General features: G+C 39.0%; 1 protein-coding gene across 1 annotated transcript; it reads left to right on the forward strand.

The window, feature by feature from the left end:
- The first annotated feature begins 13,395 nt into the window (after positions 1-13,395).
- TAFA1 (TAFA chemokine like family member 1) lies at positions 13,396-473,225 on the forward strand. Its single transcript, XM_058562656.1, has 4 exons — positions 13,396-13,513; positions 371,315-371,455; positions 467,059-467,183; positions 472,905-473,225. Exons 1-4 carry the CDS (start codon positions 13,396-13,398, stop codon positions 472,920-472,922), a joined length of 402 nt encoding a protein of 133 aa, XP_058418639.1. The 3' UTR covers positions 472,923-473,225.
- The last annotated feature ends 103,491 nt before the right edge of the window (positions 473,226-576,716 follow it).

Genomic DNA, 576,716 nt, shown 5'->3' on the forward strand with positions numbered 1-576,716 from the left:
CCACCTCCAGAGATCCTGATTTGTTTGATCTTGGTGGGGACCTGGGCGTTTAGAGTTTTAAAAAATCCCAGGTGATTGTAATTCACAGCCGAGATTGAAGACTTCTGATTTAGATTTCGGGAATCTTAGATTTAGGAAATGTAAGTATGGATATGCCCAAGTGCATTCTCCTGCCCCCTTCAGTCATGTCCAAGTTTTCCCTTGAACTCCTTTTTATAATTCTCTTCTCCTCTACTCTAAACTAGTATCTGCTAGATTCTCCTGTCTAAGCTGGGACTCCCAGAGATACCACATGCTCTGCATTACAGTATGAAAAAAACCCTGAATGTGAGGGTGGAAACCAAGAGTGGGGAAGGCCTACTGTCAATATGGTGTGTTAGGAGAGAGGGACAAAAGGGTGGATGAGAGAAAACAAGAAGTAATGCAAAAAGCCTTTCTCTCTGGCACGGGATGTGGTTGGAGATGCACATTTAGGCATTCTCAGACTCAGATTCCCACACAAACACCCATACACATACAGACACATCATCTGAAATTCTTCCCAGCCTCCTCCCTGCTCAGCCCACTGCCAACCGCTTGCTTAGAATATTGCTACAAATTCATAAAACACCTAAAACAAGAATAAATGAGAAATGGCTGTGTTGATTCATTACTCTCACATTCATTTATTCATCTAGTCTATAAATATTTATTGAGCACCTACTGTGTGCCAGGCACATTGCCAGATGGTGAGTGAACAGTGGTGAATAAAATAGGAGCTTACAGCACGTACAAAGGCTCTGGAATCTGGAAAGTATTTGGAGTGTGTGAGATGGGGCAATGATTATCTTGTGTACCAGTTCTTTGAGTCTCTGTACCTTGTTTGTTGAATAGGTACTTGCTGAATGAATGAATACCTGAATGCGTTACTGAGAGAAGACCAGAGTGACTGGAGCATGGTAAATGTGGGAGTGGGTAGGGAGGAACGGAATGATATTTAGGTTGGAAATATGGGCAGACATTGGTTACACTGGGCCTTGTGGTCTAGGGTTTTAAAAAAAATGAGACATCATATTCTGTGCATTGAAAAACCACGGCATGATTTCAAACAGGGAATGATAAGGTCAGGGAAAGTCTTTCTGAGACCAGAGGGATTAAAAAAACCCATTTGGGAAAAGAATAGATGGAAGAATGTTCTAGAAAGAGAGAACAGACTGTGCAAAAGCTTTGAGTCAAGGAGGGTATATATATTTGAGGGACTAAAAGGCGCTGTTGTCTAGTGAAGTGAAGAGACAAGTAAATAGACGAATATGTCATAGAGTAGTAGATGTGTAGCGGATGCAGTTGGCACTAAATCTTATAGGAGTGTAGAGGAGGGGATGTCTAACCTAAACTTGGGAGGCCAAGAAAAACTCCATATGGAATGATGTACCAGAACCAAATCTAGAAAAGTGGGTTGATTTAGGAGAAGGAAGGAAGGGAATGGCAAGTGGAAATGGAAGGGGAGCAAGGATGTTGCAAATAGAAAAAGGTGAATCTGCAAAGGCATAGAGAGGTAAGAAAGCATCGTAAAATTTAGAGCAAAATCTTAGTTATAGCATAGAAATCAAATTTAACTTTAAAAGTTTATAGATGCTTACAATATGCCAGGCAGCCTGATATGCATCCTAACAATAATCATTTGAATTCAGTATCAATGAGGCAACTCAGGTGAAGTTACTTGCATAGGATCCAACAGTTGGTAAGTGGTGGTGTTGAAAAAAGGACCCAAGCAGTCTGATTCCAGAGCCCATTCTCTTAGCTCTTCTGTTTTGCTGCCTCACTGACCAAGTCAAAAAATAAAGAAATGGGGCCGGCCCGTGGCTTAGTGGTTGAGTGCGCGCGCTCCGCTACTGGCGGCCCGGGTTCAGATCCCGGGTGCGCACCAACGCACCACTTCTCCGGCCATGCTGAGGCTGCGTCCCACATACAGCAACTAGAGGGTTGTGCAACTATGACATACAACTATCTACTGGGGCTTTGGGGGAAAAAAAAAGGAGGAGGATTGGCAATAGATGTTAGCTCAGAGCTGGTCTTCCTCAGCAAAACGAGGAGGATTAGCACGGATGTTAGCTCGGGGCTGATCTTCCTCACACACACAAAAATAAATAAATAAAAAAATAAAGAAATAAAAGGAGGGAGGCCCAAGGAAATATGGACTAAAATATATATTTCTATTTTTCTATATTTTTTCTGTTTCTGGAAATTATCTCTTTCCCATAATTAAAATCCAAACCAGATAAAAGAGAATAGATGATCAGACACATTAATAATAAGACAAAGACCGGAAGAGAAATTCACTTGAAGGCAAATCAGATAGAGACCTAGGAAGCTGAGAAAAGTTAATAGGATTGAAGCCCACACCATGCAAAGGACACTTAATGTTTTTCTGTTGTAGTTAACCCCTGGTGTCACGTAGGATTCTATAGAGGAAGAAAAACATTCCTTTTGTTCATTCTCTGTCTTGCATTGTACAAATTTATTACCATAAAAGTAAGTCAACCACAATTTACAAGCAACAATTGGATGTGGAATATTTAGAGAAATGAAAGTATTTTAGATTGGTTAAGTAAATTAAGGTCATCATCAGAGGAATAGTTACTGACATTGGAAAATGTGATATTTTCAGAGAAAAAAAGTGAATCATAAAACATATTACATATTAAAGCATAATTTTTAGAAAAGCAACAAAACCAAATAGACATATTTGGAAAAGTGTTAGGAGTATGTATTCTTAAATGTGAGTACTGGTAACTCTTGTGATAGACGATAGATGACTTTTAAATTTTTCTATTTAAATATTGAGTTTTCTACCTTTCAAAAATATGAATATCTTACTTTATAAATAGAAAAAAACTATAAAAATATCAAAGTACTTTAGTCCTAAAAGTACAGATGAAAATATTACTAGCTTTAGTCAACACTGTATGTCTTCAATATTCATTCCTTCTTTCTCATTATTGTCCTAATTCTCCTTTACTTTTCCCATCTCCCTCACTTCATGCATTTCTTTTGGGATAAGCTGATTTCTCTCTTGATTTGGGCATGGGGTGTGTGGTGTGGCTCTAAGCCTAACAATGCAATCTTTTCCCCTGGCCAAGGTAAGTGGTTCAAGGAGGGGCAAGTGACCCACGTCAAGCCAATGAGGCATGAGAAGTGGTTTGCTGGGGGAAGCCAGGAAAGAATCTTCCTCGCTCATCTGAAAGAGCTTCTTAAAACAATCCTTCCTCTTCCCGTTACGTGGATGAGGAAGCACATAGCCCAGACAGCTTTTGGCAGCCATGTTTCATCCATGGTGGGGAGCCTGCCTTACAATGAATCAATGCCTTGAAAGGCAGGGAGAGAGTTAGAAGAGAGCTAGGACCTTGATGGCTTCGTGCAGTTGCTGAATCAAACCCACCTGGAGGTAAGCCCCACCTGTGGACTGTCAACCTATAAGAAACCACACATCCTCTTTATTATTCTATTCCAGTTTGAATTATTTTTTGTTTGTTTTTTTCTGTTAATTGTAACCAAGCACATTTTACCTCCTTCTCTCTGCGTTATCCTTGTCCTGGAAAGTTACTATCAGGTAATTCAAAACCTTTCTTCTAGCTTACTAAAAATTATTTGATGTCACAGGTTTTGTTTTGCTTGATTTAGCTGGTATATTCTAGAACTGTGCTGTCCAACACAGTATCAACTAACCATATGTGGCTATTTAAATTTAAATTAATTAAAATTAAATAAAATTCAAAATTCATTTCCTTGGTGATACTAATCACATTTCAAATGCTTAATAGCCACATGTGGATAGTGGCTACCATCTTGGCCAGCACAGATATAGAACATTATCAGCATCACAGAAAGTTCTACTGGATAATGCTGTGAGAGAGAGAGAGAACATTAGATGAGGAGACACGTATTCTAATGTCGTCCTTGCCAGTGAACTCACTGTATTTCCTTGGGTAGGCCTCTTCCCCTTTCTTAGGTCTTTTCATTTCCTCTAGAACAGAGAGGCTGGACTACGAGGCTTTGGGGGGGCGGCGTCTTTTCTAGGTTCAATATAATGAAATTCTAAGTGCTTTCTTTTGATTTTTAACATTTGTAGACTTTTCTTTATTCTTTAGGGCTCAGCTGTGAGCTCTCCATCAGATCATATTTGGATATCAAATATTGAGAACCAGGGCTAAAAATCCAGGACAGTTTCATTTTTTTTCTTCCAGCAAAATAATCCAACACAGATTTAGTGGCAGGTAGGTATGGATTTAAACAACGTATGGGCCAATTTCCTTTACTTAGTGTCATAGCAATAGACTAACACAGAATGAGGCAGTCATCTTGAAAATGTGTCACCACTTCATAAGTGTATGCTATTGGCTACCAAAAGAACTAGCAAAGGCTATTGCAGGGAGAGAACACAAAATCTACATATTTTTATGAAAACAGCTCATTATGCATGCCCTCTTGATAGTGAACTCATATTTTATTTTTAATTCATTCATTATTATTCATTTATTCATGTAAACATTTGAGTGTCCACTATATACCAGGCAGTGTATATATGTATATATATATGCTTGATTCTGAAGATACAGCAGTGAACAAGACACTTGTTCTCCTTGCTTTCATGGTGATTCTAGTAAGGAGATATAGCAGATATCAAGCAAATAATTCCAGAAATAGTTATTTACAATTGTAGTTAAGGCTGTAGAGATGATACCCTGAGGGCCGTAAGAGCATATACCATGGTGACTTGATCTGGTTTGGGACATTACAGAAGACAACTAGGGAAAAAGGTTCCCTGTCGCATTCAAGGGCCCAAGAGAAGAGTGTAGTAGGAGCCTGGAGTGAGAGTGTTCATAAGAGATGAGGCTAGAGAACTAGACAGGGGCCAGTTCACGTAGAGCCCTGTCAACCAGGGTCATGAATTTGGGCTTTATTTTAAGCTCAACGGAAAACCACTGAGAGATTTTTAAATAATAGGAGTGGCATGATCAAGATGCATCTTAAACACATTCCCTCTGGCTGCAGAGTGGGGAAGAGATGGGTGGGAGGTGCACATTTGAAGGCAAGTGGGCTAGCTAGGAAAGTATCATCACAGTTCAGGTAAAAGATTATGGTAGCCTGAGCAAGGGAGCTTGAATGGAGAGGGAGAGTATGGACAGATTTAAGACATAGACAGGAAGTCAAATCAATAGGAAGTGACTGATTGGATGCAGGAGTCCATGGAGAGGGAGATGGCAAAGAGAGTCTTCATTTCTTGCTTGAACCACTGAGTAAGTGAAGGGCCATTTCTTACATCACAGTGGATTTGGTGAACAGTGATTATGAGTCCAGCTATGGATCTGAGAGTTCTATAAACCAAACAAACCATGTTATTGTTTTTACTATTGTCATCAAAGCAGTTATTTTCATGACTTTTATGTGCTTTTAATAAATGTTTATATTCTTGTAATAAAGAGACCACTTGGTCTCTAATATGGCAGTTTATTTATTACTTTGATTAGAGAGAAGAAAGCGAAGCTGTTGTGGTTTCAACTTTCTCTCTGTTCTCAAAGGAGAATAAAGAGATGAGAAACGGAAGAACTAAAGAAATGACCTTATTCTTTCTTTTTCTTCTGCCTGGAAGACACACAAGATAAGCAATGAGGAGTTATAATTGATAAAGTAGTTATAGAGAGAGGCTGCTGGAGGTGAAAAATGAGACTCCTACATGAAGGTTATCTTTTCTTCCAGCCTAAGAAAAATCTTGTCTTCCATTTCCCTTTTCTAAGTCACTGAAAATTCTGCCTGATGTATCTAGATCCAAATTAGCACTGAGCATCACCAATTTTAGGGAAAATGATTTAGCTCCTGCTCATGTTGTTATTATTAATGATTTTTATTCTTTCTTGAGCAGTAGCTTGGTTTTTTGTTTGTTTCTTTGTTTGCTTTTGTTATGTTTTTTACCTTGTGGATGCTGTGTATTTTAAAGAAATAATTGATCCTTCTTCACTTTTACTGCTAGGAAGCTTAAATTCAAAACAGGGCTTCCTCTGTATCACTTGATGGTTTGCATTTCATGTTCAAACTTCACATCAGGCTCATCTTACTTTGCTTATTTGGCCTTTTATCTTTATGATGTAAAGTTTATTGTTTCTTTCTAATATTGCTTGCCTAGAATTTGATTGCTTAGAGCTTAGGCTCTGAGAATCAGAGATGAGTCTGAATCATAGTTCTTCAACCTTACTAGAGGTATGACATTAGTTCAATTGCTTCACTTCTCTGAAATTTGGGTTTTCACCCATAAAATAGAGATCACTGTAACACGGACCTATTAGCACTCTTATGAGTATTAAATAAGACATTGCATGTAAAGGCTCAGCCCAGGGTTTGGCATGTAAAAAGACCCTCCTCCAAATAGCTATTAATACAGTACAGTCATGCGCCGCATAAGGACATTTTGGTCAATGATCAACAACATACATGATGGTGGTCCCATAAGATTAGTACTATATAACCTAGGTGTGTGGTGGATTATACTACCTATGTTTGTGTAAGTACACTCTAGGATGTTTGCACAACGACGAAATCACCTAACAATGCGTTTCTCAGAACGTATCCCATAGTTATTATATGACCATCAACCATCATCATCATTTTTATCAACTCCTATTCTCTTGTTATATTTTATCTGCTTTCTTTTAATCACCCTTTTCCTCTTCTTAGATTAAATATATTTTGAAACAAGACAGGGTACAGAATAGAGAAGTAAATAAGGCAAGTATGTACACTTTATCTAGACCCCAAAGGTAAAACTGATGAGCTGGAGATGTTGCTGTGTATCTGGTATGGAGCGCATACTAGGACTCCATGGTAGATGAGAAAATTTCAGATGACTTCTAGAAAAAAAGTGATACAACACAAATGATTTATGCAATTGGGCTATGGGAGAAAGACAGGGTAACATTATTTCTTAGTCTAGGGAAAAGATCTATGGCCTACTCATGATCAGGGATTTAAAATAGACGTTGTCAGCCAACTGATGGGTAGCCCCAGTGACTATAGAAGAGAGAAATTGGGCTTCAGTGCTATAGAAGGCATATGGATCAGAGATAAGGTGCCATGACAGTGATCCTTTCATCCATGCCTCCATTTTCATTAGCCAACTGAAACAGAATAAGAAAAAAACTTCAGGGTTGTGAAATCACAACCAAAATGTGTTATTTTAAGAAACACTTAGAACTAATCTAAATGGTCTATATCTGAGCCACTTTAATTTGCATTGGACTGAAACTTGGCATGTTTCTCAGTCCAGATGTAATTTATTTAAATTCCTTTAGTTGTTTTTCAATTTAGAAATATGCATAGACATAAAATCTTGCATGTCTCAAATTTTTTCCTACACATTTGTAAATTAAAATTAGCCAAATTATTAAGTGGATTGTTCTTAAACTGAACAAACTGATGGCTTTTATTTCTAATGCCAAGAAATGAAAAATGTGTAATCAGGGGAACGAGGGATTTTCTGGTGGTACTTTTGGCCTGAATGTGGGATTCACCCCCTTGAATGGGTTTCTCAAGTAACGTAATAACATGAGGTATATGTGAGTTTTTGTTTTTTAAGACTTTTATAATCATTTGGACAGACACAGGGAGGAGTCATACTTCACAGACTGTAGTTTTCCACCAAGATATCCCCATTGAACATTTCTGTCCTCAGTCATTCTCTTCCTGAGCCTCTAAAGTATTTCTCTCTATCCTTTGCCTCTTTGCCCCCCACTGTTTTTTTCTTCCCTCCAGGTTTCCACCTCATTACATCCTCAATCCCCCTTTCCTCCCTCCCCCTGCCTTTTATTATGCAGGGAAGTTTGCTGAATATTCTTGGCTATTCAATCATTCTGAATGTTTCAGCTTTCACTCCAATTATTTTCACTGAGCCTTTCTTCTGAATAAATGTGGGTTTCTCCAAGGGGAGGAGTTCTGGTGAATAGGATTTTCTGTCTTTTTTCACAAATGTGCATATACATATATAGTGTATTTGAAATGTGTGTCTTTAGGGGTTTGGCCTGAATCATGGTTTGAACACCCAAATGCTTAGGGTATCTTGTATTCATGAAACTGGGTGGGCTAAGAGGATCATGCTATAGTCCTTTGTCTTTTGAAATATTGTGCTGGCATAACAAAATGGCTGAGCAGAACATGATCGTGGGCCACATGAGTGGCCCACGATCAGTTTATAACTCCTGGCTTATAAGAACCCTAAAGAATTCCAGCTGCAATAGTCAATGCTTTGGGTTTATCTCTGCTTTGATAAAAAATCTCCAATGGATTTCTATTGCAGGGGGTTCTATGAAGGTAGGAGCTTGGTTTGATGTGTATACTGCTGTCTCCTCAGGGCTTAGGCCAGTACATGGAACATAAAAATTTGATTAATACATGAATAATACAGGTTAAAGTCTTCATCAGTCAGGATAGACTGGGTTATGCTGCAATAACAAATAGCCCTCAAGTCTCAATTGCTTTAAGAAAAAAATATTTCTTATGTACTATGTATATCCATTATGGGTTGGTAGGGGTAGTAGAGGGGCTCTGCTCTGTGTAGTCACTCAAGGACCCAGGCTGATAGTGCAGCTAGTCCCTGTTCCAGAAGCAAAGAGAGATCTGGAGGGTGTCGCTTCAACAATTATACACTTCAGCCTCAAAGCAATACCATCAGTTCTGTTGATACCTCATTGGCGAGAACTTTATGGCCCACACAACCCTAAAGTGATCAGGAAGTGCAATTCTACCAGGGGCAGAAGGTGGAAAGGCCTCACATCTTTGAAAGGTATAAGAGTAGTTTTGTTTTGAATTGGGAGAATGGACTAAAGTCTTAAATGTTAATATCTGTTGATGCTTACATTATTAGGACAATTGATCATTGCCTTTTATGCAACAGACTACAAAGTATGTGGAAGAAAAAAATGGAACAGTGTTGATATCTTGTTTCATTATATATATATAAAGTCACTTAAACCTGAAAAAGCAGGTCTTTCTTCCAGTCTTTTTTTTTTCTAATTTTCAACAATGCCTATCTCAGTGCCTTGAACGTAATCCATTAGTACATGTTTCAAGTTTATTAAATTGAATTGAATTGTAGGTAGGTAACTATGTTGAGCCTTAATTTAATCCCTAGAAATGAAGAACATAACAGTTACAGTTTTTCAGAATGGTAACCTTTATTAGCAAATGTGAACTTCCTTTTAATTTTAATGCATTAGCATAGCAAAAACAAAACCAAAAAAATCATGAGGCAAAGACTATATTCCACACTTCTACATTTCAAATGCCTGGAACGTACTTAATATATGCCTCGTGAATGAATAAACAATAATTTTTTGAGATCATCTTAATGTTCAAGAAATAAGAAAATGTAATGGTTAATTTTGGGGGGTTGTTTTTTCCATAAAGTATTTTACCCAGGAGTTTAAGAGATGGGTTCTTGAGCTAGATCATTGGGGTTTGAGACCTGCTCTAATACCTACTAGCTATATTACCTTAAGCAAGTTTCTTAACCCCCCTGTCCCCTCTCAGGTTCCCCATCCATGAAATGGAGATAATAATAATAATACTTATCTTATGAGGTTAGTAAAAAGGATTAACTTACACCTTACAGGCAATATACTATAAAGTAGTGCTAGCACATAGTGAGGGTTTAATAAGCATTAGCTGTTGCTACTGCTATTAGTATTATTTTTGTCTTGATATTGCGCGGTTGGTGTAAACTTTCTGTATATACTCACCAACACAATAATAATAAACCACCGAAATGAAACACGCAATACCAACTAGAACTTTGACGTTCTTGACTTATTTTTAACTGTAAGATTAGCATTTACTGTTACCTTGAGATTTGTCTAGTGGTAAGGTTTAATAAACAGTTGTTATGTTACAAAGAGCTATTATGTGTGTATTGCGCAATGCGAAAGACCAATGGGAGAGACTGATGAGTCTAAAGGGTCCCTCACTTTCTCACTCTGTGTAACAGGAGAAAAGAGAATGGCTTCCAAATACGCATTGCCGCGTGGAAACTTCTTTATAATGCCGGCGAAGAGCAAGAGTATTCTGAGGCATTTGAAAATATTTTCAGGGAAGGAAAATTATGAGAACTACCTTGATCTTGAAAACAACATGAAAGACTAGACAGCAAGATCTATTATAGTGGAGATCCGTGTCCCCAAACATCTAACACACACTAGGTGCTTTATAAGTGATTCCTGAAATAACTGAATGAGTATTTCTGAGGATCATTGCCGGTGCAGTCTATAAGTGAAAACTAGGTCACCTCATGTGCGTCATCGATGGCAGGTACCATTACACTATATTTCCAAAGAAGAAAGTGTTCAAACCATGGCACTAGGAACGCAACATTGAACTTCTGAGTGTTTCCTCTCTCCATCCCAGCATGTTATTTGAGGGAGAGGAAAATTTAAAATAAAGTGCCTTGAGCATATTTCTTTGTCAAAACCCAGTGTTTGATGCTGAAAATGACATATTTCTATTCATTAAACATGTTCAAGAAACTCAGACGGTTTTTATTGGGCTTATGCATATAAACATCTATATTGTATTCCAGATATACCATATTCCCAGATTTAGCTGCCAGAACAATCAATAGACTTAAATTTATATAAACCTAACAATATTTTTGGTTAACTTACTGGTTAAAAGAACATTAAGAGGTAAGAAATGGCTTATATTTCACTTTCTCATTTAGTGTTAGAAGTATAGCACTCATTAACACTATCAATATTTTGCAGAATGCTTTTTTCTTTTGTTTCTCCTTCCCTCTTTACTCTTTTGGCAAATGAATGGTATCAGTAAAACGTCTAACATAGCATACCAGACAACAGAGTGTTAAAGTGCTGCTTGAGTTGTTGAAGAGTTAGTGGGCAGGTATTACAATTCACCATAGCTGTAATAGAGGGTAATGTCACTTTAAGACATGTGACACTTTACAGAGGAGGGGTGTATTGAAACAGACTACTGCTACTTACAGCACCGTATAGCAGCCCGGCTCCTACATTTTGCTGCCTTACTCTGCCCCGAGTGCGCTGGAGTGGGGATGGTCCGTCATTAACTACAAACTGATTCTCATCAGGAAACAGCACGTTATCTCACCATCACTTCAAAGGTCTCGTCAGGCAGAGGTGACGCCAGGAGATGATTTAAAGGTGAAAATGACAAGGTTTCCACCCCTCAAACCTTGGCTCCTTTTCTGACAATACAGTCTGAATGAACCCGATGTCTTCTGTACTGTGGAAATAGCATCGGAAGAGGAAAATATATTTTTAAATCCTGATAAAGAAGATTACTGGGAAGCTCTTTTTAAAAAATCTCGAATTGTGGCACAAATGGATTTTAGAAAGTGTTAGAGCTTTCCAATGAACACTAAGAGAGTACTCTGCTCTTGGCTGGATTTTTCAGGTAAGAAGCCTGTTTAAGGATTTAAGATTCAGAAAGCAGATTTGTAACCTATTCAGTGATCTCTAGGGAACTCTGTAAGGCTGGATGCATTATTTGGGGGGAAACACCTATTAACATAGAGACAACCTCTTGGTGAGAGAGTAAGCAGTAAGAGGGAGATGCGAGAACCCTGGAAGTAATGCTGAGAATTAGAGAAAGTTAAATGGAAAAAAGAAAAAGAAGGAAAATATTGCAAACATCAAGTCACAGTAATCTTTTTGAGTGCTAAGATCTATGCGGTTGAAGAAACAAGCAAGAGAAAGCAGAGTCATTGAAAAACTGTTAAGTTTTGATTGTGGTAGCCTTTGTTCAAGTTGAGATGAATTTCTAGTGCATTTTAACTGAAATTCACAAGGAGTCAATGCTTGCCACAGTCACCTCTGTTTTGTCTTTCTACAATTTGCAGGGTATTTTGCAAAGGCCCCAAAATGCATTCATTTTTAGGATTCACAGGAGGGGTGTTGCTATTTATCTCTACTGAAGAGAATGAATCTATATTATACTGATAGTTCTGAGGACAATGAGGCTAAATCTGTTGTATACAAAAGTAAACAGTGGGCAGTGAAACTAATTATAAAGTGAATGGTCCATCTGAATCACAGACTGGAGCATGAAAGGCACCATGCTGTTGAAAATAATGTTTTCCTACTTTGCGCTTAATTACGGTTGTCACCATTTGCCTATTACAGTCCTAAAACCTTTCTCAAAGACTATGTCTCTCTCCTAAAACCCATAAATTATCCTGTATTATGCCTGTATACAGACACACACACAAAATGTATATTTTTGCTTTCTGAACATCACAGTTTTTGAAAGAGTACCAATTTCCATGAATAAAGAAGCCACACTGGGAGGTCACTAGCAGCTTTTAAATGTATAGTTGAAATACTTGAAGTGTATGATTTGACAGTGGAAAACAAAAAGAAAGAAAGAATCTTGGTCCCAAAGCTCTCTCTATGTAAGAGAAAAGCATATACTTAACTGGATTCTTATATAGAAAATGCTTCTATATCACTGGCTGAGTAAGGACGATTCCTCAAGTTTGATTAATTTGGCAATATGAAATGCAGCATAAGGTGTTGTTTGAGAAATTGGACAATATGTAGCGCAGTTGAGCTTTTGTAGCTCCTAAAATCCTTATAGGTGCAGATAAGACTGTCAAAGTTTCAGCCCCTGAGAAAAGGTGTATGTTCATCCATAAATACATACACCACCTGTATATGCATATTCATCAACACTATACAACAAATCCCACAATAGGATCTTAGGAGGCAAAGCGATATTGTAAATTATAGCTCGCTCTAGGATAGAAACAGATCTTGCATCTGAAACTCATTCTGGCTGAAGACAATTCCTTCTGATTTTAAGTCCAGCCAAAAAGACCGGTTCTATCAGGAGATTACAACATGCCTCTGAGAAATGATTACTTAGTTTAGAAGACAGCATAGCGATTAAAAATTCATGACTATAGAATTAAAAAAAAAAGAATCCACTCTTTCCTCTCAGGCTTATGTCAGACTTGCAATGAAGTTAGAATGAGCAGGAGCATGCAGCTTTTCAATGCCTGGAATAACTATGGCTTAAAGATCATTGTGTAAAACAGGATGTTTAGTCAGGATACATGTTTCAAACTGCCTAACTGATCGTCAAAAACTTTCATGTATTTTTATATTTTGGCAATCCTTGGAGTTTATTTTTGCAGAATTTCAAAAATGAATTCATGATCTCTTAGAGCGTGCTTTCCCTCAACCTCACTTCATGGCCTGACCTCTGCGGGGTCATTAATTCCAGCCAGCAAAGTAGCGAAGGGACATGACGTCTGAGACCCCCTTTCTCTCATCAGTGGGACTGACAGCTGGGGGCTCGAAGCCAGTGGTAATCCTTCCTGTTTAATGTTCTCTTCAGAGAATGGCAATGGTCTCTGCGATGTCCTGGGTCCTGTATTTGTGGATAAGTGCTTGTGCAATGCTGCTCTGCCATGGATCCCTTCAGCACACTTTCCAGCAGCACCACCTGCACCGACCAGGTAAGTCGGGAGCTGGCTCCACTGTAGCCTCCAGTCTCACCGCTGTCTCCTTAACAGATGGTTGAAGGCAAGTGACAGAAGTGCTATAGTGTGGGCAGCTTCCCTCTGAATTCCAAGACATATTGTTGGCTGGATGCTTTGGGGAAAGGGGGGATGCTAAAATGCCTTGGAGATATTTCTATTAACTCCTCAGAAAAGGTGATTTTCTCTAAGAGTCTCCTCACCCCCTTGCAAACATCTTAAAAAGTAGAAGTCATTTGTTTTTGGATACTTGGCGACTAGCCAAATATTCTTCAAAAGGTGGGATAACTTTCAAGACTTGCAGATTTTTTTAGGGAGGCAAAATATGATCTTTGCAACCAACAAAATAGTGTGTGTATGTTCCTGGGATGCATTTTTATCTAGGATAGATACCATAATCTCGGTGTGTATGTGGCTAAGGATTTTGTGGGGATGTTAGTGCCAAAATTAACTTTGGAGATAGTTTGTCAGCGAAAAAGAAATTAAAAAGTAACTTACTATTTCTTGTCTGGTTTACTTTGTCTCCTTTCCCCTTCCTTCACTCTGTTCCTCCAGTATGCTCGGTGGCTTTTTTTTTTTTTTCTCTGTCTCTTGGCAGTTTCAGGCACAAGTTCCCTTTAGCTTGTTTTTTCCCCCCCATATTGAATTTTGAGCGTCCGATGCATTTTGCTTTCTTCGTTTTTCTGTTCAAAGTATATTTCGTACCCTTCCACGGCCTCACTCTTCAGTCTGGATTTTCCTCTCCTTCGTTGCCTCTCCAGCTTTCTCATTACTATCCCCCAGCTCGATTGTCCTTACCCGCCCTGGTTCTCCGAAGGATTTCCTTCCATTTTCTGTTTAGCTTCAGCCTTTGCATCCGTTTACTCCACCCTCCACCTTCATCCACCCCACTCTCCGCCTCCCCCTCCCACCCGATCCCCAAGTTCGGGCTCTGGGGACCAGTTGCGCGCCCAAGCTTCTGATCCTCACTTCTCAAGTGCTCCCAGCCCTCCATCCCCGTCTCCAAATCCATTCCTGGCCTCCTCCCATCCGCCCGGCTTCCTCCAGCTGCGTGGTCCAGCCTTTCCCTGGCTCTGCAGCCGGCCTGGGCACCGATCCTGGGCTCTTCCGCTTAGCCTTCAGAAACAACTCCCAGGACGCTGCTTGCTGCCTCCCCGGGTTCTGCTTCCTGGCTGGGGGCAGGATCCAAAGAGCGCGGGTGCAGCCCGGGGTCCTCCCGCGCGTCCGCACCAGCCTGCAGGCGAGCGCACCAGCCTGCCGGTTGCTGGAGCCCGGGTCGCCCCGGAAGGAGGGCTGTGTGGAGGGGTTGAGCTTGGGGCAGAGGCCGGGGGCTGCCTCTGGGCTCCTGCCACCCTCGTTCCCCACGCCCTGGGTCGCGGGGGGAAGGCGAGGGGGCGCTGGTGCCCCGCAGGTGGGCATGGAAACCGCTCTGCCGCCGCTGTGCGCTTGCCTTTCTGCCTCGTGTGTCCTGAGCCTGGAGTGGGCATCGCCGAACTCGGAGGCTTCAGTGCCGAGGTGGAGGAAAAACAAATGTGGGTTTTGGAAGTTCCACGTTGCCTCCAGTCAGTTAATCACCAATCTGTTCTGGCAAAAATGTCTTTGGCTTGTTAAATAGTCATACAAATAACGTGGGAAATCTGCATTCATTGTAATACTTAACACTAGGAATACATAAAAATAACTATTGTGAGTCTTTTAGGCAAGCTTTCAAGGTTAATTTGCATTGTTTGGCTTAATCCTTATACAAGCAGGTGAAATCTGCCCACCCCTTTTGTCCTGAGGGATTAGGTGACTTGTCTGAGACCACACAGCCAATACTGCCATTGGAAGTCGGGCTGGTCAGATTTCACCTCCAGAGCCTGTTTCCCAAGTAGGGTATAATATCTCCTGGTGCACAGAAGAATCATGCCAAGTGGCCTCTTCCAGGAGGTGTGAGCCGCTTTGCATAATTTGTGAAAACTTTCAAGTTATGCCAATACCTGGACTCATTTGAACTGTGAACCCATTCCGAAAACTGGCTATGGCAGCACTTGGTGATGGCAGGGCTCAGGACTGGCCATCTACTCTGTCACTTAACATTCGTGGCATGACCTTGGACAAGTCACTTTTCTTCTCTGAGCTCAATTTCCCATTTAAGGATATTGTGGGGGGTGTAAATAAAATAACCTTCATGAAAGTGCTTTGTAAACTGTAAAGCTCTTCATAAATATCAGGAATTACTGACATCTCCACTTAAGAAACTACAAACGTACATGTCAGGGATGTGGAATGAGTGAAGTTTTGCTGTACACACAGTTAATAATCCATACAGTCAGGACAAAAACGTTGTTTTTATTCTTGCTGTTGTTTTCTAATTATATGGTACCAGGCTAGAATATACCACCAAATGCTATGCATCTTACTTTGTGCTCTATGCATATAGTCATGGAATATAGTGCAGTTTGCAATGAGCTTTCACATAGACTGTCTCTATTAATCAGTTAATATGAGAGTTTTTTGGTGGGGGGTTATGGCTATGTTACTTGTAATAAGTAAACTCGTGTCTTTATGAGGCTTATTATCAACATATTGTAATTTTAAACGGAGAAACACATCATTAGGTTCTGACTGAAATTAGACTCAGTATTTGTTTTCTCCATGGTCTACCCTTAGAAATTGCTTATTATCACCAATGCGTGGGTAATCCATACCCCAAGTCAGATACCCCAAGAAACTGCAGCAATGGAACCACTTTCAACCCCAAGTGCTTATACATTTGAGACTCACTTCAGATTCACTGATGAAATTAAAAAACTATAAATACTCCTTTCTAGATGCAGAAAGTTTAAAATGATATTAAACTGAAAGTCCAACAGTTCTGTGTAATACGTTTATTCAACTTTCTTGGGTTTTCTACAATAGCTGCCAAGATTAAAGCGATAGATCTTGGACCTAGCAATATTCTAGATTATTTCAGTCAGAAATACAATCTTCTTTAATACCATCTTCTGTTTTGATTTTAAGAGTAAATATATGCTCTTTTTGATGAGAGTTGTGATGTTTCCCTTTGTGGGTCTTAAATCTTCAGGGACACTAATGAAATGTGTATGAAAACAAGAGAGAAATCAGGGCCAGTTATCTGTGACAATCCACCCCTAAATGAGCAAATAAATAAATAAGTAGCTGGATAAATGAGCAAAAAAGGAAAAACATAATCTCATTTTCTCAAATCAGTTAAAACAAGTGACATGATGAGAAAAAATGAGACACCAGCAGACCCCGAGCTTTGCTACATTTGCCTAAGCTTGAAAAATCGCCTCTTTCATAAAGCAGGAGCAGGCAGACCCTGCATGCATACCAAGTATCCAGGAAATGTGAAAAATGACAAATCTTTCACTCAGAGCCCTGAATGGAGGGAGAGTGAAATCTTTACAGCCGCCTCCCCACCTGCTTAGGAACCGCTGGCCCCCCTCTCGTCAGCCTCTCACAGGCAGCTTCACCATCACCTATACAGGAAGATTGATGGTGCTCCGATCTAAAGCAGCCAATTTCAGTCTCTCAAGAAATAATCCACTACACTGACAGATGAGTAGAATTTGACGTGATGTTGCCCGCGTTCATGCTGTGGCGCACCTGGAATGGCACCAGCCAGCCAGGGTCCTTTAGGGGAAATGGTTAGAGATTTGGGCCAATTTCTGCTGTCAAAACATGAAATCCGGACAGTGTTTTTGTGAGGCCGTGAATTTGTGGTCTGTCTTCTCAATGCAGTGGGTTTGTACACAAACAGAATGAGAACATGTTAAGTAGAAAACTGACTGATTTTAATGTATTCTCCTGCAGTCCCTAAGTACTTCCTATTTTTCATATTTATAGTATTAGAAATGCACCATTTATTTTCAGTTACTCACTAGTTAAGGAAGATTAAAACAGTCAATCAAATGAAAGCGAATTTTAAAATTACACAAATGAGTAAAATGTGCAATAGATTAACAGATTTGTAATATCAATAATTTAATATTTGGCTAAATCTAGTTTTTATTTTGGGAACGATGTAGGAAATTACCACAACAACTTGAAGAATACTTGTGCCTTTTAAAATATATATACAATAAAGCTATAAGGAGGACACAATTTAAAAGAGACAGACCAAACAGTGAAAACTCAATAGTGGTGTTCCATTGTTTCAGGCAATTAAAATAGACAGCTTCAACTCTTTGTAATCATCAGTTGTTGTGTAACAGGTAAAAAAGGATGAATGGTTTGCTAAATGTAACTTTCTAATTTAGGATTAGTTTTTTTTCCCCTATGGATGTATGAATCATGACAGCAATTTTAATGGTTACTTAATTTTGAGTGTGTGGGTGTGTGGGTATATGTGTGTGGGGGTTGTCCTTGACACTTAATAAAATATGGATCATTTCAAAACACTTCAATGAAAAAAGATCCTTGAGATTCTTCAGTAATTTAAAATTATATAGATAAATTACATGAGACAAGAAGTTATAAGTGCCCAATTAATCATTTACTCCTGAGTCATTGCTATTTTATTGACAAGGGTGTATGGAAATGGTATATAAAAGGATTACTCTGAATAGAATTGTCTATGTAACTTATACTTGGACTGATTTAAAGCTGTATTAAGCAAACTATATATTTAAAGGTATTCATTTATGACCATTATTACCTACTGAATATCATCATCCATTTTAAGGTGTGGTATTTTTTATTAAAATACTAAAAAGCATTCTTGTATGCCTTATACTTACTTTTACCTTATTGTTCAACATTACTTTATTGAAAACTGCTTAAAGAAAATGCATTAGAATACCATGGTACATTACAATAAAGGATCATTTTAAAATTGTAATATAATAGAAAGAGTGAGAACAAGAGTGGTTGCGTATTGGCTTTTTAAGAATTTGTACCAGTACTAGGTTGCTAAGTGTAGTGAATTGTCCTAAGGATCAGAACAGACAGGTTGTTATTTGGTGTAAGCTGGTGCTAGAGATAATCCATTGATCATCTGATTGATCAGATTGACCTCGTCCCAGAGTCAGAGTGTAGCCATGGACATTTGAAAAGACTCCAAAATATCAAAACCAAGTAGAGATGCAAATAAATATTTTCTGTTGATCCCATGAACTTATAAGAGAATTGTTACAATGCTATATAAATACTGTTGCTTATGTGAGCTCAACTCTATGGCTTCAATTCGTAGTCAGGGAAAATAGATATTATAAGACAGTGCAAGCAAATATTTAGAAGCGGCACAAATGAATATTAGCCTTCAATTGCTAATTTCTTAAAATTCATTTAAGATGACAACTAGAACTTTTAAAAACCCTTACAATTTTAAACTGGGTAAAAATCTCAAAGCTTGAGTGTATACATTGGCACACTAGTTTTTAAAAACAGTTTGGCAACATCTCCCAAAATATAAAAGGGAAAGTCTTGACGCAATTCCTGTTGTAGACACTTATTCTAAGAAAATGATTGGACAGGTGTGAAAAGATGTAGGTGAAGATTTAGTCATTGCAACAGTAATTTTAATGGCAAAAAGTTAGAGGGGAATTTCATCTCCATCAAAAGGGGATCAGTAAAAACAACCGTGGTACATCCGCACAGTGGGATTCAATGTAGCTATTGCAAAGGATGAGATATGTTTATATGTACTATTGTGGAAAAATGCCCCTGATATACTGCTGAGTGAAGAAAACAAAAAACAGAATACTCAGCTTCAAACTAATTTTGGAGAACAAAAATATTTGCACATGCATAAAAAATATCAGAAAGGATATGTAAACCTTCTTTATACAGTGTTAGTTTAACTTGGTAGGAGGACTGGAACAATTTAGAGTTTTTATTTCCTATAATTCTGTATTTTTTGGATTCATTTTTAGTATGGGTGTATATTGCTTTTTAATAAAAAGCTCAAAATATTAGCTATAGAGAGTTTTATGATAAAATTAGAAATATATCAAACAACATGTCCAGTTTAAAGAAAAAGAAGGAAGTATAGATAGGAAAATATCATGAAGGCCTTTTCGTTCTCAGAGCCTTAATCCAGTAAAATGTCTAGGCTAGCACTTCCCAGCTCACAAAACACTGTCCCTCAAGATGCTGCTTGGAAAAAAGCTGTTAACTGTTGAGGTAGCATTCACTGCATGATATGTTCTCCTCTTGGAGATTTGCAGCGCACGTAGGTGTACGAAAGTTCTGGAAAGATTTGCAGATAGAAAACCTGATTGAGTTTAACTCTAATTTTCCAAACATTTTTTTATTTGGTCAACATCTACAGTGCCTATTTATATCACATGAGAAGTGTGGGCCAAGATAATTCTGGAATCCTGTGCTATTCATCTTTTTATCTCTCACTTCTAGTAAGGAACTTGACATATATTAGGTGTTTAGAAAATATTTGTGAAATTATTAAGGAAAGAAGGAATGGCTGTTCTGGTGGAATCTTGCACTCTCCTTGTTACAACTTGTGTGTGAGTGTGTGTTTGTGTATGTATGGATGGATGCATATGTATCTGTTTGTGTGTTTATAATTAGGAGATACCTCAAATGGAGAGTAATATAAACATTAAATTGTCAGTGTAACATATGCGTGTAGGTATGTGTGTATCTGCCCAATATCTTTGAGTAGATACTTGACTTCATTCAATATTTGACTACTATTCCATTAATGAAAATAATCCAAAGAATATACTTACAAATGTAGTAAAAAATTAAATCTCTAAAGTTTTCATTCACGGTGTGAATATTTTTTTGCCCTAGAGATTTAGAAAATATTATAGGTGCGGCCTTGAGGGACTGAAGAGAAACTTCACTTAGCAAATACGGAAAGGCTTTTTGCTTTCAAATCTTGATATCAAGAGAAAAATTCACTTGATCTTTGTTACAGGGAGAAAATAACACCAGATAAGCAATTTTTCCTTTCTTTGGGTTAGAGAGAAGATGAATTATTTTCTTAACAATTTGTATAAACTAATTGGATTCTCCAAAGATAATGTCCTCAAAGCACTTAGGGAACCCTGTTGGCCCACTATTTCTTTTTCTTTCCTTGACTTTATATAATAAAGATCCAGAAAAAGAAAAGAGAAATAATATTGTCACAGCAATTTTCTCTCAGAAGATGGATAGATATGCTGAGTGATCTGCTTACTTATTAAGTGGATTCTTTCTCCATGCAGGAAAGGAGTCAAACCAAACCTTCCCCTGAGTCTAGCAGGGAGGAAGACCTGGTGCATCCTCAGCCTCAGTTCTGCTGATGTAATTACCTATATTTACCTTTACTACACCTTTACTATACCTTCTTTTCTAGGCATGCTTCCGTTTTACCCAAGAATAAATACAAGCTAACTAAGTCTGTAAATGTCCAAAGGATTTTTCTGATTTCCCACTTGGATGAAGAATGGACTGATTGAGTTATATGCTTTGAAGTGAATACAGAATGCCAGCTCCTAGATTTAGAGGAGCTGCCACACAGCGGGGAGAAAAAGCACTTCAACGCTCTTAGAATTGACAACATATCCTGGATTAGGGTCAGCAGACCGGCAGGTCATCCCTCCCGCTGAATAAATATTGTATAGGTATTCAATAAGTATTTTCTGATCATGTAGGTAAGAACTTTATATCCTTTAAAAATGCAAGTACTGATCAGAAAGCACCACATTAAGCCTTTTTTATATTGAATGGTAATGAGGAAGGAGCACCAGAGTAGGGGTAGGACAGTGGAGCTTTCAGGATCTCATTTAAGTTGTCAGTTGCAAGGCTCCAGACGAGAGAGTTGGAAGGAACTGGCGATTTTCATGTTGTACCCAGCAGCTCCGAGGAGGCGATCCATGCATTCCACAAACAGTAAAGTATATTCTACCACATAATAAAGCTTTAAGTTCCCCAAGGATCTTGTTCACTGATTTTATCCATTTGATAGAGGAAGATTCAGTATAAAATCAACTTTGTATATTTAAAAAAGCCTTCAGCTAAAACTATTTGAAAACTTTCTGGATGATTTCACAGATGGACAAGGCAAATACCTCCACACCAGACATTATAAAATGCTGAAAACCGTGACAACTAAAGAACATATGCACATCCAGAGGGCATAGCACATCCTCAGCTAAGTCTGAGATGGGCTCAATGTGACCAGATCATCCGATAGTTCAAGGCAAGCCAGAAACCTAGATTTTATATGTTATTTCCCTTACCTTTTAAATGTCAGGTGGGCCAAACTAAACTTGACTCAGGACTATATCCCACCCACGGGCTGTCGGTGTGTGACCTCAGACAAGATTATCTCTAGCTCCAATATTTTATGATTCCTAAGGAGTTTATCAAATTCTTTAATGCAAGCAGGGTAGAGAGACGGGGAAGGCAGTGGGGCCAAAAGGGGAATTTCTATGCACATCTCCTTTGACCTGCTTTAAAATTATGCCCACAGTTTAGTTCTATCCTGAGTTATACCCAATATGCTATAAGGCTGTGTGTCTCTGAGCCTTTTGTAAGCAGCTAACTGGTATCACTGGGGGTCTGACAGAGAGCATTTTGAAAATGAAGCCAAAGCCCTAAACAGAGGTCTCATTTGAATCTTAACTAAAAGTCAATTAACTTTCCTTTAGATTAAAGTTTGGGAGAAACAGTAATCTGTAAATGTAATAAAACAGAGGGAAGCATCGGGCAAAACAGTGATGCCTATATAAAACACTTAATTTAGTACTTTATTGAAGTTCTCAAAATCTAGTCTGCAGTTCACTAGTAGGTTATAAATTTATCTTGAAACCCAAAGTTTTTTTTTGCTACTGTTTTTCTTTTGGGCAAATGATTTAAGATTTTGTGTGCATTCATTTTATATATAATACTTATTAGTATACTTGTTAGTATTAGGCTACTAATTAGTATACCAACTGAGTTATCATTCTACTAGAATGACATGTAACTAAGGTTTACTGAGTTGCCTTGATTTAGTATTCCACTAAGAAAATTGGCTGCCAGCTCTTGGAAACATTGCAAAATGCGTGCATGCAAATAACTAGAGTTCATGCAATTTTGGGAAGGGTAATTTGTTATCAGTGTATCTTGAGTGTTTGAATTGTTAGTGATTTGCAATTGCTGTGGTCCTTGCTTTTTAATTATAAATTAGTGTTGGTTTACTTTCATCATTATCAATTAAGTTTGCTGTGGGCTGTGTCATTAACCCTATAGTCTGTGAGGATGCATATTTGCATATGTTGGATTTTAAATTTGCTAAAGTCTAGACTTTAAGACCTTTATGAATTGTGGTTCAGAAATGATTCATCTATATCTTTATTGCAAAACATGTGTATGTAATCACCCTCAAACTTATTTGTATGGTGACACTTATATAGTGACATTATTTATATACTGCCTATGAACCTATGCAACATAAGTCTCAAGGTAAATAATATTTTTGGTTTATTTTTATGTTCATAGAGCATCGTTTCATAATACACGAGCATGTTAATAGGCTCATCTTATTTTATAAAAATAATTAGTGAATCATAAATGTATCTTTCCAAGTATTTATTATCCAAGTATTTTTCCACTGGGAAGTGGAAACAGGTAGGAATTGGACAGTTCACCTCCTCAGCATACTGTGATCAGGAAAGCTTGAACACCACTATTTTATGAAGAAATTATAACTAGAGGCCAGCCCTTCATAGAACTCTGAATTTAAAAATACGTGACATAGCCAAAAATAAAAATAAAAAGACTAAAGCCATTTTTCTGACATAAAATGATAAGATATAAGACAGGAGAATGTGCTGTTTGAAAGCTTTCCAGATGAGGTCTTATTTAGTTGAATTGTTTTTGCAGCTTTTTACATCTCTTTATCTGATGAAAATGCAAGATGCCGTGTACTGGACGTGTGCTTGAGAAACTAGGTCACTGGGTGAACATTTGTAGGGCAACATTTTTGACAGCTACTCCCAGGATTGTTTAGAAGTAAGAGCAGATTTATGGCGTACAGGCTGCCAATCTCCAGTTCTCTATCTATCACAGGCCTAGGTAATCAATCACAGTGATTGTTCCCACAGAGCCTACATGTGATTTCAGAATCTTTTTCAATCCTTCTCCAGGCACCGCCTGTCAATTGATTGACACTGGCGTGCAAGTTGAGAGTCTTTGACCATCCTGGATGTGGGTTAATTGACTGACCATCTCCAGAACCATTTCCTATCCAAAAAATGCACACCATGAAACATTTCATTAAAAAATAAGAAAATGAACCAAAATGTAGTTAAATCAAATTTAAATTTAAATAGACACACGCATCTAGTAACTATTGTTTAAGATAGTGGAGCTTGAGACAATTGTGTTGATTTCTTTGAGTTGTAAAATTTTCTTTTTATTACACTTTTGGAATAGAAATGATCTTTTGTTCCTTTCCCCACTCTTCTCTAACTCTATGTTTATGATGCAAAACTGCTTGTGATACGAGCTCTAACCGAATAGAGTGCTCTGTGATCATAAAGCATGAAGCAATTCATTTTGAGCAGAGAAGATTTGGGAAGCCCTCATGAAGGGGGGGATGTGTGTTGGGCTTGGAAGTTTGGATAGGAAATCAGCTAGTGGGAAAAGATCAAGAGTGGCCTATTCAACCCAAGGGAACAGAGCAAGTAAAGACTTAGAGGCAGGTAAGAGCATAAGGTGGAGTGATGAACTGGGTGGTGGTAGGCCCTAAACTAGTTGGAGACACTTTGTAAAGCAGTCCCCCCTTATCCTCGGGGGATACGTGCCAAGACCCCCAGTGGATGCCTGAAACGTTGGATAGTATTGAACCATATACGCACTAGGTTTTTTCCTGTACACACATACCTATGATAAAGTTTAATTTATAAACTAGGCACAGTAAGAGATTAACAACAATAACGAGTAATAAAAGAACAATTATAACCATATACTGTAATAAAAGTTACCATAGATCTTAGCAACCTCAGCATATGATTTTTTTCTTTTATTATGTCAAGAACTTTCATATTTTCACTTAAATGAAGCACTTTATGGCTTCTCTTTGGCTTATCTGAATTGCCAGCATCACTACTCTTGAGCATTGGGGCCCCTATTAAGTAAAATAAGGGTTACTTGAACACAAGCACTGTGATACAGCGACAGTCAATCTGATAACCCAGCGGCTACTAAGTGACTGACAGGCAGGAGGTGGCGTACACAGCGTAAATATACTGGACAAAGGGATGATTCACGTCCCCAGGCAGGACAGAGCGGGACAGTGCAAGATTTCATCACGCTACTCAGAATGACAGGCAATTTAAAACTTCTGAAAGAATGAATGAGTGAATGATCCTAAGCATTTAATGTTTCATTGAATCCTCACCATAACCTTGTGAAATAGAACATCTTTCCATTTTACCCATAAAGACTATCTTAAAGAATAAGTGAATTGATTTGTTCAAGGTCCTCTAGCTTGGGAGGACAAGTTGGGAATTTTGTCGGCCTCTGAATGAGGGCTCTGGTTACTGAGTCTCTACTGTGTGTAGGCCCTAAGATGGGCTGTTCCTTATGATATGACATTTGCTCTGTACCACAACCCTACATGGTCAGTTCTGTTATCCTCATTGTACAAAACTCTGCGAAATGTGGGCAATGATTATAAAGCTGAGAGGAAAACTTAGGTTGTGCCTCGACTCAGTCAAGTGTCCTTTCCATCACAAGCAATACTACTTTTAGGAACATTAGCAAGCTAGTCTTGGTGTATTTAAGTTACAAAACAAATTTCTATGTTGAGGGGCCTTGTTCTACATCAGCAGGCAACTTACTTGGGCTTGGCTATATCGTGCAATAATTTTGAGAACTGTGGCTGAATAATGCTTTAGTCTTAATTTCTCTGTGCAAACAGGCCTGGCTGAGAACATGTTTTCTTTGCTTGTTGGATTAACAGCACCTCATTTTTAAGTATTTTTTAGAGGGCCATTGTCTTCCAATAAATTTTTTTAGACTTTGGAGATCCTTTTTGTGCTCAAGGTGGGGAAGCAGCAGCATAGGGTAAATCTACATTTATTAGACTCAGTCTTAGAGTAGATTTTCTGTTTTACTTAAAATGAAGTTATAAATCATTCACACTGGAAAAGAGTTCTCTCTAACTGCAATTTAACTTTTTGATAAGATTTTTTGGCATTTATCATGTTGAGACTTTATAAATTATCTAGAATATTGTAAAGTGGGCTGACCTTTCTGGTAAGTGGTTTGATCATTTGCAGGAATGTCTGTTTGCTAAAATATGGAATTTGCTGTCTTTCAAATAAAACTTGGTAGACCCACAGTGCAATAACATGTTAGGTAGAAATTGCTTATATAATCAGACCTGAAGTCTCCCTTTCAAATCCCTCTCATCATCAAAATAAATACTTTCCTTTGTTCCAAAATATTCCCGTGACCAGTGATGACATATTTGTGACACGCAGCCCACTGTTCCTATGATCATGCCATTGAAGATGTTGCTAATCAATTATGGCACTTTGTACCTGAACCCAGATTCAATCTCTGTATCTTTTCAAGTATAGTGCTCCAGTCATTGAGTTGTTAAAGGAGATAGGAATAATTTCAAAAACAACCACAATAACCACCCCCAGAACCATCATCATCCAGCACCTACAATGTCACATACTGTGTGAAGTGCCTTACAAGGACTGACCTGTTTAATTTGAGATGAAACCTATTGTCCATTCTTGATATAGGCTGTTCTTATATGTAATTGAATTCTCCCCTCAACGTGGGCCATGTTATTCATTTAAAAATAATGTTTTATGTGATAAGCAAGTTAATACATATACAGTACTTAGAATGGTTCCTGGAACAGGTTAAGTACATGTTATGTGTGTAGCATCTACATACGTCTTTGGGAATTAGGTAAAAGTTGACTTGCTTGCAGGTTGTTGACCTGACCTCACCCTCTTTGCCACCAGTGACTCTTGGCCAAAGTAGCTTTTGGGATCGGAGCAAGTTTAACGTTTACATCCCAGCTCTATCATTATCACACTATTAGCAAACCAGGAGTTCACATCCCAGCCCTATTGCTATTACACTATTAGCTCTAAGTGTGGGCAAGTCAGTGTAACTCTGCCTGCCTCACCCATAAAATGGGGATTCCTGTTTATAAAATCCCCACTTTGCAGGCTTAAGTAAGGAATAGAGATGATGTCTGTTCTACATCTGCCATACAGTAGGTGTCTATCACACGGCATCTCATTGTACTGTTATGTAAATATATAAATGTCACAACAAAGATGGTAAAGCAGGAATGCTTGATACTAACACATACATTCACAATATTTTATTGTGTAAAAAAGGATGCACGTAGAAGTTTTACAACTTGGACTTATTTACTCACTTATCTCGCTGAGGCTTCTGATAATAAAATCCATGTACTCAGCATAGGCACAAGATAGAGATTTTATGGCTAATCTCTACTCTAGAATCCATAATGGTTAGTCATGAGTTCTAGGTCAATCAGAACAGGTCAATACTTACAGTATCTTTCCTTCCAATAGCATGTTGAATATGTAATTACTAATGGAGGTGCTCTAATCAATGTTTGGTAGAGTCTGTATGATGCCAAATAATAGGAAAATTTGGTTAATTAATTTAAATATCTGGCCAATAACTCATTAATGGGAAACAGTCCAAAAGTCAGCATTGGTGCTTTGTGATTCTCAGAATGGATTATAAATCTATTATAACACTATTAAAAGAGCCACTAATCGGGGCCGGCCCGGTGGCGCGGCGGTTAAGTGCACGCGCTCCGCTTAGGCGGCCCAAGGGGTCACAGGTTCGGATCCCAGGTGCACACTGATGCACCGCTTGTCAAGCCATGCTGTGGCGGCATCCCATATAAAAAAAAAAAAAGTAGAAGAAGATGGACAGGGGTGTTAGCCCAGGGCCAATCTTCCTCAGCAAAAAGAGGAGGATTGGCGTCAGATGTTAGCTCAGGGCTGATCTTCCTTACCAAAAAAAAAAAAAAAAAAAGAGCCACTAGTCAACTGAAACCTTATACCATGTATCCATACTTGCTCAGGTGTCTTTTCTTTTCGTTAATTGTGTTCTCCTTACAATAACTCATCACCTCATTATCATAGGACCCAACTACTAAAGGAAGAAACCCAGGTATCTACTGATAAACCCATTAGTACCTAAACATCTGTGGATCTCATCCCAGGGTACCATTTTTGTGTACTCTTATGCATACTCCATATTTTCTACTCTGAATACAAAATGGTATCTTTGTGTGTTAAGGATTGCCTAAGTATCATGTTGTCTGTTATTCTGAGCCCGAACAAAAATAAAAACAAGAAAATGAGATGCCGATGGTCAGATTTTTATGTTTTAAGACTCCAGGGAATTTGAGTTATCATGAGAAAATAGCCTATCTTGTTAGAAGCGTGGATTAAAGATATTATAAGATGATGATAAATTTGCAATTAGTGTTTCAGAGTCTCTTAAGAACCATACCCAATAGGCAAGAGCTCTCTACTGAAGAGGTCAAAGCCTTATAGAAGCCTTGCCGAGTTATATGATAAAACTTTATTATCTCTTTTTTACTGTTCTCATTAACATACTTCAAAAATGTTGTTAAGTATATCTGGCAAGCAGAGCATCAGAGTAATTTTACAGTAGTGTAAAGATTTACTAATTATAATCTTTTCATGGGTCTATTTATATTCAGTTGTGACATTAATAGGTTGCCAAAACAAACTAGAGTTAATTGTATTTAATTAAATTGTTGAAAACGAGTAAGGGTAGTTTATTATTATTGTAAGCAAAAAGCTCTATTGATGTACTTGTCTGTGTGAATAAGATCTGGTGTAAAGTTCTTTCTACTGGGTATGGTATTATTCATCAACAGAAAGCAATATAAAAATGGTAATTCAAGAAAGTTGTCATTGTAATAGAACATTTGGAGGTGGAAGCTTCACATAGTGTTTGTAACCTTATAACCAGTGTTAGGTAAATATAGTGGGGTTCCTGCCAAGACAGACACGCCTGTCTTCCTACTATGCCCCTGAGGAGCTCCAAGACGATCTGTCCATTCCCCTTTCCTTCCTTGGAGGGGATATTTGGTGGGGGGAAGGGTCTAAAATATGGGTCAAGGCTTCCATGCAAAAAAATGCTCCAAATGAGACCTGAAAAAGTAAGAAGGGCCGTACTAAGAGTTAGAGATGGAGTTTGCACAGTAAAGAATTCTAGGCAAAGATAACAAAACTGTGAAGGTCTGGAGGCAGAAAGGAAGATATGTTAGAAATATCTGAAGATCAGAAGAGCAGGAAAAAGGCACCCTTTTGTCATGGATTAATCATGTCAGTGCTTTGAAGCCAACAGGAGAAAAAGAGTGGAAACTGACTTGGGAAGAAAAAAATTGATTTAGTACATCTCCTCCTCCATTGTGTCTAAGATTTTATAAATATTAAACACAGCTTTTTATTAAATACTTACTATGTGCTTGGCACTGTGCTAAGAATTCCATATTATTTCACTAATCCTTCCACTTACTACTGTGAAGCAGCTACTCTTATTCTCTTCTTTCTACCAATGAGAGAAATAAGGTTCAGAGAGTTTAAATAACTTGCTCAAAGGGCACAGCTAATAGGTGATGAAGCCAGGATTTGAACTGGGATAATTTAGTTCCAGATTCACGTTCTTAGTGGCTGTTATACTGAAATTCTTTGCCTCTGCCAGTATGATAAGTTTTCATTGTGATGGACAGTATTAAGATGGAAATAAATGTACTTCAGAGTAGGCTAGGTGATGATGTGGTAACCAATCAGCTCTAAATCTCAATGGTTTAAGGCAATGAAAGTTATTTGTTGCTCATGCTACTGTCCACTGAGGTTGGCTGGAGGCTGGCCTCTGTGTTATCTTCAGTCCAGAATTAGGAGCAGCAAATATTTGAAATAGTACTATTCATCATGGCAGATAGAGGAGACTTTGAAGGTAACATTAGCAAATAATTGTTTCAGCTTGGAAGTGACATGTGTCACCAACTCATTGGCCAGAACTGGTCAGATGGCTCAACCCAATGGCAAGGGGCTACAAACTGCAATCCTAACATGTGCCGAGAAGGCAGGTAGCAGGACTTATTTGGTGAACAGCATTCATGACAACCATGCAATGCCTTAGTGGTTAGGAAATGAGATTTTCTTTGTTATAGTATTCTTCCATTCTCAGATATCCATACCTAGATATCTTAGCTTATTTCAGAATTTGGATAAGGCTCCAGAAACTTCACTCAGTAGAGTGATATTCCAGTTAGTGAATCCAAAAAAGCAAAACAAAACAAAACAAAACACAATGTGACACCGAGCACACAGTTTTGTTTTCACATAGCTGACTTTTGAATGAATGGGTGTTACAAGGCCCAACTCCTCCTTTCAGTGAATGTGAAGCAAACCTTTGAGGCTATGGGAGTTCATGCCCTTTTCTCCATTGAGTCTCTTTCCCATAGCAAACATCTAAGGCTCTTGCTTGCTCACTCTCTCCTTTCCTCCTTCCACCCTCTCATTTGTGTGAATCTAATCTGTGAACTGATTCCTGGTTTTAAGAAGAATTGCCTCCTGTGAATAAAAGGTCAAAGCGTTCAATACTACACTATCTGGGATGCTGCTGTTTGCTTTAGATGAAACTTTTATAGGGCATATTTAGTAAGCAGATGATATTTCTATATTATTCTAGGTACTTTTTATTCTTCTTATTTTCATTTTCAGAACTGTATCTGTTTCTACTTGGCAGGCAGAGAAATCAGTTATGGATCAAATGCACCCATTTGTCATGGTTTAATGCATATAAATGCTTTGATGACAGCAGGAGACAAAGGCTTGTAAGGGTGGATGCTGACTTTGGAAGAAAAAAATTAATGAAGCTAGGAAAACAGCGATAGCAGAGAACATTGCAATTTTAGGTGCTAAATAACTTATTTTCAAACCCTAGGAGTATGATAATATTATTCCTCTCCCCTTTCCTTTAATTAAGTGCTCTTATAATCCATAGTGACCTCAGCTGAAGAAAAGTTGTTTTAGGGAGAGTTTGGCTTCCTGAAAGCTGTAATTTAACGAACAGAGTTTTTCCCTATTAGCTAAAAAAAGTCTGTGTTGATGGGCAGAAAAAACTGTAGTTCACCATTGCAAGTCTAAAGGAAGAGAAGAAAAAATAGGAAGACTAGCTTGGTCTGTCAACACTTCTGTCACAAATGTCATTAGCAAGTGTTGCTTTTCCATGGATGGTTCTGGAAGGCAACGCTTACATATCAGGTTTAGTTTTGTGAAACTTGGCTTTACTATCTGACCTCCCACGTCTTAGAGGTGAAATAAGGCTGAGGCAATTATTTTGTCAAGGCCTTTCTAGACTATCTCTTTGGTATATATGCATGTGCACACACACACTCCACTATTCATTGTTAAGATACTTAAAAATCATGCTTAGGTAACTTGAGAGTTAGAAACCACTTTAGCAATCATCCAGACCAAGCTTTCATCAGACATTTACTTCATTTGCCTCAAAACATCCCTTGCCAAATGGCTGTTGATTCACAGGTTGGATCCTCCGACGTATTGTTTGGGGGCATGTTGAAATTGGGACTCTTTTCTTTGGCCTAGGTAAAATTGTTTTAATCATAAAACTGATCTGCCCCTGCCCGCAAAACTCTTCCGTCCATAGTTTTCATCATCTTAGTTAACGGCTATTTTATCTTTCCCATACTTCCCATCAAAAACCTTGGAATTGCCCTCAACTCCCTTCTTTCTCTTAGATTTCATATTTAATCTATCAGAAAAACTATTTTTCCCTAACTTTAGACTATATCCAGACTCCAACCACTTCTCACCACCTCCACTGCTGCTACCCTGGGCCGAGCCACCGTTCCTTCTGAGGTGGGTCATTGCAGAAACCTATGGTGGGTCTCCTCTTCCACTCTTGCCCCCTACAGTCTATTCTCCTCAGAGCAGGCAGAATGGTAAGGTGAAAAAGTCAGTCAGAGCTTGTCACTCATCCGTCCAAAACCCTCCATGGTTTCATATTTCTCTCAGGGCAAGTGTCAAAGTCCTTACAATGGCCCTACACAGTGCCCCCACCCTTCCCCCGGTTATCTCTGTGACAGCTTCTTCTACTTTCTTTTCTGCTCACTCTCCTACATCCATGCTGGTCTTGCTGTCCTTTCAAAGACAGACACACTTCTATGTTCGTTGGCTCTTGCTCTGCCTGGAAAGCTCTTCCCCAGATATCTACATGGTACACATATCGCCTCCTCTCCAAGGTCTCACATGACCCCTTTATTTATTTTTAACTTCACCCTCCTCCTAGCACTTCAGATCTCCCCTTCACCCTGCTCTGCTTTTTACAATAGATTGGTTGCCTTTTAACATACTATATCATTCACATGTTTATTAACTTTATTATTTATTTTTTCCCATTAGAATGTAAGTTCTACAAGGGCAGAGATTTTTATCAGTTTTGGTCTCTGATTATCAAAAGGCACAAAGAAGGCTCTTAAGAAATATTTATTGACTAAATGAATGAATAAATAAAAGAGAATCTTTAGGACCTTATGAGATAGAGACTATTCCCTCTACTCTCATCAAATGTTATATAATAAATACGTATTCATATATTCCCCTCACAGCTTTTGGCCATGGCATTTAGCACAGGGTTTGTCCTGAAGCGCATATCCCATGGCCAAACCTTGTGACAATAACTTGAGGAGATAAGAACTTTTATTATCCCAATTTTTCAGATGAGGAAATAGAAGCTCAGAGAGGTTAAGTAATTTGCCCAGTGTTACACAGCTAGTAATGACAGAGCTAGGATTCAAACCCAGGCAGTCTGAATCTACAGTCTATGCTCCTAACTGCTGTCCTAACTCTCACTTGTGTGTTCCTTGTTTCTGGAAAGGGGTACACAGTTATCTTGGGATGTCACTTTTAAGGAACATGAACAATATTCTCAGACCCCATAGAAGCCACTTTCCTGAGTTTCCTCTAAGACATGGGAAGTTTATTACCTCTGTGGTCACGAATTTCAATACTGGATAGCTGAAGTTATTAGATTTCTCCCTCTATGGTACTTAGCAGAATCCTGGAGAAGAACATCTAGATTGTTTTTAATTTTGTGGCAGGTTACAGAGTAAGCTCAATGTGTCTTCCGTAGAAGGGCCATTTAGATGTAAAGACAATGTGTTTCTCCTAGGTCATCCCTTTTCCAGGCTAATTGATTGTCATATGAAATAGTGCAGCGGTGGGCTAGGACAGGACTATCGCTTGTAGAACCCTGACTTTTGTTTAAACAGCTCAAGGTCACAACAGTTGTTTTGGCAGCTCCACCACTCTGCCAACTCAGATTGAGTTTATCATCAATGAAAACCCCTAGGTCTCTTTCACACATGCCACAGTGAAGTAACATCTCCTCAAGTCTCTATTTTCACAGCTGGCTATTTGGACCCAAGTGTGGACTTTAAATTTGTCCCTGTTACTTTCTATCTCATTAGATTTCAACTTAGATTTCATCTTATTGGAGACTTTCAAATTTCTAATTCTTTCTTCTAACATATTAACCAGACTTTCCAGCTTAATGTTTTTGAATAAATAGAGACATCTACAAGTTAAATGTTAAAAAATTAATCCCTAAACATGAATTGAGCACTCCCAAGTTCCAGGAATGGTGGTAGCATGCCAACCTTTCATCATTTTGTGAATCTAAGCAGGTTTTTGAGCTGCTTCTTCCATATGTGACCTAAGAAATGGAAATTCCATGAAAAATGTTCTTTGGAAAGATAGACAATATCTGATAGTTTGTTCTAAAGCAGCGTAGTACAATAGAAATATAGTGAGAGCCAGATATGTAATTTAAAATGTTCTAGTAGCTACATTTTAAAAAGTTTAAAAAAAACAGGTAAAATTAATTTTCATGATATTTTTAACCCAACATATCCAAAATATTATTTTATTTGTTTCCTGTGGCTACTGTAACAAGTTACCACAACTTGAGTGGCTTAAAACAATAGAAATTTTATTCTCTCACAGTTCTGGAGACCAGAAGTTCAAAATCAAGGTGTAGGCAGAGCCACCCTCCCTCTGGAGGCTCTAGGGAGAGACGTTCTTCTTTGCCTCTTCCATCTTCTCATGGCCGTTGTTGTTCCTTGGCTTGTGGCTGCATCACTCCAATCTCTGCCTCAGAGATTTCCTCCTCCTCTTCTGTCAAATCTCTCTTGACCTCACTCTTTTTTTTTTTTTCCTGAGGAAGATTCGCCCCGAGCTAACATCTGTTGCCAATTTTCCTCTATTTTGTATGGGGGTCACTGCCCCAGCATGCCCACGAGTTGTGTAAGTCCGTGTCCGGGAACCAAATCCAGACTGCCAAAGCAGAGCGTGCTGAAATTAACCACTAGGCCACAGGGCTGGCCCTTGGCCTCACTCTTAAAAGGACATTTGTCATTGAAATTAGAGCCCACCTGGACAGTCCAGGATAAGTGTCTCCTCTCAAGATTCTTGATAACATTCCTTTTTGCCAGGTATGTTATTCATACATAATATACAATGTTATTCACTCACTTACCATGTGAAGCAATATTCATAGATTCTGCAGATTAGGACACGGACATATCTTTTGGGGGACCACCATTCAGCCCACTACAATTATCATGTCCATATATAATCAGTATAAGGAATCATTAATAAGATATTTTACATTTTTCTTTCTATGCTAAGCCTTTGAAGTCTGGTGTGCATTTTAAACTTACAGCACATCTCAAGTCAGACACTAAATTTTCATAGGAAATACTTGATCTGTATTTATATAATTTAAAGTTGAAAAAATTGATTCAAATATTTGAGTCGTTCCAAACATATTTAAAGTTTTCTAGTAAGAAATCAAATGTTAGTTTTAAAATTTAAATTAAATAAATTAAAGAAAATTTAAAATTCATTTCCTTGGTCTCACTAGCCATATTTTAAGTGCTTGGTAGTCACATGTAGCTGATGGCTACCCTATTGTGCAATGCAGTGCTAGAACTTACTTCAATTATTAAAGATTGATTATAATACATAATAACCGATGTACTTTCTTATATAATGCTGAGTTAACTTTAAGTAGTGTTAAATTTTGTCATTTTCTCTACTAGTATTTTTGAGTACCTACAGTGTGTCAGGACCTGGAAATATGGTACTAAACAAGATTGACAAGATCCCTCTCTCATGGGGTTTTCTGTCTGAACTCACGTTGGTTTTTTTACCTTGTCTATGCCCCAGTTGTCAGAAGTTGGGATGGGATGATAGGTAAAGAAACCAATGGAAAAATACATCTGAAAATGTTTGGCTAAGAAGCCAATGTAGTCTAAAGAGATCCTGTACTCAGAACCTTGGTGGAACTTTGTTTTCAGCTTTCCATCAAGCGTGATCTGAATGCCCTTCTAAGTTCCTCTAATGAACTTCTTTTCAGGACGTTAACTTGATGTTTTGTAAGATGAAGAAATAAGAGAATATACTTAAAATGTCAAGAGAATGGATATAACTGGAAATAAAATGGATAGCATTATTAATAATGGCAAACAGTAATATCACATCGGTAAAACAAGTTATAAAGATGAAACAGGTTCATGCTTTTTTTTGACCAGCACACAACTTAATGGAGTTTTAAGCTATCTGTCTTTTATATAGTGTATTTTGCCTGAGAGGTTTCCCAAATAAGATGCTGATTGTTTGGTCCTAATAGCAATCCATGGCTGAAATGTACCCTTCTTAGGAAGAGAAAAGATGTCCCCTTTTTAGTGGTTTTAAAAAAGACCACAAGTCAGCTCATATATTACATTACAAGAGCTTAGATTCAATACCAGCAAGAATTGCACCAACAAAAAATATTGTGGCTTTCGAGATGGTCAGGCTACTAAAACATGTTGCTACTATTTGGCTGGCATGCATCAATTCCAAGCTTTGGAATTGTTTCTTATATCAACTCAAAAGTTCCTATCCAGAATCAATTCCCAGCAAATTTTAAGGGGAAAAAAATGCTTATTTAAGAGTAGAAACCTGCAGGTCTCAGTTGGGAATATTTTAATATAATCATTGAGAAAGGGTAAATAATCAGTATGAATTGAGGCCTGGAGTTATCCATATTGAGAGACTGGTGTTAAAGGAATTTTCTTGTGGGATGGCTGATGACCAATTTTGTGTCCTACTTGGATTCTGGTTTCATCCCTCCGACATCGATGTGGTAGTGGGAGAAAAGGAATAAAAGTAGACCTTATCACCAAAGTTCTCATGATGTAGTAGGCGATGCCTAAAGAATGAACAATAATACCAGGCCAGGAGACGTACGTGCTGAATAGAGGTGTGAGGAAGAGGAAAGTATTATTCTAACCTAGATTTGGGGAAGACCTCGTTTGTGGAGTAGATGTCAGAGGAGTGGGCCCAGAGGAAAGATGAGAAGGATCATTTCCATTTGTCAAGTTGTTCCTGATTGGCAGGTTTGTCATAAATCTCAAAGCCTAGCATAGAGTGCCAATTAAAAAGAGTAGCGAATAAATGGAACAAGTGACTTAAAAAGTTTTATTTAAAAAACATTTTAGCTTTATTGTGTAAACATCCATTCCCAATAATGCAGAGCTATGCTATTTTTGTCAGAGTGTTAGTTTCAATGACTTGTATCTTCTGTTATATTTCCCGTGGCCTCTATTTTCAGTTCTAATGTAAATACTGCTTGAGTCATGTCCCATTGTGATAAACCGAGTCAGAATCGAGGAGACACGGTTTTCATAGTTAATCTCTGAATTATATCTATTTGAATCTTCTTATAGATTTTTCTTCTCTAAGCCCCAGGGTTTATTTACTTCTTTACTTATTGGACACAGTAAAATTGCATCTTGGTATTTTACTTTTCTCTGAGGTTTCATCGTGTTGTTAATCTTCAGCTTCGTGCCGGTAGTGTTGTGTCTTTTTTGGGTTTGAGCATCCTCATCTGTGCAGAACAAATGAAGAGCTTATCTGGTCTGTGTCTGAGGTTCATTAGTTGAAGCTGTCAAAATACTTTCGTGTTTTTTTAGTGCTCTAGAAGGTAGACAAATCTCTCTAGATGAACAGGTGCACTAAAACACGGAGAGGAAATATGCAAGAAGATGTGCTAAAATTACCAAATCTACTATTGTTTTGATCTCTTCTTCCTTATCTCCTCCCTCCCTCTGTCCCTTGTCCCATATAAGTTGTGGACATCTAGCTCCCACCCAAGAGCCCATCTCATCTCACTAATACATCCAAAAGAAATACCAATCCGATGGCAAAAGTTTTAGAAAGTAATGTGGAGTTTGCTGACGGTCTCTTGTAGAGGTAATACGAGAGGAATTACACCTGATAACATAGAGTGAGACTTGGATAAAATCATCCTTTTCAGCCCCGTCCTCCCAGCGGATGCCTGTGTCCTTGTCCATGTTTTTTTTTGTTTGTTTCTTTGTTTTTTTGGTGAGGAAGATCAGCCCTGAGCTAACATCTGTTGCCAATACTTCTCTTTTTGTTGCGGAAGATTGGCCCTGGGCTAACGTCCATGCCCATCTTCCTCCACTTTGTATGGGACTCTGCCACAGCATGGCTTGACAAGAGGTGTGTCGGTCCACGCCTGGGATCCGAACCTGTGAACCCCCGGCCGCCAAGGCAGAGTGCGCAAACCCAACCGCGATGCCACCGGGCCGGCCCCATCCTTGCCCATATTTTTCCAAACCCCAAACCACTCCTCTCCCAGTCACTTGGCTCTGTTTCCCTCCTTACTCCTTCCTTCCCTCTCTTGCCTCTGCTTCTCCCCTTCCAGACTCTTCTCTTGTTTACTTCAGGGGAACTCCAATCCATTTCCAAGTACAGAAATCTGTTCCTCTTGAGCCTAACCCTCATATCATCCTGCCCGGTGAAACAAAGGCTCTTCCTTACCCCACATACCTAATAACATGGGGGATTATTAATACTTGTAAATTAATCTTGTGTCCTTGTTGAGCTTCCTCCTTCAGCTCCTCACCTTTGCTCCTTCTCTCTTCTTCTCCCAATTCTTCATTCCATTCCTTTCCCTTCCTATGTGTAATAGCCTTTCATTTCTACCAAAATTAAGTCAGAGGAAAAAACATTCATATAAATATATTGTTGATGAAAAAGATATATACTTAACCGTCATTTAGGAAGGTAACGGCTAGTTGTGAAACACTTTTACGATAATGAAAAAGTGGCTAAATTGCCTTCAATTTTCAACAACAATCGGTAGCATCTCTTGTAATTTTCCACATTTTTCCATTGACCTAGTTGCTATTTGATTGTATGAAAGTGGAGACTCATACATTTTTCTATGTCTGAGCTTTCATACTTCCTTTTCTGCCAACTTGCTCAGCTGTTGCAATCTTCACCTTCTCTCTGTCCTCACAGTTGGGGACTGTACTTTTACCTTCAACACCTGATGTATCTGGAACAATCTATCTGGAAGTCATTCATCTTTATATCTTCCTTTTAGGAGCATTGGATTACTAGGGGCTTACTTTTTAGTTTTAGTTTTTTGCATGTGTGTTTTTAAAGGCATTCACAATGCAAGTATTTAGCTTCTGACATTGATATTGACTTTGTATTATATGTTTGACGTTTCTTTTTTAAGCAAGAACATTCTCCATCCAAGTTTAATACTCCCTCTGATAGCACAGTATTTTTGTATGCATATAAGCCAATATGATAGGAGAAATACCAGTTCATGATTAGCTGGATTAAATCTATGTTGGACACCTCCTTACTAAGGCAATGAACAGAATGAAAAAATCAGCATATAAGGAATTTTTAAAAAGTAGGCAGTATTTATTCTTCTCTACAGAAAAAGTAACTGGAATATGTTTCCTTGTCAAAAAATCTTCATTAGAGGACATCTTTATCAGTGTATAAAGCTGGAAGTATAGTTTAGAACCTCCCTTGGGTTAGACTAGATGAACAAATGGACACACAATAGCATCTTTCAGTATGGAGTTAGGTGTACTTTTCAGATCAGTCCTTTCAATAGCAGGATGGTGAGGTGACAGTGTCACTGTAAAACAAATAAGAACATGATTAGACTAAAAGGAGCAAAGCAATAGAGTCAGGAGCAAAGATAGCCATTGTGAAATGACCCCTCACCCTTGAGCTACAAATCAGAGACAGTGGTGTCTTTTGTAGGTGTAGAATTGCCCACTTCCTAACCCAAACCTACCTCTGGTGTCTGTGACCTAGTATATAGAGTCAGCCAAATAAAATTTCCTTGGGCTTATAGCAAAAATAAAGCCACGTGATTTTAGCATGAAGGGAGATTTCAATCCGCTAGAATACTTCCTTCCCTTGATATGTGATGATTGTAATTATAATGATAATAATAACCAACTTAAGAGTAATAACAGCTAACGTGCAACACTTATCATGTTTCAGGCACTATTCTTCTTTTTTTTTTTTTTTTTGTGAGGAAGATCAGCCCTGAGCTAACATCCGTGCTAATCCTCCTCTTTTTGCTGAGGAAGACTGGCTCTGAGCTAACATCTATCAGGCACTATTCTAATCTGCTTACTTGTCTAAATTCATTTAATCCCCACCACGATGCTATAAGGTACTCCTATTATTAACCCTCTTTTACTTAAGAGTAACCTACAACACAGTTCTTCATATCTTGCCCAGCAACATCACACACCTAGTATGTGAGGTAGTGGGATTTGAGCTGAAGCAGTCTGATTCCAGACTCCAGGCTCTCGAAGGTTACCTTGAATTGACTCTACTCCAGCCTAGCCCATTGCACCAAGTCTAAGAGAGTTTCTTTACAAAGTGGTACTTTCTTCCTCTAGTTCTTATTTTTCTTGGAATGGATGAAGTCACAATTATCCTTTCACGTCCTTGCTTGGTGAGTGAGAATAGTTTCTGTTCCAGGATGTAGCACTCAAGGTTCTTCTGTCCCTGTCCACGTGACAGTTTGGAGGAGAGAGAGATTGGGAACACTATAGATTGGTGAGGGCAGGAACGCTGGGATGAATGTGTGGCTGAACACGTGGGCTGGCAAATATCTGATACTGTCTTAGAAAGGGGAAATAAAAAAAATCTACATGCCAAAACAGGTGTGTTACGTATTCATTATTGTTTACACATCCATTCTTATAGTGGTTGGAGGCATCTTAGAGCATACTCTTAAATTCTGTTTATTTCTACTTGAAGATTATGCCTCCAAGATACCCATCCAACAAAATAAGGCTGCTGATACAGTGGACTTTGACATTCTCTCTTTTCCCTCATGACACTAATTTGGCTTTTCTTTTTTAAGTCTTTAATTGTAATTCCTTTCCAAGATCTTGCTTCATCTCAGAAAGATTTTAAGAAGCCAAGCATCATTCTGATTTATCATCTGAAATCAGACCTTTCTTTCCAGACATTTGTGGTCCAGTCCATCCTGGGGTCTTTTCAGCCCAATACCTGCTATTTCTTATGTGCAATATTGAGGTATCTCTCACTTAGCACAAAGCTTCTACTCCACCTCTAATCATGTACTCTGTCTTCTTAAATCCTAGACTCTCTATGTATATATATCCTTACATTTTCCCTTATATTGAATAAATATTTATTATATTTGGTAAAAAGAACATGCTCCATTGTTACTATATTATTACTACTACTAATTTATTTTATCATATTATACATAATAACTGTTCACCTGTTTAAAATCCCACCTTCTATTTTCAAGTACCTCATCTCAAACATCCTCTGACTAGAATTGCAAAATCCAAAAAAACCTGGCAATACCAAGTGCTGGTGAGGATGTGGAGCAACTCTATGGGAATGAATCATGGCACAGTTTCTTCAGAAAATCGTTTGGCAGTTTCTTCTAAAATTAAACATACATTTTCTGTATGACTCAGCAATCCCACTTCTATGTATTTGCCCAAGAGAAATGAAACTTATGTTCACACAAAAACCATTCATGAATATTTACAGAAACTCTCCTCACAATCGCTAAGCATAGAGAATACTCCAAATGTCCTTTAATGGATGAGAGAACATAAACAAAACTGTGGTGTGTCTATACAATGGAACAGCAATAAAAGGGAACAAACTACTGAAACGTGCAACAATATGGCCGAGTCTCAACTGTATAATGCTAAGTGGAAGAAGCCAGACGCAAAAGGCGACATCCTGTATGATTCCCTTTATAGGACATCCTGGAACAGGCAAAATTATAGGGACAAAAACTGATCAGTGGTGTCCAGGGCTAGGATAGGGAGTAGACATTGACTACAAAAGAGCAGCATAAGGAAATTTTGGGAGGATGATGGAAATGCTCTCTATTGTGATGATAGTGGTGGTTACATGACTGTGAATTTGTCAAAACTCATAGAATAGTTCACGAAAAAGAATGAATTTTACTGTGAGAAAATTTGAAAATAGTGAATAAAATATAAAATAAAAAGATGCCCTGGCATCATTTATAAGTTGATTGTATATTTTGCCTAAAGTCATGGAGCCTTTCATCTATGTTTATGATGACTTTCTATCTTTTGAATTGGGTAAAACTCTTAGTTCACCAAGTCCTGGGTGTGTCACTGTTTGGATGTAGATGATCTTCAGGTAGGGAGAGCATGATAAATCTGTGAGGTCAGGCTAGGTGCACATGTATTGATGAAGTATTGATGACAGCTTACCTTTATTCTTTTAGTCATCTTTTTCCTCTGCCCCCAAATCTTAGCCCTTTTCTCCCTAGTAAATGTTAGAGCATGAAATCTACTTTGTGCATCCTCCAAAAGATATAGACCTCTAGTGCAATCCTTCCCATTTCTTTGCTAACACGGTTCCCAGAAATCCAGAAAATTATATAATGAAACTATTTCTTTAAATAAGAAGAACCTAGTCTGTGGCCATTTCCAAATTAACAGGATTTTGAATACTTTCTGACACATTGGAATTCCTTTTTTTTTCATTTGTACAATCATTCAATTATTGAACACTTATTTAACACCAGTAGGTGTCAAGTCCTGGGCTAGAAACTTGTGAAGTGGAACCAAATCCTGCCCTCTGAAGTCCGTAGTTAGGTGAAGCAGACAGACGTAATGGTTAGATGCAGAATGATAATTGCAGAAATTGCATAGAACTATGAGCGGGCAGTGATTAGTTTTTCCTGGGGGAGGTCAGGGAAGAATTAACTGAGATGATGGTAACTGCACTAAGTCTTGAAGGATGAGTACATTTTTTTCCGGGCAGAGAGAGGTGGAAGAAGAGCACTCCAGACAGGGCGCAGAACAAGAGGAAAAGCACTGGGGCGTGAACAGCACAGTATGTTCCAGGAAATGTGAGTGTGCAGAATTGCTGGAAGGTGAAATATAAAAGGGCTTGTGTCGGAGATGACGCCAAAGAGGTGAGGGCTAGATTTGCAGGGCCTTGTATATCAGGCCAAGAAATTTGTATCTTGTAAGTCTGTGATGAGTAACTCACAAGCCACAGGTCCCATATGACTTTACCTGAGCCCACGATCCAGTTTCAGGTTGAAAGATTAGAAAGCTATCCTCTTGTTGCTGCTTTTCAAAAATGTCTAGGTATTAACTTTTCATGTGTAAACTGCAGCTTCAATTTTCCCAACGACGTTCTTCTATTCAAGAAAGTAGGTAATCCATTTTTGGAAGAATATACAGAGTATGCATGGGATTCGGTAAAACTATTTTCAGTTTTAGTGGAAAAAAATTCAGCCTGTAAATGTTTTAATCTTTTCCTGCTGTAGACGGAAGGGGTCTTTTTAAATGCTTTTCAGCATGAAAGAGACACTGGGAGATTTGCATTTTAGAAAGATCACTCCAGAGGCAATGTGGAGAGGGGAGGTCTCTGGCAAGATATATTTTACTGCTCTGGAGGCTCAATTTAAGCAAATCCTTTTTAAGCATCTTATGGCCAGATAGGACGACAGAGGAAGAAAACATATTCTCACTGTATTCTGTTCTATGCATCCGATGTGGGGATGCAATCCGAATAAAATTGTGTCGTGTCTCTCTCCTTTTCTCTAAGACAGAGAAATAAGGAAAAGAAAGACAAAGAAAACCACCAAGAACCTTTCCATATAATTGCATAAAAGCCTGATGTCATTTGAATTATTATATTATACGTGATTCTCAACTGATTGTACCATTAACAGACCACAGAAGAAGCATTAGGAAATTCCAGAGCAATGCTGAATTTTGCCTACAGTATATTTAGCTTAATGTACTCTTGTTTTGCCTTGTAGAATACTTTACCATATTTTATCGTAATTTTAAAGACTGTCATTGTCGCATTTAAGAACAATAAATCACTGAATCTGAAAAGGCTTCCTTATGTTTTTTTAATGAGTCACTGGGAAGGTGATGGGAAAGAAGGGATTTGGAAAATTGAGACAAATAATTAAAAGCTTTTGAAACTCAATGTTTTGTGTCACAAGAATCCTTAGTCAATGTTATTGGTAAGGTCTCATTTCAGCATAACCAATGTAGAGTTCTCTATTGAGGTTGGTGTAATAATTTATGTAATGCTTTTCTTAATCAGTGTTCTTTCTTGAACTGTAAGCTCTATGACGCCAGGAGCCACATTTCTCTCTGCTTAAAGCGGAACCCACAGCATGTGGCATAGAGCATGGACTCTAGCAGAAACTCAGTACATTTCGATGGCATGAATGAATGATGCCTGCATGGCTGCAGCGTTGATCTAACCACTGAGTGGTTTGAAACAATGATGAGATGAGAGAAGGATAAGCTATAATCTGATGTGGGTAAGATGGAGGTTGATCAAATCTTCTGAGCTACAAGTAGTTTCGAGTAGAGGCCATGTTTTTAAAAAAAATTAAAAACTACACAAGGGTCAATGCCTGTAGGAAAAAAATTATATTAAAGGTAGAAAAATAAACAACTCTAGTTCCTTGTAGATGTTTAATCAAGATGGTTCTGAATGAATCTCACTACCCAGAGATCATTACTGTTACCGTTTCGTTATATAACCTGCTGTCTTTTTTACAATGCATCAATATATATTTTTTGCATTCGTTTTTATAAAAAAGGGATGCTATTGTACCTACTGTTTAGTAGCCTATTTTTTCTACTGATCTGTCACAAATAGCTGCATTTTAATTCATATATAACTTATACCACATGTGATTCTGCTTCAGTGTCTTCCTTCCTCAATAGACTGTAAACTCTAGGCAGGAGCTGTCCCTCCCTTGGTCTCAGCTCTACATCCAGGCCCTGCATCAGCACTGGTTGATCAAAGACTATTGTTTTGTTTGTATTACTAGTTTCACGGTTTCTCATCTTCTGAATACACCATCCTTTATTTGTTTAATCTTCTATTGTCAGAATCTTAGACCTTTAATAATGTTTTTCACAGGAGCATCTATGAGTGATTTCACTCATATCAATATTAGGAATTATGCATACTTTAAATTATTTTAGTAATTAATAATTATAGAATAATACGTGAATACATTCACCATATTAAAATGGAAACATTACCAATAAGGCCCAGGTACTTTTTACCAATCACCTCTCCTTGCAAGGAGAGTCATAGTTATCAGTTTGTTTTGAATTTTTCTGGATCACTTTCCCAGCTTTTACATAACATACATGCACTCATAGAAATATATACTATCGTTTTGTGTGTATGTGTTTTATATAATTGATGTCATGTTCTTCTCATTCTATGAATGTCTTCCCACTCAATGATTTTCTTGGATTTCATCTTCTAGATATCGTGATGGACAATTCATTTTTCTTTCTTACTATTTTAAACGATCTTTCAGTGAACAGCTGGATTCCTCTAGATGCAGACCTTGAAACGAGGATTGGAGTTCAGATAGTTTACTTGGAGGCAAGTGGTGATCTCAGGAAATGCCAGTAGGGGAGTGGGAGAATGAGACAGGAAAGGGAAGGAAGCCAATGCTGTTGATTCCATAAGCAGATCGTTGCTGGGAACAACTGTGACTCAATCCCACCGGGGCCTTCTGGGGGCTTGTCTAGAACATGCCCCCAGGGTGAACAAACAGGTGTGAATCCACCAACTCCAGCTTATCATTGGCTGTGGGCTGCTCCCAGGGGTATTGACTGCACAGCACTTCTGATCTTTCCTGTGAACGGGCTGGCGTGCCCTTGCCGTTATGTCCATGCAAGTCCTCAATCAGGGGCTCACAGTAGGAAGCCATTGGTGTGTGGAATGGTGACTGCTGAAAGAATATGGGCAGAGCATCGAGAACATCTGCTACAACCTCCTTGTGCACGCCTTCTTGTGCCTTTAGGTCCACATTTTAATGAGTATTTTCGGGAAAAATTTTTATGTTATTTTTTAACTGGGCCCTGTGTCTTGGCCAGGTATGTTTTCTTGGGAAAAACACTCTATTGCAAGGCAATCTTACTTGCTTCCTCCATTGTTCAGTTCCACCCAGAACTGTTCCTATTCATTTTGGGCTTCCTCTCCTGCTGAGTCAGCCGTTCATGTTAATTGTCTTGAAACACTCTCTGGCTCTCCTGATAAATAATCCACCTCTGTAACTTTCTCCCAGGGGAGGTTCACTGCTCCTATAGGTGGGTTTCAAGTGAATAGAGTCAAGAAACCCAGTCACTGCTTTAATGATTCTGTAGCTGAATGTAACCCGTGTGTCCAAGAAAATGTCTTTTTTCATACTGACTAAATAGAATATAATTTTTGCTGGTGCTCCAATGATGGGTTATGATGTACCCAGAGCCACTAGAGCTTCATTGTGAAAATGGTGTTATGGTTTCCTCTAGTCCATCGGCTCACACAGTGTGGTCGTCATACCAGCAGCATCAGTACCACCTGGGAATTTGTTTGAGGTGCACCATTCTTGGGCCCTCCCTCCTCCACACCCACCAAGTCAGATTCTCTGAGCAATCTGTTTTAACAAGCCCTCCAGGAGATTTTGATGAGCACTAAAGTTTGAGAACCTCTGTTCTTTTGACAAACTTACATTTGTCCAAGATTTTATGGCCAATTAATTTTTATAAAATACAATTTCTTTTTTTGAGTGAAATAACAAATTCCTTTCCATTTTAACAACTTCTTTTTTCTTTAATAACACATCACCAATAAAGATTTCAGTGCCCTCAATCTCCACACATTTATGGGTTACGTGATGCTGAGAAAACAAAATGTTATTTTGAAAATTGTATTGACAATGCCTCTGTTTCTTCCAATACATCAAGGGTTATTGCAACCATACAAAATAATTATCTCATGATTATATCTTTTAAATTATTTTCATAGAATGACATGATAATATTTGCAAGTATTATGGTTAGTAATTATAAAGGCACATGCCTCACTATAAAGAAATCTATAATCCAAAACCAAAAATCTTTTATTACAGTCCCTTTCCTACTATCTTATGTGATGGTTCACATTCTGAATAGTCTTGTTGTTGAGGTTCTTTTACATAAAACATATCCTTCTTGCTTGTAAAATGATCTGGTTAAAAAATAATGAAACTAACTGATTTAGTTTACCAAAATTTAGTTTATGTGTTCTCCAAGGGTTTATACATGGATTAAAGTGAGACAACACACACATATGCCCTTGAGTTGTCTGGAAACCTTCTTATTGAGAAGTTGAAGCCACTCATATAGATTATTTCCTGCAACTTGGCTCTTTCCCTGTGAAACATACATTTTTTGTCTTCTGTTTTCACAATAGGAATAACTCAAACATGGAGAGGTTCAGAAAATGAACCCGGGTTGAAAGAGTTTGGGACCTAACACTTTGCTTATTATATCATTTAGTCATTGAAAACCATTTATTAAGTATCTACAATGTTAGGCCTTGTGCGAGGTGCTGGGGCTGCATGGGGAAACAGGACAGGCACAGAGTGAGGTTCTAGTCCAAAATGGGCAAAAACCGTGCTCCCTAGTACTTTCCCCTCTACAGACCAATGGTTTTCCAACTTCTTATGAGTGGAACCCATTGATTCAAACTGTGCCTTATCTAGAAGTTCAATATCTAGAAGATAAAATTTGAGTTACTCTGGAAAAAGGGAGTATAGAGAACCAGAGAAGGTGGTTTGTTGAACACAGACATGATTCCTAGTCTCCCAACCTACTCTTGATCTTTTCCATAGTAAAGTTTGAAAACTATTAACCTAGACTGGAGGTTGCAAATATATCTCACAGAGATATCCTCAGTGTTGTTATCATATTCAAAAATTTTGAATTATTTGCCAATATTTTAAAAATTCAGAAAAATCCAGAGTTCCAGCTTTTCTGGAGAAAATTGGCCACCACTTGCCTTCATTTTCCTATGATTGGCTGGAATTCACCGTAGACTCCTGTTTTATGACTACTTATCTCTGACCCTAATTTATACCACCTGCCTTGGGCCTGTAGCGTATTCTGTTTATAGCCTTAACTTCCTATCTGGAAACCTAAATAACATGTAATATTCACACTTGTTTGAGATCATAATAACCTTTACGTTTGTTTAGTGATTATATTCCTGTGAGTTATGCATAGCAGATATTGTTTTCAATTTTGATTAATGAAAACATTGAATTTTGCATACTTATATTTAAATGGAGCACTGGCTATCGCTGTGCATAACCGATATGCGTGTGTATACTCATTTAATCCTCACAACACATCTTTTAAAACAGTACTGTTTTTCTCTTGTTTCACAAATGAGAGGTGCAGAAGCTGATGACTGGTTGGAGTCTCCAAAACTTCAAGTGTACACTAATTTCCATTTCAGTTACCATTTATATTGTGCTGCTCTGAGTTTTTATGTTAACAGAAGGAGAGTACAGTGTTTCATGTGAAAAACTAGCAGATTCTGTCTTTTGCCTCACTCTGCTGTGTGACTGTACTCCTTGCTCAAAGGAGAAGGCAGTGATGCTAGAGAGAGAGAAAGAACTGCTAAAATTGTCTTCTCAACAATTTCCCGTTTCTCTTCATTTTAAATCCACCTGGGTCCCCTGAGCCTCTTTGAGTTCTTCTATTTGGAGTAGGAGAAGAATTGTTTTAAAGAGTTGATTGAAAGATTAACTTGCTCAAAGAATTTCCTTCAAAAGTAAAGAACTAACCAGACAGAATAGGCAATCTTATACAGTTTCAAAGAAATCACTCACGATTTTTTATTTTTGGTGAAATATGTATATAGTTATTTTAATGCGTGTTTTAAGAAAGATGATGAAAAGATTAGCTATGCCAAAACACATAAACATTTAGTCTATTTTAGAAATTAAACTAATTTCCTTTAATATGTATCAGAATTCTTCAAAGTAGGTTGATTTTGCTTTCGCTTCTGAAGAAAAGCTGAATCCACAGCATGAAAAATAAAAATGCAAGTTCATTATTCATAGAATTTTCTACAAGTTCTTTTTCTCCAGCATCTAAAAATGAGGCTGGAGTTTTGCTTTTTCCCCCTCTGAATCCTAAAAGAGGCTGGGGCTGCTTGCAAGATTTAAACATTTTTTTCTCTCCTGGATTTCTTTCTTCCTGGGTCATTCCATATAGGCTCCTGGATGCTGCTTGCCAGAGTCAAATCTGCCTACATTGTTGCTGACAGCATTTATTTTGAAGTAAGCTATTTCTAAGGGATGCATATGGGAATTCTTTAAGGAAAACTCATTCCTATTTTCTGACCTAGAACCCTTTCCCCATCATCCCAGCCACCCTTTCCACTCAAACATAAAGGTGAGAAAATTCGTAGCCCTCAATTTTAGGATTCTACTCTTTGAAGACCTACATTTGGTACCATGCGTGGCAAACATGTCACGCCCTTAATTTGGATGGAAATCCTTTCTATTAGTTTGTTCATTCATTCATTTATTCATTCCTTCAACTTGTTTCTACCTCAAGCTTGCAAAGAATTATGTACTTCTCCTTTCTAGCACTTATGATTGTTATATTTTTACCTTTATTTTGCTTCTTCAGGTACTGTCTTGCTCTCATCCATTGCATTGTAAACTCAATGATGATGGAGACTTCTGTTCTTTTATTGCTTACCAGCGAAACCCCAGTGTCTAGCAAAGTGCTTATTAAATATCTACTGAATGATTACAAGGAAGGGCACATTCTGTTCTCCGCATTTCATGGCCCTCCATTGTGCTCAGAGTGAAATCTGAACTTTGTATGGTGACCTGGGAGGCCCTGGATAACCCAGCTTCTGCTCATCTCCCTGACTTCACGTCCTTCTACTTTCTCCTTTGCACACTTCACTCCAGCTTTGAGCTGGGTTCTCCTATTGTTAAAGAAACATACATATTCTCTTAAGGGAATTTCATTGTTTCACATTGATATATTGATATTGATAGCTTGGTAGGAGATAAAAAGAGAGAGAAAGTGTGATGTTTACAAAAGAACATGGAATTTTGGAATTGGAACAGGATTCAAACCAAATCCAGCTACTTACCAGGTGTTAGACATTGGGGAAGTTTTTAAAATTTTCTGGGTCTCGTTTCCCAATCTCTAAAATGGGAATAATAATACTGTTGTTGCAGAAATGTTGTGAGGATTAGACGTAAAATGGCAAAATGCCTGGCCTATAGAAGTTATTTGAGATGGTAATAATCATCATCAGATGCACCATAATTATATCAATCAGCTACTCCTGCGTAACAAATACATAATCTCAGGGCATAAAATATTAACATTTTTTTATTTATAACTCATCTTAGCTGGCTCACTTATGTAACCAGCAGTCAGCTGATCTTGGCTGGGAGGTTTTGCTCTGAGCTGCGGGAGCAGCCAACTCAGATTGATTATGTCTATAGCATGGGCACTAGAGAGGGGAGTGATGGCACAGATGACTTGTATTTATTATTTATTATGTATTATTTATTATACAGCTACTAGATGATCTGTTAAGTCCTTTTCAGCTCTAATCGTTCATTTCATTATTTTTCCAAGTTTTATTCCATTTTGAAAATGAAGTGCCAAAATTAACAAAAGGGAACATTCTTATGGTGAGAACACCTTGTATCCTAGAGAAGATTTCATTCATAAATGAGCATGAGCTGTAAATAATCCAAAGTAGTATTCTAGTGATATTGTCATAAATTAATTACTAAAGTTTTGAGTATTAGCTTAGTGGCATGTTTTAATTAACTTGCCCCATTGGCAGCATATTTTCCCTAATAGGTTTACAGTTCCTCTTAGATTTACAGTAATTCCTTCATTTTCCTCTTATCTCCATTATTTATGTGAGCCATATTCCCATCGACGATACTCACTTTTGCAACCACAGTGTTGGATGGCATACAGTTATTTTGGCAGTGGTTTTCAGGATTTGAAACAAATCCATATCTTTATTTAGTTTCTGTACTACACGAAAAATTGAAATACAGGTTTAGATAAATTTTTTTCTATTGTTGCCTGTAATAATAAGGTTATATTTAAGTGACTCTGATTGCAGAGTATCAAATAATTCATCCTCAAAACAAAGATATGGCTAAGTAGACTCTTGAAAGTATTATAACTTCCTTAATCCCAGAATTTACTTGATTTAAATTTTATTTGAAAAAATGTTTCCATTAATAAATAGTCTCCCATAATGATTCTTGAGTTTGCAATGATACACTTTCAACTTTTTAAGCAATTGATTGGTTATAAATAAATATTCCAGAAATAAATTAGTGAAATTGTCCAAGGTAGGGTCTAATTGTCTTACTGTTAAGGTCAATGTTGAGTATGTTGATTCTTTGATGATGGTAAATATTGACTGGTTTTTACTATGTTCAAGCATCATGATAAGTGTGGTCCGTGGATTATCTCATTTAATTCAAACAACAGCCTATATGATAGGAACATCAATTGAATTTATAAGTAAACCAAGATTCAGGGAGGTTGAGTAACGTAGGTGGTTAGACACAACAAGTAGCAGAGCTGGGACCTGAATGCAGGTAGACTGATTCCACATCCTGAGCTGTGCTGTAGACACTGCTGCTGTAGGTAGCATGACCATAGTAAGGTGGTACACCTGATGAGATGAATTTATCCTTGGTAAGTAGTATCACATATGGCATACTGATTTTTAAAAGAAAAGTACAATTAACATGCAGCACTTGCATCAGAAGTTGTTAGAAAAATTATGAAAGTGCTGTACTTAAACCTTAAGAAAAAGCTTTTGCCTCATTAGTCATTCTAGTGTGATATCTATGAAAAACTGTTTTATTATTCAAAATAGTTGAGTTTTGTCTCCTCGATAGTCTCCATCCTCATGAAGATAAGCAAGTTGTGGGTTTTGCACATGTAAGTTTCATAAAGTATCTACACTTAGAAGAGTTTTCCTCTCCTTCAGATGACTCTAGGATGTGATATGGGGTACTATCGCATCTTTGAGCATAGGAAACTTGTGTACAGATTCAAAATGACCCTCTTTAGATGGCAACATAAACCCACATACCTGGACCCAGGTCTGAAACAGTTCTGAAACAGTCTTCCATTGAAATAAAATGCCCAGAAAACATGAGAAAAATGAATAAATTCAAGAAACGGCTCATCACAAAGGAATAACATAGTAGACAACCAAAATTTCATGGAAAGCCATAAGGGAAAGTTTATTTTATATGGGTAGCTGGTAGTTTAATGAGGACTGAAAGCCCTCATCTCTCAACTGCACTAGAATTAATCGATTCTGTTCTTTCTTTTGGAATACCACATAATTTCACTGAATTCAAACTGTATTGGGAGAAGCATCCCTTTCTGGTAGTAGCCAACTGAGTTGTTTAAGCAATTTGGTTACAAGGAATAGAAACTCACTTAAGTTATATTAAGTAATGGCGGGGGGGGGGGGTGGATATATGAGAAGATATACATATACAGAACCAAGGAACAAAACATCCAGGCTTCAGGAAGATACCAACTATTGGATGATTTGAGGTATGTGACAGCCCTGCAAACTTCAGAAACCTAAGCTTCTGACTCCATCACTCTACTACAAGAGAGGGGGACTCAGTGATTGCAAGGGCATCTCCGATTATGCAAATGGATGAAGTTGGCCAGATGTTTATGAGGGATGATGCTTAGAGTTGTGGTAGCCATTTTGTGACTAAGAGGCAGAAGCCAGGATAATTGCAGAGAAATCAACCCAGAGCTCAGATATCGTGGAATCACTAAGGTAAAAAACACAAGAACTGCCCTGTTTCCTTTCTTCCTGTGTTATTAAATATAACTCCCCTTAGTTGAGTACTCTGTTACTGCCAGGTAGACGCATTCAGACACTCTCTCTGAAAATCATTAAAACTAAATAATATAACAGTTATGATTATACGAATGTGTGGGCAAGACATATGGGGTTCACAGACCTTGGAGATGGGCTTATGGCATGGCTGCCGTGGACAGTTGGACAGATTTTTGACTGCACAACTCTAGGGAGCCCCAATCACATAGTCCACGATGTACAACTATATGTTTTGGCCCTGGCTTAATTCCTCATTTTCTCTTTCTAAGACCACTTATGTTCTCAGAAACTTCCTTTTTACAACACCTAGGCTACTAAAAGAAAATAAACCCCAAATCTTTGCCTATAGTGCCTCGGGTAGGAGCAAGTCGGGGTGTCTACTGAAGAACTTCTCCCTTGGGGAGCAGCTCTTACTCAGCCACCAAGCAGGATGTATGCATGACAGGCAGCATGATTTCAATGCTTCTCATTATATGAGGGTTGCAGGCTGCACACGAGGAATTATGGTAGTGGTATATCAATCAAATGTGTGGCTTTCTTAATCCCTAAGAGAAAAGAGGATGATAGTCTGTTTGTTTTCCCACACTGAAGAGAAATAGAAATGCAATTTTTGTTGGTGGGCACACATGGGCACATGGGTTCTGCATCTCAATAATGGAATCTGGACAGAGTTTTCACATCTATTATAAGGCCTGGGGAAATGGTAACCCCGATTGTTTACTTGGAGCCTGAGGGAATATTCTGGGTCAGGACTGGTAATGGAGCACAGGCAAAGGGAGTGTATAGATGTTGCTTTCTAAGACTAGAGAAAGGAAAGTTTGCCTCTGTCCCTCTCTCGGGTGTTGGCACGGAAATTGGCTGTTTCTCCTAGATAGGGAGAGAAAGAAGCAGAGAGAAGGCATTCTGTGTGTGTCTATGTGTGTGTGTGTGTTTCCCCCTGAAATGATTTTCATCCCTCCCTGAAAAACCTCTGAGATAGTGTTCATGGTTATCTATTTTTCCTGCACAGTAGAGAAAGGAGAGCCAGCTCTGCTGGTCTAGTGGTTAAGATTTGGCACTGTTACCTTGTTGGCCTGGGTTCATTTCCCCACCAGGGAACTACAACATCCCTCTGTCGGTTGTCATACTGTGGCGGCTGCATGTTGTTGCGATGCTGAAAGCTATGCCACCAGTATTTCAAACACCAGCAGGGTCACCCATGGTGGACAGGTTTCAGCGGAGCTTCCAAACTAAGACAGATCAGGAAGAAGGACCTGGCCACCCACTTCCGAAAAAATTGGCCATGAAAACCCTATGAATAGCAGCAGACCATTGTCTGATATAGTCCTGGAAGGTGAGAGGATGGTGCAAAAAGACCAGGCAGGGTTCTGCTCTGCTGTACACAGGGTGGCTGGGACTTAGAATTGACCAAACGGCGCTAACAAGAGAAAGGGGAACAGGAATATCCAGATGCCTCCATAAATGGCTACTACTTGGGAGTGGTTTGGTTAAGAGTGTGGACTCTGGAGCCAGATGGCCTGGTTCAAATACTTACACCAACAATTACCAGATGTGTGACATTGGGCTAGTTACATAACCTCTCTGGGCCTTAGTTTTCTGCCTATAACAATGGCAAATCTTGGTTTAATTCCCTCAGACACAGATTCTGATATAAGAATTCAAGTACAGGTAGTTTATTTGGGAAATGTTTCCAAGCAACATAGGTTGGTAAATGGGGACGTGAGAGAAGGAAGGGAGACAGCCAATAAAGGATGCATTGTAAACCAGTTACCACCGTGAGGGAACTGGGAACTTCGGGAGTGAGTGTGGAAGAGACCTCAGATTTACCCCAGTCCAGGGGTAAAGACTCTGGGAATTTATCACTAAGCCTTTGAAGCTTGCTTCTATGTCATTTATTCTCTGGCACGTCCCACTTGGCCTGTGCTTGGGCCAAATGTGCTCCCAAGGTAAGGGAGGAAAAGCCTTCAGCGTGTAGACGTGAATGCTGACAGGATACAGGCTGGGCACCAACAGCGTCTGCCATGTACATCATAATACCTTATTGGGTTATTCAGACGATTAAATGAGTGCACACGCATGAGTGCTTAGACACGTGCCTGGCACATGGCAAGCTGTAGCTCTGTGCTGGTGCCATTCCTGTTGTGTTCAACAGAGAGCCCTGTGGGTAAGAGCCTGGGTGTGCCGTTGGGATGGACTCAAGTTCTGGCTCTATCACTTCCGGTTTGGGAGCCAGCTTCTCAGCCTCTAAAGCTTTTTGTGTAGAAGTCCAGATAGTAATTCTTTTCATCTTTGTGAGCCCTATAGTCTCTGTCTCGATGACTCAGCTTGCCTTTCTAGAGCCAAAACAGCCTTAGAGAAAATGTAAATGAATGGGCGTGGCTATGTTCTGATAAAACTTGACTTACTAAAATAGGTGATGGGCTGGATTTGACCCATCGACCATCATTTGGCCCATGAGCCAAAGTATCTTTTCCAGAGCTGTCTAATATGAGACAAAAACAGTGTTTACTTCACAGGAGACAATACAGCGTAGACATTAGAAGTAGAGTCTGTGTCATCCTGCCTGGTTTTGGATCTCAGCTGGTATACTTTCTACTTTGGTGACTTTATGCAAAGCATTTATTCTCTCTAACCCTCAGCTTTCTCATCTGTAAAATAGGCATGATAAGAATACCAGCCTCATAAGGTTGTTGTGGGGATTAGACAAGTTAATCCATGTACTACGTTTAGCATAGTATGTAGCACGTATTCAGAACTCAATAAACGTTTCCATTACATTCATTTTGATTTCTACCACTACTCTGCTTTTTCATTGAAAGAATCCACTGGAATTCTGTTGGGGAAAAGATAACAGGATAGTTCTTATGATCCTTACTAAAATTCAGATCTGGCACAAATATTTTCTAGCTAAATTTGAATAACCTATTAGAACTGCATGGGCTTAGATCAGTGGTTCTTACCTGGGGTGATTTTGCCCCCCATGGGTCATTTGGCAATGTCTGGAGATTTTTTTGGTTGCCTTAACTAGAGGAGAGGAGGCTGCTGGCCTCTCATAGGTAGAGGCAAGGATGCTGCTAAACATCCTACAATGCACGGGATAGTTCTGTAAGACAAAGTCTCATCTGGCCCAAAATGTCACTAGTGCTGAGGTTGAGAAACCCTAGTTTAGGTTGGCTATGTCACTTCTGAACTTTTACCCTCTAACGTTTGGCACTGTGTGTCGCAATATTTCAGATGACTTTTAAATTGTCATCATGATCTGTCTGGTTCACAGGCTTCAAAAAAATGCATGGAAATATTTTGTCAGGATAAGTAGATTTAGGCTTGAAGTGTCATTTTTTTTCAACGACACTGTCATTTAAAACAAATACACCAGGTGCCTAGTTGACGAAACCACATACTTTATTAGCTTATAAAACAGTTTTAACTGTTGAAGGATCTTTTTCACAATACAAATGACGTTCTTTACATTCCATGTCTTTCTATCAATCCAGGACAATTTGAGATGATAGAGGACAGCCTCCCAAATCCGTCATCTTGGTTGTGATTTAAAGGAGCCGTTTCTCCATAAATTACTGAGGTAGCTGGCAATGAGAAGTGTGCAAGGCTATTATTTATACCTGTTTAACTCTCAATATTATGACAACGTGATTTTTGAAATGGACTATCCCAATTCAAAGTGCTTTCTGTTCTGAATTTCACCACCTTGGAGTGATTAATAGCTCTTCACTGTCGAGAAATCATCATGGCCTCCTCTTTCTCTTATTTTTAAGTGTTGAGATCTTCTCTCAACTTGATAGATGAATTTGCTAGAGAATTTTTATAAAAAAGTGGCTCTACATAGGCCATCTCCATCAAAACATCCCTTCTCAGTGACAGCTTCTTCTGTTTTGATGCTTAACTTTCACCTAAATCTCCCTAGATGTTTATGACTACTCTGAATCTTCCAGTGTCCTCACAGTGCTCTCACATCCTCCCCTACTCTATGTGGAACACTTGGGCTGATTAAAGAAAGGCATCCTTTCCTCTGAGAAAATACATCCCCATAAACCAACACAGAGCCTTGATTGGAAGCTCTTGAGCAGTGCACAACTTGTACACTCTTACAAGGAATCCTGAAAGTTATATTCTAGCTAAGGTTGTCCTCTGGCTTTCTATCCTGGTGGGCCATCACCATTTATTTTACTTGTTCGTTTATTTGATCATTTATTCATCCAGCCAACAAATATTTATGAGTTCCTTCTATGTGCCTGGCACAACATTGAACAAGACGAAGTCCCTTATCTGATTCACTTTTGAATCTTGTGTCTAATGTTAAAGGAAAATTTTCAAAAATGTAAAGCCATGACTGTCACACAAATGCAAAATGAGCACATGTCAAAGATTTTATTTAACTCATTAATTAATGAGGGAACCAGTAATATTTTCAAGTGGTTCAAATGAGAATTGGGTTTAGGAAGATGTGTCATCTCTACTGGACAACATTCATTTGCATTGCCACAAGCAGGAATCATTTGCCTTGCTTTAATTTGCAGTTAAAGGTGTATACTCCACCCAATCAGACTATCTCTGGAGGATCCATTAGACATCATCAAGCATTCTACAGCAGTCATCTAGGGTTCATTTCGAAGTTTTCACAACTTCTCCTAACACTAGCACAGACAATTTTCAAATACACAAACATTTCAGATAATGATGAGTGCAATGACAGAGTAAAGCAGTGTGCTGTGAAAGAGGGTGGTTGTGTGGGGATGGAATCTTCTTTAGATGGGAGAGCCAAGGAGAACCCCACTGATAATCGTTTAAAGTAACACTCCTGGTAGATTGCCTATTTCAATTTTAATAGACGTGATAAAGACCTTATTCTACAGGTGAGAAAAGATGACATTTAAGGCATAAGTGTAGGCTACTAGTACATTCCATTGGTACCTTTTCCAAAAGGAATAAAAACAAAAGCAGATTTACCTACTAGGCTACTCCATCTCTTTGCATTTCTCCTCCTAAACTTTGGTGTCCATACTTTAACGGATGTATTTATTTTACTTATATGCAGCCTATGGAATCTGTCTCTACTATTCATTGTGTAAAATTTTATTTTGCAGTAATTTGTGTGGTACAGAATTATCCAAATGGTAAATTAATCTTCCAGCAAAGCAGGGTCACTAAAAATGAGAAAATCCATCTTTTTGGAAAATAATTTTATATTTTAAAAAGTATTGAAATAGCCATCAGAGAAATCAGAACTTTTCTGAACTTCCCTTTGCTTATTTGGAATTTTGGTACCGTTTTAATTTTGATTTGCACCAGGTTTTGGCGAACTATGGCCTGTGGGCTAAATCCAGCCTGCCACCTGTTTTTGTAAATAAAGTTTTATTGGAACACATTTGTTTATATATTATCTATGGCTGCTTTCACTTCACAATAGCAGGGTTGAATAGTTGTGATGGAGACTGTGTGACCTGCAAAGCCTAAAATATTTTCTTTCCAGCGCTTTACAGGAAAAGTTTTGCCAACTCCTGAGTTACTTATGTAATTGGTGGGAGTTAATCTTTTCATTTATTCATTTGTTTATTCATTTATTGAACAAACATTTAATAAGCAGCTGCTATGCTCCAGACACTGCTCTAAGATCTAGGGTTAGAATATGTTCTAACCCTATGAGAGACACGTTTTTCTTTTAATTTTTGAGATGATAGATTTAAAAATGTGCTCTAAAATTTTAATAATGAGATATTTGCCTCCGTGTTTTGGTTTGGGTTCTTCCAGAAGCAAACTCTCAGGCAAGAATTTGTATGCAAATGTTTTATTTAGACGGTAAAAGACATACCCCCAGCAGTAAGGAAGTAAGCAAGGGAAGGGAAGGCAGTCAATACTGGGTGACTGGAGCTTAATCCCGTGGGGAAACTTCGGTAAGTGTGCAAAACACACACCTCAGAAATGGCCCACCTAAGGGGTGGGGGTATTTATATACCAACTCTCGAGAGTCGTTAATTGAAGTCTGCGCATGTGTGTGCGTGTGTGTGTGTGTGAGGTAGGTGGGGGGAGTTTTAATTTCTTAGCATTTTTGGCTTGCCTTGTGTGGGACATACCTCCGTATCTATAAACTCCCCTTATTCAGGACTTTATTTTGCTCCCCTCTCCTACCCCAAGGTGCAGAACCTTCAAGATCCATTACCAGGCATGTTTACCCAGTTTCTGCAGGTACCTATTAGCCAAGTCCTGAAGCTCTGTTGCTGAATAATTCTTTTCTTCCTGAAGCAGAGTTAGTACTTCTGTAGTCAAGCCATACTGAAACTTGACCCTAGTTACTGACCTACGTGGGAAGGTAGGGGCAGATCTTGAGGAAGGAAAGTATCATCTTGCAAGTCCTTCTCCCTGGTGAAGTTTTTGCTTGGTCTCCAGGCAAGGAGAGGATGTTGTCTTTTAACAGTGGGATGTAGGTAACTCCTGCAGTCTCAGAGGGTTCGGAGGAGTCTGAGAGTATGAGTCTAGAGTGTGTTTACCCAGATGACCCTATCCCATATCTCAGGGTCCCCTGTTTTCTTTATCAGTGCCCTGACTGCAACATAGCAGGCTTGCTGAGGATGTGACTTAAACATTCTCTACAATTCTTCTCTTTTATCAGGTCCTGGCCCTGACTTTCAGCCTGATCTTCCCTCAGTCTACATAAGATGAGAGTTTCTTTAAATGCTGTCAGAGAAGTATTCTGGCTTTCCCACTGTGCCCTGGCTTGGTGTTCAGCTCAGTCAAATTTGTCATTTTCTTTTTTCAGATCATTGATGGTACTTGACACAACTATCCAATTCCGCAGCCCTTCCGATGGCCATTGCCACCATATCTCTCGAGCACTAGAGAGATTGCATAAGCTGGTGCATCCTCTTCTAGCTGTGTCCCATCCCAATTCAATCTCAAGTGAAAGTTTTAGTAGTTATGATAAAATAGCACACCACTCCACTTGCTACCAGCAATGGTGACTGCGTTTTCATTTTACCAGTTTCTAGCAGCAGAAACCAGTTCCAAAGATTTGTTTCCTGGGACTACTTTGGGTTAAACTAGGGTGACTAATTCATCCTGGTTTGCCCAGCACTTTCTCAGGTTGTGGCACTGAAAGTTCCACATTCTGACAAAGCCCTCAGTTCCAGAAACGTGGGACAGTTTTCTTAAGACTGCCTTGATTTTAAAATTGAAAGTTCCGTTTTCTAGGAACCTCCTCAATCCTAAGCAAACTAGGATAGTTGGTCACCCTATTTCCAACTGTCTTATTGCCGCAGAGGTAGATGCTGAGGTAGATCCAGATTTATTTGGGAGGTGCAGGAAACATTAATTAACATGATACAGTGAAGGGAAGACAGCCAATCAAGACAACATGATTAAACCAGATACCACAGTGAGCAACCAGATCTTAATCTTGTGAGAAACTGGGAAATAGAGTCAAATCCACACACCAGAAATTTCCCAGTAGAGAAGCAAGGGCGCTGGGAGATTTCCATACTATTTCCTGGGAGTCCTTGGGAAGGGCTAGTCCTGGAGTGTGTTAAATTCCAGGCACTTCCAGCCTGTTGACCATGGTCAAGATGCCCTGATTGTAGTTCCAGAAAAAAGACTTTCAGGCCCAGGGATGCAGAGATCAGCAGCTGGAGTTTGACTGGAGACACTAAAAGGTCTGGAAGATATGAGTGGGGCAATGCAACACTTGTTACCTCTCACCCCTGGCAGTACTCGGCTCCACTTATGACCCACGTTAAGCTGACTTTGGCATAGTAAGGAGGTGGCTGGACACGAATTACAGCAGGAGGTTTAACGGGAAAAAGCTATAATCCTGGCTGTTAGACTTGAGCCGCATTTGAAGTCCATCATCTCTCTCCTCTACCCTCTATTTCAGGTTCCTATAACACTTGGCCAGCGGTTCTGTGGGTCTCAGTTGTTCTCCCAGTGAGTGTAGAGCATCCTTTCCTGGATTAGAGTTGATGTGTCATCTGCAACCCTGAACTGGCCGCCAGGAATAGAAATCTATAGTTTACAGATTTGCCACTGTGATAACTGAAATAGTGTCTAATGGTTTCTAGCTAGAGATTTTATAGTTAGCTATGTTATCTCCTCACTTGAAGCAGAGCTCCTATATCCACTCAAAGCCAGCCTCCTCTCGTTAGTGTTGGAAGAGATGATGCTATGTATTTTCCTCACACCTCTCTTACTGACCATATAAATCATTTTACTAGCTTGGTGAGACAACATGAATTTCATTGCCTCATTTAAACCTAGATCTTTGTCACAGAAAAGATGGTAGGATGGAAGAAATTTACTTCCTTTCCATTTTTCTACATTAAAAACCATTCTTTATTTGTAATTTTGTAGCTTGCCATTGCAGGGTGAGGTAGGCAAAATAATGGACCCCCCACAGATGTCTACATCCTAATCCCCAGAACCTGTGAATATGTTCCCTTACATGGCAAAGGGAACTTTACAGATATAAATTAAGGATCTTGATACAAGGAGATTATCCTGGATTATCTGGTGGGCTCAATGTAATCACAGTGTCCTTAGAAGTGATAAAGGGAAGCTGCAGTCAGAGTCAGAGAAGGAGGTTTGATGCAGTTGGTTGTAGCAGCAGTAGAAAACTAATATATAGGGTATACAGATTAGAGTCACCTTTGGAGCTAAAGGAGAGGCAGTGATGTTTCTATTTCTGGTGGAAGTCTAGTGTAGATGCTACAGGTCTAGTGACTGAATTCAATTTCCATGGCTCTGTCACTTATTTGCCATGTGACCTTCAGAAAGTTATGTAACAACTTTAAGCCTTGGTTCCCTTGCCTGTAAAATGGGAATAATAATGACGTATCTTATACGGTTATTATGAGCGTTGAATAAGATCGTCTATATAATGCATTTAAAAGAGTTCCTGGCACAGAGTAAGAGCTCAGAAACATTGACTATTATTGTTATATTTGTAACAACAAAACAATAATGATCTTCATGCTGGTGAGGATCTCAAAGTTTACAAAGTATCCTTACACCTGTGAGCTTAAACTTAAATGAATCCTATGAAATTGTTTCCCCCTTTCCTGTCTCCCTCACCCTTTCCAGATAGACACAGCAGAGATGGGAGGGGATGATGGATATTCACCAGGTCTCCGAGTTATTCACAGGCACAGCTGAGAGTGGCTTCCTAACCCAGTGCTCTTTTTCATTCCTGAGTTGATATTGAAAATATAATGAAATAAGGGCTAAATTCTAGAGGTAAAGGAAATAACTATGTGCTCAAACCATGGCACATGCAAAGCCCCACACATTTAGCAATGTCTCTCAGAATACGATTGGCTTGTATTTGTTGAACAGAGCTGTATGCTGACATCTAAGTTTTCAGACTTTTGTAAACCTTACGGTTTATTCTTTAATGAATAGTCCATAGAAAAAGGCTCACATAATATCCTCGATGGCTGCTCTATCTTTGGGTTCAGTCGCTAACTACCTAAAGAGAAGAGCTCTGGTGGCAGAAAAATGTCATCAGTGGAGAAGTTTCAGGATCAGAAGCCGCCCGGTGATTGCTGAAGATGGGAGCAAGCTGTGGAGATGTTTGCTATTATATATAAAATCCCCATGTGCTAAGTGAGTGATAAGTAATTGTTCCTACCACTTTCAGGGTGTAAATGATATCAAAGTGCCTCCTTTCCTGCAACCTTATGTTTCCTATAGGAGCTGAGAAAAAGTATTGGAGAAAATTCATGCTAATGGCTTGAAGAAGAAGACCATGTGATAAGAGGAATATTGTACTGGATGCATGTATAATATTAGTAGCAATAGCCAATGCTTATTGAGTGCTTGAAAGGTGCCAGGCACTCCTCTGATCACTTTATATATATAAATACATTCATTCCTTGCAGCAACCATGTAAGGTGGAAACTATCAGTTGTCTGATTTTATAGATGAAGAAACTGAGACTCAGAGGCAAAAGAACTTGCTGAAGATCGCAGAGTTAGTAACTGGCAGAAGTGGGATTTGAACTGAGGTGACCTGGCCCCAGAGCCTACATTCCTACCCACTAATAAGTTCCCTTGGAAGGTAGGGAACAAATCTCTGAGACAGCAGAACACAGGACAGGTGAGTTTTGAGAGCAAGAAGAGGGAATGCTGTGTAGAGATCGCAGACTCAGCTAAGGTGCCTTGACAGGGTCCCTGCCCACTGTGGTAAGCTAGAGGCACTCAATATATGGTTGTGCAATGACAGAAGGGGCCTGGAATGGAGGGAATCCAGCTGAGAGAAGAGGCCCTGTGGATAATCTTTGTCTATTCCACAATCTAGCCAATGGCCCGCCCTAACTAAATGAATTAAAGATTCAGAGGAAATAAGGTCTTTGTAAAAGTGTGCTTGTTTGATTTACCAACTCAGTTGGGAATTATTAACCCAAGTGCCATGGTGGAGCGAGCGTAATTGTTTTTACTCAGAAGAGCACCTGAGCCTAAATTGCTGGGTGCAAATAAATCCATTTCTGTGAGGCACCCTGGGTCTCCAAGGGCTTGTGTCTGGCTTCGTCATCTGGGGGCTAGATGAACCAGCTATTCACATCCCATTCAGGAGACTAAAGTGAGAGAATTTGCTCCTGAATGCTTAAGAGGTCTTGCTCCTTTGATAATCAGGGCTTGCTCAAGCAAAACTGGGATGGAAAGATGTTTATCTTTGATGTCTTTATATTGCCCATTATCCTAAATGCTCCGCTGCCTCAAAAGTCCACCAGTGCAACCATATCTATGTGTGTGTGTTTACGTACATACAGCAACCCAAATTACCTCCTCCTCCCCTCATCATGGCTCTTATACCAGCTGGTTGGAATGCACATGTGCAGATACTGGGTGTACAAATGACTAATGCAGCTTCAAGTTGTTACACCCATAATGGATGTTTTTATTTCAAAAGACATTGCTCAAGTTCATGACACCTTACCTTGAAGGACTGAAGCTAGAAGAGTGGAATTTCAGGCAGAGAAGCAGGCAGGTGTGGAGGGGAATATTCTGGACCAGCTAGTGAGATTGTAGATTGTTCACGGGAAATCTGTGCATTATGTTTTTATAGTGAACTTCCTTTTTGCTTATGAAAAACATTACCTAGGCCACCGTGAATGTGGAGAAACTGGCTTAGACTGCGCCTGCGTCCTGGGCCAGTTCTCTGTTGAGCCGTGGGTCTTTGTCATGGATGTCAGGCGCATATGCCTTAGAGGAAAGATAAAAGAGTTGGAGGGGCGGGCTTGAGAGAGGCTGTATAATTTTATTGAGCAATATTTCTTCTTTAAATGGGCTCATGGATAATTCAATTAGCTGGCTTTTGATTCCTCTTCTTAGCGGGTAGGCTCTATATAATGAAAATGTGGCCTCTTCCAGTCCCACTGTCACAAACCATCTTGTCAGAGTGGATGATTCAACTTGATCCCATAGTGCAGTTTGACATAGGTTCAAATTTGTACTGACTACATATTCCTCTTTAGCGTGTGCACTCTCTCTCTCTCTGGATGGTTTTTTTCAGCTTTGTTTGGAGATGGAGCTAACAGCTGTAGAAAGTAAACATCTGCTTAAACTGAGTGGACAGTAGCCAGTGAAGAGACAGTGAAACTCTTCCCAGTGGAAAGCTCTGTGACATGGCATGTGTGAGTCTGTCATTCTCATCAGTGCTGTGTGCAGAGGATATATATTTGGCAGCAGAATTTGAGGACATGGATTAAGTTTCATGCTGAGAGTTAGGTTTGCATCTTGATTATGAAAATGTCATAAGTACATTTTTTAAAAAAACCTCTGTTCATATGGGCTTTCTATACCACGAATTCTACATTTAAGTCAGTTTGTGTGCCTCGAGGAGAATGAGAAAAGCAGGATAAGTCCTGAGAAAGGAGATTGAATAAATTCAACGTGATGGTGTGGTTTCTTCACAGGAACAGGCTGAAAACGCAGAGTGGGAATCAGCATAGGAATACTAGGTCTGAGTAGAAATTAGAAAATGAGAGAAGCGCCAGGTGTGGTAAATGTGTACTTGTTTATCACATCCCTGAAAACTGAGGGTTTTACTTGAAGCTTGCAAGTGGTGATTTAAGACTAGCATAACGGATGCATTTTACACAGGTCGTAAGCACTATTGATCATGTGCAGTGGCTTGTAAGAGAAGTAGATTCCAAAGAAGAACAGATAAATAAGTGAAGAGTAAAACTGTAGTTGATGACTAAAGGTACATTAAGAACATTCAGGAAATATCTCTATTTTGGAGGATGAGGTCATCTTTCTCCACGAAACACTCTTCAGAGAAGGAGGGGGAAGTTGAACCACTGGTACAGCATGATTTCTTTCTTTTTATGTCCCCTGGTTATGTTACATTTATTCCTCATCAAAATGGGATTTTCCTCTTTATTGTCAAATGTAGAAACGATACCTCAAATAATAGAGTCTCTTGTTCTCAAACTCATGGTAGAGGTTCCAATGCTTCCAACAAACATATACCAGGCGTAACAAAGTGATATATTTTTTTCATTTTGGAAGCTATCGGTTTATCTTTTGCTATGACATTTCTAGCAGTCAAAACCTCTTGGATGACTCTCATTTATGTTTTTTTTCTTGGATAATTTTATCTTTATGTAGACTAGGTGGTCTCAAGCCAAGATGCTTCAGAGGAGGGCAGGTGGCAAGTGATATGGACTATTGACATGGATTAAAGGTACTACGATAGGGAATGGTGAGGACTGTAGCAAACTGGAGGTCATGTTCTTATGTTAAGGGATGCTGCTGCTGCTACTCAATTTCAGCCAATAGTTGCCATGTGGGGCTGCAGGCCCAGTGTTGTGATTCTGAACAAATATTTTCAAGAGATGCCAGAAATACGGTCAAAGAAGGAATGTTTTCTGTCATTTAAAATAATGTACAGGCCCTGAAGCACTCCATCGTGACTTCTGGAGAATAATCTGTTAAAGGGGAAATTAACATGAAGTAAACAAACACCACCAACAAAGCATCAACAAAACAAAAAACAGGTTTTCGACCAAACCAATTTAAACAAAATCAACAAGTAATTAATATCTTTCTATCTACGTACAGGACCCTAGGGTTTATCCACTGGAAAATCTAAACCATAGCCAAAATATGTGCTCTTTGCTAGCTGCACTTTGGGAATGGAGGCAAATATTTCAATTTGGAGTAGGAGAGGAGGGTTCATAGAGGAGGTAATATTTGAATTATGATTTGAAATATGAATATGACCTGGTTAAGAACAGAGAGGTGAAGATGCAGTCCTAACGAGTTAAATGAAGGGACGCGAATCCCCGTGGTAAGATAAGCTTCCAATTCCTTTCTTGGGACAATGGCTACATCACTTTGATTTGAGTAAAAAAGCTCATGAAATCAATTAGTCGAAGGTACTATTTGTTGAGAGTCTGAAATGACAGGCTAAGGAGTCTGAGCTCGACTGCCTAGCAGGTGGTTGCCAACTCGAACATCCACAAGAACCAGGCAGGTAACCTGAAAAGAAAAATTATTCTGGACAGGGGGCTACTGTGTCTAGATAAAAAACAGACTCAGTTCCAGTGGATTGCTGCCAAGTAGCAACGCAGCGCCAGCGTTGCCCGCGAGAAGTTTGAAATCTGGGTTTTTATTTGGAAGTTATGGTTTTTAAATGTTGGCAGCAAATTCACATTAAAAAAGAAAAGTGTGAATCAAAGCTTATTTGGAAGCCCATATGTAAAATAAACTTAGTGCTGCTGGGGAGTGGGGGAAGGTTACCCATGCCCCAGTCTACATTCTTCCTCTTCTTGAGCCAATAGTGGGTCTCTCGTTTTAGAGCATGTTTTAAACATTATTCTGCTGGTAATGGGAAATCACTGAGGATATAATAAATTTGGCATGCACTATCATTTCAAATATGTAAAAAAAAATGCATGCACGTGGACAAGAAGTATACAATGAAAATAGTTTTTGAGGGTAAAAAGATGATTTCTTTTCAAATGTTATATTTCATAATTATAGTTTAACATTTTAAATTAGGAAAACATTAATTAAAAAATCTTTTTAGAGTTTAGAAAATTTATTCCTCCAAATCAGTAGTTTAAACCTGAGAAAATTCAGAGAGTATGTGGACTTGAACAAAAGCACAATTACTTCTTTATTTTCATTATCCTCTAACTGAAATGTAGCATTTCCTTCAATTATGAAATAGTTGACAACCCACAGAAACATAAGCTGCACCCCTGTGACTTTGTCACCAATAGAAATCCCAGGTATTTTCATACTGTTGACATGCAGATGGCTTGAAATAACAATTAGGTTTACTACAGATACTTCGCAATCCCAATGGTTAGCAGACTCACTGTTGGATCATGTTCTTCAATGCATTAATGAAAAAGCACAGATACTACTATGCCACATATTTTAAAAATAGTATTTCACTATAATTAGTTCCCTTTTTAATCCCATATTTTATTTTAAGGTTTAAAAACTTACTTTCAGCAGGGGGCCATTGGCTTCACCAGACCTCCAAAGGGGTGCATGACATGAGAAGATTTCAGAAGCCCTACTCTGAAACAGCGTGGCAGTAGATACAAAGATGACTTACCTGGAGATACCAAGATTGCTTCCCTTTCTGCAAGCTTTCCTACCCCGGATAAGGACAGCCTTTCCACCTGGAATTTCCTATTGCTTGTAGGAATTCAGGAGTAGTTTGGGTCATTCATCACTCTGATACAGAACAAAAAGGAAGCTTTTTGAACAAATTAAATTGAAATATGTAAAAACAGAGTAAGAGAACTGACAGAATGTTGCTATGTGGTTGTGTCTGTAGCAAACCGAAGTGGAGAGAGAAAAACATGATGAAGTGTGACCTAAAGATGGTTCAACTGGATCATGTAAAACCGTCTAAGAGCACATTTTCTCCAAAGAAGAAGGAGGGCGTCAATATTCTGCAGGGTTGCTGGGGGGTGGGGAGGAATCTCTTAGATATGTAGAAAAAGTATCTTCTGAAGCATTTTTTACCTGAGTGGTGATTAAAGGACAGAGTTTCCATCTCCCAGGGAAATGTACTGACTGTGACCAAATTAGCTCTGAATTTGCTATTATTTAAATGCAGTTTCTTGTATTTATTAAAATGAAGTGACTGTCATATTAAAATTGAAAACGAGCAGTTGCACATGCAAATTATTTCTAAAGTTCAACTGCTGCTAAATGAGACGCGGTGCTCCTAAACTTAGAAAGGCTTCACATAAATTATGACCTAATTAACATTTGCATGGTAATCCGGACTTCCTACAGCTTACTCTGCTAATTAACACATGACAAATGAGCGCACATTAATATTTTATTGTAACATAACTTGTCCAAGAAAGCTTCTTCACTCTTTGGAAAACATTTTGTGTTTTTTTTTTTTCTTTCTCATTTTCTGCCTGAGAAGTATCCTGTTGTGGTTTATGCTGTTACATAATTTTGATGATCAAATTGTTTCATGTCGTAAATTTAATAAGAGAAAAAAAGACGCAAGTTCTAGGAGTGTCTTTTTTCTTCATTTAAATTCTTTTTTCCTTACTCTTTCTGAGAAATATCTGCATTTTTGAGGAAAAAATTGCCTTGATATGTGCATCTTAACTAATTATCACTTGCTGTGGTAAGTGTACTTTATACACGCACAATGTTGTCTCCTAGAGCTACGGGGTCATGAGGAAATCCAGACCCACAGAGGAGAGCAAAAATGTGTATAAAGCTATGGATTGTATACTCTCCAAATGATTTCTTGTTGGTCGTATATTCAATTAATTTCTGTTGTGTTTTATCCAAATTACAGCAGCCCTCAAATTAATTAGGGAGGCTGGATTGCTTCCATCCCTACCAGGGGCAGAATGCACCTCCCAGTGCCCAGTGTGAGTTTGATTATTGTCAGGTTGCACTTTTTCAGTTTTGATTTATCTTCCTGGCATATTGTAGAGGTTTTTGTTTGTCTTAGTTTGTTTTACTTGGGACTTTCCAAGGATGATTGCAGTGTGACTTCTTATCTCATAAATCTGAAAGTGTGATCTTCTAGCTCTGGGAGAAGATTCTCTAGAATAAGAGCAGTTGACGACGATGGGCAAGGTATTGGGTGTTTTGGGAACACATTATGAGGGTACCTAATGAGAAGTTGAGAGGGTCCCTAGTGACTTGCCTTCTATGTTTAAAGATACCATTGAGGTAATTGAGCAACATTTCTTGTCTAATGCTTAAATCTTACTCACGGTCCCCCAAAGCTATTACTTTTGAAAGTGTTTTCAACCACACTTCTGACACTAACTTTGTAAGATTTTTCTCCACACCCACCGATTCTCCAACTCTCTGGACACCACTGGTTGTCCTACATTTCAATTCAATTCTGACGCTAACTACCTGGAGTTAGCACAGACCCCACAGGTTAAGAGCTTAGTCCCACAAGACTGCCTCCCCCCTTCAGATGCCAATCATAAGTCCCAATCCTCCCATACTTCTGACTGACTGGCTATAAATTGAGGGTTCCCACAACCCTTTCGGCTTGATAATTTGCTAGAATGGCTCAGAGAACTCAGGGAAACACTGTACTTACTTTTACCAGTTTATTATAAAAGATATTGTGAAGGATACAGATGAAAACCAGATGAAAAGGTACATAAGGTGAGGTTCAGAAAGGTCTCGAGCACAGCAGCTTCTATCCCAGTGGAGTTGGAGTGTGCCACCCTCCTGGTACATGTATGTGTTCACCCACCCAGAAGCTCTTCAAACCCTGTTGTTTTGGGATTTTTATGGAGGTTTCATTATGTAGGCATGATTGATTAAATTGTTGGCTACTGGTGATTGAACTCAACCTCCAACCCTTCTCCCCTCCTTGGAATAGGGGATTGGAGATGAAAGTTACAAACTTCTAATCATGCCTTGGTTTTTCTGATGACCAGCTCCCATCCTGAAAATATCTAGAAGCCCCCAGCCACCAGGCATCTCATTAGCATACAAAAAAATACTCATCATTCTGGGTACTGCAAGGATTTTAGAAACTCTTGTGCCAGGAACCGAGGATGAAGACGAAATATATGTATTTTTGTTGTTGTTGTTGTTGTTGTTGTTTTTTGTGAGGAAGATCAGCCCTGAGCTAATATCTGATGCCAATCCTCCTCTTTTTTCTGAGGAAGATTGGCCCTGAGCTAACACCCGTGCCCATCTTCCTCTACTTTATGTGGGACGCCGCCACAGCATGGCTTGACAAGCAATGTGTCAGTGTGTGTCCGGGATCCGAACCGGCGAACCCCAGGCCGCTGCAGCGGAGCATGCCCACTTAACGGCTTGCGCCACCAGGCAGACCCCAAATATATATTTTTTATTATCTCACAATATCACAACTGGAAACGTTTTTCTACTTAGAACTCACAAGAGAGCCAGTTAGAGTGCTGGAATTACAAATTGTAACAGGAGACATATATGCGTTCCATTTAATCTATTAAGAATACATATATATGTGTGTGTACAGGTGTGTGTGTGTGTAGAGATATAGATATAGACAGATGTACATATTTAAATATATAGATCTCTCTATCTATCTACCTATATCTTTATTTGTAGTAGCCAAAAATTGGAAACATCCCAAATATCCGTCAACAAGTAGACAGAGAAATAAACTGTTTAATATCTATACAATGGGATACTACTAAGCAATAAAAAGGGATGGACCATTGGTACATTCAACATGGACGAATCTCAAAATAATTATGCCAGACAAAAATGAGTTCATACTTTATCATTTTGTTTATATAAACTTCCAGAAAATGTAAACTAATCTAAAGTGGTAGAGAGCAGATCAGTGGTTACTTGGGAGGGGGTTGGAGGGAAGGATTTTAAAGAGGAAGGAGGAAGCTATCTTGATTGTGATAAATGTTTCACAGGTGTATACATATGCTAAAATTTATCAAATTATGCACTAAATATTTTCAATTTATTGTCAATAAAGTTGTATATGCGTGTGTGCATTTGCATGTGTGTACATGTGTGTGCACATGTGTGTGCATGTGTGCTCCCCTTTCTGCCAACGAAGAATATGAGGTCCATGAAAGCAAAGAATTTTCTCTTTCTCCCATTGCTGTATTCCCAGCTCCTGGAATTGTGCCCGACACATAGTAGGTACTCAGGAAATATTTGTTTAAGGAATAAATAAATGCAAAGAATGGGTTCATACTTCTTTGTAGATATAGATAGACATTCTGTGTCTTCTTTTGAATGTGTTTGTCCAAACACTCATCACCATCTTTTTCTTTCTCTAGATAGAGCAGGAAGGATGTGTAAGCCAGATGTCTGAAAAATGTAAAAGAAATAAACCCAGGTGACAAAGAACTGAGCAGCATCCTAGTCACACAGAATAAACAGGTAGAAGGAGAATCCAACTGTGGGTTGAACGATAGATTAGCCAAATATTTCATGAGGGGACCTGACCATATAGAATTAACTCCTAGATAAAACTGCTAGGTGATTCTAGGACTTAACAGTGAGATTACAGAAAGGCATCAAGAGATAGCAGTAAACTGAGACAGGATAACCTGTGACCAAGTTTTGATAGATTAGGGGCAGAGAGGAAGAGAAGCAAAAAACACCAGGGGAAGAACTGGAGGAGGGACTCTGGGATGTTTACAAGTGGGATGCCTCCCGTGGCTCCGCATCTCTGTCGGGGTAGAAGAGTGACAGGCGTCCTGGAGGCAAATGGTGGTGAAGGGAAAGACAGCCAACTCCACAGACGATAACTGGGAAATAGACTTTCTGATTAGATTTGATTTGGGGTGAATGGCATAGAGCCTTACAGTAGAATTTAATTGTTTTCATGACACTGGCCAGGATTCAAGTTGGAGAATCAACAGTGAGATTATTTTTCCTCAAGTGAACTGCAAATCTGCTTTCCTTGTGACATTTACATTTTGGTCCTTGTTTTGCATTCTGTAGCCATCCTAAATATTTCTAGGATTTGCCTGTTCAATTGGTCCAGAGCATTTTTATGATTTTCCTAATTTTCTCCAGGTTAAACATCCCCATTCTTGATCTATTTTTCATAACATATATTCATATTCTCTCACCAGCTTTCCCATTACTCACTCCATCATCGTGGTGTATTTCCCCCCTTGTGATAAGAAATTGACTTTTAATTAAATGTTAAGTATCTTTCCCCCTTCAAAACTGAAGGCTCCGTGGTAAGGGATGTGGTTATCATATTCTTGTTCATTGACAGCATTTAGCAACGTATTTTGCATCTGCTGAGTGCTCAGAAAATATTCATCAAAAGAATGAGTTAACAAGTTGGTCACTGTTTTCTGGATACAAAATTGGACCCACTTCTTTAGATATGGACCGTCTTTTGCAAAACAGTAACATCATTCATTTGGGATGTTATATTTCCATCGATGCACCTAAGTGTTTGCTAATTTTTTATATCACATTTTTGAATTTATGGCCAACTTGCCAACTTATCACTGACCATTTACATCTTGAATTTGTGGCCAACTTAAGTTGTTAAATATCTTTTACATGGACTGCTCTTGCCATTCTTCTTGTCTCATTCATGTGCAGCTGAATTTGGATACTAAAGTGCACGGCTTGGTAGGTAATAGATGCTCTTAGGTTTAGGAATTAGCACATTGCCTGGCACATGGTAAGCGTTTACATTATTTGTGGAGGGAATAGTTTTACAAAATTGTTTTTATTGTGTTGTTATTGAAAGTTTGGAATTTTCATCAATATTAATTGTAAATTTCGAAGCATTAAGACCATCTGTTAATGAACTTTCCTTCCTCCCTTCCACCCATTCAACAAGCATTTATTGATAGCCTGTTCTGTGCTAGATACGACACAAAGTTAAAGGAGACCTGGGCCTGCTGTTGAAGAGCTGGCAGAAACATAGATGCATAAACAATTATAATATAACTAGGAACATAATTCATCTAATAAAGGAATTAGGGGGCCGGCCCGGTGGCGTAGTGGTTAAGTTAGCACGCTCTGCTTTGGTGGCCTGGGGTATGCAGGTTTGGATCCCAGGCACAGACCTACACACCACTTCTCAAGCCATGCCGTGGCAGAGTCCCACATATAAAATAGAGGAAGATTGGCACAGATGTTAGCTCAGGGCCAATCTTCCTCACCGCCCCTCCCCCCCCCAAAAAAAAGGAATTAGGAAATCCTTAAACAAACGTGTGAAGATAGGCATGGTTACTGCTTTGTGACTGCCATCCCAGTTCCTGTTGCTTTCTTTGGTATTTGCCGTCTTTGCTGTTCTTCAGGTGGCAGCAACGCCTTCGACACCTAAATAACTGGTTTCAATAAGCGATGCATATAAAGTAAGAAATACCACATGGAGCAAGGCTTTGAAGTTGTGGAATACCATGCTCAAGACGCCGCTCTGTCAATCAAGAACTTGAATGCACTCCTCATGAAGTCACCTTTATTGCAGATCTTCTCTTCTAGAATCCGACCTATTTCTAGCTCAGACAGATGCCTCTTGTTTATATTAGCTGGCTATTTCTGCTGTTCTGAGGCTTAAGACATCATAGTATGACACTGCTGATGGCTCTAAGCTTTTAAATCTTTAATCACTCCAATTCCTGTACTTGGGGTCATGTTACTTCAGTAGGCGCCACTATTCTCAGGAATAGAGCGGCTAAAATAAAAATGTATCTGTGTCTTTTCTTCCCCTGTGGTTTACCTAAAACAAACCCTAAAGAACATGGAACTGGAAACCACAAACTTCTTATTTCCTCCAAAATGATTCTTTGTCTGATCAAGAAAGACCCCATGTGTTATGGTTTTAGTAGCATGGCATTCTGTCTCCCTTTTTCCATCTTAGTTCCTATTGAATAGAAAAGTTGTTCTTGTTTATTCTCCTTGGATCAAACAATAATAAAGACAACCATAATAATAATAGGAGCTAACATTTTGAGCATTTACTATATAAGACACCCTGAGCTAAGTGCCTTACATGCATTACCTGATTTAATCCTCCACATCGTTGCACATAAGAATCTACTATGTAGGTTGTCTGTAATGCAGATTCCCAGGCTCTGCCCTTGGAAATTTCAAATCAGTAGGTCTGGGGTGAGGTGCAGGACTCTGCATTTTTTTGTTAGTTTTAAGAAAGAGAATAACTTGAACTCTGCAGTTTTTAACATACATGCTGGATCATTTTGATGAAGGTGTTGCTAGGAATGCACTTCGGGAAACAATGGTGTTTACGTACCATAATAGATAAATCACTGGGATAGAAAATAAGAGCCTGGGTCTGCCAGTAACTATGTCTTACCAGTGGGATGGGTGGGGTGATACTGGTAAATCAGGGAAGGCTCACTGGAGAAGGTGAGGTGTAGTGGTTAAGAACAGAACTCTCCAGCCAGGCAGACTAAATTCCCATTCCTGCTCTGCCCCTTGCTAGTTGTGTAACCTTGAGTAAGTCACTTAGATTTTCTGTGGCTCACCTTTCCCATATGTAAAATGGGAATAGTAATAGCACTTGACTCATATGGTCATTAGAAGAATGGAGTGTGTTAATATCTGTAATTTGCTTAGAACACTGCCTGGCACATGGTAAGTGCTATGTAATTATTTGCTCTCATTATATTTTTGTTATTCAAGGGTATAATCCTTGAGCTGAAGCTTAAAGGATGAGGAAGAATCTGCCAGGTGAATTACCAGATGTGGTAATAGCAGGTGGCATTCCCAGCAGAGCAGACATCATGCAGAAAAGCACAGAGACGAGAAACAGCCTCATGTTGCTGGAGCAGAAAGTCTGGGATGTGAGGCTAGAGAAGTAGGTAGGGGTCAGGTCATAATGGCCCTGGGTTTGTAATGTGAATTTTAAAGTTATGGAGAACCTTCACAGGTATATCAGAGGGGAGTATTTTTGATGTCATTTGGCTAGATCTATGGAGCTTGGGTTTGAAATAAGATGACAGGCAGGGTGACAAGTTAGGACGACCTGCAGGGATTCAGCTGACAGATGGTGAAGAGATGGAACGTGGACACTAGTGAAAGGATGGAGAGATGATATTTAAGAAATGTTTAGGAGATAAAATAGGCAGGTCTTGATTTTATATGGACAAGCGAAGAAAAAGAGAGGGACAAAAGTCAGATTTCTGCCTAGAGAATTGGATGAACAGCAATGCCACTAACTGAGATAGAGCATAAGGGAGGGTTTACAGATTCAGTGAGTTCAGTTTTGGACTGTGGAGTTTCTGGTACCCATGGGATGTCCACACAGAGATGTCTATAGGCGGTTGGATATTATGGGTCTAAAGTCTGAGTCACTGGTGTGGTCTGAAGTTTGGGACACATGACCTAAGGTACACGAAAGCTCTGGTAAACTGTAAAAAATACTGCAAATATAAGGCATTCAGAGCAGTGTTATCCTATTCTTGCAGTTTTCGGCAATAATTAGTTTATGTTAGAATACAAAGAACTCCAGTGAAATTTTTCTTAAAAGCAACAATATACTCTTCCCCAGCTCATTAGAAGGATTTCTGAAAAGAAAATACTGTGTGCAATGACATGCATTTGAATTCTAGACTTCCAAAGGAAATTTTCAGACAGGACCTCCTTGTTCTTGGTTAATTAGAAAATAAGTAGATAAACCAGCAGAAGAGATATCCTTTGGATAGACATTTCCATTTGTTGTGGGCTTCTGGCAGGATTACTTATACCTGTGGCTTTCTTATAAGAAGAAGACATTTTTATGGTTTTACAGGATATTAGAAGCAACCTGATATTTTATTATATGTGGAAAAAAAAGAAGTCCCCTCAGGCTGAGAGATTTACTCCAGATTTCACAGCAAATACATGACAGGACTGGGCACTAGGAACGAAGTCCACTGGATTGGGACAGTGAGCTTCTCCAGTGTTCCGTGTGGACTCTGGTTTTTTAACATGGAAATATACATATCTTTGGACCTCTTAATTCTTTTCTTTCATTTTTACTACTTACCTTACAACTCAGGAGAACAGAAAAATATGAATAAATATAGCACTACCAGGGTGGACATGTTGGCTTGGAAAGTTCTCCTCAGAGAAACATGTCATACTAGTTTCAGACTGTCCAATAAAGTTTGGTCAGAAAATTCTGTTGGTTTAAAATGTTTCCATATTTAAAAGACAAACGTCACATCCTTCTGCACAATCATCCTTTTCCCGACTGCGTATTAGTTATACCAGTGGGAGTAGCAACAGCAGTTGGTGGTAGCAAGAGTGAGTGGTGGCAGTAACTACAGTAGAATGGCAGTAGTGGAAGTAATAATGGTGATGATGGTGATGGTGAGGATGAGGATGAGGATGTATATTTATTAAGTGCTGTCTATAGGCCAGACAGTGTATACGTAAGAGGCTGTACAGAAGTATAGTTGAAAACTTTAACACTCAAGTTCAAATTTCTGGGATTGTATCCCAGTGCTACCAGTTCCTAGCTATATGACTTTGGGCAAATGCTTCAATTCTCGAAATCTCAATTTCCGCACCAGTAAAAATAAGAAAAATAAAAGTGCGTACATGAAAGGGATGTAGTGAGACTAAAATGAAAAAAAAAGTGTATAAAGCATCTGGCAAAGCTGACAACCGTAACTCTGTGAGGGAGGCTTTTATAATGTCCCCATTTTACATAGGAAACTGAGGCTCAGGGAGGTAAAATAATCTACAAGTGTGCTTTATGGTAGTGCTAGAATTCAAATCCAGGTCTATCTGTTTCCTTAGCTTGTTCATAACCACAATATACAGTTTCTTTGGATAAACTGTGTCAATCTCGGATCTTGAAAATGGTTTCTTAAATCTTGAAAAACATTTTATTTAGGCGTCTTTGTGTTTGTTATTCCAGGACAGTTTTCAACATATAGAATGTTCCATTTCTGAATACTCTGAATTGTTGCAGTGAGATGCTTCTGCTGTAACCATTAGTCCTTCGGATCATGGGTGACTGACCTTTCCCAGGAAACTGACCGTTGACAGAAGGTGCACATTTTAGCATGCAAGACTGAAGACCAGACAAAGTAGAATCACAGAAGCAGATCTAGGGTCAATAAATACTGTTATTGGAACAGTATTTAAAACTATAAATCTGACTGCTTCTTTTGCATGCAATATTGCATTGAGACTGGCCACAGTTGGATTCTGCTTTATGTGGGCTGCATAGTTACTGCCTTCTCTACTAATTGGCACTGAGGGTAAAATTAGCTGCTTTTTGGCTTTCCATTGAACTCTGGGACCCCTGTGACTCTGACTCTTACTCCCAGGCTAATAGACTATTAGTCACCTTCAATGAACTTTCTTCCTCTCTAGTCATTTTCCATAAGATGATTCAGAAGCCAACTTGTAGTTTGTGATAAGAATTTTGAAAATCTAACTAGGATGTTACATTCAACTCCACAAAGGAAAGATCACTTCAGTAGAATTATAATGAATTACTTTCATTTTACACCATTTTAATTCCCAAAGACTCTAACAAGGGGGTTGTTAAAAGTGAATGCTGTTTTATTACACATTGTGAAGAAGCAGCAATTAAGATGTTGTCTAAGTAAGTTAGCCTTCTAACCCTTAGACATCTTCCAAGTGTCTCAAGTGGATAGAAAAGTAAAGCTGATGTCAACATTATTGCTGATGGACCAAGAACCATTATCTTTCAAAGAAAAAAAAATCTCTCGCAATCATCCAAGATAAATCCCCATCAGCAGAATTAAATGAGTATCACAGAAATGTTGTGAGATGTTTTTTGTCGTTATTCTACTGCCATGTAAGCATTCTTGGTGAAAGATGAATGGGAAAGCTAGGACCTGAGTCCAGGTGATTTCACTCTTGGTCTAGTTGTCTTTGGGGAGCAGAGTTTGATAAAGGAGAGCAAGACTCCAAAGTAGCCCCCACAAAAACAGATAAGCCATAAGGAGTCTTCGTATTATTTCTCTTTCCTACTTAACTTCCTCATTTTTGTTCCTGAAGTAATTTATATAAACCATAAATATAGGAGGCATATCAACACAGTGGTTATAAGCCTGAACTTTGCTGTCTGGTTAAACCTGGGTTCAGGTTCTAAGCATGACATTGTCTAGCTCTGTGAAATCAAATAAGTGATTAATCTCTCGAAGTCTTGTTTCCACATCTGTAAACTGGGAACATTGATACTACCTAAACTATTTTGGCTGTTTGAGGACTGAAAGATGGAATTCAAGAGAAGAAAATAAGACAGTCCTAAAGCATACTCTATGTTGTGGATGTTGATAGTGATGATGGCAATGACAGTGATTTCCCTTGTATAGTGTGTTATAATAATTTGTTGATGTCTGCCTATCCCACTAAAGAGTGAATGCCTTGGAGGTAGGAGTGAATTGTATTCATGTTGTGTCCTCAGAGACTGACACAGTTTCGGCTATCTTGGAGGCATCTAATAAATGTAGGCCTGAATTGAATGACTTGGAGTTTAAGAGCAATCAAGGCCTAGCTTGTCACTACTGATTATGCTGCTGTTTGACTCTGAGGAAGTCGCTGCCCCTCTTGGTTTATCCATTTTTTCCGTATATGAGGGGAAGGTATCCTACCTGCCCTTCAGAGCTGCTATAAAAATGCATTTAGGGGCCGGCCCGGTGGCTTAGCGGTTAAGTGCGCGCGCTCCGGTACTGGCGGCCGCGGGTTCCGATCCTGGGTGCGCACCGATGCACCGCTTCTCCGGCCAACCTGAGGCCGCATCCCACATACAGCAACTAGAAGGATGTGCAACTATGACATACAACTATCTACTGGAGCTTTGGGGAAGAAAAAAAGGAGGAGGATTGGCAATGGATGTTAGCTCAGAGCCGGTCTTCCTTAGCAAAAAGAGGAGAATTAGCACTGACGTTAGCTCAGGGCTGATCTCCCTCACAAAACAAACAAATAAATAAATAAATAGAAGTGCATTTAACATTTAATGGCAAATTGTACCTTAATTTGTGAGAGATTAATATTTAATATTAATGAAGTTCATATAGCCTTCCATTTCACTTCTTTTTTTGTAGTTGCAAAGTGTTTACCAGTATAAAGGAGTCCAAATGAAAGAATGTGAAGGCCATGCCTGATGTTACGCACATACCAAATGAGAGAGTGCCTCTCAAATCCGAGGAGGGCTCTATCTAGGAAGAACAAGTATTGCGAGCAGTAAGAAAATTAATTGAGGCACTTAACTGCACCAAGCCCCTAACTCTCATCTGTTAATTTCTAAGTAGTTAAATATTTTAGGTGATAATCACTTTTGACTTTGCTTGAACTATCTGGATTTTAATTGCCTGTTTTCTATAGATTTTATGTAAACATCATTTAAAATAAAATTATACATCAAAAGGACTAGATATGAATACCCCAAAATGATCATTATGCGTGAGCAGTGAGATTATATGTGATTTCTTTGCTCTTTCTTATGCTAAACTTGTTTTAATTTAGGCTTTTTTAGTGGCATGGAACAGACTTATTCAGACTGGTACAACTGCCTGAGTGCTTATGGCCAATAGGCCCATGGGGCTCTCTTGAGAATCTATGAACAGGCACTGTTACGCCATTGAGGTTCGTGGGAGATGGAGATGAATGAAAAGCATCACTACAAACCTCGGTAGTAGTTCCCTCTTCACTCTGGCAATTACACGCTTCAACTACTTTGTTGGTCTTGGCTTCTTTTGGTGTGTTTTCTTGCTTCTGGTCCATTGTCAACTAGCCGTCATTCAATCTTTGTTCAATATTTTTCTCTCTCAGCTTCTGTTTCCTCAGGGTCTCTGCGTTTTCATAAATTTAGCTCACTCACCAAAAGAGAGTTCCTTAGTAAGTTGTCAAATATGGCTCTTGAAGATTGTCACTACTCTGACCCTTATAAGAGACTGAAGATCAAGATATTGCTTTCTACAGAGGTTAGAAGTGAATTTCATTTGTTTTTAGCTTTTACTCATTTCAAAAAGTGTGTCTACCTATTCCAATAATGCAAGTGTCCGTCACATATCTAGAATTCATTAGAACTACCAAGTCATTCAGAGACTAGGAAAAAAGTTTATTACAACCTTAGATATTCTATAGTTTGAGTAGGTTTTCAGTAAACTCCCGCAATGTGAGGACTTAGATATTGTCCTGAAGCACTCTTGTGGGGGCTGTTCTTTTCCCCAAATCTCTTTCCACCCTTGATATAGTGAAACTGCAGCACAATGTATATCCGTGCCTTAACAGGTGTGACCAACATGAAAAGCTCTAGCCAGAGGTCTTAATCTTTATTGCAGAAGCTGAGCCATAATTCTGGTATTTGAAGAAACCAACATCTGATACTTGATGAAATCCACAATTCTCCCTACTGCCCTGAAGGAATTTTCTCTGTTCACAATAGGCACAGCCATTTTCAAATACTAAAATGGCCAGTCATTAACCAAGACATCTGGAGGTGGAGGATTACCTGATGTTCTGATTTGATTGGTAGTCCAGAATGAAAACCTCCTAAGGTCACTTCCTCTCCTTTCCCAAAGTGTTCTATGGTCACAGACACTTCCAGAACATGGTCCAGGTTATTGAGGGCACTGATCATTGACTTCATCCAGGAAAGGGCCCCAACCAGTGTCAGCTGTTAATAACTGTGTGGAGTCCTGGGTATGTTTGGAGCTTCTTGGAGATGCAAGTTATTTTCTGAGTGGTCCACAACAGCTTGCAGAGCATCTCCTCTTTCTCTTTGCCCTTTCACTTCAGCAGTGTGAGATGTGTATTTTATATGTCTCTATTGCCTGATTGTTGTAGGTGTCTCTAATTACTGTGTATTAAAACAGCATTTTTCCTTGTCATTTTCATTTATTCTTAAGTCATAAGATCAACCAACTGCATGAAAGAGCATTCTGACTATAATTTCCCCTTCTGATTTTAAAATTCATATCTGAATTGCTGGTTTATTTTTTTAAAAATCTTTATGCTGTAATGAGAACGTGGGGAAGGGGAGATGAGATACCATTATTTACTTTTTTGTGTGTGTGTATGAGGAAGATCAGGGGGCCGGCCGCGTGGGTTAGCGGTTAAGTGCACATGCTCCGCTACTGGCGGCCCGGGTTAGGATCCCGGGCGTGCACCGACGCACCGCTTCTCCGGCCATGCTGAGGCCGCGTCCCACATACAGCAACTAGCAGGATGTGCAACTATGACATACAACTATCTACTGGGGCTTTGGGGTAAAAAAAAAAAAAAGGAGGAGGATTGGCAATAGATGTTAGCTCAGGGCTGATCTTCCTTTTTTTTTTTTTTTTTTTTGTGAGGAAGATCAGCCCTGAGCTAACATCCATGCCAAGCCTCCTCTTTTCGCTGAGGAAGACTGGCCCTGGGCTAACATCTGTGCCCATCTTCCTCCCCTTTATATGGGACGCCGCCTCAGCATGGCCCGATAAGCGGTGCCTCGGTGCATGCCCGGGATCCAAACCCTGGCCGCCAGCAGCAGAGCATGCACACTTAACTGCTACACCACAGGGCTGGCCCCACCATTATTTACTTTTAATTTAGCCTAAAGACTGATGGCAGCTTGTTGCCAACAATAATGATTTTGAAGTTGTCAGACTTGTGGCCACATAGCCTTTTGTGATATAAACCCGTTTTCCCAGGCAGTGGCCTGGTGGAGAGGAATTCTTTGATGTTACCAGATAACAAAAGGCTTTAGGTAGTGTTCTCTTCAACGATTTACAAAAAGAATCTTTCCCCTTATCAGGACCATTGAGGTTAACATGAGATGTTAGAGCATTATTCTCCTTGCAAGGTCATCATTTTATCAAAATAAAAAGGGTCTTAACAAGACACCCCACAAATCCCAAGACAATAATTACATTCTTGGAACTGGAAATCTTGCATGTTTGCAGACATTTTAGCGTTTGGCATTTGTGGCTTTTCGCACACTATGAAATATTTATGCATTGTTCAAATAACCCTGCCTGGTTACCATTGGATACGTACTGTAGTACAGGAATTACATTTAGAAAGGAATTGAATCTGATTTGCAAAATCCATAAAGCTCCCATACCCAGATCCTTCAGTAGAAATCCTTTTGAGAGAATCATTGAAAATGCTGGGAAATAGCTGTTCATTTGGTTTGGAAGGTTTTTTGTTATTTGTGATGGTGAAAGAAAATAATTACTGTCAATATTTTGCATTTTATAAAATATGCATTTTATTTGCATATTTATATTGAGGTTGCCAATAAAATTTGACTCTCTGTGCTAGACATTTTTTAAAACAATGATTAATGTTCATACAAGCGATTCATTTTATTAACACAAAAACATTAAAAAACCCCAATAGATTATAAGTATCACCTAGAGAAAACATTTTAGAAAACACCCTTCCAGATTTCTTTTTTTGTTTTTCTTCATCTCCTTTCCTGCTTTCCTTCCTACCTTCCTTTCTCCCTCCCTCCCTCCCTCCTGTCCATCTATCCATCCTTGTATTTAAAACGTAGTGTTATATTAAACGTAAAATTTTTATAACCTGCTTTTGTAATGAAGCAGCATATTTTAATGCCTTCCAAGCCAGTAAATATACTTCACTTCATGAGAATTTTATTTCATTGTGTCAATGTTCCATAAATTATATATTCAATCTCTTATTCCTTGGCATTTGTATTGTTTCTAATTTTTGTCTATTATAAACATTTCTGTGGATAAACAGCATTCATTCGTTCATTTATTCAATAAATATTTATTGAGCTGATACTATGTGCCAGGTTCTGGGGCTATAACAATGTTAGACACAACTCCTGTTTCTGTCTTCCTATGCGTCTATGATAAATAAATAAAATAAGATCATTTAAATTTAGCTTGGAATAATAACATTTGTTTTTACTGAGACAGTCTTTATCATCAGTTAGAAGGTTAATACTGCTGGTTATTATTTTCCAAGGTCATTAGAAGACTCTATATAAATAACATTGTAATGTAGACTTGGAAATAATAATGTGTACTCACAGAGCATCCATAGCCTAAATTAATTTAACTGAAAAATAATATAGCAGATGTATTATCTGACTGTCTCCACAGTCAGAGTGAACTGATAATATCAGGCAAATACACAGAATTTATCTTTTCATTGATTTTGGTTTTACTGATCATTTATGGTTTTGACATACATAGAGGATTCCAGTCACAGCCACCAGGTAGGTGGAGACAGTGTAACATAATGTATACAGCACTAGCCAGGAGCCGGGAATCCTCAATATGAAACTGAGTTCAATTACTTATTAGCTACTTGACCTTTGGAGGTCATCAAATATTCCTGAGCTTCAGTTTCCTGCTCTGTAAATTGAGAACATATTACTAGGTAATTTCTCAGTTTCTATCAATCTAGCAATTCTGAGCCTGCGGATTTTCATTGTTTCTACTGGAAGTTACCACTGAAATGTTCTGAGACCCTATTATGAATATTGATTCCATCTATCAGAGCTATGTTAAGAGATAGAGATGAGAAAATAATAAATACAATGAGAGCTTTGAGCCAAGGAGTGATTTGATATTTAAAATTTTGTGAGATTATTATCACTACAGGTGTTTGAATAGACTGTAGAAAGTCAAATGTGAAAGTGGAAAGACCAGTTCTAAAGCATTTACAGTTGACAAGGTGAGAGATTACAGTAGTGTCACTGAGATGGTGAGAAATAGTCACATTCTGTCTCTATTTGAAGATAGAACTGATTGGATATGCTGATGGCTAGGATGTAGGGTGAGACGGAAAGAGAGGTTCAAGACGGCTATAGTTTTTGGCCCGAACAACAAGGTAGATGCTGGTTGTCCGTCACTGAGAGGGAAGATACTGAGGGAGCAAAGGTTCTCATGGAGGTGGAGGGGTGGGTGGGCCATATCTTGGTTTTGTACATGCTGTGTTTGAAGTGCTTATTAGGTGTGCAGCTGGAGATGTTCAAGCGTGGAATTAGATGTATGAGTCTAAAACTCGAGAGGTCAGAGCTGGCGATTTAAACGGGAATTTTCAGCATTGGCTCAATGATCTTAATCAAGGCAATTAATCTTGCTATGCCTCAATTTAATCATCTGTAACATGGATATAATGCTTTTTTGGAAAGACTAAATGAGATAATATGAACTTTATAAAATTTTCATCACACTTTCTTTTATATAGTTAAGTAGATAATAAACATTAGCTCCTCCTCCTCATTATGATGATGGATGGATGGATGGATTGGCAATGAATTAATTAATCAACGTGAACACTTTTAAAACCCAATTTAGAGGCTTAGCCCATCTTGGAGAGGATGGAGAAAACGTGTCTTTGTCTGGCTTCAGTGTAGAGTATGGAGGGTGTAGGAGAAAAGGCAGATCCTAAAATTTATTTAGATTAGATGTTGAATAAATATGGGTTATTAATCACATTTTCCAGGGAAACTGAGCCATGGATCCCAGGGTCCATATTATCACGGTTGACTGTGCCAACTCTAATCTTTGTGTTTGAAGTGTGGTCCTGACCCTCCTACTGGTGGAAATGTTAACTGGAAAAGCCTTGTGTAGTCCTTGAGGTGCTCAGAGAGAATCCTTTTAATAATTCAGCCAACTGTATTTACATGGTCCCTCGATGTCTGGGCTAGGCCTTGCTAGGAATAAAGGATAAAATATTAAAGAGAGATATATAAACAATCCTGGCTTGAATTATAATTTCTAGTTAAAAAACATGTTCATGACTTAGAGAAGCTATTATATGCATGATCTCTGAAAATGAAATTGGTTGGCTGACCTCCTAAGAGCCCCTCTTAAACACTAAGTGAATGTTTCACTATAATGACCAAGACTTTGCAATTAAATTTAGCAGTCTAAACCTGTGTACTCACTAAGAATTCCCTCATCCATTCAATAACCAAAGCTGTAAAGAACAATTAATATGAGCCAGATGTCCTAGTCACTGAGAATTTCAGGGTTTTTGGAGTTAATGGCCGAGTTGTCATTGGTTGATAACTCAAGAGTCTTCTCTCCAACACATGAAACAAACAAATCCCTGCAAGACATATATTTCACTATTTTGAAATTAAACATTTATTTTGAGATGCTTGTAGATTCACATATAGAGAGATCTTGTGTACCCTTTACCCAATTTCCCCCAATGGAAACATCTTGCAAAACTATAGTTAATATCACTGCCAGCATGTTGACAATTCATTTTCACATTAAGTTTTGAAATCTTAAGATTACATTAAGATTTGAATCATTAGAATTACAGATGTAAGATTTGAAACAACATCTCTAAATACATGCAAAGACATCTTAGCTAATGCTATTTTCGCTGTTTTGTTCCCTATGCTTTTTCCTCCAGCTGTGAGCCTGTGGGTCTGCACAGGTCTTCTGTATGTGCACTAGTGGTCCTGTGTACCTCTCCTTTTGTAACACTCACTCACTAGTAATTCCTTGTTCAGTGTTAACTTTCCTTGTGACTATAACCTCAGAGGGCAAAAATTACATCTGCCATTCACTACTGTTTCTATGGCATCTGGCAAAGTATCTGGCACCAAGAGAGGCTGGATGAGTTTTATTTGGGTGAGAGAAGCAATTAATCTACCCAGTGGCAGGTCATAGAAAACTAGGATATTAGCGGTGATGCTACTGAAAGTCAATGTCAGTAAGACCTCTGCTTCTCTGAGCCCAAATCTGTCCTCCTTAGAAAGATTTCCAGCGACCAAAACAATTAAAATACAAATGTGTAGTTTTGATTTGCATTTCCCTGATAGTTAGTGATTTTGAACATCTTTTCATGTGTCTGTTGGCCATCTGTATATCTTCTTTGGAGAAATGTCTGTTCAGATCCTTTGCCCATTTTTTAATTGGGTTGTTAGTTTTCTTGTTGTTGAGATGCATGAGTTCTTTATATATTTTGGAGATTAAACCCTTATCAGATGTATGGTTTGCAAATATCTTCTCCCAATTGTTAGGTTGTCTTTTCGTTTTGTTGATGGTTTCCTTTGCTGTGCAGAAGCTTTTTAGTTTGATGTAGTCCCATTTGTTTATTTTTTCTATTGTTTCTCTTGCCCGGTCAGATGTGGTGTTTGAAAAGATGTTGCTAAGACCGATGTCGAAGAGCGTACTGCCTATGTTTTCTTCTAGAAGTTTCATAGTTTCAGGTCTTACATTCAAGTCTCTAATCCATTTGTAGTTGATTTTTGTGTATGGTGTAAGGTAAGGGTCTACTTTCATTTTTTTGCATGTGGCTATCTAGTTTTCCCAACACCATTTGTTGAAGAGACTTTCTTTTCCCCATTGGATGTTCTTGGCTCTTTTGTCAAAGATTAGCTGTCCATAGACGTGTGGGTTTATTTCTGGGCTTTCGATTCTATTCCATTGAGATATCACCTCACGCCCGTCAGAATGGCTGTAATTAACAAGACAGGAAACAACATGTGTTGGAGAGGATGTGGAGAGAAGGGAACTCTCATACACTGCTGGTGGGAGGGCAAACTGGTCCAGCCTCTATGGAAAACAGTATGGAGATTCCTCAAAAAATCAAGGATAGAACTACCATATGATCCAGCTATTCCACTGCTGGGTATTTATCCAAAGAACTTGAAAACACCAATTTGCAAAGGTACATGCACCCCTGTGTTCATTGCAGCGTTATGCACAATAGCCAAGACTTGGAAGCAACCTAAGTGCCCATCAAGGGACGAATGGATAAAGAAGCTGTGGTATATATACACAATGGAATACTACTCAGCCATAAGAAACGATGAAATCCAGCCATTTGTGACAACATGGATGGACATTGAGGGCATAATGCAAAGTGAAATAAGTCAGAGGGAGAGGGTCAAATACCGTATGATTTCCTTCATTAAGTAGTAGATAATAACAACAATAAACAAACACATAGGGACAGAGATTGGATTGGTGGTTACCAGAGGGGAAGGGGGGAGGAGGAGGGTGAAAGGGATAATTCGGTACATGTGTGTGGTGATGGGTTGTAATTAGTATTTTGGTGGTGAACATGGTGTAATCTATGCAGAAATAGAAGTACAATGATGTACACCTGAAATTTTTACTATGTTATAAACCAATGTTACTGCAATAAACAAAAAATTAAAAATAAATAAATAAATAAATAAATATATTTTGAAGAGTGAAAAAAAAAATACAAATGTGTTCTAACACATGGGAAAAAATTATTCTTCTTCAAAACAATCCAATCTGCATTAAATATCGATCAGCCAATTGAAATGTCTTGAAATCGAGCCTGAAAAAACAATCTATTCCAGAATAGCTTCCTTGATGAAGAATACTTTTTTGGTTCTCTAATCAGCTGGACAATTGTAGCTGAATGATTTCTCCTCTTAAATGACAATATAAGTTAATGCTTCTGGAAACTTTCCTTGTGATCACCCAGGACACCCACAGGCTTCTCTCTAGGGACAATGGAACATTGATAATTGGGTATTTTAAATAGCTTGGCAGGTTATCTGAAATAAATAGTCTAATACAGATATATACCCTAATGGCTAGCTCTGAGAACATATGGTATATCTTAATACACTTTTCATTGAAAAGTTTTGCTTTTTGGAGTTTGGAACAACTGGCTGACTTTCTATCCATTCTCATTTCTTTAATGCTCTGAGCCGTAAGATTTAACATAATCATCAGTGTCTGATTTGAGACCTTCCAAAATTTCTCAGTCTGCTGGGTGCTTTGTTCCTTAGTGCTGAGCAGTCACTTGGGGTGAAATGATAAGCCAGTTAGACATGGTATCTATCTTTATAGACCTTATTTTCTAATAGAAGGAATGGAGAAAACATCAAGTAAGCAAACCAATGAATTAAATAATTATCAATTTTGTTAAACCACTGCAAATGAGTGAATGAATGAACAAACTAAGAAAGAGAAAAGCAGCCCTGAGAGGCAGGAGCTGGCCTCACATATACAGATGGGCCTTGGTTTTCTCATGTTGAACGTGAAGAAATTCACAGAACATCAACATTGGGCAAGGCCTTTCTGTGACTGTAATTGATCAAGACAATGACTCTGTAATCATTTCTGAACACAGACAAAAACATGAACGTTGTCCAAACCACAAAAATGACCAAATGTTTCTCTATAATAGTTAATATGAGTGACTACTGCGTTTTTACCAGTTTTAGCCTTGCACTATGTTCTCACCTTCTAGGTAAGAATTATTGATCCTCAATCCTAGAATTATCCCAGCTTCGTGACAGTGTCCAATGCAGAGCAAAGTCCCATTTGCTTGAACTATCTACCAAATCACCTAATTCCAAATCCTATAATAAGCCCTTTCTCATACCCTGCCCCACTTCCCCATGGTGTTTCCCATGGTGTGAGCGCTCCCTCCTTGTAATAAGTCAATAGACCCAAGACTGTTCAATTAAAAGTGTTCCTGCTGCTCTTTGGCTTGAAGGCATTGACAAATGAATGAAAGACAGAACTTTTTTCTGATTCCTAAAAATTTCACTAGTGATTGAATTGCTGAGTCTAGATTTGGAATAAAATCTACTAAAATGTAAATATATATGAAGAGGAATATAGCTTAGTCAGCAGTAACTTGTTACACAGGAAAAGTCAGAAAGATCTAGAGGCCTAAGTGGTACTCAGAGAGGAAGGCTCTGAGCAGATGGAGATCAGAATATGATTTGGGAAGAGGCCTACATGTGTCTAGGTAGATGCTATGACGAACAGAGACCAGCGTGCGGAGAGAGTACAACTTATTCAGAGAACAGTTTTAGATTGTTGAGAGATCTCTTGTGACAAATGGGCAAGAAAAGAAGAAAACTGAGCCATGTTCTGCCAGTAAACTCTTCCTTCTAGCTCAGGTAAATCTTTCATGGGGCTTATTAAGCAGTTTTCCTCAAAGAGTTTGTTGATACATCAATAGGCAAAAGAACACTTCTTCCTTCCAAAAAACAGCTCTCAGAAATCACAAACAGAAACTCTTAATATCTGGACACCTACCAGAATAGCAATTGCACTCCCAAAGTGTGCCAAAATAAAATCAGCTGGTTCCATGTGCAGACAGAATAAGGCAGCATAAATCATAAGAGCTGCATCTGTGCCCTTTTACCCAGGGATCAAGATTTATGCACTACAACTCAGCTTTATTGTCTGTAGCTGAAAAATGTTGGCTGGGAATAACGGAATTGTAGGTATTTCATTCACTGCTACTTTTAAACAATCTCTTTCAGATTAGCTCAGTCTCTTTTGGATAAATATTCACAAATTAATGGTTAAAAGTCACCTTCACATATGCTTATTTCCTCTCAAAAGTTTTCCCTGTCCTTCCTCAAAATCCAAGATGGTGTTACGTGTGGATAAAAAGTTTTTGTATACTCATGGTGATGGAGAAAGGAAAGCTAGAGTGAGTATGGGTAGAGGGACCATCACCTGGGTTCTTGTTGGGCTCCATTGAGATCATGCTTGTCTAGTCTGGTGACTAAACATCTTTCTTTATATGTCTGTCAAGTTCACAGCTGGTGAAACTGTTCTTTCCACACAATGAGCCCTAGTGGCTCTCCTTTCCACTTTCCATTTCCCACTCTATAACTTAGTCTCATTTGGCTCCCGCTGGCTTAGGAGATCCTCTTGGGTCTCAGCTATGGTAATGTTAAACTGATGTCCATCCCCTTTGTTTCAGGTATGAGAGAGACCTTAAAAATTACCCTAGCAGATCCATGGCAAGTTCTTCGTTCTTAAATATCAGCTGCCATTTGTTGTACGCAAGAGATACTTTCAGGTCTTTCCTATAGCATAAGCAATCCACGAAGTACCATGGTGGATTCTGGGGAAGTGGGTCAGTCTGATGGAGTCTCTTTCTGACTAACTCTGCCATGTGGCCATTTATATTCTGTGGCAGCTGCCCCATCTCGGAAGGGTGCACACTGCTAGTACGTTTTCCTGAGTTGCAGGTGGAAAGCTGCTGTGGCATCCCATGTCAATATATCTTGTGTTTTTGTTATTCCCCTTGAGGATTGGTCCCCAAAGATGGGTAGGGATTGATGAGAAATAAGAACCCTAGTTTCTGACCTCCTTGGAAGCATTCTCTATTTCCCCCCCTAGATGGGAACTAACACCATATTCGATCCCGAGTTTTCTCTACCCACGGCACACGGAAAAGCCCCATGGATACAATCACCAGACTTGTCTCTTGATATGGAAAGGGAGCTTTGTGAATGTTTTTTTCTCTTTTGACAAGGCTATACTGTCAGAACTATTATCTTGTTATGGACTCAAAATAAATCTAATTTGACAGTCGACATGAAGCATGGATTTTGTTATTCTCGGTGATGCTTGCCCTTTCTCTGAGGCACTGAAACCCATTAGGGTAGGGGGACCCCAGAGTATCATGATTTAAGATGAATGAAAAGTATATCAGTTTAATATTTTCAAAAATGCTATACCTATGAAAACTCTAATTCCATCCAGTCAGGATTTCCAACTCTGATGGGTTTGTGAATGGTTAAATCACTCATCTCCTCTGAGTCAGTGAATCTTTCTCTGACATCCTAAATAATTTGTTTATTTGTTGAGTTTATTACTTATTGTCTTACTTGCTCCTTTAGAATATAAGATCCACAATGGCAGGGACCTTTATTTTATTCACTGATGTATCTCCGGTGCCTGAAACATAGTAGAGTCTTATAATTATTATTTGTTGAATGAATAAATAATGAATGAATAAAAGAAACAGACTCCCCTATGCCCATTTAGCAACAAATATTAAAAAGATAGTCAAGTCTTGTGTATAGGTGAGAAAGTAAGTTGTCTCAATAACATTCATTGAAGAATGCTTAGAAAGTGTCAGTTAGGTACTGAGGTTACAATGTGGAACCAGTTCTCACAGAAGGAGAGAATGAGAGATTAATTCTAATCCCAGCTCTGCCAGTTACTAGCTGTGAGATATTGTGAGAGCTATTTAACCCCTATGAGCCTCAGTCTTCTCATCTATAAAATGGAAATAGGGTTATCTAGCCTAAAATGTTGTGCCTGACACATTACAGGTCCTCGGTGAATGTTAGTTTCCTTCTGTTTCACTTCCCCAGGTAACAACCTGTAGGGTGATGTGAAATATTGGAGAAAAGAAGGGAGAAAAAGAAATTGAATGTGGACTCTGGTCTTCAACTGTAATTGGAAGTTGCTTTAGCTCTCGATGGTCATTTTTCTCTGGTTAACGAGGAGTCAAGTTGTAGAGTAACTGTTGGTAGTCCCAGAGAATTGCCCTTACAGCAGAGTGTACCAGGCCACCCATCACAGGAAATGGGCTGTGACCCTCTCAGAGGCTCTTCAGTGGTTTGGCCTCAGGCAAGCTGCATTCTGGTCCTTCGTCTTCAAGCCAGAGAGATCTGATTGGCTGTTTTCCAAAGTGTGTTCACAGCTCCCTGGACACTCCTGTTCTGCCCACATTTGATAGAGCTCTTAGGTTCTAAACTCTGCTGCTTACAGATTCTCTCATTTCTTACCTCCCACGAGATGGAATTCCTGGATCTTGATATCAGTTCAAATGGAAACATGCCTGAATTTCTTTTAAGTGGTCTTGCCATTAAAAAAATAGTTTTTATTAATTCAAAGAGTACTATTCAGAGATATTTTTGCAATGATATAGCTTTGTCTGGTGCTATTCAAGCCTGTGGGCACTCAAGACTGGAAAAGCTTTTTGTATTAGTCCTAGAACTCACTGGCTTTTCATATTATGTGTTTAATGTCTGATTATTTAATATCAGGGCCCTCCTTCCCTGGTGGCGTGTTTTCACTCTGTAGAGATTTCACCCTCAAATTCCCATGATAGCCTTCCACAAATACTAAAGAATATTTAGCTCCCCAGAATCTGGGCTGAGGAAATGTTAGTAAGCTATGGTCCCTGCCTGCCAGCAGATTATCAGATGATGATGGTGATGATGATGATGATGATGATGATGATGATGATAGTAACAACAGCATGAATAGGTAACATTTATCGAGCACTTACTACATCTCAGACACTATGTTAAACACTTTCCATGCATTAATTAATTTAATCCTGGCAAAATGGCCTATGAATTAAGTACTCTTGGTGTCTCCATTTTACAGACAAAAAAACTGAGCTCAAAGAGGCTAAATGACTTGCCAAAATAGTAGAGCAGACTTCAGAGAATTTCCTTTCTCTCACCATACTAAAAATGTTTTGGATACGTTATCTTATCCTGTTCTAGGAACTCTGAGGTAGGAGCATTAGCTACATTTTCCCACTATGGAAACTAAGGCTCAGAGAGGTTAGGTAAGTTCCCCAAGGTCACACAACTTGTAAATGGCAGAGCTGGAATTTGGAACAACAAAGCCTGAACTCTTAAATTCTAGATTAAACTATTATAGGAGCTTGATGTCTAACAAAAAAGACACTATCATTAACATGGAACATGTCTCAATATTATACAGTCACACATACATACCTACACCTTCAGAGAGTCATAATCACAAAGCACTTTTATATAGCTTAGAAGTGAGTGTTTGAGAAAGTTATTCTCAGAGATAATGGTGGAGATCAATCAGATGGATTGGAAGGTTTTGAAAACATCTAATTACCATCCAGCAGGTGTCTACCCTCAGGCGCACTTAGCAGGTAAAAGGGTGTCTAGGGACCCGAGTGAATACTTTTTTCACTAAGTGTGCCTTTCTGTCTACACTGTGCTTCTGTGAGCTGAGGGATTTAATAACATGCTCTGGGATCATTCTTATTAAAGCAAAAAAATCGTATCTTTTGTTGCCATAGATGCATTTCCTGTCCTTGTGTTCACTAAGAGCATATCTTAAGAGAAATGATTGTCTGACACACAAGCACAGTAGAGATCACAATGGGAAGTTTAACCCAGGGTTGGGTTTCTGGTAATAATAATTACAGAATCTCAGCTTCCTTAACATAGAGTTTTACACACGACGCTTGTTGCCCGTAATAACCCTTATTTGAAATGAATACCTTTCAGCCTCAAGGCCGCCACAATTATGTTCAGATTGAAGAGCAATTAGTTTCTACTTATGTTTGAGTAAACAAAATAAATTATTGTCTCTGTTTGTTTTCCCTCCCAATCTGTGTTTGATCCTGTGTTCACTGCGTGGTACACCAATAACTAAACATTAGTCATTTGTCCTAAACCGAGCATTGGATGAAATGTCTCTTTATGTGTAGTTTGGGCTTGTATTCTGTTGTCTCAGAACAGTTATTCAGTGCTTTGAATCCATGTAGATTTAATTATCTCACTCCTTCAGTAATGATCGGGCAGGGAGGAAGGCAAATGTGTCCCCTGCCTTTACGTGGCTTACAGTCTGTAAGAAGGACAGGGCAAGATATTTTATCTGTCTTATTCACTGCTGTGCCCAGTGCCTGGCACTTAATAAGGGCTCAATAAATACTTGTTGTGTGAGTCTATTCACAGTGAAGTATAGTAAGGTCTATGAGACAGGGATTAGCAGAGAGCCATGGAAATGTATAGTACTAGACTGATTTCCTCTGGGGAAGGGAATAGAGAGCCTCACTGATAGAGAATCCCATAGCACGGTGGTCCAGAACACGCCTCCATTGTCAGATAAACGTGGGTCCAGATCCTGCTTCCCCACTTGCTACGTGTGAAAGTTGAAGGGTTATCCCTCCCAAGCATCAGTTTTTTCATATGTAAAATGGTAAATGATTCATGTGATGCTCTTAGGGACCAGCCCAATCTAAGCAGTCAAAACCTGTAATTGCCATTGACTATGAAGGACTGGTTGGGTTCTCACTGCACAAAATTATGTTATTCCTTTCAAATGAAACTTTGTAGGTGATTCAGTGTCTTAATGGAATCAGGGTGGAAGTCGATAATTGAATACATCAAATAGAAAAAAGAAAAACAATCACAACCTCCCAACTCAAGACGTTTTAAAGTGTGACTATTTTTTAAACGTTTCTATTATATGCATCCAAATGACTAATGTTTTAAAAAGAGCAGAATCTTCTATTATGCTATGCTACTTCCTCACTTGTGACTTGGGGGTAGCCACTGGAACTCCCTGAGCTTCAGTTCCAAAAGCTGTAAAATGCAAAGAATAAAAATAAATTTATAAAGGCATTTACTTCTCTATCTCAGAGACTTTTTAGGAGACCTATGTCTGCCTAGGGTCTCCTTCATTGGTTCATCAATTCACCAAATATTTATTGGCCACTAGTTATATGCAATGCATCATGCCAGTCACATGATCAGATATCTGCCTTGGAGGAGCACGTGGTAGGGAGGTAGTGGGAGACAGACACATGTATAAACTATTGCAAGGGAGGATAGTAAGTCCTGTGGAAGAGGGAGATGCCAAGTGTGACGGGCATGTAGAGAGAAGATCTTGGCTCAACATGGGACTGTCAGGTGCATCAGATGGATCATTTGCTTTCCTAATCCCAGTCCTAAACGTAGTGTTTGATACTGTTTGTCAATAGGTCTGCCATGAATGTTTAGACTGCATCCAGGTCAAATCATTTCTAAGCATTCCTTCATCGGTCATCGTTCATTATTCCAGCTATCTATTTACCTAACATCAATCTATAATCAATAAAGGGATATTTCCGGAGCATGTATTGTATCTCAGGTACTCTGCTCTGAAATCAGGGATAAGTGAGATTCCATCCCTCCCCTTAAGGAGCTCCCAGTTTATGAAATGATGTAGGAAAAATGCAGATCACTGTAGCCCATGTCAGCATACAGTAAAACTACGAGCAGAAGCAAAAGGCTAGGAAGCAACGTGTGCTCGTGTTTTCACACCTAGCCAGCACCATGTGCTTGGTTCCCTGCCCAAGCACTCCAGGCACTGGAGGGTTAGACACTGTCTTGGCAATGGGAGAGAAGAGAGGTGAGGCCCTAAAGGGAGATGAGATCTCAAAGGCCTTGGATGCCAGCTTATAGTGGTTATTCGGTAGGAAGAGGCTTCTACATTGTGGAAGCAGAGGGAGAAGGGGAGCACAAGCAGAACCAGATAGCAGCACTGCCCAGGGCTGGTGAGAAGGCTGAGACTGAGAAACAGGGCCGAGAAGTGGTATCACCTAAGTGGTGTCACCGCTAAGTTCTGTTAGGGGCGGTTTCTCTTAGGGGATTTCAAGCAGAGTGGAGCCATTTCAGATGGGTCTGAGAGCTTTCTCTGAAGACTCTGGCCACTTCCTCTACATACAAGCACACATCTCCTTAGCTTTGGACAGCTCCTGATGCCTATGTGGCCAGTTACTCCTGAAGAAACTTTCTGGGGACCCAAGTTAACACAGATCTCAAAGTGGATGACTCTGAGAGGGTGAAACCTGCATGAGGAGTGCTAAGTGGGCCTAGGTTGTTTCTTTGGGGTGGGAGTAGGGTCAAACCAAGTTTACAATCAAGTGTCTTGTCAAAGACAAGAATGCATCACAGATTTTGCTTTACTATTTTACAAGAATAAAGAGAGGTGCTATAGTTAACTGGTAACTTTTTGACATTTGGACTCTGGAAGTTATCATAGCTTTAGATTCAGTGGAAATGCTTCCTTACTTTCCCTCTGTGCTCATTCATTTTAGGTAGAAACATCAAGGTTGGCTTGAGCTGTGAGGCTGATGGGATCTCACAAAGTTTAGAAGGTTGTAAACTTTCCCGCAATGAAAGTTCTAAAACCGCGTTCCAATTCTTTGAATACCTTGGGCTTAGTATTTAAAAGGCTGCTGTTTTACTACCATTTAATTATCTACCTCTCAGGTAACTGTGATATTACAATTTTGCAACATCCTGTAGCTCCGTCCAACCATTCACTTATGTGTAAAGCAGGATTTTTATCCTACCCTAATTATTAGGGAAACTGGGTAGAGGTATTAATGTCAGTTAAACAGTAATAATATGCATAGAAAGCTGGATCTCAAAGGTTTTCCCCATTCTCAATTGCTGTATACATGCACGTAAAACTTTAGCTGGGGCTGAGTCTTGGACTTATATAAAAGCATCAGTCAGCTTGCTGTTATGTATTATTATTATCAGAAGTTTATTGATTAGTTTCTAGGAAGATAGGAAAAAGATGCCTGGACTTGCAGGCAGTCTCAGCTAGTAATCCACTTCAACCGCTTGCTAGGAAGACAGTCACGTCACTTCTCTGGTTCTTAGATTTTTTTTTTTATAGTCAATACCACCCTAGGACCCCAGCTAGCTGGGCCCACCCTAGGCCTGGGGCTTTAGGGTCCAGCTCTGCCCTCTTATGGTTGTGCCCCTTCCAGTGGGACTATTCGGACCAAGGGCTGTGTCCATCCAGAGCCCATTCCCTTCCACCCACACCATGCTTCAGGTATTTGAGGCCCTAGGATTCTGAGCTCAAGTGGCTCTGAACCTATTTTCAGGTTTTCTCTTCCCTGAGTTCATTCCTCAAGATCAGGAAAGGATGCTGGGAGTGTGCATACATGCGGTGACCAAGGGATGGGTATTTCTGGGGTGGAGATGAAGAGCTCTGGTGCCTCAGATCATTTGCTTGGCTCTTCACAGGGCAGGCTGGAGTCAGGGCTAAGGAGAGGCAGCTGGGCTGGGGAGGAGGTCTCCATGTGTACTCTTACTCCAGGCCCCGTGAGTGTTGGGACAGCTTGGTTAGACCTGTTAATGCCCACTCTTTAGGAGGAGGTGTAGGGGAACTAGCTGCAGGAAGGGCAGCCTAACATTTTTGAGGAGGAATTGTTGTGACATGTGTTTAAAGGTCTCTTTGCTCTCAAGTATGCTTACTAACTATATGCCACAGTGATTCCAGCTTTAGCAGTTCATTCCTTGAATTTAGACCTTGAATATTTGTTGGATTGTGAATAATTCTTGGGGGATGCTGATACATTTGTATTTTTCACCAGCAGCAATTAGCATCTTTGCACGCATTTTTCCCATTAGCCAGTCACCTAGCAAGACTCAGAGTAAAAGCACACAGGATTACTAAGTTTCACTGGTGGTGAATTAGTAAGTGTCTAGAAGAGTACTGGAATTTCCTGAATCTCTAAGCTATGAGCTTCAGAACTATAATAATCATGATAATAATAATAAATTGTTGATATTAATTGAATATTTGCTATGAACCAGGCTCTATTCTAAGCACCTTACATGGATCATATCATTCAATCCTCATAGAATTTATGAAGTAGATCCTTTTATTACCCCATTACAAAGCTGAGAAAAACCGAGACACAGAGAATATCAGTGATTTTCCCAAATCACAGAGTTAATAATTAGGGTCAGGATTTGAACCCAGCTTTCTGATTGTTCCTTCTTGTTGGCTTAGTGTTCCCATTTTATTTGCATGTGTCTTTTGTCAACCTAACTTATCGATATATCATTCACGCATCTCCAGTGCACTATTGGAATTTGAAGTCTGATGTTAGACTATCTTGTGTATAATAATTAATTTTTATTTCCCTTATTATTACAATTGTCACATTCTGAACTCAGTAGCCACTATTATACCAGTCTCCTATCCTGGTCATTAAGAGGCTTGGGAGATTGCCAACATTCATACTAATATGGGTCTACTGTATTTATCTAGCTAACTACTGAAGTGATAAACGTGCATCAAACAAATCTAAGGACAATTCCCTAAAAATTATTACATTATTCAATGAAGTCTTCATTGTTTTTTTAAATGTATGGTAAAATATAGAATTTTTAAATGATACAAATATACGTAAAAATTGTGAAATATATTAACAGGAAAAATTCATTACTTTTATATTGTGGTTAAAAATATCACATTCCTAGAATGTATAAAGTCACCTTTAAAGGAAAAGAATTACTTGTACATTTCATTTATTTTTACACAAATTGCATTGAAATGAATTTTCTCATTTTTGAAGGAGTGGGAGTGAAGAACTATAACTCTAAATCAGGGGCAGGCAAACTACAGCCTGCATGCCAAATCTGGCCCACAGCCTGTTTTTTTTTTTTTTTTTTTTTTTTTTTTTTTTTTTTTGTGAGGAGATCAGCCCTGAGCTAACATCCACCAATTCTCCTCTTTTTTTTTTTTTTTGCTGAGGAAGACGGCCCTGGGCTAACATCTGTGCCCATCTTCCTCCACTTTATATGGGACGCCGCCACAGCATGGCTTACCAAGCAGTGCGTCGGTGCGCGCCCGGGATCCGAACCAGCGAACCCCGGGCCGCCGCAGCGGAGCGCGCGCACTTAACCGCTTGCGCCACCGGGCCGGCCCCACAGCCTGTTTTTATAAACAAAGTTTTATTGAAAGACAACAAAGATCATTTATTTACATATTGTCTGTGGCTGCTTTTTTGTTAAAACAGCACAGTTGAGTACTTGTGATAAAGATTGTGTGTCATGCAAAGACTTAAATATTTATTATCTGTTCCTTTATACAAAAAATTGGGGGACTCCTGCTCTAAACAATTTGTCCAAATTGAAATGTTGGTTGATATACATTCCGATAATAATTTAGAGTCGCCTTATATTGGAGACTTTCCAAATGGACAAAAACATAGTTGTGTCAAAACAAATTTAGGACTCTCAATTGTTCAGCCAGTTAAAGGAACATGTTTTACTTTATCATCAGCTGGATTGATTTGAAAAAGCTCACAAAATCAAGGTGAGGTTATCTCAATCCTATGGTTGTTAAGAAAAAATATGTTTATCAAAATTTACTCACTAAAAGAAGGAAATGGATGGCTACAAAACCATGGGAGGTTTTGTGATAAAGAATCAGAATCACGTATTTACTTTTTTCTCTAAAGAAGAATTAAAACGGGAAAAGATAAATACCAAAGTTCATGTGAGAAATAGATTTTTTTCTACTCAGTAAATTTATTTAAAGTAAAAAAACCAAACAAACTCACTCGCACCTGTTTGCCACTAACAAAGGTCCATTTGTAGAAGCCCATCTCTGTACGGTAAGAGGGCAAAGCGACGTTTTCCCATCTTGATTAGAGTGTTCAATAGTCTCTTTGCAAGAGGCAGAATTTCTCTTGCATTTGAGCTGCCTCCCATGCAAACTGGGCCTAATGTGCCTGATAGTCACAGATTAATCCCTTAGGGCCTAGTAGACAGGATGTCAGAAACAGATGTTGCTTGAGGAGACAAAGGGCAGCAGGGAGGGCTGGCCCTGTGGCTTAGTGGTTAAGTGCGCGCGCTCTGCTGCTGGCGGCCCAGGGTTCAGATCCCGGGCCCGCACCGACGCACCGCTTCTCCAGCCATGCGGAGGCTGCGTCCCACATACAGCAACTAGAAGGATGTGCAACTATGACATACAGCTATCTACTGGGGCTTTGGGGGAAAAATTAATTAATTAATTAATTTAACAAAAAAAAAGGGCAGCAGGGAATGCAATCGGCACTGGGTGAATTTGGGAGGCCTAACTCTACCACAGTTTTTAGTATGTAATATTGTATCCCCAGGTATGCCTCTTTAGAAAGGAATAAAAAAAGTGCCAAAAGGAAGACTTTGTGTCTAACTTTCACACACAAAAATTACATGGTAATAAAAATGAAAGTAGATTTCAAAAATATTGCTGGAACAATTTGAAATTCATGTGCAAAAACAAAAACTCTACTCATCCCCCACAGCATCTACAAAAATGGACTTGAAATATATCAGAGACTAAATGTAAAACCTACAACTAGAGAACTTGTAGACAAGTGCTCTCCAGAAGGAACACTGAGCAATGATGGACATACTCAATAGCTGCTCTGTCCAATATGATAGCCACTAGCCGATGAGATTATTGAGCGCTTGACATGTGGTTACTGTGAATGAGGAACTCAAGTTTTAACTTTATTGAATTTTCATTAATTTGAACAGAAATTTAAAGAGCTGCCGTGGTTGGGGCTATTGTATTGGACATCTAAGTTTTAGAAGAAATTACAAGAATAAATATTTGTAACTGGAGTTAGGCAAAGATTTTTTATATAGGATGAAAAAGCAAAAACAATAAAAAAAAAGAAACGATAAATTGGACTTTATAAAAAATAAAAACTTATGCTTTTTAAAAGACACTGGTCAGAAAATGAAAAGACAATTCATGCAGAGAAAATATTTATAACCAAATACCTGATAAAGGACTTGCATCCAGAATATATAAAAAATTCTCAATGTGCAATGATAAGAAAACAAAATGGGCAAATGATTTGAACAGAAATTTCAACAAAAAGAGACGCAAAGGCAAATAAGCACAAGAAAAGGTGTTCAACATTATTAGTCACTAGGGAAACTCAAATTAAAACCACAATGATATAATATTGCATACATAATAGAACGGTTAAAATAAATTTTTCAAAAAACTGAACAATACCAAATTCTGGCTAGAATGTGAAGCAACTGAACTGTCATACATTGCTGATGGGAACGCAACATGTCAAAGCCCCTTTGGAAAATAGTTTGGCAGTTTCTTATAAACTAAAATATACACTTACCATATGACCAGTGTTGTGTTGGAGTCGGTCGTTACTAGCTTATGAAAGCCACCCGTGCACATCTATTTCCAACTCCTCATTTAGTGATGTCATGTTGGAGGATTGAAATAGGCTAGAGTGGGAACATTTACACTATAGGAATTGGCAAATGCTTCATATAAGAGATTTTTTTGTGGGAGTGGAGGCAATTATTAAATATTTATCATTATGGCACTGCATATAGCCTAGCCACTGTAGTTCTAGAGAAATGAAAAAATATGTCTATCCAAATACCTATACATTAATGTTTACGGCAGCTTTATTTATACTTGCCCCAAACTGGAAACAAACAAAATATCTATCAGTTGGTGAATGGATAAACAAAAGTGGTATATCCATAAATGGAACACTACTCAGTAGCAAAAAGGAAAGACTGCTGATAAATGCAATAACATGGATGCATCTCAAAAGCCATAGGCTGAGAGAAGCCAGACACAAAAGGTGGCATTCTATATTATTCCACTTATATAACATTCTGGAAGAGGTGAAATTATAGGAACACAAATCAGATTAGTAGTTGCAGGGGCTGGGAGTGGGGGAAGAGGATTAACTACAGAGGGGCACAAGGAAATTTTGGGGGTAATGAAAATATACTATATACGCCTCTGTCAAAGTTTATAGAACTATACACTTAAAACAGGTGAATTTTATTATATTTAAATTATACCTCACTAAACCTTACTTGGGAAAAAAGAACAGATTTCCTATGGGAAAATATCTGTGTTGTAATTTTTTGATCTCTTGCAGGGAAGCCGTTCTGAAAACTTATATGAGAGGGTAACCACAACACAGAAGTTGAGAGTTTGGTGAGGGGATCTCTCTTTGTCTCTGTCTCTCTTTCTCTCACTTAAAAATAAAGCTACGGGGCGGCCTGGTGGCTTAGTGGTTAAGTGCGTGCGCTCCGCTACTGGCGGCCCGGGTGTGGATCCCGGGCGCGCACCAACACACCGCTTCTCCGGCCAACCTGAGGCCGCGTCCCACATACAGCAACTAGAAGGATGTGCAACTATGGCATACAACTATCTACTGCGGCTTTGGTGAAAAAAAAGGAGGAAGATTGGCAATAGATGTTAGCTCAGAGCCTGTCTTCCTCAGCAAAAAGAGGAGGATTGGCGTGGATGTTAGCTCAGGGCTGATCTTCCTCACACACACACAAAAAAAATAAAAAAATAAATAAAATTAAATTAAAAAAAAGCTACAGGGCCTACCCATGGCACAAGCGGTTAAGTGCGCGCGCTCCAATGCGCTAGCCTGGGGTTTGCTGGTTCGGATCCCAGGCACGCCGACGCACCGCTTGGCAAACCACGCTGTGGCAGCGTCCCATATAAAGCAGAGGAAGATGGGCATGGATGTTAGCCCAGGGCCAGTCTTCCTCAGCAAAAAAGACGAGGATTGGCATGGGATGTTAGCTCAGGGCTGGTCTTCCTCACAAATAAATAAATAAATAAATAACTACAAACACGAGTTAAGCTATTTCCCTTGAGACCTGAATCTACAATACTTTTTTCCAATAGGTTCCACATTGCCCCAATTCTTTGAGCATGAAATGTACTCCTGAATTATCACGCAGGCTATAGATGCTATTAATCCATCAAATGGGTTTTCAGAGACATGTCATATCTTAAATCAGACTACTGAGCTCAGAATCCTCCCTCTTGATCAAGTTCCTAGGGGTGACTTGATTCCTATGATTTCTGATACTCGGACAAAAGCATCAAATAATAAAGTCTAGTTTTAAAATCTGAATTCAAAGGGCTAAAGTCTTTTAGCACATAATTTAATGTCTATTCCAATTTACTACTTGTATTTTTATTGATTTTACAGGGGTCCTTGGATGGTTCTGCCCTAGTCATTAGGGTACTAATTCTGTTAAACACTTATTAAGCACTAAAATACCTGTTTATACTTAACTCTGGTGATTCCGTGCTAACATATATAGGTGAGGAAATAGAGAGATTAACACGTTGATGGGATTTTTTTCTAATCATATTATGTTCCAATGTCTCTGGCCAAATTTTTCAACGATTTTGTGTTAGTAAAAGCAAAATCACCTTTGTTGCTGTTACCTACCGTCAAGTTGGCTCTGACTCATGGCCACCCTATGAATGAGTGATGTCCACAATGTCCTGTCCTCAGCAGCCCTACTCGGCTTCTGTAGACTCACACCTATGGCTTCCTTTATGGAGTGAATCCATCTCACGTTTGGTCTTCCCCTTTTCCTGCTACCTTCTACTTTTCCCAGGATTATAATCTTTTCCAAAGAATCCTACCTTCCCGTGATGTGTCCAAAGTAGGACAGCCTCATTTTTGTCATTTTTACCTCCAGTGATAGTTCAGGCTTAATTTGGCCTAGGACCCACTTGTTTATCTTTCTGGCAAAATAACCTTTAATAGATAATTATTGTATAACTCTATAGGATTGATGTGTCAAATAGTGTATGATAGCTTATTATTATTTCTGTCCTCCAAAGTGTTTATCTCATGTCATAAAATGTAGAAACTTGCTTAGACAAGGGCTGTGGGAGCTGTTTTTGAATGCAGTATACCAGATGAACTGACTTGTTATAAGTAATACAGTGAGTTTTTCTAACTCATCAATAGGTCCCAAACAGAAAAAAAATTGACCAAAATATGTTCAAATTAGGTAACTTTTCTCTCTGGAATGTCCACTGTAATAAAGCCAAGATAAAGTAGTGGGAACGATGTCTGATTTGAAGATTTTTTATGTAGTAGACTTAAGCATTATGATATGCTCCAACAGCTGGCTGCCATGCCTACCTCGTGGGCATAGAATGTCACAGCATTGGTTAGTGAGTGGTGAGTTTCCTGGAAGACCTTGACAGACTAGACATGAAGGGAGAAAAACAAATTAATTTAGACAGCATAAGGCTTTACAAGTGCATTAGTAATTTTTGACACCTTGGGAATAGTGTCATTGCTGATTAGATGAAGATAGAAAAATACAACTAAATGAAATGATCAAAATTAAATAGGATATGATTTTTAGTATTTCTGAGTACCTTTGTTGGTCTTTTGTTATTATAATAAACATAATATGTAAGGTAAAATATTAAAATAAAGATGTAGAAATAGAAAATAGTAGTCTTTGCCCAATGCCAATTTCACTCTGTAGACATAACTTATGTATATATGCATATATATAAATATATTTTTAAAATAAGAGCTTTATCATATTCTACATCTACAATCATGCCATTTGCCGCATAATGACATTTTGGTCAATGACAGACCACATATGTGGCAGTGGTCTCATTAGATTAGTACCATAAAGCTTAGGTGTGTAGTAGGCTATACCATCTAGGTTTGTGTAAGTACACTCTATGGTGCTTGCGCAACGACAAAATCACCTAACTAAGCATTTTTCAGAATGTATCCCTGCTTTTAAGTAATGCATGACTGTACTTCTACAATTTTTTTAATGGACAATTAACTTCTTCCATGACAATACTTACAGGTCTTCCTCAAGACAACATAAAATTAGGCTCTAAGGTACATTGTGATCTACTTAGCCAAATTTAAAGAATATTTAGATTTTCCATTTTTTTCCTATTACAGTGCATATTTTTGTACCCAATTATTTGCTTACTTATGTGACTGTTTCTTTGGGTATGTTACTAAAAGCAGATTATTTTGGTTGAAAAAAGTGTGTTTTTTTGGGAAGGAAATTGGGTGATATCAAATGAGAGATTTGGAATGAAGGATAAAAGGGAAGGAAATCAGGTTGTTGTATGAAGGATGAATTCATTAGACCATGACTAGATTAATGATTTATGAGTGATATCCAGAGCTTTGTGTTCTCAGTTTCAGCAAATATATTTAAAGTATCTTCTATGTGCCAGCATTGTGCCACATGTTTTTATTTGTTATTTCTTTCCTTTTGTTGACTTAGTTTGATAATCAATTATGACATTTTCAAGCAATCTCTACATAAAAAAGAGGTATTTTCATATTAACTTTTGCTGAAGTATGTTGTTTGGAATAAAAAGAATAATTTCAGAGAGGTAAATGCTATGAACAGAATTAAATGGAGCACTGCACAAGTGAGTTGCTGATGGAGGAGGACTTTTGCTGGGATAGTGAGTGAGGGCCTCTTGGAAGAGGTACATTCCAGGAAAAATGGAATTACAGAGGAGTTAGCCATGAGATATACCAAGGAAACTGTTTTTTCAGGTAAAGGAAACTATGAGTACAAAGAGACTAAGGCAAGAACTAATTTGGATTATTCATAGAACAAAAAAGATTGTAGTATGTCTAGAGACAAAGACTGGGGCGAGACCATGGAATGCCTTGAAGGCCAGGGTAAGAAGTTTGGATGTTAGAAAAACAAGGCACTCCAAATTCAGTGGGAAGCTACTGGCTATTAAACTGGGAGCATCTTAGTCTGATTTATGTGACTGTGTGACTGATTTTAAATGCTTGTTTGGTGAATAGACTAAGGAAGGCAAGGGTGGAAACAAGGAGACAAGGTAGGATGATATTGAGGTCATGCAGGTAAGAGGTGATGGTGGCATTGCAAATTGAGAGCAGTCATGAATTACGGATATATTTTGGAGGTATTATGGAGGACTTGTTGATGAACTGAATGTGGAGTATGATACAATGAGATAAATTGTGGCCACCTTCCAATCTAGAAGAGAATGTTCTCAGACAGAGAAGTACTTCTAACAGCTGATACTACTAAAGAGATGGAAAACGTTGGAGTCCAGAAACTGGTAGGGTGGAGTCCATTATAAACCTTTTTTGCTTTGGTCTGGAATCCTGAAGCGTGGCATCCTGGGGGTAAAGATGAACCAAAAGTAAACCAGGCATCACATGGACTGTATCACAGTATAAGTTGTTTGATTCACCCCCAAAATATCAATCCCTAACACTAGAATTAATGTAATCCTGAATTGCTAGGACCCAGATGCCAGGCTAAAACGAAATGATTATCTTTCCTGGAGAAATATAGGATATTTCTAGGTCTCAAATTTTTTATACAAACAACATTTTAAATGAAATTTCCAGAACACAATCAAAGATAACTAGGCACATAAGAAGACATAATATGCTGCTATTTCCTGGACCACATTTTGGGTAGGAGGGATCTACTAATAGAGTTCCCAACAGAAATAATGGAAGCCAGAAGAACAATGAAATAATATTTTCAATGTAACATAAGAAAAAAAAGCTGTCAATCATGAATTCTATGACCAGTAAAAACAGCCTTCAACAACAATAAACAAACACATTGGGACAGAGATTGGATTGGTGGTTACCAGAGGGGAAGGGGGGAGGGAGGAGGGTGAAAGGGATAATTCGGTACATGTGTGTGGTGATAGGTTGCAATTAGTATTTTGGTGGTGAACATGATGTAACCTATGCAGAAATAGAAGTATAATGATGCACACCTGAAATTTTTACAATGTTATAAACCAATGTTACTGCAATAAACAAAAAATTAAAAAAAAAAAATGAAGGCAAAATAAAGGTGTTAATAGACAAAGAGTGATTTTGTCACTAACACCCACACTAAAAACTAAAGGAAGTTCTACAGAAAGAAGATAAATGATCCTAGAGAGTAAGCTGGAGAATTAACAAGGAATAAACAGTAAAATGGTAAATTGATTATGTATAGAGACTGTATATATAGAATTAAAATATATGATAATTATAGCATGTGGGTCAGGTGGGGGTCAATTGAACCAAAGTATTCTAAGTCTTGAATTCCTTGGGAAGAGGGTAAAAATTAAAATACCAATGGACATTAGATTAAAATAAGTTAAAAATACATGTTTTAATCTCTACTTTAACTACTAAAACAATTGGAAAAAATATATTACAATTTTTAAAAAGAATAGTAAAATAAACAGAAAGAGAGAGGGAGGGAGAGAAAAAGGAAATGTAGGATGGGACACATTTAAAGCATGTACCAAGAGAGATTATAAAAGCACAAATATATCAACAATTGCATTAAGTGACCCAATTAAAAGCCAATTAGTTTTCAGATGGTTATTTCCCTAAAAAAATAGGAAAATATAATCCATCTAACACTAATCAAATAAAGCTGGTGTAGCCATATTAATATCATATTAATATAAAACCAACTCTAAGGTAACATTACCAGAGACAAAAGGGAGAATGGCTTCATAAGAAAACACCTAATTCACCAGGAAGATATAACACTTCTAAATTGTGTGCACTTATGAACATGGCTCAAAATACATAAAGAAAAATGGTTACAGCAAGCAGAAATAATCACACTCACAATCATAGTGAGTGACTAAAAACTTGTCTCTGGTATATTTTATTCCTAACAATCCTCATCCTTTTTGTTTGTTTTTCCTGCTGTTGTTGTGGTGGATAAAGCATCATTCTTCCCGGGGAATGCCCATATTCTCTGTTTGACCGATTGCTTCTTCATAGTGTTTTTTACCTTGTTTTTCTAGCCTTCTTTTCCCAGTGAGTAGGTAGCTAGTTCTGGAGACTTGATTTGACTCAGGTTCCATTTATTTTAGACTAGACTCATTCATGTATGGTGCTATATAGTTTTTATTGCAGCTCTTCATGAGGCATATGATTGATCGATCAGTGGGCTCTGGTGAATAGCAGAAAATTTTAACACCTCTTGCTCAGTAACTAATATAACAAGCAGACCAAAAATCACAAAGAGTATAGAAGATTTGAAAACTCAGTGGATATATTTAATGCTGTACACAATAACTGCAGGAAACACATTTTTTTTCCAAGCACATATAGTACAGTTCTAAAAATTTACATTATTTTAGAATAAATCTCAACAAATTTCAGAAAACTAAACTTATATAGTATATGTCCTCTGACTAGAGTTAATTAATGTAGAAACTGAGACCAAAAAGGTAACTTGAAATTCCCAAAAGTTTGAAAATTAAGCAATGCACTTCTAAATAGTCCATGGGTCATAGAAAAAAATCACAATGGAAATTAGAAAATATTTTCACTTGAATGATAATGAAACCAACATCAGAAGTTGTGGGATGCATCTACAGCCATGCTTAAAGGAAAAAAGTAGCCTTGAATGCATATAGAAGTAAAGAACAGAATAAATTCAAAGAAAGTAGGAGGAAAGAAATAATAAAGGTAAGAACAGACATCAATAAAATAGAAAACAACAGTAATGAATTTAGTGCAATCAAGAGTTAGTCCTTTGAAAAGATTAATAAAATTGATAAACTTCAACTGAGGTTAATTTTAAAATGGAAGTAATTAATATCAGGAATAAAAATGAGAACCTCACTATAGATCCTACAGATATATAAAAAAATTTAAGAGACATATTATAAGCATGATGCCAGTAAACTTGCCAATGTAAGTAAAATGGAAAAATTCTTACATAAATACGATTTCTTAAAACTGACAGAAAATATTCACACTAAGTATGAATGGCCCTACAGCAATTAAAGAAAATCAATCAGTGATAATAATATATCTTCGCAAAAGGAAACTTGATGCCTGGATTGTTTCATCAAATAATTCAACCAAATATTTAGGGAAGAAGTAACAATAATCTCAAGCCAATTCTTCTACAAAATATAAAAATTTGCAACAATCCTCAGCTCATACTAGAAGGCCCGCATAACCATCCAAAACCCATAAAGGGAATTACAGGAAAGGAAAATTATAGGGTGGTCTCATTCACAAGTATAGGTGCAGACATGCTAAACAAATATTAGCAAACTGATTCCAGCCATATATCGTGCCATGTAGAGTTTATTCAGAAATTCAAAGTTGCTTAATGTTGATTGATGATTAAGTGTAATAATACCACAGTAGCAAAATAAAAGAGAGAAGTCATTTCAATCAATGCAGAAACAGTGGCAAAAATGAAATGCTATTTCATAGTTTAAAAAATTCTTAGGAAACAACAAAAAGAGAATTTCTTTAATCTAATGTTTTACATTGACCAAAAGCACAAGTAGGTATTATATTTAATGGTTAAATACTAAAAATTTTCCCTTTGAGTTTAAATTACTAAATTGTGGAATAGATTGTCACTCGGCAACAGTTAAGTGATACAAAAAGGCAATAGACTTAAACAGGTACTGCACAAAAGAGCACATACGAATGACCAATAAGCATATGAGAAGTTGCTCAATCTCATTAATCATTAGAGAAATGCAAAACTACAATAAGACTCCTACAGTAATGGCTAAAATTAAAGATTAACAATGCCAAATGCTGATAAGGATATGGAACAGCTTCAATTTTTATATGGCGCTGGTAGGAATGTAAATTGACACAAAACACTTTGAAAAACAGATTACTATCAGCTAACACAATTGAAAATACAAATACCTTATGGATCAGCAACTTCATTTTTAGATATATATTTAAAAGAAACACATGCATTTGTATACGAAGAGACATAAGCAGGAATGTTCATATCAGCATTATTTATAATTGTTTTAAACTGAAAACAACCCAAATATTCATCAATTTATAAATGGATAAATAGTGATATATTTACACAATATAATACTATACAATTATGAAAAAGAAAAAAAGCTACAATTAAAAGAAACAACGTGATGATTCACACGTGTTGAATATTGGGCAAAAGAAGTCAGATATAAAGAATGTATACTACATTATTCCAATTATACAAAACTCATCAACAGGCAAAACTAAACTATAATGTAATTTATAGTTCACAGGAGATAAAAGTACAGTCATTCGTCACTTAATGATAGGGATGTGTTCTGAGAAGTGCGTCATTAGGCAATTTCATCATTGTGCAAACATCATAGAGTGTACTTACACAAACCTAGGTGGTATAGCCTACTACACACCTAGGCTATGTGGTACTAATCTTATGGGAACACTATTGTATATGTGGTCTGTCATTGACCAAAACATTATTATGTGGTGCATGACTGTGTAAAGAAGAGCAAGGAAGTGATAAGTATAAAAGTTAGAATAGTGGTTACACATATCAGGGAGGGAGGTGCTTGTAACTGGGAAGCGGCAACCAGGAGCCTCTGGAATTCTGGCAAAGTTTTATTTCTTGACCTGGATGAAGATTATGTGAAGGTTTGCTATATGGTAATTTATTAATTAGTACAATTATGTTTTATGCACTTGTTGTGAGAATGTTATATTTTACAATGAAAATGTCAGAGACCGAGAGGCATCATGGGAGTTCAAGAATAGCAGTTGTCTATCTGTTGCTGAAAATCCAACCAGCCTGTTACTGTTCCCCCTGCTGGTACCACTACTACTTCTTCTATGAAGAAAAAAGCCGGTTGACCAGATGGCTTTAAGTCCTCCTTTAGCATTCCACAATGTTGTGTTCAAGTATAATGCTGGTACCCCAGTGTTGACATATAGTCCAAATAATGAGCCCTAGAATTAGTGAGAAATGACATCTGATGGACCAGGTTGAGGTATTGATGTGATCTGAGTAGCAACCCACATTAGCTAAGGTACCCCTTGGAGCACTTTGCTCCTTGATCTCTGGGCGGCTTCAGTCATGCTGAAGGAGTGTACCTGTCTCTCAGTTTTACAGACTTGTCAGCAGAAAACACAGCAGGATGCAAATCAGGAGGTGCCTATACTTTATCGGTGTATTCCCGTGTACTGCTCTCCTATCTCATTTTTTGTGACAAGAAAATTGTTTATTTATCTAATTCAACGCCTGCTCAGTGTGTCTAGGGATGATTTAGAACTGCTTGTAATACTTGTGTAACACGTCCTGTTGTCACCATAAAACATTCTGGATAAAAACAAAATTTGGGGATGAACTACCCTCTGGTATTGATATGTAGAAGTCAACTCTAATAAAAATAGATCAGTCTGAGAAATTCTTAAAGAGTAGCATGGAATTTATATCATACACATAATGCAAATGTATTTAACTTTCTTATATAAGAGAAGTCTAAGTTTCCCAATCAGCCATGCTATTATAATGTACATGTGTTGGCCTTTAGCTGTTGAGGAAGCTATTTCATTAGTAGATCATTGATTCAACTTTGCCATTTCTCTGTTTCTCTATAAATGAAATTAACATTAATAATCTAATTATTCTCAACCATACTTACAGAAACAAAGGTTGTTTGACCAGAGGTCTCACCTGGAGAACTATTTAAAAAGTAATGCTCCCCAAATTCTATGCTAGACCCACTTAATCAAAAACTTTCCCAGATGAAGTCCTGTAATCTGAATTATTGACAAATCTTTCTGAAAATTTATTGAATTGGCAGATCTGAAAACCATTAGTTTGGAAGATGTTGGAACAATCTCTTTTTAAAAGGACATAACTCCATGTCACTGAATATCATCTGGAATTTATTTTTCTATACATTTATTTATTTATTTCTGCCTCCCCCTTTCCTCTCTGAAGGAGTATAAGCTTCATGAAAACAAGTCCTCTTGGCCTATTTCACCACTGTCTTCCAAAATATAGAACAGAAGTTGACAACTATGGCCTATGGGCAAAATCCAGCCCACCTGCCTATTTTTATAAATAAAGTTGTATTGGAACACAGCATCGCCCAATATTTCCATATTAGTCATAGCTGCTTTCATGCTACAGTGGCAGAGTTGAGTAATTGGAAACAGAGACCGTCTGGCCTGCAAAACCTGAAATATTTACTGTCTGCTCCTTTATAGAAACAGTGTGCTGATCCCTGGTCTAGAAAAATGGCTACAATATAGTGGGTTCTCCATAGTTGTTGAATATTGAATGAATGAAATAATAATTTATTAGTGTCTCTAAGCAACTCTCTTTTGCCCAAATAAGTTTCTTTTGGCACGTTACCCTTAATTAATTGTTTTGTTATAGTGTGGTCTCTCTTTGGAAACTTACTCCCTTCACTGTGTTAAGTGCCTTTTGTTTTCCCTTGGAGCCAATCTGGTGTTTTGGTTATGCTCAAGTACAATGAGATATGGGAGTATGAGAATCAATCTAAGTACAACTTCTCAGGAACACATTAATTACATACTATTAGATTTGTTCCAGCTCTCTTTCATTCTCAGAAGAGTGGCAATGGTGTATCAGATTACAAGTTAAATGGAAAGCCAAGTTAATAAGGATGGAATATGTTGTATTAGTGGCGAGTGTGATTTGTTATAATCTCCAGTTGGATTTAGTGATAGGTTATCAGCACCAAGGGGTGAAGCACACTATCTTTTTGCAGATAGTTAACAGAAAGTACAGTAGACTGGTTTCTAGGTTTATAATCCCATTAGTTATCTATAAACTTGGATAGTAGGCAACTTCTCCAAGTGGGGCCTCCTCAGTTTCTTCTTCAGTAACTAGAAAAAGCTAGGTTACTTAACGTGTATAGTTCTTTATAATTCTATTGCTTTATAAATAGGAAACTTGATAACAAATAGCCAGAAAATATAGCAGAATCACTGGTTAATGTAAGGGTTACTTCATAATGAAAAATTTCCTATAGTCAAAATTACCTTGGATTTTTCTTTAAGTGACCCATACAGTTTTTTTTAATTGTGGTAAAATACACACCATATAAAATTTACTGTCTTAATTATTTTTAAGTGTGTAATTCAGCAGTGTTAAGTATATTCACATTGTTATGCAACCAATCTCCAGCACTTTTTCATCTTTCAAAACTGAAACTCCGTACCGCCAACAACAATTCTCCTTTTCTCCCTCTCCCCTAGGCCCTTGGCATCATCTTTCTACTTTCTATTTCTACGAATTTGACTACTCTAGGTACTTCATATCAGTGGAAACATACAGTGTCTTTTTGTGACTGGCTTATTTCTCTGAGCATAATGTCCTCAAGTTTCGTTCATGTTGTAGCATATGTTGGAATTTCCTTCCTTTTTAAGATGAATAATATTCCATTGTGTGTATATACTGCACTTTGTTTATTTATTCATCTGTCGAGGGATACTTGGGTGGCTTCCACAGTTTTGCTATTGTGAATAATGCTGCTATGAACACGGGTGTACAAATATATCTTTGAGACCCTGCTTTCAATTCTTTTGGATGTATATTCAGAAGTGGAATTGCTGGATCATATGGTATTTTATTTTTAATTTTTCAAAGAACCACCATACCATTTTCCATAACAGCTACACCATTTGCCTTCCCACCAACAGTGCACAAGGGTTTCGATTTCTCTCTCTAATACTTGTTATTGTCTGTCTCTTTTTTTTTTTTTTTTTTTGGTGAGGAAGATTGTCCCTGAGCTAACATCTGTGCCAATCCTCCTCCACGTTGTATGTGGGATACCGCCACAGCATGGCTTGATGAGCCGTGTGTACGTCTGCACCCGGGATCTGAACCCGCGAATGCTGGACCGCCGAAGCAGAGAGCGCGAACTTAACCACTATACCACTGGGCCAGCCCTGGTCTTTTTTTTAAATATTAGCTATCCTAATGGATGTGAGGTGGTTTCTCACTGTGGTTTTGATTTGCATTTCTCTAATGATCAGGCATATTGAGCATCTTTTCATGTGCTTGTTGGCTGTTGGTCCACCTTCTCTGGAGAGTTTCTATTCAAGTCTTTTGCCCATTTTTTAACTGCGTTGTTTTTTATTGTTGAATAGTAGAAGTTCTTTGTATATTCTGGATAATATCAGATATATGATTTATAGATATTTTCTCCCATTCTGTTGGTTGCCTTTTCACCCTGTTGATTGTGTCCTTTGATGCGCAATTTATAATTTTTCTGCAGTCCAATTTATCTATTTTTACTTTTGTTTCCTGCGCTTTTGGTGTCATATCCAAGAAATCATTGCCAAATCCAATGTCAAGAAGACTTTCCCCTATATGTTTTCTTCCAAGTTTTATATTTTTAGCTTATATGTTTAGGTCTGATCCATTTTGAGTTAATTTTTAAATATGGTTTAAGGTTAGGATAAAATTTCATTCTTTTGAATGTGGATATCCAGTTTTCACAACACTATTTGTTGAAAAGACTGTCCTTTTTGCATTGAATAATTTTGGCACCCTTTTCAAAAATCTTTTGGCCATCTATGCAAGAGTTTATTTCTGGGCTTTCTATTCTATTCCATTGGTCTATGTGTCTGTCTTTATGCCAGCACCACACTGTTTAGGTAACTGTAGCTTTGTAATAAATTTTGAAACCAGAAAGTGTGAGACCTCCAACTTTGTTCTTCTTTTTCAGTATTGCTTTGGCTACTTGGGCCACCTATACAGTTTAATATGCACAGTTTCTGGCAACCCTATATGGAAAATTTAGGTATACCACAGTTAGAGGACTAGTAACCTAAAAGGAGGTCCATGTGCAAATGTCAGGTAGGAGTTTTCAATCTATTTCTCCTTTAAGAGAACTATGAAATCCTTAATACTGGGGGAGTAGGAGAAGGGGGAGAATACTCAAGTGGCCCTTTTTGCCTGCAAGATTTTGCCATTCGGTTTTCATAGTAAGCCTCCATAGCCTTAACATTTGTGTCTAGGTCTGTTCACCCTAGTGAGGGTTACAGAGGTGATATGGCCTTGTTTTACCTGAGATAAGTTTCATAACCTTGGGATAAAGGAACATTTGAAGACACCCTTGTCCATTTTTATGTTTCTATGCAACAGAAATTTATTTTGGGCCTACTCTTTTATGAAAATTCATGGAGGAAGCTTGCTTTTTCCATCAGTCTTTGGGGATCATTATTATAGAGCTTGTGGTAAGAGATATTCTTAGGAGACTTACTTCTCCTAAGAGAATGAAAAGGACTGTTTGAAGTACTAAAAGGATTAATACACTTTGCCCAAGTACCTGTCACCTTTAGGAATGAGAGGATGTGGCTCCATTTTTTATGGACAAATGCATAAAAGTTAGTTAAAGACCACTTAAGAATTTTATATGTAGCTTGAATTGAGAGCTAAACGGCAAAGTCAAATCCCGCATGGAGTCAATAGTCTCTTCTTTATCCCAGTAGCTTTCTGTTTTGTCTCAGCTAATCTCCATTACTGAGTTAGCAGTATTGAGATGACCAGTCAGGATGTAAATTTCTCCAAGTATTAATAAATAAAAGTATATTTTAGTTCCCTTGCTAATAATGTTTCCACGTAGGCTGAAAAATATTTTTATAATGTATTCCATCCTAATTATTCATAGGACATAATCGATTTAGAATTTTCAAAATATTGTACATGAAAAAAATATATATATTGTTCGCTAGATCTAGGTCCTCACATGAATGAACTCAGGACATTCTAGCTCAATAATTATGAAATGATAGAGAGGAAATGAGACTATTTCCCTGTTTTTAAAAAGCCTAGCAGAACTCATTATTCTGTGTCAGTGGATTTTTCACATATGCAAGCTTATTTTTGGTGTTCCAAGAAATCTGAAGTTCACTAACAAGGTTTTTGAAGAACACTCTTGAACTGAATGTACGGGCTGTAATTGAATAAGAACAGTGTGTGTTTGGAGTGCGAATGAACCAGCTGGGATACTAAGTTCTCCATGGTGTCCCTAATTCAATAATCATGTGTTTTCCAATTCTTCCAAAATGACGCAGTGTTCATGGATGAATGTGAAAATGCTAACGTAAATGGACATCATAATTTATTTTTTTAATATCTTACCTTTGTGATCTAGATAAGTTAAAATACAGCATACACTATGATTTCTAACAGCAAATGACAATGAATTCAAAATGGAGTGTCTTTCCCTTCAGAAGTTTAAGTATGATTCTTGATATGAGCCTGAATTTTGCAGGGAGTCATCGTTCAGAAGCATAGAGGGAAGATTATTGCAGTGTGTTTATATTGAGTCCTTTGTATCTATCAATAATACCTACTAATGTTTATAGAGCACTCAATATATGTCAAGCACTCTACTAAGCCCTTAGGTATGTTGTCACTCTATGTTCACATCTATCTCATAAGGTAGGTATTCTTTTTTGTCTCCCTTTTACAAAGATGGAAGCTAAGGTCTATGAATAAGTCAGATCTGGGATTCAAACTTCATTTTACTTAACTCCAGAGTCAAATCTTGATGATGTTTCTACTATGTCTGGGCCTCTGATACAAATCTTCTTTATATTATTTAGTGCTGAGGCATTCTATATAATTTAACCTTACTAATGATTTTGAGGATTTCCCATTCAAGGATACAGCCAGTCTTTCATCTGCTCCGTGGCGATGACACCAATACTGGGAGAGGTGATCCTTGTCATGTATAGATTTCATAATATTTATAAACACATTGGCCCAGAGGGGGTTCTGTCTTCTAAGCAATGTAGGTTATAAAAGATTAAATAATCACGTATGTCCCAGGAGAAGTGCGGATTGGAAAAGAATTGTAAATGAGATGAAGATAATAGAATGAAGAGATTATATGGAGCTAAATATAATGTGCAGCTCAAGCAATCCACATGACAGGAACACTTATTCCTGTATAAGGAGAGAAAATGACTTAAATGTGAATTTAGGACCATGTTCTAATGAAAGCCAGCGTCCAGATAAACCTAGTCATTTGCCATTGGCATAGTTTATGCGTTTATTGTAAAATGCGAAGACTGGAAAAAAGCAGTTGCTTAAAATTCTGTAAGCGGAACTTGAAATAAATGAGAAATTTATTTATTTTTATATTAAAACTTCAGTTGTTCTTATTCACCATAACTTACCTCATGGCATTTATATATATGTATGTGTCTGTGTATTTTCATGACTCATTGAAATTTCATGACTCATTGGGTAGTGGGGGCTGACCCGCTGGGAATAGCAGTAAAGAGAATAACAAGGATTAGAACTTTCTCATTCAAAAATATTTCTGTAGATTCCTTCCTTCCTTGTTTCCTTCCTTCCTTTCCCACTCCAGATAGCTCTCACACGAGAGTTTCCTCTTGCCATAGGAAAATGTGTTTTATTTCTCTCCCTTGACAACCCTCCATCAAGCTCATTCTCAGGTTCACCTCCTTAGATGCTAAGATGAGTTTTGAATGCAGAAAAGTTTAAAAGGTAAGAGGTACTCACCTGACAGTAGAGTTGACGAGAAGCATACACAGAGTGGACTGCTGCCTTGAAGATATCATTTAAAGGTTTGCCAAAGGCTCCACTTAGTTTAAATATTTCCCAGCGTGCCTGAGAGAGATGTTGTCTAAAAGGAAGAGATGGATGAAAGACATTGAAGAGGAAAATGAGGAGAATGGAACACAGTCATTTCCTCTTGCACAACTTGCCTTGGCCTAGAGAATCCTGCCTGAGATAACGCAGAACTTTCCCTATTGTGTGCCTGAGACAAAATGGTGGATAGTCATGTTTGCAGTGACCTCCAGGCCCGGTTAGACTTCTTCATTTGTCTGAAATAGCAGACAGCCTGTTGTTGATGACAGTTTTAATTAAATGATTGAATCTATTTCGTTCAGCTTGAGTTCATCTCTTCCCAATTAACACAGTGGCGTGGTCCAGAGTTGGTTTGACAACCAACTGGTTTAATGGTGTGTCTTCTGGAAATATTTCTAAATCCATGTAGTTGTTCACCTGAAATTTGGTTGTAGATTTAATAATAAAGAGTAATTATTTGTACCGATGCTCTGGGCTACTTTGCTTTCTTAACCAGCTGTGCTATGAGAATATTTACACCGCTTTAAAACTCTGATAAAGAACAAGACTTTTTTAAAAAATGTGTTTATTTGCTAGAAACTTTAGGAATTACTGTCCTGGAGCTCTCAGGTTTTGTCACGATTTCCTGTGTCAGATCACTGGACAAGTCAAGTGAAAGATGAGGGTCTGGAGTTCTTTTAATGTTGAAATCCTTGCGATATTTGCTGATCTGTGTTAATCACCACAAATAGAGGTTTTTTTTTTTTAATAAGTTAATTTTGCCTTCAGCTTAATTAATTAAAATTTTAATTGTGCTGGTTGTAAGCTTCTCCACTCAGTGGTAATAGAGGTTTTATAATTAGTAGGGGCTAAAAAATGAGAGGAGCTTCTTTTTTTTTTTTTCTTTCTGTTTCCGCTGCTCTTAGGAGCTGAGGCAGCCTGTGGTCATCCCGTACATTCTGAAACACTTCCTTGGGTAAGATTTCCTGTGGACTGGTCAATATGGGTGATATCTTTCCAGAGTCCACCTAGAGATATCCCTGTGTGGCCCGTAGGCATTCTTAGTGGGTTGGCATGTCTATGAGACTGTGTACAAAATTACGTGTATATGTGCATTTGTGAGGGAAGCCTGTCCATAGTGTCATGAACTCATAAACAGAGCCATGACCCTCTAAATTAAAAGCATGGGCTCCTTCCATAGAGGGTATGTGGCAGTGGAAAAAATGACAGTAGCCAATGCTTTCCATGTTTGAGATACTGTGCTATAGAATTTACAAATATTATCTATACTTTAGGCACTGTTATAACGTCCATATTGCAGTTAAGGAAATCAATGCTTTGGAGAACTTGGGTGAGTCAGGATTTGAACCTAGGAAGTTTGAGTCTAGAGCCTGAGCTCCTAGCCCCTTTACTGAACAGGAGTTTCGGGACCTGCTTTGTCACTACCCAGCTATGACATGTCACTACCCAGAAGAACAGAACATCTGCTATCTCAGAACATATGTAAGTATGGGTAAGGGGATAAAGATAAGGGGCTTAGAGGTTAGGGCTGGGGTCTCAATGGATGAGCTCTGTATTTCCTTTCAGTTCTGGAATAGAAACAAACCAACTCTGCTTCCACCAGGCATTGACTGAGGCTCTTGTGATGTCTGAACACACTCGAATGTATAGTAGAAATAGATATGAAAAGGATGCAGATGATTGTCATGAGGAGGAAATGCCCAGGTTTTCCATTGTCTTAGAGAGAGAGAATGAGGTGGTGAGTAGAGAATCTGGAATCTGACTGTGTGAGTTTCAGTCTTTGTCCCACATCTCACTAGCTGTTTCACACTTTTCTTTTTATTTACTAAATGCTATACCAGAAACACGGCAAGAGGTTGTCAAAATCTTCCTTGGCGAGCTCTCACGTCTTGCCTGGTTACTTCCATCTTTAGTCTCGGCAAGCATTTTGCTTTCCCCTGCAATCCTGAAGGAAAAAAAATGGTGAATTTGATGGGTCTCTATCTTTTCAAAAAATATATATTTCTAAAGATAAAAATATTTTCCAGGTCAGCAAATATTCATTGATCTTCTGTTATGGGCCTGCCCCAGGCTGAAATAATGGATAAGGGTGAACTGTTTGATGCACACCTTACAAGAGGGAGCCGATAGACCAGATGCATAGTCAAGACTACATCATGGGGCAATATTTGGTCACTAGAACGTTATAGGCCGAGGCACATCATTTTATATGAAGGCTCATTGGACCACACGCCTCACTTGCTGATGATAATAACACAACAGTCCTCCCAGCCTGACTTGAGAATGTAGACGGCTCTTCAATGTGTGGTCATGTTCCTGCTTCATTATACAAGAGCAGTTTGCATTAATTCTTCAGTACAATAGGTTCATAATTTCGGCCTCTCTAAAGGGGAAAGATTTGAGTTTTAGAGCATTTAATCTGCAGAATCTGATGAATGCAGTGTTTTCACATATTGATTTAGAATAATGATATTACTATCTAGCCTGAAAATATAAAATGTGTACAACAGGGCTTCAAGAACAATTAATACGAGCTGAAAACTCATGAATGAGCTGTGTTAACTGACTTTTGACTGGACCAGACCACAAGCAAAATTCACCACTCAGAATTCTGAAGGTTCTGAGCAGATCTGTGACTCACTTGGTCACTAAAGAAGAGGAGGAGGTCTTTATAGATTAATTTTAAAAAGAGAATGAGTCTTATTTAGTGACTAATAAGAAAATGTTAATGCCATTGACAACGTATGAGAGAGAGAAAATGGATGAAGGGCAGAACATTTGAATTAAGCTATCTAAAAGAGAGAAAAATGGAAAGTGTTAAAGACCTCAGCTGGCTGCCACAATGGCTTTTGCTTAATGTCTCATTAGCTTTAAATCTGCTTTTAGTTGTGATGTAGAAAACACGAGCATAGGAGAAACGGACTTGGGAGAAAAGAAAAATGTCTGGATTCAAGAAAAAGAGAAAGAGACATTAAGTGGGTCTTGAAGAACTGGGTTAATGGGTCTGAGTGGACCATGACATTTTCGTTGCTGCTGCTGCTACTGATAATGGTGATGGTAATGATAATGATAGTGGTGGTGGTGATGAAGGTAATAATGATGATGATGGTGCTGGTGGTGAAGATCAAGTGATGGTGGTGGTGATGACGGTGCTGCTGATGGTGGTGGTGATGGTGGTAATGATGGAGGTGGTGATGGTGGTGGTGATGGTGGTGATGTTGGTGGTGACAATGACAATGGTGATAATGATGGTAGTAGTCCTAGTGATGATGGTGGTTGTGCTGATGGAGGTGGTGATGGTGGTAATGATGGAGGTGGTGATTGAGGTGGTTATGGTGGTGGTGATGATGGTGATGGTGGTGGTGGCGGTAGCGCTGGATTGTGGTGACAATAATGACAGCAAGTGTTCATGGTCCAGGCGCTCTGCTTCTCGTTTAATCCTCATATTCACTCGCTGATGTAGGGTAGGTATCATTATCGTTATTATTATTATTCAGGTTTTAAAGCTGAAGAAACATGAGAGGTTACGCAGTTAATAGTGGAGCCAAGACTCAGACTCAGACAGGCTGACTCCAGAGGCCAGACAATTAATTCCACATGGTCTTTATACTAATCTAACATCTTGTGTTCCAGTTTAAACTCATCAAGATCAGAGACCATCCAAATTCAATTCTGAGCAAGACCCTATATCCCACTACTAAGGGACTTAAGAGTGTAATGAATGGGAAACTGTGCTCAGATCCTGAAGTTAATGGCTAAGAGGCAGGGCTTCAATCACAACTTTATTAGCCAGGCAATAATTTCATTAAATAGACAAGCAACTTGCAGGGGGACTGTGAATAAGACGATATTGTGTTTTAAAGGTCAAAACCTGGTTTCTTGTAGCTTTAACTAAGGCGAGAATAAGGTATGATTTGAAATCAGCAGCTTTATTTGTAGTCAGAGCAGACCCCCTCCACGCATGTGCACACGTCTCTCCTGATCGTCTGCCACATTCTCATGATCCGTCCCCCCTGTTCTCGTCCCCGCCTGATAGACCGTGGATACACACGATGAGGAGGAAATCTGTGGTACCTAGAGCAGAAGCCTGGGCTTGGGCGTCATTTAGACGTCAGGAGCTAAGTCCTTATCTCTCACTAGGATTCCAATTTCCTCATGTTACTCAGGTTCAGTGAGTTAATGCCAAACTTAGTGCTCTCAGAAAAAAAAAAAAAAAAGAAAACCTTTTACTTAAAGCTGGATTCTAGAAACAGGTAGTCTCCCTAGTTTAAGTGAAAATGTGCCGCTTTTGTCCTTTGTCATTTAAGCCTGGACTTTGACGCCAGAATAAATCATGCTAATCAAAGCTCTGAGAAGGGCGGAACTTTTCCTCATCTTTTGGTAACCAACATCCCCCTAGGAGGTCATTGCCCCCTGAAAATTACAAATACAATATTGTACAAAATAATAAGCAAGGTTAAACATTTAACAGGGGGTCCCAATGTGCCAGGAGCTGGGCTAAGTACTTGACGTGTATTGTCCCTTTTTATCTTCATGACAAATCTAAGGATGGGTAGGGGGCATTGCTGTCATCTCTCTGGTGCAGATGAGTTAGCCAGGGCTCAGAGAGGTCAGGAGACTTGCCTAACATCACACAGTTGGTAAGTGGTAAAGCCAGGATTTAAACCCCTTGACTGCCTTGCTCTACTTTCTGCTGCCACGTGTGGTTAGAATTAGAACAGCAGCCACACTAGCCTAACCACTGCTATATCTAACCCCGATGTTTAAAAAGAGCCATGTGGTATAATGGTTAGAAGGACCATGGTGGTTACACATCAGTTGGATGAACTTATGCAGGTTGCTCAACCTCTTCAAGCCCCAGTTTTCTCTTTGTTAACGGGGATCATAGTGGCTACTTTACATGTCTCTTGTGTGAATTAAGGGAGACTGCATTCCCAAGACGTCTTACCTAAGCATCCCTTTTCATTTCACTCTGTGACCTGTGCCTTTTGTTTTTGGTACCTAGGCAAGATGCTGGCTCCCTAACCTGGTAATTCTTCTCCAAAGCACTGATAATTATAAGTGTGCAATATATTTTCCCTGCTGGAAGATTTTGGACTTAGAAGGTAACCTAGTGTCTCAATAATAATCTTTTACATCTCTGTAATACAGTGTTTGCCAAACTGGACTCCATGGGAGTTGTAACCAGGTGATCCGAAAGGAAGAAATTTCTTCTTAAAATAAGTTTGAGAAATACAGTATACTGTTAGCAGCTACCATACACATTAACCCATTAAAGGCTCTGATAAGTCCTGTAATATAGAAACCTATACATGTATTTCCTGATGGTATGCTTATTTTCATATTTCTTTGAGCAAACAAGTTTCAGTTTGGGAAATATTGGCATGGAACATCAAAGGCTTTTACTTTATTGTCAATTAATTAATTTCTCACAACAACCCCACCAGGTAGCCAGGGCAGACATTGAGCTGGGATGTAGAGCCCATTGTGCCTCCGTGAGATTAAAGTGTTGGCCTACAGCAAAGCATCCATTCATTTAGGAAGCTGAAGCTGGAAGCAAAACTACCTAAAATCTCTATCTTAAATTAGTTTTGAATATAATCCATATCTTTTAAATGATTTAATTCCAGAAATTTCAAGCACTTGAGCAGTTTGCTGTTGACAGTTGGAGCAGTGAAGCCTTTGGGCAAAAGGCACAAGTGGTTCTTTCTCCAAGATATAGGTCAAACCCTTTCATTTATTTCCATTTCTGCTGCTGCTATACCCATCAAAACCATGCAGGCCTCCTAACTAATCTCCCTAATGCTCTTCTTGTTCCATCGAATACTGGTTTTCCAAAATACAATCAATAGCAGAGCATAGTGCTCTCTCTTGTAATCGTCGGAAACCTTCCCTTTTCTTAGAATAAAACCCCAAGTTTGTACCCCAGCTTACAAAGTTCTTCCTATCAAACTCCTGTCCACTTCAGCCTCCTCTCTCTCATCTCGATTTCCCTGTCCAGTCATATTTCTCTTCCTCAAGCACATCAAGCACTTTTCTGCCTCGGGGCCTTTGCACCTCTTTGATTCTCTGCCTGAAAGCCTCTCTCCACACCAGATCTTTGTAGAGATGGTTCCTTCTTGTCCTGGATGTCTCAGCTCAATTCTTACTTTCCAATAAAACCCTCCCTGTCACCTCTCCAGGCCTTTTCTAGCCCATGCGTTGTCTTTTTCCTTCATAACACACTTATTTTCTTGTTCATTCATTGGTCGTCTTCTTTGTCATCTGCCTCTCCCAAATAAAAGGCAAGTCCCACGAAGGCAGGGACCTTTCCTGACTGTTCACCATTTCATCCTTAGTACCTGCGTATTGCACGGCTCATAGTGGACTTGTCATAAATATTTTAGGAAATCAATCCATGTGGAATGAATGAATTGGTGAATTATGCTCTCCCAAGTGGATTATATTTGCACTATATGTGACTGGCCACACATGTGACCTTTGAAACCATCATTAAGTGGTGGGTTTTTTTCTTACTCCTCAGTGACTCTGTTAGAGCTCCTTTTAGGAGATCCTGCATTCCTCCTCGCTCTGGGTGATGTGTAATGTCGTCGCTCTATAATCAGCCCTGGACACACACACGTGTCCCGAAAAGGAGAGTCTGGCCCTAAGGTGGCTGTCAGAACTGTTTAAGCTAGCCAATTAGTTGACCTCTGTTCTCCCTGGAGGAGAAGCACAGGTTAATTACCTTCAAGCCGCATCCCTCCTGCATCCTTCTTTTTATTTTTCTACTTCTCACCACCACGCTGCTGCCTGTCTTCAGTCCGCCGCGGTGCTTAGTTGTGCTGCTCCAAGGTAGATTAAGCAAACTTCTTAGCTGTTGGCTGTGAGCTATTAGATCCTCAAAGAGTAAGTACGGGTCTTAGCTACTGAGCTGGTTGAGTTGGATGGTTTGTGAGTCCCGCTGCATGGGGCTGGGTGGCACAAAACCTTCGGCACTCAGCTCATGCCTTAGAATCACTGGAGCATCGTGGTTAGAATTTAGTTTTTAGATCCCAAGAGCCTGGATGGAAATCCTGGCTCTGCCATTTACCAGATACAGACTAGGGTCTGTTACTTAGATTTTGTGCCTCAGTTTCTCCATGTGTGTAATAAGAATAATTATCGCACCTCCCTATCTGTTGAGAGGCAACATATGTAAAACATTTAACCCAGTAGCTGACATCTACAATGCACTCAAAATATGACTTCGGAAATGGTAAACACTGACATTTCTTTGGATCATATATATTTCTGCTTCCCACTCACAGAAGCCGCTTTGTTCTCAATTATGAAGAAGGTAGATTCCAAAGCAAACAATCAAATTGCCCTCGTTTAACAAATGCTTATTGAGTATTAGCCACTGTGCCAGCCAGTAGGGGTCAAAAAGGCAGAAGACATGGTCCTTGCCCTCAAAGATCTTAGAAACTAACTGAAGGGACATGATATTCATAAGAGAAAAGGATAGTTCTAAGACGCAAGTCATGAGAGTTGAGAGAAGGAATGAAAAAAGGTGGAGACATTTCTGACATCATAGTGGTAGGACTAGCCTCTTGGAGAGTGTGGGGTTGGGGGTGGACCTCAGAACAGGAGTGGGAATTAGTGGGAATGACCAGCACAATGATGATAGCTGGAAGGGAAACCCTGGTTGATTGATTGATTGGAGTTAAGGAAGAGCTAAAATGGTTGACCTTGTGGAATTGACTTCTGGTTCAGTCATACAACCAAGGCCACCAATATTGACCGATTGAATCCATCTCATGAAGCAGATGCTATGCCAAGCATGTTAATGTATGACCTCATAGAATCTTCTCAACAACCAGATAAGGTTGTATTTTTGGAGTTCCCGTTTACCAATGGGGAGACTGTGGCTTTAGAGAAGATTATATGGCTGTAGAGTGAAGCCTTCTAGAATGGCGTGCGCAAAAGGGAAGAGTGATCATGCAAACTAGGCACTGGGGTGGTGGGGAATTTGGAGAATTCAACAACAAACAGATCTAATGGTCTGAAGGGGAACAAGGACACAGTGAGTTCTGTAGAGAAAGGAGGGGGTTAAATTAGGAGATCAACACTCAAGTTGCACTCAAATTCTTAATGGGATGAGTTTCTGTAAGGACCTCTGATGTGTGTGTGCGTATAAAAAGTTGTTTCTTTGCGAACTGTAATTTAAAGAGCCGCATACCTCCTTTGTTAACCACTGTCATTTAGAGAGACAAATTTAATTCTGGGTTGTTTTCTTCGGGTTGAGGAACAGTTGGTTCTTGCTGTCCGTCAGTGTTAGCGGCCTGCTGAAATCTGTCCAGAACACGTTTTCTTATAAAGTATTCACATTAGATTTAGCTTTTAAAAAAATGACATCCAGAAAGTTAGACCTTCCCAGCACCACTTCTAAAATATCTACTGGTTTAAGTAAACAAGTAACGATAGACTTGGTGCTGTTTATCTGGAAAAGTTCTAGGTGTTGGGGAAGATATAAAAGGAGATCTAAGAGGTAGGGTTTCTAACCTCCAGGAGATCAGCGTCTTGTTGGAAAGAATAGGACATGAACCCTGATTCCTTTTTCTCTCTTATTCTGACAGTATATGCTTTAGTTGGGACCAGTTTTGGCTTTGTATAACAGAAACCCCAAATAATAGTGGCTTCAATAAGGTATAAGGTAATTTTCTTTTATATAACTTGAAGCTTAGACTTGAAGAATCATTGTCTTCAGGTCTGTGAAGTTTCTTAGCATGTGATTTCTATCTTCTGAGTGGCTTCCTGATTATGACTTGTCGCTCCCCGTTCAGCCATCGGATCCGGGTGATCTAGACAGTAAGAACAAGGCAGGCGGAAAAGCAAAAAGGGTGCGTCAGCCAAAGAAACCTTTTAAAAAAGCTTTGTCAAAAGCCGACCACAAAGCCTCTGATTACATCTCACTAGGCACGTGTGTCTGTGAGAGAGCCTGGCAAAGGCCCCTGTTTAGCTGGGCACGTTGCCACCTGTTAGTAGAGAGGAAGGGAGAATGAATTTCAGGTAATTGGCGAGCAATATCTGCCATAATATATTTCCAGGGTACTTACCTCCAGCCAAACAAAACCTATAATTTCTTCTCTGACGTTGTCCCAGTAGTCAGTAATGGGGCATGTGCTTTGCATGGCTGAGGTCCTGCATGTGGATTTTGGCATTTGCTGACGTCCAGGCAACAAGGAAGAAGGGCAGATTCTAAAGTTTACAAGACACAGGTTCAAACCCTCAGCTTGGTCGTAGTATGGAAGATAGACTTAGGCAAGTTGCTTAACCACTCTAAACCTCTATTTTCTTGTTTGTAAGAATCATTCCATAGAATTACTTTGAGGGCCAAATGTATTTATGAATATAAAAGATCTAGCCTTGTGCTTGGAACATAATAGATGCTTAAGACATGTCAGTGGTGTTTGTTGCATGCTCCAAGTTGGAAGCTGATTCTTTAGGGATTAGACCATTTGGGATTGCTGAATAGCAGTTTATTTAAAGTCTTTTTAAATCACAATCACTGTTTCCTCATTCCTTTCAATCTATCAAGATTTTTCTTTCCATTTTACATTTAAACATCCATAGGTATGATTACAGATGTATGTTTCACACATATTTGGGATGTGTGTGTGTATCTCATGTGCACATTAGTATATTTCCTTTCATTAAAATCTGGGCAGTTATACTGAAGTCTAATAAAAGAACCTAAATTTGCTTACATGGTCTTTAAATAATTTTCAACCAGCAGAGAAAAAGATTGGACTTCAAAAAGATGAACTTGTATATATTCCTCTGATTTTGGCTGATGCCTCTTTTCAGGAATGAGAAAAAGTATAACTAGGGCAGCACATGATGGACCTGTGTTTTTTCCACACTGGGAAAGGTTAGGAGTCAGAAGTCTAAATTTTATCCCACTGTAGGAAAAGCCAGTACCTTGGAACCCAATTTAGGAGGGGAAAAGGCTTTAAACAAAAGATTGCAATTAGGGTTCTATTGAATATGACACTGCGTACACGCTTTTGAAATGTGTTTTGATTTAAATCCAAATAGTCAGGACACAGCTCTTCTGTAAAGCAAGGCACACCCACAGAAGGACAGAGCCTTTTCTGGAGACCAGTGGAATCATGTTGTATTTAAAGTAGTGGGGGCAGAATTATGAGCACTCTGGGGCTGCTGCAGCATTTCTGCTGACAAGTTGCACGTCACTTTTCTGTAGTGACTATTCTTTACCTGGAACAGCTTCTCCATGGCAACCCCTTTCACAGGGTGCATTCGTTACTTATCTCTTTTTAAAATGAACACATTGAGAAGGAAGTGGAATATATATGTTTTGAGTCTCTAAATGGAGAAAGGGAGGGAGCAACAGACACTAGGGAAAGAGTAGAGGATTTTGTTTTCTTTTTCCTTTTTCTTTTTTTTTTTTTGTGAGGAAGATCAGCCCTGAGCTAACATCCATACTAATCCTCCTCTTTTTTTGCTGAGGAAGACTGGCTCTAAGCTAACATCTATTGCCAATCCTCCTCCTTTTTTTTTCCCCAAAGCCCCAGTAGATAGTTGTACATCCTTCTAGTTGCACATCCTTCTAGTTGCTGTATGTGGGACGCGGCCTCAGCGTGGCCGAAGAAGCAGTACATCGGTGTGCACCCGGGATCCGAACCCGGGCCGCCAGCAGCGCAGCGCGCGCACTTTACTGCTAAGCCACGGAGCCGGCCCTCTTTTTCTTAATTTGCCTCCTCCTTGGATGGATATGGGTCAAAAAGAAATGATTAAAAATCACCTGGTACATTGGATTCTCTCTTCCGTCAGTGAACATCCTGATGAGATATGGTTGGATCAATTAATTTGTATCTCATTTATACCAAGTTTTGGCTCGGTGACTTGCTATAGTTTCAAAGGATACTTCAGTGTCCTTTTCACCTGTTTATTAATGATGTCATCAGCCACTCAGGTCTGGAGGATTTGGCTGAGGGGAAAATCTCAGAATAGTGTTTTCTAGGGTGTAAGTTTTCAAAAGAGAAGAGTGAAAGTGCCGGCATAATTTTTCCATTATGTTAAAGGAATATTGTTTTCTAAACTCTTTTCTCAAGGTCTAGAGATAGGAGTATTTTGTAGGAAAATCTCTCTGTTCACAGGGAATAAGTTGAGACTCCTCTAAACAGAAAAACAAAACAAACAAAAACCCTCAAGCATTCAGTTACTTCAAACTGTTTCATATAATTGCCTTGATTTTTTTTTCTTCCCAAATCTTCTATTTTTCATTATTCTTTCAACTTTTTGATTAAAGGAGGAGCAAGTGTTGACAAGGTATTGACCTTCCTTCAATGCTGTGGCTATCTTAAATAATTTATCCCATCAGATTATATTCAGCCAAAGAGAGTTTGATTTTAAATCAAGAAAGTATATTCCACATTGCAGCGTGCCTGTCATAGTAGTAGGAGGTGGGACTGTGTAATACTGCACAATAGAAAGTCCTAGAAACTTGATGGGTTCCTGGAACATACAAAAAGCAAAAGAAACTAAGACCAGTAAATCTATGGATGCAGGGATTCTTCTACTCTCAAATCTTGGCTCTAGGTTTGAGTGAAGTAAAGAAGGATAAAGGGAAAGGATGCATATCACACAAGTTATCACCCCTGACATGGATGCCCTTTGGACCTGTAGTTGTGTTGGTCAGCTGTGTGTGGTCAGAAAGCGAGGGCCTGGACAGAATCATGAGAGGGATGTACAGAAATGTCCGAATAGGTCATCTTCTCATCTGGCTGGCACTTAAACGTGATGTTTTCCCATAAAACCTGTTGAGAGAAAATAGGAGCTGTGATATTTAGCAAGAAATGGCAATGTTGTTGTGTTTGTAATGGGGCACAAAGAGTCCAAACCCATTTCTTGCCTCCCTACAGTTATCTTTATGAAAGGTATTTTCTTGTAGCCAAATATCCTAACTGCTAACACATATGACTAATCTTAGCTACCATCTAGAATAAAAAAATGTGGATTCAATGAGCAGATATTTACCTCCCAAAAGTTAGGGCAAAGAACTTGAAATGCCTAATGGAATATGTTTGCAAATGTCCAATGTATAAGTCTCCTCCTATTTAGGAATCATGAAAAAGAGTTTCATGGTGGAGACACTTGTTGTTCATCAAATATCCGGGTGCCCACCTAACCCTGCATTTTCCAACCTCCTTGCAGTTGGGCAGAACCATGTAACTAGTTTTGGCCAATGGGGTGAGAGAAGAGTTGATGTGTTATTTGTGGGCTGAAGCATTTAAGAGCCAGTGCAAGATCCCCCAGATTTTACTTCCATTGCTGTGGGAATCATGGTGGAGCCACAAGGGAAAAGTGTGCAATACATACTGAAAATACATACATAAAAGTATGGAATACAGAGGTCCAGGAGAATTGCCTGTCTTGCATCAGATTTTGTGGCTTGTGTTAAGGCAGAGATTCTGGGATTAATCTGTTAGCACAGCACAGCTTCTTCTATCCTGACTAATAAACGTGAAATATTTGTTACCAAGTTTGAATTTCTTCAGCCATTTTATTTAGCGTAAAGGAGGCGGGAGAGCGATTGTTAAGATTGTAGACTGTGGAGTTAAACAGAGCTGGATTGGAATCCTAACTCAACCACTTAGGAGCTGATGGACCATGAGCAAGTTATTTAACATCTCAGTGCCTCAGTTTCTTCCTGTGTCAGATAGAAGCTCCTTACACGTGAGCAGTTTTATATGAAATAGCTAGTGTAAAGCATTCAGCATTTAGTGCCGAGCACATGGTGTGTATTCACTAATATTGGCAGTTGTCCTTATTGTTGTTATTACTGATATTTGCTTTCTAGAATAGTGAGGTTATATTTAGTAGGGAACTGAATCATTGCAAATCTTTTCAGGGTAGAATTAGGATATGTCTGACGTTGCTGGAAGTTGCTAGGACTGGTGGAATTGGGGTTCTAAATGCCTCCAATAAAAGGAGAAATTCTGAATGAACCAGGATGTGACAATTCCTCTGTTCTGTGGATTACTGCCCTTGAGTGTGGCCATATAGAATCAGATCGTTTTTGTCCTATATTTTAGATTTGCACTAATGTACCTTTAGAATTCTGGAAACTATGAACATGTTTTAATTGCTAGGGAGTTCCATTGGGAAGTGAATTTCTACTGCATTGTTACATCAATCATTATATATAATATTTATTTATGTTAACACATGCAAACACTGACATACCAAATACCAGATCAATTAACCTTAGAAATTAATTGTGTGTTTAAACAGCAGTAAGAGGAGAAATACGCACCATTGGAAATTAGAGTTGGGAATAGGTTCTGTAAAGTGAACACTGTTTCAATAATATGTGGGAATGAATAATTCTCCCTGAAACACGAAAGTAATAATGTACTGTAAGCATTACTTTCCCCTGTAGAATTTGCCAGGAATTTAGTGGGAGACAAGTAACATTACGGGGAAATATTGATTCACTGTGGGCACAGTGAGTCTTGTTATGATAAAGACAGAGTCTGTGGCCATATCTTTTCTCATTTTCTTCTTTTTAAAAACTAATTATATGGAATTGCGCATTGGAATTGGGACATTTATATTGCTTCCTTTTATAGGATGAACTTGAAAATTTCTCGGGTCTCAGCAATTTTTTCATGACTGGGACACCCTAAGGTCATGAAAATTTGAGCTCTTGCAATTATGGTTTTTACATTTTGACTATCCCTGGAGTCTGGTATAGGATTCCCTTCCGATCAATAGTAAGCCTCATTGAACTTATCTGCACTCATCTTCTGCTTATCAACCCATGTCACATGGGAAACTGAGTGGTTAAGAGTATAAGCTCTTCATCAATGGCTGGCTCTTCTGCTCACGACCTGTAAGCGAGGTAGTGACCTTGGACCAAGTACCTCAGTAAGACTCATTTGTCTTATCTGCAAAATGGGGATAACTTAACCCATGGGGTGGTTGTCAGGACCAAATGAAATAATGCATGTGAAATTCTAAATAAGTCCTCCATAAATACTACATGTCACCCAACTTGGCTTTCCTATGGTATCTTGGGCTCAGTTTCACTCTTACATCTCATCACATCATTTATGTGAACAACACATAAAAGACATGAGTGAAAGCAGTCTTGTCTTCTGGCCTGTCATAATTTCTGTCTATTCGCAGCTTAGGTGGGAGGGTAATTTGGTGATAAGCGCACTTGTCATTGGTCAACAAAGTAGATTCAGAAGATGCAGCCGGCGTGGGGTCCAGTGCCCTTCTTTGTTCATTGCATGTAAAGTTGATCTGTTCCTAAAGCTTTGAAGGAAGAGGACTGGGCCTTTTTCAGAGGTAGCTTGGTATGATGCTCTCTTACTGGAATATCAAAACAAATCTCTTCTTCCAGATTAAACTACTGCATTTTCTATTCGAGAATCATACCCTTTCCTCCTCAGTCATCTTGACGGATAGCCACTACTTCTGGATCGCACGTTTCTTAATGGAGGAAGTGCATATGTCACCAACTCTTCCTCTCAGTGAGCATTTTTTGATTGCCTACTATGTGCGAGGCTCTGCGCTGAACACTTTCCTGCCATTTTCTAGAGATGCACCTTGGTCAAGTTCCTGAAGCTCTTGTGCCACTATTTGAAAAATGGAGATGATGATGGTACCTACCTCATGGAGTTTAGTATGAGGATTCTATATAAAAGCACATATTTAGAGCAGCGTGGGGAACATTGAAAGTGCTCAGTGGGCAGTAGCCAGTATTACCATGATCTCTATGTGATAGCAGAGGAAATGGTCTCAGGACAGCTAGACAATTCTCTCAGGGTTTTAGAGCCCACCCTGCCTACATTCAAAATCTCAGCATTTAGACCCGCTACTGCCTTGCCTTCTAGCATCCACCCTGCACAATTATGAGTCCAGGGCCTATCATCCTTAAAAGCCATGTATTCTTGGTTGGAGTGACCCCAATGAGCTTCAGAAGAAATATATCAAACCTGCGTTGGAGAAAGACATAGCAGGAATGTTCTGGAATAAGTTCAAATTTCTGCTTGCCTATGGGGTTATCAGACTACAGATTTATGCTTAGAATCTGGTACACAAGCTAAGTCTCCTCTTCTTGCTTTGATAGCCTTAGCGCTTTGGGGTCTGAGAATAACTAAAGGGGAGCCAAGGGGCAGTGGCTGGCAGGAACTTGTGAAAGTCTGCTTTTCTCAAACAGCCAAACTGCTGCAGAGAATGGCCCATGGCACCTATTTCCAAGGTGGGCATTTAAAAATAAGACTTAAATAGCTCACAAGAAACTTCTTCTAGTCCAGCTGTACATAATCTACTCTGGTTTCAACCCTTGCTCAACTCAATTCCACATCCACCCACATAACATAGCAAACGGAAGGAGGCAGGTAAGCCCTTTATCAAGAAAGAGAATTTGGGTGGTCTGCAAGTGCAGGGGATGCTTCTGTTTTTGCCTCATTAGCATCTATTCCACCTTTTCCTGGTTAATCCTCTGCCCTCTCCGTCTACCTGGTTCGGGTGTGGTGCCAACTGCAGGAGCAGGCACATGACCCAGGCCTGACCAAAACAGACTTAATCCTGAGACATTCACCAGAGTGATTGAGAAAGATACGTTTTGGTCTACTGACCTCGACAGTAAAAGGATGCCTGCTTGGAGCTCCTGGGGACCACCACTGCAGAGCGCCTTTCTGAGAATGGAGCCAAAACAAAAGAAAGCAAAGCTAAGAGATGGAAAGACAGATTCCCAATGATCTCTTGATCAACTGGATACCACCTGGCCTGAAGCTTTCCACTGGGTTTCTCATCTATGATGAGAGTTGATAGATGTCTTTATTCCTTCAGGCAGTTTGAGTTGACTTATAGTCACCTGCCACTGAAAGAGACCAGTTCAGCAAATTTTATCCTTATTCTGAGATATCTGGCCTCCGAGGTCACTTTTACCTTCCTGTGAGAACTTGGCATGATGTGAGACTCCATCAGTTGTCTCTGAAGAATCTGAGACCACTGAGCTTCTTGACTCTTGGGTTCTGCCCTTCCACGTCTAGGTTGGCAGAATTCCCTAGGTCCTGCATGTCACGTTGGGGAAACGGGAAAAGTCTTGTAAGACAAGGACAATAGAGATCACCTCCAGGATAGTTCTCTTTCATACATGGGGAAATACTAATAATTAACAGAAAATTGCTTTATATCTCATTCAAGCTCCTCAAAGTCTCAAGAGAGGTACTAATATCCATCTCTGTTGCACATGGGCAAAGTGGAACTTGGAGAAGATAAAAAGTTACCCAAGATCACACAGTTAATAGCTGGTGTATCTGGGATTCAAAACCATATAGTCTTATTTGCAGGTGACAGAAAGGCAAACTGGAAAGCTGTATCCTTCTTCATACAGGGTCACCTTTAATTCACAACTTTTATGCTTTGGTGTGGAGCCCAGAGTTCTTCACTCAATTCTGTTTCCATGGTGCACCATGCATCTACATTTCTTGAATATTCTTGCATTTGCTGGGGGTGGGAAGCCTTTCTCCAGACCTCAGCTTCAGAGCTGCCCACCCAACCATCTGTGGCAACAGATTTGTGTGTTATCAATTAAAGTCTAAAGGAAGTTGGCGAAACCTCCTACTCTAACAGGATGGGCTAAAGCAGTTCCTGTTAAAACAGAAATGGGTTGTGTCTGTGATATTGGTAATTGGTAGCTTTCCAAGAGCACTTTAAATACACCCCATGCCATAAATTGCTCAGCTCTGATTCTCTTGAAGACATTCCTCTCAGAGGTGGCTCATTTCCAAGAAATGGACCAATGCACAACTCAATAGGGTTGCCTTTGTGGAAAGCAAAGCAACATCCACAATTTGGAGAATCTGTCCCTATGATTTTCACTTTGGAAGCCACAATTATTTTTTAATCTACAAAATCTTCACACATATGGCATGTTGTGCCCCATTTACAGTCACAAAGACTCCTTGGTTTCAACTACTCTGGAAGACTATCCATCTTTCTGGAATGCCTCACCAAGGGACCCCCGAAATACAGGTATATGAAATAGCCTGTAACTTTAAGATAGACCATCTCTAGTACATGCCCCTAATTTTGTGAAAATCTATCTTGCTGTTTTTACATAACTAGATGATTTAAATTTTTACTTAGAGATTTGTAAAATATATATTAAGCATTTACTATAGGCCATTCCCTGTGGTAGGCCCTGGAGGAATACAGATTAACCATACTTGGTTTCTGCCCTCATGGAACTTACTGTCCAAGAGCTAAGACTAGCTGGTCAGTAGAAAGTTAGGTCAGTCTGAACACAAATAATGAGTTCTACATTGGCTTATGAAGAAATGTGTTTCTGAACCATAGAAATTTAGTCCCACTATGGGTATGTCCCTGTACTGACAAACATCACATTATCTACCTTTCCACCAACACTCTGACAGCAATATACAAAGATTGATGCGCTTTCCCCTCTCTCTTCTGTGAAGTTTATCAACTTCAGCATCTTCACTTTTGGGGCAGATAATTCTTTGTTGCAGGGGCTGTCCTGAGCATCATAGGGTGTTCAGTGCACCCCTGGCCTCTACTCACTAGATGCCAGTATTGACCTTCCTTCCAGTTGTGACAACCAAAACAGTCTCCAGACATTGTCAAGTGTCCCCTGGATGGGGTGGGTGGTTGAGGAGGAGGGAGGGCAAAATCACTACCAGTTGAGAACTAAGACCAAGAGTAGGTGTGTAAGAGTGAAATTTGAGGGGGCATTTTCAGATTGATTCATAGATCCACCTGCTTCCCATTATTCTCCAAAACGGAATGAATTTGTTCTTTCATGGTCCAAATTAATGGAGAGAGGCGAGTCCTTCCTGGAGACAGAGGAATGGACTCACTCCTCAAGATCCCTGTTGACCCTAGGATTCTAGGACACTGTTAGCCATGACCTGGCCTAATTCTTCTCTCTCCTCATCCCGGTGGGCCTGTGATTATGATTGTGCCTGTCAGGCAGCCTCATCATCCAGCATGCCCTTTATGTCGGCAGGAAGCCTAGAGGAGTCTTTCTTTTTTTTAAGTGTTTTTGGAGAAAACTTGGCAGAAACATTTTTTTGAAAGAGAAAGAAAAAAATAAAATATAAGTGCTATGGAAAAATAACTTTCTGTGCTCTTAGGTACCGTAACCGACCATTTGTTAGAACCAAACGTCTGCTAAAGTGTGAAAAATTCTTAGAAGGCATTTTCTAAATTTTGTTGTTGTTTTATCAGTTCATTTCCATGAGCCCTCTCATTTGCTGTCTGTTGGCTGTCTAGGCTGGGCTGGCCAACTGAGGTGTGTACCTACCGTCTTTTATCCTTAAGGTCCAAACATTCAACTGATGGTTTGGAAGGGAGCTGTGCCACAGTGGAAGGATTTGAAAGCTTTAAGACTTGGTGTTTTAATCTTATCAGCATCACTTCCAGACTTTAAGATCTCAGGAAAAAATCCTTAAATTTCCATTTAAATTTAAGGATTTAATGGATTTAAAGGATTACCCTACCCCTAAAAATGTGGATGGCAAAACTCTCCACTGGATTGCTGTGAGGATAAAACAAAAGAGTAGTTCTTTGTAGATTTCAGAATTACTATGCAAATTATTGGTCAATATGATTAGACATTGTAATCATGTAGCAAACGTCTGTTTCATCGTTGTCTACTTATGCAGGGTTCTTAATTTCAAATTGGGCAAAACCAAGACCATGTCCCCTAAGAACACATTCTGGTCACACTTTTTATATTAATCTCTCTCTTCAAATACAATCCCTAAACTCTCCTTTATTTCCCACCTGTAGCTATTCTACGGGTTTTTTAAACCCAGTTTTTCTGTTGTAAGAACATGGTCTCTCTGAAGTTAGATTTAGGGTCAAATCCCAGTTCTACTATTTTCAGGCTCTTTGATCTTGAGAATGACATGTTTTATAAACCCACAGGAACCTCCATTTTCTCATCAGAAGTTGGGATAATAATAGATTATATCTTAGAGCATTGTCATGTTGATAATATACAATAATGACCATAAAGTGACATCAAGATGCCTAGACCCTATTAAGTGCTCGGAAGGACTTAATCAACTATTATTGATAACTCGAATTAATTAAAGCTCTTTGACAAAACTGATATACAAAGGCTCTGTCTTCCACATGGCATAGTGTCAATTTTGAAAATATTTTTTTGGCTTACACTACTCTAGGGGATACTGTCCACTTTCTGTTCTATGGGACTGGCGCTTCGTGAGTTGTTCAGCCACAGCCCTGGCTTTGCCAGCCCTTCAGTGGAACGTGGAAGATGTGTTACAGAAGGATCTACTATTGACACATTGGTAAAGGTTTCCTCAAAGCCAGAATGATGCAACCTGGGAAGGGGTTGAAAAACATGGTGGATTAGAGCAGGGCTTTTTAAATTTTAATATGCATATGACTCCCCTGGGGATCTTGTCAAAATGCAGATTCTGATTCAATGGATCTGGAATGGGACCTGAGATTCTGCATTTCTAACAATCTCCCTGGATGCAGCTGAGGCTGGTGCAGGGACCACACTGTGTAGCGAGGCTCTAGACTAGGAATCTGGGAACTAGGGGAGACTGGAGTTAACAGATTGGGTGGAGGAAGAGCACAGGGACTTTTAAACACCCCTTAAAACCCTTCATGCTATTGAATGCATGTCTCTATCTACGTCTGCTATAGGCTCTGACCTGAGAATTTCCTTAAAATCCTTGAAACATTTAAAAGAAAAACATTTTTGATAGCTATATTGGACATGAGTTCCACTTCTGGCTCTTTTATCCACATAAAGATAGACTTTGAGCAAAGACATTTAGTCCCTCTAGGTGTCATCTTCCTTGTGCATAAAATGGGGCTGGCACCTGCCCTGTCTGCTTCTCAGACCTGTTGTGCAAATTAAATATGACCCTGTGTAGAAAAAATACTTGGTAAACTATTGTAGCAAAAACATGTAAAATATTACGAACTATTCTTATTATTGTGAAACAAAAATGTCATCTCTCCTTCCGAGAATTAAGTAAATTACGTTGCATCTTTGATTATATGCTGCAGAAATTTGAGAAGAAACAGGCCTCTGTGTCTGCCAGTGTTCTTGTATTTGACTTCTGCCCAGTGACTGGGTGCTAATTGGCTCTGTGCAGAAGAGACAGGAGAAACTTTGTTATCTGATATGTCTAATTAATAGCCACAGGTCAATTTGCTTATCATTTGCTTCTCTTATAGGTTACTCGTTGTTTCTGACTAATGGGTCATGTCCGAAGATGGCTCCAAATTGTGCCACAAATTTACCCTAATACTGATGAAAATATGACCATTTTGGGGGCTGGCCCAGTGGCACAAGCAGTTAAGTGTGCGCCCTCTGCTGTGGAGGCCCGGGGTTTGCAGGTTCGGATCCCGGATGCTCACCGACGCACTGCTTGTCAAGCCTTGCTGTGGCGGCATCCCATATAAAGTAGAGGCAGATGGGCACGGATGTTAGCCCAGGGCCAATCTTCCTCAGCAAAAAACAAAAGAGGAGGATTGGCATTGGATGGTAGCTCAGGGCTGGTCTTCCTCACAAAAAAAATAAATAAATAAAATAAATGAATAAATAGAAAAAAAATATATGACTTTTTATGACGTTTTGAAGTAATTCAGCTGTCTATACCTTGCTAGAAGGCTTATGTTTTTAACCTCATTCTCCCATGTCATTTTGAACGAGCATTTTCTACCTGCTGGGTCCCTCCTTAATGGGCAATAAACTTTGACACATTTTCAGATCGGTTTGTCTAAGAAATTTCGCATTAGCATTCCTGTATATTTGCATTGTCCTATCTTCCTAAATTTCAGTGATAGGAACTGAAACACTTAACTTCATGGCAGACCCTCCACTTCTCATCTGTGACATGATGGGCACTTGAGAAAGTGGCTTCTGGAGAATGTCACGGAGATTTCAGAAAAGCATTTGACCTGTGTCCCTGTAGCTTCGCAGCTCTGACTCCATCACGTCCCCTGCCGTGTCCAGCTTTCCTCCCAAATCCCGTAGCTTTCTAAAGCAGCCTGCCTGTTCCTCCTCACTAAGTGGCAAAGAGCTCCACGTGCAGTTCTGGTCAGCTCTCTCTGGAGAGGTAGAGCTAGAGGGCCTCCCAACAATGCACAGGACCCCCTTTTATAAAGGGATTTTTATCAAGATTAAGTATATGCACGGCCAAGATGCTTTGTAAAAATCCAGTCCCCAATAGTATCTGCATCAGAATACTCGAATGAGAAAACTTCTTCCAAATAAGTTATAAGCTCAAGACTGGGGATTTGTACACAAAAGAAACTTTTAAAAAAATTAGCAATATTAATTTATCTTATGTATTTGAGGTACAGCTGCTGCTATTACTATATATGAGGATAATATCTAGTGTTTGTGTGCCTGGAAGTAAGCCAGGCACTTAAATGCATTATCTCATTTCATTGTCCTGACAACCATATGGGGTATAAAGTGTTTTTATCCCCATTTTATGGTTAAGGAAACTGAGGCTCGGAGATACTAATAAACATTCACTTAAGTGCTTATTTGGTGCCAACCATCACTCCAAGTGTTTTATATGCATTAATTCAATTAATCTAACTCAATTAAACTTACAGACCTTGTGAGGTCGGCACTATTGTTCCACATTTAATAGATGAAGAAATTGAGGCATAGGATTTTAAGAAACTGATATCAGGTTTCTAGATTGAGGTAGCACTGTTAAAGTTGGATCCAGCTTGTGTGTTTCTAAAGCTTGTGTGTAAGCTTACTTCTCTATCAACAGGAACTAGAATTTGGAGACATGGGAGATGGAAGTGGGGGCTAGGTGGTGTGAAGTACTTTGGTCCTTTACCTTGAGTTCCCACTCCACCTGAAAAACCGTAATTTATTTCATTTGAGATGCTGCATAGGAAACGAAGCAAAATCTCTAGTGCTGAGAGGCAAATACTGTAATCATCTGCATCACTTGATTCTTTATTCCAGTAATATGAAAATTGTCAATTATGAATGAATTATGGATGCTACAGATACCTGTAATTTGCGGCTGCAGTTTTGTAAACACATGCAGCTGCCTTTAATTTTATTTTACCAGTCATGTAATTCATTAACACACACTTGCAGTTACCTAAGATACAGAAACTAATGAAGCTAGTTTTCAATTTCCACTATTTATGTTTCTTACACCTCTCTGTTTAATTACCACACTCAGAGGTTGAGAAATTGGTTAAAAACAGATGCATCCCAAGAAGAATCCTAGTGATTATCCTTTAAGAACGTATTCAAATTGCCACCTCGGTTATTGACTTAAATCATTGTTTATCAGCTGAAGCCCAGGCATTTTGGAAAACGAGAAAATTGTAGAATTGAGTTTTTTTGCAACTGTTATGGCAGCAAAGGCTAATTATTAAAAAATGGGTTTGGGAGATAGCCATTGGAAACCCCTTAACATCAGCGCTGGTTGGTTCTTGCTCCTATGCCGTGTCCCTGGGCAAAGGTCAACCAAAGCCTTACCTGGGAAATGAGGCAGTACAACACTAGACTGGTGGGAAGTACTTGTTTTGTGTCTCCATATTCTTCTTTTTTTCTCATTTATTGAAATTGATGGCTTGGGTTTTTTCTAATTGTTTCTTCTCCTCCTGTCATGCCTCTAGAAATATGAAAGGCTTTGTATGTTTCTTTTCTGCAAAAACTTATCCTCATCTTGCCAGTTGTTTTTTGAAAACAGGATCTCCAATGAAACAACTAAGAATAATAATAAATAATAATAGTGGCTACTTTGTAGAGCATTGATCATATGTCAAGCATTCTATTAAACATTTTATATCAATTATTTCATTGAATCCTCAACACAACCTACCAAGATTGGCTTCATGCTCCACAATTTATTCACTGGGAACCAGAAGCTAAGTGACTCATCAATGTGGTGGCTCATCTAGTAAATGGGGCCTCTGTGATTTAAACCCAGGAGAGCTGACCCTCCTTCAAAGCCTGTCTTCCATATCGGGATGCCATACAGACTTACACCTTGTATAGGTATCCTCTATTTTCCCTCCACAACTTTCACCATTAACGTTCTCCCTTGTATAGCTATTCCTGTTATACAAGCTGCAAAATGCTTTGTGATTTTGTACCAGTTCCATTGCCTTACTAACTTCTGTGTTTATGCCATTGTTCTTTAATGTACAAAAGTTTTCATCGTGAGGAGTATAACTGTATGGGCAAATTTAATGTCCTAAGTGGCTTTTGTCAAGATAATAGGTAAGATAGATGTTTTTTTTCTTGGTATTTTACTGTCCTTTATATACCAGAACATTTATCAAGCTGAGAAGTAGAGTCTGCTTCCTCTTTTCCACACCAAAATTTATATATCCTATGTTTCATTGCTACAAGGTTTTATATGCTGCTAGATTCTAGTTAGTAATAATTGGTTTATCTGAGAAGCTAATCCATATAAATGAATTAGCAATAGATACTATTTATTGGAGCCTTACTGTATGATACACTCCGTGCTAAATTCTTTATAAACATTATCTTACAAAGCCCTCTATGATGGCTTTATTATCTTCATTTGTAAATTAGGAAGCTAGAGCATAGAAAGATTAAGCCGTTTGTCCAAAGTATAGCTTGTAGGCAGTAGAAACAGGATTTGAAATTCATTTGTATACGACTTTAGTCCCTGAGCTCTGATCTGCTCATCACAATACTATTTCTTAAAGTGGGGCTACCTGTCTCAGAATCATCAAGGCTGCTCGTTGAGAATGCTGATTGGTGGAATGATCAAAAGACCTCCTAAATCAGAATCTATCCACATAAGGCTTAGGAATCTGCAATTTTTACAATTTTCCCAACTTCTTTGGAATCCCTATAACTGTTACTCAGATAAAAAGCTCATGACTTTTGGAAAGTCTCTTAAGAAGGAACTACTACTATAGTTACACTGGTACAATCAGTGAGCAAGATAATTTTGGATAGCCAAAAGTACATTATGACTGAATATACCACCTTTATGAAAATCTGATCCTGATGCTATCAGTTTAATTCAGTCCCATGATAGTAGACTTGATGCTTTCAGATAAACCCAATTCAAACTGGGTGAAGCATTTGCTTATGTACAATACAGCTAGATCCAGGTGCTCAAACACAATCATTATGAATACCTTTCTCTTCATGTTTTGGCTCACCTCTCCTCTGTTTTGGCTTCATTCTTAAGTAGCCACTTCCAAGTAGTAATGAGGTGGCCCTCACCACCTCCAGGGTTATACTCTGCCAGGTAAGAATTTCCAATGGGAAGAATACATATTTCAACATAATTACTCCAAAAGTCCTAGAGACTTGGATTCAGATTACTACCATAACCTCCCTGAACCCCACAGAAGTCATGGGGATGGCATGCTCCCCAAGTGTGGCCAGATGTGGATCCTGTCCACAATTCTGAAACTGGTGGGAAGAAACAGAGAAAAGTGGAGTCAGCTACTCACATGAACTGAGACTGAGGGAGGTTGGTTCCCAAAGGAAAGCTGTGTCTTAATATTCCAAGTAAGCGGAATGAATGTTGGGCAGGCAAATCAATGGATATCCTTCTCACACATGACTGAATAAAACAAGCTACACTCTTTGCTCATAGCTCAGCTGTCATTTTCTCCTAGGTGATTAAATGTAGCATAATTTTCTTAGCAAATATTTTTAAATGTTATCATATCTGATGTGATCCAGTGCTCTGTCAGGTGTGTCTCCATATAGATCGATAGTGAACTAGTCACGTCAGACCCAATTAGTGTTGTAATGGAATTTATTTCCCAGATGCTTCAAATCACTGAAACAGATAAAGTGGTTTATGACAGGTCACAGGACACTTTCAAGGACCAGTTAGAATCTATTGCGGGTTTGAGAGAGCAGGAAGGTCATGATTAGAAACTGAAAAAATGCAGATGAGGGGCTGGAAAGAATGAGAACTTTCTTGGGAAAGCTAAAAGATATGGACAGAGAGGAGGGTGTTTCTTAGGTGTAATTTGTAAAGCTCTCCTGTAGCTTTGAAGGGCTTAGGAATTGAGATCTCAAAGATGAGTTTATTTTGTGTGTTCATATTTTATTTGTTTTAAACCTCCAGGTATTAGCATCATGCATATTTGCAGAGAGGACTTCATTGGGTGATTAAGATTCAGATGCTGGTCTGATGAATCAATGGTGTTCTTGTGGTGAGATGGCTATGAGACAGCCACTCCAATCTTGACATTTTTGAGTGCGAGAACCCTGTCATAAGACTCTCCTGAATTAGTTATTAGGACAACCCATGGTATAAAATACTTGCCTTTTGTTAAGTCCTGTTGCTCACATGTTACTTAGACTGCTGCATGGAAAATCCAATTTTCCTAATAATAAAGCCATGCACAAACTTAGGTATGAGTTATATATTCTTTACTTTCCTATATCACCCTCATTCTGTTTTCTACTCTCCACATTTTAGGGCTGGTGAAAAATTCTATGTCAGGCATTTTATTAATCAGAGTAATTAATGCTAGCCATTCTAAGAAACAGCATCCAATTCTTAGTGATTTAATATCATATAAATTTATTTCTCAGTCTTATCACAGTCTGATTGCATATTTGGGAAGTGACTTTTCATGTTGTGGTTCAGGATGGATATCTTTCCTTTCTAAGACATCCTGAGATTCCCCTACCGCATCCTATGCATTCAGTTAGCTAATGACCAAAAAGAAAGAGCATGGCACAACACTTGAATGGGTTTAGTGGCCTGGAAGTTGGGTACATCACTCTGTCCATATTCTATTGGCCAGATCTAGCTGCAAGCCCCAACTTAACTACAAGGAAGTCTGGTAAATGTAATCTGCCTGTGCACCCAAGAAAAGGAAATGGGTTTAATGAGTATTTAGCTACTTCCTGCTACAATCATTACTGGGGCTTCTTTTTACTTCTAGATTATAGTAAAATCAAGGGAACTTGGTTGCAAAATGGGGCCTCTTAAGTCTATTATGTTTGCAGCTGGCAATCCTCTGATCCTCTTACCTAAAACCCATGCCGTTGCCTTGAGGCTCTCGTTTTTCTTCCATCACCCCCATGTGGGAATTCATGTTGAGGCTGGAAACATGATGCCTTGGTCCCCCTTCCTTAGAGGGGCGGTGTAGCCATCCACCCAGTGTTCTTGCTACTACTCTAGGCTTTGCCAAGGAACATGTGGATTTCTGTGCTCTGGAGGCCCACAGACATCCTTTCTCTTTCCTGTCCTGGAGGTAGTTCTCCTCTCTCTCCCTGAAATTCTGTTGTTCTCACATAACTTCTCCTCCCCTAGCCTTCATTGCACACACACACAGACTTCTAGCATTATCTTTCCAATGCACTTGAGACATTTAGTTTAACTTCTATTTGCCCTCCAAAAGCTCTGCAGCAAGAAGCATAGAAGGGCTTGGCTACTACTGTGGAATAAAGATAGAGAGGAATACCAAAAGAAAAAATACAAATTATAATTTCAATCAATTATCATGCCACAAATAAGTGTTAAAATGTATTGCTTATATGGTTACATATATCAGGCTCATGACTTATTACATTTCATCATCAAACCAACCCTATGAACTAGGTAACATCTCTCTTCATTTTAAGATGTGGAAACTGAGACTTGAAGAAGTTACATTACTGGTCTCTGGACACTCACCTCATGAGGTGTAGTCCATGACAAATCCTAAGTCACAGACAGCTATATCACACTATAGTGCCTGGTCAATGGGGAAGCTATAACTATGACAGAGCCTCAGTAGAAGGCTTGTTGATCCCCTGAACTGCGCAAAGGTTAGCAGACAGCGGTGGCACTTTAGCATTTGCCAAGCATTGACTTTGTGCCAGACAGTGTGTCAGTCAATTTGTACAGTCTGTCTCATTTACTTTCTCCAGCATTACTATTACCCCTATTTTACAGATGAGGAAATGGAGGTTGAGTGAGGTTATCACTTACCCAGTTGTTTAAGGGTGGAGCCAGGACTCAAACCCTAATTCCTATGATCCAGTAGTCCATAATCTACTCTCCTGTGCCTCACTGAAGACCTGTCACAGCCTGAAGACCTACCTACCCAAGGAAGAAGTCATCCCTCATGGTCTATGAGACGCATAGCCATATTTTTCAGTTTGGGGCCACAAGTTGGAAATTAACAAGTTATTTTATTAGCAATGGGTAAATAGAATGAGTTGGGCATGTACATGACATTTGAGGATTAAGTATGATCCAACTCGGAAGAAAATACTTACAGAAACATTATTCATAGCTATTTTCCTTTATTTGCTGCAATTCTCCATTATATTCCAGCTTCATGAAGTAATTTGGAGGGGGGTGGGTATTAAGCTTGAACAGCTTAAAGTTATATAATTAATTGCACTAAGCTTCAGTTACAGTTACTAATTGATCCAAGCCTGCCAGCTTAGCACCTGGCAGCAGTCAGGAATGCAACAGTGATGACAGGCAGGTGGTTGCAATAATTAGGTTATTACCTTTTTTTTTCCCCCTCAAGTACCAGGTGGTCTAAACACCAGGGTCAGGCATGGTGCCTTTGGCCCAAGGGTACCATTTATGACACTGGGGTTCTTTTGGAAAGACTAAGAGCTGTGGCAGAATAGGCTAGTAGATGAGGAAAGGGTGAATAAAGCACAAGTACCTACTGGTTTTACTGAGGCTGAATCTGGGAAGAGGATCCAGGACCCTGAGATAAGGTCTGGAGAAGGGAGAGACTGTTAGACCAGCAGTCATTGTATCTCTGAACTTTTGACTTTCAAGCTTACTCCTTTTAACTGGACTCTCTGGGAAGAAAGGAAGGGTGAAGATCTAAAGGTAGGCATGCAATCTGAAATTGCAGGCAATGTTGCTTAGTGGTCATAAGCATCGGATTTGAAATCAGGTAGGGTTTTGTTTGTTTGTTTTCTTCCTCTCTTGTTTGTTTTAGACTTGAGGCAAAATACATGACTTTACCAGGCCTCAGTTTCCTCATCTGCAAAATGGCAATGGATAATATGGCTGTGGTGCCCACTAAATGAGAAGATACACACACATTGCTTAACACAATGTCTATTGTACAGTAAATTGATCCATTCATGTTAACCTATTTTACCTGTATTGTATCCAAAACAAGAAACTATTCAGTGACCTACCTTTTGAGCTAGGATGATTGATAACTAATAAACTTTGAAATGATAAACATTACCATCATCTTTATAATAATAACAGCCACAATTTATTGAGTATGAATTATATGCCAGAGAAAACATTAGGTCCTGTGCTAGCTTAAATTCACATTGTGCTTAACCTTGAGACAGATATTAACATCCCCATTTTATAGATGAAAAACTGAGGCACAGAGAGGTTATGTTACTTACCTGAGGTTTATACCTATTTTTAGCTAGTAAATGAGGTAGCTGAGTTAGAATTCAGATATCTTGATTCCGTCACCATTAACTACTGTGTTTTTCTGACTTTATGAACCCTGAGGAAATTTTCTCAGGTTCCTTTCTGCAACATTAACAAGATTTTATGTTGGAGTGCCAGGTTATGGTAGCCTAGCCTTTGTATTTTAATTCAGATTGACCTAGGAAGCAATCAGTATGCTACAGAAGATATGCATTCAGAGCATATTTCAGAAAGGACCTGGGAAAATTATTGTTATATATATTTATTTATTACATTTTTTTTATTGATTAGTTTTTCTCTATTTTTGTTTGCTGTCTTTGTGCTTTAAAACTCGCTCTTGTGCACCCCATCGAAATCTGTGCCGAGATCAGTGTTCAGTGGCAGGTGGGCTACTCTGATATGTCCGTGATCTTAAATCAGAAAGTAGAACAACATTGCCAAGAGGTGTTAAAAATAACTGCAATAAAGATGATCACTGCTCTATCAAGAACATCTGACAAATAAGCTCTTTCTTTACTGGAAACTAATTTCTCCCAACTGCTGTAGAGAGGCGGGGAAAAACCTTGCTTGGAAGGCAGACAAATAGGGGAAAATGCAGTTTGTTTATTTTTAAATAGTTTTGGAGCTGTCTTCCAATCAATGGAAATGACTAAGAAATCCTATGGTCTCATCTCCCAGGTTTTATGTTTCCCATTTATTTAACCAGGATAATAAAAACTCACATGTGGTCTCTTTAGTCATTTCCAAATAGGGTTGGCATCTTTAGTTTATCTCCAAATAGCTCTGGCTGCAAATTTCATTTTAGAACCATCTTTAGCATAATCCACTGCTAGGTGGAGAGCCAGACATCACCTTTGGTTTTCTTATTAACGAAAATAAGTCTCCTTCGTTTGAAAGTCTTGAGTTACGATCATGAAAAATTGTATTGTGTTTTTTGGCCCACAGGGAACCGCTGTGCGATCTGGGCAATTTTCACAGTTTGAGTCCTTTCACTCTCAGATCCATCCTCTCCACCTTAGATTTAACAGGTTCCAGAGGTCAATATCTTTCAGTAAGTATCAGCTGAAATTAAAATCTGTGATGAGGTTTCACCCAACACTTGTACAAAATCTGCCCTGAAGAGCAGCCCAAATATCCAAGCCCCAGTCAAATGGGTTTGCTGGACCTTTATTCTCTGGACAGCCTGAGATTGATAGGAAATAAGGCTTCAGATTTCAGCAAATCATTTATGCTGGCATCTTTTGTCCTGCTGAAGTTGCTCTGCAGCATTGCCAGTTCAGACGTGCCTGCCTACTCGATTGCACGGTCCAAGGAGCTAGCTTCCCAGCGTTCCATGGGCATCCCTACTTCTTATTCATAACTGCCAACAGTGAATATGTGACACATACAGTATAGTGGAATGGCGTCTTATGCAGGGGATGATTTCAATTCAACTTGTAATGTGTAAATTATATAGATTGCTCATGAAAGTGATGTAAATTTCTCTTCATTGAATCTTGGTGACATGGATACTAGATACGTTGTGGCCATATTGATGCCAGGTTGGAGATGGATATGAGGGCTCATCAGTCAAAAAGTCCTACCCAGCCGAGATTTCAGGGTTGGTAAAGTTTACTCTTTCTTCCATTGAATATGAGATAAAGTCATTGGCTTGCATAGAGGGCCATTTCATATGAAAAACACACCGTGAAACCCTGGAGTCCTACTCTGAGAGGAGATGGCCTAAATTGAGAGGACCCCAGGAATTTGCAACCAAATTAAATTATTTTTTTCCTCTTTTTTCTTTCATTTGCACATTTTCTCTTTTACAAATCAAGCACCTGTGATTTTGTGTAATTTAAATAAACGTATGCTATAACTTCATACATATGTTTTGTATCAGGAGAGGGCATTTTGCATGTATAGAGGTAAGGAGAGAATCTTGTAGTTCTAATGAGGACTGTCTGCATCTTTGACGTTAGCCAAGCCAGATGCTGACTGAAGAAAGAAATCACCAACGTTGGGAAAGGGCCTGGCTTTTTGTTCAATTACCTATTCATTCAACAAGCCATTACTGAGTGCCTCCCATACTACAGGTATTGTTCAGTTTACCGAGGACAGAGATGAGAAGGATACAAACTCTGGTCTCAAAGAGCTCACAGTCTTGTTTGAAGAAGGAAAGGGCTGGTAGACAGCAATGAAGTCATGTGACTAGAAGGAACCTCGGTGAGGACTGGATAAAGGGTGAGAGTAGGCAGCCTGGGGTGGTAGAGGAGGCCCTGGAGATCCATGGTTTTCAGTCCTCCAGAGCAGAAGTCAGCCAATGACAGCCCTGTAGACCAAATCTGGCCCACCACTTGATTTTTTTAAATAAAGATTTATTGGAACACAGCCACACTCATTTGTGTAAGTATTGTTTATGAGCAGCTGCTTTTACACTACAACAGCTGAGCTGAATAGTTACAACAGAGGTCATATGGCTCACAGAGCAGGAATTCTTTACTATTTGACCTTTTCCAGAAAATGTTTGCCAATCAGTGGTCTAGAGGCAACAGATATCTCACATTACTTTTGATTGATAAAGTAACAGAAGAGAGGGCCATTAACTTCAGTTTCCTAACTTTAAAGTTCCTCAACTCTCCTCTGCATGTGTTTCTTAGTGGATTAGACCAGTCCATTCACATTGACTATAATTTTTCCCACCTGAATCAGTAAAGCTAAGTTTATTTTCTCCTTCCCCTATGGCTCAAAAGTGTGAACTCTATCAGTATTCTGAATATTAAATTACCTCAATTAAGTATTTTCTAGTCATTCTCTGGAAGCCCTGTTAACTGTGTGTATACTAATCTGACATAATGAAATTCTGAAAACACTCCGAGAGGAATATTTTGAGCCCAGGCAAGAATCGAAAAAGGAAATATAATACACTCTCGGCTGAATGATTATGTTATCTGAAAAACCTAAAGTGCTTTATAGTGAGCTGTGTGTCCAGACACAGAATGAAGAATGACAAAATTTTTAGATAAATTGGTTTGTGAAATATTTATGTGCACTTTAGTGGCACAGACAGGAGGTAATCTGTTTTGTATTGAATCAGCTTGGGAGAGAAAAAAAAAAGCACAATGTTAATGAGATTTTTTTAAAGCCACTTTTAAATTCATGTTGGCAAAAGACAAATAGTCAAGACTTTTAATTTCTATAAACTTAGCTAGAAAACAAAGCTTTATTAACTTAAATAAAAGTAGCTTTCCTTTCAAGGACATAGCAATTCATTTTTCTTTCTGTGTAATCTTCTGAAGGACTGCTTTTGTCTATGTATTGATCAGCCTTTTTCAGTGTGTTTAGTTGAATTTTTTTTGTTTTGTGAGGAGGACCAGCCCTGAGCTAACATCCAATGCCAATCCTCCTCTTTTTTGCTGAGGAAGACTGGCCCTGGGCTAACATCCATGCCCATCTTCCTCTACTTTATATGGGACGCCACCACAGCATGGCTTAACAAGCGGTGCATCGGTGCGCACCCGGGATCCGAACCGGGGAACCCCGGGCCGCCGCAGCGGAACGTGCGCACTTAACCGCTTGCGCCACCAGGCTGGCCCCTGAATTTTAACTAAATACTGTTGATTTTGAAAAAAAAAAAATGACTGCAGCTTGATACAGTGGGCAAGCCGTTGATCTGGGAGTTAGCTAGCCAACAAGCATCTTCATACCAGTGATGCTATGGTCTTGCTGTAGAACATTGGGTAGACTGCGGCATAACCATGTGGGACTCACTTGCTTAATTACTAAAGTAAACGTGTGAACAACGTCACTTGCAAGTAATGTAAAGCAATTGTACCACCACTCTTATCACTTTCCATGGCAGACATCACTAGTCAGTCCCTGCACCTTCTGTCTCCGCTGAGCCAATCTCAAAATTTTTCTCAATTCAGCGTTCTAAGCAGTTAATATCAAGGAATAGGCGCTGCTATATAAATTTAAACTATTTGCCAATAAATAAGTAGATGATCTCTGGGTTCTAGGAAGGTGTGTAGTATCATAATGCTTTTTTCCTATGTATCTTCTGTAGTTTGACCTGCTAATAAACTTACATTTTAAAGACTACACATGTTAAGATGTGGATAGAACCTAGAAGAATGAATAGCTACCCTTTAGTTATTTTGGGGACAATAAAATTACAATGAAAGTTTTAACTTTGCCTTGTCCTTTAAAAAAAAATCCTGGGAGACGTGGGTATATAGCAATCATAATTGTTAAAATACATTTACTGTTAATCACTGTCAAAGCATGAGTCTTGAATGTAGCTCTGATTAAATACTATATAGTCTGCTTGAAATCCAGTGCATAATATATTAAATAGAGAACTTTGTCTAATGCTCAAAAGATTGTGGGGAAAAAGAAATTGACTTCCAGGTATATTAGTGTCATGGTAAAATTGTTTTTCTTCTTATACAAATCATATTTAGAGATAAATATTTATGTACTTATTGAAAAAAATACTTTTTGGGGCTGGCCTGGTGGCGTAGCAGTTAAGTTCACGCGCTCTGCTTGGGCAGCCCCGGTTCACCGGTTTGGATCCTGGGTGTGGACTTTTGCACCACTCATCAAGCCATTCTGAGGCGGCGTCCTACACAGAGCAGCTAGAAGAATGTACAAACCATGACATACAGCTATCTACTGGGGCTTTGGGGAGGAAAAAGGAAAAAAGGAGGATGATTGGCAACAGATGTTAGCTCAGGGCCAATCTTTCTCAAAAAAAAAAAAAATACTTTTTACCTGAAATCTTTGTAGATATTTCTTTTCTCTGTTCCCAGTTTTCTGTATTGCGGGTAGGGGGAATCCCTTAATATCACGTAATGGAAAACCACAAGCAGATGTTGACATATCAAAGCTGCCCCTAAGCTTTCTGAATTCACTAACTGACATGACACAGAGGTGAAAGGCACAGCCTCCGTGTTTAAGGAATCAATAAATTTGTCATTTCAGTGCCAAAGCTTTAACCGAGCTGTAATGTCGGCACTATTACGTGAGTATTGCATGCTTTTCTGTACTGGTGACTTAAATTAAGGAGCATATTTGTGAACCAAAGAGAGAGAAACTTCTCTTCATCTGAAATGTTCCCTACCCATGGCTATTTTGGTACATGCTTCTAATTTTCTTGATCCTCTCATTGTTCAGCGCCTATCTTGGAGGATTGTTGGGAGAATTCAGTGAATAATGAACATAAAATCCTAGCAGAGTACTTGGCGATACTTAGTGCTTGATAAATAATACCTATTATTTTTATTGTTGATATTGTCATTTCCATCTTCTTGTGTGTTTTAAATATATCTTCTGCAACAAATATTAGACGAGTATTTCAATTCAGTTCAGTTAAGATTTAATGGCCCTGGATCTGGGGGCCATTAAATTTTCCCTGGTTGACGTTGACACCACTTACTGGTCAAGCTCCATGATCTTGAGAAAGTTACCTAACTCAGTTTCCTCAGATGTGAAATGGAGGGTGGTAGTAATATCTACTCTTAGAGTCACTGGGAAAATTAAATGAGATAGTATAGGTAAAGTGTCTCAGCATGAAGTAAGTGCTCAATTAATATTAATTATAATGTATCTCATTTTTTTTAGATGAAGAATAAAGGCTCCTGGTAGTATTCCAGTTGTCTACAAATTTGTGTTCTAACCACACTCACTCTTTCCCTTTTAGTGTCTGTTCTCTTGCTTGCCTCCTTACGATGGCTTCCCTGATTACCCCACAGTAGAGGGACCCTCCACTTGCAACCCTTTTTGTATGAATTGTTTTTTCACCCTTTTAAAATAGTTTTTCTTTCGTAATTGTTACATAAGTCTTAACTAGCCTACAAAATACTAAAAATGTCTTTAAAACAGGAAACAGACCCTACACCTAGGTTCTATTCTGCCTATAATGCCTAGCATAGGGATACCCTCCAAGAAAATAAATTTTATTTAATTAATACCTCAGGACCCTTCTGCAACACATGGCTGTAAAATCAAAACTACAGAGTCAGAGGAATAGAGCAGTGGTTCTCAATACCTGCATTCTTAAGAATCTTCTGTTATACTTCAGGAAAACACAAATTCTCATCATTCTTCCTGATTAACTGGGTCTGCGATGAGATCCGGATATCTTTATTTCTAACAATCACCCTAGAACTGCACTGTCCAATCCAGTAGCTAGTAGCCACACATCCTTGTCTTACTCTGTTCAGGCTGCTGTACCAAAATAGCGCAGACTGGGTGGCGGAACAAATTACAAACATTTATTTCTTACAGTTCTGGAGGCTGGAAGTCTGAGATCAGGGTGCCAGCATGGTCAGGTGAGGGCCTTCTTCTGGGTCGCAGACTTCCTGCAGCTTCACATGGCAAAAGGGGTCTGGAAATCTTGCAGGGGCCCCTTTTACAAGGCACTAATCCCGTTTATGAGGACTCCTCCCGCATGACTTCAGCACTTCCCAAAGGACTCACCTCCTGATACCACCATCTTTGGGGATTGGGATTTCAACATACGATTTTGGGAGGGATGCAAACATTCAGACCGTAACATGGTTATTTAAATTAATATTTAACGGGGCCGGCCTGGTGGTGTAGCGGTTAACTTTGTGCGCTCGGCTTTGGCAGCCCTGGGTTCACCAGTTCGGATCTTGGGCGTAGACCTACGCACTGCTCGTCAAGCCATGCTGAGGCAGTGTCCCACATAGACCAACTAGAAAGATGTACAATTATGACATACAACTATCTACTGGGGCTTTGGGGGAGGGAAAAAAAAGAAAAAAAAAAGGAGGAAGATGAGCAACAGATGTTAGCTCAATCTTCCTAAAAATAAATAAATAAAAATAAATTAATATTTAATTAAAATGAAATAAAAATAAAAATTCAATTCCTCAGTCATACTAGCCACATTTGAAGCACTCAATAGCCGCATGTGGCTAGTGACTACTAAGTAAATATTTTCATCACAGCAGAAAGTTCATTAGAAAGTTATGCCTTATATTATTTTGATGAACAGAGTCCTTCAATCATATATTAAGAAATGTAGGGGCCGGCCCCGTGGCATAGTGGTTGGGTGTGTGTGCTCCACTGCTGTGGGCCCGGGTTCGGATCCTGGGCGCGCACCGATGCACGGCTTGTCGGGCAATGCTGTGGTGGCATCCCACATAAAGTGGAGGAAGATTGGCACGGATGTTAGCTCAGGGCCAGTCTTCCTTGGCAAAAAGAGGAGGCTTGGCGTGGATGTTAGCTCAGGGTTGATCTTCCTTACAAGAAAAAAAAAAAAAGAAATGTAGGAATAGATGCAGAGCCATGAAAACTCTTTTGCACTTGGTGACTTCAACTTGAAGAACCATAATTGTTTATGTCTTAATAATATTGGCAAGCATAGCAACCACAGCAGCAGAAGAAATATTGCAGCTACCATTTTTATTAAGTACAGTTTTGGTGTTCTCTATTAGTTCCATTACACACACTATTTCCTTCAAATCTCAAAGAGTTCACGTGAGTTGGTATTATTATTCCTATTTCATAGGAACTCAAAGCTAAGTAACTTGCTCAAAGTGGTTCAACTAGTAAATAGTGAGTCAGCTTGCAGCCCTGGTCTGGTTCTAAGGCCAGTGCTTACTCTCTCCACTTCATCAGCTTGTTCTACCTATAGATAGGCATTGAACTGGTTTTAATGTCTAAAGTTGATGCTGCACAAACCGTTCTAGAAGAGGTGTGCTAAAGGCTGAGTCAATCCTATTGTCTTTCAGCCAAGGCTTAAACCTTTTATTTCATTGACTTCCACCAGCCTGGGTCAAGTGTCTCGTCTCTGCATTCCCATAGTCGTGTCTATTTACTTATCTGTATAGTTGCATAATTCACTCTGGGCTGAAATTACTTGCTGTGCTGGCTGTATTACCCTTGTAAACTGTGACATTTGTGAGAGTAGAACCTGCATCTTGATTATCAGTGTATCCCAACTACCGGGTATATGGTGGATGCTAAATGAATTTGATAGATGAGCTAGTTAAAGAAACTTAATTTTTGCCAATAAACTGGAAGATCTACTAGAAGGATGGGAATGATCATGTAAGCAGTGTCAAAATCTGCCAAGGACTGTGCTAAAGAACACCCTTCTGGAATAAATTAGGCATAAGAGACTGAATCCAGTCTGGAGTTCCACAGCTCAAACTCTTAGTTCTGTAAACTGTATAATCCCTTTTAAATCTCCTGACCTTATCTCCCAATCTTCCCATTTATGCAAAAATTCTTTTTCTGCTCACCATTGGCAAATGCTTTAGCTGGCTTGCTGAATGTTCTTATTTTTTATATTTTAACAGATATGCTAATCTCAGGAATGATGCATTTCAGCTCTAGCATCATTAAAATAGTATTCCATTGCCATTCTGCAATTCTCTGCTGAATTCAAAGCACCTCCATTACAATCTCTATTTTCCAGGGTTTCTAATTTGGCCATAAAAATTCACTCAGGGTAGAAACTTGTCATAGGAGGTCTTGCTTCTGAATATTATTTTTTTCAAACTGAATCTCAAAGTCCATTGTTTAATATATGTGGACTATTGTGGAGTTCACAAACATTCGAGTGGAATTCTGAAAAGAGCCTCTTTTTTTAAGGCATTGTAACTTATGCTGTTACCTGAAACGCTGACACTTCATCGTGGAGGTGTCATGAGGCAGGGTTTGAATAGAACCTTTTCTCCCTCCTTGGGTAATTGCCCTGGGTATATCATGTAGAATATTCCCAGTTATTGTAAACTCAACAAATTCTCCTTTTTGCAGAATCTCTTCTTTTTCTTTGCATTCTCTCTCCCCTTTCCATCTGCGCTTGCTCTTACTCAGCTTTTGCCTCATGATCTCATCTACTACATTCATTCTCTTTGCAACACATGTGTGTGTCTATGTGGGGAGGTGTTTATGTGGGAAAATTAAATTAATATCTAATGCTTACAGTCAGCTCTCAAATTCTCACATATCGTTATCCCCTTTGTGGATTGTCTGTGATATATTTTTCCTGCAATTCTGGAAATTTCCATCCATCTGGAATACAACCAAATTGATTCCTTTCCCCCCTGCTAATACACATTGAGTGGCTATAAAGTCCTTTGTAGATCCTCCGAGCTATATCATTTTAGGAATGTATTTTGTTCCCCAAGCTCCATAAAGTATGTTGAAAGTTGATTATTTAAATACTGCTGTACATATGCCACTGCTTTGTAGCGTCTGCGTCTCCTTTCTTCTATACTGTGAATAAAAAAAGAGTGGCTGTTCATATATGAACTGTTTGCACCATTGTTCATAATGGATATGAAGGAGGTAAAGCTTGAGCTACAGTGTAGCAGCCTGAAAGAGAATTTGAAAATAAGTGGATAGCCCAGAAATCTACGCTGTTTTGTGCATAGAGAACCTTTGACTATTGGAATTTTAGAATCTCGCCTTCTGTCTGATGAATCAACCGACACACCTAACAGTGAAAAATATTGGTAAATTTGCAGCAGTCTCTAAGGCATAAGGTGGGAACCCCCAAAGCCCTTTCTGCCCCCTTCAAAACTGCCTAATCAACAGCAATGAGACTCCCACCCACACAGATTCTGTTCATTGCCAAGTCTGTCTGAAGTCCTATATTTAGAAAAAGACTTAGGGTAACACTTTGATCTCAAACTGTCTCAGGATGAATAATTATCTAACTTGGCCAACTAGATTCTGAGTATAAAGTGCATGAATGTAGCTAAAACAATAAACTTAGATAGTTTTATTTATTCAGGAGCATCTGCTCCATATCGGGTACTCGGCTCTGCTCTGCAGATGCAAAAGTTGAGGAAGATGTGGCCTCTACACTCAAATTGCCTGTAGTCTGTTAGGCAAAACAGATACCCGACCAGCATCCTATAGTAAAATTTAGTATTAAAATAAAGGTTTGTTTATTTGGCAAATATTCATTAAGTGTTTTCTATGTGCCAGGCACTGTTCTAGGCTATGGGAATACAGTGATGAACCAAACAGACAAGACCCTGCTCTCCTGTCTCCCAGGATAGACAGACAATACATGAGTAGTTAAGCTTGGGAGGCAAATGGCTTTGCTTTGCTCACTGCTGTACCCCCAGCATCTACTACAGTGCCTGGCACATAGTATGTACTCAATAAATATTTGAAAACTTGAATAAAAGTAATTATGAGTAAAACAAGGGCTACAAGTGCTTTGAAAAGGGAAATATTTACACGACAAAGTGAACAGGGAGAACTAGGGAGGGAATAGTTCCTTCTGTCTGCAGGGGCTAGAGAAGTTTGGCCTGGCCTCAAATTGTTCGTAGGAGGTGGAAAAGTGTTGAGAGGGGAAGCAGCAATGCCAGTTGGAAGAGGGAAAAGTCCAGGCAAAGGCAGGTGTGAAAGACCATAGTGCATTCCAGATACTGAAATTCAGTGGATCTGAGCTCAGAGACTGGACAGGTGGGTTGGAACTTGATCATAAAGGTCTTATTTGCCAGGGACGAGGTTTTGCATCCAATGGACATTGGAGACACTTAAAGATTTTTAAGCAGAGTGGCTCTTGAACCCATCTGCATTTCAGGGTTCTTCCTTTCCTGAGCCACTTTTCCCACCATCATAGGTGGTATTTTTTCCTTCCTGTTAGGGCATTTTGTCCCTCATCTGTCAGCCGGTCAGACAGACCGTCATCCCTTTGAGGCATTTTCAAAAATCAACAGTGTGCAATATACAGCAAAGCCTGCCACACGCCTCCCTTGTGAGGCTCATAATGGGAGAAAGTGCCCCTCCCCAGAGGGTGGGAAGGGAACATTTTCATACAGAGGTGCCAATTTAATCATCAGAGGAAAGTTCTGCATATCAAATGGAGGGCAGAACTCTCAGGAAGAGGCTGGAGGTTTAATTGCCCGTTTGTGAGTCCTGAAATCCCCTTATAGGCTTGTATAAAGGCCAGGGGAAGTACATCCGCCACAAAGCCTTACACAGAGTAGACATGCAGTAAATATCTTCTGAATGATAAATAAGATCAAGGATGTAAACCGGCCACCTCTGGCAGATGCCTCAGCAGTAAGAATATTCTTAATATCATTTGCGGAGGCTTTACCGTTTATAAATGCTTTCACTAACGCTGCCTCTTTTGTCTTCAGCATTAACCAACACATGACAGGAATTTTCACTATGATTCAGAAGAGTCCTAGGAAGGTTAAGTGAACCGCCCAAAGTCACATGGCTGGTTAGTGCTGTGGTTGGGACGTGAACTCAGGTCTGCTGAATCAAAATGTAGGATGTTCCTTCCATGCTCTGAGAGTGTAACTGCTATGCAGTAATACTCTAATTCTCAAAGTGTGGTCTTAGATGACTGCTTCACAGTGACCCTGTAGGACCTCACCAAGTCACCTTCTCTGGAAGTTGGGTCCCAGGAAATCTGCATTTTTAACAAGAGTGCAAGAGAATGCCTAACAGACAAAAGATTGAGAACCGCTGCACCAAAGCACACCTAACAAAGGCTGAGATGTTTAATGAAAGTTCCAGAAGTCTAAGTTATTCCCAAGATAAAGCTTAAAAACAAAGGAAAACACTCGTTAATATTTCTTAAGAAACTGCAATCCCAAACTTGGAGGTAGGTTTAAAGGTTGCTTTCAACGTCATTGGTCAGGGGACAATGTCCACTATTTTTTATTCTGTTTTGACTGCAAATTTTCTGATTTTAAGGGCAACTGATAACTATTATGAATTTAGAAATTTTTATTTATTGGTCCTAATAAAATTTTCAGATACAAAAGAAAATATGCTTGATTTGTTTGCTTCAAGAGCAAATCATAGGAACCACTACACTGGTTTTGGATTCTATTCCTCCTAGCCTGGTGGCATTTGCTGTAACTACAGCTTCTTTAATTTCAAAATTTGGTGAATAAGTATGTACCTATGAATCAAATTCAACAGACTTAGCATTATTGGAGTAAATTATTCACTGAAGTTTTAGAATGTTCAAGCAGATGATGTAGTAACCATGCATTCATTCTCTGTTGTATACTTATATATTTGCCGACTTTCAAATCAAGTAGTTAAAAGCTATACAACCTTACATTTCTGGATAAAGTCATGATTTAGGTGTTGATTGGTTATAAACGATCTGGCTAATCTCTATTCCAGTCTAGGGATGTTAAAATTCAGAAGACACTGGCTTTTCTTTGGATCCTGGTAGCAGATTATAATTGTGGTCAGTAAATTCTAGTATCAATGGTTTAGTTAAAAATTATTCCTGATATTCTGAAGTTGTCTTGCCTACCATAAGGTTGAAAGTCTTTACAAAACCTTAGTTCAGGAATCCAAATCTGCTTCTGACTTATACAATTCAAATAAGCATATTTTCCTTTCCACCTGAAAAGGAATTTATTGGGACTAATAATTAGACAATTATTTTCTGATTTCTTGCTCATAGCCAAGAGTCCCTCTCCATCCAAACCCTGTTATGGAAGCAGGATGCAATCTTTACCTTCTCTCAATTCTCAGAGCATACAGTCTTTCTTTAACTTACAACACGTCACCTATCTGTAGTAGTAATATTGTTGTTGGAATGCATGCCTTTCCTCTGTAAATAGATTTGCACTTCTTTAAAGGGATTGGTCATATTTATAAAATTATATATCCTGTATGAGGTCTTAAGCAAAATAGGTATTGTAGTAGTTAGCCTCTATGATATCCTCAAATAATTCGTGTCTCCATGTGTTTGTGCCCTTCCCACATTGAATCAGAGCTGGCTTGTTTGACCAACAGAATATGCCAAATATGTTAATGGGCGACTTCCAAAGCGAGGTCATAAAAGACACTGGAGTTTCTTCCTTATTCTCTTGGATCACTCACTCTGGAGGACACCAGCTGCTGTATTATCATGACACTCAAAAAACCCTTTGATGATGTCCATGTGGAGAGGAACGTAGGCCCCTGACAAAAACCAACACCAAGCTGCCAGCTTTGTAATCGAATCATCTTGGGAGTGGAACTTCCAGACCCCGTCAACATCTGAGCGCAAATGATGGAACCCAAGCTGGGATCACCCAACCAAGTAGCTCCAATTTCCTTTCCCACAGAAACCATGTAGCAATAGCTGCTTAATCATGTAGCCCTAAACATCTGCTTAATAGACAGGATTTTATGGCTAAAACGTGATAATCACTGTTCTAAGCCAATACATTCTGGGGTAATTTCTTACTTAATAATTGATAACAAATACAGAATTTTATGGTCGAAGGTGAGAGCATGACAAGTGAAAGGTTCAAATTATTGGATGCATGCCAAACTCCATGATAATCATGAGTCTATATCTCACTCTGTTAGTTATGTGAAAATTTTTAGAGAAAAGTTTGTTTTTAACTAGGTTTTAGAAGAATAGATTATGATGATGAGGTAGAGAAAAGCAACTTATATTTGAGGTAAATTTACAAGAGATTGAAAGCTGGCTGCCTTCAGTGGTTGGTCCAAAGGTTTGAAGTCCCGGTAATGACAAAATACGTTAGCTGTAGGAAAGGTAGATTTTGAAAGTTAAAAATTCCTTTCTGGAAGCCCTTCCAGAACAGCGGAGTAAGGACCCCCAAAATCTGCTTCTTCTTAAAAGCAGTGAGAGCACTTGCAAAAATTCTCAAAATCAACTTTCATAGAACTTTGGAAATAAACCAACGTCTTGTAACAATCCAGGGAGAACTTATTCAAGAAAAGCAGCTGAATATTGGTAAGAAAAGAAAGCTTTGTGACACTTTAAATTGCCTTATTTGCATCCCCTTGTCCCAGATCTGTAGTAGCCTTGGAAACCAATAACCTTGCAACCATGGTTTTTGTGAAAACCAACAGTCTAGCAGCCACTGGAGACGGTGAGATATTTTGGGGTTCCTGCAAAAGCCTCATCCCTACAGAATTTTCACTATTTTCCTTGTCCAGTAGCTCCTCAGAAAAATCTAAATTCTGAGGACTTGTTTTTTAACAGCCTGACTCAGATTTCTCAGTGCAGACAGCTCTAAAATGCCCCCAAGTTTAAAATTGCTCCAACAAATGGCTAGAAGGCAACACACATGTGCAGGGCTATGCTCACATCAGAAATAAACTGAGAAGGCCCTAAGCTTTAATCTCTGGATGCTATTGAGGCTTAGTACAGAACAAGAAATGAAGGCTAAGGCAGAGTTGTAAAATACCAGAGCATTGGAGGCTTGTCCCCAAAACACACACAGACCCTTGGCAAAGACTGAAAGATTTATTGGTTTAAGTAATTTAAGGAAATCTCAGCTAATCACTAGCTGACAACTAAGCTAATCAAACAGAGACTTCAGTGGCTACACACACAGAAAAAATATAGACTTTAGATAATTAGTCCAGGAAGCTCATTTAACCAATCAACAGCAGCAAATGCGCGGAGGTGTGGTAGACAGTATAATGCTGCCTCCCCATAGATGTCCATGTCCTCCTCTCCAGGAATTGTGAATCTCTTGTGTTACCTGGAAAGGAGGAATTAAGGTTGCTAACAGCTGACTTCAAAATAAAGAGATTATCTTGGATTATACAGGTGAGCCCAATGTAAGGGTTCTTTGAATGTGGAAGAGAGAGGAAGAACAGTTAGTGTCAGAGTGATGCAATGTGAGAAAGACTGAAATGTTCACTAATGACTTTGAAGATGGAAGAGGGCTATGAGTGAAGTAATGTAGGTAGTGTCTAGAAGCTGGAAAAGAAAAGAAAACAGATGCTACCATAAAGCCTCCAGAAAGGAATGTATCAAAATTGGATATCATTGGCTTTAGCCTAATGATATCCATTTTGGACTTATGACCTGGAGAAATGTAGAGTAATAAATTTGTGTAGTTTTGAACCACTAAAAGTGTGGTAATTTGTTTCAGTCACAATAGGAAAGTAATATAGGGGTGGTGGGCAACCTGATTTCCTGAGTTGCAAGATTATATATTCAGGAAGCAGAACAAAGCTATGAAATCACTGCCCTGGTACGCACATTGAGAAAAATGCTTCACTTAAACCTCTCAATAGTAATATCTAACTGTCCTGTCAGTTGGGGCGACACAGTGTCACGGTGGCACACTGCTGTGGACTAGGAAGGAGAACCCAGCTGGAATTCTAGTTCGAGTTCTGACAGCAAGTGCCTGTGTGTTATTTGACAAATCATTTCATAGCTCTGGAGTGAGATATGAGGGTTGAATTAGACCAGTGGTGGAACAGTCTACTTCAGGGTATCATCTTCAGGAGTTGTAGAAGGTGGCACGCCATGGGGGAAGTATAAGAACTGGAGAGAGCAGAGGGGCTCCAACCAGAGTGAATCTGATTTTCTCTCTTTGTCTGTTTTATGTATCATACAGTGTTTTGCTAGGCTAAAAAGAAAATATAGAACTCCCCGGACCAGATGATTTCTGAAGTGCTTTTCAGCTGTGTCTCTCTATAGGACCATTCTATTTAAATCTAGTCCCCTGTGTCTTTTAAATATTTTCCTTGAAACCCTAGCATTGCCCCCTCCCCAACAAAATTGCATTGTCCCTGAAAGGTAAAATATAAACTGTCTGAATTACCACAAACTTTGAGTAGATAGAATTCCAGTTAGTTTGTGCTGCTATATCACTAATATTCTACTTGACAGAATGTAAACATTGTGAATCACACGTCATTCAAAAGCCACTTTGCAAATATTTGAGTGGCAGCGCACACCTAGAAATATATGTGTTTTCTGACAAGTTGGAGATGTAATTCATCCAATAAATATAACAGAATGTATATTCATTTCTACAGGGCACTTAAGTGGCCTCTTCATGTTCCTCTGGCAGTTGATTTTTGAATCTCCCAGTACATTTGAATAAAGGTACATATTATGAGAAAATTCTCCAAGCTTAATAGCAGTAGTCTGTGTCTACTGTTTTGGAGTTGTTGTTTCAGAGTAGAAATTGGAATCGGTAGTCACAGAATGTGGCCTAATATCTCCTTTGAGATGCTTTTTCATGTTGAGTTTAAGGACTACAGCTTTTGAGCCACCCTCCTTCTAAGACTTTCCGTAAAAGTAATGGAATATCCTCATGTTACAAAAGAGCATAGTTAGTCATATTACATCATCAAACTGGAAAGGAAACAAAGAGAACCAAGGAAATAGTACATTGTTAGGTGCCGTGTTTTATCTTTATCTAGATTTTAAATATCTAAGTGTCCATATATTTATGCAGGAGGGTATATTTTGAAAACCTCAGACGCTTAAGAAACAGGGGATTCAAGACTCAATTTCCTAGGAGAGCACATTTAAAGAATGAGGGAAGTAGGTCTACAAGTGTTTGCTTCCATGCTGCTTTTTGTCTTCTCAGCATTAACTTTGATATTTCTCAGGATCCTTGTCCTAAATTAGCAACATGGTATGTCATACGGGTTGTTTGTCTTTCTTCATGGTATTTTTAAGCCACACCCGTCATTTCTTTTTATATATATATATATATATTTTTTATAATTTTATTTATTTTTCCCCCAAAGCCCCAGTAGATAGTTGTATGTCATAGTTGCACATCCTTCTAGTTGCTGTATGTGGGACGCGGCCTCAGCATGGCCGGAGAAGTGGTGAGTCGGTGCGCGCCTGGGATCCGAACCCGGGCCGCCAGCAGCGCAGTACGTGCACTTAACCGCTAAGCCTCAGGGCCAGCCCCACACCCGTCATTTCTTAAGTCATTGATTTTCAGAAGCTTTTAGGTTTGTGTAAACATTATTAGAACTACTACTTAAAGAATGTTTAGATGCCAAGTTATGGGATATATAATTTTTTAAAAATCATATCTCCAACTTGCAAGAAAACACATATTTCTGGGTGTGAATCTGGGACCCAACGTATTTTCAAAGTTATTTTTGAATGTTATAAAAACAGTACAATGGTAACCAAAATCTCTTATAGAAATTCCACTCCAAATAAACAATAATATGGACCAGCAGCTAGTGAGAAATGCACAATCCAAAGCCTGACTCCAGACATACAGAATCAAAATCTGCATTTTAACAGGATTGTGCTTTGTAAGCACATTTTGAGAAGTGCTAGTTTGCATGGAACTGAAAAATGGTGGCTGGTATTTCAATTTAAAAGTCAAAATTATTGCTGTCGATGGCAATAGAGGAAATAATGTAAATATAAATACAGTTTACAAATCACTTAGTGTCTTTTTTAACCTTGACAAAATTTTTAAATTGGGAGGATTTATATTATTTCAAGTGTTTTCTATAATGGCAAACACTATCACCATTTTGATGTCATACTCATTAAAATTTACATAATTCATATTTGTGCTAAAAGCTACACACACACACACACACACACATTTACCAGTACTCCATTCCAAAAATATCCTACTAAACTCTGACCAGTGTGTTTGCACATTTAGACAATGCTCCTTCTGGGATACCCAGGCTGCATGAAATAGCAAAGAGTTCATTAGAACGACATCACCAGCTGAGTGAAAATTAAGGCATATCAGCGATTTAGGGGTTTATAACTCTGCCATAAAGTTGTGCTCTGGGATGAAACTCAGCACAAAAGCTCAACCTGGGAGTAGATTGTTTGCCAGATCTGGGAGGAATGTGAGGGAAAATTGATTTGGTTGTTTATGATTCGCTATGCTGCTCATCTGATTCTTGGTGGCATTTGAATTAAGATGTTTTATGGACTGGGGATCATGGACAACAGGTATTTTCACTGATGTCTTCATAGACCTTACTCAAACTGTAAATACTACAGTAACTCAGATGGTGCCATTGTTTATATTACATAAATGGGGACAAATATGCATAGGAATGCAATTAAAAGGGGAAAGGAGTAATTCTCATTAGGCAGAAATGGTAAAGTATTTCATCAAAGTAGGATGCAGTGAATTCCTTAGTTGCCTGTATATTTCTGCCAAGGAGACACCGAGGCATGCTCCTGTGAACTGCTCTGGGATGTTTAATTGGTAAGTCAACGTTAATGCTCAGAAAAGTTTAGATCTAGTTCTTTTAGAAAACTGCTATTCACATTTGACTTCCCTTAGATGTAGCTACAGAACTAGTGGCTAAAGGGAAAACTCACTAAGTAAAAAAAAAATTCTGGGGTTCTGTGCTCTTTCAGCTCCTTTACTATCACTTTGCTCTTTTAAAGAGAGAAACTTGCCATCCTGAGACTTCTAGCTGTAGTAATCAAGAATATAGTAGGAGTGAACTCCTATTATTGTCAATTTGTGATTAGATACATTGTCATCTTGGGGACAAGTTTAAATGTGGTTTTAGGCAGTTATCTAAAATATAGTCCCAATCTAAATAATTAGGAACTCCTGATTTTCAACTAGGGCTTTAATGTTAATGGTGTGTGTAATAGTCTCAAGCTGGAATTCTTGAGTAAGATGGAACTGGGTTCAAACACTGTTCCTGCTCCCTTTACTATCTGTCTGGGCTTTGGGCAATAACTTCATGCCTTTGAGCTTCGGTTTCTCTTTCTAGAATATGATGGTGATAAGAGCAGCTACGCCAGAGGATTGTTATAAAATTTACAAAGATAACCCTGCAAAGCACAGTGCCTGGTACATGGTAGCTATTATTATATTAAGTTATGCAGTGGCCTAACCAAAATGACTGTTCGATTTGTTATTTATTTACATGTTCACTCACTCATACACCACGTACTTACCAATTGTTTCCAATGTGCCAGACACTCTTGATTAGATGCTGGGTATGATGGTGAACAGGGTAGGCAGAGTTCCTTTCTCATTTAACTGGTAATCTGGTGGAAGGAAGTAATCAGACAAAAATAATTATGAATTATGATAGTTGCTAGGAAGGAAGCAAGCAAGCAAGGGATTAAGATGGAAATTAACAAGGGGGAGAGGGGCATGATAATTAATTCAGAATGTTCAGAGAAGGCTTCCAGGAGGCAGTGCCTGTAAAGCTGATATCTTCATGGGGACAAAGAGCGTTTGGAAGACCAGCTCAGGGAAAAGCCTTCCTGCTAAAGGATCAGCAGGTGTATATGCCTTGAGGTGAAAAGAGCTTGGTATGCCCAAGGATCTGAAAGAAGGCCGGTTAGCTAGACCACAGGAAAGATGAGGTGGAATGATGAGATTAGCTTGGAGAAGGAAACAAGGCAAGATAGCACAGGGCATTGTTACCCTTGTAGGAAGTTTATATTCAGTTCAGAATGTAGAGAGAAGCCCTAGAAGAGATGACGTAATAAGGTTGACAGTTTAAGAAGGTACGTCAAGCTGCTCTGATGGGGAATAGCTTGAAGAAAATCAACAGTATCGCCCTGAGTTTTCTCCTTACTGATCAAGGGGGAAATCCCCAAACTTCCATACCTGGGGCTATTTTGTAGCTGATGAACTCTAAGATGTTAGATGTTTTCATTATCCACCTATCAGAGAGTGGGGGAGGGGGTGCTCAGAAGGCACTTATTTGGTAAGTAAGAGCAGCTTTTTATAGCTGAACCACTCAAGATTGCACTTACTATTGTTTTGAAGCTCAGTTCATCATTCATAATTTCATTAGGTCATAACTTACTCACTTCCCGGGCAAACTATATTTTACATCTCCCCACCTTCCCTGCACAAAAACACCACTTTTGGTATTTTTAAAATTTAAAATTCAAGGACATGCACCAGATCAGCATATTTCTCTGATTTTCACCTCTGTAGGTGGAAAATATTTTTAGGACTGTTACAACACTGTACTACTAAATGACCTTCAGAACTCAGTTTGAGTGCATCCATATCCCAGAGTGCAAGTGGGACTCATTAGGATTTCTTGGTTTGCACCATGTTTTTTCTGCTTATTTGGTTCATCTTTCCTTTTTGCTCATTTTACTTGGGCCTGTATTTTTAGTAAAACTGAAGTTGTATAAACAGAACTGAGAGTTTTCTTTTTTGGCACTCCATGTGTTGCTGAATTATTAAGTAATAATGTAATAACAAGCACTTATCGAGTGCTTTATTCAAGGACTTCTTATTTGCAACTCTGCCCCTAGAGAACACTGAAAATGTTTTCTCTGTAAAGTTTCCAAAGCAACGTTAGCTCATCTGTCTCTTGTTGATGTACCCCCACCGTGCTAGAATTTTCCCTTTATTTGTTAGATAGGTGAGTTGGGTGATACACCTCTGTGAAGCAGGAAATAGCTTCTCTTGAATTGTGTTTGAAGTCAAATTAGGCAACTTGACTTGAATGTATGCTCTCGAAATCTGGGAGGATAGCCTCCTGCATGTTCTTCATCCACCTGACCCAGTTTATTCATTTGTGTGTTTATGTGAATGCAAATAAGTCATCAGCCATGGTTAAGGACTATAAGCAAGTCAACTAGGGTACACCAAATTTTGATACTTAAATAAGATATGCCTATAAATGAAGACATATATATTTTTTAATTATAACTATAAGACTCATATTGAGCTGGGCAAATCATGAGCAGAAATGGCACTGGAATGTGTAGCAAATAAGAGATATAGGATACTGAACAAGGATCTATAGGCATGTTTTGTTTGGCCAGCGCATATTGTCCCAACATTTGAAATTCAGATGATTTATCACAGAAACCAGCATTTACAATCTTCCTTGAAAAATCAGTCAGTTGGCAAAAATAAGCCCTCAAATCCTGCTTGGCAACAATCAGCAGGAACCGAGTAGTAGTTACTCTACTAAGGGAGGCATATGCCCCTGAGTTTGCCACAATCCCTATCACTCCTTATTTCTCTTAGCATCTAACATGCTTCAGTCGTTTTCAACTGAAAATGGCCCCCTGTAGCCTTTTAAATATGTGGTCACTGGAACAGTAATATCACCAATGTGGTAGGCAGCTTTTAAATGACCCCTTAATGATCCCCTCCTCCTAGCCATCATCCCCTTGTGTAACCCTTTCCTCTTGTGTATGGGCTGGACCTAGTGACATTCTCCTAAAAAAACAGAATGCAATAAAAGTGATGATATCTTACTTCTGAGATTACATTATAGACTGTGACTTCCATCTCGCTGGCATTCTCTGTTAAGTCTTCTCAGCTTGCTTGCTTTCATGAAGCAAGCTGCCATGGTGGATAAGCATTCAAAGAAAGGAACCAAGGGTGACCTCTGACCAAGAGCCAGTGAGGAACTAAGGCCCTCAGTCCAACAACCCATAAGGAACTGAATCCTGCCAACAACCACGAATGAGCACAGAAGCAGATCCTTCCCCAGTCAAGCTTGAGATGAGACCACAGCTCTGGCTGACGCCTTGATTGCAGCCTTGTGAGAGGCCCTGAAGCAGCGGATCCAGGTTCCTGACCCACAAATACTTTGTGCTGTTTTAAGCTGCTAAAGTTCACAGTAATTTGTTACGCAGCAATAGATAAATAATATTCTTGTTTCTCCAAAGAAAGATGGTGCATTGACTAGCATAGAAATTTTGCTTGGAATTATATGAATCAAGGCAGTGAACTTTTATATTCTCGTGTCTGTGTTTCAGCATAATGGCTAATGTTGGAGGTACTAGGTAACTATGAATTGAATAAAGAGTAACTAATGATGAGTTAACTGTCATGAGAGACTGTTATACTGAAATATTGCTTGTATGGTAGTTGTTACTTTTTCAGTATTGTTTGAGTTTATCTTTTTTTAAGTCCCTTCAGATGTGCTTTCAAATATTCTGATTATCAGAAATATGTCTCAGATACAAAAAGTTTGGAAATTATCGACCAAGACATGTTCTTCGAGTACCAGACTCCTATAGGAGACTACTAGAAACTGTACAGACATCTGGGATGGGCTCCTCTTAGTTAGCATCAGGAAAAGAGTGGAGACTGCAACTCCTTCATCTGTGAAATAGGATCAAATCTAAGTTATGAAAGAAACAGAGCGGGGCTAAGACACACTTCAAAGATCCGGATGTGGTTCTTTACTGATAAGCTGCATAACCCTTAGTGGGTTACTCAATATCTCTTTCTCAGTTGGAAAATAGGATACTGGTCATGTCTGTATTCAGGAAGCTTTGTAAACCCCCCAATATTGTACCAGTTACTGTATTCAGTTCGGAGATAAAAATGAATAAGATATAGAGTGCTATGCATGGTGTCTTCAGCTTCTGAGGTGGTGATTTTTAAGTTTTAAATGCTACATATAAGGCAGTAGTATTTTATTCAAACTACTTTAAATAGCTTAATTTATTGAAATGTCAAAATGGGAATTAGGATTTATTAGTGCTAAGTTGTTGCTTCAACTTGTACCTCTGTTATATCTTGGTTTCTCTGCTCCTATAGAATATTGAATTTTTCAGATTAACCTGAACATCCTTTTAAAGTGCTTAATGATATTCACGCACACATATTTTAATATGTTTAATGTAATTTCTTGTAGCCCTTAAACCGTTTATTTGTATAAACCTTGCATTCCTATAAAGCATATTGCTTTATGCATTCTATACGTTTATTAGTCATTTTAGCCAATTCAGTTTCTTGTTTAGTAATAATGTCATGTATTATGAATGTTGTTTATATTTTATGCATACAGTGGTGATAAATATGAGTTGGATTTAATTGAAAATAAAAAGAAATGTAATTTGTATCCAGGTTCAGGCAGTTCATAGATTAAAATGTTAAAAACATAAATCGTCAAAATCATGTTTCTGTATTGTCATTTCGTTCAACAAACCCTCTCAAATCCCATCATAAAATCCTTGCAATATTCAATACATTTGAACTAGGGGTGTGTATATAGTTTTATCATCAATCAATAGCATCACTTGGTCCTTGCTTCCGGTGAAAATAGTGGTTTGAGAGGGCTTTCACTCTTCAAAAAATCCAGTGGCTAATCTTGCCCAAGTTCACCTTTTAAAGTTTTCCCAGGACCACTCATTGTCCATTAAGTATGCAAAGTAAATCAAAGGTTAATGATTCATAATTGGACTTCATTAAGTGATAATATAAGATCTCGAGCTTCTCATTATACCCCAGCATTGGACAGCAATGTCATAACATCAGGAAATAATGAACTAGAAGGCATGCATTATCATGCGTTAGAACACTCCAGCAACTTATTATGTTTCAGATGTATTGTCTCAAGTGAGGTATAAAGTGAGGTGCATATTAATAGGTTGGTCAAGTTCCCATTTTGAAAATGAGCTATATTTTTGATATGAAGACTTTCTGATTTGAACTATTATAATTTGGAAGACTCTATTGGATCCTGTTTATCTTTTATTACTATTTATTAGCTGCCCTCAACCGCAAGAGACAAGGTTATTTGATCATTCCACAGCTTGTGCAGTCCCTTGAAACATAGCTTTTTGGTCATGTATCACTTTTGAATTTAGGGACTGCCCATTCCTTCATTTCCTGTGTGGTGATTTCAAACCCACTTTGGTAATGCGAAGGATTAAGATAGCATATTTGCTGTTGAGCACATTGTATTTAGATCAGAGTCAGTTCTATAGTTTTCATTTTGCTCCGAGAATGGGAATCCATGCATACAGAATGGTTGTAACTGTAGTTAACATGTCAGGGAAAATGAATGCACAAACGTGTAGTGTGATGCTATGTGCTTCAGAGATAACCACAATGAGGGATAATGAGCCAATCTCGATCTTCTGTAATGCAAAGCTAATATACTCAAAATGCTGTGGCCCTTCATCACAGTTTAATGTAATTGCTCCTAATCCATAACCTAAACAATAAACTCAAACATCTTATCCAAACACTAACATTAAGCAGCTTTTCTCCAGGATGTCTACATGACATTTTACATTCATAGGCCTCACAGAGGAACTGGACAGCAGAAAGTGCCTTGTGTGCTATGTTCTCCTTGAACTTTTCTATGACTTTCTGGGAATAAGGAATCAAATGACTGAGTTGACACTAACATTTATAACTCAGATGATTGACGGAGAACAAATATGGTGATGAAATAGATCACCTCCACAGGATGCAGGACAGCAATCTCATCCTAAATCCTACACAAAGGCGAATATCAGGTTTGATGGGCCTTGCGGGGCTAGAGGCATAGAAAATTATTAGAGTTCATATTTTGGAAACACTGTGTCTAGAAGGTGTACCAACATATTTTTCACATTTAAGATGATAAGCTCTGTGTGTGTGCATACGTGTGTGGATGTGGGTGTGGCTGTATGTGTCCGTATAAGAAAAACGGAATGAGAGCTGGCTTTATTCTTTGTAAGTATAAAAATTATCTTTTTCCCCAGAAAATAATCCAAAATGCGACAGAAGTATTTTTGGGGGTGTCTTTTCTTCTGTTCCTAAATCAGGACTATTGATTAGCTCCAATGTATACTGGGAATGTGCAAGCTCCCATTTGCTAACAAAGCAGATGTTGAATAAATATTAGGCTTGAGTAAATGAGCAAAGATTAACTACTCACTCATGTGGAATTGCTCTAGAAAAAATATATCAGGCCCAAAGGATGTTGACTGTCATGTGCATAGACTTAATATTTCTCAGAGTGGCCTGTGGACCACCATTTTACTTGTAAAAATATTGGTTCCTGAACCCAATGTGATGAGGCAGATTCTCAGGGGCAGAGGCCTGGGAAAGTGTCCTCTCCACAAGCACCCAAATCATTCTGCATCCTTCATTTGAACAACCATTGGTATAAGTTCTATTTCTTGCTTGGGATGCTACTTTTCCCTATTCAATTCAAATCTGTAAATATTTAACTGTGCTATGTGACAGGAGCTCTGCCCAGACAGTTGTCTCCAAGTCCCTGTTCTCATGATGCTCCCAGGCTGTTAGACATCTGAACATGCACTAAACATGCACATGAACTAATCTGAGTCGGGACAGCAGGAAAGACAGCCCTGAAGACATGACACTTGAAAGGCCCTTGAAGGAGGAATAGGAGGCACTCAAGGGAAGGCAAGGAGAAAAGAAAGGGAAGGGATGTTACCAAGTAGAGAAAATTACACTGTGGGGCCAGAGTCAATAAAACAGGTGGATTTGAAACAGAGAATGCCTTAGTGGCTAGAAAAGGGAGTAAGAGAAGTTTGTGGCATGAGATGGACTGGAAGGAGGTGGAAACAACAGGATGCTATAACTCTGTGTTCACCGGTCTTTGGTAGTTTCACACCATTTTCATGATGTTGCCCCACCTGAGTACCACTTGTACTGCTCTTTCTTTCATATGTTGCTTTACATCTATACACTTCTTTTCTTAAATGAATTCATTTTTTAAAAAAGCTTCATATCACTATGGAAATGCCATACCAGCATCACCTAACATAAACAGAAAGTCACTTTTAGAATGAACTAAACTGAAACAAAATTAAGTTGTTACGGTCTAACTCAGTGTTGTTGATGTCAGGAGGTGAGCAAGTGTTAAGAAAGAGAGAAAGCTCTCCTGGCACCCACAAGAAACTTTCTCCTTGGAAAGAATGATGAAAAATGAACCACTTTCTCATCATGCAATTCATAGTTATTTAGTGCCTTAGCCATGTACCACCCCTTTGGGGTCCTATCTAATATCATCTTGAGGATCTTCTATAACACATTTCCTACTGTTTGGGAATAATTATTATAAATCATAAAGATTTTGAATTTTGTCCTAAGGGCAAATAGAAACTGTTGGAGGATTTTTAAACAGTTCACGGTTTGCTTCCCTAACTCATCCACAGAAGTACCCAGAACAGCCTGAAGCCAAAGCAGCAAGTTGAAAGTGTCTTTGAGTTCCCATGCTCTGTTTTCAACATTCAAATGTGATTTTGTGCTCTAAAGCATAATACAGCCACCTCTCATTAGAATAATAGTAGACCGTTGAGTAAAACCTGTTTTATTGAGATGTGAATGCAGAAGTTAGCCTTTTTTTTTACTTTCTTTCACCATTGGATCCCTCATCACTTGCACAAGGATGGACACACAGTAAGTGTCCGATAAATATATGTTAATAAGTGGACAAATTCATTGTGTTTATAATGTGGATGTTTGTGGTTTCCAATGGGTGCATTTTCAGGTTTGAAAATCATAGATTTAATGCATTTAATTCTCTCTGGTACTGAAGGAAAAGATGCTTTTGAATTGCCAATAGATTGATATTTCTATATTTAAGATTGCTTCTAAGAAGTCTTTGGTGGCATCAATTACTAAGGAAGCAGGGCTCTGCATTCTCATTACTTGGTTGAACCAAAGCAACTCAGCTTTTGTGTTTGATGTGTTGGATTCTGGGTCAGATTTCCACTGCCAAGAATTTTTGTCTCATCTCCACCTGGAGCTGGAAATCATTGTGTAGGCATCTGTACCTCTTTATTTACCTTCCTTCTTTATCCAGGCACCTAGCGTGCCTGGGCTATTTCCTTCCCTCTTTTCATCCTCCCCTTCCCACTTTTTCCCTGCTCCCCTCTCTGCCTCCCATTCATTCATCAAACATTAGTGTGTGCCAGACTCTTTACTAAGTGCTCGGGATGTATTGAATTGCTTTAGGCTGCCAAGGAAACTCAAGCTTTTTGGGAATGGCATGTTAATTTCCCACCTTGCTAGAAGCTGACCACTTCAAAACACACCAGTCGGTCTAGCCCGCAAAATATTCCCCTAAAAATCATCTGTCCTTCTTTCCTCTGTGGGTAATTAGCAGATTTTTGAGAACTTGTGAAGACAACAAGTCAGGCCAATTTCCTAGATATCCATCCCATCTTTAAGTCTGCACTCTTTGTTTCAGGCCAAATTTGCATGGAAATTAGGAGTATCTTTGCAGTAATGAAGCCCTGAGTTCCATGCTGAATTCATTTTGCCTACCATTATTTGGTGTGGATAAAGAATAAAACATGAGTGTTGTCTCTTTGTTTACTCCCTACATAATTTGACATCATTTTCTGTGTATAAGCAGCCTCTCAAAGTATCTTTCAAATTTTTGTTTATGGAAGTACAACACACAAAGAGAAAAGTGTACAAATCATAAATGTGTAGCTTAATGAATTATCACAAAGTGAACACACACAGATCCATAAATAAAACATTAGCAGTGCCTCAGAAGCCTTTCTCATGCCCCTCCTAATCACCCAAACCCCTGGCCGAAGGTATTATCCTAACTTTTAACTGTACAGATTAGCTTTGTCTATTTTTGAACTTTATATGATACACTGGGGCTCTATTTGTTCAGTAGTGTGTTTGTGAAATTGATTATGTTGGGTGATGTAGTTCATCATTGCATGGTATGTTTACATGACAGTTTTTAGAAATCCTCTGTAACGTCAACTTTGAGTTTGGTGCTGTTATAAATAAAAATGCCATGAACTTCATTGTATGTCTTTTGGGAACATGTATTCCTATTGGGTACATCCTTAGGAGTGGGATTTGGTGTCATTATATGCAAAGCATTTGCTTAGCTTTAGTAGGAAATGCCAATACTGTTTTCCAACATACTCTGCAAGTCTATATTTATGCTAGAAGCAGTATATGATAATTCTTTTGGCTTTACATTCTTGCTACCACTTGGTTCTGTCAGTCTTTTAAATTTTTGCCATTTTAGTGAATATCGTGGTAGCATTTTGGCTTTAATTTGCATTTTATTAATCACTAATGAAGTTGAGTACTTGTTCCTGTAGTTAATGACCATTGGGGTAGTCTGTTTTGTGAGATTTCTGTTTAAATTTCTGGCTCATTTTCTACTTGGTTGTCTAGCTTTGTCTTATTGATTTGCAGAAGTTCTTTTATATTCTGGATACAAGACCTTTGTTATCTGTGTTGCGTATTCTATTCTGTGGATTGCCTTTTCATTGTCTCAAGGGTGTTTATTTCTCGCTTGCTTTTAAAATGAATAGAAATTTTTAACTTTAATACAGTCACATTTATAAGTACCTTTTGCATCCTGTTTAGGAAATTCTAAGTTAGGAAACATTAAATTCCATGCTCCCTAATTTTCTTAGACATTGGTAAGAGTAAGTTTGCAATGTTGATTCCCCACATCACTTGTTAGGTTAATTATTTTTAATAGTCATTGGCATAAGTAAAGAATTTTACAATGGATTATTTTCCCTTTGCACCTATTCTGCATGTTTTAAAGTTTTTAAGCAATCTCTCTCTATACTTTTCTATATAGCCATTTGAAACTGTTTTTAAGCAATCTCTCTCTATACTTTTCTATATAGCCATTTGAAACTAGTATCTCTTATATCTGTGTTAATGTTTACAGAAGCAACTCTGGATCTTGCAAAGCAGTTTTTGTATTTCCACTAAGCATCATGTGGTTTAGAGAGAAAGGACAGTAGATTTTCTTAACTCTGAATTCCATGCTCTTTGGCACTGAGGACAGAGCCATGGATGAGTAGGGAAAGATGACTTTTTGACGGTGACCAACATTTTATGTGCAACTACTTTTGGTTAATTTTTATTATTCAAGGTAATTTTGGTCAAGGATATTCTTTGTGGCCTGCCATTTCTGTTTCCTTAACGGATGTGGGAGCAGGCATATGCCTTGGGATGGAGAGTGTTTATGACTGTGCTCGAGTATTTCTAGGTCCAGTCTGTAGTCATCAGTTTTAGATAGACTCTCAAGTGGAATTACCACTAGTAATTGTATTCTCAGGGGTTGATTCATACCAAATAAAATCTTTGGAGAGTGATCTAAAATCTTGGAATGTAAAATCATAGAATGGAAGTTCGATGAAGGTGGGGTCTACATCTTGTTTATCATTGTATTCTAAATGGCTAGGCACATAGTAGGTGCTCAATAAAAGTTAGCTCAATGAAAGAAAAAATGAGTGGTGTACTAGATATAATAACTAGCAATGTCTGTCTCATCCTTGGCTCTTTCAATTTAGCATACTCACTCACATGCCACTGTTTCCTGGCAAGAGAGATCTAGCCCCAAAGAGCAATTTTTGTTTTAAATGTTCCTTTGTACTGATCTTTAATAACTTTCAACCCTCCCCTTTTTCTTATTATCTCTGTTTCATCAATTCCTGGCTCTGTACTCCCAGTTTAAATATCAGCTCTGGGTGGGGCTGGCAACCCATTTCAGTTCACATATTAAATATGGCTGCCCACTCAAAGCTCTACCCAACATCCTGATTTCATGGCCTCAGTGAGAGCTTCCCATTTCCGGAACTGGCCCTTTAGAAGTTCACAAACTGAGCCAATGAGCGGTACTCTGTTAAGGAAAGGGGAGCAAGATAAGAATTACAGAAGGTCAATTCTAGATTTGGGTAAAAATAGCCTGAGTTATGGCCCATTCACTTAATTACTAAGTGATTTTCATTCAAATTATTTAATCTCTCTCAACCTCAGTTTCTTCATCTCTAAAGTAAGGGTAATAATTATACCTCCCTCATAGAGATGCTTTGAATACGAAATGAGATAATGCACGACAAGGGCCTGACACAAAGGGAACTGCCGTTAATATTGTTCTTGCCCCTTCTGTGATTCTTATTGGCACCATTGGTGCTGTTAGTCACCTGCACAGGGGAATGTCTCCTGGTGTGTGAGGGGACTTTGAAGACCCAGTTACAGAGAAGAAGATTGCTTGGTAAGGATGAATTAGAACAAAAGAAGCTGGCGAGCTTCACAGATACTTATATCAAGCTACAGTGGTTGTCTTTCTCCGCTTGAAGGAAATCCTGTCAAAAGAACTGCTTTTAGTCGTGTGGAATCAGCCTGCTCTTTTCTTTGAATGGTGTCAGAAAGAGATACTAACGAATTCTAACATTTTGTCATTCTTTTTTTTTTTTCCTTCAGTATTCATTGTCAGTCACCAAAAGCTTCTTTTATGGCTACATTACCCTGTAGTGGAAGAAATGATTAATTAGATCACAACTTGTCTAGCGTGCACTACGTTACAGCGTGGCAGTCTTTCTGATATGGGGAAGCTGGCTACACTTTTGAATAAGCTTTAGATGAGACCAGCATGTCACTGGGAAAATATTTCCAAATATTTCCTAAAGATGGTTCCACTCAGCCATTTGAATTTGGTTTCTATGATTTTTGTTGTCTGAAGACAAAATATTGAGGTGGGGGTAGTACTCTCTTAGAGTCTGTCACCCTACTGCTCTGTGTTTCTCAAAATATGTTCTTCAGACCGCTTGCCTCAAGGTCATTTGGGATACGGGTAAAACATGTGAATCCTAGGCTGTGCCCCAGTCTTCTTGCTTCTGCTCTGTCTGTATTTTTAGCAGACACCCATGTGATTCTGCTGTACGTTAAATTTGAGAACCACAGCCTTAACCCCTGACTGTAGTGAAGAAATGTGTGTGTGTTGGGAGGAGTTTGTGAGAGCGGAATAGGAAATTCATCACATGAGCTGTTAATATTTTTCTTGATATATCTTTATGAACCAAGAAAATCTAAATTTTTTGTTTATTCCTAATTTAATATGTATCTTGGGCGTCCTCAAACAAAGTAATATGAACTTCCAGTGAGACCAGAGGATGAATGAAATAAATAAAATATCTATCCCAAGACACAATTTTAGCAAATACATCTCACCTCGCATTGACATCTTAATAGTTTCTATTTTATAGTGCTCAATGTTTTAGAGACTTTAAAAACTCATCTGCATAGCTGGTTGAATTCAAAAATTTTGATTCAGCTAGTCTGGGGTGGGGACTTCAAACATGCCCGAAAGGAAACCCCTTGTGAGTGGACCACAAACTACACTTAGAGAATGGAGTAGTGAAGCTGTTTTATAATGAGTCTGTGGTGTATCTAGCTTGTTTTAGTTTTGCCCTGTTCTGTTTTTTTCATTTTTAAATTCAATGGCAAACACATTATAATACTTTTTATCTGTATGGTGTACTTTCTCCAACAACAAGGCAAAGAGCTGAGTAGTACTCAGGGTAGCATGTATCATTAACTTAGAGTATAAATGCATTTCCCACAGGACACATAGGACTGTCATCATGGAAACATTTATTAAGCCTGTTCAAGCAGTGGAAAACCATGACTGTAGTCAAAGTCTACAATTCACCTTCACAGGTGAATTGAAGCTGAAACTTGTGGTTTCACTAAAGATGCTAAGCTAAAGTTGTATCCAGTTACAGTTATCCCTCAGTATCTACAGGGAATTCCAGGGGTTCCAGGAACCCCCGTGGATACCAAAATCTGCGGATGCTCAAGTCCGTTGTATGAAATGGCTTAGTACAATGAATACAGTTGGCCCTCCACATCTTCGGGTTTCACTTCTGCCGATTCGGCCAGCTGCAGAACGCAGATGCGAAACCCGCGGATACGGAGGGCTGACTATATGTTTGCGTTTGGGTCTTTTTGGTTTGGTTTTAGTGTGGTTACCTGTAGAATTGATGGAATGAAATGTCTGAGGAAATGCTTATGGATAGGTTAAGTTCCATACTAGTAAGGTGGACTTCACTAATCTGTTCAGCCTAATTCTACAGTCACCATAGAATTTTTTATTAACGCAAAGACAGTAGAATCAAGAAGGAGAGAGAGGACTTTTTACAATGGGGCCACTGTTTGGCTTAAGGTCCCAACATGACAGGTAAACTTTATTTCATATGTGTTTAGGGTAAATACTCATGGGTCCATAAGCCACGTGATAATGAGTATTTGGTTTTCCCCGTGGGAAATTTAGGAAGTCTGATTCATGTAGTCATTATCCAGGACATGATTTGCTGGTGTTTTAGTAATCTCCTCACCATCACAATAGCCATTGAAAGCACTTTCCTTGCTTCAACCATTCTTAGGTGAATTCTCCTTCCATATTCTTGGTTTCTCTGCTTTTGCCCCCTTCCTTCCCAAATCCTTGCTTAAATGTATCAATAGCTTTAATTCCTGAGTATTTGTCTTCTGAGCTATGAGAGTTCTGTTTACTCTAGCCCAATTACTATTTATTGAGTGACTACTATGTGCCAGACTCAAGGTCTATTGGGGAATAAGCAACGCAGCTTCTGTTCTCATGGATATCACTGCAATTAAAACTGAACAGCTGTCTTTCAGTTATGAGATGAATAAGTTCTGAGCATCTAAGGTACAGCAAGCTGACTATGGGTAATAAGACTGTATTGTACACTCAAAATTTGCTGAGAGAGTGGATCGTAAGCATTCTTAGCAAAAAAAGGTAACTGTGAGGTGATGAATGTGTTGATTAACTTGATGGTGGGAATCATTTCATGATGTATACATATATAAAATCATCAGATTGTACACTTTAAATATATTATAGTTTTATTTGTAAATGACACCTCAATAAAGCTGGAAAAAAGTAAACAAATGTGATTAAAATTATAATGAATGTTTTAGTAAGGAAGTGAGGGGGGCTCTGAAAGCATATAGCAAGGGGCTTTATCTAGTTTAAGGAAGTAAAAGATGTGGTCCTGGTGTTTGTGATGGATGATCTGAGGTCCAAAATGGCTGAAAAGCAAATAGTACAAGTCAACTAAAGAGTATCTTGGCATGAGCCCAGATGGTGGGCAGGGACAGATCATGTAGGAGTTCTTAAACATTATTAATGATTCTGAGCTTTATCCTGTTGGGGATGAAAAGCCATGGAAGTATTTTAAACATGAGAAATTAGTTACAGTACCTGCCTATTCCTCCTAAATAAAAAATAAACTTCTGCCTTTGTCAGGGTAGTAGAAGATTTGGAAAAGTCTTAATTCTATACACCAGGCTATTAACTGTGGTGCTTGGGGGATGGAATCTGGTAAGACAGAGATGTCTTATTTTTATTTCAGGTACTTCCCTGTCATTCAAACATATGTTACTTTTGTATTAAAAAGAGTTTTTTAAATGTCAAATTAAAGAGACAGTAAAGCATTGTGCCCTAGCTTCAACATTTTCACCAAAAATGTCAAAAAAGAGACCAACAAGTTAAATAGAATTTACAGAAAGAAAATATGTCCAGGACAGTTACCTTTGAAACTTAAAGAAAGAAAACAAAAAAGCCAGACTATGTCTTCTTCCAAAGAGCCGCCTCCGCTTGGCGCCTATTGATGCTCAATAGTTTCTTGTGGGGCCAAGCGCGGGGACTTAGGCAGAGCTTTATTGGGTGAATCTGCTGCATTCCTGGGAGTGAGGCTTTCATTATCATTTTGAAGACAACATTTTTCCCTAGACGAAAACTCTGAAATGATTATGTAAGTCAATAGAAAAATATAATTATATTTACAGAATTCTGTTTTTCCCAAGTTTCCCAGGTGATGTAGGCTTTAAAGTTGGGTTGTGAAAAAGGAACAGATCTCCCCTGTATCTGCTGTATATGGTGGCTATGTTAAGTTTCTGTTGTTCTAATGCTGTGTAACAAGCAACCCTCCAAATCCCAGTTTCTTACAACTGTAAACATTTATCAGCAGGTTCATAGGTTTGCAGTTCAGTTGTGGTTCAGCTGGTCTTAGACGAATATAGCTGGGCTAGGCTGTAGCTCAGGCTTTGTGTCAGGTTCAGATTGGCTCTATATGTCTTCATTCTGAGACTTAGGGAAGATTAGTGTCTATCTGGGGTGTGCTCTTCCTGTGGCAAAGGGCTGAAGCTCAAGAGGACTGGTGGAATCCTCCAATGCCTCTTAAAACCATGGCTTAGAACTGGTACACTGACGTTTCTGCCCACTGGTTAAAGCAAGTAAAATGGCCAAGCCCCAAGTCAACAGGACAGGGATGCATACTATGCCTCTGGTTAGAGGACTCACTACCAAGCCACATGATAAAGGGCATGTACAATTCCATCACAGAAAGAAAGTAAGGCATTGGGAACAACAATATAATCTACCTTCGTGGCCAAATTATCATTAAATGGAAGTCTCTGTTGCCTTCTCCACTTAGATTACTCCAGTGTGCAAATTGGAACACTTTAACCACCATAAAAAAAATTAAAAGGATTTGACTAACCAGAGAATTATCTTTCCAGATATGCTAATGGCAAACCTGATGACAACTGATTAAACAGCAAATGCTGTGCTATCATTATCAAAGATATATTGCACTCAAAGAATTTAAATCATATGCCCAGCGATATGATTTCATTTGCCACATAATATCCACTTAAGAAAGAATGTTCTTTCAGGGACAAAGAATATTTGTGCACAGTAAATCAGTTCGAAATGTAAAATCAGAAATAAATTATTTTCAGAGATGATATAACATCAGGAGCCTGTTTCAAGTAACAAGCTTGTCATTTGTAGCTATTATAGGCATTTTCACCAGGATTAAGGTTGAGTTACGAGTCCCACAGAGTAATAAACCAAGTCGAGTATTATTTTTGAGTGAGCAAGCATGACTAGACTTTATTAGTACTGAATAAATTTACTCTTCAAATTCTCTTTAAGACAGTGATACTGCTTTTAAAAATGGTAATGGTATGGTCAGGACTAAGAGTCACCTTATGGGTTAGCTGAGCTAAGAAAACAAAAGGAATTAAGTTTTGTTGGGTGTCAGTCATGTGTCCCATGTACCTAGACACTCTTATTGCATTTTTCAGACATAATTTTTTACCTGCAATGATCCTCCATAGGTCCCAGAGAATTCAATTGTAATTTATAATTCATTGTGCAAATTGGGAAGTCAGGATGGCAGAGTGGGTAAGAGCCAGACTAGGGAGACTTTAGTTAAGTTTTGTAACTCTCTGTGCCTCAGATACCTCCTGTGTAAGGTGGGGATAACGATAGCACCTGGGTCTCAGGCCTGTTAGGAGGATTAACAAAAGGAATGCTTAGAACATGTCTAGAAAAAGGTCTAGCACATCGTTACTGTTGTTAAAAAATAAGTGCTTGCTAAATAATAGGGCTTACAAGTAGAGAATGCAGATAAGTCCCAAGTGAGAGTCCCAGTTCTGCCATTTTCTTGCCATAGTGGGTTGAATTGTGTCCCCCAAAAAGATATCTTGAAGTCCTACCTCCTAGTTCCTGTTAAGGAGATCTTATTTGGAAATAGGGTCTTTGCAGATGCAATCAAATTGAGATGAGGTCATACTGGATTAGTGGTGGGCCCTAAATCCAATGACTCCAAGGAGACTGGTGTCATTATAAGGAGATAATTTGGACTTGGATGGAGGATGATTTGGAGTTAGACACGCACACGAGGAGGAAGGCCGTGTGAAGAGGGAGGCAGAACGTGGAGTGTTGCAGCTACAAGCCAAGGAATGCTGAGGATTGCTGGTAACCACCAGAAGCCAGGACGAGTCAAGAGAGGATTCTTCCCCAGATACTTTAGAGGGAGGATGGTCCTACCAAAAACTTGATTCCAGACTTCTAGCCTCCAGAACTGTAAGCAAATAAATTTCTGTTGTTACAAGCCACCCAGTTTGTGGTAATTTATTATGGCAGCCCTAGGGCAAAGTACTTCAGTGTATAAACCTTAGATTCCTCTCCTTAAAATGGCAGTGACATCAGTAACTGTCCCATTGGATTGGTGTAAGATTTTGTATGTAAAGTACGTAGCATAGAGACTGGCATATAAGAAGTATTCATTTCAGGTAAGGCTTTGTCATTGTAGTTGTCATCGTCGTTGTCATCATCATCATCATCATCATCATCAATCAGTGGTAGTTGTCTTCTCCCAGATTTCTCTGTAATAGTCAGTCTGTAAGTATAGCCATTTAATTTCCTATAAACCTCTGTAAAGTAGATTTGTCCCCTTTATGCTAATCTGTGTCTGGGTCCTCATGTGCTTATTCAATGTTCTCTTGATGGCAGAGGAGGGTGAAAGTGTATTTGAAGGTGTTGGGACTATAGCTGGAAATAGCCCACAGCATTTAGAAATGTTCTTTTAAGCTTCTACTAAATTTGGGTTTACCCTGTAATATATGTGCAGTTGCTTAATTGTAAATGCTTTGATTTACTACCTAAATTGCTTAATTTCCTTTTAAATCCTGAAGAGGGAAGTCCATTCCCTTGGAAGATACAGCATGAGACTTCTCGTTCCTATACGTTCTCCCTACCCCCAGTACACTCCACAAACTCCTGGGCTTATCAACATCCTAGTTTAATAATTAGAGGTGAAGAATTTCTTGAACACCGATGTTTATGACTGTGTCTCAGGTGGGATTCCAGAATATGATCTTTCTGTTTCTAAACATCAATACCTCTAGGCTAGTGGTTCTCAACCACGGGTGATTGATCCCCTAGGGGACATATGACAATGTGTTTTTGTTTGTCATAACTGAGGAAGCTACTGGCATCTAGTGGTTAGAGGCCAGGGATGCTGTACAACATCCTATAATGCACAAGATAGCCCCACATAGCAGAAAATTATCTGGCCCAAGATGTCAATAGTGCTGAGGTTGAGAAATCCTGCTGTAAGCCATGCCCAAGATGATCAAGTTGTGTTTGTACCAGGCCATAGAGATTTCTACTTTTCATTAAGATCGTTACCATATAATGTTATGTGTTTTTGCGTTCTCTTTAGCTCCTAGCACTGATCCTGGAAAGTAGTAAATGTTCAGTAACTGTTTATGGATAGAATCTACTGCTATGAAAATGACCTGCACCCATGTCACTCTGCCACTCACAGATATACAAATATTTTCTTTCTTCTGGTGATTTAAATAGCATCAGAAATGCATATAATTTCAGAGACAGCAGGGTTCTTAGAAGGTAGGTCACGTATCACAGAGCTGAGGTTTTGGGAAAAAATCATCCTTGAACAAGAGCAGAGTAGATGCTGGTCAAGAATCGGGGACCTGGTTCTGTCCTTTGCATCTGCGTGTGAGCAGCCCCACCAGGCCCAGACATTCCTGTGTTTTACATCACTTGTTACTTTCCACTAAGCCCTCAAAATGGGTGCAATGGTAGTAATATTTTTATATCAATGGGTAACTTGTGTCTAGTTCATTGTTCTGTGCTCCAGTCCTTCTAGAAGCATTCCCTAATTGCTTTGGCCTCCAGGGATACTCTTATCAGATCCTAAATCCTCAAGATACTCTGCACACTGCAATTAAAGTTGTCATCACATTATATTAGAATACCTTCTCAGTATGTCTGCTGTTCCCTCTCCACATTGAACTCTAAAAGGTTTATATCTTAAGTTATCTTTATTTTCCCCAGAGTCTGGAACGTGGTGGGTGTTCGGTGCGCGTTTGAATGGATGAATGAATCTAGCAGTCAATCAATCTATGAATCAATCAGTCAATTTGGATGATACTTATGTGAGGGTTATTTTTGTTCTGGCTCACCTGTTTCCCAATATACATTCATCATTCTTTTGGCTGAGGAAATGTAGTTCCAATTAGTTTAAGGAAAACAGGGAGGTATATTACTTCAAATATTTTCAAAAACCCAGAGTGTAATTGCATATGGGGAGTAAAAATATATTGTCATATTTCTGACTCTCATTCATCCTCCTTCTTCTGTTCTTCTATGTTACATTTCATTTGTGATTGGAACCAGGGGCTCGAACTGTTGATGTCAGGGCCCCATATCTCTGCCCATCTCGCAGATTGGCTCTTTTGACCTGGTGGGCAAGATGGCCACCATCAGTTCTGCTGAGTAATCATGCCCCATAACTTTTTTTTAACAACAGTCCAAAGAAGAACTTGAATTCATTCAGCTTGGGTCACTTACCAGCAACTGAATCAATCACTTTGGCCAGGGGAATTAGATCATTTGATCAGAGCCAACCACAGGGGAGGTAGAGACAGCACAGCCAACTGCATGGAATGGATTTCAGAGAAGAAAGAGGCATTTCATCATTAGGAGAAAGTGCGGAAAGACTGCTGTACAAGAGAGCATAGTGGATGTCCAGTGTATCAGATATCCTATCACATCTTCGTCATGCGTCACTTCCCTTTTCTTCTACAAGGCTTAGAATCACGCTTTATACTCCAGCAGTAAGTGGTGAATATACATAGCCACCAACTGAAGAGGATGTGTAATAATTTACTGTGTGGGGTATTGTCAACACGTTGGTTTATTTAGGATGACTTGCCAGCACAATGCATGAAAAATTTCCTAGCCCATAAACAGAACATTTATGCTCTGCTAAAATATGTTTTCCCAGCATACTGTATTGCTTTTCTTAACAATAAGATGGTGAAATTTAAGAGAACTAAGTGGCTATGGTATTGTAGGGGACCAGATTTTGCCAGCCCAAAATGTGTCTCTTTGGCTTGGGGATTATTTGGGGCTGATTATTAAGAACAAAAGACTTAGGAAGAAACTTCGACCCTCCCCCTAACGCCTAAAAGAATGTAAGATGCAAGGCCTGTTCCAGAAAGGAGCTATCACCACAGATAACTATAGTATAATGTGGGCTTAGTGTGGTGGGGCAGACTGGCAGGGCCTAGAGATCAGAGTCCTCTCCATGACCCATTGCATGGCATGGCAAGAACTTGTTTACCAAATGTTTGCTTTTCCATCACCATGTGAATTGCCTTCCTGCCCTTTGAAATCCTAAACCACTACCCCCAACATCCTCTGTTATCATTAGCTGAAGATGATATTTAAGGTAGTGGCTTTGGTCTTTTTGGTGAGTTACTCAGTTTTCCTGGGTCTCTACTGTGTATATATGTTATTAAACTTTGTTTGATTTTCTCCTGTTAATTTATTTCTTAGGCCAGCCAGAAGAACCTAGAGGGGTAGAAGAAAATTTCTTTCTCCCCTGCAGTATGGAGTATATGCCTTCATTGGATCAGGTGTATCTTTTGGAATTACCTGATTTTTACCTAGTAGATTTTATGACAGTTCAATCAGAAGGACATGCTCCTCTCGTTTGAGAAATGCAATGAGCATTACAACAGGAAACAATCGAAATTCAGTACCATGGTGTCTTCGTTCTCCATATCAGTGGCAACATCTAATTATAAAGAAGAAAATGTCAATGCATTTTTTTTTCATTGCTGGCAGGGTGGTTGTATTAAATCTAACTTTAGTTGACAGAGACTACTCAAAAATTGTCCTACAGAAATGTGCAATCAGACAAGGCATGGATACATCTTTGTCAAAACAGCAAGCAGGATCTCTTGTTTAAAAACTTAACAAATATGTACCTTCAGGCTCTGATTGTAAACTTGGTTCCAAATTCACTGGTGGGAGAAAAGCATTTGAAAAGCTGAGATCTGTAAGTTAGATAGTATTATTTTGCGTTCTGGGTTTAATTGGTCCTGATTATAGGTAGATTGAACATTTCTGAGACTTGCGTTATATGTAATTAAATATAATGTAACTCCAATCCTGCTAGAATGTTAGTTCAGTGGGTGCAGAGATTTTTGTCTGTTTCGTTCAGTGCTGCATCCTCAGGGCATACATAGCATGTAAAAGTTGTTCAATAAATACTCAATGAATGAATGAATGGTGATTAGACTTTTAAAATGAAAACCTTTACATGTTTCTTAATAATGTAAATTTATTGGACATACACATATTTCCTAGAATCATAGAACCATTCATAGCATATGTTCATTCATTCAATTGATCAATGCATGTTTAATGAGCAACTACTTCATTGTAGCACAGTACTTGGTTCTAGAGATTAAATAACATAATTTCTGAATGAACCAATCAGAACTCTATCAGTAGTAAGTGACTACAACCCAATTCAAATTATTGTAAGTAAAGAAAGGGAGCTTATTGGATTATCTTTTGGAAAGTTCAGAGGAGGAGATATGACCTCAGGTACAGCTGAATCCAGAGGTCTTAATGATATAACCTGGATTCTGCCTCTCTGTTTCCATTTTTCATCTCTGCTTTCCTCTGGGTTGGCTTAATTCTTAGACAGAATCTCTTCACCTGGTAGCAAAGATGGTCTTGGGAATGCCCATGCTTACATTGGCCTTACAATTATTGATCCCAGAAAACATAGTCCAATCTTTCATCCCTTCATCATGAATTTCCAAAAGTGCCTCTGTCCAGTGGGAGAGAAAGAGAGACACTCTGATAGCTCAGCCTGAATCATGTGCCATCACTGGTGCAGGGACGGTATAACTGAAACTGGCAGCCCATTTGACTCACATGGAGTGGAAAAGAGACAGATCCCAAAAGGAAGGACGAAGTAAAAGCAACAACCACAGATGTCCGGATGTCCACTATATTCCCTCTAATAAGCTTCTTGCATGGAATTTTAATTGATTTCGGTGGTGAACTTTTCCAATTCCCTTATGAGCAGTGGAAATTCTCAAAGTTGAAATATTTGCTCAAGGTCATCCAGTAAGTTAATGACTAATCTATGAGATAACCAAGATCTACAGTTTCCAGGTCTAGAGCCTATTCTCACTGTATCATTTGGCCTCCCAGATGCCCTATAAACCCACTTCCTTTTTTTCGTTTTACTTCAAGCATAACTATTTCCATTTAGTAAATCATATCCTATTACAGGATTATAAAGTAGATTGGCCAATTGCAGTTCTACATAGACTATATAACTGACGTTGTATGTAACGTGTTGGAATTCCATAACCTGAGTAAGCCCAAGAAAACGAACCATGACTTAATAACACTGCAGTGCAAGGATTATGTGAGGGAGGATTTCTCTTAACTTATTCTATAAGATACGGGTAATTTTTAGACATCACACTCTACCTGAGATGATTTAAATTAGTTTAATATCAGGGGTTTGTGCTTTATGAGCTGAAACTCTTAGTCGATAAACCCAATGGAAATCATTGCGAGGAACGAGGCTCTGGCTGTGCTCATTTCACAGCCCCTCTTAACATTCTCTGTTGTCCTGCCAGTATCCACGGCAATACTCTAGACTTTGTCCTCAAAGCTTTATGGAGAGATAAATGACTGTGAGGGAGGATGTGGGATGGAAAAGATCATAGGCCTGGGAGTCCGTCAGGACTCTGTGACTCTGGGCAGGGCGCATGGTCTCTGAGTCTCACTTTCTGCACCTGTAAAGTGTGGATATTTAGAGCACACATGCTGGGCAGTTCCATCAGTATTTGGTAGCCAAATTACCCTAACCAGGCAAAGGTGAATTTAGCCTGACTGGAGACTCACAGAAACTGAAATGCGTGCCTAGATAATCTTTTCTTCAAACCACTACATTTGTTTGTAATCGATGCTAATTTCCACAGGAACAGATTATAAGTGAAATATAAATTATTACAAGCTGTGCTCCAGAAAACCAAAATTACTGTTCACCTAAAGATGGATGAAGGAAAAAGAGCAATTAGTCGTAAGATAAGTCTTCCTCACACTAATAAGAAAATATATTAGGTAGAAAAATATTAACATGGAGAAAAGGTAAAAATTAAATATGGTACAGATTTTCTCTTCAGTTAAATTGAGCTTTCAAGAGATATGGAAAAACATTCTGTGGTTACAGTGCATTGGAATCCTTTGCAGTGGGAGTGAGAATATAGTTACTCTGACACAGCAACCATATGATTAAGAACATGGTCTAAAATTCCTTTATCATTCCACATGTCACTTGGAGATTGGAATGATTTTAAATGTTTTCATTCCTTGTTCTGTGTTTTATTTTAAAACCACAGATTTACACATAAATAACCAGCAGTCCTTAGTGAGTAATAAAAAAATTGGGGGTAGATTTTGAACTATGTCTAATATTATGACATAAGAAAGAGACACACTCTGTGTTTATTAAGGGAGTAAGATAATGGCTAATTTGAATTTACTTCACTATCAATGTAGAGAATATGATACTGTCTCAGAAAAAAAATGTATATGTAATATGACAACCAGTGGCAAACAGATAATAGCTAGTTGACAGCTTTAAAATGAAATAAATGTTAAGTTCTTTTCTCTTTAATATGTCTCTGATTTGTCAAGAAATGCTATAAAATCTTATCAATATATGTTGATATTGTCACTCATGTTTTATTAAAAAAATAACTTCCAATTGACATTCAGGGCTCTTTCAGTTGCAGATAGAAAAATCAGCTTAAACTGGCTTAAAGCAAAAAAAGAGGATTTATTGACTCATGTATATGAAAAAAAATATCATGGCTTCAGGTTTAGTTGGATCCAGTTGCTCAGTGTCACCATGAATCACACTCTATCTCTGAGCTCTGCTATCCTCTGAGTTGGTCTTGTTGTCTGGCAACGTCTTTCTGTATGAAGACAAGACAGCTATCCTCAGCTCCTGATTTACATTCTGTCTTAATTGCCTTGAGCCCAAAAGAACTTCTTTTCTTTCAAGTCGTTCCAAGCTAAGTGCTGGTGTATCTCATTGGACCAACTTCAGCTACATGCCCGTCCCTGAACCAGCTAGTGTAGTTGGGAGAATGGATTATACTGATGGGCCTGACCTAGGTCCCAGGATCTCCACGGACGCTGGGAGTCAGTCACACCCAAACCACATTCAAAGAGCAGAGATGACTTGCCCCCCAGAGTGATAGGGATGCTTTTTCCAAGAAGGTGGGGTAGTTTAACATCAATAAAATTCAGAAATTTTATGTATTTAGTATTTAGTATTTAGTATTAGGTTTGAGGTCAAGGTTAATATCAAGTTGCCTGGTGAGGACTACCCTGAATGTTACCAAACTGTAACATTAATGGTTTTTAGAAAATATTTTTCAGTCCCAAATAAGCGAAAAACGAGGAACTGCCCTCATTTAATAAAATGGAGGGACTTCTCAGTAACTGAGATCCATACATTTACTGTTGTCTGGAATTTTCCTGTTCTTGAAGCAGGGCTTGAAGATCCAACACATTGTGCTTTCCGTGTGTTTTCCAAATGAAATGAAAAGAAAATGTCACTGTTAATTAAAACTGGCACTGTTCCTATAGACCATCAGGAAAACTCATAAAAGTGAAAACCATGATCACATGTTAAGAGTTTACCTGTGCAGTAGAATATCATATGACTACCTGGATTGGCTGTTTTTCTTATTTCTTTATCCCCTTAGTGACAAATTTCAGAGTAGACAGTGATCATGAGCATGTCGTGTCAGTTCTCAGGGACACACCCCAGACCTACTGAATCAAAAACTCGAGGAGTGGGTCCCATAGTCTGCGCTTACTCAAAACCTCCGGGTGATTCTGATGCACACTAAGGTTTAAGAGTGTCTGTGACCCGAGCACCAGTGCAGACCTGGTCATTTTATTTCAGTAACATGCAGCATCAGCAGAGCCCATCACGTGCTTCTAACATGAGAGCTCACTATGTTGATTGGATCGGTGGTTTAGCCTGGTTCCCATTCCTTTCAGCAAGGTGGTTATAGCAGGCGTTATCGGTGCGGTATATCTGGGCACAACTTTTTCTCTTGGCCCTGAGTCCCCTCTGGGGTGCACAGTTCCAGAGAACCCTTTCTGTGTGGGTAGAGTCCTGCAGGCTTTGAGCAAAGACCCAAATCCTCTCTGCACCGCTGTCCTTTTGTCACCAATTGGGAGTAGCTACTCAGACAATTTGGATTCTTGCATTAAGGGAATGGCTGGCTCTTGAGCTGAACTCAGCCCCAGCAAGGCCTCATTCTTATTTTGAGATGAAAGCAATGTCAATTGTCCCTGAACAATATTTTAACCTCCATCTTTTCAGTGTCTCAGGAAGCTCATCTCCCTAAAAATAAAAAATAAAAAACACCAAGCCAGCTCTCCTGGTTGCATAGACATGCTTGTAGTATGTGCTGCCCTTCTGTGCAAAATTCCCCCCAAAGTGTTCACCTCCATGGTAGTCATAGTTCTAAGATGGCCCCCAAGATCCCCACTTCCTAGTGTACAATCACCTCCTCTTGAGGGTGGGTGGGCCTTACCTAATCAGGTGAGCCCTGTAAAAGAGGGTCCAGGGTCTGGCCTGGTGGTGCAGTGGTTAAGTTTGGCATGCTCCACTTCAGTGGCCCAGGTTCACAGGTTTGGATCCCAGGCGCAGTCCTGCACCACTCATCAAGCCATGCTGTAGCGGTGACCCACATCCAAAATAGAGGAAAGGCTGACACAGATGTGAGCTCAGGGCTGGTCTTCCTCAAGCAAAAAGAGGAAGATTGGCAACAGGTGTTAGCTTAGGGCCACTTTTCCTCACACACAACAAAATAGACATTCTAGTGGTCAAAGACAGAAAAAACTGAGAAATTTGAAGCTGCAGAGAAACCTCCTGTTTATTGACACTATTTAATGGATAGGGCCACACGGAAAGGACCCAAGAACGACTTCTAGGTGCTGAAGTCCCCAACTGACAGCTAGCCAAAAAATGAGAACCTCAATCATACAGCTGCAAGGATGTGAATTCTGCCAGCAACCTGAGGGTGCTTGGAAACAGATCTTTGCCTAGTCAAGCTTCCAAATGAGGACACCGCCAGCTGATGCCTTGATTTCATCTGTGTGAGACCTTGAGCAGAGGACCTGCTGGACTCCTGACACACAGAAACTGTGAGGTTAGGGTCACTTTGTGTTGTTTTAAACCACTAAGTTTGTGGTAATTTGTTACGCAACAATAGAAAACTATCTGGAACGTGCTTCACCCTGCATCCAGAATACTACATTATGTAGCAATAATTTCCAAGACTCTTATACAAAACCTGGATAATGTGGTTTCATAACAAATGGAATGCAACACAGAAATGCCGTGATTCTCATAGACAATTAAATTAAGAGGGTGGCATATCTTATTATCATTGTCCCTTCTTGCTTCTTAACCAGTTTACATGCCAGCTCCCACATGCAGTATTATATTATACGTCTGTTCTCTGCAGTTTTAGTCCATGATTTTCTGGCTTCCAATGTGTTTAGACATTGATTCAAAATTGCAATAGCATGCTTTAATTTTTTTGAATTGTTGAAATACTATCATTCTGTCAACAAATACTGCAACATCCTTGAGACTTTTTTTCTTTCTAGTGTTCATGTTTGCTGTGTTAGAGAACTTAATTTTTTTATAATACAGATACAGCTGTAATAAAAAGTGTAAAAGCCAAAACAATTTATATATAATTTATTGTCTCAGACTGAAATTCAAAAATATGTTGTCTAAGTTAATAGACATGAAACCTATGGTAGCTGAAATTGTTGGTCTATCTTTTAAACTCAACATCATTTAAATTTTCTTCTTAAGCATGGTTAACCATGATTTGAAAGTATCAAACTTCATGACAAATCTTTTTTTCTTTTTTCTTTTTGCTGCCCCGGATTTGTAATGAGCTTGTGTTCAAGAGAAAGAGAAAGGGGGAAAATAATTGGAATTCTCTCTCCTATTACCACCAAGTCCTATTTTTGAGGATTTTTCTGTTATTTAACACCTTTCATTTGTTTTACCTTAGAAGTGTGATTCAGTTATCAGAACCTGAAGAAACCGAATCTAACTTAGAAGACTTCATCACAAATATCTCAAGTCAGGAAAGCCAAACTTGTCACAGGGCCTATTTCTTAGGGTTTTTCCTCTAAATTAAAATTTGCCTGCAGAGATGTCAACTCAGGGGTCCATCCTGAGAATCTAGGTATTATCACCATGATCATCAGCATTAATACACATTCGTTAGGCACTTTTGTGATCAGGGGCTTTGCTAGCTGCTCATCCAGTAGTGAAGTCTGAGGGATGGAGTCTTGGGTCTTGCTCCCAGCTGATCATGTCCGATGGGATTACCCCACTAACAGAGTGAGTCATCTCGAAGTTCCACTGTGTCAACTCTACCGTTTGGCTTGGCATAAGGAAGGTAGTCAATTTTGACGTCCAATCCAAGTTGTCCCAGCTTCTCAGGGCTGACCGGGACTATAAATACCCCAAAGTCCTTTTCCTTGCTCATGTACCCATTCTTCCCCAGTCCCATTCAGGTATCTACCTACTGTTGCTGCTACTACTAATGCAGCAGCTGTTGCTAGTTGCCATTTTTGTAATATTTATCATGTTCCAGACACTATGTGGTAGTATATTGGTTAGGTATTGCTGCATAATAAATAACCCTGAAACTTAGCAGTTAAAGCAACAGCAAACATTACCTCACACAGTTTTTGTAGGTCAAAAATCCAAGACTGGCTTAGCTGGGTGGTTCCAGCCCAGGGTGTCTCATGAGGTGCTAGATAAGATACCATCGGGGGCTGCAGTCATCTGAAGGCTTGATGGGGGCTAGAGGATCCAATTCTAAGAAAACTTACATGCTTGACTGGCAAGTTGATGTTGGTTATTGGAAGAAGGCCTTAGTTTCTTACCACTTGGATCTCTCCACAGGACTACTAGAGTCTCTTCACAACATGGCAGCTAGCTTCCCTCAAAGCATGTGATCTAAGAGAGAACAAGGCAGTCATAGCTCTATATTTTATAACCCAGTCTTAGAAATCATGTAGAAACCACCATTTCTAAAATATCTTATTGGTTATACATGTTAGCTCTATTCAACGTGGGAGAAGACCACACAAGGGCATGAATACCAGGTGAGAAGAATCAATGAGGCTGTCTTGGAAGATGACATCCTGATGTATATTAGGAATACCATATAATTTTTGCTCAGAAATATATTTTCTGTATGCTATTCTCAACTGTTAGATAAGTTTCCTGGCTTGAAGGATGTGCCTAAGAGAGCAGATTCTGAACATACTGATTGATGCCTTCACGTTTATGATGCTTACATCTGAATCTGCCTGAATCTGGATATTTGAAAATATTTGCTGACATTATACTATCTGCCAGTCACCATTCTGGGCACCAAGGATACTGTGGTGATTGAGGTAGACAGAATGCCTGCGCTCATGGGGCTTATATTCTAGGGGGGAGAGACTCTAAAACAAGTAAATCAATACTACAATGAATGTCATAATGAAAATGAATAAGTGCTGAGATAGAAAATAACTGGAAAGTGGAGGTTACGTAGGATAGGGTAGCCACAGATAAAGAGATGACATTTAATGTAAGACCAAAAACATTATTAAGGAAACTGTGACGTGAAGATGGGGAGTGGTGGGGCGGGGGGAGAAGAGAAGCAAGTCAGAGAAAAGAGCAAAGGCAGGAGCCATTAGAGAACTAGGTTGGACTGTTTAAGAACCGAAAAAAAGATCAGCGTGGCTGAAGCAGTGTGAGTAGGGAGGAGAGAGGCAGAGATGAAATTAGAGAGACAGAGAAAGGCCAGATCACTTAGGATCCTGTGGGTCACTTCTAAATGCAGCGAGAGCCACTGAGAAGTTTTTCGTAGAGAAGCAACATGATGTTCTTCACGTTTTGGGTTGACCAGTCTTGCCACTAGGTAGAAAATGGATGGAGAGTTTCAACTGCTGATATCTTTGTTCCTCTTTTTGTCTCCTTATAGGACCATATGTCTTTAGCTTTAAAATGAGAATGTGCAATCACCCTTCTTTCCTCCTCCTAGTAGAATATTGTTAAAACCACAGATCACTCACACAATATGATAAATGTGTTTCCATTTATTCATTTCTTACGTTTTTCTTAGACTTTACCCCATCTCAGAATTGTGCTTTACCTGGAGTTCTTTTTCTTAGTGTCATCCATACGTCAATCACTTTTTTTAAAGTATGTCTAAATGAGGCTAGCCAAAGTGAGAAGTTGAGGCAATGGTGGGGAGGTTGGAGAAAGGGGATGGTTGCTATGGAGATATTCATCCCTTAACCAGGTAAGCCTCTTTGCTTGGTTCTGTTTGTGCACACTCAGCCCTGTGGTTGATCAGACATTGAGCTGCTAGATGGGATTACAGCACACCATCCAGCCAAAGGGGGAATTGTCATTTTTAGAAGCTCCCAGGATATTCTGCCTTCTCTGTCAATAACCCTCCTCAGGGTACAGCAACCTTCGCTTGTTAATGGTGATACTTATAAAAACCATTTTAGGCAGAGAAAAAATATGACACAAACCTAGTGAGGTTACCAGTTCCTCTGCACTTCAGCAGAAATTGGTACCTGATTCTGTTGGGTGATATGATCACTTTCAATACTTTGTCACCAATAAAAAAGAAACCAACACCAGCTGATATAAGTTGAAAATGAATTTATTGGATCACTAACAGGACACTTGGAAAATTGAAGGGAATATAGGAAAGACAACTTTAAGGAAAAAATCAAAAATCAAAAACCAGAAATCAGCATCCGTCCACGATTTAAGATGTGGCATCTAGTTCACAGTCTCTTCAAGTTGTCACTTCTGGAATGAATTGACTCCACCACATTTTGTTGTTGTTCTTTTTTGCATCATTCTTCTTCATATTAAAAATCTCAAGAGAGAGCACATCTAGCTTGGCAGTGGCTTGGAGGAGTAATATTCCAAAAGGAAATAGGGTGCTGTTACCAAAAGTCATGCTTGTCCTTTATTTTCCCTTCTTCTACCCCCCAAATCTCTACAGGGTTGGGAAGTAGGGTATTAGATACATGAACAATATTAAATCTTAGGGAAAACGTCATCAAGGCTGTGGATTCTATCAATCCCACACTCAGCCAGGAATACACCCAACTTACATTTTCAGGGTAATTTGATCAGTAAACTACAAGAAGTCACGTGCCATATCTTTCTGCATAATCACCCCCAGTTTAGGAATTATACCCACAGTAAATACTTGAGACCAGAGGGTGTGCCCAGCTTAAATCTTCTTACCGTTGGAGCCATCTGGAAAGTTCTGCATAAATCCAGAAAAGTCTTTAGCACATGCTTTCAATATTGAATCAATTCAACCTTGATTTTAATAAAAAAGTTTTTGACTTTTGCCTGTCTTGACTTCAGAGGGGTATATTACACACAAAACATATGACTATGAAAAAGAGTTACCTTCAAATTAGGTAATATCGTTCCCAATATCAGCTGTGTATATATGTGTCTACTGTGCTCTGCCACTGGGTAGTATTGTAGCTGTGTTTGCATTGATTCTGACTATCCCAGTCAAACACATTAGCATTGGTTTCTTGGATTAGCTTGTTAGAAAGAATCGATCAACTAGGCCATTGGTCTTTGCCTTGACATACATGGACAACATTCACCATGATCCAGATGCTTGTCTGTCCTTCTCATGCCTTCTACTACTAATTGGTAGAAAACAATAATTTCCTTAACCTGCCAAGCATTCTTGGAACAATATAGCTTACTTACTAAAGTGATCAGGAACTGAACTCTGTGTATAGAAGTTGTGATGCTTTGTCACTCTCCTGGCCACGTGGCATAGGTAAAATTTTTTGGGTAGTCTTCTAAAATTCTCCCATCCAATTTCTTAGGAGCTGTGAGGTCTTTCCCTTTGCAAGAAACTTGGTGTGATAAAGTTCTGGCCTTCTAAACACATTATATCCATTGGGCAGAAGAGCACAGTGCTTCAGAATACAGATTCTGGGTTCAGAGACCAGAATTCAAATCCTCATGCCACTTCTTTCTTGCTTTGTGACCTTGAACAAGTTACTTAATTTCTCTAGGCCTCTGTTTCCAGGTTTTTATATAATAATAACTGAGGTTAAGTAACGTAATATGTAAGTTCTTGTTACTGTGTCTAGCACACAGGAAGAGATCAAAAACTGTTTTAAGTTATCAGCAGCAACTTCAGTTTGCCCTTACAACATGCTTCACAGGATGTTCCTTGTCTCCTCTTATACAAACCATCTTTGGTTCTTTATTGCATTCAAAGAGAATCCATTGCCCTTGCCTTTTAAATAATAAATGCCATATGTTATCTTTTGAAGGTGGTAAGGAAAGAGAAACTCCAGGGAGTAAGTGGAGACATCTCTACAATCTTAGCTCAAGTGTCTTTATAAGGAAGAAAGTAATAGTTTTGCTTAGAGGTCGTGTATACTGTTGCTGACCTGTGAAATGAAGGGCACGCAGATTTCTGCATTATTTAATCATATCAATATAAAGCTCCATGAAACTACTTTAAATTCAGTGACACATCGTTAGTCCAGTATGTCAAGGAGCTTTCACTATGAATTAGTGTGGTTATAACAGAAATCAAAACCTGGGGTAATGTGTATGCCTAACAGGAATAATAATAATAACAACAAAAATAATAAGTAGAAAGATATCTTGTACCCAATATGCCCAGAGTACTTTCCATGCATTATCTTATTTAATCTTCACACTAAACAACATGGTTCTCAAAAGACATGAAAATGTGCTGAGAACATAGGGCTTGGGGTCAGGCAATCTGAGTTGAAATTCAGGCTATGTGAGCTTGGCCCGTTTATTCTTCACATCCCAATTTTGCTGTCTGAAAAAAAGGAATATATAATTCTTGAAAAATGGAGGGTTGGAGAAAATCTAGGTGATGCTGGGTTTGGGGATAAGTTCTTAGACTCCACACCAAAAGCATGATCTACAAAAGAAAATATTGATAAACTAGACTTTATTAAAATTAAAACTTCTGCTCTGTAAAAGACATTGTCAAAAGAATGGAAAGACAGCAGATTGTGAGAAAATATGTGCAAAACTAATACCCAATAAAGGACAAGAAGTCATTAGAATGGCTAAAATCCTAAAAGCTGATAATAGCAATTGCTGGCAAGAATGTGGAACAAATGGAATTCTCATTCATTGCTCGTGGAAATTAAAACTGGTACAGCCACTTCGGAAGACAGTTTGGCCTGTTCTTACAAAGCTAAACATGATCTTACTATATGATCCAACAATCATGCTCCTAGGTATTTACCCAACTGATTTGGAAGTTTATGTCCACACCAAAACCTGCATGTAATTGTTTATTGCAGCTTTATTCATAATCACCCCAAACTAGAAGCAACCAAGATATCCTGCAAGAGGTGACTATATAAAGAAACTGTGGTATATCCATATAATGGAATGGAATATTATTCAGCCATAAAAAGAAATGAGCTATCAAATCACAAAAAGACATGGAGGAAATTTAAATGCATGTAAGTGAAAGAAGCTAGTCTGAAAAGGCTACATACTGCATGGTTCCCACTATATGACATTCTGGAAAGGGCAAAACTTTAGACATAGTAAACAGAGCAGTGGTTGCCAGATATTCAGGAGGGGGCCTGGTTGAATTGGTAAAGCACAGGGGATTTTTTAAGGCAGTGAAACTATTCTGTATGACACTGTAGTTGTGGATAGACAACACTATACATTTGTCAAAACTGATTGAACTTGGGCCGGCCCCGTGGCTTAGCGGTTAAGTGCGTGCTCTCCGCTGCTGGCTGCCCGGGTTCGGATCCCGGGTGCGCACCGATGCACCGCTTCTCCGGCCATGCTGAGGCCGAGTCCCACATACAGCAACTAGAAGAATGTGCAGCTATGACATACAACTATCTACCGGGGCTTTGGGGGAAAAAAATAAATAAATAAAATTATTAAAAAAAAAACTGATTGAACTTTACAGAAAAAAGAGTAACCTTAATGTATGCAAATATAAAAAATTTCACTGGTCAGGAATCCTGGATGAATGCAGAATGTGACCAAAAAAACCCACACCTAACTACATTAAAATATGTGAAACATCCTCACTGAAAAAAGTGGGAGAAAACAATGCTGATGAGGAATTTTGGAAATAAGTGGAGTTTCTAAAACAAAAGGTAAAAGAAAATGTACGTAAGCAGTGTACTCTGGTTGATAAAGGTATGGGTTAAATGTGTACATACGTGGGTTGGTATACACATATATATTTCCTTGCAGTAGCAGTGAGCCCACCTAGTGCCCAGATCTTGGTTTCTAATACCATTATCTGATAAAAGGATCCAGGGCTCCTTAAAGAAATGGCTAGATCAAGGCCTGGGGCAGAAAATATACCAGATGAGCCTGGAGCACCTTGTAGTGCCAGAAAGTGAGGAAGTGCACAAAAAAAAAAGAAAACATCCCACACTGATGGGGTAAAAGAGACACAGGCTGAAACTGAAAGAGCTCCCAATGACCAAAATGGGAAAAACTTGAGCAACAGAGTAAAGCAGTAGTGGGTTATAATCCAAAGTTTAAGATAAATATCCATGAGTCCATACTGATATAAACAAATGATTGAATAGATAGACAGGGGGAGGAGAACAGACAAATCTACCATGTAGAAGAATTCCCAATAATTTATGTAGGTACTCCACCCTCAAAGAGGTGGAGCTTAACTTCCCCCTCTTTCAGTGTAGGCTGTACATGGTGACTTCCTTCCAAAGTGAACAGTATAGAAAAGGAGGGTGAAAAGAGTAGCTTACAGTGGAGAAATCTGACAACCCTTAGCTCAGCCAGGTGATGAAGGTTAATATAAGAGTGATGTCGTGTTGATAGTGTGTACTTTTGATATAATGAGGGGAAAATGACACTTGGTCTCTGTGGTCTTCCCCTTCAAAACCCGTAACCTTAGTCTAATCATGAGAAAAACATCATATAAATCCAAATTGAGGGATGTTCTACAAATTATATGACCAGTACTCCTCAAAACCATCCAAGTCATCAAAAACAAAGTCTCAGAAATTTTCGCAGCCAAGAGGAATATAAGGAGATATGATGACTAACTGTAATGTATCCTGGATGGTATCCTGGAACAGAAAAAGGACATTGGGGAAAAAATTAAAGAAACCTTAATAAAGTATGGGCTTTAGTTAATAATAACTTATTAATACTGAATTATTATTTTAGCAAGTATACCATACCAATGTAAGGTATTTATAAGGGGAAGCTGGGTGTGGAGTATGTAAGAACTCTGTACTATCTTCACAATTTTTCTGAAAATCTAATACTGTTTATAAAAATTTAATTTTTTTAAATGGAGGGTTGGCATGATAATTAAGATAATATACGTTCCAAAATTTTACATTATTGGTTTATTTCATTTTTACAACTATCTGAGATAAGTGCACTTATTATCTCATGTAATCTTCACAATAACCCTTTGCATTGCCTAATATGTGTTAGTTTTTATTATTCTTATCATTTTTATTTTTTCAAGGGTATCTAGGTTTGGAGAAAAATGAATACCGTTCAAGGAGATGGCTGAACCTCAGAAATTATATGTTAAATGCTATGTACTTCTACGGCTTTCTGGGAAGAGTGTCGAAAGCACTCACCATGTCTTCAGATCTTTATGGCAGATGGATCTTTACACAATATGTTCCTTAGAGATGTAGTCTGCATCCCACAGGATTTGATGTTTCAGTATTCCAGCATTAATTCAATATAAAAAATTCCAACCATTCAGATCACAACTGTAGAAACTCAATAACGGGTCCCAGGATTTCCATTTCTATGTATTTAAATTGATATAGATTTCAGATTATCTTCTCAACACTGAATGACAAATGGCTTTAAGATATAAATGGTGTTCTAAAGTCTCAGTTTATAGCATGTTTTAATGTAAGAATGTGTTTAGGAGGACCAAATGTGACTTAATGTATAGGTTAATTAATTACAGCTTTTAAAGGGAAAAATTTTTTTCTTGATAATCCAGGTTTCTGGTTTGCTATGACTAATTCCCAAGTCACCATGTGTGGGTGAAGACTGAGCACAGCTGCCCTGTTAGATGGGGTGTTGGTCTTACAGTTCTGCACCATGCTCATCACTCCCGTTGTCTCATATCTTTATATCTATGTTGCCATTTCCTGCCTGAACTATACGGATTCAGTTTATGCAAGCTAGGAATGGTAACAGCTACCTTCGACTATTGGAAGTGCATCCAGAAAGAAGAGTGGTAGAACTTATTCACCAGAGTGCCAGGGAGCAAAACTTATATAAAGTTTGCTTTATTGAGTTAAATTTCTGCTTAATTAATCTGAGGCAGACGTTGCTGTGTGAAGTGAGGAGATCTCTGGCTGCTATAGCTGGTGTAGAGGAGTATCTGAACTTGGGTTGGCCTGAATGAATGGCCCCTGATCTTCCATCATGCTTTGAGAGTGTACAATTTTGTTTCTCTGGTAACTTTAGTTTCTTAGTGCCCACGACCATCACAAATATAACTTCATTTCTTCTTCTTAACTCTGAATGTGAGATTCTTTTGAGTGTCCTTGAAGGGGCTGAAGGATTTCTAAATAGTACTACCCAATTCCTAAGCATTCTTTTTTTTTTTGAAATTATTTTAAACCAAGATGTTTTCTAAAAGGATTTATAACTTACCATTAGAAATCCTCTTCATTGCATTTTAGCCCTGTAGGATTTTGTAGGGATTACTAAGGGGATTTCTTTTTATCACTAGGGAAATATGGCTGCAGCTATTATATCTTAAAAAAATAAATCTTAGGCATAGCCTGACAGTGAGGAATGAATTTATATTCCTCTCCAGAAGAGGTTTCCTTATAACCCAAAGACGTTTTTTAAAAGTATTTTAATCTGACAAGAACCATAGTAAAATAAAACCCAGAGGAGTTAAATCCACCTGTGAATGTAGTTTACCAATAGAGACATAATCGAATATCAAAATATAGTTTAGAAAGCACAGTACTTAGGAAGTAGTGATGTTGTAGCACCTTGTCAGTCTTCTTTTTCAGCTTCCAACAGCAATTGTACATAAATACAGGTGTCTTTATAACCTGTCACTCTGGCCCTGCCTCTACATCTGTATCCATTTCCTGCTTGCTGTCAGCCTGGGGTCACTCGCAGCCCTCAGGAGGCTGCCTCTTCTCACACCTGGCTGTTTGCTTTCTTCCAGGCAGCATGCTTCATCTTTTAAATGGCTCACCTGATCTGGTCAGGTTAATCCAGGATAATCTTCCTTTCGATTAACTCAAAGTCAACTGACTAGTAACCTAATCAAGGGAATGCCATCCTTTCGTATTCACTGATCCTGCACACACTCAAGGGAGGAGATTCCACAGGTGTGTACACCAGAGTGCAGGAACCTTGGGGGCCACCTTCAATTCTGCCCATCACAGATGGGTGCCAGGTTTGGCTCAGCATGGGTTATGAGTCTGGAGATTATACTTTGTTACCAGAACAAGTAGGAGCCCTTGTACATACTGGTCAAACAGAAAGCAAGAGCTATAACAGTTACCAAAGCCTAAGAAGGTTATGTCCTCTCTGATCGTTTGTGGATTTAATATGATAAATTGGTTTGTAAGTTTTACATGGCCCCACTTAATTATGCAAGTCACAGTATGAACTCTAGTAGAGCACAAATTAGACCTTTGAAACAAAACATTCTTAATTAGAAAGGAAGGCGATTTAGCTTCTAAATTCAGTTAATGTATTAACTCAATAAGACAAAACATTATGTGATCACTGGAATAGGTGCCCTCAAAGAACTTATAATTTTGTGACATGGGTATGTATCTAAGCATTGTCAGCAGTGCAAGGCTGGATGAAGTCAGTGCTAAAGTAAAGTGAGATCTTGTGGACCTCAGATGAGCAAGTGATTAATTCAAACTGAGTTAATTCTCGTAGCTGTGGGGGCATTTGTGCTGAGGCTGGGAGCAGAGCAGGGTAACAAATTTAATGCTCACTACAACTTGATGTGCAGAGAAGATGTAATTTCTTTAATTCATCTATAAATAATATAGTCTTCTTCCCAAGTCCTTCACCCTGTCGTTAGTGAAGGGGAAAAAAAATACTTATGAGTGAATGTCCAATCAGGTTTACAGGTCTGTTTGATATGTTAAACAAATTGTCTCTTTAGAAAGAGTTCAGTCTCTTGTACAAAAATGATCACGAAAAAAAAATGCCTAACATCTCAGATTTCTACCACCACCTCCAAGATATTCTCCAAGATGGTGTCCAGATGTGTGGGTGAAGGGGTATGGCTCTTTCAGTCTCTTTGTGGAGAAGATGGGTTGACGCCCTTGTGTCATGGTATTCTCTGACTCCTCTGTCCACTGAGAATTGTCCCTTCTTCATCTCTTTCTTGTTTGTGCTGCTGGCTTTGGGGATGGCTGATGGTATTCTTGACTTTTGGGCCTCTTTTGGCTTCACTGGAGCATGGAGCTTCTGGCTGACTCAACCTTACATTGTCTCCCCTGGTACTGTGGACACCTCTGCAGGCTGGCGGTGACTTCCATCAAGACTCGGCTTCAATGGTTTGCTTTATAGCCCTAGCGACAGAGCTGCCTTTCTCTTGCTATAGCACCCCTGTTGGAAGCCTCCCAGTCAGATCCTTAGCAGCTTGTGGTCTGTCTCTACCACCCAAAAATCAAGTGTGGCTCAGGAATGCTAAGACTCAGGTCTTCCTTCTACCTGCTCTTGTGACGCACTATGTCCTCAACCTGATGTGGGAAATGGCAAAAAAGACCATCTTCTTCCATTACCAAATGCCATTTTTCATTTCCCTATCTAGTTAACTCCACTCGTTGGGCTTTGGCCTAGAGTGAACAAAATTGGGACCCAATTTTGCTCTCCTTCTCTTCTCTTTTCTCCTTCCCATTATTTCCTAGAGCCTAAAAAAAACGGTGGGTTTATATCTATTCCTCTGCTTGTCTGGATCTTCCTTATATAAAACCCTAGCATAAAGAAACTAGATTGCCTCTTGATATGTTAAATGAGAAGAAAAATAATTTCAATTATATTTTCTCAAGAAAATAGCCTGGCTTGTAAGGCAATTGTTTTGCAACAACATTGATTTTTTTTTTTTTTTAATGTCAGAAGCAAAAAGTTACCTTTCTCCCCTCTTCCTCCCGTTCCTACACTCCTAATATGCTCCCTCTTCTACCTCCAAACAGATGGATGCACTAGAACAACTGGGATAAAAGTCAAAAAGAGTCAAAGTGAAAAGAAGAAAAGCATATTAATGTTTTAAAAAATCTTTTCAAAGAAGGTTAAATAGTATTTCAACTAGCAGAGTATCTAGGTCAAGAGAACAGAATGAACAAACACATGGGGGAAGATTTTCAATGAATATGATACACAATAAACATGATGGGATTGTGCTGTTTTGGTTCTTTTAATCCCTTCAGATGCACCACTAAAAATCATAATATTTACAGTATAGTTTGAACACAAAAATTGTTACTTATTTTTATAGTAGAATGAGAATTCGTGATATATTTGTTGAACACTGAAATATAACAGAGAATGACATCTGGAAGATGCTTTGGGGCTAACTGTGGAGAGCTTATTCCCTCAGGTGAATGACTGTTGGTTCTGAGCAAGCCCCAAATCCTCTAACTTTTTCATTTTATTTTCATGATTTTTTTGAGGGGGAGAGGAATGCAAGAGAAAGCCTGACTTATTTAAGCTTGTGGTTCTGATTTACAAGTTGCAAGTTCAACATACAATGCCATGCATTTTTAGAAGAACTGCAACATGCTTAAGGAGTAAAGGCTGATGTAGTTTATCTTGCCCTTTAGAGCAAACCTTATCCGATGTCATTAGAAAGAAGTCTGCCTTTAGATAATTGTGCTTTTCACAAGATAAATTTCATGCTAGATAGGAAAGCACTACATTGTCCTTCCCATCTCCTCTTCTGATATATCTTTATTTGCAGAGTTTAAAGTAAGGCTATTAGAGTAGCTTTCTTACCTGATTGTCTCCTTCTCTGACAGCTTCTGAGTTCTATGAAGGGTGGGGCTCATTTTCTCTGTATTTCCATGCCCTCTCACCCCCGCCGTTCCTAGCCTAGTCTTTTTTTTTTCCCCACCTGCAGGGTATTTAGAATCTATTTCATCAATTAATTTGGATGAATTAACTTTCCAGAGTTTATTTGTACAGGATCTTTCTTCTCTCTCAATGTGGCAGATTAAACACTCATTCTTTTTTTTTTTTTTTAAAGATTTTATTTATTTATTTTTTTCCCCCCAAAGCCCCAGTAGATAGTTGTGTGTCATAGCTGCACATTCTTCTAGTTGCTGTATGTGGGATGCAGCCTCAGCATGGCCAGAGAAGCAGCGCGTCGGTGCAAGCCCGGGATCCGAACCCGGGTCGCCAGCAGTGGAGCGCACTCACTTAACCACTAAGCCACGGGGCCCGCCCCTAAACACTCATTCTAATGGAGGGATCATTGCTCTAAATCATACCTTAAGAATTCTTGTTTTTGAGGAGTAGGGAGTATTGTTTTTTAAAATATGATTCACATTCTATTGAACATCCTTAATTATAACATTATTTCATCCTTTGAGGCTTGATTTCCCTTTTGGAAGAAAGCAAGTCTTTCAGATCCAAGTTGGTGGCTAAGATAGGTGATCAGGATGCGTGGTCCTCTTTCCAGCTAAAATAATCAATGTGATCTCCTTGAGGCCATATTAAATAATTTTTTTAGTCACTTCCATAGTACTTAAGAGTGAGATAGCTTACCAAGCCTCTCAATATTTCCACATGCACTTGAAAGGAAATCTCTGCCGATAAGAAAGGTGGAGTTCCCACTCAAAGTGTTTTTTCAATAAATTAGCGCTTAACTATGTCCCAGACACTATGCTAAGTACTTTATACATATTACGTTATTCAGTAGTATCATCCAATATTTACACTCAAGGTAGCTGAGCCATAGAAATAAAGCAAACTTAAAACTATTTCTAATTTTCTTCAGTGAGTATGTGTGCGTGTGTGTGTACACACACATGTACACGTAAGCCTCTTATGCACATTTCTTACCACTGTGCCCTTGTAATAAAAATCCAAGTCTTCACAGAATTTTACCCACAAAGAAATGGGTAACATACCATTCTTGAGAGACCCTCCAAGCTCCCTAAGTGATGTCCCAAACATTCAGCCATCCCAGGGTTTTTTCCCTTGCCCATTGATGGGATGAAGAAATTTAGACAAATGGCAGTGTCTTAGCAATAATAGTTATTTATCTGAAGCCATTACTGATGCTAGTCAGGGAAAATGTAATTCATGACACACCTGAAGTTGTTAGCAATTTTGGGCTGAAATCTGTAATTAATCAAAGCTTTCTGGGTTTTACCCAGCTTCTTTTAACTTTTGCATTCAAAATAGAATGCAAGGCCATACAGCCGTGTTTATGTGAATGCCTCAACATCAAATACATTAATTTGACTAAACCTTAATCCATTGTTTTCTTTGTCCAAAATGCAGTTAATGAGAATAAAATTTATTGAGCACAAATTTTATAGCCATCAACCATGTGAATCTTGGCAAACTGCTAGTATTTTAGGGTGTTTTATATCTCCCTGCCTGACCAATGTTTAATGGTTTGCTGCTCACATTCAACATAAAATCTAAAATATTTTAGAAAGGTTTAAATGCATGGCTGAATTACCTTCAGTAAATAAAGGTAGATGTAGGCAAATTTAAAACTAACTTATACAAAAGAATTAAGACTATTCAAGTGGTCTTCCCTCTCAGTACTCTGACTCCCAGCTTATTTAGCTCCACTTCAAACATAGGAGATTATTCTGATCACCAAACCTTTAGGGCCCAGGCTCCAACAGAGGAAATCACAGAAAATTAAATACATTTTAATCTTCTTATCTTGAAAATTCTTGTAATCTGAGCTGAAAGGCTGCTAATTTAATTTTAGTTTCTGTGGCAAAGCCTTTGGAATTCTAGAAATCCAAAAAATTAGAAGAGTATTAAGTTGGAGATGTGTGCTTGTTTCTTGAAAACTTTGTGGCTTGTGGCTTTCAAAATGAGGATCAGTACACGACGTGGCAGAAAGGAAAGCATCAGACAGAAAGACTGGCCGCCAGAGTCATCCTCCCGGATGAAGTTCACAGGCTCTCACTTTCAGCAATTCCCTTCATTGCTCTGGGCCTCAGTTTCCCCATCGGTGAAATGAGACATTTATCCCAAATGATTTCTGAAAGACTTTTAACTCATGTTAATAGTCAATGTTAGAAAGAGGAGATTCTGGACTTGGGGCGGTTGACACAGTAGTGAAGCGTAGTGTAGTGAAGACACAGTTGAGTGGGCCTGTGATTGTGCTCCTTGGTATTTCACATTTCAGAAATCTTTGGGGTGGGGCACTTCATTAGTAGTTTGGGCGGCAGTTTATTTCACTGGGTTCAACCTAGCGTGGTCTGCTTGCAAGAGGAGGCAGGAGTGGAAATTTTTCAACAACCTCTATTGTCTAATCAGGATCCTGTGCCCATATATTCATAGCAACTAATACAGGGTCATGCATTTAAAATAAACTTACTCATACTACAAGAATCCATTGAGAGCAACAGTTAAAATAGATGATCTTATGGTTTCTGCCTGTAGTGGCAATATGTGCCACCGAAGGAGGACCAGCTGGCGACCTTGAAGAGGTCACATTTCCTCTAAACATGTCCACCCTCTCTTTCTGAGGGCATAGATACCAATAATGATAGGAAATACATATTTCCTAAGCACTTACTCTGTACCAGGCATCCAGCATCTGTAAGAGAGTACAGTGTGAAGTCAGTCTCTCTGGGTTCAAGTCCTGCCTCTACTCTTACTAACTCTGAAACCCTGGGCAATCCATTTCATTTCTCCAAGCTTGACTTTCCACATCTTAAATTCCTCTTTGTCTTTATTCTTACTTGGCAATTTGCGGAATCTTGAGCAAGTTTTTTAATATTTCTGAGCCTTAGATAACCCACCTGTGAAAGGGAAGCCATGATAATACCTGAATCTCAGGGTTGCCATGAGCACCAACTAAACATAATTCATATGAAAATACTTTGAAAACCATTCAGCAATATGGAGAGATGAGACATTGTCGTGTATAAATTTAAGCATATAGTCGAGACATGACTGAAAAAATCATTTCACAAAAAGGAGTATTTATAACAAAACACTTATTTGGCATGCAGTCATTAGGAGAATTGAGATTCAGTTTCCATTTTCAGAGTTCAATTTACATATGTTCAAAGAAAGACTGATTGATGGAAAAATGTGATTTTCTCAGTCTCAAGCCGTCTACATTTCCCCACCGTCCCTTAGTGCTTCTTGATCAATTAAAAACAAGGGGTCAGGTTATAGCTTGAAATGAAATGATTCTGTGCCGTGTACAAACGCTTTTTGCTTGTAGGCAGGCCGACGTGCTCAGAAGTGCTTGACATGATTTCATGCGCATTAACAAAGCGAGAGGAACAACTATGTTATCACAACCACAGGTTTTCTGCCCGTCTGTTTCGTGTTCAAATGAATGACACTCATGTTTCTCAGGGACATAATTTTATATGGGCTTATAATTATCATTTCAAAATGTTTACTTGCCCTCCTTCCCTCCACCATCTACTCCCATGTCTATCTTTCTGTGAGGTTCTAATATAGGGAGACACAAGGGATTAACACAACAAAACTTGAGATATATTATCCTTGACCTCAAGATGCTTGTAACCTAAATGGGAGAGGAGACCTAACCGTTTCTTCCCCTCTCCTGTGCCCTTCTCTTCCTCATATTATCTTCCATTGTATAGCACATTTTACCAGATATTTTCATGTATATTACATTACTTAAGACTCTCAACTGCCCTGAGATGTAGGCAGAGCATGAATTATTGACTTTCGTTTAAAGTCTGGAAACCTGAAGCTCAGAAGTGATTTGGCCCACATCACAGAACCAATAATTCTCAGAGACTGGTCACTTCCCAGCTCAGTCCCCTCCTAATGCCAGTGCTTCTTGATTTTACCACAGCTGCCATGCACATACTTCAGAAAACAATTCTTAGAAAAGACAGCAACCACCAATGAGTGCCACTGGGAAGTGGACTAGAAGTTCAGAGGAGAAAAGAGTACCCAGCCTTGTCCTAGGTATAGCGGGGCACATAAGAGAAGGTGATTTGGCCTGTCATTTAGAGAGCGTTTATTACAACGGAGGAGCCAAGATGCACACATATGAACCAATGAGCTGTTGCAAGCCTGAAGTCAAGTGGTCATTGATACCGATGCAGCTTAGTCTTGATATATTTCAAAAAAATTTTTTTTGAACAGGAGGCAAATATTTCTAGTAGGTCCAACTTATCTACAGATATTCATACAGAAAATACATATTTTTTTAAATGTAGATTAGCTTGTATCCTAGCAATCTCTGTTTAGGTTTTATCTAACAAGAGTAGAACTAAAAATAAATCATATGTCATTAGATAATCTCACAGTACATCCATTAATTTCCCTTCCTGATAAAACGCAATGAAATTGTGGTTTGAGCTGTGTTAAGAACATTACATGAAAATTGAGGAGAGAGAATAAAGACAGATTAGAACATAATTGCAGGGGCTGGAATTCAGCCAGGTCCTCTTAAGCCTTGCCAAGTCATAGACAGCCTCTCTCCAGGTGAACGTGGAGAATGAGTACTTCAGTCTCAGAATGCCACCTCCCAGGTAGCCAGACTCCATACAGCAATATCGGGGAAAATATTGGATCATAAAAGACCACCGAATGCAAGGGGAAAAGTTAAGTGAAAGGCTGAGTGGAAAATGGAAAAAATAATGCTGATCACTTCTGTATTATAGAAGAGAGTGTTGTGTTTTTTTCCAACTTCAGTCAGAACTACTAACTTTCTCTCTCCAGATCTGGCTTAAATCCTTGGTGAATTCCCAAACAGGGTGTGAATTTATCGCTCAATATTGGGAGCATCTGGGATTTTTTATTTCATTAAAATGATTCTTTTTTTCCCACAACAGATGCTCCATGGAGCAAGGTTTATATATTATCAGTGAAAAGCGATTCCCCAAAAGGGAACCTTTTATCACTGGCTCTAACTTAGAGGGGAGCATGTACTTTATTTTGGAGGCTGCCTTGTGGAGAAAACAGACAAGGGTTGAACTTGGAGACAGGCTGACAAGTGCTTAGCACCCAGGTTGCAGCTGGGCCTCCAGGACGGAAAGACAGAACACAGCCTATTTCAGCTGATGCATTTGGGGTTTGCTCATCTGTAAAAATGGAGGAAATATAAGTAGTGACCTGACTGGGTTATTGTCAAGATAAAACGAGATAATGCCTAGAAAGCATCATCACTTAACCTGATATGTTGTAAACCCTCAATAAATGTTAACTAGTAGTGTGTCAAGCCTGCCTAATAACTAGATTCAAAAATATTTCTGTAGAAAATAAATACATTATTGCTATATATTTTCTGTTCTATATAGCAGTACCATATGGCTTTGTCCTTTTGCTTGTTTCATTCATTCTGGATCAACTGGCTAGTAATTTGTCTACCTGCCCATCCCTCCTATTATATTATGAATGTTTCAAGAACTAGGTGTGTTCCTGTTGTCTCTGTACTCCTAGTGCCTAGCACAGAGCTCGGCACTCGCTAGTTCTCAGTGTATACAAGTTTAACTGACTTAAAAGCAGCAATTCTTTGCTTCTTAGTAAAACTTGTTTTGGGAAATATGCCAAGACTTGAATAATACCATCTGATCTGATGTTGAACTTGCAAGGGAAATAGACCAGGATGGCACCCTTTCTCTGCCTACACCGAGTCTTACTTAAAGATCTAAGGTTAAGTGAAGGTCGAATAAAGGGGGAGAACTGGGAGGAAGAGGAAGGAAAAAGGGACACCGTGGGGGTTAAAGTGTAAGGATTGCCCCAAAGAGTGCATTTTGCGCAAGACAGCTTCCCACTCACCTCTCCTCCTCTAACCCCATGGCCACCCACTCCCTGCCCCCTCCAAATATGGCAGCTGACTCAACTTTTGAAAAACAGTGGCTTGATATTCATCAAATTTGAGAAATCTTGGCTACTGACTTTAGATTTTTGAACGAAATAGGCACAACAGTCTCAGTAACATCTTGTGTTGGGATATATTTGGAAGCCATAATGAATGTTTCCTCATTGGTTTCCTGCATTGGCAGTCAAGCAGATAACTAAGGTTTCCTATCGCTCGCTCTTATTTTTTTCAGTATTCAAAAACAACAGTTTCACCTCTGTGAATAAACGTGTATAAGAAATTCTTGTATGCTAGCTGAAAAATGTAAATTCCTGCTAGGATATCTTATTCCAAAACATAAAAAATACCTGCTGCTCTACAGTCTAATATATCATGTCTTAAACATTCTCACTGGTTTGTGGTTGAGATGGGCGAAAATACTCCACAGGAACCAAAGCAGTAGCACAGAACACCTTTGTGTGTGTGTGTGTGTAAATGATGCAAAATACATTTCTAATGTGGAAAATGTAGAAACATAGGCTGGAAATACAGCATGGCCAAACTAATTGTAACACAGTCAGTTGAGGTTTTTTTTACATTATTAAACATACTCTTTGATGGGTGGATGAAAAAGTAGACTAATAAAATTGTGATCGTTGTCGTGGGAGCAGCTCTCAATGTGCATCTATTAGACCAGAGTATAGTTGTTGTTTCTTTCCAGTCAGATCTGTTTCAGGTTCTAAGTCCTCCACATACACGTGCATTTTAAAGCCCATAAACCTCAGCTTCTTCATCTATATAATGGAGATATTTCTAGTGCTTGCCTCAAGCAGCTATTTATGACAACTAAATATGATAATACATGTAAAATCCTTAGAACAACACAGGAGATATAGTAGTGGCTTAATAATGGCTTAATAAGTAATTGTTTAAACATCATTTATACGCTATTTACTGAGTGCCATCTCTAACCACAAGAATCTTAACATATTTAGTGTATTTTTCTCAAAGACAATAAGGGTTTGTTCACATTTTTATTTATTTAAATATATGTGTATGTGTTTGTGTATTTACACAGAAATATAGAAAGTGAAAGGTCTAATCTTTTCCAACAAGCCCAGAGATAACAATTTTTGTATGCATATATTTTAACTGACATTTTATTATGAACATTTCAAAAACCCATAAAAGTACAAAAATTGTACAATGAACACCAATTACCAACACATAGCTTGCACAATTAACATTTTATTATATTTGCTTTACCACATTTCAATCAATTCATCCATCCATCAATCCCTCTTATTTTTGCTAACAGCTTTATTGAGATCTAATTTATGTACTATAATACCCACTTGTTTTAAATGTACTATTTAATGATTTTTAGTAATTTACAGAGTGTGCAACCATCACCACATTCCAGTTGTAGAACATTCTCATCATTCCCCAAAAGATTCCTCATGCCCATTTGCAGTCATTCTCTCTTCTCACCCTCAGTCCCAGGCAACTACTAATCTACTTTCTATAGATTTTAAAGGCCCTAAGTTTTAACCAATATAACAAGTCTTCATGGGGTGCTCCTACACTATGACTCCTAGGATTGAAAAGATCTTGAAGAAACTGTCCCAAACTAGAGGGACCTAATTTTTTTTCATGAAGCGGAAGTTAGAAGGCACAGAAAAATCTCTCTGTAATTTTTTTTAACTTTATGCTCACTCTGATTCCTTATGCCTAGAGCACTAAATCATTCCCATTTTATTGATGAGAAATAATGAGGCAATCAAGAGGAGGAGGAAAGACTGGAAGTGGCTGGAAAACCATGATAGTGATGGAATCAAGCCAGGAGACCCCTTCTGTCCATCACTCTGCTCACTGCTCCAAGGCTGGCTTTGCTGAATATCACTGTACCTCCATGGAACAGTGGAATGGGATGGGGTAATATGTACAGATTATCCAGTGGTGATTGCCTGAATAGATTCCCCACTATGGCATTTGAGAGTGAAATCAAAGAACAGCAATGGCAGGTGTTTGGATACTGCATCCTGTATTGGCCTCCTACAGAAAGGAGCTAGATGCCGGCTTCGCGGGTGATGAGGGATGTAGTTGCTTCTATGGAAGGCATCCAAGCAAACAGATTTAGGTTTGTTTCACATCAAATTCCCTAAATATATATATGGGAGTGGGAGCAATAGGAATGCAACCTTCGCATGTTGAGTAACTTCTCTTTTGGAGATAAAATTGTCAATGTTAACCTAAAGGAGAGTGTTTAGAATTCATCCATTCTGGGTGTGATGAAAGTATAAAAAACCACCAGTCCTTCCAAATGCTGTGCAGCCGCTGTTCCCACTTTTCTATTTCCAAAAAGATAGGCTCCTGACTCATTCACAAGTGACACTGCTCTGGGTTCCCTTTCACGACTTTTGTGCGGCCCACCCAAGCTCTGCTTGGCCTTCCAAGATGGAGTCATCTCTGCCCACATTTTTCACTAACAGGTTAATTTCTCCCGTACTTTATTTTCAGCCTTGGGGAACTAACAAAAAGAAAAACTCAATACAAAACAAACAAACAAACACAGCATAAGTGATATTTGCAGTAAATGTACTCAGATTTCCTCTGACTACTCAGTGCCTGAAAATGACATGGTTGAAGGCAAAGTGGCAGAGCAGGTCACTTTTTTTTTTTTTTTTTGGTGAGGAAGATTGGCCATGAGCCTACATCGCTGCCAATTTTCCTCTTTTTGCTGAGAAAGATTGGCCCTGAGCTAACATCCGTGCCCATCTCCTCTCTTTTGCACGTGGGATGCCACCACAGCATGGCTCGATGAGCGGTGCGTAGGTCCACGCCCAGTATCCAAACCCACAAACCCTGGGCCACTGAAGTGGAGCGCGTGATCTTAACCACTATGCAACCAGGTCGGCCCCCAGAACAGGTCACTTTTAATTCAAGACATGTAGCTTGAATGTCTCTTTGCTGCAAGTTGCTTTGATTTCCTGGTGGTGTTGATGCTCAGTAAACACCCTTGAGTGAGTGAATGAGGAGTACAGAGGAATACTCTATTGTCTCAAATAAACATTTTAACATTCCTGATTCCCTGCCTCCTCACAAATGTGCACACACGTGCATGTGCACATACACACACACACACATTCCCTGGAGTTTTGAAGGTCTTACTCTTAGAGGCCAATATGCATTTTCATCTCAGTTCAAGGGGAAGGGGCTATTTGCTGCTTCTGTCAGGGTCATAAGTATTTTACTGCCTCAAATAGAGCAACTTAGTAGAGAGACTTTAGGTTCAGTTACTTAGGTAGAAATAATACGTTATTCAAATCAAAATAAGTGAATTATTTTGAGTTAAACACTTCCCCCTTCCATATTGCACCACATTAGTCATAGAAAGCAGTTTAGAGATCACTTCCTTACGGACGGGGCTCTTCAGAAGTAATTACGTTGTCTCTATTATGTTGATAGCACCTCTAACCTACCAGTTATGAAACTATGGGCATGTTGTTTAAATTTTTTGGAGCGCCAACTGTCTCATCTGTAAATATATATATGATTCTAAGAAACAGTTGGTATTGTGAGGATTAAATGTTGCTTTATAGGTTAGTACTTAGCTAAAATAAATAACAACTGCTGGAAATAGAGACCTTTGTGTCTATGGAATACCTGTTTCCATTTTTCCCAGAAAGCGGGGAGTCCTTATGATCTGATGGTGCTGATCCTACCCTCACTCTGTAGATGAAGCCTGCCTGGCCAATCAAAGCTTCCTTTGACCCATAGTAGCTGTGAGACTCAGACCTGGGACGTTTGTATATATGTTGGCAAAGAGAAACTGTCTTTCAGCTGGACTTAAAGCTGTGAGGGTATAAACCTGGAGTTTCCAAGAACCACTACACATACTGAAACTTCTTGAGAGTGAGGATAAATCAAAGAAAAGTAAAGCTGAGGTATGACAAAGAGAAAGATGGAATCCTTATCACATGGGTTGAGTATATTATAGCCATCTCTAAAACTAGAACCATTCCAGGCCTTTTCCATTAAGGACACCGTAAATTCCCGTATATTTGTTTAAGTTGGTTTGAGTTGGGTTTTTGGCATCTGCAACTGGGAGTTTTGATTAACAAACTGCTGTAGTAAAACCACCACTACATCACCCTCCTCTGCTAATCTGTCCTTGTTGTATGAGGTTGATGCTCAATAAAGACCGAACACCTGAAAGCTTGTAGTTACGTAGAATAGAACCAAGGGGAAGGGTCACTTTATGAGAAAGATGGGAATTCTAGAGCCACTTAATTATTCACACCTCTAACTCCTCAGGTCATATTGGGTAATATTCTAAGCTTTTTATTTGCTATTCTAACCAGAAAGATTATTTTGGTTATGGGTTGATTTCAATAATTTATACTTTTAAAAAATATATTTCCACAAACCAGCTCATTCAGAATGAAATTATAAATTACTATTATTAGTGGAATTAGATACAGCATTCTTATATAGACCAAATACTGGGCTAAGTCCACTGAAAATCACTGCCTTTCATTATTTGATAATGTACTCTCTGACAAAGTTATACTGACAACAAGATATGCTGAAAGAAAATAGTAATGGACCCAACCTACCCAGGAGACTGATATTAGCTAGCCAAGTACATGGTGGGAAAAATGATAGAGTGGAGTTGTCGAAATCATCTCTATTGCACTGAATTTTTAAATTGCAGTCTTTCATATTGAGTGAGTTAATATTAGTCATGGGAAAATGTATATTTTAAAGTGGATTTTAATTATTCCTGAAACTAAGTGTCCATTAGACTGACCCTGTCTGGTCACAAAAACGTGGCTTCATGGAAGGACATTCCTTAAACAGCTTTCTTGGACCTCCCAGCTGAGTTATGTTGGGAAAGTAACACCTTCTCATGAGATCATGATCATGGAATCCTTTGTGGAGGATTATTGACAGCACATCAATAGGAGCTCATAAAACGTGTGCTGGAATTAATGTGGCCTCAACAGGAATCTGAGATGACTTAGTTGCTCTAATCAAAATGAGATTGTGTTTACTAAACAGTAAACCATTGAATAATACCACAAACATGTTAGCATTGTAAGACAGGATATATAACATAGACTATTGATCCTCAAGCAGATAACAGACTCCCAGTTGGTTTGTTTTAAATGATACTCACGCATCAGGTGAAAATGGAAAACTAGGTATGTATGTATTCATACATGTGTTCATGAATGTGACTCATGACATTCTGGCAGTGATACATCTTAGAGGCAGATTATATCATAATAATAAGCATCTAATTGGGATCTTTATTTTTCTTACCTACCCATTGTTTTTTTTTCGCTTTAAAACTTTTCTTTGTTGGTTTTTGTTCAATTGCAAATATATTCCTTTCTCATTGTAAAAAAGTAAAAGTCTATACAAAGATATCAAATTAGTCAGGATCCAATTAGAAAAGAGAAGCCATACAGGAATTGGAACAGGAAGTTTAATACAAAGTTTTATAAACTCTAATAGGAGATTATGGTATCAAGGGATTGGCTACTAAGAATTAAAGAGAACCCTAAATAATATTGGAATAACAGATATAAAGAGCAGTGACTACCCTTAGGACTGAGATTGAGCACTCTAGGAGAACCTTCGCCCCCTTGGCTTAGACCTTGTTGAGTTTCATGGACCTTTTTAATTTTACCATCTATTTTTCCTTGTTGGTTACATGCACTGGGTAGAGGAGAAATTCAGGATTTTCTCTGAAGAGGGATTGGTCAGGCAGCAAGAGTGTACCACTAGTTAACACTTTTCCTTCAGGTGAATCGTCTGGAAATGAAGCTTTAATCTTGCATGTGTAATACATTATGTGATCCACTAATTCAGCTAATTTTTGAAAATTTCATTTTTCTGATGATGACAACTTGGTAGGGGGTTAAATGAGACTGTTTAATCAAATGCTGGCAGAAAGTGACTAAATACCAAAGGGAAGAGTGGAATGTTTTGTTAATCCCTTCCTTTGCCAAATTGATGGCTGATAATGAAATATTTTGTAGTATCTTAGAAACAAGGACATTTCAGACAACTGTACTATTAAATCCATTTTTTCTGTCTTCTCTCCATGGCCCTAATCAATACATACCTAATTTTATAAGAGAAAATTTACAACGAAGGAAAATGTTATCTTATTAATGAGTATTTAAATCCACAGATTAAGCTTAGTTTGCCTTAGATAGATATTTAAATTTGAAACATGAAATTAATGGTCTATGGAGTTCTTTTGGGATGAAAACTTAAAACATATCCTATTTTTTTCTTTTGTAAGGATTTATTTAGGCTAATTTCCAAGGTTTTCCCTAGATGTAAATACCTTAGCTAAACATTGCCTTTTGCTTATTAAATTTTTGCTGGAGAGTGATTTTGAGAGCCATAGACTTGAATCATGGTAGGGATGTGTATTTATACTTATTTGAACCAAATTAACTTTTATGGATACCTCGATCAAATGAGAAGTAAGGAATCTTCTTAGTTTTCCATTTCTCCTTTTTATCTCAGTTTCCATTTGTCAAGAAATTAGTATTAATAAATATAATAAAGAAAGTAAGGGCCAAGAATTAGTACAGTGCGGATTTAAGCTGATGTTAGAAAGTTTATCAATAAGGTATTAGAACTCAGGAGTCCTGAATCTAAACTCAGACAGTTATTTATAATTAAGATGCTTGAGTTTCTATTTCTCAGTTGCGCTGAATTTCCAACTTATGGTAAAACAGATGACATTCTTTCTTCTGTAATGTTCAGTAAGAGGATATTTTTTTCCAGGCTTCCACTCTTTACCCAGGAGAGGCATCTGAAATTCTCTGTGATTTATATCCCCCCCTCCCTGCCCCAGCCCCACATAAAAAACAGTAACCATGATGATGATATTACTAGTATTTGAATATGAGTCCATGCTCTTAGACAGTTCTCAAGTCATACGTAGAAGAGTTCAAGTAGCATTTTATATCTTCTAATCTCTCAGAGACTTAGCTGCCAAAACAATTAGCAGGTTTAGTCCGGGGGAAAGAAACAGTCCATCTGCTTCTTTTGTGCCATTTAGAGCAGCCAACTGATCTACCGAATCCCTCAGACAATTAGTCAGAACCATTTGCAGGCCCCATGTCCCAGTGACAACCTCATTGACACATTCATAGATGAGAAGACAGATGGTTTCATTGGAAATGTACGTGCCTTTTAAATACATAATAGCACCTTATAAATAAATAGTGCTTTACCACTAACAGGCTTTCTGCTTTCTGAAATATAATGCCCACAGCAGCTCTTTTGTAAAATGGGTGATTTTACAAACGAGGCAACAAAGTATTACAGATATAAAGTGATTGCCCAAGTTTGTGCATGAACTGGGATTAGAACCTCCCATCTTTTGACTGCAGTCCAGTGCTCTCTCTACTGTGCTTTTAGAAACGATGGAGGGAATGGGATGCTCTTGGATATTTTACACCAAAGGGTCTAGGAATACTCACATCCTCTCTTCAACGATCCCACCCCACTTTATGGTGCCCCCATAAGAGGCAGATGAACAGAGGAAGTTGCTTAAGACCACAATAGCACTTCATGTGAGGCCGAGCATGTACAAAATAGCAAGTCAGAACTCTTATAAATTAGGGGCAAAGGGGATTTTTCCCTTTCTCTTCAACACAAAGGCAAGTCTCAGCCTATTGTCGTTGGTCAACTACGTGGGAGCACAGGAAAGGAAGAGGAGAGAGAGACAGAAGATTCAGAACATCATATAGCCCTCCCCTTTTTATCACTCCAGCTGCACAGAGAGAAGCACGATGCTCACATTGTGTCTCATTTATATGACCTTACAGCAACCTTGGCCACTGGTATGCAGGGACCATTCTGTGCCAGGCGTATACGTCCTGGAATCTGAGCCGTCAGGTGTTTATCACTCTTCTTTGGAAAGAAGCAAGGTAGAACGAGTAAGGAGAGGAAAAGTCTTGGTTGTATCCCTCCTTTAGAGTTCAATGTGCCTTCTGAAGCTGCTGTTTGTTTTTACAAAGACCTTTTTCCAAAGAACTCATGGACAGTCTCTTATTGATTTGAACTACCAGGAAAAAAAGCAGAGATGCCTCTGTTTCTCAGTCTAGGCTTTGTTGCAGAGAGACAGAGAGCAACTTAGCGATGGACACAGCATTGTAAGAAGTATTAAATAATTCTGAGTTTTGGCCACACTTATCTCTGCCAAAGAAAGCTTTGAGACTATAAAATCAGCTCTGGTGTCCATATTCTCATATTTTTCTTTGATTAAGAGGGAGAAAAAAATCTCCACAGATATAAACCATCTTGCTTGCCTATTTAAAACTAGAGTATGAAATTTTTATGTCTTCACGATGCTTAGGTCAATAATCAGAGGTGTAAGGAAAAAGTTGGATTTGCAAAATAATACTTATATTTTTCATAAAATTGCCAATTAAAATAGTTATTTTATCTAAAAGTTTTGCTACTTGGTCCTATCGGAAAGAGCACAAAATATGTGAACTCTCTTTATTACAGATTTAAATAGAAGAAAAAGAATGCAGTAGTTGCTTGGTGATCTTCTCTGCTATTTTTCCAGATACCCTGAGATGGCACAATTCTCTTCTGAGGATATTTTTGGACAAATAATATGATTTCACTGGGATTTTGTTTTTAAGGCTCTCTGGATTCAGTATGTAATGGAAGAAACTAAATTGAGAAGTCCATCTTTTCATGGCTTTTAAAGAATTTTTTTCAGCTTACAAATGAATTAGTGCAAAGAGAAATTAGCACTTTAGAGTGAAACACAGAACAGGACCCTAAACTCCAAATAAACGTGCTTTTCCAAGGATGTAATAAGTCTTCTCCCATCATTGCTTGGGTGGGATGTTGTTGCATCTTAATTTCCTATGAACTGATCATTATACTTCCTTATGACTCTTTCTAGGAGAATGACCCAATTTTACTCCTCTTTGGGGGGCAACAGCTAGGTAAATATATGAATGGGCAGAGGAAAGAACATGGCAGACACATGGGCATCACACTCAATTTAATGCTTGATTCAAAGGTTTTATATTTCCCTCCCCAGCAGAAATGAAAACCCAAAAAGTCCAATTAATTTTGGAGCCAAAGCTAAAAGCAGGACCAACAGGAAGCATAGGGTGTGAGGAAGACATAAAAAAATTGGTAATTGGAAAAGCCTGCAGCTTTGCAAATTAGCTGAGTAGTGCCACATAAAAATTTGGATGCAAAGATTTTGTTGTGCATTTTGTCATGTTAATTTTGTTTTTTTACGCTGTTAGCCCTGTTTTTTCGGCCTGACCAACCCCTTGCTCTGCCTGAGTGCGCAGTAATACAGCCTAAGGCCAGGTCAGTAGACCCGCAAGCTGGAGATACTTCTCAGGGCAGCAGGTGGGAGCTGGTAGGGGATTCTGTCAGCATGAACAGTTTAGGGGAATCTGTTGTTGAGGTTTCGTCCCAGCTCCTGCACTATCCTTAGTACCCCTATGACATAATGAACAGATAAGAAGGGTTTCTAATAAACCCCTCCATTCTTGCACACACACGAGAACTTCTCAAGCTGTCGCTGATACTTTAAAAAATTTGCACTGTTTAAATGTTCTTCTTAGACTCTTCTTTGCACGATTTGTTTAGATAGTAAATCCTTCTTTGCTTAAATATTAAAAATAGTGATATGTAAAGCAACCACCCTAAGTTGTCACAAGTTCTAAATCAGTGGAGTCTAAATTAATGAGATTTACTGTACGTTAAGTGTAGTACATCTCTAGCGCTTGAGCCTAATGAATTTTCACTCCTAGTAATTAGGTGTCATTTAATTATAGTTAGAATCTTTAATATTACCTAGTTTAATCACCATATTAACTATTTTGGGAGTTGAAGTGATTTGCCTAACATCACAAATTTAGTTACAGAACTGAAAATGTGGTTTCTTTTTCCTATTTCAGTGTTATTGGTGAGAATTAAGTACAGACATTATTGTTATATAAACTGTAATTTTGATGTAGACTACATAAAGTATCTCTCGCTATATGCGTTGTATGTAACACTTAGCATATGGTGACTTAAACAACGATGTGAGATGTGTGTACATGTGCAATGGAAGAACTGTGATGAAATAAACTCCATTTTCTGTCTCCTATTTCCTAGGAAGCATTTTAGGCTGATGTTTACTCTCCTGAACAGCACTGGCACCAGTGAGCTTCACGTTTCACTCTGGAACTTTATATAAAAGTAGAAGGCTTTGAGGGGCCGGCCAGGTGGCATAGCGGTTAAGTGCGTGCGCTCCGCTGCAGTGGCCCCGGGTTCGCCAGTTTGGATCCCGGGTGCGCACCCACGCACCCGCTTGTTAAGCCATGCTGTGGGGGCGTCCCATGTAAAATAGAAGAAGATGGATATGGATGTTAGCCCAGGGCCAATCTTCCTCAAGAGAAAAAGGGAGGATTGGCATCGGATGTTAGCTCAGGGCTAGTCCTCCTCACACACACACACACACAAAAAGTAGAGGCCTTTGAAAGTGCTTACCTAAAGATACTGAAATCAGCATAGTTTTTTAACTTTTTTTTTTGAAATAATTATAGATTCACAGGAAGTTGTAACGAAATGTAGAGGGATGTGCCATGCACCCTCCACCCAGCATCCCCTAGTGTTAACCTTGTGCTTCATGATAGTACAATGTCAGTACCAGGACACTGACACTGGTACAATCCACAGAGCTTATTCAGATTTCACCAGTTATACGTGCACTCATTTGTATGTGTGCGTGCATGCGTGTGTGTGTAGATCTAGGCAATTTCATTACATGGGTAGCTTCATGAACCACCACCACAATGAAGATACTTAATTTTAGCATTGTCACAAGGCTTCCTTGTGCTTCCACTTTATAGCCACACCCACCTCCTTCTTTGATCCCTGGCTCCTCACAAACACTAACCTGTTCTCTATTCTATAATTATGTTATTCCACAAGTGTTATATGAATGGAATCATACAGTACGTAACTTTTTGAGATTGACTTTTTCCATTCAGCATAATTTCCTTGAGGTTTATCTAGGGTGTTGTGTGTATCAATAGTTCATTCCTTTTTATTGCTGAGTAATATTCCGTAGTATGGATATACTACAGTTTGTTTAACCATTTACCTACTGAAGGATATTTGGGTAGTTTCCGGTTACTTGTTGTTATGAATAAAGATACTATGAATATTCTGAGGAAGATAAATTTTCATGTCTCTGGGAAAAATACTCAAGTGTGCAATTTCTGGATCAGATGATAAGTCCATTTTTAGTTAGTTTTTTTTGTGTGTATGTGAGGAAGATCAGCCCTGTGCTAACATCTGCCAATCCTCCTCTTTTTTTGCTGAGAAAGACTGGCCCTGGGCTAACATCTGTGCCCATCTTCCTCCACTTTATATGGGACGCCACCACAGCATGGCTTGCCAAGCGGTGCGTCGGTGCGCACCCGGGATCCAAACCGGCGAACCCCGGGCCGCCGCAGCGGAGCGCGCGCACTTAACCTCTTGTGCCACTGGGCTGGCCCCTCCATTTTAGTTTTTTAAAGGAACTGCCAAGCTATTTTCCAGAGTGGCTGTACCATTTTACATTCCCAACAGTAACGTATGAGTAATCCAGTTTCCCTGAATCATGACCAGCATTTGGTGTGATCGTTATTTTTTATTTTAGCCATTCTGATAGGTATGTAGTGATATCTCTTTGTGGTTTTAATTTGCATTTCCCTAGTGACTAATGATGTTGAACATCTTTTCACGTGCTCATTTGCTTTAGGTATATCCTCTTCAGTGAAATATCCGTTCATGTCTTTTGCCCATTTTCTAACTAGGTTGTTTGTTTTTGTTTTTTTTTTTTTTTTTTTTGTGAGGAGATCAGCCCTGAGCTAACATCCGCCAATCCTCCTCCTTTTTTGCTGAGGAAGACGGCCCTGGGCTAACATCTGTGCCCATCTTCCTCCACTTTATATGGGACGCCGCCACAGCATGGCTTACCAAGCAGTGCATCGGTGCGCGCCCGGGATCCGAACCAGCGAACCCCGGGCCGCCGCAGCGGAGCGCGCGCACTTAACCGCTTGCGCCACCGGGCCAGCCCCTAGGTTGTTTGTTTTTGAATGTTGAGTTTTGAGAGATCTTCATCTCTTCTAGTCACAGGTCCATTGTCGTATATGTGATTTGCAAATATATTCTTCCAGTCTCCAGTTTCTCTTTTCATCCTCTTCATGGAGTCTTTTGCTGAGCAAAAGTTTTTAATTTTAATAAGGTCCAATTTATCAATTTTTCCTTTCATTGATTGCTCTTTTGATGTCAAGTCTAAGTACTCTTTGCCTAGTCTTAGGTCCTGAAGATTTTCTCCTGTTTATTTTCTAGAAATTTCAGTGTTTCATGTTTTGGATTCAAGTCCATGATCCATTTTTAGTTAACTTTCATAAAAGGTATGAGGTTTATGTTCAGGCTCATTTGAATGCCTGTGATGTCCAATTACTACTCCAGCACCTTTTGTTAAAAAAATTATTCCTCCTCCATGAACTACAGCATGATTTATTTAAAAGATATAGTCATGTGCCACATAACGACGTTTCAGTCAACAACAGACTGCATATAAGACAGTGGCCCCATAGATTAGTACAACATAGCCTAGGTGTGTGGTAGGCTATACCATTAGGTTTGTGTAAGTATACTCTATTATGTTTGCACAATGATGAAATCACCTAATGATGCATTTCTCAGAAGGTATCTCCATCATTAAGTAACATGGGACTGTATGTAGTCTTTAAATAAATTATGTGTCCTCCATAACAATAATTAGAAATTTTTGAGAACTTACTCTGTGCCAGGCATATTTCTAAGCACTTTACTTGCATTATTAACCATTTATTATTTGCAGGGAAAAAAAAACACATAGGCAATACTATTATCTTCATTTTAGAGATACGGAAACTAAGGTTTGGGAAACTTCAAATGACTTGCCAAGATCACAAAGGCAGTGTGATGTAAAGATAGAATTAGATCCAGTCTGTCTGACTTGAAAAAATATGACATGCTTAATACTAAAATGTTTTCTCACCAGAGGAAGCTCAGAGTCAAGGCTTCTCATCACTCAAGTCCTTATTATATTGTTCAATCAGGACTGATAAGCTCTTTGGCAGACCCCTCTAAATAGGTTTCTGCAGCTCAAGAATTTAGCTGGAAAGTTTGGAGACTGGTCATGAAATTCAACCAGGCATTTGCCATATCTTCTATAACCATTTTAGGAGATGAAATGGTATCTTAATCCAGAATCATTTTATTTATTTAATTAGTTAGTTAGTGAGGAAGACTGGCCCTGAGCTAACATCCAATGCCAATACTCCTGCTTTTTTGCTGAGGAAGACTGGCCCTGAGCTAACATCTGGGCCCATCTTCCTCCACTATGCAGTGGAGCGCGTGCACTTAACCACTGCGCCACCGGGCCAGCCTCTAGAATCATTTTTTAACAATACTCTTTGCCATGCCAATAGTTACAACCAGGGCATCTAAGACATTTTTGTTCCTTTTTATTCAGTTTGTATTTAACAGAATTTCTTCCAGAGCCATATTGATTTTTTAACAAAGGTCATGTAGCTAAGGATGACTTTCCTTATTTATTGAGTCTCTAATTCCTTTAAAAAACCTTGATAGGCTATTTTCCTGGACATTAACCAGTAGTAATGATTTCTTTGTGATTTACATGTTACGCCCTCAATTTACATATATTTCTAATGTGCTTCTTTTCATTTCATGGAGACTTGATTAGATGTTGCATATTAAAGCAAAAGAGTCACCTAGCGCCATATGTTGCTTGGAAAGAAATTGGTTAGGGGGGTTTTTTACCATAGTTCTACTTTCTTTCGTAAACATTTGGTACTTGGTCACCTTTTGCAAATAGAAAATCTCATGGATAGAGCAAGAATCAGAAGATGAATTGCCTTGCTTCCTCTACTGATTACTTGCTGAACGACCTTGAGCAGCCTTCAATTCTAAACTTGCCCACCTTGCGAGTGCAGATCACAAAGGAAATAAATGCTTTGCTCTCAGCTTTTGTTGTTTTCTTGTTTTGTGAAATGTATAAGCTGGTCTTTTGGAAGCAAGAGTAACTATGTGGGTCTTTTACAAGAGCCGAGAGAGGGCCCATCTAGGGCAGCAGGCAAGACACAAGCATGGGTAAAAGTTAACGTGACACACAACGGTGTCCGGTAGTGGAAGCTCTCTGAGGATGGGGACTGTGTGTTTGGTTCTCTGCTCTACCTCCAGTCAGCAGCAATGTCTTGGGGCTTTCCTCAGTCTGTTATTTCGATTCCTGTTTCCACATCTCTACACAGAGCTTTTAGGGTAGTGAAATCAGCCATGTGTGCCTTGAAACCTCATACTCCCTCCTAAGGCAACGCTCCCATACCCCAGGCATCCGTTGCCTTCATTGTGCCCAAAAAACCTCCCAAGTGGTCCCAGCCTTCCTGGGGAAACAAAATTGAACCAAGAAAAAAAGAGTCTTTGATCATCTTGGTCAATCTGCTTTCTCTCCGTTGGTCTCAATGTTCTCTGTGTAGAAGGAGGAAATAACGCCAGACCTCTCTGGTCTGTTGTAAACGTCAAATGAGACCTTACAGTGAAAGGATTTTCCAGATGACAAAGCACTCTCCCCAATGCTAAGGAGGATTGTTACTGTTGTTATCAATGAAGTGGTACAACAGCTTTGCTTCTGCTCAGGTTGGTTCAAATCTTAGCTTTCGTGCAAGGATTAAAATACTTTGAAAATGAGCAAAGCCTCATTTTTTTCCATACGAGAAATGGGGGTAAGATGGGGTAAATCGGAGGATTCAGAATGATGATAAAATTAGAACATAGAATTAGGCTGCTTGGGTTCAAATATTGGCCCTGTTGCTGACTGAGCTCGTTGCTGCCTCTGTTTCTCTGTCGGTTAAATGCCGTACCATAATGATCCTTACCTCAGGGAGTTGATGTGAGAACGAAATGAAATTACATAAAATGATTAGCAAAATGCCTGCACATAATGAATTTCAGTAAATATGAGTTATTATATTACCAATATTAAAACCTCCAACTACCCTCTGTACCTATTATCTTACCCGGTTCTCTCTCCTTCCTCCCTTTCCCCTCCCAGGATCTTAAAAGATGACTGTAATTAGAAACAGGAAAAACTTTGTTGTGTATCATCTTGAAAAAAGTCCACCTGGAATATTCCCTCAGATACTAACTAAATCTCTTTCTTTCATATGCATTCTTTGGAGGAAATTCTCTCTCTCTTTTTGCTAGGAATTCGCTAATTTCTTCTCCTCCTGTTTTAAGCTCAAAACAAAAACAAAAACAAACATGTGCAAGGGTTCTATTTTCTTGTCTCAAAATGTCACCAGACCTAACACCTTTCCTAGTTCCAGCTCTGGTGAACTCTAGCAGACCTCTTCAAATGGACACACTTAGAACCTTGTCGATTTCACCGTGGTTTTTGCCTGAAGCCACCTGAAGTCCCTCCTGCTACAGGTTTTACTGAGGGGCCTGGAGGTGACAGGCTGGTCAGGATCCATGCACACTGGGTCCTTGGGTTCTGTAGAGCTGTAAGGGTGGTCGTGTTTCACTTTGTCCCCCACCACTGCCCTCACCATTTTTATTTACACTTTTTGGATTCTTTCCATTTTTGGAAGTTCCTTTTAGCCACGATCTGAAGGCAGCCCTGTAAGAGAGAAACGAATATCATATATATATATAATTTTTTAAAAAACAGCAACACAGCTTGTGACTCGACCACAGAATGTGAAGGAGAAAGTCCCTCCACTGGATGATTAAATCAAGTTCTGGTGGGCATCTTGGGCTCTGAGCTCTCTCCAGCCTTCCGCATTGACTGAGCCCGGATCAACAACCTGATCACTCTTTCTCTTCATTTGTGTAGAAATGAGTAGAAATTCTGTCCTTCTTAACAATGTAGTATAACTTTAGAAAGGTAACAAATTCTCAGGCTGTGGTTTATATTCTTTATAAACTGAAGATCATTTGAGTATCTACCCACTATTGGTTAAATGGCAGAATTAAAGATGACTCTTTCTGGAATACTTAGTTGCAAAACTGTTGGGGAAAAAAATCTCATTTTAAAGTCTTTTTAGGACCTAGGCATTGAGAATAGGGTGAATGTGAGCCTTTAGAACATAACTGACTTTCAATGAATGCTTGTTGAAAAGCTAAAATGATTGTAAAACACTAAAAATATTCATCATCATAATTTCTAATAACTATTATGCAGTGGCAATATCACATAAAGATTTATTTGTAAAGTCTGAGGGAGGGGCAACTTATTTTATAAATCTAAGAAATTCCCACTTTGGTTAATACAAAACCATAATAAGAAACACTAAGTGGAAAGACTTGATAAGGCTACATTATTGCAGATCATTAGTAGGGAGAATTCAATTTGCCTTAGGTTTGATGTTTCTAGAAATAAAACTAAATTATTAAGAAAAGATTAAGGATTAAATACATCTCTTGGAAAGAAAAAAATTCGTAAAATGATTGAAACCAGACATCAAAGTAAATAGCTTATTAAATACAGTTGACACGTCTAGTCAGAAGTTAACCCACGCACAACCCACCTGCCTTCTGAAATCCAGTTCAAATTGGCTTAAGCTCCAAAAGAAATGTAGTAGTTCAAGTGACTAAAATAGGTCAGAAATAAAACCAGACCCAGGAACTCGATGATATCGGGACTCGATCTCTCCCAGCCTCTGACTCTGCCTTTTTCACGTGGGTTTCACTACTGGGCAGAACCTTCCTATCAAGTCATAGGATATTTTGAGAGTTCCAGGCTTCAGCCCCACTAGCTCAGCAATTCTGCCTGGGGGAAAATATCTTTCCCAGGTGTCTGAGTAATGGTGCTGAAACTGAGTCTCAGTTACCTGCTTTTGGTCAAATGACCATCCCTGAGAGCATCACAATTGTCAGGGCTTGATTTCAATGCTGTTCGTCCCTTGTATCAAATGGCATAAGATTAGAAGACTTGTTTTCACAGAGGAAATTGAGGTTCATCAAGAGAAAAAGGAGAAATGGTTGCTCAGAAGACAAAAACAACACGGATGTTCTCCGCACCCATCTGCCGAGGCTGGATTTGAAAGGCATAGGTTAGGAGAAGGTAGAACTATGAGCAAGTAGGGCCCAGAAAGAAAAAGAAACTGAAAAGGGAAAATGAGAAAGGCCCCCTGAGGTCTGTTTCACCCATTCAGACGTAAAGGAGCAGAATTAAATTAAGGCTGCCAAAGATCACGGAGGCACAGCATTGCCCCAACGTGAAGCCCTGACTAGGAGATTTGTTGGGTGTTTTGTGAGCACCCTCCAGAGCCAAGTGTGGACCACCTTAGTATGATGTATGTGTTTCAATCATATATCCTCCAAAGGCCGCATATCTGAATAGCACCAAACAATGAAAAATGGCTCTCTAAACATTTATTGTTCTTTCGGCTTTCTCTGTCTCCCAAATGTACATTGAGACTGTTTTATTAATGTTAAAGCATACAATAAATTCATTCTAGGGAAAAAGTATTTCAGTGAATAATCATGCCCTCTCATCACCTATAGTCACATAGCTGCCTCAGTTTTCAGTGTAATGACTCTAATTCTAACTTCTGCACCTGCTAACTGTGTAACCCTGGGAAAAACTGGCTCTCAGTCTGCTTATCTGTTCAATGGTGATAATAGTAATACCCCCACAGAGGTGTGTTATCACAAATACTGACAGAGGGTAAGTACATATCGTCTGTAACGATTGTTGGGGCATTTTGGCTTCATTTGGAAATGGTCTCAGAACTAATCAGACATCCTTGCTTATATTGCAAGAAGATATAATACACCAATGCTCAATACTGGGGCTAGGAAACTTCACCAGGACTTACACTACTCCTATCTCAACCCGGCCCCTGGGACACACTTTATTCTGAGAATGGCCGCCACCTTGTCTGTCCAGGTATCCTAGGAATAACTCATGATATTTCCTATGCTCAAGAGACTGGCTCTCTTCTCAAAACATGGATGGACTCAGCTACAAGTTGTCTTGCATATTTTAAAATTCTCATCTACTATTTCTTTTCCAGGCAACCAGCCCCTAAGGCAAACTTAAAATTGCTCGAGTGGGGATTCAGAGAAGAAAAGGAATTTTCTAGCCAAATTGGGCAAGCCTAAGTGATCCTTTAGTCATTTTTCTAGCAATTTCCTTCTTCCCTGGAGCCTGACCCTGCAAGACAAGTATCTATTTTCAAGTCAATTACTATTCATAAAGGGCATAATTACATAAGAATCAGAAAAGGAACTCTATTTCTCTTATTATGGTAATGTAATGGTAATTTTTGAAAGAACTACAATGCATATGGTAAAAATAGTATTTGCTTTCTTTCAACTTTTCATTGCTTTTAGTTTAATACCTACCATTCCCAAATCTCCAATTTATCAGCAAATCAGCAATAAGTGGCAGTTTATAGATTATCTTTAAGCAAGAAAACAAAACAAAAAAAATTATTAATAACACAACATTGTGGCTAGTAACTTCTCATTGGATAATATTCAAAATTCTCCCCAAGAATTCAGATGATAGACCCTTGAGAGTTTGGGTGGTGACAGTGGATACAGATCTACCTGCCCAGAAGCCTGTTCAAAATCTCAGATCCAAGCTCCAGGGCTCACCTCCAGTTCCCTGCTCTCATCTTGACATTTTCTATCCTTCTCAGCTACTTGAAAAAAATGCTTGTGGGGCCAGCCTGGTGACGTAGTGGTTAAGTTTGCACACTCCGCTTTGGCGGCTCAGAGTTGGTAGGTTCGAATCTGTGGCGCAGACCTATGCACCACATATCAAGCCATGTGTGGCGGCATCCTACGTACAAAAAATGGAGTAAGATGGGCACAGATGTTAGCTCAGGGCTAATCTTTCTCATCAAAAAGAGGAAGATTGGCAACAGGTGTTAGCTCAGAGCCAATCTTCCTCACACACACACACACACACACACACACAAATTTTTCCTATGGTTATATGCTAAGTCCTTTGCATACATTGTCTCATTTAATCTACATACCACTTCTCTGTTACGAGTTCTATTATTCCCTTCTTTTGGCATTTGCATTCCATTCATTCATACCCTTCAGTGAATACTCATTGAATGCCAGGCAGTATCCTAGGTGCTATGGATATAGCAATGAGGACAACAAAGTCTTGCATTCTAGTAGGAGGGAAAGACAATAAGTGGAAGGAGAAGGAGAAGGGATAAGAGATTATATTTGAGCAGAGACCTAAATGAAACAATGGTATGGACAAGGGAAGAAGTGTTCCAGGTTTAGAGGAGAAAGAAATTTTCCTCTACCCTTTAAGTGCTTCTGGCTGGTTTAAGAGTTAAGTTGACATGAGACAGATTAACAGGAGAAAATCAAACAAATTTTAATAACATGTATACCTCCTGTGTACATTTCCTGAGAGCCCCAGGAAAACTGAGTAACTTGACAAATGGCCGAAAGCCTCACCTTAAATACCATCCTCTCAGCTAAAGGCAAAAGATGTTGTGGGTGGGGAGAGTCAGGGACTTCAAAGAGAAGGAAGGTAATTCACAGGTAAGTGAAAAGGAGCACACTTTTGGAAAACAAGTATTTGGCCACACAGAAACAGACCAATACAGAGGGGGGCCCAACAAATAGGCTTTTCTAGATTCTTCCCTGTCTACCACCTAGTTCATGTTCTGCTAAGGTGATGGTTCACTTGCTGGGACAGGTTTTTTTATCTGATTTCTTTTAGGCAGTTAAGGGGGAGGTAACAACAAAATCTTTCTGAGTCTTTTGTTTCTTAAAAATAATCAGCCTAAAATAATCCTCATGTTAAAGAGGCACATTTTGGGATGGCAAATTTTGTTTCCCTTCAGGCCTGCCTTTAAAACTTCAAAAAAGAAGTTTCACAATGCAGGAGGTAAGTTGATAGATTGCTGTTTCTCACTGAACCAGTCTCTTAGTCCTGACAATAGGTCAGTCCAGTTAAATTCATTTAAAGAGGCGGTGATGTAGGTGGCTCCTACATTAGGCCTATATCGTGTAAGCAGGGAATCAGGTACTTAATGAGACACTTCTATGGAAACAAAAGGAAAATAAAGATTAATGGTTGGAGCAAATTATAAACCAGTTTCTGAGCCCAGGGGGCAGCCAGTCAAGAAGATTTCTAGATGTCAGGGTCGATGCATCTTTTGCGGTTTGAAATGTCTCTGATGATGTCATCGAGTGTTCAGATAACTTTCGGAGTGGCTTGATAGGCATGAAGATTGTCCAAACATAGGCTGTTTTGTTGATCTCTGAAGTTTATATTAAGCTGTTCAGTTTCGTTTGCAGGGCTTCAGGAAAAGGACAGCTTTAGTTCTCAATGATTCCAAGTCAAAAGTGAGAGAAAAACTAAAAGTGTTAGTTTTGAGAGTTGTAATCAAATATTTGAAGAAACTAGAAGAGTTCAGGATCCAGTCCAGTTTACAGGTGGAAAACAAAACTTCAAATACAACTAACAGAACTAAAATCTAATATCCACAAATGTGTATTATACTTGCCACTCAAACATAATTTTTCTCTCTAAACTCGCCCCTTTTCTTCCAAAGATAGCCAAATTAAGATTAATTTGCTTGCTAAATAAGTCTAGTTTCAATATACTTATTTACATAAGTCAGCAAGAATAGCAATTGGTCAAATAGGTTGTTTTAAATCTGCTTTCCTGGAACTTTTCATAAGGAATCTCAGATTGGGCTTTTAAAGGCCCCTTGAGACCAAGAAAGCCATGCCAAGGACTTATCATCAGATTCTGCCTGCATTACCTAGATTTGGGTGAATTTCTCTCATCTTGATCCCCAAAATATCCTGAGGTTCTTGCACCTGCCAGAAAGTGACATTCTGTACTCATGTGATAATATTGCTGGGAACCCTGTAAGCAAGGTACCAGGCCAGTATTTCCAAGCGGCTTTGCTGGTTTACACGGAGTCAATCTTAGTTCCTTAAAGCTGACTGGTCATATCTGAGTCTATGCATATCTCTCTCTCAAATGTGACATTCCAGTGAAAGCCTTGGTAATATAACCAATGTTTCAAATTGTGTCCTGTTACAAGAAGAGATTTTAGAGAACTTATGTAAATAACTATATTGCCATGAAAATATAGGAATACTCCATAAGAGTTTCTGAATTCTGGAGGGATCAGGTAGGGAGAAAAAAATAAATGTTTCAATTATGCTTTTAAAGGTATAATTTACCAAATTGCTATAAGTCATAGCTTAAGAGAAAAGAGAAAAAGTTTTCCTTAAATCTGGAAAGATAAAACATTTAAAAAATCAAAATTTCAAACAAAAAGTCTTAAAAATTCTAATCATCCTCATCAGTTGATTCAATCCAATGTAATCATTACTTTATCTTAGTCTTTTTTCAGCAGTTTTATGAAGTCATCCGTTTCTCCATTAGAGTTCTGTAATTTCTTACCAACTTCAGTTTTATGATCTGAAAGTTATCAGAAACCTGTATATGTCAACTTTGAATTTCTTTTAAGAGGAAGCACTTTTGCAGGAATACTTTTGTAAAACAATAACTCCATAAATGACAAAAGACATAAAAACATGATGAAAACATAATGAAACATAAGAAATGTTTCATTATAGTACAATTGACAAAGAAATTTGGTTATTTCTGTAGCACACATTTTAATATAGTCACTAAAATTATGACTGATAACATTATACCAGAATGTGTAAATTTTCAGGAATTTCATATAATTTTTAGAACACATATTAGTAACATTCACCCATGCAATTTAACTCAAGAAGGTTTATAAGGTTTATCATCACTTATTTGACAATGCTTCCCATGTAATTTAACATATCCAATAAACTTAATTAGTTTAATATCTCCCTTTTTACAAAAAGACAGAAGAAATTCTTTGAGAGTTTGCAAGGGCCCTTGGGAAATTCTCAAAATTATTTTCAGGTCAAAAAAATACTTTATTTAAAATTTGAATTTTAGGAAGTTTGTCAAAAATATCAGAAGGTTTTAAAACACTTGGTCAAATAGGATCGTAGGTCACTGTGAAACATTGCTTAGTTATCCATTTAACCGAAGTGACAGTAGAAAAAGTTAAAGGCAAACACAGAAAGTTAAACAGTTGGAAAAAAAAAACCTTAGCTCTATTAATAAAGAGGCCTCAGCTTTTGAACATAGGGAATTATCTTGACAAAACATAGAATCTTTGTCTTGTAGGCAGATCACTTTAAAAAGGTAAGGAAACTTCCCTTTTAGCAGATGAAAGAAAATTAAGTTCTAGTCTTACACAAGTACACTATTGATATTAAAGCTTAATTTTAAAACTCTTATAATAATAATTCAATATTTAGCCAGCTTGACCACACAAGGTAAATGTCTCTTTTTCTTTTTGTCTTTTCAATTTTTTGTATACATTTAGCTTTGTCCTTCAAAACCAGAAGTTCTAGTTTAGATAGATTACTCTCACTTCCCTTAACCAAAGATATCTTCATATTAGAATTTTTAACCTTTAAAAACCTTAATTTCTAGTGAAAACTAAAGAAGTAAAGAATTATGAATGATCTTTTACTTTAACGTTCTGTGGCTTGGCAAATTTATAACTGCTTTTCATAATTTCCAGAAACATATACTACTTCATATGTACAATCTTTCAGTAAAGTACAAGAAATTTTGTGCTTTACCAAAGCGCAAATGTTACCAAAGAGATTTTGGAAGGTATTTTAAGTACACATGCCATAAAATATAATTATTCCTAAAACGTGTATCTATAAACTCTTATCTCACATCTATATAAATCATTTGTTCCCAACAATTATGTTTAGATCACTCACAAAACTTCTTGAGACATTAGACAAAATCAGCCATCATTCTAAGCTATTATATATTTATTTTTTTCGACAAATTTTATAACAGATATAATGAATTTATTTGGTTAATAACTCAGATAGAACAAAAGTTGCATGTCTGCATTATATCCAATGCTGATAACTTGGAGGACATGCCTATAACAAACTTAAACTAGTTTTTATTTACCAAAGATTATTTATATCACATTAACTTGAAAAAATATTTGGATTATTTTGTATTATATTTCTGAGAACTTTAAAATGCCCAATCCTTACAAGCACTTGACTTTTATCCCAATTAAATAGAGCTCTTAACTTTGGCAATACTATCCAGAGGTAGAAAAATATCTCAAATGTACAACACATGTAGAGAGAGACATAATGAACTCACAGACAGACACAGACAGAGACCCTACATCTTCTGTTAAATTTTTGCTACAAATCAGGTACAATACAAAACTCACTAGCTTATAAAAGAACAGGTGGATCCAAATTTTGTTTTGGCAATTGGAAAAAGTTAAGTTCACCTGCTAAAGCTTTTTACTAATATTTGTGGAGAGGACACTTAAGAGATTTTTATTTGCCCAATTTTCAAATACTTCCTTCTTTGAGCATGTTTAATTAACATTCTCTGAAGGGCAGATTTACATGCCCTCTGTTTTGTAATACCAGGCAGAGGAAAAGGAAATGTTTCCCAGTGAGACACGACATCCATCCCCATAATACAATCGGGCAAGAGATACAACCACTTCATATGAAGCCCATTCAAATACACTACTTCTCCTACAAACTTTCATCTTAATTCCGTCGACTCTTATACCTCTAACCATAGATTTCATTAAGACCCCATCAACAAGTCTCAGTCTTATAACACTAGGTAGGGGAAGCATTCCTGGCCAGACATAACAACCATTCCCATAAAACTCGCAGGCGAAGTTGACATAACCCCTTTAAATAATACTCACTCACACACTCCAAACTTTATAATCCTATCAACCCTTACACTCTGATGTTTTCTCAGTCTAATTGTAGCCTGAGTCTGGGTACCACCAATGGGTTTTGGTATCGTAGATTGTGGGGTTCCCACATCAAAGAGTCCTAGAAATTCCTCCTCCCCATCCCCAGGTCATTTTACTCATTCCTGTGTGAAAAGCTTTGGGCTCCCAGTGAGAGGTCAAGCCAAGGGACCCTGGCCCTTTTGTCAATCTTTAACTTGGTTAACTGACCTAACTGTTGTCCCAAGTAGTTGTTAGCCACGTTTCTCACTCTCATTCTAATTTCTGCCTTACAGCTTTTTAAATTTCTCCAAACTGGGGTACATACAGCAGACTTGTTAGGGGCCCTTTAATGTTGGGGGGACCAGCAGGAAATCCCTTTGGCCCACCCAACTTTAGGCAGTGCTGTAGTAAAACCTTTGTTTTGGGTTCGGCCTGGTGGCGTAGCATTTGGGTTTGCGCGCTCCACTTCAGCAGCCCAGGATTCACAGGTTCGGATCCCAGGTGCAGACCTACGCATGACTTATCAAACCATGCTGTGGAGGCATCCCATATAAAGTAGAGGAAGGTGGGCACGGATGTTAGCCTACGGCCAATCTTCCTCAGCAAAAAGAGGAGGATTGGCAACAGATGTTAGCTCAAGGCTTATTTTCCTCAAAAAAAAAAAAAGAAAACCTTTGTTTTAACCCCATCAATGTCCATTTTATTCATCCCACTTTTTAAAATAACGGTCTAAAGGTTTCTACCCTGTTGGGAAAAATTTCATGATTCCTGATTTCTGATTTCTCTTTGTTTTACCTCTTTCAATATTTGCTTTATTCACCTTATTTCTTAATAATCCTTTAAAAAATTTTTCATCTTGTTGAGAAGAGTCCCTTCATTTTCCCTTTGGTTTCTTCCCATTTTCTTGTTAATCAACCTAATGTTTTCATTAGCATTTGTAAGAATCATGAGGGGAAGCTGAGACTGCAAATTCAATAAGTTTTTAAGGCTAGTCATTGTATTCCTTTGTATCTACCTTTTTAATTTGGTCTTTCCATAGGTACCAATAAAATAATTGTTTATGATGAAAGCTCTCTAAAAAAATTTTTTTTCTTTCAAATATAGCCAATTCAAAGGATCCATTATCCAGCCATTGATGAGTAGGATCTTAATAGTGACTCAAACCAATAAGCCTCTTTCTGACTTAACCAAGGACACAAGAGGTGTCCCACAAAAGCATGCGAAAGTTGCAGCCCTTATAAGATCCAGAAAGTTCACTCCCAAAATAGTCTAAGAAAGCAAAGATCTTCATGGCACAGGTGGTAAGGATGGTATAGTGAAACAGTCTCTCTGATCTCCCACAAAAATGTGAGACACCTCCAGTCACAAACGCGCCAATCTGTGACACCAGGCAGGCACTACTGGAAAGGGCTTTTTCCATACTAACAAAGCAATGAAGTTTGAGATGGCAAAGACCCTTTATGGACCGGGACCCTTATGACAAACTCCCCTGAGAGCTGGGATGACTGAAGAGTGCCGTGTGTCTTGGAACCCCAGTCTATCTGGCTGGCCACCAAGATGCACACCAATATGTGCATTGTCTGGCTGGTGGAGATCAGAGAGAATATTCTCACTGGTCACAAAATCAAGCTCTCAAGACATAGAACAAGACAACACAAGAGACAGGGACAAAAAACAGTGACCATCTTTGGGAGGAGAAGAACCAATAGAGCCAAGAGTACTCTACCAAGTTTGCCAGAGTCAGTAAAAGCCCAAGGAACTAGTTTCACAAATATTTTCTGCTACTCTTCTAAATTTAGAAAGAGAAAAAACTCACCACTCTCACTTCCATGGGACCCTGCAGGCAGAGATGCAGGATACTGACGTAGCAAGAACTCTTACCTCTGCCAGCTGTTGTCAGAGGTCCAGGATCTCTCAGCTGCAGTAGCCCTGAAGCAAAGCAGCATCCAGCCAGTTAAGTTGTCCCTTCATGGTAGCCAACTGCAGGGGAGGAAAAGATTTTCCTCTACCCTTCTAGGTTCTTCTGGCTGGTCTAAGAATTAAAATGACACACAGGAAAAACACAAACAAAATTTTAATAATATGTATGGATGGGAGAAATCTAGGAAAACTGAGTAACTTGACAAATGGCCAAAACCCTCATCTTAAATACCATTCTCAGTTAAAGACAAAAGAAGATGTTGCGGGTGGGGAGAGTCTTTGAAGGGAAGAAAGACAATTCACAGGTAGGTGAAAAGGAGCAAACATTTGGAAAACAAGCATTGGTTTGGCCACACAGAAACAGAGAAACTCAGACGGAAGCCCAATAAACAAGCTTTTCTAGGTTCCTCCCTCTCTACTACCTGGTTTATATTATGCTAAGGTGATAGGTCACCTCCTGAGACAGGTTTTTTGAATCTGAACTCTTTTAGGTAGTTAAGGGGGAGGTAACAAGAAAAACTTTCTGAGTCTTTTGTTTCTTAAAAATAATCAGCTTAAAACAATCTTCATGGTAAAGGGACACATTTGAGGGTGACAAATTTTGTTGCCCTTCACAGACATAGGAACCATCATGGGCAAAGGTCCTGAGGAGGAAACATTGTTTGTGAAAAATAGAGCATGGCCTCTGTGAATGAAATGTGCTGAGAAGAGTAGGAGAAAAATGAGCTGGAAGAGGGGACTAGGGCCTTGTAGGCCAGGTAAAGACTCTGTATTTCTTTGTGAGAATAATGGGAAGCCATACATGGATAACAGCAGGGGAGTGACATAATTTACCTGCAAAGAAATGAAACCTAAAGGGATGTAATGTAACTCATTGATATCCACATATGTGAAGCCCACAGCCAGAACAGGGATCTATGCAATTCCAAAATCTTAATCATCCATAATCACAGAATAGCTTTTCAGTTACTCAATAGAAAATTTCATGAATGTGTGCTCTGTTATCGCTTTTATAAATAAGCTTAACCCTTGAAACTAACTTCTTTCTTCTACTGAGATCCCATCGCTCAAAATCTCAGATGAATTATTTCTCACTTTATTCCTTCGTCCAACTTTCCCCAGTCTCCCCCTCTGGTCACAGATCCAATTAAAAATTCCTTATAAAATTCATGGGCTGTATTCCTTCTTTTCCATGGGTCCTGCTACCATTTGAACTTGCTGCTGTGTATATTTCATCTTCTCAAGATTTCTGAACCCTCGACAATCTGGTACCAGCCTCCCTTTGCAATTTCCCCCCTTCTTCTTCCTCGACATCTCAAATTGGTCACCTGCAGGCTGTATTTTGACCATATGCTCTTTTTTAAAAAAAAAAAAAATTTCATACCAAGTAAGTACTGGCTTCTCTTTTCAAAAATCACATCTGACAACACTGAGCCCATGTTCCCACAAGCCTGAAGCTGAGCAGTGGTTTCCCATTTCGTATGGAGCACGAGCTTTCCAGTTCTCCACAGATTCCGCCACTTCCTATGGTCAAACATCCACAGGCATCACGCATAACCTGTCTGGTCCTCGCAGTCGTTGACACGTATTTTTGCAATAGTTAAGAATAGTGGCTATAAGTACTTTCTGGAGCTAAACTAACTGGGGTTGAAATTCCAGCTCTATCACTTACTGATCTTATAATGTTGGCAAGTTACTTAAAATCTCTGTGACTGCCCTGTAAAATGTAAATAATAATGACACCAACCTCATATCCCTGGTGTGATGATTAAATGAATTAATACATGCAAAATATGTAGAACAAAGGGTGAACGTAGAAAGCACTCAATAAAGGTTAACTTTCGAGGTTCTGTTCTTAATTCCTGCTGCATATTGGTTAAGTTGGCATACTTGTCAAATTGAACACGCCTTTTACAATCCTGTCTCCCTGCCCTCCTTCCCAAATGGTCTATCCAGTCTTCTGTGATCACTGAATCCTACCCACCTCTTAAGGTCTACTCCAAATCTCACCCGTTTATGAAGTCTTCACTGGCCACTGTGGCTGGACATCACTTCTCACTACTCTCCATCCCTCTAGCTCTGATCTTTCGCGCCACGCGTTGTACACTCATCTACTCCTTTGCATTGCTATTTAACTCTCTTGTGCTGATCTTTAATCTCTTTAAACAGATTGGAGAATCCTAATGGAGATGCAAGGCAGGTGATGTTTGGGTCATGTTGCAACTTGCTCACAGATAGTTAGCGCCAATGCTGTGCAGTACAAAATTTATTTTCTGAAATCTCATGAGAAGAATTTTATCATGACACTTCTTTGCCAAATATACCAAATTAGGAGGTCAAGTTTCTGTCTAATCTGTGGTATATTGAAATAGGTAACCAGTTATAAATAATATAGTTATGGGGTTAAAACAGTTTTTTCACCTCTTCTAATATAGATTGATTGAACCTATATGGATTGAAGGTCATTACTGTGTGACACTAGTTTCAAATTGAAGGTTATTATCATATGACAGCTGTGTTGTGATTTAGTTCCTACCATATAGAAGCTAAAAACTTAATTGGCAAATTTGTAAAAATGACCAGGGAGTCTGTTTCTTTGGAGTTCTGAAAGTTATTCACGAAACTGTATGTATATGTTGAGAAATGAATATGGTTCATATTGGGCCTTGGTCTTCAACATGGATAAAAGACAAACATGAGAATACAACATATATTAGGTTATGCAATGGGAATGATGAAAATAGTTGCTGGGAAAGTGGGAAAATCAATTACACCCAAACTGAACCATTTAAGATGACTGTTACTGGAGATGGAAGGTTCAAAGTATACTTTTTCATTAATGCCAGTGAATGCCTGCCTAAATTTCAGTCAAATCTTAGAAGAATTTTTTAAACCTGGAAGGAAGATACTTGTGCCATTATTTGCATAAATCTCTGAAATAAAACACTTTTCCACATGCCATCATGGTGGGGAATGGGGCTGTAATTACTGAGGCCACTTTCTAAATACTACTGCTAGAATACATCCATATGGGAACCAAAGAGATCCTGTGATATAGCTATTACCTCTGTAGAGGAGAGTAAAGATATATAGGAATATTGCAAATAACTCTAGGTTTTAGCAGTGGATCTAAGTCCCAGTTTTCTGAAATTGACCTTCTAGAATATTCATGTCTGATTCTACTCTACCAAGGGCCATGGTGTCATGCAGGCAGAGGGGGTAATGAGATTTTTTGATTGATCAGAGCATGCCAAATTAATTCTGCTGGCAGCAAGCCAAAACAACAGTGCCAGCCTACATAGTGCAATAAATAGAAAAGGTAATTTGATCCTCTAGCTAAAACTAGCCCTGGAAGTGGCAGCCACTTGGCCCCAATTGAAAAGGTGGGGAGGAAATGAATTCTGTAATGAATTACTTGTCACTCAAAAGATATTTGGTTTTACAATAGAAAATAATAACCTCTCCAAAGAGTGGCCATTTTGCCAAAAAGGAAGCAATAAATCAAATAAGTACTAGTGAAACAGATGAAGAATATTCATTCATCTTTAGGTCATCTACAACCCCAAACTATTAGATTAAAGTAGAATGATCCAATCTGAGAAATGTGACTGGGTAGAGAAGGAATAAAGAAAACTCTTTAGTTCCCAAATGACCTTCTATTAAGTATTATGCTTTTCTTTTATTAAATTTGACTTAAAAACCTGTATCTTATAAATCTTGTTTGTGTCCAATTTAGAAAAATGTAATCCATTTACATTTATTGGTTTGGTTCTGATTGCAAGTAATCATTAAATCTGGATAATGAAAAATATTCTCCAACTCTTCAATGTACCAAAGAAGTACTGAGAATTGAGGACCTTATTTAAGATCTTGGTGAATAATCTGCAATTACCAGTATTTTTCCTTAAATGTGACATTTATTGGGAAGGAACCTATATATCCCACTTTATTTCTGGCATTGCCATCTAACTATTGCCTGTATGTCCATTGAGAGGATACCAGGATCGATGGCCGCAGCATAGGGAATCACTAAAGGAGAACTAAAGCCCACACCAGAGATCTTTATAGTTTTTTTGTTTGTTTGCCTGTTTGTTTGTGAGGAATAATGATTTATTTGTTTAAGGGATCCAGAGCCTCTTGGTATTTGCTTTTGTCAAGGTGTCTGCAGAGGGGATGACTAGAGGCAGGCTGATAGGGAGCGAAGGACCAGTCCATTTTCACTGACAGGCAGTTAAATCTGTAAAAATGGTCATTTCAGTTTTAACAAACATGTTTTTGATTAACAGAAAAGGAGTTAATGAATCCATTTACTAATGATTCAATTTGTTAATGAATCTACTTACTAATGTCGCTCTCTTTCAGAATACTAGCTCTAACTGCTACAATACATACTATTTATCAAAACCAGAAAATTGCCTTAAAATATATTAGATTCTAACATCAGGCCAGATGGCTGCTCCAGCTACCTTTACGTTGGGGCATTATAACAATCCTTTCAGGAGCGGAGTAGAATAAAAGAATTTTTATTCTCACTTGGTCTCGGATGACATCTGGCAGGAGGTCCTAGCGCCTGGTTGCTAAACAGTTTCCACATTTGCTAAATAGACTTCCTCATCTCCAAATGTTTTCCTTTAGCCACAGGGGAAATGCAGGGGTTCTCTCAAACCAAAACTCCCTTAGTTTATCCCTTAGCACTGAGATATGTCCTACTGGTTCAGAGCAAATAGACTGACTGTGAGACCAAGACATTGATTAAGTTAACTAATATGTTTGAGCCTCGGTTACCACATCTGTAAAGTGGGGATGATCCTTGTACCTGTTTCTTTGCATTAAAGTCACATTTTAAACAGTGCTTGACCCGTGGTGTTATTATGTGCTGTTACTTTCTTTTTGAGAGAATAATTTCTCTATTCAGTTAATTAGCAGTGCTCTTTGTTAAAAGTCTCAGGTGTCTACCCTAAGAGATAAAGATGTCATTGAGAGCATTCTGTTTGTAAAATTATTTTGAATTTTTTAACATACCTAATCTCATACATAATTTAATGCCTTGGCATTGTGAAGAATGTTATTTGGAGACTGTGGGACAGGAGAACAGCAAATTCAACTCTAGAATTATAAGCCTGGAGGGTTAATTAGAATATAAATCAAGCCAGGCAATATGACAAAAAAAAAGAGTAGAGGAGACAATGTATGTTTATGCGTTTTTCAATTGGTACATCCACTTCTCCCTCTCTCTCTGCTGCGGCCATCTCTACCCTGAATCTTTGTACTAGCTGCAATAGTCACAGCTCCTGCATCTCTTTGTACCTCCGCCAGTCTGTTTTCCACACAGCAGCCCACCTGATATCTTCTGAGTGTCTGCCACCTCATGTCACTCTCATGCTTTACATCACTCATTGGTTGGACTTTGGATAAATAGAAAGCAACAAGCTCCTGCCTCCTTCTCTAGTTTCATCTCTCATCTCCCCTCACTCAAAACACTCTGACTATGCCATCTCTCTCTCTGGCCCTTGAATACATGCACATACTGTTCTATGTGGGACATCTTCTTTTCACACTTTCCATCACTCCTGCTTATCCTTTAAATTTCAGCTAAACATAACTTTCTTAGCAATTCTTTGAAGCCCAGCCACCCCCCCCCAGAATTTAAATTAGCCTTCCTCATCATTAATCTAACATTGTGACCTAGCATACTGACCTTTTCCTTTGTATCACTTATTCCAATTTGTAGTGCTATATTTTTCTATGTGTTTAACAACTGTATTCCCCAGTAGACAATTAACTCCATTAGGGTAAGGGCTGTGTCTGTTTTTTCACAGTGTATCCTGACTCCCAGGATAATGCCTCAGACATGGTTGGCACTCAATGACTAGTTGTTGAATCAATGAATGCATGGACAAATGAACACCTACGGTGTGGCAAGCACTGGGCTAAGTGCACAACACTCATGATTTTATTTCATACACAGAATAACCTTTTGAGTTAATTATCATTAGAATCCCCACTTTACAAGTGAGGAAATGATCTATCTTTACACAGTGAACATAGACTGTTAGATCCCTCTAAAAAGTGGCTACCCTTCCCCTAGAACATGGGCTGAACTTAGTGACCTGCTTCCAAAGAATAGAGTATGGACTGGAAAAAAATGGTGAAAATAGTGACTTTCCAAGTGGATAAACCTGGAAGACCCTGCCTTAACCAAGTGATCAAAGTCTTTATAACCAGTGCTAATGTGTTGATATCATGGACTCCTGATATGATGTGATAAGAAAGGCGCTTCACCTGTACGATGTTCTTCCCCCAAACTCATAACTCCAGCTTAATCATGAGGAAACATCAGACAAACCCAATTTTAGGGACACTCTACAAAATACCTCTTCCAAACTCTCAAGATCATGAAAAACAAGGAAAGACAGAGAAACAGAGATTAGAGACTAAAGAGACTAGGTATGAAATACAAGGTGTGATCCTGGAAAAGGAAAGGAGAAAAGTGAAAAAGCTGGTGAAATCCACATAAAATCTGTAATTTATTTAATAGTAATATACCAATGTTAATTTCTTAGTTCTGACAAATGTACTGTGGTTGTATAGGATGTTAATATTGGTGCAAGCTGAGTAAAGAGTATACGAGTGCTCTCTTTAGTAGCTCTGCAACTTTCTGTAAATCTAGAATTATTCCAAAACAAAAAAAAATTCTTAAAGATAGCCACAGTGGATCAGAAACCAGGGCTGACCTTTAGTTAGTATACACTGGTTGTTTACAGCTGCCGTGATTTAGGTTGACGTAGCATATTTTTTCCCATTGGTCAGAGCTGCTGCATGGCATGTTGTTGACTATTTTGAAAATTAAAAGTATGCTATACCGTCCCTGTCTCTTTAAAAAAAAAAACAAAAACAAAACCTGTAACCATCTTTCTATTTGCTCTAGAGTATGTTCTTTAAAATAATTTTTTTCAGAATCCTAAGAAACTGTTATATGACTGTGGTCATTATGTTTAACTGAATGGTTGTCATGGTGCATCTAAGTGTTCAGTGAATATTTTCACATCAAATTTCCAGATAACGCTAATGCCAGTGCACAAGAGAGACCAGGTGCCGATGGTGTGGTTTCAGTCATATAACAGTTATATAAATTTATGCCTAATATTGGAAGCCTTCTAGTCTACCTGGTTTGGGGCATGTTTTGCTTAGGATATCATCAAAGATATCGTAGCACCTTTCTATTCAAAATGCAGTCCAGAGATAACCAGTACTTTTTAGAATTTAAGAATCTCAGGCCCCAGCCCACGCTCGCTGAGTCAGAATCTGCCGTTTATCAAGAAGCTCTGAGGATCTAATGTGTATCATGGTGACTATAGTTGATGACACTGTATTGTATAATTGAAATTTGCTAAGAGAGTAGAACTTGAATGCTCTCACAGAAAAAAAGATAAATATGTAAGGTGATGAAGATGTTAATTCAACAGGGAGAATCCTTTTACAACGTATGCATATATCAAATCATCAGGTTGTACATTTTAAACATCTTACAATTTTATTTGTCAACTATAACTTAATAAAGCTGAAAAAAGACATTAAGATTTTATTGATAATTATTAAGATCTGCTATAATTTATGTCTCTCCATATAAAATTAGCATATTTATATGAAAATGTACACAAAAATGGGGGCATTTTTATGTAATATTGAAGTTAGAATCTCATATGCTGCTTAGCTGGCAATGCAAGAAATGTGTTCAATTTAGTATAATTTCCATCATCCCAATTTTTTTCACCTCATCATGGTTCTGTTTAACTTGGAATCTCTTTTTAAAAGAGTCTCATCAAAAACCCTTTCTGAGGCTCTGATCACTTAGATCTCAATCTCCTGTTTAATTTTCCTCAGCCATTATTAACATGTGTTGATTTCATTTTCTTTGTCTTAATCATTTCTTGCTAGGAAATCTAACCACAGCATTCTCGCTGTGTATTCCAAAGGGGCCCTGGCCCTGCTGCTTTCAACATCAACCTAATTTGAGAGGTCCTTTCATGTGAAAACGACTCTCATCATCAAGGGCAACTCATTCGTTAATTACAGATGATCCAGCACACTTGCCCAGCATCCTCCCAAGACCAGCCTACTGACTCCTGGCAAGGTTTGGCCATATCACACTTGATGTTTCCAGTGGGAATTTCTATGAATGCTAAAGCCTCAGAAAGTTGTTCTGATCTGTCCCTGTAGGGAGAGAAACTTTTCTGGGGCACAGATGCGGTGTGAAGCCTGAACTAAGTGGGTTCATCTCTGGGCCCGAGAAAGATTACATGAAGGGAAAAGCACAGCTTTGCAGCCAGTTTGAAGGAGCTGTCTTGTGAGGCTTGTTATAGAACTGGCCCCAGACACCCAAGTCCCTTCATTCCCATGGTCCTTGAGCGCTGCTGAGTACCAAAGAAGCAAAACCAACCCCCTGGAAAGGCCTGGCTGCATGGCTGTGACATGGCCAATTAAAGTGCCAGCCCTGAGTAGCATTGAGCTGTTTCTCCGGGACACCTCATAGCTCTGGTGTGTCGTCTTAAAGGGTTTATACCTGGAAGTAAAAGTTCTGAATATTAAGAAGAAGACAATTATATAGTCAGTGGAACGCTAATGTCTTGCGTTCCTAAATTGAATGGCGCTGTTAGATGAGGCTCCCCAGATAGTCAGCAAGTTCTCATTCTTCTTTCACAGGCCTGGTTGCCGCACTTTAGGACATAAAACATTTCCTTGTAAGGAAAAGAAAGCATCCGTGATAAGGAGAACATGAAAGAAAAGTGGCCAGTGTTGGGGCTGAATTAAGACAGAAGTGGATTGTCATCTTTTTCATGTAGTGCCATTTAATTTATAGCCGGGATGGTCATTTAAACTTTTATACCCTGTAATAAAGGTGTCCCTGCAGTGGGTGGAGAGTGAAGTTTGATCTTTGGCTTAAAAGAATGAGATTGAGATATTAAAAAATCTTTAATTGAAGAGATCGGTATCACCTGTGTTGTGAAGTTGACGATTTTTGTAAGCCATGTAACTACTGTCTTGACCTAAATGAGGAGATATGAACAGGTTGACCCTAAGTAAATCTCTGTCCCCCTTCAGTATTATCAATAATGACACTGACATTTGGCTCATTTTTTGTGGTTTACAAAGAGCTTTCACAAACAGAAACTCGTTTAATCTTTATATGTCTCTGGCGTACACAGTATTGTTATTCTCCCTTAACCAAGACTTGTTTCAGGTTTGAAATTCTGCATTCCTAGCTCATAGGGCTGCAAACTATTTTATGTGGATTGAGAACATGGGGCATTCCAGGAGACACACAGTCAGGGGTCCATGGTGACAGCTGGGACAAGCATAGTTCCCAGATTCTTGTGACATGCAGAGGGTGGGGCAAGGAATGACAAAGAATCTGGCTGCCTTTGTCCAGCAGTTTCTCTGTCTTCTGCAACCCTCCTCTTGAGGGGATGCTGCCCAGCTCCCAGGGTAAGTGTGTGGGTTTTAATTGGCTTGTTACCATAATCTGAAGCTATGTGTCCTGCCTGACTGGTCTTTAATGAGGCACATCCAGCCGGCTCAGTCAAGCAAAAGAGGCTTCTGTGGATTAACATACTTGAGTTTCTCCTGTGAATACTGCCAAAGGTCCAGGGAGCTTTGGGTGCCAATAAAAGCAGATTTCTCAGTGATAGACTTCCCGCATGCAAAAGATCCTCCTTCCCAGGGAATAAATTAACAAGAGAAAACTGAGTTTCCCCTGACAATAATCCCAGTTTATTCCCACCCATTGGTTAAACCGGTCCATCAGAACACATCAATTAAGACTTACTGAACCCATACTTATATACTTAGCACTTAACATGTATTATTGTATTCAAATAAAACAGTCCTGTGTCAGGATCATGGTGGATATATCATCATCGTTTCAGTAAGGAAATTGAGCTCCAAATGCGCCAGTAACTGACACAACTCGCACAGAAAACCACATGTGAAGCCAAAATTTGAAGTGCAGCTGTGGGATGCTAGAGCCTGTGTACCTTGCAGTCACTGGAATTATCCTACCCGACAGATGGAAAGCATTCTATCACCACCTTGATTTAAGTGAATTTTGTATTATATGTGTGGGGACTTTTCTTCATGAAAGGATAATTGATTCTGAAGATATCTGTGTGTGTTGGGCCGTCCTGGTGGTGGCGTAGTGGTTAGGTTCCCACGCCCCACCTTGGGCCCCGTGGTTTGCAGGTTTGGATCCCGGGCACGGACCAACACACTGCTTGTCAAGCCATGCTGTGGTGGCGTCTCATATAAAGTAGAGGAAGATGGGCATGGATGTTAGCCCAGGGCCAATCTTCCTTAGCAAAAAAGAGGAGGATTGGCAATGGATGTTAGCTCAGGGCTAATAGTCCTCACCAAAAAAATATATATATATATCTGTGTCAACTCCTGGAAATTTTGTTCCGCCTGCACAGGTTTGAAGGATTTCTTTTTTAATATTTAAGGGGTGGGGGTGGGGAGTTCCAAGCCTTATATTACTCTTTGAGTATGTAACTTTTCTTCTGAGGGCTTTTTCTGTGAATCCTCTTATTTCTTCAAACAAGTGCTCTGCAGTGAGAAGACGACTTTATTGTGTTGTTAGTGCCGTTGAGTCAATTCTGACTCCTAGTGACCCTGTAATACAGCAGAACAGAACCTTGTCCTGCCTTTTTGTGCCATCCACTCACCTTCCTGTGCTGTATCGGACAACACTCAGCTGCTATTCATAGGGTTTTCATGGCCAATTTTTTCGGAAGTGGGTGGCCAGGTCCTTCTTCCTAGTCTGTCTTATTCTGGAAGCTCCACTGAAACCTGTCCACCATGGGTACCCCTGCTGGTATTTGAAATACTGACTGCATAGCTTTCAGCATCACAGCAACACACTGCCACCACAGGATGACAACTGACAGCCGGGTGGTATGGTTCCTTGACTGGAAACAAATCCAGGCCATGGCAGTGAGACCACTGAATCTTAACCACTAGACCACCAAGGCTATCTAGGAAGACTCCTAATGTGATAAATTTCTACTAGACAATTGTCAGATATTATTCAGGTTGCTGTGAATATGAACTGGCAAAGATAACTTGGTTCCTGAGTTTTTCGTACTCATGAACTCATTAGAAGAGCTATAGTCCCTTCTCTTGCTGTTGGTAGTCCAGACAATGCATTTTACTTGTTCTTTGTGTTGAAATTTTCTGACTCTGTTTAAGAGGTGTTAAGAGGTGAGGCATATTTTCAGAATCACTCTGTCGCTCTTTTTTATAGCACCAGCTCCAAAAATAAAGTTCTAAGGTATTTGACTGCCATTATGAGACCTTCTTATTCTGAGAAGATGCCCAAAGTTTTGGCTCCAAAAGATAATATTCTAAAAAAGAACAGCCAGGTCAGGATATAAGAAAATAAGAGAAGAGAGACACCACTTCAGTTTCAATAAGGACAGATATATTTTAAGGTACTGTCTAAACTTTGACATTTTGAGGTTTAACAGATCCAAACCAGAGACCAAAAATGCCTGGCTTCCATGATTCAACCCCTTGTGAGTGCTGAGAAGTGGAGGGGGGTGGGTGGGCAATTCAATTGTCAGCTAAATATTAGAGGCCTTGAGATATTTTCTTCCTGTGCTACTTGACCTCTCTTTGATGGGCATTATCATCGTTTTTCCCCCCACTGGGAGAAAATACGGCAGAGAAAATGAAAGGTGAAAGGGATAGAGAGGAAAAGAATGAATGAATAGTGGATAGAGGCCAGACACCCTGACACTGGGAGAAGAGGGTCAAATGAAGCCCTTTGGTTTTCTTCCAGAAACCCAAAAATATCCACCTCTTGCCTGATTGACATTTCCACTCTGCTGTCCTTATGCATGTGCTATAGGGGCTGCTAGTATTGCTCAACTTACATGCTCCCTGCACTTTCGTGCTGTTAGAAAGAAACCAGTCAGTTGGGTAATCATGATCATTAAAAAAGATGTAAACTTTCAGAGTGGCTGACACTAACTCATTACACTAAGCTGTCTTGCCTGACTGAACTAACCTTAATTCCAGTACCCCAGTACATCAGGAAGGTAAGAGTTTCCACTTAAGGTGGATATTTCTTCCTTCTCTCTTTCCCTTCCTCTCTCCCTTCCTTTCTTCTCCATCTCTAAGGCATGCCTGCCTATTGATGCTAATGCTGCCTGTCCAAGAGCCACACTTTGATAGCATGTTCCAGACCAGTCTATTCCAAATTTGAATGTGCAAATGCATCACTTGGGGGTCTTATTAAAATGTAGAATCTGATTTGGTAAGTCTAGGGTGAAGCCTGGGATTCTGCTTTTCTATCAGTATTCCACGGGATGGTGATGCTGATGCTGGGACCACACTTTGAGAAGTTTCAAGACAATAGTCCACGCATTCCTAGTGCTGTTAGAGATAGCCAGTTTTAAACACAGCCAAAGGCCCTGCCAGAACCTGTTGCTTAGATTTTCACTTGGTGAAGTAATTCCCATGCCGACCCTGGGAAATCTGTGACCCCTTTTCCCCACTCCTGAAAGGCAGGCTGCAGGGAACCACATCCAAATGTATTCTTCCCTTCTGCTGTGCTGCAGTATTGAAGCGGCTAAGACCTCTAGATTCAGGCAGAAGTGAGTTTGAATCTCTGCTCCATCGCTTTCTTAGGTAACATCTCTAAGGCCCTTTTAAAATGAAGGTGGAGGTAGTAATTACCTAGTGGGGCTGTGGAAGGGCCTCGGTGAAGGCCCTTCACAAGCATCAAAACACAGGAGTTGAGAAATATGAGCTGTTAATATTTTGAGGTGATTCTTGTCAAATTTGGTGTGTTTGTGTCCAGTAAGAAGATGAGAGAACATTCCAAAATCTCTCGCATCGCGAGGATACTTGGCTTTATAAAATGTTTAGTGTTATATTACATGGACAAAAGTTAGACACTTCTCAATGTATTCACAAGTCCCTTGATGTTTTTATGCAGCCTGGTTCCTCTGTCAGTACAATCATTTGGAATTTGCTTCCTGTAGGTAGAAAGGATTTTTCAAGAGGTCCAGGTTATCTGTGGGCCAAGTACAGCAATATACACTGGGGATACCCAAAGGCTTTCTCAACCAAAAGCACCCTTCCCCTTGGCCTGGAGCTTCTGTCATGACAGCTGATCTTTTGGATGAAGGCATCAGAAGAAAAGTCAAAAGTAACTTTATTTCCTGGGAGGTGTGGTAGACTAACCCATCAGCAATTATGGGGTATGTTATGGATTAAACAGTAGAGGAAAGTCAACCCTCAATTTAAAATTTATCGGGGAAGCACATGGGAGCCATTTAGCATAGATGAGCTTTATAGAAAATGAACTCACAGAGTGATGAAAAGAGAACTGAATTTATTGTTTTTATTGAAGACTTCTTAAAAACATCGATTTTCAATCCATACGAATGAAGAGTCTTTGTTGAAAATGGTAGAAATGCAAACAAAACTGCTTAAGCCACAATAAAAAGGAGCAGGAATCTGTTGGGGTAAGTAACTGAAATTTGCAAGGATGTACCCGGTTTAGGACATGGACATGGCAGGATGCAATGGATCAAACAGTGTCATATTCCACCTCCCTCCCCACCCCCTTTCTCTGTCTCCCCTCTTCCATCTCTTGGTGTTGCTTTCTTCTGGATTGGTTTCCATTTCAGGAGAGATCTCTCTACGCAGTAGCAAGGATGGCCACTAGCCGCTCCAGGTCTATTTTCTACCCGGTCATACAATTCCAATGAAACACAGAACTCCTGTTTCCCAGGTGGACCCTTAGAAATCCTGGAATCAAGTTTTGTAGGCCTAGTTTTGTTGTACGTTCATCCCTCAACCAATTATGTGGGTCAGGGAATGGAATTGTCTACCTGTGATTGGCCAAGCCTGGCCCACTCAAACCACATAACTGAGAATGCAACAGAGATGATTTGCCTAGTAAAATCAGGGTATTGTTCCAAGAAAAAGAATGAATGAATTGTGGGTAGGAAAAAAAATTGATTTCTAAGATCCAGAAGGGAATAAATGTGATATATTCCTTTCAAGAACTTGAACAAGAGAAGAGAGTCCAAGGCTTTGCAACAAAGAGGATGAGCAGCATTCCCTATGTCTGTCAGAAATAAGGTGTTTTTGGCAAATAGTTTACAGTTTCCAAAGAGTTAATAATTCAGAAGATGGGGGTGGGGGAAACATTTGGATAAGAGCTACCTGTATTCTGTCTGTCACTTTCCTTATCAGATTTTGCTCCCACACTTACATGTATGTATATATATGTGTATATATGCATATATATACATACATATATCACTTTTTACATGCATACAATAAGCTTATTCACCTCAGAAACGGGGATATGATGTCAGCTAGAGGGTTTTGCTCAAATGATTGAAATGTGGTTAAGTGGTTTTCAAGTATATAGCAATTTGCACTGTGTAACTATAAATAGATGCTCAGGGAAAATTCTCTTTCCCCAATCCTATTGACTTATGGAGATGTATGAGGAGATCTGAGCTCTGAGCAGAGTGAAATATGACTTTGTATTGCAATTGCTTTCTGCCAAAGATAAAAATCACTTTACATAAAAAGAGCCTTATTCTCACTGGGTGAAAAGCTGCTCTTTTGTAATAAAGCACAATACTCAGGAAAACCACATTAGCTCCTGTGGGCCACTGGAGCGCCATCCAAGGAGGCAGGGAGTAGCGGGCTTACAATCACCCACTTGGGCACAAATCTGCCCTCAGGTTGTTCTCAGCCTTGGCCGTTTCTCAGCTGGGTGACCTGCTTCACTTGCTAGGCCTCAGTTTCCTCGTCTCTTCAATGACTGTAATGAAGTTACCTAAAACGTAGAGAGTTATGAAGACAAAATAACATAAAACCCGTAAAACGTGAAATATGGAACCTGCCGTATTATAAAGGCAAAACAATTGGTGATGGGCAATTATGTGGCTATTTGGTATATGGGAATGCAGTAAATGGACTATAATAATTCAATGCAAGTTAGGCAAAATAGTACTTCTATTTTTTGAGAAACTGACAGAATTTGAAAGAAACAGACAAGGTGTTAGGTTAAGGAAATAAGCAGTGTTAGCGAGACTTGTGGTAATTCACCTGTCTGGGCTGCAATTTCCTCATCTATGAAATAAGAGATTCAAATAAGATCTTTAGGATCCTCTCAAACTTTAAAACTCTAAAATTCTCTGTAAAACATTCTGGTAGCTCTAGTTTTTGTGCACTGTGAGAACACCCTGAAAGTTTTTGAAACAGAGCTAACTTTTATGTCAGGCTAAGCAATGATCTGGTAGTGGCTTAAACTGCTAAAATATTAAACATGCATTTCTTTTAATACTTTCAGCTTCATACAGTTGGATATGCATTTGTCTGAAAGGTCAGAGCTTTGAATTCACATCACATTCATTCTTTTATTCTATGAGGATGAAATGAGGGCCTGCTCTGTTCCTCACTCTGTGCTAGGCACAGTTATGTTTTAACCAGGGGAAGTGGGTAAAAATGTGAAACAGAGAAATAATTGCAAATTATGCTACATGTTATGAAGAAAATGAAGAAAGCAAGAGAAACAGAAGTATTACTAATGGAGACAGCCTCATTCTCGTATAACAAGGCCTCTAAAAGGAGGTGACACTTAAGCTAAGATACAGAGAAAAAAGAATCCAACCATGCAAAGGAGAGAAAGAAGATCATTCCAAACAGAGGGGAGAGCAAGAGCAAAGGCCCGGGTGAGTTGGATCTGGATATGTTTGAAGAACTGAACAAGTATGGATGAAGCGTAGTGAGTAGAGGAGACAGTGTAATATGACATGTGATTGGAGAAAGGAAGGGGCTGGATCATACATAACCTTGCAGTGTTGTCAAGAGCTTGCATTGTTTTCTTTGTGCATTGAGACGATATTGCAAGGGACTAGAGTGCTACAAGTTATAATTTAAAACCAGTCTTGCGACTATAGAGAGACAGATTGGAGGATATAAGAGCGGAAGCAGGGAGACCAGTTAGAAAGCTCTTAGAGAAATCCAGAGAAGCGGTGATGGTGGGATAAACTAGGTGGGACAGTATAACACACGGGAAGAAATGTTTCACCCTTACTGCTTTCTGTGGGACTTGCTTAAATTTCTTTCCATCTCTGGAACTCAATTTTGCTGTAACATGAGCATGGAGAACGCAATCTGTGAAGACTCTCCTAGATCAACATTTTGCTCCAGTTTATAAATATCTCTAAGCCAGATCAACCCGTCCATCAAATCCATTAGGCTTTGGTAGGATGCAGTGATTTACTCTCACCAGCTTCCCAGCCATCCCCCAAGGCAGAGATGCAGGAATGTTGACAGGCCAAAGAAATAAGAAGTTAGCATAGCTTTCACTGAGAACTGTGGGATTGGCTGACCTTGAAATGGTGTTATCCTTTTTATTTTAGACTCAGAATGGCTTCAAAATGGTCCACTCAGCTACGCAAATGAATTTCCAATTCCAAACTCAGACTATAAATTTCATAGGTCTGGATTATGAATGTTAAGTTTCACTCTATGGTGTTTAGGATGATGGTTTTCATGAAGAAGTAGAGAAGATTAAAAAGAGCTATGATGAAAGTTCTATTAAATGAGGAATTAGAAAGAGAAAATTCTCCAAACCTCCTCCAAAATTTTTCTTTCTGGTGTTCAGATAAAAATGGTAAACTAATAGAAGAGCAAAACAGTGTGGGATGCCAATACATTCGAGAAAAAGCCAAAGTTCATTTCTGCCTGTGGATTCGAACGCTGCTGGCAGATCAATGTGAGCTTCACACTGTGGTCTGCAAAAATCGTTCTGCAGCTAATATCCTCAAGGGCGAGACATGGCCTGCTTTGGCTGCTGGAGGAGCTTGCCTGGATTGCTGTGGGAAGCGATGTTTTCCACTGGGAGGACTTTGGGGGGCTATATAGATAACACCATCCATAAATCATATCATCGAGACTTCACAAAAGTTGTGAGGGTTTTGGTGTTTGCATTTTTTTCACATATAACTCCAAGCGTGTGTGTGGAGGGGGTGTTTGTGCGCGTGTGTCACCAGCCTTAGTCAGAAATTCAGTTGTGTTCTTCTGCTTCAGTTTAATGAGATTATGACTGTGCACGCTCTCTCTCTTTTTGCTCTTTCTCCCCTGTTTAGTTATATTCTCTAGAAATGATTCTGTTAGCAAAAGCCCTTGTTTGCATTTCTGTTGTTGTCGTTGCAAAATTAATATTTAGTCCACATGCAATTTGCAAAAGCACAGCAGAGGTGGGTCCATAAAGTTAGGATTTCTTGAGAAAAGCGGACAAGATAAAAGCGTTATTAAATGTTTTATTAGATTTAATTTTTAAAAACCAGTTTCAGGTCTGCAGGATGGAGTAAGTTAATACATGTTCGTGGAGTGCGCACCATAAGGAAGTCACTGTGTGGGCTCTGGTGTGGTAGCAGTGGACCAGAAGACAAGGGCCCTGCCTTCGTAGGGCTTATAGCCAAAAGAGAAGGCTGGCAAAGGAAGCCAATAATTAAAATGTAATAAGTATATTGGGGATAAACATGGAGGGCATTCCTGATGGATAGTGGAAGTCGTGTTTAAAGATAACTGCTGAAGGATGAATAGTCATTAGCCAGGAGGCAGAAGGGAGACTTTCAGGCAGAGAGAAGAGCATCCAAAGGCTTGGAAAGAGCATGTTCTGGTGACGGAGCAGAGCAAGACCAGTGTGGCTGGAAAGGAGAAAGAAGGAAAGAAGGACGGGTTCAAGTAAGACCACCCATGTCCTCGGACACCAGATCATCCAAGACCTTGAGGGATTATGGGACTTTTTTCCAAAAGTCATAAAAGTTATTGTTGGGGAGACAAACACTAAACAAGCGAGCAAGATAATTTCAGATAAAGTATATGAAACAGGAAATGAGACAGAGAAAACTTAGAGGAGACAATGGCTGGGATGATCAGGAACATTCTCTCTGAGGAGGTGACATATGAGCACAGACCTGAACAGCACAAAAGATCCAACAGAAGAGATTTGAAGAAAGGTTGTTTCCAGCAGAAAAGTAAACAGTGCAAAGGCCAGGAGGCAGGACTGTGCTGTTTGTTTAATGAACAGAAAGAAGGAAATGGTTAACTGGAATTTGGACCTAGCCCTTGAGGCAAAATTCAGAGTTCATTTCATTGCCCTCGAATGCCATCCCCTATCAGGGCTTCCTGCTTCCTGTGGTTTAGGAGCGTTTTCTGTTTCACTACACTGTATGTACCTGTGCAAAGGGACCATGTCTGCTCACACATTTCTGTACACTCAATGCCTGGGGCAATGTCTAATACTTCTCAGACAGTAAAAATTTGCATGTAGAAATCTCTAAGATAAAGTATCCACATACCAAGTGTTAAAATTCTAAGACTAGAAAAATAACTTTAAATGTTGAAATTCATTTAGCCAATTAGCAATCTAATAACCCAATAAAAAAATCCAGCAGTCAAATTACTTGTAGGGGTAGATACAGCCTAAATAACAAGACAGGAATAAAAATAGTATAAAGCAAAGTTTCTCAACCTCAGTACTATTAACACTTTGGACCAAATAATTCTTTGTCATGGGGGCTGCCTTGTGCATTGCTTGGCAGCTTCGCTAGCCCCCCTGCCCACTAGATACCAGTAGCATCCCCTTAGTTGTGACAACCCAGAATGTCTCCAGATGTTGCCATATGGCCCAATTGAGACCACTGGCATAGAAATATTAATGCTGTGACACTTACTAAAACTTTGCAGAAGTTGTTGTGTCACCAGAGGGGTTTCAGCTGATTTGTGTGTAAAGTTTTCCCGAGAGGTATGATAAACGTCCCCTGCATTGAAATACTGTACATCATACATGCATTCTTAGCAGCAGAAAACAAAGATGCTTAATTTTTTATTATTTTTTATGGTGAGTGTTCAGACATCCATCAATGTAAAAGAAACCACTTTCAAAATTTTTCTTTATAAATATGTAATATAATTGTGGAGTAAACCTCCTTTATCATCTTGATGGGGGATCAGACTAATACTCATCTTGTATATTGAGTTTTATCAGAATTTTATTCTATCTTTTAAGTAGTCTGCGGAGGGAGGAAGGGGGGGAAAAGGTTTGATTTGCAATATGTTGAAATCTGTGGAATAACACAGTTTCACTTGATCGTTAAGCTGTACTACACAGCTTTCCTATACAGTTTTAATAATTTTTAAAAATAGCTTTGTTTTTTTGTTATTATAAATATTCAGAGAACATAGACAAGTATACAAAAGGAAATTAAAATCATCCATAATTCCACAATTTAGAGGTAACTGTGTCCATTACTCTCCTATAGATTCATTTACTCCTTCACTAAATTATGTGCCAGGCACTGTGCTGAGGCTGGGAATTTAAGGTGGACCAGATGTACAAGGGGCCTCTTTTAGCTGAGGCCTGTTTACATATATATTAGTATGTATATCCTACCAGATGAACCTGGACGCCCGGATAGTTAAGTAATGCTTTGGCCAGGAATTGTTTGGCTGTAAGTGACACAAACCTGAAAAATATTAACTTAAATTAATGGCTTTATCTTATTTATAAATTAATAAGTTTGAAAGAGAACCATTCAGGGCTGGTTCAGTGAGTCCTACTTCTGTCAGGAGCCAAAGCCCCATCTGGCTTTCCATTGTGCCATTTCTAAGCATGGAGCCATTGGCCCAATGCTTACAAAACAGCTACTCCTTCTTCAGGTGTACATATAGGTTCTGAACTGGAAGAGAGGGGAAGGACAAAGAGCAAAAGGCAGGGGCCACCTGCATCTGACCCCAGAACTTAAAAGAGCTTTCCCAGAGACAACCATTTATTGTTGGCTGGAACTGTGTCACATGGACCAAGATGCAAAAGGTAAAAAGAATGGTGCAAAATTGTACAAAGTGAAAAGTGATAGACATCTTCCCAAAAGCAGACATGCTCTTTCCCCAAGGTGACCATTAACTGCTTAGAATTAGATTTCCAGATCTTGCCTATGTACCTACAATGAGAGTCACACACATGGAGGTTGTTTTTTCCTTCCCATTAAAAAGATATGGTAGACATTTTCCCCTTCTCAACAATATATCATTGGCAACCTTCCTGATCAATACATTGAGATATGTCATTTAGAAATAATAATTGTACAATAGTCCACACTATGAATATACCACAGTTATTAAACTGTCCTATCTTAGTAGATACATAGACTCTCTCCAAATTGTTGTTACAAATAAAGCCACAGTGTATGTCTTTGTACTGTATCCATACACAAATGGATGACTTCTTTTGTACATAAGCTTTCTAGAAATAGAATTGCTGGGTCAACATATGTGAAACATTTTTAAACTTTCTAATATTTACTCTCAGATTGCCTACCAAAAGGTCATAATCATTTATACTCCCAACAAAAATATATGTGAGTTTCTTTTTCCCAAACTTTTATCAACAATGTATATTATCAATCTTTTAATGTTTTCTAACTACGTAGGCAATAATGTATCTCTGGATTGATTTATTTTTAAATTTATTATGAAGAATTTCACATATACCCAAAAGTACAATGAATAGTATAATAAATTCCCATTACCCATCATGCAGCTACAACTACCAGTATATTGCCATGCTTGTTTTATCTGCATGAGGTTTAATCATTTTCTTATTTTTCTTGCCATCCCTTCCCCTTTTTTTTGGTTGTTCATCTTTTATATCTCATCAAAGTGCTAGTTTTGATTTCTTCCAAAATCCTACGTATTTGGTTTTAAAGCATCATATCCATGAGTCAAGTTTTCTATCTAGAGCAGAGATAATAAATATGTAGCATGAATCTCATCACTTTTTCCGTTTGGCACCTGGGTAGATGTTAATTGATTAATACATCTTTTTGCAGTAAGCCCAGGTGTATCCTTACAACTCTTTTCAGCACAGTGCTTTAAACCAGTGGTTCCCAAAACTTAGCAGGCCTACCTGGAGAGCTTGTGAAAATGCACATTCCTGGGTCCCTCCCCCATAGATTCTCATTCAGTAAGTCTGAGCTGGCACCTAAGATTCTGCATTTCTAACAACCTGCCAGCTGATGCTGAGGGTGCCTGTCTACATATCACACTTTGTCAGCATTTTTCTAGACCAGGGCTTCCAAATTTTAATGTGTATATGAATCACTGGGGATCATGTTCAACCGCAGATCTTGATTCAGTAGGTCTGCTGCAGAGCCTGAACTTCAGCTTTTCTAACAAGCTTCTGGGTGATACTGCTGGTCCATGGACCAAATTTGCAATGGCCCCTACCAGAGATGGTTTTGACCTAGAAACAAAGGCTTCCATGATCTCAAAGATTCCTAAATACCACTCCACAGACTAGGACCAGACTGGCTGCAAAATATTCAACTGAGAAAATTTTCTTAAAATTTAGATTCCGGGGCCCTACAATGAGAAATTCTGATTCATTGGGTCTGGAGTGGGGCCTGGGAACCTGTTTTACAGACAACTCTTTTGTCAGTTCTGTGGCACGGGTAAGTGTTGGAGCCACTACTTTACATGCAATAGATGATGCACAGGTGTTCTTTCTTGGATTCATCTGGTCCTCCCCAAACCATCCATTTTATCAAGACACACGTATTTGCATTGACCTTTTGCTTGACTGTGCTGCATGCTGTGGGCCATGCAGAGATGAACCAGAAGTTGAATCAGAGAGGATCCTGCTTCTCTAGACCTGATAATCTGGTGAAAGACATAGACATAAAAATACATAATTAATGGGCCGCCCCCGTGGCTTAGTGGTTAGGTGCGCGCGCTCCGCTACTGGCGGCCGGGGTTGGGATCCCGGCGCACACCGACGCACCGCTTCTCTGGCCATGCTGAGGTCGCATCCCACATACAGCAACTAGAAAGATGTGCAACTATGATGTACAACTATTGGGGTTTTGGGGAAAAAGCAGGAGGAGGATTGGCAATAGATGTTAGCTCAGAGCCGGTCTTCCACAGCAAAAAGAGGAGGATTAGCATGGATGTTAGCTCAGGGCTGATCTTCCTCACACACACAAAAAAAACAAACATAATTAACACCTATAGGAAGTCAGAGAAGAAAACGATTTTCTTCTCGTTCTCTGTTTCCTCCTTTTTGGAAGTTAAATTCAAAACATTTACTCAAGTAGGAAATTTCCCATTTTGAAAAGAAATCTCACAAAAGCATAGAAATGCCAATGTGATGGTTTTCCATGTACACGTTATGTCACAATATGGGCTTTGTACGTGAGTTGTATTCTCGATTACTAGCTAGGTTTGTAAGTATAACACAACATGCTGTTTATGACGCAGTACATACAACAGTGGGGAAATGAACACCACCTAGAGAACCGTAACTTTCTTCCTTCTTTGGGGGAATTTCAATTTGTAGCCTTAATGATGTACAACTGTAGTTTTTGCATTTTATGTAATGTGCCAATTGCAGTGTTGCATAGCATTTTTATTTTCCCAAATTCTCATTCTATATAGCTTTCTATACAGTGTAAAAATCACAAGATGCTAATAATGCAAGTGATATGTTTACCATCTGCTGGATGGTGCTATTCACTGTCACTAAGATTCTGAAAGAACTACTTGAGAAAACAGAATAATGGGGAGGAAAAAGAACTGTAATCAAGCATAAAAGGACTTTTAAAAGTGGGAACTGAGACGTCTTTCAGCAGTGACCTTCATAACACTGATATTGGACTGGGACTGTAATTGTCCATCACTCTTTTCAATGGTCAATATTCTGCTCACCACAACTCATTCTTTCAATACCATTGATCCCTTTAACAATGTTGGCTGGCAATCACTCTTTGTAAGTTACAAAGGTAGTGGCATTCCTTCTGCCCTATTTTGTGGTTCACTGTTAGGCAGCCTCAACGTTCTATGTCTTGATGAATGCAGCCTGGTAAGTGAATTAGGGAATTCCTCAGGTGGTAAAGAGTCATTTTTAGGCAGGATACCATACTGGTTAAAGGGAAGCATGGATATAAACTGGCAATTTCATATCGTTACTAAAGAACTCTACCTCCACTTTTAAAGGAGTTGATTATGCATTGAGCAGCTCCTTGGTTTGATTGTCTTTCCCCTGCTGCACAGTGGGATGTTTAGATATATTTTGATGCTGGTATGCAACTTCTTTCCTATTCTTTTGGAGTATTCTTATGGAATAAGAAACCCATACAATTTCTAATAAAATATTCTATAAGATGTTAGCATTTTAAGTTTATATACATTGTCCCCTTCGATTCTTGCAGCAGCCCTATATGATAGACATGATAAATGTTTTATTTGAGGTTTTACAGATGAGTAAATGGAGGCTTAGGGAGGTTAAAAAGAAGAGTGGCTATACACTGGCAGTCTTATACATTTCAAAACAACTTAAAGTTGCACAAAAAGAAATGATGGTATGGAAATAAAACCCTCAGTTTCTGACCCAGTGCTTTTTCTACTACCCCATTTTGCCCTTGAGATTATCTTTATACCATGTTATCTTTATACCATATTAAAATTTTATTTTTAGCGTTTTTCAGATCAGAAATGCTGAAAACGTGCTGTGATATCAAGCCCTAGAATCAGTGATTTAAGATGTTTTGATTGTGCTGGGCACCAATTTCCACATTAGCCATTCTAATGAAGCATATAGCTACTGTTGTGAAAGGAAGACCAGGAGAATGCAATTATGATATTTAATTCTATTCATTTCTAGCACAATAGTGATATAGGTGGATTGCAACCAACTTAAGAGTTCACATTCAGATTCTTCAGTCATCTGGGCCATTGTTCACACAGAATCTGTCATCAGCTCTAACGTTCAATAAAGGCAGGGAGACCTTTTGTTTGATGTGATAGCTCTGTTGGAGTAGACGAATTTGCATTTTTTCTTCCATGGGAAGTTTTTCTATTGCTTGAGATCCTTGAAAGACTGGATGCATTTGTGGCCCCATGATTCTACTTCTTTGTTTTCCATTCGAATAAATTATCAATATTATTTCTGATCCACACAAGGGAGTGAAATCACTTTGCTATTGTTTCATTCCTATTCCTGATGGAGATGATCATGGACAACAGGTATTGAGAAATTACTGTGGACCAGGAACTGTTCTGAATACTGTATGTATATTTGTGCATAATCCTCCCAACTACCTTATAGGGTAGTTACAGTTATCATCCCCATTTTACAGATGAGGAAACTGAGAATAAAGGGTGGTTTGGTGACTTGCCCAAGTTTACACAGCAGGTTAGTGGTAGAATTGGGATTCATACCCTAGTTCTCAACTCCAACACCCATTCTCTTAGGGACTAGATTACTCTGTCTCCTGAAATAATATAAAGCAAAGCTATGGGCATCTCCCTGTACTTACAGAGGAAATCTCTTCTGCCCCTAGGATCCTGTGAGACCTTATGATCATATGTTTGACATTACTTGGTTTCCTTCTCATCAAAATCATTCTAACCACCCTTTTGTGCATCAGGACAATGAAAACTATTTTAAGGGCCTTTTCAATGCATAGGCTGCCTCTTTAATGCTGAAGGTAGCTGCTTCTTAATGATTTAAGATGGCAAGTTACATCCACCTTTCCTAGCTACTCCCTTAATTGTTTTTGCCCATACTCCATTTTCTTACTCATCACTTTTAACGCTATGTGCTAAGTGCTCTAAGCATGTTATTTATATTCTCTTATTCAGTCTTCACCACAGTCTTATGAAGTAGGTATGACTGTCATCTTCACTTTACAAGTGAGGAAACTATGACTTAGAAAGTTTAACTAAGTTGTCGAAGGTCTAACAGGTAATCCAAAACAGATCTGGGATTTAAACCTAAGAAATCTGACTCTATTCTCTCTTCTTTAGCTTGTCCTCAAAGGATTCATGTTTGCCCATTTAAAGTCCATATGGGAGTATCATTGTCACAGGAATGGGTGCCACATTTAATAAAGCTAGAGGTTCTGTGTTCTGATAAGTTATGGATGAGTCAGATAAAATAATCTTTAATAGTAGTTAAAAGACAGCCATTTGTGGATGACCCACCTCTTAATACAAAATTGAGAACTTTTGAGGTTCCGTCAGTAATGATGTTTTAATTACCTTGTGTTCTTATGTGCTTTCTGGAGTGTGAGAGAAGGGGGTGTAGTTAGAGCAAACTCATGGAATCCACAACCTGGGTACAAACCAGGCAGCATGTCCTGCTCCCTGGAGAGCACCATCCATTTATGAGTATGTTAGTAGAATCAAGGCTGGGAAGAGCTGTGCCAAAGAACCTTGTCTGTGAAGTAAAGTGTGGACCTTCATTCTCTAGTGAATCAAGTATTTGCCCAATGTGCAAAACAATTTCATGGGTAAGCTCCTCCACTTTTTGTTTCCAGTGAGGCAGTCTGAAGTACATCAAATTCCAGGTTAATTGATTCCAGGTCTGCTGTGGCTAAACCACTGGCCAGCTGATTTGTGGAATGAGCCTTCAACTTAGAACTTACAATAGATGAACTGGGTTCACTTTCTTGTCTGGCACATACGAGAACTTTGGGCACATACCTTAAATCTCTCTGAACATCAGTTTTATTCATAATACAAGAGGAATACAAAGGAATCATATTGAATACACTTTTTACTTTTTGGCTGAATTTGGAAGATAACCTTCCTTGCAGCTGTGATTCCACTACGTTGTAAAATTCTCAGAACAACAAACAGATGTGATGTGTTTTATGATTATAGAGGATTACTATTTAAACCAAATGAGTAAACCCTTCACACAAGCAGGAATGCTTGAAACTGTTCTGCCATACTTATTCGTCACTAGAGATTCTATAACTACCTTCAAATGCAAAAGGGCAGAGAGACCAAATCCACATATGATATCTTTTGTTCTCTCTTTTAGTCTAACTTACTGATTCTCAAGCTTTACTATGCATAAGTATTACTATTTAAGGTTATATACACTAAGCCACTTTGCCTTACTATGTGGGCAATTCAAAGAATTTTTTAGAATAACTTATGCATAATTTTCATATTTTCTCTTAATTTAATATATTCTCCATCCACTTTGTAAGATAAAACTCCACGGCATTACTGCATTGCTGGGTGCATCCTGGCCCAGGCACTTACAGTGAGAGCTCCTAAATGCCTCTGAACCTCAGTTTCCTTCTCAGTAAAATGGAGTAATAAAACCCACCTTGAAGTCTTTCAGTGAGGACCTAATTAGATTCAAGACTATATCTACACAAAAGATCTAGCATAATGCCTGGCACATTGTAAGTACTTAGCAAATGTGACTTCTCTTCCCAGCTTACTCCTCCCCACAGCCTGTCCCACACCACAAAACAGGAATGGGTCCTGATTCCTAGGTTTAAGAGCATGCAGCTGTTTTCATTGCCCTTACCTTGCTTTTATACGTTGTGTAGCCGCATAACTTGCAAAATACTCATTGATTAGTTGAATCCTCTTGGATAATGGTTGTGCAGTTTTGCACAGCTTGTCAAGTTAGGTAAATGCTATAAGTAAAAGGATGGATACATCAGCTTGAACCAGGAGCCGAGACCTGCGATTTCCCTAGGTGAACACCTGCTGCTCCGTGTGACGGTATCTACAACTGGCCGAGTTGACATCAGTCTTTTGATATCGAATCTGCACAGATGCCCACTTCCGCCAAAGAATTTTGAAAGGGGGAATAATGAGATGAGATTCGAGTCCTTCTCTTTCTATGTTTTTTTTTTTTTTTTTTTTTGTGAGGAGATCAGCCCTGAGCTAACATCCGCCAATCCTCCTCTTTTTTTGTTTTTTTCGCTGAGGAAGACGGCCCTGGGCTAACATCTGTGCCCATCTTCCTCCACTTTATATGGGACGCCGCCACAGCATGGCTTACCAAGCAGTGCGTCGGTGCGCGCCCGGGATCCGAACCAGTGAACCCCGGGCCGCCGCAGCGGAGCGCGCGCACTTAACCGCTTGCGCCACCGGGCCGGCCCCTCTTTCTATGTTTTTTAGCCCCACCAACCTTAACTACACTGCTATTGATGTTAGAAGACATCACTTGAAAGAGTGTGTTTCTAGTTAAGTCTCAACATTTCTAAAAGTTGTTGGGTTATTCTAAATTTTTTTCAGGGCTTTGGGAATTAAAAATAAATGCTAGCACTGTACATACATCAAGCACTACACATCCTTCAGAATGGGCAAAATTTCAAAGATTTGATAGTATTAAGTGTTGGTGAGGATGTGGAATAACTGGAACTTTCATACTTTGCTGGTGAGAATGTCAAATGGTGAACCACTGTAGAAAACTAGCAGTCTTTAACAACAACAACAAAAATATGCCTCCCCAAGACCAGCAATCCTCCAACTAAGTATTTGTCCACAGATATTAATGTGGATATCTTCAAAAAGAATGTGCATGTTTTTAGCAGCAATATTCAATAGCCAAAATTGGAAACTAAGTGTCCATCAACAGGAGAATGGATAAATGAATTACAATATGTTCATATGACAGAAAACTACACAGGAATAAAAAAGAAAAAACTATAAATACATTCAACAACATGGATGAAACTCAAAAACATTGTGTTGAATGAAAGAAACAGGGTACAAAAGAGTTCATAATGTATAATTCCATCAACATATAGCATAAGAATAGGCAAAAACAATCTCTGCTGATGGCAGTCAGAAGAGTATTTACCTCTGGGGGTAGCTGATTACTGTGAAGGAGTACAAGAGAACTTTCTGGGGGACGAAAATGTTCTAAATATTGATCTGGACGGTGCCAATATTATACATTCATATGTAAACATTCATGAAGGTGTGCTTTAAAGATTTTTAGATTTTGCTATATCTACCTTATACCTCAAAAAATTCCAAATTTCCTATCTATTGTACTAGAAGAGATTTATTAATATAAGATATATCACAAGAAATTAGCAACTTTATATGAACAATATTCTGAATACCCACTTTCTTCAAAAAATATGTGGCATGAAAAAAGGGAGTAAGAGGTAACTATTACAGATTAAAAATGATGTAACAGACATATCAATCAAATGCACTTAATGTGGATTTTGTTTGGGTTCTGATTTTTTTAAAAACTGTGAAAATATTTTTGAGTCATTGGGGAAAAATGGACATGGGCTGGTTGTTAAATTATATTAAGGGTTATTATTTTGTTGGGTGTGATAATGATATTGTGACTCAAGGTGAAATGATAGAGTGATTGGGATTTGCATTAAATATTTCAACCAATAAGAGAGAGAAAGGAGATGAAACAAGAATGGCCAAACGTTGAATTTTAGGAATGAAGCACAGTTTTATGACTTCGGTGACTGAAATATGTAGCACAAAAATAATAGACCAGTATCATGGTGGATGAGGGGTGAGTTAATGAGTCCGTTCTTTGAAACAGAGCTTGAAGTTCCAACAAGCCATTTAGGAGGAGACTGTTGGCTATGTGGGCCAGGAGCTCATCACTGAGGTCGGGACTGGAGAGTAAGATCTGAGGATTTCCACTCCTTGAAGTCACAGCTCTGAGTTGGAAAGAGATCAAAGAAGGAGAATATTTGGAGTGAACGAAAGAGCTAGCAGAGGCTGGAGACCCTCAACATTCAAAGAGTAGACGAAGGGAATAGAATTCCTAGAGGACGCTAAGAAGGCTTAATGAGGGAGAACTAGGAGGAACAAGGCAGAAAGCTCAAGAAAGTAAAGAATTGCAAGAGGCATCTTTTGAATCTCATTCAGAAAACATTTTCTGGGCATCTACTATCTAGGCACTGGAATTGGGCTGTTGAGAGATCTTTGCCGATACCTTCCTGGGGCTGTCCCAGTAGACTATTAGGGGACTAGGGGGCAAGCACAGGGTCACAGAAATGTAGGGCAATCAAGACGTCAAGTATTAACTCTTATCAGAAGGATAGGAGAGAAAGAAGAGTGAGCTGGTGAGGGAAACTTGAAAGAGCTCTCTACTCCTTGTGCTGATATAACAAGAGGAGACCACCCTACAAGGAGAGCGAGGCCCCTTGGCATCATGCTTTGAACAGGGCCATACTCATGCTCTGTGATTGGAATAGAGGCTCAGTGCATTTCAAGCGGGGAAAACTCAGCAGTTGCAGAGCCCTGCAGTTGACCACACTGCAAAGAAAAATGCCAGAAAACAGTCATTTCTCCAGCCTAGAATTAAAAGTGACCCGCTTTCATATTTCCTTGGGCTCTGCGTGCCCAACTGGAGACCCCATTTGCCAAGTCTCGGCCCGTAGTTAATTTACTTTCGTTTTATTTTTCCTGACTCCTGAATTGAATTATCACCTTCCTGAAAAGCTGTGTGTGTAATGGAAAAGCTGACACCAGCCAAAGTGGAGTATAGCAGCCCAAATGAGACTCCTATTATTGCCCTATTACAGGAGGAACAGGCTTCTCTTTGCCCTTCATTCATCACCTGCTAACTATGAAAACCTAATCGAGCCGCTTTGTTTTAATGGCAGCTGTTCTGCCCTGACCTGGCTGCTCCCCCACCCTCCTCTATGAGCAAACAGATGAGTTCCATTTGGAGTTGAAGTTATTTTGCATGAAAATCAGAGTTAGAGGCAACAAGATTTTTTTCTTTGCCTTCATGGGACAGGCAGCATTAAGTCCCTTGAAGTCCAGAACAGAACACCTGGCTAATGGGCACCCTATGAGACCATCTTATCACACTCTTCAGAAAGAAGGACCTCAGCTTTGCATTGTCCCTCCTGCTAAGGGCTTTAAAGATCCCTCCTAATATTTCCAGATGCAAATGTGTTAAAAACATATCCGAGGAAATGATTCTCATAGTGGATGTTTCCTGGCTTGTGTCACACACTATATACACTTCCAATTAGGACTATTTATCCCTCCCTCCGCCGTGCCCTGAAGCAGGGTCCATTTGTGAAATCTAATTAAACCTGCGTATTTCCTTGGAGTGAACGACATTTTTAGATCTTGCCCCAGGCACATTTCTCCTGTCTGGAAGATTTTTGTTTGGGGGTGGGTTTCAGTTTTGCTTTTGGGGGAAGGGAATTGCTTTTTTATTTTTCTTAGAACCCCAAAATGATTGGGGGCCTTTTATTTATTTGTTTTTCAAACACTAATTTCCACAGGACACTGTGAAGGATCCAGCGCAGAGTCTCTTCAGTGAAGCGCTTTCCTTGGGTTCTGAAAGCTCCTTTGCTCTCAATTCGCATTACTTTTCCCTCTGGTCATGGATGATCTCCCCTCTCCTTGCAGGGCTGAGTTCATGGCTGTTTCTAATCCATAATTAGCAGAAATAGAAAAATACGCTCCTTGAGGTAATAATTCTCCCACATTTGCTGCTCTTCACCTGTCACAGTGCAAAACGGAACATGGTTCTGCGCCCATGTGTGACCTCTGACCTTGCCACAGGCACAAAAAAACCATTTATTTTTTTAAGCAGCTTTGCTAAGATGGAGCTATCCTTGGGCTCATATCCGCGGCGAATCTAAAGGAGTCAGGGAAAGCAGAAATGAGGCAAATAAAATGCAGATTGACTAGGGGAAATTTCCATTTCATTGGCTCGGCTTACTGGAGAAGTGGCCCGTGGAAGATTATGTCACCATTTGCACCAAGGTAGTGTGGCTGTTTGTCAAGCGAGACTAGAATTCTTTGTATTTGTATTCTTACCTAGCTCACATTTTTAATGATGTCTCTTCGCCATTTCTCATCCAGACATTTTCCCCTATCTGCTTTCAATGCTAAGGTCTCCCTGTCCTGTTTTTCAAATTAAATATCATACTTAAAATATTAATACTCCTTGCTCTTTGATTCTTTGTTTATTCATCTTATGCAAAACACAACAGTGAGCCTCCATTTGTATTAAATGCTACTGTATGGGCCAATTCAATGACTTATTAATGACTGTTCCATAATATGGAGAGCTAGGGCTTTATATAATCATGCAATTCTTATTCAGAAATGCTCTGCTAGTACTACCCTGTAGGGAAAAAAAAGGAAATATGTCTATGTTTTCAAAGAAAAAATGACTTACTTTGTGAAGACCGTTATAGAGATGACTAAGTATTGAAACTAGGCCAAGTTACTTCAGCCTCCAAGGAAGTTAGCTCATGTCTTGAAGTACTTGGGTATGTAAATTTTTGTAACATTTATTGAAGTGGAAACCACATACCATAAAAATATAGCTCCATGAATTAACACAAAGTGTATAACTGCCATGGTCAAGAAATAGTATATTTTTAAGGCGCTTTATTCATGCCTCTAGTCCATATTCTACTGGGATGTTTCCACTACTTATATGATTTATAGTTGTTGTTTATACATTCTTTACAAGCACTAGATATGAATCCTGTCTATGGTATGCGTTCATAAAAGCCTACTGTGTAGGCTGCATATTCTCTTTTTTTGTGTGTGAGGAGGACTAGCCCTGAGCTAACATCTGATGCCAATCCTCCCCTTTTTTCTTGAGGAAGATTGGCCCTGGGCTAACATCCGTGCCCATCTTCCTCTACTTTTTATATGGGACACCACCACAGCATGGCTTAACAAGCAGTGTGTCGGTGTGCGCCCAGGATCTGAACCTGCAAACCCCGGGCCGCAGAAGCAGAGAGCGCACTTAACTGCTGCGCCACCAGGCGGCCCCTGCATATTCTCTTTTAATGCTGTCTTTTGATGAATAGAAGTTCTTAATTTTATTGCCGTCCAATTTATCAAGCTTTTCCACTGTGGTTAGTGTTTTTTGTATCCTATTTAAAAAAATCTCTTCCTCTCCCAAAATCATGAAGATACTCTCCACTATGACTTCTTAGAAAATTTACCACTTGTCCTTCATAGTTAGATTCACCTGGAAATTTATTTTATTGTTAGCATGAGAGCCATGAGAAGCCACTAGAATATTCTTAGAAGAAGCATTGACAGCTAGCATATATTTTATAAAGGCCTTTCTGGCTTCTGTATGGAAGATGGACAAGAGTTGAAACAGAGAGAACATTTTGAATATTCTGCCTCAGTAGTTCAGATGAGAAATGATTATGGCTGGGATTTGGGTGGTGACAGTGAAAATGAAGAGGAGTGGTTAGATTTGAGATATGTTTTAGAAGATTTTACAGATTGGGGGCTGAGACAAAAAGAGAAATCAAGGATGCCTCCTTGGTTCTTGATTTGAGCAATTGGGTAAGTGATGGTATTATTGATTATGATTGAGCAGACAAAAAAAGAAAAGATTTGTAGAGCAAACTGAAGAATTATGTTTTGTTCGAGTTAAGTTTGAGATGACTATCTAAGTGGAGATGAATGAATGAATGAGTGAACCAATGGAGTTGTCCATGATAAATAAGCAAGTTAGTGGTAGAACTAGAGTGCCTAGGTGTTTTGACCCTATGTTTAGGATTTTTTTTCCATTATACTAACATAACCCAGAGAATATTCCATTGAACTCTAGTTTCAAAGTATTACAAAAAACAAAGTAAAGATCTTCCGGTCCAGTAATTTGGGTTATTTCATATGCTAACTACCTTGATGATTTATTATATACATTACTTAAATCTCTGAGAAATTCTGCAAGAAAAAAATACTTCTTTTGCTTTATTTAACCCAATATTTCTCCAATTTATTTTTCCGTAAGTGTTCTCAGAGGAAGACCTGTTAAGATCCCACAAAACTAGTATTAGTGTTCTGTAGAATAATCTTTAGGAAAAGTTGTTCTTCAATCTATCACCATGTTAACATGTTACAACACACACACACACACAACCCACACTGGAGACTCTATTGCTCAAAAAATATGCAACCAGTAAACATTATTCTTATTTAGATTTGTCTATTTCTGCAATCTTATGAGAGTGGTAGAATGTCTTTTAACTGCCCTTTCAAGGGCAGTTCCCCCATGTCATAATAATTGAAAATTAAGAAGTTACAGAGTCGTAATTAAACTGTCCCCTTTGAAACTTTGTTGACTGCAGCTGCATATTAACCACATCCCATTCAGACAGGAGTAGCAAGAAATATTCTGAACACCAACTGCTACAAGATAAGATAACAAGCTTTGACAGCTTCCTAATTACCTGACTACCCTGTAGTTAAAAACTCTTTAATATTGTAGTAATTCTCTACTTTGCACATAAGTCAAAAGGTATATCTAATTTGCTATTTAATTGATATCTATATTGCAGCTTTAAAAAGAATACACACTTCCCCAGTATGTTTAACTATTAATTTGTAACCTTTGATCTGCATGTGAGAAATAATTATAAAAAGAAATTACACATTTTATCAACCACAATGATGTCAACAATAGATAAATCTAAAAACTGCAACTCAAAATGGATTGAATCCTTTTTTTAAAACAAACTCTCCTTTTTTCCTCAAGATCTAGTTGACTTTCTATTTAATAGCTATATATTCTTGCATACTTTATTTCACCCCGCTAAGCTTTATTTTTCTCATCTGGAGAATGGGGAAAATAATAGTTTTAGGGTCATCGTGAACATCAAATAAAAAAGATGCATGTAAAAAGATGATAACAGAATCTGGCCCATGTAAAATAGTCCATCTATCCATCTCAGTTATAAAGACTTTGGGATCTGACAGCAATATGGGCTCAATAAATAGCTGTTCAATTGAAATAACGTAAAACTCACATTGACGTTTCCCTTATTACATTAATAGACTAAGAGATATTTAGAACCAGAGTCATGGGCCATAAGGTGTTATGTAGCCTTAGATATAATTGGCAACATAACTATGAACAATTAGTGGATCTAGAAGACACTTCTGAAAACAATGTTATGGCTTCCATGTATAGAGGACTTTTTACTTGCCCCATGCTGTGCTAAGCCTCTACAGGCATGATCTCAGTTAATCTCCACGACAACCCTGTGAGGTGGACAGTATTGTTGACTGCATTTTACATCAAAAACAATTCAAAATTAGGCCTAGAGACTCCAAGTAATGTGCCCAAGACCAAAGAGCTAGTAAGTGGTGGAGGCGGATTTTGACATAAGTCTGTCGGCCTGCAGAACCCATACTCTTAACCACTCTAAGTACTACTGTGGAAAGAATCTTATGACAATAAGTCATTGTATGAAAAGAGTGGAAGCAGAGAAGGATCTACACATTGACATGACATGTCCATTCCCCATAAAAAGAATCTGGATCATGTTTAAAGAACCTTTAACCTCAACACAATAAAGGCCATATATGACAAACCCACAGCTAATATCATCCTCAATGGTGAAAAACTGAGAGCTATCCCTCTAAGAACAGGAACCAGACAAGGATGCCCACTCTCACCACTCCTATTTAACATAGTATGGGAAGTCCTAGCCAGAGCAATCAGGCAAGAAAAAGAAATAAAAGGGATCCAAACTGGAAAGGAAGAAGTGAAACTCTCACTACTTGCAGATGACATGATTTTATATATAGAAAACCCTAAAGAATCCACCAAAAAACTTTTAGAAGTAATGAATGAATATGGTAAAGTTGAAGGATACAAAATCAACATACAAAAATCAGTTGCGTTTCGGGGCCGGCCCGGTGGCGCAAGCGGTTAGGTGCGCGCGCTCCGCTGCGGCGGCCCGGGGTTCGCTGGTTCGGATCCCGGGCGCGCACCGACGCACTGCTTGGTAGGCCATGCTGTGGCGGCGTCCCATATAAAGTGGAGGAAGATAGGCACCGATGTTAGCCCAGGGCCGTCTTCCTCAGCAAAAAAAGAGGAGGATTGGCGGATGTTAGCTCAGGACTGATCTCCTCACAAATAAAAAAAAAAAAAAAAAAAAAATCAGTTGAGTTTCTATACACTAACAGCGAAGTAGCAGAAAGAGAAATTAAGAATACAATCCCATTTACAATTGTAACAAAAAGAATAAAATACCTAGGAATAAACTTAACCAAAGAGGTGAAAGATCTGTACATGGAAAACTATAAAACATTACTGAAAGAAATTGAAGAAGACACAAAGAAATGGAAAGATATTCCAGGCTCTCGGATTGGAAGAATTAACATAGTTAAGGTATCCATACTTCCTAAAGCAATCTATAGATTCAATGCAATCCCTATCAAAGTTCCAACAACATTTTTCACAGAAATAGAACAAAGAATCCTAAAATTTATATGGAACAACAAAAGACCCCTAATAGCTAAAGGAATCCTAAGAAAAAAGAACAAAGCTGGAGGTATCACACTCCCTGATTTCAAAATATACTACTGAAGCTATAGTAACCAAAACAGCATGGTACTGGCACAAAAACAGACACACAGATCAATGGAATAGAATCGAAAGCTCAGAAATAAACCCACACATCTATGGACAGCTAATCTTTGACAAAGGAGCCAAGAACATACAATGGAGATAGGAAAGTCTCTTCAACAAATGGTGTTGGGAAAACTGGATAGCCACATGCAAAAAAATGAAAATAGACCCTTACCTTACACCATACACAAAAAGTAACTCAAAATGGATTGAAGACTTGAATGTAAGACCTGAAACTATGAAACTTCTAGAAGAAAACATAGGCAGTACGCTCTTCGACATCGGTCTTAGCAACATATTTTCAAGCACCATGTCTGACCGGGCGAGAGAAACAATAGAAAAAATAAACAAATGGGACTACATCAAACTAAAAAGCTTCTGCACAGCAAAGGAAACCATCAACAAAACAAAAAGACAAGCTAAAAATTGGGAGAAGATATTTGCAAACCATACATCTGATAAGGGGTTAATCTCAAAAATATATAAAGAACTCATGCATCTCAACAACAAAAAAACTAACAACCCAATTAAAAAATGGGCAAAAGACATGAACAGACATTTCTCCAAAGAAGATATACAGATGGCCAACAGGCACATGAAAAGATGTTCAACATCATTAACTACCAGGGAAATGCATATCAAAACTACAATGAGGTATCACCTCACGCCCGTCAGAATGGCGATAATCAACAAGACAGGAAACAACAAATATTGGAGAGGATGTGGAGAGAAGGGAACTCTCATACACTGCTGGTGGGAGTGCAAACTGGTGCAGCAACTATGGAAGGCGGTATGGAGATTCCTCAAAAAATCAAGGATAGAACTACCATATGATCCAGCTATTCCACTGCTGGGTATTTATCCAAAGAACTTGAAAACACCAATGCATAAAGATACATGCACCCCTGTGTTCATTGCAGCGTTATTCACAATAGCCAAGACTTGGAAGCAACCTAAGTGCCCATCAAGGGACGAATGGATAAAGAAGATGTGGTATGTATACACAATGGAATACTACTCAGCCATAAGAAACGATGAAATCCAGCCATTTGTGACAACATGGATGGACATTGAGGGTATTATGCAAAGTGAAATAAGTCAGAGGGAGAAGGTCAAATACCGTATGATTTCCTTCATTAAGTAGTAGATAATAACAACAACAAACAAACAAACACATAGAGACAGAGATTGGATTGGTGGTTACCAGAGGGGAAGGGGGGAGGGAGGAGGGCGAAAGAGATAATTCGGCACATGTGTGTGGTGATGGGTTGTAATTAGTATTTGGGTGGTGTAATCTATGCAGAAATAGAAGTATAATGATGTATACCTGAAATTTATACAATGTTATAAACCAATGTTTCTGCAATAAACAAAAAATTAAAAAAAAAAAAAAAGAATCCTGACATGAAATCATCCCAGATTTACGGTCAGCTCTAAATCGATTGACCGGTGTCCTTCTAAGAAGAGAGAACACAGAGAGATACAAAGAAGAAGACCATATGAAGACAGGCAGAGATTAGAGGGATGTGTTTACAAGGCAATGAACACCAAGGATTGTAGCAACACCAGAAGCTAGATGAGAAGCATGGGACAGTTTCTCACTTAGAACCTCCAGAAGGAGCGAACCATGCCCACACCTTGATTTTGGACTTCTGGCCTCCAGAAATGTGAGAGAATAAATTCCTGTTGTTTTAAGCCAAAAAAAAAAAAAAAAAGATGTGGTATATAGACACAATGGACTACTACTCAGCCATATGAAACGATGAAATCCAGCCATTTGTGACAACATGGATGGACACTGAGGGTATTATGCAAAGTGAAATAAGTCAGAAGGAGAAGGTCAAATACCGTATAACCTCACTCATTAAGTAGTAGATAATAACAACAACAAACACATAGAGACAGAGATTGGATTGGTGGTTAGGGGGGAGGGGAAGGGGGGAGGGAGGAAGGCGAAAGGGATAATTAGGCACATGTGTGCGGTGATGGATTGTAATTAGTTTTGAGTGGTGAACATGATAACATGATGTAATCCATGCAGAAACAGAAGTATAATGAAGTATACCGGAAATTTATACAATGTTCTAAACCAATGTTACCTCAATAAACAACAACAAAAAATTCCTTCAAAAAGCAAGATGCTGACCATCACAATGTTTTTCACAGCTTGATATTAATATCTGCTGAAATTATACGATACAGTTTTCAGCAACAATTGGCATTATAACGGGTAATATTTTAAAACTAATCTAGAATGCTCTTTAATTGCTATATCAAAAAATAAAAAATACAATCTCATTTCCCATATTAAAAAAAAAAAGAATCTTTAAAGTATTACAAACCAGAATGATGTTTATGTCCCTAAAACCATAAATCCCACTAGACTGAATACTTCCTTCCAAATAAACATATGTTTCTTTAGAGAATCCTGGGTCAGCTGCCATACAAAGAATAAAAGCAATAAAATGTGTTTCCCTGCCTTTAAAAAGCTAATAATCTAGTGGGAAGATAATACAGTGCTAGACATATAATATTTTCTCCATAAATGTATGGGCGGTGGCTACATGAATGAGGTCATTTTAGACCAACCCAGAAAAGGATATAACCACAGGTGAAACATGAGGTGGCAAAACCACCCTTGAGGACTGTGAATGAGAAGGTGTTTTAGGAGAGATGGCTCTTCATCTGGATAAAATTAGAAGAGGTAAGCTAATTGGACAGTTGAGCTACCTTTGTCCACAAGAAGATGAGTATGATATGTACTAAGCATCTGTTCTGAGGAAACTCCAGGTAGTCAGCCTGCCTGGAGGTAGATCCACCAGAAGTCAGAGAAAAAGTGAGGTTCCCAGGACAGGAACTTGACATTTGATGGAAAACCAGTTCTCCAAAATTCTTTAAAAAGTTGCATGATTCCCTTGGCTTGTAACTTTTATAAGGATTGTAACAATGATTTCAGCAAAATTTCAGAGAAATCTACCCTTCAAAATCTTTAGAACATTATTTTTGTATTTGTGCAAATATGGTTTCAATTTTTATTCATGTCATATACTCTCTCATTATTATTTTCTCTCCCAACCAAAATCAACCTAGGCATCACTTATAGTTTTGTCCATACACATTACATCAAATGTTGTATATTCTAGATATCCATATGCATCTTTAAACCACATTTAGTTTACCTACATATATATAATTCTTAGCAGCTGTGTGCAGATCTTCATTCAGTCTTGCCTACCTAGAGATTTAAAGAAGGGCCAGACATCTGTTCGCATTTCCCATACTGTCTTCTCCATGGCTTTTCTTCTTGGTGTTCTTTTGCTCATTTACCATACATCTTCCCAGAAATATAACTTTTAAGATTCTCGTATACATGTAGTTTAGGTTTCACGTGTTTTCATAATCTTTTGCTTCTCTCTTTTTTCCCCATCTTGTGAGAGCTCCTAAGAAAAAATAATCACTTCCCCATTCTCATCCACAGGTTAGACTGAGGCATTTCTTTGATGAATTCCCTTCCACTCCCTCATGAATTCCAGAAAGCTACATATTCAATTTTATTCCTTCTTTCAACTGTTAGTATAAAAGTATGACCTTCTCTTTTTAAATGCTTTATGTTTGTACTAACAACTGTAACCTGATAGCTAAAAAAGTTCACTGAAAGATTCACTTCTCTGTAGACCAAAGGTGCTTAACCTTTCCTGGTTGACTGGACCCTTTAATTGTGTAATGAAAGTTCTAGATCCTCTCCCTAAGGAAAAATCATCATACGCTGGCAAAATGTAGCAACAACATCCAGGATCTTCATATACTTTCTGATATTTATCCAAGAACCTCTGTTAGCAACCCCCTCACCTATCTTGGGGACTGACGAGAGTGTGTAGACACTCTACTGTTCACAGTATACACTCAGGATCGGATAGACATAGGATCAGACCCCATCCTTGCCTCCTTCTAGATACATGATCATGGGCAAACTATCCACTCCTAGTCCCATGGTTAATATTTGCATCTACATCTTTGGGTCTTAATAAGGATTGAATGAAATACTACATATAATAGAGAATACCATGTTGCCTGGCACATGGACTTAATCAGTGTTAGCTACTATTCTCTTTGTAAAGCGTTTGTATTTATTTAGTGTCTCAGGCTTTTCCGTGGGAATGGAAGCCAGGGCAAAGAAGCTGGTCTTTGGAGACCTTTGGGAGAATCTGAAGAGCAATTTCCAGGTCAAGAACTGTGGTGGGAAAGGCCCTTTATATTTCATTTCAAGGCCCATCAGGGGATGCTCCCTCCAGCCCTCTTGTGAATGAGGTCAGGGAGAAAAGCAAACCTTGCCAAAAAAACACAAAGAAGCAGAACTTGATCAAAGCACAGAGAATCTCTCTGCAAAGCTATCGATTAAGATTTAGGATTTTTGTTCATTTACAGTGAAATACATTCAGAGGAACATTACCAAAACATACTCTTAGCAGTTAAGAAAATTGCCTCTGATTTGATTCTTGCTTGGGTCTTACCCTATTTTAGGGAATACTTTGGAATATCTGTAATTGTCAAGGTATGCAATAAACAACAAAAATTCAAATTTTAATATTCTGTACACAAATCTCCCAGTGGTAAAGGAACTGATAGTGTAATTCAGAGCAATAGTACCCAAAATAAGTAAAATGCAAGTCACATACGTAATTTTAAATTTTTATGTAGCCATGTTTTAAAAAGTTAAATTGAAATTAATTGTAATAATATATTTTATTTAATCCAATATATCCAAAATGTCATTTTGATATATACTCAATACAAAATTTTATTAATGAGGTATCTTGCATTCTTATTTTTATAGCAAGTCTTGAAATCCAGTGTGTCTATTACACTACGATGCATCTATATTCTGACGCTCAATTTTCAGTAGCAAAAGTAAAATGCAGTTCTGCCAAAACAATTAAATTGTGTTTAGAGGAAAGATATTTTATATTATTTCCATTTATAAATTTACATTTTTAAATTAAATAAAGTTAAAAATTCAGTTCCTGGGGCCGGCCTGATGGCACAGCGGTTAAGTGTGCGTCCTCTGCTTTGGCAGCCCAGGGTTTGCAGGTTCAGATCCCAGTCGCACACTGATGCACCGCTTGTCAAGCCATGCTGTGGTGGCATCCCATATAAAAGTAGAGGAAGGTGGGCACGGATGTTAGCCCAGGGCCAGTCTTCCTCAGCAAAAAGAGGAGGATCAGCATTGAATGTTAGCTCAGGGCTGATCTTCCTCACACACACACACAAAAATTCAATTCCTGAGTCACACAGCCACATTTCAAATACACAATAGCCACATTAGCTATTGGTGGCTAGTGGCTACCATATTAGACAGTACAAGTTTACGGGACAGAACGTGAATTTAGAGTCAGAAGCTCTCAATTTGAATCCTGTCTCTCCTATTTGCTTACTGTGTGTCTTTGTGCAACTTGCTTACCTTCTCTGAGCCTCAGTTATGTCCCCTTTACCCAGCCCCCTAAGCTTATAAATTTATTGTGAGAGTTGAATGAGATGATGTAAGAGGAAGTGCTGTAAAATGAAATGTAAACACAAGGTATTTTTAATTTAATGATATGGAGAGAGTTAATTTTTAGGGATTTTGAATCAGATTCCACATTTGTAGAGGTAGAAAGAAACCATCTCCTCTATTGCCAATGGTGATTATAAATCCTAAAGGATTCAGTGGGTTGGTACCTTTTTAAAGCAATTCTTTTTCGTACTTCCTGTTAGGAAAATCAATGCTTTCATCTCGATTATAAATTCTCAACATATATTTTTTAAATAAAAAAAGACTTTTAAGTTTTTTAAAGAAGAGTTTAAGTGACAATATGGTCACAGTGGGGTGTGTGTGTGTGTGTGTGTGTGTGTGTGTGTGTCTGTGTGTGTATGTGTGTGTGTGTGTTGGAAAAGATATACACCAAATTGTTAAGACTGTTCACCCCCACAGAAAGGGATGGAAAAAGAAAGAGACTTTCCTGTTTTATTTTATAGAGTTATCTAGTATTTCAAGTTTGAACAAAGAACATGTATTATTTTTGTTATAAAAACCAGTACTGATGAAAAAAATCATCTTATACAAGGCAAAAGGCTCTGATTCTACATCAATAAGAGATCAAGTTAATGCCCATTGGAAAATGAGCCCCATTTTTGCTCATGGGAATTAGTACGGAGAAATTAATAACTCACAGCTACTTCGCATCATGGAACCCAGCTCTATAGAGTGGCCTATGTGAGCTGCAGCCCCACCACAAATTAGTACCGGCAATCTGGATCATCTGCCCTCATAACTTTTTCTTTGGGTTCATATTTGGCATCCATGTTTGTTGTTCTTATCTACAGCTTTTTTAAAACATGGGACATGTCTCTCCATGTGTATATCTTCTTGAATTTTAGTTTTAGATTCTCTGGAAAATTATTGCCTGTTTGGTTGAACTGCTCCCAAGAGCCCACTAAATGATTTTCTGTCACACATGCCTTGAAATCTCTATTTAGACCACATATCTCAAACATTACCTTGGAATTTGATGAAAATCCATCTAGGTGTTTTCATGCTAAGCAGCCACAGAAAGACAGAATCAACTTTATGTATTCAGATTATCCTTGAAAAGAATATAAGGTATCAAGTGATTTTTAAGGGCTCAGAAAGACATCTACTCAAAAATAGCTCGTGCATTGGCTTTCAGCCAACTTACTTTTAGTTCTCTGTTGAATTGACTTGTCCAGATGGAAGCACTCCCTTTTTCAATGTACAACTTGCCCACCTGTGTGCCTTTATATTAATATACCTTATAATTATTGAATGCTTACTCTCTTAGTTCAGGCTACTGTAACATAATACCATGGACTGGGTGGCTTAAACAATAAAAATTTATTTCTCACAATTCTGGAATCTAGAAGTCTGCGGTCAGGGTACTGGCATGCTCAGGTTCTTGGTGAAGGCCCTCTTCCTGGTTTGTAGATGGCTGTATTCTCATTGTATCCTCACATGGCAGAGCAGTGAGAACAATCGTCTCTCTCCTGTCTCTTCTTATAAGAGCACTAATCCTATTTGTAAGGGCTCCGCCCTCATGATCTAATTACCTCCCAAGGGCCCCACCTCCAAATACCATTACATTGGGGATTTAGGCTTCAACATATGAATTTTAAGGGGACACAAACATTCAGTCCATGTGCAGAAACTGCTAGGTGCTCAGGATACAGTAGTGAACAAGCACAGACATGGCTGCTACCTTAGGGAAGTTGTTGTCACTGGGGAGACCTGTGCATCAAATGACCAAATGGACAAATTTAACCTTGGTAAGTAGCATATAAAGGTGAGGAAAACTGACATTGGAGTTTTAGGAAGGGAATTGTCTAATTAGAGAGGTCAGGAAGACTTCCATGATTGAACTGAGACCCAAAGTATGAAAAAGTGTTAAATGAGACAGAGGAGAGAAAAGGAAGGTGGACTTCCAGGTAGATGGGACAGCATATATGGAAGCTCTGAGGTGGAAGGTAGCAGGGAAAATTCAAAGAAGTCAAAGAAAGCCCATGTAGCTGGAGCTTAGAGAACAAGCAGAAGTATAAGACAGGATGATACAGAAGGGATAGGCAGGGCCAGACCCTGTCGACTTGGTAGGCTCTGTCACAAATGGTGACCTGTATTCTGAGTCTTTAATCTCAATCTGATCTGATCTTTATTCTAATACCCATTCCAACAGGGTATTCCTTTTCATTAACCAAGGTTGTTGGGACTACTCAGACCACCACTAGCCTATCTTTAATCCTGTAAGCAAGCCAAGATTTCACCAGTTTTCACATGCACTCATTTTTTTTTTTTTTTTTTGGTGTTTAAGTCAATGGAATTTTATCACATGTGTAGATTCGTGTAACCACCACCAAAATCTGTTGCATCTTTTTTAAAAGGTAATACATTTATAAGGTTAAAAAACCGAAATAATATTAAAGATATTCAGTGAAACGTTTAAATTCTAACCCTCCCCCCCCATTCATCTTGTTCCCTGACCCATAAATGGTCACTTTTACTATTTTCTTGTGTTTTCCTTCCATTCATTCTTCTTGAAAATGCAAGCAAAATTACCATGTTTTTATTTTTATCCTCCTTACGTAAAAGTTAGCTCACTTATATAAACTATTCTGCTCCTTGCTGTTTTCGCTTAATATATGTTGGAGATCATTTCATATCTTCACGCAAAGAGTTCCTTGTGTTTTTATAGGTGCAGAATAGCCCATTGGGTAAACCCCACACCTTTAATTTACTTGGGCAATCTTGGAGTGGCTTTCTATGTCAAAAAACCAAGAAGCAATATCCCTTACAAAACAAGAGTCTCAGTAAAGCTCAAGAGAAGCTGTTCAAATGTGCACAGTAAACTGGGGCAGCTCTACCAGATGGTGAGAAGCAAAGTGGCCGTGCGGCTGGCAGCAGGAAAAAGAAAGCAGAATTAAAGGCAGGAGTACACCTCTGTGCTGAAAAGATGGAATTTTTTTTTTTTTTTTTAAATCAAAGAGAACATCACCTGAACTATTTAAGATAATGGGGTCATAACTGAGTTAAAAACTGGTCTGGAGACTCAGCCAGCCCTCTGAAAACTATCAGAAGTCTGTGAGATGCCTGACAGTTAGTGCTTGTGTGGGAAAGCAGGAAAGAACATCACTTAACTGTCGAGGCCAAGTTGAAAGAGAGGCTATATTTCACAATGATAGGATTAGTTAAATGTATATATTTTAGAGATAAATTTTTTGGGGTAGTTTTATTCAACTTTTTATTCTTAGTTCATTTTTTGTAAATTTCATTGTTATTTTATTTTTTAATCTTTTGTGATAAATAAAAAGTGTTCAGAATTTATTCCATAATTTCCTGAGCATGTATGCATAGTTAACACAAACTAACATAAACTAAATCCATTTAAGATACATTCAAAGGTCACTACCAAAGATCAGATGTTTTCTTTTCCCTGATTGAAAGGAGGAAATAAATATCTTTAGTTGGAATTTGAAAGGCCAATGTAATAATTACATTAAACCTCAACTCATTAATAATAGTAATAGAGATGGAGAGGTGTTTATTCCCAGGCCAGCCCAGTGATCTCTTACTGCTTTAGAGATTCCAAGAGTTCCCTAGAAAGGCAGTTAAATTCAGTGAATATTTATTGAGCATCTTTTATGTGTCAGGCACCACATGCATATCCAAGATGGAATTTCCTACTCAAAGAATGCCCCAATCTCTCCTACCAAAATTTACGATGACCTTGTCATGCAGAGCACTTCCAAATGACAGCTAATCACTCTGAAAAATGAGTGGAGTTCATGTAGTGGTGGGTGACAATGGCAATGAGCTTTCCCAGCCACTTCTATATCAAGTTTTTAAATTTTATTTTTAGCTTTTTGGGTTTTTTTTTTTTTTTGAATCTCTGTTCTCTTATTTGTTTACTTACCACTTACCCTCACACATGAAAATGCAAGTTCCAAGAGTCCTTGTCTGTCTCCTCCACTGTCACATCCCTTGCATCTAAGGCAAAGGCTGGCACATAGCAAGTGCTCAATAAACACTTCTGAGTGAATGGGATAGAGGAGGCAGTCTGGCCTACAGGAAAGGTCACCTGACCAGAAGCCCAGGAGATCTGAATTCCCATCCGTACTTTGACATCTGCTAACTATATAAACCAGCAGGGAAAATAATCTCTAAGTTTCAGTTTCTGCATTTGCTACATGAGACTAATGATTCAGGCCCAAAATATGGGTTGTAGAGTCAGAATACCTAAATTCTATCCCAGCTCTACTACTTACTAGCTGTGTATAATCTTGGGCAAGCTACTAAACTTCTATACCTCAGTTTTCTCATTTTTAAAATGGAGAAATATTAATAATCTCCCTCATAGACTTGTTGGGAGGACAACATTTTCCCTTCATAGACTGTAGCAGGGTACCCGGTACACAGTAAGCGCTCAACAAATAGTAGCCACTTCTGTTACCAGCATTATTGTGAGAATCCAATGAGATATAGTGAAGGAAAGTGCTTTTACTGCATAAAGAGCTACAGGGGTATTTATTTCCAGATTATCATGTTACCTCTCTCAAGGATACACATTTGTCTTCCAGCAGGAGACTTCTAGAACCCTGGTGCTTTTAGCCAAATTCATAGATATAATGAAGATCCTTCCAAATACTGGCACCCTAATGGAGTGAGATTTTGGGAAAAGAGGCTTTTGATTGACCCTAACATAATGCTTCAAAGTTAGCCATTTACTCTGTTTGAAGAGGGGACAAAGAAAATGCCTTTTGGTCCAACTCTCCTGGTTATGGAAATTCTTAAGAAGAATTCAAAACATGTCACAAAGAAGCAAAATTCTCACAGAAAGCTACTGGTCTGCTGACAAGCATTTGAAAAGCAATTAGAAAACCACCGTTCTTCCCCTTATTAAAACACTTTTTTAAGGGCTGGCCCCGTAGCTTAGTGGTTAAGTGTGTGCGCTCTGCTGCTGGCGACCCGGGTTCGGATCCCGGGCGCACACCGACGCATCACTTCTCTGGCCATGCTGAGGCCACGTCCCACGTATAGCAGCTAGAAGGATGTGCAGCTATGACATACAACTATCCACTGGGGCTTTGGGGGAGAAAAAAATAAAAAAAAAAAAAAAAACTTTTTTAAGAAAAAAATAAAAGCTTTTTATTTCCTTGTGTTACCCTGGAAATATACCCACTAGAATTTCAAATATTAGGGCTGCACTTGCAATATAGTGCTTGCTTAACAAAGGTAGACATTATATTAGTGGAAAATTGAAGTGTACGGTAATAGTTTTACCCACAAAGAGTAAGGCAGAGCTATTTCAAAATGATAGAAATCTGAAATTGGATATTTAAATACGGCAAAATGAAGGTGTCTAAAAGCATATGGAAGCATTCTGACCATATTTTCATCCTGATGCACATTAAAGTAGAAAATATTCAATAGCTGTGTGATTTAAATGATATATGCCTGATGTGAGCATATGTTAAGAAGAAGGTTGCATTTAGAATAAAATATCCAAAATTCAAATACTGTAGGGTTTTATTTGTAAAAGCGCAAGTCAATACAAGCAAATATCTAACCACATTCAGAAACCTTTTGGAAGTTTTCTTTATATTTGAACTGAGCCAAAAGGTCTTCCTGGTTATCATTTTATGTTTTCATTATTGCTAATTTTTCATTATATAACTCTTTTCTAAATAACATGAATGAGAAGTGGGATTTGGATCTGCAGTATGTCCTATCCCCTCCAGACATTGGCATGGTCATAAAGTTTGAGGATAATACCTTGTTCCCAGGATTTGTACCAATAACGGAGTGATAGCCATTCCTGTGGTACCCAGGAAGTGAGACAAATCTTGTATAACATTGTTCCAGTTTATTCTTTTCGAACAGCCACTGAAATATAATAGAAAAATGCCTAATTACTTAAAGAAGTTGAAGAGAAACTTGGAAGGGTCACAGTTTTAAAATGGAGAACTAAGAAAATAAAATTCCTTTTGATGTTAATGAATTATTTGGTCAGTTCATAAGAGGAAGTAAAAATGGAGTTACCGGGGAAAAAGTTTGCCAAGGAAGGTTTATTTGGTTGCTTGGTTGTGTATTTTTATTTGTTTTGTGTGTTTTGTCCGGCCAGGCAAAAAGTCACAGGAGTAGACCGCATGAAACTACGTAGTAGATAATCCCTATCAGGGGTTTTACTTCCATTTTTCCTCTCCTCATGCAAACTGGTGCAAAGATAGAATACGAAAGACTGCATTAGTTCCCTAGGACTGCTGAAACAAAGTATCATAAAGTGGGTGGCTTAGCACAGCAGAAATTCACTCTCCCACAGTTCTGAAGGCTAGAATATGAAATCCTATTGTCTGCAAGGCCGTGCTCCCTCTGAGACTCTGGGTAGAAGTCGTTCTTGTCTCTTTCTAGCTTCTAGTGGTAGCCGTCAATTGTTGGCATTCCTTGACTTGCAGCTGCTTAACAGCAATCTCTGTCATCACACGGTGTTTTCCCGTGTGTCTGTTTCATCTGGTGTTTTCCTCTTTTTATAAGGACACCAGTCATATTACATTAGAACCCACCCTAATGGCCTCATCTTAACTTGGTTGTATCTGCAAAGACCCTATCTCCAAGTAAAGTCACATTCACAGGTGCCAAGGATTAAGACTTCAACATATCATTTTGGGGGAGTTGAGGGGGGTGGGATTCAACCCATAAAAAAGACTTAGGGAAAAGGGAAATTCCTTGAAAGAATAATTTTCTAGAAGAAAGTAGTAGGCACTTTAGATCCCTGGGAATTATAGGTATATACTAATACATTTCCTAGCTAGAGCAAATAATCACAACAATCTTGAGTGGGAGTTAGGTGAGGTAATGGAGAAAAGGAGACATAATTCTAGAGGGTTTATAAATATCACCAGGAGAAGACCATACATAATATTATGAATATTGAGAGGCAGGAGTGGAGTGGTTAAGAACACAGCTAAAGAGACAAAAAGGTTGGTTCGTATCCTGCTACACCACTTACTAACTATGTGAACTGGGGCATATTATGTGATGTCTCCATGCCTCAGTTTCCTCATGTAAGATGGGGGTAATAATAGTACAAGGCAGTTGTGAGTATTAAATTGGTAAATACAATACTTAGAAGAATACCTTGTGTAAGGCATGGATTTAATGTGTTTGGAAACAATGGCTTAGGGTGAGTTACTAATTAAACCCCTTTGATGATTGAACAAGGGAAGAGAGACAAGAGGAAAATGTGTGATTTCATGTAGGGATAGATATCTGAAGTTGTTCTTTCATGGAAAATATAAACTAGGGAACTTCAGATTCCGAGAGAAGATCCAACAGTTGCGAGAACACTGGAGGTAGTTAAATGGTAACCGATAGTTGTCTAGTGAGAGACCTCATGGCTTGTACCTAGGTGGTTGCATTTCTTTAAGACATTGTATCTCATTTTTACTGTTTTTTTTTCTTTTTCCCAGTGGGCTTAGTGCCTAAAGGGAAATAACAAGAAACTCTGACTTTGACCTTGCAAAAATTTAATTAACTGACAGTGCTTATCAGGCTGTTTTTAACTTTGGAACATCTAAGACTTGTGTATTACCCAAGTTTGCCTGAGTTTAGTTTTAAAACTTGCAGAAACACTCTTTTTGAATTCAAACATACAGTTGTACATGTGTTTGTGTGTGTGTGTGTTTAAATTTACATACTGTCAAAAATATATTTTGATTGAACAGTTTACATTTGATCTCAAACAAATCGAGTCTGCCCACTGGATAGGCCCAGATCTCAGAAGAGCTACAGCTGGTCTCTGGAACTATATTATGTGAAAACTTGTCTCAACCACAGAGTTATTTGTCTACAGTGTCTGAATCGAGTTGCAGGCTCCTGTGGACCAGGTTGCCCAAGATACCACCTGGGTTACTATCCTTGGTGCTGAATCTCCACTATTCAAGAGAAGGGATCTTTCTCTAGAGTGTTCACATTCCAGCACCACCTCACCGCATCCTTGCCCATGAGACAAATTATGGTATAATTTGCATATTTTCAACCACTTTCTGCCAAATATTTGCACGCCTTTTTCTGTAAATGTTTGGTGACATTTCAAGGCAGCGTTATGTAGATTATATAGTGGTCAAGAACATGATCTTCGAAGCCAGCAAGGACTGGTAAAATGCCAGCTCCACCATATGACTCTGGAAAGCCATTTAACTTCTATGGACTTCTGTTTCTTCATTTGTAAAATGCTAATAATAATTGTATAATTGGGATAATGTATGTTAAAAATTTAATACATTGCCCAGCACATAGCAATGTGCATAATCAACACTGCTAACTGTAGCTATTATTTCTCATCCCACATTTTCCAAGACCAAAGTCCATTTAATAATACAGTGATGAAAGGAAATTACTTAGATTATTTATTTGTACTTCATTATTCAAAAATTGGGAGTTGTTTGCATTAGCTTGAGTAAGAAATATTTGCCGAATCTTGCAATTTAAAATGAAAAATAAGATGGATAGTTTGAACAATTTTTCTAGTACCATTGCCAATCTAGAATGATCTTGTAGGTAAGGTAATCTCCAGGTATATAGATACAGAATAACTACAAATTCTACAATTCCAGCAATATGGTATTTGGATCAGTACCATCTACTACATTCAGCAGTAACATTCAACTACACATATACATAATATGACATTTTAATTTTCTCAGATTAACTGGGTGTATGGATTTGTCCAGTTCTCATTTGTGGCTTTTATTGGAAATTTGCCTCCACTTTTCCTTGAAACAATTTTCAGATTTTATCTCTATTATCTGATTGTTACTTTGTTTAGCTGAGCAGGGCAAAACATTTGAAAGGACTGGGGATTTGAAAGTACCCCAGACTCCTTTCTTGATTTAGCATATTAGTTTCATCTGGAGAGTATAAGCACTCATGACAGAGTGGCTTCCCCAGGACTGGAAAGACATAATGAGGGGATGAACTCCATGTGAGAAGATGAGTCTGAGGTCACGGTTGGGAATGTGTGAAGCTGCCTAAGAAATGGCTAATCATTGCACCAGAGGCTCATAATTGCCCTGTCACTTCATTGGTTTCTAATAGGACTATGTTATCCTTCTTAAATGTTTCAAAGTAATTATCTATTTTAAAGGGAAAGTGCTCACTTTTAATATTGCCAAGTGTTGAATAGATATGTGTGATCATTCCCCAAAATACCAAGTCTAATACTTGGTGATCTGAATAGAAATTTCACTTCCTAATTTGAAAGTAAGCCTAAAAATGATGAAACATTTAGGTACGGAAAACCTAGGATTTACAAACCAATAAATTGTGTGAATTCAGAGGCCCCAGGAAGGCTTCATACCTAAGGTAATTATCTCACATACACTGCTTGATATCCAAAATTCCACTTTGTCTGTTGCATTCTGGCTTCATCAAAATACTGCCACCCCTGGAGTTACTGGTCCTTTATTTTGCAGGGAAAAAAGAGATGCTTATACTCATTTTGTAATAAAATAGAAATACTTTTCTACTTTTATTTTTCCCTATACTCCCTCCTACCTTTCACAGTGAATTTTCTGTCTCCTGCACAGACCACATAAAATGGATAGGGTAGTAAGTAGATGCCTTTATAACAATGTAGAAAAGAAAATCCCATTTGCCAGTTTGTTCATAAAACCTCATGATACACTCTATACTCAGCAATGGTGGGGTTGTTTCCATTAACCCCCACATTGGCATGAGAAACTTGTCACTCCCACCAAATGATTCCATCAAGAGGATAATGCTCATTTATTTTGAGCATATGTTTATCAATGACACAGGGAAAAAAGGGCTATTAGAAAGTAGTAAGTAGCGTGAATGATCACACACACACACACACACACACATACACACACGCACACCTGAAAGTAGCAGGTCATTGAAAAGCATTGGTTATACTAAAGTAAAATCCAAATTTTATATCCTAGCCTACATGGCTTTAACGCTCTTCTTCCTGCCTAGAGCTCTCATCTTTATCATCTTGCTTCCTCAGTATATTAACTGCCATACCATTCTCCTCCTGTCCCTAGAATGCCAAGCCTGCTTCAGAGCCTTGCCTTCGATCTGGAATGCTCTCATCATAGATCTTCACATGGCTAATTTCTTCCTCATCACTTATGAGGAAGCTCAAAATTCTTCTCAATTTAAGGTACTCATTACACCAGACACTCTTTTGTTTTGTTTTGTTTTTTTGGTGAGGAAGATCAGCCCTGAGCTAACATCCATTGACAATCCTCCTCTTTTTGCTGAGGAAGATTGGCCCTGGGCTAACATCCGTGCCCATCTTCCTCTACTTTATATGCGGGATGCCCGCCACAGCATGGCTTGATAGGTGCTGCGTATGTACGTGCCCGGGATCCGAAACTGTGAACCCCAGGCTGCTGAAGCAGAGCACGCAAACTAAACCACTATAGCACCGGGCCGCACCCCACCCCCGCCAACACTCTTAATCCCACAATCTTGTTTTATTGTCTTTATAGTGTTTATCACTCTTTGAAGTTTTATTTGTTAGTTTGCTTTCTTATTCATTTTTACCCACTCTAACATAAGCTCTGTGAAAGTGGAAAACATGGTTTGTCTATCCTACTCACTGTATCTTCAGTCCAAAACATACCAAGTATATAGTCGGTGATCAAGGAATATTTGTCAAATGTAATAATGAATTTATAATTCAATAGTAAAATAAGTGATCAATCATAGCGTGTACGTGGATACTTAGTATTTTGAGGAGGAAAGTAAGAAATAAGCTATAATAATGACTATAAGTTACTGAGCACCTAGTAAAACCAAGATATTACGCCTAAATTATCTCATTTAATTCTCACATCAACTCTATGCCACAATGCCAATAAATAACCAAGAGGGATTTGAACTCATGTCTATCTTATAACAAAACCATGTTATTAACATCGTGCACAAATGTAGGAAGGAACCCAGAATATGCACAATGGGAGACTCAAAGACGAATTTACCTACCTAACACTTTTCCCTCTGGCCACCAGAAATGGTTATTTTGTGAATGAATATTCTTCGTGGCATTTGTATCATTTAGAATTTTTGGTAGCAGTAGCATAAATTTCCACTTAAATCTTCTTGAGCAAAAAGATAATAAGATAAATAAATGTATCAGCCCACAAAATTGAACAGATTGAAGGGATGGCTTTAAAGGAGCCTTCATCTAGTGCTCAAATTATGTCACCAGGACCCAATTTTTCTCTCAATTTTCACACTCCATTTCCTTGATGTTAACATGGCAGGTGGGTAGTTCTAGAAGCTCCAGGCATTATGTATTCTTTTTCATGTCAGTGGGAAGAGGAAGTTTGCTTCCCCAGCAGTCAAGGTTGCTGCCAGCCCATATGGCACATTTGTGCAAATTAGAGAAAGGAACTCCATTCTCAGGGAAATTTCCAATGTTAGTGTATGATTTATCAATAACAATTATTGGAACATACATAAAGCATTCTAAAAAATAACACAAATCATACTATTGAAAATAAAATAGTAGAATATGTAAATTTTTAATCACAAAATTCAGAATACAAAGACACTACTACATATCACTTGGTGTAAAACAATTACGTCTTCCTTTAAGAAAAACAAAATATGATAGTTTCAAGGCTTATCTGTACCAACAATCATACCATAGACTTCACCATCTTTCTCAGTAAGAGTGGAGACCATAAGTAGTTTTCATTTTATTTTTGAGAAGCCAAGTTCTTGACTAGTGACCAATACTGACTAAGTTAAATATACCCCACATTTTTCAAAATAGAAGCATTTGGAAATTTGTCTGCTGAATTATTACCATAAATATTTCAGTACTGCAATAAGAGACATTCTAAATATTAGAAATGTATGTATAATTTTAGCTCCCCATTTACTGATGTCCCCTCAGTATCACATTCCTTGGTCACTTTCAAGTTTATATTTTACATTGTTGGAGTAGTTTATGTTCATTGCAATTTTTCAAGTTACCTCTAATCTAACAGTATCATAAACTATTATAAACTCGTATTTTAAAAGGTAAAAATATGTTAATGTAAAATATAGTGCAAGAAGAACTGTATTTTAAAATTTAGTTCTGGATCATAGAAGGTGTAATCATGATACTCATGATATTTGAAATGAGTCTAATATTTTCTATGCTGAAGAAGTCAGTGTTAATGCCAAAATATTTTACATTTATATGCCTTCAGTTGTATGTATTTTTGTGTGTGTATGTGAGGAAGATTAGCCCTGAGCTAACATCCGTTGCCAATCCTCCTCTTTTTGCTGAGGAAGACTGGCCCTGGGCTAACATCCGTGCCCATCTTCCTCTACTTTACATGGGATGCTGTCACAGCATGGCTTGACAAGTGGTGCGTCGGTGCATGCGCAGGATCCGAACCTGTGAACCCTGGGCCACCGAAGCGGAGCATGTGCACTTAACCGCTCCACCACCAGGCTGGCCCCAATTATATGTATACTTAAAACATCACATCATCTTTCCTCAAAGAATTTATTTTTCTTAGTACTTTCAAGTGCTTTATGTATGCTGAATTTTGGTTGCTCATTCTGTTGTTTATAAGATTAATTTTGTTTAAAAATCACACAAAATTAATACTAAACAAATACATTTGCAAGTGAATAGTTTTGGAAGTATAGTCCTGTCTTGCATTCCAGAATCTATCTCCTTTTTAAGCTCATTGCTTAGAATCACACATTATTTTTGATGATATATTGGTGCAGTCTCAATTCTCAAACTTGCTTATTTTTCATAAGTCAAAGCATAATGATCTATATATATTCTGTTAGAACAATAGTCTTTACTTTCATCTGTTGGAAAATTGTCCTAATATGCTGATTTTCTTAGAACAAGACAGCTTAGCACCATCTGCCAAAAAAAATTAAGATAAAGATATAAATCACCTATACTGGAGTTAACAAAGTTATGATAAAATAATAAAAAATGTCAAAATAATGGAGATGTATCAATATGAATGGTACCCCCTGGAATCTAATGCCCTTCTTCAGTGCACAACCTGGACAACTGTATACAACTGCCCTGAAAAGAGTGCAGAAAAAGTCCCACTACTCACTCTATTTGGCCCTAAATGGCCAGAATTAGGTCTTTCTCCTAAATCAATGGCTGGGGCTGGGGCATGGATTATTCTGATGGGCCTTGCGCCTAGTCTCAGGGCCTGGGGTTAAAGTTGCTTTCAGTAGAAGCCCACGGACTAGGAGTGTAGGGATGGTTCCACTATAAGAAAGTGGTGTGACGTTAGCCTATAGAAACAACTAATGTGCTTTGCAGGACTGATTACAAAAATAAGTAGAAATGTAGGAAGGAATCCATTTTTCAACATTAAGCAAAACCACAGTTTCCACTCCGTTATATCTGATTTTCCTTGCATAGGATTAAAATGACTCCAGTCCTTCTTGTTTATTTTCCTAGGCTTCAAGGTTTTGTTTAGTTTGGTGTTTGATTGTTGTTTTCCCTATGATAGCCCATTAAAGATCTTTAAGAAGAAACTACCCTGTATATTGAACACCTCCTCCAATTAGATAGCAATAGTTGACACGTGGGTGAGTAGGCACGCGCACATTTCTTTATAAAATTCAAATAGGAACACCTGTTCCCGTCTGTAGAGGAGTTGATCATATGTTCAGAGATAAGCTGTCTTTGGATACTTATTCATAAAAGAAATTAATATTCGCCTTGTTGCAACAGAGTTACAGCAAAGTCACGCTACTGACGTTTAATCATTCCTGTCACTTCTCAGTCCCCAACACTTGATTTTCCTGCTATTAATGCTCCACAAATGGGTGTCTACAAATAATTATTCCTATATCAAAATCACACATCATTCAATACAATGAAAGCAATTTTGGTAAAATTGGTAAATTTTTCTTTTGATGGGATTGATTTTTGAAAGAGAGAACATGACTCTGCACACACGCACACACGAACACTATTTACGACTGCTCATCAATGAATGAGAGTCACTTTTCGCTAATATTAGTACTTCATGTGTGAAACGCATTTAGCAAGTGCTTTTACATCTGAAATCTTAAAAGTCCTTTTTAAATACGTGACCTGTGGTGAAAGAAAGCCTGACCCCTTCATCTTAATGAAACAGGAGAATTCCAGCACAGAAAAGATCACAAATGATATTTAAAGAAATACTCAGGTCCATAGTTTGAAAAACTCAGCTAAAACTTGACTTACTCTGGATGTTCTTGGGTCTCAGGATGGTTATATACATGGTGATAGAGATACATATGTATATCAACCTGGAATAAGAGAATAAAATATATTAAGAAAATCATCAGTTAGACATGAAAAAAAGGCTTTCTTCTCTGTTAAAGAGGGCTTCAATAAGTAAGAAACCATGGAATATTCTTCCCTGGAATTCATGAAAACCAGACTTTCCAACCATTTTTCTAAGACAGTTTAGTTCTGCTCCTCCTGGAGGAGTGAAGGCCAATGCCCGTGTCCTTTATCAATTCCACTGAGCAATTAGATTTTATGATTTCTGATTGGAAAGTGATGGAATAGGAGAGCTGTAGAATTATCAAATTAAATAAATTCCACAGAAAACTGTCAGTTTACATGGTTCCCAGGTGGGTGAACACATGCTTGATTCTGTCATGTTCAGTTGTTGATATGGAAGACCATCATGTCCTCTCACAACTCTGAGTTGAGAATGGTGTAACGGAGCCATCCTACTCCACTGAGCTGTGCGTGGAAAGTGTGTGAGCTTTGCTGGGACAGAGAACTTGGTTTTCTCTGAAGCTCTTTGGAATTAAGTTAATGATGAATTCTTATACCTTAAAACCCTAATGATTTCTCGTGGAGACGCGTTACTCAGTTCACGTTTTTCTTCTTACGTCGTATGTGCACAACTCTAAAAATCAAAAATTTCAGTAAACTTCCTTAAAAAATTTTACATACAGACTTTCAACTATCCTAAAATCTGACAAATCAAATCATTTTAATGAACCACAGCAAACAGCTCATGTTGAAACAGCTGTAAGCACAATATGCAAATCGTGTTTACTGGTAGCTTATGCTCCAGAGAACTAATCTTTATATGACTGCTTTATTATTTACAGTAGTTTCAAAATTTAATTTTTGTCAACATTGACAGATGCCATCCATGTTAATGCCTGGACTGCTGTATATGGAAAAGGCTAAACATATGCAGAAATCTCATGTTTGTGAGCTGATAATGTGGTTGACAAATGGGTTTAACAATATCCAGTCATTTCTAAGCAGTTGATGAAATTCAGCTGAGGTCTGGAGTAACAGTAAGGAGGAAGGTCAGAGGAACATGAATGAAGAAAGAAGAAAGCAAGGCTCTGGAGAGCAGTGCATATAATGAAAGCATGACAGAGGATGATTAATTATATTTCAGAGCCAGATAATTCCCAGAGAATACGTGTGTATGATAAAAAAGTTTCTAACCTTTCCAGTTGTAATTAAATGAGGGATTCACTAATCTAAGCTGAGTAAAGACTATTTTGTTCCGTTACCTTACTAATGTGCATATTGAAGTGGTTTATTTTAAATATGCATTTTACTGCTTGGTTTGTAAAGTTGACAAAACTGAACAATACCTGGGAGGTGAGGAGGAGGTTCACCCCACTGGAGAGAGCATTTTCCCTTAGAAATGACCAAAATGGTTAAATAAAATTACAGTAGCTCACAAAATTCACCTGCCCTAAAATATCTCAGAGTGTATCCTCAGGCGAAAAGGAAACAAAACTAATTCTTTACCAGTAGTGTCTCATGTTGCTTTAGATTTAAATCTTCTGCTGAATAATGTGTTTATAATGTTTAGGTTTTTCGTAACATTCTGCCGTTAGGTTGCTAACTTGCAATGGTCTGGACTTTTTCCTTTTTCTTGGCATTTCCTTTTAGACAAGGCACAGAAATAAGTCTAGAAAACATATTGAAAAACGTTATAGTTTTTATGAAGTTGTTTGAGTGCATATTAAATTCACTAAATTCCCATTTTTTTCCAACAAATATTTATTGACTGCTTTGTACATGCCTGATACTACACTAGGCACTGGGGGATCAGTAGTGACTGGCACATACTAGGCCTCAATAAATATGTGTGGAACGAATCAGTGAAGTGGAACTATGTGCCAGTATTTGCATTCAGCAGTTTTAGTCAATTCCTGGTCTGCTTTTCCAACATATGGAGAAAAAGTAGAGAGAACATAGTTAATGAATGAACATTTCTCAAGTGTTTTGATTCATGGAAAAATAGCCTTATACCTCCATTATTTCCTTCTATATTTTTTCCATTGCAATGTGATGGTGGCATGTGAGTGACCCAGAGCCAAGTTAACATTTGAAATAGGTAGTTCTAGATAAGACAAAAAATTAACCACACTAACTACATATTAATTGAAGAATCAATAATTTGGTAATGAGTTGTGGAAGGGGATGGCTGTAAAGATGATTGGTAGGGAGCTGATTATTAGGAAAAAGAATCCCAATGATCTGTTTAAAAGATTGCTGGGGCTGGCCTGGTGGCGTAGTGGTTAAGTTTGTGTGCTCCGCTTTGGTGGCCTGGGGTTCGTGGTTTCGGATCCCAGGCATGGACTTATGCACCGCTAAAATAAGCCATGCTGTGGTGGGCATCCCACATATAAAGTAGAGGAAGATGGGCATGGATGTTAGCCTAGGGCCAGTCTTCCTCAGCAAAAAGAGAGGAGGATTGTCAATGGATGTTAGCTCAGGGCTAATCTTCCTCACCAAAAAAAAAAAAAGGATTGTTGTTTTCTCAATGTAGTAGAGACATTATGTGTTTAGAGGGCCCATCTCTTGTGCTAAATCTCTGAGGATTTTATAGAGGTTCTTCGGCTCATGTGAAATGCCATAAATTGGTGGATTAGTGAGAGTCGGTTAGATTATGCTACATTAACTAACAACTCCTGTATGTCAGTTACCTGCCACAACCAAGGTATATTTCTCAATTAGGCTCCAAGTCAGCTGCAGCTTTACTCAATGTCGCCTCCCTCTCGGGACGCAGGATGAAGGACCAATATCTATAAGAATATTGCCAGTCACTGCAGCAGAAGGAAAAGAGACCTGGTGAACTATGTGCTGGCTCTTCAAGCCCCTGTCTCAAAGTGACACACAACTCTTCCACCCACATTTCATTGGTCAAAGCAAGTTGTATGGCCACTCTTGAGTTCACTAGGGAGACGAGGTATATTTCTGCCTGGGTATCGGAGGGATACCCAGGGATGGAAATTAGATATTTGATAAGCTAGTAATTCAATCTACAGTAATTGATTTTGCTAATTTCTCACCAGCATATAAGGAATGTCTTTATAAGGAGTCTTGACAAGGAGTGTCAGGTGTGGGGAGGTAGGGTAATAATGATGAGATCGTTGAAAACTCTCCAAGGTCTGGAGTGTGCTTTGTTTTGCTCACCATCAGGTCCCCTGTACCTAGCACAGTGCCTGGAACATGCCAGATGCTCAGTAGCTATTTCTTGATTACATTGTCAGCTACATTATTTGTGGGGCCCAGAGCAAAATGAAAATGCAGAGCCCTTTATTCAGAAAATGAGGGAGAACGTACAGAGTTATGAAAATATAAAGTATTTTCCTTTCTTCCTCTCTCTCTCTCTCTCCCCCAACCTCTCTCTCTCTCTTTCTGTCTTTCTCTCTCCCGCCCTTCCCCTATCTTTGTCGTGGGGTTTTTATTTGCTATTTAATGTCCAGCTTGCTCAGGCACAGGGATTCTTGCTGGCGAGTGCAGACCTGCACATGTGCCTGAGAGCCCCACCCCATGACCTACCAGCTGCCTGATTCCCTTCCTTGCAGTCTTTTAATTTGACTATCTTCTCTTACTGCTGAGGAACTGAAACCCATGGAAACAGGGTGATGTATCTGTGGTCATACCATAGTGTATTGGTACATACTTGACAAGAATCCATCTCTCCTGATCGTCTCGCTAATGTTATACTGTTTTGATTTCTTATGTTTTCATTCCTCCTTGAATGTTTAATTTGCTTTTTGTTTCCTGTTTCCATTAGAAGTTGCAGGGGAGGATAAATATTTTTCTTAAACTGTCTGAGAAATTTGTTTAATGTGAAACCTAGTTCTTTTCACATCTGTAGAATATATCTTTCCTTATGATTGCTTAAACAGATTCGAAGGTAATCTGGTCTAAGTAGTCTTATTTACTTGAGAATTAATTGAATTGAAGCCTTCAATAAAGATGCACTATGTAATGCACCTACTCATAAAAGGAATGGATCTTAATATTTAAATTCATAGTTAGCAAACAGAATTTATAACATGAACGAATGTCCATTTCTTAAAGGAATTACTCTAATGCAGAAATCTCGGAAGACAGCATTTTATGTGAAGATTATTCTTTCTTCCCCTCCTCTTCCTTTCCTACCTAAGCATCCTCAGCAAATACATCTTTTTCACTTGAGGTGTCTTGGGTCCCATTAGGCATGCTGAAACTGAAATTTTGGTTCACGTTACGGATGTAAAATAGATAGTTATGAAAAGATTTAATCCAACAAAGAGATTTGATCCTTGGGTATGATTTCTACACTAGTAGAATCCAGTTCAACATGTATGATTTTTAAAGCTAAAAGTTGAACTAATTCAGCAAAAGTGGCAAAGATACCAATGATAACATAAGTGAGATAATTGTAGATCTCTAGAGCAGAGACTCTCAGCTGGGGGTTATTTTGCCCCACTTCCCCCCCACCCTACCCCCCCCCCAGGAGATATTTGGCAATGTCTGGAGACATGGTTGTCACGACTGAGTCCGGAGTGCTACTGGCATCTGGTGGGTAGAGGCCAGGAATGCTGAAAAGCATCTTATTTTACAAAAGACAGCCCCCACCTCCAACAAACAAGCACCTGGCCCAAAATGTCAATTCCTGTGAGGTTAAGACACCCTGACCTCAGGGCTCCAACCAAGGCATCAAGGAGGGTGTGGTTTATCACATGGACATGCATTGCTGTTGTCTGTCATTGTTACCAGTAAGGATTTTGACTAAGTTATTCATTCTGGGCTTTGTCCCTCAGGTTAAAATTACTTTTTCACATCTCAATCTCAAAATTAATTTATCATCCTCAAAAGAGAGAGAGAAGTATCTTTTTTTCTTTATAGTTCAAAGGAGACGTTTCCATATTAGAAGGACTAAATCCTTCATTCTAGTTTAGTGTTCCAAAGATGGAAGGAACTAGCTAAGCCATGGTTTGGATCTAATTTATCTTACTGAGCTATTTAAAGTCTTCATTATCATAAAAATAATTGGTATTTTCATAGTAATATTAGAATGGTTTTTAGCTTTGATAAAGCAAGTAATGAGAATACCACTAAAACAATGTTTCTTCTAAAATGATGATTTTACCTGATACTTCATGTCCAATTTGAATAAATAGGTATATATATACATACATACACATACCTACAAGCATACCTCAGAGATGTTGTAGGTTTGGTTCCAGACCACTGCAATAAAGTAAATATTGTAATAGAGTAACACAAATTTTTTTGGCTTCCCAGTGCATGTAAAAGTTTTGTTTACACTATATTGCAGTCTATTAAGTGTGCAATACCATCGCGTTTAGGAAAACAATGTACATACCTTCATTAAAACATACTTTATCGGGCTGGCCCTATGGGCTAGTGGTTAAGTTTGGCACACTCTGCTTTGGCAGCCCAGGTTCAGTTCCCAGGCACAGACCTACACCACTCGTTGGCGGCCACACTGTGGTGGTATCACACACACAAAATAGAAGAAGATTGGCACAGTTGTTAGCTCAGGGCGAATCTTCCTCAGCAAACAAACAAAAAAAAACTTTATTGCTAAAAAATGCTAACTATTATCTGAACTTTCAATGAGTCATAATCTTTTTGCTGGTGGAGGGTCTTGCCTCAATGTTGATGGCTGCTGACTGATCAGAGTGGTGGTTGGGGTATGTGGCATTTTCTTAAAATGAGACAACAATGAAGTTTGCCACATCAATTGACTCTTCCTTTCATGAACGTTTCTCTGTATCATGCAATGGTGTTTGATAGCATTTTACCCACAGTAGAACTTCTTTCAAAATTGGAATCAATCCTCTCAAATCCTGCTGCTGCTTGGTCAACTAAGTTTATGTACTATTGTAAATCCTTTGTTGTCACTTCAACAATCTTTACAGCATCTTCACCAGGAGTAGTTTCCATCTCAAGAATATACTTTTTTTGCTCATGCATAAGAAGCAACTCCTCATTCGTTAAGTTTTATCATGAGATTGCAGCAATTCAGTCACATCTTCAGGCTCCACATCTAATTCTAGTTCTCTCGCTATTTTCATCATATCTGCTGTTACTTTCTCCACTGCAGTCTCGAACGCCTCAAAGTCATTCATGAAGGTTGGAATCGACTTCTTCTAAACTCCTGTTAATGTTGATATTTTGACCTCTTTCCATGAGTCAAAAATGTTCTTAAAGGCATCTAGAATGGTGAATCCTTTCCAGAAGGTTTCCAATTGACTTGGCCTAGATCCGTCAGAGGAATCACTATCTATGGCAGCTATAGCCTTACAAAATGTATTTCTCTTTTTTTATGGGTGCTTTTTTATTTGCATTTTTATTTTATGGGGTTTTTTGGGGTTTTTTTCTTTTTTTGGTGAGGAAGATTGGCCCTGAGCTAACATCTGTTGCCAACCTTCCTCTTTTTGCTTGAGGAAGACTGTTGCCAAGCCAACACCTGTGCCAGTCTTCCTCCACTTTGTATGTGAGATGTTGCCACAGCATGGCTTGACGAGCGGTGTGTAGGTCCGTGCCTGCATCCAAAACCACAAATCCTGGGCCACCAATGTGAAGCGCACAAACTCAATCACAATACCACCGGCCCAGCCCTATTATGTTGTATTTTTTACAACAGCTTTATTGGAATATCATTCACATACCATACAACTCACCCACTTGAAGTGTACAATTCAGTGATTTTTAGCATATTGAGTCGTGCAAGCATCACCATAATTGATTTAGAATATTTTCGTCACCCCAAAAAGAAACTCTGTCCCCATTAGCAGTCACTCCCCATTCCCTGCAGCTTTCCCAGACCTAGGCAACCAGCAATCTACTTTCTATCCATTATGTTATATTTTGATATGACATTCTTCATTTTTATGTCTTAACTATATCAGTCATTTCTTCTGTGATTTCCTCTTGTCTTTTTGTAAAAATGTATTTCTTAAATAATAAGACTTGAAAGTTGAAATGACTCCTTAATCCATGGGCTTCAGAATGGATGCTGTGTTAGCAGGCATAAAAACAACATTGATTTCGTTGTACATCTCCATCAGAGCTGGTGATGAGGTGCATTGCCAATGAGCAGTAATATTTTGAAAGGATTTTTTTGAATTTTGAATCTTTTTTTCTGAGCAGTGGTACACAACAGTGGACTTAAAATGTTCAGTAAACCATGTTGTAAACAGATGTGCTGTTATCCAGGCTTTGTTGTTCCATTTATGGAGCACAGGCAGAGTAGATTTAGCATAATTCTTAAGAGCCCTAGGGTTTTTAGAATGGTAAGTGAGCATTGGCTTCAACTTAAAGTCACCAGCTGCATTAGTTCCTAACAAGAGAGTCCTTTGAAGTCCTTTGAAGTCAAAGCCAGGCATTGACTTCTCCTCTCTAGCAATGAAAGTCCTAGATGGCATCTTCTTCCAATATAAGGCTGTTTGACTACACTGAAAATCTGTTGTTTAGTGTAGCCGCCTTCATTAATGATCTTAGCTAGAGCTTCTGGAGAACTTGCTGCAGCTTCTACATCAGCACTTGCTGCTTCACCTTGCACTTTCATGTTATGAAGATGGCTTCTTTCCTTAAACCTCAGGAACCAATCTCTGCTACCTTCAAACTTTTCTTCTGAAGCTTCCTCACCTCACTCAGCCTTTATAGAATTGAGAAGAGTTAGGGCCCTGCTCTGGATTACGCTTTGGTTTAAGGGAATGCTGTGGCTGGTTTGATCTTTTATCCAGACCACTAAAACATTCTCCATATCAGCAATGAGGCTACTTCGCTTTCTTATCATTTGCATGTTTACTGGAGAAGCACTTTTAATTTCCTTCAAAAACTTTTCCTTTGCATTCACAACTTGGCTAACTGTTGGCACAAGAGGCCTCACTTTCAGCCTATCTCAGCTTTCCATATGCCTTCCTCATTAAGCTCAGACATTTCTGGTCTGTGATTTAAAGTGAGAGATGTGAGACTCTTCCTTTCACTTCGACACTTAGAGGCCATTGTAGGATTATTAATTGTCCTGATTTCAATAGTTGTGTCTTAGGGAATAGGGAGGCCCAAGAAGAGAGTTGGTGGAGCAGTCAGAACACACACAACTTTGATCGATTATGTTCGATGTCTTATATGGGTGCAGTTCATGGCACCCCAAAATAATTACAATGGTAACATCAAAGATCACTGATCACAGATCACCATAACAAATATAATAATAATGGAAAAGTTTGAAATGTTGAGAAAATTACCCAAATGTGACAGATACACAAAGTGAGCAAATGCCGTTGGACAAATGGTTTTGATAGACTTAACTTGATGCAGGGTTGCTGCAAAACTTCCATCTGTAAAAAACAATATCCACGAAGCACAATAAAACAAGCTATGCCTGTATATATATGGAAAGGAGAAAAACCTTCAGTTATTACAGTTTAACCATAAGTTTTGCCACTTGGGTTGGGGATGGAGAGTAATAATTAATGAAACCCTTTCTCGTCTCCCCCAAATTCCAAGTCAGTTGACAGATAATATGTCATACAAATGAAGATTATAACAATATTTTAGCTTTGCTAATGATAAAGCAAAGTTGAGAACAAGGCTTAAGTATGTGGCCACAGTCTGGCTTCTTTGTGTCTTTCCCTCCGGGTTGAATGTACCCACTGTGTGGGTCCTGGATCTTTCTGCCCTCAGATCCACTCATCACCCTTCCCTTGCTCTGCTCTGTGTAATGAGGCTGTCCACCGCAGACGGCATTTCCCTGGCTCCTGTGCCAGCTGGGTTCAGACAATGTGGAGCACTGATGGGAGGTTGGAAGGTGTTGGGGAAGGAGAAACTGGGGTATTTCTCCATCTCTGCCTCTGCAATGTCTTCTGAAGGAGCTCTATGCCCTCCATGGTTCCAGATCCTGCCATCATTCCAGCTTCCACTGATAGACTCTGGGACTTAGGCCCCAGTAAAACACCACCTCCCACTCTTCTTCCGACCCAGGGCCAGAGGTGGCTCCCTGCTACTGCCAATCCCCCTCTCCTTTTTGGCTTCACACCTCCTGCCTCACCTCTGTAACCAGTTTTCCGATGAAAACCCTGTTCTAAAGACTCTCACCCAGAACTCCAAGTTGTCCCACAGGAGCAGGAAATTGAGAAGAGCAAGTCCACACCCTGATAATAGGCTCTTCCTCAGTGGGAGCAAGAAGTGCTCCTGCTCATTTCCTTCCCCTACGTTCTCTGATCAGATAAGACCCCCTCTTCCCACAGGGTCAAAGAGAGAAGGTGCTAGAGAGAAGCTGAAGAAGCTCTACCCCATTTATCTCCTCCTGGAAATTGGAATAGACGTTTCCACTTTTCTCCCACGTTGGGGGCAGGATAGACCATAGTTACAAGAATGGGCTCCAAAGCCAGACTGTCTGGGTTTAAACCTCTGACCTGCCTCTTGCTGGCTGTGTTATGTAGCAAGTCAATTTGCCTCTCTTTAATTAGATCTCTTTCTATAAAATACAGGATAATGTGGCCAAATTCATAGGGTTCCTCTGAGGTACATGTAGTCTAATACACAAAAGCAATTATAGCATTGTGCAGCACATGGGAAACCCCCCATAATAATAGCTACTCTGATTATTATTCTTTTTGATCATACCTATAAAATGGGGATGATATTAGCCCCTACGTCATAGGTTAGTTATAAAATTTAATGGGATAATGCATGTGCCTGGCACATAAATAATGCTCAATGAATTAGCTATTATTCTTGTCACCTCATTTGGAGGTGTCTTTAATCAATAGTTCCCTTGATGGTGGAGAGAAAGAAAGAAGTAAAAGTATGTCAATAAATAAGTAAATTAAAATTTTCAATATATAACAACCAAATAGTCAAGACTTTTCTTTTTACCCTTTATTCTTTGCAGGCTTAAGCAAGCAGCTCTGATTTATCTAAGAATCGTTAGTAAAGAATGTCATATAATAATAAAACAGGACTGAAATTTTTAAAATGCTAGGGATTTTCAGGAAGCCGCATGCCTTCTAAGTATTCGACTAACAGGAAGCCATTATTGCTTTTATTTATCTATCCCATCTTCTTTTCTTGACCAGGTCCCTGCTTCTCTGACCCATCTGCCCCCTGGCCTTCTAAGTTTTATTACCTCTGTCAGCCCACTCCAGTCTCCATCTGGAATTTGAGGCTATGAAAACTACAGGAGGACATTGTCTGCCATTTTAAAGAAAATAGCCAACTGCAATCTTCAAGGTTTTCTGAAAGGTCCTAAATATGAATACTCACTTTCTTCGCTCTCTGGTTAATGTCGTTCATAAAAGATATATTTCCATCTTAAAATAAGTTCCCATGCATCTCAACCACATCCATTCTCAAGGGCAGAGAGATCTTTTTCCACAGCCATGTATACTTTAGGATTGTTCCAGAACCTCACAGAGTATTTTATAAATACAAAGGAATTTTATAAATTATATCTATTTGCAGAGAAGGCTACTTTTCTAATTTCATGGGCCTGAGACCATAAGCCAAAATTACCTACATAAGTGAAAATTTTCTGTGATCGGTATTATAGATATCTTTATTGAAAGCATTCACATTTTGCTTCAAATGCTATAATAATTATTTTAATATAAAAATAGTATTTTAAAATATTTAGTAATTAAATTACTGAAAGTTTAATGTTTAAGTAAAACAAAATTAATGCTTCAGTAAGATTTGCTGAGTTTTTGCCCATGTCTACCTGTTCCTTTCACAACCATCATATACCCTTAGAAAGACACACACTTCACTCCAGAGTCCCAGCGAGTCATCACGTTAGTTAATTCTCACAATCCGAATACGTCAGTGCAGTTGTCTCTACTTTATTAGGAGCCCCAGACTTGGAGGAGTCACATGGCTTACCCAATCAAGGTTATATAGTTAGAGACAAAAGTTTGGATACAAGTGAAGTATCTGGCTCTAAGAACCAAGCCCTTCCCATTACACCACACAGCCTCACTACCTCCAGGGAAATCAGGGCCTATAATCATAATTTCTGGGAAGAGGTACCATTGCTTATATGAAAAGATATTTTGAAAGATAAATCTTACCTAAAATGCTAATGTAATTTTGCTAAGTTTCATCTCACCTTAAACATTGGCTTCAGCATGACTAGGCTGTCTGCGCTAGATTGAGGTGAACCAAACATATCCCAGGGACAGACGCTATCTCCTCCAGATGAAATGAATCAGGATTTATGCAGCCACCTGTATAATACATTAGCTGCCCCCTGCAGACCTACCCAGCTGTGTAAAATTCACTGAAATGACTAGATTCAAGTGGCCATAACTTGGAAACAGGTTGAAGAGTAAGGAAATAGGAGCCAACACAAATGCAAAGAAAACCTGAGTGGAATTAGAAACCAAACCAAACAAAATAAAATGTTGAGTTTTACAAAGAGGAAGCAAGAGCATCTGAGTTAACTATAGGTCAGTGATGGACAATTCAGTGGCCAAAATTTATTGAATTGCCTGTCCTGGTATGTGTAACTAGGTAACTTGGGCCATCAAAATTATTTTTCAAGGCTGAAACGTCCATAGTTGTCTTAAGCTAAATGGGAAGGGGGACGAATTGCTCAGTGTACATTTGTATCTACTAGGATGATGGTGATTATGCAGATGACTGTCATTATTAATTGTGCACCTATTGTTTTTCAAATGCTGGGCTGGGCCTCCTCATGAATTCCCCTCTAGGAGCTGCAATGGCAGTGAGTTTGAGATGAATCAGTTGAGGTTTTGAGATCCATAGTTGTACTAATCATAGGTAATAATTGACATATATTGAATTCTTCATCACTTTATTCAGTTCTCATAACTCTCTGAGGCTCCCAAGGCTCTTCTAAGCCCTCTTTTTTGAGTGGGTAAACTGAGACTCGAGAGAGGTTAAATTATCTGCCAATGACACATACCTTGCTGGTGATAAAGCAAACTTGAACCCAGATCCCAGACTCTCAATCACTCCTCTGTGATTGTGGAGCTGCTACACGTAGGGCTCAATATGAGGCAATAGGTGTAATGAGATTTTTGGTCTTAGCTGTTGAAAGAGGTCATTTGAAATAGACTTGAAACATGTTAAAATTCTGACAATCCAAGAAAATGGCAATTCCAAAGAACATATAAGTAAAGAGTTTAGTGGAATTTACTATATAATCCCAAATGCTGTTTTCCTGAAGCTACTTATTTTTACATGACAAACAGGGAATGGAAATTTCCAGGCTGATAGAGAGTACTGGGTTTCCTGTTTGCTGATGCTAATGTTAAATAAAACCAGTTTGTAAAGTGCTGCTTGTATCACATTTGAATTTAAAAGTATCTGCAGTTGTTTTTCTTTCTTTTTTTTGGCTGAGGAAGATTTGCCCCGAGCTAACACCCATCGCCAATCTTCCTCTTTTTTTGCTTGAGTAAGATTAGCTCTGAGCTAACATCTGTGCCAGTCTTCCTCTATTTTGTATGTGGGTCACCACCACGGCATGGCTGATGAGTGGTGTAGGTCTGCGCCCAGGATCCGGGCCCACGAACCTGGGCGTGGAACTTAACCACTATGCCACAGGGCCGGCCCTCTGCAGCTGTTTTAAATGAGCTTTGCTTTGTGGTCATTGACAATTACCTTTGGAAATTAAGCCCAGGAAGGGGAAGGGATTATGACAGAATAGACAGAATAAGAACCATTGGGAATTTGTTGGGTTCACTAATCATATTTGTGCCGCATAGGTATTTCCCATACAAATTATCTGTATATTCACATCAGTCTTGGGCATGTTTACCTGAGAATTTGATTCAACACACCCTTTCTGCTGTCCTGCATAAACCCTGCTCAATCTATACTTCCTTTTAGCTAACTGCCCCATCTATATGGCCAGTGCATTATCAGAATCTGATATTTGAGAAGATATATAAACTTTTCATCTTGAGGTGTAATAAGAGTGATCATGGCAGAAGGAAAGAAAATTAGAATTTAAAGAGCTCTTATTACTGGATACATACAATGCCAGAGATATTTGTGAATATTATCTCATTTAATCTTCACAAGTCTAGGAAGTACATATTATCATCTCCTTTGAAAAGATGAAGAAATAGGGGCTGAAAGACATTGTGTGACAAACCCAAAACCTTAAAACAGAGTTTGAGCATCTTCAAATATAAGGTTCCAACTTCTGGACTATAGACTATGTTGCCAAAACTTCTTCCTCTCCCAAGGGTACTTAGATTTTAACAGGGAGACTATTTCAGGAATTTTAGGCCTACCATTTAGAGTTTTAGCAAGAAATAAATTTTACAAAAGTTTGAAACTGAAATGGATGTATAACTGATGAGAGGGAGTATGAGTTATGTATCGGCCCTGATGTTAGACCAACCTGGGTCCAGTACTAGTTTCACCCCTTATTAGCAACATGAAACTGTGGTCAAAACACTTAACATCACTAAGCTTTAATTCTCTTATCAGTAGAGATATCAATACTAACTTCATAGGCTTGTTGAGAAGATTAGATAGGTTAATTTCTATAAATCCTTGGTACAGCACTGGGCACAGAATAAATACTCAACCAAGGGTATTAGTCGGGATGTTATTATTGCTCTGTGTACAGTTCCATATTATTTATTTGTAATTAACTAAAATGCATGAACACCTCCAACCTCTCGTTAGTGACAGGACTTTTCACTAAAAAAGTCTTTTCAAATGGGTCATATTGTTTAAAGCAAGACATAGGGCTGCAATACTCCACTATTAGTCTCCATCAGGGGAAATACATGGACCAAGATAATCTACAAACTAGATACCCTCCAAATCCTTGAGAATTATTACTATAGGTTTTCATAATATGAGGAAAATTTTAAATGGAGTTATCTGGGTATTGAAATGACTAATTGATTTCAGGGTTGTTAACTTTTTTTTTTAAAAGATTTTATTTATTTATTTATTTTCCCCCCAAAGTCCCAGAGAGAGTTGTATGTCATAGCTGCACATCCTTCTAGTTGCTGTATGTGGGACGCGGCCTCAGCACGGCCGGAGAAGCGGTGCGTCAGTGCGCGCCCGGGATCCGAACCCGGGCCGCCAGTAGCGGAGCGTGCGCACTTAACCGCTAAGCCACAGGGCCGGCCCTGTTAACTTTTTTAATTGGGTGTCTTCCAGGGCATATTCATTGCTCATCTTGGTTAACATATGTTATCAACCTATGAATCTGTTGGTATAAAAGCATATTACTCTTTGGTGCTGCCTAGGATCTCATTTTTCTCATCTGGCTCAACTGGAAAGCTAGCCTCAATTTTGATATTCTCTACATGCCTAGTTTTTATGAATTGGCTGGTTGATGATCAACTGGGATTTTGTGCCACTCACACAAATACATTCCCTGGTGTCTGGCCTGGGCTGTGTGGAGTGTTGAAATTACCAATTTCATAAAATTGCTTTTGATGTTGGGTAAGATGCTATTTCTATTGAACACGGCAATTGCTGCCCCAGTTTCAGAAGGACACTCTCTTCTTCTTGATGATCCTATTTAGTTTCAGATTTGTGTTTGGGGAAAGTAGTTATTTCACAGCTTTGAAGCCCCTTGAGCTGAAATTTCTGGGGAAAGTGTGTGCTGGGCTGGGAAGCTACTCTAAGCATTTTGGCTGCTTTCTGAGAGGTGTTAACAAACCTGTGTGGTTGCCCTGTGCACATTTCAACTTCGGTAGATTATCACAAATTGTTTAGGGCATTTTCCAGGGACTTGCATAAGCCAGCAAGCTCACATGAGGCCTGGGTACATTACCCAGTTTTTATTGTGCAGTTTACTTTGGAATTCACTCTGCTTGAGCATCATTCTGTACACTCTTTATTTCTTCATTCATTTCAGAAAATAAGCTCTTTATATATAATGAATCTGTCCATAGCCTTACAGTTCCAAAGCGCAGAAACAAATGATATTGAACCAGAAATTGGAGCTCAATGGTAGGAAACAACGACACAGAAGCTAAGAAGAGTTAGTGGTAAACCAAGAGGGGTGACAGAATGTCATGAAGTAAAAACCCAAGTAGGAAGGCAAAAGCAAGATGCGGGTTGCTGGGCCAGCCCTGTGGCTTAGTGGTTAAGTGCGCACGCTCCACTACTGGTGGCCCGAGTTCCGATCCCGGGCGCGCACCGATGCACCGCTTCTCAGGCCATGCTGAGGCCCCGTCCCACATACAGCAACTGGAACGATGTGCAACTATGACATACAACTATCTACTGGGGCTTTGGGGGGAAAAAAAAAGGAGGAGGATTGGCAATAGATGTTAGCTCAGAGCCAGTCTTCCTCAGCAAAAAGAGGAGGATTAGCACGGATGTTAGCTCAGGGCTGATCTTCCTCACGAAAAAAAAAAAAAGATGCGAGTTGGTTCAGAGCTTTGTGTAAAGTGGAAAAAATACAGCACATAACCCTGTGATGTTGCTAAGTACTCTGATGCTATCTATTCCCTTAGTTACTTCTTTCAAGCCTCCTTGGAAGAATAGAATATAATCTTGCTTGTGGCCACTCTTAATGACTAATCTACCAATTTTGGTGCATCAACTTCCAAAGTCTGCCCCTCCTGGATAATCTGGGCCAGCACAGCCATTCAAAGCAAATTCTTTCACAGGATAAATCTGCACTACGTGTTGATAGTTAATGGCCCCTTGGAGACTGGCTTTAAAGCTCAGAGGACACAGTTCTTGACTACTAGAGCTTTTTTGCTTTACTCAAACAAACTCCCATGTGTTTGCTGCTTTGTTTTGTTTTTTTTTTAAGGAAGATTAACCCTGAGCTAACATCTGTTGCCCATCGTCCTCTTTTTTTCTGAGGAAGATTGGCCCTGGGCTGACATCCATGCCCAGCTTCCTCTGCTGTATATGGGATGCCGCCACAGCATGGCTTAGGTAAGTGGTGGGTCAGTGCGCGCCCGGGATCCGAACCTACGATCCCCGGGCGGCTGCAGCAGAGCGCAAGCACCTAACCGCTATGCCACCGGGCTGGTCCCTGCTCTTTTGTTTTTAGTGCCCTCAGTCTCGCATGTTGACCATTGGCTTTCTACCGGCTCCCGGCACACATCTTCAGTACCAGCTGCTGATAAACCCTATGCTTTGGAAGAGTTTTACATGTGTAAAGTTGGAAACAGGAGAACTATAGACAGCCTGCGGCAGTGTGAGTAACCTCTGAACCATCGTATTTATGATGATACTCTGTGCAGAGATGGAGAAGTAGCAGATTTCTCATGCCTCACGAATTTAGAATTATGTAAATAAGTTAATTTACCTGGTGCTATGTTAAATTTTGCATTAGTCTTGGCTTTTTAAGTTAAACGTGACAGAACTCCCATTCAAGCTGGCTTAAGCAAAATAAATAAGTACATACATACATGAACTCCAGTACTGAAGCATTCATGAATATCTAATTGCGAACATAGCTGAATCCAGAGGCTCAAAAGATGTCAATAGATTCTCTCCATCTTTCAGTACCACCCATATGTGTGTGTTGGCCTAATTGTTTCCTACCACAACTGGCTTTGTCCATACGGTATGGGCAAATGGACAAAAGAAGCTACAGGTTACATCCTCCTTATGGTTCTAGATGCTAGAGAAGTCTCTCTCTGCCAGTGTCCTTATAAAAAAAAAAGTCTTGCGTTAGACTCCAGTTCAGTTTGGGTCTCATGCCATTCCCTGAAGCAATCCCTCTGGCCAGATGATAAGAGTCCTCAGACTGGCCAAGCTGGTTCAGGTGCCCATTCAGGTGACTGGTGAGTGAGGCCAGCCTCATCAAACCACATAAATGCATTACTTACTGCATAGAGAATTGCAGTAATCAAGTAGGGAAGGGGCCCTGGAAAAAGAAATACACCAGGTCCCCTCCATATGTTTTCACTTTACATTGTTTAATCCCCATTTTGCTTTCAAATGCATATAACAATAATGACCACTTGCTAAGCTCTTATAATTCTTTACATGTATTATCACATTTAATCCCTAAAACAACCCTGTGAAACAGGATATGTTATCATTATTTCCAATTTACAAAGAAGGAAATTTAGATGGAGAAATTAAGTAAACTGTCTAGAGTCTCACAGCTAGTAAGTGAGGGAACTGGGCCTGGAATCAGGTGTAACTAACTACTAAGCCTCCTAACTTTGTTTTGTTTGTTTTATTTAACTTTGGAGATTTTTAGCTCTGAGATATTTAACTGAAAGACTACCTTAATGGTCTTAGTCTAAGTGGCTCTGACATTTTCTACTTTCAATAGTTAAATATCTTTTTCCCTTACTAGATTTAAGTCCCTTGAAGATAGGGAGTTTCATCTGCATTTTTCTCACAGTTTAAAAATGATTCCATACCCAAAAGAATTGAAAACAGGTGTTCAAACAAAAATTTGTATAAAATGTTCATAGCAGCACTATTCACAATAGCTAAAAGACGAAAACAATCCAAATGTTCACCAACTGATGAATGCATAAACAATGTGGTATATCTTTGCAATGAAATATTATTCAACCATAAAAAGAAATAAAGTATTGATACATGCTACGAGGGATGTACCTAAATAACATTATGCTAAGTGAAAAAAGCTAAACACAAAGGCTACATATCGTGTGACCACATTTATATAAAATATCCAAAATGGGCAAATTCATACAGACAAAAAGTAGGTTGGTGGTTGCCAGGAGCTGCAAGGAGAGAGGAATAGAGAATGATTGCATAAAGGGTACAGGATTTCCTTCTGGGGTGATGAAATTGTTCTTGAACTAGACAGTGGTGACAGCTGCACAACACTGTGAATGGGTTAAATGCCACTGAATTGAACACTTTAAAACGGCTAACTGGTGAATTTTATGCTGTGTGAATTTTACCACAATAAAAAAAATAGTCCGAGCACATAGTAGGTACTCAAAAAACACTTGTTGAATAAACAAATGAGTGGATACTAGTGAGAAAACAGGCTTTTTTAAAAATTATGAGGTAAGCCGGTCACTAGGACTCTACTCACCTCTGTTGCAGAGGAACATGTTCTTTGTGATAACCTGAAGCCAAATTACTGGTCTTATAGGAGGTCATTAAGAAATTTGTGAGAGTAAGACCATTGATATGTGTTTCCCTTGATTCTTCAGGATGGGGACTGAAAACATTCACACTATTAGGTGTATTTGACGCAGTGCTGACATGCTATATTTCACTTACTTCTTGGTTACATCTGTCACATTTGTGAGAGAGCTTTGGAACATGTTGAAGATCCTTAAATAGAGAAGACGTGATTACTAGGGAAAGCTTGATCTTTCAAATGTACCTACATTGGACAAATTACTTAAGCATTGTATAAATCAAAATAGATTCTCGGCACTTCTCAAACTTTAATGTGCATAGAAATCACCTGGTAATCTTATGAAAATGCAGCCTCTGACTCAGTGGTTCTGAAGTGGGGCCTGAGATTCCGTAGTTTTAACCTCCCAAGTGATACCAAAGCTGCTAGATCATACCCCACACTTTCATTTTTGCTGTGGGGAGAAATTAATTCTGAAGCACATTCATGCTATGTGTCTTACTCATGTTACATGTCTGATGCAGGTTCACTGAGATACTCAGCTCTACAGTCACTCAGGGACGCATATCAGTAGAGCATCTACCACCTCGCAGTTGAACCATCTGAGGATGGGAAATGGGAGGGTTGGAAAATTGAGCAACAGCAATTAAATACTTTGACCTCAAGATGTCCCATGTCACTTTTGATCATATTTCATTAGCCAGAACTAATCCCATGTGCATGCCTAACTTCAAAGGAGCAGAGAAATGTAATTCTGTGTATGTTCAGAAGGAGAGCAGAACCATATACTAGGGAATCTTAGTAACGTTTTATGTTAAGGGACTGTGCATGGGGTTTCATCATGTGAACATGCCAGTTATTCACAAATGTCACAAGAAATACATTTGCCTTAATCTTTAGTTACATGCCTTCTATTTACAAGAGAGTTTGGGGTGATTTTTCTTTCTCTTCATAGGATAAGCTAATAATTCTTAGAGACTGATAAGAGTTTTAGAACTGAAAAGAATTGCAAAAGTTATTTCCAAACCTCTTCTTTAAGCAGTAGGGAGTCAGAGTCATAAAAAGAAGGTAATCACTTTTCCTTCCAGAAAGGGAATATCAAGTCTAGAATTCAATTATTTTGGCTTCCACTTTGTGAATTTTTCCATATCACCACTACCCATTTCTAACTCTGACAAATGGCAAGTGATGAATGGATTATCCATACAGAGAGCAACTTTTCCATACCCATGGTTAGTACCATGATCTTACAAAGAATTTTGTGCCCCTTTAGTTTTAAAACAGTTGAATTAGAATGGAATGTCGATGCTGAATAACTGAAATTTCCAGGCCATTCCAATGGTTTATGGGCCGAAGGGGACCAGTTTTTTTAAATTGGAAGATATCCTACAAGATTTAAGACATATGGTTTTACACACACATACAAACACACATAATGGCATCAGAGGACACATAATTATATTCCAAACTTGACAGGTCATTGAGTCCCCCTATTGTAAGAATTTCCATTAATTCTAAAAATTACAAGATAAATAATGGATGGTGTCAATAGTCAGAATGAACACCAAGTTGTCTTTGAACTATGTGCTCAAACAAAAATGCCCTTAGAAAGGAACAAAGTTACATGATATATTTCTGGCAACATGGAAGGTTTAATCATGGAAAACATTCCTTAGTTGCTTTGTCAAGTTTTGGTTTGTAAACCTTTTTTTGCAATTCCTGAATCCCAGCCCACAGTTTTCAACATTTGTTCTGCACCTCTCTTCCTCTTTAATATACTGGGTTGGAAAAGAGATGGATCATTAAGGCAGGGGAGCCTCAGAGCCAGGCAGACCTGGGCTTGAAGCCCAGCACCAGCCTTTGCCAGCTGTGTGGCCTTAGGTAAAACACTTAATCTCTCTGATCATTGGCTTTCTAATCTTACAATAAAGAACATAATATCTGCTTTGCAGGGTGTTTGTGAGGATTAGAAACAATACATGTAAAGCATCTAGCAGAAGGCCCAGCTGGTTGCGTGCATTCTTTAAATGCTAGCTACGATTATTACAATGCCATGTGATCTGGGCTTTTAGTCTGAAAGCCTTAGCTCTGACCTCCTGTCCTACAGGGACAATCCCTTTGGTCTCTTGTTTTCATGCTTTCAGAATTCTCTCAACTGACCTCCCTGACACTACTCACCTCCAGCGCATTTCTGTCATGCAGAAACCTGGCTCAGGAATTGCTATATCTCCTTATTTTTTAAGAACATTCAGAAATCTGTTTATGTGCAATTTCTTACTTTTTGGCAAACACTAAATAAAACAAATCTGTGAGTCAAAGAAAGCACATCTTTGGCCCATGGTCCACGAGTTTGTGACCTCTGATTAAAATTAGTTCAATATTCCTCAAAGTATGGTCCTCACCCTATCTGCTTGACAATCACCTGGTACACACATGGGCAAAAAAAGGGAAGTCCCAGTCATCACTCCAGACCACTGACTCTAGATACCTGGGTGCCGGGCAGGGTATGCAGTTTAAATAAGCTTTCCAGGTGATTCTGTGCCCTCTAATGGTTGATAACTTAGACTAGTTAAAGTACCGCCCTTTGAAAGTAATCAGGAAACAGTATCTGGCAGAGACAAGAACAGGGCACATTGTGGCTTCTAAGCAGAATGATTGCTGTGTGAAGCGAGATACCCATCTGCCTAAACCTCACATTTTCTACTATTTACCTGTATTCTCTCTTCCCTCTGAAAAAGAGCATTAGGGCATGTCTGAGACACTGAGTCCCCCACCAATTTTATTAATTCACTGAAGACCACATGGTTGAGTTTTCTAATCACTTAGTGTGTTTCTGTCAAATTAGATTAGGCTGTGTTAAAGTGCAAGGCTTCAAGTTCTTTGGCTTGGAGTTCATTTAATGATGTAGATATTTGTTTTTTGCTGTGCAAGCTGATGTTGAAAACTCTCCTCCCCGGTGAGCTCCGGGCTACCTGTTATGGATCTTTAGTGCCTGTTGTTAACAACACTTGGATAAGGCCATGCCTTAATTTTTACTTATGTAATGGAACTCATCCATCAAATTTTACAGAGACTTTTTGATATGGTCCGTGGTTAGTGGTGTTCAAAAAACAAATTCCTGTTCCAAAACTGTGTTTAATTCCAAAGCAATTGCCTTTGGCTGTGTTCTACAGTCAATATTGAATATGTTGCCTTGCAGGTGGTTTTGTTTTATTAGTGATTTCTGACTCTAAACCAAAAATATGCTTTGTTGCTTCTCTTCCAGATTTCAATTAGTATTAGTGCCTTTGTCAACAGAAAATGTTCAATAAATGCTGTTTGATAAAAATAGTACTTATAGCTATCAATTTTGAGCTTTTATTATGTATCAGATTCTTATTATTGTCCTCTTTTTATAGATGAAAAACCTGAGGCTAGAAGAGTTGTAAATAATTGAGCCTGGATTCAAAGTTTTGTTTTCTCATTCCAAAACCTGTTATAGGTTGACTTATAGGTTGAATCATAAAAGAAGATTCAAATAATTTCTACTTCTGCCTAATGTTTGGTAACTATATTAGCCAGCTCTTGCTACTATACTGCTTCATAACAAATTATGTCAAAACTCACTGGCTTAAAATAACGTTTATTGTTCACTCATGGATTGGTGAGTTGCCTAGAGTTTGGTTGATCTCAGCTGGACTTGTCTGAGCTTGGATCCAGGCTGTAGGTTGGATTCAAGTTTGTGCCGTGTTTCTCATTCTGGGGTTCAGGCTAAAGAATGGCAGCTTCCTAGGACGTGGTCTTCTCATGATCAGTGGCAGGAACAGAAGAGAAATACACAGTGCCTTTTGAACTAAAAAGAGACACACTGTAGGTTCTACCCACATTCTGTATGGCCAAGACCAACATTAGTGTGATGGGAAGTATGGAGATGAGTGTGACTACTGGGAGAGGGACAGGTGTATAAAGAATCACAGCAATGATTAAATATAACGGAATAACCCTTCCTTTTCTTCTCACCGTCAAAGAAATGTGACTGGATGCCAGTGAGTACAGTATTAAAAGAGCTGTATTTGTCTACAAAATATAGCAGGATTTTATTTTGTTATCATTATTATTATTGTTTTATCATTTCATAGCATTTTTACCACAGAAAATTTGGTCATAAAGGTAAAGAGAACTGTATTATTAGAAGCAGCCTCAATATATACCATGATTACTGTTTAAAGATGATTATAACAATATGAATGGTAACGGCCAACCAAATATGACAGAGAAAGTAAGTTTAAGATTCATTCGTTCTTTGAAGATATTAAATATACTACAAGAGGAACAGGGGAAATTCATTTGTTTATTGAAAAGACATTTTATTAAAAGCTTTTTTGATGCTTTATTTGGTAGGGTTATGACTTATAATCCTCTTGTTGCAAATAGCATCGTACTTCTTCAATGTATACAACTCTTCTTAAACATTGTCAGTATTTTTAAATATGTAGTCACTGATATTGTTCTTAATGTAGATGTTTGAGGAAATAAAATATCAATAAGAATATCCCAGTTTACTTTTTCCCCCTTCTTTTGTAAACTATAACCCTCCTAGTCTCTACCCAGTGGTATGTTGGTAAACCAGCTCTTCCAAAAAAAAAAAAAAAACAGGCTTTGACTTGTAGAGTTTGCCAGTTTCCATGGTGTAAATATTCCCACCATGGCTGCTTTCTATTTACCAATGGCTTAACAACCAGCTCACGAAATGCTGCTTTGATCCAGCTCCTACAAACCTCTCCTAATATAAATAATACTATTTGTTCCATTGAGGAGTTTCTGACCCTTTGTATTTTTTTCTAATTATTCCTTCATATATCCTGAGTTTGTTGTTATTCACCAACAAAACAATGCATCAAGCTTAAGTGATTTTTGAAAACTAGTATGAAAATATTGTGCTTGTAGCCTGGAAAACAACCCACTGTGTTTTTGATGTACATGCAAATTACACATTCTACATTGGAATGTAGTATAGAATTACAGGATATCACAGCATGTCATCTGTTACATGTTCTTCACGGTATAAGAAAGAAACTAATGTCCACTTTGAACTTAAATAGCCAAGGTTTCAGCGGACCAGGAGGACATCTCCTTTTCTACCTGCCAGTTCCGTCTGAGGTAGGCTATGTGAAATGCAGATAACTGCTGATTACATTGGGGAATGTGGTCAATATGAGATATATCTATGCCTTCTTGCATTTTTCATGTGGATGGACATGGATTTGAGTGACGCAAAATAGGCCCTCCTTTGCCAAGTGTTAAGCGAAAGAATTAAACAAGGTAAAGTTTACCTTTAGTCTCCCTGTGCCACTGTTCTTCCATAGCCACTGACCTCTGACCCCAGAGTTGGATGATGACCTCATATTCTATGTATTCCCCTCCTAGTCTCTTTCCATGAATATTCCCTTGCATAGAAACAGGAAAGCTCAATCATTTATACCTTAGACAATTTACAGTCTTTGAAGGATCTCTCGGGGTAATTGCTTATCAATTCTTTTCTCTAATTCATTAATTCATTTATGGCTCATTGACAACATGCTATATGCCCTGTCTTATATGTTGGGAAGGATGCAAAAGTGAATTTGATCTTTTAAAAAGTTACTATCTAATGAGGAAGACAGGAATCTGACCTATATATCCACATTTCCGTTAACATCAGGAGGAAAGTAATGGGCACATTGAGATCAGTGCTATGGATCCAGAAAAGAAAACAGAGACTTCGCAGTGGGGGTGCTGGGAATCAGAGAAGCCTTCCTGGAAGAGGTAGCATTAATAATGGGTATGAAGTTAACATATAGAAGTTGGGAAAGAGTGAGACAGTCTTCCAGAATAGAAGGAGTCACAGAAGTAAGGAGATGGGGGACTACAGCATACACACCAAAAAATACTGGCTCTTCAGTTTGGCTAGGGCTTAAAAGGGGCAAAGAAGAGACATGGAATGAAAGTTTACCTTTGATAAAAGGGCCTTCAGTACTAAGGTGGTTTTGGGAATGAACGGCCTTGAGAGTTCAGTGAGGGCACATTTTGGGAAGGAAATCTTGCTAAAGAAATCGCATCATCAAATGGTTCCCACCTTCTCCTAAGGCTGATCACACAGACTAGCTGAGCTATGAAACGATGGAGTGTGTCCACACTTTTGACCAATTCTTCTGAAAGCTGGGTGGCCTCCAAAAGAAATGACAAATGACCCTGGCAAAAATAAGATAGAGGGAATAAACCCACAAGATAAGTGCTGCCTCTGCCCTCCAAGGCCTTGGTAATAATATGTCAGTGGAATTTGAGATCCAAGCCAGTTTGGAAGTGAACATAAGAAGATGCTGGAAAACCTTAGGTTTGGCACCTCATGCAGAACAACAAAGTGGTTGCCCTGTTGGCTTTTGTTTTGTTCTCTTGTCCAATCTTGCTTAGAACTGATGGGAACTTCCACAGAGGATGCTTAATCAGCTCCGAAAGCTGCGAAGTTGTTTATTCCTGTGTCACTGCAGCAAGATGGAGCTAGTTAAATTTAGTAAAACATTAAATACCATTGAAATATTTTTTTCTCTTTTCTTAACTGTACAAATCCCGTAGAAAATAAGATTTTCATGTCTTAATTGTGATACCGAAAGTGTCTTTTATCCTCAGCATGCTTGAGATAGCAAAGTAATTTTTGAGCTGAATGTGATTGTCTCAGACAGTCATGATTCAAATATTTAATCTAAAGGGAAAATTCCCAGAGTACTTCTCTCATCATTTCTCAGTTCTGTGGAGAATAAAAGCCTCAACTTTATATGATCTGATATTATTTCCATTATTGGTATTATGCTGTAGGCAAATATCCTTCAAGAGGCAAAGTCTGCTTCCCTTGTACTTAGCACGTTAGGCTCACAAAGGCCCAATCTGGCCTTTACAATATGAGCTGTGCTATCTTGTAATCTGGGGAGAATTTAATAACAATAATTTCACTTTATGCAGTGCAGCCTTTAAGATTTAATAGGAGATTCTTCACACACTCAAAGCATCTTTTTTCCTTTCAAGTCCTTTTATTATTCATGGATCAAATTTCCTATAGGTTAGTTGTTTTAACAAACTGCTATCGGGCAGCCCGTGTAAGCATGGGTGAGAATCTATAGATTGATTACCTAGGGAATTGGATGAAAGAGACTTACTTAGCAAGGCCCTGGAGTCATTCTGAGCTTTCTCATTACCCATTAAAAGGAAAATGTCATAGGTAAACTAGCTTCTCTAAATCGCTGGCATTTTCATGCATCTCAAATAAATAAATGTTACATCTCAAGCAGTTTTTCCACAAGTGTAGTCTTCAGACCACCTATACCTAAGTCTCCTGGTGAGAATAAAAATGCAGATTCGTGGGGCACTCCCCTACCCTAGTGAGTCAGAATTTCTGGAGATAGGAAACCAGTAATTCACATTAAAAAAAAAAAAGAACTCGTGTGATTCTTACACATACTAGAGGTTGAAACCCACTGGTTTCTGTGCTTGGCAGTCTCGCTATTTAATTTTATTCTCACAAATGCTACATATATAGCAGCCTCCCCAGATTTGTAGGTAAGGACAACAAGGCTGAGAGTGACTTAAGTCCGTGGTTCTCAAACTGTGCGCTGAGTCACCCCTGGGCACTATAGTGATCTCACAGAGCCCCAAAGGATATTTTGCATTTTCTATGAAGATCCAGTGACACTTGACATCTCTTGAACACTGAGCCAACTGCTAGCTCAAGGTACTTCAATTTCAAACTGCATACCTTTTGTACTTTTTGCTACATATCTTTGATGATGTCGTATCTTTGTATAGCTGAGTTGTCAGCAGTTGCTGCGATTAAAAGCAGGTACCATGAGAAAATCAATGTGGAACAAGAAATAAGAGTAATGGTGTCTAATCTCATTCCAACTTCTAAGAAGTGGTGTAGCAATATTATTTTATAATGTTTTATAATGTTTACATATTTATATATATTTATATTGTATATATTATATATAATATTGTATATATTCTGTATGTTTAAATGTTATATAATATGTAAAATATTTATATAATTTTACTCTATATAAAATGATATATTTTATAATATTTTATCTTTCACAGTTTGTGTATTATATTTTAAAATGGTTGCTAAGCTATTAGGACATAAATATCTATTAAGTTGTTTGAAGTGACTACTTGATAAATGGAAATGGTAAGTATTCTTTGGGCCTAGCATGCACTGTGAAGAAACTACTGAGACACTAAGGGTGCCACGCAACCTGACCAAGTTTGGGAACCTCTGGCTTAATACATGAATTTATGGAAATAAAATATGAACTCAAGGCTCCCTACCTCTCCATGCTTTGTCTACTGGGACATGCTTCTTGGATCATCCTCTTATCAAGGAATTCCAGAGTGCAGGTGTGTATGTGAGCTGGCTCTTCAGGTCTGAGTGATTAGCATAAGAGTTTTCCTCCCACTATGAATGGTCATATTGAACTGGATATCTAGTAACCTTGATCGTAGCCCTGAGTTGGATCCTAACTAGTAGTGTGACTTGGGCTAGGTCACTTAGTTTCTCTGTGTTTCTAGGTTTTAGTTGAGTCTACCCTAGCTAATAACAGAGATAAGAAAGAAACTAGCGATAAATAATCTACAGAGCATTTAACTGGCAGGCACTCTAAGTGTTTTGTGTCATTATTTCTATTTAATCTTCAAATATCCCTCAGTTAGGTTCTTTTATTGTTCCTCTTTCACAGATGTGCAAACTGAGATATAGGGAGGTGAAGGGAACGCAGACTATTCAAAACTAGAACTTATGCTCTTAATCACTAACTACAAGAGTGATACCTAAACTGGTTTAAGTTCCTTTACAGTCTTTAACATAAAAAAGTAAAATCAAGTGCCTCATTCATATTTAGGTTGCAAGAGATTGGTATCATTTGGAGTCTAATAAAATGTTAGCCTTCACTAACAGCCTATATCCAGGGTCTGGAAGAGACCATTATTTTGGACCAGACCAACTATTGACCTCTTGAGACAGTCTTTGTCCTGCTAAATCCCTGCAGACCTGTCATCAAGGCAGGAGGCCACAATGGATTGGAACAAAGTGGGCAACCAGGCCCAGATGTAATCTCCACCTGGTCTGGGCAAAGAGGCCTAGAAGAAGAAACCTGAATCCAGGACCATGCAGTTGCCGCTGTGTATTTCCCATCTGCCTGTAGCTCTCATCACTGCAGCCCCTCCTTATACACTGGGACAAATATAGAAGGGGAGCTGCTCTTTTACACAGGAAAATCCTCTGACTCAAGGAAAATAGAAAAGGGATTAACAGCACTCAGAGTGTAAGAAGTCAGAGAAAAATGTGAGAAATCAGCAATACATTGACATGAACAGTAGAGTGACATTTAAGCTTGTCAAGGAGACCCAGGAGATCATGTTCAAACATCTCGTTAATGCAGAGAGATACCATCTCATTCAAGTTTTTGCCCTTGCCTGGAAAATGTTCTTATAGCTAAAAACAAATGGGCCTCAGCAATAAATATCACATTTACCAGATGATAGTGTTGGAATTTTTTTTAATGAAGATCTTGCAAAACCGGGGGTATGCCACTGGAAATTTGTACCACTATTTTTTTGGTGGGAGAGGGTGGAGGTAGGAAAAAGTGAGTCAGAAGATGTACTGAGGATACTTGATAATGAAATGTACTTTCTCTTTCTTAGAGACAAAGATGGGAAAGACTGGTAAGGGAGAGCAGCTTGTTAACTTACATGCCTGGCCCTACCAACTAACTAAAAATCTGCTTAGAATTTTTCTAGAAGGACTGGCTGGCTGCTTAGTTGCTGTTCTTTATGCCCAGTTTCTCTGGAACCTCACTAGCTGCACATAGACCAGATTTGTCTAATTGAGATACTAAAATATTTAAAACTACTAGAGGAATGGGTAGCCCACCTAAGGGAATTAAGCTTTGTAAGTCAATATGCAGCAGAAGGTGCAGTTTACCTGGCATTTTCTTTCTCTGAGCCCCAGATTCTCGACCACCATAGTCACAAAGGGACCTCCCAGCATAAATATCGCCAAGGGACAGCACTTGGAGAGTTCTTTGAGTCGCAATTTTTATGAAGACAGCAGAAAAGTTGATTGAGAATGATTACTAACCTTTTTTTGAGCCTCTGTTGCCTGACCCTCACTGTACACAGAGCTTGATATGCATTATCCCATTTAAATGCCAAAGCAGACGTCAGAGGTTTCAAGCCACAAAGTTAAGTTGCACAGGTTTAAATTTTCTGACTAGACTTGCTCCATAGTCTTAAATAATGAACTATACCAGTCTCCTAACTTCCTTCCCTCACGAGACACAGAGAAAAAATATATATTTTTACGTATATATTTTATTACATATAATATATTTATTATTTTTATTTATATATTTTATTATATAATATATATTTATATATTTATTTTATATGTAAATTAGATATAATGAATATGTTATCTATGATATACTAAAATATATAAACATAAAAAAATCTAAAATATATATTATAAATATAACACAGTATCTATAATATAAATATAACATAAAGTATATATGTTATTTATTATATGTATATTTTATAGCCTGTTGGAGTAAAGTCATGCAAAATGTTAGAAGCAGCTGGAAGACTGATGAAATTGGTATCATCACATAAGATCTGTGAGATGTGTAGGGGAGGAAGACAATTCCTCTACCCTCTGGGTCCTTCTGGCTGGTCTAAGAATTAAATTGACGTGAGACAGAATAATAGGAGAAAACCAAACAAAGCTTTACAACATGTATATGTGGGAAAAACCCAGGAAATCGGAGTAATTCAGCCAGAATGGCCAAAGCTGCCACATTAAATAGCATCTTCAGCTAAAGACAAAGGAGGGTGTTGGGGGTAGTGGTCTGGGACTTCAAAGGAGAGGAAGGTAATTCACGTGGAGATAGAAAAACTAATGTTTAGTAGACAGAACTTTGATAAGAATGGGCTTAGTGGGCCGGCCCCGTGGCTTAGCGGTTAAGTGCGTGCGCTCCGCTACTGGCGACCCAGGTTCGGATCCCGGGCGCGCACCAACACACCGCTTCTCTGGCCATGCTGAGGCCATGTCCCACATACAGAAACTAGAAGGATGTGCAACTATGACATACAACTATCTACTGGGGCTTTGGGGGAAAAAAAAGGAGGAGAATTGGCCATAGATGTTAGCTCAGAGCTGGTCTGCCTTAGCAAAAAGAGGAGGATTAGCACGGATGTTAGCTCTGAGCTGATCTTCCTCACAAAAAAAAGAATGGGCTTAGCAAGGACCCTCACAGTCTATCAATACCCAGAGTTATCTATGGTGATGGCCTGTCCTGGGGACAGGACTTCTATCTTAAATTCTTTTAGGCAGTTAGGGAGATCAAAGTTTCTTTCACTCTTCTGTCCTTAACCAAAGAGACACATTTTGGGGTGGCCAATTCTGATCCCCTACAGATGTAACTTCCCAAGTTCTAAGTTCAGGCACAGAGAAAGAAAGAAAGAACTGGACACATTTTACTTTTCAAACCCATGCACAAAAATGATTAGACTATAGAAAACATGTAATAAATTCTGGTAAAAATCTCCAGATCTTCCTACGAGAGAACTGCTGACATCTGTTAATTAAGGAAGGGTCTTTGCATTGGTCCAGTCTGTTTTCCCCACTGAGTTCTGGGATCCTACTCTCATCCCATGCCACCCTGCACTGAGATGTCCAATTCTTGAGTCATGGCTGTTATTATATATCATATTCCTCTGGAATGTTCTTAGTGCTTATACTTTTGTAGAATGTACAATCCTCACTGTCGAGTCTTTATGAAAGATTTTGCTTCCTTTTAACACACTCTGCAAATACTAGTTGTCTGCTTTACGCATTAACAGGGGTGCTTTGAATGATGCCACGGCACCTGCATGCGTCCTCTCTCCTCCTCTCTCACTCTCAATCTACAGAGACTGAGTGCTCTCCAGGCCTCCAGGGCTAGAGCAAGAGTTTTTGATTCTGTTTGTGTTTGCAGGAAACCTCACTTCCTGCTTCAGGTCCAAGGTGGAAATGGTTCCTCTGTGGTACAGCACCATAACACTTCCTGGATGACACAGTTAGCATTTCTCTAGCAAAAGGCTTGGGAGCCTTATTTTGTAATGGATCAGACAGTAAATATTTTAGGTTTTGTAGGCAATCGGGTCTCTGCTACAACTACACAGCTCTGTCATTGTAGCCTGAAAGCCGCCATAGACAATATGTAATGAACAACTGTGGCTGTGTTCCAATCAAACTTCATTTACAGTAGCAGGTATTAGGCTACATTTGGCCCATGGGGATGGGTTTGGCTCATGTGACCACAGTTTGTGATCACCACTCTAAAATCACTAGCTTTGGCATTATTTTGTATGTGTGTGGGTAAAAGCCTTACTTTTTAATCACATTATATATTCTAGCCATAGTTAACCATGATCTGCCTTTGGAAAGGGTCCCTTTTGAGGTCTCCACTTCCATCCTTCTCTGCAACTGGTTCACTGGTAGCATCTCTAAATAGCTACGCTCCTGTTGAGATTCTGTCTCTGTATCTGTCTCTGTTTGTAATGACTGACTGGAAGATTTTCAGATGGGGAACGCTGTGGCATTATGGAAAGAGCACCAAAGTCAGGAGACCACCTAGGGTCCAGTCCTGGTATTCGCATTTACCAACTCAATGATGTTCATTCCTTAGAGTGTTTACACACCTTATCTGTAAAACTGATATACCTCCCAGGGCTTCTAGAAAACTGAAAGTATGAAGAGTGGGAGTTTTTCATTCTGGCCTCTACCTCTTGTGAGCCATATCTACAGCAAGTTACTTACCCTCTCTAAACCTCAGTGCCATTGCCTGTAAGATAGATTAATACCTCGTAAGAATTAAATGAGATAATGTATGTAAAGTGCTCACCGCAGAGCTTTGTACATAGTCTATACTAACAAGTATTATTTTTAGTTATCCATATACTTATGTTGGTGGAAGGCTTCATAAATTCTGAGCCAGAGTACAGATTTAGACACAATGTATGTCTCAGTTTTTCCTTATCTAAACTTTCTCTTGCTAGTGTACTTTGACTTGTTTATCTTGTCTTCTACCATCGAATATATTTGACTACTTGAATAACAGCTTATTTCATCTTACACATGTGCTCTCTTGAGATAGAAATTTAGGGGATGGAACACCATTTGCAAGCTACCAGAGACCTATCTTCCTGATTTTATTCCCTGTTTGAGAGGTTAGAGGAAGGGACATTTAGGCCAATAACACCCAAGTCAGGACTTTTTTTTTCTGAGTTATTCGTTAAATTTCAGTTTGGCTCCTGAAACACCCATGAATTGTAGAGGACTTCCATCTTGCTACAGTCCTGAAATATTTCAACCCGAGCTTCTTTATGACCCTTGTTTTCTTCCCTCTCTCCTCCACTCCCAAAACCTCTGAAAGCAATTTTTAAAACTCAACGTGAAATGTAAGAATGAATTACTACAATCCCCCAACAGCCACAGGGATCAAGTTCCTTCATGAAAAGTAGCATGGTTGGAAAAACTGCAATAGAAGAGATCAAGGACTTTTGCAAAATAGAGGGTTGGGGGAAAAGCAATAGAAATGGCTTTTAATAATTTTAAAACATGATTGATAAAAGTTCTAAAAGGCTTTTCTTCTAAAAAAAACTGGATTTCTGATGTTAAAAGATTATTAGAGGGCTGATGCCAACCTGTTTCTTGTTCCTTTATAGGAGACTGATTTTTTTTCTTTCTGGAAACTTCTGAATCATTCTCTATGTAGTCAGGAAATTTTGCTAATTTTTCTAGGGCATCATAAAATCTGAGGTAGATTGTCTCACAGGCCCTGTTATCTAGATCGTACCTTTTCTTTGAGGGTTTTTTCCCCTTAAATCAGTCTTCACCGTCTTCAAATTGAAAACTCCTTTATGCCAGCTTTTTTTGTTTGTCTCCACAACCAAAATGCTTTCTAATTGCCAAAAATTCCCAACAAATGTCACAGTACTTACGTGCCCATTTTTCTGGACACGATGTTCTCTTATGAAAAGGTATTGCAGAAATAAATATCCTGTCTCTGCTGTACTTTATAGAATCATATTTTCACCTATATAGGCAAGAGGAAGGGTGAATAGTAGTGATTATTTAGTCCTTCAGTGTGTTTGTTTTATTTGGACATGCAGTGTTTTTAGTATTTGAGCTGGCATTTTAAAATTTCACACAAACAAAAATCTAGATAGGGAATCAGCAAACTTTGACTGTAAAGGGCCAGATAGTAAATATTTTAGGTGTTGAGGGCCATAGTTCTCAGTTGCAAACACTTAACTCTGCCATGTAGGGAGAAAACAGCCATAGGCAATACGTAAATAAAAGAGTATGGCTGTGTTTCAATAAAACTTTATTTGCAAAAGCAGATGAGGGGTTGGATTTGGCTCTTAGGTCTTTGTTTGTAAACTCTTGATCCAGATTATCACCTTCTCTTTGGGGCAGACACCAGAAGATCAGCACCTCTGAGTCCATATTCCCACATCATTATAATAGCTCTGAGCCAAATAACAACCGTTCTTTTTAGACACAGCCTGAGCTATAAATTTGCCACAGTCCCTGCTGCTTCCTATGAAGCTCAGTTGGCTTGATTCATTAGCACTACTTCTCTGGCCTTTGTAGGATTTGGAGTCTATGACTGGTTTAAGGGATGGAAACCGAATCATGCATGCGCAAAAATATTGGTATATAAATAGCAAACATTATTTTACAAATCTGGTAAGCCAAAGTGTGGATGGCAAGAACTGCAGTTAGGAAGAAATTTATATGTACTCAGTCAGTGATTAAATTGGCTTTGTTTGATAGAGCATTACTTTAGAAGCTGTGAATATAATCTCTGATCTAGAAGAGCTGCGAGTTTAATGTTCTGCACAAATTTGGAAAAACAAAACGTAGAGTATTGTGTTATATATAATGAGAGCCAGATGCTGTTCTCATTTAAATATTTTACACCAGTGTTTGGAATCAAATGACAGGACAGAGCTTCTCAAAGTCTGGCCCCTGGACTATTTGCATTAGGATTATGGGGAATAGGAGGGATGCATGCTTATAATTGGATAGGAACTGCAGATTGCTAGGCACACCACAGATTTCCTGAATCAGCCGTCCAAGATCTGCGTTTTTAAAAGGTTCCAAGGTGTTTCTTATGTGTGGTAGAATTTGCAAAATCACTCCTATAAAGCAAGTGGAGGTATTATACTTTCTGTTTGCTTATTGGATATAATTTAAACTCCTTTTTAACAGAGAAGCTGTAGGATGCCTCTTCAGAACAGAGTCAATTACGTGTAAGAACATTTATTCCAGACACAATTAAGCATTGATGAAGAGGTTGCTTATCTGTGGCAGAAAGAACTCTGTGCAGGGTCTTCTAATAATTAGCTGTGTGGCCTTGGACCAGCTGCTTAACCTCTCTGGCCTCAGTATTCTAACCTAAGGACAGAAATGAGGTCATTGCTAAATGACCACTGAGGCCCTTGTAGCTGAAACATTGACTTTAAAATTCTATGAAAGTGTTCTCATGCTGGAGCATATGGTGCCTGTCATATTTTGCTAGTGAGTTGGAAGAAAATTATTCCCTCTTAATAGATGGCTCACCTTTATTCCAACAGAGCAGGGCTTCTCACCCTTGGCTGCACATTGACATCATATGGGAGCTTCTAAATCCCGATGTCCATGTCCCACTCCAGATCAACTAAATCCAAATCCCTGGATGCGGGACCCAGGCATCAGTATTTCTTGTTCAATCTCCCCAGGTTGTTCTAATTAGCAGTCAAAGTTACTGAATGTGCAGCCAAAAAGTTACTTTTGACTACAAGAGTCACCTGGGATGCTAGTCAAACAAGCAGGATGTCAGGCCCCTCTCCTGAACATTCCAATCCATTGAGCCTGGACTGGGTCCTGGGAATCTGTGTTTTTAATAAGCAACCACGGTGACTGCTGTGATCAGGTAGATTTGGGAAAACACTACCCAGAGAGCTGCTTAGTGTATCAAGCAGAGTTCATTGTGGGAGGCAGGACCACTATGAAGTGGTATTAAGGAATATGGGATGTATAATGGGAATAAGGCTACACATTTGTGGGAGAAGCTGGAGAAGTGAGGGTCTGAAGGAGTTGGAAGATCTGAGAAAAGTCACTAACCAGCCCTCACGAAGCTCTGATGAATGTGGACAAGTAGGAGTTGGCACAGGAATATGGGAAGGTAGTTGTCACTGCCACTGGAGGAGAAGCCCATAGAAGGCTGCTGTCCCAGAGTCTAGTGGTGGGCCTGGGGTCACTGGTGATCAGCAGGGTCGGCAATTGGGAAGAATCACCAGAGGTGGAGCAGGGGAGAGTGAGGACGACCAGGAGCCCACATCTCTCTTTGACCCCCTCTAATCATGACAGCCTTCAAAATCTCACTCAGTCTTCTCTTCTAACTAATTCTGATTCAGCGTCAAGAAGCAAAGGAGACTTTGGAAAATGTAGCTCTAGCTTAGCCAAATTGACCAAGTAGTAAACCACCACACTTGGAAAACGGCTTCTTTGTCCCCCTAAAATTATGCCTTTTCACAAATAAGATTATTCTCTTATCAGTTCTTGAATTATGCCCAGTGGAGAAAACACACTCCATAGTTGTGTTGCTCTCCTCTGCTGGAATAAAGTCACTTATCCCAGGCTCTGATTTTTCACTCATTTGTCTCCCCACTGCTTTGTGCAACTCACCTAAACCTTTTTGTCCATCTTTAGACAAGAGAGAAGTCTGCGGCTGTTCTTTCTTAAGTTCTCTCTGTTCCCTAAGAGTCACATTGTCAAGATAGACTTGCATGCGGGAGTCTTGGTTCCTTAAGTGAAGACACATATATCCTGTTCACCATTTATAGGTGATCCTGGCCTTATCGTTTTATGCTCGGTTGCACAAGCATATAATGTGACTAGTGTGGCATGAGCACTCTAGTAATAATTCTTATTTGGTGGTTTGAAAATTTCTTGATGCTTTAATGGAATGGGTGTTTCTGAACCAGGTTTATGGATAAGAGCATTGTTTTGTATTCATAGCCGCTATTTGCCACGTAATCTGGCTTGTCATGCAACAGTGGCTACAGGGAAATAGGGAACAATAAAAGGAAAAACTCTAAATATTCAAGAAAAGGTGATAAAGAGAAAATCAAGCCTGAGGCAGAGAGTGGGGGAGGAAGACCAGTGGGGAAGGAAGAAGAGGAAGCATCTTCATCAACAGCAAGGTAGACATTGCTGCGTGTGGTGAACTTCACAAGTGAAATCCATGAGGCCTGTTTTATTCCAAGTGTGGACTAAAAAAGAGAAAGGTCTATTACAATTCCAGAATTAATCAGTCCCGGCCCGAGCAGTGCGAAATGGAGTTTCTAGACAAAATGCTGCAACTAATTCATACGACAAAGCAAAGCATGTGAGTTTGGGCCTAAGCTTCCTCATCATTAAATGTGGTACTTGGACTGGATTAGAGGTGGCATATTAGCAGCCCGAGGGCTGCATGTGAATCAACTGACCCTCAAGTTTTGGCCACAGGATCTTTTTTTAAACTTATTTAAAAACTAAACTCCAGACTTTATTCAGATTTCATTTGTTTTCCACTAGTGTCCTTTCTCTATCCCAAGATCTAGTTTAGGATACCACAATGCATTTATACAGCATGATTTTTTAAATCTAATTCATTGCTAATATTTTAAAAGTGAAATATTTCACATAAAAGATCCAGATTTCACACTTTCCTTGAAAGCTCAGGTGATCTGACAACAAGAGCTCTGTGTGCATAGCTTGATAAGCTTGATCATAGCCCCTTTAGATAGGCCATATGCCCTCTAATTTGCCACAAGTCTCCTCTACTCTCTATTGCTTCCCAGACAATGGGACCAAGTGACAGTAGCCATTAGCATCAGTTGGCACCTCCAATTGTAGTATAATCAAGAGGCTATGGAACGTTCATTGTACTCATATCTCCATGAAAAGTGAGAAATCAAAAGACAGCCTGACAGCAAGTTTCCAGAAAAAATGGCCAAGAATGAATTTGAGAAAATAAAGATAGATTTAAATAACCAATCCACTTCACTCATTTACATGAGCTTCCTGGCCTCTGTATGTGTTTTGATTTGAAACCTCTGGGCAAGAGCAGCTTTTCCAGTTCCTTTCATTGTGGCCATTAGAGGAATTGGTGTTTCGCAGCCAAGCCAGGGTTCTGGGGGAAATATGAGATCCTTGCAGACTGATTCTGTAATGCTTTGTTTTTAAACCCTCTCAGCCTGAATATAGGAGTTCTGAGCTCAAACTTTCAATTAATGTAGTGCTATTTTCATGTTCTTTTAGTTTCTTTAACTTGCATCTTGATAAGCCAGATTGCCACGTGGTTAAGAACATGGACTTTGAATTCGAACTATCCAGTTTCAAATTCTGGCTTCACCACTTCCAAGGGTATGACTTTGGTCAATTCACTTAACTTCCCTTTGTCTCAGTTCCCTTTTCTTAAAATTGGGCTAAGATAGAGCCCAGTCTATAAGGTTGTTGTAATAGATAAATGAGCTAATCTATGTAAAGGATTCAAAATAGTACCTAGTATGTAGTAAGTGCTTAGTACATGGTAATGATTATTACCATTATTATCATCCCAGTATACTGAATCCTCACAGTACCCTCATAAAAAGACCCTGATCCCAGCATGCTTTGTAATTATGAAGATTTGTACATGGCAAAGTATATTAAGGGCTACTATTTTGTGAAATTGATTAAGCATACTTTATGTAGCTCCAGGGGAAAATTAGGACCAAGTAAGTAAAAGTTAGAGGGAAACAGATGGTGGTTCAACATGATGAAGGCCTTTCTTATGTGCAGAGATAGAAAGCAATTGAACGGGCTGCTTGTCAGGTGATGAGCAACCTGTCACTTATGTTGTTCAGGCAAAGACTGGATGATTGTCAGCCAGGGATGTTGTAGATCTGCTGTTCAAATTGGTAGCCATGAGCTATATGTGAGTATCTAAATTTGTTGTTCAAAATTAAATGAAATGAGGCGCTGGCCTGGTGGTGTAGTGGTTGAGTTTGCGTGCTCTGCTTTGGTAGCCCAGGGTTCGCGGGTTCTGATCCCGGGCGTGGACCTACACGCATTATCAAGCCATGCTGCGGCAGGCATCCCACATACAAAGCAGAGGAAAATCATCATGGATGTTAGCCCAGGGCCAATCTTCCTCAGCAAAAAGAGGAGGATTGGCAACAGATGTTAGCTCAGAGCTAATCTTCCTCACCAAAAATAAAAAAGAGAAATGAAAAATTCAGCTCCTCAATCATACTAGCTACACTTCAAGTGCTAATAGCAATAGCCACGAATGGCTAGTTAGACAGTGCAGACATAGAACCTTTCCATCCTCCATTGAATGGCATATTGTAGAGGGATGTCCTGTACGGATTTCTGAATCTGGTTACTTGGGAAAGGCCAGTCCAGGAAGCACGGAACAGGAATAAAGGAAAAACTTGAGATACTGAGTGGTATGAAGCTTACTTACCCAGAGACTCCTGGATTCCAGTCTCATGCATGGCTCCAGGCAAAGCACTGTTGCTGACTCTCGGTTTCCCCGACTGTATAATTAAAACTTGCCCCAGAGGGTCATTATAAGTGTAAATGGAAAAAATTCAGGCTCAGAGTCTGGGAGAAAGCAAGACTCACAGATGCACAGGTTCTTTGTTTAGCTGAAGAGAAGGAGACGTAGAACCAGCAATCTCAAGTACAGCAAAGCAGCTACTTGGTGTCAGCCTCCCAAAGAGCAGGATCTTTCCAAAATCAATAGCTATTATCAGTGAGCGCTTAACCATGTTCTGGGTTCTGAGCTAAATTCCTTGCACACATTATCTCATTTAATTCCCGCCACCATCCTGTGAGGTGGCTACTCAGACTGTCCTCATACTGAGGGAACTGAAGCTTAGAGAGGTTACATGAGCTGCCCAAGGTTGTAAAGGGATGCATACAAAATTCAAATGCAGTTCTTTTGACTCACGATGATTGCAATTTATAACTGTTAATATATAGGGATTACTACATATGACAGATACTGTGCTAAGAACATTAATGCATCCTCTCATTAAATTCTATAGCTATTTTACAGGAGAAAAATTTTTGAAGATTTAAATACCTTGTTTAATTAATCATACGTAGGAAGTAGCTCAGCCGGTATTGGGACCCTAGTGATGCTGGCCCTGATATGTGTTTCCCTGCGTTGAACCCAACATCTATGGGGTTAAAACCAAAAAGCACTCATTCCCCCTTCCTTGCTTCTCTAAGTTACATTCACACTTAGATATTGGTTGTTTTACGCTTTGTGTCCCTGAATTCCACAAGACAAATGGAGGTAATAAATTGTTAAAAGCCCAGGTGGCTACAAACTAAAATTCTGGCTAATTACCAGTTCTTGAGGTTTGTTACAGGGAGACTGATATCCTGAAATTATCAAGAAGCTGAAGCTCCCCAACTCCTGGTTCCTGGCGCCTAATCCACCCTTCATCACAGGGATGGACAAACGGAGGACACAGGACTGCAAAGCCACAGCTCCCCTTCCCCATTTAAAACCTTGTAAACTTTGTAATCATTAATTGGCGGCAGTTGCCATCCACTCCCCAAGGCCAAATTTCGGGTGATGTGAGAAGATTGATTGATGGAGCCCTAAATCTGTTGTAGATAGAGATAACAGCTGGCTTGGCACCAGAGGGCTGGGATACCTCCTCCAAGAAATAATCACAGTCACCAAGGATACATTCTTTCCCACAGACTTTCCTTTAAAAACCCCAACTCCGAATGCCTCAGGAGGACTGTGGGTTTTGGGGCATAAGCCCCACCACAACCTTGTTTTGCTGGCAAAATTAAACCATTTTTCTTTTCCTCGATCCCTGGTCATTGTGTTCATTGATTCGGCTACGGTAACAGGGTCCTGGGTTTTTCCAGCTATGCAAGTGTTTGGATGACTAGTACCAGGTGTTTGACCGCTGTGCTTCTAGACACATGAGCAAAATCTTTAAGGGTGATGTCACAATGGCCTTTGTCATGCAGAGATAAAGATGCCAACTATATCTCTCCCCTTCCCAATGGTACTGTAAGGTCTTAGTAGACAAGAATTATATCTGTAACATTTTTTTCTTCTATGTCTCCCAGAACTGTACAGAACATACAAGGATTAAATAACTATTTGCCTAAGTAAATGGAGGTAAATCTCCTGAAAGGACAGATTGACCGAGAAATGTTTCTTATTCAGCAACTTACTTCAGTAGAACCTTGTGCATCTTCATGAAGCAAAGCAATGCTCCTTATGCATTACACTCATATTTGTTATCACTTGAATTATTGATAGATGCCTGTTGTCAAGGTGGAAAGGTCTGTTTGTTCTCAGAGAGATAACTAGGACTATATGGAAGAAGAAAGGCACTTGGCTGATATAGGACCCAGCAGGAATTTTTTGGTTTTATTTTATTGTTGTTGTTCAATTCCTTAAAAAGCTATGATAACATTTATTTACTTTTAGGCAATTTCCACCCTTTCTATTGTGAAGATAGATTTCCCTACACTAGTCAATGTAAGTTTCTCTGTTAAGCCAGCCATGTAGAAAATTACAATGAGCTAAACAATTGGTTAGTTAAAGAAGTGTTACTGAGACTGAACACAACGGAGGAAAATGGCTGTTGGCAATTGCATCCTTTCCAAGCATTCTAACTTTGTTGTGCAAAAGGCAGCCTGAAGGTGGAATGACCAGGCGTTTTTATGTTCCAGCTGGAGATGTAAATGTTCTTTGAGCTTGTGTATTTCCAATTGCATTTGTTCTGGTTCTCAAGGAATTATAAGGAAGACGCTCCATTTTGTTTTAGATTTTGAATCTTGGAAATTGGGGAGAAGATTTGTCTTTAAAAGATGATAGAATGAGGGGCCGGCCCCGTGGCGCAAGTGGTTAAGTGCACATGATCCGGGGTCCGCGGTTCAGATCCCGGGCACGCTCCAACGCACTGTATGGCAAGCCATGCTGTGGCGGTGTCCCATGTAAAGTGGAGGAAGATGGGCACAGATGTTAGCCCAGAGCTGGTCTTCCTCAGCAAAAAAAGAGGAGGATTGACAGATGTTAGCACACGGCTAATCTTCCTCACAAAAAAAAAAAAATAAAAGATGATAGAATGATATCAGATTATGAAAGACTTCAAATATGACACAAAAGTGCTTAGATACACTTAACATGCTGGTTTATGTGCTTTGTTGCTATTTTTACAAAAGTATTATGTATTTGTCAAGTAGATTGTCTTATCAGCAGGTTGTTTTAGTGATATTTCAGGGAGCCAGCATTCAACAAAGCTTTTTATTCTCACTATGGTAATAAAGCTAAACATCAAAGATACCTGTATTCAATCCTACTGCCAGAATTATTATTAACAGTTAGGGGTGTGTTTCTTCAGACATTTTTCTATACTTATATGTATTCTCTCTATACATAGTTTTGAGTTGTTTTTATCAAAAAATTAAAATCATTCTGATTCTATATCTTTATTTTCCTTACTTTTATATCCTGGGTATCTTTCCATGTCTTCTTATTGATTTAATAGTAATATTTATAATTTTAATGCCCAAAACAGCTAGTAATTATTAAGGACATACCATATATCAGATTCTGTACTGAGATATTTACACCAATTATCATATTAATATTTCAATAAATCTGAGGGATTATCCTAGTTTTATCATTATCTCTATTTTACAGGCAGAGAAATTGAAGCTTAGAGAGATCAAGTAACTTACTCAAGGATGCACACCTAGTAGCTGATGGACTCTCAAAAACACTATAGTATATGGCTTCCCTTTTTAAATGGTTGAATATTATTCCATCATATCGATGTCTCATTATTTCCCCCACAACTTGGACTGACCCAATTCCTGTCCTGATCACCCTCATCCTCCACCCCCAAATCTCTAGTCAACTCTGTCTCCATCACTGCAGCCAACTTGTGCCCTCAGCTGTGGTTACTGCTTATGAGTGAATGCTGTCCCTCTTTTAAAATAAATCTTATAGCCTTCAGAATTACAGCCCCTGTGGCGTATATTCGTGTTATTGCTATAGTTCTTAGATATAGGTGTAGAAAACTCACAATAGCATTATGGAGAAGACAATAATCCTTCCACGATTGTTATTTTAAGCTGTTGGCACCCGTTGAGTGGTCTGAATTGATTTTCTGCTTCCAGACCTCAATCTATCTCTAATCCTGCTGAAGGCAGAAGTTCCTTTAACTTATGGAATTAATCGAGTATCCTCTTCTATCAAGGTTATGGTTAATCCACCTCTAAAATATAACTGGGTCTCACCACTAACAAAAAGTCTTTCTTGCATGAAACTGGTTGACAGCATAAACTTTGCATCCAATGCACTGTTGCCTACTCTTAGACCAGATGCATATCAATTATGGGACCCTTCTCCATGGAAATAGCTCCATTTTTATTGCTCACACATAGTGCATGTATGTGAAATTCTTCCTACAGGTTCTCTGGCAAAAGGCAAATATTCTTAAAATCATGTTTGTGAGAAATTGCCAGATTCCAGTAACTCTTGGGTTGGCCACTGTGATAGGCAGAATAACCACCCCTCCTAATCCCTGAAACTTGTGAATTTGTTACCTTAAATGGCAAAAGAGAACTAAGGATGCAGATAGAATTAAGATTGCTTATCAGCTGACTTTGAAATAGGGAAGTTATCCTGCATTATCTGGGTGGGCCCAATGTTATCACAAGGGTCCTTAAAAATGGAAAAGGGAGGCCTAAGAGAGATTTGGAGGGATATAACGTGAGAAGGGCTCAATCTGTTGTTGCTGGTTTTGATGAGAGAAGATGAGAGTCATGAGCCAAAAAATATAGGCAGCCTCTAGAAGCTGGAAAAGGGAAGGAAACAGATTCTCCCCCACAGGCTCCAGGAAGGAACACAGCCCTGCCAACCTCTTGATTTTAGCCCAGTGAGACCAATGTTGGATTTCTGAACCACAGAACTGTAAGATAATGAATTCGTGTTGCTGTAAACCTCAAAGTTTGTGGTAATTTGTTATGACAGCAATAAGAAAGTAATACAGGCACAAAATACCCCTTCATAGATTACCAAATCGTGGCTGGAGCTAAACATTATTTCAATGTCAAAGCAGAGGGCTTTTTCCATCAGAGGAAACAACTTTCTATTTTCATAATGAGCCACTTTGTAGATTCTGTTAGTGGGGACCTTGATATGAGGCAAATTAATAAAACATTGATAAATAGAACAAGAAAATTCAAGTTTTTGCTCACTTGTAAAATTTTACATTAAGAGGGCTCATGGGTTCACCATTCTGGGGTTGGGAGTTGTGTATGCTTTTTAGACCCCAATTTATATTATCAGAATTCAATCCGTGCCGGTGTATTATTCACAGCTATGATTGCAATACTGGTACAGATTTCCCCCCTTAAACAATATGAGTAAATAACCAACTTCAATGGCTCTTCAATTCCACGCCTCCTAATGCTAAATGACATGGTGATTTGGCAGAGAATGTTTATTCAACAGATCTTTATAGAGGCCTACAGCATCCAGAGAATCCTGACTGCACCACTAATAGCAGCTCTTTTGAGCAACCACTTTAACAAATGCAAAGCTTTTATGCTTACAGTTTAAATGCTTAGTAGAGCATAGGTGCTTATCCTCTCTGCAAGGCTGTTTGCCTAGTTACGGCCATAATATGTGACACGATATACATCATGGCATCCCAGCACTATTGTTGGCATAAGTAATTCAAGTTTTCCTCCCAGAGCAGGATGCCACCTCTACTTGTCACCCAACACACATTTACAGACAAAGGGACCGTGGGTAGAAGGAAAAGGGCAAAATTCACCTTATTAGTTATTCAGTGGCTATGTCATTTAGTCTAGATTTTTAAAGTCACAAATGTTGACTCAGTAGGTTGAAAATTTCAAATTGGTATCGCTAATATTGTCATGGTTAATCACTTGAAATACTGTCTGTACACATAAGTATGACATATGCTACTATTTAAATTCACAGCTTGGCCTCATATGAAGACACAACAATGCTAAAATCATTGACTCATATGGAAATGCTTACATTTTACACTAAAACAGAAATCACTGTACTATACATTAGCATGTTGCCAATGTATTGCATCCATGAAAAAAGTTATAGTACTCTAGTGAAAACTTACATTTCTTAATGTCAGTTCTTATTTACTGAATGTTAAAAAGGGCTGATGAGAGGCTTAAATCAATAAGTTTAACATTCACAAGAAATAAATGTTGTTTCCAGACTTTTCTATTTTGATGGACAAATGCATGGTACAATTTTATGCTAAAGAAGTAATAAGGCCAAATACAGTTTTGCTGAAAACTCAAATTAATTAGTAATATTTGAGGAATGATCTCACAATAGTCTTCAGTTATTTAAATAGTTGTACGTGGGTCGCCCGTATCCACTGGCTGACTTAGGTAGGTGTTGAGCAAGAATAAACAGGATTATTACTGTAGCACAACAAAATTGGGTAAAACATAAGAAAGAAAGTGAAAGAAAGAACCAACATTTCATGAGCACATGCTATTTATAACCTGTTGTGTTGGGTGATTTTGCATGTTATTTCATTTGTTGATGATGCAAAAACTATGAGGTATGTCTTATTATTCCTGTTTTACACATGAAACTTGGTCTTCGAGAGGGTAAAGAATTTGAGTTCACAGAGCTAGTGAGTTGCAGAATTGTCTAAATCCAAAATCCAATTACACTAAATCTTATGAGGTTGGTAATATTGTCCTCACTTGATAGATGAGGAAACCAATCCTCAAAGAAGCTGAATGACTTTTCTAAGGTTTCATAGCTAGAACATGGAAATGTGGCACACTCTTGACCTCTGAGCTATGTTGTCCTACCAAGAGCAAGGGGAAGAAATCCTTACCTCTTCTAATCATTTCCTGAGAGAAGACAATTTGAAGGAAACATAAACAATAAAAATTTTTGTAATTTTTTTAATTCCTTCTGCCTGATTTTCTTTAGAAGACCTATCCTGGTTCTTGTCTTGGTTGTTTTTAAAGCGTTGGCTCTTTTTCTTGCCTGTAATAACCAAATTCTCCAATGCATCCAAACAGAAAGGCAAGTTACAGCTTTTTCCTTATGACTACCCAAACTAAGATACAGGTGGCCTCGCTGGATATATCAAGGTTACAATGATGCCAACATAAGATTTTTTACCTATTTTCCTCTTTTCTACAGAATCTCAGGAGTCTCATTGCTTCTGTCTTGTTCAACATGCCATGATAATTGTTTCTAGCTGATGGATTTGGGGGGCTCGCAAGCATGAGCTACTGGAGGTTAGGAATCTTGGAAATGAAGATTGCACAGTGTGTTTGAGAGTAATAGCTCACAGGAAAAAGCTGAGAAATGTACCCGGTGGGGCTGGAGTGATAACAGGAAGTGAAATGAGAATGAAATGTAACCTGAGTCCTTGTTGCTGTCTCCCACCTCAGCCGTTAGGACAGAGGGATCCAGCAATAAGAATATCCTGGAGTGTTTGTTTAACATACAGATCACTGGGCTCCAACCCAGACTTGCTGAGCCTGTATTTCCCAGGGAAAGGCCAGGTAGTCTGAATACTTCACAAGCACTTTCAATGATTCCCGGCAGACAATTTAGGAAACAGGGATCCATGGCAATTCATATACAATTCGTAGCCTAAATACTGTGTTTGACTCAAGAGACACATCTCTAAAATTTCAGAAAGTAAGCTAAAAATGAAAAGAAGAGCACCTTAAAGAGGGATTTGAAGCAAAGACTTAAAGAGTGTAAGGATAATAAAAAGAAGGATGCATTTCAGGGGAAACACATTTCTAGGGAAATGTATTTATCTTACAAACTTATAGGCATATAAGTTTATAGTCTATAAACATACAGGTTTCTAGGGAAACTTAGATAGATACCTAAGAATATCACAGACTATATATTCTTCAATTCTTTTCTGCCTTTGCGAATTTGGGGTAAAATTAACTGAAATAATAACAAAAATAGCTAACACTGATATACTGTTTAATATGTGCCAGGCACTATTCTAAGGATTTCACATATGTTAATTTTCTTATTAACTTTTGAATCTTCACAACAATCCTACAATGTAGATATTATTTTTAGCCCCATTTTATAGATGAGGAAACTGAGGTACAGAAAATTTAAGTAACTTATAAAAGGTCACACAGAAAAAGCAAGGGCAGGGATTTGAACCCAGACATCTGGCTTTGGAATCTCTGCTACACATACCTTTCTTTTGGATGACAATCAGCTTGTCTATAAAGGGCTTATGCCCTTAAACTTGATCATAAAGCTGAAAGACTTCTGTATTGGGGGGTGGGGATGGGAGAGTAATAATGACTGCAGTTGTTTTTATTGTAGCAGCTAACATATATTAAGCAAGCACTATGCTTAGCTGTTCATATACATTTTCTTATGAATTAATTGCTCAGTGGAGTAAGTATGCTTAGGTTCATTTTGCAGATGGGGAAACTGAAGTTCTTTCCTAAGATCCTCTGTAACTTTCCTAAAATCAGACAAATAGTAAATGATAGACCCAGGTTTTGACTATAGGTCTGTCTGACTGCAAAGCCCCTTTTTCTGGACACCATATTGTTGCTTCTTAGGGAATTAACGTTGATGCTTGGAAGAGTTCAGACTCAACAGCTATACGTGACTTCTAATGCAAGGACAATGGCTACCAAGGGCATGTCTATATCTGAAAGTATTTGTGGAACTTCCAAATTACAGAGCAAGGCAGGTGGTTTAGATGCTCACAAAATGGAATGTAGGAAACATTTTGACCATGGGCGAGGTGCAGAGGGAGGAGAGGGGACACTGACCCAGAACATCAAGAATGTGAATTACCCACACAGGACATTTCAAAGAAAGATGGATAAGTGTCCTTTCCAGTTTCTCTCTTGCAATAGTAGCTGAGCCAGACAGAGAACTATTGCAGGGTGAGTATGAAGCGAAAGGGCTTGAATCCTGGCTTCCAGAAAGGGCAAGAGGCACTATGAGACTGGTGTAAGCACAGAAATTTGCAGCCCTCCTTTAACATCCTTACACCAAGTCCCTGTTTTCAAGCCATTACATGAAATTTATAGCCTTCCTTTAACATCCTTACACCAAGTCGCTGTTTTGAAACCATTACCCAATGTGGTGTTGATTCTTCTCAAGCAGAAATGTTTAAAATGGAGATGGAGACTTCAGTGGGTAGCAATGTAAAGACACAGGAAGTAGTGTAATGAAATGGATACAAATGTTTTAATCCCTTCCTTATAGCAAGGCAGTATGTGGCAGAGTTTCAAAATGCAAGCTTCAAGGCCAGACAGTCCAAACTCAGCTTTGGACTTTGGACAAGTTACTTAACTTCTCTAAGTCTAAATTGTATCTTCTGTGAATCAAGAAGAATAATAGTACTTATTTGAATTGTGAAAATTAAATGAAGTAATGACTATGAAGTACTTAGTACAGTGTCTGACGAACAGTATGTGCTCAAAAAATAGGACCCATTGTTATTATTAGAAGCAAGATTTAGAATAAAAAACCAGGAATCATGTCCGCCTCTCTAAAGCCAGATCATATTCAAAGATGTTTATATTCTGACTTGTCAATTATTACACCCTGGACATTGACCATGACTCAGTCAAAGATTCCAGAACTCTCGGCCACATCTTCCACTTATTCTAAGTTAATCTTAGTTTCCTCACCTCTTAAACAGGGAGAATGATAGGAGTAATCTACCTCACAGGACTGTTGTAAGTGCTAAGTGAATTGTGACACTAAAGTACTTTGGGCAATGCCAGCACATAGATGGTCAGGTTGTCTATTTTTTAAGTCCTCTATGAAGCTTTCACTGCGATGTTTCTGGCACAGAAGTCTCTCAGAGTCTATTGCCTTCTGGTTCCCCCTTTGAAAATCGGAATTCTTGTAAATGACCAGTGCCACTCTTTAGTCATCTTGATCCATTTAGCAGCCCCTTGCTTAACTTGATACAGTTGTCTTAGAAAGTGTGCAAGGTCTCTTTAGGCTTTAATAATATTGCAATGGTGGGGTTAAAATGGAGCAAAAGGAAAGAAAAATTAGATCAAATGAAATTCTAAACCTCTGCAGTGTCTATCAAAGGTCATATGCTGTAATTTTTCTCCATCAGGAGGCAAAGGATAAACACGTCAAGGGCCCCACAAGTCACCTGTAAGCAAGGAGGCAATGGTGGAACAGCTGTGTTCATCAAGGTGATGCTCCTAAAATCTGATGAAACTCAAGTTGGGATTTTTTGGTCTACCATCTCAGACACACATTAGAATCATCTGAGAAGCTTTTTTTAATAAGAGTATAGCCCAACCATACCCCAGATAAAATATAAGGTTCTCTGTGGTAGGGCCCCTGCATCAGTTTGTTTATTTGTTTTTTTGTTTGTTTTTGATTTGTTCTGGGTTTTTTGTTGAGGAAGATTTTCCCTGAGCTAACATTCGCTGCCAGTCTTCCTCTTTTTGTACTTGAGCCGCTGCCGCGGCATGGCCACTGACAGAGGAGTGGTGTAGGTCCGTGCCTGAGAACCAAACCCGGGCCACTGAAGCAGAGCTCACCGAACTTAACCACTACGCCACCGGGGTTGGTGCAATTTGTTTGTTTTAAAGCTCCACAGACGGTTCCAATGTTAAGCCAAGGTTAAGAAATGGGATATAAAAGTTCTAATAAGGCAGATTCTAGGATACAGACAAAAAAAACAAAGGGCAACTGCTTGGATGGAGGGAGTGGTTCTATTGTCTGTAAAACTAATGTTTAACATTAGTGGCTCACTTAGCTGCTGCCTGTATCTGGTGGTGAAGCAAATTAACTCAAATGCAAACAGTTCATTTATATGAACACAGTCCCATACACTTATTTGAATCCCTAGGGATGCTCTGAAAGCTAATTACTATGAAAAATAAGCCAACCTATGTGTAAATATACATGCAATTCTGCCAGTTAATTATCTGGAATTTTCAATTTGTCCACATTCCTAAGTGAAAAAGCTCAGTAATTTTTCCCCCAAGTGACAGACCACCTGGGTAGTCTTTGAAGATGTGTTCAACCTCACCCTTGTCTCTTATGATCTCTTGATCAAATTAAACTTATGAGATGAAACAAACCTAATAGATTAACATTAGATTAATGTAGATTTCCTCTGGTCACCCATCATTCTGTCAAGGGAAGCACTGCATTATAGAATTTGGTCCAATAAAGAGAATAGGTGTTTCTCAGTTCCCAGTGAGAGAGAATATTTGGAGTCACAAGTACTGATGACCTTATTACGAGACCTTGAAATCATTTCTGATGGGCCTAAAGCCCTGACATCTCTATGTCCCATAAAGATGACATAGTCTAAGGAAAGAAACACCCCATTCCACAGAAAATCAGCAAAGTGCCTCATAAAACAGCGGACTGTCAAGCTGACAAGTAACCTGAGACTGTCTTGAGATTTTTAGTGTTCTTTGTAATGAAAAATGGAAATTGTAGACGGTCTTCTCTACTCTCTCCTTCAAGTCCTAAGAATCGTTATTAGATTTACTTAGTTGCACAGGTACAAATGGGTAGAAGAACACAAAACAAAAATCTGTTCCATCTGTGCCACCAACATCTCCCCCAACAAACCCCTCGCCTGGACCCAAGGGAAATTAGGGACAAATCAGTAAAGTTAGCTACAATTTAGAAACAAGACATCGTCGCACATGAAATGTGTTCTGGATTCATGGCTTACACTTATTCTTCTCTCCTGTTTCCTCTGTGAGTAACTTCATAGTAGACCTAGGACGAGTGTGTCATGGAGAGTTATGAAATCACTTAAGGAAAACATTGGATGAAAATAAAATTTATTGAGTAGCAGATATCAAAAATATATACAAATAGCTATTTTATTATTTGATATGGACTTTTGATGTTATCAGAATATGTAGCATGTGTTTTGTTATGGCAGAGACTTCACTTCTCTAAAGTGGGTTGTAACTTCAATACCACACGCCTAGTCAAGAGAAAGACGTTTTGGGACATCAGTCCAGCATGCAAGTGTGCGCACGACACACACACATACCAAACAAAAGTAGAAGTAAAGAGTCTAGTATATAAATTGTTTTGTAATGGAAGGCTGTTAGACCAACAACCATTGGAACAGTTGAAATGAGCTTTTGACGAATCCTTAGATCAGATCTCTTTTATAGTGGATGTGAAGAAAAAGGTGATGTATTGGCTTGCATTGCATGTCAATATGTTAATGCTAAAGTTCAACTAAATTGTATAAAAATAAAGTGAATTTTTATTCTTTGCAAAGAAATCATGCCTGCAATGAAGGTATATATATTTAAACAAATGATTTAAATTGGCAAAATAGTTATGAGACCCAAATTTAAAAATTAGTATTGCCAACCACTTTATCCTCTTGGTTATTAGCCAACAGTAGTCACAGTTCGAAGACGATTGTCCTGTCTGGTTTCTGAATGATCTTTCCCCCTTCACTGATTCTCTTTTTATAGCTCTTGTTCCATTTAAATCCTCAATTTCATAGGGATTTGCCATCACTCACTCTCACATTGTTTTCAATCTCAATATAAATTGGCTCTGCCTCTTGCATTGTTTCTCCAAATACTCTTCTTGTTAAACAAGAGCTCCTGTTTCTAGAATTCTTACTAAGAACAAACCCAGGTTTCTTCTCAAAATATTTGCAAGTGCCACACCTTCAAAAACAAGAGAATCCTTCCTTAAGGCAATAGAAAAGAAAATAAGACCACCCATATGCTTTTAAAACACTCAAGAGATTTAATGGCTGAATAAATACTTGCTTTAAATTACAGAGCATTCGTAAGGGAAAAAAAAAACACGTTTTGCAGCCTGAATTTAACCAAAGTGAAAGAGCTGAATTTTGCTTGCAAAAAATCTCAATAGATTGTTGACTACTTAAGGAAATAGATGTTACAAATGGAGTAGTGGAGTTGTTTTTTTTTTGAATATGTGGGAGAAGGAAAGTGGTGTTGAAAACCTTATAAGAATGTGAAGTTATCTTCATGAAACCACATGTAAGAGCCACAAAAATGCTTTTAGAAAATTGGAGTTTGGCCGATCTCTTTGTTAAACCTCCTTCCTTTTTTTGTGTTTTGTTTTTTAATTGTCTGGTTTCTGTAATCACTGAATAAGTTGTGGAGTACCAGGGAGAAGGCTAGGAGTGTTTAAAAGGGAGGTTTACATAATTCCCCTTACATAGTATGTGAAGACACCTGCCAGTCAGTTCCAATTTCTAGCCAATGAAGGAACAAACTGGGCAGCCTGGTCCAGTGGAGGGAGAAAAAAAATCTATATCAACTTAGTTGACTGTCATCATGCCGTTGAATCTTCTGGTTTGAAGAAGATATTCTGGAGTGTAATCTTCCGTTACACCGCTTTTCCTTTTCCCTCCTTTAGCTATTTTTGGTTATTTTTCCCTCTAACTATAACACTGCACTAAAGTAATAATCTAGAAATCAGTGAAGAAAAGACATTTACAGGCCAAGCAAGCCAGAAACACTTTCTTTTTCTTAGTGACTCTTCTGTTAAGAGATTGTGATTTTTTTTCCCTTTCCCCATTGATACAATATAAATAAGCACGAGTTCACTCTTATTAGGGAAAAAGCCTCTCTGAGCCTTTGTTTCTTCGTTGGTAAACTACAGACAATACTTCTGTCTTGGAGTTTTTATGAAGCTAACCACCTAATCCAGATGTTGCAACCTCAAATGCACACAGGATGCAGAAAATTAAAAAATAACCAAAGTGGCCAAATTGGAGACAAAAGGGAGTGGTGAAGACTGTGGTAAACAGATTAGCACATACTTTTTTTTTTTTTTTTTTGGTGAGGAAGATCAGCCCTGAGCTAACATCCATGCTAATCCTCCTCTTTTTGCTGAGGAAGACCAGCTCTGAGCTAACATCTATTGCCAATCCTCCTCCTTTTTTTTTTCCCCAAAGCCCTAGTAAATAGTTGTGTGTCATGGTTGCACATCCTTCTAGTTGCTGTATGTGGGATGCGGCCTCAGCATGGCCGGAGAAGCGGTGTGTCGGTGCGTGCCCGGGATCCGAACCTGGGCCGCCAGTAGCGGAGCATGCGCACTTAACCTCTAAGCCATGGGCCGGCCCCGGACATACTATTTTTAATTGCGGTAGTAGTTACTAGTCAGGATAAGCACCAGCTAATTATTCCCATTGCGACTTGGGAACACATTGTTGCCAAACATTCTCATATTTTTCAGAGAAACTAGAAATTAGATTGTGACTAATTCAAACTTTTGAAAACCTCAAGGCAGGCCACTATCTAATGGACCAATGCTTCGTAAGAAGTTTGAGATCTGCAGACTAACACATAGAAGGTATTTAACAAATATGCCTCCTTATTTCTCTCACTTTTATCTAAATTATGGGATAAATATTTAAGTTATTTAAGATGCCCCCGGAGCTTGAAAATAAGAGATCAAAGAAACACACAAGTTAGGTGTCATTTGTTTTGAAATACAACAAGGGCAGTGTTGATAATTTTGTGGTCTGGCCAACCCCAGAGGAAGAACATAGCCTTGCACTATTGGGAGCTCCTCTAGACCCTGGTGACAGCGTGATGGTTTGGTGAGAAAATGGGCATGCAAGTAAAGAGTAAGACTGTCATGGATGCTGATCCGGACTCGAACAGACAATAATCAATCCTAGAAGCTAAGAGCAGGGAAGCCCAAACTCTGAGTTAATGAGCACTTTGATGAAGAGCGCCAGATGGCTTTGGAGATGGACTAACCAATCTTTGGTGCTCCTCTGGGCGTGTGCTCAAAATGCCATTTTTACCAATTGCTAATCACATGACAAATAACCCAGTACGGAACTGGCAGGTGATACAAAATTGCAGAGTAAAGAAATCTCAGGGCATAATACAGCATAGCCTTGTTGTCAGATAGAGGTAAATGAAAGCTGAACTGGAAAAACACAATTTGGGGAATAAACTGCAAAGACCTGCATACAACAAAGATTGAATTAATAAAATGAAATAGCACAACCAATCAGATGGAAAAAAAATAAATCCAGCACTGAAGAAATCGGTGGTTAGAAAAAAGAAGTGAAAGACGCAAAGAAATAACCTCAATGAGAAGCTAAACCCAGGAGTTTGTTGGAAAAGACAAAACTTATTTGAAAAACTGTCAAGGTTTATAAAGGAAGCCAGTGTGCAAGGCCCCCAATCTGCCCGCGGGCAAATCTCCCACTGAAGATGGAAATGGATTTGTTTGGCTTCAGACTCAGTAGGAAAAAAATTTGTCCCTCTATATGTAAAGTGCATAGTTAATATATCTTTCCGGTTTTAAATTGCACACTTCCACTACCATTTATTGAGTACCAGGGTGCTGCCTACAAAGAAGATAAAGATCATAGCCTTGCACGCTGTGGCCAAGAGAAAATTGCCCAAATAGTTACTCTCTCATACAAGTGGTTGAAGAATGAGCACGAGAGGGGAAAAAAAAGTATGTCTATGTACACTGCATTTAAAGTGATGGCAAACAGAGGCCACTGTGTGCTCAGCAGGACCTCATAGGGTGTCTCTACCTTGACGGGGTCTCCAAAGACCAAGAAGTTTGATCCTCCATTATGTTTGTTTAATGTCTCTTAGGCCCACTGAATTGTAAGCACCATGAAGACATGGGTATTGCTTTTGTTCATGGATGCAATTCCAGCCCCTAACACAGTGCCTGGTACATAGTAGGCACAGAAAAAATGTTTGTGGAATGAATGAATAAGCAAGTGAATTAAAAAATGCATTGAATCCAACAGCTCAATCTGGCCTAATAACAGTAATTACTGTGTGATAAACAACTACTATGTGCCCAGGTCTTACAGTATTTCTTATAATTCTAGAAGAGAAGACGATAGTATGATTTTCAGTTTAGAGATGAGGAAACTGAGGCTCAGAAAGTGTGAGGAACTGAAAGTCACATGACTAGTAAGTGGCAAAAGTGAAATTTGAATCGGTAGCTAGTTAACTCTAAAAGCATACTCCTTTCTTTATACCATTCTGTTTAGCTTCACCCAAACAAGCTTAGAGGGAGTGGCTTAAGCTATTCAAAGAAACAGAAAACTTAAATCCAGGTAATCTATTCCAACCTGTCTGCCCTTATACCACAGTCCCCATACCTGCTTTGTTTTCCTCACCAAAGCCCTAGCAAACAATACCGTTTGAGCATGTTTTACACAGCAGCCACCAGCATGCTCTGGCTGTGTAATGAGTGCTGATGTCAGAGCTGCCATAAGAGACAGAAGTCATTTCATTTTACATCAAGACACGAGTCACCATCTGGAAGACCAGATATGCCAATCTTAATTTGAGACAAGATTTTCAAATTTAACTCCAATGAGAGGGAAATGCTTATCAGCATTCAAACTGAAACTTGGGTCACTGCCTAGCAAACATTCATTTTGTTAGGACTCACTTTCCTGAGTAAAAGCGAATGGCTTCTGCAAACAGCTAGAGCCCATTTCTGTATTAGTTCAGACTTGTTTGACAGCAATATAAACCCACTCAAGCAAGAAGAAAACACAAGAAGGAAATTTATTATAAGGATATACAGTGTCTTCTCGAACCTGAGGGCAGGAATGCATCTAACACCCAGGAACAGGCCAAAGATGGGGTCACTCTTCTCTCTGTATCTCTCTACTCTGAAAACCAGCTTTCTCTGCTTCTCAACCCACATGGTGAAACATAGCTATCCATAACTTCTGTGATTAAATTCAGTTATTCAGGAGACCAACTAGATAGATGCAGGAATTCCAAATCCCCTTTGGTCCAGCTTGGGTGAGCTGTCCAGTCCTGACCAATCAACTGAAACTAGGGAGGCAGGGATCATATTTTATGAATAAGGTTGCTTGCACTGTAAACATATGAGTAGAGCAGAGCAGTAAGGGGCTTGTCTCTGTAAGGAAGAGGGGAGTGAGGAAGAGTAAGCTCTTAGCAGATTAAGTACTCTTGGTTGCCATCTATGCTGTTATCTGTATATATGTATAAAAATAAAAATATCCTTGTTGTGTACAACCAAATACAGAGTAGAATTTGAAGTGAAAGTTTTCTGATCGTAAAGGTTTTAACAGACTCATATTTATTACAAGTTGGCTCTTTGAACACTCTAGAATTAATGTACCTTGATGCATAAAATGACTATTAAAAACTCCCACAACTGTTCCATATTATATAATTCCATCCCCTCTATTTCTAAAAATCACCACAACATGCCAGCATCATGTTAAGCATTCACCTTATGATTTTGTATTGATAAAAGTCACTTGCCTCCAGGTCTCTTAGTTGTTTAGTTACTTATTATACTTTCTTTTGAGATAAATGTCCCCATCCATGCTAGGAACTCCAGCTCGGCCTTTTCATGTTATCTCAAGGATCTCAGGAGCTCTGTCTCTATACATTCTCTATGGATCCCGTTACTTTCAACACCTCTTATCTCCCTGCCTGTGAAATCATCCTCCAGTGGAAAAGTAAAAGAAAAGCATTAACTTCTACCACCTTTCTGTCTTGGTGATGGCATCGTGGACTCTCCATAGGCTAATCACATTTCAGAATAATTGTATTTGGGGATAAATTTATCCGGTGCTGACCTTATCAAAACTGAATCTTTGTAGAAGATGATCCTCTTTTGACATTACGGGATTTTTTGTCAGTGCTCCCACCTGAACTCTAATCCTCCCAAACATAAATAACTTTCTTGCCTCCTGTTTTTCACTCCACTTGCTGATCAGCCTTTGTCATCAAAGGCAAGAGCTTCCTTTTGTTCGGGACAGGCCTGGTTTCTATTGTGTGTCCTACTCCAGTCAATAATGTTATCTTATGACAACGTCTATCAGGACTTTCTATTACCTATTACCGTGCGAATAATTTCTAAACCTATTGTCATTAAAATCATATAGTGCTTACTTCCTGAAAGCACATTTGGAATCAACTCAGTGAGTCTATATTGTGTACTTACTCCATACAAGTCACTGAGCAAAAAAGAATACAGAGGAATCAGATGTTGTCTCTGACCTTAAGGCAGTCACGATCTATACATTCTGTATATAAACAAGTTCAGTCAACTCTCATGTCTGGGAAAAGTCAATATCAGATTAACTTATAGATGATTTCCAAGGAGCACTACGAGTCATTTTTCCTTGTTTAACTCAATTCATTAAAACAGATACGAAATCTGCTTCATCATTTTTAACATTCTTAACAATAATAATCATTAACATTTTTGAGTGTTCTCTGTATATCAGGCTCTGTGCTAAATACTTTACATATACAAGTGATTCAAATGTGTGGCCAAGTTTAACAGCCTTACTGTAACCTATTTTTTGTACATATATATAAATCCCCCAGATGATTCCAATGTGCAGTTGAGGGTGAAACTTCTGCCTTTAGCTCCATCTCAGTCCAAAATGAATGAGAATCTCAGGACAAGCAGCCTAAGCATCTACATGTTTTTAAAGCCTCCTGGAGACACTGCCCAGTGAGTGTTTGAGAACAGCTACTTGGAACATCAGATGATGTTTTCAAATGACTTTTCACTCCATTTCAAATTGTATCTTTTATATGTCTTCTGGTCTTAAGCAGGATGTGGGCCTTTGAGCCCCAAGTCCTCAATGTCTTTCGATTATATGACATTCCTGAGCTGAAAAGGGACACTTCAGCAGAGTTTAAGTGCCTCAATATTTAGCTTTGGAATCTAATATCTTGGGTTTGTATCCTAGCACTATAATTTACTAACTGTGTGAGCTTGGGCAAGTTAACCTCTCTGAACCTCAAGTTCGTCATGTGTGAAATGGACGTAATGATAGAGCCTACCTTACTGGTTTTTTCCCCCTGGGGATTAAATGAGATAATGCATGCATCTAATCTGTTATGAAGAACAAGGAAAGAACTGCCCTCCAAGTTGTTTCTCATAGGAAGGAAAATCTTTTGCTTATTTTGAAACTGTTTCCAATGACTATAAAAAGAGTGGTGTCTCTAGGATAAATCGTGGTCAAAGGGTAAAGTCCTTGGTAAATCAAGTTATTATGTGTTTTTAAACAAATTATCAACTATCATACATTGTTTGTTTAAGGGGGTATACTCCATAATAAATCATTCTTGAAGTTCTCTTTGACTTAAATAATTTAGATCAGCCCTCTCCATCTTTATCAATATCATCGTGATAATGTCACGACATCGAGAAAACTTACAGAGTGACTTAGACGTAAAACACATGCCCAGGAAAACTATGTAGTGATGGTAGAAATCAAAGATAAAGCTAATTGAAATTCTTGGAAACTCGCAACCTACCTGATCTTGATCATAATTATGGATGGTGCATTTTCTCAAAATTGAACTACATTAGTGTTTTGTTTGAACTTCAGTTACAAACTGGCTTTCACCTGGCATTTAGTTGCTTTCTAATAGAAGAGTTAGTAGGTAATTACCTACTTAGTCAATGTCATAAGGAGTGACTATGAAGGCAGACTCCACAGCCTGAGGACCTGGGTTTGAATCCTGCCTTTTCAGCTTATTAGCTGTGTAATTGTGCGTGAGTTACCTAATGTCTCTGGGCCTGTTTCATCTTGTCAAAATAGAGATGGTAATAGTTTCTACCTTATGATAACCGAGTAAGTTAATCAATGTGAAGCACTTAGCATGATATGTGGCATATTGTAAACAATTTCAAATATTTGATGTCATTAGGTTTATTCATAATATTATTATTAAGCATATCTGTAAACCATTACAAATTGTGGCCTGTGAACCAAATTCAGCTCACCTCCTGTTTTTGTAAATAAAGTTCAATAAGAACACGGATCATGCCTATTTTTTCTGGCTGCTTTTGTGTTATAATGGCAGGTTGAGTAGTGGCGAGGGAGACCACATAGCCCCTGAAGCCTAAAATATTTACCATCTGGCCTTTTATAGAAAAAGGTTGCTGACCTCTGTTATAAGCAAGGCATTGTGCTAAATTTAATCCCCACAGCATGAAAAATATTTTCCGTCAGTAATACTAGGTAGGTACTATTGTTATCTCTATTTGCTTCAGAAAAAGCAAAGACTCAGAGTTATTATGTAAAATGCCCAGTCATACAACTAGTAAATAACAAAACTAGAACTTGAACCACTTTTTGATGGCTTCAAAATCCACATTCCTAATCATACTTCTTAGATTATGTTAGGTAGTTCTTTAACGATATATAGTGACTGTGGTAGTTACTAGTTACTGTTTTACTTTAATCTCACATAGCACAAAGAGTACATATTTGAAAAGTCCACGTTCAGGCCAATCAGTTCAATTTCACCTGTGTTGAGAACTCATGCAGGATGCTATGCACTTGATCTAGCCTGAGAAGTGTGGGTAAGTCTGGTCTGGCCACAGATATGTTTTCCTACCTCTGTCTTTGTTGACAACCATCCTCCCCTTCCCAGGAGGGAAGTATTTGCCTTCACCAATAGCGTTGCCTCCAGAAGGCCAGCTGTGTAGCTGATGAATTAGTGTTGTAGACTGCGGCTTTCTTTCTTGTTGGCCTCTTGGATGTCTGCTCAGTAGCTAGTAGGTATGGAGCCAGTTGAAATGCCAAGTGTCTAAATCTTTGCCTGCCAGAAGCTTATTTTGTTTGAGAATGTACCATTTCCCTTTGATTTATTTTTGAAATATATGCATAAGAATTAGGTCCTAGGAAAAACTTCCCATGAGATCAATTTGCAAGACCCTTTAGTTCAGAAAGAAAGATCATTCTCTAGTGTGTATGTTGGTTTGATATGGAAATACATACACTTGCCCTACATCTAGATAGCTAGCATACTCAGAATTTTCTTTGTAAAGGTAGAAATTTAATCCATACACTCTAGGCCTTAATGTTCCTTTTGTGGTATCTGTATACAGACATTTTCTTAAAGATTCTTAAGCCCTTAAGTATAAGGAGAGTATGGTGAAATGAATCTCAAATCTACAGCTTCAAAGGCCATCTTTGTTTTTGCCTGAAAGCAGGACTAAAAATTCTAGTGGCTATAAATCCAAACGTTGTACTTCCAGTGATAATTAGATTTCTTACAGATCTGATATCCTCTGTGCTAGGATCAGAATGGCGGTCTGTAGTTCAGTTGGCAAAAGGGACCTATTTCAAAACACTAAGAAAGATATCGTTAGATTGTCAAGTGATTTTTGGAGTTTTCCAGTTACACAAAAGCATCTCCTTAGGATCATTTATTAAATATAATGTTTATAAAGCCTAATTTATATTTATTTATACTTTTTTATATTAAATTAAATTAAATAATGCCATCCAGGCAACATTTGCGCATGGTAATTTGTGACAGTGTACCATGGAAATTTTACTCCTTAATGAAGAGTCTTGGTATGATTTTACCTTGTGTTCAACCTTCAACAAACATTTACTTAGAAATAACTCTGTACCTGACATTACGATGGGTGCTGGGGAAACAAAAGTGTGAGGGTGTATTAGGCTGTTCTATTATCCCAGATTTTCTGTTTCTTTTAGCAAGTCTTCTTTTTCCTCCCGCTCAGGACATCATTTGTGAGTTCTCTGCCGTAGTTAAGAATTCCCATATGGAATCATCAGTAGTACATGCAGCTTCCGACAGTGAGATAAAAAACTTCTTTTTTCTTTTTTTTTGGTGGAGGAGCTCATGGCTGCTTTCTGAGACCACCACTTTGGAAAGTTATTTATAATATGCACTCCATTTAGCTCTAGATTTTCCTACAAAACAATTATCATTGTATTCTTTGAAGTATCTAACCTTTTCTGGTAGATCCTTAAAACTAATTCCTGAGATTCAAGGTAACATTTCCCCACTCCACCAAAGGAAATTGTGTTATTTTATGAATGAATATTAATCATTAATCACATAATAAGCATATTCTATATAGTTGGAAAAGGCATATTCAGCATTTCAATACAATGTCATTTTTAGAAATAGAATAGAATTCCTGATGTCTTAACTCACATTATAAAAAGTTAGAGTCGAAGAAATCTTGGCTGGAAGAGATATGCAAAGAAATTGTTCTTAGAAGGGGTTTGTAGGAGATATGCAATTGAATGAATGCATATTAGAATCACTAGATTTAAATCTTACCTTTTTAAAAAGGTAGTATGTATTTAAAGAAAAAAAATGGTTGGAATTGTTAAACTAGGTACTAAACTTTTATTAATGAAGCCCAAAAGCACATTAGAAATTTTAGTAACCACATCACACAGAGACCTCATTCTGAATTCACTGTCAATTTAAACTTTGTTCTCTTTTCTAAACCGTTTCTACTGCTAAACCTCTTTTCCATCTACACTTTTGCACCTTTTTTTCTAACGTGTCATATCTAACATTTACCTCTATTACTTCCTTTTTGCTGTATTCAGCTCATTATCCTGCCTATGAATTTCTTTTTGGATCTTACCACCAGCATCCTATTTATTTGCTCTTTCTAAAAAATCTCCATCATCCTCAGATTTAGAGAGTGTGCCAACTGGATCTTCATCATGCCAAGTTCCTTTGGACCCCTTTGGGCCTATATTCCAAAACTGTGAAAATGACCAACAGCTCCACTAACCAAACCATCCTTAATAAACATACGCTCCTTTTTAAAGAGTTTATGGCACCTGATTTCTTTTGAATATAAACTTAAGGGGTAAAAGCGTCTTTTGAATGGTCTTTTTTTTTTTATTTTATTTATTTATTTTTTTCCCCCAAAGCCCCAGTAGATAGTTGTATGTCATAGCTGCACATCCTTCTAGTTGCTGTATGTGGGACGCGGCCTCAGCATGGCCGGAGAGGTGGTGCGCGCCCAGGATCGAACCCAGGCCGCCAGCAGTGGAGTACACGCACCCAACGGCTAAGCCACAGGGCTGGCGCATGAATGGTCTTTCTAAACCTTAATAATTAGCCAACAATTCTATCACACTGAAATATAGATCTCCATGTGATTAGCCATCAATGCTTTAGCTTGACTTCAAAAATCTGTTTTGTAGAAAATTAGGTTGTAATGTTCTGCATTGTTAAGTGATATTTATCTGGGCTTCTGGCCCAAGAGAGTCAGTATATCGGTGGTTTGGAAAAGGTTTTTTTTATCATGAATGTTAAGGAACCATGATACAGGTCACTTTGTTCATACTTTTTGTGTGAAACTTTTCTTCAATGAAAGTAAGGAAACTATTTCTGATCATGGGTCAAAGCGTACAAATAACTTTTTAATTAAAAATAAAATTGTGGATTCTGCCAACTAGCACATGGTCCATGTTGATAAGGACAATTCTGTATTTTCCAAGTTTGTACTTGTAGGTAGCTATCCTGGAAAACAAGCCTGGACAATCTCTTCCTTGGGTCAAGGAGACTTTGTGTATAGTTGTAAGACTGTGATATGCTTTGCCTTGATTTTTCAGGTATTCCATCTATGCCTAAACATAGTGTTACCACCCAAAGAGGGGTCATCTGCCCGCCGCAAGACATGCCAATAGTCGAGAGGCAAGGTGACAGGAGAGAAAGGGTTTTATTACAGCTTGCTAGCAAGGGGGAAGATAGTTGACTAATATCAAAAAAAGAACCATCTTACAGAACAAAGACTCCAGGCCAGTTATATAGGGGGCTGGTTTCCAGGTGAGACAGACATCTGGTCTTCAGGTGGGGCAGCCATCTGGTCTTAATTCCTGATGATCTTTTATTTTACTAGATATGCATCAGAGACCAGAGCAATGCCCTGTACCCTGATTTAGTTTAAAGATAATAAGAACAAAATCTTTAATATGTATAGTAAAGATTACTGTTTACATGAGTGGCGTGAACAATAGTAGGCATTTGACAGGGCTTTTTAAAGCTCATATATTTTTTACCAGAGGAGTCACATAAAAAGCTTTCATTGGGGCCTGGTCCCATGGCTGAGTGGTTAAAGTTCCGTGTGCTCCACTTCGGCTGCCCGGATTCACAGGTTTGGATCCCGGGCATGGACCTACTGCACTCACCAGCCATGCTGTGGTGGTGTCCCACATACAAAAGCAATAGAGGAGGATTGGCACAGTTGTTAGCTCAGGGCAAATCTTCTTCAGCAAAAAGAAAAAAAAAAAAAGCTTTCATTGGCTTGGCCTCTTTGTAACTAAAAATATTTTATTCATTTTTATATCATCTTTAATAGCTATCTCATTTTTCTACCTATTATGAATAAGGCTACATTGAACATCTTTGTACCTAAAGCTTTGTAAACTTCTGCAAGGCTATTGGTAGAAAAGACTTTTAGAATTGGTATTATCTGGTCAAAGGGTATGTCCATTTAAATATTGGTAAATACTGCCAAATTGTATTCTTTAAAAAAAGTCTGTAAATATTGCCCCAATTGCATTTGAGAGTATTTGTTCCTGCATACTCTCATCAATTCTGAATATTAGCCTTCTTTATCATTTTTACCAAACTGACAGGGAAAAAACATTTCTAGATTTACTTTACATTTCCTTGTTATAAGTGAGGGTCTTTGTTTTCCTTCTTATTTTTTTGTTTACTTTAGAGTAAAAACCTTGTTGAGATGGGGGTCTTATAAAGTAGGAAATCTACAAGTTTCCAGTGTTTGCTTCTTTTGAAAATAATTTTTTCAACTGAAACTTAATATACATCGAGAAAAGCACACAAATCATGGTTGAACAGTTCAATGAATTTTCCTTAACTGAACTCACCCATGACACCACAACTCACATCAAGAAATAGAACATTACCAGCAATCCAAAAGTATCCCTGGTGAGCCCTCCCAGTCAGTGATTCCTCTGCCAAGGTAGCTACTTTCTAATTTCTAACACCATGGATTAGTCTTGCCTTAAACAGCAAACAACAAAACACCCTTTTATTTAAATTCATTAATATACTATATCCTGTTTCTGTCTGGCTGCTTTTATAGACTTGGTTGCATGTAGTGGTAGATGGCTCCTTCTTACTGCTGTGTAGTACTCTACTGTATAAACACACCATGATTTGGTTCTGCTCTTGATGACCATCTGAGTTATTTCCAATTTGGGGCTATGATCAATAAAGCTGCAATGCACATTCTTGAACATTTCTTGGACGAATGTGTTCATTATTCTTGGGTATATACTTAGAAGAGGAATAACAATTTTCCATACAAATTTAAGCAATTCTATTAAAACGCTGCTTCGATCATGTCATTTTACTCAATGTCCTTAGTTAGAATAAACTGAGAATATTTTAACATGGATTTTAAGGATTTTACATCAGGCTATCACCTCTCTCCTTATTGTCATCTCTAACAGCACCTTCCCCCATATTGACTTTAGCACTCTAATCTCCAGCCACATCAGTTACTTGCCATTTTGCTTGGAGCAAAACCTCTTTGAATACTGTGCTTTGAAAATTCTCAACTCTTCTTTGCCCTGTCAAAATCTTGCCCGTCTTTCAGGTCTTAAAACATTTAGAAGTTTTCCCCCACTCACCAAATTGGAGTTAAGTTCCTTTTCAAGTTCTTATCAATATCATAGCATTTATGTCACTGTAGTGGATTTTTTTATTTGTCTGTCTTTCCCACCAAACTGTAAATACATTGAGGATATTTACATTGTTGTATCATCTTGCCTAGAACAGTGATGGCAAACTGTAAATAGTCATCAAAATATTTGTTGAATGAAAAAATGATTGTGTAAAGGCACAGATGAAAGTCACTTACATGTCTCAGTACCTAGAAACACTGGCTAATAATAAGGACCTATGAAATTTTAATTCTTCTACTTGAATTTCTACAACTTTCCCATGCAGCATGTCTCTTTCTGTACATTCACTTTTGCCTTACTCTCCACTCTGACACGGCTTACTTACTATGTTCTGCAACTCCCAATCCTCTCCCCACTCCAACCGAACATACCTTGTGCAAAATAACTGCTAAAATTTTAATCCAAAGTGGATGATAACTTTGCATCACTTCACTACCATGGCTGGCTGTAGATGATAGACCTGGGTTAGAGTCCCATTTCCAAGCCGTACTGACTTTCCCCTTGGGTAAGTCTTGCTGAGTCTCAGTTTTCCCATTTATAAAATGGGTAATAACAGTGACTAAGTCTTAGAGTTTTTGTAGGATTAAAAAAACTAGAGTCTGAAAGGTAAACCACTGTGATCTACCAGTGTTAATGGTCGTTATTGCTCTGTAGCTTCAGGCACACTCTCTGAGATAGAGGAAGGGTGGGACAGACCAGGCCTTTTCCACTTAGCAGCAAAAATATTCATTTCCCTCTGTCTATCACTCCATGTATCCGATGCTGAAGTACAAAGTTAGAGTTTGAATTTAGCTAGAACAAGGATCAGCAAACTTTTTCTATAAAGGGCAAGATAGAAATAGTTTAGGCTTTGTGGGCCAAAAGGCAACAATGAGGATATTGTGTAGGTGCTTAAATAACATCTTGGGAGTCCTGAGACTTGTGCTTTCCACTTATTCTTTTTTTTTTTTTTATAATTTTATTTATTTATTTTTTTCCCCCAAAGCCCCAGTAGATAGTCATACGTCATAGCTTCACATCCTTCTAGTTGCTGTATGTGGGACGCGGCCTCAGCATGGCCGGAGAAGCGGTGCCTTGGTGCGCGCCCAGGATCCCAACCCAGGCCACCAGTAGCGGAGCACGCGCACCCAACCGCTAAGCCACCAGGCCGGCCCTTTCCACTTATTCTTAATTCTTGTTGCCTCCTACACTGTAAGCATCTCTCCAGTCTAACGAACAAGTTAATGTTTTTCTAAGGTAATTTTGACCTAATGTGGTTTCTGCCTGTTCCTCTACATGCTTTTTAAAATCAACTCCACTTAACAGATAAGAAAAACGAGAGTTAGGATAATTTATCAAGGATTCCATGGTTAAATTAGTTCCAGAACTGGGAGTGAAACTGCACCCTGAATGATCAGATTCTGTCCTCTTGACTCCCATTTTCTACTGCTTCTCTAAGCTTCCAAAAAAGATGTGCTGAGAAAAGAAAAAGCAAAGTGGTGAGATTAGGGATCGGGGATGGGAAGGTGAGACATGGTTGTGTAGGAAGGAAAACGTTCTAGGCTGAGACAACGGTCTAAACAAAACTGTGGAGGAAAAAGGGAGAAAGCATTGCTTCTGTAAGACCCTTCTCGTGAAGACTTTGCATTTTCACGAATACTGCCTGGAAATAGCACCCCTCTACATGTCTTTCATGCTTTGTTGACTACAGTGGAAATTTAGTATGGGCTGAGGAGGCCTCCTCAGTAGCCTCAATTCCCACATTGACACCATTAACCTGAATATAATTTGCTGTGAGAAGAAAACTTTAGCCTTAGGTTGAAATTCATGTACTTTTCAGCCAGCTTTTCCCTAATGTTATTTCATTACAATCATCAACTTACATGACTGTTTCTTTAGGGGACTCAACTTTGGTGACCATTGTCTGTTTTTCAGATTATCACCCATGTTTGCCAATAAACTGACATCTCACCAAAGAAGAACGGTGATTTTTTTTTTTACAGGCTTCTCACTGCAGGGTCACTCATTCCTCTCATACGTCTTATCTAAAGGAATAAGTTTAATATCTCAAAGATTGCATTCTTTTACATTGGGGGGATAATTTTTCTCTCATTTAGTCTACACAACTTAAAGTCTAAATTAATCTATTTCTATGCATTTGCATCTACATTGCTCAAATGACAGTTAATCAATATTGTTTGGCCATAAAAATGTTAAGATCTAATTTACGTCATTTTAGAGCTGAACTAGTTTATTCATGTCAGTTGATATAATTAAAACATTAACACTGATGATGACTATGAAGTTTTACCATTTGAGTCAGACTGTATGAGCTGTTCATATTTATTACTCCATTTTTCTTCACAATTATCGTATGAAGGAGGTGTTCTTATAATCCCATTTTACAAAGCTCAGAGAGTTTTAGAAATGTATCCATTTTACATGACTTAAAAGCAGTAGAGTTGGGATTTGAACGCATAATTGGCAGATTACTGAGCCCAAGAGACTTTACTACACTATTTTACCAATCCTTTCATGGCTCTGCTGTTTGGAATTTCTTAACAACCGAGGCTCAATCATCCAGTTGACTATGAATCAATTCAACTGATTGTTTAACTATCAATTACTAGGAATCAATATGGTGAGTTACTTGGACTTTGCCTGCTATAGAAGTCCCAGAAAATCAGTATCTAATTGGTTCTCTCTCCCAATTGCTCTCAGTAAATTAGAGATATTCAGCAATTCTTGCATGCCCATATGCATATTAGCATAATAAAATTCCAGTCACTTCATAATAAAGGATATGATAATAATTATCATAATAACAATAATAGTAACAAAAATGACTACCCAGTTTGAGTGCTATTATGTTCCAGATACTGTGTTAAATGCTTTATGTGCATTTTTTAAATTCAGTCCTCACAAAGACTCTATGAAACAGAATGTTAGAACCCTAAAACTTAATTCTCATGGTATCATAGAAAGATATTTGGTCCTTGTCCCAGGTTCCTGGCAAACAGCTGTTAAAACCCTTGGAGTCTCTGACGTAGTAAGAGTTTCCTTTGTTTGCTAATGAGATTACTGGTGGCTGGGTGTACTTAGATAGCTTCAGGATGGGAGATGGTCACCAGAAAGACCAAGGCATAATTAAAAGTTTGGAACTTCCAGCCTCATCTGGCCACCTCTGGAGAAGAGTGAGGCAGGAGATTGAGTTCATCACCAAGAGCCAATGATTTAATCAATCATGCCTATGAAACGAAACCTCCATAAAATGACAGGGTTTGCAGAGCTTCTGGGTTGGTGAACTCATTGAGTTGCTGGGACGGTAGCAGCACTCGGAAAAAGTATGGAAGGTCCACTTAACACCACCTCCCTGCAACATGCACACCATACCTTGTCCTATGCGTCTCTTCCATTTGGCTGTTCCTGAGTTGTATGCTTTTAATAAACCAGTAAGGATAAGTAAACTGGCTTCCTGAGTTCTTTGAGTCATTCCAGCAAGTTATTGGACTTGAGGAGGGGTCATGGGAACCCCCAAACTAATCACCAAGTCAGACAGAGGTGCAGGTGGTTTGGGCACCCGGTGTGTGACTGGTGTCTGAAGGGAGGTCAGTCTTGTGGGACTGAGCCCTTAAACCTGTGGGGTCTGCACTAACTCCAGGTAGTTAGTGTCAGAATTGAATTGAGTTGAATTGTTGGATAACAATTGGTGTAGGAGAGTTGGAGAAGTGGCATGAGAAAAAAGCCATAGAATTCTAAATGGCTAAAGCAAATATAACAAAAGGAAGAGAATATATTGGCACACTTAAATAAAAAGTTCAGGGGTGGAGCCAACAGTTTTGGATCTAGCAGCTCAAACGCATCATGAGAGATAGGTCCCTCTCTATCTCTTCTCTCCACTGTCTTCCACCTCAGCTCAACCTCACACAGCATCTCTCCAAAGGTCAGCTCACATCTTCAAGTTCATCAGAAAGAGTTTTTCTCCAATATTTCCATGTAGCCCTCAGGTTTAGTCTGATTGAACCAACTTGGATCACAAGCCCATCCTCAAACCAATCTTTGTGACTGGGGGAAGGACTACGTGTTTTGGCCAGGTCTAGGTCACAATTCCACCCCTGGAGCCTTTGTTCACCTGCACTAGATGGACGGAAAATAGGTCACTCCCCAAAGGAAACCTGACATGCTGTTATCAGAAGAAGAGGGAATGAGACATAGGCAAGCAAAACAGTGGGTTTCAACTACAGAAAATGATAGTCACCATTATCCCCATTTTATAGACAAGTAAATTAAGGGTCAGGAAGTGTAAGTGACATGTCCAAATTTACCAATTAATAAGACATAAAGCAAATATTCCAGCCAAGGACTCTAAGGGTAATCACAAAACCATAGCAAATCTCTAGAAACTAAGTCTACACAAGTAAGATTTTCAAGTGAACTTCCTTGCTTCTACTTCTTATTCCAATCCCGATTAAGGAACCAACAGCACTTGAATGCCAGTAATCTGACATTCCGTTATCTTATCCTCACAATTTTAAAGAGAACAAAGAGTTATATTTAGACTTAGTAAAGTAAAATTACTAAGTTCTTTTCTTCCCTGAACAAACAGATTCTTAAAGAGCAAAATCTATATTTTCATTGCATAAATCTTATAAATGCTGTTGATTCTTGGAAGATGCTCTTGGTAACTGGAATCAAATATCAAATGTAGTAGACATTTTTACCTGAAATTACCTAACTAATCCCTAATCATTTGAGGGAATGTGAACTAGGTAGGAATGAGATGACAGGCACATAGACCCTCATCAGAGGAGAGACTGAGTAAATATCCACTTCCAAATTCCCTTAGGTTGTTGGCAGAATTCATCCCTTTGTGGTTGTACGACTCCTGACCTAGGGCCACTCTCAGCTCATAGAGGCCGCCTACAATTCCTTGCCACGTGGACTTTTCCATAGACCCTCTCACAGCTTACCTCTTCAAAGCCAGCAATGGAGGGAGAGCCTCTGTAGTGCATAGTAAGGAGATTTGATATAAAGATAATCACGGGAGTGACATCACATCATCCTTGCCACATAATGTAACCTAATCACAAGAGCAACAACCTATCACCTTTGCTATATTCTATTCTATAGTCTACATTCTAAAAGTCCCACCCTCACTGAGGGGAAGGGGATTATACAGGCATGAACTGGGAGCCACTCTAGAGTCTGCCTGTCACAGGCCCCATCCTTGGGCATTTGCTCAATTTGTTCTCTCTACCTAAAATGCCCATTTCCCATCACCACAAGAACAAATCATCCTCGAAGAACCAAGGATCTGAATCAAATACTTACAAGTCTTACTTAATCCATTAGGATGAAGGTATTATCTTCTGGTTCCTCAGAAACCTCCAATAATGATCCCTAGGCTCTCAAGATTTTTATTACTTTCTACTTTGAAATATTAATTTTTTTCTCTCTATGTCTAAACTCTCTGACTAGATCTTTGAAGCCAAGTATACTTCCTTCCTTTCATTCGTTCATACATTTTATAAATATTTATCAAAATCATAACATGTGCCAGTGTATCAGGACTGCATTTGTTCGCAAGTAATAGAAACCCCAACTAAATGGTGAGTTAAACAAATTGGCAAGCAATTTATTTTTTCTCACGCAATAGAGAGTCTAGAGGTAGAGTTTTTGTGGCATTGGCTCAGTGGCCCAACACTCTCAGGGTTAAAGTCTCTGTGATTCTCTTTGACCTTATTTTCTATCACTGGCACAAAATAACTGCTGTAGTTCCAGCCATCAAGGCTGCATTTCAGGCAGGAAGAAGCAGAAAATGGTAAAGAGGAAGGAGCAGTTACTATGTCAGGAAAGCAAAGTCTTCCTGGATAGCCTCAGCAGCCATTCATTTATATCCCATTAACAAGAACTATGTCATATGTCCATCCATTGCTGTAAGGAGAACAGAAAAATATTTTTGAAAGTGTGGGCATATGGTCACTCTGATCAAAATTATTGTCCTAGCTCTATGAAAAAGAAGAGAATAAGTATTGAGTTGGTAACAGTGATTATCCCAGTTAGGCAGTGTGCTGGGCACTCAGAATAACATGGTCAATGAAAACAGATATGGCCCCTGCCTCATAGAGCTTTTTAGTTATTAGAGGAAGCAGACAATAATAAAAAGTATTTGACAAACATATTAAAATTGCAGTTGTAATGTGCTGAAGTGGAAAAGGTCACAGTGCTTTGAGAGTCAAGAATGGGAAGGAGGAGGTATAAGTGACCTCATCAGGGAAGTTAGGAAGACTTCCCTAAGGAGTTGGCACTGAGACAGGGTGGTATCTAGTTCAATTTTGGCACTTACCATAGTATCTTCATACAATAAAATTTATAGAAAAGATAAATGCAGAGAATCTTCTTGATGCCTTTCGTATAACTACTTCATGACTCTTTTTATTGCAAGTGGCAGAAAATCTAATTCAAACTCAATAAAAAAAAAAAGACATGTACTGGCTAAAGTTCAGCTTCTGGCTTCAGGCACAGTTGCATCAGGCAGCACTAAAAATGGTGTTAGGAAGCAGTCCACTTCTCCACTTGGCTTCCCTCTGTGTTGACTTCATTCACTTGTAGGCTTTTCTATTACGGTACTAAGATAGTGGCAAGCTTCAGATTTACATCTTTTCATCAGAAACACTTGTAGAAAACATGATATTTACCCAAGAATAAAAGTTTTACAATTGGATCTTATTGTGTATGGCTTAAGCCAGTACCAGCCTTTGTAGCAATCACTTGGTCACTAGAGAATGCGTGATCCACTTTGCTAGTCCTGGGTCTTGTGCCCTATCCTGGATCAGACGTAGAACCAGCACCTCCCAAACTCATGAGCTGGGAACGGGAAAGAAGGCATCCACTCCCCAAGGAAAATCAAGAAACAGTCACCAATAGAAGTGGGAATGTTTGCTGGGCAGACAGAAAGAACAGGGTTCTACTGTGGAGTAGAAATGACAAGTGGCATTAATGACTGCCACAGCTAACAATAATGTAGAAACAATACTAACAACAAATGCTTAATTTATAAAAGTGTTTTTTATTATACTTACCCATGCAAACTCATTCTACATTCCTGGCATATTGAGAATTTATCCAACCTGCTTTACCCAACCCAGAAGTCAAAAGTAGCTCTGTGTTTTGAAATTCGTGAGTATGAGATTCTGGAAGAGCAGGGTTTCCAGTAGGACTGACACCCTTCCCTCAGCCCCTAAGTCTGCGCTGAGTGCCCCGGTGCTCATGAACTCACGCAAACATGTCTCCATCAGGGCTGACCTGCTCAGAGAAGGTCCATTAAGTGCAACTCATCTCAAGTGCAGATGGTTCCGAGTAGGTAACGTCTGCCTGGTGGCCAGACTAAAGTGATTTCGGATGGCCTTAGGCTTCTGATCACATCCATGCAGCCAGGGAGGAAATGAAACCTTGTTTATCATCCTGATAAACTATCCCTTTCAATGCCTCTAGATGCTGTGTGTAACACGGTAGAGTCAAATACTATTAAATTGTCATCACTGTCAAAAAGAGAAGTAATAAATTTTTCTACCTGAGTCATAGTTAATGACTTCTACAATGTGTAACACAAATCAGAGTTTCTGTTTGCCTTCTTTTCCCCTAAATGTGTGTTTTCTGATCTCCCTGGATGTGAATGTGAGGCACAATCTCATGATATAAATATATACTTTTATTACTACCTCTCAGCTAAACCAGTAAAATACCGAGATGACAAGGGCCAGATTCTTGGCTTGGATGAGGTTTATGCACAGGGGAGGAAGTTAAGTGGCTATTGTCTCATTCTAGTTCTTCATGGAAGGCGTAGATTTGAAACACTGTATTTCATGGGTAAAAGCCTTGGAGATGGTTCCATCCTAGTTATCATTAAACATGTTTACAGAAGTTACTTAAGCACTCTTAAGGCAGTAATATGCCTCTTTTACTTTCATCTTCTTAAAGAATAACATATTAGTCAGATTAGGCTGTGTTAAGCTGCAACAACAAATAACCCCCAATCACATTGGCTTAAAACAACAAAGGTTTATTTCTTGATCATGCAACATGCTCATTGTGGTTCAACAGTGGGGCTGTGTTTGTAGGAGTTACTCAGGGACTAGAACGGCTGGAGCAGCCACCATCTAAAATAGGGGTGGGCAAACTGTGGTCCATAGGCCAAATCTGGCTCACCATCTGTTTCATATGGCCTGTGAGCTAAGAATGGTCTCTTTTTCAAATGGCTGGAAAAAATCAAAAGGAGAATATTTTGAGACATATAAAAAGTACATGAAATTCAAGTTTCAGTTCCCGTAAGTAAATTTTATTGGTATACAACCACACTTATTTATTTACATATCATTTATGGTTGCTTTAATGATAAAACAGCAGAGTTTGGTAGTTGCCACAGAGACCAGATGGTCAACAAAGCCAAAAATATTTTCTATCTGGAGCTTTATAGAAAAAGTTTGCTGATCCCTGATCTAAAATAGTTCTGGTTGCCACACCAGCAGGAAGACAACCCTGGAGGGTCTTGCACAGGGAGTTAAAAGCTCAGCATGGAAGTGATACATCACTTTGATTAACACAGAAATAGTAACATGGCTCCACCTCCCACAAGGGAACTAGGAACTACCATAAGCCCAGGAGGTGGAGAGCCAGAGATATCATTTAGCAGCCCTAACGGCTACCACAGCTAAAGCTAATAATAGCAAGAATATTAATAGCAAACACTTGAGTTGTTCTTGTACTGCAGGCACTATTTTAAGTGCTTTGCCAGTGATCAATCATTGATCATCACAACAACCTCATCATGAAAGTACTGTTATTTTCCCCATTTTATAGATGAAGAAACTAAGAACAGAACGCTTAACTGATTTTTCTGAGGTAAATACAGCTAATAAAGAGAGGAGGCAGCATTTACACCCAGCCAATATGGCTCCAAAATACAATCTCAAACACTATCCTCAATCATCCTACCACAAGTAGACCCTCTGGGACTTACAAAAGTCCCAGGCACTGATACTGTAGAGACCACTTCCTCACCAACCCTCAACTATAGAATTCAGTAGATACAAGTAAAACACTACTTTTAGTGTTTGTATAACAGATTTCCATAATGCTTAATAATTCATTTAGGAAGTTACTAGTAATTAGCCCATAGACGGAAGTAAAAGCTAACATCTATGGATTTTTATGTGGTTCTCCTATAGGTACCGAAGGAAAGACTTACAATTTAAGACCAATTTATGACTCAGCAAGAGGACCCACTGTTGGGCATCTGATCCTAAAGTGAGAATGCTTCCTCCAGGGGACAGTATTATGCAGCCCCTTCTCCCTTGATTATCTCAATTTTATTTTGATATTCTTGTCATTGCCTCTAAGTCGACTCAGCAATGTTGTTCCACGGGCATGTTGTTTTGTTTAGCTGGAAGAAAAAAAATGTCATAAAATAGTTATGGTTTAAAGGTGATGGATTTGGAGTCATCACATTGCCTGCTTTATTTTGTTGGCTGCACTTGTATGTTTTTGTAATGGAGTTTGTGTATAATCACTGCCTATGTTCCTTTTAACATCCATTACACTTACTCATGAAACATAACAGAAGAATCTCATTTTAAGAGAATTTTAGAAAGTTCATAATTATTGGGCTTTCTTCTCAGAGTATATTCCTTCTTGTATGCCACAAAATAAATGTCATGCAGAAACTTAGAACATAAACGAATAAAGACATAAGAACAGACAAAGCAAGGATGCAATGTAGAGAGCGTATTAGACCACCCACCATTGCATGAACAATTCAGACATTTGGCAGGAAGGTCATGGAGCCTGAAAGGTAAATGCCTTCATTTTCCAGCCTTTCGTAATTCTATCCTTCCTTCAAAACTCATATCAGATGTAACCTTCTCCAGTGTTGTTTTTGAAATTGGGTTTCTTTTTTTGTGTTAATAATAATAAGAAAAATGTCAGCTCTCCAGCCAGTCCCAGTGGCCTAGTGGTTAAGTTCGGCACGTTCCGCTTCAGCAGCCGGGGTTCAGTTCCTAGGGGTGGACCTACACCATTCATCTGTCAGTGGCCATGCTGTGGTGGCGGCTCACATACAAAAAAAAAAAAAGAGGAAGATTGGCAACAGATGTTAGCTCAGGGTGAATCTTCCTCAGTAAAAAAAAAAGTCAGCTCTCATTTATAGTGTACCTACTGTGTGCTGCTCAGTGTATTAATTACTTTTTATATACAATCTCTAATGCTCACAACATCCCTTAAATTAGGCATTTTACTTATGAGGGAACAGGGCTTAGAGATTACAGCTTGCTTTAAGTCACCCAGCTAGTAACCCACATGATACTAATTACTTGAAATATCATTTAAATATTAATATATTCAACCTTTCATGTCAGTGTTTCACATGGTTTTAGGGAAATTAAGATAGCCAGAGGAGTTGCTCATATGAAGTAGGGTTGCCTGTCTCTTTTCTAGAAATTGTTTCCCAGCCTTGAAGGCTAGCAATGGAGAAGAAAAACCTGATAAACTATCATCCAGCTGGAGCAGTGATCGTGTTGTAAGCATAGGGTTGGGGGACATCCAGGCAGGATTTAGATTGAGAATGTTGTACCATAGATGGGGACAGTAGGCACTGCTATTTTTCTAAGCCTTATTTCATTCCAACTTATCCTAATCACAATAGTAGAATACAACTTATTTATTTTAGATCATAACCTAGGAAGCTGAAGGGCATTGATGCTGTGATTCGGTTTCCAGAAACTTACATCAACATCCAGGGTAAATGTTCCACTTTCAGATAGAAGCTTCCTCTTCAATTGTTTGAGCAGCCACTCAGCCTTTGAGTGGCTTTCCCTGCTGGGCAATAAGTCACTTCTAAGGTTGCATTAATTTGCAATGTATTGAAGTTAATTGCAGATCAGGCAAGTAAATTTCGGGACAGAATATAAACAAATGGATATATTATGTTCTCAGCCTTATTTTAACAAAAATTCTCAGACAGATCTCAGAATAGCACAAAAGCGGTCCAATACCCAAACCGTTACTTGGGTTCCCCTCGCTAATACTATCTAAGGCATCCTTGCTGGAAAAGAATAGAAGTTCTGTAGTATTCAAAGAACAGTAAAGAATCAAGAATGTTCTTCTTGTAACCTCATTGGTGCATCTTTGAGTAAAATTTATTTCCATGTTGTTAGAGCAGTTATTAAAAATGATTTCTGCAGTAGAGTTTCAACATATCCAATGTTCAAGCCATTTTCTTCTTTAAAAAAAAAATCTAGGGGATAGATATTGAGTTTGTTGTGTTTATTACTTTTATCATTTATTGTTTTATTGTTTATTGTTTATTACTTTTAGCAATCTTATTTCAGGGGGATAATGAGGTCTAAAATTAGTTTCCCAGTAATTGTCCTGGAGTGAGAGTAGGAATATGGGTGTCAGGAATAGTCCACATTGGTGAAAAGAGGGAAAAAATGAGGAGTCCATTTTTTCCCCAGTAATAATCCTGATCTAATCAAAGGTAATGATTCCAATAATAGTACTAACAGCAGAATATCTTTTAAAGCCTGCTCTGACCCAGATATTATTATAATCACTTTGCCTGTACTTATTTATTTCTCATACCCACTTCGTCCTCAAAACAGTCCTATGAAGTTAAGGCTATTATTATCCACATTTCGCAGATGAGAACCTGAGGCATAAAATGGAAAGTAATAGGAAGCAGCAGATCCAGGACTTGAATCTTGGCAGCCCGGCTCTAGAATCTGTAATCTTATTCATTATGCTACCCTGCCTCAAACATGGCTGTCCAGCCCAGAATGTATTCCTTTTGCCTACATTTGTCTGTCCTTTGCATACCCTAGAGCCCTAAGAGGGAGGAGATGGTAATTTGTTTAATCTTGAGCATAAACAAATCAAGCAGCCATTTTGCCCTCCTCAATCAAAACATGCTTAAAGTTCCATTAGTATCTCTCCTGTCAATGATTTACAGACAAAGACACTTGGAGTTTCCTTCCAGTCCAGTGGGTCAATAAAGCATTTTTAACACAGTCTTAAATATGCATTTCTGACATCCGCTACAATAGATTTCAAGAGAGCTATTCATAAGGGCTTGATCAAGAAGTTTTGGAAAAGTGAATCTCAAAAGACCTGTGCTTCTTCTTACACATAACGGCTTTTAAAGAAAGGAACCAGTTGCAATAAAGTGAAAATGTAAGGATTCACGTAATCATGTCAGTCTTAACATTCCTTAATCACATTTTATTCATTTCCTCCAAAAGTTGCCCTTGACTATAAGCAGATATATCCTGGCTTACTATTAATGAGGACTGAAGTTTCCTTATGGTTACTCTTAATTGTTGTTTCATTTTCAAGTCATTTCACTTAGAATAAAAAGCTTTTCCTTTGTACATTTTGGATCTACCCCAAACCAAGGTTCCAAGTTGATTTTTCTGTAGAAGGTGTACTAGAAGGTCACTTCCTTGCAAAAGCTACATTTATCACTCAAGTTCATTTTCTGAAAAGACCACATAGTGGGTACTTAAGAAAAGTTCCCCAAAGAGGATTACTTTATATTCAGTCCCCCAAAGAGGATTACTTTATATTCAGTCTTTCTTCTCTTCTTTTCCCTTCTCTTATCTTCTCTTTTCTTCATCTTTCTTTCTCCCCTCTCACTCCTTCCCTATCTTCTTTCTTCCTCTGCCTCTTCCTTTTCTTCCTTTTTTCCATCATTCAGTCATTTAATCATTCAGTCCTTTAGCATATGCATGAAAGCCTACTATCACACCTGGCAGTAGGGATAAAGAAATAAACAAGATGTGGTCTCTGCCATCATGGAGTGTCTAGCCAAACAGGGTAGACAGGCACTGAACCAATCATTCCAACTGGGAGACATGCTGCAAAAGAGAAATTTGACTTGCTAAGAGAGCATACAATGAGGGTCAAATCTAGCCTTTGGGGAAGAGGTTCATTCAACAAATATTTACAGAACAACATGGGCCAGATTCCAAGCCCAGTACTAGGGACAATGATGAAACAGAAAAATTGCTGCCCTTAGCCTTTACAAGAAAAGCAAGACATCATTTAAAAATACCAAAATCATGCATTCGGAATATTATTGTGGGATAATTAGATGAGGTTGTAGGATCATACAACAAGGGAATCTAGCTTACAGTATGGTTCAAGGAGACCACCTAAAGAAGACTGAGTTATGACTACAGGGGCCAAAAAAAAAAAATGTCCAGGGTTTAGACTTACATTAACTTTCTTTTTATTTTTAAGATAATTCTCTTCTATTCCAACTTTACACTCTACCTTAGCATCTTCTTTCCCAGAAAACTTGGTGTTGTGATAATTTTGAATCGCTTGGCTATGTTTAGTTTTGGACATGAAGCCATCAACACCAAAATATACTACTGAACGTCAAATTCTCTGGCAGATGAAAAGGATTAGACATTAGCAATTTCCCACAAATGCCCCTTCTTAAACGGTTGACCCAGTTTGTAGCCAGAGCAATCCAGTTGGTTGGTGTGTGCTATTTCTATTAGATGTCCATTCTGGGAGCAAACTCTGTTTTATGATGCCAGCCTTCAAGTTTTTAGCCATCTGCTTGCCAGTCATTCCTAACCTCATCTTGCCTTCCATCATGACATAGAATTGTCATCAGTGGGGACTCTTTTAAAAGAAACGTTATCCTTAGCAATTCATCTTCTTTGTATTTCCTCACTTGTACAGGGCAAGACAGTGATGCATTGAGCTGGGAAGGAGAGATCACCGCTAGGAGCATATTGGGATTGGCATTTTTTTTAACTTCTCCAGTTCCGAGTGAGTTGCTGCTGCCAGAAATAATCTTGAAATGCTGTCTTTTTTTTCCCTTTTTGGATATTAGAAACTTGCTTTTCCCGTTAAAAATAGGTTTTGACAATATATTCAGTGCCCCAACAAACCCAAGAGAAAGAGAAGAAGGAGAAGTGGAGACCTGTCCTGTGGAGCTTCCCTGCAGGGGACCTTCCCATTGCCACCTGGGCGAACGTGGGCGACGGGAGTGAGACGCAAGGCCACCATTTTGAAAATTTGTGGTAGAGGAAGAACTGGGAAATTGATATCTGTCTAATTTTTTCAGATTGGCCTGCATTAGCCAGATAATTACTGCATTTACCTTCTAATCTGAAAAAAACAGCGGGACCCCTTATAAGGCTAGATTTAGAGTATGAGACTAATTTCTAATATTTTATCTTAGATCTGTTTTCTCTAGACAAAGTAAAGTGATAATAGGAACAATAATCTGGAAAATCTGAATAGTAAATAGCACAGACAACCTGCATACTGGCTTGTTCTCTGTGCCACGTTCTCTACTATTAGCTAATAAGTTACTTCACCTGTCTTACTTGCTGGATCTACAGATGCTAAGTGAAATCCAGAAAAGAAGCCATTTTCCAAATAATCCATAAGCAAAACTGGGAAGCACTTAATTGACTTTGCTTTAAGAGGCTATAGATCATCTTGAAATCATTTTGACTTGGATTGAGACAAAATTTAAGAATGGATTGGTGTTGGCGCCAAACAAAAATCTGAAAGACATTTACATGACAAATATTATCATTAGGATTTTGCAGTAACCATGGCAGTTAGGTTTGAAAGGACAGTTCACTAGGTAATCCTTAAATGCAGATAAAATAGGTTTAAAGGCCCAATTTTCTAGTTCCCAGAAAGGATTATGACAAACCTAACTCTTCCCTTTCACTGGGGACAAAGCAGGGGAACGTTTTGGTTTCCTGTCCCCTTTTCAAGCAGCCAGCTAATGAGGACAATAGGTAAGGAAGATTTTAGAGTCAGTTCCAGAGGGTCTTGAAAAATTTCTATTCCTGTGGGTATAACAGAAGTATAGAATTTTATTTCTTTTCACAGAATTTGATCAGCTTCTCACGGTGTCTTGGGTGGATCAGAGTAAATGTGGGCTCCTGATACGGTCAAGAAGTAAAAAAACACATAGAAATTGGGAGAGGAGAGTGTATCTTACAAGCTTACTATACCAAGGACATCCAAGCTTCTCAAGAAACAGTACATTCCATATTATTTGATTGTGCATAAATCCTTGACAGATTTGTAATTCATTTTTCATTTTGTTCAGTCATCCATCCATCCATCTATCCATCTATCCAACAAATACTTGTCATTTGATATTAGCTTTAGAGAGCTGCTCATTAGCTAAGTACAATTGTTTTTACTTTTTCCTTAGCAGAGGAATCCCTCTGAAGAATAGATTATTATACTCAGTGTTAAAAATGAAATAACTAGAGTTGCTGACTACTTTCCTCCGGTGGAAGTAGCTGAGCTCACTCAGATAATCCATAGAGCCCCACAAAGCGTAACTTGAAAACCTCTGAGCAAAGGACTACAGATGTAAGAGAGACTTTTCCCATCAAAGATCTGATATTTTTACCTTGTCAACTCAAGTCAGTGGACCAGGGTTCCATGGTCAGGATAGACTGAAAGATTAAATTGCTCTGATTGACTGTGGCTAGGTCAGTCACAAATGTAAACCTTGGGAATCAAGAGATTTGGGTATGGCGGGGCCAATCAGACTTTCTAAATGTTAGGGTTCTGTGGGCCTGCCAGACCTGATTCTGGACTCCACATTGGCGTACCTGAGCAGTAGCTGTAATTGAAGCCATAGTTCAACTTGTCAAGACCAGATGAGCTTGTTATTTAGAGCAATACCTCCCTGGCTTCCAGTGTGCAAATCCATCATCTGTGAGCCAGAGGAAGATGTGGTCTGGGTCATTGACTTTATATACAAGATTTTAATGAAAATGGAACACTTGTCAATTTCCAGTCACCAAGCTTTCCTCTTGTTTTCAGAGAAATGGCAGCATGTGTGCCATGGTGGGACTGGGGAGAGAGCACTGTATATGGGGTCAGAGGATCTGGGTTCTGGTCCAGATGCTGCCATGTACTTGCTAGGTAAAATGTGGGCAAGCGTTTAAGTCTTGATCTCAGTTGCCTTCTCTGAGTAATCATAACCTCATTGGGCTTTTGTGAGCATAAAATGAACTGAGGGTTTATAATGTATCTACCATGGTGTCAGACATATAGGAAATATTCAATAAATGGTTAACTCCTATAATCCTATTATTATTACCATTAGTTATGTGGCTGTGTCGTTTGGCTGCTCTAAGTCTGCATCCTCACTAGCAAATGGTGATGACAGTAGTCCTATTTCTATCTTTGAACTATTTTGCCGATTAAATGAAATATGTATTAAAAGTACTTTTTAAACCCTAATAATAATATGCCAGACAATGTTTAATAAATAAAACAATAAGAATCCCTGTCCTTGAGATTATATTCCAGTGGGAGACACATAGACAGTAAGTATAATAAATAAATAAATTATGTGCCATATTTCAGAGTTACAGGTACCCTGGAGTTCGGGGCGGGGGTGCTTAGAACAACGTAAGGGAGATCATGAGTGCTGGCTCAGGGAATTACGATTTAAATAGGGTAGTCATGTGGGCCTGTGATAAAATAACGTGTGGGCAAAGATATGGAGGAGATGAGGGAAGGAGCCACAGATCTCCCAGAAGAGTGTCCCACGTGGTATGTAGTTCAACTTGTCAAGACCAGACAAGCCTCTTGTTTAGAGTAAGCCTCCCCTGGTTTAGAGCCACCCTCAAGAGGGATCATGCCCACATGTTCAGGCAATAGCCTGCAAGGACACCAGTGTCCCTGGAGCAGAGGGAAGGAGAGAGTGGTGGTAGCAAATGAGGTCAGAAACAGGATTTAGGGGGGTAGGGGCAAGGTAGATACTTAACCTTGATAACTATCCTAAGCAAAGTGTTAGACTTCCTTCCGGAAGTTTTTCATCAACAGAGAATAACTACTTGTGACAGGATGAAAAAAAGCATGAGTTTTGGAACCCATCACAACCTGGGTCACACTCGTGTAATTCTGGGCAAGTTATTCAACCTCTAGGAGCATCATGTAAAGTGGGGACATTGCCTTGTACAGTTGCTGGGAGTTTTATAATTAACGTAGATCAAGTTCTGAAAACAGTGTCCAGCACCCAAGTCAGAGCTTCCTAAATGTCAGCGAGCACTGCGACGACACGGAACTGTTCCTCTGGCTCACCTACAACAGTGCTGTGAGGGACTGTCTTGGGACCTGCGTGGCCACCTTGTCTTCTGTATTATTTAACTCAGTGCAGTAGCTCAGACGATCTGGCATGTCTGTCACCATGTCTGCTGGCTTGACTATAAATCAAATAAAATTCAAGATACGTCCTGGGAGCTTTCATATGCCTTGTGCTATTTTCAATCACAAATGTTGCTCCAGTCTTGTATTAAAGCCAAGTGGTGACTTTAAAATTAGTGGTCTTCTCGTGAAGTAGAGAACCAGCTATTCCTGACTTGACTGAGGGTACTTGTAGCTGACAATTATAAGCTAAAGCGACCTGATGGCAGGTGTCTGGGTCAAAGAGTGCAATGTGCAATTAGCCCCATTGTTCTATTAGCTCTACTCCCAGTGATGGGCGTATGGTGAGAGTGAGAAACTCTTCTCAGGATCCAAGTTCAAGCCTCCTTACTTCCTGCTCAGAATTTTCAATGGCCTTTGTTTTCCTTCTGCTTTGCCACCTCACACTTCTCCAACTGCTCCTGAACAGAGAGGCCAGGGCGGTCACTCTAGAGTAATATCCAGATCACATCACTCCTTCGCTTCAAAATCCCCAATCGTGCCGCCTTGCAACATAGGATCACACCGAGCCCTCTCCAGTTAAATCCTATCTCAGGTCCTTAGTTCCATCTACTCTAATGTGTTTTTAAAAATGCCCTGATCAGCTCCTTAGAGAAATGGTTGATTCTACGACTGGGGCAGGAAATGTACAAGATGAGCCTGGAGCATCTTGTAGGGCCAGAAAATAAGGAAGTCTTCCCCACCTCTAAAAAAGAGGGACCCAGAAACCAATTGAAAGAGCTCACAATGGCCAAAGCTGGAACACTTTATTCAAAAAAATGAATAACATAGTATTGGATTATAACCCAAAGTATAAAGCATATGTCCGTGAGTCCATACTGATATAAATGATTGAATAAGTAAATAAATGGGAGAAAAGGGACAAATCTGCCATGCAGAAGAATTCCCAGTTATTCATGTAGATTTCCACCTTAAGGAGATGGAGCTTAACTCCCCACCCCTTGAGTATGGGCTGTGCATAGTGACTTCCTTCCAAAGAGGACAGTGTGAAAAGGGTTGAGGGGAGGGAGGAGTAACATTACAGTGGAGAAATCTGACAAGCACTACCTTGGCCAAGTGATCAAGGTCAACATCAACAGTGATCAGTCATGTTGACAGTATGTATCCCTGATATGATGTGATGAGAATGACACTTTACCTCTGTGGTCTTCCTCCAAAAACACATGACCTCAGTCTAATCACGAGAAAAGCATCAGATAAATCCCAGTTGAGGGACATTTTATAAAATACCTGACCAACACTGCTCAAGGCTGTCAAGGTCTTGAAAAAAGGAAGCAATGTCTGAGAAACTGTCACAGCCAAGAGGAGCCTAAGGAGATAAGACAACCAAATGTAATGTGGTATCCTGGATGAGGTCCAGGAACCAAAAAGGACATTAGGTAAAAGCTAAGGAAATCTGAATATAGCGTAGACTTTAGTTAATAATAATGTATCAATAATGGCCTATTAATGATAACAAATGTCCCATACTAATATGTTAATATTAGGGGAATAAAATAGGAAATAATAGGGCATGGCATATGTGGGGACTCTCAGCAGTATCTTCACAAATTTTCTGTAAATCTAAAACTGTTCTATAATTAAAAGATTCTTTTTAAAAAAATGCTCCAGCCTCTCACATTAGTGAATTGTTTCCCTTTCATCTTTGCCTTGTGAAGCCTCACCTTTCAACTCATAACTTAAGGAGCCTTCCTAGATCTTCAAAAATGAATAGGTCTCCCGCTCTACTGATGTCCACAGAACTTGGTACTAAATTATAGTGTTAATTTTAGTTAATTCACTTATTCTTTCTTTTATTCATTCAACCAACAGTTATGGAGCACCAGTTGTTAATGTTAGGGCTGTGAGGAAACATGCAACAACCCTGACCCTGACCAAGCTTACAGTCTGTCTGGCCTTACAATGTGGTTACAATTGCAAGAGGAAATGTGTAGGGTGTTCAGAGAATGAACAATGATGAAGGCGAGAGGACATTCTCTAAGGAACTGACCTTTGCATTCAGTTCAAAGGAGAGTTAATTGGGTGAATGCATTTGAGTTGGGGATGAAGGATGGAGGGATGGAAGGTAGGAGACAGTATTCCAGGAGAAATCGTATTTGCAAAGTTTCTGAGGCAGAAAAGAGGGTGGCATCCCCAAAGAAATATAACATCAATGTGACTGGATATTTTTATCATAGGTAGCATATATGGACTTTTTACTATGTGTTAGGCTCAGTGCTAACCCCTATACCTGTATTTTCTTGGTTTATACTCACACAACCCTAGGAGGCAGGTGTTATTTTTATTCCCATTTTACAGATGAAGAAACTGAGGCACTCAGGTAGTAAGTGATAGAGCTGAGATTCAGACTAAAACAGGCTGGTTTGAAAGCCTAAACTCTTCCCTCCCATTGAGGGAGGCAGGATTAGTCTGCCTTAAGTCAGAGATTCTTATGAGTGTTTCTTTCATATGAAACTAGGGTTTCTCAACCTGAGCACTATTGACATTTTGAGTCAGATAATTCTTTGTTGTGGTGGGTCTCCTGTGCATTGTGCAATGTTTAGCGCCATCCCTGGCCTCCACCCACTGGATGCCAGTAGCACCTACCCTCCACCAGTAATGACAATTAAAAATGTCTCCAGACTTTGCCAAGTATGGTAGGGAGAGAGAATAGCAAAATCACCCCACCTCCCACCTCTGCACTGAGAACCACTGCATTACACTAAAAGTTCTCAGGACAGGGTGGAGCTGTGTCTTAAGTTTTTCCTCCTTCCTTGTTCCCTTCCTCCTTCTCCTCTTTTCCAGTGTTTCCTAAGTGCCCACGATGGATGGGCGGATACATATCCCTTACGGTTGATAACATGGTCACTTGTAGATAGTGCCTGCTTAAGAAATGCTTGCTGAACTTCTGCCGAGTGCATCCTAAACGCCAAGAATCCTAGATGTTCTCAACCCATTCTTGTCAAATGAAAAACATTCTTCCTGCATGCAAAACTTCATGCTGGGAAAATAATTCCTGGTTTGTGATTGCTTGGAGAATCTTTTGTGTCCCTGGAGAACTGACCTAGCTGATGTCCTGCAGGCTGGAAGGACCCACCTGCATGCTCACCAAGCTTTAGAGAGACCCAGCAGTGCACCTGTTAAGAACCGAGTGGAGAGTGACAGACGTTAGGTGGCCAGTACATGTTGATGAATGCATGGCTGACCTGGAACACAAGTAGAGTCATGTGCCTAGGTCTGTAATTTTAGATGTCATTTAAAGCACAGACCCATTTTCTCCAGTGATTCCTTCTATCATTTTTGGATGAGATCTGGATTTGGGAAATGACTCTCCAACGACATTTTCTATTCAGCCCCCTGAGAGTGGGCAGGCAGTGGGAGGGAGAGCTAATTTCTGGGCAGTTTTCCTGCCTCTGCAGGTTCTGTATCACTGGAGTGTCAGTTGCTTGTCATTAGCGGGAGCTCAGAGAATTCTAAATGCAAAGATAACACAGGAGTGAGCTCCCAAAATATAATGCATTTCAATCACGGAGCATCTTTATTTTGTGTTAGCTCCAGGCATTCACTGCTCCACTGCCTCTCAGTACATGCAGCCAGGACCTGTCACCTCTTGAGAGCTATTCATTGGTGCTCTTGGTTGGATTTGAAGTGTAGTACTGTAATGCCTGCCTTCTCCAAGATTACACATACCTTGTATATAATCTTGTATACGTGTATACATACACCATGTGTATATATGCATATATATATACGCATATATATACATAGTGAGAAAATCCCTTAGTAATTATACTTCATGGAAACTATTTCTATAATTTCTCTCACTTTCTCTAACCCCTCCACACATATTCCCACAGGCCTGAATAGCCACTGAGTCATTTCTGATCAGTATCCCTGTTCCTTCTCTCTTGCCAGAAGGAGGGACATGTGAAGTGATAGCAGCACACAGATGTTGTAATAAGAATCGCATTGAGGAGCGGTCACAAACAGTAAAGTGTTCCTGTCTACCTGGGAAAGTGGCTGGAACGACAAGAAACCGACCTTCCTGTGTCGATGGTAAGTAGCTGGTTGTACATTTCTCTCTAAGTGTTCACCACGCATAATGTATTCTCTTGTTTCATCTAAATACGGTTCAGGATAATGAATAAGGTGCATCCAAAGTGCTGGAAAGTTATACAAATGCCAGCGCTCAGCATAGAGTTTGAATTCTTGTGTCTCTGGCTTTGGGGTTTTCAAATAATTCTATTTTGACATTTTTTAGAGAAGATTAAGTACAGGAATTTTTTCAAGTCAAGAAATTTGAGGGTCCAGCTCATTTGGGAAGTGATTTTGAATTGAGATGACAGATGATGATGATGGTGATAATAGTGGTAAAGATAACAATATCCAACATTCATTCAACACATATTTAAAGAGCATTTACTGTATATCAGGCACTGCTCTGGGTGCTTCCCATACATTCATGAGCAGATAGAAGTACCTTGAGTTTTCACCGTGTGCCAAGCACTGTCCTAAATACTTCTCATGCTTTATTTTATTTATTCCTCCCAACCATCCTATACTAGTTATTTATTGCCATATGACAAATTATCCCCCTAACACTTAGCAGCTTTAAAACTGAAAGCATTGTCTCACAGTCTCTGTGGGTCAAGAATTTAACTTAGCTGGGTGGTTCTGGCTCACAGTCTCTCCTATGGTTGCAGTCAAGATATGAAGGCTTGACTGGTGCTGGAGGATGGTTTTAAGATGGCTCACTCACATGGCTGTTGGCAGGTGGCCTCAGTTCCTTGCCACGTGGATCTCTCCGTAGAAGCTTGGTGTCCTCACACCATGGCAACCGGCTTCCCCCAGAGTGAGTGAGCGAAGAGAAAAATACAGAAGCCACAACGACCTTTTATGATCTAACTTCAGAAGTTACACTTCATTGTGTCCACAATATCCTATTGGTTATACCAGTAGCCCTATGTTCAGTGTGGGAGTAGACCACAAGGGCCAGGAGACCAGGAGATAGCGATCATTGGGGCAGATACACTTTCTCTCCCATTTTAAACATGAAGAAACTAAAGCTTAGAAGAGTTAAGTAATGTTTCGTTGGTCTCATGGTTGGTAAGTTGAACTTGACTGACTCTTGAGCCCAGAGTAACTGACTCTAATACCAAGTCATGACCGCTATCTTTAAAACAACTTTAGATGCTCTGTTAAAAAGTGAGTCCAAGGTTTAAAGTTACCAAAAATATCTCTCCCCATCTTTATCTTTCATAATTTTAGAACCAGGTGTGAGTTAATCTTCAAATTCTCCAGTAAGAAAATCAGAACTCAGAGAAGTGAGCCCATTGGTCAAGGTCACATAGCAGGAATTAGAACCTGAATCTCTTGGTTCGTTGTTCTGCCTATAGATATAGATGAGAAAGAATACCTTCTAGATTGGCTTGTGTTATGTGTTTTCATTATGAATCATTAGGTGGTTAGAAAGAGAAACACACTCAAGCTAGACCAAGTGAAGAGGAAGTTATTTTTTAAGAAACAGAGGAATCACAGGGAACCCAATTACAAGAAATTCAGCCAAACCTCGTGGGATTCATAAATTCTTCAGGCAGCTGGAATCTTATTTTCTTTGTTTCTGATCTTTGTCTCCCTCATTCTCCCCTGTGTGGATTGGTTCCCTCTTCAAGGATTTTAGCTTTTGGTCCCCTATAACTTAGGGACTAGTGTGAGGCTTTTATTTCCATGGTGCCAACTCCAATCTCACTCAGCATCATGGTATAACCCAAATATATTGGAATCAATTCCTGTGTCTTAAATGCATTCCCCAAAAAGACTAAATATGTTTGGCCCAGCTTGAGTCACATGTCAGCCTTTGCCCAATCAGCCACAGCCAGAGGGACAGACTCACGTGGCATGTACAACTGCCCATTCTGTACCACAGGAATGTCAAGCTTTTTTAAAAGGATGTGAAAAAGCCAGGTTTGGAAATACACTGTGATCAGTAGTTCTCAATCAGGGAAAGTCTCAGGGGTCATTTGGCAATATCTGAAGACGTTTTTGATCCAGACATTTGTTATGACTGGGGGAATGCTACCGGCATCTGGTGGATAGAAGCCAGGGATGCTGCTAAACATCCTACAATGCACAGGACAGACCCCACAACAAAGAGTTATCCAGCCCCAAATGTCAGTGGAGCTGAGATTGAGAAACCTGCACAATTATTAGTTACTTGTTCTAGATCAGAGTCAACACAGTAAGGCAATTCCAGTGCAGGGAAGGTAGGCAGCTAGACTAGAAGAGCCGTTTCACCCGTTTCACAGAGGAAACTCTTGGCGCTAGAAGCCAATGAACATTATAAAACCATGATAGTTTCTCACGTTCTCTGCCAAAGAAAGCATTGAGTTTGTAAACTATAAATCTTCATTTTGTTTCCAGTTCATTTTTATCTCTAATGATCTAGAAATAGAATTGCCTTTAGGATTTGGATGCAAGACACAGAGAGCAATGCACTGTCTATGCTGGCAGCGGGGGAAATGGCATCTGGCCTGAACTTTCTGTGAGAAGTGAAGTCACATATTGGTAACGTTTTGTCTCTCAGAAGAAGTTTGTTTGACTTTGGAAACTCTGAACACTTTAGTGTGGTAGGTTCAGACAAGAGGCTGTTAGTCTCTATCTTTCAAACAAAAGTCAGTAAAGTATATAGTAGTCTTTAGTTTCAAGCTGATTGTTTACAGTTTCCATAGCATTCCTCCAAAATCCTTCAATCCATTGGCATGTATAGGCAAGTCTATGTGTTGCTACGATCAAAATTGTTTTCATGGCCTAGATCTCTACATGTAAATTAAATATGAAGTGTAGATATAAATTAATACTTCAAGCGCAGTTATTAAGATCACGAACTGTGAAATTAACAGACATGAGTAGAATCTCAGCTGTACCAGTTACTAATAGAATGACCTTGGGCAGGTCACATTTGCTTTCTAACCTGTTTCCTCTTCTGTCAAATGGGGATAATAATTGTTTCTACTTCAAAAGGTTGTAGTGAGGATTAAGGAAATCATGTGTACAATGTGCTTTGTATAACGTCTTGTTCCCATCAAGTGCTTACTAAATGATGGCATCTATTTCCTGTTTTACTAATATGTGTGGGTAATGCTTAGAGACAAACATTGTTTTACAGAGTTTTGTTTCATATTAATTCAACACAGTGGCATTTTAGGCACCGTCTTTTCTTGGAACTGCTTCTAACTAACTATGCTGGATATCACTAATGCTGGTAAGTCACCTTCAGGAGTGCATGTTTATTATAGGAATTTTGAAAACTACAGAAGTACATCCATACATTAAAATCACCCACGATATTATTGCTTAGAAATTATCATTGCTTTGTAAGTAACACGTATATGTCCTTCCAGGCTTAACCCATTGTTAAATAAAACTTACATAGTATGTATTTTATGGAACTAAAATGTTGTAGTACTGTTTTATCAACAGTTTGTTTCATTTAATATATGATGAGCATTTCCCAACTTAATACATACTCTTCAAAAACATTATTATTAATAGCTACGTACGATTTCAGGGGTGGATACACCACCATTTATTTAACTATTCCCTCCACTTTGGCACATTTACTATGTTTTGTGCATTTTTCTTTCTCAACCTAAGAATGGATAGAAACCAGCTTCTCTCCGTGACAACAGTTGACAATCCATACACCACATTTGTCCTAAACATATTCTGTCACACATAGCACATTTCCTGTGGTAAGTATTTCAATTTCTGTTGTTTGCTTTCCTTGGAAATTGCAGGTCATTTGCCTTCTACAGTGTTTTCAAAAACAGAGGAACAGTATGATTTTAAAAAAGCATATATTGGACTGTTTCAAGATTCAAAATCTGAGACCAGATTATGTAAAATGGGATATAGATTTTGGGGTAAAGATACTTAGCAGCTTATTCAAAAGTCAAACATATGATATTTGGAGAAATTTTTAAGGAGTGCACTTTTAGTTTAAAAATGATATTCTATTGCCTAATAACTAAAAACACCAAAATACACACTCAACAACGTAAATGATTGGATAGTCATTTATAAATATTTTAAAAAGCATACATTTGGACTTGTGCCTAGCACTATTCTGAAGGAATATAAGTCATTCCCCTCTAATTCACACCTTGTTGTGTTTTATTAATTAACCCAAAATGAGGTGGGAGAGAGCACCTTATTCGATATCTTTGGTTGAGACCAGCTAAAAATATAATGTACAGCCTTTCTGTAATCTCTAATTACTTCCCATGCACTAAAAGTAAAAATCAAAGACTCATAAACAAGAAGATGATGACTCAAAACATAACTATTTATTTAAGGGAAGAATTTTTCCAAGCAGATGATGTAAAACAAACAAAAATAAATTTCTAGGGAGCTTATTATTCTAAGTGATCTATAATGGCATAAAAATAGTATCAATCTCAAAGTTTTAAAAATAATGGGATATAATTAATAACTAATGATAACAATAATAAAAACAATGGCTAACATTTTCTTGAAGGCTGATCATGGGCCATTCTTACAAGTCCTTCAAATCTGTACATTCATTTAATTCTAACCCCAACCCCATAAGGTGTATCCTTCTATTATTTCCATTTTATCTATAAGAAAGAGACAGAGATTTAATGATTTGCTCAAAATCATGCAGTCAGTAGTGGCAGAGCCAGAAGATCAGCCTGGGCTATCTACCTCCAGGGCCTTCCATTTGTCAAGCATAGGCAAACCAGGATCTAACATAAACACATGTTATATTCCAAAGGTTTTCTTGCAAGATACCAAAATATATGAGTGAGAAGGAGAAGAAAGTTCAACCACATAGATACAGTCATACATTGCTTAACTACGGGATATGTTCTGAGAAATGCATCATTTGGAGATTTTGTTATTGTGCGAACATCACAGAGTGTACTTACACAAACCTAGATGGTATAGCCTACTACACACCTAGGTTATATGGTACTAATCTTATGGGACCACCATCATATATGCGATCCAGCATTGACTGAAAGGTAATATGGCACACGACTGTACTGATAGAAACATCCAGTACTTTGGGCAATACCTGCCCTTTCCCCTTATGTATCATAGAGATGATTGATTGTCCTTCCTAAGGTCATTGTCAAAAAGTAATTAGAAACTTTTGTGTAAATAGTTTTTTCAGTTTTATAGGATGATTGAAAATTCATTGTTTAAGGCATGAGGGGATAAAAAGACTGTATTATTGGGAAATTTTCATGCAGTTTTCTCTATTTAGGGTTTTATTCTTGTATAATTTATGTCCATTTCTAGGTTGGACAAACATGTGAAATAAAATCATTTCAACTACTGGTTAGTAGGGGAGGTCCGTTGGAATACAGTGCAGGTTTTAGCATCACTCTAATTAAGAAAAACCTCCATGATAAGTTCATAGGCCTTTCCTTCTCACTCAGTGTAAATTATGATTATTTCAGTGACTCTAATTCCTAGCAAACTTTACCTGGTGTTCTTGTCTTCTTCGACTAGATTACCAGCCAGACAGAGCAGTAAGAAGAGGCCAGCTTACATTCCAAAACTTTCTAACTTTCATAGCTATGGAAACCCCAGATTTTTTGTTTTTAGCTATTATTGTACAGTTAATATAATGAAAAAGTCATCATACTCCTGGCTATTTCTGTGAAGAAAAAAACTCATAATATATCAGGACACCGCTCCTGACTCACATACTAGCCTCCAAGATAAGAACAAAGAGACAGAAAGAAAGATACATGAGGACTCATACCCAGGAAGGCAGACTGACTTACAGGGAAGGAGACAGACTAACAGGAAGAGAGAGGGACATACAGAGAAAGATATGAAGGAGAGATCAGAGAGAAAGTGTGGTAAAAGAAAGAGATAAGTCAATAGACACACAGAAGGAATATTAAAACATCTATCCACACTATGGCTTGATTCATTTTTCCAAAAAAGCTATTTGTATTCAGTGTCACAGTTTATAACTAATTTTAACAAAATAAAATCTTTTTGTTAGATTGAGATAATTTTTTTTTCAAGTTGTGTTATATTAGATTCCAGAACCAGAATCTCTGCAAAAATTGCTTCTGGAGACTGCTTCTTTAGAAAATACATGATAAAATTTTCTTAACTACATACCATCATATTCCCTAGAGATGGCTGTGGTGGAGAATAAGGTCTGAGAGCTGAAGGAAATTTGAAATTCAGTAACAGTTTTCTGTAGCAGAGCATGAAATATATATAAGAAAGACTGCATATAATAGCCCCTTCTTAGGCTTCCAAAACATGATACTGTATTAAAGGGTCTGAGAAGTTCTGCAGATAAGAAACTTGTTGAACTTTAACCTAGTATTTTCCAAACATTTTTTGACCACAGAACATTTTTCTATGTAATACTCATTCACATCCTGCAGACCCAGTGTTCCGTGAAATGGACTTTGGGCCATGCTGGTATAGACTATATGGACTATGTTTTTGTTTTTGCTTCTAAGCATGATTTTTAGGTTTTCCAAGACCAACTGATAGTTCCTATGCCAATAGCTCAGTGTTTTTCCTAAGACTGACTGACCACACACTGCACAATGGGTCCTGGTAGTAATGTGATTTATAATACCTCAGTGACGTGTCAGGCTTGACTGCAGTTTGGAAATCATCTAGGGACCTTCCAGAGCAAACATAGCATTGAAAAGCTGAAGCCCTTATTTTTACTCACAAATATTAAACATTTTAGGGGACAGGGAAGATGACCTATTTTTGTTCTGCCATTTGTTACGTGTCGTCCACACACAAAGAAATACCAAGATAATGAACTGCCGCGGTGGATCGGGGAAGCACGCCACAGCAGCAGTCTGTGGTCCCTTCATCACTGTCTCTGTTTGAAACTTGTCTTGCTCTTTCAAGTCCGCCTCTAGCTTGTTAATAATGGAATGCTGAGCTCCATTGGCTTCATCAGAAGGCATTTCTGAAAGAAGATTCCATTGTTCTTTTTAGAAAAGGGTCTTCTATAGCATCATTAGTAAAACTGAGGCATTTTCAGGCAAAGTTTCTGAATTATATGTAAATTTTCTTCTGCTCCCCTACTTGGCACCTAATCCCTGTGTGAGGGATCCAAGTCTGCGTTAGTAAGAAGAATGAGAGGAGGGATGGACAAGAGCTGACAAAGCTTTTTATATCACCTAATAAAAAGTCTGTCTCTGTATTTGTCCCTTCTCATAATAAAGAGAACATGAATTCAGTCTTAAGATATGCCCATACCTCTAAGAGTGAATATCATTTTTTTTTTAGTTTAGAGCAGCAGTTGCCAATTGACAGCCCACTGGCAGAAACTATCCTCAGCCTTGTTCATTAGGTTGGCAGAGTAATGGAAAAATTGACTTTGTGTGCCTTTGGATGGAACACTCCAGTTTCCATAGGCCTCACCACTCCCTATTATCACCCCTGGCTCTGACACATCGATGTTACCTGCCTGATCCCTGAAGACAGTGGAATGAATGGCTCCTGGCTTGTAGAATCATTTCTCTACTGTTCTCAACCTAATAAGCCAATTAATTTTTTGGAAAAAAATTTGCTCTTTGATATGAAAGTAATGTAAATAACCTGGTGAAAATAGAAATGTATGTATACAAAAAGAGCAAAGAAAGAATAAAATAAGAGTAATCCTCCTTCTCCTCCCATTTCCCACCAACCCTCTCACATCTTAAATGCCAGAAAGAACAGTTGTTACCAGATTTCTGTGTATCATTACAGAAATTATCTATGTACATGCAGCCCTGTGGATACATACACATGAAACTTGATAAATCAAAGTGGTGTCATGTTATAAAAAATGGTCTGAACTTATATTTTTTAGCATAAGGAAATATCTTAAATGGTTCACTCTTTCGGTGAAAGAATGGCTAGTAAACATGGGAAAATTGCTCAACATCACTCAGTTGAGGAAAAGTAAATTAAACACTGAAGCGTAATGTTTCATCAATCAAATAGGCAGAGATGAAAAGTTTGGTAATACCCAGTATTAAGGAGGCAGGAGAGAAAAATTACATATAAATCATACTCAGTGATAAACGACTTACAAACTCAATTAGTTAGCCACTTTTCTTTATTTGGTTCACCAAAAGGGAATATAATAAATAGAAAATTTTGTAATGAGACTGGATGTTTGGGGAACATGATACAAATTACATGCATTGTAACAGTTTACAACGGCTTTATTTAGCAATAGTTCTTGGACGTATAATTTCGTGCACTTCCTCCACAGGATCAGGTTCATGAATCTGGATATCATCTAGGAAATCTTGTAAGGATTTTGATGTCATTTCAGTGGGAAAAGTTTTTATGAAAGTGTATTTAGTGCAAATTCTTCAACCTAATTATAGCATGTCCCATTGTAAAGCCCATCTATGTAGTTACTTGGGAGGTACAAATTTTTGTGCACAGATATTTGTCATGGTATGTATGTTGTGTGTGTGTGTGTGTGTAATCATGGTACGGCACACACCAATCCTTGTCAGTTATCTAGTTAGGATGTTCTAACATCTGATGCCAATCCTCCTCTTTTTTTTGCTGAGGAAGATTGGCCCCGGGCTAACATCCGTGCCCATCTTCCTCTACTTTATATGGGACGCCGCCAGAGCATGGCTTGACAAGCGGTGCCTCAGTGCGCCCCCAGGATCCGAACCTGCGAACCCCGGGCGCCAAAGCAGAGCATGGGCACTTAACTGCTGCACCACCGGGCCGGCCCCTAGTTGGGATGTTCTTGATTACACAGAATTCCAAATTCATCAACAAGAAAATTTCCCTAAAGTAGCTGCAAAGTAATTGGTTTCCATTTATCTCCAAAGAGCTCAGGTGTTTTCAAAGACCTCTTCTTGTCTGATATGAGAGCACTTTTAATCAATTCTTTTGTTTTTTTCAGAAAGGGGGAAAAATGTTGTTCTAAATCTAAAGAGTCAGCTCCTCATCCCTCTAGCTGGGCTCTAGCATAGATAAGGCAAGATTCCAGAGTCCTGTGTTATTAATGTGCTGTCCATATGAATAATGAGCAAGTCTTGTGAATTATTTCCCACTTCCAGGACAATCTATAGCCCTGTCCTTCTACAACAGCACTGGAACCTGCTGAGGCTATTGGTACGTTTCTATGTGGAAGATTCTGATAACTTTATCTAAGGAAGTGGTAAAACCATGTCCCCATCTGAGGCCTATGTAGAAATTTATGCAGATGAATAATATTTGGAAAAATTAATGATTCATTCCTCCATCCTCTCAAGCTCCTTGAATTTTTGAGGGCCAACCCCCAGCCCAAACAACAAGACATGAATCACCCACTAACCAGAGAACAGAAGACCAAATATTTGGTACTTAAGTTCAAAAGCCATTCAGAGACTCAGATATAAAATTGAAGAGTTGGTTTTTTCCTGCTCCAAGACTAATATGGTTGCCAAGGCCTGAGGGAGGGAGATAAAGGACTACATGGGTAGGAGAAATCAGGTCCACTGAGCAAAGGCTTTCTGCCAACACTACCAGAGCTGTGTTACCACCTATAGACCTCCCTTTCTAGCCAACAACCAAGAGATCACCATACATGATAGCTCAGCACACTCTCCCTCACATCCTTTTGGTTGCCTTCCAGTGAAGACCATCCATGAACAGCAACTAGCCTATTGTATACTGATTGTCCAACAAGAGTTATAACCTCCAGTGTCCTAAGGCCTCCTTAGCCTTCCACCCTGCCAGAGTGACCTCCAGAATACCCGTAAACCCAAGGAAGAAAGAGGAGGGACCTGGGCTCCTTAATGAGTGGGGTGGACATACAGAGGAAATTTCATTCACCAACTACACAAGACCAGATGGAGTCAAAATCTCCAACTGAGCTAAGACATTGGTGGAATGTTCTCACCTTCCCCAACCGCCTATTTCACTCCTATTCCCTGATATTATTTGGTATTTTCAGTATTGTATCATTGAAAAAATGTAACGGTAAAATTCAGTGGAGTAAAATTCAATGTCAACTAATATTACTTAGGCTGGTAAAATGATTGGGTGGTTAACCAGCCACTCATTCAAAGAAAGGTCACATTCCTTCAAATTTAGAATCTCCTACATGAGCCAACTTCGAAGTTGTCCTTCATGATCCCCTTTGTTACTACACAATAATTTTGCTTTATGCTGAGTACCTGTTTTCATACTGTTCTTCAAGGTGCAAGAAACCTAAACCCTCTCAAAAGTGGCTCAAGTGAAAAGAGAAGTTGTTGTGAGAATATACTGGGGTCACAGAATTCAAGAGCAGATACTAGTCTATAGCGGGCCTCGAGGCAGCCAAAACTGAGCCCAGCCGTGTGTGTTCACCATAGCTCTGTCTCACAGATAATGTCACCTTTCATCTTGGGCTGTCTCTGGATATCTGCCTCATTCTCTTTACTCTGCAAACTAGGGAGGTTAAATCCGTCCGTGTCAGCTGGCAATGGTCTTCTCAACTCTATGGGACACTAGTTACAGTACTAGTTTAAAACTGCTAATTGTATTGGTTCATAATTATTGAGTCCTTACTATGTGCCAAATCCTGTGTATTGCATGTATTACTCTAGGTAATTCTCACAATAGCAGCCTTATGAGATAGGTACTATTATTACCCCCATTTTATAAAGGAGGAACCTGATGCCTTAGAGACGTTAAACTATTTCTTCCAGGGCACGGTAGCAGTAGATCTGGGACCCCAAATGAGGAACTGCTATAAATGATGGGTAGGAGACAGCATCAGAAGCACAGGTAGGAGAAGTTCAGAGTACATGCTCACTTCTTGTATTCCCTTCCTTGGAGAATGGCAACACTATTCAGGCATGCTAGACTCTTACTTAAGCGTCTCCTCCAACACATACACCGTCATCATTTATGTCCCATATATCTCAAATCCACCAATTTCTCTGCATTCCCCAATTTCAGTACTGCCATAATCTATACTCTTATCTTGACCCTAATTAATCCCTCTGATTAAAATGTGCCCTTAACATCCCTTCCCCACCCCATCTGGCTCTGACTTCATTACCCAACTTATATCACCAAGTCCAGAGATCCTCCCTCAAACCACCACACCCAAAGCTAGTAGACACCCTCCTCTGCATCCCTGAAACATCCCATACTACATTTATCATAACTTACCACAATGTATTATAATCTTTTGTCGACTTGTGATCTCCTCTGCTAGGGAGACTCACCCATTCATTCCTTCATTCAACAATTATTTTCGGAGTGTTGACTGTGTGTCATGAATTATGCCAAACACTTGATCACACAATGTCGAACAAGGATAATCCCCTGCCTTCGTGGAGACTACAGTTCAGCAGGAGAGAGAGACCTGAATCTTCTCAGATGTAAAAATGTACAAGTAGAATCTGTACCTTCAGCAAGAAAAGAATTCAATTCTTGGAGAGGATGTGCTAACAATGAGTCTGAAGAAGTCGGGGAAGCTGAGACGTCTGTGAAGAAGTGACGAGAGGTCTGAGATGTGAGATAAGACTCAAGCTGGTTGGGTGAAGAGCATTCCAGGCGTAGAGAACAGCATGGGTAAAAGCCTTGGGTTGTGATTAAGAACTTGAGAGAAAACTATTTGGGCTGAAAGCCAAAGAACAATAAGATCATGTGTGAGAGGAGGCTGAAAAGGCAGGTGGGGCCAAACAACAGTGTCATAACTGAGCTGTGTATCTCCAGTTCCTAATACGTTTCCTAAAACTGAGATGTGCTCCTCAAATACTTAGAGAAGGCAGCCATGCAGGATGTGCTGTGGGAAACTGGAAGGTAAATCAACTTGGAATTTTGTGAGTGAGGAGACAGCGTTGAAAGCCCTCTACGGAGACAAAAATCTCCCTGTGTGGTGTCTGACAACAGTTTTCAAAACCTCTATGCTAACACTTCAGACAGCGCCAAAGCAAAACAAATCAAATTGCCTTTTTGATATTGCCGCCTTCCACACATGATGTTACCCACATGGTCGCTGTCACCTGAATGTCTCACGCTCTCTCTACTCTCAACCACTCGCACTGTGGCAAAGATCCTCACAAACACGCCCAAATCAAACTAACAAAACCTTCTGATAGAAATTTTAAGTCAAGGCTTTTCAATTCTACTGTCTGACTTTAGATAATATTTTAACTAGTAGGTTCTTTATACACGGAGGGGCATCAGGATAAAGGGCTAATAACTGGGGATATATTTAAACGTGGTGGATAACGACAGGCTCATGTCAGTTTATTTTCTTCCTGATTAACATAGCTTCTTTGACTTGAACTCATTTCTTGATGAATTGAAAATGCCATGTTCTACGTAGCCAAAAAAAAAGCCTCCATAACACCTATACCAAAGAATGCCTGACCAACCCATTCCTGAAATCCTGGGTAGTGTGTAAAATTCAAATGGGTGTGCAGGCCTTATATGAGTCTATTTTATGAAGAAGGAGATACTGGAGAAATGGTTGTTTCTCACATTACCAAGTCCCACTCCCTTCAAAATCTTCAAGCACATGAGTTTGAGAAACAATGTAGTAAAGCCACATGTACATTATAAAAATTCTCTACTGTATTTAACAGCCCATGTAGAAAAATTATTATAATAACTACAAGAACTGAGAGTCGTCGAACACTGTGTGTCAGGTGCTCCACTGAGAACGTTACCAGCATTTTCACATCTAATCTTTACAACACATGAGACAGGTACTGTTATTATTACCCCCACTTTACTGATAAGGAAATTGAGGTTCAAAATGAGAGAAGGTTTGCCGAAGGTCACACAGCTACGAGATTGTAGAGCCAGGATTCAATCTCAGCAGTCCGATAGCAGCACCCATGTAAGATGTTAAGATTCCATTTGTTTCCACACAGACAAGTGGAAAATTTCTATGGCAATATAGAATCGCTGTAGCTTTGAGCACCCACAGACCAGGATTTCAATCCCTGTTTTGCCGCTGATTAGTCACGTGTCTTTCAGCGTGTCGTTCTCCCTGAATTGCAGTTTCCTCATCCATAAAAGGGGAACGAAAAGAATGTGATGTCAAAGAGTCGATGAGAATATTAAGTAAGAAAATTCATATAAACCACAAATTTGTGATTCAACCTCCAGGCATATAGTGAGTCCTCAATTATGTTAGCCAAAATAAACTCATGGATATTTTAAGAAAACAATACTAAATTTGTATTTTTATTAATGAGTGCATTTCTAGATTTTGAAATAAGAAACCATGAATCAGAACTGCAAATATGATTGTAATACCTATATTGGTATACCTCTTCCTCAGTTGATTACCTCCAATGTAAAATAAGGCTTTTAGGCTTCTGAAAATGTGTAGAGGGAAACAAAAGCAGGTTGGATCATGATATAGCAGTCTGAAGCATGAAGAGAGAAGACAAGTTAAATGTGATATGCTTGTTGTCCATTCTGAAGTGAAGATATTGAGGACATCGTCTTCTAATCCCAGTCCAAGTAAGAGAAGACACTCATTTTCCATGTGCTTGTTGGTACGCACAAGCATCTCTGAGATTAAAAGATCTCATATGCATGATGGATTTCAGAAAGGAACAAAGTGTATGCATTTCATGGAAGACAGGGTTCATTAGGTACAGAGTGACTTACCCCTGGCATTGGTCTTCTCTCAGCCCTCACACAAGGGCTGACTTTTGTCTTCTTATTATAGATACTCTCCCGAGGTGACTTCATTCATTCATTCTCATGGCTTCAGAGACCCAAAGAGCTCCTATCTAGCCTAATCCATTCTTCCAAACTCCAGGTGCTTTGTTCAGGCAATTATTAGACATCTCCATTTGGATTTCTCAAAGACACCCAAATTCATTATGCCCAAAATGGAGCACACATCGCTACCAACCTGGTAACTCAAGCATCGTTCCCAATCAGTAAATGGCAGCTGCATTGCAATGGACTGAATGTTTATGTCCCCCCATATGTTGAAATCCTAACCCCCAAGGTGATGGTATTAGGATGTGGGGCCTTTGGGAAGTAATTAGGTCGTGAGGGTGGAGCCCTCATGAGTAGGATTAGTACTCTTGTAAAAGGGCCCCCAGAGATCTCTCTAGCCCTCTTTCTGCCATGTGAAGTTATGACGAGAAGTCAGCAGTCAGCAGCCTGGAAGACGGCCTTCACCAGAACCTCACCATGCTGGTACCTTGATCTTGGACTTCCAGCCTCCATCTGTGAGAAATAAATTTCTGCTGTTTATAAGACACCCAGTCTATGGTATTTCATTATAGCATCCTGAAAGGACTAAGACAAGCCTCTGCTCCTTATTCAAGCCAGCCTCTTGGGAAACATCTTTGCCTTTTCTCACTTCCTCATGGCCCACATCCATTCTATCAGACTTCTTTGATTCTCCTGCCTAAATATCTCTCCAGTCTTTTCCCTTTTCTCCATCCCCACTTCCAACAACCTAGCTCAGGCCATTGTCATGCCTTGCCTTGATTACTAAAAGATCTTCCCTCTTACTGCCTGAAGCCTTTATCATACATGGCCTCCAGAAAGTAATCTAATTCCTCCTGACATATGCTACCAGCATGTTTTGTTTTTCCCTTTTCATAACATAACTCTCACTTTAAATTACATTTCAATGCTATCTTCACTGCTCTACAACAGATGCTACATGCAGGTCTTGTTCACGGCTGTACTCCAGTGCCCAGCACAATGCATGGAATAGATCCTCAAATAATTCATGCCTTTTGCACCTAGGTAGTGGGATCAGGCAGATTTATGTTCCAATCCCAGCTCTACTATAATCCTAAACCTCAGTTTCCACATCTGAAAACAGGGATTCTAAGAAGATAACTTCACAGTGTGATCATGAGGATTATTTGAAGAAATGCATGTAGAGCATTTAACACAGAATTAGTTATCAAGAAGTGCTAAGTCTAAGAGTTGAGAGGATTGGTATGGGGTCAAGATTTGGTGGACCACCTCTGGGGCTCTCTTCTCTTAATATGAGAAATAAAGACAACACAGCAACAACTCCCAGACCTACATCTGAGTATGTGTTGTTTATATGTAACAAGACATTCTTTGGACCTGAGCATTGTACAAATTCAACTGAACTATTGTATTCCTTGAATTTTCTCCCATGGAGAAAGCAGACGAAAGATGAAGTCCTTGCACTGGATGGGGCCCGTCAGAAGCCAGGTGCTTTTATAACTTCATAGAGGGGATAATAATCACTATCAACAAAATTAAATTGACAATTAACTCTTTTAAACATTTATCTAACCTGAAATAAATAAACTTGAGTTTTTATATCTGTTACTTTCAAGTTGCTGGTGTTCTGTGCTGTGGTGACTTGGGGCTGCTATGGACTAAGTTAGTTTTTGCAGCAATTACGGGACTATTCTGTGGAAGTTTATCTAAATGCAGCCTGTTCTAGCTATGAGCTTGTTGCAAGCAATACTCATTAGAAGACAGTGTAAATATTCTCTCGGCTGCTACTTATAAGAAATGGTATATAAACAGATCCATCCATAGAAACTCATCAGATCCTGCACTTAAAATGGCTGTTTTAAAGTACCTTAAAGAGATTGACACTACTTACCCCTTCCCACGTGTTCATATGCTGAGAATTTTTTATTCCATTTTAATGCAAACAAAAAAGAGCTCAAGCAGAAGTGTGTTCTGTCCCTGACTGTTTCTGATGTTTCAGGCGGAGACAAAACATATATAAGGATGAAGTTTACGCAGAACTTTTCATCAAAGGTGGAATTATTCCATATACTCAGTGGTTATTCAGATGGGTAAACTCTACACATGGCCTTGCAGCCTGCTGCCTAACTGATATTTTGGTATATTTTTCAAAGCACCATTTGTCTAAAACCTGTCATTTTTGAGGATTTCATCTTGCAGGATCTGTAGCATTCAAGAGAAGACTGTCTAATACTACCTCTGTCTAAACCAAAAATGACACATCAAATGGCCCAAGAAAATGCCCAAATGAGAAGATTCATTCCACAAATACTGACTCTCCTCTTAGATGCTGAGCATCAGAGATAGAGTGACCAATAGGACATGGTTCCTGCTTTGACAATTGTGAGCGCCAGGGGAGACAATAGTAAGTGGGTGATTTCCAAATTGCTGTGTGATCTCAAAAGTGTGCTGTGATGGGGATTAGCCCAGGATGCTCTGAGAACAGAGGTGAAGGTGTTAATCCATGGTGAGAGAGGGCTCTGGATGGCTTCCCAGCAGAATTAACCTCCAAACTGAGACACTAAATATCTAGGTAAATGATGAGATAGAGTGTTTAAGGCAGAAGGAAGAGTATATGCAAAAGTCCAGAGTCAAGAAGGAGCCAGATGAATCCAAGGAACTGAAAGATGTTCAGTGTGCCTGGGGAGAGAAGAACGTGGGATAGGTCTAGAAAGAGGTGAGACCAGAGTGGTCATTAGGATGGGCTCAGGCAGCACCCTGGTCGCCATGTTGAGGCATCGAAACTCTGTCCAAAAGCAATGAAGTCAGGCACTAAAGGATTTCCTGCTGATAAAGGATATGGTTAGAATTACCTTAGAGTGTATCACTACCTAGCAAAAGAATTAAAGACATTGCTTCTACTATAACCGCTATTCATTATACTTAGGCCCATATTTCTAACCCACACAGAGAATAAACCCAAGAAATGCCAGAAAGAATGCAGGTCATTTCTGATATTTAGGTCAATGCTCAGTCAGCAAAGGTAAGTCACAGTTTTGCTAGCAAAAACTTAAAGTGAAGATTATGCAAGAGGAAGTGCCTCCCAGAGGAAATCCTAGCATCTAATTAGCCATATGACTGGAAAGCCCCTCATTGTGCACATTCAGAAGGTCTTGGATGAGATTCCAAAGTTCTTCATGAAAACTTCTGGGAATGCATCAAGATCACTATGGCAAGGGGAGAATTGATTCCATGTAGGGAGAAAAAATGAGAAGAACTGGGATTAAGATGTCTTAACTATGGAAAGAGGAAATACTTCATGCTAGGAAGACAGAAGAGTACAATGAATCTCCACCTAGCCGCACATTAGAATCACCTAGAAAGGTCGTAAAAATATCAATGTCTTGACCACACCCCTAGGTATTTTTACTTAATTGGGCTAAGGTGAGGCCTGGCCATTTGTATTTTTTAAAAGCTCCGCAAGAGATACTAAAGTGATTCAAGAACCAGAATGTAGTGGCCAAAAGAATGGGCTGGGGAGTGAGGCAGTGTGAGTTAGAATTCCAGCTCTCGCTGGAAACGGAATTATTTTCGCTCTTTTAATTTTTTGTTTGTAAACATTCCATAAAGCATTAAAGGTGGCGTATATGGATATATCCAACGCAGCAAGAAGAAGATAAAATCTAACATAGACGTGAAAGGAATTTAGCTGTTACTCCTCTGCCCTCAGTTCCCTCATCAGTAAAATGGGGACAATAATAGTATCTACCTGATAAGACCAATGCAAGGATCAAATAAGTTAACAAGTAAAGTGATGGTGCAAATACTTGACAGATAAGTGCTCCATAGACATAAGCTATTGTTCTTAACTCAGATGCAGTTAATAGGAGAAACAAAGACGGAGAGATGGAAATCACAAGGCATGTTCCAGGGGCGCTAATTCATTTGGCTGGTGCCTTGGGGAGCACAGGCATACCTCGGAAATACCACAGGTTCAGTTCCAGACCACCACAATAAAGCAAATATCACAATAAAGCAAGTCACATGAACTTTTTAGTTTCCCAGTGCATAAAAAAGTGATGTTTACACTGTACTATAGTCTATTAAGTGTGCAACAGCATTATGTCTAAAAAAAATGTACACTCCTTAATTAAAAAACATTATTGCTAAAAAATGCTAAACATTCTCTGAGCCTTCAGCCAGTCGTAATCTTTTTGCTGGTGGAAGGCCTTGCCTCGATGTTGATGGCTGCTGACTGATCAAGGTGGTGTTTGCTGAAGGTTGGAGTGGCTGTGACAGTTTCTTAAAAGAAGACAGCAATGAGGTTTGCCACATTGATTGACTCTTCAAGAATGACTTCTCTGTAGCATATGATACTGTTTGATAGCATTTTACCTAGACTAGAACTTCTTTCAAAATTGGAGTTAATTCTCTCAAACCCTGCTGCTGCTTTATCAACTGAGTTTATGTAATATTCTAAATCCTTTGTTGTCATTTTAACAATTTGACAGCATCTTCACTAGGAGTAGAGCAAGAAACCACTTTCTTTGCTCACCCATAAGAAGCAACTTCTCATCCGGTAAAGTTTTATCCTGAGATTGCAGCAATTCAGTGACATCTTCAGGCTCCACTTCTAGTTCTAGTTCTCTTGCTCTTTCCGCCACATCTGCAGTTAGTTCCTCCACTGAAGTCTTGAAGGTTCCAACCCTCAAAGTCGTCCATGAGGGTTGGAATCTACTTCTTCCAAACTCCTGTTAATGTTGATATTTTGATCTCTTCCCATGCATCTCGAATGTTCTTAATGGCATGTAGAAAGGTGAATCCTTTCCAGAAGATTTTCAATTGACTTTGCCCAGATCCATCAGAGGAATCTCTATATATGGCAGCTATAGCCGTACAAAACGTATTTCTTAAATAATAAGACCTGAAAGTCAAAATGACTCCTTGATCCATGGGCTGCAGAATGGATGTTGTGTTAGCAGATATGAAAACAACATTAATCTCATTGTACATCTCCATCAGAGCTCTTGGGTGAGCTCTGACCAGTTGCATTGTCAATGAGCAGTAATATTGTGAAAGAAATATTTTTGAGCAGTAATACTCAACAGTGGGCTTAAAATATTCAGTAAACCATGTTGTAAACAGATGTGCTGTCATCCAAGCTTTGTTGTTCTATTTACAGAGCATAGACAATGTAGATTTAGCATAATTATTAAGGGCCCTAGGATTTTCAGAATGGTAAATGAGCATTGGCTTCCATTTAAAGTCACCAGCTGCATTTGCCCCTAACAAGAGAGTCAGCCTGTCCTTTGAAGCTTTGAAGCCAGGCATTGACTTTTCCTCTCTAGCAATGAAAGTCCTAGATGGCATCTTCTTTCAACAGAAGGCTATTTCATCTACACTGAAAATCTGTTGTTTAGTGTAGCCGCCTTCATTAATGATCTTAGCTAGATCTTCTGGATAACTTGCTGCAACTTCTACATCAGCACTTGCTGCTTTACCTGGCACTTTTGTTATGAAGAGGGATTCTTTCCTTAAACTTCGTGAACCAACCTCTGCTAGCTTCAAACTTTTCTTCTGTAGCTTCCTCACCTCTCTCACCCTTCATAGAATTGAAGAGAGTTAGGGCTTTGCTCTGGATTAGGCTTTGGCTTAAGAGAATGTTGTGGCTGGTTTGATCTTCTATTCAGACCACTAAACATTTCTCCATATCAGCAATAAGGCTCTTTTGCTTTCTTATCATGAATGTGTTCACTGAAACAGCACTTTTAATTTCCTTCAAGAACTTTTCCTTTGCATTCACAACTTGGCTAACTGTTTGGCGCAAGAGGCCTAGCTTTCGGCCTATCTCGGCTTTCCACATTCCTTCCTCCCTAAGCTTAATCATTTCTAGAGTTTGATTTAAAGTGAGAGACATGCGACTCTTCCTTTCACTTTAACACCTAGAGGCCATTGTAGTGTTATTAATCGGCCTAATTTTAATACTGTTGTGTCTCAGGGAATAGGGAGGCCCCAGGAGGAGAGAGAGATGGGAGAATGGCCTGTTGGTGGAGCTGGCAGAACACACAGAACATTTATCTACTAAATTCGCCATCTTATATGGGTGTGGTTCCTGGCACCTCAAAACAGTTACAATAGTAAAATCAAAGATCACCGTAACAAACAAAAATAATAACGAAAAAGTTTGAAATATTGCAAGAGTTACCAAAATGTGACACAGAGACATGAAGTGAGCAAATGCTGTTGGAAAAATGGCACTGATAGACTTGTTCGAGGCAGGGTTGCCCCAAACCTTCAATTTGTAAAAAACACAATATCTGTGAAGCGCAATAAACCGAAGCACAATAAAAAGAGATATGCCTGTAATGGGAAAAAACATTTAGAAAGGCAAGTTGGGGCCAAATTGCTTTCTTGAGTTCCAGGCTAATGTTTAAATTTGAGCAAGTGTTCATTAATTGATCATCTAATAACATATACTGCAAATGTGAGGCAAGCAGATGTATATTTTACAAAATAGAATAAATTAAAGGACTGATCACAATCCATTCCAAAACTTAAGCTCTGATTTGAATTTAACACAAATGTGGAACCAACAGATGTCTCTGTGAAAAGTTGAGATTAAATCAGCGCAGATCTTCAGGAATGAACAGCGAGTCACTGGGTGTTAATAATCCCTGGTGCTCGGGGAGACAGATGCTCATCTTTGTGACACCTTGACTCTCATTCACAGATCAAGCCAATTCCACTTCTGCTATCCAGATTTGGCCCACTTTATTAGGAACCTTTAAATGGTGTTGAAAATTGTTACTATTCTTTTCCTTTTTCATTTACAAATATTCCAAAAAATATTAAAGGTAACTTATATGGACGTATTCAACACAGCAGGGAAGGATAAAATGTAATATGGACATGAAAGGAGTCAGGATACAGGGAAAATGAGAGTAGGAGACTTAAGAGGAGGCCTAGATAGAAGCGAACACAGCAATAGAAGGCCATGTGAGCCTATAAATATGCCAGCAGTGGGCCACAAATTGGCGTTAAGCCTTCTAACAGGCGATGTAAAGAAGGAAACAAGATTAGTTACAGGATTTAGAAGGTTCCCAGCTTAATCCAGGCTATTGCTTAGGAGAGAAACAGCTATTTCTAGCACAATGCTAGAGAGAAGTATCTCCAGGTTTAGAGAGGATACTGTGTAAAATAGTAATATTTTCATCCCATCCCAACACCCCAATACAGTGCATGATATATAGTGGCTCCTAATACATCTTTAGTGAGTGAATGGAAGAAGAAGAAAGAAGGAGCAAGGTTGGGGGTTGGGGGGTGGGACCTGTACCATAGATCACGAAATTCATGAGATGCTTTGCCAACATTCCTCAACATGTTGGCATGTTGGCCTCCCACAATTCAATGAAAGAAATTCTAGAGGTTGTGTATGCAGAATGACCTGGTGCAGGCATCAGCACTCAGCTAATCTGATGGAACCAGAAATAGATTTTAGTGCCTAGAGAAGGGAATAGAGAAGTATCCCATAGGTAATCTTCCCTAAAGACTGTTTCTCTCTACCAGGCATCTGATAAGACTTGAGGGGCAGTAATTTGATGTTATACTCCTACAGAACTCCAGCTGCTTGATTCAGTGGCTTAACATGATAGAAATTTACTTCTCACGTAAAAACTGATTCACATGTACCTGAACAGCATGTGGTTCTCCTCCATGTGGTGATTCAGGAAGCCTCCATCCTTCCGTGTTGTGGCTCTGTCGTGTGTGGCTGCTGAGGGTGTCACATCAAGTGGCAGGCAGTGTAGAAGATCAACCTACTTCTTATCCATCTGGGCCCAGAAATGGCCCACATTACTTCTACTCATATTGCATTGGTGAGTGGTCCCATCTTGTCGCAAGGGAGCTAGAAAATAGTGTCCCTGGCAAGGCAGCCTCTTCCCAGTCATATCCTTCCTCTATAAGATCAGAACATGGAGCTCTGGAAGGCAGCTAGCTGTCTATCCCACAATATTTCTCTCCAGCCACCAAATATCTTCCCATAAACAGAGCACATCCTTCCGCTCACTGAAAGAGACAACCCAAATTCCGGAGTCTCCAGGTTGTGAGTAGTTTCTTCATCAGGTCTAGATGAGACTCCTCCTCATAGTCTGGCCTCCTAGAAACCATAACAAGAGTGATCCATCCCTCACCCCAGCCACATATCAGACATATAGGTGTTGTAACAGGGGCAGATTCAATCAAAAAAAATCCCTTTCAGAGCAGGGAAGAAAGAGAAAGACACTGCAGTCACCATTTGCTAACAATCTGAAATCCTGCCTGGTGGGCATTGTAGGGACCCCTGCCCTGGTGGTGTCGGAAGAACTCCCTGGTCCATTTCCATCCATGGCCCTGCCTCTGCCCTCTGTCAGGTTTTCCTTGTCCATCATCCTTCATGGACTCATCTGAAGGGAGTGTCAGGCAATGTGCCCTTATTGGGGCTCTATAGCTTTCATAGCATACTTCTTATTCACCCTAATTTGGGAGCTCAAGGGTTGTTTTAAACTCAAACAACTAAATATTTTTTTAAAAAAATCTGAACCTCTTGTTCTTAGGGCAACACAGTTTCCTCAAACACTCAGAAGGCTTCTGACCTATTTTTTCCCCATAACGTCTACCTCCCAGTGATCATTTCCAGTGTTATTTCCTAGAAACAATTCTCAAGTTGGCTCTGTTTCTTTGCTTCTCACCCTCGTGTGACACACTTTATTTCCACTCGCATGCGATTGGCCAGGAGTAGTCACATGACCCCTCCTAAATGAAAGGAGCCTGGGAAATGTAGTCCTTGTCTGGCCTTTCCAGTAAAAGCACTACACGTGGAAGGGAGTACAAATCTTCAGAGAGGAGCTGACCATTGAACTATATCTCCCTAAGACTCTTTGAAGGAATATGAGTGTTCCGCTATGTACATGTAATATAAAATGCTACTGCTGCTAACTCTTCTTTTAGTTAAGATGGATCTGGGTTCAAATTCCACCTTTACCGTTGGCAGTCCCTATAAGCTCAAGCATTACTCTACCTCTTCTGAATATCACATTTTGTTATGTATAAAATATTGATAGCAGCACCTATTTCACTCGGCTGTTTTATTGAGTGATATATTTAAATGATGTATTTATCTAACCAATAAGTGTTCAGTAATTTAAAATGAGTGTGAAAAGTTATCTTGATAATTAGAGCCACTATCTGTGTTTAGCTTTTGTAGTAATCCAATGATAACTAGACAAGACTAGGCCATGCTGATGTTTACATCTTTAAGGCATTTCATGCTTTATAAACTCTGCATTTGGAGCATTGTATTTCTTTTACTGCAAAACTAGCTGATTTACTAAGACACCTGCTTAGCAGATTATGTATAATACATTGTCTATGTCTGCCATTTTTAATTTTGCATTTTGTGAATGTGATATCAACCACTCCAATCCAATTGGAAGAAAATCTGACTGGGGACCAAACAGTGCGTAATTTGATCCAAATTTGTGTGGTAGTAGGATGTGCACCTTTGTAGAATTTGGCACTGAAGGATTATCTGCTTTACAAGATTATTGCTTTAATCAGTCAACAAATGAACAAATGATCTATGCAATGAAGTATGGGCAAACCAATTTTCTGAGAAATTCTCCATGGATAATTTATAGTGAACAAATATATAAATACCAGTTTACTTGCAGACATTAAAATTAGCATTCAGCATAAAAATTTTTTGAAATGAGTTCCTGCTGTAAACTGGGTAGGAGGGAATTCTACTTCGATCAGACATATGGTCCCTTAGGCTAAAGTGATGGTTCTCATGCATCAGAATCATCTAGAGCGCTTCTTAAAACAGATTGCTGGACCTCCTCTTCAAGGTTTCTGATTCTGTACATCTAGGCTCAGAAATGTACATTTCTTAAACATCTCCAAGTGATGTTGCTGCGGCTGCTCTTGAGATCCTACTGTGAAAACCACTAGCCTAAAGCAGAGGTCAGCAAACTACATCTTGCACCCCCAGTCTGACCCACCATCTATTTTTATAAATAAAATTTTATTGGAATACAGCCACCCCTATTTGTTTGTGCATTGTCTGTGGCAGCTTTCACACTATAATGGCAGAGATGAATAGTCGCAACAGAGATGATATGGCCTGAAAAGTCAAAAATATTTAATATCTGTTCCTTTACAGAAAAAGTTTGCCGAACCCTGGCTAAAGAATAGGAAAGTGAATGTGGAAGCGGATGGCAAGAGACCTGGCCCCTTCCCTTCCCTCTGTACCTCATATAAGTTCCCTTTATTGCCTTGCGTTAGGGATTCGCTATGAGCTCACCAGCAACACAGTCAATTATAAGGACAAATCATTAAAGAGTGAAAATTAAAGGGAATTGAATTACACACTTCAGTACCCAATTTCTACTAGATGGATAGAAGACTTACATCTAAAAAGGACCACAAAGTCAGCTTTCCTCTCACACCTTTCAGTCCTGGAAAAGACACAGTGGTTAGCTTTCCCTTTTCAGATGACAGAGGGGCTCCATCAATGTGATGGACGGTTCACTGCCATGTCCAGCGCATTAGACACACATGCTTATCTGCAGCTGAAGCAAGAGAAGTGAAACATGGTGTCCGCTGGACAGAACCAAATAATCTGAATACGATCACTGCTCCATGAGGTCATCTTCAGTGGAGTGAAGTAGTCAGAAGGGAGAGGTCTGTACCATTCTGGTATCTTCTTAGATTTGATCACTGCACTTTACTCAGGGGCATCACATATCTGTCCATTGCATTTCTGAGTTTGTTCAACAATAAAGGTTGAGGAATCAGATTCTCTTTGATAGTGCTGGGTCATTTGCTGTCACTATTTAGGTATGAAATTTTAAAAGGATTTATAAGGTATTAGGATGATGTCCTCTGCTTTAAAGTGAGGTAAAGAAAAGGAAACTAGGGGACAGTCCTGATGGCCTAGTGGTTAACTTTGGTGCACTCCACTTCAGCAGCCCAGATTCAGTTCCCAGGCATGGACCTACACCACTTGTCTGTCAGTGGCTATGCTGTGTCGGTGGCTCACATACAAAAAGAGGAAGATTGGCAACAGATGTCAGCTCAGGGCGAATCTTCCTCAGCAAAAAAAAAAAAAGAGAGAGAGAGAGAGAGAGAGAGAAAAGGAAACTAGCATCTGTTGAATATCCCTAAATGTGCCGTGTTCTGCTTTCACATTTATTTGTATCAGCTCCAACACACATCATGGCAGCCTCATGACGTTAGTGGTGGCATTACTCCATTCTAAATGAAAGGAAAACTGAGCTTTAGAGAGCTGAAAGGACTTGCTCAAGTTCACCCCACTAGTGAATGCCAGAGCCAGGATTGAACTACGGACTACCAACGAGTTGGCTGCTCCACTCTGCCCCATGCAAATTCCCACCCCTAAATTTTCTGGATGTGATGATTAGACTCATCCATAATGCATCACTTGTTCTGGTTCCACCTGTTCCTCTGGTAAGCCTCTTGTCTACTCTACAGAAAATGCCCTTGCCCCAGGTACCTGTGACCATTGCTCCTAAACTCTCTACTTTCTGGTGTGATCATTCACAAGCTGAAAGTTCATTCCAAAGATATAGACAATAGGTGGATGGATGGTAGTTTAAAATTAAAAAGTACATGTTTTCATAGTGTAGTGTACCTCAAAAACAGAGAAGCATGCCCAGGCCCGTAACCTGAATAATTCCACGGTTGACAAATAATTTTCACCTCCTGAATGACCTCTGATCAATTGTTAGTGGCTGCTGTAATGCTCTATTGAGATGGATTCTGAAGCTTTGTTCTATGGAAGGAAAGAATATTATAAATAGTAATCAGAAGAATCAACACATCTCGCACAACTTTCCAGGTATGGAACTAAATGCTTTTTTGTTTGAGGCATCATCATTGGAATATTCACTTCTTTTTAATTGAGGTAACAGTGGTTTATAACATTATATAAGTTTCAGGTGTACAACACTATATTTCAATTTCTGTGTAGACTACATCATGTTCACCACCGAAAAGTGTAATTACCATCCATCACCGAACACATGTGTCCTTTTACCCGTTTTGCCCTTCCCCCTCCCCCCTCCCCCCTTCCCCTTTTGTAACTGCCAACATAATCTCTGTATCCATGTGTTTGTTTGTTGTTGTTGTACTGTTTTTTAATCTTCCACATATGAGTGATATCACACAGTATTAGGCTTTCTCCATCTGACTTATTTCGCTTAGCTTAATGCACTCAAGGTCCATCCATGTTGTCACAAATGGGAAGATTTCATCTTTTATTAGTGGCTGAGTAGTATTCCATTGTGTATATATACATATATATCACATCTTTTTTATTCACTCATCCATTGATGGGCACTTAGGTTATTGTCAAGTCTTGGCTATTGTGAATAATGCTTCTATGAACATAGAGGTGCATATATCTTTTCAAATTAGTGTTTTAAATATATTAACTTGGTTAATCCTGCAACAGTCCAATAAGATGGATACAAATGAGAGAGCTAAAGCACCAAGGTTAGATGATTTGTCCAATCCACACATTCAGTATTATTAAGTAGCAGAGCCGGGATGTGAGCCCAGGAAGTCTGCTGCAGACTCTATGGAGGCTGATCACTTCCGTCAGAGAGAGCAGGGGTGCGTGTGACAGACCTTTGCGTCCCTGGGTACTCTGCTAGTGAAGGGACAACGTAAGAAGGAAGTGTCAGGGCTTCTTAGTCGTTTCTATGCCATGGAGCCCTTAACAGTCTTGTAAGACCCAAGGACCCCTTCCCAGAACCATGTTTTAAATGTGTAAAACAAAAGACAGGGGGTAACTAGGAAAGTCAAGTATATTGTAATCCAGTTTTTTAAGTATTTTTAGAAGTAAATTTCAGAAAGAGTAATACACATGCTCCTTGATTAATGAAGTAAATAACAAGATCCATGAGTGAGTCTAATAGCAGCTATAGTTTTGAAATAATGAAGAGCATAAACAATATTTCAAAGAATCAGCAGCAACTGTGCTGTGATAGGAGAATCTTTGTGATTCCCATTTGTGACCAAGTCACAGGTGCTGCTGATTCTAGTGTGGTTTATTGCCTTGTGATATAATTGAAAAAGATGCTACATTTTAGTGAAATGTTAATGAAAGTAAAGATGTATTTTTTTCCCTTTTAAGGTCACAGACCCTCTCAATTCAATACACTGAAACTTTGAACTGCATTAAGAGTAGCTCTGATGTTGTAAAAGGAAAACGGGATATGAAAGGCAGAAGAAGTAGAATTTAATAACTTCTTTGTAATTGTATAACCTGAATAAGTCTCCTAACCTCTCTGAGGTTTCATTTTCTCACTGTAAAATGGGAATAAACTTCTCTTACAGTACTGATGTCAAGAAGAAAAAAATAACAGTTGAAAATGACTCTGTAAAATATAAAACCCTTTATTAAATCTAAGAGGCCATGATTATTATTTCAGAAGCTGCTATGAGGTAGTACAAGAATTCAAGTTGCCTGTTACTTAGGTTTCATTCATACTGTTTAAAAAAAACTCTTATTGGGGCTGGCCCGGTGACACAAGCAGTTAAGTGCATGCGCTCCACTGAGGCAGCCCGGGGTTCGCCAGTTCGGATCCTGAGCCCGCACTGACGCACTGCTTGTGGAGCCATGCTGTGACGGCATCCCATATAAAATAGAGGAAGGTGGGCATGGATGTTAACTCAGGGCCAGTCTTCCTCAGCAAAAAGAGGAGGATTGGCATTAGATGTTAGCTCAGGGCTGATCTTCCTCACACACACACAAAAAAAAACTTTTATTGGTTGCCTACTGTGTGTCCACAGTGGGATAGCTTCCATGCTAAGGTACAAATATGAATGAGACAGGCCTCTGCCTTCCAGAAGGTTGGAGTCTACTATGAGAAAAACAGACACATCTCCATAAAATCATAAGGGAAGTGCAGTGAAAAGGAAATGCACAGAGAAGAGGCAGGGAAGGCTTCCTGCAGGAGGTGATGCATCAAGCCTTAAGGGTTGAATAGGAGTTAGTTGGGCAAAGCAAGAGGTATTGATGTTACAGTTAGAGGGGACAGCATAACAAGTAGCACAGAAGTAAGATATGGGCTTATGTATGTGGGAAATGAGACTCCGTCTGCCATTGACAGAACACAATGTGTACCGGAGAGGAGAGAGATTTTTGAGAGATAAGAAGGGAGAGGTAGGGGCCAGAACACGGGAGTTCTTACCTGCTGTGCTAAGGATCTTGGCCAGTATTCCATAGGGGATGGGAGACCCTAATGTCTTTCAAGTAGGTGATTTATATGGCCAGATTTATATTTTAGAAAGAGATTGCAAATTAGTGACCCTCTGGAAACATCTTGCTTATGTATGTGTTTGGCCAGTATATTGAATTTTTAAAATTCTTCCTGTATTTAAAAATCAGGAGACTACCTTCCCTCCAAAAAAATTGAAAGATCCAACATCTCTGAGTTGATTCCACACGCCATCTATTGGCCATAGCTGACTAGGGACTATCCCACTAAGACTGGACTTGGGCTCTCCAAGCGGCCTTGATCCCACCACCCTCTGTTTCCTTGCCAGTGCTAAGCCAAATGAATGGTAAGAGTGTGGTCATTTATCACCAGGCTTACAGCACATTCTTCTTATAGTAAAGAAATATTTCTTTGCACTCATGTCTGTGTCAAAAGTGGGAAAATGAAAGATAGACCAAGAGGACCGTGCATTTCAAGAAAAATGGGAGAGACAATATTTCCTTTCTTGTTCTAGCCTTCCTCACTCACTCACAATACCTGCCTGAAGCTTGACATTTGAGTTTGTAGCTCCTCTAGCTATGGACAGCATGGACTGATGGACTTATGGAAGATGGATTTCATGGAACAAAACTGGAGACAAGGAGAACGGTTGGGTGATTGCTATGATCCAGGCAAGGAATGATAAGAGTGAGAGTTACAACCATGGTGCTAAGGGGGGAAAGGAGGAGTGGATTCAAACAATCCATAGGTGCTGTAATCATAGGGTTCATGACTCATTGGCTTTGAGGGTAAGAGAGGAAAAGGATGATTTCCCTGGGTTCTACTTTGTACTTGGAGACTGCTGGTAGTTCAATCAACCAAGGGAATTAGAAAGAAAAGGCAGATTTAGGGTGCAGAAGATGAAATTAGTTTTGGACATGAATTGGAGGTAAAGTTGGGACCCACAGTAGCAATATTGAGTAGCAAGGTGAATATGTGCACATAAAATCAGCAGAAAGATCTGGGTTAAAAGTTTGAATTTACTGAGTCAGCAGCAGATGATTGGTGGGTGAAGCCATGAGAGTGAATTCCATGAGTCAAGGAAAGCCTGAGTTCAAGAATGGCTCATAGGTGGATGCCCAGGGAACAGCACATTTAAAGAGTAGATCCCACAAAATGGACCCAGGAAAAAAAAGAACCAGACAAGAATGAAAAGAATCTAGAGATGAGGGTATTATGGAGGCCAAGAAAGTAGATTTTTAGGAAGTGTCAAATGCAATAAGAAGTGAAGTGACAACAGTCCATCCATTTTGGAAATTCATTGTTAAGCTTAGTGAAAGCAATTTCAGTAGAGTTATAAGGACAATAATAATTACATAGCACTTACTACATGCCAGGCAGAGTCTTAAGTGCTTTACATTTTAACTCATTTGAAACAATAATCTCATGAGATATGTACTATGATTATCCCCATGTTACAGTGAAGAAACTGAGGGACAGAGAGTGTGCATAATTTTCCCAAGGAAACACAGTAAGTAAGTGATGGAGCCAAAGTTTCCAACCTATTCAGTCTACCTCAGAGTCAAGGCTATTGATTTCATTACTATTAGACTATCATTTCATATTGCAATGAGTAGTAAACAGGGTGACCCAGTGTATGCCTGTTGTCCCAACATCCTATTCTAGAAGAAATTCCTTTCCAGAATTGAGATGATAAATTATATCTGTTGATCACTCTACTCATGTGATGAATGGGCAGTCAGGAAATAAATATTGTGACCTTAGACAGTTCTGGGAACCACAGTGTCTCACAGTTTTGAGAGAAACTGTTTCTCTCAAGAAACATTAGTTAAATGAATACATGTGAAATGTTAATTATGAGGGGAGAAGAGAAATTGACTGGTACCTAGCATGGTAAAGACTTGAACATATTAATAAGACTTAAAGGAAGTTGTCAGTAGAGGATAAACTTGAGGGAATATAGGCGAAAGTATATAACTACTTCAGTGATGTCTCAAAAGAGGCAGAAAGAGATGGTTTTGAAGGCACTCCCACATCACAAAGAAAATAAAGGCTATTAGACCTTTATCCCTAGACTCATATTCCTATAATTTTCTCTCTCCATTTGTACATTCATCTGTACATTCAACAAATATTTATTGAGTACTTATAATGTTCTAAGCACAGAGGAGTTGGCTTTGAAAAAAAGGAGTAAAACTCAACCTCTGAAACGGGAAAAACAGAGGCGCAAGTGTCCACAGGTAGAAAGACATATAAAGACACAGTATGGAAAGTCAAGAAAGACTATACTGATTAGACTCTTACCATGAGACAGGGGTCAGAGCCATCTGCTAAGGGAGAGTTGTGCAGGCTTGAGGAGAGATGTGAGATTTGGAATAGTCAATGACCACTCCAAAATGAGACAGATTTGGCTAACAACAAATAAAAGGATTAAAGGGCAGTTCTGATGACCTAACTAAGATTGGAGACCAGACATTTTACGGTGAAAGTTTAGTGCTATTTCTGCATCAAGGGTTTTCTGGACATATGTGATGGTAAGATAGAACTGTGAAGGAATCCAGATGGCTTATGAGGGAGTGGTTCAGATGGTCACCCAAGAAAGAGTGAGACGCCAGGGAGGGGATGATGGGCTGGGAGAAAATAAAGGGACCAAGTTGCCTGAGTGCCTTGATAATGGTGAAGAGTAGAGATGGTGAGAGGAAGAGCCTAAGAAAGCACGAAGGACAAGAGGCTGTGGTCAGAGAACAGAAATTTAACTTCTAGGAGCCAAGTTACCTTCTCTTTCACTCCACTTTTAATGGGATCTACTACTATCCATACTCAACACTCAACTTTTATTCAGCCCCAAAGCATAGAACTTTCTCTCTAGATGATGCCCCCCATTGTGTGTTGACTAGCCATGTGAACTTAAATACTGTACCGAAATGAAGACTTGAGACTGGTGCACTCCAATCAGAGGACATTTTTGTCTTCCATCATTCCTAAGCATGTGTGAAATTGTAAATCACTTCTGCTGTCTCCTAGATATTGAACATGCCCATTTAACATATTTAATGTGTTTCTGACATTTACAAAGTGTCTAGCAAGCTTTGGACAATCATTTTTTAAAGGATTTTACTGAAAGTTCCCCTGAGTAGTTCCTAAACACTGTATTCTTTTTCAATTGATTCTGAATATCCCTGAAGAGGGAATTACAAATGTTGACTACTGTAGTTGTCAGTCATGGGCTCATCTACTCACCTCTTTGAATGATAATATAAATTCATTTGAAACACTACATATAGCCAGATATTCTTTTTTTTCCCTCACTGCTATGGCATTACTTTATTTCACTAAGATTGAAAAACCAGATTAATTTCTAGAGACATAAGCGCTCGCTAATCTTGAGAGTTACCCGACTCAGGATTTTTGAATTCTTTTTAAGAATGATGGGGTTTGAACGGGTCAAAGGTGGTGCCGAAAACCCTCTGTCTTGACAAGAGAGCCACTGCAGACTCCTTTCACCCTCATGTAATTTGTGCTGGGGAGTGACAGGTCCTATACTAGGATGTGGAAATGTCTCCAATCAGAAAATACAGCATGCTTCAAACATGACAGAAATGGTGCACATTATAAAGGCAACTCTTCGTCAAGCCACTTTTCACTCCCGTTATAACCAAAATGCAAGCTGTAGTCTTATACTCAGTGGCTGGTACATTCTGGATGCCCACAATGAGAGGATGGGGTATTAGTGGACTTGAACCAGCAGGTGAGTGGAGGTGTGGAGTGGCAACAGGCATTGTCAGAGTAGAATACAAATATGAATCTCTTTGTCCTCAATTATATTTGATACATTCTCTGCATAGAATATCAATGCTATCTAATGAGAAAATGTGCATCTAGGCCATTTGGCAATGGGCAAAAGATTTTGTGTAAGCATCTGGCATAGGAATAATTTGACAAACAGCAATATGCCAAAATTGTGTTAGATAATTTTTAAAGAACTATTTGTCAAGCTGAATACTCATTATTCCTGGGATGTTATTCATCAACCCCATGATTTAAATGACAATTAGCTACAGGTTTACCTTGCAGTCAAGGCATTCACATACCCCATAATCCTCTGCATGCTTATTCTTTTTTAATAAAGATGCAGAAACTTCTGCAGCTTCCCACCTTGGCACTCTGCTGGAAATCTGAACTTAACTCTCAGGTGCATCTGAGTAAATAACACTTAAGGAGAAGGACTGAAATGAAAAAATTAATTCTTTGCACATCTCATGGAAGCAGAATCAGGTTAACAGATGTTCGGTACCAATGGGGTACCTACAGCAACTTATAAATTGATAGCAGTGACTGCAATTGTGTTGTCATGTGTGCATTCTGCAACTTCAAAATATGAGATCTCCTGTAGTCAACCAGGGAATTGCAAAAGAATGGTGGCAGCTTTTCCAGGCTTCTAGGATTCTCTTTACAAGAAACAGGGTCGCCACATATATTTTGTCTCTTAAATGTTCTCTGTCTTTAAACTTTTGTTCCTTGTATCTACTCTGTCGCTTATACTGAACTTGGTTTTACCACCACGGGGAACCCTTTGGACCCGCCCTATTTCCCCAGTCTATCAACCCCTGATTGGTCTCCATGTCTTTCCTCCCCAGTCTTAGATCTCAGCATCAGCTGTTTCAAACAGCCTTGCACAAGAACTGTGAACTTGGCGGCCCATGTCTACTTTCCCTCACTGTATTCTATTTGATAAAGCTCCCAGGTCTGGATTAACAGAGGGGTTCATTACCTTCAACATGATTCCCGAGCTTCTAAGAAGTACTAGAAGTCTTGGGCTATTTGGACACTACGTAAAACCATTTCATCCACCCCCACCTGAGCTGTCAGTGGCAATTCTTTGTTATTGTTGTTGCTAATCCATAACAGCGTTATTTCAGATCTTTTCCCTCTTTGGGTCCACACCCACCCCTGTTCAGGTTACATAAGAGTTACCAAAAATGTTTACTTAAAATGCTATATCCCTAATACCACCCCCCAGAGATTTTGCAGTCAAATGCTCCACCCCTGAGCTATACCCCCATAACCACCCCCAAGAGATTCTGATTCAGTATGCTGGGGGTGGAGGTCCAAGAATCTGCATTGTTAACAAGCATCCTGGGTGGTTCTGATGAAGTTTTCCTGTGGACCATGCTTTGAAAGAGTTTACCCTATCACTCTTGAGTAAGATGAATCCATGAAGCATTTTAATCATCTGGTCTTATTTTACTATAGCAGCATATTGTATGAGTTAGTAGATGAATATTTGATCAGCTAGAGTTACAGCTTTGTTTTTCACAAGGATCACTTACTTGCTCACTGTTTTATCATTTTCAAGAGGGCTCAAGAAAGTTAAGTGGTCTGCCTGAAGACATCGACTCAATTCAATGCTAGGACACAGGATTTTGATTCTGTTTATCATTCACCCCACTCTTCTTAAAAGGCTCTAAAGATTCTCAACTGGGAACAAATAACATGATGGCAACCACTATTGTGACATTTCCAGATGTCTTATGTGCAAACCCTCCATATGTAGGTCACTTAATGTGCTTGGGTGAGATCTTATCTGGTTGGGGTAAAGACATTTTTGAAGAGTGTCGCCTACCTTTTTAAGAACTGTATCACCACTCCTACAGGAAAGGGAAAACCACGTTATATTAAGTAATATGTTAGATCAGTTCCCTGAGAAACAGACTCTAAGACAGATTTGCTTGTATTGTCCTAAGGACATTACTCAATATACTTCCTGTGCTGAGTAATATCCTCAGGATCCACAATGTAGGAGAGGTGGGGCGAGGAAACAAGGATGGCAGAGGGAGGACTTGAGCAGAGATACAGTCACAGCAAAGCCTCAGCCATCCCACTGGGATAGCTCTTCAGGGTTGCTCTCACTTAGGCAAGGAACCGGGCCCTTCTCTCCTCACATTTGCCAGTCATTGAATGCAGGGTGCGCTCTGGGAGGGGGTATGACTTAGGGTAAGGAAGCTCCCTTCAGCTGAGAACAATTCCTTGTGAGCCATCAGCCATCTCAGGAACTGACAGAATGAGCATCTTGGTCTTGATGGGGGATCCAGGTGGCACACACAACAGTATTCACCACAAGTATTAAGTTCCTAATCTTTAGGACAATAAGGAACAACATTTAAAAAGAAAAATAATAGACCCGTTTTAGAATATTAAGGGCAGTTGAAATTATTGAAAAATTAATATATTGTTATACTTTGATCTTCAGTTCAGAATCTATATCTCAGAGAGAGAAAAAAATTTCTAAGCAGGGACTAATTTCAGACACGTGATTTTTTGTTCTCTTTATCTTTTAATGAACTAGGAGAAATAAGCAATGATTCAGCCCTGAATGTTCATTTTTGCAAAATAGAAGTTCTGAGAATTGAATAAATATAACTAAATCCTGGTTCTGAGGATAAAATAAATGGAACTAATACTAGTTTTATGGGAGCTAAATGAAAGTGTTTGCAGTTGATAGAAAGTATTATCTCCTCTTTGAAATGAGTGATAAGATCAATACAAAGAAATCTCGTTGCTGCTTTTTTCCTAATTCCCTGTTTGCCCATATAAGACTTTCATTTTAAGACGCCCCAGTCAAATCCTCATGAAGTAATATCATCCCCAGTGAAAAAAAAAATGATAAATAAAAATAAACTTCTCTTGTGTAATTAGAGATACCTGAAATGCTGGAAAACATAATGAAGCTGTGTTGCTCTCATTATCTTTAAACTTGGGCTGTGTTTTCAATATTAATTTGTTCAGATTCACACAGTAATTAACCACTGGTTTGTTATTTAGGCAAACAAATGCACTTATGACCCTTTATTGGGACTTGAGAGAGGGACAATTAATTGCCCCATCATCTCTGAAAGGAACACTGTAGGATCTTTCCCCCAATCTCCAACTGGGTATAAGAAATAACTTTTTTAAGTCTCAGAAGGAAACGGGAAATGAGGGTTTGTTTTTTTTTTTTTAAATGCCTGCTCTCCCTACAGCAAAAATTTAGCTAGAAATTAGTTAAAGGTGGCAGTAGTGGAGTTAAAAAAGGGAAGAGACAAGGGGCCGGCCCCGTGGCTTAGCGGTTAAGTGCGCGCCCTCCGCTACTGGTGCCCCAGGTTTGGATCCCGGGCGCGCACCGACACACTGCTTGTCCGGCCATGCTGAGGTGGCGTCCCACATACAGCAACTAGCAGGATGTACGACATACAACTATTTACTGGGGCTTTGGGAAGAAAAAGGGGAAAAAAGGGAGGAGGATTGGCAATAGATGTTAGCTCAGGGCCGGTCTTCCTTAGCAAAAAGAGGAGGATTAGCATGGATGTTAGCTCAGGGCTGATCTTTCTCACAAAAAAAAAAAAAAAGGGAGGGGGGGGAGAGACAAAATGTACTTTTGAAATGTACATTTCAAACCTCAGAATTCCAGAATTGGAAGGAAATATTAGAGCATCCTGTCCCATCCCAGCCCATCTGATGCATCAAGGTTCTTTCTTACCTCATGGAAGAAATGAATGCAAGGGGGGCAGGATGATTTTATTTTTCCCCTCACACCCACTTGCTGGGGTCTGGTTCCTCCACGAATAAAGGATTTTTATTTTTCAATACTGTCACTCAGGCCTAGGGAAGAGACAGACTTTTAGCATAATAAGGTACAGGGTAGGTGCCAGCAGGAACATAACCATCCCAATAAAAGAAGTTGAATTGTATTTTTAGAAACTGCATTCAGAGGCAAGATCTCTGTGAGAATGTCTTCCTCTTCTCTGCGTTCTGGGTTCCAAGCATCCCCTGCCCCTTCCCAAGAGTGGAGCCCGGAAAAACAGAGAATGAATATTCATCCACACATTTGCTGGGGACAAGAGGCGGCAGGACTTGGAGTGGCTTATTAACACAGTTTGCTGAGCCCCACTGCCAGAGTTTCTGATTCCATAGAGCTAGGTTGGGGCCTGAGAATTTGCATTTCCAGCAAGTTCTCAGGTGATGCTGATGCTGCTGGGGACCCCACGATGAGAACCACTATACTTTGAAAAAATTTTTTAAATATAGTTAAAAAGAGGAAGATATCTTAAAAAGAAATCTTTCTCCAAAACCCAAGATATAAAGCCAATAAAGAAGAGCTGCTCTCAGGGCCCAAGGCAGAGATGAGAAAGAGTACAAATAACCTGGCCACAGGGTCCTCAGGTGGTCCCCACGAACTGTGCTGCACATATGTACACATCCATGTGAAGAGTTTTAGCTACTTGTATCTGGCTGTGCAACCCAATTCTTTTTCCTACGAGCATCCAATCTGCTCTCAGCTTCCTTGCCTATTCTCAGTGAGTCCCTAAACCTTGGTAGAAGTGACAGCTTGAAGAGGGATTGAAGCCTTGATCCCTACACTTCCCTCACCTTATTTCTATACCCCTTCTGTATAGAATGGCCTCTATGGTTTTTGTGGAAACTCTAATGTTAGAGCACAAACCTACCACAACATATCATCATCACGTCGCTAAGAATGAAAACCTAGATCGGTCATTATGTTCATCTGTTCTCAAGCAGGAGACAGTTGTCTTTGTGGTCCTATTTGCCTTTCTTCACTGAAATCATGGCAGGTCATTCCAGCGGCACCATCCTGTGACTCAGGGCAGGACAGTAAATACATCCATCTCTGCCGGTTTTCTGGTTCCTCTGCCCATGACAGCCAGAGTTCTGGGGCACTTTTGGCTGTTAATGCATAATGGGTTAATACTTTTGGAAAAAAGATACAATCACTCCTAGAGCCATTTTCTGGGTTACAACAAGGAAGTTCAAGGTAGCAAAAGTGAGAAAATCACACTATGTAGCAGTAGGAACATGACTGATCGTGAGGCTATCTATCCTATTCTATAAGACAGAATATATTTTGGCTGTTTAAAGTTACACTTTTGAAGCCTTTGAGTGGGAAAATTCTCAATACAATGGTAGGTGAAAAAGAGAGCTTAGGAGAATAGAAGATTTTCCCTTTTTTCTTTACATTTTTGTGTATTTTGGAGTATTTGTGAATACATGTACATAAATACATAGACAATTTTTAATAAAATATAATTTAAAAGGAAATAAAAGTTAGGTAAACATAATACATAACGTATCCTAGATACATTTTGTGGAAAGTAAGAACTTCTAATCTAATAAGTAAGACATATCTAATTACCACTACTTTTGTCTTAAATTGTATCACAAAGAAAGTTCATTGTCCTAGAGTGAATTGTTTAAGCTTTGAGCTCATCTAATATGCTAATATCTCATGATAAATGGAATAATCTCCTTTGAGAGTAGCCATGCATTTTTCAGATTAAATCATGACGTATACCCAGGACTTCTTTTCATTTCCTGACAAGCAAATTGAAATTCCATGGCACATATATATTTTAGCTCTCATTGGTAGGGAAAATTTACCTTTTGTTATGAGTGTAGCTTATGTACCATTTAGTGAATTCCGAAATTGGCAAGTAGTGAGATAAACAAAAAAACCCGAAAGGTTTGTTATTTTCAATTTAAGTGGCCTCTTTCAAAATATGGATTAGACTGTTGTAAGCAACTGTAGTCACTCTCTCACCTCTTTGTATGGTACCTGCTTCTTAGTTCTTTGGTTTGTTGTGATTATTATAATTTTAGCTGAAAGGGCATCATAGAGTTTTCTAGCACATGGGAGGGGGGCATAGATTTCTATCCAGGGTGACTCATCGATTGAGTCAGCCAGTAAATTAACAGCAGCAGAACACCATTAAATGTTAAACTTAATTGTTTTTTCTCTTAATTTCTATGGATATAATCAATAGATGCCAGAGAAAAGTTAAAGAAGTTGTTTAGCAAGCATCTATTTCCTGGAGCATAATGGAAAAACCACTGTTTCTTCTTGGAGTAGATGCAAACAACTTGCACTTCAAATGCAGTCATTGACAAGGTTTTTATCAAAAGGTTTTATTTTAGTTGGTTTTTTGATTAGCCTTTTTTCTTGACAAATGGGAATTTTAGTTGTATAATCAGTTTGGTTTTCTCCCTGGATCTATCCCCAGATATCCATGCCTGTTGAATTGTATTGCTTATCTTTTCCATTGTTGTCACTTGAAAACTCTTTTTCCATCTCCATGTTGAATCTGCATCCTGTGTTCTAGATTTATACGGAAAAGACCAACTCAATATAAAATACTGAGTGTGTCCACATACCCAAGAACAAGCTCTGCCAGTTGATGTTTGGTATCATATTGGGTGAAATTAAAATCTGATGACATATTTTTTTTTTATTTGAGGGATTGGCATGCAGTTGTATTTTCCTTGAGCCATTTCTGCTCAATAATGGGCCATAGTTGAACAGGCAATTTCATAGCCTCTTGAATAGTCATCATTAATAAGATACATACTGTTACCAAAAAAATAAAAGAATATTGGTTTTTAAACAACTTGAGAGAGCTACATGGATTAAAAATAGCGTTACTCATTAAGTGAATGGATAGGCTTATGCTTTTCAGTTTATTTCAAAAATAACAACTATGCTTCACCTGACCCTTCAAAGATTTGAGTCAGCACACTCTTGATGAGCTAAGACGTCATTTCATTTTTGTAGGCGAAGGAAACTTGATTTTATGCCATTTTGTTCAGCCAGGTAGGGATGATCCATGAATACCACCACCAACACTCAACTTTTCATTCATTTGTTGAGCACCTGCTGTGTACCAGGTACTGGTCTATTTGCTGAAGCTATGCAAGTAAAGAAAGTGGACAACACCCTGGCTCTCATCCAGCCTGCATTCTAGTGGGAGTAGAACAATAAATAAGGATGCAAAAAATTAATAAATGCATAAGTAAGATAATTTTCAGTAGTGAAATTACCATAAAGAAAACAAAATCAGATAGAGGTATAAAGAGTTGGAGCGGAGGGAACTGCTTTACACTGAATGGCCAGGGAAGATCTCTCAGAGAAGGTTCATTTGAGGTGAGAATAGAATGGAGACGAAGGAGACAATCAGGTAAAGGTTTGTGGGGAGCCATGACAGCAGGTTTATAATCTGCAAGGTAGGAATGAGTTTGTGACTTTTGGAAAATACTCAGAAGTCCATTGTGGCTGGAGCACAGTGAGAGAAGGAGAGGGTGGCATGAGACGAGGGAAGCCAGAGTTACACAGTGTGGGACCTCATAAGACAGGTTCAGAGATGTGAATGTTTTTATCCATGAAATGGGAAGTTTCTGGTGGGTTTTAAGCAAGGGCAGTAACATTATATGATTTGTTTTAAAAACAATGTAACCAATGTCTGCTGTTTAAGAATAAGTTGAAGGCAGGAGGACGGATGAAAGGCAGAGCAGTAATCAAATCTCCTTTCTCTCTACCCTCTCATGTTGTAGTTCTATATATTTAGAAAAAAGCATGGTGCTATGTGACTTGCTAAGTGTAAAAGTAGAGGAGAAATCAAAGAGATTCTTAAACTACTGAGGCAGACCCTTTCTTCCTTAATCTATAGAATTCTGATTTTATTTGGGCAGCAGTCTGCTCAGGGAAGGACAACCCATTCCCCGGCCCTGAGAGAGGAGTCATGATGCCCTAAGCCAACATAGTAATTCCAGTACCCTTGCCCCCACTGAGATTTTGGTATTGTTTGTTCTCTTGGTGTGACCCAGGAATCCTGACTGATGTATTTTCTCTTAAATTATAACAACCCTGAAATGTAAATATTACCATCCCTATTTTTCATACGGTCAGAGAAGGTAGATGACATGTCAAAGACCACACCCCTTGAAACACTGGATCCTGTTTAGATAAGAAAACTTGAATCTTTTCAGTTTCTACACTCCGATTCAAATGTTGAACTACTTGTTTATCCTAAAAATAAATACTGTTGCACAAACTATATGTTTTTCAAGTCCTACTGGACCCTCACATCCTTTAATTTCAACATTTTTTTTTTTTTTTTTTTTTTTTTTTTTTTTTGTGAGGAGATCAGCCCTGAGCTAACATCCGCCAATCTTCCTCTTTTTTTTGCTGAGGAAGACGGCCCTGGGCTAACATCAGTGCCCATCCTCCTCCACCTTATATGGGACGCCGCCACAGCATGGCCTACCAAGCAGTGCGTCGGTGCGCGCCCGGGATCCGAACCAGCGAACCCCGGGCCGCCGCAGCGGAGCGCGCGCACTTAACCGCTTGCGCCACCGGGCCGGCCCCTTTAATTTCAACATTTTTATTTTAACACTAGCTCATTAACCACTGAACAATCATACTAAGACCATGCCTATGGGTAGATGAGTATTCCAAAACTAGACAGGTTCATAAACCTTATATAACTATAGCAAAGATTTCATGAGGGTCGCCTCTGTCTTTTGAAAAGTAAAGATAACTATACACTTTACTGTGATGTCAAGAAATGATTATCCAGTCCCTCACAAATTGTCTTAAATTTTCTTCCAGTGCCACAGGCCACTTCTACATTTTGATGGCTCTGATACACAAAAAATTCAAGAGATACTAAAACAACATTTCAAAAATTTTGGAATACTTTAAAGACATATTTGATAGTTTAAGCTTTTAATGCAAAATTAAAGTAACACAATATAATTGTGTTACTCGTACCATAATAAGAGGAAATATAAAAAATACTAATTCATGGTACCTAGACTAGGGAGATGGTGATCTAGAAATAGCATGGAAATTTAAATATGTATGAAGAACATATTTTTCTTTCAATCTTACATTGGGACTATGTGTACAAAACTTTATTTAGAGATGTTTTCAAAAGTCTAAATTGAGGTTCTTTGTATTTGTGAGACGTGAGCCAAATTTTGCTCCCAGCCCCTCAGTGACAGGCTCTGCTTCCTGCGTTCTGCATTTTCCCAGTCTGAGCACCTTTCCTGCTAGGTTGTGCCAAGACAGGAAGAAGCAGATGAAACTCAAATCAGTCACATTGACTACTTGTTATCCATTCCTGTCAAGAGTTTGGCCCAAGAGGGCACAGCAACTATTGGATAAAATGAAGTTTCTAGATTATCAGTGGATTTCAATTACAGTATTTGTGCTCTCCTAGACCCCCATTACCATCAATAGTTGAGTTGGCAATGGTGTTGAGATTTATGATGCTTCTTCACTGGCTAGCTACACCCAGCATGGGCCCACATTATCAGCACTTTTCTATTATCTTCAAATTTGGTTTCTAAGAAAGACATATGTTTGCTGCCTGCATGACTTTAAAAACTGCCAACTCATCAATAGCTACATCATTTTTAGTAAGAAATGAATTCCACAAGGTGTCAAATTATTCCTTGTCAAAGTGGTTAGTTCATTGGAAAGTCACAGAAGAAAAAAAAAAAAAGAAGAAGTAAGTAATATGTCACAACGGTTCGAATTGAAGCTCTTTTCCAAGCAACTGTAAGATAAGAACTGGCAAAGGCTTAAGATCAGAGAGAAGAATGCGTTTGGAATATTTTTATGTTTTGTTTTGTTTTGTTTTAGTATTCTAAGATGCTGAAAGAAGGAATTTGATAAGGAACGGTCAGGAGACTTACTTGCTCTGCAAATGGAAAGGAGGCATGTCAATTATGGAAAAGCTCAATTCATCCATCCATCATTTCTTGCTCATTTTTAAGGCTGGCTCTCCTATTTTCTCTTTTGAAAATTCACAGAGATGTTCAATGAGATATTGGGAACTTCAGTGACTGTCTTACAGGGGTAGTTTCACTCTCTTACTGGGCCAAACCACTGGCTTTGATGTTAAATAACTTGGATTCAAATTCTGGTTCTGATACTTATTAGCTACATAGCCTTGGGCCAGTGACTTATGCTGTCTAAGCTTCAGTTTTTTCATCTGGAAAATCACATAATAATAACACCTAGAGGGACACTGTAAGGATTGAACTTTAAAAGTACATATAAAGTTCTTGTGGTGGTGAAACTAACTGTTCAGTATTTTGACCATGGTGGTGAATATACAAGCCTATAATATAACATGTGCTAGAAATTGTTTAGAACTAAATACCCACACACATACATATACATACACGAATACAAGTAAAACTGGAGAAATCTGAATAAAATCAATAGATTGTATCAATATCAATATCCTGATGTGATTTTGTACTATAGTTTGGCAAAATGTTACTATTAGAGGAAACTGGGTCAAGTGTGCATGGGATCTCTCTATATTATTTTTACAACTGCATGTGAATATACAATTATCTCAATTAAAAAGTAATAAAGTGCAGATAAAGTAATTAGCTCAATGCCTGGGACATCGTAAGTCCTCAATAAATGATAGACACTTTTAAGCTAAGTGCCTACTTGTCTAATAAATTACTTTCACTAATAAAATTGCTTCCTGTATGAGACACAATAACATACAAAATGAGGAATGATATATCAGTCAAGATTTGAACAGAAAAATAGAAGCCACTCTAGATATTTTGATTAGCTAGACATTTAGTACAGGAATTACAGGCTTACCCAAATGATATGAAGGCTAAGGTGTGGGCAGTGGGGAAATGGTTAGGAGACCACTTTCAAGAAATCTTGAAGCAATTGCAAAGTCAGAACCAATTATCTTATCTGCTTTCAAGACTAAAGTGGTGATTTTCAGAAGAACCCACAGATGATAAAGCAAACGAGTGTCTATTATCTCAGCTACCTGGGAATCTTCAGTAGCCCAGGCAAGCTGTTGATCTAAACTGTCTGCCTGAAACTTTTATCGGAAAATAATTGCTTCTATTTCTCTTCACACTTCCAAAACTAACTCAAATGTCTCTTTGACTGTGTCTAACCAGAAAACACATGGAGAATGGGATTCTAAGAAATATAGTTCTAAGTTTCTTCCCAGTAACAAGGAGGAAATGTAGAAGGAGATGACGATGGTTGTTGATGATGATCATGACACCGAAGACAATGATGATGATGATGATAATGAAGATGATTGTGATGTGAGTCAATGACAGACAATCCAGGACAGATAGAAAATGAAGAATTTTCTGTCATGACTCTGGTTGCATCAATTGCTAAGTAGATATTTTTTTTTAACTTTTTCATCTACTTTCATATTTAGCATTTATCACCAGACACTAAAGATCTAGGGGTCTTATTGAAACTTGCCACCAGATAGCAACAGCCTTACTTGTTTGGTTTGCCTCCTTCTCAAGTGGAATTTGCCAAAGGTAGAATGATTACCTGAGATAAGGAGCCTCAGGTCTGCAATCTGTCTGCCGCCGTGTTAGGCTAGGCAAGCAAGTAGCCCCAGGCAAATAAAATGTTATTCTAAGACTCCATCGCTTGGCTTCCAGTTTGCTACATGCACAGAAAAGACTTTAGAGAGCTCTTCCCTCTTCCCTCCTTAAGTTAGCATGCCTGTTCCCCAACTTCAGTTTCTCTATCAAATAATTATTGTTGTTGTCTATTGCCTTCCTTGAGCGTATCACAATCTGTAATCATTTTATTTGTTTGTGTGTTTGTTTATTCTTTATCTCCTCCCCACTAGTCTATAATCTCCACAAGGGGCATAATCTTTTCTAACTTCTTCTACTCTACGTCTCTGATGCCTAACAGCACCTGAAACATGGAAGGTGCTGGATAAATATTTGTTGAATGAAGAAAGACTTCATGGAGAAGGTCATCATGGACAAAATGAATTAGCTTACAGCCTAGTATGAAATGGCACATTTGCAAGAAAATGTATCACTCTAAATAAATAAAATGCCAAGCTATCATTATAAATCTTTTCTACAATTTAAGTGCCAAACCATTTCCTAAGCACTTTCTGTGGGTGTTTTCTATATCATAATGCTATTCTGTAGGTATTATTGATCTTATACACAGACAACAAAACAAAGGCTAGTGAGATTAAGTGACTAAACCAAGGTTATTAAAATTACTCAGGATATAAGTCTATATGTTTCCAGAGCCTATATTTGCACCACTACTCCAGGCTGCTTCGCTTCTATGAAGGGCCTACGAACAGGGGTGGCAATAGGAATGAAGCACTTGTCCACCCATCCATTTGAGAATCTGAGGCTTTCCCTAAGGTTGGACTTCCACATCTGTGCCCCATTACTGAAAACTTTGGGGAGTTGGCTGTACCATCCATAGGAACAAGCCAGAGCTATCCAGCTGTCAGAAGTTTATCCACATCCAGAAGCTTTAGACGTTGTTTGATAGAAGCCACCAGAGTCGAGCTCAGTAAGGCATGGTCTCACTGTGCAGATGTGGTCTCTAGTGACCAGAAATAGTTAAATGTAGCTTCCAGGGAGCAGTGGTTGTCAAGAGAACTAAGTTTACATGGCGTATTGCAGGTTCGGCCTCTTGGTTTCATAAATTAAAAATTTATGAAAATTGTTTCCGTAACTATATTCGCAACCATTTCTGTTATTTTTCCATGGAGAACAAATTTAGGTAGGGGTCATACATAGAAAGGCATACAAGAGATTAAGGCAGAGGGAGCCAAATAAACCATCACTAAGGTATGGTCTCTAGCAGAGGTGAAAAAATAGCACAAGAGAGACAAGTAATGAAAGTGGCAAAGATAACTTTGACGCCTGGGACAAAGTTCTTATTTATCACATTAGCGTGGTTTTGTCTTTTGGGGTTTTGTTTTGTTTTGTTTTGTTCTGGTATGACTATGGTTTTCCTGTTGAATATTAGAAATGTGGAGATTTTCTCACAGCTGGGTTAAGATCTACTGAGCCGATTAGCTAAGGTCCTACTTCCTTATCAAAGAGGCTCTGTTCCTTTGAGTTTGCCATTGATGTTGGAATTGAAAACCCCTCTTGCTCAGGGTCAGATGTGAAAAGGTTCTGGACCCACCCTCTAGAGCAACTTTTTAAATGTTGGCTTCTCGTTTTGAAGGGCCTGACCTTAAGCTGTTAAGTCTGAGATAGCCACAGTCTTCAGAAACCAGCAGCCATTCAACACAGTGAGAAAGTGCTTGGAACCTGTCCTGTTTGGCACAAAGGTTATGAAAGGGAAGCATGGAACTCAAGCAGTCTTTAAAAATCCAGAGACCAGGCACTGGAGAATTTGAGGTGATATGTAAGTGTGTGAAGAATTCAGGTTTAACCATCTTAAATTTTATACCTATTCCCCATTCACTATATATCTGAAAGTGTGGAGTAAGAATGAATATTTTCACATGATTAAGGAATCCCAATAAATATCATTTTTCTGAATTGGCTTAGGATGACTTCATAGTTAGACACTTGTTGCTTATTCAATAGCTGAGGCTCTAGACATGGTATGACCTGGGGCCTCATCTCAATTAACCCTGAGTAGATTATTTCCTAATATGTGGCCTTTCAGATTCATAGGATGTTTTTTTGGCCAGGATCAAATTTTTTTTAGAGAAGATATAAAACACATTTATAACCTGAAAAATGTTATATCAATGTTAGTTATAGTTATTAGAATTTTCAGTATAGTTAATACAATGAAATGAGTGAATTCTATCATGATAGTTACTGTTTTTTTAATCCTTATCAATGTATAACACACATACTAAAAAGATGCTGGAATTTACACTAAGTGAACTCACTCACATATCCAGCAACCAGATGAAGAAACAGACACTCTCAGCATACCAGAAGCCCCCTTGTGTCTCCTTTCAGCTTCTACTTTCCCCCACAGATATCTACTACCCTAACTTCTAACACCATATATTCGTTTTAACTCTTTTTAGAATTTTATATCAATGAGATTATATACTATATACTCCTTTATGTTTGTTTTTTACCTTACTATGTTTGTAAGATCCATCCATATTGTTATGTATAATAGTTGTTTCTTCATTTTCATTGCTGTATAGTATTCCACAGAATGAACATAACACATTTTATTGATTCTACTTTTGATGGGCATTCAAATAGCTTCCAGTTTGAGGCTACTATGAATAGTACATTTATAGACATTCTTATACACATCTTTTGGCAAACATATGTGAATATTTCTATTTGATATAAACCTAAGAGTAGAATTTCTGGGTAAAAGAATATGCATATTTTCAGCTTTAGAAGATACTACCAGACAATTTTCCAAAGAGGTTCTACCATTTTATACTCTTACTGGCAGTGTGTGAGAGTTTGAATTGCTCCGCATATTTGCCAACACTTGGTATGATCAGGTTTAGGATTTGTTTATTTTTAAAATCATATTGCTGGCTGTATAATAGTATCTCATTGTCATTTTAATCTGAGTTTTAAAATTTGAGTTTAGAATGAGCGTGGACCATCAGGGACATGGAAACAGTTCTACCAGTGGCTTGGGGATCATTCGTCTATTCACGAGAGATTTGGATCTTGTGCCTTATTTACTAGAAAAGGGGGGAACATTTTAAATCATAGGATGGAATTTTAGAGCTGGAAGGAGTCTCAGAGATCAAGACTGAAGTTGGTCCTTGGAGCTGTGAGCAGACACATTCCCTGTGATTCTTGACTTCTCATAGGTGTCAGCAGCAGCGTTTGCTGTCTAGTTAAGGACTCCCAACTTTGCCACTTTCTTTGTCTAACATATCAGAACGTGGTGTGGCAAAGTGACAGAATAGTTGAGGAGAATTCTCAGTGATACTTATTATGTGCTCAGGACACTTGTGCATGTTTATTTGGTCTGCTCATGTTCCTCAGCAAGAAAGTCAGCAGGCCCTTCCTAAATGAGAGAAATGCAAGACTTTCAGTACTCTGTTTGACGGAAAAAAAAAACATCCAGCATCTTCTATGACATGAAGGGGAAGTAAGAAAAAAGACAAGTAAAAATTATTTTCAGTAAGGCTTAGAATCTGCAAAACATGGAACTCTTTCTTGATGAATATTTATTCACCTCCCATAAGATGCTAAAAGCTAAAATAATCATTCTGGAATCATCTCTGTGCCATGGTAGTTTATAAGCTATGAGAAATGATGAATAAATGTAAGTTTATGTAGATTGAACCTATCAATTCTAAGACATTATTACAAGTGGTCCTCAGCTTCTGTTCCACTCTGAAGCAAACAACACATTTTTTTCATTAACATAAAGACAACCTGAACTATAACATGTAAGTGTATAGTAGTTAAAAAATATTGAGTGAATGATGTCCTGAAAAATGCATCCAAGTGTCATGAATGCAAATACCAACCTCTGCACTTCTATGTTATAAAATTCCAAAAAGAAAATTAATTTTATAAAATGTTTAAATATATGTTACCTCATAGTAATTACACATACATTAATATGTCGTATATATGTGTGTATATATGTATATAAATATACATAAGAATATATATATTACTATACCCTGCAGATGGTGGCTCCATACACACATATACACTTTGTGCTATGTATGTATTTATGTGAATACATATATTTCTATATCCTATATAAATGGTAGCTCTATGCACTGTTACATTTTGCTTATATCTTTTCACTTCTTAGATCTTGTAGTTCTTTCAGTGTCTTAAATGAGAGTTCTGCAAGACTTTCAGGAATCAATGTCAGTACGTCTCTCTTATTTTTGATTTGGCTGCATAAGATTCAATTACAGGCATCTACCAAAATTCATCTGAACGCTCTCTTCTTTTTCTTTTTGTTTTCTTTTGGTGAGGAAGATTGGCCCTGAGCTAACATCTGTTGCCAATCTTCCTCTTCTTGCATGAGGAAGATTGTCCCTGAGCTAACGTCTGTGCCAATCTTCCTCTATTTTGTATGCGGGATGCCGCCACAGCATGGCTTGATGAGCAGTGTGTAGGTCCGTGCCTGGGATCTGAACCCATGAACGCCGGGCTGCCAAAACAGAGCATGCAAACTTAACCACAACGCCACTGGGCCAACCCCTGAACACTCTCTTCTTGATGGACCTTTTGGTTCTTTGCTGCTTTTTTCTATTAAAACAATGCTGGAATGGACTTCTATACTTGATATCTTTATATAATATAAGACTATATTTTTAGGACAAATTCTGGAAAATGTACATGCTCAATTAGAGTAGTTACATAAATTTTAAAGACATTTCCAGGCTTTTTTGATGTGATTGTCTTTGCAGGTAGGCAAGATATTAACTCCACTCAAATCATAGGAACTAAGAGGAGGGGAGGAATGTTATGACCCGAAGGAGTAATGGATGCTTCATAGGCCAAAAAAAAAATAAAAATAAGCATACACATACATATACGCATAGACATTCACACATACACACACGTACACAAACTCATACACACACACCTCGACTTTAAGAGAGGGGCCCGCAAATTACCATTTGCCTCGTTTTCAGCTATGACATTAGCTAACATAGTTTGGGACAAGCCTTTTACTTCTCTGGGCTTGGATTATCTCATTTGCAAAATGAGATACTTGGCCTAAATCAATAGCTCTCAAAGAATGGTCTGCATACCAGTAGCATCAGCATCACCTAGAAACTTGTTAGAAATGTGAATTCTCGGGGTCTGCTCAGGACCACTGAGTCAGAAACTCTGAAGGTGGGGCCCAGTAACCTGTGTTTCAAAAAAGTCCTCCAGGTCATTCTGAAGCGCACTGAAGTTTGACAACCATTGGCCTAAATGATCTGGACTATCTCTTCCATCTCTTATGTTCTATGAACCTCTCAAATCCTCAAGACCCTAGGTGTCTCTTTTCTTCCTTTTAGCTTGTAAGATTTTGAGAGCAAGAAGTAGGCCAGAAATCCAATTAATGGTCAATAGATATTGCTTCATATAACAAATAATAAGATCATAATTATTATAAGAATCTCTTATAAGCTTGGCTACCTTATAAACAATTATGTTTTTCAACCTGCATGATTGACTTCAAATAGGTCTTTGATTGCTGGATCTGAGACTTGATCCAGTGACAACAAAGCCATAAGCTCTTTATTCAACTCATGACCGTGATCTGAATTCTGACTTTTCTGGAATACACCAGAGAAGTTTCCTGAGACCTTACTATGCCAATAGACATTGGAGAGCCTATAACAGTGGGTGTTTTAATCTATTAATTTTCTGAAGAGTATTACCCCAAACAAGTGATGTCTTGCACAAATTGTTAAAACTGACGTGGACCCTCAATCCCAAAGTCACTCATTTTGGGAACTAAAAGAGCTTTAGAAGAATTGGGTGACTTTGCATACCTCTTTTGGCCTTATCAACAGTGAAACTTTGGAGACAGATTTTCATTCAGATCTAGAATCTACCCTAACTTACTGCATAACTTTGGAGAGCTTGCTTAATGTTGCTGAGACTCTTTCCTTATCTCTAAAATTAGAATATTGCTTACCTCAAGGAGTATTGAGAGTCTTTAATTTGTTAATTTATATAAAGCAGATAACATAATGTCTAGCACAGAGGCAAGTATCAATAAACAGTAGCTTTTTAAATTGGTTAAGCTTTTGATCAATAACTTAGAAATTTGTTTCTAGATCAGTGATATGGAGAGAGAATTTCTAGACATCAAGTTCCTTCATCTCTTTTCTTACTGCCATGGCCCAGCCCCTCCTCTCTTCCCTCTTCATTTCACTCCAGAATGTGGTAATGGCCTTCTAGCTGCAATCTTCCCAAACTTACCCTACAAGTCACTACCAGAGTAATCCTCCTAAAATACAACCTTTGTACAGTTAGTTAGTCCTTACTCAAGAAAAGAGTGGTTAAAGTACTTGTTCATAAACATTTGTTCAGCATGTAGTGGGCTCCTTCTGTATACCAGGAACTATGTTTGGATACTGTGGATACAAGGAGAAAGCCCTGTTTCAAGAAGCCAGAAGCCTCTGCAGGAGAGAGGCAAGTTAACCAATTTCTACCACGTGTTGTGAGCAGTGCTGACATAGAGGAAAGCCCAGGGCCACAGAGGGCCAGACTGGGTATAAGACTCAGCTGGAATAGTGGTGAAGGGATCCATGAAGACTCCCAAAAGAAGATGATGGCGTTTCCACTAAGACGTCAAGGACAAGGTAGCAGACACCCATGATTTTTGCCACACAGCTTTTGTTTGCTGCTTCTCGTTACGAAGTCCTGATTTTCCACAGAAAGATCACCTTCCCTACTCTCTGCCTTCTGGTAGAATGGTCTGCAGACCTCACTCAGCAGGCTGACAATTAACCTAGTTCTGAGCCAATTAAAACAACACATTCTTTGGCCAGGGTGATAGGTTCAGGCATGGGCATATGATCCAATTGGAACCAATTCAGTAACTATACCCCTGGAACTTCTGGAACCTTACAGCTTTGGGAGCTCTTGGAAGCCTTCTTGCAACCACAAGCGGAAAATCTGCCTGAGATCAGAGCCAAGAACAGAGCAATGGAGAGAAAGAAAAACAGATCCTGTTGACACAGTTTAAGCCTCGAGACCGGGCAATACCTAAAGTTAGTCCTATCCCTGGACTATTTAGTTAATGGAACCACTGAATTCAACTTCTTTCTTAAACCAATCAGGGCCATTTCTGTTGTCTCTTGCAACCAACATAGGACTTTGCTAGATGTAGGGAGGAAAGACATTTCTAGCCAAGGAAACACATAGAAAGGTACGCCCGTGAGAGACTAGGGTGCATTCAGGCCTCCACACGTGATCTGGCTTGGCTGCAGTATAGGATGAGAGAGAGGGAGTGACTGGAGAAGATATTGCTGAGAAAGACAAGGCACAGCTCATAAAGGATTGTGTATGACTTTAAAATATATATATTAGAGATTGACAAACTTTTTCTATAAAGAGCCAGATACTGAATATTTTCAGCTTTGTGGGCCAAGAGGCTGCTTATGGTCTCTTTCACAAATATTCAACTCCACCTTTGTAACACGGAAGCAGCCGATAAATAGCATGTACACAAATGAGCGTGGCTTTGTGTGTGGGCCATACAAAATGGTGAGCGGGGAGGGGGGTGTTGTGGGAGAAGGTTGGCCTGTGGGCTATAGTTAGCCAATACCTGATCTATATAACGCTTCGTGGGGCACAAAGCACATTCACAAATGGCCCATTAGTCCATTCAACAGATATTTGCTGAGGCTTACTATACAACAGACTCTGTTGCAGCCTCTAGATGTGAAGCTACATTTAGCACACACACCGGCCTGCTGTTTGTCCCCGTTGGGGTAGGGTGGGGTGGGGTGGAGGAATAAGACAGAAAGCAAATGACTGAACAACGAGATGGTTGGAGACAACGCTGGTTGTTGTGAAGAGGGCAAGCAGGGTGACGTGATTGGAGAAATCAGGGGGTTACTTCAGCTGGAATGGTTTGGGAAATACCTCTCTGAGAAAAGGTTCTGTGGGGCTGAGACAGGTGAATTCCCGGCAGAGAAGACTTCCAAGCTGAAGAAACGGCAAGCGCAAAGACTTTAAGAGAAGACTGCTTCTCATACGTTTAAAAAATGGGCAAAAAGCCAGTGTGACTGGAACCTAGAGTTTATAGAAGGGCCCAAGAGGAGGTCAGGGGCCAAGACACTTAAGGCTTTGTAGGTCATGGTATAAGTCTTGGATTTTATGCCATGCGAAGCCGTTAAAGGATTTGAAAGGAACATGATCTGACATATTTTATAATAGTGCTGTCCCATAGAAATATGTGAGTCACACACGTGTTTTTAAATTTTCTAGTAGCCACAGCAAAAAGTAAAAAGAAACAGGTGAAATTAACTTTGATAATGTATTTTCTTTAATCCAAATGCATCCAGAATATTATAATTTTAACATGTAATCAATATAAAAATTATTAACAAGATATATTACATTGTTTTTCCATTGTACGAAGTCTCTGAAATCCAGTATGTATTTTACGTGTACTGCACATCTCAGTTGGAACTAGCCACATTTCCAGGGCTTGATAGACACTTAGATTTAGTGGCTGCCATGTTGGATAGTGCTGTTTTAGAGAGGTCACTCTGACTGCTGTGTAGGCCATGGATTCTCAAGAATAAAATGGGAAGTAAGGGAACCACTTAGGAGGCTGTTGCAATGGTCTAGATGAAAGGGGATGGTCCAGGGTAACAGTAGCAGAAAGAGATCAATTTGGGGCGTTTTGTGGAGATAAAGTCTAATGAATTGGACTTGAGGAGTAAGGTGAAGAGAAGAATCAAAGATGATTTCTAGGGGTTGGTATAAACAGCTAGATTGTTGGTTCCATTTTCTGAGTGACCAAAGCCTTGGAAAGAATGAAGCTAGGCAGAAGCAGAATAAGGAATTTGAGTTTAGATATATTAAGTTTGAGATGCTATTAGGCATCCAGGAAAGCAGTGAAACAGAGTGGTTCTGTCCCAAGGATCCATCATCAATCTTATAGGCAGAAATAGTTTCTCATATTTCAAAATCTTTGAAAAAGCAAGTTTTAATCTACATATACTTGGCCCACATTCTCCCCTTCTCCCTCTCCTCCTCCTATTTCTAAAGAGATTGATTTCACTTTGCATGAGATGCTACAGTATTTTCAATTTATATAGAAACCTCAAATAAATTGGATTTCAAATCTTCTCGGGGAAAAAGGAAACAATTTGTTTGCTGGGGTTTAATTTCAAGGCAAGAATCATAACCAGGACTATTTTAACCCATCCCTTGATTACCTTCCTTGGCCACACGTGCTCTTGCAAACGTAGAGGGATTATTGAAATTTCAAGGACGTAGATGTGGCTGTATCTACACACGTGGAGAAACCATGAAAGGGCTCATTGGTTGCAGTCCCCAGCCTCTAGGGCTTCTAATCCACCCAGAACAAATAACTGTCTTTTTTCTTCTGAACGATTTCCACAGCTACAGCCTACAAAATCTCTCTTGGTAGTCAACTCCAATGCTTTATCACACACAAGCCAGCTGGGGGAGAAGGGTAAATGTTGTCAACTCGCCAGCTGGCTTTACCAGATGTTTAACTGATTCCAGCCAGTTGTTTTCAAAATAACCACTTGTTTGAATTAAGTTACTCTATCCCAAACCACACTACACGTGTAACAGTGGCCGAAATAAATCTGAATGTTTTTTGTACTTTGCCACTGGCTTCCTTAGAGAATTAGGAAAAGTCAATCAATCCATTTTTCCCCCTGCTGACAAAGTAGGGTTTTAGATAATAAGACTGGTGTACCTGATGGAAATTTACTGAACTACTTCTTGTGCAATATTAAAACCCAGTCTATATTCACCATATTTACCAGGGAACTGCTAAGATATTTTCATTCTTCTCTGTCTCTTGACACTCCAATAAACGTAGGCAAATTATAATTATTGTAAAAGGCTTTATGTCTACCTGATAAAGAATTCTATATCAAGTCAATTAAATTGGAACGTCCAGCTAGTCATTCATTAGATGATTCAGATCCTCTCATGGGCCACTTGCCTGAGGGCAGTTCACCACTGATTAGCACCTTGAACTATAACTTCTAGGAAACTTTAAATACTAAAATGTGTGTTTTGCTACAGTAAAAAGCTGGTATAAAGATTTAAGAGGAGAGCTCAGAATCACTGACTCTACTCCAGCACTGCTTTAGAAAGTTTAGCCTATATTTCATTCAAATTTGGTAACATGGAAACCTTTCTTTCATTGCTAAGTTCTTATTAAAAAAAATTTTGGCTGCCTACACAACTAGTGGCTAAATGAAGAAAGAAACCCGTACTTATGGGATTTATGTGGTTTTTGCTTGTTTTATCTCTGTCGGAGCAGCAAACTAAAGAACTGGGAAGAGCAGGTGATAATGCTTTCTTTTCCTACATAATGCTTTTTAGAACTTAGGACTTGAAAGCTATCTAGCAAGGCATGCAATCTGCAGTTCCTTACAGGTCTGGCCATTCCCTGTGGTCTGAGACACGATCATGTTCACATGTTCAGGCCATCTGCCTGGCCCCTGGGAGCATTTCCATTTGCAGCCCCTGAGCCACCATGCCTCCACTATAAGCAAAGCCTGGGCTTTGGAATCAAACAGACATGCGTTAAAATCTCACCCTTGCCATTGACTAGCTCAGAGATTTGCAAAAACTTTCTTAATCTTTCTAAGGTTCAGTTTTCTCGTCTATCAAATGAGAATAACTCATCTTTGTGTAAGGTAGTTGTTGTAAGAGAGAATGCATTGTGCTTACCCAGTGCGTGACACATAGCAAAGCATTTAACGGTGATGACCTCTCAAATCTGTGAAATGAACCCTTGTTTGCTGTTATCAACACAGCAATAATCCTTATGAAAGGTAAGCATTAAGTTAACTACCCAGATGTCTTGACAGCTGGGCATTTGGACTGCTGAGTTACCTATTTCTCATCTGACTGCTTGGCATTTTGTCATCATAACCAGTGCTCTACACAGCTTTTCAGAGGCAGTTTGGCATCACTGTATGAGTTGTTGGTACGCTTATGTCTGAAACCATTTAAAACTAAATATGAGTTTATCGTGGTGCTTTATGTCAGTAAATTTTGGCAATAAGCCAAGGACAAAATGAAGTAAAATACTAGAAATTATAGCCCTTTGGGATCCAATTAACCCAAGCAAGGTCATTCTTAAACTTATGAAAAGATGGAAATTTTATGATGGGTCAGAGAGTGTTTGAAAACTTGAGAATTTAATTGCAAATAAGAGAAAATGTCAATTGCCCAGAAATGTGACCTAAATCCAAAATATTATAATGTCAGGAAAGGTTTTAGGAAACTTGATAGTACTCTACAGCAAAGTTCAGGTGTTTCTAATTACAGTCAGGCACTAGCAAGATCTTTTTTTTTTCACATACTGTGAATTTATTTCATTATTGAAAATCTTTATATTTGACAAAAAGAAAAAATAACCATGTTCACAGTTTTACTTTTTCACAGCCAGTTAATTATGCTTCGTTATATGATTCACAAATTGTGGCATATTTGTGAAAGTGCAAGTGTGTGTTTATTTCTGTAAATGTCACAACTTCTGTCAGTGTCAAACTGTTCTCTCTACCAAAAAGGTGATGTGATAAATTACAAAGTAATCTTATTGAAACGTTTCGAGGCCTGTGGATGTTTCTGCTTGTTCTTTTCATTGGTGTGTATTGGAGAATTTCATAGAAAGAAGCATCTTTGTGGGTTGACAGTCACAGGCCTGCTGTCAGTAGCATGGATTTCCTCCTTGTAGACACCCTCACCCGTTGATAATCAGTGACCAGTAGAGATGGTTATAAGCATATTTCAGCTCATACCAATATTGTGTATGGAAGGCAGTACTTGGGGCTCTTAAGAAAAAAAGCTTTGGAGCCCTATCTGGGTTTAAATCTAAGCTCTACCATTGATTTTGAGCAAATTCCTCAAATTCCCCAATCCTCATTTTTATCATCTGTCAAATGGTAATAAAATACCTCCATCACAGAGATTTGTAAGGATTAACTTAGATGATGGATATAGATAATTAGCACAATACCTGCAATATGGGAAGTGCTCAGTACACGGCATTTGTTGTTGTCTCATTGTTATTGGAGATGACATTCGAACAGTTGCTGTTTATTGATTGCCTTTCTGTGCCTCATTATCCTCATCTCTAAAGCGAGATCACATGCCTTCTAGGGTCACTGTGAAGATTAAGTGAGACATGGCTCAGTTATAATTGGCATCACCAACAGAACTTACATGTATTATGCACTTATGGATTTGAAAAAAATTTCTTTACTTTCACAATTTCACTTAATCCTCATAACTTTCATATTATTATCCCCATTCCGAAGATAAGACAACTGAGACTAAGAAAGATTGAGCTAACTTCATGAGTCACATAGCTAGTATGTAGAAAAGTTGGGATTTTAACTCTTACCTACCTAACTTCAAAGCCTTTGCATTTCACCATTTTATCATAATACCACGATTTACAGACTCAAATTGCTTTGTACCTAGGAAGGTAAATGGAATGAATGAAATAAGCTGAGTGGGAACTATGGCAACTGGAGAGGAGCCTGCCTTGTGTAAAGGGGTAGCCAACACTCATGATCACCGTGAAGGAATAAGGATCCAGTGCTATTAGATCTATAATCTATCAAGAAAAGTCTGGAACCCAGATTTTGATATGAAATCTCCTGATTATTAAATGTTTACAGCTAATTAAATTTATTTTTAAACACTGTGATGGCCAAAGAAAATGTATCTGCAGGCCAAGTTCAATTTGCAATCTTGGGTCTATATTATTCTTTAAAGTCGTTCTCAAAATGCGATCCGTAGACTCCTGATGGTCCCCTAAGATCCTTACAGGGGAGCTGCAAGTTTAAAACTATTATCACAATGACAATAAAATATTATTTTTTCCAGTGTGTTGACATTTGCACTAATGATGCAAAAGCAATGGTGGGTAAAATTGCCGTTGCCTTAGCATGAATTAAGGCAGTTTCGCCAAAATATAGCAGTAACCATTGTTTTATTCACTACCACATGCTCACCGTAGAATAAAATGATGCCAGTTTTACTTAAGAATGCCCTTTATAAAGCAGTAAAAATTATTTATTTATTTAATCTAAATCTTTGAGCACATATCTTTTAAATAGTCCCTGTGATGAAATGGTAAGTTTATATAAAGTCCTTTTCCCTAGAAGGACTAGTGTAATTGATAAAATGGCAATGTGAACTGGCCACCTTTATTACGGAACACCATTTTTACCTAAACAAACATTTGACAAACTATAGTTATGCAGATCTGGTATTTGGCAGGCATTTTCTCAAAAAAAGAGCCTGTCACTTCCAAAGAAAACAACTGATGATATTTGTTGCCAATGACAAAGCTCAAGCTTTCAAGTGAAAAATTAAAATTTTGGAAAACTTAGGTTTGACAGATTCCCAATACTTAAAGACTCTTCTGGTGTGATTGGTAGTTACATTAACAAATGTGAGTTTTTTATATAGTATAACGTCAACATTTGGAAAATCTGCTTAACTCAGCGAATCAATATTTTCCAATGGATAATTCGTGATATTACAGAATCTTGCATGGAGATAAGATCATTCAAAGTGAAAGACCAATGAATTCTCATGTAACTGAGTATGAAAAGTTCATTGATGTAGGTTCAGAGCTACATTGCAATTAAACTTTAAGAAACAATTACTTTTTGAATTTTGAGTATCAAAGAAGAATATCCACAATTATTTTGAAAGGCTCTTATGATACTATAATATTATCATATAATATAATATTCCCCCCTTTTCCTACTATATATCTATGGAAGCCAGGTTTTCTTCATATACTTCAAGCAAAACAACATATCACAACAGGTTGAATATGGAAGCAGACATGAAACTCCAACTTTCTTCTATTAAGCTAGACATTAAAGAGATTTACAAACTGTAAAACAAGCTACTCTCCTCGCTAATTATTTCATTTTGGAAAATATAGTTTTTTTTCATTAAAATTTGCTATTTAAACAACATGTGTTGGAGAGGATGTGGAGAGAAGGGAACTCTCATACACTGCTGGTGGGAGTGCAAACTGGTGCAGCCACTATGGAAAATAATACGGAGATTCCTCAAAAAATCAACGATAGAACTACCATATGATCCAGCTATTCCACTGTTGGGTATTTATCCAAAGAACTTGAAAACACCAATTTGCAAAGGTACATGCACCCTTGTGTTCATTGCAGCCTTATTCACAATAGCCAAGACTTGGAAGCAACCTAAGTGCCCATCAAGGGACGAATGGATAAAGAAGCTGTGGTATATATACACAATGGAATACTACTCAGCCATAAGAAACGACGAAATCCAGCCATTTGTGACAACATGGATGGACATTGAGGGTATAATGCAAAGTGAAATAAGTCAGAGGGAGAAGGCCAAATACCGTATGATTTCCTTCATTAAGTAGTAGATAATAACAACAATAAACAAACACATAGGGACAGAGATTGGATTGCTGGTTACCAGAGGGGAAGGGGGGAGGGAGGAGGGTGAAAGGGATAATTCGGTACATGTGTGTGGTGATGGGTTGTAATTAGTATTTTGGTGGTGAACATGATGTAGTCCATGCAGAAATAGAAGTACAATGATGTACACCTGAAATTTTTGCAATGTTATAAACCAATGTTACTGCAATAAACAAAAAATTTAAAAAAAAAAAAAATTGACATACAATAATCTGCATATATTTAACCATACCATTTGATCTGTTTTGATTTATGTATATGCCTGTGAAACCATCACCACAGTCACAATAATGAATAAATCCATCATCTCCCAAAAAAAAAAAAAAATTTGCTATTTATGTTAATGTGTGGAGTTTATTATTATTTGTTTAAATAAATTAATAAATAAATATATTTTTAAACTTCTCAGTTTTAATGTCTAATTTAGTAAGTATCAATAGATAAACAAGATATTTGGGATCCTCAACCATTTTTTAAGAGTGTAAAAGGACCCTGAGACCAAAATGTATGATAGCCACTGCTCTAGAATAGGGCTATTCGAAGTGTTGTTTGTGAATTGGCATTGTCAGCACCACCTGGGAAACTGTTAAAAATGCAATTTCGGGGGCCCCACCCTAGACCTACCAAGTTGGAATCTATTAGATGCAGGTCCCAGAAATCTGCATTTTAACAAGACTTCCAGGTTGTTCTGAAGCTCACTAAAGATAAAGCATTGTTCTATATCAAACTGTGTTGATCACCTACCTATTAGTAAAAAAATTTGAGAATATACTCTCAGTTTATGTGCACATATTTAGTCTATACTCTAGCTCTTCTATACTAATATTTTATGAATTCTAGACAAAAAACTGAAACATGCACAAAAAATTAAAATTAGAGGATGAGATGTTTTCTGTTCTATATATTGCACCAATATGTAGAGACTGGTCCAGATGGGTCTCCAGTCATAATTGCATTACTCCATAAAAAGGCTTCGTAAAAACTCCCTTCTCTCTTGTGATTGAGCTTTGAGAAATTAAGAAGCATTGCCTCTTTCTGGTCCTATTCTGTTTCAACCAGTACCCCTTTTGCATCAAGCCTTTTCCAAAACACTCAGTGCAGGCTTCTATGTCACTGAGACTCTTTTATAAAAGTTAAGGCAGCAAAGCCCAGGGAAGCCAGACTACAGAGAGAATTTCTGAGTGAGCTGCTTCTCTGATAGTGTATGTTCCCTAGTTTCTCTTGAGTTCATCTGATCTCTCCATGAATGAAAGAAGAAACCAATGAATGAATCAGAAAGGAGTGTTTGCTCAAGTGCTCTGTTGTTTCACTGTAGGCTTTCATTCTTGACTTTATTCATGGATGACTTTTTAATCCTGAAGCTTCAAGATAAGTGACTTTGGAGTTTGAATGATAGTTTGCTTGTGATGTTTCCATATTTATTCTGTAGAGAAAATAGGAGAAAACCAAGGATAAGCAACATTTTGTTTTTGGTTTTTTTTCTTTTTGTTGGAAGGAAAGCCTTAAAAAAAAACCTATTGTGGAAAGACATTTTCACCTTCAAGTTCTCTGTGAACTCAGCATTAAAGGAGAAAGAACTTGATTAAACCATATAAAAGGTATATACTTTCCCACATTAGCCTGATCATAAGGATGAGCTGGAGCAGTTCTTGAATATAGATTTCTTGGCTCTACCCCAGATCTACTGACTATAATCTCTAGGGAAAAGAATAGGGAATTTGTTTTTTTGACAAATACTTCAGGTAATTTTTATGATCAGACAAATTTGGATACTGTGTGCTTGGAAAGTTTGAAAACAGATTTAAGGATAGTGAACCATCTTGCTAATTGCATATTGTAAATGCGTGATATTTTCCTGCACTGAGCAACGTTCCCTGGGGGCTTCATGCACAGAGGTATGAGCTGGTATATGGGATTTGTGTTGACTCTTCCTGAAAGCATCCAGTGGAATCAGTGTGGTATAATGGTTTGGAGCTACTCCTTTGGAATCTGATAAATCAGGATTCCATTTCAGTCTCTGATCTTACTTCCGTGTAATTGTTTGTGGGCTTAACCTCTCTAAGCTTGAGTTTCCTGAAAATTAGGGCTGATATTATCATCCTTACAAGGTTGGTGGTAAGGGTCAAATATAATACTGCACTTTTTCTAAATTTCAGGCCTGTCACTACTTTGTTGATCAAGATCTTAGCCTGGATAAGCTTCAGTTCCCTCCTCTATAAAATAGAGATAGTAACAAGAACTATCTGGGTCCTAGACTGCTAGTTGATGCCCAATATCTTTACCTTCTTTATAGGAGAACTCATATTTTATGCTGAGTATCAAATGGCACAGCTAAAAAATTATACCCCAACCTCCCTCAAAGAAAATGTGGCCTTTGCAATGTAAGTTCTAGATCTTAGATAAGTCTCCCAGGGAACTTTCCTCCCTTCTACCATTTGCTGCCAGAAAACAGATGTGAAGACACCAATAGTCATCTTGAATCACACAAAAATCTTGAAAATGGAAGTCACATATGATGAATGAATTCCTAATGATACCACACAAGCCCTGAGCTGTTTACCTTTGAAGTCATTTTCCTTACAAGAGACCTAAACTTCTTTTGAAGCCCCTGTTTCTCCTGCACTAGCAACTTAATGCAATTCCTAATTGTTACACTACCTCATAGGGGTTTGTAAGGATAAAATTAGATAAAGCATGTGAAACATTTATAACAGTGCCTGGCACATAGAACATGCTTTAAAAAATGATAATTTTGGTATAAACTGGGCTTGGATTCCACAGGACTTTACAAAAAGATCATGCTGATTCTCCTCTGGACTGTGGACAATGTGATTTTCAATGAGGTTAAGTGACAACCTGAGTGAAAAACAAAGGAACACAGCAGAAGCTCTCTTAACTGACCTCTAACCAACACACCTGGTGAACAGATACTCTCCATTCCCTCTGTAAACATCCCAATGGAAACCAACAACACAGTGAGACTTCTGGTTAGGAGGCCACTTTCTAGTTCATCTGAGTACTTTCGTTCTTGCCAATTGAGTTGTATACTTAGCAAGGTTCAGTGTTTCCAAACTTGTTCCTGCCTGTTGTATTTGCTATTGAAATACATCATTTAATTTTATATAAAATACGTAATTTACTATTTGGAAAGGCTAAATAAAGGAGAAACATTACCCATTTGCATGTGGGAAAAATCATTAAAAAACTTGGAAGTATTCTGTGCTCTGCCTTAAGTTCTCATTTTACTTTAAAGAAAACAAAACTGGGCATCAAGGATGATGCATAATAAATGTGGCTTCTGCAAGAATGACTACTTGGAACCTCAAAATCTGGACTCTTAATCCAAGAAAAGTCCTTGGCATTACATTTAAAAATTGGCAAATAAATGTCCATTTAGTTGTTTAAAGTTACACTAAAATGTATAGGAGGTATATGTATCAACTTGTCATTTATTGCTTTCACTGAATTTTTCACCTCACTTCTAACTACCATTTTCCATCATTTTGGATGAGGAGGCACATTTTCAGTGCCATCCAGAGTCCACAGTGCTGCAGGCATAGCCTGAGGACAGATATCTAAAGCAACTCAGGGTTGACTGTGAGGGTGCAGCAGGACACATGCTGCCCTGGCTCCACATGGATCAAGAAAAAAAGGAAATCGAGGAAGGAATTTACATCAAAGCAAGTTAGGCAACGCCAAACTTCCTTCACAGGCTTAGAGAGAAAAGTGATCTCTGTGGACAGTGATTTAAGAGGCATCCTTTGAAGTGCTCCTGTTTGTTCTGCAGGATTTTCCCACTTGCCTCTTGAAATAGAATGATAGTGAACTTTCTTTCCCTCAAGCAAAAAAAGACAAACAACAGACCTTCTCAAATCACATATCACTGTGTCTAAGATTTGTCCAAAGAATGCCTGAAATTGTTCTCCTATGAGATCTGGAAGGAGGGTAGCAAGGCCTACCTTCTTATCCAGCATGATCAGAATTAAAGAGTATTAGTACCAAGTGTGAATAAATTAAGAAAAAAGATAGCATGTTGAGTAGATAATTGCCAAGACGGCCTTCATCAATTCCTTCTGTGTGCACATACGCTGCTCCCCATGTTGAGTAGTTGAGTTTAATTCCTCTCCCCTTCAACCTGGAATATCCTCACTGTTTGCTTGACCAATAGACTATGAGAGAAGTCATGTTCTGAACTTCCAAGACCAAGTGACATGAAGCTTTGCAGCTTCCTCTGGTATCACGGAATGTTCCTATTGGGATGATCTCTATCAAAATCTTGCTTCAATGCTGTGAAAAGCCCAAGCCATGTGGAGAGGTCACGTGCAGGTCCCCAGTCAACAGTCTCAAAGAGCTCCTAGACAATAGCAGCATCAGCTGCCAGCCCTGCAAATAAGCCATCATGGATGTCTAGCCCAGTCCAACCTCTAGATGACCCCAACTGACAACTGACTGAAATCTCATGAGAGACCCAAGCAAGAAACACACAGCTGAGCCCAGTCCACCCACAAAATTGGGATATCATATTGTTTTCAGCTACTAAATTTTGAACAATAGATAACTGGAATAGATGTTATCAAGCACAGTGGTTAAGAGTGTGTGCTCCGAATGTCAAGCCTGGGTTGATGTGAATCCTGACTCTGCCCTTATTATCTATGTAAATGTAGACAGTTACTTAACGCTTCTGTGTCTCAGTTTCTTCATCTCTATTGTATGGGTAATAATACTACCTATCTCATGCGGTGGTCCTTAGGACCACATATGATTATGCTGCATATAAGAAACACAGCATATAGTAGGACATCACCACCAACATCATCATCATCATCATTATCTTTACTATTACCACCACCAACACTACCACTACTCTTGATATTGTTGTTATTTCTTACTGGCTTTTAGAAGGAAAGAGACAGATCTCTGACTAGGTCTTCATGAAAAACAAAAGCAAAAATGGCCACTTTGTACAGTGGCTTTTACATAATAAATGCTAGGCATATATTAGCGATTATTATAATACAATTTTTTTTCTGATTGTCAGTGTTCTTGGGTAAACTATTCCAGTACTCTACCAACTATTCAAATTTTTAAGATGTGTTTTAGACCGTTTACCATCTCTAAGGTAATGGTTCCTAGAAGTAACAGGTTTAATTATTTCACATATGATCATTAATTCATTCAACAACTATATATGGAGTGTCAGCAATATGACAGACATTATGATAGATACTGGGGATATGGCAAGGAAGGCAGGCAGACATTCAACTAGCAATTATTAGGGTACAGTGAGAGTTTAAAAAAGAGAAAAGCAAGGGGACCGACCCCGTGGCCTAGTGGTTCAAGTTCCACGTGCTCCACTTCGGCAGCCTGGGTTGGCGGGTTTGGATCCTGGGCGTGGACCTACTCCACTCATCAGCCATGCCGTGGAGGCATCCCACATACAAAATAGAGGAAGACTGGCACAGATGTTAGCTCAGGGCTAATCTTCCTCAAGCGAAAAAAGAGGAGGATTGGTAATGGATGTTAGCTTAGGGCAAATCTTCCTTACCAAACAAAAAAGAAAAGCAAGACAAAGCTATACTTCTATAAATTAGAGGAATCTAATAGGATCAGGCATTTGTGATGTATCAAGAAAATTCTTTCTGGCTAAGCTGAGACCAAAAGGAAGGATGAGTAGAAAGGTTCCAGCAGGTCAAAGTGACACAGTTTAGTGAGTAGAGGCATAGGATGGTAGTGTGCCCGGCAGAAGAATCAGCCTGAGCAAATGTCCTGAGCTAGGAAAGAACATGCTTCTTCCAGGAAATGAAAGTAGGCAGTGTGTGGCTGGATATAGGGAAAGATGCTTGACGGGAGCCTGGACAAGTGAGCAGGGCCACTCACAAAGAGCTTTCCACACTCAGATGAGGATTTTGACTTTTTCCTAAGGGTATTTGGAATATAGTGAAGGTTTTAAAGTAGGGAAGTGACATAGTCAGAATGGTGTGTTTGTTTGTTTGTTTGTTTGTTTAGATGGGTCTGACTGCTCTATATAGAAAGTACTGGAAGGTATGAACATTGGAGGAAATAGCTACAGCCCAGGAGGAAGAGGATAATAGCCTGGATTACAGAGTGGTGGCAGGGATGGAAAGAAATGATCAGGAGTCACCTACCGTTAGATAATTATCCTTGATTAGTAGCCAACTAATTGAATTTTTCCAAAAAATTCCATTTGGATCTGATGCTGCTCTAGAGAGCATAACCTATCAGTGACTCTGCTTACTTTGCTTGGTAGTAAGTACACTCTTCACTAACAGTGGCTTGAGGTTCAATCCTTGGTATTGTGAAATAGTTTGGAGATTTTGAGTCAGAGTTTGAATCCTGGCTCAGCAATTACTGGTTGTTGTATGACCTTGGAAAAATCATTTCTCTGTGCCTCTGTTTCCTCATCTGTAAAATGGGCATGGGGTTGCAGTGAGGATGAGAAGTATAGAAAGTATTTGTAATAGCACGTAGAATGGAGGGAGTCCTCAATAATAATAATTACTATGATTCTGTAATCACTTATCTCACATATACATATTGACCCAGACACTGGGATTCAAAGACGCATTAGTTCATGTCTCTACTCTCAAAGATACTTATAACCTACAAGTGTTGGCTTATAAATCACAGAGATAATAAGCGGGTGCTGGCAACCGAGCACAGTGATGCAGCTGTGCAAAATATGAATGCCCAATTAGAAAAGCACATTGTGGCTAAGTCGGCCAAGTATCTCCCTAAAGCAGAGAAGTTTAGTATTTGAAAAAAAAAAAAGGCCAAGGCGACCTCTGACTGAAAACGTGATGTTGCAGAGCCCAGGATGTCACTGGAAATGCAAGACAGCTTGAGGACACAAAGATAGTTTTACTTGGAAAGCCGATTTGAGTGGAGGATTTTAAAAAGCCTATTTTGGATCGTAAAAATGCCTCTAAAAGTTTTTTGGTGGCTTTTTTTTTTTTGAGAGAGAAAACTATTTTAGTAGCCACCGTGCAGAAGGAAACATCTGAAGTAGTGCCTATGTCTGGAGGGTTGACTGCCAGGGTGATTGACTTTGAGATGGTCTTCAGGGACCTTCATGAGTACAGGAGATATTTTTTAACACTTACAGGGAAACGAAGCCTTGAGAGCCTGTCTCCAGCAAATGGGATTTTTGACATGAATCGGCTGGAGCCTAGAAGTAAATTTTCTCTCTCCTACTTTTGCAGCAATCTTTTCCCTTTATCCTGGTAGAAGCTAAAGTAGTCGACTTCATGTCATTAAAATGGAACTGGAGAAATCACCGAAGAGATACATTTTCTCCCACCTCTCATAAAGCAGCCTGGGTATTAAAATATCTTTTGAGATTCAGGCATAATTTTCATTTATACTAAGCAACTCATTTTATTTGTCAGGGCCAAACTGATGGGAATAACAAATATCTGGGGCAGTCTTTTCCATGGAACTCTTTATATGTTAATTTAAAAAAGAAAACTACTGTTTATTGAAGCATTCAAATCATTCTTAATATATTTTGACAATGGCATGACTTAACCAAATCTTGAATTCTTGGAAGGGAGGGTATTTTTGATTTTTGTTTTTGTTTATTGTTTTGAGGTTCTTTTTTTCTTTCTTTCTTTCTTAGAATACACACTACAAACTAAAATTCTTGAATTCACATTTTAAATTTGGAACCTAAATATCTTTAATTTAACCATAAAAATGTAAGTGTAATAATATATTTTAAAGTTCTAATGGAACTAAGGCATTATTTGGTAAAACCTCATTATTTTTGTAGTTGGGAAAATGAATAAATGAATAAAGGAAGTGATTCTCCCAATATCTCACAGTTAGATAATGGAAGCAAAAGGTAAGAACATTTATATTTGTCAGGATTCTCTTGGTTATAAGTGACAGAACACTCAATTCAAACTGATTCTTTTCTTTTTTTAAGAGCGGGAGAGATTTGTTGGTTTATATATAAGTAAAGTCCAATGGTAAAACTTATTAGTTGGGGAAACAGACAAAGTGCAAGTAAACAGTAACAAGTAAATTGCAGGTTTTATCAAGGCATAGTCTCAAATAACGTCCTCAGGCTCAATCTCTACTCAACAACTGGTGGACAGAAATATCCTCCTTCTGCTATGTTGCCTTCCTTCCTCGACTCTTTGAGGTGGTCCCAGACAGCTCCAGGCTCACATTTTTCTGAGATTAAGTGCCAAGGGTGAAAATGAGTCTTTTTATATTAGTCTTGGGCCTAGCTTGGTTTGGGCTGATGAGTTTGGCTTAAGTCATAGTATTCTAAGCCAGTGCTTTTCAAATTCTCCATCATAAAGGACATTTTTATTATTTTTTTAAATATCCACGGACCAATAATATTATAAAATACAATTAAAAACAAATTAGTATAAAAAAGAAAACAAAAGAAACAGATTTATAAAATACAAGCCCAAACTATTATGAGACTTCACAGACATAAAATTACTCTGTCAAATTAGTATACAATTTTCTAAAGACTTATTCTCAATTTCTGTACTTATCTTGTTGCAGAGCAGTAACAAACAGTCCCACTTTGAGAAGCAGTGGTCTAAGTCAGGGGTCAGCAAACTACAACCCACAGACTGAGTCTGGGCCACCACCATTTGTTAATAAAGTTTTATTGGAACACAGCCACATCATTTTTTTGCATATTGTCTAGGCTGCTTTCATGATATAAAGAAAGAATAGTTGGACAGAGACTGTATGGCCTGCAAGGCTAAAATATTTACTATCTGGCTCTTTATAATAAAAGTTTGCCAATTCCTACTCTAAGCAATCACTGTGACCAGATGATCATGATTTATGATTGGCCAAGAAAAAGTCACATGTCCACTCCTGGAGCGCATGGATGGAGAATAGGAATGGGATGATTCTCTAAAGGAAGAATATATCTAGTACAGAATTTAGATCTCTTTACTCTTAATTTCCTTTTTTCTTGACTGTACTTAAAAATGAATTACTATGTAAAATGAATACTGCAAAGTCAAAACATGCCCTAAGTGAATTCAGGCCATAACCAAGACTCAGTAGAATTTGTTATCTCAAATCCTCTGTGGGATGAAGAGGAATAAAATATACAAAGGATTAAATAAATTATTTTAAAATGTTATTATAATAAGAGAATTGATGATACCTACCATGAGAGTGTATAAAATAATTATACTTATTAAATACTTATTTAACTCTCCTTTCAGAAATGGAAATGAAAACTATTTGGAGATTATATCTATTTAGAAAATATTTAATAGATATATACCATGAATATCTAAACATTGTCCTCTTTTAAGACACTTGAAAGGAAAACAAAACTGTAAGCAGTGGGTAATTAAATAAAATAACTGCAAGTTATAATTAGGCTATCATTTGCCTCTAGCAAAAAGGAGTAGAAATAGAGATTAATAGTGGAAGATCTCTTTTAGCAAGGAAGGCATCTACGAGACAGTGACATCTAGGCAAAGTTCCACAAGAAGAGGAGCAACTAGCCAAAAGGAATGTAGCAGACAAACATCCCAAGCAGAGGGAAAAGCTGATGCCAAGTCCCCCGGCAGGGAAATCTTGATCTGTTCTAGGAAAGAAAACCCATGTGGTTGGAGCAGAGTAAGAAAGAAGAAAAATACTCCAAAAACCTTTGGAAGTTAGAGGTCAAATTTTCAGGCAGGGCCTTAGTACTTGCAAATTCTTTACTGAGTCAGTAAAGTGCAAAGACATTGAGGGGTTTTAAGCAAGTGGGTGACATGGTTTGATTTGCTTTTTAAAATATCTTTTGCTACTGTGTATTGAATGAGTAATAATAATGGTGATAATGGTTGACTTATATTAAGAGCAATGTTCTAAGCAATTTAAACGTATTAAGTAACTTAATCCCCACAGTAACCCTATTATTAACTCCATTTTACAGATAAGTACTATAATTACCCTTTCTATTGTCTGCCAGGGAAAAATAAATTTGGGTCTTCTTGTGCATTAGAACAACACAGAAACAAAGACTGTCATCAAACACAAAATAGTTGTTAATGGAACCTGGGCTACAGTGCCCAGATATCCTGATTTGTGATCATTAGTCCTGATGATTTCAGACAACTGACGGATTACTAAACATTGAGTAACCTGATAGACATAGAACATATTCCTGGAAACACAGATGAGTAGAGACAGTTAGACTGATAATCATAGGCAAGCAGATACAATCTCAAACACTACCAATATAGCAGATTATGAGAAATTATATTAACTTCAGAGAGGACCCAGGCTCCTTTTCCTGCATCCTTCTCCCTCCCTGACTCCTCCACATGTAATTTCATCTTCATCCTCCCAAATCAAACAGCTTTTTCTTGATGCTCTTGGAAATGCAACATGCAAAAAGCTATAGTGTTGTCAAAACCAGGTCCAAAGACTCAAAATCAAGCCTTAAAATCATTCCAAGACCTGAAAGAATCGAAGACATGTTTGAAACAAAAACTCTCACACAAATGGTCATAGTATTCATAATAGCCAAAAGGCTATTATGTTCATCAATGGATGAATAGATAAACAAATGTGATATAGCCATACAATAGAATATTATTCAGCCATAAAAAGCAGTGGAGTACTGATACATGCTATAACATGGATAAACTTGGAAAACATTATGTTATGTGAAAGAGCCAGATATAAAGGCCACATATTGTATTATTCCATTTATGTGAAATGTCCAGAATAGGCAAATCCTTAAAGATAGAAAGAAGCCTAGTGGTTGCCAAGGGCTGTGGGGAGAGAGGAATGGGGAGTGATGCTTAATGGGTACAGGGTTTCCTTTGGGGATTATAAAAATGTTCCGGAACTAGATAGTGGTGATAGCTGTACATTGTGAAAACACTAAAATCCACTGAATTGTACACTTAAAAATGGCTAAAAAGGTGTGTTTTAGTTGTGTGTATTTTACCTTAATAATTTTTTTAAAATCGTTCCTAATAGGGAGGCCTTTCTGGTAAAAAGCTAATACGCGTTCATTTCCCCGGAAAGAGGCATTATTTTCTAATAATACATATTTTGGAAAGGAAGCCAGTGAAACAGCACTGATAGATTTGTTTTTGTATTTGAACTAAATGCTCAATGCTGATAGAATGATTAAGTAAATAGTTGATGATGATGACCACCATGACAATGATGGCTATGGTCGTCATCATCATCATCTAATCTGGATAAACTTGATAATCACAGAAAAAAATTAATCCAATATACAGCAAACTGAATTTTAGTGCATACTTAATTGCTTTCTTTTTAAGGGTTATATATTTAAAGATTACATTTGTGGTGAAGGGATAAGGAAAAGATGAATAGCCACATTTTAGTCTCATTTATGTACAACCAAACAAAAAGCAAAGGGTAAATCTTCCCAGCCATGGAGTTGGTTTATCCCCTTAGTCTGTTAGAGGCATTTTTCCATAAGGATCTTTTCTATACCTCCAAGCTTCCCTTGCCCAGCTCACCAGCTTGAGCTGGAGAGAAACTGTTTGCTAGGCCTTTGTTCTGAAAACCAGCAGGGCTCCTTTGCTGCCATCCTAACTTGAGTTACTGTAAGCATAGATTGTTTGCAAAGCAGGGCACTGTGAAGGAGCTCCCTGGCCTCGGGTTGTGTTTATGGAGCATCTTAACTAGGATTGTCACCAGGATCGAAGCGTGACAGCCACATTGTTCCTGCAGTGTCTGCCATTGGGACTTTCAGCTGACTTGATTATTTCCACCTGGTCTACACAAAAGCATAATCACAAGAGACCTGCAGCTGTCCCTGTCATGTCACCCCATGTCAAGGGTCCTCACATCTGACTCAGTATCTTTAAAATGAGAAGGAAATCCTCTACCAAATCCAAATTGTGGTTATCAATCGTTTTCTTATCCATTTACTAAAAATTTACCATCCAACCTCTTAACATTTAAGCTAATAAGCTTTAAAATTTCCCCATCTGCATCAACAAAAATATTAATGGCCAGGAAAATAAAAGTGTCTCCAAAGGTAGCAAGGCCAAGGGATACTGGTTTCAGCCTTGTGCTATGGTACTCAGGTGTACCACAATCCCTTCAAAGGATCAAAATATGACCAAGAAGTAAATAATACTCCTTCTAAAACTGAAGATATCTACTCAAAAACAAAAGTACAAGAAAAGGCTGCCAGATTGTAAAATTTGTGAGTTATTAGAAACAGAGTGCATCTTGCTGCAAGTAAAAGCTAAGAAGTGTGGCATTCCACGCTGTCCGTTTGCTCGGACGTCAAAGGCAAAAGTGTGTTTACTGAAACGTGGGAGAGATACTACCTATGTATATAAAGAGCAGGGTCAGGACAGCAAAGGGCTCTACTCAAACAGCGACAAGGTTTTGGAGGATGCCCAGGTGCATAATGAGATAACTGCAGAGATAGAGACAGTTTAAACCCTTTCAAGTGTTTAACTAAAATTTCTAGTGTTTAAAAGTGTTTAGCAAACACAAAAAGTTAAGAACCTTTGTCTAGGGGATAGTTATACTGTCATGCGCCACATAATGAGGTTTCGGTCAATGATGACCACACATACAGCGGTGGCCCCATAAGATTAGTGCCATATACACTAGGTGTGTAGTAGGCTATACCATCAAGGACTGTGTAAGTATATTCTATGTTGTTTGCACAATGACAAAATCGCCTGATGACACATTTCTCAGAACATATCCCCATTGTTAAGTGATGCATGACTGTGCATGATGCATTCTTCCAATGTCTTCTGCTTTTGTCTCTGAACAGGTTTTCTCACCTTCTCTGACAGTTTGATATAACCTTAACCTATAACCTTGTACTCAAATTAATAACCATATAGTAACCTTAGGACCACATTATTCAAGTTCAAGGGTCCCATTTTAAATTCATCTCAATCACCTTATATTATTTTTCTATTTCTGCATAACAAATTACAAATCTAGGAACTTAACACACAATTATTAACTCGAAGTTTCTGTGTATCAGCAGTTCAGGCTTGGCTTAGCTGGTTCTTCTGCTCAGTGTCTTACCAAGCTGCACTTAAAATGCCAGCTGGGCTATGTTCTCATCGGGAGGCTCAACTAGGGAAGAATCCAATTCCAAGCTTATTCAGGCTGTTGGCAGAATTTATTTCCTTGCAGCTGTCTGACAGAGAGCCCTGGCTTCTTACTATATGCCAGACAGAAGCCACTCTTAGGTCCTAGGAGCTGCTTGCAATTCCCTACCACATGGTGCTTTCCATAGGCAGTTCACAACATGGTGGCTTGCTTCTTTAAGGCCAGAAGGAGAATCTCTCTCTCCAGTCTGCCAAGATGGAGTCATATATAACGAAACATAATCATGGGAGGGTCATCCCCCTCCCTTTTGCTGTATTCTATTTCTTAAAACTAAGTAACAGGTCATGCCCACACTCAAGTAGAGGAGATTCCACAAGGACATGAATCATTAGGTCACCTTAAGGTGTGTCCCACACACACTACACATACAGAAAATATGTTGTATCAATTTAAACTCCATGGTAGTTTCCACTGTCTGAGAGTTGGTATAAACCCTATGTGGACATAGGACAATACTGAGCTCCATTAGTCTGCATTTGGTTGTGGTCTGATTGGTTCATTAATACCCAATAATAATAAGGGTAAAATAACTCCTTTTGCACTGAAAAAATGTTATATATTTTTAAATATTTTCCACAGAAGTTAATTTTGTAGGTTGCTCTTAGTACCTAACAATGACCATTTCAGTGAATTTGCCAGATAAAATGTTTCTGAAAGTGTCCTTCCTTTTGAAATGACTGAAATATACCCATTCATTTCATTTGAATGATTCCCCAAAGCAGCCATACTGCAAATGAATCAGAAACATGTACTCCTATAGCAAGAAAGTATTCTACATTGTTTTTCTGGGCTGGAAGGGTGTTAATTATGGCCTCATGCAAGACTCTGGTCCAGGAGGGTCTTGGATATTTGATGTTGTCGGCCATGCATAGCAAACCCATAGCTTTCATGTTGCCATTCTGTCCTGCTCACCCATGGCAGACATGATAATCAGTCACAGTACTCATTCTCCTCAAGTCTAGACCCAGCTTTGGAATCTTAAACACTGTGACCAGGCAGCCACTATCAATGACTAGGTTAGAACTTGAGTTAAAGCCCGTTGGCTATCCATTATCTGGACAGCTACATAACCTACATTACCCTGGAGCCAACTCTGGACCCCAAACTTGAACCAAGATGAGATAATCTGCTCAAAAGCACATAGCATGATGGAGAACAATGATGATATCAGATGGAGCCAGAGATCTCTGCTACTGGTGTTACTGAGATAAAGTAGAAAAAGATTTTGTTGAAATATTTATATGGAAAAAATGAGATATATCAGTATGCTTTTTAAATTATAATCTATGATTACCAGATAGTCACATCAGAGCAAACAATTGTGATGAAAACTAGTAGCTGAATTCTTCAGCTCTTCTCCCTTTCAGTGTACTCTCTAACTATACTTACCATTCAACTGAGCTATTCTGAAAAATGCAATATCTGTAATGAGAAACAGATATTGTCCTACTAAATGATTATGGGGCTCACAGATTTTTAGACTCTAAAATTGTCGTAAATTGCCTAATGAAGCATTGTGGTGTGGTAAAGACACCTTGGATCAGACACCCAGATTCTTAGCATCTCTCATTGTGTGACCTTATATGAATCTCTTAACCTCCCTCAACCCATTTCTTCATATGCAAAATGGCGTTAAGGATAAAATAATGTGTGACCCCTATAGTGCATGGGGGAGATGGTGAAGGTACATAAACTAAGTCATGAGAAAGTGTTTTGACCCTGCAAGAAACATGATGTCATATTATTGCAAAGTAATATTTATTTAGAAGCTCCCCTTTGTGAAATATACAAAAAAAAAATCTAAACACATATGTATTCATCAGCTCAACATTGCCATGACAAAATACCATAGTCTAGGTGGCTTAAATTTATTTTCTCATAGTTCTGAAAGCTGGAAGTTTAAGATTAAGGTTCTGATTTCTGATGAGGCTGTCTTCTTGGTTTATGGATGGCCACCTTCTTGTTATGTCTTCACATGGCCTTTCCTCAATGCATGCCCACAGAGACAGAAAGAGTGAGTTCTCTGATATCTCTTCTTCTAAGGACTCTAATACTATCATATAAGGGCCCTATCCTTATGACTTTATGTAACGTTAAAATACAGCCACACTGGGGCTTATTGCTTCAACTTATGAATTTTGGGCAGACACAAACATTCAGCTCATAACAACATGGAAAAATCCCAAGTGTCTAGAAAGACGTCTTGGGTTTACTTTTACATGTTTTATAATGTTTATTGAGCTTTCACTGGGTGTCAACCTCTTCATTATCTTATTTAATCTTTATAACAACCCTATGTGGTACATATTCTCATTATCCCCATTTACTAGATGCTCAGAAGAGTCAAGCGTCTTGCCCAATGATGACATGCCTCATGATGGAACCATTCATTCCTCAAATATTTTTGACCTTCTCCTCTGTGACCGGACACGGTTCTAAACACCTGAAATACATCCATGCATAAAACAGAATAAGACCTCTGCCTTGGAAAGCTTGCATTCTAATGGGGGGAATCAGACAAAAGAAAAAAATACCAATAATATATACTAAATTAGGAAATTACAAGAGCATGAAAAAATAGAGTAGGTTATGGTAGATCCGGAGTGATGGGGGAATGGGAGGTAAGTAATAATATTAAATAAAGTGGTACAGATAGAGCTTATGGAGCAAGTGAGAGTTGAGCAAACACTAGAAGGAGATGTGAGACTTGGCCAAGCAAATGAACAGGAGAAGAGATTAGAAGCAGCAGAAAGAGAAGGTCAGAGGCCTGAAGACAGGAGCATGGTAGGTGTGTTTGAGGATCAACAGTGAGGCCAAGAATCAAACTCTGGTCAGTCTAACCCAAGAGTTGAACTTCATAATCACTGTCACATAGGCCTCTAGGTGTTGATGTGTCATCGTAAATCTCTAGGTATAAAAGAGAACTAATATTTATTGAGCAGCTGGTTTGTGTCAGGTGTAGTGCGAGGTGCTTTATTTGTACTCTTGTGTTTAATTGTCACAAATAAATTACCAAAGAAGCCTGGGGAAAGCCTGTGTTGTGTGGTCCCACAGGAAAAGAAAGAACACAAGTTAATCAGTGAGATATCATCAGTACATGCGGCCTCACTAGAGTCCATTTCATGTCCATTCTACCCTTTACAGAGGTCAAGTGAAAAAGCAGTTGTAGATCTAATTGAAGGACACTGGCCAGATTTCTGTCATGGTCCTATCCTGGTATATCTCCCTTATAGCCCTGTCTCCTGAAATTCCACATTCCATTTGTCCACTAGGTAAAGCCGTTATCACGATAAAATGAAAACATTCCTAGTTTTATGTGAACAAAAAAGATTCAAAATATTATCTGAATTTCATTTTGAATCATGTAAAAATTAGATGTGCTTATGAGCAAGGACTAGGAGAGACCATGAAAAATAGGAAACTTTTTTTTAAATCACTGTTATCGTCCTTGTTTTTAAAACCCAAAGCCCCTTGAAAGGGTAATGCATCTAGTCATTATCAGCCATTACCATGTGAAAGTAATTTACTGGTTCCATCATTTTCAGAGAATGACAGAAAACTACTCAAGGAAAAGCACAGTCCCAAGAATGTGGACACCACCTGGGAGGCAGAGGATGGGGGATACACCAGTTAGAAACAGGATCTTGAAAGGGAGAATAAAATGGGGCTGAAAGGAACTGGACCCATTTGCTGAGGCACCTGGCTCCAGAGGGCTATTACACCTAGTTTATGCCCTTTCTGGACTCAAGGTGGGGAAGACCCACATTATACGTAACTTTGAGTCCCCATTATCCCAGGATAAAGTCTAATGCCATTACTGTGCCTTCTATGATTCTTAATGATGTGTCCCCATCTCCTTGCTCCATGCTTCCTCTCATGTTCAGGCATTTGCAAAGGTTGGTTCCTCTACCTCCAGTGCTCTTTCTTATCCCACTTTGTATCACTATCTCCTAACAGAAATCTTCCTTAATCACCCTCCAAAGCTGAGTCTAGTGCCCCTCGCCTGTGCTGCTTTTAGTATCCATTGGTTAATCTACAACAGAACTTATTACACTAAACCACAATTGCCTGTTAACTTGACTGTCACCCCTACTAGACTCTGAGCAACTAAAAGGAAGAGAATGGACAGTGCTTTGGCCATCCCTGTATCATCCCCAGGGCTTAGCATTTTGCCTGGTACTAGCTAGCAGGCTTTCAGGTGATCAAGTGATTGAGCATGCACACAAACACACACATACACACACTCACTCTTACACAGACATAGACCTATACATAACCCTCTTTGATATTTTCCTTCCACTCAGAAAGCAGAGTTTCCCAAAGTGAGAATTCATGCCCAGTCATACCGCTTGGGCTATAGGAAGCACAGTTTAACCCTCCTGTCTCGGGAAGAGTAGCTTGCATCCTTGCTAACCCAGAGAGTCACCCACAGTTGACTGGGTGCAACACCACGTTTCCCAGCTGCATGTCTCAGCGCACAAGCCTCAGCCGTCTATGCTCCTAACTGTCCATAAAATATTACCAAATTTTATATTGCATCTAAAATTTAGAGTTCACACACTTCTTAGGATAAAGAAACTGAAACTCAAAAAAGTTAAGTCAAACCGGGTGACACAGTTCATTAACAACAGAGTATCAACTTACACTGGGGAATTTTGACTCCCAATTCAATGTTCTTTCCACTGTATCATTTTGCATGGCAGAGGGAAAAAAATGAATAAAACAAAAATAAAAATGCAGGAAGCTGACAGATTTATTGAGCTCTACAAAAAAGTAAATGGAAGAAATAGGCAAGTTATTATTCTTCTTTGGCTATCGGGTAAATATGTTAGAAATTTGCTCCCTGATGTAAACCAGCTCATTACAGTCCTTAAGATTTTATATCTGCTGCTTTCAGTCTGTTCTTGCTTATTCAGAAGAACAAGAGGAAGGGCAGGTGTCTATTGTATTGATTTTGCAGAGAGTATATTAAAAAGACTCAAACGCAGATGCATCTCTTCACTCTGCTAGCTGTCTTCTTGCCCCTGAAAGGGGAAAAAACTCATTAGATCTTTTGCAATCATATTTCATTTGCTTTGCACCTTCAAGATTATACCCATTGCTGTTTTTTAAATAAACATATAGTATAAATATCTGGATAGCAATAAATATGGAAATAGGGCTCAACCTCTGGCCATGATGAATTTAAACATGAAGGAATAGGTCTGAAAACAAATGTGAAAATAATACTATTAGCAAATGTAGTTGCCACAAATGTTAACGTAATTATCTTCATAGCTTCAGTAGGCTTCTAATCATATATTTCTACTGGCAGACAAGTTGAAATAACTTATCCTTTCTAGAGCTCAGTTAGAAAGACACTGGAAAAGGTAACCATTTTTCTTATACCAAAACAATAAAACCTGAATTAATCGAATAGAGTCAATGGGGTGTGAGCTGAGTAAATATGATGAGTTTTTCATGCTCTAAAATGATTCTAAGGAGTCTCTTACTCTAAGTAAGTAAATATTAAGAATGATTTGGTAGGGACTGGCCTGATGGTGTAGTGGTTAAATTAAGTTCACACTCTCTGCTTCAGCAGCCCAGGGTTCGTGGGTTCAGATCCTGGATGCAGACCTACACATCGCTTGTTAAGCCATGCTGTGGCAACGTCCCCTATGCGAAATGGAGGAAGATTGGCACAGACGTTAGCTCAGAGCCAATCTTCCTCACCAAAAAAAAGGAAGAAGAAGAATGATTTGGTAAAAAAATGTAGTTTTAAATTCTAAAAGAATATTATTAGTTAAATACAAATTAATATTCATCAGACTTAAAATCTTTCAACCTTTTCCTGGTAGTCTTAGTCGCCATAAACTTAATTTACTGAAATCATTTGTCTGTCTTTATTGTAACTCTAAATATACTTTACTTATTCAAATTAAAACCAAATATATCATTTTAGAATTACAGTAAATAATAATGTGATATCCAATATTTAAGTAAGCACTTGTTATATACCAGGAATGGTTCTAAGTAATGTAAAAGATGATGGAGGCTATCCTCTTCATCATCAATAATATATATTGCATTATATATAACAGCCTCTCTTCTAAGTTCTTTCTATATTAGATGTTTAATTATAATCCTCCCAACAACTCCATGAGGTAGGAACACTGTGATTATCCCTATTTGATGTAAGAGGACACCAAGGTTTACAAAAGTTACCTGACCTAATCAAGGTAACATAAACCTAGGCCTCCCCAATTCCACAGTTACTGACAATTTTCCATTCTGCCGCAGAGCAGCACCTCAAAAACTAGTCCCATCGATTTGCTTAGAAACTTCATTCTGTTTCTTTCATCATTTGGTGGACTTAGATTTATTCCCCACAGTGTAGAACCAAGGCACTTCCAAAAACTTACTCTTCAAAAAACATCGTTCATTAACTTTTAAAAGTAGAGACTATTTATCAACATGAAGAATAATGAGCAGTCAGCTTAAGAAAATGTACTTTAAAAAAAATTAGATACTAGTGTCATTAGCGCTCTGCAATTTTCTTTACTCACCGTCAGAAGCACAGATACACTCCCGTCACCGTCTTGCATAGGTATTGGTTGACGACCCTGCAGTGGTCTTCTAACAAGGTGGCTCAGGACTCGCAGGGAGAGGATTCCCAGGAGCTGGGTGGAAGCTGCAAGGCTTTTTATGACCTACCCTAAGAAATCCTAGAGTGTCACTTCTGCTGCATTCTGTTGGTCAAGCAAGTTACTAGGGCCATCCCAGGTTCAGCAGGAAAGAAAACGATACTTCACTTCCCAATGAGAGGAGCAGCTCATTTTTGCAGCCATCTTTAATCGTCGTAGAGATGGAGTGATCTGATTGGACAAGCCTGGTCATGTGCCATCTCTGTTTCCAAGGGGTGGGGCTAGCCCCATCTGGAGCATCTGACTAACGCTGTGAGACCCATAGTTCCCCAAAGGAAAATTAGGGTATTATTGCCAGAAGACAAGGAAGCAGATGCTGGCTATGTAGAAACAACAGCTATGTTACAAACTGATGCTAGCTTCACCAAACCTGTGATTCCAACAAGCAGTATGGAATAAAAATACATAAAAATTTGGGTCTCATAAAAGCCTGAATTTGTATCCTAACTCTGTCATTCACTAACTTGGGCCAATTACTTAAAGTCTGAACTTTACCTTCATTATCTATAAAATGTGGATAATAACCTGCCCAGGGTTGCTGCAAGCATTAGATATAGTACAGTATATAAAGAACTTAAGGTTTGCTCCACGAATGTTATTCCCTTTTCTTTCTTTCCTGATGAAACCTCTTAAACTGTGGACATGAGCTACCCTTGAAACTAGCATGCCTTTGATAGTGGCATGGAATGTAGTAGCCTAGGGATGTTTCAAATGTAGAGAAACCAAGCATTGTTTACAGGCTGCACCGGCCATTAGTTCTCAAAATGCAATTTACATTGTTCACTTTGGTCAATAAAAGCAGATACAGTTTAGTCTCTGTTCATGTGAGAGAGTGCCTCTGTGCATCTTTGCAGTGACATGCTATTTCCTATTTCATCTTCAAAATTCATTTCCCTCAGAATCCTAAGCATTCAAGGCCATTGGTCTTTTAAGGAATATTGGAGGTCACTTAACCCATCTTAATAATGAAATTTAAGGCTGAATTTAGCTTTCCTCTTTTATGGGTCATCACTGATAAAACTTGATTGCTTAATATTTTTTCCTGGACACTCAGATACTGGAAGCTGTCTTCCAAATTCAGCGATTAAATGTGTCTTAAAATACCAGACCGATGACTTCTCAGTCTGGTGCTTTTCATCATGGAGACACGGCTGAAACTGAGTTGTCTTTCAAGAAATGTGAGCCTTGGTTTATACAGATTTTAATGTGAACACCAGCTGAAAAGCTTAAGCCACTTATGTTGCAGTTCTTTCATATTTTACAGTTTCATTTATTTATCTCTTCAATAATGGGTCTAATTCTCAAATTTGCTCTAAATAAAAGCAGTCTTGGGGGGCCGGCCCTGTGGCTTAGCGGTTAAGTACGCACCCCCCGCTGCTGCTGGCGGCCCGGGTTCGGATCCCGGGCACACACCGACACACTGCTCGTCCTGCCATGCTGAGGCGGCATCCCACATACAGCAACTAGAAGGATGTGCAACTATGACATACAACTATCTACTGGGGCTTTGGGGAGAAAAAGGGGGAAAAAAGGAGGAGGATTGGCAATAGATGTTAGCTCAGGGCCGGTCTTCCTCAGCTAAAAGAGGAGGATTGGCATGGATATTAGCTCAGGGCTGATCTTCCTCACAAAAAAAAAAAAAGTGGTCTTGGGTTGAAAGCAATCAGGATATTGTGTAGCATCTAAGGACAGCATTAGTTCTTTCTCCCTTCTGCTACTAGAAGAGGCAATAAAAGAAATCAAGAGAGCGAGAGAGAAAGCAAGAGAGAGATTGTTTCATTGTGTTCAGTGTGTAGGGGTCATACCACTGATGATAAAGGAGGTCATTTGGGTAATAACAAACGTGGCACTAAATAAGAATGAAGTACAGAATAAATAAGTGCTCCTTTTTCAATTTCCTTCAATCTGTCTACTATCTTTGAGAAGATCTCAGTTTGGTACTATCATGTCTTTAACACCTCTCTAAAATGTGCTTTTTGCCAATTTTTAAAAACAAACTGAGGGGGCCAGCCCGGTGGTGCAAGCGGTTAAGTGGGTGCGCTCCGCTGCAGTGGCCTGGGGTTCGCCGGTTCAGATCCCAGGCGCTCACTGACTCGCTGCTTGGCAAGCCGTGCTGTGGCGGCGTCCCATATAAAGTGGAGGAAGATGGGCACGGATGTTAGCCCAGGACCAGTCTTCCTCAGCAAAAAAAAGAGGAGGATTGGCAGATGTTAGCACAGGGCTGATCTCCTCACACACACAAAAAATAAATAAAAACAAACTGAGGACTTCACCTTAGGAAGACAATAGTATCTAATTAGATTCAGTAACCTTGTTTGTTTGGTTTTTTGTTTGTTTCTTTGTTTGAGATCACATTGGTTTATAACATCGTGTAAATTTCAGGTGTACATCATCATACTTTGGCTTCTGTATAGACTGCATCATGTTCACCACCAAAAGTCTAGTTTCCATCTGTCACCATATGTATGTACCCCTTTATCCTTTTCACCGTCCCCCACCCCTTTACCCTCTGGTAACCACCAATCTATTCTCCTTATCCATGTGTTTGCTTGTTTGTTTTCCATATGTGAGTGAAATCATATTTGTCTTTCTCTGTCTGACTTATTTTGCTTAGCATAATACCCTCAAGGTCCACTCATTTTGTCACAAATGGCACAATTTCATCTTTTTTATGGCTGAGTAGTGTTTCATTGTGTATAGATACCACATCTTCTTTATCCACTCATCTGTTGATAGGCACTTGGGTTGCTTCCAAGTCTTGGCTGTTGTGGATAATGCTGCAATGAACATAAGGGTGCATATATCTTTTCCAATTAGTAGTTACCTAGTTTTTTTATTATACTTATTTTTATATTGACCTTAAAACAAATGATATCAATTTTCCACTTATAGCAAGGAAATAAAGTTTCCTTTTTATATACGTTCATTTAAGTAAAAGAAGCCATTCCTAAAAGTGACATCCTATGTTTTAAAACTCAGGTGGAGCTCTCTACTTGGGTCATGGTCTTATGCAGTTTCTTTTTCCCTGGTTGCTTGTTTATAAACTGAGACTCCCCACTTAGTTTTGCAACCTGGGTATAAGACTGTGCAGTCCTGTAGTCAAGTGGCCTGCAAACCAGAGGAGTGATACAAATGCTGAACAAGCACCCTCCAGGCTACATCTGATGGAGATCCGCACTGAAGGATATCTTCGATGAGGACAGACTGCTTGCTTCTGTCAAATGAATTAATTCATTCTCAGCGCCATCTACTAAATTGTAGTTTCCAAATATAGAATCATAGCCCAGGAGGGGAAATTCATCTGATGGAGAAACAGTATCACCTGAGATGAGAAAGAGCTTGCTCCAGATCAAAAGTGATCATTTCCATTATCCTCATAGCATCTTTGATTTGCTATAGCAGTTGCGTTTGTGTAAAGCCTAGTTAATTAAGAAGACTGTGATCAAATTCCACAGTACTTAAAATACATCCAGCCTCACCTGCCCTCACTCACTCACAAACACTCAGGAAACACTTTTGCTCCAGAAATGCTGAACCACTAATAATTCCCAGGACACAGCATTCTAGCTCACAGCTCTGAGTTGTGCACAGCTTTACCTCCACTGAGGTTACCCATTTCTGCTTTGCTTACTTTGCAAATTGCTAGTCATGCCTGAGCACTTTCTCAGACATCCCTTTTCCAACCTCTAACCAGTTCTGGGGAAAATTGCTTTGGCCAATTCACAATTCTGCCCCTTACTAGCTGTGTGAGCATGGGCAAGTTATGTAACCTCGCTTTGCTTCAGTTTTCTCCTCTCTAAAATGGGATAATAATAGTGCTTACAACCCAAGACCATTATAAGGATTAAATGATAGAATCAATGCAATTCAATGAGCACAGTGCCTGGCCCACCGTACGTGCTCCATAAATGTTATGATTTCAAAGTATTATTTATTGTTGCACTGACCACATTGATTGCAATTAAATTACAGTATCTTTTATTAAACCAAGAGCTCCTTAAAGGCGTGGACTGAAATTTATTCAGTTTGTCTTCAGCTCCAATATAGTACCAAGAATGCAATACATTTATGTTTAATTGAATTGCATCTGGATGAGGTCAGCTGATGCTTACTTATACAATAATAACAAGAGCTAAGGTTTTTAAGCACTTACTTTGGACCAGGCATTGTTCTGGGGCTTTATTAATCTCTCCAATTCTACAATTCTTGAAGCTAGGTCCTATTATTATCCCCATCTTAGAGATAAAAATATTGAGGCAGAAAGAAGTTAATGTTTTTACCAAGATCATACAGTAGTGCCAGGTTTTGAAGCAAAGGAATCTCACTCCACAGATTTCACTCTTAACAGCTACGCTTTAATGATTTGCTACTCAGGAGATTCATATAATAGGTAGATATCTATGGGTATGTGTGATAGATTGTTGTCAATTTATTTCGGATGATAAGCTTTTAAATAAAGCTCACAGTGATACCACTATTTGCATCAAAACTGTCCTAATTATATTAATCTGGATTCTTTCCATGTGTCAGTTACAGAGGCACCAAACTGACTTAAACAAAACAGGAAATTTAGTGGCTTCCTACTGAAAAGTCCAAATGTCAAGTTAGCTTCAGGTACATCTGGACTCAGGCTATCAAGCAGCGCTCAAGACTTGGTCTCTTGGTCACCATCTCTTGGCTGTGATTTCCTGTGTGTTGTCTTTATTCTCAAACAGGACCACTTTATGTAGGGATCCTGGACACTTCAGGTTTACGATATGAATCTAGCAACCTCATGGGAAAGAGAGCTTCTGTCTCCCAAAAGAGCCAATCAAAGTCCTAGGACTGACTCATTGGCTAGTTTCATTCACACCTGAACCAATCACTGAGGCAAAGGGGAAGGAATATGCAGAGGTTGGGACTGGGTCACGTGACCACGTGAATTAAGAGAGTGAGAGGAGGTTGTGTTCCCAGATATAAACCCAACTAGCACTAGTGGAGGAAAAAAGCGGAATTATTGCTGGGGAGGCCCAATAACACACAAGAACAACACTGGTTTCAGACTAATTTTTATTTGTCCCTAAAGCCCGCTTCTTGGATCTTTGCATGGCAATAACTTTAGTAATGACTATAAATGACGAGACTAAATTTAGTTTTTGAATACCAATAATTCTTCTTCCATTCCCAAATAATATGAGTTGATACATGTGTCTATATGTTTCAAGATGTTGAGCTTCCTGGTCTAAACTACAATCTAGGGAGTGGCTAATTAGGAGACTACTGATGATTGCCTCATGGTTTTGTATCAACTACATTGCAGAGCATGATGCATTTCAGAAATGAATTGATATTAGGATGTGTATGTATTATAGTTACTATATATGATTTACTTTTCTGAATCGAGGGGGGACATTATTCAGGACAAGTTGCATAATAAGATTCATAATTAAAAGGAAGTAAATTTGGTATTTTCCTTCTTGTAGAAAGGGGCTCTTATGACCCAACAAAATCCTATAACATAAAACAGTAAGCCCTTCCTCAGAATTTCATGTTACGCTATGTTGCGCTGGTGATTGTTTTTACTTTGAGAAAAGTTGTCATCTCAGAAAGTGAAATGAAAATGGTTTTGGAGCTTGGCACTTGGGCTAGACCCAACATAAAAAACTTAGAGCATAAGGAAAAAACATTCCCTTTAGACCTGTCTTCTCCCCAAATCACATCAATTCAAAAAGATTTTCAGACTCTGTCCCCATGGCTCGTTGTCAGGTAGAGAGAGATTTCAGCCTGCTACTGGTAGGACAGAAAATGATTTTAAATCAACAATAAATATTAGAAGCCTTTTCTTTAGTTGCTATTTTCCCCTCTTTCTTTTGATGGCTGATTTTCAGTCCTCTCCTAATTTCTTTCTTGTGCTACAGCAAGTCTCAGAAAATACTTCACCATGAGAGCAATTTCTATATGCTCTCCTCTTCTTGTCCGAATAGAACTAGAGATATCCAAATGAATCTTAATGGTTTAGTAAAATTGGATTTAGCTTCTCTAGACCATAACAGTTAGTATTACTCCGTTGTGAGCATATCTTGTTTGTAATTAGGAAAACTCAACATCACCACTGACACAGAAGTGCTCTGGGAAAATGCCTGATTTCCATACAGCTATGCCAGTTTTGTATCCCCTGCATCTGGTGCATTGTGAAGGACGGTGTGATTGTGCATGCAAAGTGGAGAGACATATAATGAGGACAGAAAGCCGCTCTCAGGATTGTCTATAGGTCAATTGAATTTCTGAATTTGAATGTCAAAAATAAAAATCATTCTACTGCCGTTGTGAATATTCAGTAGTAAGTGGATAGAAATGGTAGTGATCTGGCCTTGGTGTAGTCAAACATCTGGATTCATTCATTCATTTAGTTAGTCCACAAATATTTATTGAGTGCCTTCAGTGTTACTTAGGATTATGTTAGGCATCAAATAGCAGAATGCCCACCTGTAGTAACTTGAATAATAGAAATTGATTTTTCGATAACAAGAAGTCCAGAGGTGGTGACATTGTTTGGTGACATTGGTTCATTGCCATAAGTCCCAGCATTGCAGTGATTCTCCTGAACTTTCTTTCATGATAGCTACTAAAGTTGCAGCTGTCATGTAATTGTTCAAGACAGGAAGTGGACCAGGGCAGCAGTGACTCTATGGAGCTGCAGTCTAGGATGGCCTCAGTTACTTGTCTGATGGTTGGCAGGCTGATTGCTCCAGGAGGGCCTCGGATGGGATAGCTGCTCTCTGCTCCACGTGACCTTTCATCCTGGTCAGTCCAGGGTTCCAAAGAGCAGCAAGCCCCAAGCACAGGCACTTTCAAGCCTCTTCTTGTGTTATATTTGGTAATCTCTAATCAGCCAAACAAAGCATATGGCCAAACCCAGACAGAAGGGCTCGGGAAATAGACTCCACTTCTTGGGAGGGGAGCAAAGTCACATTGCAAAGGTGTGGACATAGAGGGAGAAGAAGAATTTGCGGCCATGTCTATAATCGGAAAATGGAAAATTAGTATCGCCTGACATAAAGAGAAGGTAAATACGAAAAATAAAAATGAATTAGCATTACTAAATCATTATTGCTATTTTAAAAAGATTTTCAAAGCACCATGACCACACAACCCTTCCCACCTCCTTCAGAGATCCTTAGCTCTCAGATTGGGAAGTAATGTTCTAGGTTTTGCTGCTGAACTTCGGGAACGCATTACATCCTGCTTCCAATTTAGTTCCAAGCTAAACTTACAGCTTTTCAATTTAGCAGGAAGAGGAGGAGATATGTGGCTTGAGGCCGTAGAACTGTGATTCTGAACTTTTTGCAAATGGCTGCCTCAGAAACATTGCTGCATTTATATTCCTGGTCTCCTTTGATTTTCTAGCTTTCCTGATGCCATCATTGACATAAACAAAACAAATCGCAAAGTGCCAAATTGTGAATTTTCTTTTCCCACGTATGCTAGCAGTTTCTAAAAGGTCATTCTGGTTGTTGAAATAAAGTTGTTTGATATTATTGAAATTAAGTATTTAAAAATAAGGACTTTATAGCATCTCTCATTTGCTCATCTACTTTAAAACTCATGTATGAAAGCTCTGGCATGCTTTTATGTGGCTCAGACTGCCTTTATTAAGTGGTGCTAAGCATAGAGTAGATAGTCTATAAATATTTTCTGATAAATAAAGCTGAACTCTTCCAAACCATCCAGACAACTGCACAAAAATAACCATGCTAGTTGTGTGGCACTGTGTAAGGGAAAGAAAGAAAGCAGCTAATTATTATTTTCCACTCCTCAAGGGGCTGGTGAGCGAAGGCTCATGCCAAAGAGATATTGGGCAGTTCTTGCCAAATTACAAAAATAACCAATTATTAAATTATTTTGCCATTTCAAACACAGACACACAAATAAAATTAGATCCAAGAGTGCTCTGTGATCAAGGCTTACACGTTTCGTCCTTACATGAAAGTCAGGTTATGTTTTCTGAAGTTAAATTAATTATAAAAAACCTGAAGACATCAATCTCCCCCAGAGACTGTATGAGCATAATAGCATTATAGCATGTTGTTCTCTTATTTTATCAGACATCTGTGAGACAGGCATATAAAGCATTGAGAGTCACAGGCTTTTCATCCAGGCCTCACCCCTCCTAAGATTTCCATGTTCTCAGTTGTAATTCACTCAGCACCCATGACATGCTAATAAAATAAGAGAAACAGTGTGTCTCATTTAATTCCCCAGGATTTGGCTTCTAAGACAATAGGTGAGTTCAGGGTTAAAGACACTTCTCTCCTACTTGCTATCAATTTTTATAGATCTGAAGAGGCCTAACAGGTTTTGCGTGCTCTGTTCTTTCTCCCTTGTCTAAAGTCTCCATCAGTGCCAAGAGCATCTCACTGGGAGTCTGAACTTTCCTTTAATCTAATCCATTTAGAAAATGACTCACAATTTATTGAATAAAGTAGAGAAAATTGATACCTTTTCATTAGGCTGACAAAGTCTTTTTCACTGCTGGCATCTGAAATGTGTTTTCTATTTAAATTTTATTTATATCAATCTTCTCCAGGGAGAGAGAGAATAAAACAAAAGACCTTACAATCAGTGTACAACTTTCCCATTACTGCCAAGATTGCCAGCACTAGTTTGCAAAGGAACTTGATTCCAAGAATTTTCTGGTAATAGTTTAATATTTGGGATCAGCTGCAAAGTGGAATCAACCAAAAGTGATATTTTAATATATCAATAACCATAAAAGGGATTACTTTACATATGAAAAGAGGAAAGTGTACTTAACTAACATTATTTGATTATGATAAATCTGTAGCAATTCTAGCAAAAACTCTATTATAGAATCTAATAATGACCTCATACTTTTTCAAATTGGGAAAATACTTGTATACAAATATATTCCTCCCAGGAGCCATTTTTAAAGTTTTAAGGTCACAGAGAGCTAGCACTGAAAATATATATATATATATATATATATATATATACATGCATGTGGCTTAAAAGTTGCTTGTAAATATCTTTTTTTTAATCTGATTTTCTGTTTGATTTAAAATGTAGAGCCGTTTTGGAGTTCTTCTCTACACCCACATCCAGGTTACTCCCCCTCCCCATTTTGTTGCCATGGATGTAAATGGATCAAATAGAAGTGACAACCACAGAGGGTTCCAAATTCCAGAGGAACAAACATAAATGCATTTTCTATTCCGAAATAGCAAGATTCTCCACACTGAGTTGGCTAAACCTAAGACGTATGTGTGTAGTAGGTACATCCCATTCGTTAGGGACCTCCAAGGAATACCAGTTTACACTAAGGAATCTAATATAGGTTTTTGGGGCTTAGAGCCTTCACTATTCTTGACGTCTTTATTCTCTCTTTATTCTTTTACAGCCCTCTCATTTGGATTTCTTTGAGGAGGAATTATTCACAAAGAAATTGAGGTTCTATTACTATATTAAGTCTACTCTATAGATGGCCACGATGGAATATGAAGGCTAGCAGTTGGCTGGGTTCATTAGCTAGCTAAGCAACATGTTTCTATACCCGAAAAGACGAGTAAAATCCATACTTCACTAAAACCATTAAGAATTCTAAGCAGTATTGGTGAAGCTGTGCATAAAAAATGGTTATCTCTGGTGGGAAATAGCAGTTAGTACAATTTTTCTGGAGGACAATTTGATGACACACACACACACACACACACATATATCTCTCACAAGTACTAAACTTACCCTTTGATGCAGAAATTCCACTTCTTGGAATTCACTCTGGAGAAATAATTAAATACATTTGCAAAGATATGTGTGCAAGAGTGTTCATATAAGCATCCTTTCTAATAGTAAACAACCAACAAATGACAAAAAACAACAACTTAAATTTCCAATAGTAGGTGATTGGTTAAATAAATTAAGAGGCAGCCTAGTAGGGGATATAATGCAGGCATTAAAATAATGATGCATTTCATTGATTTATAGGCATGGAAAAGTGTTTATGATCCAGTAGTTAGGTTTTAAAGAAGGGAAGGAGGCAGTATGTGTGGTATGATCTTACTTTTATCAAAAACATTTATATTATAAATGTGTTGGTATATGCATTTATTCAACCACTTTAAAAATATATGTTGAACACCTATAATGTGCCAGCACTCTTCTAGCCACTTGGGAATACAAAATCCAAACCTTCATGGAGCTGACAATCAAGTGGGAGGAAAAGACAAATATCCAGGTAATTAAAAATGTTGTGTGAATTACACGCTATGAAGAAAACCAAAGCAAAATACAAGGGAGGGTGGCAGGGTCAGGTGGGTGTGGGTTATTTTAGATAAGTTATCAAGAAGGGCCACTTTGAAGAGGTACAATTGAATTGAAGCCTGGTTAATGTCAATTCTGAGAGAACACAGGCCGGGACAGAGGGTAAGCTAAGTCAGAAAAGACTTACAGGTGTGCAGAACAGCTAGCGGGGCCTAGAGATTGGAACCAAATCGGGGGAGGGGGTAGGGATGGTAGAGAACGTGGTTGGAGAGATGGGAGAAGCCAAATGACATGGATTTTGATGGCCATAGTAAAGAGTTTAGAATTTGTTCTATGTGATGGAAACCACTGGAGAATTTTAAGCAGAGGAATGATATGAAATTATTTGCATTTTAAAAGATCATTCTGGATGCTATGTCAGAAATAATCAGAGAGAAAATCTGGGAAAAACACACCCAAATGTAGCAGTCTACTTCTGCCTAATGCAATTGTTTATTTTCCTTTTGCTAATTATCTGTATGTTTTGAACTTTAGAAAAGAATATATATTACTTTTAAAATTAGGGAGGAAAAATGTGAAGTTTTCAATGGGTGGCAAAAATAAGGACATTAAAATGTTTGTGTCTAAACCAATGCAAATTACCATCTATTATAAACTTAAAGGTTACTCTTAAATGTTTTAAACATAGAATGTTATATTTGAGAATACTAGGAATGCACAGTAGGAAATTTGATTAATAACCATGATTCTTTGTGTTCCTTCTTAACTATATATTTAAAATTATGTACCTACACAAACGCAAAAAAATATATAGCTGAATTTAATGCTAAAATAAAACCATTGATTTAGTGAAAGCAAAACCAACACCCAGGGTTTGTTTTATAAGTGGATGTGAGGATAGAGTTATCTTGTGTTGTAAGTGCAGAATAAGCTGTGGACTCCAGGTGTCCAGCCCACAATAAAGAATATTATTATTGATGGCAATTAGCAGTGCTCCCTTGAGTTGGCAAAAAGTCTCTGAAAATTCCCTCTCACCAAAGGAGACAACTTTTTTCAAAGCAGTGGGAACTATACCCCTGCATTCTGATAAGACAGCTTGGAGCAGCCCATGACAAGTAAAAGATTTCTTTATGTTTTGTGTTTTATCTTAAAATTCATGTGAAGTTGGCCTTTTACCTCATAATATTTATACTTATTTGCTTTAAAATGAAAACAATTTTGTTGATTACTTAGTTGTCATCAATGAAAATTTCTCTTACTGCCATCACTCTGACAATCTAAATCAAATCCGCCTATTAGTTTCCCTTATGGCACATCATATCTTTTTCCATATCACAATTTGTCAGTGTCTTTTATTGCATCACGACATTTAGTGTCTATCTCCCATAAAAGACTGTTTGCCACTTGAGGGTAGGAACTGTGTCTATTTTATGCCCAGCACAGTGGTCAATGAATAGCTTTTGAATGAACAAAAGATAGCTTTTGTCTTCAAATACCTTCAAGGAAAATTACCACTCAAGGAAATTGTACTACACTTATCTTGTGTCTTTAAATACTGCCCATTTCTCAATCCACACCCTCACCTCTGTCTCACCAAAGTAAAATTCCCTGAGTTTGAAAAGCACTAGAATAGAATTTGTAGAAGAAAAGCAGTGCTAATCAATCCCATTATCTGCTTTTAATTCCACGTATGTCTCTGAAATATATTGTAGATCCTACAAAGAAATACAGTCTAATCAGTAAAAAATGAATCTATGCATCCCAGAATTAGTATAAGCTTCCATTAAATATAAGGTGTTAACTCTCTATGAAGATAATTGGATGGATGCCTATATAGCTGGATAGAGGACATATGGATAATGGTAACAATTGCCATGTGTTGCGTATAAAGTTTATTAGGTGTTAAGTACTTTATCTCATCTAAAAGTCACTATAACCAGTTGCGATTTTTATTAGCTCCGTTTATAAGTTAGGAAACTGAGACTTGAACTAAGCAACTTTCTGAAGCCACACTACCAGTAAGTGGTGGAGTTAAGATTCAAATCCAGGTCCCTCTATCACACACCCAGAAGCTTAAAGTCTTAAGCATTATATAATGCCTCCACGTGGATCCTATCCTTGAATATGAGCTCACAAGAAAGAAGGAGTTGGGAATGACTGCGGGCAATGGTATTCAATGACTTGAATTTTCTGTTTGCTTTGATAAAGACGATAACACACAGAGAGTCACTGCAGGTCTTTTGAATAAGAGTATTGTAACAGCTGTTCCAACAACCTGTGCAGAAATGGAGGCTGGAGAGCTGTCCCAGCCCGCTAATGGAGTTCCAGCCATTGCTTTAAATTGTATGACAGGTTGCACAAAAATGAGCCTGGAAATTTGTCTTGATTGATGTATTTATAACCTACTTCTGGGAATGTGAACGCAATCATATGTTCGACCATTTAATTTATGCTCATAAGTCATAGAAGCGATCTGAGAGTTTGGCATAATATCGAAGAGCAATGGTTTACTCTCTAATTTTGTGAAGAATTGCCTTTTCTGTTTTGGAGTGATTTTATTCTTTAGAGTAATAAAAATGATGACGCTGATGATGATAAAGTTTATTGAACATTTACTGAATGCTAGACACTCTGCTAAGTGATTTGAATGCTTTTTTCTCATGTAATCTCACAATCCTTTGGTATAGACACTACTTTTTTCTTTCTCTTTTTATTTCATTTTTTTATTCATAAATTGCAAACCTGTCTTGAGCTACTCTAAACCATTCAAAGATGAGTGCAATATGATCCCTGCCTTCAAGGAGCTCACTGCCTTGTGCGTAGGCAGGCACCTGAGCTAATAATTACAATCCAGTGTGGTTAGGGTTAGAGTTAATGTGGTTGAGTGACTGGCCATAGTGCTTCCTCAGTTGCAGCTCTGCCCTTCTTCACAATTAGAGAATAGGCACCCAAATCAAGAGCTTACCCCTTCTGTGTTTGAATGCAGTGGCACTTAACCGGCATTTCAGCTGCTTGCTTCTTCCTTCTTCCATCTTACACCTCACTGCGCAATTCACCTTCCCCAACCACCTCCATAATCACATCTACCCTTTGCTCACCAAATACAGAATCTTTAGTGACTTACCATTCCTTTAAAAAAATACATTAAAAAAAAAAAAAAAGCCCAAGCTCCTTGCTTTCAAGAACTTCTACAATCTTACTAAGATTTTCTCTTCCCACTCCCCATTGTGAGCCTTCTCTTCTAGCACAATGACGTATGTCCTGCTGGAGGAGTACTTCGCTCATTTATACCTTCTTACCATAATTCATGGCAAAATGCCAAGAGTGCCCTTATGGAGAAACCCTGAGCTGAATCGTAAGCTCTGAGGGCAGGGACTATGTCAGGTTCAGTATGTGATCCCTCTCAGCACATCAGGTAGTGCTCTGACTACTGAAAGTGCTTGATGAACGTTTGCTCAATTGAGGCTCAAATGTTATCTATTGAAATGATAGAAAGGGACGGCAGGTCTTAGACAATATGATGTGTATTTGCTGTGTTTATTAAGCCCGTGGCTTATTAGTACCTTATTCTATTCCCATGGGAAAATGCCTCGGAGTGAGCAACAACAATGAGAAAAAAAGGATTTCTGCTCTTTTTAGGATTTATCACTGAAAGATGGATGCTTCTCCTTTTACAGTCAACTTTTGCTCTACAGCAATATGACCTGGTATAAGGGGGAAATCAAGCCTTGTGATTAAAGTGGCTTTAGTGATTTTAAGAATCTCTCAAGAAAAGATGAACATTCTTGAGACAGCTGAAGATCAGATATTTTCCTGAGCGTGGCACATTTATAGAGTGAATCCCAGAACGCTAGGGTTAAAAAGGACCTTTAAGACCCTCTTTCAGGGGGTCTTACAGATGAGAGATGAGAGAGAGTTGGTGTTTACAGCTGATACCTAATTAACTCAGTTCTGGAGGATAAAAAGTCTTCACACAGCTATGCATCTACATCACAAGTTTCTCATGGCTTCAGAAAGTGTTCACTAGTGGAAATTTCTATTAAAACGCTATAACTAATGAAATCAAACACTGTGTAGCTCAGATTAGGAAGAAACAAATGTGATATAAACTGGCTCTTGGTCGAATTAATTTTTTTAAGTAAACTTAATGTTACAAGAAACTAAATGTCTGTTTTCTACAAGTGTTTGTGTTGACGTGAAATTTATTTTCAATAATAATATAGCAGAGAGAATTCATTCATTCACTCAGCAGTCAATAAATGCTTTTTTAGAGCTCTATGAATCCTGAACACAAAACTAGAATGAGTTAGCCCCATCACAATGAAAAATGTGGATGTTGTGGTTAAGCAGGCCTGAATTCTAATGTTAATTCCTGCACTTCCTACCTGTGTAAGCTTAGGAAAGTTGCTAAACCTCTCTGGGCTTCAACTTTTTCATGTGTAAAATGAGTTCATAATAATACTCACTTTATAAGGTTGCTTTGAAGATTGAGATAATATATTTTAAGTACCTAATACAGAAACACATAAGGAGCATTCAGAAATGTCAGTTATCTTTATTGATATATACCATTATTGAACTGAGCATAATAATTCAAGACATTTAAGAATGATTTATATTTACATTTTTCTTGTTTAAGTTTCTCCATAAAAAAACTTATAAAAAGTTAAATCACATTCATAATAGCTCATTTGATTAATCTATTAATTTTATTAATTTATTAATCTAATTGATCATTCCTCTTCCAATTGTCTGAAGGTTTTCAGTAGCTTCCAGTTTGGGAGAAGAGGAGGCAGTTTTCAAATCTTCTCTTTGTGAATTTTTTTAAAGATATTACAGGGAATATGAGTTTATGAAAAAATTAAGATGAGAGACTATAATTTGAACTAGGACATGAAATAATATGTATTAAGATGGGTTGGTGCAAGCAGTTAAGTGTGCCCGCTCTGCTGCGGTGGCCCAGGGTTCGCGGGTTCAGATCCCGGGCACGCACTGACGCACCGCTTGGCAAGCCATGCTTGGCATCATCCCATATAAAGTAGAGGAAGATGGGCATGGATGTTAGCCCAGGGCCAATCTTCCTCAGCAAAAAGAGGAGGATTGGCAGATGTTAGCTCAGGGCCAATCTTCCTCGCAAAAAAAAAAAAAAAAGATTACCGTGAAATGCACAAATCAGAAACAAGTATGTCTAATGGCGTCTTGCGAAAAGCAGCACTGGGAGAATGGACTAGATTCCACAGAGGGTAGTGCCAAATCATCAAATTCTGTTTAGAAAAGGCAACTATAAGATGAATTTTAGAGACTATGGGCAGGTCTGGGACTTTCTTATTCTTAGAGAGCCTTTTCTGTTTCCCTATGAGCCAGTGGATCTTTACAACCTTCAATTAAAGGTGATACATGGGTTTCAAGACATATTCTTTCTCCCACTGTCTACATTTTCATTTAGGAGATAATGCGTAAGAGAGAGAAACTGCTTTGTTAGCTTGCGACAAAGTAGGTCAGCTCCAAGAGGGCAGAGAGCACCCTAAAGAAGAAGGAACGGGGTCCTTTAGAAGGAGGCAAAGATGCTAAAGGCTGACCTCACCAGCAGTGGTTCATTGTTTGTGTTCCTCTGTGAAAAAGAGTGACAAATGCTAAATTGAAGTCTGTTGGGAAAGGCAGTTTCCCCTCCGAGCTAAAATCGGAGGGTTTCCATTCTCCGTGGCATAGACTCAGGGTGGCAATGTTGACATATTAATGGGCTTTAAGGGGACAAGCGTGGCCAATGTGACTGGCCTGTTTCTGACTGAGCACAAGCCCAAAGGGAGCTTCAGATTGTAGGCTCTCAATAAACACTGCCAGACCCTGACTTTTATCTTATGTTTTACCAGAAGCTTTGCAATTTACTTTTGTTCCCTTTCAACACTACATATGTTTTTCTTGCTGCCAAATACATGCTTCTCTTATTTAAAATTGTCACCTATTGATTCACATAAATAAGGCCTCTTTTACCCATGACTAGAATCTTCCCCTACTCCATGTCCTGATGCAGAGCCCTGTTACTAAAAAGGAAAACATTCAAAACTCTCATAGTCATTTTGTACCCTGGGGAGAATTTGTGTCCTCTGTTACTTCTCTTTGTTTTGCCAAAATATCATGTTGTCTTGCACATGGATAGAACTATTTACAGTCATGTGCCACATAACGATGTTTCAGTCAACCACGGACCACATATATGACAGTGGTCCCTTAAGATAAGTACCATACAGCCTGGGTGTGTAGTAGGCTATACCATCTGGGTTTGTGTAAGTACACTCTATGATGTTCGCACAATGACAAAATGACCTAATGACGCATTTCTCAGAACATAGCCCCTTCGTTTAAGCGACACACAACTGTACAAGATTCTATTTCCTATACTTGTTTGCCATATCCAATCAAGTTGCATTTTACGTGGTTTTGTCCAGTCCACATATAAGGTATAAATCAAATATAGGCAAAATTACCCTTGAAAAAGTCCTTAAATTGACCCTATAATAGAGTAGATATGATTTTGCATATATAATCCTGCATAGCAATTTTTACTCAAAGTAGAAAGAGGGAAAGACTGAAGTAAGGAGAGTGTAGAAGGAGGAAAACCTGAGTGCAGATAGATGTCTAGATGTTTAAACCATTCTGCTTTTAAGTTAGCAATCTAATCCCTCTAGTGAACACTGGATAGATAGGGAATTTTAATGTTTCTCTGCTTCACTGCAGGGTTTTCTCCATTCCATTTTAATATTAATCCTCTGTGATGTTAACAGATGTCATTTGGCTTCTTTGTCATTGGGAGAATTAAACACCATGGTAGGGACTCATCTTTGGGATGTGAGGGGTTGAGAGGTGAATATCTAAAGAACTTGAGTTTCGGTCCAGTGTAAAAACAGCCAATCAGAAAGTTTCACAAAAGAAATATTGGCAGACATTTTGAGGATTTTGAATAGAGATGTCCAGGAGGATCTGTGAAAAACTAATGCCTTGAGGAACTTCAGAAATGACTGATGCTTGTGCAGAAATAATTTTTCACTCAGGGCATTAAAGAAGATGTGGGGTTTCTTGATTTGTATTGAGTGAATCTAGTCACTAGTTTTATAAAATTTCATTATTAAAAAAGAGGTGTGCTATAAATACCTCCACTAAATTCATTGCCAGCTTCCTATGGTGGTCATCCTTGCTATCACCCTGAAAAGTAGGGCTGTTTTGTCAGAGGCTCAGCTTTTGAAAGTTCTACCCACATGATATCAAACATATTAAAAGGCAACCACAGCTCATATCAAATATACTTTTGACTGTAAACAAATAGTTTCATTTATCTTTACTCTCGGTTTTTATTTTGCACATTTTCTTTTGTACTTTTGGTCAATTCATTTTTTCTTTTGGTTGGCCTTTGAAATTCTCAAAGGTCCTAGACTGGGGGATAAACCCTAAAGCTGGGTGGATAAACTGGCCTTTCTGAAAAGAATAGCTCAGTCACTCTGAAGAACATTTAGCACTTTTGTCCCCTTCATAGAAAAGAAACAGTGCAAGATCCTTGATCTATAAAAAGTAACAACACAAAATTTCCTCCAAAAAGTAAGTCTCCCTATTCCGTATGTTTTCATCATACAAGGAGATTTGGGACAAAATGTCGTTTGATGAAACCAGACAGCATAATCATATTTGCATTGTAAGACTTATAAACTAAAATCTTATTCTTCATAATAGAGTGTTCTTAGCCAGTCATGGAAGGTTAAAGAGGACCTAATGTGTTTCAAAGAGCATTAACATCTGCAGAGGGACAGCACCGGTGCCCAGGTTCCTTGGACGAATTACAAACATACTTGTTTCCTGTTTTTGTACAGCCTCCATCGTGATTGGGAAATGGTGGTGTGAGATGGAGCCTTGTCTAGAAGGAGAAGAATGTAAGACTCTCCCTGATAATTCCGGATGGATGTGCGCTACGGGCAATAAAATTAAGACCACAAGAGTAAGTTCATTTATTTCAAATGTCTCACGCATGTTACAAATTGTACTATTTGCCTTTGTGTTGTACAAACAGCACCCAGAGAAGCTTTGAACAGGAAGGAAGGAAGCCTTTTCCCTGACAGAACCATTCTTAACCATTCAGATCAGCGTCCATCCATCAACAAGAAGTCGGAGATTGAACTTGACTTTTCCATACTGAACAGTTTAGTGTTTCTGTTACTGGCTCATAAATAAAGCTAGCTTGCCATAGCCAAAGGGAAGAGGAGCAGTGAGAGAATTATTCAGGTAATTCATCCAATGTCTACAGTGCTCAGACTAGATAATAAAATAAGGATCTTGCCTAATTCATCCAGATGGTTTGCTAAAAAGATCTGCATTTAAGTACAGCCATTTTCTAAAGGTTGTTTAAAGGAATTCCTTGATCACCTTTTAGGGAAGTGAAAGGTTTTTTGATGTGAATAATCATTCCTTGATTTCTGTGGTTAAATCAAGAGTTGTCTTCAAAATATATAACACCATTGTGTGGTGAGGCTACCCAACCCATCAGAATTGGTGTCATGATGCTGGAGCGGGTGGGAGAGGCCCAGCTAGGTCAGCCATTGACCCTATAGATACTTGACCATAGGAAAATCTGAGAGTCCTATAGGGGGTGGGTAGCGAGGGTTGCTCAGGGCACTTAAGACAGTATTTATTCGCTAGTGCAAAAGGATGTCAACATTTTAATAACCAATATGGTCATATGCACACATACCATGTGAATATCAGCCCTATTATGTATGTATGTATTTTGATGCATTGGGTATTTTTTAAAGCAAGCTCCACCAGTTACAAATCCCAATATGTTGAACTAGTGGTCTTCCAAAAGTGTGACTCAAATTTAAAAGAACATCTTCTGATTTCAACCCCTGTATTGAGTCTTAATTTGATCTTTCTTCTCAGCATTATCTTTTCAAAAAAAAAAAATTGGTTCTTGAAACTTTGTGATGCAGAAAACGTAATACCTTATAAAACATTTTTTTTCTTACGTAAAATAAGTGGAGACTCTTTGTGTGTCAAATTTACTTGCCTGTATTGACCATATTAACCAGGAAATGGCCATACCTCCCTGGCTTGCAGCCAGGAGGGATTCCTGAACCACCCTAGCTTGTGAACATGTATTTGCATGCACCTGACAAGCTCAGCATGGATTACGATCATTTCAACGAACTGCCTACAGAAGAGAGTATTCAAAAATGAGCTCGTTCCTGCCACTTACCCTCAGAAAGCATCTTAATTAGCTGGTGGAATATGGATTTCACATTTCTCTTTTGGTTACATTTTGCCTGAAAATGATTTTACCAAATAATTTGAAGATGCCCTCACAAATTACTTTTAAGCTACTCTGAATTATGGCCATTATGATTGGAATCCAATAACTATTGTTTTAAACACGTTGCTGATATATTTTCTGCCAAATCTCATCCCTATTCCAAATGATAACTACTCATCCTTTATTGAAGGTAAGCCCTGCTATCATGGTGCCTCCAGACTTGAAATTCAGTAAAGAACAACAATGCAAGTGAAATTATTTTAGGATTTAAATATGTGGCATTCCAAGAGTACCAACTAGGAGACTCTTTGGAAGATAGAATATAAACAAACAAACAAGAAAAACACAGAGAAATTGTTAATGTTACTTTTTTGTGACCTGTGTAGCTCTTTTACTCGGCCTCTGTAGAGTATATTTTAAAACCATCAGGCATGTTGTAAATTCATCCTAGACATTTTCTGGCATCACAGAAATATGGTGCAGAACCTGATCATTGTAATAGAGGCTGGAGCACACTGTGTTTGCTACCGCCCTAGGTGGGCTGAATGCAACCTATACAGTTGAGTGTACAAGAGGAATAAATTTCCCTTGCACTTGATTTGAAAGCAGAAGATGTACCTGTTCTGATGTGTGCATCCATTTCAAGCAAGGAAACAAGAAACTTCTCTATAGCCATGTGAGCAGCACATCAGTCAACTAAGAATTCTCAAGTCTGTCTTTAGAGAAGGAAAAAGAAGACACTAGAAAAAGCTATACTTTTTAAACTTTGAGATGACTCGGACACTACTACTGACTTACATTTTCTCCCCCGTCCTTAACAAGAAATTCACAATGAAATAAGCACTTTTAAACACAAAAGGCACCAACTAAGTCCAGATGACACGTACAGGAGCTTTCCATTCTGTATAAATGGCATGCCAACACAAGTCCTTAGATCACATGCTCTAAAAGTAGGTTTTATATTAATTTTTCTGGTATGCCCTATGTATTTTTCCTCATCAGAGTATAAATATGCCTACACACCTCAAATATTGACTCTAGCAATTTAACTTGTAAAAGAGTTTAATTAATAAATGTACTTTAATTATGAATCATATATTCTTACTATTCTGTTCTTATCTAAGAGATAATTTTTAGGATAAAAAATTCTTCAAGTTCTTACCAAAGTAAAAAGGGAAAGTAGAGAAAATCACCTCTTTTGTTCTTATGTGTAAGATTGATTTAAGGAAAAGTGCTCTCAGGAAAAAAAAAAAAAAAACTGAAGAAACATACCCAGATTGTTAATGGCAACTGAGAGTTTCCTTCATACAGCTATTTTAAAAAGTAACTCCAATGAAAAGATATTTGCAAGAAAGATTCCTGGGATATCCTTCTTTTTCAAAACCTTGCTATGATATGGGTTACTATGCAAACAATCATCCTAAACAAAAATTCTCAGCAGTCTTGAAATGTAGATAAACAAGAGATGCTTCAAAGTGTGATCTGGTTTAATTTTTTATGATGTTCATTTTTTAAGGAGGTTGGAAAGTAGAAATTCACTGTTTCAGTTAAACAACCAGACACCCCAAAATGTGGACTAGCTGGGATAAGAGGCTACAATCTAAAGGAAAACCTTGGGGAAATTAGATCTGGGTGACAATAAAACCCACAGAAGGAAGGAGAAAAGATAGGTAGAATTAGGCAAAGGCTTTCCTTTCAGGACATTTGGAAGAATAAATCTTAGGAAAAGAGGAACCTTCCTGAATGAATTCTACCCTATAGAGAGGAAGTTGTCACCTTTGAGAGGTTTTCGAAAACCCAGCCCTGGAGTAGCTGGAGAGTGACAGACACCCTCCTGGGGAGAAGCTTGTTACATCTGGGTGACATTTCGTGGCTAAATTTTAACCCTGTCCCTGCTTGACCACTGCTTCACTTGTTGTATTAAATTGCTATGTTGGTAGTCTGTAGCAAGACTAACCAATCTAAATATTGACTAGAGATTTTTTCCTACGGTTTTAGATACTTATTGCTTTATTTCTTTTCTTTAAACTTATATACCAAAAACATAAATTTGAAAGTTGGGGAGGCTATATCTCATGCTTTCGGGAACAAATCTATACTCTGTGTATTCAGAAACAATGGCTTAATTTAGAAAGACAGGAGACAGCCCTGATGGCCTAGCAGTTAAAGTTTGGCGTGCTCCGTTTCAGAGGCCCAGGTTCAGTTCCTGGGTGCAGAAACATGCCGCTCATCTGTCAGTAGCCATGCTGTGGCAGGGGCTCACATTAGAAGAACCAAAAGAACTTACAACTATACACAACTATGTACTGGGATTTTGAGGGAAAAAAAGAAGAAAAAAAAATGGAGGAAGATTGGCAACAGATGTTAGCTTGGGGCGAATCTTCCCCTGCAAAAAAAAATTAAAAAAAAAAAAGACAGACCTCCCCAAAGAGGAAATAACTTGTTTGACAATGCTGTAATAATTCATAAGTGAAGAGTGAATATTGTTTGGAGACAGGAAAAGGAAGGGAATGAAGTAAAGAGAAAACCGAGTCACTTGGAAAGAAAAATTAGCAGATTAAAATAGCAGAACATAACTGGCATAATACCTGGGGAAGTATCAAGCAACTTTGGATTTCCTTGAACCCCATATGTTCATGTCTTTCAGACTAGTGAGAAAATCAAGAATTAGTGCCCAATGTAGAGTCAAGTTTCATTCCCTAAAACGACAAGTTAGCAGACCTCAGGTTGTACACCTAACTACAGTAGCCATCTGGTCAAATCAGTGTTTTATGTGACTGGCCCAACACAAATCCACCACAATCATTTGTCTACACCCTCCTGGTACTCATCGTCCTAATGGAGACTCTGACTTTGCATATGTCTACCCATTCTAATCACCGCTGGTGTTTTTTATGTTACTGAAGGGTAAAGTACCACCTTTGACACATTCCAGCATCTTCACTCAAAATTCTGCAGGTCTAAAGTGTTTTGAGAAAATTTACAATCCTGATCTCTACTCCATTTTGCATGAAATGCCTTTAAAATACAGAAATAGACATATTTAGAGATTGCAGCAAGGAAGAATAAACGAACTTATGCTATTACATTTGCCCCTGGTTGCAAGTGAAATTATTCCTTTCTTTAGCTAATAAATATATTTAAGCCTCTGCTATCTAAAGTTAGTGTATTAAGGTCTTAGGGATGTGACAGTGGACATGACAGAGCCCCGGGTCTTCCATGGAGGATAGGGCCTAAGGCTGGGTGGTGGGGGTGGGGGTGGCAGGTAGAGTCAGTAGAGATAAAAGAAAGGCAATTCCAGTTCAGTTTTGTAAATGTCACTTTCTCCTTCCTTTTGGTGAAAAAGAAGACGGTGAAAACAGAAGGTGGTAAACACTACTGAAATATAGGAAATCAAGGTTTGGAAGGATCTATTATTTCTATGGAGAGAAAAAAAAATAAATGCATGAAGATTTCTCATACATTCTGCCCCTGGCCCAACCAGGGCGCCAAAGTTTTGAATGCAAACTTTTATTACTATTCCCACCTAACCCTGAAAGTTTTAAATGGACTCCACTCCTGGACTCAGAATACTCAATTTCTAAGACCATAAAGAATTAAGAGATGATGAAGAAAAATGCCTTATGTCCTAGAATTCTAAAGTAGAAGCTTCATCTCTATTAGAATCGTCATTGATGCTCTAAACTAGAGATTCTCTGTGCGCACATCCTTTTAAATAGTAGAGTCTTTGGGACCATATTCAAATGGCTTAAATGGCATCAACAGTTACAGGAGTATGCTCTTGATTGCCCTTGAACCCTCTGTCATTGTTTGAGTGGAACACTTCCTCACCTTGCAAAGGTCTCTTATATTCCTAAACAAATTGGTCTAACCTTGGCAATGACTTCACCTTATGCCACCCTTTTAAATCTTACAACAGGCCAACTTGACAAGGCCCGGGAATAACTTAGTTCCAATTCTCATCAGATAGACGCAAGACTAACTACAGAATTGGCGAGGCCCAGTGCAAAATGAAAACATGGGGTCCCGTGTTCAAAAATTACTAATAATTTCAAAATGGCAACAGCAGGTCATTAAACCAAGCGCAGTGCCCTTTTCACCACAGGGCTCTGTGCGACTGTGCAGGTCCCATGCCCATGAAGCCAGTTCTGGTTAGACGTTGCTCCAAGAGTCTATCACCTAGTTGTGGCAAAATTAGTTTAATGAATTGATAAAAACATGGTGGTCTGTCAATGCACTTTAATCACCAGTTGAGAGCTACTGCTCTAGACTTGAACATTTTTGACTTCAGATCACTTGAAAGAAGCAACATCCTAAAAATTCAAGCTGTCCTTATTTTCTGCCTAATCACTTTTCTGTGTGCCTTCATTTTGTACTTTTCTCCCTGAAATTTCTTTCTTTCTTTGATTTCAGATTCACCCAAGAACCTAAGGGAAGCATTTGTTGTGGTAGTAAAGGAAAACCAACTCTGCGGAAAATACATTTTAAGGATTTAAAACATCTAACACATTACAAGCCAAATGGATTTCTTATTTGCACTTTGACTGGTTACCAGATAATCATAATACTTGTACTGTGTGTCACGAAGTATCCCACAGTGAGAAGACTTGAAGCTTTTGGCAACACCATGGAAAGTGGATTTAAAAAAAGAGTTTTCTGAATGAAAATTTTGGGGATTACGAAGAACGATCAACTATCTTCTAATTTGGATCTATAGTTACTTTGTACCATTTGAAATATATGTATATATATATATAATATTTTGAAATATTATATATTCTCTTCAAGAAATGAACAATACCACAGTTTGAGGCGGCTGGTGTAACTTTTTGAGTTTTGGATGTTTTGTTTTGTTTTGTTGCCATTTCTTTTTCTATCCACAAGGAAGACGTGCCCTTTTGAGAGTTCAATATGACACTCCCACTGGAAGGCCAGCTACAGGTGGACTCCTGGAATCTGAGACATCATAACAATATGGAATCAAGAGCTTCCTTCTGTTTCTACCAGATGGCACAAGGAAGCACCTCGTCCTGTTTTATTGCTTTCTACCCTGTGCAATAATAGCATGCAAGCTTGGCTTACATAACCATACTTTATATTCAATTGATATATAATAACCGTTCTAACCTCTTCCGGGAAAATATTTTTAGAACTACTAGCTTTTCCACAGATAAGAAAATGAGGATTCTTGAGGGAGCTGCTCCACCATGCTATTAAGACTCTGGCAGAGTTATAGTAGAATATGGATCCCTGTATTAATAAGTTCTGTAAATACAATGTCTTAAGGCTTTGTATAGCTGTCCTAGACTGCAGAAATGTCCTCTGGTTAAATCCAAAGTCTGGCATCATTAAGTACATAGTGCTGTAGCAACAAGTCTTATCATGGCACCTCTTTCTATGTTTGATTTGCTTTTTCTAAGAGTATTTAGATCTCTTCTGGTGAGATAGGAAGACCATTAAAGCAATTAGGTTTCAGAATGATCTATGTGACCAAATGTTGGACAGCCCTATTAAAGTGGTAAATTAGTTCTTTCTAAACCTACTTGTCCTCTTTATTTGTCATTTATTTTTCCTGAATCAGCTTTAACCAAATTCAGAGAACACCCCACTTAGAGATTCATAGTCAGCCAGAATTTTTTCCACAAGGTCTTTGCTGCTGTCACAGCCAATATTTCCAACCCTAATATTTTCAAAGCCAGAAATTCATTACTATAACTGCAGTGTCCTTGGTCAGTGAGATTAAATGTCAAATCCCGTTATTGGGCTTCCGTAGTGGTCGCATATGTGGCTCACCTCCCAAAAAAGAAATTTTTGTTCATCTTCTCTTTTTGAGAATTATTCAGCCGATGCTTATAAGAAGGAAGTATCTACTTAAGTTCTAGTTTACCTAGCATAGCGTAATATTACTATAGATTCCTATTACTTACCCTATCATACTTCAAGTGTATCTGTTTTTTCTCCAAAGCCATTTCTCTGGAATACATGTTGTTAGGGCCTGTTATTAGATCAGCAGCACGGTGGGTCCCCTGTTATGAATTTTTTAAGTTAAACCTCAGGTGGGATCCAGAAGCTCTTTCATTTCTACCAGTATAGCTTGAAGTCTGATTGAATATGCCAACACTCTAACTAGATAGATTGATTCTGCATCTTGAATGCCCATAAAAGCATCCAGAAATGGAAATGGAATCCTCATGGCAAAATCTAGGCTTCCCAAACACTTTCACAAATATTTGCCAGAAAGTAGCATAAAATTCATACCAGCAAATCAAAATTTCTTGATTTTGGTCCATATCCATGTATCAAGTAATATATCAGAAAATGACTTTCATCTGTAAACTTTGAAGCAAAAACTCAAATCATAAACTCAAAGAATTATCTAGAACAGTACATCTAAATATGCGGAGGAAAAAACCTCTATCATCAAATACATTTGGGAAAAAGTTTAAATAAAATAAAATAGAAATATTTACTGAGGGAATTTTCAGAGACTTTAATACACCAAAAGACACTGTGTCTTCAAAAAAGACTAGAACAGGGGAAACCAAGTAAAACGCTTCCAGAATCCAGGCATGTTGGGCGCTTACTCGATTAATGGAGAGCACATTCCCTGCCTAATGGGAAGCTACAAGAAATTATTTCTGTGTGAGGATATATTCATTGCATTGTCATACCTTCAATTTTTCAAGAGAACCAGAAATTTGTATTTTTACATAAAATCTCCTAACATTCTTAAATGAGATTAACTAAAATGAGATTATTTCCTTTAAAAAAAAAAAAAGGGGGGCCTGCCTGGTGGCGCAGTGGTTAAGTACGGGCGCTCTGCTTCAGCAGCCCAGGCTTCACAGGTTCGGATCCGGGGCGTGACTGATGCACTGCTTGTCAAGCCATGCTGTGGCGGCGTCCCACATAAGGTAGAGGAGGATTGGCACGGATGTTAGCCCAGGGCCAGTCTTCCTCAGCAACAAGAGGAGGATTGGCAACGGATGTTAGCTCAGGGCTGATCTTCCTCACACACACACACAAAAGAAAAACTCTCTAAGCATCATTGTTGCCCAAAATTCCCTGACCATGTGGCCTTATCAGTCAGATTAGTGTTTTCTGGAATAACCTTTTAAAAGTGTTGGTCCTGAAGGAAAATCCAGTGAGAAGTAAAAAGGACATTCTCTTTTCTATGGCCTTATGCATACAGACCCCTCTTATAATTCACAGTACGTGGAGCTCACAGCTTTTCCTATTCTGTAACCAGAGCCTGTAAGTCAGTAAAGGAGCTAGTCTAGAGGTCCAAGTCTGTTTGTTTATTTCCTATTGGTCGCTTAATGCAATAGCCTCCCTTGGAAAGATCTGAAAAAAGAGAGAAGGAGAAAAAAGACCACATCAGAATCTAGCAACCATCCAGTAAAACTGCAAATATTTGTAAATGTCTTCAAATTCAATTTGGATTTATCTAAGTCCTTTACACAAATGTGTGAACCATCTACTTGTGTTTAAATTTAACTTGCACCAGTTTGGGGAATTCAGTAGCTACCATCTGCCTATTGAATCTGAACATTTATGGTTTAAAAACTTATATCACATATTTCTGGTAATAAAGAGCTCAGTGGGGTATGACTAATATTGATTTGAGCTTGCGCATCAAGTACAATGAATAATGTTATAAAATAATTAGAGCAAATGCAAAAGGTTTCATCCAGAGCCCTTCTTTTGGTAAAAAGGAAAATATGGCTTATTTCATAAGACAAGGATTTTTGAGTAAAGTAAAGCTTACTTGTTTTTTTTGTGTGTAAATAGATTTATCTATTAATGGACTTGGCAAGCACATTGAGAAGTTTTACTACTTGGCTTTTTTCCATTATAGAATGATGAAGAATGTTTTCACCCACACACAATTCGAAATCTTTTTCTGATCAAATCCAGTGTAACTTTCACAAAGCAAAATAGTGATTTTATAGTGCAGTATATTATACCAACTTGCCATTGTCGCTGATATCCTAAGTTATGGAGGATATAGCAATTGTTTATGTGAGGAGATCCACACATTCCTCACCAGCATGGCATATGTACTCCCTCCTGGAAGGTTAAATATCATGTCATAATATGAGTTTCTCTTTTAATTAGGTTTGACAGTCCCATTTCAAAATCTCTTAGGGTTAGCTTGACAAAGAAGTATGTCATGTCTCTTTCCAGGAGCTGTCTACCTTCTAAATAAAAGATTTAGTGTCTAGCAAATTCTAGGGCTCAAGCCACCTCCATCTCATTTATAAATATAAGAAAAGATAAAAAGTATACTGAAGAATGTGAGGACTGAGGACCAGTGGAAGCAGTGATAGAATCTGATTTCCTAGTACCTGTGGGCACAATACAAAAGGGATAAAATAGAATCATGTTCACATTTCAAAGTAAATAAAGAGGAAGCCATTAATTGCACACACATGCCCCCCAAAGATCCCTTGCTATTAAAGATTTAAAATTTTTATGTTGAATAGGCCAGAATTTTTTTTCCCTGTAAAAGATCTCAGGAGCATATCAGTGGATGTTACAACATGCTCACATTATAAGTCCACAAGTGGCTCTCTTTTTTTTTTTCAATTTATTTTGGTAGTTTGTTTCATTTTCAAAAAATGTTACGCTCTCATTTATTTATTTTGGTAGCTAGTTCATTATTAAAATAATAATAACTGATCACTAAACATGAAAGCCGGGACACCAACCATAACTGACTATATTTACAGACCAGGCCACGTTTATCCAGCTTATCTCACCTGCTTAAAGAGGCTGAAACCACAAAGACTCACATGCACACCATGAGGAAAACTAGACAGTTGTTCTCAACCATTGGGCCATGGCACATGGATATGTGGCTGTACATCATGGAGTGGGTTGGAAGTGATTTCTTACTATTCATCAAGTCTGCAAGTATATTTTTAAAGGAACTATAATTTGCTCATGGGTAGTTGTAAATCAGGGCCTAAAAGACATATATGCCTACAGGAGCTAGCCAGATAACACAAGTTAGTTAACCAGGGTCACCTGTTAGTGCCTAAGCACACAGGGCTGAGGGTAGACACCTGGCACACTGCAGGGTTCCAGCACCAGCATTTGGTCCCAGCCTATTGTTGCCATGCAACATTAGAGGACTGGAGTGGCCCAATTTCCAATTTTTTTTTTTTTTAGGAAAATCTAGAAACACAGATGTTTATATGAAATCTCCAAATTTTACATATTTATAAGCCACTGAACTTTTGTTAAAAGATATAGCTAAAGACTCTATCCTGGGGCTGGCCCAGTAGCGGTTATGTTCGCGTGTTCTGCTTCGGCAGCCCAGGGTTCGCAGGCTCAGATCTCGGGTGCGGACTGATGCACCACTTGTCAAGCCATGCTGTGGCGGCGTCCCATATAAAGTAGAGGAGGATGGGCATGGATATTAGCCCAGGGCCATCTTCCTCAGCAAAAAGAGGAGGATTGGCATCGGATGTTAGCTCAGGGCTGATCTTCCTCACACACACGAAAAAAGACTCTATTGTGTCTATGAGATACCAGTTTGCAAATCTGGCCTAAAATTACCTTATTCTCATGGATTTGCATTCTCATGTGCTTCCTCTGGTGGTAGAAAAAATGATGGAGATAGAGCCAGTTTATAGTCCATTGCACATAACCTGCAGCCTGTCTTACTTTTGCCTCTGAGAATACTGTGGGTACAGAATAGACATCAGTTTTCCTCAACTGGGGGCATGCCAAGTTCGCAAAAAACGGTCAGCCACTGTACTAGAATAGAGTAAACGGATTAACTTCCATAGATTCCAACTTTGCAGTCACCAAGCTAGCGTGGGAGCAAAGTTTAGAGACTGGAAGGATGCAGTATAAGGTCAGAAGATCCCACCAGCTGGTGCTAAAAGACTTGAGAAGCTTGTGCATTTGGTTAAAAGAACGCTAGGTACTGGCTGCCCAATCAAAATGGCCTTCTCTCTCTGCTTCCACGTTCCACACACACCCTCCCACGTATGTGAATTCTTGGTTACTTTGTCCCCGATCTGGATCCTCCTCCAGACGGCCAGAATGAGAAGCTCTCGAGGTTTCTCACCCTCTCACCTCTGCCATGCACCTCACCATTGTCATAGTTCCTCTTCTCCCTTTCACATTTCAGGCCTAAAAAGCACTGTATATATTGAAAATAACCCTAATATTATAAGCCAAAAGAGCTCCCCAAAGATTCAAGTCCTTGCCCTTTACTTACAACCCAGAAAAGCCTGTACCCTCTCTCTCTGAGTTTTCATGTCTGTAAAATGGAGATCACTGTACAAAGTTTAAAGGTTATGGGAGGATTAGGGAAATAGAGAAAATGGAAATGTTTTATAAATGTAAAGCAGTAGGTAAGCTGTTATTATTATTATTATAGATTACTCCTCCTGTGTGTCACCTAGAAGCTCCTTCATCAGTGCTAGCCCCACTCAAGGCAAACAAAAAAACAAACTTGGAAAAAACAGCCAAAATACTATTTCACACTCTCTCTCTAGAAAGCTCAAAGACTAGACAGACTCTTGCTCAACTTTGTAGAATTCCCCATTTGCTGTTACCACTGCTAAAGTTTTTAAGCCACTGGAAAATGCCAATATAACCCACATTTGATCAATGCCATTGACACAAGCAAGTAATTACATGTTGGAGAAAGCACCCTGCTGGTGTCCAGAATGTTTATCCAGAAGCTGAATTGCTAATGGCCTGAGCCATCTGGTGTGTAAGACAATTTTTAGCAGCTACACATAATGCCATCACCAGGCCACTCTTTCCCCACACCCAGCCCTCTTGTCGTTCAGGCTAATCGTTCAAGAAAATTCACATATAACCCTAGTTACCGCAGAGGTAAGATCTTTCATGCCCACTCTTACACCCACCTCACTGGTAAAGACTGCTTTCATGCATTCATTCACTCATTCAGTCAATAACCAAATACCTCTTGTAGCTTTACTATGTGTCAGGCACAGTACTAGATACTGAGGATGACTTCAGACCTCATATTATTCTAGGGGAAACAGACAAAAACAAAAGAGAATAAATAATCATAGATCATGATAAAAGAAATGCAAAAGGACCCAAGAACATAAATAATGGAAAGGAAGCATGAACTGTAGGTAGGATAGTCAAGGAACATCTCTTGGCAGAGGTTAGTTTGAGAACTTAGTTTGAGAACTGGAAAATAGCAGGAAACAGCCACACAGAGAGCCAATGGGGAGTGGGAGTGAAGAGGTGGGGGTGTTGCAGGCAGACGGATTAGCATGTGCCAAGGCCCTAGCCAAGGAAGACCTCGATATGTTTGCAACACTGAGAGAAAGTCTCTTTCAGTTTGCTGTCAAAGCAGTGTGATTAGAGCAAAGTGGCTTGTCATTGGAAAGTAACCTTGGAGTCAGATCATGGGGCCACATTGAGCATGATAAAGAGTTTGGGTTTTATCTGAGTTGTAGCAGGAAGCATGAAAACAGTTTTTTAAGCAAGGGGTGACACAATCTTATTTATCCTTATAGCAGACTCCGTTGGTGTCCATCCATATCCTCTCATTAGTTTCATACACATGCAGGGCAGACCAGATGTACCAAGGAATCAGGAGAGCCACTGTTAACCATTGACAGATGAGACTTGATGTATAAATTCCCCAACTTCCTTGCTCCAAAGTGGGACAATTCCAAGGCGTGTTCTAAACCACCACTGTCCAGCAGAACTTTCTGCAATGCGAAAATAGTTCTATATCTGAGATGTCCGGTATGGTAGCCACTAGCTACATGTGGCTATTGAGCACTTGAAATGCCTCAACTATGACATACGAAGTGATTTTACTTTGATTTGATTTTATTAACTTAATAGACAGCCACATGTGGCTAGTGGCTACCTTATTGGATAGCACAGTTCTGTTCAGTCTTCGAGAGGTGCCAAGTGGCTGAGCCACAGTTGCCCAAAGTAAGAACGTACTCATAAACACACATTTTATTGGCTTTCTTTCATTTTCTGTCTCACTTCCTTACCAGCATTGCCTGGATTCACCTCTCAAATAAACTACTTGCATTGAAATCTCTGTCTCAGAGCATTCCTACGGAAAGACCCACCTAAGGCAATGTTTTAAGATGACCACTCTATTTCCAAAATGGAGAAAGATGAGAAGGGCACACAAGTGGAACTGAGGGGACCAGAAAGGAGGTTGTTATAGTATTTAGTAAACATACGTGCAGCACTTCCTTGTCAAAGCCTGAGGACAGAGCAGTAAATCATGCTTTTCCTTTTATAGAGGAGCTGACAACTTAGATTCAAGTCTCAGCTATATCAGTCAATTGCCATTTCACAGACTCAGTCATCTAAGGCCATCTTGAAGAAACAAGAGTAAGGCTGTGCTGCATCTCTCAGAGGTAAGTCCTAGTGAGAAAGCTTTAGTCCCTCATGATTCAGCCTGTTCCTAGAAACCTAGCCTCATTGTCGATGAACAAAGTTCAAACTGAATTATTAATGAGAAAATTTCAAATTTGTCTTTAATCTAGTATTTTCTTTTACCAAATGGTAAAACAAGCATGGCAACCTAGAAAGTGCATTGGACTAAAAGAACCCTGATTTCTAGTTCTAACTTAAGGAATCACTTAAACTTCTTGAAGTGGTTCTCAGAAATGGCATTCTGTGTAGACGACAGCAAATCATAACAATGGGAAAAAGTGATGAACTAGTTAAAGGACCAGTTTGGAATTTTAAAGGACATAGGCAAAAGATTCGGCAAAGGCAGAATAATCAGGAAAGACTGTATATAAGAGTGACAGAGACCTCTAAAAATATAGTAGGAAGGTTAAATTGACTTATGACTTAAAATTGACTTCCAGAAATGTTACCATCAACCTAAAAAAACTTTTTGTAGCTATGTTCAAAGCAAGTAGGACACACCTACTGCCTGAAGCCAATAATGTATAGAAAATAGAGAATTCAGGTTTTTCTCAAGCAACTGTGTTGTTTCTGTTTTCTCTTTTCTATGTCAATAAAAATTATCTTCTGACAAAAAAAAGTCTGGAAGGAATATTGCTAAGAGAGAAATAAACTCAAGATAAGAGAAGAGATTTGTAAGACAGTATCTAGCTCTCCTCAATGATTCAAGTGCCTGGGTGCAGTGATGGGGGAAGAAGGAAAGTCCTGGTTTGTATTATGTATTGATTTCTGTGGTGTAAATACTCCCATCATGGCTGACTTCAAGCTACCAATGTGAAGTTGGGGAGAGATGTGTGTGATTGGCTCTCACAAGCCGGGAGAGCCAGCTCCAGCATATCGCTACCTGCAAGAGAGAAATCACATTCCTCGCACCAAAAAAAAACTACCAAAAAATTACCACACTGATGCCAGGGAATTTTGAGATATCTGGGAGAGCCACTAGAAGTCTAGTGTTAGTTAAGTATAGTTACCATTGTTAAAAAGAGGAAGTGGATTCTGAAAACTGGAGACCAGTGACCCTGAGGTCAGCCTGGGGCAAGATTCCAGAGTAGGTCATTTAAGGAATTTTTATGAATAATTAGGGAAACGGTAATCACAAGGAGCCAACTTGGGTTTGCTGAGGAAAAAAATAACACCAGATACATTTTTTTTTTTTTTTGGTGAGGAAGATTAGCCCTGAGCTAACATCTGTTGCCAATCCTCCTCTTTTCACTGAGGAAGACTGGCCCTGGGCCAACATCCATGCCCATCTTCCTCTGCTTTATATGTGGGATGCCTGTCATAGTATGGCTTAATAAGCGGTGCGTAAGTCCATGCCCAGGATCTGAACCCACGAACCCTGGGCTGCAGAAGCAGAGTGCAGGAACCCAACCACTGCACCACCCGGCCAGCCCCCCTAGATACTTTTTTCCATTGGCCCCACTGTTTTCTTTAACTAGTCTGAAGGATTTTTAAAAATTGATGGACATAATATGTCTAGACTTTAGCAGAGTATGAGGCTAGGCCAAAGATTGGCAAACTATGGCCCTTACGCTAAACCTGGCCTGCTGCCTGTTTTTGTAAATAAAGTTTTATTGTAAAACAGCCACTTGTTTACATGTTGGCTATTGCTGCTTTTAAACTACAACAACAGCTGAATAACTGCGATGAAGATATTATGACTCAGAAAGCCTAAAATATTTACTATTTGGCCCTTTATGAAGTTTGCCAACCTCTGGTCTACTATGGAAAAGGCTGGATGATACTAAAAGTTGTGTGGGCTCATAACCATAATGAATAGCCATATTCAAATGTTTCTAATTCACGGAATAATTGTATCCTGGAGAAAGATTTCTAGTAGCAGAATCCTGAGTTCTGTCCTGGCCGTGTCCCGTGCATTGTTGTATTATCAACTGTGTGAAAGAGGGTATTGACGTGCTGTGCAGACCAGTTTTGCAAATGATCTACAGTCAACAACCTAGCATGGTTAAATCAAGTTCAAGCAAATAGACAGCAGAGGAAAGCAGTTACGATGGTTAGAAACAGTTAAAGGACATGATGTTTAGATTTGTGGGAAAAGAGTAAGCAGATCAAGAATGAGAAGATGCATTTAAATATTTGAAGGTCTGTCACTTAGAAGAGGGATTAAATTAGTTTCTAAAGAGTGTGTGGAATTTATAGCTAAACATATTTCAGTTTAATATAAGAACAATTTACCCAGTAGACTTTCTTTAGTAGGTAGTAAGTTTCTTCTTAGGAATGGTATTCAAACATAGACCAGAAGAACTCATTCTTAGGAGTGCTGTAGAAGGATTCATGCCTAGGCAATCTTGCACTTCTCAGAATTTGAGATTATCTGAGCCTGATTTCTTATCATATAGGAAAATAGAATTAGAGATGCTCTGTAATGTCAGATTTTTATGATACAACAAATTCTTAAATTCTGAAGAGCAACTCAAACTGCCTATACCCAGATTGCTTGGTTCAGATGTACAGATGTCCCTTAATGGCCCCAGAAGCATTGCTTACCATCAAAAACAGGTCCTCCTTCCCAATTTCAGCAGCATCTGTTTCTTCAAAGTAAGTCGGCCACACCTGGAGCAAGTTAGTTTGAGCATTAATCAGTCAGTCGCAGTAACAACAGGGTGATGATGTCAAGAACTTGGAGTCATAGGAATTTTATAATAAACCAACAGCCCTTTGTTATGGAGACTGGCCAAAAGACTTCAGGATGTTCGCTCAGGTATAACTACAACTGTAAGGATGAACTAGCTGGAAGTTGGATAACAGGGAAGCAGACCAAAAACAAAATGGTTGAAGGCAGGAATTGGTTCAAAAACGTAAACTTGAGGGGCCAGCCCCATGGCCCAGTGGTTAAGTTCAGCATGCCCCACTTCAGTGGCCCAGGTTCGTGGGTTCAGATCCCGGGCATGGACCTACACCTCTCATCAGCCATTGTGGCAGTGACCCACATACAAAATAGAGAGAGATTGGCACAGATGTTAGCTCAGGGCTAATCTTCCTCAAGCGAAAAAAAGAGGAAGATTGGCAATGGATGTCAGCTCAGGGTGAATCGTCCTCAGCAAAAAAAAAAAAATAGTAAAATTGAATAAGTCACTGAATATTTTAGCCAGGGATGTCTCTACTACCTTTACAATGATTTATCAGACTATAGATATCATTTAACTATATACTAGATTTTAAAAGGCAATAACATATATGTGTAGTGGAATATTCAATAAATGAAAATTCATCTAGACAAAAGTTTCTCAACTCCATTTCTCATTCCAGTTTTAACATGCTACTTACAATCTCAATGCTCTTTCCAGGAATATCTAAATAAAAGACCATCAGATATTCTTTTGCTCTGTTGCAAGTTTTGTTTTCCTTATGTGGGAGAAAATTGTTAAATGGGAACAGTCAGTGTTTAACTAAGGTGCCACATCCTTTGTTAATTAACCTGTCATTGTGGCAAATTTACCTAGAGTCCGACAGCAAAATGCAGATCAGTTGTCCCAAATACCCTAAGGTAGCGAACGATGTCTGCCTGCACACAAACGCCACCAAGGAAATGTGTGGCCTATGTCAGAGGGACATCACTCCACAAACAATCTCTTTCTAATCTTGCCCTAATACAGTGATTGTCAGCCTACAAGATCCAATGCCCCCTTTAGACATCACCTTACCCTCCTGAAATGAAATTCATGGGTAATATAAGTTCCCTATACATGTAATTCCAAGAAAGTAATATAATTCACAAACATAATATAAAAGAGAAATGAAAGAAAATCAGTTTATAAATATTTATTTTAGGGGCTGGCCCGGTGGGATAGTGGTTAAGTTTGTGCACTCGGCTTCGGTAGCCCGGGGCTCATGGGTTCAGATCCCAGGTGCGGACCTATGTGCCACTCATCAAGCCATGCTGTGGCAGCATCCCATGTACAAAAATAGAGGAAGATTGGCACTGATGTTAGCTCAGCGACAATCTTCCTCAAGCAAAAAGAGGAACATTAGCAACACATATTAGCTCAGGGCCAATCTTCCTCACCAAAAAAATAAATGAATAAATATTTATTTTAATTTGAAAATTCTCTTCCGCATAAGGTTAGAAGATATAATGAAATACTTAAAGGTTTGAGCATACTTATAATGACGAAGTTTAGATTTAAGAGAAGTAAAATTTACCCAGATGCTGTTGACACATTATATTTTAAATGACAGACTAAGTAAAAGAAAAGATGTGTATATATAAAACCAGGAATGCAACATCTGTAAATAAAAACTAAAACAAATAGGTTTATTGCTGACTCAAATCCACAATCCATGTTCCTATTAGGAATGCAATTTTTCTAAAATGGCAACTAATTGTTGGGAACATGCAGAAAAAAAACAGGGCAATCCTTCCCCATTTACGTGGCAGTTGTACTCCTGAATAATTTTAGTGTAGATCAAAATGATGCCAGCTCAAATGGCTGTCGATTAATGAATGGCTGAAACAAATTGGCTTATCCATACAACAGAATATTACTCAATTGTAAAAAGAAATGAAGTACTGATACATGCTACAACGTGGATGAATTTTGAAAACAGTACACTGAGTGAAAGAAACCATACACAAAAGGTCACATATTATGAGTCTACTTTTATGAAATGTCTAGAACAGGCAAATCCATAGAGACAGAAAGTAGATTAGTTTCCAGGGGCTAGAGAGAAGTGAGAATGGGAGCATGAGTGCTAATTGGTTGTTTAGGATTGATAAAAAATGGTCTGGAATTAGTGGTGACGGTTGCACCTTGTATATATACTAAAAACCATTGACTTGTATAGTGCTTTAAAAGGGGGAATTTTATGGAATGTTAATTATGCCTCAATTTTTTTAAAAACATGCAAAAAATTACTTTTTTGAATCTGAATTCACTTCTGGATCTAGACCATTATAAACAGGTTTTTCACTTACATTAACATTTAGTGCAAAATTAATAATTCATTGGGACAATAATTCTCCCTTGAGCAGAAATATGTCATGCACTTCAGGACATATAGCATTTCTCCCAGCCCACCACATAGTGGTAGCAGCCCACAATCCCTGTAACAATCAAGAAATCACTGGACAATTTCCACATGGCCCTAGAGGATAAGGTAACGGCCTTGTTGAGAACTACTGTTATAATAGCATGCAAAAATAAGCAAAACTATCAATAACTTGCATTTCAACTTTCTGCATTTCCAAACTGGTGACGAGCTACCATTTACCACCACTTAGAGACCACTTCAAGGGCTATTCAAGCTGTATCAGTTGGCCCTTTCAGCTGCTCTCCCTCCCATTCCATCCAACTTTTAAGACAGCAGGGCAGAATGTACTCTTGTCCAGTGATCCGTGAAATATTTGCAGGATTCTGTTTGGGTTTTTTCTAAATAAGTATTATTAGGATGTGTGGTATTTCTCAGAATTTGCAGCATCCCTTAAGGTTCAATAATAGTGTGTTTCTCAAGGAGTTCAACAACTTTGTAGTTGAATGGTACTTTGAGATAGAGGGTGAAAAACAAAGCAAAAAATAAAAGCTTCCAAGCTATTTAGAATGTTTTCCTGTTGCTCAAAGATGTTTTGTTCTTATTTTTTCATTTAAAAACAGCAGTTAAGAGGACCTCAAGGCATGGAAAGGGCTTCAAACGTGAAACTGAGTAGCTGACTGCTTGCAGAGTGGAAGGAGAACCATGGGCTGCTCGTGTCACAAAAAACAGCAAAGAATCTTTTCAGTTTTTCTTTTCATGAATTGGCCCCTTGCAAGTGCAGAAGGTTTAAAACCAGGATCTAAGTCAGTGATTCCTAAACCAAATTTGGGCACACACAAGGACATCTCTAACAGTTTCAAGGAGAGTCTAAAATTCTCCAAGTACTTCATTTTTATTTGCAATCTTTTTCAAAATAAAATATGCCCCCGGAGTAACTTAGAAGAGGTGGGCAATGCAACCCAGACTTTCTCAAAAGTAATATCCCAGCCTGCTGGGCGCTGGCCAATACCACAGCAAGAAGACTTTCTACAGCCTCCTGTGAACCATGTCCACTTGTGGGGCGGGATTTTGATGAAACAATTATTCAGCTTAAACAGTGACTATAGTCCCAGAGGAGAAAAGAAGGCATTTTATTCAAAACTGCCATTTGCTTCCTAAACACCACAAAGGATTTTTAAATCCCATAGTAGGATTAGAGACGTCTCGTATTTTTCTATAGTAATTCCATTTGGTCTCCTAACATAAGCACAGTAAATTCTACAACTTTAAATAAAAACTCTTTTTTGTCAAATATTTTAATCTCAACATATAATTAGTTTGAATTAAGTGAAATCCAGCTTTCAAATTGATCACACAGCATTTCATGTTGGTTCAAGATTATATCTAAAAAGAATGACAGATTTGGGTCAGATCAAACACACTATTAGAGAAACTCAAGATGGACTAAAGATGTATTGGGGAGCATCTTTCAATTTGCAAGAAATGATGATCATTATGTTGGTTTTATAACTTATGAGATATTTAACAGTTTTCAATGACATTTGAGATGTGTACATGTATGAGGCACAGGGATTTTACAGAGGGAGCTTTGAAGTTCTATGAATTTCAGATCTGACAACTCAAAACCTAGTTTAAGCACTTGATAGAAAAGTGACTCTTATAGGCCCTCCCCTTACCCTGTCTGCTCTTAGAATTGCCAGCTCTTAGAACTGCCAGCTCTAAGCCCATAACACCCATAACACACAGGAGCATTCCTAGGTCTATTACTTGCTCCATGCTGGAGCTCTTTTTCTTCTTTTTTTTATTTTTTAACTTTTTGTGTGTGTGTGTGTGTGAGGAATATCAGCCCTGAGCTAACATCCATGCCAATACTCCTCTTTTTGCTGAGGAAGACCGGCCCTGATCTAACATCTATTGCCAATCCTCCTCCTTTCTTCTCCCCAAAACCCCAGTAGATAGTTGTATGTCATAGTTGCACATCCTTCTAGTTGCTGTATGTGGAACGCCACCTCAGCATGGCCGGACAAGCAGTGCGTTGGTACGCGCCTGGGATCCGAACCTGGGCTGCCAGGAGCAGAGCACGCACACTTACATTAAGCCACGGGGCCAGCCCCATTTTTAACTTTTTATTATAGAAAATTTCAAGCATAAACAAAACTAGATAGAATAGTATAATGAACCCTTGTTTACCCATCACCCAGCTTTAACAAATACTAGTACACGGCCCATCTTATTTCATCCACATCCCCACCAACTCTCCCCACCCCAGATTATTTTCAAGAAAATCCTATCATCTCATCTGTAAATATATCGGACTGTAAAAAACAAGGCATCTTTAAAAAAGCATATTCACAATATGGTTATCAAAACTAATGAGCAATTGGAGCCGGCCCGGTGGCGCAAGCGGTTAAGTGCGCGCGCTCTGCTGCGGCGGCCCGGGGTTCGCTGGTTCGGGTCCCGGGCGCGCACTGACGCACTGCTTGGCAAGCCATGCTGTGGCGGCGTCCCATATAAAGTGGAGGAAGATGGGCACAGATGTTAGCCCAGGGCCGTCTTCCTCAGGAAAAAAAAAAAAAAAAAAAAGAGGAGGATTGGCCGATGTTAGCACAGGGCTGATCTCCTCACAAAAAAAAAAAAAAAAACTAATGAGCAATTAACAGTGTAATTAATATCATCAAATATCAAGCCAGTGATATTTGTGCTTTTCTGATTGTCTCATAATTTTTCAGTAAATTGCTTGAGTCGAGATCTAAATACGTTCCATACATGGCAATGGGTTGATATGTTTCCTCAGTCTCTTTTATAGGTTTCTCTTCCGTCTTGCTTTTTTTTGCCTTGAAAAAAATTTTTTAAGAAGTAGATTGTCCCTGTCCTGTAGAATTTTCCCAAAGTGTTCATTTTCTTAACTACGTCTTCGTGATTATTGTTTAAAACATTCTTCTGTCTCTTGAATTTCCTATAAGTTAGTAGTTAGATCAAGAGGATGGATCAGATTCACACTGTATTTTTTAATTCTTTCTTTGTTTGGGCAAGACTACTTCACAGGCGAAGATGTATACTTCTGATGTGATCACTGATGATCACGTGGTGACCAATGACATCACAAAAAGAGACAACCAGACATTATGTGCCTCCTGATGGAAGTATACATCATCAATGATCACTGCTCAGATCCATTAATTTCTTAGCAGTTACAGACAGTGATATTTTTAATTCTATCATTCCTTCTTTGTTTATTAGCTGGAATACCTCTCTAGAGAGGAATTTTTCCTCATCATTATGTTGAGGTACAGATTTTATAAGAAGGCATGATAAATGCTTGATTCTCTTAGTTTATCAGCTTTCAAAATATTGAGATGCTTCACTTGCATGCCCCAAAGTGACCAATGAATTTTTTAGTATCATTATGACTTGACAGAAGTAAAAAATATTTGGTGTGTTTTCATTCTTTGCACGTATTGTCCTTATTGAAGCTTGAATTGCTCCATCTTTGGCCAAGTGAAATTTATTGAGGTCTTACTAGTGACTTTTAAAGGCAAACCAGAAAGGAATTTCAGTAGGAATTCCAAGGGCTTTCTGAGCAGCAGATTATGAACTTCCCTTTGTAGAGTGCTTCACAAAATGCTAACACTCTTTCATCTCATTTGGACTCACCCAAAGTCATAGTAATATTGGAGGCGACCTTTCAGATGGTACATGGTGGTGTCCATGTTGAACAGTAGACGACACACAGCCCAGATAAACGAAGCAACTCTGCCAGGATCACAAGGGCTTCTTGATAGTAGAGCTGTGATGAGGTATCAGGTCCTCTAATTTCAGGGATCTTAACACTATCTTAATAACTCTAAGCCATATCATCCTTATTATTATTCCCAACACAATCTTGAGAACAATCTTAGGCACCTTCTTGATACTAGAAAACACAAATGTGGGATTGAATCAACACTATTACTCCTTCCCACAGAACATTTTCATGGTTTGGGCCAACATGGTGGATTATAGCGTGCTATATGTTCCTTTGATTAGAACCACAGTCCATGAAGTTCATCAAAAAGTCCACTCCCCAGGATGAAGGAAGATTGAGAAGGTGCTCAGAGTGAGCGCTTTATAGAGAGCAAGTCTTATTTCAACAAGCCCTTTTTGGTTGAGAAGAACTAGGAAGAAGGTGGAGATAAAAGAGGAAACTTTAAAAAAGAATTTTTCAGGTCAGACTAGCTTTTCCTGGGAGATATTAAGCCCTGTGATAGGTATCTTACCACTGTGAAGCATTTTGCTCTAACTCAGTAAACTGCATCTTTTTCCTGCTGACTGGAGATATAAAACAAGCATAATATCTTAAGCATGTTTCAAGTAGATTAGCCACAATCGTAGTGCTAATGCTCTAATGCTCTTCAACCATTCCCTGTTTTCCTCCATCACAGTTCCTATTACACAGTACGGTTCAGTGAGGCAGGGAATAAGCCGGAATGTGCTGAAAAGTCAAGCAATGATTTTGTTCTCCTAGTCAAGTAACATTTACATAATAAGATGAAATATAATGTTTCTCTTAGCGACTCTAAAGAAACAATTGACTGGAAAAAAAAAATGACTGTGACTCAAATTAATATGAAGGCAAGGGTATTTCAGTAAAAGAATAACAACAGATGCTAGTAATATCTCTCCACATTTGTTCCCTATTATGGAAGCTTCTCTCTCCCAGTAGAGACCCAGGGACCTCTGGATTGCTTAATGGACTACCTGGAAGTAAATGGATGCCACAACAGTATGAAACATCTGAATGAAAAGCTAAAAATGAAATCAGCCAGATTTTAACAGATGTCTAGATATGCAGGTTTCTTACACCAAATAGCTAGATCATTGGTTAGCAAACTTTTTTCTGTAAAGAGCCAGAAAGTAATTATTTTAGACTTTGCAGGCAACTACTGAATTCTGCCAACGTGGCGTGAAAGAAGGCATAGGCAATACATAAACAAATAGGACTGTATTCCAATATAATTTATTTATAAAATTATTTACAAAACCAGCAGCAGGCCAGATTTGGTGTGTGAGCAACAGTTTGCAGACCTTTCATATAGATGATGACAGAGTATCTTGCTTTCATGTGAGAATTTGGCACTTAGTTGCAGGTTGAGAGGAAAGGTGCAGATTATAGGAAATTTTTCTTAAAAGTGGCTCAGGTAGGAGGTCACAGCTCAAATTTCTACAGGGTGATAAGTTTCACTTACATGAGAGACTTGGGCATGTGTAAGTTGTTTGGAAGTGGTAAGAATGTGGCTAAGCAGAAAGAACTCCCCCTCCTAGTGTAAGGGGACCTGTTACTTAGTTGTACCTGACTGTCACCATGTGGCAACATCCAGTGTCACCATCTCCTCTAATTGTTCAGTGAAATCTCCCTATTTTTATATGTTGGAAAATAATTGAGAATTTTTACGACAATGTACAGGCAAACCAATACAAATGTCAGGGCATCCAGAAAAGTACCTCATAGGCACACAGTAGTTTCTCAATAAATATGTGTTGGAAGGGAAGAGGAGAGGGACAGAGGGGAGAAGAGAGGGAGGGAGAGACTGAGAGGAGGAAAAAAGAAAAGTGAAAAGCAGAAAAAAATAAGAAAGAGACAAATGGCCAAAACCATTCCTTAAGCCAACAAATGTTCATTTCTCCTTCATGTCACAGTCTCCTTCCATCCGGCACTGAGATTCTTCACCTTTTTGTGTCTTGTACCCTTTAGAAAGTCTGTCAATGCTTTTTCAGGATAGTAGTTTTAGAATGCATGAAATAAAATACATAGGATTTAAAGAAAATTATATTAAAATTCAGTAATCAAAATATTTTTTAGAAAGTGAGAAATAGTACTATATGCGCTTCTTTATTAAAGCATTAAATAACTAAATCTAGCAGCAGGTTTAATAACTATCATAGTTTTAAAGCAGTGTTAAGTGTAAAACAATTTTGAAATATCTGCAACAACTGTAATGTGATGAGAAGTCTCTGTGATTTTTCTAGGTGACAAAGTCATAGGTCGTGCTTAAATCATTGTGGTTATTTGCTTACACTCATAATAGGAGGAAATGTTAAATTTAAGTTAGAGTTTCATGAAAATAGAGATGTAATATTTCTCTAACCAAGCTAATAGACTCCTTAAACTTTATCTATTGACTAACAGTCCATGGGCTCAAAGCTAATATTACCTGAGGGTCTCTGCAGTTTCTGGGCCCGTGGAACCTTCCTTTGAGCCTCTGCTTCCTACTAGCAGTCAAGGAAGAGAGAGCAAGCACAGAGGACCATTCTGGAGTGTTAAGGGGCAGGCCTGGAAGATAAAATACAACTGCCACAATCCATGAAGCAGAAGTCTGGCTCCCAGCCCATCTAACTGCAAGAGTGGCTGGGAAATGCAGTCCAGTTGTGTGCCCAGGAAGGAAAAAAGACCCGATGGCAAACACCCAGCCAAGTCTTCACCACAACCTCCCCTCCAGTGCACTGCACAGAAGACCTTTGGAAGCTGTAGGAGTCAGCTGGGGCTTCCATAACATAATACACAGACTGAGTGGCTTAAATAACAGAAATTTATTTTCTCACAGTTCTGGAGGCTGGTAAGTCCAAGATCAAGGTGCTGGCTGATTGGGTTCCTGGTGAGATCTCTCATCCTAGCTTGTAGATGTCCACCTTCTCACTATGTCCTCATATGGCGAAGAGAGAGAGTTCTCTGGTGTCTCTTCTTATAAAGACACTAACCCTATTGGATCAGAGCCCCACTACTATGACCTCATATAAACTTAATTACTCCTTATAGGCTCTATTTCCAATTGTCACTTTGGGAGTTAGGACTTCATGTAAGAATTTTGGGAGAACATATCGCAGTCCATAGCAGAAGCCATATCAAGTTTCTTTAAGACTTAGAGAAGGGAGGATGTTTTGTTCAGAGTGTTCCTGTTTGCTTGATCCCAATATGGTAAACAGCTCCACATTTTTTCATTTTCATGTTTTATCCTGAAGCAACAGAGCATTACATTAATTGACTTATCTTATTAATTCAATAAGCTGCTTCCAGGATGAAATGCTTAGCTATGCTTGCTTGTTTTGGGTCTTTTTTCGTTGTTGGGAGAAAGCTTCAAGGCTCAAACTGTTCTGCTGTTTTACACAGTCACTGAAAATTTTTATGCACTGATGAAGATTTGCCACATTTGGAATTACTACAAACTGCTAGTTTCTCATTCTATTATAATTTAATTCACACTTTTTAGTATGATAAGAAAATATTGGGTACTTCACATATTGTAGTAAGATATTTGCTGATAGATAGTTCATACTGTGTTTTAGCATTTATTTTAAATGGCATTCAACGCAGCAAATTTGACAGCCTCTATTAAAGCCCAAGGCAACTCTCATGTGACAACAGTAACTCTAGCCTAAAACAGTGAAAGGTGGACTTCAGTCAAATACTTTTTTGAAAACAAAATTAGGAACTCAACTGAGTAGAAAGTGAAAACTTTTTTACAAACATGGGGAAAAAAATCTAGATATTTAATTATCAGATCCTTATGTTGTACACCTTAAATGTACACAATGTTGTATGTCAATTAGATCTGAATAAAACTGGAAAAAATCTAGATATTTAAGAGACTAAAATCTTGCAGGAATTAAAATAAATCTTGATAGTGACTTTTAAAGGACATTCCAGACTTATATTATTGGTTTCCTTCTTCCCAGAATCCTTTGGCACAGCACCAAAACAGAGTGTACAGATGGGTGCCTAATGTGTGTCTTTAAGGAGATTTATATTGATGATGATAAATATGCTATTTTGTGAAACCACATGGGACAGGTACCAAACCATGGTAGGGAGATGTTTTAAACAATTACTAGCAATTTAGACACTAATCTCAAGGACAATTTGAAATTTACACCATTATTATATAAACAGCATTTTAAAGCAAAAGTAAAGACAGTCTCCTCTCTCCACAAGGATACACAGATGTGTATGTGTTTTGTTTTGCTTTTTAGCAAAGAAGCCATTGAACAATAGTTTTTTGAAAAATCCAAGAAGTTTTAAAATGCTTATTCTACAAAATGTTTGGTATATTGAGCCTGCAAAGCAGCTCGACCTAGACAAGTGGGTTTAATAAGAATAAAGATTTGTGGCCCAATGCCCACTTAAGTCTGGAACAAAATGTGGAAGTAACCACATATTATTTTAAACTCTTCCCTGGTGTATTGTACCAAAACCTGATGAAAATCAAAGATTAATGCATTAGGTAAATGGGTTTTTATTGCAAAGAATTGACTTTTTGACAGGTTTTCCAGTACTAATATTATGAGAATTGATAATGATGAAAATTATAAAGTTAGTAGCTCGGATTATGAATCTTATGTGGTCTTAGAACATGCTCAGTTAGCAGTAGAACTTGAGAAACCACTTCCTTGCTTCCACACAAAACATAGCAAAAGAACTAGAAACACATGAATCCATGCATTTATTCATTCATTCGAAAATTTCGTTCATTTATTTAAAATACATTTATTTAAAATTCATCCAATTATTCAACAAATTTTTCTTGAATACTTACTGTGCACCAGGGGTTTTCCCATTCATTTATTTTATTGCACATTTTTCCCCATATATTTCCTGAAAAAAATAATTGAAACAGTAGAGAGCATATAAAGAAAAAACTAAAGTCTCCCTTTACTCTTCCCAATGGCACTACCTTCACCATAACCAACCAAACCCTAGATCAGGAGCGCACAACCAACGAGCCCACAGGCTAGATTTTATTTTTGTACATTCCATGAACTAAGAATATTTTCTTACATTTAAAAACAAAAAAAATGAACAATACGCAACAGAAATCGTTATATAGCCTGCGAAACCTTAAAATATTTATAGTCCACCTTTTTACAGAGAAAAGTGTTTAACCACTGGCATAGACGTCCAGACCTTTTTCTAGGTGTGTATGTGTGTGAGTGTGTGTGTGTGTGTATACATATATGAACACGCAAATGGACATACAGATATCTATAGTTTTATTTTTTTATTTGTTTATATAAATAAATTTACCTTTATTCATTGCTCTGCAACTTGCTTTTTTTACTTAATAGTATATCTTGAAGATTGTTCCGTGTAAGCATATTTATCTCAGCCTCTTCTTTTCTAACTTCTAATAGCATCTTATACATAATCTATTTTCCCTGCCTCTATAGAGCCATTGCCCCCTCTTCAATTTGGAGCAACACCTTCTCTGAAAAATCTCCCCCACACATCTTCAGTTTAGCTCTCAACCACATGTCCCCATTTTCCATTTCAAACATTCATCCACTCGTTTATTCATTCCACAAATATTTTTTGACACATACTATATATCAAGTACTCTTCCAGTCCCTGAAGATTCAACAGTGAAAAAAACAGACCAAAATTCCGGCCTCATAGAGCTTACATTCTAGTAGAAGAAACAGAACCAAGTGAAATATAATATGACTCCAGGAGGGGCAATATGAAATGTCAGATGGTGGGGCTTGAAATGGAGATGGGGTGGTCGTAGATAGCCCCAATGAGAAAGTGACTCTTGAGAGATGACCCTTAGGAAATGAGGGTGCTAGCCATGAGAATATCTGAAGGGAGGCATTCTGGATAGAGGGAAAAGCAAGTGGAAAGGCCCTAAAGTGGGTGTATGCCTGGCAAATCTGAGGAAGTTCAAAGATGGCAGACAGATCAACATGGCAGAAGCAAAGTGAATGAGGAAGAGAGTGATGGAGATGAGGTTAGAAAGATAATGAGGAGGGCCGGCCCCGTGGCTTAGCGGTTAAGTGCGCACGCTCCACCACTGGCGGCCTGGGTTCGGATCCCGGGCGCGCACCGACGCACTGCTTCTCTGGCCATGCTGAGGCCGCGTCCCACATACAGCAACTAGAAGGATGTGCAACTATGACATACAACTGTCTACTGGGGCTTTGGGGCAAAAAAAAAGGAGGAAGGATTGGCAATAGATGTTAGCTCAGAGCCGGTCTTCCTCAGCAAAATGAGAAGGATTAGCATGGACGTTAGCTCAGGGCTGATCTTCCTCACAAAAAAAAAAAAAAAGAATGGTCTTCCTTTCTTAAAAAAAAAAAAAAAAGAAAGAAAGATAATGAGGACTTGTACTATGTGAGACCTGTGGGTCATAATGGGGACTTTGGTTTTTACTGCAAGTGAGATGGGAGCCGTGAAAGGGTATTGAGCAGAAGAGGGACATGGTCTGATGTCCTTTTAACAAAATCACTCTGGTTGCTTTGTTGAAAATAGACCCTGGAGACATAAGTACAAGAATAGAAGCAGTTAGAGCAGTTAGGAGGCTGTGATCACAACCCAGGCAAGATATGGTGGTGGCCCAGAACTAGGGGGTAGCAGTTGGATGGATTATGGACTGAATGTTTGTATCCCCCCAAAATTTGCATGTTGAAATCTTAATCCCCAATGTGATGATACTTGGGAGATAATTAGGTTTAAATCAGGTCATGAGGGTGGGGGCTTAATGTCCTTAAAAAAGAGGAGGAAATACAAAGTCCCTCGCTCTGCCCTACACCATGTGAGATACAATGAAAAGATGACCATCTGCAAACCAGGAAGAGGACCCTCACCAAGCACCAGATTTGCCAGGACCTTGATCTTGGACTTCCCAGCCTCCAGAACTGTGAGACATAAATATTTATTGTTTAAGCCACCCAGTCTATGGTAATTTGTTATAGCAGCCTGAACTGATGAAGACAAGATAGTAAGAAATGGATGCTCTAGAAAGCCCGAGTAGGGGAAAACCACTTTTGAGACTCCATCACACTGATCAATAGACAACTCCCTCTCATTCAACAAATGATGAGAATGTGTTACAAGAAGAATCTTCAGATCTCAGGGAAAGACCAAGGTCAGCCTAAAAAATAAGTCTTAATGTCTGAGATCATATCTTACAGAGTAAACATCTTTAAGGTAGAGGTTTATTAGTTATTTTAAGATCAAGGCCATATTCTCATGAAGTGTCATCTTAGAAGGTTAATCGTAGGCCCTGTTGTAAAACCAGTCAAACTGAGAGAAGGAAATAAGGTTTCTCTTTGCAGCTACTCCAAGAAAGAGTCCAATCATATGTGCAATTTTTTGTGACAGAAAAATAAAAAGAGTCTGGGTCTAGGTCAAAGAACAAGGAAGTTCCCAGAGAGTAGGGCTTTTGGGCAGTAGCCAGAAGGTAGATATGGGCAGAGCCTAAGAAACAGCCAGGTGTGGTCATGACAGGCTCTTGCTCAGCTCCTGAGGGCTGATTTTCAGTAGATTGGGGCAGCTCTGCCCGGCGCTCAGGAGTCTTCTTTTCTGGTGGGCTTAACTTCTTCGACTATCAGTGGAGGGCACACACCAGCGTTCCTCTGCTTCTCCAACTGAAAGGGTATGGCTTTTCTCTTTCTCTTTCTAAATCCCAGAGAGTTGAGGTGAGTTCTACTGTGTTGAAATGCCTTCTCAGAGACATAGTATCAGAGGCAAGTTCTGAGTCAAGAGTCTCAAGAACATTGGGGAGAATCTGAAACCCAGAAGGTTCTGTGACTTTGTTAGGGCTTTATCTACCTTTAAAACGATAATGATGTTTGGATATGGAAACTGGGCTTAGTGTATGCCAAGGCATATAAGACCATTTTCCCTTCAATGAGAGGCACCATGATGTTGGAATATATCGGGACAGTTATTATTTAATTTTTGTCTCCAAGAAAAGGGAGAAGCCCAAAATATGTTTCTACTTTTGGGAGAAAAACACTAATAATAATTTTAAATATGGTAGCACTACTAATACCATTATATAGATCAGATTCTTGTGGCAGAATGGCAGAAAAATCACTCAAAAAGAGAATGTATTGACTCATCTAGCTGTGAAGTCCAGGAGTGGACACAGGCATAGAAGATATTACATGTTGGGCATAGCAGATTCCAGGGGCTCAGACGATGTTCAGTTGCCTTTCTTTCTCCATCTCTAGTTCTACTTTCAGTATGCTTTGGCCTCATTTTTATTCTCCTGCCGTGTAATTGGATAGATTACAGCCAACAGTCCTATGCGTATGTCAGTCTTTCTCACAATTTGTGATCAAAGCAAAAGAGGATACATCTTCTCCAAAATTCCAACAGAGATGTCCAAGGAGGACTGTGACTGGCCTATCTGAGTTGAGTATCCATCCCCACACCACTCACTGCAGCCAGAGGGAGAGGGTGTATTGGCCAGAACTGATTACATGCTCATCTTTGGGCTCACGGAGCAGGGGCAGCCACATGCAAAATCATACAGAAAATAGGAGGAATGATCCTCAAAATAAAGTAGAATTGAGGAGATAGAAATATATGTGTCCACTGTAAACATATTTCTTGATTCTAAGAGAAATATATCCTCTTAGATTACCCATATTAAATTACACATTTTAATGTATATATTCAAAACAGTGTATGCATATATTTTATATGGAAACATCCCTTTTTTCAAGCTAACGTTAACTTTTTATTGAAGTGTAATGTGCATACATACATATACAAAAGTGTGCATTTCATAAGTGTACAGCTCAATGAATTATGTGGTAGTATTTCATTTCTTCTCAAAAGATTTAAAAGTGTTTCCTATGTGTGAAAACGGCTATAGAGCTTAACCCAAAGGAGACAATAGATTGGTAGAGATGTGTTGAGGAAATCTCCAAGAAGGGAGGGCTGAGGGGAGATGGTGGTGGGGACCAAATGTCTGAAGCTCATGAGCTGTCAACCGTGGAAGGCAAACGGGCCCTGTAACTTATTCGGCATGGTTTTCTACCAGCTGGGTCTGACTTTGGGTCTAGCTCACGCATAACAGAAAAATCTTACCAAGTATTTATTGAGATGAGCTATTGGCTTAATAAGAGAGAAGCTCCAGACTGCTACCTGATTCTCTACAAGTGAGGAGGGAGATGCTACCAAGAAGCTAAGTCTCTGTCCTGGTGTGTCCAGCTTACATATCTGGAATACACACATCATCAGACAGCTTCACCCACCCTTTTTACTACGGTAGGGACTCAGGATCCCTTTCTAATTGTTAGACTAGAGATCAATTTCCCAGGCAAAGTTGTAGATATCTCACTTTTGCCCCTCTGTATCTACTCTCTACCCCCTCTCTGCCTCAAGGCTAACCTGTATCTATGACATTAGCAGGTTTCCATATTTCCTGGCTGTCATTTGGGTTCAGCCAACAGACAACATGAGCAGGAAACTGGAAGGAGGAAGAAAACTGAGGTCAGAGTATTAATCCCCAGATCCTTCCCTGCACATTGCATGGGATACAATGAACCAAATGTCATCTATTTGCTGACCCTGGACTAGATGAGCTAAAACTTGCCACTCACCTCTTAATGTCCTTAATTCCTTATTTCTCCTTTTAATTTTTTTCTAAGTCTCATTTTTCAACTTATTCTATATGTTTCAGTATTAGAAACCATAAGTGCCCTCTCTTGTCTTTGAAGTCACTCTTCAATATCTTTCGGCCTTAAGTTTGCAAACTTAGATTCCAGACTTTCCTTTCTTCTTCTGATTATCTGGGGTTTGGGTACACTTGCTGTTTAAGGGTGTAAAACTGAGGGTGGGCAAGTTCTCCATAATAATACCTAACAAAGCACAATTCCCCCAACCCAAGGGTCTTCCATTAATCTTCTATCTCACCCATTTCCCATAAGGAAAGATCCCAAGTCACTATCACAATATTTTCTGTGCCCAGAAAGGCAGATACTATCTCTGATGCACTTTTAGAAAGCAAAAGCTGATTGCATTTATTTCCTATACCAAGACAAACAGCAGTCTCTATCACCAGCAACAGTTATGATAGGGTTCATTTCTACCCAATGAATTTAATTGGCTATATTTCTAGAGTGGCAACATCAGCAGTGCTTCACTGGTTCATCAATGGCTGTTATTTCATCTGCTGAACGCAGAGGAGGGCATAAATCCACAGCAATAAAGATGTTCAGTGGTTAAACAGTCTCTAGCATATATGAGCGCTAGATTGAAGAATGAGCTCATAGAGAAACTATTATACTAGAAACTGGCTCTTGTGTGGATCTAGAATGAATGGAATTGAATAGGGCAAGGGTCCTCATGAAACCATATTTAGTTTTTAAGGACCCAAGGATTTCATCAAAAGATGGCTCCACAGAGACAGAAAGGAAAAATTACACAGTTGGTAAAGCAATAACCCTTGGCATCAGAAAGGCTTGGACTTGAATTCTTCTCTAGTCCTTGATAGTTGGGTGACCTTGAGCAAGTCACTTAACCTTTCTAAATACATGTTTCCTTCTATATATTGAGGGTAATGATATCCCAATTTATTGGGTTGTTGGGATCATTAAATTAGATTACCTTTAGAAAGCAATTAGCACAGTGTCTTGCACAAAGTAAGCACTCAAGAAATACTTGCATTTTGTATTTGTATCATTATTTGTAAAGCTGCGGGCATTTTACATTCTTATTTCCCTCAGACAAGTCTCCCTCTCCTATACTCTTCACCAACAAAACAGCCGTCTCTCTAATTACCCAAGATCATCATTGCCCCCATTTTCTTAAAGATCACACGTAGCTCCCTAGTCAACTGGAAAAAGTTGAAACTTCTTAAGATACCACACAAAGCATTCACAATCTGTTCCTCTCCCACCCCTTCAGCCTCATATCTGGCTTCTTCCCACCGCGCATGTTTCGCTGCAGCCCTAGAAATGGTTTCACTGCACACCGCATGCTCATGATGTACTGCCTGGCGTATACTCTTCCCCTCGCCTGGGATGTTCCTATGGAGGCCTCAAGGCTTTAGTCAAGGACCACTTTGTTAGCTCATATTTGTTCATTGCGTGCTGTATGCCCAGCACTGTGATGATCAAGAGCCCTATGTCGTGGTACTATTATTAGGCATAAGAAGGAATCAGAGACTTGGCAAATTGGAGCTCGGGAAAGCGATACACGTCCAAGGTTACATGTCCCCGAAGTGGCAGTGGATTCAAGTCAGGGCATTCTGACTCGAGAGTAGCTGTATCAGTTTCCTATTGCTGCTGTAACAAATTCCTGCAAACTTAGAAGCTTAAAATCACACAAACATTATCTTACAGTTCTGGTGGTCAAAAGTCCAAAATGAATTTTACTGGGTTAAAGTCAATGTGTTGGCAGGGCTGCATTCCTTCCGGAGGCACTAGGGGAGAATCTGTTTCCTCGACTTTTCCAGCATTCCTTGGCTCAGGGCCCTTTCCTCCATCTTTAAAGCCAGCATTGTTGCATTTTCATCTCTCTCCCTCTCTCTCTCTGACTCTGCTTCTATAGTCACATCTCCTTCTCTGACTTTGACCTTCTTGCCTCCCTCTTATAAGGACCCTTGTTATTATGTCGGGCCCACCTGGATAGTTCAGGATAATCTCCCCATCTCAACTCTTAATTTAATCACATCTGCAAAGTTCCTTTTGCCATGTAAGGAAACAGATTTACAGGTTCCAGGATTTAGGAATAGACATCTTTAGGAAGCCTATCACAGTAGTGCTCTTAATTTCTATATTATTTTGTCAACTTTCTCTGGGAAACTCGCCTTCTTTAACCTTCTCATGAACATTTCCATAGGCAAGGAGCCATTCCTTTCCTGGGTTCCTACTGCCACCTATTCATATTTCTCCTTTTGTACTTATCATATTGTATTGAAATTAGCTCTTTACCTTTCTGGATCCTCCAATTGAATGAGAGCTTCTCAAGGGCAAGGTTTATGTCCCTGGCACCCATCCCAGGACTGCCATGAATATAGTAGGCATTCATTGGAAATTCACTGGATAGATAGAAGGATGAAATGTTTGGAGTCATTGCTACCCCTCTTTGAAGATGATAGCATCCACTGCCATATTAAACAAATGCATTCATGTGGCTAAAAAGGTGTTTCCAAAGTTTATATACAGCAAGTGTGAACACAGTTCTGCAAGAGGTGAGGATGCCTGCAGTTCATAGAGCCTCTTCTATCGACGCTTGACTTCTTCAGTCATGCGACAGTCGAGTGCTGTCTACCTACTACACGCCAGGCCCCAGGAACATAAAGATAAATTACTTTCTTGCCACTGAGGAACTGACAGTCTTAAGGGCAGACATATATAAACCTAACAACTGATCCGTAGTAATAGATGCTATTCTCACATGTGAAAGAGCCATCTGCCAGGTCTTACTAGGTCTTACTGGAATCCACAAAAGCTCTCTGCAAAGGCACACTTCTATAAAAAGGAGAAACATGGACCATAGTGTCTCTGAGGAGCCAGTGCCTCTTAGCAGTTAAGGACGCTCATTAGAAAGCCAGAGACCTGGAATTAAGCCCATGTATTCCTTATACGGCTACATCTTTGCAACACAGAGCTCATGCGGTCTTGTTTAAATGACCTAAATTAACCTTCTCAAACTCCTCCCCCCTTAGCCAAAGAAAATGAAATCAGTATCTCAAAGAGATCTCTGCAGTCCCATATTCATTTGAGCATAATTCACATTTGAGCTAAGATATGGAAAGAAACTAAGTGTCTGTCGACATGTATATACACATGTATACAGACATACACACACACAGGCAGGAGCATTATTCAGCCTTAAAAAAGAAGGAAATCCTAACATTTATGACAACACGAATGAAGCTGGAGGACATTATGCTAAGCAAAATAAGCCAGACACAAAAAGACAAATACTGCATTATCTCACTTATACGTGGAATCTAAAACAGCGAAACTCATGCAAGCAGAGCTTAGAATGGTGGTTGCCAGGGACAGCGGGGAGGGGGAAATAAAAAGATGTCGGTTAAGGGGTACAAAGTTTCAGTTATGCAGAATAAGTAAGTTCTGGAGATCTAATGTACAGCAACATGACTAAGGTTGACAATACCGTTTTACATACTTGAAATTTGCTAGGAGGGTAAATCTTAAGTGCTCTCACCACAGAAAAAAAAAGAAAAGAAAATGACCACTATGTGAGGTGATGGATATGTTAATTAGCTTGATGGTTGTGATTATTTCACAATGTATATGTATATAAAACATCAAGTTGTACACCTTAAATATATACAATTCATATTTGTCAATTATACCTTAATACAGTGGAAAAGAAATAAAAAATGAAAAAACAAAAACAAAAAACTTCATAAGCAAACACTAATTACTTCTGTCATGGAGAGGAAAACAAAAATTATATCAATTTATATTATTATGGTCTGCATTATATCTGTTCCTGAATAATCTGTTTTAGCCATTTATGAAGATTTAGATACATTTTTATATATTTGGTTGACATTTAGATATTTTATTAAATACAATAAATGCCAGAGAAAAACGACTTAAAATTCCTCCCCCCTAAAAATAGGGATTATTAATCACACCTATTCCATAGAGATATGTGAGATTTAGATGAAATAACGTTTATGAAGAGCTTAGTCTAAGGTCTAGCATATGCTTTGCACCCAATAAATGCTAACTATAATTATCATTTAGGATAATCCTTTGCCTTTTCTGGATGTCAAAAGCAGCCCCTTCCTCAATATAGCAGAGTAATATTTCAAAGTGTTAACTGAAGTACTACTTACTACCTCCCAACGTAGTTGTTGACCGTCCATCTTTAGCAGCCAAATGGATGAACACCCATTGCAGAAGTGACCGTCCACTGCTGAGAGCAAAGGTGACATCCTTAGCCTCCAAATGGAAGAGTGAGCAGGAAAAGATGTTTTCTTCCTGTCCCTAGATTCTGTAAAAGATCCTCTAAGCTGCAGATTGAGAAAAGAATTTGGATAAGAAGAGAGAAGAAACATTGCAGAGATCACTTACTCTGTCTCCACTCCCTGGAATAAACCCTGGTGATGGAGATGAGAAACAACTTCACAAGTGATTTTAATTGGGGGATCTGGGAATAGAGAAGATTGGGAATAGAGAAGATTGGCACCCTGCCTGTTCGGTCTCAAACTCTGGTTATTAGTAGTCTGGAAGAGTTAGGAGTAAGGTGTTGGGGGAAAGAGCAATTGTACATCTCCTGTGGACCTCCAAAAGATGAGGGACAACTATCATACTTACAGGAGAAATTCCGAAGGACTTAGGTTGGGCTGAAAAATCTGAATGAGTCTGGAGGCAGGACATAAAGGACAGAGAATGACCTCAGGGGATAAGGATCAGAGCTAGGGCAAAACTTTGAACATCTCAGGGGACAGAGTAGCTAGAAGCCAATGACCATAGCCGTGAAGTCAAAGTCAGAGAAGAAGATGTGATTATGGAAGTAGAGTCAGAGAGAGAGAAAGACAGACAGATTTGAAGATGCAATGTTGCTGGATAACTCACCCAAGACTCAGGCAAGACAAGTTTTGTATGTTAAAAAAACTCCAGTGGAGTTGGGGGCAACTGGCCCAGTTGCACAGCAGTTAAGATCGTGCTTTCCACTTTGGCAGCCCACGGTTTGCCAGTTCGGATCCTGGGCACGGACCTACTCACCACTCATCAAGCCATGCTGAGGTGGCGTCCCACATAGAAGAGCTACAACTCTACGACTATGATACACAACTATGTACCAGGGCTTTATGGAGAAAAAAGAAAAAGAGGGCGATTGGCAACAGATGTTAGCTCAGGGCCAATCTTCCTCAAAAAAGAAAAAACAAAAAAAAACTCCAGGGGGCCGGCTGGGTGGCATAGTGGTTAAGTTTGTGCACTATACTTCAGTGGCCTGGGGTTTGCAGGTTTGGATCCTGGGTGCAGACCTACGCACCACTTATCAAGCCGTGCTGTGGCGGCATCCCACATATAAAGTAGAGGAAGACGGGCACGGATGTTAGCCCAGGGCCAATCTTCCTCAGCAAAAAAAGGAGGAGTGGCAACAGTGTTAGCTCAGGGCTAATCTTCCTCACAAAAAAAAAAAAAAAAAACTCCAACAAAGTGCTAAAATAGAATAAGACCAAGATCTGGACTTGGCTCCCTAGTGTCATCTTGCAGCAATTGTCTTAGCCCTGGGGTGTTTAAAATGAGGACTGAATTAGGGAGAAGGAGAAAACCTCAAGATGGCTGTGTGAGATCTTCCGAACAATACTGAGTTTTAACCCAGAAGTAACTTAAATACTGCATTGGACTGGGAAATCCTGAGAAAGTCCTGGAAAAGACTAGATTAACTTTTCTTTCTGAAGGACTCTTGAGGCAGAAAATCAAAAAGTTTCGTAGAAATAAAGGTAATTTTTGCACACCTGAGATTGTCTCCTGAGGTTCCTTTCACTAACTCTTGCCTTTCACTAACTCATTCTCTCAGGCTGAATGTGGACAATTTCACTGAACTAATTATATCTGTGACAATTGTGTTTGGAGGAACTCAGAGTGTATTTTGTATTAAGCGTATTCCATTAGCAGTACCATGGGTACCGAGTTACTGAAAAGATCCGCTGGAGGGTTGTGTGATTTAACGCGTAGTTCTTGCTTAAGGAAGTATGACAGTTGAGTCTGCTAAATTAATCGCCATTTGTTCTGGTGCTACTCCTTAAAAGGAGGTGGCTATGAAGGAACAGAACAGGAGAGCGAAGAGCTGAGAATAACAATTCTTCGTGTGCTGTTTTGGAACTAAGGAGACAACTTCTGGAAATCAAATTGGTTACCCTGTAGCTCAAGGGTTGGCAAATTTCTTCTGTAAAAGGTCATGTTGTTCTTAGTTCAGGCTGCTACAACAAAATACCACAGACTGGGTGGCTTATAAACAACAGAAATTTATTTCTCACAGTTCTGGAGACTGGAAGTCCGAGGTCAGGGTGCCAGCACGGTTGGGCGAGGGCTCTTGTCCAGGTAGCAGACTGCAAGTGGTATCTTCATGTGGCAGAAGGGGCTAGGGAGCTCTGTTGGCCTTCTTTTATAAGGGGATTAGGATTTCAACATATGAATTTGGGGGTGGGAGGGACACAAACATTCACACCATAGCAGGCCAAATCATAAATATTTTAGGCTTTGTGAGCCATAAGATCTGTGTTGCAATTACTCAACTCCAATGTTATAGCATGAAAACGGCCATTGACTACATAAACAAAGGAGGGTGTCTGGGTTTCAATAAAACTTTACTTACAAAAAACCGTCAGCAGCTGGATTTGGCCCATAGGCCATGGTTTGCCAACCTCCAGTCTATCTTATCTGCACTAAAGAAGGTCGATCTGGCCATTAGACATTACACCTGTTGCCTAAAATGTGGGCACACAAATGTACTTGCCTGATGGATATAGTAGACATAAGTAACAGTGGGCGTTGTTGGTTTTGTTTCTGGACTACTTACAGTCTATTTCCCTTGATGTCCTCTGGGAACAACCATTACTCCACTCTCGGTACACATGCTTTTGCTTGGGCTGGACTCCTGGCCTCATGAGTAGAGAATAGGATCCAAATCTAACCAATGAGCACAGCAATCCTTCTAGCCACAGCGATTAGTGCAGAAATGGGGAGCAGTCCTGACTTGTCCAATCAGGATAAGGTTTATGAGGTGTTCAACCAGTAAGAAGCCCCCAGAAGCAGAATCAGAGACAAAGATTTGGGTATAAATGGTTTGTTTGAGAAGTGATTCCAGGAAATACTGGTTGATATTATCAAGCAAGTTACAGCTGAGGGAGATTGGAGCTTCACTCTGCTGGGGGTCTCTGGGAGCCAGTGTAGAACAAGAGCCTCAGAGTTAGCCCACCAGAGAGGTACAGTCATTGGTCAGTCATTGGTAGAGGGCTGTCCCTCGGGGTGTTCATCCCTGCTACTTATGGCCTGCCCTTGAGTACTAGCAGAGTGGATGTTTCAGCCACAAAAGGATGACCTCAGGCAAAAAGGTACAGGTGCTAGGATTGGGAAATCAGGGCCTGCTGCACTGAAATAAGACTTAAGGGAGATCCGGGTGGGCCACTATAGCTTTTGCTACCATGGAATTTGGTTTGTCATCCTATTAGGGTTCTGAAGAAACTGGGGGCTTATTTGACTCAGTTTGAGCCTTTGAATCACTCTGTGCCTGAAGTCATCCAGTGGACATTTTCATTACATGAGCCAACAAATTTCCTTTTTGCTTAAACCAGTCTGAGTCAAGTTTCTTGCCCTACAAATCAGCAAGGACTAAATAAAGCACGTGGGAAGTTGGAATTTATTTTCTACTGATACTGATTCATCACACAATCTGATAAATATTTGGGGGTATATAGAATTCCTAAGGTTATAGGTATAGATATAGATTATACATACCATCTATGTGATAAATAGTTATATCATATATGTCGTCTCTCTATATATCATCTATGTCTGTGTCTATACCTATATCTATATATAGGGGTGTGGCACTGCATTCAGGAAAGAGGTACACAAATATATTGGTTTTTAATAGTATACAAATAGTTAAATATGAACACAATGAAGGATCTCAGAGAAAGGTCGCCAAATCCGTGCGATCCTTCCATCCATCCGCAACACGAATGAACATCTGCTTCCATGGAAAGAAGCAGCCGTGCGAAGACTCTCGGGAGCTGTTTGATAAAAGAGACAAACGTCTGTGCCTCGGGAGAACTTATTTTTGTCCGCAATCTCTGTGCTTGAGGTTTATCCCTCTTTCTCATTCTTTCCACTCCTATTTGCTAAACGAAATTAAAGGATTGGAGTTGAGATGGTCTGGACAAATAGAAGAGGATCAGAAGATAGTAAGACCAGGAAAACCAAATGTAGTCATTTCAAGGAAAGTCAGAGAGTCAAGGGAGTAAGCAAAGGACAGCACATGCTTATGAGAGTGGGAGAAGGGTCACAAAAAGATTAAAGAAGATTTGTTGTAATGCCTAAAGCATACGCTCTGTGTGTTTTGTGTTCTCGGAGGAAATGGGAGATATTTCTATTATATTTTTGTTCGGGCTGCTATTTCATTCAGTGTGATCCTGTGCTCATCCACACTGACATGGGCTAAGTAAGCGTGCGAAGTCCTGTTGAATCTGTGACCCCTGTGGTTTGGCCTGTGGTGTCTTACTCAGGAGGCACTGTTCAACAGCGTGGAAATAGATGAAGATGGAATCCATTCATTCATTCACCGTTTCCACGGAACATCTTCTATGCCAGCCACTACTCGTGGCACTAGTCATTCAACAGCGAACAAACTAAACCAAAAGTACACTCTCAGGGCTAGCCCAGTGGTGTAGTGGTTAAGTTCACGCACTCTGCTTCTGTGGCCCGGGGTTTGTGGATTTGGATCCTGGGCGTGGACCTACACCCTTCATTTAAGCCATGCTGTGGCAGCATCCCCAATACAAAATAAGAGGAAGATTGGCACAGATGTTAGCTCAGAGCCAATCTTCCTCACCAAAAAAAAAAAAAAGATGCTTTTGTGGAGTTTACATTGAGTGGGGAAAGACAGATGAAAATCAAAATAAATAAAATGTGTAATAAGTTACATGATAAGTGACAAGGAGAAAAGCACAGCAGAAGAGGAATTGGGAGCACTGAGAGGGGAGGGCCTCTTTGAGATAATGACGTTGGACCAAAAATCTGAAGGAAGTGAGGAGTGAGTCATGCAGCTTTCTGGAGGAAGAGTATTCTAGGCAGAGGGAAGAGTAAGTGCAAAGGCCCTGAGGTGGGAGTGTGCTGGGCCTTTCTTAGAACTACAAGGAAGCCAGTCTGAGACTAGAGCAGGGGTCAGCAAACTTTTTCTGTAAAGTACCAGGTAGTAAAAGATTTTCAGCTTTGAGGGCCATACAGTCTCCATAACAACCACCCAACTCTGTCATTGTGGTGTGAAAGCTGCCACAGACAACAGGCCACAGTTTGCTGATCCCTGGTCTAAAGGATGAGCAGATGGTAGTGAGGCCTGAGGATGGGGGCCTTATACACCATTGTCACAACTTAGGATTTTACTTTGTGTATTAGTCAGGATTCTCCAGAGAAACAGAACCAACAGGATGTGTGTGTGTGTGTGTGTGGAGAGAGAGAGAGAAACAGATTATAAGGAATAGGCTAATGGATTACAGAGGCTGTCGAGTGCCAAGATCCACAGTTGACAAGGTGGAGACCCGGAAGAGCCAATGGTGTAGTTCTAGTCTAAAGACAGAAGGCTCAAGACCCAGGAAGAGCTAATATTTCAGTTTGAGTCTGTAGGCAGGAAAAAAAACAATGTCTCACCAGTTCAAAGGCAGTTAGGGAGGAGGAATTCCCTCTTACTCAGGGAGGGTCAGCCCTTTTGTGCTATTCAGGCCTTCAACTGATTGGATGAGGCCCACCCCCAGTAGGGAAAGAGATCTGCTTTACCCAGTTCACCAATTTAAATGTTAGTCTCATCCTAAAATACCTTCACAGAAACACCCAGAGTTATGGCACATAACTAGTTTTTGACAGTAGCACTGCCTGAATTTTCTGATTATGTGATATTAGTGTAGGAGAAAGATTATAGTAGGAAAGACTCTAAGTCTTTATCCTGAGCAATTTAAAGGATCAAGTTGCCCCCAACTGAGATAAGAAAGATGGTGAGGAAAGCTGGTTTAGGGGAAAGATTAGGAATTCAGTTTTGGACGGGTGATGCTAAAATGTTTATTAGATATCAAAGTGGCAAAGTAGATGCTACGGTCTGAATGTATCCTCCCCAAATTCCCATGTTGAAATCCTAACCCCTGGATGTGATGATATTAGGAGACAGGGCCTCTGGGTGGTGCTTAGGTCCTGAGGGTGACACCCTCATGAATGGGGTTAGTGCTCTTATGAAAGAGACCCCAGAGAGATCCCTTGCCCTGTCCACCATGTGAGGACACAGCAAGAAAGTGCCAGCTATGAACCAGGAAGAGGGCTCTCATCAGAAAGTGACCATGCTGGCACCTTGATCTTGGACTTCCAGCCTCCAGAACTGTAGGAACCGTTGCTGTTTATAAACAACCCAGTCTGTAGTATTTCATTACAGCAGCCTGAATGGACTAAGACAATAGAGCAGGCAGTTGCATATACTTGTTTCAAGTTCAAAGGAAGAGGTGATCCTTTACCTAAATTCATAAGACAATTCAAGAGCTCTGATTCAAAACTTTCAGCATTTGCTATATCCCCTTACCTCTTCTCTCCGCTCGTTTGAAACTCCTTGGCGCTCTCATTTGCCTGCCGTCCACTCCCTCCCCACCCTCTGCAAATCCAGCCTTCCCTCTTCCCCATGGCTTCAGCGTGGGGATTCACTGACCCTCTCACCAAGTCCTACCCCTCCACCCGTGCCCCTATGGGTCTGCCCTTCTCTGCCCTTTCCCAGATCTGCATCCCCAGGTCTCCTGGCTGGGAAGGCAAGGAGTGGATTACAAAGAGGGGGGATGGAGAGAGAATTTCTGCTGGAAACTGTGCATTCTCTTTTGGGGCTATGACGATGGGTCGGATCTACGGACAGTCCTATGATAAATAGTAGTAATAATAATTATGTATGTTTGTATGTATATCAGTCATAAGTGGCTAATGCTCATTATTTCAATGCATGTTTAATAGAATCATAGCATTTTAGGATTTTAGCAACTCTGGAAGTGTAAAGATCATCTTGTCCCACCCTATCTTTTATAAACAAAGAAACCAAGATCAATAGCAGAGAACTAACTTGTCTGAACTTCACTTTTTCTCACAAATGTATTCCTCTATGAATCACCATATCAGTATAAAGTGTGTATAGAGGTACATCTAATCAGTGAAATTTATGGAACAACATGTAGCATTATGAAAAGAGCTTTATATTCACTATTTCATTGAATTCTCAAACTCTGTGAGGTAGCTAAAAGACCCCAGTTTTAACGAATGAGTATCCAAAGGGCTCAGAGAGATTAAGTGGCTGGCCCTGGGTCACCCAGCTAGGCAGTGACCAAGCCAGGACTAGAAAGTTATCTATAGAAAGTTATCTAAGTCCAATGCCTTTCCCTGCACATAGCTGCCTTTCAATCATGAATCATCGTGTGTTGGGATGAGGGTGAGGGGTAAGGATAATCCACATCAGATGGTCGTTTGTTCTCTCTGAATCTGTTTTGATCTGCTAAGGACACATTCGGGTGTCCCAGAGATTGAACTGGCATACTTCATAAGCTCTAACTTTCTTTGAATGACCTGGCTTTGTCTTCAGTCATAGTTTTGTCCTTTTATTCTTTTCTTTGCAACAATTTGCATGCTCTATAAGTGGGAGTAGTGGGAGAAAGAAGACGCATAGAGTAATTATCCTATTTTAACAAGAGAGAGAAAGAGCGCGCATGAGAGAGAACGTGCAAGCTCTATCAGCCGAAAGTATTATAACATGAAAATCAATTCCAAACATAAATTTGATGTGAACAAGTGTTAGGAACTTGTGACAACCAAACACAAGGCAGTAACTGTTGCCCACTCTGAACTAACTGTACTTAATCAAGAAAGGCACAAACAAGCCACTGGCCTTCTCCTCGTGCCACACACCGCATTGTATTTTCCAGCCGTATAATTTCTCCAGGGTGAATTCTAAAATGTCTTCATACAGAAGAGGATTGGAAAGGCATCTTATTTCTTCTTACTAAGGAGAATTTGCTAGAAGGGAAAGAGGGAAAGGTAACAGAGCTTTCTCCAGGGACACTAACTTTTATTTTTAATTTAGCAGATGCTAAATTCATGTTTTCATTCATAGCTCCTTCTGTTTTATGTTCTCTACTTTAAAAATCTTTCCCCCTTTTGTCAAATATATCTCATTCTTCAAAGCAAGAAGAAAGGCGAGGAAAATTTGTGCAAATACAAAAGAATCTTTAAATCAGTCTGATGTTTTCATTTTGGTTGGAATAGTGTATGGCATCCATGGATTGTGTCTCCACCTTTCCTACATTTTCACTCAGAAGGTTTGGATAAAGAGCAGGCAGTAATTGTCAAGATGACACGTTTTAACTTCTGGAAATAGACCAGGATTTCTCAACCTTGACACTGTTGACATTTTCAACCAGATAATTCTTTGCTGTGGAGGCTGTCCTGTGCATTGCAAGATGTTTAGCAGCATCCTTGGCCTCTATACACTAGATGCCAGTAGCACCCTCCCCCCGCAACAATCAAAAATGTTTCTGGAGAAATGGCTGACTCTATGACTGGGGAAGGAATATGAGTCTGGATGGAATAGATGAGTCTAATTTGTGGTGTCAGGAAAAAGGGAAAGTATCAAAGCATGCACAAATAAAATCAATGACGGGGATATGTCAAAGGGACATAGGAGCCAAGTGAAGTGCTCTCAAATGCCCAAGCAGGAACAATTTGAGCAACAAAATAAAGTAGTATTGGATAATAACCTAAAGTATAAAATAAATATTCATGGGTCTATATTGATATAAATAAATGATTGAATAATTAAATAAATGGAGATAATAGACAAGTCTCTTCAAAGATGAATTCCAACACTCAAGGAGGAGGTGTGTAACTCCTCACTCCTTAAGTGTGGGCTGCACATAGTGACTTCCTTCCCAAGAGTACAGTGAAGAAACCTGACAAACACTACTTAGCCAGGTGATCAGGGTCAACATCAACAGTGATAAGTCATGTTGACAGTGTGTACCCTTGATATAACGTGATGAGAATGACACTTTACCTCTCTGGTCTTCCTTCCAAAACCCATAACCCCAGTCTAACCCTGAGAAAAACATAGACAAATCCAAGTTGAGGGATGTTCCTGCAAAATATCTGACCAGTACTCCTCAAAACTGTCAAGGTCATCAAAAACAAGAAAAGTCCAAGAAACTGTCACAGCCAAGAGGAGCCTAAGGAGACAGATGACTGAACATGATGTGGTGTCCTGGATGAGATCCTGGAACAGAAACGGGACCTCAGATAAAAGCAAATGAAGTCTTAATAAAGTATAGAACGTATTTAATAATAACGTATTGATACTGGTTAATTAATTGTTACAAGGGTACCATACTAATTATTAACATGAGAGATGTTATTAATAGGAGAAACTGGGTGTGAGATCTATGAGAACTCTGTTACTGTCTTCAAAGCTTTTCTATAAACCTAAAATTATTCTAAAATAAAAAGCTAATTTAAAAAAATCTGGATACTGTCAAATGTCCCCTGGGAAGCAAAACCACCTTCAGCTCAGAACCACTGCTGTAGAATATCATATTTGGGTTTCAGTCCCACTTCTACCTCTTTCTAGCTGTGTGACTTTGGGAAGATTCCTCTGAGCCTCTGGAAAATGGGGATAATAATAATACCTACCTCAGAAGGTTTGTATGAGGATTAAGTGAGTCACGTAAAGGGCAGACTGGTGCTTAATCAGCACTTGATAAATGTCAGCAATGACAACACTAACCACGATCATTATTATTATCAGCTCACTTTGTATGAGCGATGCACTAGTCACACATTCCTATTTGTTCCTGGCCTGTCAGGCTCCAGAAAAAAACTATTTCGAGGGCAATCTGGATTTAAACAAATCTCCCCTCTTTCCTTGAAGAACAGAATGTGCCTTTTAGAAAATGACAGACTCTCCCCTGAACATGCAGCCTTTCTCAGGAAAAGCCCAGACAATGATAGACAGCAGTACTTCCTGCCTTGATACAGAGTCAGCCTACTCAGATTTACTTTGGTTAGACTCATTTATTGAATCCCAGGGTGAGAAAGGCAGCGCGATAGCAGAAGTGGAAGATGAAGCCATCTGTCCGGCTGGGGAACAAGGGAAGGGGAAGAGAGAAGAGTAGGCTCCATTGCATGAGGAACCCGCCCCTGACGCTGGATCTGTGTAGGAGAATCATCCCTGGGGAAAGTTGCCGAACTACCCTTTGACGATTCAATATTGGGGCTTTTCAGTTATCTAATCCTCCCACTTTACAGCATCCTGGCCTCAAAACTGGTTGGATGTTATGACCTGTGCTGTTAGGAAACTTAAGGCTAAAGGAAAAAGCAGAATACATACGATACCTTTTTAAAAGGACACAGATTGAAGCAGGCTGAAGGCTACCCCTCCAGCCTCTTCTTGTAACTGTGGCTAAAACAAAAAATTTAGCATCAGGAAGCTGTGTAGCTTTTCATTTACATGTTGACGCAGAAAAATATGATCCTTGAAGTCAGATTAATTTGGATTCAAATTCCTCCAGCCTCACTTTCCAGCTGGGTGACTGTGGGCCAGGTTCTCCTACCTCTCTGAGCCTCCTTTTCTTCCTCTGGGAAGGATTGTGAGAAATAAATGGAAAGAATTTTATGAAAGAAAACCAAAAGGATCAAAATGGTAATAATGGTTAGAGAGAAGATGATGATCCTGGATGGACTGATCCTGAAGAATGACACCTTCCTGGAGTTCAGGGACACAGAAACTACACACTGTATCTCCTACGAGGTTCTTAGTTCTCTCCAGCCAAAGACTGGTTGGATGGATACCCTATCCCGTCTGAACGGAGGTCAGGAGATGTTGATGTCGTAGAGTGGAATCTCTTCTACCACTGAACCCCTGTGTCGGTTACTGGGGAATAATTTGAAAGGCTAAGTGATGAAGATAGTTAAGTCCAAGCAGTCTTTGTGGGGAGGATGAGCTAGAGAGCAAGCTAACTCTAAGAGACGGCTGGGGATGGTGTGGAGACACCCCAGCTCCAAGAGAGACAGATACGTAGGGCTTCGGGAATCAGCTATGTGCTGTTGCATAAATTAATCCTTGGCTTCTCAGACCTTGACCCTTCTCTTGGACCTTGACCACTGAAATCCTTATTCGAGCCCATTTTCCAGGATTTGGCTTCATTCATTCAAGAAATTATTAAGTGGCTACTGTGTGCATAGGCACTGGAGATACAGGGGTGAAAACAAGCAGGATGCCAGCTGGCGTTGTAAAGGTGGGAAAAAAATATTACACAAAGAAAGAAAACACATGAATGAATAATCAAGATAGACTTGATGATGAGCTCCATAAAGAAAATAAATCAGGATCAGGATACAAAAAGTGACTAGATTTGAGGTAAACTCTAGTCAGGGTTGAGGAAAGCATCTCTGAGGAGATGGCATTGGAAAAGAGTGCTAAAGGGAGAGAATGAGCCAGATATGCAAAGATTTGTAGAGTTATCCAGGCAGAGATGATAGCCTGAACTAAGGATATTGTTGATTGCTTCCTGCTTTTGAATTTAGTGTGCCTTACTCAGATCTGATCATCTAACTTCTTCCTACTTAGGAAAGTATTTTAGACTCTGCGTGTGTGGGCCATTTGTTTATTTGTTCTTTCATTCACTTGTGCACTCAATTATTTATTAAGCACCTACTACTTGCCAGATACTAGGAATAAAATAGTGAAAAAAACAGACAGGAATTCCTATCCTCATAGAAATTAATTAAGAGTGTACAGAAATGATCCTCAAAGTATTTCAGCCCCTATTGTAGTATCTTGTGAGGATCCTTCAGAGCCCCTACTTCAGAAATAACTCATCTATTTAGGGAGTCAGCCCATTGCTGGTGGATAGAACCTCAAAACTCAATTGCAGATGGATGTTGGGAAAACATTAGACTTTAGAGTCAGAAAGAACTTGGCTTCAAATCCTATGCTGCTACTGACCAGCTGTGAGACCTTGGCAAAGTCACTTCTCATCTCTAAAATGACTTGATTTCATGAAACTTAACTATAATACCTAGCTCAGGGTCCAGCACATAGCATACTCCATAAATGATTAAGGTGACATTTTGCCCCATTTTTGCTGTCTTTTTGAGTTGGTAAACTGTAGTTGTTTCCCTGAGAGAGTAAAACAATGTAACCTACATCAGGAAGAAATGGAGGTTTTTTAATCTGATTTGCACAAAGAGAATATCATATCCCCATAAAATCCAAAGGGAGTATTTTGCCCAAAGTTACCCATTCCTCTTTCTGGATTAACATTCATTCTCAACAGAGTTCACGTAAGCAGCCCTTTTCCTGAGAACTAGATTCTCCAGTTGCCTATGTAATAACATTAGCTAAATAATGATCTAATATTTACTTGGCTCGGGTGTAGAAAAAGGCTATTCTTCCCACACTTCAGATGGGGTCTGTAATGGGTTATTGAAGTAGAATCCATGCACATATCCTGAAAAATGAACGCCATGTCTTATCCTTTGCAGTAACCAGCTCATTTGGGAAAATGGAATTTATCAGTGTTGAATTATGCCTTACTCGCTATGCTTTACCAAATATGGAAACCAGAAACTACTGCATAATGTTACCCGACAGTATTAAACTACTTCTTAAAGCAGTTTAGCTTTAATTATGAAAGGAAACAGATGTTGCCAGTTCCTATCTCTCACATATCCTACATCTGCCAAGGCCCTCCACGGGCTGGTTGGGGGAGACCGTTGGGGTAGAATTGGCTAGCTGCTGGGTTTCTCAATCACCTCCTGGACTTAGGATCAGTGGTAGAAATAGAGAGGTGTTGTATGAAGGTCAATTTCTAGCCACATCATGTACCAGCACATAACTGGCAGCGGGAAGCACCGCTGCTGATTTGTACCGAGGCCCCGGGAGTTACTCAGCTGTATTAAACTATTAGGAGGAAGAATGAAAATCGAAATAGATCACATCCATTTGAGGTGGGCTGCTTGAAATGCGTTCACTGGGAGTATTAAATTCAATATAGATGACAAGGTCGCATGAGATCCACTGCCCTATTCCAAGCAGATTAACGTTCAGGTGCTCACCACAGGATATTACTGCACACTTCATTAGATTATACTTCTAACCTGAAACAATAACTGTTAAATTCCAAACTACATCTGAGTCTTGAAGATCTTGCCTCAGAGATACCTTAACCTTGGGACAGGTAGCTGAATGGGAATTGATTTGTCATCTTCTAAAACTTGCTAGAGCTAAGAGTGTGCAAATTGACACTCAGATGAAAAATTTTGAATTCTGCAGTGGTTTAAACTTAGCTAGAGACTTGAATAGTTCTATGTCTGGCCAAAATTGCTGCAGCCCTTTAAAATATTATATTGGACTCACTCGCAAATAAGACACTGCCCTCGCTATGGAACATTGTTTACATTAAAATTGTGCCTGCCTTGTGACCCTGCGGCCACATTAGTCATCAACTAACTTTGGCCAAAATTCATTTTTACCTGCACTATTTTGAGGTCATGAAGTTTAACCTGAGCAGTGAGAATATAACCACAAATTTTCAACCCATTCGATTCTGTGTTTCAACTTCATCTTTTTTGCTGTCTTGTTCTTATAAGCTGAGGGGTTATGTTCCTTGATCAATCTTGTGCTTTCATAAAGTGACAAAATTTTATCCAGACATTATTTTTCACCTCCTTAACCCTCCAAGGTGTCACTTGTCTTCCAGACAAAGAAATATTCTCATGATTACAAGCAGCACTCGGTCTTTGTTTGCTTCAGACAATGAATCCACTCATTCAGTTAAGTATTAATTGAGTACCTACTGTATGTTAGGCATTATTTTAGGCCCTAGGACTACAGTGATAATACGGAGGGAATCTTTGGAACTCACATAGTACTGGGAGTGAGAGACAATAAACAAGTGAACAAAAACACCTAATGTCAGATAGTGAGTACAAGGTAAAGAAGTAGGGCATATGATTAGACAGGGTGACCACTGAATGCCTTTCTAAGAGGTGGCATTTGTGCAGAGATCTGAACAGATTTGGGGGAAGAATATTCCAGACAGATGGAACAGAAAATGCAAGGTTCTGGGGGCAGGAACAAGCTTGGTTGGTTAGAAAAACCGGAGGAGTCCAATGCAAAAAAGATGAGGCCCCAGAGGTGGGCAGGGGCCAGGTCATGTGGGATCTTCAGCCCAGGTGAGGAGTTTGGGTTTTAATCTCTGAGTGATGAAAAGCCATCATAGGGCCTTAGTAGGAGAAGGACACAATCATGTTTAACCTTTTTAAAGGTTAAATTTTGGCTCATATGTAGTGAATAGATCAGTGGCTTTATGCTTAATAATAATAGCTTGATGTAATAGATTTTGGTGATTAGATAGTTCTGAGTTCAAATTCCAACTCTACAATTTACTAGCTCACCTTGGACAAGTTATTTAATTTCTTGCTTTAAACTCTTAATGGTAAAATGGGCGTAATAATATCTGCCTTCTTAAGTAAGATCGTATATATATATATGATACGTAGTCAATCCGCAATATATCGTGAGTTATTTATTCATTGACTAATTCATTCATTTGTTTATCTAGTCAACAAATGTGTACAAATATGTATTCAACCTCTGGTATTCTGCCCCTTTGAAGTCCTCTATGTAGCAATTTTTTATTAGCTGCATATTATTCTTTATTATTTTTAGACCTTTGATATCCTGTCATCACTCCCCTCAACTTTTTAATATGAAGAAGTTCCAAACTTCCCATTCCTCAGATATTTTTTTGCTTCCTCAAATCTCAGAGCCCTCCTGAGAATCTGGAACATTCCACACATAAGCACATAGATCCTAGATTCCCATTCACTGGGTAAATACTGAGCTTCTCTCCCTCCAGCATTGAAAGGATAAGGTTTTATGGTGCTAAGTTAGTGATTCTCGATCTTTAAAATACCAGAAATTTTGGCCACACATTAAAGCAATTAAGAGATTGAAAGCAACAATAAATAAGTCTGTAACAACTACAGTACAATTCTATTAAAACTGGATAAAACTTCATAGTGTTTATCAAAATAACTATCATTTTATCCTCTTTGTTGACTGTCCTTCAACCCAATGCAGACTGTTTTAGAAGAACAGTTTACTTCCCTGACTAAGCTCCCTAAAATACCCACATGGTAAAGTTCTTGAGTATTTCAAGAAAGCCATGCTTTTTTTTTTTTTTTTGCTGGGAAAGATTCGCCCTGAGCTAACATCTGTTACGAATCTTCCTCTCTCTCTTTTTTTTCCTCCCCAAAGTCCCAGTACATAGTTGTATACTCTGGTTATAGGTCCTTCTACTTCTGTGTGAGCTGCCACCGCAGCATAGCTACCGACAGACAAGTGGTATGGTTCCATGCCAAACTGTCACCACTAGGCCATCAGGGCTGGCTCCCAAGCTATTTTTCTTAGTGCTGTCTTGAGATCATGGTTAGCCTCTTCTTACAAGCAGCAGGTTTTCTCTACTCTACACAGCTTCCTAAGTCTCACTCAGCACAACATTATGTCTGACAGAAATCACTATAATAATATGTACCCTCAGTTGTAACAAAAATGAATTGTACACATTGATCAAAATTTGAAGGCAAACATATGAAGGACTCACGGCACACTAGTAATCTTGTGACATCCCTTTTGAGAACCACTAAAATAAGGACTATCCCTGGACTCCTGATTTTCATTTCAAACAGCAATAATTGCTCCTGGGATAATAACATATAGACTGTGATATTGGTACACAAACTCCCAGCCTAGCATTTGGTCAAAATTCTGCAAACTCGAAGAAAGCTCTGATATTGCCTGAGAGCTGTCCATATCCTAAGTCATCATACCCAGACAGGTTTGTGACTTATGAAAAGATTTCCCAGAATGATACTTCTTACAAATTCAGACTAATGAACACATTCCGAAGTTTTAATGCTTCGAGCTTGGCAAAATAAAGGATGAAGTTGAGAGGTTCCTATGAACGGCGTTTCCAGCTGCCACTTTGTTTTTCCAGTGAAAACTCCGACAGCATGTTCAGCAAATGTTTCCTGAAGTGACCATGTAACCAACATGTAAAATAATAATGCAATGCAGAAATGAGAAGCTTCTGATTTTTAGCAGCCACATTGATCAGAGTCCTTGTATTTTGATATCTATTTTTGCTCTATTGTCAGACGATATCACTTGAAAGTACCATTAAAGTATTCTTCCTTCTCCAGTCATCTTGAGAACATGACGTAATATGTTCTGAGACATTCTCCTTTGTCCATCTGTAGGATATACTTCCTGAGAGTTGTTGTAACATTAGTAGCAAAAAAAAAACATTTATTGAGAAATTATAAGTACTTCACCTGCATTATCTTATTATTTCTTCTCAGTAATCCTATGAAATAGACACCATTATTAGACCTGTTTTATCAATAAAGAAACTGAGGTGTAGAGAGGTTAAGTAACTTGTCTCAAGTTATCAGTGCTCTATTTTGGAGGTAGGAATTGGATCACAGAAATCAAGAAGGATTGGGTTTTCCACAGTTTGACAGGTGAACCTTTATTCCACGCTTACCTATGTGACATGTTAGCTGTGGGGAAGTGAATCACGGCCTCTAGAGCCTGGATCTGGCAACGAAAGTAAAACTTAGTAGAAAAAACATCAAGCCACTGCCTTGAGAAAGAGTGCTTACTTAGCAGTCTGAAGGAGAACTTAACTCACCAAGCAGGGTTTGGTCCTTTTAGCCTCCAAAACCCTTCCTCCCATGGTGTATCTGGACTTCCTCACCTGGGGTAGTATAAGTTACTGATCACAGTTCTTTAACCCTCTGTGTTAGAATTATACATCCACACCTCTGCCATGGCCTCACAGTAGTCGGAATGCATTTCCCAGCCCTTGACTTTGTACTTGGCTGTGTGACCTGTTTTGACAATAGGCAGTTAGTGAAGGTACAAGCATAAACCTGAATTGTGCTTTCACGTGGCTTGCCCTCTTGCATGAAAAGAGCATGCTCCAGATAGCTCCTGCCCTTTCACACTGGGCCACGGAACAAACTGAGCCCAACCCCAAGCCTAGAGCCCCAGCTGACCCACAACTGGAGGCAGATCTGCCCAGATGACCTCAGCCTAGATCAGCTGAGCCACTGACCCAAGTGCGTGAGAATAAGTAATTGTTATTTGTGTGTGTGTGTGTGTGTGTGAGAGAGAGAGAGAGAGAGAGAGAGAGAGAAAGATTAGCCCTTAGCTAACATCTGTTGCCAATCCTCCTCTTTTTGGTAAGGAAGATTGGCTCTGGGTTAACATCTGTGCCCATCTTCCTCTACTTTATATGGTACGCCGCCACAGCATGGCTTGATAAGCAGTGCATAGGTCTGCGCCCAGGATCTGAACCTGCAAACCCCGGGCCGCCAAAGTGGAGTGCACAAACTTAACCACTACACCACCAGGCTGGCCCCAGTAAATGTTATTTTCAATCACTGAGCTTGGGGGTAATTTGTTACATGGCATCATTGTTGCCATAGGTGATTAATACACCACCACAAACACAAACTAGAGGTTCTTTTTCAGTTTCCATGTGAATTCTTAGGGAATGTCTCAGTATTCTCCTCCTGAACTTGCTGGGTCACCTCAGCACAGTATTAGCAAGAACTCTACTTGCCAGTAAAGTTCCAAGTCCTGTGTTGTTTACGCCAATGATTCACAGTGTGGATCCATCATTTGGCTCGAAGGGAAAGGCAAAGCATTATAGTCAGTGTGTTAAGACAGAAATTATGACTGATTAAAAATACCCTTGAAAAACGTGCAAATTATCCCCAAATTTCAGATCCATGATTTTGTGTACACAACTCTATAACGATATGCTTATCAAAGTTTGAGGACGCCTGAAGGAAGAAACAAAAGAAAAGTCTTTATATGGGTACTTGGACATTCAAATCCTTCAGCATCTAATGTAACTAGAAAATCCTTGGCAGTAAATGAGGTATGTGGAACAACTCTAAAATGCCCCTACACATTCAGAATTTGTACCATTTTCCCATTAAGACTCCCTAACTTGAACCTATTTGAGGAGATGAGGGAGTAGAATCTAGATGTGGGGAACAGGTGGTGCTGGGAAAGATTAGGTCTAAATTCAGCTTGTAAATTAAGTACATGCATGCTCCATCTCCACCATAATTCCTATTTTACCTGCTAAATCCGTAAAAACTTCAAACAATAAATAAAATAATTCTCTTTCATATTCGCCATGCCCCTGCATTGTCTTCAGTGCTCCATCTCAGGTACGGTGCTGGGAGCTAGGAAAGTAGGCACATTAAAAAGATACTTTGAGAGTCTTAAACTTCACCTCAACCTACAGAAGGACAATACCTAGAAATCATATCCTCAAGCCTATGGAACCACCACCAAAATAAATTAATAAACTGTTGCTAGCAAACATCCATGGGACGTTTGAAATTGGGTCCCATGTGACTGGATGCCATCAAAGTATGAGCCTTTCACCTTCTGCGGCAGAGGGATAACGCAGTGAATTTCTCATGAAGCCATACTTATTCCATTTGAAGGACTGACATTTTATTGAGGTTATATCTTCCTTACTTTTTGGCATCCAAATGTCTGTCTTTAACAGAAGACTGGTGAGGACGAACCGTAGCGTGTGTATGTGTTTGTGTGTGCACATCTACGTGTGTTTTGTGTGCAAATGTGATGGATTTTTTAAGACCTACTCTGATATATAGAAAGTTGTGCTCAAAATTTATCTTGATCATTTACTTGTTTGAGAAATTCAAACACCTTATGACCTTTGATTTAGATGATTAAATGGCCTAGGGCAAGTCATTTAGCAAATGGAACCTGAAGGAACTTTCCAGTGGAAGCCACTATCCCCAAAAATATCCAGAATGGGGAACAAATCTTCCAAAGAAAATGATAATTCCTCACATTTGCAACACTTTCATCTACTTTATCTCATTTGAACCTTCCAAAAGCTGGGAGGAAGGTAAGGCAGAGGTTATCACAGCTTTACAGCTGAAGGAATTAAGCCTCAGAGTGGTTAAGCCCCACCTCAAAGCCAGAATTAGAATTTGAAGCCAGGCCTTCTACTCTAAGTTCAAGGCTCTTCTACTAGAGTCTAGTGCTATTTACTCTAACAGACTGCTGGGGCCAACCTTTTTTATTAGCCAAGAAGATGTTTCCCTTAATGGTGTGAGTTTCTCCTACCAAAAATCATCTTGTTTGCTGGGATGCAACTAATAAGAATTCTGTTGTTTGACTTTTTGCAATATACTCATCTCTGCCTGCCAGAATTCTGCCTTCCTTTCAAAGCACAGCTCAAATGCCACCTCCTCCATGAAGCCTTTTGGGGGCCCATCACTTCCACCCTACCAGACATAATTTATCTCTGCTTTAATGCCTGGATGGGCTTTGTGTTTTCCCTTTGGGCATGTATGCACCTGGTCTATACGCACCTGCTACTAGTTTGCAAACATGACCAGGATGCTCTCTACCTTTAGTATCACTCCTTTTCCTTTTGGCAACACTTCACAATTCAGATTAGTTTTAGCTTTAAACCAGAAAAAAAAATCCACGCTCTCTCATTCTCTTAGCAAAAAGGGGTCACTCTGTCAGCCCTGAGCCAACTCCGTCTTCCCTCATATAGACCCCGGAAATCAAGGGAGCTAAAAAAGATAAGGCTACCATTCAAAAGTCCTTGAGACCCTTCTTGATACTCCATAGCATGATGGGATGGAAAGACCCTGGGCTGTAGACTAAGATGGGTTTGAATCCCAGTTCTGTATTATTCTAGTTATGGAACTTTAGGTAAATCACTTAACCTCTCCATTTCCTCATCTGCGAAAATCTCACATTTTTTTTCAGGGAATAAGCTAGTCAATGTATATGATGGACCTTGGTATAGTACCTGATACATACTAGGCACTCAGTTAAATGGTAGCTGCTTTGATGTTATTGGTGTTGCTGCTATTTTTGCTGCTGTTCTTACTAAAAAACTATCTGGCACATACTACCCACTGAGGAAACATTAGCTTTTATCTACCATGCCCTTTTTACTCACAGCCATCTTTGCCTTCTCTCCTTTCCAGCCCACTCAGGAAGCCACCAGCAGGTTTCCTAGTGTAATATATAAATAGCAAATATTGGAACCAGAGTGTCAATTTAGCCTGGTCTTTGTTCCAGCCTTCCCACTGGCCTGCCTTCTGGATGGATGAACTGGGGCAGAAATAAGGAGGCAATGTTCTTTCTTTATATCACATACCTAAGGGAATTTTTTTTAGTCTTTTGAGAACATTGAACTCTACCTCAAGCTCAAAGTAATTCTCAATGAGAGAAATCATTCATGGGAAACATGAGAAGTCTACTGAACATCAAAGCCAGACCAAACTATAGCTTGTCCCCCCTACAACTCTTTCAAGAATGAGAAAGCAGCAGTTGAAAAACTAGAGTGGTGGGCTAGAGGGTGGGGACCAGACTGACAACCACCCTGGCATTTAAATAACATTGACAGGTCGAAATCAAACCAGCATATCAAAGAAATTCCAACCTGACACAAATACTCTGCAGCAGAGTCAACTTTTCATACCTTAAATTACTTGTCATTCTCATATGAAACCTGCAAGTTCATATTAAGAGACTGTTGCCTGGAAATTGGAAGTGTTAAAGTTGATGAATAAAGTTACCTTACAGGGAAGTCTCCGAGCCAAAGCTGGCTTTTTTTTTCCTGTTTACTTTATCTTGTAGGAGTGTTAGGAATGGATTGCTGGCTCTTAAATATAGCTTATTATTTGGCTGGTTATGCAGAAGTTGCTATTTTGGACTCCCTCTGGGTTTCTGGCTTTCTGATGGGAAGTTTAATAGCTCATTAAATGGCATGCCCACTCATTTTTTTCCAGCTTACTTTCTGCTGTTTTAATGTGTGCTGAAGAATTTGGAGATGTACCCTCATTTTAACAAATAATGCTGGATAAAGAGCCATGCTCAGCCCAGAACACGGGAAAGTTTTTTTTAATAACATAAACGAAACTCATAATAAGTATATAAACTATGATTGAAATAGTGCTATATAGTTTCCAAGCTTCTTTCACATGCCTGATCGCCTTTAATTTTTACAAGGTAGAAAAGTATTCATCCATTGAAAAATAGCTTTTTATTTCCTACTAAGTGCCAGGCATTGTGCTAAGATGCTGGGTCTGCAATTCTAGATAGCATCATTTCTCTCTTCATTTTTAGATAAGGAACCTGGCTTCAGGAACATCAAATGACCTCGCCAATGTCACAAGCTAGTGAAGTATCAGGCCCTCTGATTCTAAATCCCATGTTGATTTCTACAGAAGAAACTTATAGCTGAATGGGGCCTTGGAGATTACACAATTTAATTTTTTACTTTATACATTGTAAAAATAGGCATTCTGCCCAAGGTTACAATTTACAAATAGTTGAATGGGAATGGGAACTCAAGTCCCCCAACACCTGGTGCATTGTTCTTGCCCGAAAGGATAACTTAAGATTTATTGTATATTTTTTAGGTCATTTCTAAAACCCATATTCTTCACTGGAGGACATGCTCTAAAATTCTTTGTCCAACTCATATTCCCACAGAGGACCTGATCTGAAAATACAGAGGAAAACAAGGGAATTGATGATAATTAATAATAATGATAAACATTTATAGGAAATACCATCCCATTATATTCCAATGTAGATGTTAATGACTAACGGATTTGATCCACCCAATGGTACATGTAGTCAAAGAATTTCCGTGTAAAGAAGTATTCACAAGCTCTTAATAGACTGCCTGGCACATAGAAGCCACTTAATCAACATTTTAGGGAGGAAGGAAGGAAGGGTGGAAGGAAAAAAGAAGGGTGGAAGGAAGGGAGGTGGAAAGCAAGGAAGGGAGGAAGGCAGGGAGGGAGGAAGGAAGGAAGCAGGGAGGAAGGGAGGAGGAGGAGATGGAGGGAGGGAAGAGGCTAGGAATTTTTGTCTGTCTTATTCACTTCTGTTTCCCCAGTGCCCAGCATGTAAGAGATACTTAGCAAATAATTACCAAATGAGTGAATGAGACATTCTGACCAAACTTGTGTCCAAATTGACTTCAGGTAGTTGAGTCAGTGTTGAAACTTCTCGAAGAAGATGATGAGCATGACCCAGCTGACAATTCCTACTGGTCCCTCAGTTATGCCTTGTGCCCCTCTTCTGTCTGCAGTCATAATCGGCTTCTCAAAATGCAAATTGGATTATGGGGTTTCCCACTGCATTTAGAAGAAAATGCAGGTTCCATAAGAGGTCCTACAGTGTGCTGTAACATGAGCTTCCTCTGCCTATTTGTCCAGCCTCATCTTATTTTTCTCTCCCTCTCCCTCACAGCCATCTGATCACACTGGCCTGCTTTTAGTTCTGGAAGGTTCCAAGTTCTTTCCTACTTCGGGGCCTCTGTTCATACTATTCTTTCTTCCTGAACTAGTCTTCCCATCTCTTTACCTTGCAAACTCCTCCTCATCCTTCAGAGTCTCAGGAGAAATGTCCTTTCCTCAGAGCAGCTCTCTGTGACCCCATTCTCAACCAGGTCCCTCTTTTTTCTTCCTTATAGCCTATCTACTCTTCATCAATTTCCCATCACGTATTTCTTTGTGTGATTGGCTATTTAATAAGCTTTATTGAAGAAGGGACTGTATTTATTATTTTCACCACTGTGGCCTGGCACCTGGTAGTGGCTTAATAAATATCTATTAGATGAAAACATTAATGGCCTACTAAATCCTTTAAAATCTCATGTTATTAATATATTAGTTCTGGCCTGCATTTAGATCTCCAGAAAGCAGGCACTTATCTCATCTATCTTTGTTACGCCCACAGTACCTCACCTGGTCCCTGCCACAAAGCAGATGTTCAGTAGCATTTATAGAAGAACCATCCCATAAAGGAAGAGAATTCAGTATTATTACTGACACCAAGGAACAGGTATGCGACAGAGACTGCTAACATCCTCAGTCCAGCGAGAATAATTCTCTATCTCCCTGCCTGCCTCGTTAAGCAGGCTGATGTGCCTCTGTAGCTTTGCTGAGTTTCCATTTGTGTGTAAGGCTGTGTTTGTGAATGTTATTTAATGCAAGTGTCATTAATTTGAAAAAGTTCTTACTAGCCCCTGCATAGGAGTCTCCAAGAATATCAGCAACCTAACTGATGATGGCTTCCAGGGAGACTGGATGTCTTAAGAAACTTACACATAAATCAAGGAAAAAGAATAAAAGTGACAGTGATATCCTTCTGGCCACCGGCCTTCATCCTCTGGATAGTAAGTACTTCACTACTGGAGTTTTAAATCTAGAAGTTTAAGTGGAATGGTAGAATACAGGAATAGTCGTAACATCCTGAAGGTATCAGTGTAGTATTTGCACCAGGAGATTCTACCTACCTTCCTAATCGTCCCTTCACAAAAAAAAATCTTGAGAGAGTTGTACATACAAGGGATAGAAGTGGAAGAAAGCAAAATACCAGTTGACTGTTAGGTGGGTTTGTGCCTGCTATGCTAGCGAGGCCTGCACTCCCTGGCAAGCTGAGATGAAGCTTAGAGCTGTCCTTGTGTGTGGTCCACAGACCAGCAGCATCTGCGTCACTTGAGAGCCTGTTAGACATGCAGAATCTCTGTCCTCCCCCAAAAGCTACTGAACCAGCATCTGCATTTTAACAAAATCCCTCCAGTGATTGTATGCACATCCATCTTGGAAGTAAAATAAAGAAGAGAGAAAAGCAGAGACAGAGCTACAGCCAACTGCCTTGTCTAACAAAATCCATGTGCCACCTTCTCCCCACTAGTCAATGTCTGTAAGAGAGAGACCATTAGGCAGGCAGAACTTGGGATTTGCTGTTCCTACGTGGCATATTCTATGTCATGAGAGTCAAGAAAAGTCCCAATCTCAGGCTGACTCAGCGAGAGAGGCTTTCACAAGGATTTTATATACTCCAAAATGATAACAAGGAACAAACTCTCTCCCACTAACTCCTTCAGCCAAAGACTGTAAATGCCCATGTCTCTATGACAGAATGGGGAGAGGTGGAGGCCTGAGAAAGCATATCACTTAAAATTTCAAAGATACAAGAGTAAACTCCTTGGAACCCAGTAACAAAACCTCAAAAATATAAATTCCTAGACAGGAAAACTTATTCATATTCACCTTACACACCTAAATCCTTGCTTACAGTGCACTGTAACTAGTTCTCAGAGCTGAAAGTATGAATAAAGGAGAAAATCAAACCCAGTTATCTGGGAAGGAAAGACAAACAAGAAAATTCATTCTGCCATTGTCTGACAACTAAAAGAGATCTAGTTTTGCAGACATGAGACAGACATTAGGGGTAGAATTCTAGATTTAGAATCTGCTTTAGTTCATTCAAAGTCTATTTTAACACTGAACTTTCTTAAGAGTTTTGATATTATACCTCAATACCATCTGTATGACCTCTTAAATTGTGGTGACTCCAATCACTAGTAAATTTGCCCTACAGTATCCTAGAATCTGACCGATAAAATGAGTATTCCCTTTTCTTGGGAGGAACAACAAAAAGGGTGATAAAGAGGGCTCATAAGCTCTGTATGACATGCAGGGCTATCCTCATGCAGGCAAGCTTAAAGGGGAAAATGAGTTCCAAAGGGCATTGCAGAGTGGGGGCTGTGTGGGTGTGTGTGAAAAGGAAGAATTACACAAGAGCCTGAGGGAGAGGGGAGTATCTTTTGATTTCAGACCCTTGAGAAATCCTTCAGAGTCCTCATCACACCTTTAAATCTTCCCCAAGCAGAGGGCAAAATAGTGCTTTTTAAATATATTTTCATGGAGTAGTAAACCTTTATGTCTTTCCTAATGTATTTTTTTCCACTCTCACCTGTGTGAGGAGCTGCCCAGGGAAGCTTCTCCCCTTCCCCAAAGGATCCTTACACTTAGATACAAAAATTCCCATTATCCTAATTAGCATAGTTTCATCTTCTATTAAGGTTTTTGAGACAGCATCTTAAATGCTGACTTGGAACCATGAGGAGCAGTAACCACATTAAACATGGAGTTGTTTTTCCTCTCAATCCACCCGTGAGATATTTAAACCCTAAAAAAAAAAGAACTTTTGTGAATTTTAATCTCATAGTATTACTAGTACATAGGCAAATTCAGAATGACTTTCTTAAAAGAAATCTAATTTGTGATAGGTTTAATATCCTCTCCCCACACAATCCCAGCTGTCTAACGGGCTGATTAGTCAGTCCATGTTGGGGCTTGTGGGATCAAGATTGTCTTAACAAAAGCTATGAGTTTTTGTTACTTAGCACAAAAATTTTAACCATGCTTATACAGTGATCAGACATAATATATTCTTATATGATTGCCAGAATCACCCTCCAAAGTAGCAGAGAAAATATGATCAATTTTGTTTACAAATGAGGAAATTGAGCTTAGTGAGATTAAGTGATTTCCCAGAGTAACATATCTAGGATTATAACTCAGATCTCTTGACTCCTATGTCTTTGTCATTTCCCTTCTATAAAGTTGTCTCATCTGCTTCTAGGAGAATAACATTTCTCTGAATTCCATATCATATGTGGACATGAACCAGGACAGGCAGAACATTGCTTAATGCACGTGATGTTTTGCAATGGGTAAAAAATTCCAGCTTTGTAAATTTTCTTCTATATTTTACCTGTACCTCCTTAATAACAAGTGAGAGAGTTTTTAGAAGGGCATGCACAGATGTCAGAGGAGATGAGGCCAGTGGCCCGCACATGGCCAGGTTCTTAGTAGGCCTGGCTGCTCTCCAAGGTGCTGATCTGGGATGCTTTGTGAGGTCCTCAAAAGTAGCTCTGGCTTCCATTTCTTATGGAGTATAAGGTTGTAATCTATTTTCATGCATTCATTTTATAACCATGCTCTGGGTGTCTACCATGCATCATAGCAATAAATCAGAAACAAACCTGGTTCCCAATGAGGTCTAAAAAGAGGCAAGTACCTAAGTTTCTGAGTAAATATAGGATACCTTCAAAGAAAAGAAGCATTTTATCTAGGTTTTGGAAAATATGTAGCATTTGGATTGAAAGTTGAAGCAACCAGTGTGAAAGAACCAGGTCCATGGAGAGGCATGGAGATGAGAAATGTGAGGAACAGTATTCAGCTGGAGAGTTAAATAAAATATTATTCACAGTCAAAGATACAGGTAAGAGTTGAATTTATCCAGAACCCTTTTTTAAAACTTTGAGCTTGCCAGTAATACTGCTTTTAGTAAATGAGTTTTACAATGGGCTATTGTCTATGTAATATTTTATCTCTTTGAGGTGCTATCAATTCAATGCTCTCATGCTGCTGGTGAAGTAGTGTAGCATAGTGACAAAGACTTGGGAAGAGAAAGACCCAGGTTCAGATCATGGCTCTGCTGCTTCTAAATGTTTAACTTTGGACAAGTTACCTAACTTCACTACAACTGTTTCCTAATTGGTAAAAAGTGTTACAATAATTTAATCAAGTTATATTAACCTTGTGATGCTTATCAATATATTGGAATGATATTACCTGCTTAATGATGTTGTAATGAGAATTATGGTAGATAATGTTCCTAATGCACCTTGCCCATACATTGCCAATATTCAATAAATGTAAGTATCTGCACTTCCTTGAATTCCAGAGCAACCTCCTCTCCATGCCCCAGGATTTGATAGATTGGAATTTTCCCTTTGTATACTACATCCCTAATCATTTTATACACCATCATTTGGATTATTTCAAAATTACTTTAGTTTACAGTGTATTTGAGTTCTCTTTAACCCATCAGTTTGTTTTACGAAATTAAGCATTCTTTAACCCCAGTGTTCAAGAAAACCTATACAAGGAATGTGTGGATGTGTGTGCAACAGGAAATGGTAAAGATAAAACTGATATCTCAGCCCTCTCCTCTCTTCTCCTTCCCTGATCCCAAAATGGAAGACACTTAGGGTAGATAAGTCTGGGGTTCCTTCCCCTAGGGTTTTGTTTGACTTAGAAAGAATGCTATGTTAATGTCACTTTCTGAACCATTTACCTGGGCCCCCATCTTTTCTATCCAGGGAGAACCAGAGAGGTAACCTTAGTTCACAGGGCCTGACTCTAATGACTGGTTATCGTGGCAGAGATGCAGCCACACTCTCTTCCAGAGCTCAGAACTCTTAGAGTGTCTCTCCTTACTCCTTTCCATCAGAAAAGAATCAGCTTTTCACAAGTCACTCTTCCAAGGCAATTCTGCAGAATCTGGGGGGCTTATCTCTCACTAGATTTCTTCTTCCTAAGACTCAGGCAGCAGACAAAAAAAATATTAATGCATCAAATATTTTATTTTAATTAGGGAGATATAGTTAATAAATCATAACACTCATCTGGCTGTTTCTTATTGACCAGTACAAAGTTGTAGACTGGTTTGTAATATTGAGCTAAAACACACTTGCTACCTCTACACTGCACATTAGCACCAAGTTGGTTTACTATTCCAGCTGTCAAGGTTAGATAATCACAACTTGAAGAATTATCTCCTACATGCCTTCCACCTGTCTTAAGACTAGCATTCCTTTCAAGTGAGTTCTGCGAAGACAGTCCTGGTCCTAAACTGGGGCAACAGCATTCATTGCCAAGGTGCATTTCTTTGTTCATGGAACCACCCAATGTGTGGTACAAACTGCCATTCTATCATTCATTTAACAAATAGGTATCATGTGACTACTCTGTGTCAGGCACTGTTTTAGGATAGAGCAATAAACAAAAAAATATAAAAATCTTTTCATTCAGGAGAGCTTACAGCCTAGCTGGAGAGAGACAGAAATATACCAATATCCATTGTTATATTGGGTTAAGAACAAAGAAAAAATTAAATAAAGCAGTAAGTAGAAGGAGGAAGTGTTCAGGAGTGAGGCTGGGAGTTGCAATTTTATATATGGTCATCATGGAAGGCTAAACAGAGAGGGAAACATTTGAATAGTGACCACAAGGAAGTGGAGAAGTGAGCCATGCAGATATCCAGGGGAAGAACAATATAAGTAGAGGAGTGGGGAAATGCAAAGGTCTTGAGGCAGGAGCATGGTTGGTAAGTTTGAGAAACATAGGCGGGGACTGTGTGGCTGGGGAGGAATGAGTAAGCTGCAGAGAAGAGAAGATAGATGAGGTTAGAGTGAGACTTCTGGGTCAGACCATGTAGGGCTTTGAAAGTCATCAAAGAGACTTTGAGTTTATCACTGGGTGAGATGGAAGCCACGGCAAAGTTGCGAGCAGAGGAATGACACAATAGGTCTTACATTTTAAGAGGTTCACTCTGGCTCCTGTGTGTCCATTTAACACTTAGTTGAGGTCAGGTCTTGGGAACACAAAGTTGAATAAAATCTGGTCCCTTCTTTCAATTCACAGACTCTGCAGAGCTATTTTCAAGAACCATGGGTTGAAAGTGAGGCTTTAATTTTATTCCACTGCTGCGTCCCTCCACCCTTCCTATATATTGCCTTCTGTTTGCTTGGTGGCAAACACATTTTTCACAGTCTCATCCATTACTTTCCCTAATCTGACTAATAACTCCTTTCTTATGGCAGAACCACGGATGGTATATATTCAGCTAAAAGTGTGTCGCAGCAAGATACATATAATCAGATTTCAAAAAGCCTGTTTCTCTCTGTAAAGAGAAATGCAAATTATCCTAAGGATCCTTATCACTGTTTGCAATCGTGGCTTGCTTTGTTGAGAAGCAAGCGTGTAAGAACTGCTAAAATCATGTCCTCTCCTCGCCCTCCAAACTGGCAGTTTATATCATTGTACATGAGTCCTGAGGCAGAACAAATGTTCCCAGTCCAATCTGGGGGTAAATCATCTGGTACAAGAGCCCAAAACCACCATCCCTAATAACTTCCATGACACGAAGTCACTCCTTACTGTTGCTGTGTCTGCGACATAGTTTACAATTCCCTCTTGCCAGGAGGGAAATAAATGGGTATGTTCTTCACACCTCGTGTATTAGTCAGCTTTTGCTGCATAATGAGCTACCACAAAGTCTCAGTGGCACACAGTAATCAGCAATTATCTCTTGTTCAAGTTTTGACAGATTGGCTGTTGTGCTGGGTTGGGTTCAGGTCTGTTGAGATCCAGACTGGGGAACTGGGGCACGTTCTTCTCATTGTAGAAGTCAGAAGCTGCCAGAGTGTAATGAGTTGAATGGTGGCCCCCACACAACATGTCCACGTCCTAACCCCTTGAACCTATGAATATGACCTTACTTGGAAAATGGGTCTTTGCTGATATAATTAAGGAGCTTGAGATAACACCATTTGTAATCCAGATTTGGGCCCTACATTCAATGACCAAACATCCTTATAAGAGACAGAAGAGAAGACGACACAGACATAGAGGAGAAGGCACTGTGAAGATGAGACAGATTGGAGTGATGCAGCCACAAGTCAAGGAATGCATGAGGCCACAAGAAGCCGGAAGAGGCAAGGGAAGATTCTCCCTTAGAGACGAGAAGGAGTGCAGCCCTGCTGACACCTTGATTTCAGACTTCCAACCTCCAGAACAGTGAAAGAAAAAAATTTTTTTCTTTCTCGGTTTGTGGTAGTTTGTTACAGCAACCACAGAAAACTAACACACAGAGAGATGAAGAGAAATATGCAGAATCTTAGGGGATAGGCTTGGAATTCACACACTGTCACATCTACAAACCTTATATTAGCCAAAGCAAGTCTCCAGATCAAACCCAACATTGACAGGGTGGGAAATATACTACTCCCATGGAGACCAGGGAGGAGTGCAAGCAAGTGATTGTTTGCTGAATAATAATCTAACCTACCACACTTTGTTTTGCTTCTTTGGCAGCATTTGCACACTAGATCTTCCTTCTAAATCCAGTACTACATGAGACAACTCAGAACTTACGTGTAGATTACTAGACAAAGCAAAATGTGTTTCAGGATAAAAAAGACTCTGAAGGAATCATAGAAAATGTAGTGGATATGAGCAAGGTCCCCAAAGAGGAGAGAGTAAAGATCTCCAAGCCTCAACTAGCCTCCTATCACCTCAGGGGTTTCCAATACTGTAGATACAAAAGATATTTCATGCAAATGTATATCTTTATTATTACCTACAGAGTTTGCCCTGAATCTTCATGCTCTCTGATCCTGATGAGCTGGGCTGAGATATGCTAAGAGGCCTGCTTTTTAACCTCTTTCCTTTCAACTCTTCATTTTTAGAGTGGGGCTTAGACCACCTGTATCAGAAGTTCTTAGTGTGCTTATTACAATGCAGATTCTTGGGTTTCGCCTCTCATCCACTGAATCAGATTCTCTGGGCATTTTAACACACGTTGCAGAGAATTTTGGTATGCAGTAAAATGTAAACACCACTGTTGATTTCCCGCTCTTATACTAAATTGCACCCATTAGCAGCCGTGAGTGGTTCTCTACCCTCTGGGGACATGGGAGTATCATCCTAAGCCTCCATGGTAGGAAATTTCTTTGAACTCTAGTGTTTTCTCTCTAAAGTTCATGAATATTTAGTCTTTTATTCCAAAATATATTTGATCCATGGAGAAAAATATTTTCCCCTAGTACTTATTTTAATTGATGATCATCTGCTATGTTGAGCCAGCAGCTTTGTGCATCCCTCACCATGCCACCCTTTACACTTTCCTATGTCTTCACCTTGATGCTGGACTTCTCTAGTAGTGAGCAGCAGACAGGAAAGGGAAAGGGCTTATCATACTCTCTTTTCTAAAGAATTCTAGATGTGCTCATGCCAAAAGTATTTGGTAATCACAACCTCCTGTGAAGCCTTTTGCAAGCTCCCAGGAGAAGAAGCCTTGGTTTAAAGAGTAGATAGATGATTCATTTCCATAATAAAAACAAGAATAAGAGTGGCAACAATTGATCTTTTTCTGAGGACTTGCCACATGCCAGGGACTGGGCTAACCTTCTTACCTGCCTTATCTCATCTTACTCTTGAACTGCCCTGAGGATTAGGTAGTGTTATTGTCTCCATTTTGCAGCTAAGAAAGGTGGGCCTTTGAGAGGTTGTGTAGCTCATCCCAGTTCAAAATTTTATGCCTCGTTCTTGCAGGCCACATGCTCATTTTGCTCAGACCTCCCAGAATTCCCCTTGCTGAGGACCCAGGTAAAATCCCCTGGCCTATTGTCAAATCATACATATCACTTGAATTTTCTCCTTGGCTGGAGGAGACTCTGGAGAAATAGTGAGACTCCTTGACTTGACCCTTGGGCATCCCATTGCTGTGTCTTACTTGCGCATTACTTACCTCTTCATTTCCCTTATGTCATTTACCCATTCATTATTTTGACACAAATTTGAGTGCCTGGCATCCAGTGGGGGAGTCCAACAGTATATAATACGGTGGTGGTGTTAAAACAATGAAGAAAATTAGGCAGGATGAGGAAAGAGAGTGGTGAAGTTGGAGGTGCTATTTTAAATAAGGTAGTGGGAGAAGGTCCCTCTGATAAAGAGACATTTGAGCAGAGACTTGAAAGAAGTAAGGAGGGAGTGGTGAGGATAATCAGGGGACAAGGTTTCCAGCCAGAGGGAAGAGAAAGTGCAAAGGAAGAGCAAAGTGGTCAATGTGGAGATCTCAAGTGGAGGGATTTGCGAGAGTAAGAGACATAGCAGATGACATCTGAGAAGATGGGGATGATGGGGGATAGGTCACATAGAGTCCTGTATAGACCATGGCAAGGATTCTAGATTTCACCCATGATGGGAAGCCATTGAAGGGTAGAAGCAGGGGAGAGATATGATATAGCTAACCTCTGACAAGAATCACTGAGATCACAGCATGGAGAATAAACTACGGAGAGCACCGGTGAAAACAGAAACCAGAAAGGGCAAGAGTTTAAAATTTTTGTGTCCCTTTGGCATCTGACCCTTCCTCAGAAAAATGTTTTCAAATGTTTGTAAAATACATCAGATTACAAAGAAAACAGTTCTACAAAATGAAGTTAGCAAAATATTAAAAGAAAACTGCCACTGAGGAATATATATGTCTCTTTGTGAAGACACTAAATAACTGAATCTGGTGGTGAATCTACAAAAATTTCAAAGACACGATGAACACAAAGATTATTGTGAGATATTTTCAACATCTGTAACATGAAAATTTCTGTGATTTTTATTGGTCACAGATTCTACCTGCAGTACTGTGGTTTGCTATATATAGACACAGCTAAAGGAAATGCTCAATTTCAGTTACAGATTGGGGAAAATGAAGATGTATTTTTTTCCATTGAAGTTCAAGGACCCCCTCCCCACCCCTAAATTCTATGCATGGACCCAGGTTAAGAGTTCATGAGTTAAGATGCTATTGCATTATTCCAGGTAGGAGATGATGATGGCCTAGATTATGGTAGGCTTGGTGGGATTTGGGGAGCAATGAGGGAAACCCAATTCATTCTAACCTACAGTGGCTACTTTTTTTTAACCAAACTCCCAGGGCATGACCTGTCTGTCCAAATTCTATTCTTTCCTATTATTCATTGAGCATCTGTGCTTTTACGTTCATGAACTAGGCCCTTCATTCTAAAAAGGTAGACAGATAGATAGATAGATAGATAGATAGATAGATAGACAGATTAGATAGATAGATATAGATAGATAGATAGATAGATAGATAGATAGATAGATAGATAGATAGACAGATAGATAGGTAGGTAGGTAGATGGTAGAGTGGTGGTCTAGTGAGCTAACTGAGCACTGGGATAATACTTGTCTTCTCCCATTATGCCTAGAAGAGTTGTTAAACTGATTTGAAATAGGATTTAGACCTTGCTCCCAGTCCTAGCTTTGTAACTTTTAAAAATTTGTTTACCTTTCCAATAAAATGGGAGTAGTGGAGTGAACCCTCAGTGAATACCTGTGTATAGACAACTAACAAAGGTTTTTCTTTTTTTTAAAGCATAAAAAATAGTGCTTTATTCTGAATCGCCAAGGAAATGTGTGAGCTATAGTAATAAATATGCCTTTGTGCTCACTATTTTTTCTGCCTGGTTCCTACTGATCCATTAAGGTCCAAATTGTTTATTCTTTCTACAGATATTTCTGGATCACCTACTATGTGTCCATGTAGCCCCTGTACTAGATGCTGGGAGTACAAAGATGAAGGTGGTCTAGAGAGGGAGTGAGGCAGGTAGATCAGCGGTTACAATACAGTCGCTGCCTCCCTACAGCTTTCCAAGTCCCTCATCCCAAGCAGAATTTACTGCACCCTCCTCCGTCATCATCTGTAGTACTTTACTCGCACCAGTTACACCATTCTGTACAGTTATTTGTTTATATGTCTCCACCCTCCCCTCTTGAGCAGAGGGACTCTTAATCACTTTGGCTCCCTGGTACTTAGCATAAAGCCTGGCATTTGGCAGGCGCTCAATCTGTGTTTAACAAAGGTTAATTACGTGTTGGCCAAGACCGGTTCAGCAGCAAAGAGGGCCGTAATAGTGCTGCAGTTGATTAGTGATGTCTGCCATGGCCATGAGCACCACATTTTCCCCATCTTAATGTTGCGCAGTTCAAAGTGTTCAGAAAAGGAGATGTTAGTAAATGCTTCCTTGAGAGAATTTAGGGGGTAGGTCTGACTTTGACAGGGGACAGTGATGCCCATGAACATGGAAAGTGCAGTGTGAGAGTGAGTTTGCCCAGAATTTTATTTGTATATTCACCTTATATTAAATATTATATAAAAACATGTTATATCATTCTCTGTGATAATAAACCACCTTGGTTTTATCTTGAGAAAAATGTATACTTATTCCAACTCCTTTATCTCCAAACTTTGTGTGCCTGGGGGTTTAAATGTGACTGGGGACAGGGCAATTTTCTTTGCTATCTACTGAGCCATTGGCAATTTTTGTTATAAAATGTCATTCTCTCCACAAAGTTTCCACTTGTTACAATTTAAAATGGGCAAGTGATCCACACTCAGGGAGAGAAAAAAAGGCCAAGATCTGTTGGAAAGGCTGACAGACCCTTAACAATAGCTTTGCTACCAGACGTTAGTACTGCAGTTTATGAATAATTCATTGATGACATGGCTTTGAATAGTTCTATAAAACTCCACTAGAAGAGGTGTCAAATTATTCTTCAACACAATTATTTGTTTTCATCCATGAAAGATAGTATACATTAATACCATGGCAAATAAGAATTGAAACTCTAGCCAAGCAATCTGTTAAAGAGTTTTGTAGATCAAAATCTGTGGCATACTTTGTGAAATTGCCTCTCTTGTGCCAACACTGCATGGAGTCACTGTCCTTGCTAATTTTATTAATTCATAAGTTTGGCAGTCAACTGCAGAAGTGGTTCTGAAATTCTGCATCAGGCTCAATAAAATGTTTTAGCAAAAGTCTAGCAAAAACATGGTTGAATGAGAGTATGTAGAAAGTCAACTATTAACTCTATGAGACAAGCAGCTCTTTTATCACACTTGGTTTGGTGTGTGAATCTGTTTTCTCATGTGGCCATTACAGAAATAAAAATGTAAGTACAGGTAAGAAGGAAGGTAGGAAGGAAGGAAGGGAGGGAGGAAGGAAGGAGGGAGGGATGAAGCTTGAAGGGGGAAAATGTTCTATATATCCTTGAAAAATTAGCATTAAGATTCAGCATGCAAAATATCTCAAAAATTCATTTTAGTGACTCTATTTGTCTCACTTTCTAAACAAACTTGATGAGTGAAGTTAGAGCAGAGTCCTAAAAGATGAGATGAGCAAAAAGGATTTCCTCCTAGTCATACCCAAATATCCACATAGTTAGACAGCAAATCAATGAGAGTACTTTACATAGGTGTCACGGAAGGGTGCCAATATAGCATAATGGGAATGAATTAAAAGAAGCTGAAAAGTAACTGGAACTAAACAGTCACCACTTTCTCTCCTAAGTGGCTGCCTGTGCATAACTCTACTACAATTTCAAGCCAGTTTTCTCTGAGTCAAAAGCCAGTATCCCTTATTTCCCAGAATCCTAATCATGTTGGAGGCAGCATCATATTGTACCTGGAACATAGGATTTAACTGTGAAAGATCCAGGCTGTGATCTAGGCCAGCCTTTGTGTAACTTCAAATGAGTCACTCTGCCTCTCTGGGCATCCATTTTGTTGGCCTGAAAATGAGGCGGCTAGAATAGAGAATCTGCTAGGTGCATTTTAGCTCTGAGCACCAGGCAATATGCAGAGGTTAAGAGCATGGGTTTTGGCAGATAGGCCAAGGCTTCCACTTAAATAGCTTTATCTGTGAAGTTCCTTAACTTTTTAAGTCTCAGTTTTCTTTTTTTTTTTTTTTCTTTATTGCAGTAACATTGGTTTATAACATTGTATAAATTTCAGGTGTACATCATTATACTTCTATTTCTGCATAGATTACATCATGTTCACCACCCATATACTACTTACAACCCATCACCACACACATGTGCCGAATTATCCCTTTCGCCCTCCCCCCTCCCCCTTCCCCTCTGGTAACCACCAATTCAATCTCTGTCTCTATGTGTTTGTTTGTTGTTGTTATTATCTACTACTTAATGAAGGAAATCATACGGTATTTGACCTTCTCCCTCTGACTTATTTCACTTTGCATAATACCCTCAATGTCCATCCATCTTGTCACAAATGGCTGGATTTCATCGTTTCTTATGGCTGAGTAGTAATTCCATTGTGTATATATACCACAGCTTCTTTATCCATTAATCCCTTGATGGGCACTTAGGTTGCTTCCAAGGCTTGGCTATTGTGAATAACGCTGCAATGAACACAGGGGTGCATGTATCTTTACGCATTGGTGTTTTCAAGTTCTTTGGATAAATACCCAGCAGTGGAATAGCTGGATCATATGGTAGTTCTAGCCTTGAATTTTTGAGGAATCTCCATACCGTTTTCCACAGTGGCTGCACCAGTTTGCACTCCCACCAGCAGTGTATGAGAGTTCCCTTCTCTCCACATCCTCCCCAATACATGTTGTTTCCTGTCTTGTTAATTATAGCCATTCTGACGGGCATGAGGTGATATCTCATTGTAGTTTTGATTTGCATTTCCCTGATAGTTAATGATGTTGAACATCTTTTCATGTGTCTGTTGGCCATCTGTATATCTTCTTTGGAGAAATGTCTGTTCAGGTCTTTTGCCCATTTTTCAATTGGGTTGGTAGTTTTTTTGTTTTTGAGATGCATGAGTTCTTTATATATTTTGGAGATTAAGCCCTTATCAGATGTATGGTTTGCAAATATCTTCTCCCAATTGTTAGGTTGTCTTTTTGTTTTGTTGGTGGTTTCCTTTGCTGTGCAGAAGGTTTTTAGTTTGATGTAGTCCCATTTGTTTATTTTTTCTATTGTTTCTCTTGCCCGGTCAGACCTGGTGCTTGAAAATATGTTGCTAAGACCAATGTCGAAGAGCATACTGCCTATGTTTTCTTATAGAAGTTTCATAGTTTCAAGCCTTACATTCAAGTCTTTAATCCATTTTGAGTTAATTTTTGTGTATTGTATAAGGTAAGGGTCTACTTTCATTTTTTTGTATGTGGCTATCCAGTTTTCCCAACACCATTTGTTGAAGAGACTTTCTTTTCCCCATTGTATGTTCTTGGCTCCTTTGTCAAAGATTAGCTGTCCATAGATGTGTGGGTTTATTTCTGGGCTTTCAATTCTATTCCATTGATCTGTGTGTCTGTTTTTGTGCCAGTACCATGCTGTTTTGGTTACTACAGCTTTGTAGTATATTTTGAAATCAGGGAGTGTGATACCTCCAGCTTTGTTCTTTTCTCTCAGGATTCCTTTAGCTATTCGGAGTCTTTTGTTGTTCCATATAAATTTTAGGATTCTTTGTTCTATTTCTGTGAAAAATGTTGTTGGAACTTTGATAGGGATTGTATTGAATCTATAGATTGCTTTAGGAAGTATGGACATCTTAACTATGTTAATTCTTCCAATCCAAGAGCATGGAATATCTTTCCATTTCTTTGTGTCTTCTTCAATTTCTTTCAGCAATGTTTTATAGTTTTCCGTGTACAGATCTTTTACCTCTTTGGTTAAGTTTATTCCTAGGTATTTTATTCTTTTTGTTGCAATTGTAAATGGGATGGTATTCTTAATTTCTCTTTCTGCTACTTCGTTGTTAGTGTATAGAAATGCAACTGATTTTTGTATGTTGATTTTGTATCCTGCAACTTTACCGTATTCGTTTATTACTTCTAAAAGTTTTCTGGTGGATTCTTTAGGGTTTTCTATATATAAAATCATGTTATCTGCAAATAGTGAGAGTTTCAACTTCTTCCTTTCCAATTTGGATCCCTTTTATTTCTTTTTCTTGCCTGATTGCTCTGGCTAAGACTTCCAGTACTATGTTAAATAGGAGTGGTGACAGTGGGCATCCTTGTCTGGTTCCTGTTCTTAGAGGGATAGGTTTCATTTTTTCATCATTGAGGATGATATTAGCTGTGGGTTTCTCATATATGGCCTTTATTATGTTGAGGTACTTTCCTTCTATACCCATTTTATTTGGTTTTTATCATAAATGGATGCTGTATCTTGTCATAGGCTTTCTCTGCATCTATTGAGATGATCATGTGATTTTTATTCTTCATTTTATTAATGGGGTGTATTACGTTGCTTGATTTGCGAATGTTGAACCATCCCTGCAGACCTGGAATAAATCCCGCTTGATCATGGTGTATAATCTTTTTAATGTATTGTTGTATGTGATTTGCTAGTATTTTGTTGAGGATTTTTGCATCGATGTTCATCAGTGATATTGGCCTCTAATTTTCTTTTTTTGTGTTGTCCTTTTCTGGTTTTGGTATCAGGGTAATGTCAGTTTCATAGAATGAGTTAGGGAGCTTCCCCCTCTCCTCAATTTTTTGGAAGAGTTTGAGAAGGATAGGTCTTAAATCTTCTTTGAATGTTTGGTAGAATTCACCAGGGAAGCCGTCTGGTCCTGGACTTTTATTTTTGGGGAGGTTTTTGATTACTGTTTCGATCTCCTTACTGGTGATTGGTCTATTCAAATTCTCTACTTCTTCTTGACCAGTTTTGGAAGGTTGTATGATTCTAAGAATCTATCCATTTCTTCCAGATTGTCGAATTGGTTGGCATATAGCTTTTCATAGTATTCTCTTATAATCTTTTGTATTTCTGAGGTGTCTGTTGTAATTTCTCCTCTTTCATTTCTGATTTTACTTATTTGTGCCTTCTCTCTTTTTTTCTTGGTGAGTCTAGCTAAAGGTTTGTCCATTTAGTTTACCTTTTCAAAGAACCAGCTCTTGGTTTTATTAATTTTTTCTATTGTTTTATTAGTCTCTATTTCATTTATTTCTGCTCTGATTTTTATTATTTCCCTTCTTCTACTGATTTTGGGCTTTGTTTGTTCTTCTTTTTTTTTTTTTAATTTAATTTTATTTATTTATTTTTCTGCCAAAGCCCCAGTAGATAGTTGTATGTCATAGTTGCACATCCTTCTAGTTGCTGTATGTGGGATGCAGCCTCAGCATGGCCGGAGAAGCGGTGCGTCGGTGCGTGCCCGGGATCCGAACCCAGGCCGCCAGCATCTGAGTGTGAGCACTTAACCGCTAAGCCATGGGACCAGCCCCTGTTTGTTCTTCTTTTTCCAGTTCCTTTAGGTGCATTGTTAGATTGTTTATTTGAGATTTTTCTTGTTTGTTGAGATAGGCCTGTATTGCTATAAACTTCCCTCTTAGAACTGCTTTTGCTGTATCCCATAAATTCTTGCATGTCGTATTTTCATTTTCATTTGTCTCCAGGTATTTTTTGATTTCTTCTTTGATTTCTTCATTGACCCAGTCGTTGTTCAGTAGCATTTTGTTTAATCTCCATGTATTTGTGGCTTTTCTGATTTTCTTCCTATAGTTGATTTCTAGTTTCATACTGTTGTGGTCAGAAAAGATGCTTGGTATTATTTCAATCTTCTTAAATTTAAGGAGACTTGTTTTGTGGCCTAATATGTGATCAATCCTGGAGAATGTTCCATGTGCATTTGAAAAGAACGTGTATGCTTCGGTTTTCGGATGGAATGCTCTGTATATATCTACTAGGTCCATCTGATCTAGTGTGTCATTTAAGGCCAATGTTTCCTTATTGATCTTCTGTTTGGATGATCTATCCATTGGTGTAAGTGGAGTGTTGAAGTCCCCTACTATTATTGTGTTACTGTCTATTTCTCTTTTTATGTCTGTTAATAATTGCTTTATATATTTAGGTGCACCTACATTGGGTGCGTAGATATTTACAAGTATTATATCCTCTTGTTGGATTGTTCCCTTGATCATTATGTGATGCCTTTCTTTGTCTCTTTTTACAGTTTTTGTTTTAAAGTCTATTTTGTCTGATATGAGTACTGCTACCCCAGCTTTCTTTTCATTGCCATTTGCATGGAGTATCTTTTTCCATCCCTTCATTTTCAGTTTGTGAGTGTCTTTAGGTCTGAAGTGTGTCTCTTGTATGCAGCATATATATGGGTCTTGTTGTTTTATCCAATCAGCCACACTATGCCTTTTAATTGGAGCATTTAGTCCATTGACGTTTAAAGTAGCTATTGATAAGTATGTACTTACCGCCATTTTTTAACTTTTTTTTCTCTCAGTGTTTTAGTAGTCCTTCTCTGTTCCTCTCTCCTTCTATACGGAATTGATGGTCTCTTTAGTTTGATCTCTGTCTGAAAACTCTACTCTTTAACTCCCCTCCTCCCTCCTTTTATGTTTTTGATATCATATCTAACCTCTTTTTTGTGCATTTGTATCCATTACCCTCTTATGGCCCCAACCTCCTGCAGTCGACCCAGTCTCTCCACGGCGGGAGCCCCACACACTCCACCACTGTCCCACACTCTCCACCCGCTCCTTGTGCACGCCCTGCCCCACTAAAGTGGGCTCAGTTGCCAGGCTGCAGAGAATCCAGTCACCAATCTATGCAGGCCCACAAGTTGCCTGAGGGCTTGTTGTTGGGTGGGGCCAGTCTCTAGGGTGGGCTGCTTGCCCTGGCTGAGCTGGATTAAATTGGTGCTCTAGTGGTTGGGGCAGACCTGGGCTAGCAGGCCTCAGGAAGAACTCCAATGGCATCTGTCGCCCTCACCAGGCCACAACAATGGCTGCCACCAATGTCCCAGTCCCTGGAGAGGTCTCACCTCTCACCGAGATGCACTCAGGGCCTATCAGGTGAGTCTCTTTTCACCAAAGCACTATGCACCTTTCTTTCTGGTGATTTTAGGTTGCTTTCTGAAACAGGTGAGTTTGCACTTGGGCCCATTAAGAGCCGGTTTTAATGTCTTTGTGAACCAGCTTTTCTGGGGGTACTCCCCAATGTTTTAGTAGCAGGCAAAGTCAGATATTATGCCACTTGTCTCGATTGTGCTGGGTCCACAAAATGCCCACAGCGGGGGCGCTCCCCGGCTCAGGGCCCCGCGCCTCCAGGGTGGGCTGCTCCCAGGCGGCTGTGAGGCACTGCAGCTTGTGAAGGCGGCGTTTTTCCTCTCCCGAAGGGAGTTTCTGCCTCTTCTAACTCAGTTAGGATTGTCCGTCGTTGTAGGAGTTCCTCTTATCCAGTTTTCAGTTCTTTCTCAGGGGTAATTTTTCCACAAGTAGTTGTAAATTGGCTGTGTCCACGGGAGGAGGTGAGTTCAGAGTCTGCTTACACCGCCATCTTGACTTCTCTCTAAGTCTCAGTTTTCTTATCTAGAAAATGGGCTTAATAATAGTGTCTACTTCACAAAGAGAGAGTTTAGATAAAGCATCCTGAAACATAATATATAGTCAATAATTAATAGCTGATGTTCTTTGGGTTATTTTGTAATAATGACTGGGGTTTTAACTTTTTAAATGAAAAGACTTTGTGGGAGAGATATAAAGTAGGAGGCAAGTCATGTGAAAATGAGGCTGTGCAGTGGTGACCTCCAATCATGCCGTGTGGTGGTCCACGTGACCTCAGGCCATCTTGGGAGATCATGGAATAAAGTTAAACCATGTTATCAATTCCTATTTGTGATACTACTATTTAAGATTTTGGTAATAGCAGGCAGAATGAAGTTGGGGAAAGAGCAGCAATGAAACAGAAAACAATATTGTCTCTTTTAATAGATAGCTTTAAAAAGTAGAGAATGGCTTAAAGGTTTTTCGTTTGTTGAACTTTTAAAATAACACTTACTAATCAGGAACATGTCTACTCTGCGTGTTCATTTCTCAATTCTATATTCATCTGTTTCTGAGGTCTTGACAAATTGTGAGGTGGCAGAATATCCATAAATTCCATTGGAATGCGAATGCACTGTGTTGGCTTCAGAGACCTGTGCTACAGCAAAGGGTCCCCCAGGCACTCTCATTATTATTTCTTGACTTCAGAAGACAACCTGAATGTCCTGGATGAGGAACCAACCCCAGAAGAGAAGCGGATAGGCCAAGTTTTCTAAAAGTAGGTTATAAAATATGAAATTGGTTTCTTAGGCCCATGACTTGTGGAATACTAAAGCCTGTGCCTTGAATTAAGGATCTGTCACTTGTTCCATGAAGTGCTTGTGTTTTCAAGAGGAGCTTTATGGGGAAAATGAAATAGAGGTGAAACAGGAATGCAGGGTTTTCTCAAGATGTGTTGCTTTGAAGAAAAGTGGTTTTGTTGTTTGAGCCTGCATGGAATTGGCTTTAGTATATAGAGTAAAGTTTACTTCAACCACTGTGACAGATCTATCTATCTCATTTTTATATGGTTTTAAATAACATACATGCCTGATATGAGGCAAGATATTTTCCTCAAAATTCACCATTCAGAAAATAGGGAATTGCCTTATATACAAGTCCCTACAAAGTTTCTCAATTACTTTATTTTGAACAAGCAAGTATCATTTGAGGAAAACCTAGCCTGAAAGACCTTCAATCAATTCTAGTTTAAGACACTTGCAAAGGCCCCTGTACAGAATTAATTTCTTATATTTAATTTCTGCTTGTCTTTATACACAGATTGAGTATTCATTTCTGGAGGTATGACCTTTACAATTGCAAAGCTTCAATGTCATAAATGGGCCTTTTAAAAATTTCTTTAAAATATAGTAGAGTAGGTAGTGGTATTGGCGAGATCAAAACGTAATCATTGCAGAATGAGTGGGGAAAACAGTGTCCTAATATTATGCAAAGAATACTTATAGCTTGTGATAAAATATCCAAAATTAGCAAAATACCTGCATTCACCATGGGCTGCATGTTAAATTAAGGATACAAAGGAGATATGCTCTAGAAAATTGTTAGGTCACCCAAAGTGGTTCCAGTGATGACAAAGACACTGAGTCAGAGATACACACCTCCAACTGTCAGTGCCTTCTTGGTTTGCTCAGCAGCAGAGAGCTGCATCATCCAACAGGACACCCTTCTGAGGGCAGCCCACATTCAGTAACTGATGAAGTGGGAGTATAAAGGCCTGGCCCAACCTGGGACAACTCTAATGGCTCATATGCACTCCAGAGCTCCCCATGGGGTGAGCCAAGTCTTTGTTGGGCCTGACTCACAACAAAACTTCTGCCTTTTCTCATTTCTGCTTCTCACCCCTTCTCCACTTTCCCACCCACAGATGTAGATTCCTAATATATACCCTGACCACCAAACTCCATCTCAACATTTACTTCCTGATCACCAAACTCCATCTCAACATTTACTTCCAGAGAACCCAACCTGCATGAGGAGGTTTGAGAGCAGAGACAGAGGAAAATTAAGAGTTCTGTTTTAGACAGAATATGTGCAAGGTATCTATTAGACAGCTAAAAGGGGATGGCAAGGAAGCAATTCTCTATATGAGCCTAGAGCTCAGGGGAAAGGTCAAAGCTGGAGATACAAATTTGGGAGACAACAACTTAGCCATAGGACCAGATGAGAGCCCTTAGGGAGCAAGTATAGATAGAGAAGAGAAGAGTTGCAAGGACTGAGCCCTAACCTTTAGAGGTCAGAAAGAAGAGAATCTAACAAAGGAGATTGAAAAGAAGACAACAGTGGAAAAAGAAAAGAGAAACCAGGTGAGTTTGGTATTCTGGAAACCCAGTAAAGAAAGAGTTTCAAAGAAGAAGTGATTAGCCATGTCAATGTGCTGAAAGGTCTAATGAGATGAGGACAGAGAGGTAATCATTAGGTATGGTAAGACAGAGTCATTGCCAACTTGACAAGAATGATTCGGTGGAATGGTCTAGTAAAAAGCCTGATTGGAGTGTTTTCAAGACAGATTGGATGTAAAGAAGTGGAAAAAGGGTATTTGAAGAATTCTTTAGTTTTGCTATAAAGGAGAAGAGGAAAAATGGGGTTGTAGCTGGAGGGAGAAATACGGTCGAGGGAAAGCATTTTAAGGAGGAAAATAATTTCAGTATGATTATAAACTGATTAATGTGATCCTGTAGAGAGTGAAAAAATAATGACTCAAAAAGGAGAGAAGATTACAGGAGGGCAGTTCTAGAGTGGGTGAGAAGAAATGGCATCTAGTGCATAGGGGGAGGGACCAGATATGAGAAGGGTCAGTTTATCCCATGTATCAGAAGAGAGAGTGAAGAAATGGGTACAGATGCAGGTGGGTGGTAGATTTGGTGGTGGAAATATGAGGGAATTGTTTTCTGGTTGCTCCTATATTCTCAGTGAAATGAAAAGCAAGGTCATCATCTGAGAGTGGAAAACAGATCTTGACTTGCCAACACCAAGAGCATAATCCTTTACTCCTTTGTAGTCACCTCGGACTTCTTTCCTCTCTGAATGTGTAGATTTTAAATGCTTGTGATTGGCCACTTCTCACTTTCCTTCCCTTTTCCAATAGTTGTATCCCTCTGGTTCCGTGTCAGGGTCTCCTGATCCATTTTGTATTGTTCATTTTTTTAAACGAGCTCACCCTCTTGGCAACGCAGCTTGACTCACAACCATGCCATTTCTTCACACCTGAGTCCGTTTCCCTTCAATTCTCATGGCCCATTGATTCAACTCCTTCTTCCATTCACTGGGGCAGGTTTTTTTCTTATGCTCTTGTCAGGCTGTATTTGTCACTAACCAATGTGTGCTTCCCTGCTCAAATCCCAAATCCTACAGGAAAAAATTTAAAAAAAACGAGTTGATTCCAAATGGGAATATTTAGATATAAAGATAACTTGTTCAGCTCTTTGACTATATCTGCTCCACTAGAGGCCATTGATAATCACCTCAGTTCGTTCCCCAGGGACCCTAAACTGCTTGAATTCTGAAATACTCTCAGCAGTAGAACGTTTGTCCAATGATAGATCCACAGTCATTTTCCATTACACATTCATCTCATGAATCCTCTGCACAAAAAAAGATCCTGCCTTCACTGTGGGAGACCTTAGAGATACCCAGGGCCCCGTACATGCCAGGATAGCCCAGGCTCTGGACTCAGACTTCTAGACTCTGAGTCTTGGCTCTACCACTCCTCACCAGTTATGTAAGTCCTCTAGCCATTCTGTGCCTCAGTTTCATCACCTGTAAAATGGGGAGAGTAATATTCCCCATCTTCATCGAGTTGTTGTGTCAATCAAATGAGTTAATGTGCCTAACATTTTTGACACACCTTCTGGGAAGAGAGCACTTAGTCAATAGGAGCTGCTAATTTTATGCCAAAAGCCCTGAGAAATGTTCTAGAGATTAAATCTCCAACTTTGTTTAATTTTTTTCTTTTCTTCTGTTTAATTTTAATGTTAAACTTATTTGGCTGTAAAAACTTTTTTTGAACTAATACGTATTAAAATTTTATTCCACAGAATCCACTGTTGATATATGTATTAGTTTACTAGGGCTGTGGTAACAAAGTATTCCAAACTGGGAGTCAAAACAATACAAATTTATTCTCTTGTAGTTCGGGAAGCTAGAAGTCCAAAATCTAGGTGTCAGCAGGGCTCTCTCTCTCTGAAGGCTCTAGAGGAGGAGGACCCTTCCCCGCCTCTTCCTACCCTCTAGTAGTTGCCAGCCATCCATGGTGTTCCTTGACTTGCAGCTGCATAACTCCAATCCCTGCTTCCGTCTTCACACGGCCTTCTTCCCTGTGTCTCCTCTGGTCTTCAGATCTCCCACTCTCTTTATAGGGACACCAGTCATTGGATTTAGGGCCCACCCTAATCCAGTATGACCTCATCTCAAATTGATTACATCTGCAAAGACCCTATTTCCAAATAAGGTCATATTCACAGGCACCAGGGTTAGGACATGGACGTATTTTTCGGGGGGACACAATTCAACACACAACAGTGTATATGAGACAAACACGACCAACTATTTTATTTTTTGCTGAGGAAGATTCGCCCTGAGCTAACATCCATTGCCCATCTTCCTCTTTTTTTTTTTGCTTGAGGAACATTGGCCCTGAGCTGATGTCTATGCCAAGCTTCCTCTACTTCATATGTGGGACACCACCACAACATGGCAGGTGAGTGGAGTAGGTCTGCCCCCGGGAACCGAACCCCACAAACCTGGGCCACCAAAGCAGAGCTTGAGGAACTTTAACCACTTAGCCACGATGCCAGGCCCACAACCAACCATTTTTTATTTGGCCCAAATCACCTCCCACCCATTAACTATGATCTATCTCAGCATTACTCAATGTCTGGCCCGGTGACTTGATGCCTTTCGGGAACTGTCTGACAAGGTTTAGGATGAGATAAGTATAGAAATAGAGAGTAAGCTTTTAGAAACTTCCATAGCAATTTGACATTGCCTTGACATCCAAGCATGTATTCACTGGGCTTACCTTGTTTTAAAGGGAATAGGCTGGTTTGGATGCTGCCTAACTTATTTGGTGAGTCACAGATAGATTGGAAAGTTTTAAAAACTTTGCTCACTACTGATCATTTGACATGCACTGATGTGGCTAACAGGCTGTGAATGGTTACAAATGGATCCCCCTTTTCCTAGCCATTTACATAAACCCCATTTATCACTCCAACCCTTATGTCCTAAACAAAGAATTGTTATTATTTCTGCTCATTGTTGTAGTTAATTAAAAAATCTCCCTTTTCCCTCTGAAGAACACAATCTAAAATGAACTTTCAGTAAAACCTCCCAGGGAACAGTTTGTTCATTGTTTGCAAACAACTTTGTGATTCTGTAGACATGGGCTGCTTTGTTTCAAGACACAAACTATATCAATTAGGACCATTTTAAATACCTTTGGTGACATAAAAGAAGTTGTTCTTCTAAAAGTAAAATATGGAGTTCATCATGTTTCTTGGTTATTTCTGCCTACTGCACACATTTACTGTTGAAAATACTGTGTATTTTCCTGCACTTCTAATTTCAACTTCCAAATATTTGTGCATTACAGCAAGGACATTAACTCTTCAAGGAAACCGTCACTTTGGAAAACTGCTTTTTACATAGAGAAAAACATACTGTTTAACTCGTAGTAAGTTATTAGTCTGAGGGGAAAAAAGGAGCAATGTTGAATTTTAATACTAGCTTGCTTTTTTACGAATGGTCGTGTGGATTGGATAACAATTGGATAACCATTTTTGTTTGTTTTGTTGTCATTTTATTTCGATTTTGTTTGGCTTTTTAACAAAAATATTGTTTTCACTAAACATTGGCTACAAATAAATATATAGATCAAACTGTACAAAATGATATATTATAATAGATATTCCTCTTCTACTCCACACCTTTAGTCCCCTAACTCCACCTCCAGAGGCAATGTCTGTTATCAGTTTGCTAGATGTCCTTTCAGAAAGAGTCTCTAGGCACATACGTGTGTATGTGTATGCAGATATGCATGTATATCCATAAAACCAAAACAAATGACAGCTTACTGTGCCTACCATTCATTCCTACTTGCTAAGAGTTTATCCTGGAGATAATTTCATACCATGTAGCGGCACTCTTCTAAGATGACCCTCAGCGGTCCCCTCCTATTGTGTAGTCCCCTCTCACATCGAATAGGGCTGATCTGTGTGCCAATAGGACACTGCAGAAATGATGAAGTAAGATTTCCAAGACTAGGTCATAAAAGGCATTGTGGCTTCCTCCTTGCTCTTTCTCGAATCACTCACCCTAGGGGATCCAACTGCCATATTGGGAGGGCACTCAAGTAGCCCTACAGAGAGGCAAGGAACTGAGGTCTCCTGCCAATAGCTATTTGAGTGAGTCATTTTGGAAATGGATCTTCCAGTGCTGGTAAGGCTTTCAGATAACTGCAGCCACAGTCAACATCTTATCTACAACCTCATGAAAGACTTTGTGTCAGAACCATCCAGCTAAGCTGCTCCCAAATTTCTGACCAACAGATACTTTGAGATAATAAACATTTATTGCTTTAAGCCACCAAGTTTGGGGGTAATTTTAGATAACTAGTTTATACCATCATATGTCATTTGTGTTAGTTATTGCAAAGGCTAATAACAAAGAAATGATAATCCTAAAATACAATGACTTACATGAGAAGATTGTTTCCCTCCCATAAAATAGTTTGGAGATGTGAAGCCCAGGCTGGTAGGGAAGCTCTGCTCCACACAGTCTTTCAGGGACCCAGGCTCCTCCTGTTTTATTGTTTTGCTATCCCCTAGGGTGCTGTCATCATCTGTGAGATCAAAGCCAGTTGCTTTCCTGTCTATAGCTCAGCTCACAGAAAGGAGAAGATAAGGAAGGGCGTGGCAAGCAATTTTCTTACAAAGAAAGTAAAATGAAAGCTGCCTCCATCTCGTCTGGGGAGCAGTTCATCACATGGCCACTCCAGCTGCAAGGAAAGCTGGGAAATTATTTATCTAACTGACCAGCCATACAGCCAATAAAAAGTGGAAAATAGATTTTAGGAAGACTACCATTCTCCCCCCGCTTTGTAGTATTCCTTTGTTTAGATTTACATACTTTTATTTAGCCAATCACTAAATGATGGCTACTAAATATAGGGCTTCTTAGGCCACTGTAGCAAATTACCCTGAGAATGAGTAATCGAGGGACGAAAAGTCAACATCACACTACAGCTGTGGGAAATCTACACAAAGTACTGAGGTAGTGCACAACTTGAATGCTTGTGGTCTTGGAGGTGAGAAAGAAAATACCCTGTACCTGGGCATAAAAATGGGATCCTATGCCAGGAGTGTAAAATGTAAAAGTCAAAGCAACATGTGCCATAATTTATCAATGAATATTCTTTTCACCCCAAATTTGTTAAGGGTGTAAACTCCAGAATCTGTCTATCTAAGATCATGATTCTCAGAGTATGGCCCTTAGGAAACACCATCAGTGCTACCTGCAAACTTAGAAATATAAATTCTTAGGCTCCATCCCAGACCTACATGATTAGAGACTCTGGGGTGGGGTCCCGCCATCTGTGTTTTAACAGACACTCCAGGGGGGAATTTGTTACTCACTAAAGTTTGAGAACCACCAATCTAAGACTGAAAGCAGCATATGCCACTTACTAGCTATGGGACGTTAGGCAAGTAATACTAACTTCTTTACTTTAGTTTCTGTACACGGGAAATAGGAATTAGTAATTTTATTTATCATTTACCTCCTTCGTTTGCTCTCATTTCACCTACACGCATAGTGTTTAGTCTGGACTATTTGTTTCCTCACCCTTATGTCTTTCATAGTAAAGACCTCATTACCTGTTTAACTCAGGTGCCTCCTAAACAGAACTAGAAGCCCTTGCTGGCCTGAGCTGTCCCCACCAGGGCTGCCTCCTGAGAGGCTGACCTCCGGTGCAATGAACACAGAAAACAAACTGCAATCCTTCCCTTTACCCAAAGCACTATCTGAAGTAAAGCATTTCTCCTCCTTGCTCTGACAGTGGATTCGAGGTCTGTGGACCCTCCTGAGCTGCATGGTAAGCATGCCTATTGCCTAAATAATTACCTGGAATTGAGCAATGGGTCCCCTTTACACCAGTCATTGTCAAGGCTGTGGCAAGTGCTTTAAGACTTTGAGATTTTTTTGTAGGCTGAAAGATTGGTCACACTGCCAGTTTTTAAGATCTCTTTCTTTTTTTAATTGAGATATAATGTTGTATTAGTTTTAAGTGTTACCACATAATGATTTGATATATGTATATATTGCAAAATTATCCCCACAATAAGTTTAAATAACATCCATCATTGTACATAGTTACAACTTTTTTTCTTTTTTCCTGTGATGAGAACTTTTAAGATCTACTCTCTTAGCAACTTTCAAACATGCAATATAGTATTAACTATAGACAGCATGCTGGACATTACAGCCTCAGGATTTACTTGTAACTGGAAGTTTGTACCTTTTGATCATAAAGTCTCTTTCTTTCTTAGTGCTATGGAGCCATGTAAGCAGGAAGAGATAAAATTTATTTTGAGCACACGATATCCACTTACTAAGTGATAAAAATGGAGCAGACCTTCATGGAGTCAGGCATATGGCCTAAAAGAATTCCTATTCAAAATAACCTGTATGGCAAGGGCTAGCTCTGGCCTCAGCACTGGCTTTCTCAAGGGATTCCATTATGCTATAAAATTGAGACTACGTTGTTTATCTCTCCAATATCTATCCCCACTCCACCCCACCAAAAATCAGGTTCCTGATTTTTCTTTGGGGAATTCATCCGTCAGCCCTTCTCAGCCATGTATTTCAGGTGGAGTTCACCTCACACTTTTATTTCCAGTCAGAGCCTCTGATTGGCCTGTCAACCCTCCTTTCCAAGGGATTGGCTCAAAAATGAGCACCTGACCAGATCATAGCCAATAAGATACAGGAAACATTTTGGAAGAAGAGGGAGTCTTTCCAGAGTGTTTCTTTGCTTTCTCAGCCCCTATACAGTGAGGTGTGAGGAAATGGAATCTAGTGCTGCTTCAGAAATACTGCTGCCATTAGAGACAGGGAGGAGTTGCTAAAGGCAAATGCAGAGCCCCAAGATGAAGGAAACTGCAGATGGCAGAATAGAGGAGAGCCATTTGGGTGTTGGCGACATTGTGTGTGACTCTGAATGAAGCCTCACCTGAAATATACTACAGTCTCTAGATCAGTGGTTTCCAACCTGTGGTCCCTGGACTAGCAGAGTTAGTATTAACTGGGAACTGATCAGAAATGCAAAGTGTTGTGTGCCAACTCCAGACTTCCTGAATTAGAACTCTGTCCATGTGGCCCAACAATCTACATTTTAACAAGCCCTCTGGGGGATTCAAATACACACTAAAGTTTGAGAAGCACTGCTGTTGACTGATACAGTGAGCTGATAGAAAATCAGCTGGTATAACTCAAGTACAATTATTCTAGAGTTTTCAGTACCCTAGCCGATCTATACCTTTCTTAGTAAAACTGGTCTGAATTTGGTTTTTTATTCCTCATCCCAGCTTTAATCTTTTTGTTCTAATAGTTGGAAAAGCAGATGAGTTGCCTTAATTAGAATCCTTCCTTATACTTCCAAAACATATTGACTTATATAACGATATCTGTTCCTCAGGACATCTCTATGAAGGACAAAGAGACTGAGCGAGGATGTTTTGTACACAAACCGCTCATTCTAGAGATGAGAAAATCAAAGTGCCATCCCTTAAACCTCCTGGTTAGCTAAAATTCTTCTGATCTGGTTCTTTCCACCATCCTTAGCTGCCTGTGTGGCTGAGTAACTAGACCAGCAGGTGATGGAGTCAGGCCAACTGGGTTTGAATCCTGACTCTGTTACATGGGAGCATTCAAGCTTTTATGTCTCAGTTTCCTCATCTGTGAAATGGGGAAAAGAGTTCTACTTTCTTTAGATGGCTGGTGGGAGGATTCAGTGAGATTTAGTGTGGAGAGGGCCAAGCACTTGGTGAATGCTCAATAAATGGTATCCACTAAGAACTATATTGTCAAATCCATCATTGCTATTGCACTGGCTACGTGCAGTGGCTACCGTGCTGGGGCTACATGCATAGCAGACTGCACTGAGTCAAATAGTGTTATCTAGGAGAAGCAGCATCTTGGTTTGCATTGAGTAATCCAGTCCACTGATTTCCAAGAACCCTCTGAATTCTCTCAGCCAATCACCCTAACTCAAGTGGCTCTAATCAGCATTATAATGTAATCTCTCACTTCAGCTTCACATCAGATGTTGTGTTCCTAAATCACATCTTCCCTTTTAAGGTCTTCTTTCCTCTTAAGAGAGTGAGGCTGCTGCTGGTTAGAAGTTATTTAAATTGCCATCCAAACAATTAAAAGGTTTAGTCGTTCTTACGAAAGAACTGGTCTGCTTGAGTCAGTGGGTGTCTCACTCATTTCCATAGATGCTTAATTCATGGTGTTCCACAGTAAGGGAGCCAGTTTACTAAGGATTTGACTTCCTTCCTTCTCTGGGCCATCCAGATGGTGTGCTGCCCTGGAAGGGGAGGGACCACATTAAGCCCAGTAATATTTTTATTATCTCATTTATCTTGCCTGGCTCTAGATCATTTCACTCACCTTTCAGCACGGCCATGACTTAAGTGACACACCAAGGACATTTTTAGATGGAGCAGAATCTTGTAGCCAAATGAATAAAACTGATCTTTGTTAAATACTGCCTGGGTTCAAATCCCAGTTTTGCCTCTTAATATCTGTGTGCCTCTGAGCAAGATATTTAGCCATTTAGTGCCTCAGTTTATCCACCTTTGAAATGGGGATAATGGAACCGACATATAGGATAATGATTAAATAAGTTACCATTTATAAAACCCTTCAATAAGTAAAAGTGAATAATAATAATAATAAATAATAATAATATTTGCCTTTTACTAAGAACTTATTTTGTGCCAGACTTTATGCTAAGCACTTTACATTTAACAGCTAAATCCATCCCAACCATAGTAAATGAAGTATAGTAGTATATAAATGATAGCAATATAAAAGATAGTAATTATAAATGATAATGATATTATTAATAATAATGACAGCAATAATAATAATAGACACACTAGGCACTATAGTACTATGTCTAATCTCAAAAAACCTTGTTATCGAAGTTCTATTATAATCTCCATTCTGCAGATGAGTAAACTGAGATACAGAAAGGGTATCTTGCCCAAAGCCACACAGCTAGTAAGGGCAGAGTTGAAATTCAAATTCTATCCTCCCTGACTCCAGATCCCAAGCTCTCAATTGCCCACCACCTCAAAACCACATAAATATTGCATCATAAAATGAAGATGTCAATGTTCAAATTTTCTAGAAGCATGGGATGGATCCAAAATGTCAGTACCATTTTTTTCTCTAGGCAAAATAATACCACATGGGAGATGCATAAATGGAATAGAGAGTTGTAAAAGCTCCCAATTGGCTGTGTGGCCAGCCCTGTGCGCTCCATGAAAATGAGGGATGGTTTCGAAAATGAAAAATGACTCCATCAGTAATAGGTTTTAAAAACTGTAGAGTCAGCACCTTCCAGAAGATACTTAGTTGGGTAATAATAATTTTTTAAAAAGTGGCTTTTATAGCATCCAATTATATGACAAGTGAGTTACATTTAAAGATACTGAAAAAAATTATTCCAAATGTGAACTGAGAAGTTTGAGCAATTGTAACTGGTCCACATAGTAAGCTCTTTCCAAGCCCATAAAGGAGGTGAGGAAGCCATAAAGGGTAAGTATGTGACTGACTTGAACTTGGGAAATCCGCATGTAAGCAGTGTGTCTAGTGACCAGAGACTGCGTGAGGATTATAGCAATCACTCATCCACCACCCGCTATGTGGCTGCTCCTTTGTACAGTCTTTCTCAATATTTTTTTGGGTCCTTACTAAAGTGTCTGAGTTGGAACTCTTATTTACCCCATTTTACAAATGAGGAAACAAACTAAGAGATAGTAAATCACTTGTTCAAGGTCCTACTGCCTCGTAAGGGGCCAAGCTGGGGTTCATCCTGATGTCTGTGTACTTTCCACCATGTCACACCGCCTTTCTGAAGAGAAATCCTAGGATTTGAAGCCTCAATTATAGGGAAAGTGACATGATTTTTTTTGCACAATGTCACATTTAGGTAGAGATGTAATTTTTTTAGAGGTGGGGACAAATTCATGCCTTGCTATTATGGAAATATCTATGAAAAGACAGCCTAGTGAGGAAGATTAGGGCAAATCCCTTCTGGGTACTAAGTTCAAGAAAAGCATTTGTGTATTTATCTTTATATCCTAGTGTTTCATGCCAAGTTGGTGTAGAGCACATGTTCCATAAGTGTACACTCAGTTGGCTTAAATTTTGTTCTTCTAGTTCCTAAACCCCTCAAATGGAGCCAAATACATTTTAAGTTCCTTGAACACTGGAAGAATGTCTGGCATTTCTCTGGTACCCACTTTTTCACTCCAAAGCACAATGGTAAGCATGTAGGTGCTCAGATCAATGCAATTAATACAGACTCCACAGGGAATTCTGAGCTTCAAGTTCAGCATCTACCTTTGAGGAGCCATGAAGGACTGAATTGGACGTTGATGCTAATATAGACCAAAATAGTGGCTACATTCTCGGAAATTTTTGTTAAGCAGGACTGATAAAATAAAAACTACTAGAGATTCAAATTTTAAAAATAAGATTTTATTGCAAATCTCTATATATAAAGAAAAAATGGAAGCCCAAAAGAATGGTTTAACAGTCTCATCTTTTTGGATTATATGAAATGAAATTATAATCATTGTTGTATTTACCCATATGTGGAATAGCTTAGTAGTTTGAACAAGTGAACAGAAACTTCTTTAATAGAATTTTTTTTTTTTTTTTTTTTTTGGTTAGGGATGTTGCTGTTTTGTTTTTCTAGAACTGCTTTTTATTTTCCTGTGGTCACAGTAATATAGGGGAATTTGGGCAGAGTTGTCTCAGACAACAGGGACAGGCTATAGATTTTTCTAGCCAAGGAAGTGGGCTGTGGTAGGCAAAATAATGGTCTCCCAAAGATATCCATGTCCTAATCCCCAAAACCTGTGAATGTGTTACCTATATATGGCAAAAGGGATTTTGCAGATGTGATTAAGTTAAGGGTCTTGAGATGGGAACATTTTCCTGGATTATCCAGATGGGCTCAATGTAATCACAAGGATCCTTCTCAGACCAAGGCAGAGTGTTAGAGAGAGTCAGGGAAGGAGATGTGATGATGCAGCAGAGGTCAGAGTAATGAGATTTCTCACGCTGAACATGGAAGAAAGTCACAAGCCAAGGAATGCACGCAGCCTCTAGAAATGGAGAAAGCCAAGGAACAGAGTCTCCCCTAGAGCCTCCAGAGGGACATAGTGAGACTTCTGACTTCCTGAAGTGTAACATAATACATTTGTATTGTTTAAGCCTCCTAGTCTAGGGTAATTTGTTACAGCAGCCATAGGAAACTAATACAAGGACTAAGGACCTCATCAGTAGCTTCTGCCAAAGAGAGGGGTGTTTCCTGCTGTGAGCTTAAGAAAATATTCTACCCAACTGGAAGCCCAAGTGTCATCTTTGGCTGCTTCTGATTTACCTTAGGGTTTCTCAATCTCAGCACTATTAACATTTTGGCCAGATAATTTCTTGTTGCTGGGCTGTCCTGTAAATTGTAGGATGCTTAGCAGCATCCCTGGCCTCTACCCACTAGATGGCCAGTAGTACCCCTTCCCCTCAGTCATGACAATGAAAAATGTCTTCAGACATTGCCAAATATCCCATTGGTGGAGGAAGGGTGGCAAAATTGCCCCCAGCTGAGAACCATTGCTCTAGATTGATCATATGCTCCTTGAACATAAAATTTCTGATGACAGTGAGCAAGCCATCTTTCTCCCAGGATTTTGATTCATAAGTTAGCCAAATCCTGAGATTCACAAAATATGCTTTAGTCAGAGTCATTCTGCTGCTCAATTACAAGGCAAAAAATCCTCGCCTCTAGACTAGATAGAATAATCTCATGGCTTGTACCCAGAGATCAGACAGGATTTATTTATGGATGAGACTTGGCTGATAACCCAGGGTAAGTTATTAATCTACTCAGCCCAGCCAGCTAACACCTTAAGCCTGTTACTCTCAGTAGATGCCAAATAAAGTGTTTTATTAGATGGAGTGGGGTGGCTTTGTGGTCTTCCTCTTTATTTGGAGAAATTAATTGGGAATCGAATTCATGATTATTAAAGAAATTAAAGGGATTAAAGAAATCAAGGGAAGCTGAAGTCTAAGTGTAAGGTCCGAATGATGTGCTGGCACGATTTCTAGTCAATATGGCAGAGCGTTTAGAAAAGAAGGTCGCTAATGACAGTTTTCATTTCATTCACAAATTTTTCCTGATGTGAAAAATGTAAATTTCTTTTTTCCTGATGTGAAAAATGTAAATTTCTTTTGTTACTTACCTGCCAAAAACTTTGAAAGCTATGTCCATAGGAATAAAGAATCACTTGGATACTGACCCGGCCCATGACATCAAGATGAGTGCAGATATTTAGGAACTAGCAATATATGGGTACGATTGACGTACCAAGCTAGTCTTTTTGTGTCTGTAATCAATATCTACCTTTCTGTGAGCAGATATCCTTCTCCATGAATTATATAAGGTGAATCCTACTGTGCCATTTTGGCACTATTTCTTACTTAGCACAACTTTTTTTAATTTCCCTACATTTCAAGTCAAAAAATATGTCTTAAGTGACTATCATTTGAAAAGGTCTAGACTGGAAGAAGGAAAGAATTTAAAGATGGGTAGGCTAAGATGCATTAACAATTCTCTGCTTAAATAACTCCAACAACATTATTTTTCTGTCACTTTTTACCTGTAGGAACTCAAAGAAAAGAATTTGGAATGCTGCTTTGTGAAATGCATATATAAAGTGGATTCAGTAATTAGATAGGTTTTTTTCCCTTAACACTGACTAGTCTTGAAATCATTAACCTGGTAAGGAATCTGCTATGGGTCTGAAAACCAGAGACTATAGTTTCTAAGTGCACGGGATCCCTCTCTCTCTCTAGATCCCTTTCTGCTTTTTCTAGGGCTTCCTTCAAAAGCTTCAAAGCTAACTCTGTTCTTCCTCCAAGCTAAATGGAAATGAAGAACTGAAGTCTCCATCAGCCTATGTCTCTTGAAATACATATGTCCCAAGTTCAAGAAAAAACAACCACAAACAGACTAGAATACCTCTGTGTTTCATTTCCAAATCCCAAGAGAATCTGATGGCCCAGACTGGGCCAGATGTCCACCTCTGGTCCAATCACCTCATCCAGAGGGGTGACACCATGAAATACAAACATTGTCATTAATAACCACAGGGTTATTTTGGAAGTAACTCAGAATCACAGATGGTAGCTTTTAAAAAACCATATCTGTTGTTCCAAATTCAAATCAGGGGCCCCCCTCCTTTCTCTGCTATGCTCCCTTGCCATCATTAGCTAATTACGGCTGTGGAGCCTGCCCTCCAAATCCTAGCCTGGAGAAAGATCATTTCCCTTTAACTGGAGCTCAGCCAACGGTTGCTTTTTCCAATGCAAATTTCATACAAACAGGCCCTGAAACTTAAAAGGAATCTTTAAACTCCATTAAATAACACAGTTCCTTAGCGGGAATATCTCTTGGGAAGGGATGTCTTCTACTCAAATGCCGTGTTATGACAAGCATGATAGACTTGATGGGGATCTGCTCTGACTCATGACATCGCTTAAATTAGGTGAGGTGGAACGTGCATAGGCATTCTAAGAAAAGCTCCTCAGGGCCCCAGCCCTATTATTTTTGTTAATCGCTCTGAATTATGACTGTCTTCTCCTGGGGACAATAAACCCTGTTTCCACACTGGGTACATCATGGACTCTATGTAATACACTGTTCCTTACCGGCAAAGCCAGTTGGCCTGCACGCATTAGATACTAATTTACTACTATTGTGTTTCTTCTTCTGTCTTCTTCCACTAGGCCAGAGTTGGCTTGCCTCACCACTGAACTTCAATTTCTCGCAAACGTTAGTTTCCACTTCACCAAAGACAAAAGTCCTGCGATGTCTTCTAATCTCCACCGTATGCCTCAAACTTTATTTACAGTGCACATTCCTTTGGGGGCAAAGGCTCAACTTGCATGTGATCATTATTGGTTATCATCAGAGATGTAAAAAATTGGCTCTTCAATCCGATTTAGTGTATCCTATCAATTCTTAACTGTAAGGTAAATCTACCTCCTTATGTTATATTCAAGGAAATTTGAGGCAGGACTTAGTTGGTTGCAAGTCGTTAGGACTCGGTTTCTCTCTGTCTCTTGGTTCTGCCTTCCTATTAGGCAGCCTTGTGAAGATGCCTAGCAGCTGCAGTATCACATGTTCCCAGCTTCGAGCCAGCAAAAACCAAGATCCAATTTTCCAATGGATCCAACAAAAATACCAGAATTTCTGTCGCTTAGTTTCAGTCACTGTGGTCAAGAGAATAAGATACTCTGATCGGCCAAGCCTAGTTCATAGCTCTGCCCTTGGGACCAAGGTGGGAGGTGGACTCTATTTGAACTACAGGGAGTGATCTAAGAGTTGAGGTGGTTCTCCAAAGGAAAATCAGGATGCTGCCATGAGAAGAAAGGGGAGTGGATGCTATGCAGCATAAACACAAAGTCCATTTGCAATCTATAGTAGTTATCTTGGGCTGCTATAACAGAATACCACAGACCAGGGTGGCTTAAACAACAGCAATTTATTTTTATTTTTTCACCATTCTTGATGCTGGAAGTCCAAGATCAAGGTGCTGACAGGGTTGGTTTCTGGGAGGCCTCTACTCTCGGATTGCAGACAGCCACTTTCTCCCTATGTCCTCACATGGCCTTTTCTCTGTGCTTACACTGTCATGATGTCTCTTTCTCTTCTTATAAGGGCACCAGTCTTATTGGATGAGAGCCCTACCCTTATGACCTCATTTAACCTTATCCTATCTCCAAATACAGCCACATTGGGGGTTAGGGCATCAACGTATGATATTTGAGGTGGGGGCACAATTCGGTGCATAACCCAGTCCAAATAGAATGAATAGGTGAGATAATAAAGATCATATAATTAAAAGCAGGGCTGAGATGGGAATTCAGTATGATTAGTCCTAAAACAGTGTTCTTTTTGCCTTATTACCTTTGGTCTCCCTCTGTTAATCTTTGCCAAGCTTCTTGTTTGGAGCTAGGGATCAGAAGTTGTCCAAGTGAAGAGCCCAGGATATGGAACCAGCTTAGTCCGAGGTCAACCTCACCACTATAACATTTTGGCCTGGATAATTATTGATTGTTGGGAGCTGTCCTGTGCACTATAGGATGTTTAGCAGGATCCCAGGCCTCTACTCACTGGATGCCAGTAGCACGCCTTCCACCCCACTCCCCCACCTCAGTTTGGACAAGTAAAGTTTCTCTAGACATTGCCAAATGTCCCCTGGGTGGCAAAATTACCCCTGGTTGAGGTAATTGGCCTAGTCAAGTCATTTGAGTGGCCTACCTCTCCCTGGTTTACTCTCAAATAGCCATTCAGAATTCTGTAGCTCTGGCTCCTTACCCTTCTTAGAATCATCACTATAAGGAATTGTTGTGCATAGGAATGAACTAGATTCTCAAGGCCCACCTCCAGAGACTATAATTAAGTAGTGATGTGAGGAGCCAAAGAATTTGCATTTTTTATAAGTACTTTGAGACCCAGTTCCATAGAATACTACTGGTCACTTTGCCGCTAGTTCCTTCATTCAACATCTATTTACTGACCGTGTACCGTGCCAAGAATTGTTCTAAAAGCTGAAATACAAACACCACTGCCTTCAAGGAGCTTTCACTCTAGTGGAGGAGACAGGCAATAAACAATAAATAAGTAAATTATATAGGATAATAAAATATGGTAAGTGATATGGGGAAAAATCAAACATAATTGGGGGGGGTATGTGGGGAGTCCCAGGAGCAGAGATAAAGTACATTTGTAAATGGAGTAGAGAGGATGACCCCAATGGGAGAGTAACATCTGAGCAGGCACCTGGAGGATCTGAGGGCGTACGCCAGCAGGCCGCTGAGGGAAGAGCATACCAGAGAGCAAACTACCAGGGCAAAGGGCTGAGGCAGGTGTGTGCCTGGCTTATTCAAGGAGTACCAAGGAGGTGACATGGCTGGAGCAGAGTGAGCAAGAGGAAGAATAGGAGAGGATGAGGGTTGAGAGTTAATGGGGGTGGGGGAGAATATCACACAGAACCTTGTAAAAAATTATCAGGACTTCATAAAATGAGATGCCACGAACATGTTTTGAGCAGAGATGTGACATGATTTGACTTAGGTCCTGTTGCTGAGTTTAAAATATTGTATGGGAGGGGCTGGCACGGTGGCGCAAGCGGTTAAGTGCACATGCTCCGCTGCGGTGGCCCGGGGTTTGCCGGTTCGATCCCGGGCGCAGACCTACGCACCACTTGGCAAGCCATGCTGTGGCGGCGTCCCATACAAAGTGGAGGAAGATGGGCACGGATGTTAGCCCAGGGCCAGTCTTTCTCAGCAAAAAGAGGAGGATTGGCCGATGTTAGCACAGGGCTGATCTTCCTCACAAATAAATAAATAAATAAATAAATAAATAAATAAATAAATAAATAAAATACTGTACGAGAGGCAAAGATGGAAAAAGGGAGACTAGTTAGAAGGTTATTAGAAGTGGCTACAAGGAATTCGGTGGTGACATTACTGAGAGTGGTTTCAGTATGGTGGTCCGGATGAAAGCCTAGAAAAACTGATTGAATAAGTTCAGAGGGAAAATGAAGATGATTAGCAAAAACAATTCGGAGAGGAGGTTTGCTAAAGGTAAGGAGAAAAATGAAGCTCTAGGAGGAAGGAGAAAGGGAATCGAGGGAGACTGTTTTAAGGTGGGAGATACGTCAGTGGTTTTACACAGCTGGGAACAATCTAGCAGAGAGGGAAGAATTGACGATGTAGGAGAGAGAAGGATGAATTGCAGGAGCAGTGTTTTTGAGCAGGAGAGAGAGGATGGGCTCTTGTGCACAAGGGAAGGTGTTGGTTTGGAGAGGAGCATAGTGGCTTACCTACAGTGACAGGAAGGAAGGCAGAGCATACAGAAAGGTGAGTCCATGTGGAGGTGAGAGTTTGTGGAAGTTCTCTTGTTATTGCTTTAATTTTCTCAAAGAAGGAAACAGCAAGGTCATCAGCTAAGTGGGATGAGCAGGAGACGTTAGCATTTTGAGATGGGAGGAATCAGGAGGCAACTGAGAGAATGAACCAATGTGGTACTAATGCCAGGCAACATGGCTTAACACAAGATGATGGGTAAAGAAAGAAGAAAATGATCAAGTCACTTTCTTCTGTGTGTGTGCTAAGAGGAAGGGAAACAGGCTAACATCTCCAGAACTGGACATTGTTTTGAGGAATGTGTTCAGGACAGACCAAGGAATTCACTGAGTCTTGGCAGCCTAAGAGAATGGTGGAGAGGGCAAACCCTGGCAGGCAGAATTGGAACTGGGAGGCACCTGAAAAAAATGTCTTGCTGTACCGTCTGGTCTAAGTTTGATATGGCCTTGGGCTAGTTGTTAATCCTCTGGTAAATAAGCTTTTTCCTCCTTGCCCTCACACCACCAGGATTCTCTGGGGGGAAACTGTGAGAAGGTATTTGAAAGCCACTGAACCTCTTTGGAGAAGAGCTGCTATAAATCACCAAGTGGTGTTCTAGCATTAATACCAGCAGTGTTGGCGAAACGTGTCCTTGAAAGCGAGGATGCTTGTAATCTAGTGGTCAATATATGTTGAATAATAGAAAGATCACTATCCCTTCAGCTAATAAAATTAGATGGAAATGAATTTTTCCAAAGTTATAATTTTCAGAAGAGGACTGAGCCAGCAGCTCCTCACTCTTCTTACATAAACGAAGGCCCAACAGGATCAATTAAGCTCATTTGTTGACTCATCCTATTAAAATGCCTCCAGGCCTCTAGGAAAAGATGAGCCCAAAATGCACCGTACTCAAAGAGAAAATTGAAGGATGAAAATAGATCGGCAAACCAAATCGGGTCTGAGAGGCAAGACTGGAGATTGGAAGGACTTAATTTGAAAATCATATAAAACTTATGCTAAAAGGTGGCTGACTGTATCTTTCTATGTGTTCACATATGTGCTTTAAAAAAAAAGTGCTTTTCTTACCTCACACCTTATAATGTATGTATCCAAATAAGCATTGTTTCCTTCAAACTAGTTGCCTTTGAAGTTGAGCACTTATTCTAGTGATGTTCACAAGAGCTGCTATCAGAACATATTGCACCTCCCAGCCTTAGTACATCTCCTTCTGGGGGGATTTGACTTGAACAAGAAGCTACCAGTCATACAGAATCAAAGCTAACAAATAATGTAGCTGATCAGATAGGAGATTTGGGTTTTTAAAAAGAGGACTTATTTTCTAATAGGGTAAGTAAATTACATCTATAGACAATTTGCAAAGTTGAGATGGAAAGTCGCCACTAGAATATAATTGTAGCCTCCTACAAATAGATTTTCCCCTAATTAGAAATAGCTTTATATCATTTTTTCTGCTTATTAAAAGTTTATAGGGACAAAAATAAAGATCAAGTTTAATCCCACTGCCAAGAGGTAATCTGTGATTTATATTTTTGTTATTTTTTAAAAATTTTCCTTGTTGATATTGTTTGAAATGAGAAATTTTCTTCATAATGGGATTATTATGATAATTTATCTTTTCATTTATGTAAAATGAGTATCATTCTGTGTCAAATGTAGAATTAGACATCATTTTTAATGGCTGCACAGTATTGTGTTGTAAAGAGGTTTCATAATTTATTTAACCAGCCCCCTCCTGATGGGCGTGTAAGTGGTGTCCAATTTTTTGCTATAAGAAACAACACTACAAGGAATATCGCAGTCATTCACAATTCTGTTATTTACAAACAGGTCTAAAACTGTTCTTCCTACTCTCTAATCCTCCCTTAGGCTTTCTTTTATGGAAGCATGTTTTTGAAGGGTGTCTAACCTATGGGGCCTCCACAATCACCATGTTTTTGAAGCTCAAAGTTCAAATACAAATGGTCTACTATACGGCCAGCCTTGATGAGGACACTGGGGACCCTAATCTCAACATTGTCCTATTGGCCAGGAGAGGACAAATTCAATTATCACCTGTTGACTTGAGTCACAGCTCTACCCAGCTGTCCCCATGGGAACCCATAGGACACATGTGAACAGTTATATGTCACTGTGTAATGCCATGTTGCTTGCATAACATAGTAATATAGTTAGTCTGAGAAGGAAGAGAGGGAACTGCTTATACATTATCTAATCCATCCTCTGCATTCTAGAAATAAGATGACCAAGTTCTAGGAAGGTGAAGTCATCTGGCTGGGATGCATAGCAGCACATCACTGAACCGGAGATCTGGAATCACACCTTCACACCTTGAGTGGACTCCCTGGGACCCTTATTCACTGCATTCAGTGAGCACATTAGTCCAACTCTAAGCCTCCGTTTTGGAAAATGGAGTTAAAATACCTACCTCATAGGCTTGTCTGAAGTCCGTGGAATATCATGAGTTCTCACTACGGTTATTTTCTAGCAATACTGGAAGAGTAGTAGTAATAGTAACAGAGTTGTTACTGTTGTCATTGTCGATGTTTCTGTTGCAGCTATGCAGCGGTAACAGTGCTCGTTGTGATGGTGCAGGATTAGCAGGAGTAGAGCAGAAGTTTGTAGCGCTAGCGGTCATTCTTGTAGTAGAGACAGCGGTGTTTTGTGGTCTTGTGGCTGCTGTTGATGTTGCAGTTGCTGCTGATACTGTTGTTACAGCAGTAGCTGCTGTTGTAGAGTTTGGGCAGGACTCATGTTAGATCCCCTATTGAGGATTTCTTTCTTTTTACCTCTCTTACTAAAGTTCCCAATTCATTGCTTTGAGCCCCAAGAAAAGGCAGAATTCCATCTGAGACACATATCCACGCGTGCTTCTATGCAGATACTAATCCTCATTTTTATCTCTGATGAAGGAGAGCACAAAGTGACATCTACATGTAGTTCAAATCACAGCCACAGTTGTCAGTTGCCCCTGACCCCAGGGAAACTCAAATGTTTGTTTGAAGCTATAGGAGTGGCCATATGCTTAAAGAATGAGGTAAAAATGTGGTTTATGACACTAATCTCTTGGATTTGCTTTCTTGACAAAGTGAGTTCCTTTTGCAAAGTGTGTGTGGCTTTAAATTTTTAAAGGGGAAGAGGGAGAAAAAAATGTGTCTACACACAGGAAATCAATTATGCTTCTCATTAATGTAACAAGTGGATCACATCTGAGGTTACATTTTCAAGTCTTATGTATGGATTTATTCATTGACTCCCCACTGACTTAATAGGATCAAACTGATAAATTACAACACATAATATTTTTTTAAATTAAGAGCCAGACATCCTCTAGGGATGCTCAAAATCAAATTCATTTTTTTCTTATGACATACTCAGATGACCATTCTGAAGGAGAAAATAATTATCTAACTTACAAGAAGGCTTGCAGAACTACCATACAACACTTTCATTTGGAAAGTTCGTCTGAGCTTCCTTTAATTCATCTGCAGGGATTCAATATCTATAACGGTTTTAGGCAATGGCACCAGTGTTTGTTTAATGCTTATTATGTACCACTCATTGTGCTAGAGGTTTTCCCTGATGCTGTTGCATCCGCCTAGGACAGTGGTTTTAAGCTGGGCATGATTTGGCCCCCATGAGATATATGGTAAGGTCTGGTGACATTTTTCGTTGTCACAACTGGAGAGAGTGCTGTTGGCATCTAGAGGGTAGAGGTCAGGGATGCTCCAAAACATCCTACCATGCTCAGGACAGACCCCACAACAAAGAATTATTTGACCCAAAATGTCAGTAGCACTGAGGTTGGGAAACTCTGATTTGGATTAGCATTCCTCTTTATTCAACTGCTCATTCCTTCAGTCATTCATCAAATGTTTATTGAGCAGCTACTATGTGTCATGTTCTGTACTAGCCGCTGAGGATATACTAGTGGCTTGCGAAGTACTCTTCGCAATGAGAAATTTGGAGTATATACGTGCTTTTTCAAAAGGCGGCTTGGGGACCATCCGTGTTATAAATACTTGGAGTACTTCCAAAAGGCAAGTTCCTGAGGCCCACCCTGCAGCTCCTGGACTAGAGTCTCTCAGGATAAGGCACACGAAATTGCACTCATTTTTTTTCCCCTTTTTAAAATTTAAAAAAAATTTTAAATATTGAAAATGTAACACATGTACTACGTGCCATATAAACTTTTTAATGATATAGTGAAATTTAACCCAATGATATGGGATATTTGAAAATTTTAAAATCAACTAAAACCACAAAATAAATCTAATTGATTTTCATTCCACCAAGCTTCCTAGATGTTAAATTATTTAACACGCACAACAACCCTTTTGAGTAAACCTTGCTCGTGTTAATACCAATTTCAGATAAGCGCTGAGATCTAGTTATCTAAGGCTGACATCCAGAAAAGCTGAGGAACTTGTGCAGGGTCACGTGGCTAGGATGTGGCAGTCAGGATTCAAACCCCACAGAGACTGTAGTATTCACACTTTCCGACATAAATTTGTCCCACCAAATTCCCCTGGTCCCTTCCCTTCTCTCCCTGATCTGGCCGTCCACAGTTATGGCATCTCCCCTCGCTCTCAGCAGCAACCCATCCAGAGGCTCCTCCCCAGCCTCGTGCCAGCTGCCCAAGATGAACAACCCAGACTCAGGATCTTTATCTGAACGATAGATTTCCAATCCATTTGTCGTAAGTGGAGATGAATTAATATTGCTAAATGTTTATAAGAGGAGCAATTGTTACTATTTATAATTCCTGACTATCTTCTAAAGAGAACGTAACCCGAGTAAGGCTCAGAGCGAGTTCTGAATGTGAGGAGGCACATAAGTAGCTGAGAGAGCGCCCCAAACAGAACTTCTAATACATTCCCCAGATCACTCCAATGCTCACAAAGTTTGAGGCTCGCTTTTCCAGGAGGAGAGAGCAACATGCAACCAGGTAAATTATGGTGTAACCAGCCAAATGTTAAAATAAATAGATAAATCAAATACCTATCTAAATTCTATTTAGTTTTCAAAGCTCAATTCCTTACACTCTATGAAATATTTTTTTGGTTGCCCCAGAACGCAATGCTCTTCTAAAACATTCGTAAAACGTAATTGTTCTTTAATTGTTTCTGAGTATAAGGTTTTTCCTTTTCCATCCAGATGAAATCACTTTGAGGATCATGGTTTTGTATTCCCTGGGGTGACCAGGCTAATCTAACGAAGGCTCAGTCAGCCAGTAATTGTGGGCTGATTGGCTATTGAATGGAATAAGTTTTCTGCTTCTCTCAAGGTACAGGAGAGAAAAAATCAAGGTAGAATCTCATTGAAATAACAAAAGAATTATTTTCTCAACACCAAGATAAATAGTAGGTTGGTATCTATCTAAAACATGAGTCCACCTGGCCCAATCCCCTCAAGGCAATTAACCCAATCCTAGTATTTAAGAAGTTCTTTCACTAGGGTGGATTTTTCTCCTCTTGAAATTGGATCAATTTCACCTTGATAGATCAATTTTGTTTTTCACACAAACATTTCAAATATGCATTGAGGCAATGATTCTGTTGTCTGATCCATACAGGGAGATAATTCACTCAATGTAAGCCTAGAATGAATTTTGAATATAAATACCAGTCATATCAGAAGAAGATATATATCACAAGAAAAAAAATTTTTGTAACTATATACGGTGATGGATGTTAACTAGGCTTATTGTGGTGATCATTTCACAATGTATACAAATATCAAATCATTATGTTTTATACCTGAAACTAATATAATGTTATATGTCAGTTATACCTCAATAAAAATTGAGGACATGTAAGATATTATTTTAGAATAATTCAATATTTTGCAGTGTTTTAGTTTTTTACCTATTGCATAAGCAACCCCAAATCAACTCTCAGACTATATTAAAACAACTCCTTTCACCACCATCAACCAACCCCTCATCCCCTTACTCCTTGCCCGGTACACATACTAAGATTTGAGCACAGTGTACAAATTCAGTGCAGTTATGGGTGTGGTGCGTATGCAAATAAGGAATCTAACCAGTTACCAATTTCCATTTTATGAACTGCCTACAGCTACAGTTCTCAGAATTGATGAGATGTTCAGACACTAATACACTTTTTCTCATAGTAATGAGGTGAAAAATGGGAAGCTATTCAAAAAGCAAGCTTTTATTACAAATTCTTTCCAGCAGTTAGGTCATATTTGAAATGTTTTATTAACAATATGCAGCCAGAGTCTGTGAAAGGGTGGCTAATTTTCCAAAGCAAGTATATACTACTATTTTGCCTTCGTTGTCCACTGTAGACCCAAATACCAATGCTTTTGTCAGTACGTGGCTGGTGAATCCAATGAGAATGACAAACTGAGAAAATTATTCCATTTGGTGTTTTGTTAGTGATCTGTAGAATCAAATACATGAGTGATGTTAGGAGTAATTCTTTAGATGGCTAAAATAAATGTTAACTTGGGGTTAACAAGTTAGGAGGGGAAATGATGTATGACCCGTCAGGCAAAGCCACAAGGGAGAAATTAACTTAGACCTTGCCTAGGGCCTCTAGACATGGTCACAAAGTAGAGGTTTTGCTAGAAATGAGATAATACTTTTTAAAAAATGTAGTCCTTTAAGGCAAACTTTGGGCTTTGTTGACACAGGTTTATTTCAATTTTCCAAGCACTGCCCAGGTGGCCGTGTTGCTATATAGGGTAAAACTTTGCTTGAAACTATCAGGCAGACATATGTATCTTCTTGAGGTTCCTTCTAGGCCAGTAGGAGCTCAAGCTGAGGTAACCAAGCCACAGGAGAAAGGCTTACGAGTGGCTCCTGGTCTTTCAACACAGCAAGGAAAATTGAACTAACCATTTCTCTCAAGTTTCTAAAGAAAAATTCCCTCACGTCATCTTTGAGCTCCTGATATTTCTCAGTTTTACCACATTTCCTTATGTGCTATTTATACTCATCAGGTTCCAAGCAATCACTGAATATCTGTCACATGAGAAGAGAGGAAACCTCGGAAATTACCGTCGAGGGGCTAAAATATAAGAATGGTATTTCTGAGCAAAATGTGCAAAACTTGTGTACAGATGGAACATTACTTTTTATGCATCGAGACGTCAAGCAAATCAGGACCAAGTGAAAGGAAATGTCTTTGAAATAACAGTATTTGTGATTTATTCTCATCTCCTGTATTTCAAGCTAATTATCTTTGTTTGAGGTGAAAAACTAAAAAGACTTAATCTGTTTTTGAAGTTCAGCCCTATCAAATTAGGCAGAATATATATGTCGCTTCTTGCTGATGGAACTAGGATCCAGCAATTATTTAAAAATTAATAGCAACTGCCTTTGTTGTATTTCACTTTTTGACAAACTTCACCATTTACTGATTCCTTAGAGGCTTATAATTGTACTAACTCTCTAAGGAACCAGCTTTGCACACCATCTAACTAGTCACCTCAATTTAAGATCAGGAAAGGAAAATTGAGACTTTATTTTAATGGCGTCATTTTTAGGTAAAATGTGTAATGTATGCAAAATATCTTACATTTGTAGATAGTCGTTAAGGCATTAAATGGTAGTGGCTAAAAGTTGAGCCCTGGAATAAGTTAGACATGAGATATAATAGAAGTTCTGTGCTTCTTTTTTTTTTTGAGGAAGATTGGCCCTGAGCTAACATCTGTTGCCAATCTTCCTCTTTTTCTTTTTTCTCCCCAAAGCCCCAGTACGTAGTTCTACATCTTAGTTGTGGGTCCTTCTGGTTTCGGTTCCTTGATGTGGGACGCCGCCTCTGCATGGCTTGATGAGCTGTGAGTAGGTCTGCGCCCAGGATCCAAACCAGCGAATGCTGGGCCGCCAAAGCAGAACACGCGAACTTAACCGCTACACCACCAGGCTGGCCCCTCTGTGCTTCTATTTACTATTTGAGCAAGTTTCTTATCTTCTCCAGGCTGTTTTCTGCTCAGAAAAATGGGAATAATAAAACCTTTCTCATGGGGTTGTTGTAGGTACTAATTAAGTGCCTGCCATACAAATAAGAAAGTGTTTATTAGTATTGTTCTCTTATTTCAAGAATATTTTCCTTCTAAAATGGAGGAGAGTAAGACTAAATTACTGAACATCTAACTTTCAGACTATATAATGTGTAATATAAATCTATTTATTCCAAATGTACCTATAAAATAGGAGTTGGGGCTGGCCCTGTGACATAGTGGTTGGGTTTGCACACTCCACTTTGGTGGCCTGGGTTCGCGGGTTCAGATCCTGGGCGCGGACCTGCACCCCTCATCAAGCTATGCTATGGCGGCGACCCTCATACAAAATAGGGGAAAGTTGGCACAGATGTTAGCTCAGGACCAATCTTCCTCAAGCAAAAAGAGGAAGATTGGCAACAGGTGTTAGCTCAGGGCAGATCTTCCTCACAAAAAAAAAAAAAAAAGAGAGAGAGAGAGTTATGGCCCTCTTTGCAGATGAGAACAATGAAAAGCAGAGAGATCGATTCTATGACTGCTCATGGTCTAACAGGTACCCTGTGGTCAAATTGAGATTTGAGCTAAAGTAGTTGGACACGAAAACCCCAGGCTCCTATCCAGTACCATGCACTGATGTGTGATCAGTGGCTCTTTCTGGAGTGTCTAGAAAGCAGACAGTGACAGGGTTTGCAGAAACCGGGGCCCTGAAAAGCTGCTTAACTTTCACAGGGCCACCCAGTAACATCACTGAAACTGAAGCCAGCCTTCTGATTTCTGACTGTGGGCGTCTCAAGTCTCCTAGGCCAGGTCTTGGAATTTGCAATTCTCTTAGTGCAGGACTTTTCAGGTCCAGATGCCTCAAAATAAGCACCTCTTCTCATTTATTTAAGCCTACTCATGCATTTAATTGACATTCATAAAATTAGGAATGATCTTTACTCTTTAAAGTATAAACACTGCTTCTCGAAGTGATACTCCCTTCTATATGATCTCAACATAGCTCTCTGTATTCTTTTTAAATATCTGTCAGAAGTTTGCATCTATGGAGATTGAAACTCCTTCCATCAAAGAGCTATCTCCTTGAAAAGCACTAGAATTTGAAGAGAGGTTGTCTGAAAATCCATCCTTGGATCTTTTACCTACCACCATTTCAGAAACACCTTCTCTTTGGTCTCAAGAGTCTGAAAAAGCAAGCCCCATCCAAACATCCTCTCTGTTTATTGCTGTTTTTATAGATGTTTTAAATGTATAATTCTCTATGTCAGTCTATTTTACAGTTATGCACTAGACACACCTTTAGGTGGGTTGACCTTGGGAGAAAAACCGGCGTCAGCTAACCAAATCTCCCAATCCTGGCTTCTACTTCTTTTTTCCTATTGGACGTTTTCACTGATAATGAACCATGCGTGAATGTTTAAGATCATTTCTATCATTCGTAATTGGTAAAAATTCCTATATTCTCAACTCAATAAATCTGCTGGAAAAACAACAGTACACAATACACAGTCTACTCTAATTACCAGTGGGAAGAGAAATATAAATATTCATCTATTTGGTTGGATTAGATCTGTTATGTAGTCACAGGTGTTTAGAAAACTTTTGGAAAATTGCTGACATTTTCTTTATCGTAAGGCATAATATGAATTCCTCTTTCTTCCTCCCTGCCCCCTAACTAATGATTACTTTTAACATAAAAAAATTAACCTATTATTAGAAATTTTTCAATATTGAAAATGAAAAAATATCTGGCTCTATGTAGATGAGTCCTTAAGCATACTTTTATATATTCTCTTTACCCGCTGTCCAGTTTTAACAATATATCTTAGACCTTAAAGTGGATTGATTTTTAAAATATTATAAATCTCTTTCAAGATCTATTTTTAATTTTTCTTTGTTTTGTGACCACATTAGCCATGGTTATGTAGAATTCCTATTTATTTATTTCAGTGCTAATTGTTCTTATACCATAACTATTTCATTTTGAGGTTTTATACGTATGTAAATTTTATATACATATCTAAATTTAAATGTGTATGTACATGGAAAATTTATATACATGTATATATGTAACTGTTTTCAGGAAAGATATATGTGTGGTATACTTTCTGAGCCATTAAATTTCTAAGACCGTCTTGCTCTTGTCTTCGGAGGTGAAAAATTATTTAGCCAGAAGTGGATTTCTTGAATTAAATGTTTTTCTCAAATGTTATAGGTGATTCACTTATTTTCCAGGTTTAGTATTATAGACTCTACATATAGCTGGAGTTTTGTTCCTTTGTAAGTCACATTATTTCTGGTTATTTATAAGACGCTTGTTTAAATCCATAAAATTCAAAAGATGCCCCAAGATAAGCCTAGACATTTATTTCTTTTCATTAGTTTTTCTTCAGGCCTTTCTTAAAGATGGAAGAATTGCCAGCTGGGATTTTCTTTGTTACTCATTCTGCTCCAACAGTTCTATTGTCTGTCAGGGATTCCTCGTACGTGTTTATTCATGTTTCCAACCTTTTCTCCCCCTACTTCTACCTGTTTATTTTGCCCAAATTGTGGGTGTGTTTAACAAGGTTACTGTATACAGCAATAGTTGATTTCTTAGAATATTTTATCATCTGTTCACTTCCTTCCTTACTATTTAACACATTTTTATATAAAATAATTTTTATAAATGCTACATATTTCATTAAGTAATAATCAGAAAATACAGGAAAAGAAAAAAGGAAACACTCAATACAATGCACATAGAGATCATTGCTGTTATTGGTATTTATTTTTCCCAAATCCAAATATTTCTCATATTCGAAGACTGTCCCATTTCAGACTGGGTATACATAGGTAATCACGTGTGTAACAGTCATATTGTTTCATAAGTGTGCTCATGCTACTGGCTTGCTTACTCTTTTCAATTAACATGGAAAGGAAAAATTTCTCTGATAATGCATGTAAAATTAGTTCATTATTGTTAATAGCTTCATATTAATCTAATTATAGGAATGCTCTATAATTTAATTATCCATTATCTAATTGATAGACATTTAGGACTTTTACAGATTTTTACTATTACTCACAATTTATTATATTCACAAAATTTACATGTCTACAGAGTTATATACTTGATCCTTAAGATAAATTTATAGAGGTGAAATTTCTAAATCAACTACACATTTAGAATCTTGACATCCTTGCCCTCATGATCTCAAGAAAAGGTGTATCAATTTAAATAATCACCAACCTACCAGTTTGTGCAAACGCCCATCTCCTCCACCTTCTCCATTCCTGAGCGTGATTGCCACTCTGAATCTTTGTCCATCTGATAGGAAAAAAAGCTTTACTTACTTTAAATTTCTTTCATGATTAGTGAGCTTAAATATGTTTCTATGGGTGGCTGTTTGTATTTTTTCTTTTATAACTTTCCACCTTCTACCTTTGTGCATTTTGTTATTGGGAGATTGTTCTTTATCTTGATTATTTGTAGTTCTTTATGTTTTTAAGAATATTAATACATTGTAATATATACTGCAAAATTTCTCTAGGCTCTTGTTTCTCTTTTAACTTAGTGTTTATTATACCACTTGCTATGTCAGAAATTTTTATTTTACATATAGTCCAACTAGAAATCCTGTGCCTTACTATTTCTCAGCTTATTTTTATTCCAAGAAAGATCTTCCATTACCAACACTATGAACATATTCTCATATATTTTCTCCTAGAAATTATTTAATCTTTAATTCTTTAACTCAGATGGAATTCATGTTTTTCTTTTTGACTTAAAATGACAAATTTATTAATCATACAGTTCTGTAGGTGAAAAATTGACATGGGTCTCATCATGCTGAAATCAAGTTGTTGGCAGGGCTCTAGGGGAAAATATTTCCTTGCTCATTCAGGTTGTTGGCAGAGTTCAGTTCCTTGAAATTGTAAGACTGAGGTCTCAGTTTCCTTGCTGTCTGCTCAGGTCCATTCATAGCTTCTAGCGACCACCTACACGTCTTGGCTAGTACCTGCTTCCTCTGTCTTCAAAACCAGCAATGGCGGGTCACTTCCATCTCACACTTCGAATCTCCTGCCTATTCTTCCAGGGTTATGGTTAAACTAGACTTTTGTTTTCCAAACAGCCAGATATTCTAAATTTGAAACACCAAATCGATCATATACTAAATTATCAAACTTATGTGGTTCTCCTTCTACATTATTTCTTCTGTTTTATTAAGGCTCTTTTACTTACTTGCTACATAACAGGTTCAATTTCTATGTTAGAATAAACTATTTCCAGTAATACATATTTTGTGCTATTTAGTGATTACCATTTTATTTAGATTCACAAAATGATGTAAGATCCATACGATTCCTTCCTGTGGCCTCTCAGAAATCACCTCTTACTTTTCTGTCCCTTACATGCTCATTCCACTCCAGCCAGGCTGTCCACTGCTCTTTCTGGTGTTGCTTGTTCTAATTCTTGTTCTTGCCTTAGAGACTGGGCACTAACTGATCCTTCTATCTGGGATGTTCCTCCACTCAGACATCATCATGACTCCCTTCCTCACCTGCTCCAGACTTTTGCTTAAATGTGCCTCTTCAATAGGGGCACACCTATTTTATTTTAACCCCCTGTTTAAAATTGCAACCCAGCACTCCCTTGCCTGCTCTTAAACTGTTGATCTCCCTTTCCTTGCTTTATTCATCACCCTCTAAAATATATTATTTATTATGCTTATTGTTTATAACTCATCTTGCCTGACTAGAATATAACAGCCACAGGGGCAGGAACCTTTGCCTGTTTTATTCTTTAATGAATCTAAGTATCTAGAAGAGTGACTAAAGTAATCATTTGATGAATGAATGAATGATTTTTCTTGTTCAAAAGCATGCCTTTGTACCTTATATTGGAGACTAAGTATTCTTATAACAGCCTATATTTCCATCCAGGGAAACTAGGTATACTTCCCTTGATTAATGGCTTCTTTACATTCTTAAGTGATATTCAATAGTTGCTTCTTTATGTAGCCCATCTGAAGGATGCAGCCAACTTTCATACCTAACTGTGGCTCCCAACATCTGTGTTTCCCTTCAGTGGGCCTGTCACAATTGTGCAGGGTTTAGGAGAATGATGTTGTTTGGGAGTCTTTTTACCTCAATTTTTATAAAGAAGAACACTACTGATTTTTTTTTTGTATATTTATCTTTTATCCAATCACACAATCCAATTCTGTGTCTGTTCTAATAATTTTTCAGTTGATTTTCATGTATTTTAGGATAGAATAATTTATTGCATAAAAGTCATCTTCTCAATTAGAATATTTATCTGTTATTTATTTTTTGTCTTATTCCATTGACTAAGACATCCAGTACAACA

Source organism: Diceros bicornis, chromosome 2 (assembly GCF_020826845.1).
Source record: "Diceros bicornis minor isolate mBicDic1 chromosome 2, mDicBic1.mat.cur, whole genome shotgun sequence".
NCBI classification, from domain to species: Eukaryota; Metazoa; Chordata; class Mammalia; order Perissodactyla; family Rhinocerotidae; genus Diceros; species Diceros bicornis.

What these genes read in the sequence shown, in the direction of transcription:
- TAFA1 (XM_058562656.1), top strand. Translation starts at nt 13,396, where the DNA reads ATGGCAATGGTCTCTGCGATGTCCTGGGTCCTGTATTTGTGGATAAGT. An exon ending in GCACCACCTGCACCGACCAG is followed by an intron (nt 13,514 to 371,314) that starts GTAAGTCGGGAG and finishes CTCTCTTGCCAG; the next exon opens with AAGGAGGGACATGTGAAGTG. An exon ending in CCGACCTTCCTGTGTCGATG is followed by an intron (nt 371,456 to 467,058) that starts GTAAGTAGCTGG and finishes GTTTTTGTACAG; the next exon opens with CCTCCATCGTGATTGGGAAA.